General features: G+C 40.0%; 13 protein-coding genes and 1 long non-coding RNA gene across 25 annotated transcripts; 7 read left to right on the top strand and 7 right to left on the bottom strand.

Moving 5' to 3' along the window:
• Nucleotides 1–33867: 33867 nt before the first annotated feature.
• Nucleotides 33868–43345, top strand: rnf32 (ring finger protein 32). The gene is made up of 7 exons (XM_038694377.1): nucleotides 33868–33882; nucleotides 34466–34706; nucleotides 34796–34938; nucleotides 36248–36405; nucleotides 37154–37262; nucleotides 40613–40780; nucleotides 41673–43345. The coding sequence occupies exons 1-7, from the start codon at nucleotides 33868–33870 to the stop codon at nucleotides 41901–41903; spliced, it is 1065 nt and encodes a 354-aa protein (XP_038550305.1). The 3' UTR covers nucleotides 41904–43345.
• Nucleotides 43346–44143: 798 nt separating this feature from the next.
• Nucleotides 44144–82806, bottom strand: lmbr1 (limb development membrane protein 1). Of its 2 annotated transcripts, XM_038729596.1 has the most exons (17): nucleotides 82586–82806; nucleotides 78024–78096; nucleotides 76575–76614; nucleotides 75382–75521; nucleotides 71226–71329; nucleotides 64487–64613; nucleotides 64090–64158; nucleotides 63870–63934; nucleotides 63521–63593; nucleotides 59340–59429; nucleotides 58168–58244; nucleotides 57583–57660; nucleotides 53194–53267; nucleotides 52839–52929; nucleotides 52154–52220; nucleotides 47548–47709; nucleotides 44144–47009 (listed from the first exon to the last, which is right to left on the bottom strand). In XM_038729596.1, the coding sequence occupies exons 1-17, from the start codon at nucleotides 82646–82648 to the stop codon at nucleotides 46924–46926; spliced, it is 1479 nt and encodes a 492-aa protein (XP_038585524.1). In that variant the 5' UTR covers nucleotides 82649–82806; the 3' UTR covers nucleotides 44144–46923. The 2 variants fall into 2 exon arrangements, with proteins under 2 accessions (XP_038585524.1, XP_038585530.1); XM_038729602.1 differs by lacking the exons at nucleotides 75382–75521; nucleotides 82586–82806.
• A 332-nt stretch (nucleotides 82807–83138) lies between these two features.
• On the top strand, nucleotides 83139–91755 carry nom1 (nucleolar protein with MIF4G domain 1). Its single transcript, XM_038729586.1, has 11 exons — nucleotides 83139–84080; nucleotides 84171–84283; nucleotides 85448–85643; nucleotides 86377–86700; nucleotides 86799–86909; nucleotides 87256–87426; nucleotides 88139–88260; nucleotides 88406–88538; nucleotides 90080–90211; nucleotides 90338–90447; nucleotides 91056–91755. The coding sequence occupies exons 1-11, from the start codon at nucleotides 83139–83141 to the stop codon at nucleotides 91231–91233; spliced, it is 2532 nt and encodes an 843-aa protein (XP_038585514.1). The 3' UTR covers nucleotides 91234–91755.
• A 1883-nt stretch (nucleotides 91756–93638) lies between these two features.
• Nucleotides 93639–96430, bottom strand: mnx1 (motor neuron and pancreas homeobox 1). The gene is made up of 3 exons (XM_038714571.1): nucleotides 95842–96430; nucleotides 94854–95014; nucleotides 93639–94423 (listed from the first exon to the last, which is right to left on the bottom strand). Exons 1-3 carry the CDS (start codon nucleotides 96320–96322, stop codon nucleotides 94136–94138), a joined length of 930 nt encoding a protein of 309 aa, XP_038570499.1. The 5' UTR covers nucleotides 96323–96430; the 3' UTR covers nucleotides 93639–94135.
• A 4762-nt stretch (nucleotides 96431–101192) lies between these two features.
• On the top strand, nucleotides 101193–131774 carry ube3c (ubiquitin protein ligase E3C). Its single transcript, XM_038729611.1, has 24 exons — nucleotides 101193–101329; nucleotides 101938–102048; nucleotides 102218–102271; nucleotides 102511–102585; nucleotides 103632–103778; nucleotides 103897–104012; nucleotides 104136–104293; nucleotides 105158–105311; nucleotides 106750–106970; nucleotides 107128–107279; nucleotides 108763–108950; nucleotides 112350–112436; nucleotides 112572–112729; nucleotides 113113–113339; nucleotides 116033–116137; nucleotides 117650–117737; nucleotides 119802–119899; nucleotides 120406–120538; nucleotides 122687–122934; nucleotides 125683–125895; nucleotides 127572–127760; nucleotides 127857–127923; nucleotides 128899–129029; nucleotides 130597–131774. Exons 2-24 carry the CDS (start codon nucleotides 101983–101985, stop codon nucleotides 130765–130767), a joined length of 3246 nt encoding a protein of 1081 aa, XP_038585539.1. The 5' UTR covers nucleotides 101193–101329; nucleotides 101938–101982; the 3' UTR covers nucleotides 130768–131774.
• A 3503-nt stretch (nucleotides 131775–135277) lies between these two features.
• On the top strand, nucleotides 135278–161786 carry dnajb6b (DnaJ heat shock protein family (Hsp40) member B6b). Of its 2 annotated transcripts, XM_038729615.1 has the most exons (10): nucleotides 135278–135435; nucleotides 143392–143512; nucleotides 145882–145991; nucleotides 146782–146859; nucleotides 147082–147189; nucleotides 150437–150568; nucleotides 150659–150806; nucleotides 151333–151403; nucleotides 158472–158630; nucleotides 160798–161786. In XM_038729615.1, exons 2-10 carry the CDS (start codon nucleotides 143448–143450, stop codon nucleotides 160905–160907), a joined length of 981 nt encoding a protein of 326 aa, XP_038585543.1. In that variant the 5' UTR covers nucleotides 135278–135435; nucleotides 143392–143447; the 3' UTR covers nucleotides 160908–161786. The 2 variants fall into 2 exon arrangements, with proteins under 2 accessions (XP_038585543.1, XP_038585548.1); XM_038729620.1 differs by lacking the exons at nucleotides 158472–158630; nucleotides 160798–161786 and having other exon boundaries at nucleotides 146782–146860; nucleotides 147080–147189; nucleotides 151333–152256.
• Nucleotides 161787–179206: 17420 nt separating this feature from the next.
• Nucleotides 179207–313089, bottom strand: ptprn2 (protein tyrosine phosphatase receptor type N2). Of its 2 annotated transcripts, XM_038729630.1 has the most exons (22): nucleotides 312767–313089; nucleotides 291586–291636; nucleotides 283719–283832; nucleotides 276653–276909; nucleotides 274312–274759; nucleotides 273829–274125; nucleotides 273555–273595; nucleotides 272534–272958; nucleotides 269391–269477; nucleotides 264195–264274; nucleotides 231557–231621; nucleotides 207173–207388; nucleotides 204799–205002; nucleotides 199369–199516; nucleotides 196975–197048; nucleotides 192937–193014; nucleotides 189549–189668; nucleotides 188029–188195; nucleotides 185604–185657; nucleotides 184533–184597; nucleotides 182368–182441; nucleotides 179207–180263 (listed from the first exon to the last, which is right to left on the bottom strand). In XM_038729630.1, exons 1-22 carry the CDS (start codon nucleotides 312846–312848, stop codon nucleotides 180192–180194), a joined length of 3219 nt encoding a protein of 1072 aa, XP_038585558.1. In that variant the 5' UTR covers nucleotides 312849–313089; the 3' UTR covers nucleotides 179207–180191. The 2 variants fall into 2 exon arrangements, with proteins under 2 accessions (XP_038585558.1, XP_038585567.1); XM_038729639.1 differs by lacking the exon at nucleotides 291586–291636.
• Nucleotides 313090–314507: 1418 nt separating this feature from the next.
• ncapg2 (non-SMC condensin II complex, subunit G2) lies at nucleotides 314508–327899 on the bottom strand. Of its 2 annotated transcripts, none has more exons than XM_038729659.1 (27): nucleotides 327829–327899; nucleotides 327489–327614; nucleotides 326049–326228; nucleotides 325775–325889; nucleotides 325518–325675; nucleotides 325304–325438; nucleotides 325088–325182; nucleotides 324860–325016; nucleotides 324673–324765; nucleotides 324460–324585; nucleotides 324127–324306; nucleotides 323691–323843; nucleotides 322672–322894; nucleotides 322440–322537; nucleotides 321783–321950; nucleotides 321622–321692; nucleotides 321355–321508; nucleotides 321079–321252; nucleotides 320852–320965; nucleotides 320585–320734; nucleotides 319374–319473; nucleotides 316746–316951; nucleotides 316269–316403; nucleotides 316027–316130; nucleotides 315740–315840; nucleotides 315546–315645; nucleotides 314508–314700 (listed from the first exon to the last, which is right to left on the bottom strand). In XM_038729659.1, exons 2-27 carry the CDS (start codon nucleotides 327564–327566, stop codon nucleotides 314649–314651), a joined length of 3420 nt encoding a protein of 1139 aa, XP_038585587.1. In that variant the 5' UTR covers nucleotides 327567–327614; nucleotides 327829–327899; the 3' UTR covers nucleotides 314508–314648. The 2 variants fall into 2 exon arrangements, with proteins under 2 accessions (XP_038585587.1, XP_038585580.1); XM_038729652.1 differs by having other exon boundaries at nucleotides 321783–321953.
• A 1326-nt stretch (nucleotides 327900–329225) lies between these two features.
• esyt2b (extended synaptotagmin-like protein 2b) lies at nucleotides 329226–362507 on the bottom strand. 3 transcript variants are annotated; one of them, XM_038729678.1, is made up of 23 exons: nucleotides 361767–362507; nucleotides 358476–358517; nucleotides 357786–357920; nucleotides 357416–357492; nucleotides 354768–354840; nucleotides 352355–352444; nucleotides 349676–349731; nucleotides 345525–345645; nucleotides 343834–344010; nucleotides 343640–343722; nucleotides 342755–342803; nucleotides 338493–338582; nucleotides 338254–338349; nucleotides 336655–336717; nucleotides 334234–334308; nucleotides 332649–332735; nucleotides 332387–332536; nucleotides 330718–331067; nucleotides 330346–330444; nucleotides 329919–330050; nucleotides 329612–329717; nucleotides 329446–329495; nucleotides 329226–329346 (listed from the first exon to the last, which is right to left on the bottom strand). In XM_038729678.1, exons 1-23 carry the CDS (start codon nucleotides 362136–362138, stop codon nucleotides 329280–329282), a joined length of 2640 nt encoding a protein of 879 aa, XP_038585606.1. In that variant the 5' UTR covers nucleotides 362139–362507; the 3' UTR covers nucleotides 329226–329279. The 3 variants fall into 3 exon arrangements, with proteins under 3 accessions (XP_038585606.1, XP_038585598.1, XP_038585615.1); XM_038729670.1 differs by lacking the exon at nucleotides 336655–336717 and adding an exon at nucleotides 337317–337418; XM_038729687.1 differs by lacking the exon at nucleotides 336655–336717 and having other exon boundaries at nucleotides 361767–362505.
• A 429-nt stretch (nucleotides 362508–362936) lies between these two features.
• dync2i1 (dynein 2 intermediate chain 1) lies at nucleotides 362937–371854 on the top strand. Of its 2 annotated transcripts, XM_038729699.1 has the most exons (23): nucleotides 362937–363069; nucleotides 363286–363339; nucleotides 363458–364142; nucleotides 364217–364284; nucleotides 364440–364670; nucleotides 365198–365248; nucleotides 365392–365397; nucleotides 365532–365754; nucleotides 365934–366036; nucleotides 366140–366269; nucleotides 366393–366504; nucleotides 366586–366680; nucleotides 366783–366912; nucleotides 367101–367273; nucleotides 367575–367737; nucleotides 368699–368812; nucleotides 368942–369003; nucleotides 369742–369793; nucleotides 369889–369949; nucleotides 370266–370365; nucleotides 370500–370631; nucleotides 371006–371229; nucleotides 371322–371854. In XM_038729699.1, the coding sequence occupies exons 1-23, from the start codon at nucleotides 363055–363057 to the stop codon at nucleotides 371491–371493; spliced, it is 3156 nt and encodes a 1051-aa protein (XP_038585627.1). In that variant the 5' UTR covers nucleotides 362937–363054; the 3' UTR covers nucleotides 371494–371854. The 2 variants fall into 2 exon arrangements, with proteins under 2 accessions (XP_038585627.1, XP_038585635.1); XM_038729707.1 differs by lacking the exon at nucleotides 365392–365397.
• Nucleotides 371855–372467: 613 nt separating this feature from the next.
• wdr97 (WD repeat domain 97) lies at nucleotides 372468–383813 on the top strand. Of its 2 annotated transcripts, none has more exons than XM_038729720.1 (21): nucleotides 372468–372729; nucleotides 374135–374352; nucleotides 374442–375019; nucleotides 375118–375239; nucleotides 375322–376042; nucleotides 376145–376293; nucleotides 376369–376605; nucleotides 376718–376808; nucleotides 376908–377040; nucleotides 377157–377218; nucleotides 377307–377394; nucleotides 377490–377648; nucleotides 378442–378591; nucleotides 378824–378961; nucleotides 379056–379229; nucleotides 380817–381011; nucleotides 381109–381230; nucleotides 381842–382010; nucleotides 382362–382531; nucleotides 382623–382687; nucleotides 382789–383813. In XM_038729720.1, the coding sequence occupies exons 2-21, from the start codon at nucleotides 374203–374205 to the stop codon at nucleotides 382968–382970; spliced, it is 3855 nt and encodes a 1284-aa protein (XP_038585648.1). In that variant the 5' UTR covers nucleotides 372468–372729; nucleotides 374135–374202; the 3' UTR covers nucleotides 382971–383813. The 2 variants fall into 2 exon arrangements, with proteins under 2 accessions (XP_038585648.1, XP_038585655.1); XM_038729727.1 differs by lacking the exon at nucleotides 372468–372729 and adding an exon at nucleotides 373467–373546.
• On the bottom strand, nucleotides 383067–387455 carry si:ch73-174h16.4 (leucine-rich repeat-containing protein 14). Of its 2 annotated transcripts, XM_038729750.1 has the most exons (4): nucleotides 387304–387455; nucleotides 386816–387116; nucleotides 385402–386247; nucleotides 383067–384532 (listed from the first exon to the last, which is right to left on the bottom strand). In XM_038729750.1, the coding sequence occupies exons 2-4, from the start codon at nucleotides 387091–387093 to the stop codon at nucleotides 383965–383967; spliced, it is 1692 nt and encodes a 563-aa protein (XP_038585678.1). In that variant the 5' UTR covers nucleotides 387094–387116; nucleotides 387304–387455; the 3' UTR covers nucleotides 383067–383964. The 2 variants fall into 2 exon arrangements, with proteins under 2 accessions (XP_038585678.1, XP_038585668.1); XM_038729740.1 differs by having other exon boundaries at nucleotides 386816–387444.
• Nucleotides 387456–401265: 13810 nt separating this feature from the next.
• malrd1 (MAM and LDL receptor class A domain containing 1) lies at nucleotides 401266–458259 on the top strand. 3 transcript variants are annotated; one of them, XM_038729772.1, is made up of 34 exons: nucleotides 401266–401478; nucleotides 403204–403335; nucleotides 403460–403548; nucleotides 403653–403817; nucleotides 406663–406759; nucleotides 407508–407510; nucleotides 408312–408443; nucleotides 409217–409369; nucleotides 411050–411155; nucleotides 411690–412057; nucleotides 412991–413436; nucleotides 418169–418256; nucleotides 418376–418558; nucleotides 418726–418882; nucleotides 421073–421229; nucleotides 421313–421423; nucleotides 422810–423023; nucleotides 423119–423366; nucleotides 425274–425562; nucleotides 431338–431583; nucleotides 433062–433219; nucleotides 440076–440256; nucleotides 443267–443395; nucleotides 443511–443672; nucleotides 447186–447343; nucleotides 448487–448688; nucleotides 449220–449498; nucleotides 451239–451364; nucleotides 452374–452440; nucleotides 455876–455967; nucleotides 456106–456202; nucleotides 456291–456351; nucleotides 457723–457830; nucleotides 457921–458259. In XM_038729772.1, exons 1-34 carry the CDS (start codon nucleotides 401304–401306, stop codon nucleotides 458017–458019), a joined length of 5478 nt encoding a protein of 1825 aa, XP_038585700.1. In that variant the 5' UTR covers nucleotides 401266–401303; the 3' UTR covers nucleotides 458020–458259. The 3 variants fall into 3 exon arrangements, with proteins under 3 accessions (XP_038585700.1, XP_038585691.1, XP_038585698.1); XM_038729763.1 differs by lacking the exons at nucleotides 401266–401478; nucleotides 403204–403335; nucleotides 403460–403548; ... (3 more) ...; nucleotides 408312–408443; nucleotides 409217–409369 and adding an exon at nucleotides 410866–410929; XM_038729770.1 differs by lacking the exons at nucleotides 401266–401478; nucleotides 403204–403335; nucleotides 403460–403548; ... (3 more) ...; nucleotides 408312–408443; nucleotides 409217–409369 and adding an exon at nucleotides 410866–410929 and having other exon boundaries at nucleotides 457723–457827.
• On the bottom strand, nucleotides 406544–410771 carry LOC119910926. Its single transcript, XR_005445720.1, has 3 exons — nucleotides 410708–410771; nucleotides 409266–409351; nucleotides 406544–406785 (listed from the first exon to the last, which is right to left on the bottom strand). It is a non-coding gene; the product is annotated as an uncharacterized LOC119910926 (long non-coding RNA).
• Nucleotides 458260–466089: the final 7830 nt, after the last annotated feature.

Genomic DNA, 466089 nt, shown 5'->3' on the forward strand with positions numbered 1-466089 from the left:
AATAGAAAGTTACAAAATAATGAAAATGAAAGATCAATACTTTGCCTTCCCAGTAGCATTATTCTAAATGTGTGTGTGACTCAGTTGCAGTGATTACTTAAATTGTGTAATGAGGTCATCGAAGCAAACTTAATTTCAGCCAAGTTCTAAAACCGTTTTTTTGGTTTGTTTGTTTTTTTTGACTTGGCTCATAATTCAGAAATGCCTCGCTTGAACCCAGCGCTCTGCCTTTGCCAAAGAGGAAAGTATATTACGGATTATAAATTGCAAAAATAATAAATGACAAAGCACTTTTTGCAATGGAGTAAGTCTGAGTGTGAGTCTGTGTGTGTGTGTGTGTGTGTGTGTGTGTGTGTGTGTGTGTGTGTTTATGTGTGAAGTATTGTCCTGAGAATCCACTTACTTTTGTCATGTAACGTCTTGTCTGCCTCACAGCAGTAACATGATATTTGCACACACCCGGCACCTTTTCATTTCCTGTGAGAGTTTATCAGTGGATCAAAGCAGGTGATAGGCAGGAAGTAGAGTCACCACATATTGCTATGCTAATGCTAATGGTGGTTCAATTTCAAGCTTCTCCTGTCTACAAATTCAAGGTAGAGCTGCCGCCCTTGGTGTTTGTATGAATGTGTGAGTAAGAAGCATTAAATGCAGTCCTTTTTCTCCTCCTGTCTTTCTCCCATATGGCTCCAGCAGACATGTTTCGCTATACAGAAGCTGAAGAGAAACTTTTGAGCTCACAGGCGCCCCACATTGTCTGTATCGCAAACTTTCTTCACATTTAATGATACCAAACCAAGTTTGATTATGAAAGAGATGTGAAGGTTTAAATTCTACAACTGATGCGACATTTTAAAGTTTCAAGGTATTCACAAACAACTTTGTGTTTTACCTCTGCTGGGAAAACCAATAGTGTAATTAAACCATTAGTAGTTTTGCCTGTGATTGCTGTTTAGGAAGTTTCTGGTCAATGTAACATTAGTAAAAAAAGAAAAATGCACTTGTCACTGACACTCTCCAAGCTGGTCAGAAACCCCACTGTACAGGCAATAATCATTTCCCAACATGATTGACTAACTGAGCTGGTCAGGGGACTAAAGCCACTAATATGATTCAGAGAAATGGAGATACCGTATGAGTGATGTGACATCCCCTCATTTCCAAACCAAGTCTTTCCACCGGTGTTGATCAAAGCCTGGGCATTGCAGACTGAGCGCTTCACTTAAAAGTAACAAGTTTGTCAGGAGGAGAAGCAGACGACATCACAGTCAGTGTCAGTTTATTAGAGTGTGACAGATGAAGTTGTGCCTCTGGTTGTGTGAGCTGTCAGGTGAGCTAAAAACACTGCGTTAGCTACAGTTTACCTGCCGCTGTGATATGTACAACATGAAATGGGATTCATTCTCAATTGTGGTTGTCAGTTCCTGACACTGACAGACTGAAGAAGCAGGCTGGTGGCAGCCTGCATTGTCGAGAGGCTGGCAAAGCTAAATTAAGGCCCAAGATTATATTAATAAAGAACTACTTTTTGTTTTTGTAATGATTTAGTACAGAAATGCAACTGTACACGTTGCAAAGTGGTAAATAAAGGGGAAGAAAACAGTGATCAGAGATTGTAATAATGTAACCTATGTATTTCTATGCTGAGATCTTCCCAGATGTTTTTCTGATGTATGATCAAAAGGGATACTTTATGATGGAGTATTTAAAGTTTTAAAACTTCAAAGGTACTATTGCAACAGCAGTAGCAAGAGCATAACTGCAAGACTGCATGTTCTTTAGACAAATTATCATGTCGTGTTGCTTCACTGGATCTACTGCTTTTACTGAGTTACAAAATAGCTGTAAACAACGGTAAAGACAGGTAACAATTTCTCTCAGCATGATACTGAATATTGCAGAAAACGGTAATTGTAGAAAGAAGCCACCGCTCAAACCAAACCATTTACTGATCAGTAACACTTTCACCGTTAATATTTAAGGGTGCAGGTCGCTCAACGTGGGCTCAGAAAGAACGTGACACAAAGGCAAAGGCATGTTTGTGCGAGTCGAAAATGTTTCACTTTATCCCTCTGATGAAACTAACTCATAAATGTTCAGAGGCAAGATAAAAAAGGAGGAAAGAACAAAAAGAACTTCTGAGATCAGTCAAATGCATCCTGAGTCCCACACATGGTTAGAGTTCAGGCAACAAAAGCTCTTTGGTGAAAGTTAGGAAAGATTTCCTGGTTTTGGTTAAATGTCAATAAAGTAAACACATTGTTCCTCATGCTTCAAGTGACATTTTCTGTATTAAACCAAGATCTTCTCATTCAATAAACTTAACAAAATCTAATATACCTAATATAACTATAAATAATGATGTAGTTGCTACAATACACTGTCAGTGAACTTTATATGGATACATTCAATATCAACATTTTGCAACTTGCCAAATATGTTCATTAACGACTTCCTAGTTATGCTGATAAAGAATTTAATCCGGGCTGCATTATGTTACCTTCAAAATATATTTGCTGTTGCACATTAGTGCTATGCCTCCAGTGTCTGTGCAGCTCGAGCATCTCTGCCTCACAGCCAGAGGTATCAATGATGTAATGCTCAGCCAGAGACAAATACAGATCTATGATATTACATCATCGGTACTAAACCTGGGTAGACAGCACACACACACAGACACACACACGTGCATACTGTACACAACTGCACACACACCCACACACACATTTAGGATAATTAAGCTTTTGCTGCTCAGCCTCCATTGTTTTCATTCAGCAGCCTTTCAGAACTTTTGAATGTGGTGCTAATTTGGCAACGACGGTGCCTTTTATCATTTCGCAGATGCTTTTCAATCATGGGTAATGCTGTGGGGGAAAATGAGTATCTCAGGATAGTCTAGAGGAGTTTGGTAAGTTGGTGGATTTTGGGGGGAAATGAGGAAGCTTTCAATGTGTCTACACTCAGGGTGGGAATGACAAGACCAGGGTGCAGGAAGAAGCAATTATATCCCCTGAAGAGTTGTTTGACAGTTTTATAGTGCAACATCTATTCTCTCTATCCTCCATATCGACATCTGTCTGGGGAAAAGAGTGCCATTAGTTCCTCTAAAACACGTCTCAATAATTAATGTTATGCTTTGGAAAATCACTGAATATAGTGGATAGAAATGTTGAAGTTGGGCCATTGTTTTCACATTGGTCTGAAAAGGTATCAGCCTCTATTTCCATAACACACTTACGGGTATTAAATGTTCTTATTGTGTTCTTAAATGAGGTGCTGACCAAAAGTAAATGCTACTTGTGACATGTGGAAGTCATTTTAAAAGCTTTCAGCGCTCAAGTGTCCAAGTATTCTTATTTATTATTTATTTATTATTTTAACCTGAAAACAAATAGAACAAGATCAATGACTGGAGGATAAGACTTCAACATTCACTTTTGCAGTTTGAACAATGTCAAGCACCATATCTGTAATAACAGTCAACAACATATCAACACAGCTAACTAATGGAGGGCTGCAAAAACAGCTTTGTTCGTATTATTTTGATACATTTTTTAGTCTTTTTACTAAATCCAAAAAATAAGGTTCAGCAAATCATATTGTTATTACAGCGCATGTTTTTCCCCTCATATTTATGCCTGAGTTTCCCTCGTGCTTATCTGTTCTGGTCCAGAGCTGGAGAAGGAAATGAAGCACCTCAGCATGGCCATATGTTGTTTAGTTACACAAGTGATAAGGATGAATTTCCAGTTAGCAAATATTTACCTCTCCCTGCTAACGAGCCTGCTAAAGTACTGTGCTCTATAACTTCCCAGAAATTGCCTCTAACAATATTTTGTGACTCACTGTCTGAGTGTCATTAATCTTAACAAGAAGATGGGATCAAAATCAATACCAATTTTCTTGCTTCATTTTTTAAAACAATAAGAATTACCTGCACTCAAAATATATCTACGGCCTGTTGTGCAGATTCCTTTTAATTTAACACATTAATTAAGGAGGTAACGTTATTATACTTGACCAAATTAATTTGTGCTTTTTATTAGCACTCAGAAATCCACATGGGGACTATAAAAAAACAAATCTTGCAGAACTAAATGCTGTGTCAAAGGTCATATTCGGTCATTAAAATGTGATCTCAAGACCATTTAAACTTCAGCAGTGAACTGATAACATTTTAACAGTAGACATAAGCTGTAAATTAAGTTATGATATCATCATACATTAGGCCTACATAAATCACAATATTTTGGATGAAGTGCCTACAGTGTAATCTGAGATGTTATTAATTAGCACATCAGGAGTTGAGATCAATAAGACATTCCTGTGAGATTTGTCAGAGCCTGCTACATACAAGATTTTCCTTCCAGTTTATTCCAAACCTGTAGGACAGAATCTGTCCATCAGGTGCTAAAAGAGGAGGGATCTTTTCACCGTTAGAGGTCCTTCTCTACAGCATAAAAATCATATTGCACTTTAAATGTGAGGTAAACACAATTTTTTAAATGTGCAGCAATATTCCAGAGAAAAACTGGCCTTGCTTGTACTACCATCTCCAAACTAAGATCTTGACAGACTGCCCCCTTTATCTCAAATTAAGTTTAACTTTTGGGCATGGACAGGTTTTGTTTATATATTTTTTAAAATCGTTTGTTTGCTTGTTCGAATGTCATTGTTTGTTTTATTAAAACTAGATTCCCCAACATCACAGTACTCCCTTCAGAATCTTTTGGTTTAGTTAACCTCGTGATCTCTGACTGATCCACTGGTGGGTACATCTTTGCAAAGCTCACATTATGAAGCCACAAACACTCTTCAGACCTGCAAAATTTTATTTTAAATGCTAGTGGAGATTCCTGTGGCTGAAATGTGTCTAAAATGATGCACGTCAGGTCTATATTTTTTACAAGTTTAAATCATTTTACTCATTATTGACACAAATTAGCATAAGTTAAATGTAGGAACAAGCTCATGCAGAATGTGTTGTATATGTGATACTCTCATACAATGGGGGACAAACGAACTTAACGGAAAATTTAAGGCTTTCATAAACTTTAAAATTTCATGTAGGTCGTCTACACTTAAATGTGCATCCAAGACAACATTGTTTACATGCATTCTTTATTGTTATTGTCAGGTAGCTGGCTTGTAGCAGCCTAAATGTGCTGTCAAGTAAAATATAAAACTTACTATGTTAGCACTACAGTTGGGAAATTGAGAACTGACCTCATCATCATGGACTCAAGAAAGGGCTTAAAAGGGAATATTGTCTGCGCTTGCCTTGAGACAATGTTCACTTCAAATGACCAGCGCAAGCAGTCAACAACAACAATGTTCAGGTGTTTAGAAGATCCTGACATTTGTTGAACATATTTCCACCAGTAGCTGCCTGCACCAATGAAACCGGATTCATGAAGCTTAAGCCAAATTGTCACTCTGCATTGGCAGCAGTTTAACTCCTGCCAGCATGGTCGTCTGCTGCTGCAGCCTTTTGCGTCACAGTTCATTGAGTTGTGTGTCCTGAAGTGGCCTTCTGCACAAATACCGAGCTGCTATTATCCTCAGAGTTCTCATCAGTCGGTTTCATCCAAAGGTCTGCCACTAATTGGAGGTTGATTGAACCAACATAGGCAAATTCAAGTCACTGTACATAAAAATCTCACGTCTGCTGGAGCTGACGCGCCTGGCATCAGCAATCATATCATGTTCAAAGTTGCCTAAATCACATGTCTTACCCCTTCTTACATTTAGTAAAATAGAAAGTAACTGCTGACTCACTGTCTGCAGGATCAAGCGGTGGCGTATGCAGATGCAGCGGCCACAAGCTCCCTTAAACTTCGCTACACTTTTGTTTTCACTTGTTGTGGAAGATGTACTTAATAAAGTGGCCACAGTGCATTGACGTAGAATGGAAGAACCTGTCTGTTACCTTGTATTTTCCCACAGAACGAATTTCAAGACTATGACGCAAAACTTCCTTATATAAATAGGCATCAATGTATTGCGGCTTTTGTAACCAGTGAGAGTTCTTGTTGCTTCTCACAATTACGTGCAGGTGTCATCACTATTTAGCTGAATACCCTGTAATATTATTTCTTCTCACCGTGAATTAGGGACTACGAAAATTACAGGCTGGAGGTCTGCCTCACAGTTTTATGAACTTTAAGTGCTGATATTGATGGAAGGGTAATGGTAGTCCTTGGCCCTGAGTGTAAATAGTATCTAAGGTGATTACTCTTTTATCACGTGGGGGAAAAGGTGGAGAAGCACTTAAAGGAAAAGATCAAATGTGAGCTCCAACATTGAGGGCCACAGACTGAGAGCACGAACGCTGGTTCTGTTTCATTATGATGGTTCCATCTTCTTTGGTTGTCAGTTTTGGTCCATGATAGAAAAAGTATTTGGCTGTAATACAGCCAAATTCTAATATTGCAGTATAATGCTGTTTGCCAGTAGAAGAACTGTACCAAAGCAACAATTTGAGGTACCATTTTCTGCTTCAGACTTCAACTCCACTACATTTAAGGAGGAAAGATTCTACTTTGCTAAATAAGATTTTAGATACAAAACGTATGACTTATACTTATTATATGATGGATATTCAGCCATATATGATGTAGCTCAAACCAACTCCACTCTGACACCAGCTCCAAAAGTAATTTGCTGCTTACACATGAATGCATCAGTAATACTAATCCAATAAAATAATGTACATGAATATCATTTAACACTCTCAGGGGACATTTTCCCACATAATGACTACTTTGTCTCTCAATACAGTTTGACTACTTTTTCCCTCTACTTTTCATACCTTAGGTGATCTAGTTTTACATGTTGTCATTGTCTCTAATGACCCATGTCTTATTGTTGTAACGTGTTATACGGCTGAGGTGTTGTCAAAGACACATTTCTACTACAGTAGAAAATTGTGTTGTGTTTTTTTTATGTTAGTAGGTTTGCTTGCGTTGCTCTATCTGATGTGTTGTTGAATGTCATATTGTCATCATTTGTACAATGTGAAATAAAACTTTCCTTATGTTAAAAAGAACGTGCATTTTACATATTAATTTCACACATGAACCAACCTGCATACACATAAATACACACATGCAGAACACATGCAATACACATTTTTCTTTCTCTTCCTCTTTCATACTTCAGGTAGGTCCATTTTAACATTCTGCCAAGGGACTGCAGATTAAAATAAGCCAATCTTGACTCATTTTACCACATTTACATTTTAATTGAATGTTGAACGTGGCTGCAGATGAATATTTGCCCTTTGGAACATTTACATTTTAATTACTGTCGGTTACTGTTTATTAAAGTGCACTGTGACTACAAAATAAAACATAAAGACATTCAACATATTAATGTGAGTTTAAGACAACAAACAACCTAGAAAGTGTAGCTCCTAAGCTGCTATGTAGTGTACTGTATCTGAATACTGTTCAGCTGAATATGTGATCTTAAGATCTGGCAACGGTCCACGATCTGTTCAGCATCGCTCCACACCCGAGGACTCACCGTCACACAAAAGCAGAACACAATCTGAAAGTTGCTGTCCTTTGCTACATCTCCAGTCAACCTGGCTGGCAGCTCTTCTGTTCACAGTTAAGCAGCTGTTAAATTATTTTGGTTAATTTATATCTGGAGGCTCTCGTTACGCAGAACTCCCAAAAAAGCTCTCTTGACACCCATGTCGAAGGGTTTTTGATTTTCATCAGAGAGCCGTGTCCCCCCTCCTCCTCCACCCTCCTCTTGCATTCGGCCTCGTCTCTCTGGGAAGCTGAACATATAGCTGATATCTTTCAATCAAGAGCTCTCCTGTCCTTGCAATCACAGTGTCATTGTTCGTCTCATGTTGTGGAAAGCTCTTTTGACAGAGTGCTGTGATGAATCACCTGGCTAAGGCTTTTGGAAAGGAAGCCTTCAGATCCCATCGCCCTCTTTTTCATAGAGTTGGGGAAAAAAACAACATTCAATTCATTTCTCCTGCTCTTTCATGTCTCCTGCCCCGCTCTTTTCGTTTCATACACACAGTGTTTTAAAAGTTATTCACTGAAAACCCTCCTCTTTTCTTCTTGCTGAGCTTCGCAAAGCAAATATCTGGCGGGTTTAGTTCATAAAGGAAGCGCTTTTACTTGCTTAAGGTGCTGACGGCAAGGCACACTCTGTTCTGTTGGAGGCTTAGAAAAACAAAACTTTGCAGGGTAAGTCTCAGCCGCCAAATTAAGTGGCAGTGGCTTCTAATTCTTCCCCACTCACCCTGTGGAAAAACGAATCCCCTCACTCTTTTGTCCAGTAAGCTGTAGCAATGTAGGGAAACTTGTGCTCTTTTTCAAGTTCGTCATGAAATTCTGCTGTTTTTTCCACTTTATCAACTCCTAAAAGTGAAAAGAGGGACAAATATAAACTTGCAGGAGCAGCATGTGTGCACATGATCAAGTCCAGGGTGAGTGTTTTTCAAAAGGCTGAACACATCATAGAAGAAACCGACTGTGGGAGAGGTGACACTCCCTCAAACCAGGCGTTCACCAGAGAGTGATTTAGAGCACCTGTGATTTCACTACAGGAGAAAGCACAATGTGCTTTCAAAGCCTGTCAATGATTGCTCATTTGCTGCATGTGTCAGTATTTTAATCATGACAAGCGACGGATTAGCATTTTCCTGTGTTTAGAAAGCATCTTGCTAGGTTTGTTACCTGTAGCAGCTCTGTCAGCGGGGTTGTGTAAAGGTGAGGGATGTGATGCATGGCAGCCAGAGGAAATTTATAGATCCAGACGCATCGTACCTGCCAGCTGTGCAGCGATCACTCCGCCCAATCCTCCAAATGCAGACATAACAAGCTACCTGAGTGATGGGATACAAACTTTTGGACTGGCCTCCAAAAGATTAACCTTAACCAAACACTGCAAACTTCAATGACACACAGATCAAACCATAGAAAATACTGATATATTTATACATCAAGAAATTCCTGACCACACCAAACACTGAAGTGATCTGCCAAACACCTTGGGGCATGCCTTTGTATATTCTATCAAGCAATTAAAACACCTTATTGAAGCCATATACAATGCAGGGAAATTATAATGTGTTCTTGATTAACGTTGTTTGGAAAGAGTGTAAGTACAGTGCTTAAAGGTATTGCATAAACAATACAAAATGGGAAATTAGACAAATGTCAGTTCGTGTCAGTTTAAAGGTTGGACGTTTTCTTAAGACCACACTTAAAAACACTACTTTCAAAAGTGTTTTGAAAGAGTCTCTTCCTGCGTCTTGCAGCCTGAAATGTCTTGAATGCAGGGCATGTTTCAACATTTCAACAAGGGCCACTGTTATTTTGTCACGACTATTTTTTAGTTCTTCCATGGCAATATTGAATGAAGTGATCTGTACAATTAAGGCACAGAAGCTTCAGCAATGTGAAGTTCGGAGACCTGGACAAACCCTTTGCTGTCTGCAGCAGGAGGCCTGACACCTGGGCAAACACTGCAGCCCAATGATCTGTCATCAGCTATGGAAACCAGCACCAACCTGGTCGCTTTTGTCAGCGCACAAAAGAAAATGCCTCAAATTAATTTAGCACTCGGCATTCATCTTCTGTTGAGGCTTAAGATCTCATCTAAGCTTGCGAAACAGCAAGGGGCTCATGGGGCTTCATGTAAGAATTTTGGCTCATAGGTGAAGCCAAACGCTGTTAAGACGTGACATGTTGACTGTTTAGTGAAGTATGTGTATCCTGTTAATTCAGACAGTTGGTAATACCTGGGATCTACGAAGCCCTCAGATGTACTTCTGTGTGTACCCTCCTTCTCTGATCTCTTTTACTCAGCCTTTCCTGAACAATACCAGACCTCTTGAGGACATACAAGATAATTGTCCCCCAGCCTTCCCTCTCACACAGACAACTTCAAACGGAGCATTGCCAATTCAAGATTATGTCGAGTATTGCAGCGATGACTTCTAGCCCTCAATGATGACATGTTGAGATTTGTGGTGGCCATCCTTGTGACGCATTGCTCAGACCTGAAGTGACTATTCATTCTGTCTGAAATGCAAATGATTAATATCGTCATGTGTCATAGATGATCATTTTTCTCTGGAAAATGTATGTCGCAATAAAGTTAAGAGTAAAATCACCCAATTTACAAAACTATGAGAATTTTTTATTGAAGGTACACTCTTTTTTTAATTAAAAGTATTTTAATTTGTGTGATGAAAAAAATGCAGACAATATCCAAAACAAAGGGGAGATATGTTTCTGGAGAAAATGAGTTGAGTACAGTTGTTTTGATGTCCTGCAAAATTAAACATTTGATTCAAATCGTACATCACATTTCCGAACTCTCATTTATGTCTCTGAAATCTACAAAACTTGGTGTCACACAGTATGTCTCATGCGGTAGTTTTGGATAAGGTTACAGGAGCAAGTAATTAGTAGTAAATTAGTATTGGTGTTTGTCTATGTGTGGCCCTGCGATGGACTGGCAACCTGTCCAGGCCGTACCCCGCCTTTTGCCCGAGGTAAACTGGGATTGGCTCCAGCCCCCGCGACCTTGTACGCAGGATAAGCGGTTGACGATGGATGGATGGATATTAGTAATTTGCAACAGCAAATGTGTTTAGAGAGAAATGTAATGCTTTAACTTAATTAAAACCTCAACTTAAGGGCTTTTGTTTCCTAAACCTAACCACACTTGCGAGAATGCAAAACCCAGATCTCTTGTGTCAAAGTCCTGCACTGTGTACCCCCGACATTCACCTCGACCACCGCCTCATGACTTGCATGAAGTTGAACAAGTTTGCCTCCTTCACTCAAAAAAAGTTGTGATGAACATTTTCATTTCCCACAAGATGTATTATTCAAAATGGAATTTCTATTATTATATATTAATAATTAATTTCTATTATTATATAGTTGGAACATTTTTCATAGCAACAGAGGGTATGGCGCTTTTAGTATTTTTGGATAAAGTCATAGGACCAAACTAGAAGGAACAACTTGCTGCTGAAGAAATGATTCCTGTGAAAACTGTTGAGAGTATTTAGTGGATTATCCAAAGTAGCAGGGATGCTTTTGCTTGAAAGAGATGCTGCTAGTGATTTTTTTAAAATCTCATTCGTCAAAACCACGAGCACCACATATTCCAGACAGAAATCTCAGAGGCAGAGATCTCAAGGCATCATGGCTAGACACCATCAGAGGTAAGCGATAAAACATGTTTCTTGTAACTTTGGTGAATTGACCCTTTAAACTTATAAACAGTATCTCAATTAGCACGTGCTGTATTCACTATTTTCATGCTTTAAGTATTCAACTACAGCAATGGATACATACATTTATTGCAGGTATGAGACTGCTATAGATTGCCACAAAGCACAGCACAAAAGGAGTAACCTGAGTGCCATTTCCATGGTAACACTATGTGGCTTGGCTGCAATCAGTGCAGCGTATAGCTATGGCTGTCACACAAAGCCATTCAGACAGTCAAATGACAAGAGACCTTGAGAATAAGACGGAAGGAGAGCCAGTGTGACAAGGCCTTTTCTTCTTAGCAGTGCATTATAAGGCACACTGCTCAGACTTGATCACACACCAGAGGAACTCGTCTTAAGCTCTTTAAACTAGCCAGTAATCCACCAATATGTGCAATGTGACATGAATCTTTTGGCTGGAAAGGAGGGCATGCTACTGCATTGCATTCAGGTCACCTAATTCCTTGTCAGTATTATCCATCCCACATCCATGTTATTATTCTTAACAATACTTGCTTTCAGATCAAGCACTTAAAAGGGAGTTAGTGTATCATCTGGATTTACTTGAATGGCAGGAGAATTTGGCAAAGGCATCAACATGCAATGCCAGATATAACTTAAAAAATATTTGTGCCATGACATATTTAATTTGGCCTTTTGTTGCATCATATACTGCTGCTACTGAACTTAGTAGAAGTGAGAAATGTCAGCTAGTGATCCATGGATAGAATGTATGAACCCCTTGCACATAACCAATATAAAGGGGATTCTAATTCTGATTCTGTCACAGATAAGCATGAAGCCTGGGACTGTTTTTTCTTTAGTAGACAGGAAATATCTAAATATTAAAGCCCTTCACCACAAAATTATTAACAATGGCTCTAACTGTGCAGAGGTGCCTCTTTTACCTGTTCATCATGTGAAAATGTTAAATATACTGACTGTGTGCAAAGCTTGGAAACGCAATGAACTTTAATTTAGGGTTAAGGACTAGGTTGGGCAATTTAAATAATTTGGTTATAGTTAGACAGACTATATACAAAGGCTTAATTCACTGTTAAGTAGGAAAAAACTAATTAATTCAAATTAGTGTTTCAATTATCTTGAAGGGAGTGATGAAGTGTTCACACTTGTGTATATGTGCAGCCCATTCACTTTAATTAAAACACACAGATGGTGTTCATTCTCAGTGGGATCTGTGGTACTAACAGCCATTTCAAACTTGCAAAGGTAATTTGATTAATGCAATATTTTAAATTGGCCATATACTATGAACTTCAGCTAAATAAGTTGCTTATGCTTCACTATTTTGAAATGTTTTCCCACATTTGTTGTAGCATAAACTGCAATGAATTGCTTTTAAAAGATATTGACTAAGATCTGCAAATGTCCATCATGTACACAGAAAGTATGTAAAACAAATAAAAGAAGAAGGTAAAACATTTTTAATTATACTCATAGACATTCAGCATCCACAGTAAAAAGAGTACCAATGTACACACATGCCTTTCTGCTGTATTGTTTTTTTAGTAGTATGCACTAATGTTAATTACAATATGACTGTCATCTTGCTTTAAATGAATTTGCAAAACGCTTTGATAAAAGCTCAAAAACTATTAACGTGATTTATAAGAAACTAATTGAGTACTTTATAATTCAGTCCCCGGTTTTTCAAATCCTTCCCAGGTTTCCTTCGATGTAGCTAGAGGATGAACAATATACTTTGTCAGCTCACCAGTCTCATGGCTGGCTTCCCCGCAGGTTTCTTTTCAGCAACAGGTTAGCCACCAGGGCAGATTAAGCCTTCTCCCCTCCCCAATCATCCAGTAATACCAGCAGGCTGTATAAAGCCCATGTTGGGTTTTGCCTGTTGAATGGTGGCTTATGGCAGCTAAAGACCTCTAGAGGGGGAATCCTGAGGGGATTACTCTCACGTTCTCCATGAAGTGGGAAATCAAAACAGTCCTGAGCGTCTGGGGATGATCTCAAACATCCAGCATTCCCCCACATGCACGCGCGCAACCGAACCCACCGCACACACATATCTACGCTCATTTGCAAACATGCTCAATTACATAGTTGCACAAACGCACACGTACACATCAACTTTAAGCATATTGGACACTCCCATCCATCTTACCCATTGACACCAAGGGTTTTTTGATACCCAAGTATAGACATCTAACAAGGGCCAACTCCACTCTGAGAGGATTAGTGTAAGTCGGGCTGATAATGAAATCATGGGCTGAGTAGCTCTTGGGAGGATTTTATACAAAAGAGGCCTGAATTACTTTGTCTTTTCTTTTTCAAATCCTTTCTTCTCTACGGTGAGAACATTAATAACAGTATGAATTCTGCAACGCATGTCACCCTGTGGCCCCCTGTCCCTCTGTGCAGGGAACCCAAACATTTCCACCGTCCATAAAGAAACTGCTTAGCTTGCTCTCATCAGCAGCGGAACACATCGTCATGGCATTAATCTGCTGTAAGGCCCGCATCCTCTTTCACCACAAGAATTTCGACTGGGATTATACAGACGATCAGTATTCTCTCGCATAAATAGATTATTGCACAAACTATGTTGAATAATCAAGTGTCATCATGAATTTCTAAATTATCATAGACACATAATAATCCAATCTACATTTCCTGCTCTGTTCTTTATTCACTGCTCAATGTGGTGATATTGGATAATATAAGAATGGTTAACCTGACATTATAAGTATATTAGTTTCCTGAATCACTGCACTGCTTCATGACTTCACTTCACTGTTTCCCAATGTAAAGTACTTCCTGCAGTTATTGTGCCCTTAATGTAATAAAAAAACATTCACACCACAGTCAGATATGTTGTGTTTGTTAGAATTAAGTGAATCTCACAGGGTTACGATCATTTAAATCACAGCCATCCAGAAAAAGATGTTCCAATTTTTCAAAACTAAACTTTGCCTACTTTAAATGTGTTTCCCTCAGCCATGACCCTGACCTTTGCTATCACTTTCACCGATTTGAACAATAAGGAGGGTGAATTCTAAGTTGTGAATGTGCACTGTTTTGGGCCTTGAGCAGTTTTTTTAATAAGGGGGGGCATTAGCTCAGTCCATCCAGCCCTTGAGCAAGTCCCTGTACCCCTAACTGCTCCCAGGGCACTGCACAACTGCTCCTAATTGGGATGGATGGGTCAAATGCAGAGAACACATTCTGCATGCAACATACTTTGTATAAAATTGTATGTGGCAAATAAAGATCATTATCATTATTGTCATACCATGACATGTTATGTTATACCACATTTTGTTATTTTGTATCATGATATGTTATTCTATGCAATGGCGTCACTTTTTGTTGAAAAGTGGTGGGGGCATGGGGGCTCAGATTAGGGGTGTGAAGAGACACTTAGCTCGCAAGACATCACGATATGTGATATTAGTTCGATGAGACTGAGAGGGGGAGGTCTCAGGAAATTTTGATCATTAAACACTTGATTTCCTGCATTCTGGTGAAAGTGCACCAATTTTTGGTGGAAATGTTTTTATTTATGTAAAAGGAAACACAAAAGGTAGCATGTGACATATCAAAATATATCAATACAATAGAATATAATGCAGGGCAGCTCACAGGCATTCTGTGTTGCTTTTCAGTACAGTTTTTCAGTACTGCTTTTCAGTTTTCTACTGTAGATCAACTTTTCTCATGTAATATCATCCCTGCGGAGGCAACACATATGCAAATTATGCTTTAAAAAAGTGATAGGGACATGTCCCCAGTGTCCTCAGTGTAAATGACACCTATGATTCTATGTTGTTACAAGATTACAAGGTTGTTTATTTGTCATTATACAACACAAGGTTGTATAACGAAAGTTTGTTACATACACATACTACACACATAGAACCATGCCTTGTCATATGATGTCATGTCTTGACCATGTATGTTATGTTATAATTTGTGTTATGTAGCATTTCATGTTACATTATGTCATGTCATGCTATTTCATATCTTGTTATTTACATTTACATTTACTCATTTGACGCTTTTATCCAAAGCGACTTACATTTGAGGAAAGTACATGTCATGTTGTTATATGTCATATCATGAAATGTTGTGCCATGTCATGCCATTATGTCATGTCATAGAACGTCATCTCCAACATGTGAATGTTAGGTCCAATATGTCATGTCATGGCACATCGCATTATGTCATGTTGTGTCATATCATATGATGCAAATGTCACGTCACTTTATTTCATGTTATGTTCATGTAATGAAATTTCATTCTGTGATTTGTTTTGCACAGCTTTAGAAGGAACACATTTATTCAGACACTGGACTTCATACAGTGAAAAACAATTCAAGGACATGTCCACCCACACCATCACATCAGAAGAGGAGGATTTTCAGTGTTAGGAAGTTATCTTTTAGCATTTACAATTGGAGTGAGTCATGCACAAACACCCTCTCAATTCGCTTTGAGGCAACACAACCATAAACAGCTGCTACTTGTGAAAAGGTAATATTTTTGTTTGGCAAACACTGTGAGATATTTGTCAATGACTTCCAATTCTGTGGTTCTGGTCAGAAAAGATTTAATCAAAGTGTCTAGTCACAATTCCTGTGAAACTGACCTGTAGCTTATGCACAAAAAGCTTGCGGAGAAATGTAGGTCAAAAGCTAATTATGTGGTCTGGCAAGTGGGGCTTATATCAAGATATTTCACAAGGACTACCATAGATCTGCCTGCACATGCTTGCTCAAGACATGTACCATGTGATCAGTTAGGCTATTATTTGTTTGGGTATGGGATATAGTCACACCTTCACCTCATGAACTTAATGGTCTTCAAAAGCCAAAGTCCAAATGTCAGTGCAAACTGCCATGGTGCTTTTGTTGATTTAAATCAAAGAGAGAATACAATAACCAATCTTATTTGTCAAACCCATCCCTTTTGGAGGGTCTCACAGAAGAACAGTAATTTAGGGATCAGGAAGGGAGAGCCACCTGTTGAAAGACGGAGGGTAAAAGCTAGCTACAGGCCTTCCCAGCATGCCTCTGTTCACAGCCAGGAAGTACAGTTTCAGGACTTAACGTTGCATTCCTCAAGTTGCCTCGACTGTGATCTCACAGGAATGCTGTTCTCAAAGTGTGTGAGATTAATATTTAACATGACATTCGTTGAAATGCTGGACAGATTTTGCGGTTTGCATGGCTGTGTTTTCTTAAGCACTCTGCTGCCACCGTTATCAGGTTCTTGTTCATAACAAAGTATTTATGGGTTGTCTCAAGTGATTGATGCACAGGTGGGTGTGTTGTTGTTCCAGGGTACATGCTGACTTTTAAGGGCACAGGTAATATTTTGTGCAGTCTGAAAAATAGTAATAAAAAGCATGTAATTATGACACAGTCAAAACGCATTTAGCAAAATAACCATTTTCAATTCATTACTTTAACAAGCCCACAGAGAAACTGCAGTCTAAACAACAAAATTTAAATAATATTTTTTGCTTTTTGTTCAAGGAAAGTTGAAGAAGTGTGCTGCTTTAGAGAAACACTAGTTCATAATTCAAAGTGTCCATTTCAAAGTCCTTCTGTATTATTTAAATACGTTTGTCTCCCTGAAATCAATTGTTTTTACCCACATTGTTCATAACACAAATGTGGCAGAGACTGCTTAAGACATCCACCACAAGGTACCATTTACTGAAATCAGGAGCAACCTGGGCCTTGTCAGATCCACATATTGCTATAGCAACAACAGCCTGGCCATTGAGATATGAACAATGTGACAGGGCAAATGGAGCAGACTGAGACTGGAGGCGCGGGAGAGATGGGAAACTTCGGCTATAATGAAGACTTATGGTGTGTCTCCTCCAGTTCTGCTGTAGATCATTCAGAACGCCATTTTTTGTACCACTTCAAAGTTAATATGTTCTCCAAATTTGGAGGGAATTATCTTGATTTGATAGACTGTCCCCCAGTTAAACCAAAAGGATATTTACCTGATGCAGAAGGTAGTAATAAACCATGCCTAATGACATGCAAACAGGTCAGAATAGATACTTTCATGAATACATTTGTAGTATAACCTCACATTGACATAGAGGGATGATTTTTATTAAATAACCTGCCTTTAGACATCGCTGTTGTCAATTTGTAGTATAGATTAAAGTCTATATGCTCTGACCATTAAAAATATTCAAGAAAACAAAATTATTTTGGCTCATAGTAACACACTGTATATTACATCCTCTGTTTCAGAATTTATGCGTAACAAAAACACACCTTTGACAGGAAGCTGTATTAGGTGCATAATTTAATTTGAATATAGACATCCTGCTGTTTCATTCATCATTTAAGCTTGCTCTGAATACAAAACATATGTGAAGTAAAAAAAATAATCAATGCATATTAGATTTAACTTTAAAAAGAGGGAAGGAAATGTAGCTTGTAGGTAAAGAATGTGGAGAGTCTCAAGAAAAAGAAAAAACTGTTGGTCAAACGTAACTCCCTCAGAGCGATCATTGCACTGATTGGGTGACAAAGATGAAAAAGCCCTTTTCAATAACTCAGACTAATGTTGTGCCTTTGCTTAGACCGGCTGTTGCCCAGGGTGCGTGTGAAATGCTTGGCGTGGACAAAGTAAACCATGGCCGGTGCCCATGCTCCATTGTCCTCAAAGCCTCCTAAAGAGGTCTCTTCACAGGTCCAGCAAACACACTCTCCAGACTCTTGGCATATCTCTGAAGATCCTCCTTTTGTGTGAGGCAACACATTACTATCTCAAGGAGAGTAGCAGGGGAAACAAGGCAGCACTAGTGAAAAGGCTTAAGTATCTCACCCCCCACCCCAGACCGCCTCTTCTCCTTGCCAGATGATAATTGGGACTGAAACACTTTTTTTTGGTCCAAACCTAATTCAGTGAGTAAATTGCAACATGGGAAAAACATGAATGGGGCCCAAGCTGTGTAGTGACTCAGCCACAGAGACGCTAAGAGTCGCTCTTTGTGGTCGTCTACAAAAGGGAAATGTTCTGTTAATCAGCATTGTTATATAAGTAAGTGTGCTTTCCTTCAAAACTATGCGATTGAATGCTCCCACTGAGGGGGTGAATGAAAAATATTGATAGTGAGGGATGAGTATGAGTACTGCAAATATTATATGATGTTGGGAAAGTAAACTTGAGTAAACTCACACCTGTAAGATCTGTCTGCCCGATTCATCCATTCGTTTTTGTTTAGAAAAAAAGTCAACAGAAAGTTATGAGTGTGTTAGTGTGACTGCATCAATTGGTCATTTCTCACAGCAGTTTAATTCCTTGCAGTTGGCATGGAAAACAACCCACAATGCTGACCTGACCAGCTTATACTGAATTGTTTCCCTCTGCTTGTATGAAAAAAAAAATGCAAAGCAGATTAAAATTCAACGAGGAATGCAAAAAATGCCTCTGCAAGGCTCAGCAACAGTCAAAGCAATGCTATAAAAGAGTTTACTTCACTGACATGCAGAGAGGGATGCACCTCAGAAAAAGGGCTGTTGATTAACAAAGCAGCTACGCAAGTAGGTTATATTGCTTGATGCCAAGTGGCAGTATTAGTGTTAGCAAAGCTTTTAATTTGCGTATTTCCAAAGTGGTACAAGTTTACAAGGCAACTTCCTGATTTCCAAAGAGGCCATATTAGTCATATAAACTGTAAAACCGCTTGTATCTAAAGCCAAAACAGAAAAAGATATAACCTTGTGTAAAAAGCATAAAACTGTGCAAAGAATACATATCCATACAAGTCATATTATTGTTTATTTTTATTGTTTATCCTAAAGAGCAATAAACATGTTTTGAACAATAAAATGTATCCTGACAGTTTTTCTAGTAGTAGTTTTTTTTTTATTTTGCTCAGATGGTTGTCACTGATGCATTGTTAGTGACTGTCTACGGAAGTAAGAACCATTTTATAGGTATATATTTTAGGGGCATTTTTGCCTTTATTAGATAGACAACAGAGAGCACACATGGAATGATATGAGAGAGATCAGGGATGACATGTAACAAATGCTAGACACAAAAGCATGGCCAGACTTGAACTGGGGTTGTTATATTCACATGGTCAGCATCTTAAACCCCTAGGACATCCCAAGAGTGTCAACAATTTATGATTTTCCTGTTGTCCAAGTTGTTAATTTCCCTCCTAACGTGCTGCTAAACAAATTCAAGAGTTTTCTTATGGATCAGGACGGAACACCTTTAATGGCTTCTCTAATTAGAGCTGAATATCAATGACCCTTTATGGAAAGTTTTGATGGACATACCTCCTTAACTTCCCACAGATTTGGAGACTTTCTTCATCTTCACCCAATTTGATTACCCTTTACTCTCTATAAAACATGCTGAGATGGGGTGGTTGCTTAGCATAAATGAATAAATATTATTATTAATTAAAAAGAATAGTAATATACTGTAGTTGCACATTTAAGGCATGTCACTGCATAGTAAATTCCAAGCACAACTGTTACTTATAGAGAACTCTAGTGTGTGTGTGCATACAGTGTGCCTAATAAAGCCAAATAAATGATATGCAGAAATACTATGAATGAAACAGACTTTTTACAATAGCTACTAACCCCCTAAAACCTTGGGCAGGTCCTGCTTATACCAGGAAATAGGTTGAAAATAAGAACAAGAACATACAAAAGTATAGCTTCAGGCAATCATAAGTGATAATTTTCCAAATTGCTAGTCTACTCTTTCTTCTGTCTCACCGTACAAGTTCAAATCCCTCACTCAGACAGAGGACTCTCTCATTACTGCTCTCTGCATACATATGATATGAACAGGTAAACAGTAGCAGTACAGTAGCGTGCTGAATGTGGGGCAAAATTAAGCTACACTATGTAATAATATTACAGAAGAGGTGGGTTTGCAGCAGGACGTGAAGTCACACTATTTGTGTGGGAAGGCTATTATAAGATAGGGTGGGTATGTGTGACTTCAAATCAACAATTCAGCCAAATCAAAAAGTACATTTTCAGATTAAAACATACCTGAAGCACTTAACCCTACATTAAAGTGCATAATTTTGTGTTTATGTTTGTACCTTTTATGTAACCGAGTACATTAGCAGAACACAGCGTCCTTGCTGCTTCACTGCAAGGATCCTGGGAATGTGTTCTGCGTTTCCTGGTGTAGTCTGTATATTCACCGCCTGCAATGGGTAGCAAACCAAGGGACATAAAGGATGATAATCTCCTTGGAATTCCACTGCATTTTCTTATAGAGACGAGGGGAGTGATGGACAGTGGGGTTGAAAGGTCAACGGGACCAGTTTGCTGAGGCCCATCTGTCGGCTCCTGCTCTGTTTACGCACCATCTCAGGAGTGAAAGGCGAGCGTCTCAAGAGCTATCCTGTTCTCATAACACCACATCGCTTCATATTGACGGAGGAGACACAGAGGGGAGCTTGTGGTGGTCTGCGCCCAGCTACCACTAGTGTTCCCCATCAGAAGAGACCTGTGGACAAAACCTAATAAGCCATAGAAAAGGTTTTGACTCAAGGGCCTTCACGTTAGAGATTCGGTGCTTTCAGCTTTGATGCTGCAGATTTCAAGACCATTTTTAGCAGAAGAAGGCTAGAAATACATAAAAGCCTTACTTTTGTTCTGTGTAAAAGGTTATTTTGAGCCAAATGATGTCAAAAAAGAGGAGTATTTATAGACCACTTTAAGCAGCAGATTTGACACATCTATAGAAACACATGACAGAGATAAAAATAAAGATTACAAACTGTAAACGTTCAACACAAACGCCAAGAGTGTGTGTGTCAGCACATTTACTATGTGCCCTTTCCAAAGGGAAACAGTATAATTACAAATAACATCATCTAAATGGGATTAAAGCTGTGAAATATAACGCGGTTGTTTCAATTAGAGAGCAGGCTTCCTATTAGTTTCATATCAGCTTGTTTATCAGTGTGTTTCTGTTTTCTTTGCCACATATCAAAGTGAAACTGTGTTCATATTCCAAAAAGATTTCATGCCTTTAAAATGACACATTCACACCTGGAGGCTTGCCGGGTCTGAAATACTCTAAGTAAGTGCTTCATACCTACCATTTTGACTCAACAGTGAGTCGTTTCATTCACAAAATCTATGATTATACGTTTTAATAACACCGTGCCACTCGATGAGAGAAAGGATGGCTGACTGAATATCAAATGGTGATATATACAAAATGAGATGGTTATCCCAGCCATTTGAAACTATGATACTGTATTTAGAGTGCATTTTGCCTTAACTTGTAAAAATTACAGCCCTAGCTATGTATTTAAGACAAGCTGACTACAGTTGAAACGCAATATATGAACAGTCCATGACCACATTAAACAGCACTTTAATATTTGACTTCAAAGTGGCAGAGCAAGAGCACAGGAGCAAGCAAAAACAATAATTTCATACATCATTATAAATATTAGTTAAAATTTGAATCTAATTTTCCGTGGGATTTTATTATGTTAACCTTGTATAATGACAGGATGGTTGGGTGATGGATGTGTGAAGAAAAAGTCCTGCTACTTCTCATAAGAGTTAAGATAAAAAATGAAATGCAGGATACAGATCACGTTTGTTTTGCGAGGTACTACTATATCATTGGTTATTGGCTTGGAAACAGTTACCCTTGCGCTGTCCAAGTGTAAAGCAAATCTATCACCTCAAAAATTCTCTAATTAAAATGTTATATCTTGTTTGTTTAATCCACACAAAAAAACTAAGTTGCTGTTTTTACGGGAGGTCATGTGAGTTTGTCAGGCACCGTGTTTGTCAAGTCAACGTGTTTATTAGTGAGCTTTAAAGGTGCTGGTTCCTTCAGACAGAGCTAGGTTATCCCTTTCTCTGTCTTCCCAGTCTTTATGCTAAGCTAAGCTAATGGGTTGCTGGCAGTAGCCTTAATTTACAGATATGAGAATGATATCGATCTTTTCATCTACCTTTCCGAAAGAAAGCAAGTAAGCATATTTCTCAAAATGTTAAATTGTTCCTTTATAGTTTGAATACCTAAAATATTTGCTGTCTTGTAGGGTATCATCCACAGAACTGCAACCAATAATGTTTTTAAATGCTGTATTTTACACTATAAACATTTAAGACTGGATTGAAAGAAGTGTTTTATATTATCATTGCATAATGGGGAGAACACAATATAAAAGTGAAACATTTTGAAAAAAAACAAGGGAACATTTTAAAAAGTTAAGTGCTAAAAAGTAAGTTCAGTGTTTTTATTCAGTTACTTACTTGTGAAATTACTTTTACATGAGCCATGTCACAAGTTTACAATATTATTTTTTAATATGAAAGAGGATGTAATTACAAAACAGCCCTGTGAGCAATGTTCATTACATTAATCACAGGAGATTATAGCTGAGGTAACATCAGTCGAACTCTTCAGTAGCATGAACCGTCCAAAAAGGAAACAATGAGGCTAAATCTTTAGAGGTAACCTCACTTTGTGTTAGAGATGTGTAAACTGGGGAAATTCCTATTGTTGGCAGATGTACCAGCAGGCCTAGAAAGTCCTTTAGGCATTCACTGTGCAAGTCTTGGCTACACGAGACACAGCCTGAGGAGCTCAGACAAAATATTCAAACCCCAAATACAAAAAAAAAGTAATCACACAGGTGAGAGAAGAGTTTGCATAGCTTGTCTTGTCAACTCATGAAGTTTGCATTTGAGAAAAAAATGCAAAATTATGTCACCTTAATTTTATACTATTCAGTAAGTAGCTAATATGAAATAATGATGTGACAAATAGGAATATCAAAGTTCTTGTGAAACATTTAGACTTGCTTTGTGTAGGCAGACCTGAGCATGCCCGGACACGCCCACAGGAACATTTAATAAATCTTACATTGAAGGAGGAAAACCCTTAACAGATTGATTAACTGCTGACAGCTTTATGACAAAATTACAATTGTTGCACTGCGAGCACTCATCATTAGTTAAATCGATGGTAAGGCATGATCATTTATACTATACCACACTTCTAGTGTCTCTGTCAGCCCTTTCATTTGGTCCAAGTCTATCACCAGTCCCAAGGAGTACAACACACAGGCTCTCCTAATAGCCAGTAGTTATGACAGCAGCTGTCATGTGACACCTAATAGCCTTTAATATGTACTTTATATCTCAGCAAAGTTTAAAGAAAATTTGTACTGAGCTTATAAAGTGTATATTTAACCTTTATATAATTAAAAGGGATTTTATGAATTACTTTGTTGTTTGTTATGTAATATTTAGTTTAATTTATTTTTGAACCTCAGCTAAAAGATGTTTACCAGCTAGCTGCTAACTTTGTTATTTGATGCTGGGCAGGTAGCTTTGTCAGAGCCACTGGTGCTGGGTTTATCTGACTTTTTTAATGACAACAGCTGAAAATAGGGTTTGACGAGAGCAGTAGACTGAACCATAACAGTAAAGTTTTGGGGTGTAAAACCAAAAAAATGAACTGCAAGATGCTAAAACGTTCTGTAGAGCTGATGGGAACTGAAGAGTCTGGTGATAATTCTATGTGGGTTTACCAACACTACATTACATAAAGTCATTTCATCCATTGTTAATCTAAAGATATTGATTAGTGCAACTTTAAAAATGTTGCATTTAAGTGTTCCCCATTAGATAGTCCAGCTAGCCACTTGGAAATACACTGTGCTGTTTCCTGTCTCATTGTTAAAACTTTAGCACATGCACCTGAAATGCACCAGTCTTTAATGCAGATGAAGTGGAAAAACACCCCAAACAATACCAACTTGTCTGAATGAAATGATTAGGCTAAATCACATTTGTTTGGCTAAAGCAGCTTAAAGCAAGAAGCATGCATCGCCAACTGCGTAATAACACGGTGACTGGTGAGGGGCTTAAGAAATACCAAAAGTCTGACAAAACAACAAGCTGTTGGGTCTAATGGCCTCATTCTGTCTGTGTTCATGTTCATTATAGTTCATGCAAAGTTTGCATTTAAATGTTCAGCAATGGCGATCAATGTATTAACAGTGGCAAGACTTTAACAGTACACCCAGCCTTTCACTCACTGTTTCCTGGTCAAATGGGTATGTTGTATTATTCGTGTATGCACCTGTGCACCAGTGCACATCTTAAAAAAAAAAGGTAACTGCCTCCACCAAATGAGTCAACTAAATGTTTGGCAGGAAAAATCATTCCGCACCTTTACAGCCCTACTGCCACTGATAAAGGTTTGTTGCTGGTGTTTTCTGAGTTTTAAATACTCCTTCTAAGTGCTCGCTGCAACTTTAAGTCTCACTCGACACGTACCCCCGTTAAAACGGGGCAATCCAATATGCCCTCAGCCTCGGGTCAGCCCCTTCCTTCAGCGACAGCCGCACAGCTCCAGCAGTTAGTAACTTCATCTCATTCACATCATCTTTCACAAAAGGTGTGTGTGTTTACAAAACCCCAGCAAACGCAACACTTACCACGTCGGCAGGTACAAAGCCCCAGTCGAGTGATCTGGGCCTGGCAATGAAAGATGAAAGCCCAGACTGAGACTGGTGCTCTGAAGCGCGTGTCTGGATGATGCTCTCATCGGGCTGCAGACGGACAGGTGGAGGAGAAAGAGCGCAAAGACAGCCAAGAGACGTGGACAGGGAGGACATGTTTGATACACTTTGATATGTGCACTCCACCTGAGCCCAGACTGTGAGTGTGAGGAGCGATGAGCAGGGACTTGTCAGACGCTTTATGGGATGCGCCGTTTGTTTATTAATCACTAGGTTCTGTGATGTGTCTCTCATCACCCCAACAGGTATAATTAAGCTTTAAAGGGCATGGGAGGCTTGATGTGTCTGCAATTCATTTTGTTTTATCTCCTAGTTTCTTTTGAAGTCACTGCTGCATGGGTAAGGTGTGAGTGTACACTGTAGAGCGTGTGTGTATGTGTGTGTGTCTGCAGTAGGTGTGTGTAAATCTCTGTATGGTCAGAGGCCTTCTTAATAAAGAATTTGTCTGTGGCTCCCATGTTGCATGACCTTCAAAATGTCTGCTTACACGCCAGCTTGTGTAGCCTGACACGTCTTGTTTAGTCTCAGCGGATTCAATCGTTTTTGAGGAGTGACAGTTCAAAGGTTGTCAGTTTCTGATGGCCAGGTATTGTGCTGCTTGTATGACATCTTGGGTTCCCAGCACGCAGCTGCGGTGGCCTGTTTTTCAGCACAAGTATCTGATTTGGGGGGGTAAACACAAAACCGTCTCGTCGTGACTGACGTAGCTCTATTGACCCCATCGAAAAGGTCAAGCGAATGGAATATACATCAGAGAAATGTAGAAATGTTTGAATTTCATGACTTCTTCTCCACTTCATCCCTGCTGAAATTGATTTGTGGTGTCAAATGAGATATGTTGAGTGGGACTATACGTAGGAATGTAAACAAGGCAGCTCTGCGCTTTACTAGCCTTCCATTTCAGCTCTGTTCTAGCAAGAACGATTCTCACATTTACCTTTAAAGAAAAATCTAGCAGCCAACGAGAACTGCTGCAACTTCAGGGGCTCTATTCCAAGCAAAATTAGAAGCTGTAACGAAACACAGGCTATCAAAACACCTTTTACTACCTGTATGTAGGCCAAACTATTGTCCATAACTTCTGATGTGCTTCTTCTTGATTCTGTTCCATGTAATTCTCTGTCAGGAGCAGGCAGAGGTGTGAAAAGATGAGAAGCTCACCTGTTTACTTTGGCAGTGGAGACTGAGCAGGCAAACAGCCAGTAGCCTGTCACTTTTCCCTCTGGATCCTCCGGTTGTGTCCCCTCACCTGTGAGTGAATCGATGTAACTCATGCAGAAATGTTACCTGGCAATGCACTTAACATGACGAGCACGGGTCAGGGGAACGTTTCAGGATCAGTCCCGCCTGGAAGGAGCTTACGTAAATTAAAGGCGGTATTTCTCTGACATAAATCACATTCATGTGGAAAAACTGATTGTGTCGCTGAGAGAAGACCTTATTTTGGCTTATCTAGTGTGGAACATATGAATACACTTTATAGATGCAGAATGTCACTATTTCTAAATGCATCATTTTGTCTTGTCTGTATTTGTTCAAATGCTTGTGTCTTTAACTGTCTGATTCAAATCTTAGTTTTTCCAATATCCAACTTTCCCACCACCCCCACCTGTTTACAAGCCGTCTCTCAAAGTCTTCTGTACTCACCTGAATGCATCATGGGAAGTGCAATTAGGCACTGACAGCCAAACATTACATCAGCAATGTTACAAATTTATTCTGTGCTACACAAGAAACCCTCACATTTACTATAACTTCTCATTACTGGAAGGCAATCTTGATAATAAATATGGTTAGCTATGTTAGGAATGGGGATTTATGTCATTAGTAAAGCGTTATTTGATGTTCTCTTTCAAACGTGCTGACATTTATAAATAGACATTCATCAGATGATTGGAGCAATAGGTTCGATGAGACAGATAATGAAAAACAAAAACATCTATGGCTGCACCTTTGGTACATTGAGTAACAAGTAAATAAGTGTTTCTACTTTACCTATCATCACACACTAAAATTATAACCAGAAATCAACAACTGCGCTCGTTCGGCAGAATCTCAACGCGCTTTGAAGTTTGGGAGCGGTGGTGAATGACTTGCCCTCTGAATGGTGAAGCAACGTGTGTCATTTAGACGGCAGAGATCTGATGCTTTTTTCATGATTGGCTTTGCTTTCAAAGATCAAATTGTGTGGGGCTGTTTTACTAGCCCAGATATTTGACAGCTTAATACTGAAAGCTGAGCTGGCAATGAGACATGACTCATGCCAAATGAGACGTCGTATGGTTGCAATGCATTGCATATGTAATAAGGCAATGCTTTCTTTGTGGCCATTTTGTGCCTTCATTAACCACTGGAAAGTAGTTAAACATATTATATACTATGCTTTTTTGTGCATGTAATAGGTTTGCAAAGTGAAAAGTCCACCAAAGGGAGTTACCATCTCCCACAGAAAACACTGCTCCTCAAATGCCTGAAAACAGCTTGATTTTAGTCCAGCTTTTACTTCCGTAACCTATCTGTGTCACTCCTCAAACCAAGCTAGTTAATATGAAGTTAAAATAACCTTAGATACCCGCCAGGCAGTCAATGGACATAAAGTTGTTGCTGTGATGTAAAGACAGTGAACAGTTGTTATGTATGAAAGATAAATTAGTTTCAAACGAATAAGTTACCACTCTGAAACATCTTGCTCCAGTCTAGGTTGTGAAGCTCGTTCAGGTTTTTCTGGCTTGAACAGCTGAACCAAAGCCGTGGTTACCAGCTTGGGCTGTAACGGTTCTGAAACCGAGACCGAAACCGCAACACAAAAGTCCACAGCCTCGTGTCGCAGTTCAGAGTGACACATCCGCGACACATGCGCTCCCCGGACTCCCCAGACACTCTCATAACGATAGTGTAACTGTGACGGCGGGCGGCGGGGGGGTGGGGGCGATAGTGGTGTATAATATATTTGTATTGATAGTAGGTTATTCTAGGTCATTTTCCAACTTATTTTAGTGTTTATTCACTACTTGAATCTGCTCCCTTTCTCCTTACTTCTCTTCTCCCCACACTCACACACACAAACACAGCATGAATGTACACTGTATGAATCTCTGCTCTGTTCACTTTCTCCAGCAGCAGTATGTTTTATAAAGTTGTTGCGTTTGATAAACTTACCTGTTTTCAAGTGTGCCTTACCTAAATAAAATTATGACCTGAAATAAACTGAAAATGAGCATAATGTAACCTCTTCTACAGGAAATAAGGGGAGAGAAAGATGACATTAAACAAAGGTCAATGGCTGGACCATTGATTTTGTGATTTAATGGTCAGCACCCTAAACCCTTTACCCATCAATGCTCCTTACGAATCTTTAACTTTCCTGACATAAAGTAGAAGTAAAGATGTTCAGTGAACAAAGTGTTCAAATTTTAGGCAATTTGAAAAAAGAATGGCATTTTCATCAATTTCATCCTTTTCTGTCTTTGGTCTTGAATGACACCATTCACACTAACACCTCCCACTGCGCTGTGATGGATCTGCCTCTCCTCAGCTCATACATATCAACACTATACAGTATGTGCTATAGAGAGAACCAGCTTTGGCAGAAGAATTGATCCCATTTGCCATAGCAGCCCTAAATACAGTACCTTGCTGAGCTCTGTATGATGTGTGTTTAGCCGTATGCATGTCTATATGTGAGAATATGTGGGGGGTTATTCGGGGTGGGAGTTATGATGATAGATACCATGAGACTAAATAATTTGTTTACTGCCAGAGATTTTCCCATACCATTTATAGCATGGCATTTATCTATTTACATCTGTGGGTGTGACAGGCCATTATGGGCAATCCTGCGAATCAATGAGGAGGACTGCTTTATGGCAACTTTTGTTTTTATTAAGATTTTTGTTTTAATGTAATGAGATACCCTTATTTGTCCAGTGTTTAATTCATTGAATTATCTCAAAACATCAATTCCTGATTTTATCCTTAAACATTTTCTCAATAGCTTTTCCAGAAACTGTACTATTATAATTTATATCAACATCGCAATATAAAATTACACCCTTAGTGTGTATCTGTAACGTGTGTGGAAACAAAATGCCCTATAGCATGGAAAATAAAGACTATCTATATATCTATTCATAGCATATTGTTTTTGCAGGTAGCATACAATCAACGTATTGTATTATTTTATACTAACAGGATAGTTTTATGGCCCTGCGATGGATGGATGGATGGATGGATGGAGGATAGTTTTGTATCACATTACAAATTATCAAATAAAACTACTACTTTAAAAAACTGTCAATTAAAGGACATTGAGAAAGCAATGTTGTTTTTTTTAACCAAGATTTTATTTTTAATTTGTTTTTCTGAAGCATTCCGAGAGCGGTGTCACCACTGTCCACAACTAGTACCTCATTTCTGTTGTGCATTGTGAAATATCACACTCATAGATGAAACACATTTAGTCTTCCGATCTGACATCGTTCAGTATACTTTCAGTAGACACACTCAGAACCCAACTGTAGAAATATACTATAGTTTGGGTCATTTAGCACATCACCATATGATACTGGAATATAATATTCAATATGTAAAAAACAACATTTTTGATGTATAAACAGTATGCACCCTTTAAAGTTGGTCACTGTATAATTTGTTTTTGTCACTTTTATTTTTTACTATTGATGTCTTGAACGTAAAGTGTGTGCATTGACAGGCTAAATATGGCTCTTCCTACTATTTTCCCACCCCATCACCTAAATATGGACTCATCCGTTGTAGTACATGTAGGGTTGTAGGCGGAGAAAGAGGGGTCCTCTGCAGACGCGGAAAGTCCCCAATTATGTGGTAATTCTAGAGAGTGGTTGTGATATTTATTCTTATTGCCCAAAGAACTTGGCATTTATGAGACTCACCACAAACACATTCCCCACAGCACAGGCAAACGTCAGGCTCTTTGCACTCGTTCAATCAGATGAAATGGTGCTGATTTATGGTGGAGTTTGGAAGGAAGTCTCCCGCAGCCCTGCTTATTTAATTCAGGTGGTCCTTTTTAAAAAATGAAATAAGTAAATTACGTTTACAGTAATTTTTCCCAGCCATGACAAATACTGCTCTGTGTTTCCAGTCAAAGGATTATACTTTTTACTGTGTTTGACTTAGAAATATAATCAAAAGGTGTTTACCTGGTGCTGATGGATCTGGAAATTGCATCAGACAAATCTGATGTCAAGTTTTCAATCAAGCATCTTTCATTTAGCAGAATTACTGCCATACATTGTGCCTACAACATTACAACCTACTACCTACCACCTACAAAGGTCAATCGACTGCACTCCGTGCTTAAAAGGTATTATTTGACTTGAATGGAGGTGCATTGTATGTAATCAGCATGGAGTCAAAATGTAAGTATAAAAGGGAATGTGTAGAAGTTGCAATGCCTCTCAGACACAGCGGGGGTGGTTCGATTTTCAGTGCTTATGCCTTCACAGGGCACAATTTATGGCCATTATGGTGGTCTATTTCTAGCTATAGTGATAGATTCTGCTCAATTATTGTCCATTATGGAGAAAGATGGCCGCACCACCATCACCACCAGACGTTATTGGTTCCTCCAGCAGTGGAATTACATTGAAATCATTGCTGCATGTTCAGCTCAGTTACAAGTAAGCTAAACTGAAATTCTGTTGTTCTGTGATGGATTAATGCAGCAGTTCCTAACCTCAGGCTGCATATTGTGAGCATGTGTGCAGTCCCCTCAAATAATTATTTTTTATTTGAATAATTTTTGAGGCCTTAAGGACTTACTATTTCACAATTAAAAAGCAAAGATTAGAGAATAATCTAAATTAATATTTTCTGGGTAGTTTATTATTTACTTTCTAAGTAATAATCTGTTGATCCCTTATATTAATTGTCTGAGTTTCCTGATCTCCAGGTTGCAAATGTTATCATGACTGGCTGACTAGCTTACTGTAGAAGCCTAACCTACTACAGCATTACTTACCATACATCCACTGTGTTGTTTCACTGTGTGAAACCTGGTCCTTGATGTTACGTTACTTGTATAGTGTAGCCTACAGGTGTATATCCTGCTCTATTGGATTCAGCGAAGTTTACTCTTCCCCAACCCCAGTCAGACCCTTCGGAGACTGCAACATTTGCCAAACATGGTCAGTCTTCATCTTAAAGCCTTTTCTCTTGTAACATCAAGAGTAAAACATATTGTTTTAAAAATTCTACAAATAAAGCGTAAATCTAACTCTAAGTCTCTGTCTTGCCTGTCCAAGTTTTAAGCTAACAGCCAAACAGGTGTATGTTATTATACACAAGTTTAAAATACTTATACATACTTATTTTTAAAAAGTCAACCGGAAAAGGCGTTTGCAACCAATTTTTTAAATTAACATTGGCTTAATTAGCGAGCTGGCTACAGCTGAACAAAGTACCGGTCACCGCCTGGAAATTTATCTTAAATCTTAAATTATTCTTAATTATTCTTATTCTTTAATCTTAAATCAAGAACACATTGCTTTATAAATTACAAGAAATATTAAGTGATAAATCTGCCTCTGTATTCATAATGATTCATAATGAGTGGCTTTTGCAAACATTCAATTGTGTAATTAGCATGTTTTGTCTTTAGACAAATTGTTGTTTTAACTGAAAATGCATCCCACAAGATCCCATCCAGGATCTCTGAGTGTGTTAATGGGCCACATGCTGTCTGCACAACATTGCTAATTATCTAACACTTTTCCTACACTGGGGCTGATCCTTACACTACACTATATCTAATAAGTAAACCCTCCACAGCCATTCTCCTGCTTTCAATATGTTTATGTCTGAATAATGGAGAAAAATTAGGAAATAGAGGGTGGGTTCCTATTATTCCTGGCATCAGGGCGCTGCAGTGGCTGTCGTCTCGCCAGAGCTCAGGCTGGCAGTCAGCACAAACTGGAGGTAATTCAGAGGGAGAAGTCCCAGCCAGTTGCACGGGGGGCCTCCACGGGCCTCTGAATGCCACCGTAGCCCCCAGCAGACATTAATCAAAATGCCCGATCAATAACTTCTCAAGTGCTAATAAGCACTGGCACATTTCGTGATATGTGAGCCCCTTCATCATTTCAACTACCGGGAGATTTATAGGAAATCCATTGTTAGGTCCAAAGTATGAGGTAATGTAGCACTTAGTAAATGAAGTAAAACCAAAAGCCTGAGGTGATTTGTATTTCATTTACAAAGGACATGTCTAATCATTAGGAGCTCCATCTCTCTGAAAAGCAACCAAACGGCTGTAATGATGGCTGTGTTCTTTTATAGCTTACTTACTCAGCAATGATGCAGGAGATAACAGCAAACAGAGAAGCCTTGATGTCCTCCACTCCTGGCTGGTTCACTCCCAGATAGCCATGGGGGACTCCTATCCACCATGGAGTGATTAAAGTCATGTTAGGGAACCATTATGGGTCAAGTCATAAAATAATTTGATTTCTGTCCCCCTCTACTGTCTCCTATCAAAGTGATTGGTCCCCTGGTCATCTCACTGGCTGACATAATTGTTAATTAACCATTATGGGCTGCCCTTTCTCATCTATATCTCACAGCAATTACTCATTTGACATCAATGCAGTATATCACAGTGTATGATGTATGGACATCATAGACCTATTTTATGAGTATGAACCGATTTTGTATCATGGAAGTGTTGCATGTTTACTAACATTTAGATGCTTTATTTACTCGAGTATTGATTACTGTCATGTTTGTTTCACATGTTATTTTCTGCAGGTGCCTAAATTCTTGGCAGCATATGCATGAGCACTGAAGAACTGACAGATTATTTTCCTTTTCAACCTGTTCTTTTTTTAACCTTTCGCTTAAGTCATCAGCTCTTTACACGTCAAGATGAGTTGTCTTTTCAAAAATACCACAGATCAGGTAAAGAGGTCCAGGGGGAAGAAAGTTAAATAAAAAGCTCTTTAAAATGGTATTCATAAAGAAAAAGACAAACAATGTACTTGTTGAAAATAAAAGCGCACACTGAAATCCAGTCTGATGACAGTTGAGAATGCAGGCTTTATGGGGGGCTTGAGCCCCATCTTTGCTGTATCTTTTAAGAGTGATTATTTACTTAAAAGAACAAACCAAAGCTCCAAGTCTGGCATTGTGGATGACAGGCCTTTGATTGAGCTCTGAGCTTGAATTCTTAACTAATAAATTGTTCCACGCCTTTGTCTGGGGCATTAACAGCAGTGGTCTACGTTTTTCTTGCCCTAATCTCAAGAATGCAGCAGCCTCTTGAGAAGCTCAGGGGTTTCCTCCTCTCCCAGAGCCAGGTCGTCACTTTGTTTTCTTAGAGGACTCCCTGGATTGACAGGCCTCACCGTTAGCCCTCTCCCTGGCCATCTGTTCTCACAGATTCTGACTGAACACATCAAAGTCAATCAAAGCTGCAAAGCATTTTAAAAGTGACACACCCCCGTGCCGTATGTGAGAAATAAAGCAAACTTTTCATCAGGCTCACAAAAAGAGATGGTTGTGACTGTGTATGGTTTTCCATGTACGTACGGGTGACCTGGAAGGGATCCCTTAGCTCACAGCACAGGTATGAGCAGCTTAGCTTTGTTTAGTGCCTTCTCTGACGACAGCTTGGTGAGTCACCTAGACACATAGACTAACCTCCTTTGGTCAGATTCCAACTATTCACTAACAACTCCCTGACAATAAAATAATCATTAGTGAGATTGAGACACATGTAGTTTTCAAACTACAGCCCCATTCCAATATATATGTATATATATTTAAATATCCCAATAAAGTATAAAGGATATTACTTGAGTAAATGTACTTCCACTACCATTTTAATATTGTTAAGATTAATAATATTACATAATTCACAGGCTGAAAAAATGTCATGAAACACATCACCTAATTGAATTTAAGGTGCATCAACCAATCGGCTAACGCAGTGGTCTCCGCTCAGCCAATCAGAGGAGAGGAGGCCGATCCTGGACTGGTTACCTGGTAACCACTCAAACGCTGTGTTGATAAGATGGCGATGAGGAAGGTTTGGATTTTAGCTGCTTTGTTAATTTATTAATTTACGAAAACGTCGTTTTTCAGATGTCATTTGAAAGACCGTGCCATATATATCGTCAGGGTTTCTTGTTATACGCACATTTAGACTTTCTCGATAGTATAGTCTTGAAGCTAGTTTCGTTAGTATGAGGAAGTTAAGTTGTCCCGTTGCCTGTTTTGCAAACGCTAACTTAATAAGATAACAAACACAGTTTACATTGAAAACAACCAATGTATTCTCTAATTTATGAGTGAAATTAGGTTACTAGAAGATAGACTGTAGCTAAGCTCTTTGTGTCAAAGTAATGTCTTTGACATACTCATTGCTGCATTAGTGAATTATCTTTGGCAATTATAGCATTTTCCATTTGGCCACAGAGTGATGTATTCCTGCATTTTGCTATTATTTGGTCTTGACAGTCTAGTTCAGAATGCATTTAGTTGTTTTTATTGTTCTGAGATAAGTATAAAGTGTAAGTGTTCTACTTTGCCAACGTTATAAGATGTTGCTATACCTCATGCATCACTTTATGTAAATGCAGTGTGATGATTATTCATATCATATTTTACAGAGCTTGACATCTAAAGCTAGCAACAAGTTGGTGATCACCTCAGTCGCCTTTCAGGATCACATCACACGCAGTCTGCGGCATCCAAACTTCTCACTGTCTGACCCTTTGCTGAGATGCAAAAGAAAAGCACCCAGAAAAGCACAAGCAGGAGGAAAAGGGGCAGAGAGGGGTCTGCAGAGAGAAGATGGGCAAGAAGAGAGAGAATATGTGCTTGATTCTGCTCCACCTTCTTTAACATTAGGTAAAACAAACACTGGGAAATTTGGACAGACTTTATTTATGTGACTCATGAATATATATATAACCAGTATATATTTTTATTTCTTTTAGCTCAGAAGTTGGGTTTGGTGGCCTCCCCTGCAGGGAGACTGACCGAGGACGAATGGACGCAGGTCAAGAGCAGGTCTGTTCAGCAGGGGGAATCAGCTCAGCCCTGTGCAATATGCAGGGAGGAGTTTTGCCTTCAGCCTCAGGTATTCCCCCAACACAGTAGCTACTGTAAATAGCTCTTTCTTTCTTTCTTTCTTTGTAACATCTTTTCAATGTTCTGTCTGTCCTCAGGGAAACCTGTGTTTCCGTATACACACATGGACACGCACACACATACACACAAAGCCCACCCACCTCCCCCTGCAGTTCCTGTATGTTCTAATCTATGTAGACAACTGTACAAATTTACCCATACTGCCTTGGAACTCAACTGTGACGTGATGATGTAGCAATCAGTGTGTTACTGTGAGGGTCATTCAGTCTTTTACACCTTTCCGATCCCCTTTTAAGATGCCAATCTCCTCAAGAATGCGGGGACTAGAATAGGCGGCCTCACAAAGCACAGTTGCCATAGATGCACGTGTAAATATTAGTTTGACTCAGGAAAAAAAAAGTTAATTAGAGCCTGCTAACAAGGGAAAGTGACAAGAGGGAATCTTTGTTGATTTGGCATTTTCTTGCAAGCCTTCATATCGTAACAATGCATTTGTGCGCTGCTGTCTTGTGTCGCATTCAAGCATTAATATGATAATTAAAAATGCTTACAACAGCAGTTGTTCAGAATCCGTTATGTCAACTGAAATATTTGCTTCTCTGTCCAGCTCATATTATTTTAATACCAATCAGAAATTTTCTGTAAAAGGACAGGATTTTACAAGATGTGTTCCTCTGCTTTCTATTAAATTTTCATTCCTTTTCTGTAGCCGGTAGCATTAAAGCTCTGTGAGAAGTAAAATTTCTCAGTGGTCTAATGGCTTGTCGAGCTCCTGGAAATTGTACACTGCAGGGGGCCCTTTCACTGGTGATGGAGTGTGTTGGTCAGGCCAAAAACAATGGGAAATCAATATGGCCCCCCCTGCCCTCTAGAGATCTGAGTAAACTGGTTTGTGTGCCAAGCTCCATAGCTGTGGCTGTCTCCTTTCAGACGATAAAAGAGTCCATCTCACAGGTAGAGGAGACTATAGTCCAGGTCCCAGACGGCTCACTGGGGGTCATGCAGACTCCGTCTATCCTCTTAGCAAATAACACTTAAAGGCAGATACACACAGTCATATATGTGCATGAATACACACTATGGCTTAAGGCTCACATACACACATCACATGTGCACAGTATACTGAATGAGAGGTTTCCCAAGCACTTACAGAAAACCCCAAAAACCAATACACATTCAGCAGCTTCCTCTGCAGACATGGCAACCGATTCTGTCAGTTGACCTAAGATTGCTTTAGATACTTCTTCATTGCTATATGATACAAATTTCAAGCTACATGTGTCACTGTTTCTTTTTAGGTGTTGCTGTCTTGTTCCCACGTTTTCCACAGAGCATGTTTGCAGGCCTTTGAGAGGTTTTCTGGGAGGAAGTGCTGCCCGATATGCAGAAAGGAGCCGTATGAGACACGGGTGATCCACGATGCAGCTCGCCTCTTTAGACAACAGTGTGCCACCAGGTGCATGCACTAAACCACACATTTAAAAGAGAACTGCATAAAATACTATACTTTAAACCCTTAGTTTGCAATGTCCATCCCTAAAATTAGTATTCTGCTACCGATACCTCAACTCTGGGTATCGGCTGATAACAATTCCCAGAAAAAAGATACCAGTGCTCTCTTTTTCCCAAATGTAAAATCTGTATATCTCTGTATAGCCTTTGGAACAATGTTACTTACGTTAACACGAGGTCAGGAATTGTTGTTGTGCTAAATACTGAGTGATTACCCAACCATGACAGAATCAATGTAATAATGTGTTTCAATAAATATATAGGCATTCCCAGAAATTTACAATAAGAATTCATCACACAGTCTCATCACAAGTGACTTGGCAAAACAACATCTTTCCTAAAACCAAAAACCTGTTCTGATGTGAAATAGTTCAGCCCAAAGAAGACTTTTGAACTGCATGATCAACATTCAGACTGAAACAAAGATGGTGATGATGTTATTTATATGGGGCCACGCTTGCTATTCTTGTTTGGTTATGGTTTTACATTATGAGAAATAATGTCATCCAATTTTCAATAAATTAAATTAGCCCTACCAAGAAGCTAACAGCTTCTCATAAACATAGCAATCAGTAAATACGGTATGTTCTTCAAATCTCTGCAAAGCTGGACTTTTACCACTTTTTTGTAACATTTGACTCGTAACCGTTTTAAGAGCATCTTATCTTTTTGAATGTATTATGTGTGTGTAGAATTCAAGCATGCTGGCGAGGCTACGTTGCCCGAAAAACGTACCGACAATTGAGAAAATCCATCTGCCCAAAAGACAAACATCTGCGACGCAAATTCTTCGAAGCACAGGTGAGTTTGGACTTCAAATGTGCATTGATCACATCATCATCTTATATATGAACCGCGCTTCTTTGGATCACACTGAACATACATAAGGTCAAACTGCCTAGCATCTGTCTCCTCAAGTCTCTTTTTTCTTCTACATTTCACTCTGACGTTTTTAGATTGTTTTGTTGGTTAAATAAAGGCTGTGACGAACATCATGACGGTTGAGAGATGGGTTTCAGGGCCTCACTGACCCTACTGCTAACCTACAGAGCCACAAACACACACACCTTCACCTGCTCTCACCCTCTCAAGCTCCTTTGATGCTTTGTGAATCATACACCGTTTGTCCACTAATGTGGAGAGAGTTTTGTGTTTTAGTCAAACAGTCTGGACATTCCAGGGTCAACACAAAAGAATGATATCTCCTGCTATTCCTTCATCTATCTATATTTCTGCTGTGTGTGTAGCTCTGTCACAGGGTTAGATGGGAAAGGGTGAAGAGGTGAGGTTAACCAGGTTGTTTGGATACCTGACACAGATCGTCATTTCAGGCTTTGTTCTCCACTCCTATTTTAAAGCCATAAATCATGCAACCACTGGACTTGATGGAGGGATTATTTAGAAGTGGCCTAAAGAGCAGCCAGTGGATGGGGTTGTTTGACTCTGAGGCTATGTTGCCTTCATGGTGGCTCTCAGGAAAAGGGAACATTGCCACCTAGTGAACCTCCCCCAACTGAGGCCTTGGATGACCAAAGACGACACTGGTCACTTTTTCTCTTAACCAAACATCAGTTTTTCAGGTATGCAGTCATTTCTCATACAAATGAATCTAATGACCCTGCTTTAGCTATAGTCATAGCTCCTGCACATACATTGTATGTCCACTGGCCTCAAGAACGGGGCCTGTTTATTTCTATGTTCAGTGTTGTAATCATGCAGAGTGGTCCTGCGCTTCAAAGAGGCTGATAAAGCAAAAGTGACAAATGCGTGAGGGCCACACTTATAACGTGTTGCAAGGGTTGGAGTGTCCTACCCATCTCCCTGTCAGTCTCTATCATCTCGCCTATAAACCGTGCCTTTAACATGTCACGTAAACAAAGACACAGCATTTACTGAGCCAATTAACTGTGTTCTAACACATTAGGCCATGTCCAGGTCCACATGCTTTGGCTGGAGTCATAGACGCTGTCAGCCACTTTACATTCAAGTTGTGTGATTCAGCGGTTGTGGGTGGTCATGAGATTGTCTCATATCTTTTGTCACACTGAGGATGATCTTCAAGAGCTTTGAGCTGCACAGCACAGCGCTGACAGGTCTGATTGACTTGATTTTCAAGGGGAAGACTTATTTGCTTAGCTGACTGTAATGCAAACAGGCGTGTTAGTGCTGGGCTGGGACCTGTGTGAGACGGAGCAACCTATTCTTTCAGTTTTCCTTGTGATAGCAGGAGGCAATAAAGCATCTTTGTACCACGAAGCCACAGGTGTTCCCTGGAGGGGGAAAAAAGAACTCCCACATATCAGGTTAGTTTCAGAAATGTTATCAGCTGATCAGCTTTCAATTTTTACTCGCTTCGGAGGTCCGACCCTGAGTCAACACATTAGGGGGGTAACCGCCGACATCTAGATGGATTGCTGCGATTCCGCTCCACCTCCTCTTCGTCCTCTGTGTCCTGTACCATCCGCATCTCCTGTGGAGCAAGGCAAAGTTCACCAGAGTCTGTACTGTTTGCCTTGACTGTCGAAAAGTCAGCCAGGCTCATAAAACCCTCCATCTGGATGGTCAACAGTTGTTTAATTAGTGATAAAAGCCTAGCTGTAAAGCAATTCTCATGCCACACTGACAGGCTAAGGGCTGGGGTGTGTATTTGTGTGTGTGTGTGTGTGTGTGTGTGTGTGTGTGTGTGTGTGTGTGTGTGTGTGTGTGGTGTGTGTGTGTGTGTGTGTGTGTGTGTGTGTGTGTGTGTGTGTGTGTGTGGGTGGGTGGGTGGGTGGGTGGGTGGGTGTGTGGGTGAGTCATAGACAGAGAACACAAGTACATGCAAGCAGGTGCTGAGACTAATGCTACTCTTAGTAACACCTTACAGTGATTACTTTTCACAATTATAGTGCAGCACATAAATATAAATCTGCAAGTCTTAGTTGATTGACAGAACATTATCGGCTGCTCTTTTTGATTAATTTAAATAATTTTCCTGCAAAAATACCAAACAAACGCTTCTCAATTTTGAGGATTTTGCTGATTTTCTTTGTTTTATTATAACAAACTGATTATCTTATTTTTGTCTGTTGTTTAAACAAACAAGTAATTTAAAGGTATCGCCTTGGGTTTTAGGAAATTGTGGTTGGTGTTTGTCACTATATTTGGACATTTTATAGACCAATCAAGCAGTTAATCAAGACAAAATCAGCAGATGAAGTCACCAGTTGCAGCCCTACATCAATGTATAGTTTTAAGGAATGTCATCTCATACAGTTAGTGAACTAGGCTCACTTTCTTGGTTGGTTTTTCCAGACCTTTCACCCACATCTCATGGTCTTCCACTGGTAGATACAGTTTGATCAGTTGTCATGGAGATGGTTCAGTTGTTATCGTTTAACTGTGAAGATGTTGTCGCATATTTTACATGCTGAAATCTCCGTTCATTGGTCAACTGCATAGAGCTGTTGAAACTTATAAATAGCCCGTGCATTGACTGTTGAATATGTTTTTGGATATAAACATGCATATGCAGGCATTAATTGTTGCCTAGCAACAGCTGCTGTAAATGGGAGAAGATGGATGAGTACTGGGCGGACAGACGCTGAAAAGAAGTCTTTAAAATCAGTCGGTGACCAGGCGCTCCAGCAAATGGAGGTTACTTAGAAACTGGGCTGTAGAAAGACTGAGGTCAGTCCAAGTCTCCAGTTCCATGCCCCCTTAAACATGTCTTTAAAATGCTTAAGGTATTTGGATTTATTATATATATATATTTTCCTAAATGCTGTTTCAAAGCCTTCTTCACTCTGCCGGGGAAAAACATTATAGTGGGGAATATTTTATTTATTGCTCTAAAAGTAGTCCAATTTGAGTAGCCTAGGTCTTAAAACACTGGAATCAATCTATAAAATACCCAGACAGACAAAGTGTCAGATATGTGTGTGTTTCCATGTTTCCCAGCACTGTCTTCCTTTTTTTACTGGTTTCCATTAATTCTCCACGTTAGTGGGAGACATGACTGTATTGATCTGGCTGTTTAACAACTGCGCCCTGTCAGCGTGCCTCAGCCATTACAATACACACACAATTAGCCTTCGCCGACAACACGACTCTATTGTGTATCTGAATGAAACATGCCTCCTTTGTCCCACTAAAATGGTTTTTCTAATTAGTTGCAGGAGTTGAATGACAGCTTTGTCCGATACTGTCACACCGACACGGAGGCTTTTCTGAGTGATATCAACCGCTCATTGTCATCAAGCAGACGAGTGTTCCAGCAGCTGGAGAGAAAGAACGTCTCAGAACCTCAGGAGACAGACTGGGATCGAATACAGAGCCAGGTCAGGAACAAGACGCCCTTTGCTGAACCAGAAGCCACTTCTGACATTAAACAAGGCCCCGTTAAAAATATCTAATCCCAGTTGGATTCCTCATCTCCCAGCCTTGCCTTTCCCTTGACATGTTAACGCTTGCATGGGATACGACAGCATCACAGCTGCTGTGTAGAAAGTACACATCTCTCCAGAGGTGATCATTCACTTTACCAAGTGAATGGCTGTGGGTAGGCTAATAATCCTCCGTGTTTACAAAAAACATGAGCCAGTCTGATAATGCACGGCAGGCTTTTCATCGCCTGGACTGCTGCGGAGAAACTGAATAGACATTAAGATTTGCTGTTCCATAAGGCTCCATTGTTGGCTTTCATTGCAAGCGGTACCATTTTCCATAGAGGGGGCGGGTGTGTGTGCAAAGAAGATGTCTTTTTATTTTTTCTTTATCTGGTGTGAAAAGGTTGAGCACAAGGCAGGAGTGGCTCAGCCTTGACATGGAGTATCAAAGAGTGAATGTGCTTTCAACACATACCTTGCACCTTTTCCACGGGTGCAAACTCTATAAAGAGGAGTGCGGCTCGTTATGAAACATTTAACAACAAGGCATGTTGGCCCCTAAATACTGGAAGCTGCCTCTGGTTAATCATTGGTGGAGCTGTGTTGCTTTGTTTTTATAAGGACCCCTGATGAACATGTTATCACCTCATGTCTGATCAAAACTGTCAGGTAGTGGTTCAGAGTTCTTTATGATTGAATGGCAGTGGCAGGGGTAAACTCACTGTTACTACCTCCTAATCAACATGCAAAAAATGACCTGTGACTATGCAGTTGTTGGTACATCTTCCTAAATTTGCCTCTGTAACAGGAGGTGTTAATATTCTTATGTTTCCTATTCTCACAGGTTATCCAGAGAGATGTCTGGGACTGCCCCATCTGCCTGACTGCTTTGTGCAGCCAAAGCATCCCAACAGAAGCAGCTACATCCAACCATCGTCAACGCAGACACGCCGTGCTTCTGTCCTGTTCCCATCTCTTCCATCAGCTCTGTCTAGAGGCCTTTGAGGCCTATTCTACAGAGAGCCGACCTTCCTGTCCCCTGTGTAGATCTGTCTACCACAAAAAAATCATCTAACCGGGTACAAATTTATGCAAGATGCCATTTTAGATCATCACCTGCAGTAAGTTTTGTAAACTCATTTCATCTCATGTCTGTGCATTAACTATGAAGCTGGAGCCAGGAGGCGTTTACCGTAGCTTAGCATAAAGATGGGAAGCAGGGCGAAACAGCTAGCTTGGCTCTCTCCAAAGTTCAAGTTTTGTGGGGAGGCAGTAGCTCAGTCCGTAAGGATTAGGCTGGGAACCAGAGGGTTGCCGGACCAGAGTTGTGGAGCATGGACTGGTAGCTGGAGAGGTGCCAGTTCACCTCCTGGGCACTACCAAAGGCGGCCTTGAACAAGCCCCTGAACCCCCAACTGCTTGGGACGCTGCACCAAGTGGCAGCCCGTCACTCTGACATGTCTCCGTGTGTTGTTGCATGTGCATGTGTGTGTATTTCAGACCTGTGTGTGTGTGTGTGTGTGTGTGTGTGTGTGTGTGTGTGTGTGTGTATACTAGTAACACCAGAGTGAGAACATTGAATTTCCCCCTGTGGGATTAATAAAGTATGTCTTCTTCTTCAAAGTTCTGAAGCTCACTAATTGAATGACACATTATATTTCATTTGTTTAATTTGTACATAAAAGGAAATGTGTACATGACAGTTTTTGGTTTTATGGGAGTTCTATGCTGTAATTATTTATTGCTAAACAGTGGCCAAGAGCAGTAACTCCCTGCAGTCTTGTCACCAGGAGATTGCCAGACAACCAGCAGAGACTGTGGAAAGTCACTGCCTTGAGTCGCTGATTAGTACTTAGGGGAGTTTTTGTAACACTTTTTCCTTCAGCAGTTATAGCTCGCTGAATTTTGTAGCTAGTTCTCAAATTTTTATACAAAGTACTCACATTTGTTCAGTACAAATGACACCAATTCAGTCCTCTACAAGAATATCACAGACCTCGTGAGTTGATTTAAAATGCATTGTGCTCCCTTGTTACAACCTACCCCACTACCGGGGTGTACATCCTTAGGTCTAACTAAAAAGCTGTGTGTGTGATTGTGTGTATAGTCTTAAACAGATTCACAGTCAGTGCTTGAAGTGGGCCAGTAGCCTACTCATCGGTATGCAGTACCGACAATTCTATACTTCAGTCTTTGGCGTACCGGGTCTTTTTCTTGCACACCGGCACTTCTCACAAGCTGCCTGTACGCTTTTCTGACTTCTCCACCGGTGGAGACTGAGTACGGAAAAGATCGAGTGCCGATACACATGCCAGCATGTGAACAACATGTGAATGGGGAGCACTGGTCACAGAGCTGACAAATGAATGCTAGTAACCTTGGAGTGCAGGCTTGGCGGGCCACATGTCAGACTGCAAATATTAAAATCAAGAACGGCCCTAGTTTTATGTATAGTGGATGTGGAAGTGTTACAACCCACCAACATGTTTAAGGGGGCATGGTACTTCTGTCAGCCATTGTTTAGCTATCTGTATTAGCATAGTAGTTTGAAATAAGAACGGAAAAAGTGTATCACATGTTGCCTAAGAAACTACATTTCAATCTAATATTAATCAAACAATTGTATCTGCAATAATACAGATACTAAACAACATATAGTCTTGGTCAATTTTCTTTCTTTCCTCAAAATCATTTTTTCCCTCTATATATTCTTAATGTACCTGTTTACAGCCCTGAGAACCACCTTGTCTTATGGGAGAGGAAGTAGGTAAATACTGAAATGATCACATGACTCCCATCTTATCTCTAATTGGTGGAATTGGTATTGTTACAACTCTCCCCATGTTACAGCCATACCTGGTCTCCTACAGCATGTTAATTCTCTGTAAAATGACACATTTTTCTTTGTGCATTATTTTTTGTGTGCAGATTAAACAAGTTAGATAGATACATGCAGGTGGAATATTCAACTTTGAACAGAGCAAGACAAACTGTTCTCCATGCTTCCAGTCTGTATGCTAAGCTCTGCTGATTGAGTCGTTGCTCTAGCTCCATACTAGGTGCACATGCATGAGTGGTATAAATCCCCTGAGGGGGTGTGGCTTAGAGGTAGAGCAGGCTGTCCACTAATCAGAAGATCGGGAGTTTGATCTACATGTTGAAGTGTCCTTGGGTACTCGAACCCAAATTGCTCCTAATGGTGGTGAATGATTCCTTTCTTTCATCATGGTAGCCTCTGAAATTAGAGTGTGACTTGTAGTGTAAAGTGCTTTGAGTAGTTGGAAGACTACAAATTGATTGATGAATGAAAATATGTCAACAAAGCATTTTTCTACTTTTATTTGCAAAACACACAAACATCAAAAATAACAGAACATTTAGCAAACTGAGAAATTGTACAAAAAAAAAACCCAATTTATAAACAACTTACCAAGAATTACATGCAGAGACAAACTGACATACAGACAGAAAGCTGCTTCATTTACACTTTTGAAACCCCCACACAACACAGATGTACTGTAAAGGCCACCAGAAAGCTTGCTTGAATAGAAAATGGCCCTTTCAGTTCTTACCTCGGAAGCTACTGCAAAGAGTAGGATTTTGATGTTTTATTAGGGGTATGACACATCCCAGAGCCGAGCTGAGTGGACATATGCTATGACAAATATTCACCTCAAGCCATTTGAGTTAATGTAGTTCACCCAGAAAGTCATAAATTTCTTTTTACTTCCACTAATTCATCCAACAGCTACAATTTTCTTTTGCCAAATTACAGTGTCATCCTATTTGCTTTGCCACAGTACTTTGGGCCATCTTGATTTTTCACAGTATTCAATGATCAGCACGGTCAATAACATGGCTGTAGATACGCACTAAACAACTGAAATGGCACCCAACAGGCCAGAAACTCGACCAAATGTATCTTCCAGTATAATTTGGGTAAGCCTGCACTCTTGAAAATACATTTTTCAAAATCTGAATGTGGTTTGGGATGGTAAGAGTCGTATGTATATCTCTCATCTCAGGACATCCTTGTAAAAGAGATTAAAAATCTCAATGGATTTCTTTCCTGGTAAAATAAAGGTAAAATAAAAAAAATGTATATGTATAAATCACTCTTTACAAAACATTCTCTGGTCCGATTTGCTCATTTGAGAAGATGGCTTCAGCATGAGTTTTGTGATTGAGAGTTGCAAAATTTTCTTCAGATCCAGTCTTTGTAATGTAGCAACAACCAATGACAGGCATCTTTGATGTAAAACATCCTGTCCAAAGAAATAAAATGTTTCAAAAGCATATATAAATTAAAATGTCCTTTTTCATTTATCATCATGTAGTCACCATGAAAACACATGCCACCTATTATACCATAAAAAACATAATTCAATCAGTCAACCCTATCTTAGCAAGTGCTCAAGTTTTATGGGTAATGAATGAATCTCAAAATGGAGCCTGTCACTAGAAAAGAGCTACTGTGACAACATTCATGGCAAAAAGCAACGCGTATGTTATATCCAGCTAGCTTTCGACTAGAAACTCGTACACAGGATCACAGTGGAACTGTCCGAAGACAATGTACACATGTGTACATGTACATAAACACAGAACAAGAAACAACCTTAAGATTAAGCCTGCGAGACGCTTGTCGTTTAAGGCATTTAAGGTGGTTCTGGAGACAAAGAACATCACAGTTCAGAAGATTATGCAGCAATACAACATGTAAATGGGGCCTGAGTCACCAAATCCTGCTATCGACTGCAAAGTTGCAAATTTTTCACTTATGCATTCTGTACGTGAAGACTGTTACAGGTTTGCATTGGATTTTGGTGTTTATAAAAAAAAATATGTACAATAAAATACAGATTGCTTAGTGAGTCAGACCCTCAGTGGGCTCAATGAGAGCTCAATATTTACATACAAATAATGAAAAAGAGGTATGAAACAATATAATGTACATGTAAATACAACATTTACAAAAATGGACACATTTTTCTGTGCCCTGTGAATTTATAATAGACATTTTGGGGGGATGAGCAAAAATGTGATGACATTTTCTTATCATGTGCATAATATTTTAGGAAATACAACCACAGGATCAGCTCTAAAACTACAGCCTTCTGCTCAGTGGAACTCCCATGTAGTTTCCCATTTGTAGCTGAAGTCTAATCTAGAGCACCTAAAATAAGTTTTTACCCTACTTCAGACAAACTAATGACATCATCAATAAAGTTGAAGCGCACTTGAGTAAAGCAAAATAAAAAGACAAATGACAGCACGAGTGCTAAAATCCTATAGGTAATGACAGCGCTAATGCATATGTGAACTGTATTGCCGTTTAATGTACTAGCTGTGATGAGTTTTGAATAAATGACGCCTTTCATGCTTCACAAAGCACCTTTTTGTTGTTTTCACATTTCGAGCTTATACAAATAAAAAAAAATGACACATCGACACCTTTATGTCATTCACATATCAATCAAAGAGCAATGATTACAGACCATACACTGCAAATGCTCCATTTATCACCGACACTGATAACTGTGGATGTACTGACATTTAAAAAAATAAGTCTAACTGAATTGTGGGGGTCTATTTAGTACAGATCTGTACAGTACAGAGGAGGAGCTGGGTGATGGAAAATAACCCATTGCCTTTTACTTAGATATAAGACACAAGGTGCATTGTTTCACCTGCTATACCCTCTTGCTTTTGTCTAGTGCAGTGGTAAGGAGTTTGTGGAAGAAAAACAGGTAGCGATGCTGGGGAGTGCCCCTGAAGCAAGAGATGGGTGGTTTAAAGTCACAGTCACGGTTGAGGTCAACATCAAGGTCACTGCAGTGATGCCAGTCTATTTCACTCCTCAGTCTCATCCTTGGCTCTGCCCCAGCTTCCATCGGAGACGCAGAGGATGGAATGTCACGAAGCTAAATTGCTCTCAGCCTCCATTTGCAGCATCCGTCAGACACTGCCTGGGTTTATTAAGTTCCTTCCAATCCCTTTCACCTTTCAGCAGTCAGGCAGTACTGTCGAAATCTCCCTTTGGCTGTGCTAAGGTGTGTAGGGGTGCGTGTGTGTGTGTTGATCTATCGTCCCTTTCACAGAGTTTTCTGATGCCCGTTGGCCGAGAGCTTCCCAGATTCAGGGTCTGTGGGGCTGTTTGACAGTTGCAATTTATCCAGACCTGGGCAGGGGGAGATAAGGGAGAGAAATCTCATTAAAAAGCCTCAGACTTTCACTTAGACAGAGGTATTGATGTGCTTTTCTCTCCTCAGTGCCTCTGTCTGACATTTTCTAACCCTATCCCACCCCTGTGTATCAAACATCCAGGGCCTGTCACAGCAAGCCTTTGAGACTAGCCCCATCCTCTGTCACATGTCAGTCCTGCAGCACATTGGATCTCGCTGCAGTTTCTTCCATTTTGTCACTCCAGGTCGTGCTGTCAGAGAAATAAACGCTATCTCTCTCTAAAGCCACAGAGTAGGTTGGCGCTGTCAGTGTTTCAGACCAAACCTTTGTGGATATAAAATTGGGATGAAATTGAGTAGTCAAAGTGTAAAAACAACTGCTTTATATTCTACAGGACATCCAGCATAGGAAAGACAGGATTGTTTACCAGACGTTTCATGACACTGAAAGAATATGTGGTGCACTCTGGAATTATTTTGTTGCAGTATATTAAAAAGTTGCAGGACACATGAAAAGTAAATAAATAAATTTACCTAAGGCCTTTAGAAGCTCTTCTCGTACAGCTGAGGTGAATTTTCTCACAAGACAGAGTGTCGTCACGACCGCAAATAGCAGGTTGTATGAAATAACAATGTAAATGTTTCCCAGCCAATTGAATCTCCCAAAGTCTCCCAAGAGATCAAACCTGGTGATACCTGTGAAGGGACAAGATACACGTCAAATAACTGGGTTAGAAAGTCATTGGGAAAAATGTAATGCGTTGATTAGGGCTATGACAAACAACACAATAACTGTTTCGGTTTCACTTTCAAAGCAAAGCAAAAGTCTTTCCAGCAAAATCATGAGCTTGCAGCAAATGGGACAATTTAGGAACGTCTGTTCTGTTAAGGCACTTAAAAGTCTCTCTCTCCAATGGTCTAGCTCTTTAAACAAGTAAAAAGGCTAAATCTGGAACAAAACCATACATGTAAAAAATGTTTTATTTGCGTTTCAGGTATAATCTTAGAGAAAAAAAATGTGACTTGATGTTACAGTGTTACAGCCCTATGTGTGTTTTTTTCATATACAAAGGTTCCGTTTGTGGTCTCATTTGGCCAAAATAAAGTGGTACAATAGAAAGAAAGCCACTCCCAAGTCTTCCATAGAATCAGTCACCAGAGTCAGCCACTAAACCAACAACTATCTAATACAAACAATAAACTAGCACAATCTTGTAAGTTTCCACAGAGCTGACGGGGTTGCACAATTTCTGACAGTTTTCAACTCAAAATTAGAGATTAATCTTAAAAGAAACCAGTACTTGATATTTTTCTACTAATAATAATTTTTTGCCTTAATATATAAATATGCCTGACAATGCCATCATCAAAACATGACAAGGTTTATGCATCTTGATTGATGTCTTACACAAACCACTGATCCACTGCAGTACAAAGTTTATGCTTATTTTCATCCCTTGACTGTCTTGGTTAGCAGTAATGTAAGGACTGTTGGAATATGAAAGGACAGGTGACTAAGTATAGCAGCAAAGGTGGTATGCAGGTGGACTTCAACTCTCTAATAAAATAAAGGAGCAGTGTCTCCTGCAGGCTTCTCTTAAAAACAGAGTTTTAAAACAAAAACAATCTCAGTCCACACCACTGTTATATCTGTGTTTCAGGACTGATCTAAATATATTAAGATATTAAAAAGACTGAAAACGCACATCTAGTGACCATTCATGTACACTGGAAATGTGCATGCCAGTGTGAACAGGAAGCAGATTGTGTGCTCCGCTGTTGCAGAACATTTGGCGAAAGAATAAAGCAATACCAGAGACGAAGAACCACACCAGAGATTTATTTTGTATGGATTGACAACAAGGTGGAACTGTTACTGGAAGTAACACGGGAGTACAAGGCGACTGTGGCAGTTAAAAACAGCCAGGGAGTCGCCACAAAGTAAATACGGCGACATGCAGTGTACGAGTGTATAAGTTTTATTTGCAAAGTACAAAATATTTTAATAAAAATACCAAAACTAAAGCACTGACAGTAGTGTTGTGTTTTTGCTTTGCATGACTGATCAGACCCAATCAGGAAGCCAAATGTGAGAGTCTGCGCCATCATTTTTAAAGTCCTCTGTTTTCACCTGTCCACACTAAACACCATGCCGGAGTTAAAACAAAAATGAGGTTGGCAGCGTTTTCAAACTTCTTTGTTTTAGGTCTTCGGATTCGCCATGTTTGTCTGGACAGGAGGCGCAAACGTAGCTAAAGGTATCCGTTTTAAAACAAATACTAGGAACAAGTTCAAACCATCTGTCACAGATTGCTGCCTGGAAAGCCATCGAGACCCTATTGTTTTCCTGCTAATCCATTTTGGCCTGGGTGTTCCTGCACTCAGTTTTAATTAAGCTTTCAACAACCTGGTGTGTACAATGTTACTTAAGGCATTTGTCTTTTTAGGTTAATTTCGCATGCAACATTGACGAAAGAAATTACTGCATCAATATGTTTAAACTCCACAACAATGTTGCATTTCAGTCATTTGTATGCAGAAATGACATTCAGATGTGGCACACTGCAGAAGCACGAGTCTGTATGTTCTACTTCTCCTGTAACATCTTCACAACCTCTGTCGTCAATTAGATTGGGCAATCGATTCAGTGTCTGGAGAGATGTATTTACCGCCGCAGTAAGCAGTTTGCAAGCATCAAGGACCTTTAACAAAATTGCCTGTGAAGAGATAGGGAGAGAGATGATTGAGACCCCAGTCGATACAGCTTGCCACTGTGGTAGGGCTACATCCATTTCTAATTCCAAAGGTTTTGATCTTGGTTTGGTAATTTGAGAAAATCTAATTGGGGGTAAAAAGACGCTCTGCATTTGAAATGTCAGGTGTAGGGTGGCAGAGTTGGAGACATTAGCAAGCATCTGGGCGTGCATCTAAGACCTATATGTTGGATTCATGAGAGTTTTATGGCACAGTGAAATTATTTCCTATGCATGTGAGCAACACTTCATATGTGAGGCTACTGGTGTTTGTGTCATGCCTGCTTCCGACTATTAACAGATCCAAACATCTTTACATAAAAGGCCTATGCTCATGACCAATTGACCTCAAAAAGGAGCAACAAGCTATTCAAACAAAAACAAAAGATCGTGTGGTGTCCTGTTGGCCCAGAGGTTTAAGACGCTGACCATATATTTAAAACGTCCCTGGTTCTGGTCCAGCAAGGGTCCTTTGTCGCATATCACCCACTCGTCAGCACTATACTGTATCCAATGCCTTTACCAAATTCTGCTGCTCACCAGCTAGTCGCTAACTGTGTCTGTCTCCTGTTTGGTGCTGAGCAGGTAGTGTACAGTGAGTGAGAGTGAACCAAAACAACTTTGGTTAGCTTGACAGCTAACAATGAGCTGAAACTGACTATAAAAAGCAGAGGGGAGTTGCAGATATAGGTGATAATTCTCTGCAGGCTCACCCCTTTCACATTGTCTTTCATTGTAATTTCATAGTGTTTATTATAAAAATGCTGATTACAGCCACTTTAAATAAAAATGTTATGGGTTCACTTTTCTGCACTAGAGACAGAAAGAAACATACACAGTGTGTCACTACATTAGTGAAATAGACAGGCTTTAGAGTACTCTTTGCGTTGCTGTACAGTTCTCGTACAGTGCATGTTTCCCACACTGAGACACACAAAAAACACCTCACATCAACCCACAAAACCCTTTCTTGTCTTTTTAACATCTCACTTCGTCACACTCAACTCTCCATGTCTTTTTTTTCCTCCTTTTGCTGGGAGGCCTTTTCTCTTCAACTCTGTCTCATGCATTTATTCCTTTTAATCTATTCAGCGTCACAAAGCAGAACCTGTTGATATTTTGTAAAGCTCCCAATGAGTCACTGTATGCTCACTCCGTCCCATTTTCCCCACTGTGTTGGTCTCTCTCACACACACTCCAATACACACAAACACACACACACACAAACACAGTGCTATTTGAACAGCTGTGCTCTGCACTCTGCATGTTTATTAGTGCCATTGTGATGGTGCTACTCCTCTCATTTTTACCCCTTCACCCTGCAATCCTTTCTAATGTCACTATGTGAAACTTCAGGAGAATTCAACTTGCTACCTTTAATGGTCTGCTGTTGGTGGCTGCACTGAAAACTGTTGTGGGGGAGGGGCATTAACTCTTTGTGGTTGTTTGTGGCGAGGTTGTTATTACATTATATTATATTTACTCACTTGGCAGACACTTTTATCCAAAGCAACTTACATTTGAGGAACATCATACAAGCATCACTACAGTAAGAGATCTACAAGTGACAATAGATACTAGTAAGAGTTAATAGTACATATAGCATCAATGGTGTAAATACCCAGGGAAAGAAGGAAGAGTTAACGAAATACTGCAATCAATACAAGAGAAATGTAAGGAGATAGAAGAAGAAGAGCACAGGTGTGCAGGTTAGAGGAGTTATAAGAGAAAGTCTTATCGGAAGAGATAAGTTTTCAAGAGCTTCTTAAAGTTAGAGAGGGATGCCCCTGCTCAAACTTTTATGAAATTGACATGACATGAAAGATGCTTATTCTCTTTCTTGCTGAGTTAAGAGTAGAAGATTGATACCACTTGTGTGTCTTTCTGCTTAATATGATGCTACAGCCTGCAATCGGTTAGCTTAGGTTATATTTGCTCTAACATGTTACATCTTGTTTGTGTAATCCATACAATGTAAAAAAGTATTTGATGCAAATATAAGAAGTTTGCAGGAGGGGTATTTGCAGGACTATTTCTTGTCTGAGTTTTTGTTCTTGTTAAAATATGGAGATACAACGTATTAATTAGTGAGCTTTAGCGGTGCTGATTGGTGGATTGTGTTACCTTCGGACAGAGCAAAGCTAGCAATTTTCCCCACTTTAAGTCTAAACTCAGCTCGCCAGCTGCTGTTTATAGCTGCATATTAAGCAGACTGATAGCTGTGTGGTTTCAATCTTCTCATCTAACTCATAGCAGAACAAGCCTATTTCCCAAAATGTACAGCTGTTGCTTTAAATATATAATATGTACACAAGCTAGATGTGAATTGTGAAATTAGTATGCACACTCTCCAATACAGGCAGGCAAACACACAAACATGTACTCACCAAGAGTTCTGGACATCACTGGCAGGGCTGAACTCAGGACCAAGATGGACACACAGCTACCAATGATCTACAAAGCGTAACAGATAATCAAACTTCAGATCTCTCAAGCACACAATGTAGTTTTTAAGGAAGGAACTATGAGACTTGTGAGTGAAAAGCACCCATTGCACCAACACTGTCAGCCATGACGTGCCCACACATATGCACACACCACTTGATGTTAAATTGGTTCCACATATTGTACAATTAGTACCTCTGAAGTTGCTCATTACCAGGTTTTCTCTGTTGTCCTTTCAAGCCCTTTCACTGGAGCGTCATGGCTAGTTAACAAGCCTCACCACTCCCAAACTCATTACCAAGTGAATAGGTGCCACTATGGGCCAAACAGAGCACCCCCCCCCCCCCCCAAAAAAAAAGAAACCCACTCTCCTTCTGATGTACAAGAAAGAGGTTTGCCAGTGTTTGCACAACCCACAAACAAATATTGGACAGATCAACTAAAGTCATGCAGGGGCTCTAAGGAACACATTAGCGAGCAGTAGGAGTTCGGAGTACAGAGAAAGGGGAAAAAAAAGAGGAAATGGATGAAACACAAAGGATCCCAAAAACATTGGCACCTCAGGAGCAATCTCAGCACCCTTGCCCCCAGTTCACCCCGCATCCCGTCCTTCCATCCCATCTTTACCGTTGTCATGGTTGTGTCATCCTTCCTGGGAGTGAGTACCTCAAAGACTCGTAGGCTGTAGAAGCCAACGACAGAGGACACCATCAAGTAGCTGTTCAGCAAATCAATCAAGGACCAAAAACACTTCTCGGCTGGTAGCAAAGCAGTCGTCTTTCAAGTATCTTAAGTCTGCACCTTTTCAGCTACGATAAAAGGTGACGAAACTGCACTACATGTCTTCCGGATGCTGTCCGGCTGAAGTATGTCCTCGGTAAACAAAGCTGGCCTGACAATGTTGCTCTTGGCTGTGGTGCATGCTACTTCGGCCACAGATAGAGGGAAAGAGGGGGGTGGGGGGCACTGAAAGAAAGGATACAACATGAGGATGATCTCTAGCGCTGCCTGAGCCACGCCAAATGTGGACAGAGAGGTGTTCTTGATGCCCCTGTCCTGGGAGATGAAGACAGACAGAAAACTGGGTTATTTAATATCATCACACACCACATAAACACATCACAAATAAAATTAAAAAAAAAGAAAGAAAAGAAAATGGGAAACGACAGGCATTTGCACACACATGCAATTACAGAAATCCTGCACAGTAAGTATGCGGTGCATGAAGAATTTCCCCACTTGAGAAAGACAGAATCAAATTGGCTAAGTAATGAATGGAACAAGATGAAAGAGGCTCTTTTCAAATCACTGTCGATCATACAATATGTGAACAGGTGTTCAAACAAAAACGGCACATTGCTTACGGTAAGAAGAGTGTACAGGCTGAAAGCACGCCAAAAACATAAAAACAACACAACAAATACTTCAGCAAACACACTAGGCATACCCCTCACCCCCCTTACAACCCCTAAACCCCTGAGGCCTTTTGAAAGTGGAGCAGGAAAAACACATACATCTACATACGCCGCACATACCAAACATCTGTGTCGTCCAATGATAAATATTTGCCTTTGTCGGACTTGGCACCAGGGTTGATCCGCCAAAGCAGTGTGTCGTGTGGGGCACCTACAGTACTATGCATTATGTCCACAAGTAAGAGGTGAACACTGACTGCTTACTTTTAACTTAACACAAGCTATACTAATACTTACTTATGGATCAAAGTTGTTTAAAAACTGCCTAAAACTGTAAGCTGCATATTCAGATCTTGTAGATAATCACATTAAGATATATGAAGCATATTGGATTACAGCTGTACTGTATATTCCCAACCTTTATATAATCTGCAATACTCCTATCCTTTATCTCTGTATAGTGTGTACATAAGCTGGTTATGTTCACTTTGCCATACCAATGCATGACATCAGTGCACAGTATATAGAGTATGGTGCTAGTTTTTAATTTATTTTTTATTGTATTTTATTTCTTTCTTACCCATACCTTGAGTGTCTTCATGTTGATTTGTTTTGTAAAAGAGTCCGAAGGAAGAAAAAAGAAGAAGAAGAAAAAAAAAAAAAAAGAATAGCCTGGCAGGTTGTTTCATGCCTTTTTATGCAACTGTCATCCCTGGGAGCTTACTGCAGAACCATGGTGCAGTGCTCTTTCTCTCTTACACAGGGAATTAGCAGACAGCATCTGATGTAATTTATTAATGGAGGGAGGGAGGGCAGGCATGCATTAAGATTGTGTGTGTGTGTGCACTGGCAATATGCGTGTATGTGCGCGCTTAGGACAGCTAGCTTTCCTTTTCAACTCTCTTTTTTTCATTCCAGTAGTGGTGATGGAGTGTGTGTGTTTATGTGTGTCAAGAGAGAGTTGTTGGTGGAGTCGGGGGGCTGGTAGATTCGCCTGTGCTTTGCTGCTTGTAAGATTAATACCTCGCAATACCTGTGCACTAGCAAGGTCGTCAGTGTTGTACTAACACACACACACACACACACACCCCATCCTGACCATTTCACCTCAGGTGGGTCCCTTTACTTCTACCTTTCACAAAGTTATGACTCTTTCCCACTCCCTCCAAACCCTTATCCACTGGCACACCAGATAATTGCTATATATATATATATATATATTTTTTTTTTTAACCACAGGTAGTTCTAAAAGTGCATGGGCGTATGAGTGGGAACCATCATAAAGCACTTTTACCCCTTACTCTCCATTGTTGGCTTTGACCAAGATATTGCCATTATTTAACACAGTGCATAACGCATACAAACACACACAAAACAATACAGAAACACATCACCAGCACAGTTCCACTTGTCAGCATTTGCACCTACAGTGTACAGAAAGATGGCGCTCCATGAAAAAGTTTCTTCACAGCCCATAGAGCATGCACACTAGAGTCCTTCTGTGGATGAGCAAAGCGTGCACATTCAAGACTTCCTCTGGTGAGTGGACAGACTTCTTGCTGGCTCCCCGCACACATGAATAGGATAAAATTATTACTGATTCTAGACTGGCCCCTGATGCTGGGGGCTCCCAGTTTTGAGACAAATCAGCAACAAACCCAATTTTCATGAGGCAACTAACATCAAGATCATTCTGTAGACTGTTATATTTAAAACTCACATCAGTGCATGTGTCAGTCAAAAACAATGGTACAGACACTAATTGGTTTACCCTCCTCCGTGGATAGATGATTAAAAGACTGAAGTGTGTCCATCAATACCCATATTATATTACTGATCAATAATGAAGTCCGAACTTTGTTTATATTTTCTGTTGCTATAACTGTAGAGAGTGGATTATAGATTATAGACACATTAATCTATTCATGTCTGAATCAGAAATGGGAGGTATTCCACAGGCACATTTAGACATACTGCTCCAATCCTACCCATATTGTGGCTGTATCTTGAATCATTTAAGTAATTAAAGCGATGTGTTGTGCTTGCTATCTATTCTTTTGGCCACAGTGGTTTCATGTATTTAATCCCACTTCATCTTGCCATAAAATGTCAACATCATTTATCCATTTTTTTAAATTTTTTTTTACTGTAGAGCTACAGACATTTCTTGGCAAAGAGTGGAACAACTGGAGTCTCAGAGCTATGTTGACTTTCACTGTAACACCATCTTGACAAATTGTTCTTTATGTCAGGAATCAGTTTTAAATAATAAGTGCGAGGCCAGATGACAATGTTGAGATATCTAAACCAAAATAGAATCAAACCTTTCCCTCTAGTTCTGGTAAGTGCGAACCTTACAGCATCATTGCTTAAAGATTTTAATATTATCATGATCAGAATGGATCGTTTTTACATTAATTTTTAGACAAAACTTGAAAGGTCAAAGCCAACATGTGCGTTGCAGGGAAAGTCTAAAGCGCTATTGTGGAAGTTTATGTGTGTTTAGAGAAGGGCAACTTTAGTGAGGCAGAAATTGCAATCCAGTTGCAGCTAATCGTCCACTTTACAAAATACAGTGTCAAGTGTTGTGGCTACCAAAGAGGAGGGTCTGTAGTAACAATTTTATTGGTCCCTCTTAGTGCTTGTTCGTTAAGCTGTAAAACACTGTGTCCTTTGACAGAGGCAGCTCCAACACCCCTCTCCTCCTCCCTTGTTGTTTCTACAGCACCTCTGCATTCTCCTAATCTCCATCCACCTGCTTCTTCTCTCTCACTGCTCCGCATTATCCTTCTCCACCTCCATCCTCTGTTCTGTGGAGGCAATTGGGGCACTGCTCAGTATGCTAAGGACTACAGCGGGATGCTTAGTAGAAAGGGAACACAAACATTGACAGGGCACTTCCATTGTGCCCCCCCACCTCCCACAACAATCAGCGCATCGGGGCCTCATTTGACTTTCCCACAGTCTGAGTCTCTTTGCTCCTCCAGTACCTCCTCCAGACCTCAGATCAGCCGCTCTCTCTACTTCTTCATATAACTTTCTCTCCTCTGTCCTTCTCTCCATGTGTGGGTAAGTGCAAGGGAATGTTTGTGCTACAGAGGCAGAGTGTCAGAGCTATAAGGTTAACGGGGTAGATAGATGGATATCATATCAGTATCGATTGTTTTGGAGGACTAGACCCCCCCCCGTAGTGCTGTGAGATCAGAGGTGTGGCATCCATCCAGCTCAACAAACGCATAAACCATTTAGTGGGGCCACACTGTCAGGGAGGACAGCTTCAAGCTACATGACAAGTGTAATTTGGGGGATTTTCTGCGATGCGTCATGCCAAAGAAAACATCTCTGCTCAATAAAATAATTGGAATGTCGAGGGCAGCGCTGTCAGTTGCCCGTGAGATGCGAAATGAAATGATGGAGAAATACGATACATTATGTTGCCCCCTCTCCAACAAGAATGCAACCACAACCGCGCACGCACGCACGCACGCACGCACGCACGCACGCACGCACGCACGCACGCACGCACGCACGCACCTCTGTCACTGCAGATGAGATTTGTGATAAGGGGAGCTTAAAACACATTGCATGTTAGGCGGCGATGACAATCTCTGTTAGTCTGCCTCACATTAAGAGCCCTTCACCTGGCCCTGTCTGCTTTTTACAGGAGCGAGGAAAAACCCACTGTAGACTTGAGACACGTAGCGAGCTCAATGAATCTGCACACTGCTGTGAAATGACTTTCAATGAGCTTCCAAAACAAAACCAGAGGCACAAGGTTGGGGTCTGATTAACATCTGCTCGGGCCTTTTCTTCCAACGTGCATCTGAGCATATCCGGAATTTGATTTATGTCTCTGCCAGGAACATGGCAGGTCTGATAGGCAAGCTCTTCTGCAGTTTACATTCTGGCCATGTGTGTGGGGGGTGAAATGTACATCAGTTAGCCAGGAGGATTACCGTGGATCCTTTGGGCATGGCAGTCTCATCCACTAGAAGGTAGAGGATATTCAATGCCACCATTAGAACTGAGATTGTCTGCAAACAGAGAGGAAGATAAAGATTTGTTTACACATGGCATACTTATAAAAAGATTGATCAAATCCTCAAAGTATCTGGCATCATGATATAATTGAATTGCGGGGGCCTTGCTGATCCGTAAGTATGGTAATGCATAATAACCATCTTGTGATTGTAAACTGTTCCAACATTAAGCTTCTCAAAGCCTGAACAATGTGGGGGTTGTTTGATGCACGTGCCATGCCTCTCACATGGCCTTACTGCCTTATTCAACAATATCAGACGGCATAAATAGTATTCCCACACTATAATCTTTTGAAAATCACAGTTGTTGCAGGTGGCTATTCAGCATTGTCTTAAACAGCTATTAGACAAAAGTAGTTTCCACACCCAGAGTCTGTGGGAAAACTGCAAGAGGATGGGGTTTGAGGTACAGGGTGTTAGTCCCTATGGCCACCAGCCAGGCTGTATGTACGCCATGAGTAAACAGTTTGGGCTTAATGATAGGTCAGTCCCAGCACTCACCGTTCCTGCGAGCAGGATCAGCATCACTATGGGATACAACAAGTTCTTCTCCCAACCTGATGCCTTCTTTCTTCTCTCTGAGAGGAAATTAAAGAGAGACAAAATGTGAGGTTATTAGTCTAAAGAAATCTATGTATAAGCAACTCTTTAATAACAAGACTCAGGGATGAGCTAAACTCCTCCATTACGAACAACTTTCCACGGCTGGTTAATTAAGATATTCATCAAAGACAACTACTGAAACTTCAATCCCTCTGGCTTTATTTACAGGGTTTGTACAGCTTGGTTTGGTAAAACATATCTTGTGTGTGTGTGTGTGTGTATCAAATACAATCTCACCTATCATCGCAACCACCCCCTCCAGGTAATATCCTTTTCATAACCTTCAAAAATGATGCACTTCCTCTTTAATTAGCCACACTCATCATTGCCTTAATTAGTGGAAACGATAATAAATTCTGGATGAAAAGAAATGTAGCAAAATTAATACTGTGATTTATATTTTTGGTCAGAATGTGTGTGTGCGTGCGGCGGGCAACTAATGTGCCTCATTCTTCCGAGCCAGATGAAACATTTCAAGTTTATATCTTCCATCTTCCTCTTATTTCAACAGCTCATCAGTCATGATTGTAGACACTGCTGACAGCCTGTAGACCACATGCACTGACTGTTCTGTTAGGGGCATCCACAGTGCCCTTACAATGTGTTTCTGACTGCCCTCTAGCCCTTGCCATATTGACTTTCTTTCTCCATTTCCAACCTTGTTAGTCCTCCTTATTCTCAAAGTGCACCCACCCTGCCTGCCCGAGAAGTTTGCCAAGTGCACTTTATATGCACCATCCTTCTAAATTAATGACATCACTAAAAGGCTTGCTACAATATAAAGTTTGCATCTTGTCCAATATCCTAAGTGCCTTTGTGCTCCCCCCCGCCACCACTACCCCCACCCTACTCCCCAAAAGGCTCAGGCCTCATTTATAATATCCTAAAATGGATGGAAAATTATCAGGCAGTTCTGGTCCAAGTCCAAATTAAGAAATTAAGGCAGACGGGGAGAAAGCAGTAGCCTGTCAGCAATATGAAAAAGGCAAACTTCTTGGCATATATTTCCATGGCAATTCAAGGTCTTAACACAAAATATATCAGCCCTGTTGTACAATACAAATACTTACCCAATTTATTCCTCTGATTTCTAATATTGTCCAGTTCTTTGTTGAGCTGGTGAGCAAGGCTTCCTTGAGTATATGTGTGTGTGGACGATCCTGCGGAAACAGAGACCACTGAAATTAATTACATTTGTTGCATGATTAGATGTTGTCTAGGGCTGCAGATAACAATTATTTTCATTATCGATAAATATGCAATGGTAAACAGTTCTGAGATTCTTGCTTTGTCTGCCCAACAGTCTAAAACCAAAAGTTCTAAATGCTAAAAAACACATATGTTTGAACCAGAAAAGGTTTGGCTTCTGTGCTTCATTAAACAATCAAAATGATTAATCGATTATCAAACTAGACAAATGTTTTTTAAGAATTGACAAATAGTTTCAGATTTAATGTCATTTGAACAAACATACTGCATCTGCACGACCACGTAAACTCTTGATTCAGATGGAAAATGGTATTTTCAGACATTTCTCGTACACCAAATCAGTAGAAACAGAATGACTTAATTAAGAGGATGTTAACTTCTCACTGTATGTCTTAACTCAGCATATGGCATTTGACTTTATCTTTATTAAGAACACCCATCAAAACAAGTAATCCTACTCAGAACATAACAATGTGATCTCAAACAAGTAAAAATAATCTCTTGTGTCAGGAGCTGTCTAGCACATGCCACAACTGGTTGAATGGGCTGGAGAAGACAGCAAGGGATTCTCCAGGAAAACCACAAGGCCAGCTCATTTAAGGCTAATTTATCTATTTGACTCTTGTTTTCCTTCCAACTTGACGCACTAGCGTAAAGGCCCCTAGGAGCCAAAGTGGAAGAGTATCCATTTGCATCCCCTGGGGTGATTGGCAGATCAAGACCAATTAGTCCCCGTGTTACACCGTTACTAGCGTGCAATAAAAATACCATCTTTCATCTTTGTTACAGGAGTGAAGGACCAATCACTTTGATCAAACCTTTTTCTTCCCCCTGTTATTATGACACGCCCTGTCTGGATGGGTTTAAGTAGGCAAAAGAGGTGAGATAGACGGGGCAAGAGAGAGTTAACAGTCGTGTCTGTGCCCTCGCAGATACCTGTCCCAGGATCTAAGCAGGGGAAAGTTTGAACCCTCCGAGCAAACGCAATCGCAACACAACAGGAAATGTCACGGACAGTTCAACAGCTCTTTTACAGAGACGAACTGCCTCAGGGTAGCCAAATCTGCTTAGCCGCAAGTGAAGTAATCTATCACCTTTGTGCATAACATATCTAAACATGGCCTTACTCGTCACCCAGGACAGATAAATGATTGATAAAATGAATAGTAGTTTCTTAATATTCATCAAAAATAGCAGATCTAACTGAAAACAAAGAACAATATCACCACTCTTTTAGGGCTGTACAGGAATACGGTGATATATTCTACTGCAGTACATGCAATGACATCACTCCAAACTGAAGTTAAATATATCCTCCTTCTCCTTCTGCTGGCAGCATCAAGTAAAGCACTGAGTTACAACGAGGCAGAGATGCTGAGTGAGGCTTCTGGCAGCCAGGAAGGGCCAGAGTAATTCAACGTATCCTCTCCAACCTTCACCACAGCTGAAAAATTACGTCATCCACACATATGCTAAACACCATGCTGAGACAACAGAGGCACCGGCAAGGTCATTGTGCCGCATAGCATCTGGACAGGCGCTCTGTTGCTCTGCTATCAGCAGATCAGGGTCTTGAGAGGGCAGTGTGGAAAAGTGTGTGTGCCACATTGCCTGTACTGCAGTATATTTGTGCACTCCGGTTACTTGATTGTGCTTTTACAATTTCTTCTAAGCTAGTAACCCGTTTATTTCAGAAACACAATGGTCGTTTAATTGGTTACAATCTACAGGCATTATTTGTTGACAAAGATTTTATCATAATTATGTTCTAACTTAGATTTGTGAAGTGATCCACTGTTTAGCATCTAGTGTTGACCATAATTAAGAGTTTAAACCACAATTAACCATCACGTTTCTTCAACTTCCACCCAGGACCAAAAATCAGCCTTTAAATTCAAACGAAATAACGATTTGATACTTTTCGTGATATGAAAGACATGAAAATTTTTATCGTGATAACATTTTTGGCCATATCGTCCAGCCCTACCTCTATCCACCTATCAGTAGTCATGGTTCTGATGTGAAGCAAGTAGAAAATCCCCAAATCATGAAACCAGACAGAATGGATGGATGCATAAGATTTCAGCTGTTTATGTGACAAAATTCAATTTAAAAAGGAGACAAGGCCAGTTGGGCTAAGTCTTCCATGAGTCAAACTAGCTCTGAACAATTTTGAAAAAAATATCTAATTGCAATTATTTTGACTGATATTGCAATTGCAAATTGCTTGTCATATTGGAGATAATTTTCATTTTTACATAATTATTCTCATTTTCAATGTAAAAAAACATATTTAGATGATTATGGTGTGATTTTTGCAGGGATCTGTACAAAAAAAAAGATTGGTATATAGCACTATAGCGTTAGGCTATATTGCAATTTCAGTAAAATTTCAATTTCGTCATTTCTGCTTTTTGGAGCAAGCACATTTGGCCATTTTTGCTTCAAACATAACTTTACAAATGACAAACTTCTGTAAACTTAAGCCTCAATACATTTAAAAGCAGTGAAGGAAGGGGTCAACATTGTGTAGCAAGCCAGTAGGTAAATTGTAAAAAAAATAAAATAAAAATAGTTCTCGTAAATTAAGTGTTAGAAGCTTATCTGGTTCATCATACCCTTTATAAGGAAAACAGACACATGTCCAGTAAGCCAATTTAGGCCATAACCATCTGATCCGCAAGATTTTAAATATCAACACTGTCATTACAAATGGGCAATTACATGTAGAGGGAGGACAACAAAGGGCCAGATGTGTAAATAAACACTGATGCATCAACTGATGTGGCTCAACAGCCCACATCTACAAACACAAACTGGGTAAGAGGATAATCTATTAGAGGAGCTGGATGCGGAGCGGACACAGGTGAAGCAAGAAGACAACATTGCTCGCCTCTGGAGTGTGTCCTGTGAACTGTTCCTGAACCGCTGTCTGCTCAGCGCTCTCAGCACATCAAAGGGACACCACTCTAGTGCCTGAGTGGGCGTGAACGTTGAGTGTGTGCATGTACATACAGTATGTGCATAAAAACAGTCATGTCAACATCCTCTAATTTCCACCTTTTTAACAGGCAAAAGTGGATGGCAGCTTGGCCTCTATGGACACATTAAGATGTTGACCACAGTTGTTTTTTTTTTTGCCCCACAGAGTCTTGTAAAGATCAAACAGTGTTGGAGATGATAAGAAACAGATTACAATTATTCTATCAGTTAGTTCAAAGCAGAACAGTGTGGAATGAGCCCTAAAGAACCATACGCATTGGTGACAGTCTATGAACGTGGCCGGCATGGCATTCAAAAACATTCGTTATCAGGGAGCGATCTCCCTTACCTCCCTGGTTTGAAAGACACTCATCCCTCCTCATTTACTCGCATCTGTACACTTGGTTGCGTGCTTGAGTTAATATTAAAGTAGGTTTTGGAACTTGGCCCAAATACTTCCTGCTTTTTGAGATTATTCAACGTCAAACAAGGAATTTGGGAACACAGAGGGCTGGATGTGAAAAGGAAATGCAGGCGAAGAAAATAACATCTTTGCCATCCTTAAACTCTTTCAACTTTCCCTTTGTGGATGAATCCAGAAAACAGCGTAAGGCTCCTGGTATCCTTTGAGAAGTCACTGAAAAGTTGCTTTAATGTCCACAGGACCAAGCCAAAAGTTCTCGTAAAATATTTCATTTCCATCCTATTACCCAAGCTACCATTCTGGGCCTGACATTAAATGGCAATCATTTCGCCAGCAGTGACAGCAGTACTGGAGTGTCCTAAATGGATCCTTAAAAACTTCCTTAACATAAAATATGGTCCTTGTCATTGTGGCTGCTTTGCCCTTTAGCAGAAAGTTATGAGTGTAAGACAGCGGTGGGGAACGGCCCGTGTTGAGCGTGTGTGGATTTTTTTTCCCAGTGTCTGTGAATGTCTGTGTGCCTGGCTGAATTTTCAGTGTTAATTGATTCCAGTGTGGCGCGCTCCATCACACCCAATAGGGCAGTCAACCCCTCCCCTCCCCTGTAATGTGCCAACACGTCTCCCACAGACATACCGTTTAATCTCCTCTGAAGGGCTTCCTCCTGCAAATGGATGCAGTAAATCTGCTCATCCAGGTCCTCCAGGATCTGAAGGGGAGGGAGCAAAGGAGGAGGAGATGAAATGGGTTATAATTAGGCCCAAAGTGGGACTGGAGAGATGGCAGATGGGAGGATGAGTTGGTGATGTATTTGTAGTCCTCTGTCGCACATGTAAATGGAAAACTGAGACAGACATCTTTCAGAGAGGAGGAGCAAAGGGGCTTGAAGTCTGAGCAGAATTAATCAAGCTCAACTCGACTGTCTTTCAGAGAAAACTTCTACTTTTATATATTTACTGAACAACCATGAATATTAATTACTTACTGTTGGCTTCACTAGTAACTGGCCCATGACCGTGAACATCCTGGACAATCCCACAGGAGTGCACACTACATATGAACACAGAAAAAAAGTGATCAGCTTGATTGTTTAACCATAACATGGTGAACTAATTCAGCAATATTAAATCGATGGTACTTTAACACCACATCAGCAATAACATTTTGTTTTTTCAGTGTGTATGAGAAGAAATTAAATGACTTACTAAGTAAAAGCAGTCCTCCCATTAGAGATATACAGGAGTAGAGGTATGGTAGGTAAAATTCCCAAAGATCTACAGAAAGAAATGCATTCATTTAATAAAATATAGACTTAAAAGAAATACAGGTAGTGCCACAGTTTAGAAAAGAAATCCTAGTAAAACCAAAATATGTCTCTTTTTTACATTTGGATTTTTGAAGGGATTAAACAAACAAAATATAATGTGTTCAATGTGGTATTGCCAATTCCAGTCAATGCTAAGCTAATCAACTCGCAGCTCAAGCTTCTGTTGGAAGCAAAAAAAAAAAAAAAAAACATTTCCCAAAATTTCAAAGCTTTCATTATAAATACACTAAGGGATTTACAAACGCAAATGAAATAGAATTCTTTAAAAAACGTACCGTAGAGTGACTCCATACTGGCTGCATCGTTGTCAATAAGCGCTGATGCCACCCACACAATGCCCAAGATGAGCAAAGCCAGCAGGAAGAGCATCACAAAACTCTCTAGAATACGCGCCCTAATGCCCTGACAGAAAAAGTGCACAGAAAAGAAAGAAATCATAGATATGGCTAATACGGTTGAAAGTTTCATAATAAATATAAAGATTTATAAAGAAAGTTTAATTCTTTGCACTGAGCTGGGAGGTGGTATTTCCTACATTTCAGGTTACATTTTTAAACACAAAATAAAAATAAATTTACAAGACATCTCCACCAAATCAATTCACAGTACACAAACATGAAATAAACGGTCCCACAGATCCCTGTGTAAAACAGCTCTTTTATACACACATATTGCAGTCTATAAAGTGGGTCTAACAGGGGCTGGTGAAATTAAAAAAAGAAAAGAGAAGGGGGGCTGTAAGGAGCATGAAGCCTGGCTGCGTCAGCTACTGTCTGCGATCAAGAGCAGGCCTCCCATCTGGGGGCGATTAGGTGCTCCCTTAGCACCATGGTCGTGTCCTGGGCCGCGCAGACGAGAGGGTTTTGGGGTAATTTGGGTTTTCCGGGTCACAAACTGCTGAGTGGTTAATAAAGTCCTCCTCTACCTGTTCACACAGTTTCCTTTTCCCCCCCTGCTGGAGAGCCGAGCTGTCTAGCACTGTAAGATAGATAGGCGTTCTCATACACATGTCAGGTAGGGGACCAGGCCCGGGATAACAAGGGCTCTCTGCTGTTGGAGCGCAGCTTAAATTGGGTACATATGAGCAATTTGTTACCAGCTAACATAATGGTTGTGCGGTTGCTGTTCAGTATTTGCCAACAGGTACATGAAGGGGGTCTCTCTTTGAAAGCGGCCCCTGTTAATCATGTCGCTTTATAGAATGGAAATGGTTTCAATTCTGCCGATTAAATCAGACAAGGCTTAGTTTTGTTTTTTAAATTTCCCAACACAGTTCATGACACAGTCATCCAAACCACCTGTCCTTTGGCATTTGCATTACAATTTGAGTCCCTGCTGAACAGCTCTCTTTTCTTATATGCACCCTAAAAGATATGTAACTCACTCTTGAGCTCTTGTCTCTTTTACAAGGACATTTCTGACAAACAGCATATGAGCATTATGGGTCGCAGATATATTTGGTAAATGAAATGGCTACACATCATCACACACCCATTCAGTCCACACTTTGGATAGTGATATAGGGATTTAAGCTTATTCTCAGATTCTATACATTAGTGGGGAAAATCCCCTGTAGCATCCTTTCGCTATTACTGAGCAATCACTTGCCTCTCGCCTCGTTTTATGGTGACAAAGCCTCAGCAAGTGAGTGCAGAATTTTCTAGCACAACAGGGAGGAAAGTGGGCAGGGTCTGGAGTGCCCCAGTGTGGCAAAGGTGGACACTGCAGCCACTCGACAGGTAATGTTAGAGGCGGTAAGTGGTAGATTCAGCACAAAAGGTACATTAATGATATATTATGAATAAATATATAACATTAATACATGCATCATAGTGATAATATATCTTAAGGGCAATTTATCTGTATATTTGGTTTTATGCCATAAACCAACAATAAATTCACCAGTCAATGCCGATTAAATGTTTATTCAACCAGCCACAAATCACAAATGGACATAAAATTCTGCTGATGTCTTCATGCTCTTTTGCACATACTCGCATACTCTCGAGTTCAAATGCTGGATGCTGCAATCGAGCATCTAACAGCCCTAGCTCAACTGGCCAGTGAGGAAAAGCACACACAGCAACGCAGAAACAAAAAATTTTTTTAAAAGAGGCGAAAGGAAGAGATGGAGAGAAATAAAGAGGGAGAACAACAGAGAGAGAATGGTGGAGGAGAGGAGTCAACGTCTGAGCGCATCTCGTTCCCCGGAGGCAAGAGAGGTGAGAGAGGAATGCTTTCAGGGACTTCAGCCACGTCCCACACGCGCTCTCTTAAGGATGCATCGGGACAAGTAGAAGCCGTAGGCAGGACGTGCGTCCGCTCAAGCGCACCAGTCCACCTTAACAAGCTGTCCATGCCATGCTGAAGGTGTATTCCCTTTAGATAGGTCTCTCAATCATTTATAAGACTCAAATCATTACCCATTCAGATCATTTAGGGCAAAGGCAATGCTTGTCACCTCCCTTACTATCATCCCTGGCTCCTGCCTCGCTGGACGAACAATCCACTGTGTCAGACAGGATTTGACTGTGCAGGAGAAAGAGGACACTGAACTGTGAGCCCAGATTGGTTTCACTGATCCGTCCATACGCATGACGCTGCACACTGAAAGTTATGTCAATCCTTAACTATTCCTGCAAGGGGAAAAACTAAGTCCTTTGTTCATCGCAAAGCTAAGGAAGGCCAAATGTGCACTTAATATATGATACAAAAATAGGAAAATCCATCTAAGCAATCAGTGGTGATCAAAGACAAACTGTCAACTAGTGAAGGGAGGGAGGGAAAAAAAGAAAAAGTCCTGTGCCTTGGCATCCAGAACGCCCGCTGAAAGTTTCTATTCTTGCCATTCTAAATGTGTAACTACCTCTAAATATAGCAGCTCTGAAATATTCAGCATCCCCTGATCCTCACACCGACATCCAGTGAGGGGCTGGTTAACTGCAGCTATGCTCAAACAAGACAGGAGAGACTTCCAAGAAATGTGTGTAGTGGCCAGAGAGAAAAGTAACCACTTCATCTGCGGTACCAAACAAACATGCATGAATTCACGTATGCGTGCGCACACGCACACACGACCAGAATCCACCCAATTACACATAGCCGCAGAGAGCCTGGAAACAGTTCACAAGCTTTTCTGCCTAGCTTGTGCTGCAGAAAAACTAAAGCACAATCTGTCACCGTCTTTGATGTAGCGCTTCAACTGATGAATCCAGCAGAGAGTTCACCTCTGGAAGTTGAATGCCACTGTGCAATGGTGGACAAGTGTGAGAGAGAGAGTGAGAGATGATACTTGGGAAGGTGCAGGGCTGTGTTGGATGTTTGGCAAGTAGAGGGGACTGGTGAGAGAGAGAAAGAAATCAGACAAAGGAAAAGAGTTAGGTGGTGCAGGAGCTTCCTAGTTGTCGCCATCAATCCTTAGCAGGTCAGCAAGCGGTGGCAGAGATCATCCCGCATACCATCCTTCTGCTCACTGTCAGGGGCGTGTGGAACAAGGGCCAAAAGCGTAATCAGGCAGGGAGGGGGTAGGGTCCTTTTTTTTGCTCTCCACCAAAAGGACTGCCCTCTTTGCTAAAGACGTGCCAGATGCCCAGGGACCTTATTAGTGTATCCTTCAACCAGTCGGCCACAGCGCAATGACCGTGTCAAAGACAGAAAACAGAAGAGAGGGACACTCCCCTGTAAAGCTGCACAATGAACTTCTAAAGACTCTTAATAAGACTTCTTTATTAAAGCACCAATGACACCAGAGCATAGAAAATCATCAACATCACATTGTACCGTTCAAAGTGGTGCGTGGGGTTGAAAATGTTGTTAAAGTTCAGTAACTTGGTTTTCGGGATGTGAATTTAAACTCCTGTTTCCCTGCTGGTTTCACGGCGGACTGGCCGGATGAGTCAGAAAACAACCCAATATAAACGAAGACAGCAGCTTCAATACTTTCTGATGTTTGCCAAATTTTATTGGACATCCTACAGTGGCAACAGCTTGTTGCGATTACAGAAAGGTGTCAGACTGATACGTCTTCAAAGAATAACTGGCTTATTATCGTCGAGATAAAAAGGTGCACCTAGACTCAGATTCAACATTATACACTGTCCTACTAAACGATATGTAAATGAGTTGTGGTAATTCAGTTTACATGTATGATGCCTGATATCTTCCTTTGAAATCTGGTAGAGAATCAGTTAAGCTTAAGAACTTATCATTTAGTTTACAAAAACTGAGTCACGAGAGATGGGGACAAAAATCCTGAGCAACTCGCTTGTTCTTTTTTAAATTCCCAGCTCGAACTAATATGTTGCCATGGTAACGAACATTGTAACAGGCAGCTTTAGGGAGACACTGTGACCTTAAAGGAAGGTATGTAAACACCACTTTATATTCTCCGACTGGCCCTGCCCGAAAGAAGGCCTGGGAAAAATGTCTGCATGTGCAGGAGATTTGAAATAAATATCCAAGCCCCCATTGTGGAGCTCCAACAAAGAGGAGTATCTTAGTAACACCACACGGGTTTGCTCGGCGAGACGTTTTCTCTCTCTTCCTCCCCTACTCCTCCCCTCCACAATAAACACACTTCTCATCATTGGCGGGTTAGGGCTTAGGATGAGATTGATGAGGAGTTTCTTTAACTACCAGATGAAACCTGTTGGCCCTTTGCTGGGTCAGTCAGGGGGTCAGACTCGTTCCAACTCGTTTTAGGATCAAACACATTTCAATACTGTGGGTAAGACCAAAAGACCATTCACTGCAAAGCATACTTTCCACTATTTATTTTGCTTCTTGACTCAAAAACCTACATCTAGAAGAAACCTAAAATATTCAAACTTACTGGAAATTCTGCATATTTTTTACAATAACTGTTAGCAGCTCAGGCTGTGCCATTGACATCTAAGCATTAGTGCTAAAAAAAAATAACTAGACTACAAGAGAAATAGACCAGAAAGATGTCATTGTCAAAACTTTTTTCTTTTTTTTTTTTTTTACACCTTGATCTAATTGTTTTTGAGTAAATATAGATTCAAGATATCACACTCATCATGTATAATTCTTAAGCCAACTTAGGTCCCTTGATATAAATAGAAGTCTAAACAAAGGCTGGTCTGATGTCTTCACAGTCTTTGTCACACGCTGATCATCGCAATAAGGATGACAGGGATGGTTCTCATCATTATAATGCCATCTACTGGTGATATGGAGACAAGAGTAACAGAAAGAAATGCTATATTGGGTTTTATTTAAAGCCTCATTTTAGAATACTACTTTATATGCAAGACGCACAAACACACTGTGGTATAGAGGTTTCTAAAACATGATCTGAACTAAAAAACCTGAACTAAACAACAACCTTTAGTGGCCTTGGTGACGCAGCTCGTATGTAAAGATTTGAGAACGCAGCAGTAAAGTGGGAGACATTTTACAGCAGCAAATAAAGCCAGATCATAACATCTGACATCAAGAGCCTAAGCTGCGCTGATTCATCCACAATTTGGACAATTTGTTAAACTATTAATCACTCAGGTGACAGAGCCTCTGAAGAGCTGAACAGTTAACATTTTTTTTTAAAAAGAAAGAAAAAGAAAATCCACATTTCCATCTTTATTCTGGTGGCGTCTTTTAGTACATCGTCAAAAGTAAACACAGCCACATGAAAAGGCTGACTTACAGCGTTAGTAGTGAAATTCATCATTCACTTCATTTCCGCAGTCAAGAGGACCTCGCAGTGCCATAACATTAGCCCAAGAGGTTAAAATGCCACATAAAACCTTATGACACTGTGGTCTAATGCTGTTACTGGAGAAAGGGATAATATCACATTATAAAAACTCAGATCTGTGCTTTAGATTCCTCTTGCTGTCGGCTACATGATCGACTCTGCAGGCTGCTCCGTTTTTTTTGTTTTGTTTTGTTTTTTTTAGGTGAAACAGGAGCGTCACCTCCACCCCTTCCATAGCAAACACACAATATATACTTGGAAGTGCAGCTCAACATTGAACAGCGCTTCCTCTGAGCATATTTATGGAAGATCAGTAGCAAGAAACAGTCTTGTGCAAATGAAAAAGAACAAAACGGACAAACGTAAAAGAGGCCCTCATCCTGCTTCCTACACATCAGGGCCTACCGAAGAAATCCAACCGAAACAAATTAGTTGGCTGAGGAAAAAAAAGAACTGGCTATACACTACAGTACAGACTAATTTTTATGTGCTTTTGCCAGGAGGGACATAAACCAGAGAGGTTTCAAACTGTGACACAGGATAGAGGTGTATTAAAAGTAAATCTTTCCCCCTCCATTTTGCGAGGCTCTATTGTGCTGTCATGTTGCTGCGACTTTATGGACTTTTGGAACACGAGCCCCCAGCCTCTTTTTTTGGGGGGTAATCAATTAAACGAGGAAGTTCGCTGAGCCTTACAACTCGATTATTAGCCTGTCCTTTTGAAGTTTTATTTTAGGGGGCTGGGGAGGGGGTGACAAGGAATCAGGCTTTAAATCAGTGGGGCCGATGCAGCAGTGTTGAAGCGTTTGCAGCCCATGGCCTTATTGGAAGGGTTTGTCAGGATGTGGCGCTGGGCGAAGTCCAGATTCAGACTTTCATGGTTAATGAGCTTTCTGCGGTGGCAGTTACAGTCAGTGGCGTGAGTCAGGGAAAGGGCAAGGACTAGGCACCTGCTGCTGCTGCTGCTGCTGCTGCTCTGGCTGTTAAGAAGGAACCCCTTGCACTGATAGCAAAGCGTAGACATAGATAGACACAAAAATAACTTTCACATTTTTAGGCCGTTGTTTTTAAACATTGCAGATTTTTTCACCTTTGACTCACAGTTAATAAATCACTTAAGTGTCAGTATCACAAAAACTGGATGAACGTTCCAGACTTTGAAAGCCAAGTGAAGTGTGAAACTCATTTTTCATTTCCAGTGCTTTCTTGATGATAGCTGGCCACCTTGCGTAACACATAAAGAAAATAAACGAAAATGAGGCATATAAATTCTAAAACAAACATTTAAGGCAATGTACCTTTTTCGATCCCGCAAACCCCTCAGACTCCAAGAAGAAATAGGCAAAGGGCATCAGGACAAAGAGGCAAAGGTTGGAGAACAGTGACACCAGGTTCCACAGACCTGCAGACACCAAACAGATGACATACAGTTTTATGCAAATACAACTTATTAGAAACCAATAGTCCTTTTTATTCACATGAGACAATGTTTTTTTTTTCAGGCTAAGTCAACTTCTACGGACATGTTTCCCTAGAAGTTTGAGAGCTTTCCCATGCTGTAGTGGATGTGAGGTCCCAACACTGGGGTTTATCTGGCAAGCGTCCTCCTGTCATTTCAAAGTCATGGACTCTAATGCCCCCTGGTGGCTGTATCCAACAGCCTTAACCACAGAGATGGTGGTTAACACTGACTCTGTGGAGTGTCTGCATGAATGACTGTGTCATAAACATGTAAACCGGTCTGATATGTGATAATATGACCGATGAAGCTGAAGCGACTTTTTTAAAATCTCATGTGGTTTGGTTTTAAATCAAGGAAAAGAATCTGGCTTATTCCAGCTATCAGCAGCTGCCTTTAGTGGGACACATTTAGAAATTAAGAATTCTGAATTTAACCATGTTTGGTACTAGAATAATTTTTGGCCCGTAAATGTTCCTATTAAGCACTTTGTAGTAACTAAGTTCATATAAGTAAGTAAGTAACAATTCATTTCCAAAGTTTGATCATAAACAGAAATGACAACAACAAAGAGATGACCAAATAATTCTTAAAACTGAGACAAACTGCATTCAACCACGAATTAAACAAGATGGGACTCTTTCAAATGATGTCAAAGACAAGCAGATTCAAAACTAGTTTGCACATCCCAGTCTCCATCCATCCATCGTCAACCGCATATCAGGCATACAGGGTCGCAGGGCACATCCCAGTCTATTAATATATATTCTTTTAATCCAGTTTGTGTTTTACTGTGAATAGTGGTTTTTAAATAAAACCGAAAGCATAAAAACTGCGACAATGATTCCATACTGTTATGGAGTAACTCTACTCTTATGTATAATGTTATGTGTATTAAACATAAATAGTGTTGTAGCACAAACTGAAACTGGATTCAAAGAACTGTATTTCTTACTGACCTGAGTGTTGTTGTCGTTCTTTAATAATAATAATAATAATAATAATCTTTATTTGTAGAGCACTTTTCAAAAACTAGTTACAAAGTGCTTTAATAAGTGTAAAGACAATAATACCCAAGAGACAATAATACAAAAACAATATAAGATAAAAGCATGAAAACATTGAAAAGACTAAAATACACGTTTAAGATAAATATAAAATTAGTAAAATTCAATAAAATAAAAGGGATAAAATAAAGTCAAATAAGATCGGGAAAGGCTCTCCAATAAAAGTATGTTTTAAGAAGGGACTTAAAAGAGTTCACTGACTCAGCTGACCTGATTTCCTCGGGCAGGCTGTTCCAGAGCCTCGGGGCCCTGACAGCAAACGCTCTGTCCCCTTTAGTTTTCAGTCGAGACTCTGGAACAGACAACAGACCTCTGCCCGAGGATCTCAAGGTACGTGCTGGTGTGTATGGGACTTAAAGTTCAGAAATATAACAAGGCGAGAGGCCATGAAGAGCTTTAAAAGTAATCAATAGAATTTTAAAGTCAATTCTAAAACACACTGGGAGCCAGTGTAATGAAGCTAAAATAGGAGTAATGTGGTCATATTTCTTTGTTCTGGTTAAAAGCCTGGCAGCTGAGTTCTGGACAGTCTGGAGTCGATCAATAGATTTTTGGGTTAAACAGGTGAAAAGGCTGTTGCAATAATCCAGGCGTGATGAGATGAAGGCGTGTAAAATGGTCTCGGTGTCCTTAAAAGTTAACATAGAAATATAGCAAAAATTCGATCTAAGTTGATAAAAACATGATTGAACAAGCTTTGTGGTGTGCTGCTCGAAATTTAAATTACTATCAAACCAAACACCAAGGTTCTTTGCAACAGGCTTAATGTGATTTACTAGGGAACCAGCAGATGGCAGTATTTGTTTTGCCATCTGCTGGACCCAATGACCAGGATTTCTGTTTTGTCTGAGTTCAGTTGGAGGAAATTATTTGACATCCATTTTTTAACTTCACAAAGGCAGTTGTTAAGTGAACTCAGCATTCCAGGGTCTGTGGATCTGACGGGCAAGTATATTTGTGTGTCATCAGCATAAATATGAAAAGAAATGCCATGTTTATGGATAATATGTCCAAGGGGAAGCAGATACAAGGAAAACAAAATGGATCCTAAGACCGACCCCTGAGGCACACCATATTTAACTGGATAGAACAAAGAGACATAGTTCTTTACAGACACGCAAAACTTCCTATTTGACGGGTAGGATGAAAACCATTCTAGGGCAGTACCAGAGATCCCCACCCAGTGCCTCAGTCTGTCTAACATGATGTTGTGATCAATGGTGTCAAAAGCGGCACTAAGGTCCAGGAGTACCAGGACTGAGCACATGCCTTCATCAGCAGACATTAAAAAGGTCATTGGTGACTTTAAGCAGGACAGTCTTGAAACTTTTTAAATATTTTGTTATTTTGCAGTACAGTGAGCAGCTGTTTGGACACAATTCTTTCTAGAATCTTGGCAATAAAAGGCAGTTTTGAAATTGGTCTAAAATTATGTGGGAGGGAGGGATCTAAACCAGGTTTCTTTAAAAGTGGGTTCACACAAGCCGTTTTAAAATAATCAGGGACACAACCAGTAGATAGGGAGCTGTTGAAAAGAGAGATCAAATGGGGCCCAACAGAATCGATTACTTTCAGTAAAAACTTTGTAGGTATTACATCAAGTGGGCTGGAGGACACTCTCTTTTGTGATACTGTTTTTAAAAGTTCAGACAAGTCGATGGGATAAAACTGGTTAAAACTCTGTTGTTGCTGGTGAGGGACCTCTGAGTAAGAGGCCGCGGGGGTAATAGAGGCTCTGATTGACACCACCTTATTGGTAAAATAAGATAAAAACAATTCACAGTCATCATTACTTCCAGCTGAGGCACACGGAGGGGTTGGGTTTACCAGCTGATCCACAGTCTTAAACAGAAACCTGGGATTGTGTTTATGAGTAGTAATGAGTTCAGAAAAATAGTGTGTTCTCACATCCTTAACCATGTTATTGTAGTTAATTAATAAATCCTTCAGACTGAGGTAATGGACTTGGAGACTGGATTTTTTCCATCTGCGCTCTGCTTTCCTGCATTCCCTTTTTAGGCTGCGAATGCTGTCATTTATCCAGGGTTGATTACTAGCTTTAGACGCAGAGGAGCAGTAATATTTAGTGACGACAAGCAGATATGATTGAAGTGATCAACCAGATCGTTGGTGTTGGAATCAGACAGGTGTTGGCTTTGGCTTTGAAAGAATGCGCAAAACTTTGAAACACTTTGTTCATTAAAGATGCGAGAACACACGGAGCTTGGTGAGGCGGCATGAGTAACAGGCGAATCACAGCTAAAAACAATATATCTGTGGTCAGATATGGTCATGTCCACTAATTCCACAGAGGAAATGCTGACACCCAGGGTAAAAACCAAGTCCAGTGTATGACCACGGTTATGGGTTTGCTCTTTGACATGTTGTTTGAAGTTAAAAGAAGTGGCCATATTTAAAAAGTCAGTTGCATTAACATTGTTGGGGTCATCAACATGAATATTAAAATCGCCACAAAGAACAATTCTGTCATGTTTAAGAAAAAATAAATAAATCATACTGTCGCAGGAGCACACGTGCTAATTTCTGAATTAATTATCTGGTGTGACAACAGCTAAATTAAACTGATTAAAAGAAAAACTTAAACAAAAACGTTTTGGATAAGAACTCCAATGTTTTTCAATTTCAATCAAGCATTTATCAAGATTTTTAAACTGGTTAAAAAAATGTAAGTGTGTGCTTGTCGACTGCGATTTGCACAGCATATTAATCAACACCTACCTACTGATTCTGACATTAATGTAAGAAGTTAATCATAATTCTAGTCAATGTTGTTCTAAATATGTTAGTAGATATTTGCTTTCTTTGAAAAGCAGAAATATTGTTTAATCAAAATACAAAAGGGACAAGAAAGGGAGAGAAAATGAGTTAATTAAATAAAAAGACACATGAACTGTGTGATCTACTGACCATGAATGAGGGAGCCATTGAGCCACTGAATGTAATAATTTTTGGGAAAGGAGAGGAGGATCTCGTTACTAATGATTGAGAAAGGTAGTAGGAAGACGGCACCACCGGACACTGCCAGGGTGAAGGTGCACAAGTATAATCTGCAAATGGAATCAAACACACACACACACACACACACACACACACACACACACACACGTTAGGGCTTGTTGAAATAAAAAACACATGCAGAATTGCAACAAAGAAATATCATAATTATTTCTTCTTCAAATCAGCAAATACTTGGATTACATGTTATATATAAAAAAGATCACTTGGTTTAAAGTGTGAGAAGAATTAATAAGCAAAAGCAACTGATGAATTAACTTATTTAGTGAAAGCGACCACTTAAATAGCACTGGATTAAACTGCTATGGGCTCATTGTCAGTCTATACTTTTAATCATCCTTCTGCTACTCGGTTTCATCCACCCCTGCACGAGTCCTAGAACAAAAGACATGGACTGGCTATGTTTCTAGAGCCTGCGATTTGTAGAGATTCGGAGGATGTAGGCCGCCAGATTGGGCCCAGGGGAGTGACCATCTGCTCAGTGGTCCTCAGTAAGGCCACACAAAGTCCCCACTGGACCATATCACTAAAGGAGCTCATTAACTGAAATGCTTTCCATTACTTTGCTGGACCCTCAGGTATCATTTTGCTGAGCTGGGCCAAAACATGCAGGATGCATGTGGCTACAACAGTGTAATGTGAACTGTAATTCTAAACTGACTGATATGTGATACTTGCCATCGCAGTTCTAACTACTGACACAATCTGTAAGACATGAATGTCAGTGGAAGTCTTCCGATTATTTTCTAGATTAATCACCTGATGGTTCGGTCTATCGAATGTGAGAACATAGTGAAAATTTCCTGAAGTGACATCTTCAAATGTCTTTTTTTTGTCTAACCAACATTTAAAAACCCAAAAGGTATTCACTTCACTATGATATGAAACACAGAAAAGGAGAAAATCATCACAACTGATAAGCTGGAAGCAGAGAATATTTGTCAGTCTGCTGATTCTTTTTTTTTTTGTCATTTCTAATTCATAATTAGCTAAATAAATAAGTGGTTACTCAACAGTGCTTGCCACAATTTCTGAAATACATTGTTCTAAAATAAAAAGATATAACTGAAATTAGCTTTACTCACGATATTCTGTTGACAACAGCATCTTCGTCCTCGTGGTCATCTATAATGGAAACCAAACCACTTCACAAGGTGGTAAGAGTGACATTTCATACACAACATCTTTCTTTAAACAGTACTTATAAGAACACAACATTGGCTACATGTTTTATTTGGGTCATACTGATGTATCTGTTGAAACTGGGTCAAATCTCTGATTTTCTTTCCACCTATAACGGCATCAAATTATTGTCCAGAATCAATTATTGTAGGAGTGTTGGTGCAAATGCAGGAACGAAACAGTCTCAGTATTTGAGACATGCCATTCTTAAGGGAATTCTAAGGCTGACTATTGCTTTCTATGGGTCTGTATTTGTTTTAAAAACAACGTTAACATGATACTTTTCATCCACTGCTAATTTATAATTTTAGTTTTTTAGTTTTCACAGTAGAAATTGGCATTATTTCATGTCAGCAATAAACAAATTATTCAGTACCTGTGCTGATATAAAAAAAACAACATATACAGTATATTTGACAGATAAAATAGTATTGAAGAAATTAGAGCATGAGCTGATAATCATCACATTATGTCAGACAGCAAATAGTATGCTCAAATAAATTGTACCAAGCAGTGCATTTAATGCCACTTTATATTTCACAGTATCTTTGTACCGTAAGAGAAAAGATCCGGCTACCATACCACTTGGTGTAAGGAAAAGAGCAGCCCAGATTTCTACTGTACAAAACTCCAGAAGGGATTTCTGGTGCTAAGTGGTCTATTTTCAAAATGTGACAAGGGAAGCCTAGGTGACCTGGACATACTAAATTTGTCCTGGGAAAATGGGATGCAGTTCATCATGTCTGCCAGGGCGTCATTGTTTTCTCCTTCATAACTCAGCCAGATTTGTATTTTCAGTCATGTCTGCCTGCTGTTTTGGACATTTTACAGAAGAACAAAACCTATCCTCCTCTTAAAGATACCACTGAAATTCACATTGTCCCTGAGTCTACATTGTTTAAATATCATTCGATTACCATACTGATATAACCTGTCCTGGTTATTGGCTGGCTGTCAGTAACCTGACCTGTCACAGTTGTTATAATGTGACAAATTGAATTCATTTTGCCACAGCCCTAAAAGCTATTTGGGGCGGATACAGTTTACTCTGATACAAAGCTGACTGTGGCAGATTACTCTACAGGCATGGGTGCGGTCTCTCACGCATACATCTAAAGCCTTCTTGGCTGTGACTACCTTTCAGTTTGAACACAATGATGGGCTCTGTCTGAGAGCAAACACAGCATAACCATGCCGTCAGACGAACTTCTACTGTGTTTGCTGTAAAAATGGGTCCACCGTGGACACATTTGGCTGTTACAGATGCTTTAAGACGGGTCACAGTTTCACTGAGGCACATGCTGATTTCTGCTCCGACTTTGTGAGCGTTCACATTCTACAGAAACACTTACCACTCTTCCTCTTGTATCTGGTTATGATGCAGTAGGAGACAATGTAGAGGACTGCAAACAGGAGGAAGCAAATCTGAAAGGACAACATAAGAATCTTAGCCAAGGATTTTCTATGACTGCAGGTGAATCAGCGCATTGGCAAGGCGTTATCAACAGTACACCCAGCAGATTTCAAATTTACCTTATCTAGTCCCTGTTACGGTATGTCCCAAAATACAGACTATGGGATTGGTAGGCTTTACTAAACCTTTTATAATACCGATAAAATAAAACTATATACAAAATCTAGTCAGATTATATATTAAAGGCTGCTAGACTTCAGTGTAACCCAGTATTACAGTACTGCTCAATTTGTACAGTGACATGATGTGATAATTTAATGCGATAACCTGATGAGAAATACAGTTGTGGACAGAATCAGAAGAAGCTTTATTGCCAAGTAGTGTTTTACACATAGAAGGAATTTGCTTTGGTTATTAGCTGCTACATGTAGACAAACATACGACATAAATAAATGTAGAAATATATAAATATGGAAAAAGCCAATGCAAGTTATATAAGATTAATAAAAGAATAGAGAAAAAAATAAAAATTTGGGTGTCATGATTGATGACCAGCTGTCTTTCTCAGACCATGACGCTGCTGTCTCTCAGTCGTGCCGCTTTGCTATATACAATATAAGGATAATCAGGCCCTACCTCACTCAGTATGCCACCCAGCTTCTGGTGCAGGCCATGGTTCTCTCTCGCCAAGACTATTGCAATGCCCTTCTAGTAGGTCTTCCAGCCTGTGCGGTGAAACCCCTACTAATGGTTCAGAATGCAACAGCGCGTCTTGTTTTTGATCAGCCCAAAAGGACACATGTTACTCCATTACTGAGTGACCTCCACTGGCTACCCATGGCCTCCCGAATCAAATTCAACTCACTAATGCTTGCATACAGAGTGACTACTGGGTCTGCACCCATCTTCCTAAACTCCATAATAGAAGTTTACTTTCCTTCTCGGCCACTAAGCTCCTCCAACAAACGCCGACTGGCTTTGCCATCCCTTCACACAAAGCAGTCTCAGTCCCGGCTGTTCTCATCTGTAACACCACGATGGTGCAATGAGCTACCACACGCCATCAGAGCAGTGGGGTTCCTCTCTAACTTCAAGAAGCTCTTGAAAACTCATCTCTTCCGAGAACACTTTCTCTTATAACACCTCTAACTCCTAACCTCTAACATGCACGTCCTGTGCTCTTCTTCTTCCCTTACAATTATCCTGTATTGATAGCACTTTTTTTTAACTCTTACTTATTTCCCTAGGTATTTACCTCATTGATGCGATATGTGCTATTAGCTCTTACTAGTTTTTATTAGTGCTCTTACTAGCATGCATTGTCAGTTGTAGTTCTCGTGCTGTATTTGATGCTTTGTTGATGCTTTTATGTTGTTCCTCAAATGTAAGTTGCTTTGGATAAAAGTGTCTGCCAAATGAGTAAATGTAAATGTAAATTTGCAGAGAAAGAACAATGTGGCAGATACTTACATGTGCATTACTCCGGTTCGTGTTGTGCAGACGTATTGCAACGGAGGAGAATATTGTGTACATAAATATATAAATTGACAAATTGAAAATATAAAACAGAGCGCACCGAACACTGAGGCAGCTATACGCAGCGCCATCTCAGTCCTATGACCTGGGTCACATGAGAATATCAAGGCCTCAGCATTTACCCATAACAAACAGTCTGGTATGAAAGGTAATCCATGCCATTTTTGTGTAAAAACTGTGTATGCAATGCATTTTCTACTACATTACAAACAGTCTAACAAGTTGTTTTTAAACAATGTATAGTTTTATGGCTGCAAGTAGGTCTGGACAATATGGCCAAAAATGTTATCACGATAAAAAGTTTCATATCTTTCGATTTCGATAATTATCACGATAAGTATCAAATTGTTATTTCTTTCGAGTTTATAGGCTGATTTTTACCTCTGAGTGAAAGTTTCAGTGAAACTCTTCTTTATGGTCAACACTTGAGGCCAAACAGTGGAAATAACAACCTAATCAAATAATGGATTAATCGTTTCTGGTCTAGTAGTTTTAATTGTAATAGTGGATTATCTGTCTAGTCCAGGCAGAATACAGAGTACACACAGACTTGCCCACCTGAGTCTGATTTTCCTCCCATATGGTGAAATATAACACTTTACCAAAAAAAAAGTGTGCAGAATGAGCTCAATAAAATAATTCTCCACCCTATTATTACAAACATCATTATCTACTTAATATTTTTCAATGTGACTAATTTATTTGATTATAACAAACAAAAGTGAGTACTGTGTGTGCTCATTATTGTTTCCCAATGTCTGACATTACTAATTAGGCCAACGCTACATGCACAGTGTTCCAGAAATTACCATTTGCTGCGTGGGAATTTATTAGGTAACAGTGCCCGAAAAACAAGCTGGACGGTCTTACAGAAAGATCACGTTCCACATTCCCCCCTTCTACTGTGACAGTGACTGGGACACAACTAATGTTAGAAGCTTCCACTTCAGCACTTTGTACTCTGTCAACATTGCACAACTTGTCATGGCCAAGCTGGGATTATGAGATGACTCAGCCAGCAGATACAGGGCACACTGTGTGCATTTCAGAGACAGACAAACTGACATAAAATGAAATCCCAAACCCCCACAGTCAGTCTGGGAGGTACATGTTGATATATGACAGCTGAAGCAAAAACATTTTTTTTTTTATTGCCTACAGTCCCCTTCCAATTGAAAGACAGCTGATATGTTTAAAAGCTACAAAACTCTGTGATGACAGTGGTTCAAGTACAACTATGTTGCAAACGCAGAATAACACAGAATCAGGTGCACATAGCTGATAAACTGGCACAGAAGCACTACAAGAATTTGGGAAGAGATAAAAACATGTTACAAGCAGACCAGTGAAAGACACCGCCACTAGCAAAAATATCTCCGTTTTCCCTCAAAGAATGCTGAGTAACATTGTAAGCAATGGAAAAGATGCAGGTAATAACAAGTCAGGCTTCTTGCAAGCAGTTTGCAAGCAACCCCAACCTGCTTAGGAACGGTATTTCACACCTTTATGATATATGAACTCAAGCTGGACGTGAGGGACAGTAATTCAATTTTTTTTCCGAGGAGGATCCTGTAGATGAACTAATCAGTATGTTTTTGTGCAGTTTGTGCATTAGCTTGAAAGAGGCTGTATCTACCACAAATGCGGTTATCCAGGTTCAGATGTCAAAGACAATAAAAACTTCTTCAACACAGTGCATCTCTGTTTATAAAAGCATGTGAAAGCCTGATAATGATATTAGAACTGTGTCTGGAAGTGGAAAATGTAATTATTGACCAAAGCATGTGTGAACTAGTGACACATTATTCTGTGTAAACTGATTTCTGTGCATTCTTCAATAATTCTTAACAGTAGTACCCTATTACAGGAGAAACAGTTTCCCACACTTCAGGTCTTATAACAGAGTACCATCTTGTCACACACACTCATGTTGACCAACTTTAAATTTACCCCAGAGTAACCTTGGCTGCAAAATAAGCACACACAACAATAAATATAATTTGGCACCTGTAGAAGCATTACAGCATCGTGCAAAGGGATCTTATGTATAAAATGTTGATATGGGATACTGAGAAGACGCTTAGGACAAAATGTGAAGCAGAGGGAAAAAAGGTGAGATGTTGAGCTTGCCTGCTGGTGAGACATTTCATGGTGTCTATATTTCAAAAGTGTCTGTCAGGAATAATCAGAAAAACCTACTGCAGACAAAGTGTCCCCTCATTAGGTCTGCACTATTAAACCTCAACAGACCATGTCTATGAAGATTCTCAGTCATCCAGGTCATAGTTATCCAACGAAGGTTAAAATCAAGGGCAACTGGACTTGGTTGAAGATACTGGAAGACGTTTCGTCCCTCATCCAAAGGACTTCTTCAATTCTGGGTAGAACTGAAGAAGTCCTTCGGATGAGGGACGAAACGTCTTCCAGTATCTTCAACCAAGTCCAGTTGCGCTTGATTTTAACCTTCGTTGTATACTCAACAGACCATGTTTCCTTACAACATATTAAATTATTTGAGCATGATAATGACACTGTGACCTGTCATGGAAAATTTAAGATAAATAAAGCATAAAATCTAACACTGAAAAGGACTGAAGAGAGTTGCAGTTTAAAACATCCCTAGTAAAAAGCAGGCATATTACATATAAGTCTGTTCCAACATCACCAATCAGCACACTAAGTGTAAGTTACTATGACCAACTAGTTAGTGAGAGCTAACGTTAATATAAGCTAACTTAATTAGTCCCTTTCGCTTATTGTTTTTTATTTAAACAAGACTTGGCCTATAACTTTAGCGGGCATAAAACAATAAATGTTTTTGGTGCACCATAAAATGAACCATCGTTATCAAGCTTAGTGACTCCTGTCGTGTCAAACTGACAGTTGAAGCTAACGCTAGCTACCGTTACTGTGTGCAGTAGAGGACGTTGTTAGCCTGCTAGCCTCGACTAGCCGCTTACTTACGATGTACTCCCGGACTTGGCTGTGGAAATTCTGCTCTCTGATAGTAACATCGTCTTCTTCCATTCTTCATATTGCAAATACAGAAAAAAAAACCTACAGACTCACTACATGCTAGCTCGCACAGCTTGCAACAACAACACCTGCGTCTTTTCACCACTGCAAAAATTGCCCTGACTGGTTAAAGATTTTACATGGAAGGAAAAGAAGCTCCGCGCTAAAATAAAAACGCCCCAAAATAAAGTGCGTCATCACCGTGCGCCGACTGTTCCCTGTGCCCTGGAAACAAATTGTCACATGCTCTTGGGTCATATCAACAAAGTTGTCCTCATGGAGATACATGTGCAAGTGAAAGGTGGCTAATTTATGTTTTTAAAGAGTTTCTTTGCGTCTGTCGTTTGTTTTAAATTCTCTGTAGTTCAATAACGCTAGCTTTCTGATAGCTTAACCGAGCGGATGTGGGTTTTGAAAGAAGGGAAGCCGGTTGAAGGTAACGTTATCTAGCTCACGTTATCCATCTGATCATAGTAAACTGTCTTGAGTTTGATTTATAAAGATGAAGGGGAAATGGAAGCAGAACAGCAAAAAGAAGAAGGGAAATGTAGTATTACAGAAGTACATGGTGGCGGTGGATGAGTTTATTAAAAGCAAAAGTGGCACCGAAAAAGAGGAGAATGACCACGGCTTGAGATTTGTAAAAAAGAAAAGCAGAAAGGAGCAACGAAAAGAAAAGCGGAAAATGAAAAAAGCCAAAATGAAAAATCATTATGAGGGTAAAAAGACCCTCAGTTTACCCCCCGATGATGGTGAAAACTCGGGAATACCAGAGAAGAAGAAGAACAAGAAAATGGAGAAAGCAAAGAACGAAATGTCAAAAGCAAATTCAAGCAAGTCCACTAGTGCCCCTATTGAAAAATCAGACAACTCTAAAACGCCCTCATCTTCCAAGAGAGGAACGAAAATCAATAAGCTTCAAGAATCGAGAAAAATGGCACTTCTGGAGGCAAATGAAGAGGAGGACAGAGAAATAAAGAAATTAGAGCGCTGCCTGGGATTGAACAGGAGAAAAAATAAGAAAAGTCTCCCTCAGTCCTTTGTGGCTGATGGGCTTGATTACATTCTTGGTATGCTTGACTCCGGCTCATCGGCTGCGGGGATGTATGATGATGATGATGACATGGACATGGCCAAGGAGAACTTTGAAAAGCTCGATGAGAACGACCCTCAGCTGTCAGACGAGGATGAACAACCTGAAGATGAGATGGCAAGTGAAGGCAGCGATGAGGATGTGGGCTCGTTTGATGATGAAAATGAGGTGGATGAAGAAGGGGAGGAGGATGAGGATGGTGACGATGAAATGGTTGAGGAGGAAGAAGCAGAGGAGGAGGAAATGGAGGATGAGCTGGATGAGAGTGATGCAGCTGACTCGGATGAGGAAGATGAAGAGGAAGAAGCAGACACTCTTGACACTAAGACATCAGGCTCCAAGTCAGAAACTGTAAGTTCAGAAACATTTTGTTATTATTCTCATAGCATTGACATCTTGTGTGCTGTATTACGGATCTAACTGTAATCTTCCAATGTCCAGGTCAACTCAGCAGCGGGTAAGTACGTGCCGCCTCACTTGCGAAACACTGGAGACGATAAACGCAAAGCAGAGCTTGAAAAACTGAAGCGGAACGTGAAAGGCCTGGTGAACAGGTAACTGTCTCACCACTGCACCGAAACAGCACATTCTCACAAATCAAAAGTTGTATTCATAAGAAATAAAAACCACCTTGCTCAGTTTAATGGTGCAGTATGACCAGCAACTGAATCAATCGATATTACCAGCTTATGAATACTTGTGCTACTTTTACACCAGCATTCACCATTGCACCATATTTGCCTTCGCTTTAACCCTGAAATTTAAAAAAAGCATTTTATGTTTCATTTAATGTGTGTGCGGTGATACTGATGTGTCCCTGAGCAAGACACTTAACCCCTTGCGACCTCTGACATACAGTATATAGCAATTGAAAGTCTCTTTGGAAGTGTAATGTAATGTGTAATTTCCTTGATTTCATGGGTAAATTCTCTGCTTTTGCATTGCAAACCAACGAAAATGCATTTTTCCAGAATCAATATCAAAATCTTATCCCCTTTCTTACTATAATTAGCTATTCAGCTGATGCATCAGGCACTTCACTGTATATATGAAAATTCTAATTTTGTCTAGATTGTAGGTGCCCTGTCAGTGCCTTCTGATAAAATAAAACCTGCATGTCTACCTCGATCTTAAAGTTAGTACAACCAGTTTCCAAGAGTGTGAAAAAGTTGCCATTGCTCCTAGAAGCTCAGCTGGGTCCAGCTTTGTTATTTCCACAGTTGATTTGCAGTGAGGGGCATGTTACTAGATCTAAAATCAAGTTTTTAATTGTTTTGTTGCGATTAATCTGTCTCAAGGTGATGTGATAAAATAGCTGGTTTTGTCAAAACAGTCAAAAACCTAAAGATATTAACTTTACAGTGATATGAGACAGATAAAAGAAAAAGTTCCTCACATTTAAGAAGCTTAAACCGTTAAAAGTTTGCCATTTTTGCTTGATAAATGTCTTAAAAGATTATTTATCAAAATTGTTAGCAATTAATTTTCTGTTGATTGACTAATGGCTTATGATGCTGTGAAGATGCAACCAAAAGAGTTAAGGATTTTGTGGAGACCAACCCTTCATGTAGTTGTGGATTTGTGCAGATAGAAAGATTTCCTCTGCATGGATTCTTGGTGGTCTCAACTGGTCAACGTTGTAGTCACACTAACGCCTGACTTCTGAGCTGTTAGAATTCTTTGAAAACTGATCATTCATCATTTTCTAACTTCTTTAGGCTGAGTGAGCCCAACATGGCATCCATCAGTGGTCAGCTGGAGGAGCTGTACATGAGCTGTAGCAGGAAGGACATGAATGATACCCTAACGGAGGTGCTGCTAGCAGCCTGCGTCACCCCGACCCTGATGCCTGACAGACTGCTGATGGAGCACGTCCTGCTTGTTAGCATCCTCCACCACGCCGTCGGGTTAGAGGTAAACACACCACCTTCAGTCAGTGATTTTGAATTGGTAAACCTCTGATTGACGCAAACAAATGTCAAAGGCAAATTTTATAGGCAATGTCCTCAAAATGGATGTTAATTAAACAGGTTTTACTTCCTGGATGCCTGTCCATTCCGATACCTTCAGTTCACTGTCCCAAAGGTGACAGCAGTGGATTCAGGTTTTACCAGCTGTGTGTGAGAATTGTAACCACGGACCTGGGAACTGACATCAGCTCTTTGATCATTCATTAGAGACTTTTTTTCAAAGGGATTAGCTGCTTTTGCACCTCTCCAGTGTAAGCTAATGCTCTTTTGATGAATTAGAAAGTGATAACTAACACCTTGGTTTCCTTTGCTTAAGGTGTAATAGGATTGTTGTCTCTCAGTTGTTGTTGACTCTCCATCCTGTATATGACCTGAAACAGGATCATTATTAAAAGCAGCCCACAGTCAGCAGTTGGCTTTCGACACTTTTTGAGGGATTTGGGAAATCCCTTAACATCCATTAGATTCAACATTGAACTTTGTAGTTCTGTTTGCTATGGAGTTTTACAATGCAATAGGAAATCATTATTTATACTTGAACTGTGGGGTTTATTCACAACCTGTGCGATGCTGTTATATTGAACCATTATTTATCATATATATCATTTATTTTTATATATCATACATTAAGCCAATTGTAACATGAATCACAACTCTGTAATATGATCATTTCCCAGGTGGGAGCCCATTTTCTGGAGACGGTCGTGCGAAAGTTTGACGAGGAGTATAAGAGCGCAGCTGAAGGCAAGGAGTGCGACAACCTGGTCACCATTGTCGCTCACCTCTATAACTTCCAGGTGGTGCATTCTGTCCTCATTTTTGACATCCTAAAACTTTTGGTTGGAGCCTTTACAGAGAAGGACATTGAACTAATTCTGTTAATGCTGAGGAATGTTGGCTTCGCCCTGAGGAAGGACAACGCTCTGGCTCTCAAGGAGCTCATCTCTGAAGGACAACGCAAGGCCAACAACATGGGGTCGAAGTTTCAGGATCAGACAAGGGTAGGGAAATGTGTAAGCAATGTGTAATTGGTTTCTCAATTATGTATACATTTTTGGAAGCTTATATAACATTTGTTTATGTACACACATGCTCTCAGCTGCGTTTCATGCTGGAAACCATGCTGGCTTTGAAGAACAATGACATGCGGAAGATCCCCGGCTACGATCCCGAGCCTGTGGAGAGACTGAGGAAGTTGCAGAGGACACTGGTGGGTGGTTTTCACAACATGACCGTATTTCATTTGAAATATACTTATTTCACTACATTAGTGAAAATACATTTAGATTGTGAAGTGTAGCTCATAGGCATTCATTTTATTCATCATGGTGTTTCAAGGTGTTATTTTTTAAAGCGGCTTGCACTTGTACCACCAGGCGGTGCTAGAGTACCACCTTTAGACCAGAAGCCCATAGTGTTGCTGATGCTTTCAGCATGACCATCAGTGTGGCTGTGTCTATTTCAGGATTGCTATTTTAGTGACCTTTAATATTTTACAACTGATGTTTGCCTCCTAAGTGCACCTGTGGCTAATTCTGGGGAAATGTGGTTCTCAGATCCATCGGAGTGCAGCAGGCAGTGACATGAAACTGAGGGTCTCTCTGGACAATCTCCTGGCAGCAGAGCAAGTGGGCCGCTGGTGGATCGTTGGCTCCTCGTGGAGCGGAGCGCCCATGATCAGCGAACAAGGGAGCACAACCTCAAAGCAGAGTGCTGTTGAAGGACAGGTAGAGTCCAGGGACCACAGAAGACACCTACATTACGGCAGAGTACATGCGTGCAGTAGGCATCCCAGTACCAATCTGTAGCCATGCTGTGGAAGGGAAAGCAGATACTGTCTTGACCGTGTCCCATTATGTCTGTGTGGCAGTGTTTATTGTTTGTTGTGTCAAGCTTGTTTTTGTTGCATCCATCCATCCATCCATCGTCAACCGCTTATCCTTTGTACAGGGTAGCAGGGTTTATAAGTGTTGTATTGAATGTATTCTAATTTGGACTTAACTAATTTATAATCTTTAAATTAGATTTTATTTTTATTTTTTTTCCCATGTTGATTTAACATAAATAGTAAATCTTTTGCCACTTAACATTAATCACCCATCATCTGAATTACATTTGTTAGTACAGTATTACTAGACTACAGTATATTTTAATACCTTAGATGAAGATCACTCTTGCCACATTACAGATATATAGACGGTATAGAAACATAAAATAAGCATGACATTTAGCATTTTAGTAGTTTGTTTTGACCTTTTGTTGAATTAAAAAATAAAAGGTTTAACGAATTTTGTGAGTATTAAAAGCACTAGCATTGAACAATTTGACATGATAAGCAGGTCAAGTCAGTATTATTCAGTAATGTCAGCACTTTGAGGAGTGTATTTTGGCCTTAGCTGTGTTTCCCACTTAACTGTTGTCATTGTTTATTTGTTTCAGTTTAGTGCCAAAGTCTTAGAGCTGGCTAGGAAACAGAGGATGAACACTGAGGTCAGAAGAAACATCTTCTGTGTGATTATGACCAGCGAAGATTACATGGATGCATTTGAGAAACTGCTCAGGTTTGTTATGTTATGTATCGATTTTATTTGAACAAAAAACAGAAGAAAGGAAATATGACATGCTTATTTTGGCTGTATTTCATTTCAAAGTAGTCCCAGCTGGAAGGTTGATATTTTAATGCCTTTTTATTTGCTCTGCATGTAGGATGGGCCTGAAGGACAAGCAGGAGAGAGAGATTGTTCACGTTCTGATGGACTGCTGTCTGCAGGAGAAAACCTTCAATGCCTATTACGCCGTTCTGGGAGAGAAATTTTGCGCCCAAGATCGCCGCTTCCAGGTACTCTAGCTGGTTAAACCCATACCATGACGACTGAGAATAATAAAATTAAACTACACTCACTTAACACAGATTAGTGCAACTAAACAGACTTTTAGATTTTAAATCTCCACAACAGCATCAAATAAACTTGCCTTAGTCCCACAAAAGCTTAATGGGTTACCACCACAACTACAGTCTTTCTACTAGACAGTTTAATACTTAACACATGAAATTTCAGTTCAGTTATCAATTATCTTGAGAGCAAAAAACACTTACTAACTTATCACTACCAAAAATTATTTTTATGTATTATAAATGCTGTACCTAGGCAAATGCTTTGTTGTTTAATTATTATTTTCTTGGTTAAGTACTTTTTTAGTCTATAAAAGTTAGAAAATTGGGGAAAATGTCCAATACACTTCCCTAAAGCCCAAGGAGATGATATTAAATTGCTTGGGCCAGCACTCCAACACAAACCAAATAAGATATTCTGTTTACTATCACATAAGATAGTGGGGGCGGCTGTGGCTCAGGAGGTAGAGCGGGTTGCCCGTTAATCGGAAGGTCGGCGGCTCCTCCAAGCATGTCGAAGTATCCTTGGGCAAGATACTGAAACCCGGATTGCCTCTGGTGGCTGTTCTGCCAGTGTATGAATGTTAGTTTCTGTTTGAGCACTTAGGCTCAGTGAATGAATGTGTGTGAATGGTGAATGCAGATGTGTAAAAGCTTTGAGTGGTCGAAAAGACTAGAAAGGCTATACAAAGTAAAGAAAAAGTAAAGCAGCCAATCCTCCCAGTTTAGTAGCTGTACATAGGGAATGTTTGTATCTTTAACAAATAAATAATCATGTAAATAGTTGCGAATTATTTTTCTGTCGACTTATCGTTTCATGTTTCATTAGCCATTATGTTATTTTTTCCCCTATACATATGTTAACATTCAAATCAAGTAATTATCATAATCACATGAAGGGAAGTAAATCTCAAATGATAACAGTACCATTTAAAGCTATAGTGCACTCTGGACATGGTCCTTAATTGAAAATAGATTATGCAGGTGGAAATTATACTGTATGCCAATCAAGGATTGCAGTTTAAGTTAGAGAGGCCAGTTGGCTGTGCATTTCATCATGAGCCAATAAGAAGAGTTGCATTTATTGATTTAAATTACCTGCTGGATGTCTGTGACCACCCAGTCTCTTAAACTGTGTGTGACCTGGCCTGTAGTTCACCTCTGCGGTGTGGGAGCCTCTCACACCTCTCACCTCCTGATATTATTTGACTCAGACTGTGACTACAAACAATGGGGGGGTGAGACCACACGTCCTACTTTGCTACCGTGTAGGCCGCAGGTCCATATCAGAAACTGATGACCATTGTCCTCATCAAAGAGCTCGAACCGGAGCTGGTGGGAATGTTTGCTTTTCACATGTAACCTGAATCTGGATGAGAGGACTCCCTGTGCAGAGAAGCCGGTTTCTGTAGTTTGTAGTTTCTATTGCTGTTCATCGGTGTATCATTCAGTGCAGTTAATCAGTCTTTCAATTTGTATTCTCCAAGATGACGTTCCAGTTCAGCCTATGGGACAAGTTCAGGGAGCTGTCCAACCTTCCCAGCAGCACCTTTAACAACCTGGTCCAGCTGGTTACCCATTTCCTGCAGAGGAAGTGCCTCTCACTATCCATGCTCAAAGTAAGTTACACGTCGTTAAATGTTGGTTGAAGCTTTCACTATATTACATTTATATATTTGATGCTATACATATAATTATATCTTTAAACATAATAATTACGGTCCCCTCTGTGTTTTCCTGTGTAGGTAATAGAGTTTGGGGAACTAGATAAGCCCACGGTGCGCTTCTTGCGTCTGGTGCTGACTAAACTGCTAAAAGAAACTGAGCCTGAGGACCTAGCCAGCATATTTGGAAGGTGAGCTTCGTTTTGCATACACTTAGTTCTTATATCCTTAGTGATTTAAACATGTAAATAGATGAAAATTATGACACACTGAAAAAGAAAACTGCGAGTTTACAGCGATGCTAGAAGCTCCTAAGGGCTGTACGCAGGCACAGCAGTAGTTTGAGCTTAATGCTAACATCAGCATGCTAACATGATGATGTTTAGCAAGAATAATGTTTACAGAGTTTATCATCTTAGTTTAGCATGCTAATATTTTCTAATGGGCAATAAACGCAGCTGAAAAAGTACAACTGAAGCTGATGGCAATGTCATTAGATTTACAGCTATTTGTAAACCAAACTATTGGACAAATTGAATATTTTTCACCTCATGAGTCATCCTTTTGGGACTATGAATGTCTATGCAAAATGTCATGCCAATCCGTCCAGTTGATATTTCAGTTTTGACCAAAATGGTGGCGAGACCAAAACTGCAAACCTTGGAGCCGCGCTGCTAGCATGGCTAGAAAGTCTTTTTTTTAACTGTTCAGCAACGTTAACCTCCGTTAGCCGACATCTTGTAAAACAGCTCCTGTGAACGTCTGAAATCAATGTCCCTCATTGTTTCCCACCTGCCAGGATTTCAGGAATTCCCAAGCTAGGAATGCTGCGGGAGGGCTTGAAGCTTTTCATCAGCCACTTCCTGCTGAAGAATGCCCAGTCACAGGGACCAGCTGAGCAAGCAGCTATGCTGTCAGAGCGAGCCCAGGTCGCCACCAAAGCCATGGAGGCCAAAGAGGCCAAGCTCAAACTGTAAAACGCACACGCACTCACACACACACAGAGCAGAAACCCAACAGAGGTACATAACAAGACTGTGGAACAGAAGAAGGCTTGTCGGTTAGAATTGTCTCTTAACGCTAAGAATTCAAATCAACAGTTTTCTTTAAAGGAGAATATGTTTTTTATATTATGTTCATGCTTTGGGTAGTCCTTTTAAATCTAGAAAATACCGATGCCTTTAAAGACACACCAGTCTTAGCATTATGTATATTATCTTAATGCAGTGTGTATTGGTTCACCTTTCTTTTTCTGCAACAAATAACTACAGATTTTGCTGAAAAATATTTAGCAATATCTTGGATTTTTTACATATTTCATTTTGCAAATACATTGCCCATGATGGTGCTTGTATATTTGTTAATAAAGCAAGGGCAAAATATCAAAAAAGATTTGTTCTACATGCAGGCACAGGACTGTAACAAAATGTTTATACAATTTGTTAAACATTACAAAAAAAATAAAATAAAAGCCTAAATAAATCACAGACATTTTTCCTGAAGCTTTGACTCATTTGTAAAGAGAAAGAAACCATTTCATCTTATTTCTTTTTCTTCTTTGCCTTAACATTTTGTTCTGATGCTGCCCAGTGGAGACAGTGCAAGAGTGAATATTGTTGAGTTCAGACGCCTGGAACCTTTCTTCAGTTTTACTGAGTCTATTTACACTCTTATACACAATACAGCACGTTATCATAAAGTCTTTCACAGCCTTAAACACAACTGATTCACTGATGTGAATATTTGTATGTTGTTGTCCTTTTCTGTTGATATTTCCGCTTGGCTGCTGTGAGTGTGACATGCACAAGAGTGAGAATAGAGAGGGACGGTGGTGTTGCCATTCAGTGTTTACACACCCTGATGAAATGACCGGGGGGCCTCAAGTCTAGCCTATTCTGTTTGCTCGCTGACACCAGTATCTGCCCGCATAGTTAGCATAGCAGAGTCATTCTGTTACATTTGATACTTGCTTCTATTAATTAGCTCCAGTGGTGCGGCCTGGATCAATCTGAGGCTGGAGCGTGGCCTAATGTCAGGAAGGGGCCACCAAGGTCAACCAGAGGAAACGTCCTTCACTAGTTCACAAACCACACCTCGTGGTGAAGGGTTTTAATTAGATGCAACATTTAAGATGCAGTGTTTGTTTTTGATGACAAAGGAGCACATCCTTCAAATACACTTTGGGCTTGAGTAGCAGTGGTGTTTGTTTTTTTGTTTTTTTTTTTATTGAGAAATGATGGAGACCACTGGGAGACACACTGGACAACCTGTCAGGTAAAAGGGGGGAGATAATGGGATCAATAGGCTCACTGTGCAGTCCATACACAGGCCATTGTCTGAGCCGGAAAGTTTAGCTGGTGTACTCTTGTTGGGCTTGACCCTCAGCTGAACTTTGATTTAGTCTGCTAAAGCTAAAGCAAACAGCTGAAGATAACCAACAGATCCCTCTGTAATCCTGCTTCAAATGGCACATAATCAGTCAACCCCTGCTATAGTTTAACACTGATGACTGGGGGGAACAGTGATAAGGAAGAACATCTTGCAGACTGTTTTCTGTATAGTTAACTGATGCAAAGTGTAAACCCATGTACAGATGAGTTATTAAACTGTCCCTAAAGCTCAGTCTAATTGGTAAACCTTGCCCAGTTTAATGAAAATATATTACAATAAAAGACTAGGTTGAAAAAAATAAACGTGTTGTGTAGGTAGGAAAATTAGGCTGTGCAGATTTGGTTTGCATTTGAAGAGGTCAACTTTTTATGCAAAATACAAAGACCATAATACAATTTATGTCTTATATTTATAATTCCTCCTTATTGCATTGTTTTTGTTTTTTAAATTTAAATGAAGACTATGCAAAAACGTCACAGAAAGAGTTTGTAGGTTTAAATGTAACAGTATTTTGGACACAGAACATGTGGGCTATGGAGCTAATAACGAATTGGTATAAATCTGATTTTATCCATTAACAAAACTATATGGGGGAGTTGTTCTTTAGACTAAATGACTTTCATATGATTTCAGCCCCGAAAATAGTGCCTGAGCACCCAAGTTGTCGCTCAACAAGCCGTTTTTAAAGGGTTTATTAATGCGAGCCCATTGCTAGTGTGGTGTGAAATGTTTCCTCCGTCTGACTGCTTACTCGCTGTTTGCTCTCGCTGCACGTTTGCACAGATCCGACAGCGCTATTAACGGTAATTCCCATGACCCGACCTGTCAGAGCAAGGAGAAAAACGCAAGCCCCTGTCCACAGCCGAAGTGAAACGCCGCAAGTTAAGTCGTAAATCAAGGGACTGTTTTTTTTTCTTCTTCTTTGAAACCACAAGACTTGCGCCAAAATACAAACTGAGGCTTATATTAAAAAAAAACATTTTATTTCACATTGTTTGCACCAAGAGAGACGCTAAACAATAATTTCGCATGCACTTCTATGACCATTTTATAAATACAGTATAGAAAAATAAACATAACTTTCCCCCCCCCAGCGTGATATGGCACACTGCCGACACCACAAAGAAAAAAATGACCAATGACAGCGGACAATTAACTGTAGTGTGGTGTTATTGGATATTATTGAAAGAGTATACCATCAGCAGGGACATATTGCAAAGTCCTGAGCCAGTTTACAGCGTTTGCATATTAACCATGCAATAAGTCACAGTTTACCTAGCCGAGTGCTGAATGATGCTCCTATGTGTATAAAACTTAATCCTCCCGCTTTTATTGCTTGATTATGACACAAATATCATCTATTCTTGACCTAAATTTGATTCTTTTCATGACAACAAAATGGATTGGATTACATGCAACTGCTTTTTCGCGGCGAAATCCCCCACAGTCATTATAAATGGAGATCGCCACCTTCGCCCTTCTTCAGCTTCAAGGCTGTGGGCTGTGGTCACTGGTGTGATTCCTCTCCTCGTCCGAGGAGCAGTCTGAAGAGTTGTACAGGAAAGTGTCGCCCTCATCGTCGTCACTGTCTCTAAAATCTCTTATTCTGCCATTTTTTGAGTCTGTTTTGCTGTTATAGTCCGACTGTTCGTGTCCGTCAGATTTCTCCTGGCCGCTCTTGCCGCCTTTCTGCTTTTCGGCCTCCTGGGCGGCCTGCTCTTTGGCCTTCTTACTTCTCTTCCACTTCATGCGTCTGTTCTGGAACCAGATTTTAACCTGAAGAAATGAAAATAATTAAGTTTAATTGGTTTAAACTGATAAAGTAGGAGGCTACCTGTGCGTAAATATGCGTAAAGGTTACCAGTCCGCCTGACATAGACATCTGCGGTGTTAATAACTTAAAACGTTATTGAAACGACTAAAGTGTTTTGTTTTTTTTAAATCCATTGATAAATGAAAACAAAATATCAACAGGATGACCTAATTACCATGTGCCCATGCTAAGTTAAAACCATTGCAGTGATAGGAAAATGACCTTAATGTCTAAAACAGTAAGGATGCGTCGGGATCAAGAAGAATGAGATCTCATCATAATTATTTTCAGAAAATGAATCCAAGCTTAAAATGAACTTGCTGGTGCTTGTGCCTTAAAAAACATTTTGAAGCCTAAAACGGTCACATCAGCCATTGCTGCAAGATATATTACCTGAGTTTCTGTCAGCATGAGGGACGTAGCCACTTCAAAGCGCTTAGGTCGTGACAGGTACTTATTCAATTTGAACTGATGCTCCAACTCCAGCAGCTGCTGACTTGTGAATGCAGTTCTTGGTCTTCTGCACTTGCCAAGCAAGTTGGACTGCGCCTGAGCTGCAAGAGTAAGAAAAAAAAAACAGAAATTATATATACCTTTTTAAACATAGAAGACATTCTATTTTATACACAATTCCTGCCATAATGTAGGCTAAATCTAAATGATGTCAATGTCCAAAGATTCAAGTTCAAAGCCAATAACCTGCTTATGGCTAATAATAAAATGATCAAAAACTGTTGTGAGGGAATTGACAACCCACTGTTTTCATGGTGCAATAAAATCTGATTCTCTACATTTCCGCGCTCCCTGTTTAAGCAACAAGCTCGTGCACATATATAATATTTCCATAGAGAAGCATTTGTCACTCCATTTTGAACAAATCTGTTAAAACGGGCAGAAACAAAAAGGCAGTATCTGGTGAGCAAGTAGCATGTCGCCTGTGGGTTTCACACTCCTCTGCTACTTTCCCACTGTCCATTATCTGTCCATTTTAGTTCCTCTTAGAAAAATTACTACTCTATTACAGCCTCTCTCTCTCTATCATATCAATACGTCAGGGAAATCGTGCGCCAAAATCGAAAACTGATATTTATTTTTTAATTAAAATATGAATGTCATGCCTTTCTATAACTGAGGCTTTTGCACAGTAACAGATGCCGCCTTGAAGCATCGTGTTGGCCTACATTAATTTTAGTGATATTTATTCATATTAATTAGAAAAATTGTAACTAATAAAGCAGGCTTGGTGTACCATCAAACATCCTCAGCTCGACCTGGGTTGCCACACACAACAAAAAGACTATAGAATATATGTGACCAAAATGTTATTATTTATTTATGAGCAGAAAATGCCCAAACATTCTGTAATGAAGCAGCTACTTACAATTGAAGTCAGACATTTTGGGCAGCATCATCCCAGCTGTGGAGACCCTGAGCCAGTGGTCCAGCTGGAATGTGCTGGCTGTCAGTTTGATGGGATCACTGGCGTGGTGATGATGGGAGCTGTGTGGGTAGGAGTAGGACAGGGCAGGGTGTTGGCCTGTGAGGGCAGCTGCGGAGTAGGTGTACATGGGATGGCCGTAGAGAGCCTGTGCGGGGATCCCTGCGGTACTCTGCGGATGTAATCCAACCATGCTGTGCGGACTGTTGAGGAAACCCGGTTTAGGAATCAACCCGCAGGTGGAAATCCTCGGGGGGGACGGCGTCTCGGCGCGTAAAGACTCGACGCTGGTGGTCAGCTCCGGGGCTGACGACGGGATGGAGGAGGAGGACAGGGAAGTCACAAGCGCAAGCGGAGACGTCTGCACCTTGGGTGTATCGACTGCTAAAAGCGCGTCAATGCGAAAGTTTTTGGATTTCTCCATCGGGCCTCCGGTGCGCGTCCTTGTCGCCTCTTTTGCAGTAAACGAAGGAGAAGTCAATGCCGTTTTCCCACCTTTCAAAAAGTTATGATGTGGTCCGGAGTGTGAGAGAGGAGCTCCGTGTCACACTTAATCCCTTTGAGATGGAGGCGATTGGTGCAGCCGTCTGGCAGGGGGCTGTCCCAAGCGTCACAGACCCAACAACGCCTCTCTGCTCTAATCACAGTAAAGCACGGTGTTGGCTGCGTTATTGCTTTCATGAAATATTGCTATCATAGGAAAATGACACAAACGTAAGTAAAACGTAAGATTCTTTTTGATCAATGATAACCTGTTCATCAACAGTGGGTTTATAGAGCAATGTTGTAATATTTTGTTAAACACCGACAGCCACAACACTCCAGAATACCCATCATTTAACACACATTTAATAAATCTATCTATAAATTCTGTCTTTACATTCTTTTTTTCATGATAAAAATGCAATAGTTTGAGATACTTTCCCTTAATCGTTTTTGTCCAGAATGTCACTGAGCTATAACATAAGTAATGGTTTATCTTGGAGCTGCATGCCTCATGGATCAACAAAGGATGTGAGATGGTTTAGCTTTAACCTGAAAACTGAAGAAAAAAAACATGGTATTAATAACAAATGTTGGATGAGTGTGTATCAACTAATGTAAAACTGAAGATCCATCCTAACATGTAAGATGATTTGAAAGGCAATCAGGCTCATCTTCACTTACTGAATTTGGTAGCAAATAAAATAAATATAGCATATGCAGTTTGTTTTTTGAAGAAAGCACGCCTAAAAGTGAACATCTTGAGCCGAAGCACCCTGTGAGGCCAAGAGGGAAATTCAAGTAAAAGTCCCTCCTTCTGTCGCTGTGCAGACCTGAAGGTGAGAGACGCACACTAGCCTGTTATAATGGAGCTGTAAAACCAAATTGATCTAACATGATGTTATCAGCAAACGAGGTTTTGTTTAGAGACTTTTGCCTTTGGATTTCCCTACATTAAAAAATGACTTTTATTAAAAAATATCAGTAGGGGCAAGTAACTGGATTTTTCATTTCCCAGAAAAGCCACGAGTAGCTGTCAAAATAAGCTATATTCAGGCACAATCCGCGCGCAACGAGCAGCAACAAAAGTGTGGCGAGCATAGAGATGAAGCAAAAGGCCAGTGGCTCCGGGTGACTTCGGTCTAATAAGCCACTTAAAGTTAATGGAAGAGGAGGTCAAAATGAGAATTATTGACACCCAGTTGCCCTTAACCTGTCTACCAATAAAGCTGATTAGTTTTTGTCAATTCATCAGCTAACCGGGCTCCTGGGACATTTATTTGCTCGGGGGAAATCAACAAGTCACCGGGTAGTTTTCGAGTAAAGGATCGCCATTTAATTGTGGACCTTGATGATCATGAGCAATTACAGAATGATAACGGGGAGATTGATGTGGGTGGGATATGGACCTGCATGGACACGTGGGGGGAAAAAATAGAAAGAGAGGAGGGAGACATTCACCAAGAGAGTCAATTCACTAATATGCTTTTGACAACTTATTGTTGTTGGAACATGGTGCAAAGTCCCTAAATTATTAGATGCATTTTTTAAACATAAATGTAAGATAGCCTATTTCTGATCTTTCTTTCTTTTTCTTTTTTTTTTTTTTTACCTTTGTTCTATTATAATGATAAAAGACACACAGAGGGAGAGAGGATGAGGATGGTGGCAGCTATTTAAACATTATTATGATATTGTGATCGGCTAAATAAACATCATCTCCTCTGGACATTTAGCAGAAATGGAAAAACTAGGGTCTTGTTGTGTAGATCCATGAAACGCATTTTATCAGCCTTTTGCGTGATTATTCCAACAGCCGGACTGTTGATCGTCACACACCCGATCTGCGCCTTGTCCCCACCGCCGGTTTAATTTCATTAAGGGACCGGCATGAATATTTCTATTAAAGTAGCAGTGAAATATGGAGCCATTTAGTATTGGCCTTCACCGATCACCCAGATTTATCGCTCTTTTTCATCACATCTAGGGGAGAGAAAATTAATAAGGCACCTAAAGATGGAACCGGACCCTAAAACCTTGGTGTTTCCTGAAAGCTGTTAATTTGCACTGTAATTACTTTCACAATTAACTAAAATACAAATCAAAGTGACAAATCGGGATAGTTTATATATTAATTACCTTCGGTAAATGTGTTCATTATGAATAGGCAATTTAAAGGGACCTGCACTGTCTCTTTTAATGCAATAAATGCGTTCACTTGAATTGGCACAAATGGCTGCTTCCATAAAAATGTGTAAAACTGCTTTTAAAAACATTTGTGTCTCATAATATTTTATTTCATATGTGAATATCTTTATTCGTTCAGCCAATAAAAGGCCCTATGATAGAAGTCAGTTTGTTGCCAAAAGTGCTGAGTGCGCTAATAATAATAACAACAATGTAAAAATAGCCTGCCTATATAGAAAATCTGAATTAGTATCAAATCTAATCAAGTTGGCCTTTAATTCCCATGAAAATGAGCCAATGGCCACTCCAAAAATTAAAAAACACATACACAATTAGTAGCCTAGTTAAAATAAAGAAATATCTCTATTTGTATTAAAATAAGATACATATTTTATTTCTAAAATGGCACTTTTGGGGGGTTGGGGGTTAGGGTAAAATGTGTGGATTATTTTTTTATTCTATTGAAGCTAATGCACCATAGTGGGGAGTTTTTTGCTCTTTGCTCATTACAACAGAAAAGACAGTGTAACCTACAAAGCATTACATTTTTACTTTGTCAAAGAGGTATTGATTTATAGTGGTGCTGCTGTGTTGGAGTGTTATTTTGATAGCCTATATGAATATTTAGTCCAAACCATTTAAATGCATGAGTTGTTGTTTGTATAGGCTATGTGTAAAAACTGATAAAGCTGAAAAAGCAAAGTTCCCAGCTGGAATCAGATCACTGAAGACTTACTTTTGCATGGGAGGCTAGGAAGATACACAGCAACACCAGATAAAACAGAAAAACCCTACTGTTAATAATAATCATCATACTTATCAGTTATTATCATCTTTATGTGTAAAATGTATCAGTCATACATTGGAGAACAAACGTACATGTTTTAAATCTACATAGATGAAATACAAAAGATCAGTAAAACACAAAAGTGTAAAAAACAAACAAAACAAACAATAAATTACCAACATACCTGTGGTGCCATCATATTATGACATAATGTTAATTTCCATTTCAATCCAATGAGGCAATGGGAATATAAAATAAATAAAAAATAATTGAAAATGCCTTTTAGTGATACTGACTCAGCCATCCAGTAGATCTGCAGGCAGATCTTTCCTTTTTGAATTCTAGCTGTGTGCAGGCTAATGGAGATCAAAACTTCAGAAGGATAAAATTAATTCTAAAATGAACATTCAACCACAAAAAGGGTGACACAGTTCAATAGCTCTATTGTTAAGCCTTGCTGTAGCAATGCCATTATACGCACTAAAGCTGTTCTAGGCTAAATCTTAAAGAGGGCATTGTAGTAATAATGTTATTAAATCAAATATGCAACTTTTCCTGTGTACTCTCCCGGAGTGAAAGATAAAACTGTGTTGGATCAGTTTAACATTGGCAGGAGATGTCATTCCCATTAGTTATTATGTATGAGGTAGACTGTCCAAGGAATGAGCCTTGAGGTACACCACATGTATACTGTTACAACACACCCACACACAATAAGATAACCAGTCCAGTGCATTGCAGAGACACTAAAATGTATATAAACCACATATAGAGTGTACTGGCAGGCTGTTGTTGTTTGGGCTGTATTTGACTGGTTTAGTTGTCTTTATTTCAGATGAACCTTGAAAACGCCCATCCAGTGATTTAATTTGAACTTTCTCTGTTGACAATTCTGAACAATTCAATGCCTTCTTGCCTGTGTTGCCTATAGTATAATAAAAATACATTTAGGCCTAAATGTTGGCTATTTTACGAGGTCAAGAAAGAACTTTCAATCTTCATTTTTAAGCTAACTCGGACAAGAAATCCTTGACAGAAAAATCTACAGCTTCATGACAAACGGGCAAACTCCATCTAATGTGTGTTGCTTTTTTTTAAAAAAAGGTTTAAAACAGCTATAAACAGATCTTGTGGTAAAATTGTTTTGTGAAATGTAAATATGTTATTTTACCACCACAAACATGTTAGGTTCTCCAGTCAGTGCTATTGACCAGACACTGGTAAAGATCTGGAGTTGGTTCCCGGGCGCTGCACAGCGGCTGCCCACTGCTCCCTTGAGGGATGGGTTAAATGCAGAGAATGAATTTTGCAACATGTATGTGACAATAAAGTATCTTCTTCTTCTTCTTTAATTTAGATGTCCATTTACTTGTTTGTTTATTTTTTTATGTAATATTTCTTGTGGCAATAAAAGAAAATTGGGTAAACTGTCATTGTTGTGAAGAAGTGTGTATGTCCCGATCACGGTCCCGATGTAGTATGTCAAGATGTTGTATTACACCTGAGAAGGCTCACTAATAAACAGTCCATTCATTCATTTTCTATGCCTTTGCCTATAACCTTTCACCTTCAAGTTTTGTGCAGCAAAAGAGTATTATGTATTGTAGTACATAAATACTAAATACATAAATAATCTGTATCAACAGACACACACACACACACACACACACACACACACACACACACACACTAACCATAGACTGTAAAAAGACGCACACCAGTCAAAGAACATTCTCAATGGCTGTAGTTGAGAGGCGGGTTTAAGCCGCTTGGATGTTATTGGCACGAGTTTTGTCCAATCACCACCCAGACATCGCAGGAACCGGATGCAGTTAAATTGGCTGTTCCCTATGTTGTGTTGATGATTTCTAGAGAGAGAGAGAAGGAAAAGAAGACTTGACGTTTGGATTAACCTAAACAGCCTTCCCAGAATTATTATTTTGTCTTTTTCACTCCTTAATTCAAAAGTCAAAGGTAAACGATTCTAATTCTCAGATGGGTGTCCTGTAATGTGAGCAGTGTCAAAAAGGACACGCGGATAACGTTAAGAAGACACCCCACGTAAAGTTAGCCTGTCTGAGTGCTTAGCTGCTCTGCTAGCTAGCTGCACTGCTAACGTCAACAAAATCATGTAACTCACAAATGTATGAATCAGTACTGCGACATGTCATCAATAAATGTTTTGTGATTTGGTGTCTCCGTTGCTGCTTGTAGTCAGATAACGTAAACGACAGCGTTTAGCACCTGACAGCTGCTGAGTCATTAGCTAGCTAAGTCACCGGCTAGCTAACTATTGTTGTAACCAAACTGAAGCTGTCAGGATAATTAGCTGAAGTTAACCTTGTTAGTCTTTTCGTTCAGACGTTGTCTACATCACGACTGTTTTATTTTGTCATATAAATTACGAACAGCAAACGGAGGAGCTTCCTCTTGAATAATCGATTAGCCTGTTAATTGTTAATAAATTGAGGCGAGTCGTCAGTTAATTTCTGTTTCATTTTGTCACTTGTTTTAGTGTTTACGCTGCCATTGGGTATTAAATCAGGACGTTGATATAGTTTTCGTTTTGTTTTCTCTTTCAGATATTAGTGGCAACCTCTGAATCAGTCAATGGGAAAAATCTAACAATGTTTAGCTTTGAGGGAGATTTCAAGACAAGACCCAAGGTATCACTTGGAGGGGCAAGTAAAAAGGTATGTGTCATTTTTCAAATTAACCTGTAACAAACCAGCGACAACATGGTTCTGTTTTCAACTGACACATAGGCGTAGTCCAAATGCTTACATATGTGCTTAGCACAACTCATTAAGCATGTTATTATTTAAACTAGCTCTCCAAATGTTCTCTTATGTTGCTCTTCAGGAGGAGAAAGCATCTCTGCTTCACCGCACTCAAGAAGAAAGAAGAAAAAGAGAGGTAACCGTGTTCGTGCCGTGTTTTGTTTTACGAGCTGGTTATGGCATGAGGATTTTCCTGTAGAGACAAATTATCCCAGTTAAAATGAAACCTTACAACTTACACCACTTTGCACAACAAAATCATGTGAAAATATAAAGAAAATACTGTTTTCATGATTACAAATGATTGGCCTACTTTGTTTCAGTGGTCATTGATGCTATTTATTCCTTCTAAGCTGTGTTTTTTTTATTGTGCAGGATGAAAGGAAACGACTGAAGAATGCCATTATCATTCAGTCCTACATACGTGGCTACCAGGACTTGAAACAACAGGTAAGTCTGCAACAACTAAGAAAACCAAGGGGGTTGGCTGTTTTCAGTATTGAGTATTGTGAGCCTAATTTAACATAACATCTGTGAGATGTGCCCATGATAACTTTCTCTCACATTGTGTGTCAGCACTTACGCATGAAACCCTGTAACATGTAGGTGGCTTATGAATGTTGCTGCCTGTATGAATGGTTTTGTAGATAATGTATTTTTCGTGAGCTTCAGATATCTGAATTGGGCATCTGTTTGAATGCATATTAGTGATTTTTGCACACAGTGCTCAAACCTCAAATCAGACTATGCAGATAAACAGTACTTCCTGTGTGCATGTTTTTTTGTTTTGCTGCCTTTGAATACAGTTTGTTTGATGATAAGAATTTGCCAAAGGCGGGTGACCAAATACTTTGTCAGTCAGTGGCCTAAAAGGTTGTTGGTATTATTGGTTTTTCTACATGGTAATTTTGTTTTTGCTTCAGCAGAGAAAGGCCTTAACCTTTCTTTTGATCAGCCACTTAGTTATGAGTAGTTGACGTGGTGAAGAGTGCTTGAGATGGCTTTTAAAGAGACGCAAGGATTTGTGTTTTAATTGTGGAAGTGGTAAAAAATAAATAAATACAGGATAAATTCATCATTTACTCTTTGCCAAAAATGTGCAATATGTGTAATTTGTGCTTGTGATTTGCTACAGTATGTAGTGCTCTGTTTATTTTGTCTTTTATTATTACTACTATAGAGGAAGCTAAGTATATGTGTGTGGCACTTGAGTCCAAGTGTTGTACAGACACAATAAAGTATATGGTATCGTATCGTAACCGTGGCCTCTGTGTTGGCAAAGCAGATAACTGACAACAAGTCGGATTACTCTGTTTGGAGACAAAATGTATTGTTTTTTATAATCACAGATAAAGCCTTTACTTGTTTGTGCTTATTGTGTGCCTCTTTTTGACATGGCACCATTTTCTTACCTGTGGTGTAGATTTGTAGTGTTTGTGTTATTATTCAAATAATCTGTGTAAACAAAGCATTTGCAATATGTGACCCTCTTCCAGTATGCCACCCAGAGGGCCAGGTTTGACGAGTCTGTCAGCCACACGCTGGCAGGGGGAACTCAGCACATCTTGGACGGTCCTGGTCTCTGCCTCTTATCAAGACAACTCATATTTTTCTACAGACAGAGTGTGGATGCACATAGATTGGTGAGAATTTCATGTGTCTTCAATTACAACTAAATTGATTGTTTAACCTACGCTATTATAGCGTAGAGGTCTAATTTACATGTTACAAATTGTGCGTTTATTTTGTGTGTTCCTAAAGATATGGTTGTGCCAGAACCTGGTGAAACTCAACAGTCAGTTTGTGAAGTTGTTGGTGGGCCCACAGAGACAAACATGTATGTTTCAGATCAAGAGGATCTTAGGCTTCTGCTGCAGGTACAGTACTTAAACAAGATTAATATTTTAAGCTGTTTGATGCATAAACACGTGGTAGGGTGATACCGAAGAACGTTGCAGTTGTTGTCACCATCTGACTTGTCTCTCTCTTCGTCTCCCCAGACTCCTACAGAACTGCAAGGATGACAGTTTAAATGTGTCGGTTCCCATGCGGATGCTAGAAATCTTTTCTTCAGAGAAAACCTATCTTCCTGTTATTCCAGATGCTAACTATGTAGCTTCATTACTCGAGCAGATTTTGCACTATATGGTACAGAAAGGTATGTTTACAGTGGGAGTCACTGGTTTATTATGTATTTATTCAAGATTTTGGATGAGAAAGCATTGATATTATTTGTCTGGTGTTACTTTAATAGATCAGCATTGATGTGATGTTCATGACCGTGATTGAGAATATGCGTAATTCATTGTTCTTAAGTCTGCTGTCAGTTTTGTGGAGGATAAAAAAAATCAGTATTGGAAATGGTGATGTTATTACAACGTGGAATAACATAGAAACAAATAAACCTTTTAAGGCCTAATTGTCAAACATTAGGGGCTGTGTTGAGATGTCGGTCAATATTAATTGGTCCGAAGTGTGTTTGACTACTTTTATCGGTGCATGGGCAGTTCCTGCTCTGACTGGCACATGAGTATATACAGTGGTATGCACAGGTCAAGTACATCTCATAGTGTTTACATTCTCCCAGAAGTATGAGTCATTTCAAGTGCACTGTTTAAAATGATTCATACTTGTCAACACAAAGCTCCTTGTTTAATTTTTGTCAGATGTCTTGAAGCCTAATTAACCAGGCAAACTGTCGAGCCCTACTTTTATAGCTAAAAATATTAAGCATAGGGGAGCACTGTTTTCTGTTGCAGGTTATCTGCGCTTCTCCTTTTACATTCTCAGTATATATGAGACTTCAGGTGGTGCGGTTTTTCACTTCTGGTGCATCGCTGAGAAAACCTAATGGCTGACCGTTGACTTCCTTTCATTCTTATACCAATCCTACACTTGTTACTGCAAACAGTAACATTTACTGCTTCAAAGTGTGTAATTATTTAAGTGGATGTTTTACCAAGTTAACCGGTGTCGTAACATCCCTTCTGAATTTTTATTTCTCTTTGTGTCTTCTCTTCAGGATACTACAAGTCACTGTACATTCTCGTGAATCACAGGCTCCCTTCCAGTCTGGAGTACAGTGACTCTCCCTCTTTCCCTCTAGCAAGCACACTGTTGGAGCACATCCTCAAACCTCTGCACTTTAGCTACTCCTCCTGCACAACAGGCGCAAGGTACAGCACGAGACTGAAGTAACTGTTAGATCAGGGCCTTTACACAGACAGTGGCAGGAGCTTCCTGCCCAAATAATTATGTAGTTGAATAGAAATACGAGTATGTAAGTTGGAAAGTTTTTGTGATGCATTTTGTTTTTCTTTCATTTTCTCGGCTGGAGAGACTCATTTTAGACTATACCCAGTATTCATTCATGGGTCACCCTTACTTAGTTCTCCACCATTTTACTGCTATTTGTCACTTATTGAGAGGTAATTTCGGAGGCTGCGGCTGGGAAGGGTCACAGTGGTGCACACCAGAAGATGGAGAGCAGTTGTTCCAATGGAAAACGCTGTTTGACTATTAGTATATAAGTATTACTTTCAAGCACTATGCATTATATGGCCAGAAAGATTTTCTAAACTAGCAATGGGACACTGTGAATTCCAAAATTATCCAGTTACATTTAGTGCTAATGTCACCTCCTTGTATTTCCATACAACATTAAAATATTGTATGGAGTGGTAGGTTACCAACCAAATAAGCTGAACAAAAGAATCACAGACACAGGTGATATTTGCCAGTGGTGACTAGTGTCTGATGGTAAAATTGGCCCTTGTAAATAATGTAATAATCTCACCATTGATCTTGGATTACAAATTGGATTCTGAGAACATGTGAATTAAATATGAACAGAACTAGCTGCAAGACTCTGACAGGTACACCTTCTGCACAAGTGTCCATGAGCACTACATAGTTGTTTGACCTTCTTCTGGGGATGACAGAAAAACACACAATCACAAATAAGGCTCCACATAACAGGATAAGGATTTGCTGGATACACTTAAAATGAGTGATCTCTGCAGACCTCCCAAATTGCTGCAGAGTACAGAGAGAAGACTACCGCGTGGTAGCAGGAAAGGAAAGTATTTGTCCCTAGTGAATTCTTTAAAAATCATTCATTAAACTGATCAGACAAACTACAGCAGTTTTTTTTGTCCCCTCTAGTCAGTGGTGAAGCAGTAATTGCTTCAGCGACCAATTTACAACAAGCCATAAAAGGGCCCCAGACTTGCTCGCTCGCCAGAGTGCAGAATATCAGGCTGTTTGCCCTCAGTTTCAGACATTCTTAATAACAAACGACAGGGAACTTCTTTTCTTCTTTGAAGAAAAGCAAGGCGGGAGTGAGAGAAACTTGTGTACACACGGACTCTAACAGCTAATTATCTGACTTCACCAACCAGATGTGTCTGACTGGGCCACACAAAGCAGCTCTGTTTGGAGAGACAATATTGGAGCACTCACGCAGCAGAAAGAGCAGGGTGATGTTAGAACACCCCACCTCCTTGGTTATTTTCTGTGTGATCATACAGTATTTTAATTTTTTAAATACGTTTTCATTCATATCATTTTCATGCAGTGTGTTAACTTGTCTGATGTCTGTCTGTTGTCTTATAGGCAGTTTGTATATGCAGCCTTTACCGAGGAGTTTATCTCTGCACCGTTCACCGAGCAGATATTTCACTTCTTTATCCCGGCACTGTCCGACATCCGTCTCTCATTTCCATTCGAGGCCTTCCTGGGCTCCCTCCGGGCCACCATTGGCTCCTCCTCAGCACCACAGAGCCGGGCACCATGGGTGTTTTACTTTGTCCTCTCTGCAGGAGAGAACTGCTTAGGTGGGTGGCACAGTTTAGAGATCTGCACACAGGCCTGTGTTTGTACTGCACACTGTATATACGGTATATGGCTCATTTAATGTATAAACTCTTAGACAGATTTAGAGATGATGATATGATAGTGTGCACAGTAATGGTGATGGATGTGCGTTGGCAGGCTCACTATCAGAGGAGGGTCTCCTGCTGTACCTCCGTGCTCTGCAGACACTGCTACCACTGCTGCCGGTGTCAGAGAGCAGCAGCAGGCCAGAAGTTAGCAGTGACTCGGAGGACGACGATGACACTGGCATCCATCCACCTCCCATGCAGGTACGATGCCTACAAACGAACATAAACATAAAATGTTAATGGAATTATACCAAGATTAGAGCAATATTAGTTTTGTCAGGTATCATCGCAAGATGAGCACATTTCAAAAGTCAAACAGGACTAGATCATTTTCACAATACAGAGCACTTCTGGTCTGAGGCCACTTTCGGAAGTAAATTAAATAAAAATGTTTCCCTCTTCAGTTGGGCCTGTGAAATGGTGCCACATCAGAATCAAAAAGAGTAGTTTTTTTACACATACGAGGAATTTGCTTTGGTGATAAGGTGCTACACGTAGACAGTTGACATAAATAAATGTAGAAATATATAAATATGGAATAAACGGGTAATATAAATATATAAATTGTCAAAATATAAAAGTATAGAAGAACATTGTGCCAACATCGACATTGTGCCTGGTCCCAAATACATAACTGCATATAATATCACTGATCTTTACCTGGTTGGGCATCCTGATGGGGTATGGGTTTGAGATGCTGTCCTGGTTCATGTTTGGCTGTGGACCTTTATCGCATATCCTCTCATCTCACCTCCCTGTTAAATAAGGGCTAAGTGCCTAAAAAGACTTTGTTCACTGGGTGGACAATTCAAATGATTACATTTTAAATAAAATGCTAAATGACCTAAAGTGAGATTGCTGGTTTTGAGTCTTAGAATCAATTAAGGTGAATGGAAAATAAATACTGTGATATACAGAAGCCCTAAGCGGCCATCAATTCAAATATTTTTTGTACTTGGTTTTCCCATGATAATGGAATAATTTTCAGCAGTAGTTTAACACAGGGGTCGGCAGGAACGTTTCTTAATGGTCATTTCAGTGTGGTTATTAGTGTCACTGGTTAGCTCAGTTGGTAGAGCACAGGACTGATAGGTTGTGTGTTCGATCCTCACAGGAGACCAATTTTTCTTTTTCATAATCTTTTTCAACAAAGTTCTGTTTCTCATGCTCACAATAAAGCACGTGCCGTACTGTGTGCATCTCGGCGATTGGTCGACATCTATCAACCTATGGACTTTTCATTTCCCCATCATTCCCACGCAGAGGAAATTCCTGATGATTACTTTTCATTCAGGGGAATCCATTTAATGTTACACATTTCCTGACGGGGGAATGTGTGATTGGATTCCCCTGAATCTCTTCATTAAAAAAAAGTCATAGAGAGCAGATGTCGAACAGGCAATCCTTGGAATACGAGTCCTGTGCTCCACCAACTGAGCTAACCATTGACTCGTGAAGAAACACACCTGCTGACCCCTGGATTCAGTTTGGTTTGTTATCTCGAGATCACGAGAAAATGATCCTGTTATCATGGGAAAACAACAGTCGTTATCTCGAGATCACAAGAAAATTATCATGGGAAAACGGAGAAAAATATTTGAATGGAAGGCTTCTTAGGGCTTCTGTAGTGATACTATGATGAACTAAAATGTCTTTTAACCTGTATATATTTCCCTCTTGTCAGGATGACAGCAGAATCTCAGTGCAGCTGATCACAGAAGAGTGTGTCCACAAGCTGGACACTAAGCATCAGACTAACGCCCTGCTGAACCTGGTGTGGAGGGATTCAGCCAGCGAGGAAGTTTTCACCATGATGGCATCCATTTGCCACACACTCATGGTTCAGCATCGCCTCATGGTGCCAAAAGTCAGGTACAAATACGCAAATTAAATTTATTCAGTAAAACCCTTGAAGGCTTTTCATTATTGCTTCGTGCAAATGACAAGACAACTTTGTAATGTATTTTCATCAAAAATAGAGATTGTTGGTATCGTTCCCTAATTTCCAAAAAGTACTTGCTATTGCTATTTCAATATATTGTAACCAAGGTGCACTTCATAGTGAAGAAGGTGTTTCTAGATTGAAACCTAACATGAAAGCAAATTTAAAGCCCTTTTCATTTTTATTTGATATCGTAACATTTTACACATCGAGATCAGCCTTTCATTCTGAGAGCCTGTTTACACACCTACCTGATTGAGAGGAAAATAATGTCTTTATGTGTTTCCGCGCTGTAAGCAGTAATGTAAATAACGGTGAAGTGAGGCAGGCAGTTATCAGTGATCCACACCCACTGGCATTTACAACCGGCAAAGGAAGCAGGGATGTCAGGGAAGCTGTCAGTTCTGGATGAGGGCAATTACCCCTTCTCAGGTTGATTACATTAGGGCCAGGATGTCAGAGGTGGTGTGGGTGTGGGGGTGGGGGTGGATGGTGCATTGACAGAGACAGGAGGTGATCCAGACCGAGCTTTGTGATTGGTCAACCTGCTCTAGTTAATTATTAGTGGAGCTGGTTGCTGCCTGTTGATTTAAACCTGTGGGTGTGGATGTTAATGTATAAAGATTCATAACACATTTATCTGTTTTTTGTTATTAGCCCTAGCTTTGACAAAACTATGCATAAAAACATGAGCATAAATTAACTTCCTCTGTAACAAAACACTGGACAGCAGCTCGAGTCTGACTAGCATCTAGCTATTTTGCAATGTTGCTTTACAAATGGTTGACCAGAATTTAGAGGAATTTCAGTGTTTATCCCCCATTCCCCTTAATTTTTTACAGCTTCCTCCTTCTCTTCGCTTTTACCATAAATCCTGCCCTTCGTCTTCCATCATTATTGGATATCTGTACAAAATAATTAGCTCACTGAGAAAGATTAATCACTGCAGGAGTGGACGGGATAGCTTTACAAGAGGCTAAGGGGAGCAAATTGCATCCCGGCCTTGATTTACTGCTCTTACAGCAAAAAAAGAGAGAGGCTGGCCCGTCGTCCAGCGACTGCCTTTTTAATAAATACGTAAAATGTCTCATGAAATTAATTTTTTCAAAGGACAACTTAAAAGCTGAACAATGATTCGGGACCAAAATTGATTTTTGATTGGTTTGCTAATTGTACTAAGCCCTGGTTTGCTCTAGTGGGTGTGGTATAATTTCACTTTAATTGTTTAGTGTTGGATATTTGCTGTAATTTCACTTTGATAGTTTGGTTTTAGCCCAGCATAGCACCCTCTTGCTAACGGGGCTCACTCTGATGAAAGTGAACTTTGGTCCTTCATTTACTTTTGAGTAGTTGCTGTGATTTTTGTGTTGTCATGAGATAATGACGCTGATCATGTTAATACAATAGTCTGCTAAACAAATTTTTATTCCGGTGGAAACTCACATATTCAGTCTTTTATGGTATCAAATGTGACCCCAAGCACGGTGGTCTTTTTTTTTTTTTTTGCTGAACAGAGATTCTTTCATTACCGCAAATCGAAATGATCCGGGCGTTATTCATCAAGCTGCTTCTCTCTCTCTCTCTCTCTCTCTCTCACACACACACACACACACACACACACACACACACACACACACACACACACACACACACACACACACACACACACACAAGGGCAACCCCTTTTGATGTCTTGACTTTGTTTATTAGTGGTTCATTCCTTGATTGAAATGGGGGTTTGGGTTCTCTCAGGCCGTAAATCAGCATGTCAGCTGGCATTTAGTGCTTTGTTTCCCATTTCAATCAAACACTTGCATCACTTGTTATGAGCCCACAGCACCACTCCTCGCTTCTCTCCTGAGCCTTGTAGTACTGACAGATGGTGTGCGCTCGGCACAAACCATTTTTCAAACTGTATTGAGGGGTTGTCTGACATTCTGCTCCTAATGCTCGTTTCCATTTTGGGACTTCTGAATGGGTTTTTGTAGATTGAATGGTGGAATGGGAATTTGAGCGTTGACATTGAGAAAATAATATTCAGCAAGTATAGTAGGATTCCCTTTTTCTTTCTCTACTTTCTTGTCTCCTTTTTGTCTCTTTGCTCTTTTATGCTCCACTGACCTTTCCTCCTCTCCTCTGCTGAGAATATATGATGCTGCCCCTATTAAAAGCAAGCATCCTTATAGGTGTCAACTCTGTCACTCTTAAACAAGGGCCTATTATATGCAGGGGACACTTTATTTTGCCTTTTAGCTTACTTAACACATTATTGTCACCTGTACTTACCCTCTGTGTGAAAAGCCATGCAATTTAGGAGTATACACAAACACACAAACTTGAACAAAGAGCAGCTTCACACCTTGGTGCCGCAGAGCGACTATAGCATGGTATGTGGGCCCTCCTCAGTGATATCATGTAATTCACTGTGAGTGTGGAAGCATGCTGGAGCTGCGGGGTCACAGGGAGGACCAGGCTTCCCCTCCTCCTCCGTCCTCCATTGTCTTGCTCTCCTGGCCATTAAGTTAAATGGGGCTCCAGCAGGAAGCCCAGAGGGCTGTTTATGACCTGAGCTGGTACGCTCGCCTCCAACTAGTTTACTAATGGAAGGTGCCTCGCCTAAATAAAGCTTAATGGCTCATTTAATCTCTTTTCAGCCCTCACAAGGTATAAAAGGGGAGAGAAACGCCAAGAAAATTCTATGAGAGAAATGTTGGTTAACTGTCATTTTTTTTCTTCCACTTTTACTTGTGTCCTCTGGTGAACAAGGCAAAGTTAACAACATCAACATAGCAGACAGATTGACGGAACGTCATTTTACAGTTCTTCACACTGATTGTGTCATCTGAATGAAATAGCTCTCTAGCTCATGTCGTGTTGTTGATGAGAGCTTTTTTTAATACTAATGTGCAATATTCTCTGTTCTAATACTGTAGTTTTTAAGGAGCAACTCTACCAGTAGTTATTTACTTCTGTTAATACTGTAAAATACTGTACATACCATTCCATGTCAACTCTACCAGTACACATTATTACCATACTTTTTAATTCACTACTATTTATCATTATATTTCTGTTAATACGATAAAACACTGTAAATATCCACCCTGCTTTATATTTATGTTTATTCTTAGATTTGTATATTTTGTTATATTTTCTACGTACCTACTTTCTATTATTATTTCAATTCCTTATACCTTGATATGCAAGTGAGCAATTTGTAACAAAGAGTTTCCCCTCAGGGATCAATAAAGTATTTCTGATTCTGATTATGACTTTATTAAATGAATGTTTAAATTGAACATTTCCCTCTGCTTCTTTGTTCTCTGCAGACTTCTGTACAGTTTAGCGTTCAATGCACGTTTCCTGAGGCATCTCTGGCACCTGATAACTTCCATGACAACAAAAATGATCACTGGGTGAGCTAATTCAAAGCTGATTACTGGAAAATTTGTGTGTGTGAGTGTGAGTGTGTGCAGTCGTATATTATTTTTGTTTGAGTATGTACAGTATGTGCCTCATGCTTGGTCTCCTGCTTTCTGCCGCCCCATCAGCTCCATGGTGCCGCTCCTTCAGCTGATCTCACGAGGGTCTCCCATGTCCTTTGAGGACTCCAACCGCATCATTCCCCTCTTCTATCTCTTTAGCTCTCTCTTCAGCCACTCGCTCATCTCCGTGCACGACAGCGAGTTCTTCGGTCACGAAATGGAAGGTAGACTTTTTCATCTGTTTAACTGGATCAATTTCAAATTAATTTAACAGTCCTTGTTTTGCATCCTCAAGCCTTGCACGTCATATTCCCTAATGTTCCTTATTTGTGCCCTTGGTTATATCTACTTTTTGACAAATTAATACATTGCTAGGGGATTGCTGGACATCATCATGTATGTCTGATTAGGCCACACGTCCTACTGGAGCTTGTTATCTTGTGGACACACACATCCATCGTCTCCCATTTCCCTCGTTTGGTGGTCTCAGCAAAATAATATATGATCATTGTGTGTTGTTTTCAGCAGTCACACACCGTCTTGCCGCCATGTAAATGTGAAAATCAATATCTGTAAAAGACGATGAATCCATTCTCCCTGTCAACAGGTCAGACGCAGTCCTCCATGATGCCCTTCACACTGTTAGAGCTGGTGACTCTGTCTCGCTGTCTAAGGGACGCGTGCCTGGGTATCATCAAGCTGGCCTACCCCGAGACTAAAACGGAGCACCGTGAGGAGTACATGGCTGCCTTCCGCAGTGTGGGTGTTAAGACAAACACCGAGGTTCAGCTGCGCATCCAGGCCGAGCAGAAACGCTGGGTACAGCTGTTCAAAGTAAGATGTATAAAGCTGCCCGCATGTTACAGCTGAATGTGCATCATTGATGTGTTCCTGTTTATCAGCTAACTGATGTTTTGTATTCACGCCTGGCATTTTAACTGAATTTCTTTTTCATTCAATCTTGATGCGGACATAAAGTAAAAATAATGCACTGAATTACATTAAGCTTGCAGAAATGGAAATGTGTCGCCATTCAGTTGATGATACGCAAAACCTAATTTTCTGGGAAACAAAGTGGGAGGGGTCTGGAGCCCCCACTGCCTGTGTGTGCGCACATACTCACACTATGTCAACTCAAAACACACACATAGGCCTGCGCTGTAGAGGACTTAAAAACTCAACCTGAATGTTTTAAGAAGTGAGATGGCACAGAGAATCCTTCTGGTTCATTGACCTCATTCCTATGTCAAAATGTAGCTTTTTTCATTGCATAGAATAGCTAAAAAACAGCTTGCAGATTGAGTCACACACCTGTCTCATGTAGTCTGTCACACAACAAACGACCTCAGCACTGCATCCAACTGTGTTTTAACACTAAGCTACCAGCCACTGTATGTCATGAATGTTGTCATTTTAACTTAATCGTCTTAAAACATGTTCAAATAGTAAGTAGTACTAAGAATTTGTATTTTTCTGCAAGTCTTGCTGACCTCAAAATTTAAAATTGTATTAAATCTGAAAATGTAACACCTGTCGTACAGACCATACAAGATATCTTTAGTGTGTTATTCATTTGCATGTCTCCACACAGATATGGATGGATTGATCTGAGAATAGATATGTATAGTCACCCAAAGCAGACTCATACTGTATGAGTGTTTTTCTCAGTAGCTGCTGCTTTCAACCTGTACATACATGTTCCTCTCTGAACACACATGATGTTGATACCTTAGAGCACGAACCATAATATGTGACACATTAACCCTTGGGGGGGTATCTGTTGTGTAGCCTCTCTGTACATTGAAGCATAGTGGCCTAATGCTTGTCTGTGTTAGAGGAGATCAGGCATGTATGCATGAGCAGGTAAAGACAAGGTGGAGCGCTGCCACGGAGGTCATCCAATGGTTATTTACCCAGAACAAATGAGGCAGAAAACCGCATTAACTTCATTCTCCCCTGCTCTTTTTTCTCATTCTGCATCTCTCTTTCATTTCACCTCTTTCCATCACTGCTTTCTCTTTCAAGGAAACGGTAATCAAGTGATTTTTGTTCTTGGCTGTTAGTCTTTGACAGAATGGATTTAAAAGTGAACACCGGAGTTCTGTGAAAGGTGGCAAATACGCAAAGAGCACGTCGGGAATTTTCATAAAAGATCTGCTCAAAGGCCTCTTGTCAGCTAAAACAACCCATTAAAGAAGTGGGGAGCAGGGGAAATGCATTTTCCAAATTGAACGGTGGGATTTACAGTCAGTTTAACGCTGCTGACCCCTAACACGCTAATGTTTGGTTCGTGTCATCAGCCGTCCCTCCCCATCTTTTATCACCTCCATTGTCAAGCTATCTATTTAATTGAAAGAAGTTAATTGAATGAAAATGATCAACTAAGCTTGTATTAATATTGCTAATGGAACTTTCTTCTTGGCCATGTTTGGAGAACGATGTCACGCTGGAGTTTGGGAAAGGCCCATTAAGGCTTGCACTTAACCCGATGGGCTAATTAAGGAATGCTTATTCATTCCCAGAGTCAGGGGGTAGGCCTGCTCCAAACCCATCGCCACTTGCCTTTTACAACATTTTGCACTTGCCATTATTGCAGACTCTGGTAGCCTTGTAGTGATTGGCCGAGATTGATTGTCGCTCTATGAAAATGACGTGCTTTAGAAAAGAACGTTTCGATTGAAATAATCTAGCCGGGGTATTATATGGAAATGGACTGGCTGTAACTGTTATTAGCAAACGTAACAGCTCCCTTCAAGAATCTTCATGCAATGACATGCATGAGGTTATATAGCGGATGTCTGGCGGCGACTAGCCATAGCAACCGCAGAGCCTCTTAAGTCCAGTCAAAGGAGGTTGAAATCTAAAAGCTACTGCAACTATAAGGTCTTTGGCCCTGAACCTGGAGCTTTGATCAAAATACTGAGAGGAAAAATGTATGTTTATCTTTAATGTCCAGGTAGGCAATGTTTATAAACAGAAAACAACTATTTATTTTTTGTAGAGAATGCATTTCCATTGGTTACATCACAGATGTAAATTTTTAAAGCCCAGAAATTCCGACATAAGAAAACTGACCTCATCAGAGTACAGACTTTCAGTTTAGCCTATGTTGACGGTAACCTGAAATTGCTCAAAGTGAACTGTTGTAATTATGAGCTTTCTGCAGGCCAGTCGGGAGCCATGCCGGTACAGTGCTGTGAACCAATTTGCATTCTCTGTCCGATGGCTGATGTCAGCAGACCTCGCCAGTAATTAACAGGGCTGGACGTTGAGGGACGGCACAGGTCGTTTTTCTTTTATACTCCCCATAAATGGTGCACTAATGGCTGAATTCTCAAATTGCTTCTTTTTTTTTTCTCTAAGTGAAGGCACCTGATCCTGTTGAACAGCCTTTACACAGGAAAAACCTCTTCATCAGTGTTGTCTGCTCTCTACTCTGAAATGTGCATTTCTTTATCTTACAGTGAAGTGGGGTTTGGGATTAGAGATGTTAATGTGTGTGTCTCTGTGTTTGATCTACTTCCCAGGTCATCACTAACTTGGTGAAGATGGTGAAAGCTCGCGACATTAGACGACCCTTTTGTCCAGCAGGTCACTGGCTCTCTGCGGAGGTCAACATCAGAGCAGATAAGGTCAACACAGTTGTTTAGATTTTGTGTTTTTTATATTCTTGAATGTGATAATATATAATATATAATTTTTTTGCCTTATTGCGAAATGAAATGCGTGTGAATAAAACACCTGATAATCTGGAGCTGTATTCACAAAGCTTTCTTCCATGAGTTGGTCGCGGTGGGTAAGTTGTGTAACCCTAATAGCACCCGCAGAGGGTGAAATGCACCCTTAACTGTGCTGCCAAGTCAATAGTGTCTTGTTTCTCCGGAATATGCATACTTTTGGTGTGAAATTGGCCCCTCCCTTTGCAAATGAGCCTCACTCTAAAAAAAATCTAATTCACAAACACCAGTGCTAATAGCAAAACACAGAAGGAAATTATTGGCGTCTTCAGAGAATTGGTGGTAACTGAAGCACATTTATAAGTGTCACACCAAGACTTTACTGAGTGATTGTACCCACGCGAATTACATAGTGCATCATATGTGCACAGATGGTACAGACAGTACAATATCTTATATTCACCACTAGGGAACGAAACTGGAAAACAACATAAAACCGACTGCTGTGAGAAGCGGAGACGATGGTTATGCAACTTAACAGTCCAGCGCAGAGTAGAGAAAACAGCTCTCCACGTGCACAGAGGAATGAAGGAGAGTGCTCAGTCTAAGCATTTCAAATAAGAAAAGTCAATACAGAGTGAGTCATAGAAAAACTGGAGACATTCCACACATAGAAATGATTGTAAGAGCAGGGAGGAGTTCAAATTGTACTAGTTATAATGAGAATACATTCTCTTTCAAATTAAACATTTTAAGATGAGTGGAAAGTTTTGTTCTTGCAGTTGCATTTATAAAATTGTCTGACTCAAATAATGCTTAACCATGTCGTGTGATATGTGATAGACTTTAAGAAAAAATATTACTGGGACCATTGCAGATGAACATTTAACAGACTCAAAACAAGGGCACTCAGCTGCAAAACTTCATAGGCATGTTTGCGCTGTAATAGCATTAGCGCAACATCTTTTATGAATCGGACCTTGGGACAGGGTAGATAGCGGGTGAAAGTGATGTGCAATTCATGGCGCTATCAGCAGGAGGAAGTCATTCTTTGTGAATTCATAGAATATCGATTTTTCTCTTAATTACTGCTTAAAATAGAAAATCTGTTTATCTCAGCCCTGAAGACAGTAGAACTACTGTTAGGAGGTCCTTTTTTATGAAGGTTAGACATCCACACATCATTTTGTATGTGTGCTTGATTAGATCTCCAATTTAATACAGTAGTAATAATAATTTGCAATCTATATAGCACCTTTTAAAAAAAAAAAAAAAAAAAGTGGTTCACAGAGATTAAACAAGAACAGAACTATCTAGAGAATTTAAAATAACCATTAACAGGCAAGAAAACCCAATAATACAACAGTACAACCCAACAACTGGTAAGTGGAAAAGTTTATGAAAATAAGTTTTTAGGGGTTATTAGTGATAAGTCTCTTTTTCATTACCTGCCTCTTGACTTTCCAGGTCACCCAGTTGTATGTCCCGTCTGCAAGACACGTGTGGAGAACCCGAAGGATGGGACGCATCGGGCCACTTCAGTCGACACTTGATGGTAGTGTTAACTGTTACTTTGACACTTTAATCTAAAACTTAATACCTGGGGAAAAAAAACAAAATTAACTTTGAGAATGCTGGTTTTTGGGTAGCCCAATACTATTTAAAAAGAAATGTTGTGTTTTTGAGTTTGGTGTGCAAAACATATGCCTGAAAAACATTTAAATCCTTTTGACATTTATCCTGAACTTAAAAAAACACTAGAGGGAAATTGTCTTTGTATGAGAATGGTCTCTGAAATAGTTGTGATCAGCTATAACTCCAGGACTGTTATCCAAAATGCCGTACTGGTGGTCAACACAGAGCTACTCCATTGGCAATGAATGAAAATTTAGAATCGTCTACAGTAATGCTTGTGTCGGCTTGATACATAGCCCAGGAAATCATCCTAATTGCTGTCCAAAGTCACCTTCTCCGTGTTTGCTATTCATATTCACTGGAGCTGTGCTTTGATGTTATTTCTCATAACACTAGCTAGAAGCTAGTTTCCCTGCTTTCTATGTATAGTAGATGGAGGGAAGGAGTTAAAGTGTAAATTGAACTGTCCTTTGGTGTAGGGCTAGAAAATGATTCTCCATAAACAAGTGAATAATGTAGTATTTTAAGCTGGTCAAAATACCTCATAATGTAAAGATTTCTTTCACAGCTCTTCAAAGGGGCAAAAAAACCCTCAGATAGGTCATTAAGCTTCCCCCGTTTTAACAACAATATATTACCACATTTTCATTGACTCAATTAGGCACTCAGAGGAAAATACACTGACGCAGGCAAGGTTTCATCTGGCTCACTTTGAGCCATCCCGTTTCTGTGAAGTATGGTGTGAAAACAAGCTGATAACAATGTGTGTATGATCTACCTAATCCCACTCAGAGGCTGTATGGGATAAATTCAATTAGTGTGAAAGTACCTGATGAACTCAGCCACATCTGGTCGGCGTGTTTGTCTGGCCTTTTCTCATTTCCTTAAATGGACAGGCCGGTGGCTGATGAATGGGCAACGTATTGACCACTCTGAGGCCATATTTCTCCTCAAAGATGGAAACCTGATGGGAAAATGCAGATCAGATTGACTAATTGAGCAGAATAATTGAGCTGCAGTGGACGCAAAGTGAGGAGGGTGAAGAGCGGTTTAGCTATTGTGGCACATTTTTTTTGTGGGCTAAACAGTCTAAAACCAGAGTTTAATACAAAACAAACATCGGCTTAATGGATAAACCCCGGCAGGTGGATGGGCAGCTCACAGTTGGGTTAATTAAATGGGTGTAAATAAAAGGGTATAGGATGGAAACGTGTTAAACGGCTGGCCTGTAAACAGTGGACCAAGTCTTACTTACAGAGCTTAGCAATGAGGATGGAAGTAATACTGTTAGATGACTGTTACACGCAGAGGACACCTGAAGTATTCCTCCAGCTAAAGTTTCCCTGAGCAAGGATAGTAATCCCTGACAGATTCAGTCCTGTACCCCTGTACCTGACCCTGACCTTTGGAGGAAAGAGACAAGAATCTTCCTAAGAGGTTAAAAATGTCGCTTAAATATGATGATGACAAGAAAACATGTTACTTTAAATCTAAATATTTATTAGATCATTATTAGATTATTAAATTAAGATTCTGCTGAAGACTTACAATTGCTAGATATGTCAGAGGTCGCATGTCTCTGGAGCAACTAGGGGTTAAGTGTCTTGCTCAGGGACACATTGGTGTCTCACAGTGGATTCGAACCCGGATCTCTCACACCAAAAGCATGTGTCTTATCCACTGCTCCATCACCACCCAGTTTTCACAGTCTGATTTTCACTCAACTTGGATTAAAAGTAGAGATTAAGTAAGATTACCTGCAAGTCTTTTAGGATCTCTGAGGACCAAATGTTTTGCCCTAATGAAAGTAAATTAAGTGATGCATCCCTCAGATAATTGTTAAAAGTTAACATAAAATGAAAGTTATATTTAAGTTATATCTAGCAAACAAATTGCTTTATAATTTTGGCCACAACATATTTGGATTGTTAACACAAGGAAAGTAGAATGACTGACGTGTTGAATTGTGTCTATCTTTCTGCAGTTGGTTTGGAGCCTCCACAGCTGTCTGTGTCTGAGGAGCGACATCTGGCCATCCTCACAGAGCTCCCTTTTGTGGTTCCCTTCGAGGAGCGAGTCAAGGTAGTGCACTGTTATCCCACACACAACCACAAATAAAATGTTTTGTGTGCTGTATTAGGACTGAGCATTGCAGGGCTCTCTTAAGAATTCTGTTGTTGCAGTCAGAAAGAGGGTGCTGGAAATTACAAGTGCACTATCACTAACAATGAACAGTTCTGTCAGGATTAATGACAGGATGTTTGGCAAACAACCAATTGATGTCTAGTCAGGTGTGTGAGCACATCTGTCACGTTGCCATAGTATTTTAATACCAGCTGCTAGAGCTTACAGATAACGTCCCCTGTGATTTTGTTTTTCTGTCTGAATTACGCCCCAGTGGTGCCTTGATCAACAGCCTTGTGTTGCTTTTCCAACCTTCTTTCTACCAAAAAAGGCCTAATCTGGAAAAACGGGATCAAAGACAAAGGATGAATAGTACATGGCAGAATCTATACTCAGAATGAAACATTTTACAGCTGAGAGGATTTGTCACTGACCCTGCCACTGGGTTTACACCTGTGTTGTAGATCTTCCAGAGGTTAATCTATGCTGACAAACGGGACGTGCAGGGGGATGGGCCATTCCCCGATGGCATCAATGTCACCATCAGACGCAACTACATCTATGAAGATGCCTACGATAAACTCTCTCCAGAAAACGGTACTCCTTGCATCACTACAAATAAAAGAACTATGTTACGCATGCATTATTTGTTGTGTTAAGTCTGGACACTTAACACGGCATTGTCTGGAAAATGTGCTGTGCTATTTCCTGCATTCATTTTCAAGATGACTAGTACAAGAGGAGAAGGAGGCGCACAGTGTAGTGAATGTTGACACTGAAACTGTTGTTATGCTCTATAAAATCTCTATTGAGGTTCAAGGTTAGCGTTAAAGAAGGAAAAGAGAATAGCTACCTCCTTGTGCAAAGTATTGAATTTCGGTAAAGCATAATTGTGGTTCCGATTATTATAATGGATCACATAAAAGCGGAATCAATTATTTTAAGTCACCTCTTTTGTGTTTGAATTTGAAAGGGCACTTCGGTGGGGGCAATCTGATTAAAAAGAGTAGTAGGCGACCTGGGCTGAAGACATGATCTATATCATTTATGTGTCTGTAAGTTATAGCTGCCTTGATTTATCACTGTACATTAATTATTCTGAAAGATGACCTCTTATAGAATTTGATTTGAATATTCGGCAGGTCAACAAAGTGCTTTCATGCAAAATATTTTTGTTGAGAAAAACAACATGGTACACTAGATTTAAAAGGTGTTGGAATTATATTTGTACATTTGTCATCTATCTCTCTATTTACAGGAATAACCAGGGCATTGCTCAAAATGTGTACTTATTGGTAATCTTTTAAGTTTATATTTTTCTGCAATTAGAGCTAGCCTAAGTCGTAAAGAACATGTAAGGGAGAAGGAGGTGAGACCTTGTAAGTGAGCCCTACAATAGAGTCAACTACAGAGTAATGGAATCAACTGGATTGCATAGAAACAAAAAATAATAAAGGGAGATCAAACAGGAAAATAAAGATCTGTAAATAATACCAAATGATGTAGATGTTGTACATAGGCAGATAAAATGTTCCACAGAATTACTCACAAATCGAACCCTTAGGTTAGAAGTAATTGTATTGGACCTGATGTATCCAAATATCCACTACCTGTGTCAATATTGCCTGAAAACTGAGACTAAGAATTTAAAGATTTGTAAAAGACACAATTGTTTGACTTCTCATCCTGTTTTTTACAGGCTGCAGTCTCACTGTTTCCCTTGCCTTACACTTGACTTTGGGACGTCCTGTCTGTTAGGAATACATCATGTGCTTTAACTCATTGTTTTATTTATTTTCATTTAACTGTTTATGCACAACTGATTATGAGCTGCTGTCTAGGCCAAATCTCACTCACAAGTTAAATTCGCAAACTCAAGTTAATGTCGTGGTTAGTAAAAAATAGATTGATAGATAGATACAATTTGTAGTGTATTCAGCTTTCTTTTGTTACTACATTAAAACAAATTTCAAATGGAGGGTGTTAAGCTAAAATGTTGCAAATGTTTTAAAGAAAAAAAATCCCAGTAATTGGCCAGATTAAACAAAAAATGTAATAACGATTTTATCTAATTTGAAAAGTTGGTAAAGATAGTCCGATGAAATCACATGTATTGATTGCATATTCATTGGGAGAAGAAGAACCTATGTAACTGAACACAAAAAACAGCATAAGTTATACTCTACTATCTACTTTTTCCAGATCAGCAATAAATTGTGTTAGGGGTCTGTTGATAAAATCTGAGGTTATATTTCACAAGAAATTACAGGAGATCCAGCCTACTACTTCTAAAAGGGTTAACGTAGGTTAAACTTTAGGTAAAATATATAGAAAGTGTGAGCATGAAACACATGCCATTCTGACTTTGCCTAAAAAATATTACGTCAGACACGACACCTGTTTACGTGAGTAGCTTTAAGGCGTCAAGTGGACCTAAGTGATATGAACCTGAGGTTGTGTTCAAGCCTGGGCAATTTGTAGATGAAGGTGGGATTAGAGCAATTACACACAGGGAAGGTAACACACTGTCAGCCTGTTTGACTCGATTCCCCTGCTACAAATGGCTGTAAAATTAATTTAAAGTAAAGAATAAGAATCACTGAGGTCTCAAGTCGACCGTTGGTCACATCTATCAGAGTGAAGATAAAGTCAGAGTTTATTGTGACCGTTAACTTTATTGGACAACATTTTGTCTATTTTTTTACTATCGTAAATTCTTCCTCATGCTCTGTGTCCTTACGTTAGAGCCGGACCTGAAGAAAAGGATTAGAGTCCATCTGCTGAATGCTCACGGTCTGGACGAGGCGGGCATTGACGGTGGCGGCATCTTTCGAGAGTTCCTCAACGAGCTCCTCAAGTCGGGCTTCAATCCCAACCAGGGCTTCTTCAAGACGACCAACGAGGGCCTGCTGTACCCCAGCCCTGCTGCAGAGATGCTGGTCGGGGACTCCTTCACGAGGCATTACTACTTTCTGGGCAGGATCCTCGGAAAGGTGATGATGATGTTCGATATTCCCTTAAAATGCCCAAAACAAGGGGGAATGTCTGAAGGAAGATTTTGAAGCTGTTGGTAAAAGCAAAAAGTCGATTTTGTCACAGACTGCTTTGATTTCATACTCAATAAGTCAGTTAAGATCGATGGCAGTCAGAGTCAAGTCTGCCCTCGCTGCATATGTAAATTTAGAGGTTGTTTTGGTATTTGTTCTGGGCACTGACAAGTTTAAGAGAAACTGCCCTCATTTGTTTCTGAAAAAAGATTTTATTGTTGGGGTTAGAACTTGAACCTGGCACTCGTGCAAGCTTTAGGTTTGTTAATTAGCCCGGTGAATAATCTGTTGACAGCATTGTTTTTCTGTCCCTTCCTTCCTCCGATGGCACTATTTATTAAAGCCTAATGTTTCTAAATCATCCTTAATGCATGTGCTAGTGATTGTTTATCAAGATGTCTTCCTCGTGGTGGTGGTGGTGGTGGTGGATGGGGGACTATCATCTCAACCTGGAGAAGAATTACCTCATGACAAGCAGTCGCCTCTCAATTAGGGCTTCCATTAGCCGATGATTCCTACCTCTTGTTTGTGTAGTGATTGCATTTGGCCGGCACTAAATCAGTGAGCCCACACAGACAGGGACATAAATAAGCATTCAAAGCATGTGGTAATAGCATTTTGATCTGTTTTACAGTCAGGAACATCCAGGTCTTTTCTCTCTCGCTCGGCCCGAGATGGTCCGGTCCACTTATCAGAGCGTCGTAACTCCTCCTCCTTCCTCTCTGCACTCTTTGCAAGTGAGAAATGATCAATCAGCAGCTACAAGCTCTCCGCCCCCCACTCCCTCAATATTGTGCTCTCAATAGCTAATGGTTTAGGCAATTAGGCGTGGGGGAAATTAATTTGAATTTGACTTTCAATTAACCCTACCTTAACTTCCTCTTTCTCCATAAAAATGGACGTTTGAGTGGCCATTTCAGAGGTGTATTGATATTTGTTTAGTGCTGTTATTGCCTGGATAAAAGGCAACCGTTTATATAGATTGGGATTGCATCACCCCTGCTGCAGTGTGCACAGTGCACATTGCGGGCTCAAAGGACATGGGAGATTAATATTGTTAATTAATGTCCGAGGCGTGCCATTGTTGTGGAGGTGATGTATTACAGGCAGGAGTGGCTTGTCTAGGGTACTCACTGAAATGGGATTGAACATCAGAATAGAGGCCGGTCATCATCCCTCTTCCTCCCTTGTCCACCCAGCTGACAAGCTGAAAGATTTAAGCCACAAATGGTGGAACGTGAAAACAGGTTACTTTGCTTTTGTGGTTCCATCCTTCCAGACCTTGGAGTAAAAAGTTAATCTTGATGGGAGTGTGTGCTGACATGGTTTTGTCAAAAATCCCATTTCTCATTATGTAACATGGCCTGCAGGAGGTTCTCTTTGTGCCTCATTCATCTCTCATTAGTACCAAACCTCCAACCTCATCAGCAGTGGCCTCTCCACTCCGTAAACTGTGAGGGTGAGGAAAGTTTCATCCTCCTCCTGCCCTACCCAGCAGACTTCTGCACAGTCTGCTCTCACTGATCTCCAGTGACTGATAGTCCCCTTTAGAGGTGTATGAGGGTGGCGCCCCTGATTGATAGAGATGCGTTTGAAAGGCATTATAATTTTATTGATTCTTAATGCTGTAAATTAAGGAATGTATTTGGCAGCTAACAGAATGCACCTGCAATGTTGCTGGCATTTATTCCACCTGATGGTGCCGCGATCTGCTTTAATTGCGTTGCCACTGCACTCACTTATATTAAAAGGCCCGGGCCATAATAATTAATTCTTTCCTGCCCAAGTAATTTTGGCACAATTTCTGGCAATAAACACTCATAAATAAAGTAAGTGGCATTGAAAAAATAAGGCTACAGTTTTTTCCCATATACTTATCGCTGCCTCTTCCCGGCACAAGTGTTATTGATAGGTTTCAAGGGGCCATGCGGCGCATATGGTCTGAAACGAGCACCGGCCACGAGAGAAATACTAAGTGGATTATTTTGCATAAAAAATAGACAATGTTTGAAGTTGCGCAATTAACCTGTGTTTAGAAAATAGCTTTGATTTATGCGTGCGTGTGTGTTTAAGATGCATGCATTATGGAAATCCTCTAGATTTATAATCCATTTAGCTGATGCGGTCAGGGTTTTTAGCGCTATCATTTATAAAGACCTGTATATTTTAATGCCTCCAACGGGCTCTTTTTCTGACTATTCCAGTACATTAGCTTTGGGTTTTATGAGTCACCTGCCCGGCTGTGGTTCTTAATGGCATTTAAGGTCAAGGTGAGAATTGGCATTTATAAAGTTTGGGGTGAGAGAAAAAGAAGCCTGTGTGTTGTAGATAGATTGTGTTTCTGTGTTTTGCTCTCAGTCACTCTGTTGTGACCAGATCTTATCACTTGATTCTTTGACACAAGAGTAGCAGGCAAATTTAATGTTGCGTAATGTATGTTGTAATCAGATTTTGGATATGTACTTAGTATTATTATGCTTGCTACGTGATGCAGGCTGCAGCCCATTTACTTATCTTGGTTATTTAATCATAATGTCTTAGTGACACCCAAGCTATAAACAATTGCTGTGTTGAATGCTCAGAGCATTTCCTCGTTTGTACTGATTGATTGATGTTTGTGGTGGAATTTACAAGAAAAGAACTGTGTCCTTGTCCTGAAGCTGTCCTCCACTCAACAGCCACATTTTTCTGCAGGCGCTGTATGAGAACATGCTGGTGGAGTTGCCCTTTGCCAGTTTCTTCCTGTCTAAACTTTTGGGAACCAGTGCAGATGTGGACATCCACCACCTGGCGTCGTTGGACCCAGAGATGTACCGCAACCTTCTCTTCCTCAAGAGCTATGAAGGTGACGTGGAGGAGCTTGGCCTCAACTTCACTGTGGTCAACAACGATCTGGGAGAGGCTCAGGTGAGTAGGGTGGGATGGAGGCGGATAAATGATTCACAAGTTCTTTTTTTTTTATATATATTTTTTTTCCACCTCTGTTTATACCCCGGTCAGTACCAGCCGTCTTTCCTTCCTCCTGTTTGGTTCCTCTTTGTGGCGTTAATAATTCATTTTCCTCATGATGTACCACTTCTCAGCTCTGAGAGAGATAAAGCACGTCGCCACTGTCGCCCTAAGCTCTACTGCAGTGCAGAGAACACAGCAGCTCTGTTGACCGTTCCACCGGCCTTTCCCCCTGAAATTATCTCAGAACACGCCTGACAGAAGCAACTCACTGCTCTTAAGCACGTCTCCTCCAAAGCTCAAGGCTGCGGAGACGACCACCGACACCACCACTCTTAGTCACCTGGGCCCAGACCTGCACTCTACCCAGAGCCCCTGTTTGCTAAGGGCCTTAACGCGTCTTATTAGCTCTTCTCAAACAACACCTGAAATGGTCGAGGCACAATGTAGCCCTCCTGGTCGCAAATAGGGAATCGCAAACACGATAGGGAAAACAATTTGTGAAAGATTAGGCACACACCCGGGAGCAGTCTGCCCTGCATTTGCCCTCGTGAGATAACCAAAACAAGCACGATAAGGACAGTAATTCTCTTACATTAGCACATAATCAGAATCCACTGTGGAGGAGGAAGAAAAGCAGAAAAGGATTTTTTGCCTGTCAGTGAACCACATGCTGTACGTAGCATTCAGGGGAACACCTTTCCTTATAATACAATCTAATTCAATATCGCTGTACTGAATACTTGTGTGTAGCTTATCAATTAGTTTTTGTTAAGTCTGCGTCAGAGAGCTGCTGATTCATGTCTATTGTCATTTTTGGCTGTTAAGCAAATGTCTAAGTATAACAAGTGTCTCTCTGTCAGTTTTTGTGACTACGTGTGACCACATGTTTGGCACATGTTAAAAACGTTCCACCTTGCAGAAATGTACGGAAATGTAGTTAATGAGTAATGAGTTTCCGCATGGATTAAAACTCCCCAAAACTTTGTTGGACTAAAAATAAAAATTAAAAAATAAAAGAAACAGGCCATGAAAGTCACTGAATCAGTTATTCAGTTCTGAAAACACAACTTCACATATGCCAAATGTAAGAAAGCTGCATTGGGAAATGATGGACATAATACTTATATATACCCCTGTAGCTGCTATGATGTCATCATAGATACACCGCTTTATGAACAGAGATGAGCACATCCTATCAAGCGCTAACTGCTCTATAGCTAATGAAAAGAGATCTTGAGGCCAAATTGTATTGGACCAGATGTTCATTGGATGTGCTATATTTAGAAACACTGAAATGCACTAAACCACACATATATACACACACACACACACACACTCACATTGAGCCATACCTTTAATCAGAGTGCTGTTGGAAAACATTTTAATTACCTTTCAGTGATTGAATGTAATCCACCTGGCACTTACATTGTTTGTTTGTTATCTGGCACCAATGGCAGCTTCAGTGATATGCATAATGAAGTATGCAGTATGGCTACCTAACAGTAATATGACTCAGCTACTATCAGAAGGTCATATTTAAACAGAACTAAGACGTACAAAAAAAAACTGTGAAACACTAACAGTTAAAAACTGCAGGAAATATGTAAATGCCTTGTGCCTTTTTGACCCAGGTGGTTGAGCTGAAGACGGGAGGCAAAGACATTCCTGTGACCACAGCAAACCGGATAGCCTATATCCATTTGGTGGCGGACTACAGACTGAACAAGCATATCAGGCCTCACTGCCTGGCCTTCAGACAGGGCCTGGCCAATGTGGTCAACCTGGAGTGGCTGCGCATGTTTGACCAGCAGGAGATCCAGGTACAATGCAGGAGGAGCTAAACTGTCCACCAACCTGCAGCATATTTATAACTCACAGAAACCTTAAATGTGAGTTTTTCACCCTTTTTTTAACAGGTGCTGATCTCTGGGGCTCATGTGCCAATTTGTCTTGATGACCTAAAAAAGTTCACAAACTATTCAGGTAGGAGCTGATGTTAAAAGTACTTATGGTGGGCTTTCAACTTCCTGCAGTGCTTAGGGACCCTTGTAGGGGTACTTCAGAGATTAAGTCTTGACTTTTCATAAAGTTGTGGGGCTCACAAGAGACGGATTTTTTAAAAAAAGTAGTCAAAAGAGAAGCAGTGAAGGCCAAGGTACTGTCTTGAAGTTCTTACTGTGACTCAAGTTCCAAAAACACTAACTCCTACAATTCCCATAATGCATCTCAATAGTCTCTCTTCGTTATGGTGTGTTCCATTTGACATGGGAAGTCGGAATTTCTGAGTTCAAAGGTCAAAATTCCAAAGGGAACGCCCCCTTAAGTCGGAATCCCGACTTCGTAAGTCGGGAGAATCGCACTACCCCGACTTCATGATCCAAGATCGGTGTCGGGGTATCAACAGTTAGTGAAAGCTTTAGTTTATACTGTTTATTAGCACTTGTGTGTACTTGTGTCTTATAGAAATGTTCGTACAGAAAGTGCTGTCCAACAGCTGTATGTGGTTGTGTGGCTACAGTGTTTAGTATGAGTAAATCCCGCACAATTATTTTTTGTTTTTTTTTAAATCAACCGGCGTACCAATAGCTAACCTGGCTAGTTGTAAACAACTGGCTGAGCAAGGTTTTCCAACTTGTTAACTGGAACGCCGTCAACTCGGGTGTGACGTCATTCCCAGCTCCGACGTCCGACTTCTGAGGTAAATGGAACGCACCATTAGGTCCTCCATGCTTGGTAAAAGCCCATGTTCTTAAAACCCCATATCTCTAGTGTAAAACAGGTCGTGTACTCCTCATAACAAGTAAACAGATTGTGTGAAATTGGTGGTATGAAAATTTGACATGTCGGAGATATATACATACACACAGACATATTACACAGACTAACAAATATAGTGAGGTTAATGTATGTATGAGTGTTGTTAGATAATATTATTTTCTCTATCATCACCTCCGTTAGGCGGGTACTCGGCCACTCACCCAGTCATCCAGATCTTTTGGGAGGTTGTTGAAGGCTTCACAGATGAGGAAAAGCGCAAGCTGCTGAAGTTTGTCACCAGCTGCTCCAGACCTCCACTGCTGGGCTTCAAGGTGAGGATTTACCAGACTTGAACTTTCCCCTTGTTTCTCCCTGTACTTGCTGCAGACTGTATACTACATGTTTCCTCCATTACTGGCAGGTTTTCCAAGCTCAGCCAAAGGGCGTGTTCCCTCTTAATGGGCTTGTAATGAAAATACCGAGACTGATAACATCCCTCAAAATGATCATTTTCAAATTAGGCGGCGATAAGACCAAGGCAGTGTGGCGAGGCCTTATCTCCACATCCACTGTTGTTTTATAGTTCATGACCTTCCTTTGCTGAAGAAGTCCGTCTGCAGCCCCGTATGTGTGGGCTTGGTTGGAGATCCCGACTGGACAAATATTGCCATTCAGGACTCGGTAGCAGGTTGAACTTTTGAACATTTGCCTTCTGAGTGACATAGCAGAAAGCAGCAATTTCCTGTTAAATGACCAGACACGGAAACCATATTCCCCTACTTCTTAACATTGTTTCAGCAGTGCCGAATCATTATTGCTAACCTGCTAAATGATTTCCTAATTGGAAGCTGTTTCACTTTCTCACTGACTTGATTTGTGGGACACTTATCAGGTAGTTTGAGAATGTGTTGCTCAGGGCCATTTAGAGTTTTTATGTGTCTTAGTTGGTCTAACCAGAAGCTGTAATCATCATATGATTGGTTTTAGTACTCTTTATGCCTGTCATTAGTTAAGAAAACCTAATTACAGTTCTGCAGTAGAGTGAGGGATCAAAACTCTCCTTAAAATCCTTCACAGTACCTCCTCTCAGGTGTTTTAAGAGTTGCCTTCCCTCCTCATTTAATCAATTTGACTTTGGCCAGTGTGTGGATACCCCCTCACCCCCCCCCCACCCGCCCAAACCCCTCCCCTCCATCTCTTCTCCGGGCCTGAAAGGGCGGTAATTCGTGGGGGGAGCGGCCCCTGACCCAGCCCTCAGCCTGAGCCAGCTAAGCCTTAATTAGCTGTCGTGAAATGGCCCAGGATTCATTAGAGAAGAAATAGCTCTGTCAGGAGAAGCCATTTAAAAAAGATGATGGAAACTCTCCTTTTTTCCAAAATGATAGCCATGGTAATGGCACTTTCTCAATAAGCAACGATAGTTTAATACGGTAATTGTCAGAAAAATGGGGTCGTTACGGCTAAGCCCCCGAAGAGCCATTTAATCGGGCGAGTATGGCCACTGAACCGTTTACGCTAACTTTAAATAAGAGGATGAATCAGGACGGGGGAGCTTATTCGTCGGCCCCGGCTTGTGATGGAAACGGTCAGTGTCATAGTCTCTAGATGAGTTGGCCTCATCATAAGGAGGCTTGATTTAAAAAAAATGCCAGATAGACAACATGAAATGACCATTCCTCCAGTGTCTCATCCAAGGGTCAACTGTGGGCTAGTTTCCCACTCTACCTTTAAAGCACTAACCTAATTTCCAAAATTTATGCTTCCACGGTATTGGCTTAACGCTTAATGCCTCTCGTTTAACATTTATCCCCTTGTGGAGTTTGACATGAAATGTTCCATTCTCTCTGTGACTACAGCCAATTTGTCAGGTGCTTATTAACAGCTTACGTATGCATACAGGAGCTTTACCCGGTCTTCTGCATCCACAACGGCGGCACTGACCTGGAGCGCCTGCCCACCGCCAGCACCTGCATGAACCTGCTCAAACTCCCGGAGTTCTGCGACCAGCAACTGATGAGGAACAAGCTGTTGTATGCTATCGAGTCCTCCGCGGGGTTCGAGCTGAGCTGAGGAGGGCGAAAGGCTTCTCTCTCCCTGCATCCATGGACTCAACACCACAGAAATGGCTTGGGGAGAAAAAGACTTGTAACAGAGTGGGGGGGAAAAGAGAGGAAGGAAAGCAAATGATGCACTGACCTGCCTGATTTACTGTGTTCGTGTGTGTATGAGTGAGTGTGTGCGTGCCAAGCCGATGGTGAGCAAACGATCACCCACAGGCCAAGGAAAAGGGGGGTGCAAGGATGAAGCGGGGTAGGAAGCCTTTTTTTAATCCTTGTTGCTTTTAAGTAATTTAAATGTTTAATCACTTGTCAGAACACTTCAGAAGAACAGCGATGCAGTCCAACTTTGCAGGAAAAATCATGCGAGATTCAAAAACCAAGAGTAGCAGCTGCTCTCTTGTGTAATCTAACATGGATTGAAAGTTATTTTTCACCAAAGACTAAGTGACATCAAATAAAAAAGGCAATATAACAGAGAGACAGGGACTGTAAGACTTTAAAACCACCTTGCGGTGTGCCAAGGGCTGCGGAGGTGGAGAAGCTTTTGTGTAGAGCCATCATGTATTTTCAGTTCGAGGTAATCAAAACTACAGTTTTTGTGGTTTCTCCAATGATTATTATTACTAGTAATAACTGTCATGTCCAATAATCATACAGTATGTGTACACACCATCTGAAGTGTGTAAATGGCTTATGTTGCTGGACTAGATTGGAGGAAAGTATTAAATGATTAAGGATTTGTGAATATGTATATGTTTACAACTACTCTTGTATTATTCAATATTTGTACAGGTTTGTTTTTCTTTCCTTTTGTGTGGTGAATGGAGGCTTCATGCATTCACACATGCTCGCTATGGTGAACAATCTCTTTCCTGGTCAGTTTGCTCTTACGGCGCAATAACCAAGTCCCTTGGATAAGGCTCACAAACGATCAGCGTTCCAACAGGGTGGGTGAAAAAAAGAGAGAAGAAGAGTGTGTATGGAAATGAATAAACCCGCTTTTCTTTTTGCATTTTCCTTCCATAAGTCTCTTTTCTTGTTGCTTGTAATTTACAGTAATGACCGAGACATAAAACAGTGCTTTGTGGGAAAATCTCCTGAGTTTTATGGCCTCTGACATATAATTAAAGAAACATCCAGTTAAGAAACACTGAGCAGAACTATTCTGGCCTTGAGATGCATTATCGGGCTGAGCACAAATTAAGATTGTGTGCGTTTGTCATAAATCTACCTGCCCTCTGATGCAGCACAGCCCGGGAAGGATTCCATCCCTCTTTGGACCGAGTCCATCTCTTCATCCTCTCCTCCCTGCTGAAACAGCCAACTTGCTGCCCAGTCTTCTCCTCTCGGAGCCCGAACCCTGCACATCCGCTGGGCCAGGGAGCTCAAAGGGATAATTGGGTCTTAAAAACCAGACTTGTCATTGAAATGAGGGATTCATCTCAATTACTATGAGATTTATTTAACACTATTACCTCCTGATGGATTATAACTGACAAAGTTAATGCAGGATGTTATGAATCATCCTCAGTGCGTAATATACTTTAGCTTGCTCATAGGCCTTTTAAGGGCTAATTGAAGCTTTTAGGCTTGTTTATCTTGCCGCGGAGCAAGGAAACATCAAAAAATCACTTCAGGGTGATAGTGGATTGTACCCTACTTTGTACAAAATTACTCCGAAAGTGCCATCAACTGCATGCCTGGAAAGCGAGCATTAAACTAGAGTGTGCGCCCAACATGGAGGCATATCTGACAAGTTAATCATACCTGATTCAGCCTTCAATGAATGGGCAACAAATCATGAGACAGAATGACATTCATAGCTGCAGGAGTTGCATCAAAGAGAAAATGTCTTGTACCTTCTCAGGTTATGTTTTGTTATGACAGAGAGCCATCTGGTGGTCAACCAGTGGTACTGCATAAAGAACATTTTTAAACATTTATCTTGTACATCTATGGAACAATTCATGTAAAATGAGGCACCTTCTGCTGCCAGTGCCAGCTACTAATAAATAAGACTGGGTGAACTACAGCTTATTGTGCTGAGGACCGCCTGGAAACATTTCAAAGACTCAATTATTACACTTTGGCTGCCCGGTAGCAGCAGAAAAGGCAAGATATTCACATACACTACCTGGGCTTTATTAATAAAGTGTGGGTTTATTCATTTGGTGTAGCAGCACATCAGCATAGTGTGTGTGACAGTGCAGCGTAATGAGTGTGTACTTTCTTCCTGTCCAGACATGAACAGGGAGTAGGCCAACCTTACCTCTGGGTTTTAAATACCTGCATGTGAGCAGCAGCTTGGTCTACCTTATTTGAGCTACTTTACAGTCGAGAATTATCGTTGTCTTTAAACAGTCCACATTTGTCAACGTATGAAGTAAAGTGCGGTCATAACAATCAAAGAAAAGCATATAAAAGTATGTGAATACGTTTAGGGAAAGCTATCGACTGTATGATATCTATTGCTGTGATTCCTCCTGCTCTATGAGTCTAATTAGATACTGACTGCCCATAATGTCCAGTGTAATTAATAGCCATCTGTCATTTTCATTGGGTCTTCCTTCGCTGGCAAGAGCTCCGTCGGGCTTTAACTGCAAGAACGACCTTCATTTTCCATTTAAAATCAATGTGAGTCTGTAATTTCAGCCTCAATTTGGTTTAAAACTGCAATAACCTGCACTGCTTCATTCTGTTTCTTTGGGTTACGATGAGTTCAGCTGACAGATTTTCTGTTTTTACTCAGAGCTTCTGTGTCCTGCCCAGTATTTTTATTTTGAGCTGAATATATGGAAGTTCGTTCCTGCAAAGAGAATCAAAATTTTGATCAAGTGTTTTATAGTTTGGACTTTTTTAAATACTAATTGACAAGGGCTCTTATATGCTGACTTTAAAGCTTCTCCCCACACGTCATCTAACGCATGCTCTACACACTGGTGGTGCACACAGGTCTTTTCACTTATTTTGCATGGTTAGGCCTCTTCTGTGTGGGCAGGTATCCTTATGTCTCCCTGGGACTCCTGACACATTATTTATAATAATAATAAAATGTATGTATGTAGCCTATGTAGCACTTCAAAATGTCTCAAAATGTATGTACAGTATACATGCAAATTCACATGTTAGTGAGTTGTTGTTTTTTTAAGCAGATAAAAGCTAGGTTAGCAGCCAACAAGTTAAGTTTTAACTAAATACTGTATGTGTAAATTATGAAGAGCATTTTCACAGCAGACATTTAGTCATAGTATGAAAAGGTGTAACACAATATTAATGATGGCTTCCCCATGACTTTTCCTACATATATATAATGTGAGTTATATTCTTCAATGTGAATAATGTAAGAGACATAGGCCTAGGCCTAATTTTGACTCACTATGAGAGCTTTTATTTATATATATATATATATCAGAAAGCTTTATACAAAGCTTTTTCATATTTCCCTTATTTTAATGGCAAGGATGGTCTTCCATAAAGTATTTTGTAGTTAAAGCTGATAATTATGATAGTCATATGTCACCTGTTTCCCGAAGTACACGACAGATGGCGCAGAAAGCCATCCAGGTTGTATGAGAGCAGCTCCGATAATCAACCCAGTTTCGTGACTTTAAAAGAATATCCGAAGCGCAGGACAGACCTCATGTGTCAGTTCATGAACAATGCACATGTGAACAATGCCCTGCGAAGACTGTCCTATGTTTATGTTGAGGGCCATCATGGGTGTGTGAGCAGGTCAGAGAAACAGCGCTGCTGTCGACACTCAAAGAGTTGGTGCTTTCAAGTACCCCTCTTAAAAACCTGTCTCAGAAGTTCTGAAGGTTCTAAATGTGACTTCACAAGCATTATCTATCCTTATCAGAGTCCCACATGCGACAAATGCAAGTGATGCTTGATCCGGATGCTACCTGCTTTGCGGCATAAAAGAAAAAAGAGCTCTGGGCCCCTTCTGAACCTACCCAACTATCCGGCATTTCTCATGCTGAAATACTACCATGCCACGAGATTTTCTTATTTAGTTTGTAAAAACTTAAGACACATTTACATGTGTAAAATGTAAATACAATATCAAACAAAATATTAAAGAATATAAGAATGGAGTTTGACAATATTCCTCTCACACACACACTGATGGCAGCAAAGCAACCATGTAACCATCAGGTGCAATTATGGGGTTCAGGAGGAGCTGGGGATTGAACCACCAACCCCCTGCATTTGTTGGCACACAGATAACCTGGAGCTTTCAAGGCCATTGCATCCAAGTCTAATTTCCTCTCTTTGCTTGTGTTCTTAGTTGAAATCTGACTCGTTGAGGTTCACACAAGAATTCCAGTGGCCCTGTACTGTCTTATACTTGTGCAAATTGGTAATACAATTTTTAATTAAAAGTGTCCGACAGTCAGTCAGTCCTAAAGTATATAAAGTAAAAAAAAAACCTCCATTGTAAGTTATGTGGTTTGGAGATCATCCACAGCCTACCCGTGTGCCATAATTTTTATGGAGCACTTCTGATAACCGACAGCACTTGAAGGCAGCATCAGCAGCAGCCAGAAGAACTGGTAGGTATCTGCGTCCACATCACCAGCAACCGGCGGGCACTTACAGGTTCCGCACTCAGGCTAAAGACGGGGGGAACAGCAACAACAGAGAAGACCTTGGAGCCGACATTACATGTAAACAGGTGAGCACTCGTTTAAGTAATAAAACCGTCAAGTGTTAGCAAATGTGTGTCGACGCTGCTTTAACGACTCTTTGCTGAAAGAGCGTTGATGTGTTCACGGTGAAACGTTACGGGTCGCCTGTCGCATAGACTAAAGTAACGTTAACGTTACGTGTGGGGATGTTGTGTCCTGTCCAACCTCATGCCCCTGCCCCCCCGCGATTGTATGTATTATAAACCGTTTAATTTCACTACAGATGCAGCTAACGTTAAGCTAAGTTAACGTTAGTCTAAAACTTGCTTCCCTTCTTTATCCCGGTGTTACCCTCATCTAAAATAATGACAACTTAGTTACAGCTAGCTACAAACGTTAGCTAACCATTTCAGACAATGGGGGTTTTAAAGTAAAAAGGAGGAAAAGTTGTAACTTATGTTATGTTACAACATCTGGTCTAGCTAAGTTAGCTAGTTCTGTCACCAGTCCAAACGTAACGTTAGTTAACGTTAGCTGGAGAAGGTCTGGCAATATTACCAGAGTCCAATATTAAAGTTATGACGCCACTATTTTTAGAGATGCTTTCAGTTGTTATGTAACGTTATGCTATTTTATTAATATCCTCATGCTGTATGTGAGTACATCTCAAATATGTTCATTCGGCTTTAAGACTTTCTGGAAGTTTCTGTTTATCTGATCGGTCGCCTAAGTTACGACACTTGATGTTGGCTCAAGAAAATAACGTTACCCTCTTTTCACACGGCACATTCTTCAATTTAGGCTAGAGATGGTTTTCACTAATGATTGCTATTCGTTAACATTTTATTAATATCCTAATGATGTATGTCAATATACATTTAAAAAATGTTGTGATGTCTGACTGGCCTGTTGATGTTAGCTTCCAGAAACTGCACAAACATTACTACCTACAGAAGAAGAAAACACCTTTTTTTTTCTGTCTGTATATTCTTCAAATAGAGCTGGTTTTCCCCAATCGTTGCCATTTGTTACAGAGGTCTGGTGGAGAGGAAGTAAGTTAGTAGTAAGGATAAAGCTGAGTACATCAATTATTATATTTTAAATTGACAGAAAAATAACATTATCGACTCACATTTTAAATATCACTCTCCTGGATTAGATGCAAACAACAACAAAATCTTAATTTCATGATATATAATGAATAGAGACACACAGACTTTCCACATATGAGGCTGTATTGGTGAAACAGCAACAATTAATCGATTAGTCTATTGAACAAGTTACCTTAAGTCATTTATCAAGCAGCTGCTCAAATGTGAGGATTGTAATAACTTTAAATATATTTAGGTTCTGGACTGTTTTGTACAAATTTCTGACATTCCATTAGACTAAATGATTCATTGATTAATCACAAAACAATCTGCACATGAATTGATTATAAAAATAGTCTCTAACAAGCAAAATGTGGTGTTTTTACTTGATGAATGACTGAAACGGTAATTAAATTGAAAATCTAGTAGTTTGGATTTTATTTCTATTCTGTTTGGTAATTAGACTAAACAAGAACACATTGTAATGAAGCAGTCCCTTTTCTTTCTTCATGAAAAAATAAAATAAAATTTTAAAATAAAAACTGAAGGATGTACTAGGTATCAGAATGTGTTATACAGGATGTCTTGTTGGCATTTACCTCAGGGCTTGACTGGAAAAATACTGTATACTATGTAAATACTACTATGCAAACAAAGAGGGTCTTGTTGGTTGACCAGTTAGTAAAGTTCATTTTGTGGTAGCCCCATCTTTATTATTTTGATTGTGGTAATGTTTGATTAACACATGCGGTAGTTTCTTTACTTAATCATTTTAGATTTTTAAAAAGGAGGATCAATTTTCAAAGCGTTTCTCCCCTGGATTTTATTCAAATTTGTGAATGGATACCCTGCCTAAGAAGCCACTGCTCGCTGCTGTTTACAGTAAATGAGATCTTCTTGGTTTTATGTCCTCTTAGAACATGTTTCCAGCAATGGAAAGTAAATAGAAATATCCAGAAAAACTAAAATGAGCTGCTGATCATCATCACACTGCAGTGTTTGAATAACAAACACTTGTTGTTATTAGTAATTTTGGGTAAGGTAGAAGCTGATCATTGTGTGGCGTCCGTCTGTATCTCCGTTCTGCTGTGATTTGTGGAAGGTGTTGGTTTGTCCGGTGCACCTGTCTTGTTAATGTCAGATTGTTGGTGGTGTTTGAGTGTTCATGGACACTAGGGCTGCAACTAACAACTATTTTGATGCTCGATTAATCTATCGATTATTGAAACGAATAACCGACTATTTGGATTATGAATTGCAAAATTACACAATGCGTCTTATTTAGCTACCAGCTTTTAAATTAAACTTGAGGTTGTTTTAGGCATGTGCTAATTAACAGTCACGACAATAAAATAAATACTGCTTTCAAAAATGGATCTTTTAATGAACGTTTCTGCTACAGCAAAAGAAAGAAATCAAGTCCTGATCTGTGCAGCTGATCTGCTGTTTAGTGACGGAGCAGTTTACACGCCAGTACTGCAACACACCGGGACATACTGACACCATATACAAAGAAAGGAATAACGTCATGCATCACATTTGCCGAATTTACAGGGGGGTCAATAATTATTATAATAATTATTAATTGACGATTTTATAGTAGACAGTGTTTCACAAAATTTATATTTTTTCCCCTAACTCAACAAACTCACAAAACTCGATTTTTTTTTTTAAGGGAGTTTTGTGTGGATTACCCGCCGCCTCACACATAGACAGGAGAACTGTTTTCTCTTCTTTAGAAAGTATGAAATTGTCCGGTGTTGTCTAATCTTGCGCACTCATCAGCAACACGTTCTCCAGCTGGGAACGTCGGCATTAGCGATGCATTGTTTATGATTGTAAAGTGAGGCCACATCTGGAATGTGAACGCGGCTGTTGTGTATAATAATTATGTGCTACTCTCAGCTCCATTAAAAATCAATCAAATTGACTAAGGGAAACTGTAAAGAAAATGTTACAGCTCATAACGTGAAGTAACACGGCTTTAATGGAAGCTAGCTTGCTAACTAGTTTACCAAGAGGAGTCTTCATCATCCACAGAGCAACGACATGAGATGCCTCCTCTTCAGATGCTCCGGTGTTTCCAGGAAAGCTCAGCTTTGCAGACGCTGCAGTTCACGACCTTTTTGGCTGAGTGAAGAGTGAAATGCTGCCACACTTCGGAGGTTTTAGGTTGTGAAGGTGTTACTGCAGCGCTGATGTTGTGTTGTTTTAGCAACTTCACTGTTCACATCACTTTAGTCCGTTAAACTGACGATATTGTTACGACCCGATGACAACGAATTTAATAATCGATTTTTGTCGACTACGTCGATTAGTTGTTGCACCCTTAGTGGACACTGACAGACCTACTCCAGCTGCTCTTTTTGATTGCCGTCACAGTGGGGGTAACTGTGTACTCAGTGTTCAGTTTGTAACAGTATGAGATTGGGTTTGCAGTTAATTATTCTAAAAAAGAAAAGCAGTCTGAGGGGAAAATTGGTTCTAAAACAAAAGAGCTCTATGGAAGTCTAATCAGAGATAAAACCTAGAGCTGCTTTGCAGGTAATTAACTGGGCAGTTGCTGTGCAGATGGAAATTGTGAAAGCTTTTGCAACACTGATTTACCTTTTATGAGCCCACACCCTCTTTATCTTCTGATACTGACATTGTGTTGCTTATTTCAGTTGCAAGCCATAATTGCAGTGCTAATAATGTGTGATGGCTGTCATTGTTCTGGAAATGCTAGTCACGTTGAAGCCCTCCAGTCCTGATCTGTATCTTATCGTATTGAGTTTCTGGAGAGACTAATCCAGTATTCATTTTTATTATGTATTTATTTATTTATGTTCTCCTAAATAATATAGCCTAGAGTAGACTCACATTAAAATGAATAAAGCTCTGCATTAAGAAACCAAATATCATCATATCTCTCCTTTTTATGGTATTATATATTTTGCATTGGGAATAGTGGTTTGTACATAAAACATCCTTTGTCTCCATTGCAAGAATTTGGCTTTTAGTCTCATTTATCTACTGTTACACAATATTCATTTGGCACATCAGTACGGCACAGCTGAAAAAAGAACAACTTGGACAGATGTTGTTGTAATCCCCTGCTGCTCAACTTGTCTGGAAGTGTTTGCTCAAATCCTGTTTAGATTCCTACAGAGTCAGCGCTTCATAAAAAGTACCAAGCTCAAACCATTGCTGTAGACTTCGGCAAATGATCACTTGTTTAATAAGGTCTTAAGGGTCTTCTTCTTTCAACCTTTTTTTAAATTTAATATAGGCTTGGGCAGTATCACAGTATTATGGTATAAGGGTATTTAGAAATCCTGATGATTCTATATTGATCTGATGTATTGTAGTGTACACCCTCAATGTAGGCGGGTGGCACTGCATGAAATTACCTGACATCATCTACAACGCAACAACACGGTAACCCCCTTAACTTTTCCAGCAGCTGGTACACAGGCGGGAGCTTTTAGCAGTAGCCTTTCTTCGCTGACAAACTAACCTACAAGTAAATACCTCCCAAGTCTTTCTATCCATCTACCTGTCAATTTTGGAGTTGCTTTCCCCTTATATCCTCCACCCGTTGCTCCTGTGAATCGCCCATTTCAAATCCAACTGGGTGATGTACACCCTCTATGAAGTTCTGCCCTGAGGTACACTTGCAGTCCGTCGTCCTCAGTACACCTGTCAAATGGTAGGTGGTGGGGCAGAGATCCTCACACGTTGCTCACCACAGCTGGCTTCCGCCAACATGGGTGGTATCACTGAAGTTTCTACCTCTTCATCACTTCCTGTAAAACAAGTCCATCTGCCCTGCATAGAGCTTTCACTTTGGCTGCTTATATTTCAGTTGCATTCTTTTCAGTGTGTGTACTTGTGGCCATATGTCAGATTCAAGATCAACCTGTACTGTAACTTTAGAGAGTCGCTTTGTGGAACAGCTCTGTCTTTACAACCACAGTGTGATAACATTACTCACCTGCTGCTGCACATAACTGGCTGTCAGTTTCATGCTTTGTCTTACCTTCACTTCAAAATCCAAGATACTTTGAGGCTTTCATTACAACCAGCTCCTCAACAACAGTGAAACAGATGGAGATCCTTGTAGACAACCACGATAGTAATCAATAATCACTGTAATTTCCTCTTAATGGGAAAATCCTTAAATGTTCAAATGATAATGGGAACAGCTGTTCCCACAGTCAATTTGCAAAAAAGAAATAAAATATATATAATTATGAAGACAATTTGTTCAGGGGTTCTGCACAGCACAAATCTATTGTCAAAATTATGGTAAAACAGCAAAAAGATGCTTCTCCATCTGTTTTCTTTGTCTGTCCACTAATTAAAAAGAATTTAGACCACCTATGTCTTCGTAAACTTTATTATTCAGTTGAGTCCTCCTAGTGCTGAAGTACTACTTCTGTCTGAACTTTTATAACCATCACCTCTGGTTCACTGAGGCATCATGGGATTGACTGACCCACATCTGTTGCTCACACTGAGGCAGGGCGAATTAGGAGTCCATCAGATGTGGGTTGAGCCAGCTGTGTAAAGCTACCACAAGGCGTAAACCTGCACATAGTACTTGCATGGACACACATACATAGACACAGAACTAGCAGGCACTAGTGTCCATAACTCCCAACCTTTTTATATAAAGTCTATGCTCCCGACTGCCGTGGGGGACTGGTGACCGGGGAGTGGGTCGGTGAAGGCTGTAGTGAGGGCGATAAAAGAAGAAACATTTGATATGAGTCAAGACATTTGTTTGGTTTTTAGAAAACCCCAGAGGAAAACGATGACTTTCTGGGTCGTATCTCTTATATTTATACTTTGGTCTATACTGGGAGGTGGAGATAGAAAGAAGGACATTATTTCAAATCAGTTAATGGGAAATTCAACCGAAAAAGAGCTAGCTGTGTAATGAAGTGTCAGAGGGAGTTACCGCCTGACTCATGCATCTGAAAGAGAGGAGTTTAGTGCCTGTGCCATGCCCCAACCAGGAGTCACTCACTGGCACTGCCATGTGCCAAAATACCCAACACCCCCACATGCTCATAACACACACAAAGACAATCTAATGGCAAAGGCCACTGGTTATAAATAGCAAACAACCAGGACACAGTGAACTCCCAGTGAAAGTAGTCCTCACTGGTTTGTTTATCATTTTTTGTGCGATTGCTAAGATTTCTGTTGATAATTTATGGTCCACTGTGGGTTTGCTTGGCATTTTCCTCATTATTTTAGTTGGCCCGTTGCCGCCTGATAAATAATTTTGCCTGTCTGAGAAAGATAAATATTTGCCGAGATGTTTTAAGGTTTGAGGTCTACTTAAATGTGGCAACTTTGGGTATGAGTTGTTATGTATGGTAAATATTTTGTGTCATAGATTTCTGTCTAAGATTTGTTAAGAGAGATTTGCTGAGCCAAAACACACAGAGATTAACCTTTAAACTGTGTAGCTTTTATCTGAGAGACGAAACAGATCTCCCACTTAGCTCCTCTTAATGCAGGCCACAGAGCAGAGCCTGAAATCCAGAGCCTGCTCTCCTTGCATCGGCGTTGAAAGAGAACTTTTGACATACTGTGTTTAAGTCCCACCCACAGCAAAGTGATGCTAATGGGGAAGTCTTATCTTCTTATTAACAAAAAATATATAAAAACTTGCTTCCCACAGAGTGTGTTGCACATCACATCGGTGGACTATGCACAATATTACTGAACAAACTAAACAGAGGGCAGAACCTAGAGGGAAAATATTATTAAGGTTATTATTAACTGACATGGATAGCCTTCATTGGACACACGAAGATGTTGGCAGCTAAAGACTATATTTGGTTTAGAAAAGTGATGTTGTCCACTGTGACTTGACAGTAACGCAATTAATTTACACTGTGAATGGGCATAGGCTGCCATAGGTGATTATGGTATGTTTATATCTAGGTATTAGTCTAGAGATGGTTATGTTTAAAAATAATGTAACTTTAGAAATAGGTTATTAAAGGTTACAATTTGCTGCTCCCAAGGCCCCAAACTTCCTTAGTCAAGCTTTTCATTTTCAAATGCACACTAGGTTATGTCTTTATGTAGTAAGCTAGTTAGCTAGACATGCTAATGATTGAAGCTTACATTATTTGGGAGGATTTAGTAAACTCCCAACTGGAGGATGAATAGCCACTGACATTTTGGCAACTTAATAAGTGATATTCGTCTTATCATATTTGTCTGTGTTTTCTCTTTCTTCATCTGAGAGTGTGTTTTACACCATGAAGCTTATCCAAATCTCTACTGCTTTTAGTAGTTTGATATGTCTTTGTATGTATCTCTTGATCGAGACTTAGTACTTGCCAGCATGGTACAGAGTGCGGAAGAGATTTGGAGTGCATGACTCTGATGACAATGATATTTTAGGCCACGTTACTGTGTCTTCGATCCAAAAATTGGAATTCTAAAACTAGATGACTTGAATGTCTTCTGATACTTGTTCATCAGACATGTTCTATCTGGTTTTCTGAGTGGCTAAGCTTCATAACTTCACCATTATGTCACGGTTGGAAAAATGCTTCATGGTCTTTATAGCTATCTCCAAATTTCAAAAGCAAAACATGATTCACATTTTCTCTCTTAACAGCCTCAGGGTGAGGGATAATCACTCGCTTATTATGTAATTTTGCTTGGCTTGTATTAGCTTAGCTGTCCTCCTCCCTGCATCTCTATTTCAGTGCAGTTGATTACATTGTTGGGTATTGGCACCCTGTTTAATGCCGTTGCCTGCTCCCTCTCCTTTATAGATTTACCCCTCAGGTCTGGAAGGGAGGTTTCTCAACCATCACACTTGGCTACACTCAGTTGAAGTTTGTTGGGCTATATCTCTCCAAGCTAATATGTCTTAACACAACTTTCTTCCCACAGAGGCCACTCAGAGGACCCTCACACAGAACCGCAGGTACAAACTCACAGACAGAGCCATGGTGGAGTACTACCAGATATTAGGAGTCCAGAAAAATGCAACCCAAGAGGATATCAAAAAAGCGTAAGCATGTTTTCTGCTCTTTTTCCCCCTGGTGTTGTTGTTGTTAGATCCTGGCCAGTCAGAAGGATGTAATAGGTTAATTATATCCGCATCTATATCTAGCTGTATAAACTGACACAAGGACAGAGAGAGAGCAGAGAGACGGCAATGCAGAAAGTTTCCACTCTTCTTCCTGTAACCTTGCTGGTGTCACATACCTTCCCCTAACACTCACCCACCTCACACAGCTGCCTACTGAACAGTTTCTGACTAACACTTTTTGTTTTAACAAGAAAAGAGTTTCCTGTGAATTGAAATGTCTATTAAATGTTAAGGACAGAAATGGTACTATTGGTTGATAACTATAAAAATGTTGTCTGATTGAGGTCTCATAACTACACATAACTGTCAGCGATAATCTCTGCTGATAAAGATTAGGCTACACTAATATTATTAGTACTGTACGATTTGTAGAATTGGATTCCAGGGGTGGCTGTGTAGGATTGATAAAATTGTCATAAAACATGAGAAAAACTCAATAAAAGCTTTGAATGTAAATGACATTTGGTACAGCTGTAAACATAACTTTCTATTGCTGATCAAATCAACCATCATGAGAGTATCCAATTAGCCAAGAATCCAGCATAGAAAGATAGCAAAGGCTGAGAGACTGTTACCTCTATGCACCCAATTGTTGGCTGCCAAAGTCAAAAGTTACCTTGGCTGACACCAATCAATAAGTCATATCTTTAGCCTGTAACCTCAGCTCTTAATCTCTGATTGAATTGTTTGACATGCTAGCAGCTTGGCTCTGGGGATGGCAATGTCAATCGGTCAGTCCACCACTTTGGTCCACACTGAATATCTCCACAACTGTTGGATGCATTGCCATGAAATTTGGTGCAGATATTCATGATGCCCAGAGGACGACCCCTAATGAAATGGATGACCCCTTGACTTTTCATCTAGCACCACCAGCAGATCAATTTTTCCCCCTAATCTTGTGAAAAATTTGAACATCTTATGAATGGATTGGAAATAGACATTCTGACTTTTCGTGCAGCACCAGCAGGTTGACTTTTTGTGGTTCTGAGTGAAACGTCTCCACGACTATTGGACGGATTGTCATGAAATTTGGTACAGACATTAATTTCCACATCAGGATAAATTGTAATAACTTTGGCGATCCCATAACTTTTCATATGGTGCCATCTTCAGGCCACATTTTAATTAGTCCAATACTTTGGTTTTTGACTGTACTTGCCATACTATATTATGCTTATATAGATCAGCCTCAGTTGTACATTTAGTGCTAATTAGCAAATGTTTGCATGGTAACAAGGTAAACTAATATGGTGACTATGGTTAACATTATACCTGCTAAACATGAGTATGTTAGCCATTGTGTGCATGGTAGCATAATGATGTTAGCATTTAGCTCAAAGCACTGATGTGTCTGGTGCTGCGTTCAAGTCATATTGGCGTTATCGTCATTATGAGTCTCCAACTTGATAATAGTGTTAACATCAACATACAAGCCATAATTACTATGTATCTTTGAATGTCGGACTTGGCACTTACGACTACGGAAGTGCCTGAAAACCAAACAAATATTGATGACTCACATCAGCCAAAGATTGTCGTTAAATGTAATTAAACATTATAAGACGTCAACATAGAGATTCCTATGTTGACGTGTTATAATGTTTATCTCTGCCTTCCATCCCATGTGATGCGAACATGGTTATGAAATGGCAGCAAAGAGAAGAAGAGCTAATAGTGTCCTCGGAGACCTTTGACCTGAGTATTCAGATGAAGATAATGGCTGCTGTTGCTTTTACTACTGAACATACAGGCTTCTGACCACAAAGAACATTGTTCAACATAGTCTGGCTGGTTGACCATTGACGAAACTATGTCACAGATTACAACAAAGATGTCGACTACAGAGTACTATTCACTATAGATCCATAAGGGAGCGAATCCCTGGATTGTGTTCAGCCTTTTTGCTAGCTGACTCTCAGTCCTTAGTCTGATCCACATCATCTGTGTGTCCGCTGCCGGTGTGGCTGCTGGGCCTCGAAACAAACAGCTGATGCAGCGTAAGCTGCTTTGAGAGCCTACGCTGCACGTCAATGGATTACAGGCTGTCTTTGTTATTTCTGCATGGGTGGGGAGAAGGACAGCGAGTGTATGCTTATACTTGTGTGTCCGCACAGAGGGACTTTCATGTGGATATGTTTTTGGGATAGGGGAACGTCTCTTATACATTTTCTACCTCTCATTTATGTATTACGAACTGACTATTTGCCTTTGGCATACATTGTGTGTTTGTCTTTATTTTGATGTCCATGTCTGTATTTCAGCTATGTATGGCATTTGTGTCTCAGTTACAGAAAATTGGCATTGAAATGGCATCCAGACAAGAACCCAGATAACAAGGACGAAGCAGAGAGAAGGTTCAAAGAGCTTTCAGAGGCATATGAAGTTCTCTCTGATGGTAAGGTTTTTCTGCAGAAGGAGAAAATCCGCTATGTGGCGCTCTTCTAGTCTTGCTGACCACACAAAGAGCTTTACACAACATCACATTCACACGCATTCATACACATTTACAGAGCAATTTGGGGTTCAGTATCTGTCTCTTCACTATCTAAAACTTAATACAGTTTTTCATAGTTTAGGAGGACAAATTAAAGTCCGTAACAGAACTGCATTAGATGTGAATTTATTGTGCCAAGCAGGTGAATACTTTCATAAGTCATGTTTTCTGTTTCTTAAGGGGATGTAATAACCACAATATTGCTGTAAATATGAGAGTTTAGCTTCTGGAATTCATGTCATTCAGTGTTGATTTGAAAACACAACAGATGCCTGTATTAACATTTTCATTTCATTATTGGCAGTAATGTTCCCACCAGTCACAAGAAGCAGGTATTGTTGGGATTTGCGGTGCGCAATGTCAGGAATGTTGATGCAGTCGTGTGTAGGTCTTGTGCAAAGTTTTAGTGTGGTGGGTTTAGGTTTACTTTCACTTGATGTCATTTGATGTCATAAATAGCTTTAACAGCAGCATATAAGTCCACATGCAGATGGTCGCACTGATGAGTTAAATGCATAAAACATATCAGTTAGCTGTGAATTGGAAATGTTTTTGATCACTATAAGATAATAGTTTAATGCGATGCAATCCGATGGAATATGAAGACTTTCGTGACCCAAACTGAGGTTTAAAACACAACAGGGTGGGATGTTTCTCTGTGTTATCTAAAGTCCTACTCTTCCCACAACAGAAAATAAGAGGAATACTTATGACCGATTCGGCAAAGAAGGCCTTTCAGGAGGAGGAGGAGGAGGAGGAGGAGGAGGAGGTAAGGAGATGACTTTCGAAAAAATAAGAAATGACGATTAAAAATAAGCTATGATTTTGAGTCTCTGTAGACGTAATGTACCTACGCTGTACTGAAGATAATGTAGTCACCAAGGGTAAAATATTAATGGTTATTTATTCTGATGAAGTACATGATGAAAAGCTTGGTATTTTTTATGACTTATATAGTGTATGAGCTTTATTGTTGTTTAATGTTTTAAAGGAGGCCATTACGATCACTTTGGCGGCGGTGGCGGCTTCACATTCCGTAATCCCGAGGACGTTTTCAGGGAATTCTTTGGTGGCAGAGATCCATTTGCAGATTTATTTGGTAAGTCCATTTGTTTTTCTGGCGAGGCACTCGTGATTTCTTTTTTTCAATGAGTTGGACGAAAGAGGGACAGGAGAGAGTCATAAGAGTGGGAAGGACGCAGTGGCTATTATTAGCTGCATAATTTTATCTGGTCTGAAATATACACAGATGACCTGGGGAGGCTCAAGAGAGATGGGGAGAGAAGGAGAACATCCTGTAGGTGCCAGTTTTATAGAATACAAAACACTGATATTTCTATTTCCTAATTAGTTTTCCCTGTTAACAGTTAGCTAGCAGCTCCTACTGTGTAGAAATGTTGAAGATAGAGCATTAGACCCAGAAAACCTTCTGTAAAGCCTCGTGTTAATCCCCCACAGCACTGTAATGTGCATCTCCAATACTCTAAGCACTGTTCACCTCGGGAGGTCATCTGACACTAAATGTCACCTGTTGGAAACACACCGAGTATCTCTGCTGAATGACAACCTCAGCTTCATTATGCAGCCCTCATCTGTTAACCAAGATTTAGACCACTTAATTTACTCTATTTAAAAAAACTCTTTAATCATCTTATCCTTATCATCAATTCAAAAGCATCATACAGTAATTACAGAATCATTTTCAGGTAGTGGTAACCCCTAACCCTAACCCTCAGTAAAAAGGAAAAAAAAGTATATTAAAAAGATGAAACACATAAATACATCTACACATACAGATATAAATAAACACAGCCAGCTTAGTTAACCTAAAGTAGTATGAGAAATTTCAAGTACATGTTGAGTTAACAAACAGCAGGTGAACTAAACAAAACTACCTTGCAACTATTTTGATATTCGATTAACAGGCTATGTGTTTTGTTTTGTTTTGCAAAATAACCAAACATATTGTCTCAGTTGTGAGGATTTAGTGCTTTTCCCATGTGAGAAACTAATTATGATTGGGTTACTTTAAGTAAACAAGCAATTTGAAGACATCACTTTGGGAAATTGTGATATGCATTTTTTCCCCCTGATGATTTATAGATTAATCAGTCAGTCTTTTAATTGAGAAAATTATAGAGATTCATCAATAATAAAAATAATCAACAGTGGTAGCCCTACATCTTAGTTTGTTGCAATATGAATTTGACTCATTTCAAAACATTTTGACCGCTGTGGACACATTTCTGCAGCCACTTCTTAGTGATTGTTTCAAAGCAGTTACTCTTAATATAACCAGCCTGTGAAGCCAAAGACAGATTTCCACATGTGTGGACAAGAAAGATAAAATATTCTCAATAGACATTCATCGCTTTTGTCCACTACATCTCTCTGCATTTTCCTTACGAGTGAAAATGATGGCAGCTGTTTGGTTTTTATAAAACCCCTTGAAAGCTGTTGTACTGCTGACCACTGGCTGTTGGTTTTAGTGAGTTTCTCATAGTGCCTAACAGTTGATTGTATTAGAAGTGTTGTATAAAGTATAGTTGTAGGAGTTTAGCCCCTATCCACGGCTGTCTGGGTTGAGCAAAAGGCTGATTGGAAGGCATGTGTAGTTCACCCCGTGTAGCTCTAAATATGGAGTTCAGACGCAGACAGGATGGATTTGAGCGTCTACATCACTCAACTGGAATGCTTTCAAAAATAGCTTCCGTATTAAAACAAAAGCAGATGTAATAACGCCAAGTGTGTGTGCGTCGTCCATCTCTGTGTGTCAGAACACATGTGAAACATGGGATGATGCGAGCACTCGAGCGTGGGTGTATAACATAAACTTATTGAAAAAATTTAAATTAATGTACAAGTTATTAGAAACGATGCTTAAAAAGCCAACTCATCAACTCTTATATCACCTAGTTTGTACAAACTTCCTTCATGACTCTGACATGTATTACTGTTGTATTTATTAACATACGAGAAAGTGGTGGAGCACAGCTGTTGCTGTTTACTCTCTTCAGTAAACAAGGACTGTTTAAAAAAAGCCTCACCATGTAGCTGTCTGCACTGTCAACCAGGAGAGTAAAGTTCAAGTTCTATTTTGACTTGGGACAACCTTTATTATGCTTGATTGGTATGCAGCAGGATATTCCAAAACATCCATCGTGTCAGGTGTGTTTCATCTCTATATTAAGTGTTTTTCCTTGGATAGACTTCTGTAACAAACTAGTTTGGTTTTCTTGACTTTCCTCCGCATGGCAGCTATAGAAAGAGGGTCCAGAGATGTTTTTTTTTTTAAATCTCACACCGCCTCTAGCCGCCAGTGCTTGTCCAGCCGCTTGTCTTGGTGAGCAGCAGCTGGCCCGGTGGATCTGTCACTCAAACAGAATGGGTGGGGGTGTGCGCGCTGTTGAGACAAATACGGGTTCACACAATGACGAGGGCTTAGTCGTCTGCCAAGAACAGCACACACTCATTCTCAAATGAACATGTGAAGAAGTAGATAAGACGGATATATCAACAAGCTTTATATACACACTTTTTGTTGGACATACTGCAGCAATATAAATATCTCCCAGGTCAGCTCCCATAATTGGACTTGTCATAGTTTGATTTGAACAGTTAATGTTTTTCTCAGCTTTTGTACATTATGGTGTATTTGCACGTACTGAAAACTCAACGACACTGTTAAACGTTATGTATGTGTGGCACATTCTTCACTGATTTAATCTCAGTCTTTGTGCTTGACAGGTCTTTGAATGTTCTCTAAGAGCACAGAAGCGTGAGAGCGCTTTACCTTAACTTTCCTCCCATCTCTTTGTGAACACCAATCATGTACAAAAAAATTAAACCAGAATTCCAATGTAGCCTGTCTTTCTTCCACTGATGTCTCCTGTCTTACTGACAACATTGTAAGAGCGCAGCTGTCCCCTCTAATGTCTTCTTCTAAGTTAATGGACAATAACGCAGTTACAACACTTTTATTTTAAGCTTTCTGTCGGAGGGAACAAGTGAAGCTTTCTTGTCGCTGCCTCTGTACATTCAAGGTTGAGGGAGGAACCTTTCAGCAAATGGTGCCAGTGATCCAGCCTTATCCTGCTGGGCTGACCCAGATTGGCAGCGTGCAATTAGTAGCATGTCCACAGGGTTTTACATAAGAATTAGAGGTGGGCAGTGTAGATTGTCCCATAAATTACAAACCTGTAATAATACATCAGTGTTGTGTTTATAGCTTCTTTCTCTTTATAGCTACTTCCAAGTGACCCAAATATTTGTTTAGACGCTGGTTTAAAGTTGCTACTCAGGTTCACATTCACAATTTCTAATTTGTATTACATTTCCCTCCACAGCTGACGACCCCTTTGAGGATTTCTTCGGTCGCAGTCGCCAGAGGGGCGCAAGCCGAAGCAGGATGGGTGGACCGCGTTTTGGTTTTGGGGGTTTTCCAGCATTTGGGCCTGGTTTCTCAGGGTTTGATTCAGGTGCGTAACTCCACATATGGTACTGGATGCATTATGAATTTATGATGATTTTTGACTAAGGTTTGTCTTGAACGTGTGCTCTTCTTCTAGGTTTTAACTCATTTGGAGACATGGGTGGAGGAGGGTTCACTTCCTTCTCCTCTTCATCTTTTGGTGGTGGGGGAGGAGGAATGGGTAACTTCAGATCTGTGTCGACCTCCACCAAGGTCATCAACGGCAGAAAAATTACTACAAAACGGTATTTAAATGTCAAACCTATTTTCTTTCTTGCTAAGAGAGATGAGAAGGTCAATTCCACTGTCATGCCTGTATGGTAAATATGAAGCTACAGCCTGCCAACGGTTAGCTTAGCTTAGCATAAAGACTGGAAACGGGAATCAGCTAGTCTGGCCAAGTGTGTAGTCTGCACTAGGCATTAGGGTTATAGTTGGTGATCTGTGTGAAGCCTCTACAGACAGAAGAATAGCTTTGCTAAACCTGTAGTTTGACTCCTTAACCCTGGTGCTGTCTCCACTCCTAAATGCCTCTTCCTTTTCCATCTAAAGCAGTAAAATATAAAAACCGACCAAAATGTATGAAGCTAACTCACGAGGGGAGTAAAAACGAACGTCTGCTGGCTGTAGCTTCACATTTACTGTGCAGACATGGGAGTAGTATCAATCTTCATCCAACTCTCTGCAAGAAAAGGGCATATGTAAGTCCTCTTTACCACCCTGACTTCCTCATCTCTGAAGAACCTTGTCTGCTTTTTGTGTTTGTAACAGGATTGTGGAGAACGGCCAGGAGCGGGTGGAAGTGGAGGAGGACGGTCAGTTAAAATCTCTAACAGTTAATGGTAAGGAGCAGCTCCTAAGACTGGATAACAAGTAATTATCTCGCCACAAAAAATTTCACCAACATGCAGTTTTCACACCTGGAAAAACTCGCCCAGTGACTATGGTTGCTACCGGCGGCTGATCTCTCCTCTCTCTGTCCTCCTGCATCTCATCCCGATGAACAATTTTCTCATTTTTATCTTAGCTGCGAAGGAGGCGAGAGAGATGTTCACAGTATTTGTATATTTGTATTTATTCCATTATTATAGGGGGACCATTTTGCTGGAATTTGTGTTTTTGTTTACTAAAATAATCAAATTGTACTTTTTATTTCTACCACATGCTCAGAGCTGAGTACATGCTATAGGTTATTTTTCTTTTGGGGTGGATATTGTCTTTCTAATTGTAGCAGGAACAAGATGCTGTACATTTAGACTTGCGCATGTCATTTTTCCTCTTTTCATTGGACCATTTAACAAGTGAATGATAAAAGCTTTAACCACTTTGCCCTAATGTCTTTAACTTCACCTCGCTAACCTGTTAGCTGTTACCATGTTCACGCGTGTGTACTATAAATGACATAGATGATTAATAAATTAATTATAATAACTTGCATTTTTCTTACTTTTGCATTTGTTTGTGTATTTGAGAATACCAAAGTGTGTTTTGTTTGTTTATGCATGATTGCTGATTCCAGGAGGCTGCTTTGTAGTTTCACTGTAACTGTGTCAGCAACTCAACCCAAGAACCTAGCCCACATAACACCTTACACTGTTACCGGACAGACAGGGGACTTTTCATTCTTTGTAAAAAGACAAAAGAAAAAAACTAAATAAAGAGTTCAGATTTGGTCAATAAACCTCTGTGAAACTTCAGTTTGTGTAACGTCATGGAAAAGCTGCTGCAGTCACCTGGTGTCTTGTGTGATGTTTTCTTTTGGCTTGAGTGTTTTTTTGTCATCTCACCCTTCCTGGATGTTTTGAGATGTGTGTGTGTGTGCGCGCGCGCGTGCGCGTGCGCATGCTTGTGCCTGATCACGTTTTAAACCTGCTTCACACATGAAGGAAACCACAGCGGCTGCTTCTTCTGCACACTCACCCATCAAACAGCTCACCGTGTGCATTATTGTAACCTACTAATGCCTCAGTTTCGTTGTTGGTGACTCACACGAGGGCTTGGTCGCCGACATTAATGTGTGTGCGGGGGGGGCTTTCACTATAATAATCCTGTTCACCATTTATCTAAGAGATCATGAGGTAACATTATCTTTTCAAAGAAATATCATCAAACCCTGAAGTGTTTTCTTTTCAGTGTGGTAGGTATGCTTTACCCTTACAGACCAGGTGAGAATGAAACAACACCCACTTCCTCAGGCTTCAATTCTATATTCGCACCTCTGGCCATTTTTATGAGCTTATAAAAGTGCTGATAACGTACCTGTTTTGAATAAGCCCTAGAACAGAATCTGCAGAGACGCCGAGCCAAGCTATGGAAGATTAAAACAACTGCTCATCTTGTCATCTATGCTAAATAAAAAGCCTCACGTCCTGGCTGAAAAATAATTAATGAAAACGTATCTAACTCGGTCTCCTATGAATCATTGGGCATGATAGGCTCATATTCACAGTGAATATGTTTGCAGCTGGCTCAGAGGTAACTGTGTACAGAGATGACTGTGTATGTTTCTTGAGGAATGTGCTCCGGGCTCATTTATTTACACAAGCCTCACTGCATGTTTTTGAGCGAGACAAGTCAGGGTTGGGAAACTGAAGGGGGAAAAAGGGCAGGGTGAGGTGTACTCCAGTGTTAACAACATGCCTGATGCGGTTTTCAGTTAGGTTATTTAATATTACAATGAATGCACAGTTTGTTGCCAGTGTGTGTTAGGTGCTGTGCAGGCTATGTCTTCCCCTGTATGGCTTTTGTTTGTTTTGTTCGTTCGATTTATTTTTCAGCACTTCTAATTGAACCTGTTTGCGCATGCGCAGTCCTGTTGCTAGGTGACACAGCAGCCCTGCGCCAATCGCCATTGCTTACAGAGCCTGAATACTCTCTCTCTTCCTACCTCTTTCTTCAATCAGCTTTATTGGCATGAATGTTTAAGTAAACAATGTTGCCAAAGCACAGATTCACACAAACACACACATATATAAAAACAATTAAATTAAATTTTTAAATCAGAAGAAAGAGAAAAAAACTAAAAACCAAGCATATCCTACACTGAAAATATGTCTTGTCGCATTTTTCCAAGAACAATGAACAAACAAGTTTCCACTGGTTGTCCTCAATTCGTGGCATGAGGAGATTTTGCTGTAATGATTTGTGATTTGGGCCTTTGGGAGTTTCTGTGTCTGATTTAAATTTGAATTCATGGTATATCTGGGAAATGTTTGCAAAGCGTTTTTCTCTTAATGTGTTATATTTAGGGCTTAAGGTTAGAGCGTGCAGCTCTGTCTACCTGTCCTTAGAGTCTCTTTTTCTATGGCCAGGCTGTGTTCACTCAGTCTGTATGTTGTCGACATAGTTCTTAGTTCAGGACATTTTATTGTGCTCTGGTAGGCTAATTTCCAGGCAATTTGAATCCAAATCCAGACTCTGCCATTGAAAACTGCTATGTAAAAAGGGGATTTTTACAGAATGTAAATAATAATATGAATGGCTATTGCTGAAAAAATGCCAAGGATTATAACTTCAGTTATAATTAAGACTGTTGTTGTTCCATCTGTAGAAATGTCCTCCATCCTGAGTCTTGCAATCCAGAAATCCACCCTCCAGAATTTTAACTGATGTGGACCATGATTAACATTGCAAGAATGTGCAGCATGTCTCTGTGGTATAGACAGTAAGTAGTGTCAGTGCTCTTATACTGTAGCAAAAAAAGAACTACAGCACCATTTACACTCTCAAAGAAATATGTGTGCACACACTTTTTGCTTATTGATAATTTGGTTTGGTCTCAGCGTTGCTGTCCTGACGCTGTTGGAGACATGTTTCTGCAGAGAGCCTCAGGACCAGCTGGCTGAGGGGACTCTCCCCTGGTTTCAGCTCCTGGCATGTTAGGGCTTTGAGATGGTATGTCTGGGGGTTAATTTATTTTAAGTGATTGTAAAATGTATCGTTTGTATTTTTAGTAAGAGGGGGTATTCCCCAGAGCACTGCTCTGCACAGATTATTTGGTGTAGTACAAATTGGAACATTTTTAGCCAGATTTAAATTGGAATATAGAATTTAATGATTCTTTTTATTACATAGAAATATCTCCCTGCTTTGTCGCTCCGATCTTTCACAGTCCTCTCTCTCTCTCTGTGCATGTGATGAGTAAATGAGGGATAGATGTTGTGCACGAATTACTACTCCTGTAAAACTCAGAGTTTACACGATAACATTATTCCATAGAAATCATAATGTGGAGTACAGGAAGTTGAATAGGTGTTGGAGGGTCAGGACGAATTATATTTATGGTGCAATAGCTCCCTCTCCTGGATCAACACAGATTTATGCTAGAAGTACAAGTTATAACATTAACGGAGTTTGTCTTTGTTTTATTTGAGGAATAATCTGGCTTTTTGGACCTACAGTTCCCACAATTTGGAGGATGTAAACAGGAAGTATAAGACTGTCATGGAGTCAATGAGTTAACTGATTTTCACATCTCAGGCCTGATGAGGTAAAACCGTTTTTCTCTTTGCAGTCTAAAAACCAGTGGTAGAATCTAATAAAGTACATTGATTCAAGTAAGTAATTCTGAGGCGCTTTACTTGAGTATTTGTATTCATGCTAGGCTACTTGACACTGGTCCACCACTGCATTTTGGGTGCCAATATTGGCCTTTTTACTTGGACTTTATATTGTTCTGTCACTATTTTTGTACTAGTTAGGCTACTATGTAGATTCACATAATTAATAAAAAAAAAATACAAATCAACTGATAAATTATGATGTATTAGAGAGGTTAAGCTATCCATCACTATATAAAGTAGTTAAAATTAACGTCACCAGCTGCAACATTAAAGAGATGTACATATTAATGCATCACTAATATAATCTAGTGATATAATATATTATATTATTCTGAATTGAGCCACATTTTGATGCTAATACTTATGTACTTATACTCTGAGTATGTCTTCCCCCACTGGATCAAACTACAATATTTTGCCAAAGAGAAGCAAAGAATATACAAAAGTCTGCATATTTTTGCTTTTTCAACTTTTTTCTTATTTGCTATCAGGGCGATCATCCCAGGACCCCACTATATTAATCTCCCAACCCTATGTAGGGACCTCTATCTCTAGGTTGAGGACCACTGCTTTAGAAGACATATACAGCATAGAAAATATGAAAACTAAAATATAAATCATGTATAATAAGTAGTAAAGTTAAATCCCTGAAACAAGAAGAATTGCAACAATTTATCAGACAATTGAATTTGAAGTTGGACCCGCATGTGGCCACTAGATGACACTGTTTGTATACAAAAGACAGCATGACTTCATTTCTTCAACAGGAATCACAAAAACAGAAGAAACCAGATAGTGATGAGTAGGATGACTGGGGCAACATGTGACATACTCATATGAACATTATTTTTCTTTTATTGATTTTTAATGTGAAAACTTTAATTTCCTCTGTTTAATCATCAATATTCACATTTAATCGTCAGTATCCTCTTTATTAGTTGTGGTTTGATAAAATTGGCTCTGTGTTTCTTGTTAGAAGTAAAGTCTTGCTGGCTCTTCCCAATATGACACACAATACTGTGATTTCCTGTCCTCGAGTTTCCCCACGCTATGAAAGATGGCTTCCTGTCGGCAGAAGGCAGCATCCGGTTTTAACCTCCCTCTCCTCTCCTTCCAGCCCCGTCTGCTTGACAGCTTAGCATGAAACATCGAATTGTCCCGGAGCTGTTGGCCAGTTTATGAACGATGGCAAAGATAAGCTGCCAGTTTCTCTTTGACTGTGTTTGCACAAGGACACAGACTGTATCTCATCCGCAGAGTCACATCAGCACGACACCACATGTCTTGAGCCAGGGGAAGGTGGACTGTTGAAAATAATCTGGTCCACAGTTGTAGTTGTCATGTAGGGTTAGCCTCCTCCTGAACAGTGATTTATTTTAGGCTTTAGGCTCCAGCCTGCTGCAAGTGAGGCTCCTTTTGTCTGTCACACACACACACACACACACACAGATTTTGTGTCTGTGTGTGTTAAGGCGTTAACCCATGTGTTTGTGACTGAGCACACGCTTCTGCAGGCTACTGCAGTCTGAACAGTGTGTTTTACAGAAGTGTTTAGCCCCGAGACAAATGACAGGGACTCCAAGACAATAGCGGCAAATGAAAGCATCCAGGAGCCCAACCGCGTTTCAAATTAAGTCCAGAAAATGAAAGGCCTCTTTCACGAGCATTGAAAGATCTCATTATCATCGCTGCTCTTTGATATTGTTTTTGTTTAAATTAATTAACCAATGATAGATTATGCGTCTTGATAGCGGAAGGAATCTTAATCAACCAGGTAGCCAGGGTCCATAATAGATGCAAATATTGATCCTCTGGAGCAAAGGAGCCTTGGAACAAAACGCTCAACCTTGGAGCCACACATGTTGTCTTAATCCAGCTGTTTTACTTCACTTGATAGGATCAGATGACAAATGCAAGTTGGGATTAGTTGTTTTTCCAAAGATAGATGGAGAACGGGTAGCAGCAGCCTTGGGAGTAAAGCCACCAATTGTCCTGTTTCTGCTGGTCCACTGGGCGCTGGTCTCTCCTCGCAGGGGTCAACTCTGTGTTTTTGAATGTGTATTTCAATTTAAAAAGCTAATTTGCACCGTCTGAAATAAAGAAAACCCAAGTCTCAGGGCTAAAGCGACATAAATCACCAAAAAGTTTAAGTGTTTTCAACAAGAAAATAAACTACACATGGGGAAAATACTCAGCCAATTTCGACCTTAACACACTTGAAAAGCATTTGTGACAAAGAAATAGACTTGGGTCAAAATGGAGGTCCTGCAGTAATAAGAATTCTATTCACAGAGAATTGAAATCCAGTGATGTCTTTGTCTCTGTTAAGACCTGAGCACATGCAGCCGTCCTTGAGCTCCTCCTAAAACCATTGAAAGAGTGCTGTCTCCCTTTAAAATGTACATCTTTGTCACATAAAGCAAAGAAAAAAACAGTGTTGCACTGTAGCCACAATCATCTCTGTAGTTTATCTTTATTCATTAAAGACTAAAAAGACTATTTTTTTGTTATACTTGTTATTATGTTTATGTCTGTTTATGGTGAGGTGGCTCGTGCTCCCACAGGTATACAGCAATATGTCAAACAAAGCTGCCACGTCTCTAATGATGCCTGATGTGTTTTAAGGCCGGGCTGTCACACACCGTGCCAGGGATTTTGAAACGCTGGTGCAGATCCTCCTCTAAATGGGACCAGGTTCAGCACGGCGAGCATCTGGCCCCCTTTCTTCTCCTCTCCACTGCCTTAATTACACAACACAATGGCGATGAGATCTGCCTGTAATCTCACAGCATAATAAGCCCCCCCCCCCATACCCTGCCTGCCACTAATTCAATATAAATGTAAATTACCTAGAGAAAAGAATAACCAAATCTCATTTTATTTACATGACTAATCACAATAAAGTCAGGCAGATGAAATATGAATGAAATATAGGTTTGGCGTTTGAAAGGAAGGAGGGGTCTGTATCGTCTTAGGGACTCTTTGAACTTCGTGTTTTATATCATCTCTGTTGTTTCATGTTGGTTACATCAATATGCCTTTTTGCACTTGTGCTCAACTTGCTGTAATAGATGTGTGTATCTATTTTTTTCCTGTCTGATTGTATTCACACTGCCAAGGGCATCACTAGGTAATATGTTTTCCTTCCAGAATGACTTTCTTTTTTTTTTTTTTTTGTACCACACATGTGTCAAACAGCTGAAATTCAAAGACGCTACATAGAGGGGGAAAAAAAAGAAAAAGATTTAATGTTGGTTTGAACACCTCAGGCCATCCATCCAGACAGCAAGAAGAGAAGGTTTAGGTGTGATTCATTCACACTCTGCTCTGCTCTGCCTGTACCCACAGATGTTGCAGCCGAAGACCCGTTGGAGGAAGAATTTCGTCGCCGCAGACAAAACATGCTCCCTGGCTTCGGCCTGCACCAGCGCTACCTGAGGAACTCCGCCCAAAACCCCTCGGAGGAAGAGGAGGAGCACGGCTTACAGAGCCTGGGACTAACGAGAGGTTCGCCCACCCGCCACTGCAGGGCTGATTAATTACCAGCGCACAGAGCTCTCCTTTAAAGTGTAGAGTCTTAATAAGCGCAGCTAATTGTCTGCTTTTGTGTCTGATGGCCACACAAAGGACGATGACGAGAGTGGCACGTTTGATTGGCAGATGTAAACACCGAGGACAGAGGTGTTCATTAGGCGGCTCTGTTCTATGCTGCAGTAACGACTAGAGGTCAGAGGTCGCCCTCTGTTTTTCTTTACAGGGTTAGGAAGTCACACACAAAAGCTGAGCAATTATCTGCAACACATAGTCGCTGACTGTTTTATAATGGCAGCTTCTTTAGTTAAGGAGGGGACCTTTAATTCAACCGTGCATATTTCCTGCTGGGATGCGAACAAAGGCCCTAATTCTCTTTCTGAGATAATGACACAAACTACTCAAATATGGGTCCTCATGTCGTCCTATGTTTTTAACCACTGCTGCCGGCTGAAACTAAGATTTTTTTTAAATGTCAGAAAAATCTGCACCACTTTCTAATAATTCCCACTTTTTATAAAGTGTTTACAAGCTGTAACTAATGGCTTTATTAGCAGGTAATTAATCGTTAATTAATGTTCTATAGACATTTTGGTTGCCAAGTTACTGGTGTTTATCCTGCTCTCACATCACACTTTTGTTTTGAAGATATGTGATATTCAGGAGCTTGTTTCTATTGGTGAGGGTGAGCATGGTGGAATAGGAGGTGGTGCAGTACAGGTTCAATATAGAATAAATCTAGAAGAAGCCGGAGGTGGAGGTGGAAGTTTGTGGATGGTCTTTGACTCTTTTATGGATGTCTGTGATGTGATGATCAAAGCTCAATTTATTACCCAGGATGATGCCAAGGTACTTAAAGCTCCCCATCATCTCCACTGGCTGGCCGTTGACGGAAGTGGGGCAATGAGGGGTGTTTATTGCGGGTGTCAAAGATGAGCTTCTTCGTCTTGGTGACATTGAGGAGGTGACTGTCTGTGCACCACTAGGTGAAGTGGGCAATGGGATTGGATCCCCGTAATATTCAGTTGAAGTCATGTTACTGACCTTACTTAGTTAAGGGTTAAAACTAGAATATCAATAGTTCACAAAAGCATCATAACCAGTGAATTTATGAATCACTATTAAGAAGAATGGGACACAACCAAACTTGGGTGCGCGATTGCATGCATGTTGCTTGGATCACCATAATAGCACATAATGTTGTTGGATGTTTACAACCAACCATGACAGCTCATTTTGCTGGTAAGAATCAGAGCAGTTGGTATGTTTACTAATAATTGGATCATGCACACACCTGACTATAAACTATAGTTCCACTGTTCCACCGGGATTATTAGGGGTAAAATTTATTTATTTATTTATTTATTATGGATAACTTAATAACTTTTGTTGATGGCTTATAAGAAAGTGATAAACTCTTGACTTTATTAAAGGAATAGTTTGACATTTTGCTGAAATTATTATTTCTGACTTTATACCTCTCTCATGTCTGTATAGTAAATATGAAGCTAGCGTCAGCAGCTGGTTAGCTTAGCTTAACAACAGGCTAGAAAGGGAAAGAGGGAAAAAGTTAGGTAACAAAACCTGCCTGGCACCTCTAAAGCTTGCATTAGATCTTGTTTGTTTAATCTGTACAAAAATCAAAGTGTAAAAATAAAAAAAAAATTTATGGGGGTTATGTGCTGGACTGTTTCTTGGCCAGGTGCAGAAACTTCCTGCAGTCTCGTCATCGCTGTCAGGTTATCAGCCAACCATGAGAGACTCCAGGTAGTTACTGCGCCTTGCCAAGGATTTAAAAAAAAAAAGGTTATAAAGTGTTAATTAGTTAGCTTAAGTAGTGCTGGTAGGCAAAGTTTGTTCCCTGGATAGTCTAGAGATAACTGTTTCCCCTGTTTCCAGTCTTTATGCCAAGCTAAGCTAATCAGCTGCTGGTGCTAGCGTCATATTTCATTTTTCACAACCTGGCAACCCAAATGTTGATCTTACTGAATTATTACCTCATAACTGATCTATAAAGATTATTAACATGAATAAAGCCATTAGTTGCACCTGTTAGTTACTTTTAATCCCTAAATAACGGGTGTCTTATTAGTACAGAGAAATCTAAATATTTAATGATAATGTTTTCTGTTTTATTTTGTAGGACACACAGACACCAAGAGGAAGAAACTGTGGCTAAAGGAGACAGAGTCGAAAAAGAAAAGGGCTCCTCGACTCTTCCCTCGTTTTGGTGGACTTGGTGCCTTTTTTTAAACACCCTCAACACAATACTTACACACACACACACACATATATATATATATATTTGTTGGCAGAAGTGCCATCAATCATACGTGGCATTAGTTCATCGTCACTATGTATAGGAGGCCTCAGTGCCGTGCAATATCTCCATAAGTCTATCAACTCCTGCCTGCCTTCATCAGTCAAACAGTAGCCTGCAGAGACCTCACTTCAGTGTTTTGTCTTGTCCAAGATACATTTTTAGTGGTTAAGCTTTTGGTATTTCTGTATTTATTGTGGGTGGGCCCTGTGGATGAACAGTGAGCATTCAGAGCCTTAATTAATCTCCTGTGATTACACTTTTACAGCACACATTTTCAGAAAGTGTGTTTGAAAGAGTTCAGGTAGAAGGAGAGCTTCAGTAGCAGCTTTGTTTGTGATAAGCATGAAATTGACTGCAGTAATGCTGTCAAGCATGTGAGAATAACTGAAGGTCAAGCTATTCAGCGGATCCAACGAGAAGAGAGAAGGATATCTAGGCAATGTGAGAGTAAAACAGAATGAAAGCATTGAACAGTGAGTTTTATTACAGAAAGAGATTAACATGTTCTCCTCACACCTGCAAAACACATGAAACGTGACTATCAACACTCTGGCAGTTGCATTTCCCACTCTTTTATCGCTACGCCTATTGGGTTTCAAAGTCATTATTTTTTTCTTTTGTAGGTTTCTTTGTACAAAGTGGATTCAGCAACATGTTAACCTTCCGTGAGTGTTTTTGTAAAAGATTTCTTAAGCTAAAATATATTTTCCCTTATCTGATTTGTCCTTGACGCATTGTTCTCGTGATTACTGTGGAAATGCAGAACTTGTTTTTGGACTCCTAACAATAAAGGCTTATAGACAAACATGTCCTCATGGGTAGTCAACTTTTTATTTTATTGTATAGCATATGTATTAGATAACCTTATTAATGCAGAGAAGGACCTTGGTCACCCATGCACAATGACAAATCATAGCTGGCAACATATAAAAGTCATATTGCAAGATAACACATATTCCAACATTACATGAGTGTATCTTATAAAACAAGCAAACATCACATGAAATTTCAAGGTTTCAGCAGCTGTAAATTGTTCTGTGGAGTGTCTGGGTAACTCTCACTCAACAAACGTCTAAGATTACAAAAAAACGAACATACAGACCCTGATGAAAAGTATTATATAGTTATTTTTGCCACTTGGGGACAGCGTAACGAGCTGAAACACAGCACTGACACCTTGTCACTATATAAAGCTGATTTGTAAGCACACAGTTGCTTACTTACACAACCATCAGACATGGAGCACACATTAGCATTCATTTGGAGTCTTGTTTCAGTCCACCTGGCAAGTCCAAAACACACTCTCATTTTAGCTCTCCTGAGGGAAATACCTGGCTCTTTATCTATGAAGATTCTCAGTCATCCAGGTCATAGTTATCCAACGAAGGTCAAAATGAAGGGCAACTGGACTTGGTTGAAGCTACTGGAAGACGTTTCGTCCCTCATCCAAAGGACTTCTTCAGTTCTGACTGACTGGCAGGGAAACTCAGCTATTTAACCTCAGTGGGGTCGTTATCCCGGGTCATCGATACCGCTGGTTCGTTAGTGTTCCTTGTTGCTGTGACGACAGTCGTTGCAGTCGTTGAGACTACCTGTGGCCAAGACTGAACGACCATCGTTGGTATCTTCACCTGAGGCCAATAGGTTACGTTTGTTTACGTCTTCCAGTAGCTTCAACCAAGTCCAGTTGCCCTTCATTTTGACCTTCGTTGGATACCTGGCTCTTAAGCTGCTAAATGCTCCACTCTGTTCACCAACTAGTTGCTAAGTTTGTGTGTCTGCTGTTTGGTGCTGAGCAGGTAGAGGACAGTGGTTTTATTAGAGTTTATTTTTTGTGCTGCTTGCTTCAATAGAAAGACAATGATTATTTAGGGGTTGTACCAGAACAGGTTTACATGATTTCATTTTCAAAAAACACAATATTTTTGTCATACTGTACATTGCTGCAGCACATCTGTACATCCTGTGTGTTTAATGCTCCGTTTTAGCTACCCAGTGAGGCATCTCACTTGTATTTGATCTTTGTTTGGAGTTGCGCATGAGTAGTGCCTAGGTAGGGAGCCAATCAGAAGGGCAGGTCCGGACAAGCCATAACCATGGCTTTGGATCAGCTGTGTTTCAGAGTGATACTACTAAACTTTTAACTGTGCACTGTCTCTACATCACAGTAACAACTTTATGTGGAAATGGTAACTCCCTTCCGGGTGGACTACGGGCTTTTTCACTTTGCAACCCTTTTCCACGCACAAAAAAGATATATAACACAGTTAAGCATAATATGATATTTTCTTTAATATAAAAATATTTATTAGCGCAGCTTTAGTAAAATTGCTTCCTGTCTACAGCATCGAAAAAACACCTCTTACACAAAATCTAAACACAACAACACAATCAATTACAAAAAACCCAGCATCAAACACTGCCAACTCTTAATCAACTCGTATTTCTTCTTTGCTTCCATTGCCCTCAGTGACTTGAGCTGCAGTGTCTCTTTCCTACTGAATATGTTCTTTACAGTCTGCTCTCTTAAGCTCAGAACGAGGGACAAAACACCCAGGATTTTCCTGTCACATGGGCAGAGCCCTGGAAGGAGCAGTATTCTCAGATTATTTTGAATGAGCCTGCAGTGTTTTGTATTATTCATGTGGCAGAATGCATGCACATGACCCAGTAACTGATTTGGCCCTTGTTCCCATACAGCCAGTACTCTCTAAGGGTTTAATTAAACAGTTTTGAGGCAGTGGCCTATCTCCCTCGATCGCCTTACTTTTTACAGCCTTCCTCCTCCCAAAGTCATTACACAACTGTTTCTGACTGGGTCAAAAAAAACTGTGAAATCCTCCTATTGACTTCCACTCTGAGGACATCTACCTCCTGGGGAGTGAAGAGCAGAGCGACATCTCACTGTCACCCACTGTCTGCCTGAGAAAAATCACCCACTTTCTCCTGAATGAAGCCGAGCACCTATCGACACCATCACCACATGGAGAGAAATGATGTTAAATGTAAGTATCTACACTCAGTACAGTAGACTGAGAGTAAAAAGAAAGACACAAGCTGGTGTGATAGATAGATACTCAAATGCTGTTTGATAATAATAATTATGTTGCAAAGGACAAAAGAGATTTTGTAATTGGAAAGAAACAGAATAAAAACAATGTAACATAATTGCACAAAATTGTGTATTCAGCAATTCTAAAAATAGATCTGTGAAATCTGGTAATTACACTATCTGTATACACAATTGTACATAATGAGCAGTGTGCAAAAAGCAGTAATCAAACCAGTTTCCCAGAACATGATGATAAATATCAAAAATGTATTCTGTGTACATAAAAAACATCAAACGCATCAAATAAACAGTGTAGGTTGTTTAAAGGCAACTGTTGATTATAGCACAAAGTTTGTCATCTGTGGTGTCTCAAACTGCATCATGCATGTTTTATAACGAAGAGGGTATAATTCAGCCAGATCAATGCTGATGGCCCTTTGATTGTTATTAGAGTAAAAATTGCTGCAGCTGCTCAAAACAGGAGGTCGTGGCCGCAACAAATGTATAGTGCTGTTGAAATTAATTAATGTAATTGCATTCATAACTACTTGGGATTGGATTAAATCAACATGAAACAGAACAAGCCCCGAAACACAGATACCCCCCCCCCATCAACAGCAGCACCTAAATGGTTAGGTGCAAAAAAACTGCTCATAAATCCGTTGTATATCAAACAAGCTTTGAGAGAAAATTTGTACTCATGCGCTTGTCAGAGGGCTTTTGTTGTGCTCAAGAAATTAAGACTTTAAGTGAATAAAAAAAACACGCCAGTGTCGAAGAACCTTGTTGCAAGACGATTTGTAAAACAATTTTACAGAATATTTTTGCTACCTAACCGCATTGAAAGGAGGTAGAGACAGGGCATACGAAATAATACAAAAAGCCACCTGGGTGTACTTTAGTTTGTACTTTATTTTGGAACAGCTGTCAGACAGGGATTAAGGTGGAGCTAAATTGGAGAGACATTTTTTTGTGAGGGTGCACTCAGCAGATTAGGAAAGAGGAAACATCATAGCAAGTGTCCTTTTAGTAAACTGGATGGAAGCAGGACGATTTACACCTCCACCTACAAAAATGGCTTTCCACACATTGGTATAGCATGAAAATGTTTCCGTTAGTGTCAAATGAATAACTGTAAAACATAATTTAACATCAATCTGTAGACATATGGGTAGTTTTTTAGTAGCTTGTACTTGACTCTCGTCCAACTGAAACATAATAAATCTCCAAATTCTTCAGTGATTGATTCTTCATGCCTTGTTTGTGTATTTGTTTGTGCTGCTTATTATTGCATTAGAGGTATTAATGTTGCTTTGTCTTGGAAAAAGAGAATGGATTTATGTGAGTCTGAACAAAAGCCTCAAGTTTTATTTGTGTATCAGTTGGATTGTAAACACAATAACTACGCATTCAGCGTGGACAAAATCAGAGTGCACCAAATGACACCCTGTTGGAACTCTGACTGTCACAGAGTTACTTACTGTGAAGTAAAGTTATTGTCTGACTCAGGTGGCTGTTTTCTGACAGGGACAGAAATTTGTCAGGACAGTCTGAGTGTCACTTAATCCCAGGATGGAGGAGCTCAGCGTGAGCAGGATGTACTGTTGGTGGGTCACTGTTGGATGAGTTTAGATGCACTGCTACTCTCTAAAAGCAGGATTCAGAGCCAGAATATCTGTGTTTAAACAAGAGTCTACAGCCACACTACCGGCTCTGTGATGCTGTATTTTGGCATAGCCATAATACGAGCTTATGTTCCTTCTCTGCCACAGCGCTCCTCCAACTTACGCCGTCTGGCTGTGCCATCCCTACACACAAAGCAATCTCAGTCCCGGCTGTTCTCATCTGTCAACACCACCACGATGGTGGAACAAGCTACCACATGCAATAAGAGCAGGGGTGTCCCTCTGTAACTTCAAGAAGCTCTTGAAAACTCGTCTCTTTTAACACTTTCTCTTACAACACCTCTAACCCCTGACATGCATTTCCTGTGCTCCTCTTCTTCTACCAGCTTACAATTCTCTTGTATTTCGATAACTTCTTTCCCTAGAAATGTACCCCATTGATGCCATATGTGCTAGTAGCTCTTACTAGTATGTATTGTCAGCTGTAGATCTTGTGCTGTATTGATGCTTTATTCATGCTTGTATGTTGTTCCTCAAATGCAGGCCTCTCCCAAATGAGTAAATGTAATGTAAATGTAATAGCAGTGCTTTGAGCTAAATGCTAACATCACCATGCTAACACAGTCACAATGACAATGTTATACTGAGCAGTTTTTAGGCACTTGTACTTCACTAGTATTTTCTTTTTTGCCTTATACTTCTATATTTGAAAAGGAAGTATTGCACTTTTTATTGCACTAAATTCATTAGACAGCTATATTTATTTTTCAGATTAAGATGGCATAAAAACATATGATGAGTTTATAAAATGCATTTTAGCTATCAAGCTCCTCTTCAGTGGAATCAGGTCCCAGTTTTCGGTTCGGCAGACACCATCACATTTAAGAGTAGGCTTAAGACTTTCCTCTTTGATAAAGCTTAGAGTTAGGGCTGGCTCAGGTGAGTCCTGAACCATCACATAGTTATGCTGCTATAGGCCTAGACTGCCAGTAGAATTCCCATGATGCCCTAAGCTCCTCTCTTCTCCTCCCCCTCTCCATCTGTATTTTATCACATTAATGCATGTTCCCAACTTGACTTCTTCTCTCTCCAGTAGTTTAGTGCGTTGTCGTCCCTCTCCTCTCTCCTTCCATCGCTTTCTGCAGCTGTTTCTGGCTCCGGAGCTGTAGAGTCTGGATCTGTGGTTGCGGGCTTCCTGCTGCCCCCATGTTACTGCTGCAACAATGATAATTATTAATCCTATTATTATTATTTATTGATATTTATAGTATTATTACTACCATCACTATTATTTTACATCTTTATGTGGAACCCAACCAGTCGAGACAGATGGTTGCCCACCCTGAGTCTAGGATCTGCTCGAGGTTCCTGCCTGTTAAAAGGGAGTTTTAACTAATTGCTTGTTCATGGTGGGAAATGTTGGGTCTCTGTAAATATAAAAGTGCAATGAGAAAACTCCTGTTATAAATTGGCTCTATATAAATAAAATTGAATTCTCACTACATTAAGGTATTCCTGATCTATACCTTTTATATTTCTCCTTCAGTTTTTTTAAAATGATGAAAAATGAAAAGTTTCTCCAGCTTGTCTTGACTGTAAATACCTTTGTGTTTCCCCAGAGGCTTCAAGATAGCATCTGTTTAGTGATGACATTGTTCGGTCTTTTCCTTATATGTGACCCCCCAGCCATCTCTTCCTCCTCTTCTTCTATAGTTCCACATCTATCAGTTCGTGTTTGATGGATTTCCACAAACATTTCACTCAAGGCCATCGCAAGAGGAGAAGTGCAGCAAGCAGCTTAAAATAAAATGATACCACTGGAGATATCAGAAAAATCATTTAAAAAAGGAAATACAGTCAGAATCGTACCTGAAATGCAGCTCATGTTGCTTTTACTTTCGTACCAGCAAAGAAGTCACTTTTCTCAAATGTTTCGGAAAGAAATTATCTGTGTTTCTTAGAAGACAATTTACAAGTAAAAACAACAGTCTGCTGATTGAGCCGAGTTTGCCGCCAAAAACGTGTAGGTTCTAACTGTGAGACAAAAATATAGAGGAATAATCTACAGGCTATTTTAATGACAAAAACCACCCTTCCCCTGCTGTTTGCAATCAGCACACACTTGAAAGAAAAAATAAGTGCAGTGAGATAAAGAAATAAGGGGGAAACAATGTGTAAATCACTTTGGGTTGCCTCTGAACGAAGAAGCACATTTACACACCATATATGGAAGCTCTTGTTAGAGTTATTGTGCATTAAAATGTTAACTTTTTCCAGAAGTGTTTTTTGGCTGTAGCTCACATATTTGGTACACGTATCTTAAAATAACAGCTTGAAACTCATTTTGATGGTACACTGACTTGTAATAGTGAGAATGGCATCACTCCAGGCCCGGAGCTCCAGGTATTACCCTATGTAACATTGGAATCCCAGGCAGGAAACCCAAAAAATATCAAATCTTGTAGAATTTTTAACTGGGAATATGTTCAAGTTCACAAATGAGACACAGATGAGTCAACATTCGGAAAATGAATTGATCCGACACGAGAAAAGACAAACAGGGACCATGATTATGATCACACATACAATTTCTCATACATGTGAGGATTTGTATAGTTAAAAAAATACACATATTGATTTTTGTTACTGTATTTGGAAGCCAAACTAATTCTTTTAATTTTAAGCTTCTAGGTCTATCCAACGGTGTCCAGGAGTGCTACATTATTAGTTTTACTAGAGTACTTTGCAGCTCGATGAGGCTTAGAGCCAACTTTCTAACAAAAAAAATAGACCCTATGAAAACTGTTGACCTGTGTGTCCTGTGGATTATCCAGAGTAACAGGACATTGTTTTTAGAAAAAATGTTGCTGTTTATTTTTTTCACAGACAAATCTCCACCTTCACTGATGTGGGGTGGGGGACAATATCTCAAAATGTGGACAAATAATTCAAAACTATCTGCATGTCAAGATACCACTAGAGGTAAGTGAGAAAAACAACATGTTAATCCGTCTCTCAGTACTTTCCGACTTCCCTATCCTGTCTGTTTCACTCAGTGTCAAGCCCATTCGTTTTAATTGAAGACTTTTAAAAACTCAAAAATACATAATTTAATATTTGAAAAAGCCCCCCAAAAAAACGCAGGGTATGGTAACTTCTAATAAACATTACTCAAATATGAGGAAATCGTGTATTTGTTGGGGTTTATTTTCAGTATTTATGGCAGTGGGTCAGTGTATGTGGGTTCAAATCAAAAACATGTTAATCATAATATAGAAACATGTCACCCAGTGCAATAGTGAGGTTCATTGATGAGCTTCTGGACACATAAGGCACAGCTAAATAAGATATATCCTATAAGTCCTTTCCATTTCTGAACATTATTTCAAAACAACTATTAGCATTAAAAGAAAGCACTTTGTTGCTATATGTGTTATAAATGAGTCTTTAAGGGTTTACTTTCCATCGATTTCATGTTAGGCCAAATATCTGCATAGCATCTGAAAGTGTTCCCAGGAAGCTTCTGGTTGCAAAAGTTCATAAAATAAATCTTAAATGTTTGGGGGATTAAGTGGTTGATATCTGGATTTTTAGGCGGAGAGATGATTTTCTGTTATCTTACTCTTGGGAAGAATACACACTGTCCAAGTATGTAAAATTATTGTTCAGTAGCATTCATCTGGAAGCTTGTGTAACCCGTCCAGGCTGGATTACATGTAAAACTGCAAACTATATGGACATTTTGAACAATTTGTGTGTAGTTTTCTTCATTTTCTGGTTGTGCAGGGAGATGGGAACCCTGCCTTTGTACACCACGCAGTAGACAGAGCAAGATTACTCTAAAGAGGGACATCAGCGTGATGTATTATCACACTGAACATTATCAGACCATTTGGACCAGTGCACATCATATCCCTTTGAAGTGAAGATCAGATCTATCTAACATCTGATGACGGTCAAAGTGTCCTTTGAATAATGGTGTATGATTACAGAGAAGCAGGTGAACAAACATCCCACACTTTTGGATCATTTACATGTGAGAGGATGCTGTAAATCAAAACTGACATCATTATGTAGCTATTTCAGCTGCTGAGAAGACGTTTACAATGTGAGAAGTACAGAAAGTGAGAAATGTAGTTATCAAATGTTTATTAACAGTGGTTAAAAGGAAATAAAGCTGATTTGTAGAGCAACATTGTTAGACTATATTTGCCCTCAAACGTAATCTAATTTAGTTTCAAATCAAATCCAATTACAGCACAGAAATGAATGAAATCAAAAGTCTTTTTACTTTGAATCTGAGTATATAAAGAGATTAGACAGGCAGTGTAGAATAGAGTTGATATTTTTATGTGTTTACATGAGTACATCAATAGTGCATAAATTCTGGTATTCCCATGTAAAAAACAGTTGAAAATAGAACTTCAGATAATGATGCTACTTAAAACCCTCTGGAGTTCGTCAATTCATCGGTGAACACACTGAGCATGTTTTATTTAAACAGAGTATATATACAGTAACAGTTACTTTATTTATATATCACGTAGAGACAAGCTGGAAGCCTGTTGAATTGCTGATGTGGGCCTTTCACACAGTATCTCATTTATTTGTGTAGACCATTTAATGTCTTACTAAAGCAATATTTTCAGTGATTTACACGCAAACTTAGACTTTCAATGGAAAAGAAACAATAACGAGTTTGAATAAAGTCACTTTACATGTACAACAATTTCCTGTTGTATTTGTGTGTATAAATAGTGAAAACATATTACTAGAAGTGTAATATAATAATATTTTGAGTAATTTTTCATGTATTTTGGGTTCCTGGCAGCTTTATATAATACTACTCACGAAATGAGAAGCCATCTACCATGCATATGGGCTAAGGACAGTGGTGCTAAACAAAAAAGAAAATACTCAAATGCATAGAAACCTGGACTCCAACGCAGAAATGTCCCACTGACCTACTACTACACAGCAAAATAAAAGGGTTCAGATCCCTAAACACACCCTGTCTAGCCAACAGCATGAGGAAACGCACCATCACGCTTTCCGCATGTCCTCCCCTCTTCATTGGCTAAATTTTGATCAGGCATCAAAGTTTCTGATAGGCTGCTGCGGCAGCGGCGGCAGAGAGTTGTTGCTGTTGCTAGGATCCTGTTGCTAGGACGGCTGCCATCTCGGAGGCTCAGCAGGAAACATGTAATGAATCATGGATGGTTGATTTTTCTCTAAGCACCCTAATCTGTGATGCAGATGAGCCCAAAGCTCGCCTCCCCCGTCCCCACCCTCCTCCTCCTAAAGGCAACCCACCCACCCCCCCATCTCCGGATGGGTTCATCAGGAAGAAAAAATAAAAAATTCAAGTTTGGATTTCGAGGACTGGCGTTGTAAATGGTCCTGATGTTGCTATAGAGGGTGGTGTGGAATATTGATATCAATTCTCATGCAAAAACACGGAGGTCAAAGGTCATAACCAGTTATTTGTTGAAGGAGAGCCAGAGGCACACCGGCGACGACCCCTCCTGACCCCTGAGATTATTCTTAATGCTTTGACTTGTGAAGTTCGGACAGACTCACGGCTCCTGAGAGGGGAAATAAGGGATACTACAGCTGAAACTACAATTCACAGAATGACACTTTTAAGATTAATTTAAGATTACTTAATCATTTTAAGTGTAGTAAGTAAAGAAGAGAAATTAAACTAATAGCTGTCTGTGCAACTATATGCTATTCAGAAAACCGAGATTAAATTTTCTGCTGCTCACAAAAGCATTTAACTGGGGAGACTTTTCCCACCGCTGTTATTGTTCAACATGCTACAGTATGTTTTGCTTTTAAAAGTCATGAAAAAGCCTGATTAGCATTCACAAAAGGTCATCCATCGTGGTGCAAATGTGCCGCCGTGACTTAACAATCGCTGTGGGCATTTTTAATATCATGCTATTATAGCCTACTGTGCAGAGGGTATACAGGCCTGTGTTTAGCGGGGAACACAGGGAGGGCGTTTCAACCCCCAGTTGAACCACAGTGTGCATGACTTATTTATTCCTGTCCTGTAAAAAGAGTGCAGCTGTTTCATATAAAGTGGCAACCAGTTAAACTATTCATACGAAACACTTCTCATATAGACGCTGAACATTATCCACAGAGGGTAAGACAGTGTAAAAAGTAGTAATTACCGACAACAGATGACAGACAATATGGGCCTGCTGCTTTAATGGTACACAGCAGAAATAGTGAAATGAGCAGCTACAGTGACTCTGCTGTATGTAAACATCTTGTGTTGTGCACCACTGTGGGTTTTCCTGCTACTGGAGCAATATTTTCTTTGATGTAATTATATGTTATATTTCAGACGTTGGCTCCGTATCCTCCTCCCTTGAGTCCTTAGAGTGCTTTTGTGATTTATTTTATTTGCTTATTATATCACGTTTGTCACAATTTGTCTGCAACATTAATGTTTTTTGATCAGTTTTGTATTCTTTTTGACAGACACCCTTAATCTCAATGGGGCTTCCTGGCCAAACCATGATTTAAAACTACAAAATAATATCACACATCTCTATATTTCCCATCCATGGCATTTTAATTAACCCCTTCCCTTCAGAGAAAAGTGCATCCCCTGACAGCCTTGCTCTCCATTTCCTACCCTTTGACCTCATCTTCCCTCCTGGAGCGTCACAAAACGGATCCTTTAGAATCTAGTTGTATACGTGATGCTAATACCTTCTGACATATTTGTTCACCGTCTCTTTATCATTAATAATTATGCAAAGGAGGTGCCTTCTTAGCCGAGCAAAAGAAAGCAATCTTAGTATGCAAATGGTTAAGGTCCCTGAGGAGTGGAGCGATTAGATGTGTGTTGATAAACTCACTTATGATGAGTGACAGTGAGCAGGATTGAAGTCGCGCTGGTCAGCATCGCCGCAGACACTAATGAAAACGCCGCCGCCAAATGCCAGGGTATCCCCTGATGCATGATGGGACAGGGATGAAACAGTGTAAAATGTCATTGTGGTTGCTGTGCGCCCATTAAAAACCAGAGAGATGAGGAGGCAAGGGGGTGGGGAGTGCAACTTCAGATGCTAACATCCCAAAACCTTTGACCAAACCATGTCAACTATCATGACTGTGCCATGAATCCCGTGAAACACCCAATTTTACATCCGACCCCCCAGTTCTACACCCAAATACACCAGCTACTCGTTAATCCTTCACTAAATCTGTGTGATTTTAGTAACATGTTTTTAGTATCTAATATCTAGTTTCAAACTATTGATTAACTAAACTGGATTGCACCTCTAGAACTTCAGAAATATGTACATCTATAGCCCCGTTCAATCAAAATCATTGCTCTAAGCGAACAGGAAATCGCACCACAAGCTGCAGTAGGCCTATAATTTCCAAAAATAATTTTTAGGCAATTTGTTTTTAATGTAGGTTTGATTTGCTATATTTATTTATGAAACCATGGAGAATTGTGTTTCAGAGTTAGCAGCAGCTTTCATGTAGCTACAGTATTAATTGTCCTTATGTACTTTATATAGCTTTGGCAATATTGTTGCTATACATTCCTGCCAATAAAGCTAATTTGAATTTGAATTTGTGAGAGGGATTAAGCTAATGTAAATTAACAGACGTTTGGTAATTTAGTCTAATGTTATTAGCATAACGTAATTTCAGGTATATTGTGTTTTTTGTGAGGAGGTGAGGTCAGATATTCCATGTTAAGTCTAAATGGGGAACATTAGCAAGCTAACCATAGTTCTGTCAGTTTAGCTGGTTAGTGGTTAACTAACAGTGCCTGATGTGCCATTTACTGGGTGTAGATATTTAGTAACATCTAATCTCTAATTAAGAACTAGTTGTCTGGTGTAACACATTTTAATTTAGTAATTTGCACTTAGTAAACACTTACGTTATAAGTAGGCAAAGTTTGAACTTAACGAACAAACTTCTGAGGATAAATTATTACACTCAGGAATCATTTTCTTAAAATTGTTTCAGTGTAGTTAATCTGTGTTTGATCCTTTATAAAGCAGAACAAATGTTACATGGAGAGGCAACGCTGGATGCTTAGACCATTGTTTGTAGCTGATTAAAACGGTTTTGGTTGTGGGCTTAATAGTTTGTTCAAAGATAAGAAAAAACACTAGCTTTTGCAAATATTTATACCAGAGCTTCACACTGTTGCGCTGCGTTAAGATTATCTTAGTTATGCTTATTTTGTGGGTATCTTTTGAGTTTTTTATGACAACATGGTGGGAGTCCACATTCTTAAGCCACAAATTATTGCATAAGCACAAGTATGCATAACTCTTCAGGCGAGATCAATTTTCTCAGGATCAGCGTTTTGACAAACAGAGACAGAAGAAGAAGAGAGACACTAGCCGGGAGTGCCAAGTTTAAAAGCTTGTTTGTTTCTTAAGAAGATCAAAGGTATCAAGGCCTTGGACAGACTTGAGAGGCACAGCCTCTACAATCTGCTCTCAATTCACTCCCAACATCAGCAAAGAAAAACAAGGCTTTTCTTTTAGGAAAATCCTGGAAAGCATCCCAGACAGTTTTCCCAACAAGCAAACACTCAGGGATCTCCCAACGCTACCCACTGGGGAAATGACATGTTTGTCAGCATGTTGTGTGTTATCATACAAAAGTTTAATCCTCCACAGGTGGGGTTTTATCAAGGGCAAAAAGCTAACACACCTATCGGACTTGGCTCCAGAACCTAAACCTGACTTGAAGTAGCTGCGTTTTTTTTATGTACTCAGCAATTACTTTTTAAGCAACCAAGTAGATCTGATTAAAGCTACAGTCAAGTTCTCCCCCATAATTCAACAGGACGTAGTTTAATAAGCAAAATCAATTATTTTTGTTGACTTTTCCACAATATCTTAAGGGGATATTTCACCCACGAGGCAATTAGAACAAACAACAACAAACAGCATTTCACTTCAAGTCAAGTATATCTAATGCGGTGGTTAACAACCTTTTTTTTCTCCAACACACCCCCACAGGCCTATGAGATGGGCTCGGGTGGATTACTTCTTCATCGTAACCCTTCGATGGTTTCATGGAATATTTCAAGAATAGTTTTATTTATTTTTTTCTGTTGTAAAACTACCACTTGGGGGTATTACCTTATAGTTGCCTATTTACACATCTAGCAGATATGGATATCATTGGGAAATGTGTTTCTGGCCACCTGGAAAGTCCAATATTCACTCTCCTTTTAGCTCTAGTTTTGGTCTTCACCAACTCCTGAGAAAAATATCTGACTTTTAAGCTGCTTAATGCTCCGGTGTGTTCCCCAACTACTCGTTAACTTTATATGTCTGCTGTTTGGTACTGAGCGGGTAGAGAACAGTCAGTTTTGAGAGCTTTTTTACTGAAACAGCTGCCTGCTGCACTTGGAAGCGATGGTTATGAGAGCTGTGAAAGTGAAACAGCAAAGTAAATTAAAGTAAAACCAAAGCAATAAGCTGAAATATGATAAGACGCTCTGCAGTGCTGATGGAAACTGCAGTCAAGTGATAATTGTCTGTGAGTTAATCTCTACAAGTGATTAGTTTATCATACAATTAGTTATATGATCCATTGGTAATATGAAAATATTCATTATAGCCGCTTTAAACATTTTAGTGGAAAAGCGAGCAATGCATTTATCGTGAAGCTAAACGGCCTGATGTTTGTTCTTCTACTAGCAGAAAATGCTTAAATAAACATCAGGTTGTTTTAGGTTGGTTCAGACCATAATTTTTTATTCTTTTCACAATGCCTGTTCTTGACCAACATATGACTGCATTATACCGCCGTGGAGAGGATTTTGGAAGTTGGTATGAATGTGTTCAAACTGACTTGGTGTTTTGTAATAATAAATACATTAAAATCATCATCATATCATTTTGTGTTAGTTTTTGTATATTTATTTTCCCCCTATTATAAATTTGGAAACAAATAGGTCTCCAAATATATAATTGTATTTTCTTATTAAATCATACTTTCTTGTTGTATTGTATTTCCCACTGATTACTGCAACCCTGGGGTACAAGTACCCCTGGTTGGGAATCACTGGTCTAATGACCATAGAGGAAATACTGGCTGGTTGATGCATTTCTTTTTAAGACTGCATGAATTTACAAGTGTGTCAGAAGGACTGAGAGCCAACAGTGATTACAATAAACCATAGAGAGATCATCAAAGAGTGGGCAGGAGCTGTAAGACTCACTGAGGTCCATGGCTGAAAAGGCCCACTTGACGTTCTTGGTGGTGTGGAGGCCTCTATGAGGGACCTGCAGTGTGTGTGTTTTCATTTGCTTGTTTCAGGACTGAATGATTCATCGGCTTTGAGATGGCTTTACTTCAAAAACTCTCTCTTTTAAGATGTGTTTCCTCATTTCATGCACACGACTTTTCACTTTCGTGTTACTCCTGAGTTTTTCCTTTGATTTTACAGCTTGTGTGGTGTTTGGTGGTAGAAATTTCTGCGCGATGCCAGGCAGATTTGAGAGTACTTTCTGGTGGCATCAAGATTACGCAGGCATTTGCCTACTTTACAGTCATTTATATCCCTGTGATATGCCAGCACTCCTTAACAACAGTGAGATACACTGATTTTGACGGATCTCACTCCAAAGACTTATCCGAGCTTATGCAGTAATTTAGAAATCCCTAAATTAAAAATCACTTTGAGTTAAACCAAGCATCCAAAGAGTCAATACACAGTATCTAATTTTGTGACTTTTTCAGTGCGCATTAATCCTCCCAAATGGGCGCTGACAGGCTATCACATGGTATTGTAGCACACCAGATACCTCAGGAAGCAATTACCATGAATACATTTTCTAATAAACTTGTACCCATCAGATGATAAGCAATTAAACATGCGTAATTATGGTTTCCATACAGTAATTTCTAAGCTGATTAGGTTTGTGTGCTTTACAACCTGAATGGGCGAATATTAATAGGGTTTTGGTTTGGTGTTGCTGGTTAGCGGTGGCAGCTCATCAGCAAAATCATATGCAAATGAGGCCTCAGGAAGTGCATGAAGCCTCGTTCCCAGCTATTAGGACTGTCAAGGGAGGGAGGGACATGTCAACGGGCAGCACGCGCACATGAATATGCGTTCACACATGAAGTGCACACACAGTGTTGAAAGGTAGGAAATTATACATTCTCTACATGTTACATGTATTTATGTGTTTGCTCTTCTCTGTTCTCCGGTAACAGAAGCCTTACTATATTTGGTGTCAAATTCATCCAATTTTAAAGTTGATTTTACCTTCAGTTAGGGATGCTCCATTGTTAAAGTTTTAATTATAATAAATAATATCAGTCGGTATATAGCTGCTACAGATACCAATACAGAATTTTTTTTGTTTATTCCAAGATTTATTTGGCACCCTCTACAACAATATTGTAAGTTGTGACTCATTAATGGTTAAAAATCATTTAGTAATGCCTTATAGATCAGTTATAAACCATTAATAAGAACATTTGGACTGCCAGGTTGTGAAAAACACCTTGACTGGTGTTTATCCTCACGTTATAGATTATTGTAAGGAACGTTTATTAATGACATATTAACATTTGTCATTGTGGATTTGTCCAACTCATTAGAGAGAGTGAAAGTGAGGCCCATTAGTCTGTATTGATGACTTAGTAATGTTTGCTATCACCAAGATTGTGAAAAAGTGAAAGTTTAATGTTACAAGTGAACATAAGGTATTTTTACCAACTTGGCAATGCTCATGTTTTAATGGCTTATAATCATCTATTGAGCATTAATAATTTGTTTATAAACTATTGATAGAACAATAAATTTAATCTATAAACTTAGTAGTACCTTCAGTTCTGATAACCCTGTTTCCAATCATGAAGATGAGTACAAACTACTTATTAAAATGAACATTTCTTCAGACCAAAACTCTCCATGACATTGACCCAGCAGTATTATTAAGTACATATAAAGTGCAACTCAATCCACTGAGGAAGGTCAGGAGACGTGGGTTTTGCTGAAAACATAAGACTAATTTTAACATTTCCATTTCCAAACATCATTGAAAGCCTCACTTAAAGATACTGACTGTTGCAATTAGTTATTTGTTATAAAAACCCTCAGCTTCAGGAGAAATCTGCTCCCTTTAATCGGCAGAAAACAGACTTATGCACTTAATTATCAAACAGCAGTAACATATTTTAAAGCTATTTAAAACTTACTTTAAAAAAGGGGCTTTTAACCTTGTAAGTCTCAGTGAGGTCACAAACCTCTTTTGGTGGAGACAGCTGCATAAAACGTTGCAGACAAGACAATAAAAAATCTGGCAACAGTTTAAGTTAAAAGTTACATCCTCCAGTAAATATTGATCAAATTGGACTTTCAGAGCGGCTGAGCCTCCTCTCTGTAATATTGAGAGAGGACCTCAGTGGCTGAAATACATGACTGACTTCATTTCACATCCCAGCCACTTTCTCCACTGACAGAGCTGGTGGACCAAACATTTCATCTGTACAAACCTGCGAGTTTCTCCCAGACACAGACCCTCAGGGAGCATGATACAGCTTTTCTTTGTGACTTTACTAAGGCTACCGTTCAATCAAATGCCATTCGCTGTGAGAGTGGCCTTCTCCTTCCTGTTTGTGTGTGTGTGAGTGTATCAGAAACAACATTAAACACCAGACAGCAAAGCAGTATTATTTGTCCTGATTTATTATCAACCTGAATGTTACTTTTCACACAAAATATATAGTTCTCATTGAGGCTCTCAGTATATATTTCAGATAGCACTATATAGGGATTCATCATGTAATTTATTGTCTCTACACAGAGGGAATAATCTGTCAAGTTGCACAAAATATTACATTATACCAGTGATGGAGGGACAAACAAATTTAGCAACAATCCCAATATAAGTTCTGCTTAAATATATCATATTGTTAATATCCATATACAGTAGATACTATCTCAGTTGGTATATTTCTATTACATTTAATATTCTACGGAGATGTTCATGTAACAAACAATTCATGATGTAAAATGTGACTTCAATGCAATGAGGAATAAAAAACACCTGATATGTTGCAAGAATCATGACCTGTGAGGCTTTTTCAAAGATCAGAGCATCTGCGATTTAATGCAGGAGTGAGACGTCTGGACCTAAAATACAACAATACACACTGAGTGATGCTGAGTGTATATATCTATATCTATATCTATATCTATATATCTATATCTATATATATGCATATACATATACATATATACATACATATATATATATATATGCATATACATATACATACATATATATATATATGCATATACATATACATACATATATATACATATATATACACATATATATGCATATACATACATATATATATATACATATATATACACATATATATGCATATACATACATACATATATACATATATACACATATATATGCATATACATATATACATATATATACATATACATATATACATATATACATATACATATATATACATATATATATATATATATATATATATATATATATATATATATATATATATATATATATATACATATCTATCACAGAGGAGAAAAAGATTTGTTTCCAAAACGCTATATGTATCCAATACATCAGTTCATTTATGGGATATAATCTGTACAATATTAGGATTTTTACAAGCAACAATTTTCTTTACTTTACATATTATTATTATTCTAAAATGACTATAGTTGATAGCTGCAATGATTAGTTGATTAATTGATTGGCAAAGGATTTATTGGCAACCATTAATTCTTTTTTTGGTAGTTTTTCAAGCAAAAATGCCAAATATTCTCTGGTTCCAGCTTCTTAAACATGACAATTGGTGTTTTTTGTGGTCATATATGACAGTAAATTGAATATATTGAGATTTTAGGCTATTGACCAATAAAATAAGCAAATTGAAGACATTACTGTGGCCTCTGAGAAAATATGAATGCCATTTTTTACACAAATACTTGAATTAAAGCCCTCTGTAGTTTGTTTTAAATGTGCCAATAGTAATTTCTAAACATCTGTATTAAGTTTTTCGACAGCAGCTAGCTGATTTTGGAAGAAAAATCGTCACTTGACATCACGTAAACAGCTCGTCAGTGGCACTAGAACGGTATGTTCAGGAACAACATCACAGTTATAGAGGACCAGGGTTCATATTGACAAAAAAAGTCTCACAGTAGGAGGGCTGATCTAAGTTCACACATCAGATCACATCGGGCCCCTACTGGTCCGCACACCCTCCCGAATCGCTAAAACGACACAGATCCCAGATCAACAGCCACACTCTGAGGCAACATTTTGCAAATATGGATCCAGGTGAGATTTCTGGCACGACATTCATAAGTATACAGTATATATAGAGGTGAAGAGGAGGCAGAGACAGAAGAGAGAAACAGAGCGAGGAGAAGGAAGGGCAGAGAGAGATGTCAGTCTTGAGTGGGCAGAGGAAACCGGTGCTCAGCGAGCGAGAAGAAGGTGGGAGATGCGATGCCTTCACTGAGGAAGCGCTTTCAGGATGGCGTTCACCTCCTCTGCCACGGCTGTCAGCGCAAACTCAAACTGCTCCTGAAGAGGAGGAGGAGGTGGAAAGGATGCAGGGAGAGAGAAGGAAGGGAAGAATGAAAGTTTTAGTGTGCGTACAACAGCTCAGGAATGCCATTTTAGAATGATTGGCAACTGCTGCCCCCTCCTCCTCCTCTTCCTCCCTCTCTCTCCTGACCCTACCCAGGATTTGCTTGGCCACAGACTTGAGGTGAAGGTGAACCACTCTCTGAGGCTTCAACTCGGGAGTGCACGCGCACCCTACACTGCCATCGATCCAGCCAGGTGTGTCTTAAAATAAGGCTTTTGAGTCAAGCTGTCTCTCAGCTGTGTGTGTGTGTGTGTGCGTTTGTTTGTGAATCCGATTCATGGTTTTCCCCGAGGAGCGCAAAAGGGGCTGATTGATGTTTGCCCCTTGGACCTGGTGTTTTTATATTCCTCTCCTCTCCCCAGGCTGCAGGCCATGAGGTCCTCTCACAGAGAAAAGGTACGTAGGAGTATGGAGGGAGCAGTCTTTAGATGTGTCAACACATAGCCTGCCATAGTCTGGCCTGAGGATAGGCTAAATCAATACAGAGGAGTCAGTGGCGGCCGTGCCGTTCGCTTTGCAGTGGAGATTATCTGGAGTGATTAGGTTCTCTATTTTTAAGTCTTCGGATGTTGTGATAGGGCCAGCAAATATGTGAGTACATCCAGCTATATCTTAACCACAGTTTTATGTGTCTATATCTAATCTCAAATTGAGTTTAAAGTTCTGTGTATTAAAAATATACTTTTAAAACCAGGTTTTGTGCATGCGGTGCTGTTCACATTTGCACCACTTGGGGGAGATCAATCTCTGCTCGAAAGATCAGAGATGCATGGTTAGCAAGGAAGAAAAACGGTCACGCATGCTGTAATTACTACATGTTGATGTCTATCAAAAGGAGTAACAGGAATAAGAGAATAATGTTCTCTCTATCCCAAAATAAAGTGGCAACTTCATGGAGGAGGAGGGGGAAAAAGATAATTGGTTGTCCAATCCTTAAAACCTAACTCTAAATTTCATACCTCATTACAATCTCATTTCTGTGTAGACCCAGCATGAAGCCACAAAGTGGAATCAACAATATTCCAATATAATTTCACTTAGACTTGTCAGGAAAGAAAAAGAGAGAGTGCTTGAAAAGCTTTTCTGCACAGAAAAGAGCAAGGCTGTAAAAGCAGCATTAATGAACCATCTAGGAACACTGGAGTCTGTTAGCAAGCAGCCTCCATAAATATTATCACCCACTGCTGCACGAGGCTTGCCTTTATTATTATTATTGTTATTCTTTCCAATTAGAAGAGAGAAACAAAAGAGACGTCCTACCTATTATTATCATTAGTGGATGAGAGGAAATACTTTGCTGCTGCTACACACCCTAAACTATTTCTAACTAAGTGTTGCGAGGTAGAGGGTCCGCTGTGATATAAACTGGTAAGAAAAGATTTCAGTGACAGCACAGGTCAAGTAAAATGTAGAAGAGAGTGCTAAAAAACATATTTGATATATGATTAATTGTCATTCTTCAACCAAATATACCAAACACTTGCTTGTTCTAGCTCCTCAAATGTGAAGATCTGCTGATTTTCTGTTATATATTGTCATAAACTGTAAATTTTTTTATCTTGGACTGTTGGTCAGATAAAATAGAGCATCTGAAGACATTACATTAGGCCTAGTTACATGTCTATTTAATTCTCCCTTTGATCATTTTAGCAATGTATATCATATTACGTAGGAATGGTACATTTAACACTCTAGGATCAATAAAGTGTGTTTATAATATTTGTTTAAGTGATGGGAATGAAGAGAAAATCTTAAAATGTCGCACTTTCATAGACAAAATACTTCTGTAACAGAAGATCTTGTCCAGTCTCTCTGCGTCTTGTGATAAATGTGGAACAGTGAGTTATTATCTTCCAAGACAATGTTTTTCTAATCCTGAAGCAGTTATCAATTACCACATCATTTCCCCTGATCCCGCGCACATGAAGTAGACAATCGTCTGTTTGAATGACTGCAACCCCTCCTCCCTCCCAGCTCCCCTCTCCTCCTCCTCCTCTCATCTCCCCCACCTCTCCAACTCAAAGCCGGGGACCTTACCTTTGTCTGGACCATGCCAGCTCTCTGGTCTCTCAAGTGCTCCAGGGTAGCGGCAATATCAATCTCTTTAGCACCTGCAACAGACCGAAAATTGGACTGAGTTCAAAGCAGTGGAGTAATCCAGCTCACATCTGTCAATCTCTCTTTATACTGGGCTCCCTTTGGAACAGCGCAGCGATTGAAAATTATTACATTCATCCCTCGAAAGACTTGGACGAGAGCCACAGACTGTTTCTCGATAAAATATGCAAGAGGATATTTTTGGGGTGTGGGAAATTTGCAATAATGCATTCAAAAAACGCTAAGCGCTGGCTTCTCTGTGAGAATCTTGTTCAAAAATTGGTTTAGATTATGTCCAACTATAAAGTCTGAGCTTTTTGATACAACAATATCTGAGTGTGTATCAAACTGTAATTAAAATGATTTACAGCCTTTGCAGCAGCCATACTGATGATTAACCTCTTTAACAGTTGCTTGCCTTCAAAAGTGATCGTCTGCTGCTGAGTTAAGTCTGTTTTGGCTGCGAAAATGTGTGATGTTAATCTGGAGATCTTATTCTACTTTCACATTTATGGATTTCAAGCAGCAGAAAACTGACAGAGAAGGAGGGAGAAAAACCGTAGAGTCCCCCTGAACTCTCAAGATGTTTTTGAAAGTGAGGCAGAGAAAGGAAGCAAAGGAGATAGAGCAAGAGTGAAAATGTATGTATGTGTGTGGGTGAGAGTAAAAAAGAGGGATTTAATGCAGCTGGACTTAGTACTCAAAGTACTCCAGTGCTCCGACAAGACTTTCATGTCTCAGAAGGGCTGGATTCCAAAGTAAAGCTGAAGAGAGGCTCTTCGACCAAAGAAAAAAAAGCTTTGGGGAGTGAGATTATGTTCATTTTATACATTCGATTCTGGAGCAGGAAACAAAAGGTTTAAAAGAGACCGGGTGGCACCTTTCATCACCGCAGACAACAGCACATTCGTCACCGAACCACATGAACTCATGAATGTCAGGGTGGGTAAGTCTTATTACTGTTTTACAGAGAGTGAAGGGAAGGTCTGCATCAGGGGCGGCCGTCCTCCTAACCTGCTGACAGGCCGCAGCAGGAAGGCATGCTGAGAGTAAGGGTAAAGGGCAGGGGTCAAAGGGCAAAGGGCAGAGGGCAGGCTAAGCTATGGAGGGCTTTAAGGTGACGTTAGGCCATCCTTTATACAGTCTATGGGAAGAACCCAGCTCCTATGGAACAATAGATATCCATATCCAAATGTGAAACTAACTTTTATGCTGGTTATTTTGTAATCCAGTTTCCACAAACTGAGCTTATTCTTCTTCAGATACAACTCCTGCCTTGTTGGAGAACAGATTCAGCTAAAAACAAGTGCTTCCCTTTTCACAGGAACCTAAAATTTGTCCATGTAATGATACACCCATGCCACAGTTGTTTTGTATTTATTTTGACTCGTGGATAATAATTTCCCCAGCAGACGCCCATAATGGCGCCAAGTTACTGTGATTTGTGCACATTATCTTCCTTGACTTGTGTTTTTTGATCATACAATGCAAACTAGAGGCCTCCTCAACAAATCAAAATAGCAGAAAACATAGTGCAGAGATTTGTAACATGTTGGAGATCTTGGGCAGCTTAGTTGATATTTGTGTAAAATAGGAAAAACAGAAGACAACATAAAGGGTGGAAGTAGGGCACAAACTATATGGATTGAAAAGAATAATAAATAAATAATAATCAAATAAACCCATTGTTTCCATTAAATATTAAATATTGATCCAAACAATTGGAGCAACGTTAGCAGATTCTGATTTTGAATGTATTTTCCCTTTAAAAATGCCATTTCCATGCATGTGCTATCTAAATTCATGTTGCAGTTGAGCTGCAGGTCAATATGGCATGTCGGTAGCTTAAATAGATAATTAATAATGTGGCTAAAGGTTTCTTTTTCAATTTCCTTTTCTCTGTTTTCTCTTTGTTCCACTCTCTCCACTCCTTCCAGCTCCCTCCATGTCTGCCTCTGTCTTCACTGCCTCTCCAGGCCTCAGAAAAGTCACCCTCTAATGCATCCCCAAGACCCACTGTGGAAAATGAGAGGCTTTAGCGTTGCCAGGGCAACACTCACTTCAACGCAGGCAGAAAGAGTGAAAGGGAAGCCATTGATCGTTACCTTTAGCCATTCTATTGAGGACCATGTCAATCAGAATGTAAGTCCCACTCCTGCCTGCACCATCACTGCAGAGAGTCAGAGAGAGAGATGGAGATCATTAAGGTGGCAGAGTGATGCTTTAATCTCAGAGTGTTTTTCATATACGAAAACAAATTGCTCATTTACATGTGCATCTGCTGAGAGACCATGGAGTACATTTAAACACAAATTAGTCTATGCACAAAGATCCACATTGCTTCATCTGCTTACCTGATATTGCAGATAAAATAGAATACTTACAATACAATAATATATTGTTATAAAAATACCAGAACAGATTTGAATATTTGATGTTCCAATAAATGTGACTGTGTTAAACCTTTACACACGAGTGCATGTGTGGTCTTGAGACTTGCTCGGCTATTGGGGAGAGGGGAATGGTTTCTGAGGCGCACTGGGGACAAAGGCTTTTAAATGAATGCACCTCAGGAGCAGAGGAGAGGTTGAGAGGCCAGGGGCGGTTCGAGAACAGCTTTTGGAGAGCCTTGCTTTTCCATTACTCCAGAGATAGTCTTATGAAAAGCCTCCCTTTGTGCCCGCCGGCCATTCAACGGCTCTGCATGTTAATTGCAAACAAGGCGTGCACATCTCTCTAATAAAGGCAAGGCCAATAAAACAGGAGAGCGGCCTGAGCACCACTGCTTCATTAATCCGCTGCTAAGACACACAGTCCGTACAGCTCCCTCAGAGGGGGAGAGGAGCTGCCTGGCCCCATGCATGACTTAACAGGATGTGACTATTAAAGGTGGTCAGACAGATACCTGGTGTTTAACACAAACCAATCAAGGCCAGTTAACTAACTCAACCAAATGGGGAATGGAAGTGTCTTTGGCTGAGTGTCTTTGTGCCACACCATTTCCATAAAGACACAGCCAGTGGAATAAACAGCTGCTCCAGTGGACCCAGAGAGAGTAAATGGACTGTTTAAAAATAAACAGCCTCTCCCCTCCAACACACAGGCCATGACACACAATCGCAACCCTAATTCAGCAGGGTAAGCCACTGTCACAAGGTTCAAATAGTTATACTTGCCTGCAGTGAACAATTATCGGGCAAGATCGACCCCGGTAGCACTTGTTAACCTTTCTGAAATAAAAAAAAAAGAAGAGAAGAAGAAGAGAAAACTGGATGTTATTTCAAGCTTGACGGCAGGTTGTCTTAAATGCTCAGGCTGTTAAATCACACTGGCAACAAAGATCGATTACTGTTGCTGAATAACAGCCAATAATTAAAGCAAATGTGACTCGTGGGGGACTAGCAAACAAACGGAACCCTGAGAGGTGCATCCTCCTGTCAATCAGTCACTTTAATTTGAGAAAGAGAGCCGTATCGCGCCGCCTAAATAAACTGAGCATCATTTCAAACAGCGTTATTGTGCCATGTGGGTTGATGGATGTGGTGGTGTGATGTTGTGATTGCTGACCGCTGACGCATTAACCCCGGCCAATTATGAATGTTATACACCACGGGCACGGTGAAAGCCAACAAGCCGTTTCACACCCCACTGTTGCCATGGAAACTGACTACACCGAGAGCTTCCATTTCCCTCATTTTTGTCTGAATATTTCATCATATCCGTTGTTTATCTAGTGCATCTTGGTAATGTTCAAAATCACTAATATGTTTAATGTATTATTATTAGAAATATGTAAATAAAAACAATAAATATAACATAAAGCACTTACTTAATTACTACTACTACTTATAGTAATAATGTTTTGTAGCTTATAATTACATTTTATATTGCTAAATATACTAAAAGATAGAACATTTAAATAAATATTTAATATTAAATTTTGATAGTTTGTGCAATATCTTCATTCTATGTATTACTTCTGCTTTCTATTTCCATTTAAATAGCTTTCTCTGTTGATTTAACCTCAGTTTTGTATTCTGTATGTTGTATTTGTAGAGTTTCCTATATTCCTATTTGGACCTTAAGAACTACAACTGTGAACTGCATTTCCTACATGTACATGCACTTCAAAGCACATGCATGCTCCATTTAATGTTAGTATGAGCTTTTAGGTCATTTTTTATTTTTGGCCTGATGTAGCGCTATATTGACCAAGAGCTTGGCTTTATCATCTAAATACATGCACTGAACATAGTTAAATATCAAAATGTGATAAAACTACTTAGTAGTAGTAGCAGTGGCAGCTTATTTTTCAGAAGAAATGTTTTCTCTTTGATCTTTTTTGTGTATTTAGCATTCATTCTTTGTTTTTATATCAAATTACTTTACAATAAATGTATAGCTTCTACATTTTAAGAATATACACGTATATACATAAAAAATATCAGAAACATCAGAATATGTCCTCAGTCAAAGAGCATACAGAGGTGGTCGGAGTTCCCATGCAGGCCAGAGGAAGGAGCAGTGAAAGGAGAAGAGGGTGAGACAGAGAGTCAGGAGTGAGAGAAAGACAGTTTGTGCACAGGCCTGGCTGAGGAGACACAGTTTCCAATGATCACTTTTGTGACTATGCAACTGGGCTCATATTACTAGCTGCAACATCACAAAAATGACACTGGCAACCGCAAAATACAGTGTTGGCCGAAACCGTGAAAACCGTGTGTGTACAGTACATCATGTGGATCTGAGACCTCTGAATCACGCAATCAGAGAGCTTTAGATTCCCAATAACCTACAGCAGCAGCAATGGAGTAACATCAAGGCAATCTAGTCGTTAGAAAGATCTCAACAGCAAAGGAAAACTTGTATGTATGTAATCAAAAAACAGCTCAAAACTACACAACACTGTCATAAATAAATATAACTGACTGCAAGCTACACCCCGTTTATTTTGAAAAAAATAAAAAAAAAAGCACCGGCTGTCAGAATAGGATGACATTATAACACTGCACATTCGCTTTTTTCTCCTCTCATCTGCATTACAAACCGGAGGGACAGACATCCATCCACAAATCAGATGCATCTATTCTTATTTGGAGGGCTTTTCCTATCCCTCTGGGTTCTCCCAGAGGAGCTATTGCTGCTCTTCTGCCAGAACACATTATATGGAGAACAGAGTGAGGTTATTCAGTCACTAGCTTTCCCCGTCTCCCATGTTTTTAGTGAGACAGCTCTCATTTAATTGGGTGTTTGAATTAGGTGTTTTTCTTTTTTCTTTGCTTTTCTTCCCAAGCCAAGCCAGGCAGCGCAGGGCTGTTAATTTGCTGCATCACATGTGCTGGAGGGAGGTGAGGGAAATAGGCCCAGGATGAAAGGGATAGTACAGAAAACACAGTCCTTATTAGAACAAGCGTTCTCTAGGACACCAAAAGGCAGAGGGGCAAAAGGGGGACGGACCAGAGAGGCGCTGACAGAATACAGAATATAAGGGGAGATGATTAAGAACAAGCTCAGGATAAAGCCCAGTTGTAAAGGTGAAAATCTGTCTGAAATCTGCTGAGCTCCAGCGTCTGAGGCCAAACAGCAGGATCTTCACTCTACCTGCGGAAGTCTAACAGCGTCCTGGCAGAGTTGGGGATCCCGCGGTCCATCCAGGACAGGAAGTGGAACTGGGTGACGGTGCGTGTCTCGTTGGTCTGCAGGTTCTTCAGGTAGAAGCTCCGCACCAGGAAGTCCTCACACCAAATGTGCTCTGACACCAAGTTGACCTAGATATAGGAAAAGAATAAGCAGTGGATTGGCATTTTATTTCTTAATAAATAAATGTCAATGTTAAATAAATAAAATAGGAATGCATTCATAACCATGCAAAACTTGGAGGAATAAACTTAAGGTAGCTTTAGAATCCACATTGGACAAATACTTTAAAGGGCTGGTTCAACAAATTACAAAAAACATATTTTCTGATTTACTCTTTGCCGTAGCCATGCGAACAGTTTGGCTTCCCTAACTAACCACACATTTTAGTGTTACTCTGTTCACAGACCTAAAAGTCTTTTTGTTCAGAAAGACACTGCGAAACAAGCTTTGGCATGTTAAAGACAATGGATCATGGCTGGCGTTAAAACTAGTTCATTTGTTACAAAAGGGTTTAAAGAAATGACACGCAGCACTCAAAGACAGAAACTGTTCTTTTCACAGTTTGTCGTTTTGTATGCTGTTGCAGTGCTTCCTCCTTGATCTTTATGTGGTTAAATTAGATGTAATTATGTTAGATACCAAAAGAAAGTACCAATAATATGTTTATTATGAGTGACTTTATGCTACTGTGCTGAACAAAGAGCGGAGACATTGTTGTTAGGAGCAGCTTGAGAGAAACATATATAGTGTCAGAGAGATTTAACTATATGTTTGTTAGTGAGGTTGTAGTTTACAGTGGTGCTGAAATGGATCCATTTACAAATGTGAGGGAGGAAGAATATAAGAGGCACTACCATCTCAGTAATTAACAGTCAGTAGAATTTGTGGCAGATCTCTTGTACTGGATTGCATTATAGTGTATATTATAGTGTACCTAATAGTGCGAGGAGTGTATATGTTTTTGTAAACCTTTTTGGGTCTCCATTCTAGACATACCTTACCTGAATGGCCAGTTTAAACTGGATAGGCGGGCTATACTATATGTATATGAGTATAATGGCGCAGCAGCGTCAACACAGTATTGAGATGTTTTTCATTTCTTTATTGTGAGTCATACTAAGGGTTTTGAGATATCGGCCAGCACTCCAGTAAAATTAGCGGTGAATTGATTACATTTGTGGAGCCCAAAGTAATTAAAAATGACATTTGAAAAAACTATTTTTGCTAAAACAGTGTCCTTGTTACTCAACAGCATTCATAGGAACCATTTTATTTGGGACAAAGTAGCTTCACAGAAAACTGTCAGTTTGCAGCGATATGAGCACTGCAAATTAAATTCAATTAAACTTCATTGTACAAAAACAAATCTCATAACCTCGGCACATAAAACCAGAACTATCTGTAGAGATAGACTTTGAAAAATTATGTAAGTATTATAAAACTATTTCGTTAAACTTCTTCTTAATCCCTCACTAACGTACCTCGTAGATGTGGTAGACATCAGATCCTTCGTCAGGCCAGTAGTGATGACACTGCTTCACTCCATTTTCAGAAAGCGGGGTCAACATGACGATGACGACGCAGCCACTCTCCCACACCATCTACACACCAGAAGAAAGACGATAGACATCCCTCAAACACATCCTGAGACAACAGCCCTTTCATACTAATCTCATTGACATTACAATAGCACTAATATGTAGCTGAACTCTGCCACTAGGAGCAGCATATTGCACATTAGCATTACACGGCAGCCTTGTATTAGAGTGAAATTGATTTCTTAATCTTGGTCCAGGAAGTATGAATAAATGTCACCTCTCCGCGCGTGACAAATGATAAGTGTTGGGTCGAGCAGCAGGAGGGCGCGTCACATGTCGCCCTCTCTCAGTTGCCTGTGCGAGATCACAACATCTACTGAGCTGCTGCTCCATTTCATCTTATCACAATCTAATGTGTCCTTGGGAAAAAATACGGGCCCACGGCAGCCATTAGGAAAATGAGGAGAAAATGCAGCTTTTATTATTGCTATAAAAACAGAATGGCCTTGACTATACACTAATCACAAGCTTCTGTGATCCAGCCCAGTGGACACATTACACGCCAACTGTGCCAGAGTGTGATGAGATTAGGCAAGGTGATAATGTGAGGGAATATTATCCATTTAGTCTCGTAAGATTTGGCAAATATTTGCAGGTACTGAGGAAAAAGTGTATTCTTATTTTCCATCTTAAAGAGCCAGTCATCTGTATTTTTTTTTGTGATAAACAATTTATAGGCTCCAAACACATACAGCCGCTATACATGATTTATAAAGAAGGCATCAGGATACAAAAAATGCCCTTAAAATGACCGAAGTTGCCGCTCTGTGAACTCATGCTGATTGGCTTTTTATTTGCATTGAATTCTGAGGAGAAGTGAGCAGGAAAGCAAGGCCCAGTAGAGCTAAGGTAATAGCCGGAGTTGGTGAGAGGGATGGAGGAGTGAAGGATGAAGGGATGGAGGAATGAGAAGTGGAGGATTAGAGCAGAGCCGCCTTTCAGAGCGCTGCCTGGGGCTGGTGTGGATTAGATAGGACAGAGCAAAAAGATTTGCCTCCTGCACGGTCCATTTGCATGAGAGTGGCAGTGTTTCCTCTGTTTGTTTACTTTTAATGGGGGAAAAGAGCGTGTGTGTGTGTGTGTGTGTATTTTCTCCTGCCACAATTCAAGGTTAACCATATTGACTAATGAATGGCTACTTCTTATTCCCAAACACAGAACTGATGTTCATTGTGTCAGTCAATCTGTGTCGAATTTTCCATTATTTTCTGCTTAATTGGGAAAGATTCATGTTGAGTTCATGGCTAAAAAGCCCATTTCATTAGATAATGGACATGCATTTATTCACCTGGTGCAGAAAAAAATTTGGCAGACAAACAAACAAATAACCAAATTAATTAAGAGATAATTACCAACTGTTTCATTTGAGGCACTTTCAAATTTACAAATTAAATACAGGAAACAGGGCACCTTTCATTTCTATTTGAGCTGATGTAGTCAATTAAGGTACACTTTTTAGATAATAGGCACTGAATTTTTCTGGTTTGTATCAATTTGAACAGTGTGAGGACAAAGCTTGTAAGGAGGTTTTTATTTTTGGTTTAAAAGCAATTTATAGCAAAAACCAAAGGCTACATTGCTTTTGGTGTGTAGAACCAAACCAGACCATAATAAACTTGGCGTTACCACACTTCCCCGGTCACAAACGGGTGCCGACGTCTGTGCTAACACACAGTCAGCACTATCATAATGATATCCATTCAGTACAAGATGCAGAGTGCAAAGTGCAGGACCAGCTGGTCTGCCAGGATTTATGCTTCACACTTCGACATCCTGGTCACGGCTACCAGAGTTACTTCACCATATGGAGGTGATGGGCCCACTAATTACTACAGTGCTGTCCTATTAACAGATAAAAACGCCATTTGGCAACCATGCATCATTTAAGGCATACCTCCACACAAGACGACATGTTTTACAATAGCCTATATCCAGTGATTAATAGCAGGTTTGTCTGACATTTATGGACAAGAGAATTAATGCAAATAGCATGGAGAAAAACGGAAATACAGGCAAACATCAGCATAATTACAAATAATGTTAGACTTCCTGGGGGTGTGTATATCTAGACTACAATGTACAACTTAAAGCTGCAGGTCTGTAGTACATTTAAAGAGGGTGACACTGTTTTATTGATGAGTATTGACAGTAGGAGCACCATTACTTCAAGCCCCAGTTTGTGCATCTCATGTTTTTTGACTATTACATTTGAGTCACAGAGCCAAGCATACAATTTCCCCTAAAAATATACAATTATACTTTGTCTCACCTCTATTTGAGGGATAATCCTGCTTTGAATTTTGGAACTACAGTTCCATGCTTTGGGCGATGTAAACAGGAAGTATAAAGTCACTATGGATTCAGTGAGTTTTGCTGTGGGCAACAACTTGAGCCGTGTTCTTATATCCTCTATGTGTTTACATTGTGGCAAATTGGTACCATTAAAAGTTATCTGAATTAGATATTAGTAGTTCCTGTTTTCAGTGTAGCCATGGATGTACAGACACCTATCACTGGATTACTGGATTAAAAAAACTTAAAAACTTGATGATTCTCAAGCAAGTTCTGGTGTTATACGAAGTGTCTTTTTTTATGATTTCCAAACAGATTTATGGACGTTCATTTGTGATGGACAACGGAGATGATGATATCCTTGGAGTATCACACTGTAATGTCAACATATTAACACCTACCTGCCAAAATTGCAGCCATCAGGCGTTAAGATTTAGTTTTTTTATTTAGTTTGTGTTTTATACAAAAAGAGCAAGGACATATATGCCATTTCCTTTTACCTGGATTAGAAAATACAGTCGCAACTAGAGAAAAGGGTTAAAAGTATATTTGTGTACCAGACACATTATCGTTTTCCTCCAGATTATTAGAAAAGTCTTTGAGGATTCTGGAAATAGCTTCAGAACAGTGGTAAGTATTGTTATACAACCTCCCAAGTTTGTCAACACAGATATTTTTAGGACAACCAGATGCTTAGCTCCTTGACTTGAATGTAATTGTAGTATATGAGAGGCACAAGCTGGGGCAAATTCTTTGATCCCACTTTGATTCAACCATTGCTTTAACACCAAAGAACTAGTAATCTAGACACTCTTGTCTTGGACCAAGAAGACATTAGGATCGCACAGGAATTAGTGCATCACACAAAACCATTGGGTCAGACATAGTGCGGCTCTGTGGTGGGTCTTCCAAACCCTCATCTCTGTAGAAACAAAATGGTGAAAGATGAAAGCCCACAGTGAATGGAGATGAGTTTTACCTGCCAGAAGTCTGTCACGGTGGAAGGAAGTGGGCCCTGCGAGGAGATGTAAGTAGGGTTGCGAGGGTCATGGTCCATCTGGGAAAGAAGGAATAGAGTGTGAGACAGTGTTTGGGCGGGGACTGGCAGATGAAAACATGCAGTCTGGGTAAAAGACTTCCATCAAAGGCTCCATCTGGATGGAGGAATGAGAGCAGAAAACATTTGCCTTTGCTGTATGCTTTCTGTTTCATTCATTGACTCCGTCTCCCTGAACTTCTTGCTCCCTTCCTCCTTGTCACTTCCCTTCTGTCCTCAAGATCTGACTATTTTTTAAATGGGTCTCATTACACTACATTGCAATATAAAGAAATCTACACACTGTTGTTGGCAAACTGTGAACATCACAAAGTCCTACGCAAGATGAGCTTTGAACACATATTTGAAGGATTTGTATGCCAGTTGACTGTTTTTGTCTCTTTAAACATCGTGTTTGCTTAAAAAAAGACTGAGGAAGACCTTGGACTTTGCTATCTGGTAGAAAGTAAAGCAAACAGGCACCTCTAGTGTTTATGAGAAGAATGCCACAAAAGAGCTGATTTTAATTTAGTTTCCTTTTTATTTCATCGTTATGTGCTGCTTTCACAAACTGCATTTTATTATTATTATTATTGTGCAAGCCTGCATTGTATATTGGCAATAAAGCTGAAACTTGAACCTGGAACCTCCAACCCAATATTCAAAATAAACTCTGTAATTCTTGTTACCTTCATTAAATTCAGTTTCATTATCTCATCATTCAGGAAGGGTTTCCCTCCTGTTTTAGTTAAGCCAGGTACAGTCTTCTCTACAATGTTGTCATACCAATGTGCTCCCTCAAAGACCTCATGAAATGGCTTGCAGATCTCATTTGTCATGCTTTGACGTGGTTCTGCATGAAACATTATATTACGGTGGGACTGTAAAACCCTGCAGGTGGCTGATTTGAGGGAGCTGAAATGTTGAGGTGGGACATAATGACACAGGGGACTTGATTTGAGGGATGTGATTGAGACTTGATTGAGTAGGTGTTGGCTGGGTCACCCCCCAAAAATCAATGATCACATTTTATTGAATGGAATTTTTATGCACGCCCTCAAGTGAGAGATGCATCAGTGGAAAGATGTTGACATATTTTGCAGGAAAAGAAACGGGTGGGTACGTATCAATGCATTCTTCATGTGTATTTTGGCATTATAATGATGGACAACACACCCAAACGGTGTTGTGTTTTTGTGAGAATAGGGATTTATTGAACATTATTTATAGCAGACCCACTAAAGATAGTCCAATCTGAGGGAAATGCAGAAGTATATTTATAAAATGAAGGTGCTACTAACTAATTTCCTTGCATATTAACTTGCCATTGAGTGACATCCACCAACAGAAATAGAGGCTTTTTTACAGCAACAAAGAGCGATTTAGGTAGGGAGACATCTCTGAGCATAACATCATGAAACAGCAAGGCAGTAAGTCACAGGGTCGTACTAAATGGCTTTTTCATTTTTTATGATTTTTTTAATGCTAAAGAACAACTTGTGAAGGACATAAGCTTAGAAGAACATCTAGTTTTTCCATTTAATTTTTTTGTGTTTTGTTTGACTCATTTGTCAAGCTCATAGACCTTAATTATGGTGCATTTCCTCATGGCTTTAATATTACCATAATGCTTTTCTCTCCTCATGTTTAATAACCCCAACAACAGAATTCATGTTTAATGCTCTGAATGGCTGATAAAACGGAACATAAAACTTTAGTCCAAAATTTTTAAATAAAAAAATCACTTCCTTTATTATTTATAACTTTGTCTCTTTGTAATTTGTTTTCATTATGGGGGATTAAAAATGTCAAATTGTTTTCTCTTTTAAATCTACTTCCAAACTGGGATTTAATTACAAGTGAAGCTCAGCTGAAACAGACCATTGTGTTTATTTTACTGGGACACTTTTGAATATCATCCTTAGTACTGGCAATAATTTTATTTTGGAGATTTCTTGGAGTGTTTAGCAGTAAAATACTTAATGATGCAAATTCCCCCAGGTCCAGATTTGATCATATCTATGGTTATTTCTGATTTATAGTCATATTATCTGAATCAAATGTCTATGGAATGTCAGGCATATTCACTGTGGGTATTGTAATTGTAACCAAATTAACATTGGGGGGCATATGTGAAGCATGAGTGACTAGGAATGTACTTTAAATGCACCTTGGCTGGCTGAAATGTGAAAATTTGACAGCCTCTTTATTGAAAGAATTTCCCAAAAGGACACATGAATGCAGGAAACATTCATTAGCCACTGTTCTACTTCAATTAGGCATAACCATGTTGTTAAATTTTCTCATCATCCTTCCTGGTAGAATTCCTTTTGTGAGTTTGAAAATCTTCCCTACAGAAATGAAAGGTTGGTGGTGAATGCTAGTGCTGCCACTCAGTTTAGCCAATCTCAAGGACACAGACATGCTATAGTTGTGTGTTGACATCCCTGCATGAATACTAAAGTGCATACATGAAAGAGTAGTCCTGCGTGTCAGCTGTCCTTTCCTTGCTATTATGGGAAGAAGAAGAAGCCTACAACAAAAAGGCAAAGAAGTGCTCTTTGGTTTGAAGTAAAATAGCTTGTACTAAAATAGCTTGCACAAATATCTGTTCCCAGAGAAGCATCTCAACTTTCAACACCTTGCTGTAGCGCCTTGATCCTGTGTTCATGTAAGAGAGAGAGCTCGGAAGCTAAACGCCGAAATGGGTTCATCCCAGATAGTTTGAAAATAAAAGCATGGCGAACAGGTGGGAAATGGAAAAGCCACACAGCGTTTGACTTTGTAAAATGGCCAGACAAGACAAAGACATCCGGGCTTTGACCACATTTTGTGGCAGTGCACATTCCTTCGAACTACTCCTCACGCTAATGATGCCATACATCTGGGAGCGCTTGCATCATTTGTGGTTATCCCTGTGTGTATGTCACCCTCTGCTTTGCATGGAGCTCCATCCCTTTGCCTCTCTGACCCTGTATTCTCACAAAGAAGTGACAGATTATTTACTCGTAGGCCACTGCTCCTGAAGCTAATGAGGAGGAAGAAGCCGCATTGACAGACATAATTATCACAGTTTTGCTGGGCGCAGCCAGGGGTCCCTTTTGTGGTGTAATTACTGTCCTTTTATCCACACACCACTGCATCCGCCATTACTTCACCCATCTTCAACATCCGTTTGTGTTTGTAGATGCCTTTTCTTTCTTTCTTTTTTTTAACTGTACCAAAGCTCGGATAATTTTCCTTTATACTCTTTTTCTACTGTACCAATTTGATTTTTACTTACTTCTTCCCCTGACTGATTATGTTTATAACATAATTCTACAAGATGGCAGATTTAGCACTACAGCACTGTTTAAATAAGCTAAAAACCTTTAAGAATATGCCATTAGAGCAAATACAGGAATAAATAGAGCATCTAAAAGTCTCCATTGTTTGTTTCTGAAGAGTAATAGGCTTTTAGTGCAGCTGTGTGTGCCCCCCTCATCTATCTCCTCAGAAATTTTGGCACTGTATTTGAAATGCATAGTTTCCTGCTCCCTTTGATGGAATCCCTTCTCAGCAGCCTCAGGGGAAATCATGACTGGCAATGTTTTGGGGAAAAACACAACAACAAAAAAAAACCTTGTGAGGTCTTTCTGGATTTGTGGCGGGATACATTTGTTTAGTCAAAAATAATGTACAATTCTTTTTTAGTGTGGATGGGAAAAAGGGGGTATCTCCAGGCAGTGGCCATTTTGGAAGCAGTGAAAGCACTGTGGTTCAGCAAGACACATCAAATCCACTGAGGCTCCCAGCATGGAGAACAAACATTGAAAAAAAAAAAGATCAATGCTTTTGGATCAATGACAAGTCCTTTGAAACTTATTTTATCTCAAAGTAAAATCCAACCACAACAGGTGCTCCTGGTACCAAAAAACAGAGGCTTCAGACATGAGAGATATTAGCCACAATGTTGAGCTATAATGAATGAACAATACTCACTATTGGACTTGCATTGATGTAATCTGAGTTGCCGTGGTTATTCTCCGCTTTCAAGGTGATCCTGGAATGATCGTCTGTAATGGAGATGCATAATTCATCAACATACTTTTCCATAGTTTTTTCCTCCCCACACAATAACAACAGTATTTTGAGCAGCAACACAGGAATATAAAATTGGAAAAAACTACAGGGACTACAGTTTCACCAGACTTTCATCATATACACACACTCACACACTGTTGTACTGAAGTACTGAATTGCTCTACCTTCAACAAGAAATGATCCAAGTGAAATAATAATACAATATTTAATCTTAAGAAGTCTCTAAGTTGTAAATCCTCTTTTTCTTAAACAAGTAAAACTATTGCAAGATTCATATAATCTTTCTAATAAACTCAAACTCACTCCTTCTTTAACACATTTGCTTAAAACAACAACCAAAAGCTCAAATCTTTTTCTTCTATTCATTACTAAATAAGCACAAATCAAAGAAAAAATAAAACACCAAAAGGTTTTATTTATGATAATAGTTTAACAGTCAAAAACTCTTCTTTATCAAGACTGTGTAGATGTGGTATGATCAGATTTGGAAGTGGGAACCTCCGGGTCTGAAAAGTGAAGCCAATGTGGAAGAGCGTTAAATCTGTTTAATATTGTACGGCCAGCAGGGCGCTACTCCTCAGTTGGCAAAAAGAAGTGCGATTCCATTAAAAATAAAAGTAAAATGACCCTACTTTCTACTTTCCATTTGATTTGTTACCTCAGTAAACACTTTCCTAATGAGTTTAGGGTCTCAATAGTTTGTTTCAAGTCTTCTTCAATATAGCATGATGTTCATTTTGTAAATTACGGCCCAATTTAGTGGAAAATAGATGCTATCATGAAGTTGTTAGCTTGATGACGTGTCAATCAGGACAGAGGCGACTCGTATCCACTGCACTGTGTACATTTAACCAGTGCTGTTCAAAAAGCTTCAAAATTTTGTTTTAAGCTTGTTTTTAGCTAGCCAACTAGCTAGCATCCCGGTTAAAATTACAGTTAACGTGAATTACGGATGCACCTTGCAAACCAAGATAGCTGGCACCACCAACGTCCAAATATCGTCACGTCTAATGCCGCTAGATGCAAAAAATCAAGATTTAGAATGGCAAATTGCCAAACTCGAGGCTTCAAAACGGCTGTCCACAAACCAGCGAGTGCCGTCATGGTGACTACGTCCACTTCTTTTATACAGTCTATGGATCTGACGGACATTAACCAAGCAAACCATGTGAAGTCACTTTGTTGTAATTGAGTCCCGTCCACCTCAAACCAGTGAGAAGAGCACAGAGAAAAACAAAATACAGAAAATTGTATGTTCTTGTAGATCCCCATTACTTAAACTAAAATGTTTTTCTTTTTTCTTTAAAGGTGATTAGTTAGCTGACTGGCATAAAGATGAAGTAAAACAAGACCCCCCTTAGTTATTGTTACTGTCTGTTCTCACATGCCATATTCAATGATCAGATATACCACTCGAAATTTACAGTTAACTAAAAAAACAACAACTTTTGACTAAGCTAATGCTAATTCTTAAAGGCTATGACTGGTTGAAAACGCTTTCTCCAGCTGCCTTGTTTTAAAAATGAGAAACCTTTAAAGGGGTCTTTATATGGACTTGATAGCCACATACATATTATCATGCTAAAATACTAAGGCTAAAGCTACATGTCTCCAGCAAAATGTCCTCATGGAATAAAGGATACACACTGTTTGTGTATTTTAGTGTAGAGCTAGTTAGCCTGAGCATTATAAAAGAGTATTATGAATTAAATGTAATCAACATGGTCAGATTTATGCTTTAATGTTCATATTTCAACAGAAGAGAGAAAATGGATTTGAGGATGAGGAATAACTGTCACAAGTTTGGCAAATGTAACACTGTCTAACGCAAGTTTGGCTGGAGGTGTTGGAAAGTAAACTTTCCCAAACCAAATAAAAAGCAGAATGGAGCCATAATTGTTAAACTCAATAAACCCAATATACTAGCATCTTGGCCCCCACGTAGTGACTGGTATTTTTCTAAGGTTATTTGTAACCTGACATATTGCTATAGTTAGCTAATAATATGCTCTTTGGTCAATTTCATCCAAGAGAAGATTCAAAGCAAGTTGATTTACATTGAAAAAATGTGTTTAAGAAACAATCCTGAGACTGATTATTTGTGTGGAAACATATTTTTAGTGTAGTTTTGGCTTGTATACCCAGCACGTTTTATGTAGCTTCTTGAAGCATCCATTCATAATCAATCATAGCAACAACAGTGATGAAGCTGCATTGCTCTGGCCTTTTAAATGGTGGGAACAGTCTCAGAGCTAAAAACATGAACATGAATGGACATCTGAATGAACTCACATACGACCACGGCGTCAGAGCGGTTCCTCTTGGAGTTCTGATCACCCTGCCCCACACTGCAGGTGCTGGGCTCTGCCTGGTAGGAGCACAGGGCCTCCCACTCACGCTCCAGACGGTTCTTGTTCTTTAAGTGGTCCTCCATGTATGACTAGAGGAAAACAGACCATGCAAAAGACCACTGAATTTAGTTCAAAATATACCTGTAAAAATATATTTTTGTGTGTTTTAGCAACAAATTAAACAATTTATATTCTTCATATCATAGCTGGTTTGAGATAACATGTTTTTCATTGTATTTTCTTCACCATGAGCTAAACAATAAATAAACTGGGGCAAAACATTAAACCCTTGACAACAGCATCTCTCCATTAAAGCTATGATCAGGTGTCATGGAGCATTATTGTCTTAAGCGGCTGTACAGCGTACAACAGGGTGTGGAGGAGGCTGCTGAAGATCTATGTGAGGAAGATGTGCTAATGTTTGATTGTTTATGTGTTTGTGCATGTGTGTTTGGCCGAGAGAGAGAGAAAGAGAGGGGAAAAAATCACACACAATTAAGACTCCTGAAAGGTTTGTCTGCATTGGAAATACTTCAGGGGTGTTTCAATCACGTCCCTCACTGCTTGCACAGCCACTGATAAGATTGTCTGCATTTAAGCCGTCGCTTGGAGAAGACAAAATTGAATTCACTAGAGAGACAAAGATGGAAAAAGAGAAGGGGGAGGGGAAGATGTGTGTGTGTGTGTGTGTGTGTGTGTGTGTGTGTGTGTGTGTGTATTCTCCCAAACCAGGGCAAGTCTTAGGGAGCTTAGAGGCTGTAGCTGGCAAGACGGTCTTTTTTAGCGTGGCACCGTGGTTCGCTTTCTCTCCTGTATCATGGCTCTCCTCCCAATGGGGTTAAATGGTTTAGTCCGCTATTGTGTGAGGCAGAAGATTACAGACTCATAAACTGATGTCAAGGATCAGCTGGCTAATACAATGAAAGTGATACCCAGATGTGCTGGGTTTTTATCCCATATTAAAGGCAGTGTAGGTAGGCTGAGCAGAGAGGTGACACTCCCATTGTTACAGCCGACTTATTCACTCCTGTCCGTCAAAAGGGAAATCCAAGACTGTGCAGAATGTATACAATTCCTATCCAGATGATAATCACAAATAAGCTTGTCCAACACGTAATAGGCAATTACCCTTCGATGGCTTATGAATTCAGACATTTCATGCATGCCTGCAAAGGATATTAGGTGACTTATAAGAACATTACAAATCATACTGATAATGGAAATCAAAGTTTATTGTAGCATAAGGTACCAAAGACGCCACTCAGATATTAAAAGCCACACCAAGAAGAAAAAAAGCCACTCTTGATGTGATAAATGTAGCTGCATAATGAGGGAACACATAAGCACAATATGTCCTATCTGATCCCATTAATGACATAAAGTGATATTTCTGAAATACTACAGCAGATTTATACTTCCCTAACCATCCCTGCCTGAACTTTTTAATTTTATGCATGCAAAAAAAATCTAGTTAATGTCAATTCTAATAGCAGGCAACACACGTATATTTGCATGTGTGTTGGTGTGCATCGCCTACGCAAACACACAATGCTGTCTTCCCAGGAAAATGACAGCATGCCATTATGGCCACTTGACAGAGCCTGTCACCACTATGCTCTTGTCACCCTGTACAAGTACTCTCTGCTTGCCAGCCTGACAGCGTTCCACCTCCCCTACCAATATTACATCTCCATGTACTTGATAAATCCACTCTGAATTGCATCCTATTCTATTCAAACGATGCCCTGAATCGATTGCATTCCAAATTCATATTTTCGCAGCTTAATGCAATGCAGCCAGCAGGCCCTTATCAAGCCCTCCCGTTCCTAGGGGGAAGCAGTGGACCATGGCGTATTCCAGAGACAGGGTAACGAAGGTTTAGTGAATGGGGGGATTATGTCTGCCAATCAGAGGGTTCGGATGGGAGGCCTGGGTGTCAGGGAAACAATGTCTAATCCCTCCTAAGCAGTCTCCTCGGCAGCAGAGGGTGCTGGGTGAAATCAGGATGAAGGGACAACCGGAGGAGCCAGACACAACAGGTAACACATTACTGTCGAGCTCCGCTGTCAAATTAAAAAGAACAATACTGGTAACAGTTTGTACAGGAAGCTTCAGTATATGATAAAACTGCGGTGAGAGGTGAAAAAGGGGTATTAATATGAATGTTTTTGTTTGACTAATAATAGCTAAATGATAAGAACACATTGTTTTTCCTTAAATGGAACAGCAAATTGTTCTTTTGCCCATGAACTACATTTCTAATTGTAAGAAAAAGCCACTGAGGGCAGAACATGTTGCATGAGTCACTGGCTATTTTGCTTTGCCTGAGTCTATTTTCCTTTTGAGCAAATAATTCATAATTTCCAAAAAATGGAACAATAACTACTCACCATAATGAAAAAGAGCCTCAAGCTACATAATTATTGATTTTTTATTTTTTCAGTAGAGAGGTGAATAAGCCAGGGGAACACTACAGCAACTGTATCAACATTTTGATGCTGTTTCTGGACAAGAGGAGAGCATGGATTTTTGTTTAACTTGCTTATGAAGAAAAACACATTTAGTGACTGTAAAGTGCTCTCCATGGTGCTGAAAGGACTTAGCACTGCAGCAATAAGCACAGAAATACAGCCACACAAGGAACACATGCTTCCGAGTTACATCTGGTAATCATGTTTGAGGTTTGTAATCATTCAATATGTAACCTTTGCATGGTTGTAGCACCATACTGCAGCTGAAAGAGGTAATAGAGAGAAGATAGAAAATGTAAGACAGCAGAGGTGTGTCACAGATCTGAAAACACAGCAGATGACTCAGCACACAGAGGCATCCAATTTCAGTTTTGAAGTTGGAAGTCGTTATGCAAGAGTTTTTTAGTCTTGAGGTGGGCCGAACCGCGGGATGTTGATACAGTTGCACTGTAGTTCATTTATTCAGACTGCATCAAACTCTCGCAGTAGCATAATGGTTGTGTGTGTGTGTGTATGTGAGGAGATCGGGCATCAAAAAAAGGACCCCCAGCATATGTGCTTTGGAAAGCCGGGTATTCATCATCCTTCTCCACACGGTGTGAGCTCCAAAGAGCGAGAGAGGGGAGATGAGAGGAGAGGAGAGCAGAGATGGGAAAATATAGGTCTGAGATCAGTGATAACAAGGCAATCTCACACATGGTTTCATGTGAGATGGCAGTGGAATTTTAAAGAAGAACCCCTATAGGACATCTCCATGTCAATCATGGCATGAAAGAGAAGTAAAGGTCCCTGTGTGTTTTACCTTTCTACTTTGCAATGCCTGCGTTGCTGCTGTGAAGAAACTGGGGCTAATAATAACAGCTCCCAGAAATGATTCACTGTGCCTCTTTTGTTATTGCAGGGCTAAATGCTTTTCTATTGTCAATGTTTTCAAAAGGGGCTTCACAAACAAGCCTTGACGAGTGCAACAAAACCCATCTATTACCTCCAATACAAGGCATTACTCAGATTCACTCTCATTCATTATAGTCTCCCAATATAAAAGCTAGACATGCAGTGTGATGAATGCTCTCTCCATTAATGGAAACACTGCAAGGCATCTATCCATCTCTTTTATCAAGCTTGTCTGAAATGAATGAAGCAAAAGTTGAGCAAAATTAAAACAATCCATTGTGTGTTTGTGGAAGCGTTGGCAACCAAAAGCTTTTTCAACCAAAATAAAAACTTAAAAATTCTAAAACATACAAATGACAATCAGATGGGTAATGATATTTCAGTTTTGAGCAGCTCCCATCTTGCAAAACAATGTCTGCCTTATTTTGCTGCAGCAGTAAGAGAGACGGAGGGGGTAAAAGATGAAAATGACAGTGGGGAGAGAAGCAGGACGGAATGATAAAGAGAGAAAATGACAGAGTAAAGAGAGGGAAAAGTTGGGGGAGAAAAAATGAAGAAAACCGAGCCAAGATAAAGTGAGAGGGAGAAAACAGCGAGAAGAGTCATGAAAACCCCCCAAAGATAACAGGGTTCTAAGGGGAATGAGGTGAGAGAGATGAAAAACAGACACATCCAAACAGATAAACAGAGAGAAATCAAGCTGTTGGTTTTCAGCACAGTGCCTAGCATATTCATACACACAGGGAGTTTTAAACGCATACACAGTAATGTATGCTCACATGAAATATCTGTATATGTATACCTATTCCTGTATATCTGTGGTTCTCTACCTTTTCTGTCTGATGTTTCCCAAAAGGCCCTTACAGATGATACATTACTCCTACATCGATACCACCCATCATACTCTAATGTGTTCATTTAAATTAATTTTATATTTGATGTTAATCATATAAAGCTGTTCATTGTTACATAAAATTTAATTGTCAATGTTAGGTCAGTTAGGTCAAGTTGTTTACATTCGAACTACACCACTTGGGGTAGCAAAAAACAGTCTGTCCATTACCTTTAGCTATTTCACCACTTATCCATGACTTTCAACCCTACAACTTCTACCGTTTCTCCATTACTTTTAACTAGCTGTTTCAACTGCTTAGCCATGACTTTTAACTATTTCAACTATTTATCCATTATGTTTAGCTAACTATTTTAACTGTGTAGCCATAACATTTAGCCAACTATTTCAACCGTTTATCCATTTACCTACTTTTAGCTAACTCTGTTTCAATTGCCTATGCATTACTTTTAACTGTTTCAACTGATTAGCTGTGACTATTAAGCTTTGCTATTATCAGATACTTTTAGTTAACTAGCCTATTTAAACCATCCATTACTTTAATCTAAGTATTTCAACTTTAAATCCCTTTTAGCTGTTGCAGCTGTTGGCCCAGTATCAATTATGTTTAGCTAACTATTTTAACCATGTATTGATTACTTTTAGCTAACTGTTTCACCTTCTCTTGCTAATTAGTTTTCAAGCACTCTCAAATGCAACACATGGTGTATAAACATTTTAGCTGACTATATATTTTTGTAGTTAAATCAAATCCTAACTTGTATTTTTTCAAATTAATTTAGCAGCTCCACAATCCACATAACTGCGGTAACTGCAGAAGTACCTCTTGGGGTACAAGCAGCCCTGGTTAGGAATCACTGAACACTGTAGATCTACTGTTCGACATAATGTATTCTTACGAAAAGCATTGGAGTTTCTCAAACTACACTAAACCCACGCTGGCAGGCAAGTGCATAGTCAGTGAGACATGACATGTTGTGGTTGTTTAGTTGTAACTATCTGATTCTAAGAACCACAAAAAGTCTCTGAGGGCCTGACAACAAACAACACCTCAAACAACTTCTATCTATTCACCATGACTACTCCCTCACCAAGTTTCCCACCACATGAATCATTACTCATTTTATTTATGGAGTCAAAGCAAGTTCCTTACCAGTATCATGTGACCAGTGGAGATGTCCATATTGGACGGCACTGGTTCTTCGCACCAGGAGGAGGTGCTGCTGCGGGTCGATGGGCTGGCTGCAGGACCATCGCTGAACTGGGACGAGACGCTGTTGAGCCGTGAGTGCCGCAGGGTCTCAGGCCGCTCGACACGCTCTGACGTCCGGATTGCCATACGCTGGCGACAAAGCTCCTGGGGATTACAGGAGATAATATTGAGGCACTGATAATAAAAAATGCAGTTTTTTTCCAGACTCCTTGCAACGTTTCATGTATTTATCTTCTTTTCATACATGTAACAATAGTTTTATGTAGGTTATGTGCTTATCCTTGTTGTTAGGGGCTGAGTTCTGTAAATGCACCTTGAAAAATCCTGTATCTCGGCTGACTTGATCTGTCCTCACTTGCCTGTAGATTAATGGCTTATCCTTGTGGATTATAGAGCTTATACTAATTATGTCAAAAATACATGGTTGAGAAACCCTACTTGATTTACAGAATAAATTCAGTATGTCACACATGGCTGCCACACAGTGACTTTCTTCATTGCTTAAGAATTGATCTTGTAGTTGTAAAAAAAAAAAAATTATCTTTTAAAGTAAAATCCTGCCCAATATAACCACACTGCACAGCCAAGCTCTATGGTGCAAAAACTAGGACAGGAGAATATTTCCATCAATCAAATAGGAGTTCTACCGCAAATGTATAAAACCACAGAGACACAAAGGAGATAAAAATGCATTGGCACAATTGTAAAGTATGATTTTCTATTTTGATTGATATCCCCAGGTTTATGAGACTTGCTAAAAGACCCACTGCACGAAAAATTACACTTCTCCCAATGACTCAGCTTTTCTCCCATTATGTCTCAGTGCAGAGACAGGGCATCAAAAATTGAAGACTAGGCATTATCCACTATACAAAATGAAAAAGAAAAAGAAATAAAAACGACAAAATGCCAGATTTGTGCAATGTTTTACATGTATAAACAAACAAACAGTAATAGTAACACACTTTGCCTGATTCCCTCCATAAGGTGTGGTCATAATTCATAATCTGTAAACCCCATCATGTTTGGTTTTGGGAGACAAATCCAGTCATCTCCACAGAATTCATTTCCATACTCAATAACAACGAGGGCAGGGCAGGCCAGAGAAAACGCCTTGTGAAAGCACATGCTATCTCATGATCCATCATAGTGATATTTCCCTCTGGAGCACAGGCCCTCTAAGCCCTGGTCTTGGATCAGCTTTCCCGCCGTCAGACTTTAATGATTAGAGCCATGAAGCGGTGCCCTGGGCATTGGCCTCGGGGCAATATCCAGGTCCACTTCATAATTCATTCTACTTCTCAACATCGCTGCAAAGCGTCATGCTGTACTGGAGCCGAGAAATTGTCCCAGGAGCAGGCAGGGGGATGCAGTTAGCACCAGGGAGGGCCAAAGGAGAGACACGTGGAGCCCAAAGAGGAGCACTGGTTGGGGGATTACAGTCTCCCCTGTCCCCTACCTCTTTGAGACTACTAATAAGAATGAAAACAGGCCAAGAGGTAACAACACAGTATGTGCTGCCATCTAACAATATCTCTCTCCTACTGCACACAAACAACTGTACCTGTCAAACACAGAGAACACACCCACATGACAGAGCAGTTATCCCATACCTTAGCTATAATGAGTAAGAACACATGCCATATATGACCTTGCACAGAACCACAACATGAAAAAACATTTTGAAAAAGATTTTATAATAGACAAAAATGGATATAATCTTACTATCTAGATAACAAAATGCATTCATATTTATTTATTTTAGCTTCTCTTGGGCCATCGTTATATTAACACCTCTAGCTTTTGATAGAGCAGGTCTGTGAAAACCTTATTAAATATTGAAAATGTTAACGCGACATGCAGATAAATTTGAGTGCCATGCTGGGCACAGCTGAGCCCCAATGCTGAAAATCAATACAGCCCAGGCTGCCCATGGCCCTGGAGGAACAGAGGGAATAGGTCACAGTGGCGGCCTGTTCCCCTGTCTCGCGCACACACACACCCACACTTCTCAGGCAAGGCTGAGCATTGAATAATTGGATGAAGTGAATATCTATTGGAGCCTTAAGGCAATGTGTTTATGTAAATAAACAAAAAAACTGATTTTTGATATACAGTTATTACACTGCAAATTAAAAAAATAAACACCATCACAAGAGCAGGAAGGAGAGAATCACTCAAACATATACACATTAACAAATGCACTCCAATCAGAAAATCCACTGTCTCTGAACAGAGTGCTTTCTTCCAATGGCAGAGCACACCCCAAGTGTCCCGGCCCCTGATTGGCTAACAGCGAGGGGGCTGGTCTCACCTGATAGGTTGCGGTGGCATCAGTACTGGAGTCAGTCCCCAGGCCGGACAGCTTTTCCTTCATGCGGAGGTGGGAGCGCTGGCGCACGCAAAAGAAAGTGGCGGACACAGCCAGTGCCACCAGGATGAAGAGCATGCAGAGGACGGAGAGCAGCAGGAACTGGCCTGACTCCACCCTGGTCTCCTTCACCACGGGGATCTGGGTCAGGCTGCCTCTCTGGAGGACATACAAACAAAGACAGAACACACTGTCAGGGCAGTAAAGGATGCTAATCTGTCTTTTTTCTGATTGATGTAGTCTTTTTTGATTTACAGCAACCTCCATATCAAGTCTGCAGTGTATCAATTTTCACCAGAAGGCTTGTCTTGACTTTGCTGTGAAAAAATGTGGACTCAACAGCGCCAGGTGGTTCCTTACCTACCTCCAATTCCTCTCCCACTCTTTCCTTTCACCCACAACCACCATCTGACCGCCCCTACTCATTAGCCAGCTCTAATACTGGCCTTATAATATGCATTCAGACTCAGTCAACCCCTATTACCAGCCCCTGTCCAGTGGTGTCTCCACACTATGCCCCACTATAGATATTTACAACCCCATGTAGTGCTGGCATGGGGCAGGCTGGCACTGTGCAGCTACAGGAGGCTGGGATAGTAAAAGCTTGTGCTTAATTAGCTCCTCTGGTCCTGAGTTTGGCTGGATTAGGCCCTGGCCCAAGCCGCACAGCTAATGGCTACCAGGACTGTAGAGACACAGGCAGTTCAGACTGGACCCTTCATACATGCACCACTAGTTGAATAGAAAACCCTTTTCAAATATTCACACCCACATTGCATGTTAATTCAAACAGGAAGGTATAGGGTTTGTCTCATTATGGCAGACTTGTTTTTAATGTGCTGTAATATCACGTAAGAGATTTTTATTAGAGTGGGTTAAAGAATTGGCCTGTGAGTTGGTAATTGGTCCACTCATAGCATTTTACTGTAATGATAAATTCCCTGTGGGCCCCATTTAAACTGAATATTTCTCAGGGCATAACAGCAATAATTAGGAAGGATTATTAATGACTAAAATGTAGCTACTGTTAGATTGTCTTTGCTGATTGCATAAAATATAGACATCCAGCCAGGTTAGTTTTCATTTAACTCTCAAATATAGAAAGATACTATTTTCCCAGCACAGTTTACTTCAAATAAATCATCCTTACTGTCCTCTATGATTGACACAAAAACATGGGGTTTCTGTAAAAGCCAGTTCTCCACAGTCTTTAATCTAATTTTATCAGCTGCATACATGCCAATAGCTATACATCTGCAAAAGGGCAATATCAATAACAGTGCGCAAAAACATCAGCGGGCTCCTAATTGTCTGCATGCAATATTGGAAGATTGATGGGTGACGTGAATCAAATCTACAACATGAAAAAAAAATGGCAGAGCTCTGACATTTAGCCTGAGGGGTCTAATGGGCCGGCTGAAGCAAGCTACATCTTGTTATACCATTTTCAAAACAAGACACTTCACCTCAGACCAGTAACAATATGGTTTGACCTTGTGGCTCGTAATTGCCAATGTTTTAGCGGTTGTGCGGATGCCCAGGTCTTTTCGATTACTGTGTTGGGATAGAAGACAGTTTCTTTTGATTGCAATTGCTGTGGCTCGAGCATGTAGTTTCAATCAAGCATTAAGAGGTTAGTCAACAACTCAGAGGTTTGAAGAGGCTCATGTACGGGTGCAGAGGGAAGGAATGGGCTCAATCCAATCACTCGTCTGTGTTGTTCAATGATCAAAAGAACATACAGACAGCAGGGACAGCATTTAGAAATTAACACACTTTTCATTTGCTAGAGTACTTGGTGAAAATACCAGTAAAAAATAAATAAAACAGCACCTGAGTACCCTTATTAGATCTAATATTCAGCATATTTTGCACTGTAGACACAGTATATCACATCGTGTATTGGTTCAAGGCTGCTGCCTCTGAAACCAAAGTGCCCCCTAAAGACCTATTGGTTAAAACCTGCTTGACAACTCCAAGCTATTCCCTTTGACTAAAATCTTTTCTTTATTCAAAAAAGAAAAGGAAAAAAATGATCTTATCGAGTTCATCAAAGAAGTGGCCTTCTACAATCTGTGGTTACACTTGAAAATATTTAGGTAAACACCTTGAAAATGAATAAAATGCATTTCCTCTGTGGGAGCAAACAGGCTTAAAACGCACTGCAAGCATAAAAGAGCGTTTGAAGGCGGTAATCATGTTAGAAAGAAACCAGAGGAGATACAGAAAGAGAGAGAAAAAGAGGAGGAGGAATAGGGAGGAGATGTGAGGCTAAGAATTACCTTCATGGGCCTTTAGAGTTCTGTCCCTTAGCTTTTTCAAAAATGTAAATCTTTCTAATAATTTAATTTTTTTATAAGTGGAGTATGTCATAAAAACAGATTCATCTAACTTAAATGTTAAAAATATTAAAAAACACTTAACTTAACTGAATCACTTAACTGAAAAAAAGCATTTGAATGGTTTAACATCAAAATTTGAACATTTTATTTTCAGTAAATGAGACTAATTATTAATTATCAATCAAGGCTTGCAAAAATATTTAGATCTGACTGTTAGAGCAGGATTTTTGCATTGAAATTTAGATCGACATGAAATACTGCCATGGAATAAAGATTTTTTTCCCCTTCCATGTTTTCAATTTCTAATCAAAATTCACCTTTTAAACCTCAATAAATTCAGTTTTATATAAATCCCTTTAAAATCATGTTCAACACTGCTATTTGTGTTGTAGGATCCAAGCTCAGTGGAGTTATTACCCTCTGCCTCTAACACACTTTCCCTCTTCTGTTTCTCTCTTCTATTCATATTGCCCCAGCCTGGTGAATTAGCCAATCTGAGAGGAGACAAGGGGCAGATGGATTTCGGTGCTCTGGATTATTCAAATGATAGAGGAAAGGTCAGGCAGAGAGGTGTTGTTGAGGCGGCTGGCTATCCATTCACTCACATCACAATACCTTTAAGAAGTACAAGAGGAAAATCCTACCAAAGCCCAATCAACCCTAAACCAAGGTTTTTTATAAAAAGGGGGGAAAAAGTTGCAACTACAATTGAAGATTTTAGAGGTTTGAAATCAGCTCCATAGTTTGACTGATGTGACTAACAGAACTGTGGTTGACAAAAAAAGATCACACACAAAATGCACAATTTTGCCTTTTGCCATTTTACAAGTTTTTCTTTTTAATAGACCTAGGAAAACTGGCAACACCAAGTACTCCATAATACTAGGGGACATTTTTAGGCCTATTTTACATATTTGTGAACTCTGAAAACCTTTAAAAATTATTATTAATTTGAGAAATTAGAAAAAACAGTTTGATATATGGGCAAACTATAAATATTACCATAAAAAACTGCAACATCTTTTTAAATTAATTTCTAGTCAATCATAGATTTTTGGAAATCCATAGATAGAATAATAAGAGCTCAGTTGCATAAGATTTAAATAAGATAAATATAATCGCTTTTTTTAAACTAAACACATGATTAAAATAAAACAATTCATGCTAACACAGAGTGGATTTGCCAGCTTTTAGTTCTCAGGGTTTATGAGTTGGAGCTGCTGCCGGCCGGGTAGCACCAGGCAGGATCAACCTGCACAGAAACTTTGTCCCCTGCAGCCAGATGTGCTCACAGCAAACCACCAGACTCAAGACCCAGTTTTCACAGGGTTTTTCGATGAGCTTATATTTATATTGACTACATTTGCATGCATAGGCCTGTGTTTTTCGATGCTCGATCATATTTCATCCCATGAGCTTTTGGAGATTCGATCTCCAGCAGACTATCGAAGCAGAAAGGATGAAACTAAATGAAACCAGGGCTCCTAAAATCATCTGATCATTTTCCGTCACATCGGAAACAAAAACCAGCTCTCAACGTGATGTTACGATTGTTTACAAGTTTTCAAAGCCGATCGTTAAAGGCGCCTTTTACGCTTTAAAACTTGCACACTGAACACCGTAAAATAAAAGAAAAAAGAAAAACAGACACACGTTTCAAGCAAGGAGACAATTACCCAAGTCCATGTCGCCGGCCAGATCACACATTTCGCAGAGAACGCAGGATGCTGCGTCTTGTATTCCAGAGAGCATGGTTAACCACTGACGCCCGCCGCAGCTCCAAGAAGCGTCTGTGCGTCCCAGCCGCCCACTCAGTCCGCTTCTCCAAAAGTTCCCCTGCAAGGGTCCCATGCTTCCCCCAGCGCCAACAAAAGACCGCGGCTTCAACACGTAGATGAAGAAAAAGAAGAGAAAAGGGAGAGTCGGAGAGAATAAGAAAAGGGAGAAGAATGTGGGATATGCCCGCCTGATTTTCCGAGGCTCGGAAGAATGTGCAGAAGCCCCACTACCGAGTCCTTTCAGCGTCTCTGTGCCAATGAAAAGAGATGGGGAGGTGGTGGGGTTGGGTTTTTTGCGATCATTTAGTTAAGGCTGAGCCCCTCCTTATATTCAGCAGCTCAGGAGTCCCCGTCCATTGCACATGTCATATCCACTGGTTGCTATAGCGATGCCTCCACATGTTGTCGACAGTGAATGTTCAAGGAGCGATGCCTGGCTAATAGGCTTGCGGACCGAGGGGCGATATGAATGGACATAGGGGCTAGACACTCATTTGTTGAGCTACTAGGGGTCTCTGTGTTCCGTGTGTGAATTGCTGTTTTCTCAGGCTTCCCTTTTCCTCTATTCCCTCTCCCAGGGATTCAGTTATGTGAGCAGAATGAGGGAGATGGGGCAGTCTATTCTTCAAAGTAGGCTTTTGCATTCAAAGCTGAAGTGAGCACTATAATAAGAGGCTACCTCACAGTACAGTAGTTGTAAACTATATGAATGCTGCATGGGACATTGGGTGCAGTCAGAAAAATGCTCAGCCTAAAGGAAACTGTGTATAATTGGGTAAGTCTTTTCTCTGCTTTCCTCCAAGATCTGCCGGAATGCAGAAAAAAGGAGAGGAAAATTGCTCGTTTAACACGTTTTAAAGATAAAACTCACCAAAAAAGCTATCCTAATTAGCAATCAGTCAGTGAAAAAAAAGATTGATCCAACGGAGAGCAACAGCTGCACTTAGCAGGGAGAGAGAGAGAGAGAGAAAGGGGGATTATGGAGAGCACAGGGAGAGAAAAGGAGAAAGAAAAAGAAAAGGGGCGGTGAAGAGAGGAGAACAGGGGTCCTGTCAAATGCAGATGACGAGTCTTGGGGGGGGGGGGGGGGGGGGGGTGGGGGGGGGGGCTCTCCAGTTTATTTTTTCCTTTCAGAGAGCACCCCCTCCTCTTCTCCATTGTCCCTCTGTGTGACAGCTGGAGTTGGCAATGTGAAGGGGAGAACAAAAACGAGCTCGCTGTCCAGCCTGGGTCCGTGGCCGCATTGGACGCCACCCCACCTTCAAAAAGCAGAGCCAACCAGGCGGCCCGCAGGGACAAAATCTGAAGCAGAACACACTGTAACTGACTCAACAATTTTTTCAGCTTCCCCAAAACTCTCAAATGCTAGACCTTGTGTATGACGCTGCTGCAAAATTGAAATTATCTGTGCATTTTGTTATTTTATGCTGTTTTTGTTTCTTTAAAAAAAAAGAGAGAGACCAGGAACTCATTTTTTTCCTTCCTTATATGTCACAGAGTGACACATTCACGTCATGCTTTCTGCACACTGGCATCCTCGTTTATCAGGAATAATTCAGAATCCAAATTCAGTTTTCTCGCCTGCAAGAGGGCACTAAAATGGTCCGACCACCTGTCGTCTGAGTGGCAATTTGTTTTCATCTTGCAGCATTCCATTTGAATGCAAGAAAGAATCGGCTACAGTTCTTGCTGTTGCACGAATGCAAGATAGCAGATACCCTAGTCACCCACCTGTCTAAATCCACATTCATCCAAACAAGGGTATTCCCCCCCGACACTGCAGTGGATTGAAAAAAAAGAAGACAAAATAAAATGTCTACCAAAAACCAGACACCAGCTTCACGTGCTCTTTGAAGGAAAGCCTGACTTTGGCACCTGTTGTTTTCCATTACTTGAACCTTGCGTAAATGGACACATTTTCACACATTTCAGCCACTACCACGCAAGACACGGTACGATTTCACAACTCATGTCACATCCTACAGCGAGGCCAGTGCTAATGGTTATCACACCAGGGAGGTTTGACGTGCATCGATTCATTTCAACAAAAACCTACAAGCAGTCAAATTCAGGAACATACTGAAGTCACTCTTATGGTCACTGGCGATTGTGGATGCTGTCACACCTGTATGTTCCTCCAGTAAGTACTTCCTTGGGGTAACACATGTTCGAACAGTCGGCAGGAGTCCTGCCAGGCTAATCTGCGCTGCTCCGGTGTTTGCCTCCATGACACACTTCACATTTCTAATAAATAAGATGGAAAAGCGGTGAGCATGTTTAAACAATGGGAGAAAGAGGTATGCGGCACTTCACCACGTCGCAGAGAATGTCATGATCAAGTGCACTACCTGAGATGTAGAGCACACATCAATTGATGCTCATGCATGTGAGTTGAGAAAAGGAGAGGAAGAGACAAATAATTTGCTTTCATATTTGCTCGCACCTACAGGCTGCACATATTTACTATCCCTGTGTGTGCGATCTGAATATACATGCACAGGTGTTAGTAGGTCTTTCCAAAAGGCACATACCATACACATACAATTCATTTACCTGCAAGGAAAACCTTGAATGGACACAGAAAAGTCAGAGATTGTAATATATTTGAGCAAACAGAAGAGAACAGCAGCCTAGTAGCACACTGAGCCTGTTGTCCACATACCAATCACACTATAATGACATCAGTGAGAGGCTGATGCTGTTTACACCACAGTGCTGCACAAGAAACCAACAGCTGCAATGTGTACCTGCAGATGTAACTAACGCGTGATACCGTTACACCAAAAATAGTCAGGATTTTTGCTCGGCTCTTTGAAATGGGGTGCAATAAATTATTCATAATAATATCTGAGCGAGACTGTTGCTGCAGCTCCATTTGGGAAGGTGTTGGAGGATTAGCTTCGAACTATAATGCAGAGAGAAATGTATGCAAAACAAAACACATTGGAGTGTTCTGGGTCTTTTTTTTATCAGATCCACCAGCTGTTATTGTTATTGCTGAAGTGATATTACAAGATGTGTGTGAGAGGAGACGATTTAGCCTTCTCTGGGTTTATACACTTTGCTTTTAAAATGTTCCCTTCCCATGCTCATCTTTAACATTTATACTGAAACAAAGCTCTCATAAAGGCAGAAGCCAAAGTTTGGTTTTAAAGTCTGTCTATTTGGATTCACAGTACAGAGATGTCATTTTGATATATTGCTAGTTGTTACACTCCAGTTTGATTTTGCACTTATACTGAGATAAAACATAAAAGGCGACACTTTGCTCTCCCGTCTAAACTCCCTCTTAAACATCACTTAAGGTGCAGAAACTTGTCTGTCAGAAAGTCTTAAATGCATTGTGTCTCGGTGAGTGTGTGTGTGAGAGAGAAACACCATGTTTCCTAATGGATGATGTTCAAAGACGCAAAAAGGTCCCATTTCTGGGTTTTACGTGAAACATTTGAATTGCTGTGTCTCATGCACATCACTTGCTCAGAGCAACCATTCAAAGCCTGTGTGTGTGTCAGCCATGTCATTCTGGTGTTTTCCCCAGATGAGCTTGTTCAAATAGGCCTCTTTCTTATGTGAATCCCAGCCCAGGCATTGCCCATGCCAAGTAGTTCAAAGCAGTAAACATCAAGGTAAATTCTATGCCTGTCATCTTAACTATATTTAAAGCAGCGAGGCAAACCCACACACATGCACAACAATGTGTACTTCAAAAAACTGATGTGGCATCATAGCCTGGAGTAGAAAATCACACCGTATTTGTAAAATGATAGAAAATGTTGTAATCTAGGAGGAAGTGATACATATTTAGTGCTCATTTTAATTGCTTTACATGTACAGTGTGTAGTTTTACTGATGATTCATGATAGGTTAGAGCAGGCCACAATTATGGATTTATCTGTATTAGAATTGAATTTACTACACAAAATTATTTTTTTAAAACAATTTAGATGCTAAAAAGACAACTGTTGCTAGCAGAGTATGTCAGCTCTAGTTACAGTAGCTACCTAACTAAGCTAACATTAGCTCCATTGGTTGGCTGAAAACGCGGCCTATAGCTGCCTTTTACATGTTTCTAGCTGACACATTTTAAAATAAGAAGCTTGTAAAAGAGGTCTTAAATATGCACTTGATGGTTTCACATGCATAATATTTTGCTAAAAGTCAGGGGCTACAGCTACATGTCCCAGGCAAAAAGAGAGTATCCTCACCATTTGAAAGAGACAGCATTGTTCTTGCATTGCAGTGTAGAGCTAGTTAGTCCCAGTTAGGGTGACCATATTTTGGTTTTCAAAAAAAGAGGACAGTTGGTGCAGATGGCAGACGGACACCCGCAATAGGTGGAAGGCTGGGGCTGGGGGGGATTTAAGTAATTGGTGACACCATGGAAATGTGTATGGTGGGGAGCAACTGTTATTGAACTTTAATAGGGCCTACTCGTGGGCTTTTAGACTGCTAGCACCTTTATTTGACACTGACACGTACGTACCAGCTTTGCAGGTCATGCATTCTGCTTCACATGCACACAAACACACACACAATTTATATTACAACAATCATTTTACTAAAATAGAACAAGGGGAACATATCGCTTTCAAGAAGAGAAGTGGCAAAAGGAGCAAATATTTGTACAATGGCATCCTGGATCTGGCTAAATCTACATCTGTTAGGAGGCACTATATCAACTTAGGGAAATAACTAGTATATATTTGTGTATTAGCACAACATTAATAAAATGAACATTTAATGTTAGTATAATACTAATATATTTATAGGTTACAATTTATTTGTCTTATGTCTGCCTACAGATTGTTTATAGTAGGCCGATTTGTAACATTTCAACACCTTATTGATATTCAACAATTCAACTGATTTAGAAAATAAAACTCTTTTCTGTCTTTTTCATGTTTGATAAGGGCTAATGTTAGTGTATTCATTATAATCTGGCCAGATTGCAAGTGCAAGAAAAAAGGTCTACATGGGGGTCACTTTCTAATTTGTTATCGCTAAGTGCTAACTTGTCAATAATCATAACCATTCATGATGAACGAGTTCAACCTTTTTTAATGTCGCACCCCATCCAGGCTGTGATTGGTCGGTTCGAGAAAAGTGACAATGATAAGCAACTTTGTGCACACGGTTGGATAAAAAAAAGCACTCAGTCTTCTCCCTACTCCATCTCCCTGCCGGTGGAGCGGCAGATTGTGAAGTGACGCAAAGAGTAAAATATAATAGTGCCCTTACTGGTCAAAGCAATGCAAAAATGCACAAAATGAATGCCGAAGGTAGAAAGCAAACCCAAATCCCGGGAAACGTTTGAGCGATATTGAGGCTGGATGCATTTTTTAGTTCCCAAACAGAGGACATGTCTGGGAAAAATACAACGTATGGTCACCCTAGTCCCAGTGTAACAAGTATGATGTGTTTTTATTTTCAACTATTAAGACCCTAACCCGAACAATCACATAAATTAAACTTGAATCAAAAAGCTTTTTAGACTCTGTTGCCAATAAAACACAGAAACACTCATTAGAGTGGTTATTTTAGTTGAAGAGTATCTTAAAATTTAAACTCTGATCTTCTCTAGATAAGTTAATTACACACAAGACCAAGCTGTCAACTATGTTTGTGAAAGCTGAGTTCATTTATTCAATCTTTTTTTTGGTTTGTTTGTTTAAGGTGCAGCCTTAATTCCCAACTGGTTTTATTCGACAGTAATGATCCTTTCTACCTGCAACTGTGTTGACAATAGCAATATGTCTGACAGGGATAATGTGCATGTTTGCTGAAATGCCAGCCAAAATAAATTAAACCAAGTTAGCAAATGGTGCTCATGCCTAAAAATGAAAGTAAAATCAACTCACCGTGCACCGTGGTCTGAGGAGGAGTGAATTCCGCTCAGATTTGCATTAATCACAATGACAAGAATTATTTTCAAGATGTAATTAGTTTTTGATGAGGGATATTATGATACTGTAGGTGAAAAGTCATTAGACACCAAATAAAATGGTCAGGTCAAGAATGTGATCCAGGTTTGCTAAAACACAACCCAATCCCTAAAGGTAATTGAAGGTAATACATTCTATTGTGTTAAAAGATAAAAGAAGAACCGCCACTAAAAATCTCATCCAACACTTCCACAGTCAAAAACAGCAAGGAAAACACCAAGGTTTTAATTGTTTTGTTTGAATAGAATCCACACTACTTTTAGACTATTATGTTCTCTGCAGGCTTTTTTTTTATCTTCGGGAGAGATAAAACTGCAATTAATTTTGAAAGGGGGGAAAACAGTGAGACAATACATCAAGTCACACATGAGTGGTGGCAGGCAGGGATATGTGGGCTGCCGCGGAATAACAGAGGTAGTCAGAGGTAGCATTCATAATTGAAACCCCAGTCACAAGAGACTTAGTGGGCTGGGAGACTCTGATACTGAGACTGACAGTAAAGGGACAAAGAGAAGTGTTCAGAGGTGAGCGCAGAATAACTTCATGGGTTCAGTAGGATGTGTCCTCTCCACACCTGGATCCACATACATCTCAAAGCCTCTGAAACACAGTGGTGTTGAATTCAATTGTCCGAAGAGTTCAAATTCCGCCACAATCTCAGAAAAATGTGGAAGAGCTACTGTTGGGGATTGAAGTAGGGTCTTGTTGGAGGAGTTCTTTTACCGGGAGCTTGATAATGACTTGATTAAAGAAACCTGGGGTGTCTGGAACAAAAACCTAATCTGACATAGTGACCATCTCAAAATATATTATTGTTGTACTGCATGATCCCTACTTACCTTTAGTTCAGGCTGAATTACAGGTACAAAATTGTACCTTAAACTGTCAGGAACTACTCTGTACCCTTTTACTAGATGAAAAGGTATGCTTGTGTGGCTCTCTATGTTGTGTCTGCTGTTAGGACCTCACTACATGGTGAGGTCTGCAAGTGAAAAGCAAAGCCTTAACAAGACGGCCTTCAAGTAAGCAAAGAAGCCTTAACAAAGAAATAGCACCAAATCCCCTCAGGTTCTGAGTGTGAGATTTAAGTTTGAACCCCAATCCTGGATTCCTTCTGGACGAGCCCTGTGGGAGTTCAGGGGGACTCCTGTGGTGCGGCCATCACTAATCCTACACTTTCTTTACGAAGAGAAGGGTAACTGCTGCTCCCCGCTCTCTTCCAACTCAGTAGACTCAGCTGTTTTCCTTGTGTTAGTGCACTTTATCAGCCAAAAGTCCTGTAACACGGTTGTCAAATACAAGTTAGGTTTGTATAAATGGACAATTATTGTGTCATGCCTCGGTACTTAGGATTTTATGTACCTTACTTTGTGTGACTTTTTTGCCTCTCTTCCTTGACTAACCTACATACACCTACATATATACCTCATATAGCGTAGTAGCCTAACCCCAGTTGTGCTCCACGCCACCCTGGTGAGGAAGAGTAGAGTGCGTCCTCCATTTTGGTCCCTCCATTTTGGTTTGTTTCATTATGGATCCACCCACGTGGCTATGGTCCTCCTGGTTGTGATGGTCTGTGCGTGGATTTATCCTTCACTGTCCACCTTATTAATTTAAAATAGTGATATTGGGACATTTCTAAGTGGACAGATGCTTTTGAGACTGTATTCACGTTTTGGTTATTGGACCCCAGAGTGGTGCCCTGTAATTATTCATCTTTATTAATAATTTTAGTTATATCAATAACTATATTAATTTAAATAATATATTTGATATTTGCTAATAATCAAACCTGCCCTAACCCGCCTTTCGCCCGATGTCAGCTGGGATTTGCTCCAGCCCCCCGTGACCCTGTACGCAGGATAAGCGGTTGACGATGGATGGATGGATGGCAAACCTGCCCTACCACATTCCTAACAGTGCTAAGATACATGAAAAATATCCTAGGACTTCCCACTCCAGATGACCTTCCGTTTGTGTTCACACTAAGGTTAGCAATGCACTTAAAATGAATCAAATCTCAAGGGCTGCTGAACTGCTGTTGAATGTGGAGTCCCCCCTTTTTTTTAACAGGGAAAGCTACTCAAAACAACTGGAAACCTAAAGCCTATAGCAGTGGTTCTCACATTGGGGTCCTGGCACCCCCAGGAGTCCTTGAATGATTTATTTTAGTTATTATCCCATCCATAAATAACACAATGTCAGAATGTATGACTGTATCGGTCATGAGACTTACTGTAATAAAACATCTAAAAGCAAAAATCCTATCATATGGATAACCCTGGGTGCGTGGTCTAATTTGTGTCAATTTAGGGGTCCTCGATGTGAAAAAGTTTGAGAACTACTGGCCTAAAGTACTTCGGCTGAAACACGACCAATCAAATAGCTCCATTGTTCAGTTACAGTAGAGGGTGTGTTGATGGCTGGCTTTCCACGTTTGACACTCAACACTTTTTTATGGTTGCATTTCTACCACCCTAATACAATTTGTATTTAAATTGCCCTCCTGAGAATGCCTCTCAAGAGATTAGTAGATACTGATTTTTTCCAGTTTATACTAAATGAAAACATTATACATTTCTGATCACACTGGATTAACTTTATTGGAAAACCAATGCCACGTGTCTCTAACTGTACCCGGGTGTTGCTGGCAGCATATTTAGGCCGCATGCCTGAGCATACGCCCCGATGATAAGCCACAGCTTGTGTAAGTGAAGATATAGATGTAGAACCACAGGAGCCAGCGCGTGATAGGCTAAGGGTCGTATTCCTGTAAATGCACACAGCTCCAGCCTCATAAATTCTCATCAGTGTCTTCATTAAACATTTTCCCCTGTTATCACCATGACAACGCCGGCCCAGCAGACGTCCACAGGGAGAGGCGTGTGTGCCTGTGTAACCCCGTGGGTTACTTAGGGGGTAACTTGGCACAGGCGCCAACACCCCATACCTCTCCTACAGACTCACTATAGGGACGAAGGGGGGGGATTGTGGAGTGGCAGGCAGCCAGGAACGCTAGATCTGTTCCACAGCGATCTCACTTGACAGGCACTGGCTGTGTCTGGACTGGAGGCAAGCGCTCTGATTTCTCTCTTTAATTACTGCAAATCGGAGGAGCCACAGCCCATGCTAATGAAGCCACACCAATCAGCTGGGGAAGAGTCAGGGCCCTCGTGCTGCAAAACAATCCTCTGCACGAACAGAGCTGACACTCTGCATGCCCGGCGCCGCAGCCTCCCTGCGTGTGTCTCGCTGTCTGTCTGTCTCACAGCTCCAGCAGATTTATAAGAGTAGTCTGCCCCCGAGCCAAAGCAAGCAGCGCTGCTCGTCGAAAGATACCTCTGTGAATCCCTAATGAGACTGCTGCCACAGCTGTAGTGCGGTATCAGCCGCCTGTTTGCCGCTCACATCGCTTCACACCAAAACCTCTGACAACAATATAAAGTATAGCTGATCAGAAATTCTGAAGGCAGAATTAATTATGATTTATGTCAAGATTTTGATGGCTCTGTAACGTAATAATACATTGAAGGCTCATTATTGTAAATGCATATAATCAATCTAGCCTATTTTCACCCACAAACATAATAACACTGTATGGCTTTTTGTGAAGCTGAGATGATGTCTTTTTTTACCCACGAGTGAATAATGTAATGAATAGTGATTGACATGTGATTGTATGTGTTGATGGACCTGGATTGCCAAGATCCTTTTGCCATTTGTTATTTCCAACAATGAAATGAAATTAGTTCTTGGTGTTGATGAAAAATGAAACATATTATGTATTCTTCTTCCTCAAAATTATACAGATTAGTCGCTAAGTGGGAGACGTTTAGTTTGTTGACTCATTCGTCCGTGTTCTAGATAAAATATAGATGAATATGCAATGTTTGGATGAAACGGTGGGAAACAATTACAAGACAAATCAGGGTAATATACAGTATTTGTCACTGACTGTATCATTACTGTTTGAAATATTCTTGTTGTTGTGTCTGCCTTTAAGCTGCATTCATGTAACTATGCTCTGGTTTTCATGTCTGCATGATTCAGGCGTGATGTACTTGCAGTAGCTTCTGTTTATGAGCAGAGAATCCTATTTTTATACAGACATCCACCTGCACCGCGCCGGGTGTTATATGCATCTGTGCCTTGACCGCTAACACCTGACATGATGAGCATGTTTGTGAATGTAAATAGGCATGTTGGCAACCATGTACACATGGACATGACTGTGATATGTAAAGCAAAAGTCCCATCACAGCAAGATGCTTTTCCAGTTCACAGAAAACTATCAGCATCTGATCTTCGCCACAGCTTTTTACTTCCATATGTACGCCATATTTGCAATGATTGCTTCATATATTAGGATAGAAGACAACATATATTACAGCAAACACATTAAAGAAATATCTTCAGTTCATGGCTAAAGGGCCTAATTAATCTCAGGTACTGAATGCTGCCAGATTAATGGTTATTGGACTAAATTCAATAGCAGGTACAGATCCAGGTAAAAGAAAAATCACAGTTTTATGCCATAGTTGTGTTATTGTTGCACTCCAGAGAAAATTATGTATCTACAAATTTGGTTTATTAGAACTTTTAGACTTAACTATTAGAAAAACTGAAGGATTAAGGATACAATTCTTCTAACTTTAAAGATAAATAAATCATTTAAAACTAATTGGAATACGTAAAACTTTAATGTCCCAAATCTGAAAACAAGGCTGTTCTTCTTAGCTGATGAAACATTTTGGACTTATTTATATACAATTTTACAGTTTTCTTATCTGAGTTATCTGTAAGAAACACTTACTTTGATAAAAAAAAAATATATATTGTAAGGGGATCTGGTAAGCAGCCATTTCAACTGAAATCCTATGTATTAACATACAGAATATTTGTCATTTAAATATTGATTGCCATGCCTAAATATTGCGGCATACATAACACAACATAGCACTTCCAAACAGCCAGTGGATGTACTTAAGCCACTTAAAAGCGGAGTGGTCTAGTTTCATTTCATGCTTTATCGCCACAGATGGAAGATTTTCATACCCCCTCACAAGTCAAGGTCATCATATAAAAGACCATAACAGCTCATCAAGCAATTTAGTTGACCTTGCCATGCTTAAAGTAACTAGCAGTTACAGCAGGATTCACAATTACAGTCAATTAAAGTCAATAAAAGATGATATGACAGTTGATTACATTTAATTTACTGAGTGCAAAGTGGTTTCCGTATTGTGCGCTCACTGAGCAATAATTCATTTACTGCTTCACACCAACCACAAACTCAAAATGTTGTGTTTGCTAAAAATACTGCTATGCCTAATTTATACATCACGATGAACCTATGACTGCAGTATATTCTTAAACGTGTCATTTTTACTGAATATCACATCTATGAACAAAGATAAGAATTATTTGTTTAGTGCTGGGATTGCTACTTGACAACAAGTGCCCTGCCACTACCATAGGATTGACTTTTTTTTTTCAGCAGCAAAGTCTGCCAAACCCTCGTCTCACCAACTCTATACAACTCAAAATGTCCTCAAATTTTTTACTGCACTTCCAACAACTAAACCATAAGATACTCTGGAGTGAATGTAATCAAACAAATACTAGAACCCTAATTTTGTTGTGATGTTTAAACAATTTCCATGGGCCACTGGTTAGCCTGCAGCGATGGCTTTTTCTGCTGCTGTCAGTGCTAAGGTGCCAGATGCGCTAGGCAAACAGCCGCATGATAAATGGCAGAAGGTGAGAGCTCTGTGGCCGTGACCGGGAGCACCCTGCCCCTGCATCCCGCTGCCAGTCCCTTGGCATGCAGCTTGTCAGGCCAAATGGCAGCCACATCCCCCTTCAATGCTGACATTTAAAAACCTCTGCCATGCTATCCAGCTGTGGACACCGCAGGTCCCCCCCTACCCTCCGCCTCCCCCAGGCAACCAGCCCCCAACCCCACTGCTGCTGCAGCCAGACACCACTCAACAAATTAGCATAAACAGCCAAAGCTTTTGTTCAAACAAGTGTGGCATTGTTCCCAGTGAATGTGCAGAACAATGTCATAACTTAAAAGTTACCTAATGCTTCAAAAAGGGGGCAGATTACTTGCATTTATTTGTTGTGGGCAAACCAGGTGTATTGTTTGAGTCAGGCAGTTCTTTAAAGTCAAAACACAAGAACCACACATGGGGTTATAATCTCCGCCATCAGTTAACTGTTAACTAAACTTCTACTAAAAGAGTGTAGCGGCTCTGTCCTGCTCTTTATTGGATTTGAGGATGTTTACACGGCCACCAACACCAGCCAAACTCGCTAGCTGAGACAGTGTTATGTTTGCCAAAAACACCAGTTAGTCGTCATCCTAGGCATTTTCTTTTGTAGTGTTTAAAGTGAAAACGTACTTTTTCAAAATACAAACAATAGAGCATAAATCCAACGGCTGAGCAGGATGTTCAGTTCACGTTAAAATAACAGTCTGATCTTACATTTTCTCTTATGATACTTGGGCTGACTAGTGCTAAACTGCAATAGAAGAACAATGCAGTTTATTTCTGTCTTCTTTAGGGCGAGGATGCTAACATTTGCCGGGGACATGGAGCTTTAGCCTTAGTCTGTTAGATATGCAGCCATCTAGTGCATATTTATGAGCCTTATACAGGATTCTCATTTAAAAATGAGTCAGCATGAAACATTAAAAAGTCCGTCTGAGCGTTTTCAACCGACTCATGAAGCTAACGTTAGCTGGCTAGCTACAGCTGATAAAAATCTGCCAGTGACAGTTGTCATTTCAGTCTGCAAAAATTAAGAATTATGAGTGGTGAATTTGCCATTAATATCATTGTTAACTGCATGTACCATGCAAGAATGGAAACCTTGATGTAGCAACAGTAATTAAGTATTCTCTTATCTTATATAGGATTATTGTGTGCACATTTGGTTCAACCTTTATTTTGAAAAGAATAATTAGGACCCTGTACGCAGGATAAGCAGTTGACGATGGATAGATGGATGGATGGAATTACGACAAGAGGTCCAAACCCTGAATGAAAGTTCATGTTAGAGACTTCATTGATTATTATTTTTACCCATTTAACAGTCCCCCCCCCCCCATGTAATATTATTTCTGAAGCTACAGTCAGCTCCATTAGCAATCTACCAGCTACTACAAGAATTTAACAGCAGCCTAGAAATCATAAGCTGTCCTATACCAAGGGTAGCTGATCACCATGTTGGGAATTTACTGTGGCGAAGGTGGAGGGGAAGCAGCGGGGTGTCCAGATAGTCTCTAGCTGCAGTTGGGTGTCATTATTTCTTCTAAAAATATGCCAAGAAGGATGTCATTGTAGCTATTAAGTCTGCTTGCAGAGTTGTGGAAGTATCCAACAGCTGAATTTTGTTTCGTTTCTTTCAGTGCACCTGAAATAACTACAGCTTGGGTGGAAATAATCAAAATGGATGAGCTAAATCTTCATCTCTGACAGCTCCAGTGTCATATGTACAGTATTAATCTGAGAGAAATGTGAGTTAACACCTCTATGTCATTCCAATCCCACAAATACTGTGTATGTGTACATATTATTCAGACTTCTACCCTGAATGTCAGGATTAATTACTGTTACTTTAACTGTGTAGTTTTCTTACTCAATTTCTGTGGAAACCACAGCAAAGCTACTATGACTAAACCAGAAACAACAATCTAAACCATGAAGAGTAAACACCAGGTTTTGGTGGCAGCTTGTCAGAGTCAAAGATCAAGGGCCTCTCTCTCTCTGGACTCAAAATGTTCTACATAAAGCCAGAAATACATTGTAGAAGAGGCAGCATTTAAAATCCCTCCAATGACAGTAGCCTCAACTGTCCAAAATGCAAAGCAGCTACACAACAAGGACATGTTGCATTTTCAGAACTGATCCAGCTAAAAAACTCTCTCATCTCTTGCTGCTACTATGTTTTTATTATAAGTATTGCCCTCTCGACCTACAACATTAAATTTACCGTTACCAAAAGTCTATTCATTTACTATTGTGATGTTTTACTTTGTAAGATTATAGGACACATTTTAGCAGTTGAAAACATCAAAACTAGTTGATGTTTTCAACTGCTAAAATGTGTCTACATAAAAACATCAAAACTAGTTGATGTTTTTATGTAGACTAATGGGGGGGAACTGCGTAAAACTCCATACTACAGCTGCTACACTTCGATTAACCTCTTTCTGTCTGATTTTACATACTTTTATTTCATTTGCTTTTTATTTTATTGCCTTTAAATTACCTTAAATGACACATGGTGCACATTTCTGCACTTTTAAGGACACATATTGAGGCTTATAAGTTGCTTATGATTTTGAGACCTGCATTTGCACGATACAGTCCTTAGTTTTGGTTAATGGGCAACTTGTTTTGCATGTAAACCAAATGTAGGTTTGATTAAATGTTTTGATTATTTTCTGACATTTTAAAGACACAACAATTGAAAAATTTATGAAGTAATGAAAATAATTGTTAGTGGCAGCCCGACTCCATCCAGAAAGAAGCCTAGAACACAAGACCTTCTAGCTTTGAAGAAACAATACTAACCTCTAAACTAGTTATTGCAGGAAATCAGACTGACTGAGAAGAATGAATGTTTGAATGCACTGAACATTACAGATTGATGATTTATAAAAGTGTTAGAGTTTTCATCAGTGGATTTTGCTTTAATTTGATCTAAATCTCCATAACACCTTCAAGGCCACGTTGGCCTTGAGCTGCTTCTTTTTTCTTTTCTTTTTTTTTTTACAGAAAGAGATGCGTAGGCCAGGAAAAAAAAGTATCTTATTTAATTCCTTACAAAAGGTGCAGGAATTGCCCTTCACAAGCTGAGTAAAAATACCACTGTCAACTATACACAGTAACCATACCTCTCTTTAACAAAGGCAGCGGAACATAAAAGAAGCAAAAGGTAGGAGAGTAAACACTTTACATTCTGACACTCATTAAAAACAGACAAGTCCACCCTTACCCAAGGGAAAGCACATGTCATGATATAGAGAGAGGCAAATACCAAACTGCATGGCACAGTATCAAAGGCATTTCTACAGTCCAAAGGTCAGATGATGGTAAAAGGTTGCAGAGAAACGGAGCTGGTGGATGGTCTTTCATCAGTGTGAGGCAGCTGGAGTCTCCTAAGAGGCAGTGTTACTCAGGGCTGCAGGCACAGTGGGGCTGCTCCAATATGACATTTCACATCCAGATCTGCCACAGTAATGGCATTTTAGCCACTTTTAAAACAGCCAGATTGGCCTTCCTGCACTGCTGAAATTTTTATGGGCTGCAATTTTTTCATTGTTTGGGTTTATTACAGTGTCTGAAGGAGATTGGATAGGTTGTCAATGTGGAAAAGGCAATTGAGGGCCAATGAGGACTTGGCTGATATAGATACACACATAAAGTACACATATACGCACTGTACAACACAGGGATGGGTAGAAAATATACCCTGCAGTGCAACCAAGCCACTATTATTTCCTCTGAGAAGCTACTTTCACACTTAAATGAGAATAAGAGATCGACATTAACATTAGAATATATTTTTCTCATCTTGTGATTCTTAAAAAAAATATCTACTTCAAAAACCAACACATGGAAATATGTTTTGAAGTAAAGCATATACCCGTCCCGTTACAAGATCAATTTGGACAACTCTTATCACAGTTATTTATTTCAGCCTGTGTGTGTCTGTCTCTTTTCCCTGGTAGGAAATGGTCAGTGTTGTGGTTTTCCTTTGAAGTCCCCTCTGAAATTATTTGTCCCATTTACTCGGAGGAATTGCATCCACTGATGGTTGTACATTGTATTTGTTGTCGAGTGGTATATGCTACAATATTCAGACTTTGTTAGATTAAAGGAAAGCAAAATGCGCTGATATTGCCCGACCATGCGCATAATATAAAAAATGTGGAAATAAATATTCATGCGAGTGTAGCAGCAAAACAAAATGCAAATTTAAAGTCATCGTTCCTGAACCAGAAGTTATTGGATTCTACTGAGTGCATTAAGGGTGACTGTATAAATGTAGTTTTTGTTGCTCAAGTTTTGTATTTTAATATGAAAATGATACATAATGATAAGGTGAAGGGTCATCAGTCTGCGGTACATTATATCAAATGTCCATTTGTAACAGAATCAGGGACAAACACTATACCAAGATTTAAAGACTCTACAGTGAGGCTCTATTTGCTTGCTTGCTTGTGCTGATTTAAATGCTAAGATTAGCATGCTAACATTCTCACAGTGACAATGCTAACATGCCTATGTTTAGCAGGTGTAATGTTACCATATAAGGTGTATAAAATACCATGTTCACAATTTTAGTTTAGTGTGCTAACATTTGGTAATTAGCACACATATGATGGGAATGTGACTAGTTTTGCAGGTATTTTGTCATAAACCAAAGAAAAATTTAAATTCTGACTTTGTGGTGGCTATAGGAAAAGTTATTGGATCCATCGTCTGTCTATCTATCAAAATGCTGTGCCAGTCCATCCTGTCAATGCTGAGATATTTCAGTCTGACTCACATTATCATACCCAGAAACATGATGCAAGCATTACTAATAAATATAAATACTAAAGTTATGTTCATATTAACACAAACATAACATACCTAACAGAAAGAGGCACCATTGCTATTTAAACTAGTAAACTAGATAGTAAGTAAGTAGTGGTAGTAGGCATATTTCTGTACACTAGTTTGGTGTTGTCATGTTGAAATTCAGTGTAAAACACGTTGGAGGCTGGCCAAATTTGAGGTTGATGATATTACACATTCAATTGTTCAAATTGAACAAATACATATGATCATACTCAAAACCTGATGCACAGGAAACAGATGTGTCTTTGCATTAATTACGGCACAGGATATTGGAAGGAAAGCCTTTAAATCCATTGGGAGGGGTCATCATTACATGTGACCTTTCTCTGAGATGGGTTTTGCCTCTGTGCCTCTGCACTTAGTACTTTCATTAGTAATATAATGTGAGCTTTTCAGCCACCATAACACGGTGGCATTCTCCAACAGCCACTCCAGAGTGACACATGACAGGATAACTTCACCTGCATCCACCTCCATTATGTAGCTAGAGTAGAAATCAAATGGAAAGCCAGGGACTTAGGTACATATAAAGAGTCAGTCATGTCATGAGCATGCAACAATACAACAACGCAAAAAGAAAAACGTACACTTACTGTAAACCAATTACAACTACATTAAATACAAACACCAAAGCCATGCACATCTTAATACTGTACACACGAGCTGTACATTCGTGCATGCATACACACAAACAATACACCCAAGCACAATGTAAAAACTCCCTGCCTGCAATATATTATTTACTTTTAGTGGTTGAATAATCAGTTGACATGCCGCTCAGGGAATTCTATGCTTAATAAGTGCCTCTTCACATAAGCAGTTTGCCGGAGTTATCTCAGACATGAGACCGCTGTCAAAATGTCAATGAATCTCAATTTAACTTCCAATTTAATCACACAGGCACCAGGTAGGCTGAATGTGGAGAGGCATCCATATCGCAGAGTATTTGGAAATATCGGCATGAGGAACACAGATCTGGGAAAACATTAGCGTGGGTTCTTTACAGATGCACTATTTAAAATGTTTAATTTAATAAAAAAATAAACTCAGATATATTTTACACTCTGAAAGAAAATGTTGATTTGAAGCCTGTGCTACATGAGGCAGTATTCTCTCAGCTTCTGTCTTGGTGGAGTTTTGTCATCTCAGCTGTCAAAACTGTCACACATTCTATTTTTTTAATACTTAATTTTTAATCCAGAGGAAAGCTTCTGCACACTCATATCAGTGTGAATCTTTATTAGCAGATCAAGGTTTCAGTCATTAAGACCTTGATTAGGGCAATATTAGCAGAGACATATTTAACCTCAGAAAATAGTTTTTGGGATTAACCAGCCATAGACCAGCCATGCTGTGTCTATGGCTGTGTCTATGGTGCGAGGGATGCACAGTCACTGAGCACTGCGTCTTTTAGGTGTGGTATCATCTGCCAGGGCTTATTTCCACACTTAGAGCACTAAGTGTCTGATAATAGCATGGATATATGTATTTATATGTATGGTTTCATGCAGTATGAATACAGACAGAGGAGCCAGCAGCTGCAAAAGCTGTGAAGAGGGCACATCACCCATAAACTTCTTCTCACTTCATTTCTTTTCCCTCCTCACAGTTTTTCACACACATTTACAGGTCTCACAGATTGCTGTAAGAGGACCTCCATTTGCCTTTCAGGTTTCCACAAGAGTGGAGGTCCCACTTGGGAAACAGCTGTTAAGAAAAAAAAAATTCTCAGAAAATACATTTCTTATGCCCCACACAGACTTCCCTGTGATCTATAATGGAGTAGATATTGCTCAGCCTATTGATTGATGTCTCCTTCCCCCTAATTTGACATTTGCTTATCCTGGTCCGCATCTACTGCTATTGACGTTCGCTCTATCTGGACATCTTCCTAAGCTGTTTTGTCATTTGTCACCTCTTAAATAAAAAGGGATTGTCAGAACGGGTTGTCAGCGATAAGACTTAATGATGCCAACCACATTGTTGATGGTTTGTCTGTGAAAAGCATGTGCTTAGCTTAATTTCCCACTCTATACCTCTTATAAATTCACTGAGCCAATTTTACCCAGAATATTTCTATTTTTGCCACTAAGAAGCAGGCTACAGGAGACCCATTCTGCAACCTCTAGCAGGCATTCACTCATAACTGTGGTCAAATTACTGTACATTTACTGAAAGCAGGCTTTTGGTTTAACACCTTTTAAACTAATGTATTTGAAGAGCCCACTCCACAGGCTCTCCTGTCAAAAGCTACTATTTTGCCCAACTTACCCTCAACTCTCCACTTCTTGGATACAAACTGGTGAGATCAACACATCCACATTAGAGCTGTTGCTAATAAAACGCCCTCTGAGTGGGTTTTCAGCATTTATACTTTGCCAGGTCTTTATTTGTAGTACAGTAAATGCCATGCTTCCTTAACATGCATTTCTACAAACACAGTCTGGCGCAGATTTTCTCCCCATGAGGTGGAAGACAGATTTTTCCTTTCCTCCCTCCCTCTTCCCATCCATCCCTCCCTCACCCTGGCTCCTGCAGAGAGGCTATTATTGCAGCTAATTATCTACAAATAGGCCCAATATGACAAACACAGCCCTGTACCAGTGCTGGCTAAGCGCAGGAATCAGTCTGAGTGGGAATAAAAGAATGAAAAGGAGGCGAGGAGAGGCAGACAAAGAACAGGACAAAAGTCACAGTGAAGAAAGAAGAAAAAAATGTGAATCAGAGATAATTGAGAAAAACGTGATAAAGACACAATATGGAATAAGATGAGAGAAAATGTGGTGCTAAAAAAGATATAAGTGGGAGGCAGATGGGCGAAGAAAGGCAGTGACACCAAAAGGGAGACGGCATAGAAGGGACTTACACGGGAAAATGATCTTGTCTATACAGTGTGTGACGGTTGTTGCCATTGGCAACTGTCCTGCGATGCACAGGCCACATCCATTTAGCTCCCAGCATGCCTCATGATCAGGGCAGCTCAGGGGTCTAAGGCTGTCTGTCTCATTTCCATAGAGAAACTCATTTACCAGGCAAGCATGGAGGGCTATGATGCATCAATGGGTGCTTGATTAGATCCTTACCGCTGATACATATGAATATTTATCAGTGTTGAATGAATACACATTTACTCTCCTTTCATCTGGATCATCCTGAGTGTCCTCCTGCTCTCCTCTTAATTTTTTCCAATGAATATGTCACAGGAGCATCGTGGCTCCCGACAAAGTGACAGCACTCAAGATAATCTGGTTATTGTTGCTCTGCAGCGATGATCAACACTTACTTTAAGTTTCACAAAATGCATCAGGCTTTTGTCTTGTTGTGTTTTCTTTGCTATGGTGACAACAGCTCTCAGAGACCTAAAGGAAATGAATACGGGGGGCGGTAATCAAAGCATCACACTTAAAAGGATGTGTGTTTGGAATTCATTGCTGCTGCAGATTAGTGTTTGGCTGCACAACTGAAGCTGCAGGTGTGATACGAATGCCAAGACAAGTAGGAATCACAGAGTTATTCCTGTCCCATGAGCTCAAACACAGAAGACACACAATCACAAGCACACCCACTCACTCTTTTTTTCTTCTTACACACTGAACAACGGGTATTTTTAGTGAGTATGACTTACATCACTAACTCCAGCCTCCACTATCTTCAGGCCTGTCTCCTTCTCCAGCTGCTGCTTCTGTTGGACTGCACGGGAGACAAAAGCAGAGGAGGTGTTGAGTATGAGCAGATTTTTCTGTTCCTGAGGCAGAACAAGTGGTCACTGGAACTGAGAATGATGCAATGTATGTAACAGCATGAGTCAGATGTCAAACTGGTCATAGAAAAGGCCCAGCCCACACATACACACAGAAAATCTTTTTCAAGAGGAGAAGCAAAACAATCTTCAGGGTAAGACCAAGCAGGTTAAACCTGCAATCTATTGAATGGCCAGCAAGGGGCGACTCTTCTGGTTGCAAAAATAAGTCCAGTTCCATTAGAAATAACAGTAAAACGACCCTACTTCACACCTGATTTATTACCTCCGTAAACACTTTCCTAATGAGTTTATAGTCTCAATCGCTAGTTTCAAGTCTTCTTCAATACAACATGATGTTCATTTTGTATATTATGGTCCCATTTAGAGGAAAATAGACCATAAAGCAGAGTATGCTTCAGGGCGGCGTTATCTATGATTGACAAGTCGTTACCATGGCGGCCTGTCAATCAGGCTAGAGTGACTCATACCCACGGCACTGTGTAAATTTAACTAGCGCCACTGAAAAAGCGTATTAGGAGTTGGCTGTTCACTTTCTCTGGTGAGTACATTTAGTTTTAAGCATGTTGTTCGCTAGATAAAGTTGTCAGCCCTGTTAAAATGACAGTTAATGTGAATTACAGACACACTTAGTTAAGCAAGCTAGCTAGCTCCACACACGGCCGTTAGCTCCACCGTCTCGTCCAAATATGGTCACATCCGGTGCCGCTGGTTGCAAAAACTCAATATGGTGGCGCTCTATCTATCTATGTTTACATGCTGATGTTTACACTGGATTTATGGTTTCCACAAGGGCTTAATGGGACTAAGATTGATTTATTGTTCTCATTGATATTACCCCTGCAAAACTAGACAGAGGTACCCTACCTGATTAAGTCGTATCACACTTGAATTATCTTCCCCACAGTAATTGTGTCTATGTTGTTTCATTTAACTTGTGATATGCACGATGGCGGGATTGATCATCTTGTTTTGTGACTGAATATGGGACTTTGTTTCTTTCACTGTGATAGCGAGCAGGGGTTGCAATGAGCAGAAGGCTTGCAGCGGAGGTGGCTTGGGCCTTGCTAGATGTGTGTTACTGAAGAGGAGACAATAACTAAGCCTTTTTACAATGTCCCTGCTGACCAATAATAGTTCCTGCAGTTCCCACATTTCTGTACCTGCCTTGTGTTGTCTAAATTAAGCTTTAGTGGGTATAATGTTCACCTTGATAACTCTCTTAGTTTACCGTGTTAGCATGCTAACATTTGCTAATTGGCACTACACAAAGTACAGCTGAGGCTGAATGTCATTAGTTTTGTACTGGACAAACTGAAATTATGATCTGATGATGGCGCTAGATGAAAAGGCACCACAGTTATAGCAATCTATCCGGAGGGAATCTGTCCCAAATTTTATAGCAATTCATTCAGTAGTCGTTGAGATATTTCACACAGAATCTCACGATGTCGCTTGAGGAAAGGTAAGGAGATCATCAAAATCATTGGGCAGCATCCCCTGGGAAACAATAAATGTCTGTACAAAATTTCACAACAATCCATTGATTAGTTGTTGAGATATTTCTGGACCAAAGTGGTGGAGTGACCGACACCGCCGTGCTGCCACTATGGTTAAAAATATAAAATATACACAAAAGTTTACCAGTAAAAAGGACTGTTATCCTCACACACGTTGAGTCAGACATACTGAAGATTACCAGGAAGCTGATGAAGTGCTTGTAGATTCACAGCACACAATAAGTTGAGCTCCTGCCTTTGTTCTTGCAGTAATTAATACACCACCCAAGTTTGATCCTGAGATCTATTGATCTAATCAAATATGGCATGCTATTTCCAAAGCTTTGTTCATGAAAGATATTATCATGCAAATCAAACCAAAGTGAGGCAACGTTAAATATCCATCGTTCAAGATCACACATTTCGCCGACTTTTTTCCCCCTCTTGTGCTTAACGTCCCTTCCTCACTTTGATGGAGACATTTATATTGAAAAACAAAATCAAAGGGGCCTTAATAGATTATGCCAAATTATCGTGAAACGGAAAAATGGAGCATAATTTTAATTGAGTTTGTTAGCATGTGAATGTGATTGGTAATGGGGGAAAGGAAAAAAGTGAGAGTTAAAGAGAGAAAGAGAAAGAGTGCAGGTCCTTTAAATCCCATTTCCCCAGATGAAGGCTATGCAAATGACCCTGAAGAGCTGAACCCCACCTCACACTCCAAATTCGGCAAGGGCCTGTTTAATTAGTATTTTAATCTATCCCAATGATTCCACTCAGTCCACAATGTATGCAGCATTCCATCTAATTAAGCACGCTACTTTTAGGATAATCATCCATCTCCCTCGCTCTGCTTCTCTCCCCTTTTCTCTTTCTGGTTATTAAGGATCCTGCAAACATTGATCATCTCGTCATCTCATCAACACGGCAGCAAAGGACATTTTAGGTGTCAGCCAGGGTTTTTCTGAAGAAGCAAAAGGGAGGCGGCGAGCCCTAGAAAGGTCACATATACATTCAAAGTCTCTAATTTAGAGCAGTACATAAAAAGAAGTAGACAAGAGGAGGAAAAAAGAAAATCCACTGCCATTAGTGAGAGGAGAAAAGTCTTCCACTGGAATGTCTACACTCACTTTCATTTCATCCTGTATTTAGTCACAGCAGACATATTGCCTCTCCATAGATAGCTACCTGCATGGTCCTGGTGCTTTCTAGGAGGGGGGTAATGAGCGAGGTAATTGGGCCCAGCTGCGTAAGGTCGTAGGTGGTAGAGGGAGGCGAAGCTGCTAAAAGGTCACACAACGTTTTGGTCCTAATGAGGACCCCTCTGGTGTCGCAAAACACCGTGAGTCAAACTACGAAAGATTAGTCGGGAATCGACACACATACACGTCACAGCAGCTGCAGCTCGGGGTTTTTGAGTGACAAGCTGACATTAACCATCTTATGGCGAAACCAAAGAAGCCTGAAGGTCAGTATTTACTTGTGAATCAAAGCTGAGGACTCTCCAATCAACATGAGAGAAAGGACGGTCGCACAACAGCCACTTTAAATGTAAATACAATGTACTTGCCGAGCTCATTAGCCGGTAACCGGATGGATCTGGGCTGAGGAGAGAATCCAGCCAATGGATTGCTTGTTCTGTCACTGACTGTACAGATAACAGCCTACAGCATCTCTTTTTGGTCACCCCTTGTATTAACCTCCCACTGGAGCTCACTCTCTTTCTCTCACAGACACACACACCGATTTTGTAAGCTTCAAATTAGCCACCAAATACTCCTGACAGACTGTGGAAAAGAGATGTCAGGTCTCATTTCAGAGAGGCTCCTCCAGCCATTTTAATAGGCATTGTCTGAGTCTATCTAGTCTGATCTCTAATATCGAGATCTGATCCCTGCTGTTCATTTGATCTTTTTTGGTTTCCGTGTCATATTGAGCCGTATCATCTGATGTTCGGCAGGCGAAAAAAAGCACAGTAAAAAAGGCTTTTTCATGTGGGTTAAAATGTGCTCCATTTTCATGTGCTTTCAATTGAAATCACATACACAAGCAAGTTTTATTGGACAATATAAAGTAGAAATAGTGACCTGGGACTATTCAATACAATCAATACATCTCTTACAGACACTAAAGATTCTATAGATGTGTGTCAAATGAGACATTAGTTTTGTACTGGACAAACTGAAATTATGATCTGATGATGGCGCTAGATGAAAAGGCACCACAGTTATTGCAATCCATCCGGAAGGAGTCTGTACCAAATTTTATAGCAATTCATTCAGTAGTCATTGAGATATTTCACACAGATAGTGACCTGGGACTATTCAATACAATCAATACATCTCTTACAGACACTAAAGATTCTATAGATGTGTGTCAAGACATGTGTTTGGATTAGTTTGGATTATTGGATTAGTTTGGATTAAGTGTGTATGCATTTCATATTAAACAAACTTTTGTTTTATAGACATCTCTAATAATTATATTGCGATCTTGCCTGAACCTGACCATTCTTAATACCTGGATAGATAATCAGTCAGCCATCATGCCCCTTTAGTCTCCCCCGTCAAAGTGCGTCAGTGACCCAACACAGTTTTGACATTGCAATAAGTGTTGTCTAAATAGCCAGCCTGTTAATAGCCAACTGTTTAATGTAAGCTAGTGTGGGTCAGTCATGTTTACGGATGCTATATGTACTGTATGACTGTATTCCAGCAGGCTCCTACTCAAGCTAGCTGTCAGCAGTAGGGCCTAACTATCACCAGCATCATCTAGCACACTGACAGTGGATATTCATGTGTCTTATGTGCCTCAAATCTCAATGTGAAAGCTTTGGTTGTTAAGGAGAGACACTGCAGGTGAATAGGGTTAAAAAATTAAACTAATAAGATATCACCATGAAACTCTCCTAGCTGATTACTTACATTAAGACAATATTTTTTGTATTACAGGTTTTCTGAAATATTATGTTTAAATATGCAAATTAGGCAGTATATAATGAAATATGCGCTAATTTGCTTCTATTTCAAGAACTGAAATCTGAACGCTGAATCAAGTCAGGTTCAAAGTTTTTGGATATCTCTTTTTATTATTTCATAAATAAAAAATACTGTCGACGGGCATAAAAACAAATTGACCTGTTTTTGTGAATAAAATGTTCTAAAATTTAGGCTATGAATGATATATGAACAAACTCCTCTGTAAAAACCTTCAGAATATAGTCAGGAATACAACTGGAAAGTTTGGTGTCTGGTGCTCAGTGTTACTGAAGTGGAGATTTTAGGCTCAGAGTATGAGGAAAACTAATTTTAAGAAAACAGCCTGTAAAGATGAGTGTTGTGCAGAGACAAACTGTAGTAAAATAAACTACTAAATGCAAACTTTTCCCCAACTAGCCCTAATAAGACATGTTAAGGAAGCAAAGTAGCCCAAAATCTCAAAATTGACCAGTGCATGATGAAACGATGTTTTTGCCTGCCGTGTCTCGCCTTGATACGATTGTTCCTAGTTTCACAGCGACGGGCTGTACACCTCCAACTCCTCAGGAAGGTTTACAATGGCCTGCTGTTGGGTGGAAAACAATTTGAACTTTGTACAGCATGAGATCACGGTTGTAATTATTATCCACTGACTTCTTTATTGAAACAACTTGAGTTTTGCTTGGCTGCACTGTAAAGAGACACATCAGCAGCTCTTCCATATTTATGCACAAGGAGCGTTTACTGTAATCAACCGTACTTCCTGTTGTCACCAGAACCCTGGGTATCTTCAAATGAAATGTTAAGGATTTCAATTAAAACTTTAAATTAGATGTTTAAAGTAGGCCAATCCACATGCAATGCTGCTCAATAAATAATCAATTTATTACAGACACATAAAACACCTAAAAATATAATTATTTAAGTTGGAACTGTGCCTGCTACCAAAGGCATTTTTCGTTTTTAAAATTACACTTGTGTTATCAAATATTAGAAGTACACTGAGGAATGTGCTTTGATTTAAAACACAATCACCATGTCTCTCTTAAGCATCAGACATTTCAGCCTGGTGAACTGGAAGAACAGAAGAATACTTCTAAAAACTCATCAAGGACTTGTTGAAGAAGAGGAAAAGGCCATTTCAATTACCAATCTAAAGAATGATTCAAAACATCTTTGACAAGAACGCTAATGAATGAAAATACATTTTAAAAAAACACACAAGCACACATTTATGCTTGATTTTGTGTGACCTTTAAATTTCACTGTAGCATATGCGCTCAACACAAATTATCTTGTATCGAGATATAATTTGATTAAAATGTTGCTTTTCTCCGCCATATGCTGCAAACTGAAGCAATTGTGTGCCTCTCATCATAGATTCTAATAGCAATTCAGAAATGATTATCATGAAGTCATCAGAGCTTAAAGTCATGAATATATATATTCATTTTTCTGATATACGACAGGGTTGTTATTGTTGGAAGCAATATAAATTCAGCATCAGGAGACAAATCACCGACTGCAGTGCTGCCACATGATCGTAATGTTGCCTCTTTGGCCAAACAAGGTATATAGTTGACAAAATGCATATTTTGCCACCTTCTGATTGATCTGTTAATATTGAATAACATCCCCATCCATTCCATCTATCCTCTGTTGCTCAGGTCGTCTATTCACCACTTCCATCTCTCCATCCGTCACTCCAGCCAAACAAAATGAAAGTGTTTATTGCGGAGGAGGGCTGACGCTCACGCCTCTCCACAGCCGTTAGCCTTATCAGCAGGCAATCGCTCCGATATTAAAGCTGCCATTCCGCCCATCACTTTCCCCTTGCACGTATGATGACTGTCTCTACCTATCAGAGTGGAGAGAGGAGGAGGAGGGGGGGAGAGAAAGGGAGAGGAAAAGAGAGGGAGATGCACCTGATCCCCCTGACAGATAAGATGCACGGCAACCCATTTTTCAGTCAAAATCCTGGGCAGGAAACAAAAACAACAATATTCCTTCATAGCTCGGAGTACGAAGAACGCCAGCGCTGACTTCTGAGCTGCAGAGTATTCATTACATGTATGATATATAACATGTATGTGACCCCTTTACATCTGGCTTCTGCACACTAATGCTTATCAAAATGTAAATCAGCTCACAGATATTGTTGTCACTTTTATAAGGCTTATTTGTTCATCGTCTACTTTTTTTCACTTCCACTACTTCTAGCAAATTCAGGAAGGATATTCTACAGGCAACACACACTAATTCAAAATGACTTTCACATGGGATTTTTTTAATGGTAAGGATAAATATCTATCTATCATAACTTAATATATACAACTACCTGAGCACTACGCTGCCGCTTGGAAAATCCTACAGATTCTCCTCTGTCGCTTCTTGTTCATGCGTATCAAGTGTTATTCTGCTCCTTGGCTTATATAAAATCAAGACACCAAATCAAAAGGACCTGCACCTCTGAGAAAAAGTACAAATGAAACGGAGGGACAAGGCGGAGCTGAGCCACAGGAGAAATAACATATTGCAAAAACAATGCCTCCAACCAATGACATCACTATGTGCTAACATCTCATAATTAACATCAAAATGTCAAAGCTAAATAACTTAATCAAAGAAGTTGGGAACATCAGCAACTAATGTCTATTTCCATTGTTGTAATCTTATTATACATATTTTTCTATTTGATTGATCACTTGACTAATTGTTCAGTGTATTTATTTATAAAATACAAAAAAGACAGCAACACTTCCTTGAGCCCATTATTCAAATTACTTGTTTTGTCAGACCAACACACGGAAATTGTGTATTCATTTGAGAGCTGGAAAGATTGGCTGATCAATTGATTAACTGATCAACACAAAATATATTTGTTTACTTTGATAACTGATTATTAGTTTAAGTAATTTCTTTACAAAAACAAAATCCCCCCAAAATCACTAGTTCCAGCTTCTCAGATGTGAATATATGTTGGTTTTCTTTGTCTTCTACAATACTCAACAACTCAATAACTTTTGGGTTTGGACTGGTGTTCGGATAAAACAAGCAATTTCAACATGTCAGGTTGGGTTTGGGGAAATTGTGACTGTCACTTTATAAACCAAACAATGAATCGATTAATGAATTGACAATGAAAATAAGTGTTAGTTGGAGACTAAAGAAAAAGAAAAGTAGCATTTGCACATTAAAAAGCTGGAACCGCGAATGTCTGGAATTTTTTATTTAATAAATGACTTTTAATTTAAAAAAAATTGTGTTCATCAATTTCCTATACATTGCGTAATCATTTTAGCAGTGATTAATATATCTTGCAACAGCAGTATGGCTCTCCACCTACTCATTCTTAACTACTGGTTGCTCATAACAATGATGATCTAGAAATCTGATATAATTAGACATAATTGAATACAACAATTAAACTTAATCCTTTAATAGTAAATATGAAGTTGCATAAAGCCAAATAATTCAGCTGAATAGAAAACAATCTTCTCTCAGTATACCCAACATGATGATAGCCATGACATCATTAGGCTCTAATGCCCAATCAGCAGTGCCAATCACATACCACCATGTCTGTCACATGGTAGGAGCATGCTGTTAACAGCAGGTGGTCCTGGCTGTCTCACTGTTTATTCACCCTGATCGATCGTTTCCTGTGGATAAGCCAACAGTGCTCCAAAACAAACCAACTGCTGTTATTCAGCCTAAATCAACACACCACAAACCGTCGCTATTTCTAACTGAAAAGCCGAACTCCCCTGCAAACACATTGCATTTCACAAAAGCAACATGTTCCCTTTAAAGATGTCAAAATCTGTTTTCTGGTTGACACGTTATAGACGATATTAAAAGACAACGTGGTAGAAAAAGAGGATAGGAGATGAAGTCTGCTGCCTGGTTTCAGCTCTGGTAATTGCTGTAGTTGTGCAATCAGCATGCGCCTTGTGTCCGCTGCAGACCCTGCCGCAGCCTTTGGTATCAAACACATTACAGGCCCCATCCTCTTTAAAACAGAACCCACATGACACATTTATAATTGCATCCTCTCTTATTAGAGAGCAAAGATGGCTGAATAATATACCTGGAATAGACTTTGCTGCACCCGTGCACATGCAAAAGGGCCTGTGGACACACACACACACACACACACACACACACACACATAATATCTGTTTCCACACACACACACACACACTCATAATATCTGTTTCTTTGGCGCCTGGTTGATTAATAGATTGTGGCTGCTCTGACACTCTGTGTAGAATAGGCATTTTGCCTTTGATAGGTGCTGACACCAATTCTTCACGGACTGCAGGAGATCGAGGGAACACAGGCAGCACCGGCAAATGACTTGGATGGCAGACACCTCCAGATGTGGGAGAGGAGCCCCATGGATGTCGATCTGCATTCTCACAGGGACACGTTTACATCGTTTACGCTCCTTTACAGAGATAGTCAATCTGCAGATGTGTGGCATATGCAACGTGAATCACATCTGACAATCACTCCAAAAGAACGGATAGGTTTGAAGATTACAGGGAGTAATGAGGTAAACAATTCACATCTGAAACAATCACGGTCATCAGAAGGTCCAGCATGGTGCAGAGCCATGCTGCTGGGTCTTTGGATGACCTTTTCCAATAACGCAAGCTGGCTGTCAGAACGGCGCTGCATAAAAAAATAGATTAACTGCAGTCTTCAGGGAAACTTTAACAAGTGAAAGGTCCTCTACAGTACACAGCACTTTGTAACTGAAATGTACTCCACGTGTGATACTTCATGATACATGAAGCTAGATGAAAAACATTACTCAGAGGTCTTTCCTCGGGTAAAACTTATATCCAAAAGATTTAAGATTGTTGCTCCCTGCAAAAGATGCCTCATTTCTTTCCCTGGATGTGTATGTGATACAAGATGAAAACATCTGGAAGTCTGCCACTGTCTGAAGGAAGCCTACTGGGGAAAAGCTTATTGGAGGAAGGGATGGCAAAGCTGACACACAGAGCTGCACAAAAAACACGCGCACACACACACACACACACACACTTCCACTGCTTCCCCACTGAGGGAACTCAGACAGAGGCAGCCCTACCTGTCACTGTGGCAGCAATTATCCTGCAGGCTCTCTCCACGGACCGTCTCCTGCAGGTCTCCACATTACTAACCACATCACTGAGCACACACATACTGAGTATGCACGCTGACGCACACGAGGGCACACTGCACACCCACAAGTACACATAATGTACATATTCATAGACACACACACACACACACACACGATTGTGCTTTTCATCCACAATTCGCTCTCCACAAGCTAATGGCTCGAACGAATCGTAATGATGTGTTGGTGCAGACATCCTGCTCAAGCCAGGAGAAACACACATCATTACAAGGATGTGAGTGCTCATGCAAGCATGCACACATACCTTTTACGTTGCAGATAAATGCAATATCATAGATGAGACTGCTAAGAAGTACGCAAACACACACAGTAGAAAACCTAAATAAATCAATAAATGTGCTAAAGCTGTCATAAGGGCAGAGTTTTGAAACATAGCAGGCAGCATTAACACGAGGCCAGGATATGAGCTCCGGTGAGCCGAGAGATAATAAGTCTTGGATATTGGGAAAAAACACACATGCCCAGAATGACAGAGCGTCCATTTTGGCTGCAGGGAGGTCTTCCCGAGGAAGGAATTGATCTGTTTCACGCTGGTTCACTGGAGCTCATATACAGGAGCCAGTCTGAGTCTTAGGAACATGTTGGTTGTACGGACCTGCCGTGAAGGGTGATTCCAGAGAAAGGAGAAGAGGGGGAAAAAAGAACCCAATGTGACCTCATTACCGTAGATTTGTTCCGACTGTCATTAGGAATCACAAACGCCATCACTCAAGTCAGGAATATGAGGGAGAGGCAGAGAGAGTAGAGGGGTTGGGCTCTGACAGTCACCAAGTGGATTTGATCTGAAAACAGGATCTATCATATAACAATGTGTAATGTTTACCCAAGCATACTTTTGGTCACAGATTTGTGTTTGTGGCAGAAGACAATTACCACTCTGACACTTTCATACCAAATCCACCATACGATGATCTCCAGCTGTTTAACCAAAGTCTGTGATAGGCAGCTTCTTCACATCTGCTTAACAGACACTTTCAGTTGTCAAACACAAACCTACATTTATATCACGCCACCACCTAAAATTCCCTTTTAAACCCTTATATATTGGTTCCCTTTAAGAAAAGTATTGGGAATCTACGGGATCTGCAAAATAAAGTGCATTTATGTCCTACAAAATAATCTGAACAATCCACAAGTAATGCACAATGTGTAGGCGAACAAGAATAAGCACTTACCATGAATAATATAAAAACTACTTAAGTTGTTTCAGATATAATGTGCAGAAAGTGTAGTAGCCTTGTAATCAATATAAAACATTCTATAACAGTCTTTAATCTATGTACTCAAACACACAACAACAGAGAGATATTTCCGATTAATACATTATGGGTACCTTTTTTAAACCAAATTAAATCTGATTTCTGGGCGAGGATCAAATTTTCTTTGTTTGTGAGGCCTTAATGTCTCTATTTCTTGAGGAATAATTAGTGACTCCTTGTTAGTTTAGTTGGAACTGTTGACTGTGTGGTGTTATCTGAAGAAAAGTCTGAAAATGGCCTACAAAGCAACTTCCCCAGTTGGATTCCAGCCTTTGATGAACAACATTCCTCGCTCTTGCTGCCTTACCATTTCCTGTCAGTGTCTCTACTGTGACCCGTGTGACAAAAAAACGTTTTTAATATCAGTAGTCCAATGAAACATCATGTCATCATGAATTAGTAAAAAACTACATTTACATACAATCTGCCACAACGGTCATTAATCTGTTAATGTATGTAATTAGGGCTGCAACTAACAATCATTTTCCTTGTCAGTTAATCTGCCAAATTATTTTCTCCACGCATCAATTCATCATGTTGTCTATAAAATGTCAGAAAACAGAGATAGATGCCACCACAAACACCAAATTGACGTCTTCAAATTACTCGTTTTGTCCAAATACCAGTCCAAAACCTAACGATACTCAGTTTACTATCACATAAGACAAAAAAACATGACTTAAATTATTAATAGATATCAAATCGAAAATAGTAGCTGATTAAATCAGCAACAGACTCATCAATTAACAAACTAATTGTTTTAGCTCCATTTCACTAATTACAGATTAATTCCAAATCACTATTTTTGCTTAGTTTTTTTCAGTGGGGTGTTGCAAGATAAAGGACTCCACTCTAATTTGATAGATACGACAACATGAATCAGTAAAGGATGCCACCATTTTCTGACACAATCCAAACCAACAATCCAAAATGGATCCTAATTCTAGGTGCTAATAGTGTCCTGACAGAGTATACATTCATCAAAACACCAGTATAACAAGATTACAACGCTTCTGTTTTGTCCCTTTTTTAAACAACTTCAGCCTCCCACTTTTAGCTAATGCATCATCTGAGCGTTTAGAATAATTTCTGAGGATCTTTTTCACTGAGATATTCAAGATGCTCTCAGCTAGAGGTGGTTAATGTCACAGCGAACATATTTGCTGTCAGAGACCTTTAAGTCAATCCCTTTAAGCACGTCTACAGATGTTAGCGCAGTGGACATCTTTCCTGAGAGAGTGGATAAAGTAACCTAGAGCTCCGTCCTATCTGCCTTCCTCTCTCTGTCTCTGTGAAGCATCCTGGCTGCTCCTCAGATCGCAGAGTTAATCTCGCCGTGTTGCTTTCCTGTGTACAGCTGGGAGTGGTGGGTGTAAAATGAAAGTGTAACACAACAGTCTCACGCAGGTGTCAAAATGACAAATATGACATTTCCCTTCGGAGATTTTATTAGTTCTGATATCATTTTGTATTCAGCTTGCCTGATGTGTCACTGGGCTCTTTTTTTATTACTACTTTGCTTCAAGACAAAATGTGATAATCATTATTATATGTCTAAAGCAGAGCAGCTGCGACTGCAAAGTGAAAAGAAAGAGATGTATTCAGGAGGGGATGCAATTCAAAAATCAAAATACATAGTTTGACTAGTGTGTTTGCCATTGTATAAGTCCCCCCACTCTGAATCAATCATCTTACTGCAGAGTTTCTCAAATAATTCCTTTTAAGAGTGAGGCAGCGATTCAGAATCACAGCATGATGATTAAATCTATACGCCAGAGACGCTTTTTTTTTTTCCAGTTTTAACTTCCCAAATAACCGCAGAACCTCTCTATATGTTCCAAACACGGCTGAGACGGAACTCTTAAGTAGTTAGAAAGGGTAAAGACAAGACTGCATAAGCACACCTCCCTGTCTTTTTAAGGACACCTGTTGGGCTGCATGGCTCATCTCCTCCTCATTTAGCCGTCTGTCTGGGCTCCGTGGGGCTGATTACCAGGAAGAGCTGATTCCAGTTGCACTGCTTATCAGTCTAATTAGAGTCCCTGGCAGGTGACTTGAAGGAAGTTATGTGCCTCACGGATGTTCAGGCGCAACGATTTGTACAGGCATGCTGGCTGCTACATGTTACAAGGAAAAAGACAAGACAAAAATGCAATAATAAAACAAATAAAAATGAAGGCTATGAAATGATGGCTAGAGAATTGTGGCAGATCACTCTTAGTAAAGGTGTGTCTGTGTGGGGGATGTATTTTCAGGCCCTTTCTGAGGAACAGGAGGCGCCTTGAGGAGGTTTAATAGAGTATTTTGAATCACAGTCATTTTCAAAAGAAAATTTCAAGTGGTGACAACAAGTCAAGAGAAAGAGGGGACATCTTGACTAACATCCTCTGGTAAAAGTATCAACTGTCAAAAAATGAGAGATAAATTGAGACAGGCTACGCTTCTGTGGAGAGTGCTTCAATAGATAGAGCAGGGGGAAAAATGGAGGATGAAATAAAAGCTCTATTTAAGACACAGCAAAAAAAACAGAACACCAGACAAAGAAAGACAAGAAAAGAAGGGCAAAAAAAAGTGAGAGGCAGGGGCGGGAACATATCGAGAAGAGTTGAGGACAGAGGAGGAAGCTACAGGAGGCGAATAAGTTTTGCAGGTAGTGTATCAGTCACTGGTAAAAGGTCACTAGCTTGCTGTTCGCACATCCAGGTGCTAATGTAACACCTCTCACACCTTCCTCGGTTGCCTGTGTCTGGCTGCCTGCAGGTTGGTGGGCAGAGACTGTTGTTTGTGCTGGAATAATATGCTGTAATCCCCCGTCTCAGATGTGGCCTTAACACAGGTAATTGGACTTGGAGTGTGAGGAAGCCTGTGGCTAGACACACACACTGCTGTGATACACATAAACTACAGAGTGATTTGAAATAAGAATAGAATTGTTCATATTGTAAAGATAACATGCCACTTACAGCTGCTTGGTTTCTGGTTTTACACAGAGTTTTTTTTCTGCATGTTGAAGCAGTGTGCATGGAGCAATACTGAGTGTATAAAGAGTTTGGATGGTGGATGCTCTTTTTAATCCTCTACGAAACCAAAAACACGAGAGCAAAAGTGTAAGGAATAGTTTGAACATTGTGTTTGTCTGCTCTAATATAAGCAGCAAACGTTTGCATGTTCAGTTATCTAGCTTAGTACCTAACAGTAGTAACCAAACATTACTTTCAGGACCAAGAAGCATTTTATTTGACATTTTGTACAGTTACAGGTTATGTAAAAAAAAAAAAGCTCTGTTCTCAACAAGCACATCCACTCTGTAGTATTTTTCCACTAGAAGTCAGTCCATGGACTAAACCCCAGTGAAATTCATTCATTAAAGATTCAGATTTAGTGACATCTCGTGGCGAGGGTTGAGAATTGCAACCATCAGCTCACGGTGCATTCACATGCTCTTCGGATAGTCTCGTTTCCCGAGTTGTGAAGTCATTCTTCCAACTTCCGGGTGTGTTCATGTCCTCTTAAGTCGGAATGTGGAATCAACATGGACGCTAGTACAAAGATCTATTGGATCAGCATTATCAGTGCATATAAACAACACGCAGACATCTGATTCACTGTCCATGGACAGCAAACTAACCGTACTTTTCATCCTTTCGATCTATGCAAAGATATAGCTGCATGTATTTAGGCATCATATATATCATCTCATACATATACATCCCTTTCCTTTGTGTCATCCCAAGTCAATCTAAGGTGGATATTGAAGTTAAATTGAAAGGGGGTGTCCCTTAAAGGGAGGTTTGAGATAGGAACGAGTTATCACCTCCACAGAGAGACCTGGTAGACACAGCACTCCTCTGTTGCCGTCCAGCCTGATGCATACAGGCCACTGACCCATGACAGTCAGCGCGTATCGATTTAAGAGGAGGCAGAAGACACAGAGAAAAAGAGAGAGACAGGGTGGAGGGAGGGGAGGAGGAAAGAAATGAAAAACAGCGAGGAGGCCAGGGAGCAATATCCCTCTTAAAACGTATCCATAATTCATTGTCTTTTCTTTCTTCTATACTTTGTTTCTCTTTCAGATGGGTGCACGGCAGGGAAATGTTCATTTTTAAGGGGGATTAGCGACGACCTATTTTAAAATGCATCCCTGCGGTACTCGTTTCTCACACACACACGAGCACAAGCATATACATACATGTAAAGTATGAACATTAGGATATAGACCGTACAGCCAGGGTCCTATTGTGGGAAAGAAGCAAATGTGCCCAACAGGAACCATTTTAATATTAAAGAAATTAACATTCACTGTTTCTTGAAATTTGAAATTATAATGAGGTGAATCCATCTAATGCTCACAATGTAAAACTAAGATGTAAAAATCAGACATAATGAGGCATGTTACTGCCAAAAGCAAATAACTGTGGCCCTGAAAAGGAAACAGGACCTGTTAATCAGCACTGGATTAATGAAGAACTTTGAACTTGTCACTTCACACAGATGCACTGTGAAAGTTGTCTCAAAATGTAAACACGGCGAAGAGGTGTGAAACTTACATTGCAGCTGCTGCCAATAATATCCTTTTAAAACTGCTGTGAGTTGCTCTAGGCATGTTCCCTCATCTCTCTACTCCTTTTACTCATTTGCACAACGAGAGAAACAGTATGAGCTGTGAGAACATGGTGGAAAATCCTGTACAAGATCACATGAAGCAATAATTATTTCTGTAGGATTTACATCCATATTGGACACTTTGGTTCAACGTTTGGTGCCAATGCAAGGAAGTACTGTGCCCTTTATGTAGCAAGGCTTAATCTTAACCAAGTGTTTTAGGAGTTTCACCATGATAACCATGATCTTTCACTAACTTCGCGTCCTCTCTGCATGTTAGCTTCATGTTAGCTTTGCACCAGCAATTGTAACGACAGTTTGCCTACCCACAACTTAGCTAAGATTAGTAAAATTACATGCAGTGTTGTTGTGAACAAGATGATTATAACACTTTATTTTGAACTTATGCTATTTGGCATTTATAAGCAGCATTTGAACAATTTTTGTTTGTAACACAATATACTGCGTTTGACCCTTCGCTAAGCCAAACTGTTGGACCTGTCGGATTTATCACGGCGCTGCCACTGTATATAACAGCAGTCCCTGGGGGAAGTTTGTCTAATTAGAAAAATGAAAAAAGCCATCTTAGAAAAGAGGCAAAAAGGTTTGCATTATACATTTGAAGGATGTATTCAGGTTGTCAAACTGAAGAGTAACAGTAAAAGTGAACGACCGCATCACCTGACGATTGAGACAAAGGACAACAATATTAAGGATTAACACTGTGCCTGTAAAGCTGGGTATGTCTCTATTCACTATTACAATCATTAAAATGCAAAAACAGAAGGGCTACATAACCTTACATTCAGCAGTAAGCTAAGTTAGGTATCATTAGCTAACTAACATTACATTAGGAACAATCCACAATCTACATTTTGCAGTGAATACAGTGTGGATTTGTGCATTTTATATTAAATAAATTTGAACTACTCAAAACTATTCCCCTCTCCCTGAGAGAAGGAGGAGGGGTTGAGATCAGTTTTCAACAGACGGCTGAAGAGACCCCAACAGAATGGGGGTGGAAAGGTTGCTTTCTCTAAGTGCTATTCCTGAGCAGCCTGATCGTAAAACTGGCACCTTTGATTCCGAAGCCTGATAACGCGGTGCCTGACTGTTAAACTGACAAAAGGGACATTAACCAGCGATTAGCATTTCCCTGAACAGCCTATCAGAACTCCCCTTTAGAGGAGGGCAGGAAACCCTAAACTGCCCCCCCACACATGTAACCGTGGCAACTGATCTTGCTCTGTGTTTCATTACCTCAAAGGGATACTCCGTCACGCCTGGATGTGACAAAATCCAGAGCACCACGGACAGCCCTGAACTTTATGTAAACAAAGACTGCAGTCTCCAAAAACTCAAAGCATTAACTGTTTAATTAAATAATCTTTTAGTTACTTGATTACATTTGCCTCTATTTGAGTAGTTATGTTACCATATTGTTGCTATCTGTGTTGATATTATTGCTGAAAAGAATCTAAATAAGTTACTTTTGCAGTGTTTTTATTTTCAGCAAGATTAAGGACAATCCTTACATGTGTGCCACATCTTATGTGTAACCAATGCTTGTTCACAATACTTTCTCACACAATTCCTTCCTATGATAAATAAATGTCATACTATACTCTTGCCAGCTTGAATTTAAGTCTAAATAACTAAATTCCCCAGTTCCTAAGGAAAGATTGTTTTGGATTAATCTAAGCTTTCCTCATGTAACCTGAGCTCCCCCAAGTGGATGAAATAAGTATTACATACCATCGTCGGAAATGCCGTTAATGTATAAATGTCACTCATTATTTATCATGACCAATAATTTGGCAATTGTTTTCCTGTTACCAAATGCTTAACTTAGAATGGTACAACTGTTTGACCAGTGAGGATTTGATTGTGGAAAATATTTGATTATAATACGCGCAAATAGATTTTCTTTTCTTTTATAGACATTAAAAGTTTAGAAAGGCAGTCCCTCGGGAAACCGGAAACGCTCCCTGCGGGAACGAAGGACTGCCCCCTGGGGGAACCACTCCAGACCACAAAAGAGCGACACACAACGTCGTTCTCCCCCTTCTCTCTTCTCTTCCGCTCTCCGCTCTGGATGCTTCGGCACGCTGGACGCGTGCCTTTCCCAGCAACGCCCTAAGGATTCGACCAGCGCAACGAAGTCTTTGTTTCACTTGAAGCTACACACGCGAAGTGCCGCGACATCGATTTGTCCCTCAGTTCCAGCAACTGTACTTGTGTTCTTTTTTTCTTTTGTTTTGTTAAAGTTATCAGTCCGTTAAGTTACACTAGTCTAATTCAGGAACGACCAAGTTCCCTTTTAAGCTTTTTTTGTCGAGCCAACTTCACCAAGGTCAGACCAAGCCACGTGGTCTCACCAGCGGCAACCAAGGACACCTGAAGAACAGCCGAGTTGCCAGACGGAGGACGGCCAACCCTTGAGGGTTTTTCTTCAATCCGACACGGAGAATCCCGGAGAATCCCTAGCAAAAGCCAGGATCGGGCAGCTAGCGTGGGACCCGTGCAACAGGCCAAAGCAGGCCGCCGACAAGCAGTAAGACCAAACAAAACATTCTGTGGTCACGGAGGTCCCATAGTGTTAATATTGTCTTTTTAACTCCTAAACTCATAGCTTACTTTCATTAGTCTCCTCTGCCGTATGAGTCAAATGCTTCCCACAATCGAACCTTCATTCTCTTTGTTTAGCCATTGCTTATTTTCCCTGATGTATTTAACCACCTTTTTATATCACCTTAGTTAGTTAATAAATTCACTGTAACCAAGGAATTGTGTGTGTTGCCTATTTCTAGTCCCTGCCAAGAGAACTGACCCTATAGATATGCGACTGACTGATTGATTTAAGATAATTGAGCGATTATTAACTAACTGATCACTGGTGAATAATTGTATAATTATTAAAAGCTACCTAGATGTCTGGAGACTCTAGGTTAACAACAACTCCGGTGGTGCCCCTTCTTTTTCGAAAAGAGAGCTTTTTATGGATTGATATTTTCTGAATATTAAAATTCATAATTGGGTATTAATTCTCATAAATGTATTAAAATTAGACATGCTACAATTTTTATCAATTTGTTTTAGGTTTTGGAAAGGGAAGAAATTGTACTTCTCTGGATAGTGATTGTAATTATTACAAGTGCCCCAGGAACAGTGTTTGACCATATCTTGAAAAAAAAGCTAGAAAACGACCCCTTTTGAATACAAGCCAATGGAGCGCAGCCATGAAAGTTTTGGACCTCAGTTAAAGTGAGTCCTGGCCGTGATTGTCCAGCTGCGCATTCAGGGCATGGCTATTCGAAGGGTCAATTGTAAGAGGATAGAAGGCCATGCGTTAATAGATAATACATACAGATGATACATATTTATAGAACATATTAACTCCTCCTGTGAAGCATTTAAAACCCCAGTATGAACAGTTAACAGACGCTCGATAAAATCTTGATTTAAATGTGCTCAATTTTAAAATCATAAGAGCTGCAATTAAAATTACATAAGTTATGTTTCGACAAGCAAATTGTACTCAGCGACCATGAGCATTTAAATGGCTGATGTAACACCTCCAAATGTACCTCAGCTCCAGCTAATTCACGATTTGGCCAAACAGCAAAATGAAACTCTTTTCTGTTTAATAAACTCACTGCATGCAGGTGTCTGTGCTACTAATGCTTTATGTGAGAACAAAGTGTCTTTTCTATCAGTTTGGACAGATTGCGAGTGGACTGTAGGATTTTGATTTAAAAAATATTTTTTTGTTGTTCAGCCCTTGTTGGAATCATGTATACAGTATACTGCTTATACAGTAAATACCCACTTAATATTAATTAAGGGGGTTAAAATAAAGTGGTACCAAGAAAATCAAGCTAAACTTAACCAGAACCAAAGAAAAAAACATTTACCATGGACAAAAATACAGCATGTCTCCTCTGAGGAGAAGGTAACGACAGCAGTCAAATACTTTATACATTTCAGTCCAGGATCTCTCCGGGCCACAGCTGTGCATTAGACTGTACATGTCCCTTTGAAATATAACTATCCACCTGCAGAGTTCAGTCTCTCCAACAGCTTTGGAGTCATGAAGGGTTCATGCGTTTTGTATGACAAGAGCTGCATGTAAATACAGCTGTGCTGTGGGCACATCTTGGCATTCATGCTCCTCGAGCTTCTCATGATGGCTGAAAAATCAGCTTGTTAGAAACATCAAGAGAGAAAAAAACTGAATTGGACTTATCCACTATTTTTCAGTCAGTTATGGATAAATGTTTCTTTACTTACACGCTGTTTCCTGTTTAAGGTGGTGTACAAACTCAACAGGCAGCAACAAGCACATCTTTCGGACCATATGGACACCGTAACATCTAAATCCACATGAAGAAGGAGCCAGCGGTTAGTTGTGGCTGTAACTTCCCTTAATTACTGCTTATGCTGAACTACAGGGACACCACAATCTGCATTACAGGTAAAAGGGGGCACAAGTGGTCCACAAGCACACAAACACATATAGAGAGATGCACAAAGGAAGTGAAAATTGAACATCTGTTTTTTGTTTTTTTTTTCCTTTCAAGCCCCGTGCCAAAGAAAGCTGGTGATGCACCTGGACATGAATTATAGAGAGGCACTTGGATGAGGAGGATGGAAGAAAGAGACAAGAGGAAGAGAGGTGAATGAAAATGAGGGGACAGGGTGGATTTCAAGTCTCCCCCATCTGGAGACACTCACCGGGTGGCTCTATTGGGTCAACGATCAAGTCAATGCCAATAGCTGCCAATAAGGAATAAAACTCTGACTTGGTGTACTATATGCTTCATCGAAAATCTGATTAAATTATGCATAATATCAAATAATAGTGGAATAAATATGTTTCAGAATAATGGAGTAAAGAAACAGACAGCTCACTGTGTATCCTTTATTGAAAATGTGCTACACTATGTTTGCAGACAGCTGTAATCCTTTAGGAAAATAAATAAATAAATAAATAAATATGTATATATATATATATATATATATATAATTATTCTCAAAGAGGAACTACAAAAGCAAATAGTGCTTTGAAGATGGAAAGCCCGAAATGTCACCTACTCGCTTTGAAGCTCCCTGGCTCTCTTTGTTTCTCTACACTTGTAGCTCACAAACCCACTGACAGAGCTCTCTGCATTCAGAGGCCAATTTAGTGCGAATGTACCATTAACAGAAAAAACACACACATCCAAACACATGCTCATGAGCTAAGACAGTGATAAAAAACACACACACACACACACACACACCTGGAAAGGCTACATCGTGCAGCAAATGTATGGCCATCTCTCTTAGTTTTGTAACAGCCTTTCGTGGCTTCGTACCCCTTTAAGCGTCATCTGCTGCCTCTTTGAAACACACGTGCAGTTTTGTTAGTCCATTAACAGCCATATTCAACACAAAAACAACATATACTGTATATCTTCTGTATACATCTTTAACCTCAATCTAGAGAGTTTTTGCAAGTATAGATTAATCACTCTTGATTCAGTTTTGAATGTTTTAAAGCTGGTTAAGAGAAGACCAAGAGGTTGTGATGCAAACAAAGTTGAGTCAGACGGTGTTGTGTAGAGCTGAAACAATGATTTGATTAATTGATTAGATGACCGATAGAAAAATAATCTGAGCCATTGTGATAATCAATCCATCTTTTGAGTCATTTTTTAAGCAAAAGGTGTTAATCATTCCATTTTCCTGCTTTTCTTTGTATTATTTGATAGTAAATGAAATAACTTTAGTTCATTAGTTAAAACAAGTGATTCAATTACATAACTTTGAGCTTTGTGAAACTGTGATTTGTGAAACTTTGTGAAACTGACATTTTTCACAAATTTCTGATGCTTTAAAAACTAAGAAATTGAGCAGATTAATCAATATTTAAAATAATCATTAGTTGTAGCCTGATTGTAATGCCATTATAAAGATTTGATAAATTTAAAAGGTGGGGGGAAAATACAAAATGACTATATTACATCTCCAGTGTTCTGGTTGTTGATCAATACCAGTTACCTACTTATAAGACTTTTGGATTTCTGCTCTATGAGCCACCTCACTCAATTCACACTGCATTAAAACACCTAAAAACTTAAAGCCACTATGTGTACAATTTTATCTTTCAAATTATTTTTTATAGCAGGAAAAGTCTTTTTACATTTACATGCATTAATTTGCCAGATGCTTTTGTCCAAAGAAACGTACAAATTGGATACAATCTATGCCACAGTACATCGAGGAGAAGTCTTTGATAATAAGAAAAAAAATTGAATGTCCATAAATAGCTTTAATGTCCATTTAAATGTTACACATAAAGAAAACATATTCCTCCCTTACAATTCATTTGGATTATTATTGAGTCCTTAAAATTTGATTATCTTAAGTTACATTTCTGCTTAAGGGTTTAAATATGATTTAAAAATTGAGATCTGAATTACTTTGTCTTGTTTCATCAAACAGACTTTCACTTTTAGAGCATATATGAAGCAAGAAAGAATTATGTGCAGTGAAAATGTGCTCTAGATGCACATTACTACATTGGATTGTTCCCACACAAACAGGAACATAAAGCTTATAGCTAAACCTCTCTATACACCATATATAAACCTTTTCAGTACAGTATAATGGGAAATGTTTCAAATTGTATAATGCTTTTCTTTTATTGAATTATGAGTCATAGAAATGGGAAGAAGCTCATTTACATAGCTGTTTGTATCTGCTGCCTCATAAAGTAGCACCCATCAGTTGTACACACCACTGTGCATTCAATAAACACGATGCACAAGTACCTGCTGTTCTCGACATGAGGGCCATCAGCACACGGTCTCTCACTTGGAGTAGCATTCACTGTGGGTACAGGCATGGAAGATGAAGAGATTGGTGGGAGGGGGGTATCGAGATGATGGGTGGAGGGGTTGGGATGAAGCGCAAGGGGAATAAGAGAGTACTGGTGGCGCCAGAACCGAAGAGGAGGTTAGATTTTCTGCTCAACATGGTGCTTAAACCCCAGAATTGAACAAGTATTCACCATCTCTATGGTCAGAAATCTTGTGTGCCTTCAGCTCCTGCAGTTTATGGAGTAGTGACAAAGAATACAAAACACAAAGATCCCAAAGGTGGCTGCAGACACAAGGCAGTGGAAAGTTGTTGTTTTTTAAAGTAAATCATCAAAATGTTCTAGTCTTTGTGAACTATATTGATAATTCTGTCATTTTACTTTAGCACATTGTGTTTAGATGCATTGCATAGAGGCATGAGAAAAACTCTGATGTGTTATGACTTTGTGGCAAAATGTGCCGTTTTGCCAGTTCATAAAACACGAAGCGAGTAAGCCGCTGTGTTATTAAGTTCAACACCATGTGTGAGAAAATGTGTTGTTGCCAGCCATCCTGCCTGGCTCAGCTGGAAATGTGATCATGGTAAAGTCCTTGGTCAGATAAAAATCATCAACACTCAAAGCCAGAGAAGATCAATTATAAAAATGTGGAGTCACATAATGACGAGTCTGCAAACTGGAACTGTTTGTACCAAACAAATATCCAAATAACATATTCATTAGTTTTTAATGTTCACTATGTATCACTGCAAATCTTTAGAGAAACTTATGTGGAATATCAAGACGAAATAAGCTCTTAGTGTAAATATATATATATATTAAAAAATCCTCCATTAGCGTACTGTCATTTACATATTGCAGTACTGATATCTACTGTGATATAGTACAACTTCAGGAAAATCATTTGAAAAACTATTTAGAGATTAAGACAGATGGTAATGTCTGTTTTTGAATAATCCAGTGAATTAAACCTGGTACCTGGTACCTGGTAAATCAAGATAATACAACTACAACAATCATAGTAGATTACTAGCAGCTCTGTGAAGCTGTACTTATCCACAGGGGCACTTTATGCTAAATGTGAACATCACCATGCTAACATGCTCACAATAACAATGCTAACATGTTTAGCAGGTATAATAGCTGTTTCTCAATCTGCATTCTTTTTTGTAACTGTGTTCTTGTGGACTTGTGAAACGTCATCAGTCGCACCATAAGTGCTGTTCCAGTTCAAAAGTTCCCATCTAGCCAACTACAGTCACATACCCGGATGTGTTCTCGCTCTGCCTGTTTTATCTAGCATTACACTCAACCTTCACATGACAAGAGTGCAGTAATCTATAGTAGTGTGATATAGTAGTGCCTACAACCAGAAATATTAAAGGGAAAGCTACAACAATACAGACGGTGGGGAAGATCTCTACAACCTATATTGTTTAACAGTACACATCATAAATCATATAAAAACACTACTACTGCACTCTTGTCATGTGAAGGTTGAGTGTAATGCAGGTCAGGTTCTGCATACTGACTAAGGAAGGCTAATGAGCTAATAACTAATAGCAACTGAAATATGTCTTTAGCCTGGATTTAAAGGACAGGAAAACCTGCCATTAAATTACATTTTTGTTACCATGGGAAGAGAAAACTAGCCCTCATTCAGTGAGTGTGTGGTCTACATGGGTATCTATGATATGATGATGTCATGCTATTAAAAACAAGTTAAAAGTGAGACTCTAAATCAAAATCTGCTGTCATTTTCCTTCAAGAACGTACACAAACACTTACTGATTCAAAGTGGTACTTATGGGTTTAGACTAAGAGCGTAGACACCAGAACAAATGTATTCATAACCTTGTCAGAAAGTTGGATTTTTATCAAAACGCATTGTAGGACAGAGCATTTGTTGATTCAATTTAAAAGTGCTCAGTACTGGCAATTGAGCAGGAACCTTAATACCACCGCATCATGCTTTGACACACTTCACATTTAAACGTAATGCTGTATTCCTTTCTTAATCCATGTCTTTCTCATGTATTCAAGCCTTCTTTTTTTTTTTACCACAATGAAACAATGAATATTCAATTTTTTGTTTACGAACTCAGGGTCTCTGCGGGTGTCTGAGAAAGGTTGCTCCGTTGTTCCAATTTGCGTTGTATTTCACCCCCTACTCATTAATCTCTCTCCGTTCGCTGATAGCTTCGTTTCGTCCACTAGAAATCGCTTTCAATTATTCATGCCTATTTTCCACAAATACCTTGGAGATGGAATTAGCAAACAAACAATGCCAGGCGACACTAATCCTTGTCTACAGCAAAGATCCTTTAATGCACTAGAGATCTGGCCGGCTGTTGACAGGCACCTGTTACTGTCTTCAGCTGCTTCGCAACAGCAATGTTGACACAGTAAATATGTTTACAGGAGCAGTGCGACCCTGACCCTACACTGAGGTGCAGGGATAATACTGACGTAAAGGAGGCAGGAATAACTAAGAGCAGGAGTGCATGGAGAAAGAGCAAGAATGAGACAGAGCACGACTGAAAAGGATAAAGAGGATAAAGGGCAGCGTAAGACACAGCCCAATTCATCGGTTGGAACATTCTTGGCTCTTCAACACAATAGAAAATGTTTCCATATGACACCTTTTTTTTTCTGTGAGACTAGCACCAAGAGTCTCCTGGCTGATGAAAGTTCGATCTCTGGGCCAGGGTCACGGATAAAAGCTGGATGTGTTAGACTGTTTTCCAGACGCCAGAACGCCCTGTTAGAGTTTAATAGCTGTCTTTGACATTTTGAGATATTTTCTCTTCCTGGAGGCAGTGGAAGAGAGTAGAGGTGTATAAAATAAATAAATAAATAAATGAGGATGAAGCATTGTGACCTTGGAATTAAAAAGACATCTGATACTCTGGTAGAGGCGAAAAGTTTAGACAAAAAACAACCCCAGAAATATTTAGCAGTGTGGTGTGACTCATACAGCTCTGGTTATCTAGCATCCTGCAGCAAGAAAACACACGTGCACACACACAAACGCATGCATGCATGGACTGAATAAATTGCAGTTTACCTATTGCAACAGACAGCAGAAGTTTTTGAGATCAACAATGCATAAATGGTAAGGAAGACAGAAAAGTGAGATGTGTCATTTCGAATAAACATCACTGAGCATTTGTGTTTGTGTGTGTGTGTATATATATATATATATATATAAAAATGTATACTTGTGTGTGTGTGCCCTCTAGCAGACGGGGAGATGATGCAAGGGAGCCTGGCAGGGTACTACTGAGACTAAAAGAAGATAGTGAGACTGACGTTTTAGACGACTGAGAGCTGGGCTTGTAGCTGAATGACACACACACACACACACCTTCTCACATACACACACACACAGAGCCAGGGGCGATGGAGGAGAAGAGACTGAGGAAGACTTTGATCACCGAACTGAGCACATTCAAGCACTCAACCAGAGAGGGCAGCCAGTGATGAGGAGGAGAGAGGAGAGCGCCCAGGGAGAGAAAGGGGGAGGGAGGGAGGGGGGGGGGGGGGGGGGGGGGGGGGGGCATCGGATTGTTTTCTGACCTCTACGCTCATTGATACAGATGTTAAGGCATGAACACACAGACAATCAGGCATCCGACACAGACGCCACTGCGCTCTGTTGTATTGAAAGGAAAAAACAGTCTCTTTTCTTGGTTTTCTTGACATGTTTCTTGATCGTGCAAACCCACGCTGACAAAACTAATTTCATTTCAGCCGTATGAACACTGTGCCTGGGCATGAGCATATTGAAAGTGGTGGCAAAATTCAGAAAATTTAATTCACACTCATTTCTTTAGCCTCTGGCGGCTTGCTAACTTCCGAATGGTAAATATTGCATTATCAAGCAGAGAGCAGACACACACCAGTGTCACATAGGAATTCCCGCGGCTTATATTATATACTTTGCAAACAGTGTATGTCCGAAAACAGGCAGCTATAGCACTACAGATCTGTCCTCCACGCCTGAGATGCAGGTGGATAAACCTATGTGCTGTTTGCGAAGAGAGCTGGTAATTATCGTTGGCATTTTGACAAGTGTTTGCCAGAGTGAAGGTCAACTCTGTCTGCGTGGGAGATCTATGCTAATCTGCTCAGCTGGAAAAGACTACCACTCACCACTCAAATGGTAGCTAGCACCATTATGCAGCCACAGCTACTGTGTTTTCACTTTAGAGCTGTCTGCATGTGTGTGTGTGTGTGTGTGTGTGTGTGTGTGTGTGTGAGAAAGAGCGAGCGAGCGAGTGAGAGAGTGTGTGTGTGTGTGTGTGCTCAGATCAGAGAGAGTACCAGGCCTTCCCACGGAGAAGAGAGAACAGACAGACAGAATAAGGCAGACAGACAGAGACAAATGGAGCAACATGGAAAAGAAACCCAGTTATATTTAGGCTGGCTCTCTTATGATTTTAGAACAAAACAATAGACATAGTGTGGGCGGAGTACATCTGCCCACAAAGTCTCTCCTCTCGGCTTTAGGGCAAACTTCTCAATAAGTGTGTTTACATCCGTCTGTTTTTATGCAAATTTTCAATTTGCGGATAAAAAAAAACCTGAGTGGAAATAAAATAAAATCTTGCGAAAACATTTTTCCATGCTTGGCTGAGGTGGAAAAGTTGATGTATCACTAAGAACAAGGTGCATTGGAAACAGTCTTAGTGAATAAACCATGACTTACATGAAGCGTGTGACTTAAACTTCCACTGAAGCTTCTGCTCCACCAAAGAGACGGAAAATTGCGGCATAAAAAAATGTCATATCTGTGCGGAGCGATGAGGAGACTGTAACACATGAACATAAACATAAATGAAAAAAAACATTAAATGCCGTATTTCAATTCTGTTATTGTTTGTTTGGGGTTTGACTGCCGCCCTTTTATCATGTCATCTCGGGACACCATTTTCTTCAGCAGTGGTTTAATGGCACCTGAAAATTTGCGCCACTAACTGTTTATCTCGATGCACCTGACGCATAATATTCGTATAGCAGCAGTGGATGGAAACATTTTTTCCACATATTCTTGTGCAGATTTCCTGTGAATTCGGTTAAAACATTTAAAGGAAACCTGACTGCTGTTTTCCACCCAAAATACACAGGAATTTTTCTCACCAACATTTTCCTCCTCACTCTCCCGTGGTCTCCCCTCTGCTGTCACTCACATGTGAATGTGCGTGTGTGACAGAAGCAGAGGCAGAAACATGGAGACAGACATTGTCTACGTCCACGTCTCTGCGTGTCTCCCTCGGGTGACAGCCGTGTGTCAGGGTCTCTGCTCTTTGGTCCAGATGGCCCAGCCAGTTGCTCCCAGGGTCCCCAGGCTCCCAGCACTCATTGACCAGGGCCGGGGTTCTCACGGCCTGGGGGCCCGCGGACTCATTGGTGTGGCCTGGCCTTTGGGGCCTTTGGGGCCTCCGAGGGGCTCAGAGGTCGCCCAGCCGTGACAGCCAAGACAATAGGAGTGTCCTCACCCAGCTCCCACCCACCACCTACCAGCCTCTCTTAACACACACATATGCACTCCCTCACCACGGTGTTTGGCCTGGTCATCCCTAACCACACCGGGTGTCAGTTTTTATATCGAACACTCACACAACCTGCTGATCAATTAAATAACATCACATAACAACCATTCATCAGGAAGCCAAAACATCAAATGTAATTATCACACAAATGGGTGGAAAATCTGCAAGATGACTGATCTATCTATATCACATCTATATCTGATCACATCTATATCATCAATTAAAAAAATAATGACAGGACACTTCATGAAGTAAAAACAACCTTCCTACACATATATCCACCTATTCGCTATAAAGTGCACAAACATGTAAGTGGAAACCATCATAAACTACAAAATGAGCAAAAGCAACTCCCGCAGATCTGGTTTCCCACAGCTGAAGGTGATTCACATGTTTAGAAATCACATCGAGATTGAGAGAAGAAGCAAGACGGCTAAAAAGTTCTAAACAAACACATTTCAGCATTGGTTTTAACAGCTTGGTTGCCACTTCATCAAATATTGAATAAATCATTTTCTTGGCACAGCATGAACACAGCTGCAAAAAAAAAAAAAAAAAAAAAAAAAAATCACACACACACACACACACACAAACACGCACACATCCGCACACGTGCACACAAACACGGACACACAGAATGCCTTGTAGTTTTGATAAAGCAGCAGCTTTCTCTTTTGTTTTGCAGCCGAGCAGGGATTAGGCAGTGCGGGTCTTTGTCCTGCGGTTTTCCAGTTGAGCAGAACACAAGAGCCTCTACCTCCACTAATACAGTCAGACCTCCCAGCAGGCCTTTCACCACACAGCCGCTAAGAACCTGCTGCCCAAAAGATGCTTTTCAATGAGTTATCAAATCTCCTCTATACTGTCCATGCCTTTCAACCGAGTCTCTTTGTCTATTCTTTGTCTATTGAACACATCGAATAGAACTGATGGGCAGATAGATGGACAGCAGAATGTAGCAGAGCCATATTAACCTCATTCATGCGCTGCAGAGTGCAGTCAAGGTAACAGCGGTAAAGTTTTAATATATTGTTGCATCTGAATGTACATGTACAGTGCAAGTATAACAAACTAACCACATCCATTTATATTAAATCATACAATATTTGAAATAATTTTCCGTCAGGAAAATTAATCAGCTACAATTGTGATAATCAAACTATTTAAGTAATTTAATTCAGAACATTTGTTAACTTCAGCTTCTTAAATGTTTCTTTTCTCTGTTACCTAAAATATATCACTGTAAAAAGATATAAATAAATTAATCAAAAAATAGCCAACAGAATAGTTGATAATGGAAATAATTGTTAGTTGTAACTCAGCAATAATATATACAAATCTCTAAAGCAGCATTTGAGTACAAATTTGTGTGCATTCTCATGCTGATGATAAATGAGTGATCATACCTGTTTTAACCTGTTTGTAGCTCTGTTTGTTCTTTTATTTGTTAACTGTGGACTTGCTGCTCAGGCGTGTGATTCTTACATACATCAGACCATCTATGGTGGATCATAATGATCAAAATCTATGGGTTGGTGTTCCACAATCTTTGTGCCCTCATTAGTACGTCCGGTCAGTGATCCCAGCTGACTTCCTGCAGACACTGAAGGAAGAGCGGGACAAGGGCCAGAGTCGAGGCCAAGTTGGAAGTGAAGCAAGGAGACCTCAGAAAATGGCGCCGGTCACTTCTGGTGAACCTTGGTATATCCTGCTGCTCGTGGTTGGGAATGTCAGACTCCTGTCACTCGTGCGTCTTTTTCCCAACACTCCTGAAAGGTGATCGCTTTTCCTCAGGTGAAGGGAGTTTACCTCCGCGTCAGAGTGAACTGCCCCACAGTTACCCCGCTGAAAGCTGGGACTCCTCATCTCTTAGGATGTAGACCAGACTGGTTCCAGTGATCAAATTAGCATTTAATATTTAGTAATAATAGTTTAGTTAGCAAAATGAAAACCTCCTCTAGTCCTTTAACAAAATTGGTTCAATGCTATAAAAAAAAAAAAAATCGAGAAGCATATAATTATTTATAGCAGAACTTCTTATTTCTGCCCCAGCTGGTGATAAGAAATGTGAAAGTCTTGATTCTCCATCCTCTTCTGTTCTCTAACCTCCATAATGCAGGCTTTCAGTCTTGATCCAGCGGTAACCCCCGGAGCTGAAAAATGAAACCCACACAAAACGCAGAAACTGTAGTTCATCTAATCGCCACTAGGGGCAGCCATTTTGCTCATAAAGCGAGTCAACCTCCAGTTTTGGTCTCTACAGCAAATTTTTCCATTCACTGTGCGGGGGGCTAGTGACTAGCCGCTAGGTGGTTCAGCAACCAGGCTTCATTCAGCCTGCGTCAGCTCCACCTCTTTGCTTATTTTTGGATTAGCCAACCACATTGAGCATCACAACGGCTCTTTAGAAACCTAAGGCTGACATCACCGACACTACGCTTACGTGTTATACAGTCTACAGTCTTGACCAGCATAAAAATTGTGATTGAGATGATTATTCATGTATTTATTCAATCCGCTCTTGACAATAGCTTTTTTTGGTCTTTTATTGTGAAGCACATCAGTTCTTGAAAGTTGTTATATAAATAAATGTATTTACTTGCTACTTAGTTAATGGTTATTAATCAGCTATAAAGAAAAATATATTTGCTAAATTTACAACAGCATTCCACACTTTTAGATTTTCTAGTTTAATAGCTGCTATAAAGCATGCCGTACAGGCTCTCAGCAGCAGGTTGAGCACAGAATACAGCAGGGGTTTTGATGAGTTCATTAAGAGGCCACGTCATTTATGCAGAGTCACACATAAGGCAAGGTCAACCAGGATTACCCAGGTGGCCTCTGCATGTGGTTGATTTTCAGATACCACTTAAACCATGCTGTTGCTCCACAACCTAGTAACCACTTTGAAACCACTATTGCCATATTGTACTGAATTCAAAGCCATGCATGCATATCTGGAGTTCGAAAACAGCTAGAAAATGATTTGAAATACTGAAAGGAGAGTTTCTGCATTCACTTCACATTGTTTTTAATATCAAGGGGAGAGTGGGAATTCCGCCCCACTTCACACTGTGGTGGAAATAGAAGGGGACAATAAGGTAGGAGGGGGGGCACAGGAGATAAAGCTGCAGCACGATTTGATCTAAGGTCAGTGGGGGCACACAAGTAGCTCCAATCACAAAGGATTTAACCACTTCTATCTCCAAGCGCCATTTTGAATACATTTCAGAGCTGCAGCCCATGGTCAGTCGGGATTGAATGACAACTTTGATGCATCTGAACCATAAGAAGTTTGATAAGCTCCTTCCGTTGTCTTTTACAAATCACAATTCAGGTGGGCTGTCTTCATAATTCATCAACATGGGTCAGGCCAATGATCATGTTGACTTAACATTTGGTGTGACATTTCAGCCCGGCTCATGCCTGTCATTAGCTCTCACCACACGCCACCTCATCAAAGTCAGTCACACACAAGAGAGGAGGGAGAAGAAGAGATGAAGGAAGAGAAAAAAGACAGGATGTTATGATACAGTATAATTATTACACTTCACGGAGACGAGGTAAATCTACAGCACCTGCAATATTTGCTCATTTAATGATTTTGTTAAACAAACATTACAAAAATGGGAGGACGGTGAGGGATGCACACAGATACACACTGTAATCCCACAAAACACACACGTGCAAAAACTCACACTCGAAACTGAACCGAAGCTCAACCCCCGGCCCAACCTTCCTTGCAGTAAATCTGTATCATCAGCCATCATCCAGCACATCCCTAATAAGAAACGAGTCGGTGCCAAAAAATGTCGCTGCGCAGAAAAAGTGGAGCAGCAACACATTTCAGCCAATAACAACACCACCATGTTGATTCCAGTAGGGTGATATTGGATGATATTGACTGTTGGGAGTATTGCTGTGCTTCTCAAAGTCATTTCCGACCAAAGCAAGGACATCCACACACACACACACACACACACACACACACACACACACACATACACCGACACCAGCACCGGGCAGATCGGAGTGCAGACAATGAACAGGGGAGCGGAGGCAACAGATACTGACAACCCTCCTTTCTGTGGGTGACAGCTCTCCATCAGTCTACATCAAACAAGTGCATACATGCAGGCACACAAACACACACACACACACACACACACACACACAGGAGCATACACTCTAACTGATTGGCTGGTGTAAACCTGTTTCAACCTGCCAGCCTGTTGGACATAATAGAAGACCAAATAAGCTGTCCTGTAAGTGTGTATGAGAGAGTGTGTGTGTGTGCCCACTAGACTCATCATCTCAGTAATTGATGGTCATCTGTCATTGCACACTGTTGATAATCTTCTTTGGGACAGGGGTTTGTCTGAACAAGATGAACACCAGCCTATCTACTGTATCTGGAGAGACTAATCTGTGTTCTCATTTACAGAAGCACAGACGGTGACAGAGTGGTCTGGCAAGTGAAAATGAGAAGAATCGCAGTGAAGGTTGTCAACAGGCTCATCGTGTGAAAGGTGATAAAATACAGACAGCTCTTACCTGCGACTTGAACGAGATCTGCAGTGGTCACGTTCTTGGGGTTGGGGCCAATTCTGAAAGTCAACGCTGGGCCCAAGATGCTGCAGAAAAACAGCAAAGATAGGGCAAAATGAGCAGCTGTATTTAAAGGGATAATTTGACATTGACATTCTTTCTTGCCAAGACTTAGATGAGAAGGATTCAGCTAGCCAACTTGTCGTTTTTATACTGAGATTAAACATAACCTGTGAATTAGTGACCTTTCAAGGTGCTGGATGTGATTTTTTTTTTTTTTTACATTTGGACAACCACAGGCCAGCTGTCTCTCATTCTTTGTGCTTAGATAAGCTAACCGGCTGCTGGCTATAGCATATTCGCTGGACAGATTGGACTTGTCATCAACCATATAATCAAACTCAAGAACAAGCAAAGCATAACGCAGATATTGACAGAATGCACAAATAAAAGGTGTGAATGATGAGAAGAGAAGCTGTAAAGTACCCAATCCTGTATTTCTGAAAGAAATGTGAATCATCATGAATTCTCTTTCTTTTTCAGTTTGAATTTGGCCAAATTACATCAGCTGAGCACCTTGTTTTCTTTTCACCTACAGTAACCTGCCTGTAGTCCCTGGATCCCTATATTATCCTCTGCCTGGTCAGGAGTCAGCAACAGACTTCTGTCCCTGGAGCAGAATAAATGTTTAAGGTCCCTGAGGTTGGTTATAAAATAAAACTCTAACACCACTACCAGACTCTGAAAGAACTCCCGGCAGTGGTCAGGAAACACAGTGTATTTAACTGCATATTTTGAAGAAGCGTGTAAAGAAAAAAATCCTACTCATGTCTACCGTAACCTCCTAAAAAAATCAATTTTATAAGGAGCATTTGTGATGGCTAAAAGAAAAATTAAACAGCAAACTCATCGTCCCGGGGAGGGCTGTCTTTCAAAACAGGTTTCAACAAGGCATCAATAAGCATGTCATCCCCCCACGAATGATGAAGACCCTGTCGGGGCCAATCAGTAACAAATATGGCACCTTGTTTTGAGCTGTAATTGTAGTTCCCCAATGGGCCAATCAGGGTAATTCTGAATCCTGAAATGTAGCAGTGAGATATTTTTCCTCAAGTCAGAGAAAAAAATCAAAATAAAATCAGTGATGTCTGAGTTACTGATGATGATGCCATGAGTAAGCAAATGTTCAATGCGGGAGTCAGATGCATCACTCTCCCAAGTTCTAGGAAATATCTGACTCTTTAGCTGCTAAATGCCCCCCACTGTGTTCACAAGCTCGTTGCTAACTGTGTCTGCCGTTTGGTGCTGGGCAGTAAGTGTACAGTCGATTTTTAGTGTTGAAAACTGCTGCCTGCTGCACCTGGAAACGACACCAATAAGAGTTGTGAGAGGGAGCCAAAACCGTAAAAGTTGCGACCCGGAAAACCAAAACAATGAGACAGTCCGTAAAGCTGAGGCTCTCTTTCACAGAAACATGGATAGGGACAATACTTTCTCCTTAATTTCTATTATAATTAGTCATGGCGTGTTCAGATGTCTACTTGTGCCATCTTTCCATCAGCTCTAAATCACTAAGCCGTTACACAACCTCTTCATCATGTCTTCACGGTTAAGTCCTGGAAAGTGTACATACATTTTGAGTGTACTTCTGCAGACTGTATGACAGAAAGGCAAATTCATCAGACTGCCAGAGTGCTGTGACCCAGACCCACTCACCATCAGTCAGCCCGCTACAGAGGCGGCTACACTCCCTCGGCCAGGGGCAATATATGAGCTGATACTGCCAGACAGACGGACCCAACCGTGCACTGATGCATTTGTGAATAGGATCACACACACACACACACACACACACACACACACACACACACAAACAAGGCTCTGAAAAAAATATGTCCTTCCATAATGCCCTCACCTGGGCTCTGTTTGCTCGCGTAAATGTCAATATTTCCACAATCTTTACCCCTGTCTCCATACTCCCTGGCCAAAAGTGTTATGCCAGAGATCTTGATGCATCTCAAATTGAACTGACTGATTTTTTTTTTTTTCAAACCACACAAACCCTATTTAAATATACTAGGGGAAACAACACTAGCAGTTGGGAGATGAAGTTAAGACAGATAAGTTATCTGGAGGACTTCATACTGTCTCCTGTGTTATCGGATGTGTGAGCTTGGACTTCATATTAGCTCTGCTGCTGGGACATGATGTGTGTGTATGTGCAGACTGGTTGTCGGGATATTGGTATGGTGTGTGTGTGTGTGTGTGTGTGTGTGTGGTGTGTGTGTGTTTGCCTGCACAGACTGTGTGTGAGGATGGACTTGTGTGTGTATCCCACTCCCCCTAGTGTTTCTGACGAGTAAAACGCTTACGTCATCTGAAAAAGGAAAATATTATACACCAGCCCATCATCATCATCCCAAAAAATCTCTGTTCAAAAGGGAATATTCTGTGCTGATTACTGTAGTAGCTGACTCGAACATAATTGCGTGTCAGCGTCTGAAAATCTCAACAACATCGAAACCTCCAGCCGCCTCTTCTCACATTCTCTGTCTGGAATTATTTTCCACCTGCCTGTTGTCATATTTGAGAGTCTCTTCTGCAGTCTTCCTATCAGGGCTGATCGGAGTGAGCAAGAAGCGATCGGCCCCTGAAGCAGGACGGTGTGCTCTGACCCAGCTCTCTCTCGTACTCGAGCCGACTCATATTCAGGCAGAGGCTTTCAAACACTCACCTGCCGTGGCCACACAGCAAGAGGCACAATGGGCTTGCGTCACGTCCTCCATCTCGGGCTATTTCTACATGAATGCGCTTTCATTACTTTGTAAAAGGAAAGAGAAAGGGGATAAACAAGCCAAGAGGACATTTTTTTTATTTGTCCTCTGTATAGAACACTGTTATCAACATGAGGTGTAATACGGTGTTAAAGCTTCATTCAAAGCATCATCTGTATGTGGCTTTCACACTGGCTTATAAGCTTTAATGCACTGTGATCGTGGATGTATGCAGCGGTGGAAAAAATGTGCATTTACTCAAGTTCTGTAAGAAAGAGGAAAATATTGTACTTTCTTCGTGCACTACGTTTATTTGGCAGCTATCCTACTAGTTACTTTAAAGATTCTTATTTTACACATCTGCTCCTAAAATATGATGCCTTGTTGGATGAAGCTAAAGCAGGGAGAAAGCAAAGAAAGCAAGGAATGAAGGAGGAGGAAACACAAACAAAATGAAAACAAAATAGATAAATACATGGTTAGAAGACAGGGAGAATAAATTAGAAATGGATAAATAAGTAAACTGGGTCCTGACCCAACCCGTTTCCACCCTGACACCTCTTTGTCCGCAGGGCCAGACTAGAGATATCACTTATGGGCCTTGTTATTTATTTATTTTTCTCTTCCCTCTATATCCTTACACACACACACAACCCCCATAAACACACATACTCAAGTACATATAAGAAAATCTAAATGTTACCATTCAGTTTTACTCAGGTACCTCCTGTTAAATACTTAAGCTTATTTGTATTTTTATCCTTTCTTGTTGTTGTTTCTCTCTCTTGCCTTGCCATGTCTGATCAAGTAATCACTACTTTTACTCTTCATAAAAACAATGGGGAGGAAAGAATGAAACTACATAGTAATATATAAAGAATTAGCTTTACCTCAACCACCCACAACATTAAAATGCTACTTGCACATTAAGGCAGGGATTTTCAAAGTCTGACGCTCTGTGATATAGTTAGAATCAATACTATAATATTAATAAGGGAGTTTTCCGACAACAATATATGCAAATGCATACAAAATCACATGAAATAATGAATAATCTTTTTAAGATTTGCTCCAAATCATAACTCTGTCTTGTACAATGATGAACAAAATACAGAATGTTTGCATTGTCATTTTAAGATTCCACTGACCAAAGGATAATGTTATAAGTAATAATAACCAGAAATAATTTGCCAATAATATAATATAAAATAAATATATGCCACTCTGAAAGGTGTCATTGTGCATAATGAGTACTTTTACATTGGATACTTACTAAATTTTGTTGATAAAAAATTTATAATTCAACTTTCATAACATTTTTAATGCAATACTTATGTTTAAGTATTACTATGTTACTTTTACCTGAGTAAAGGATCGGAATACTCCATCCACCACTGGATATATGAATGATTGTATAGTGCAATAATGTCACTGGCTATTCTTCGGCATCCAGATATCAATCATTTTGTGCATCAGGAGTTGATTCTGAGTGATACCAAATGACAGGTGTGATAACAAGATTAACTCAATCAGTGCCGACATGATGACATACCCTGGTGTCCTTGCTCATCAAAACTAAATCCAAAGCTTAAATTTAAAGATAGAGATCAGAATGTCTCCTTGGTTGCATTTATTTTGAGGCCACTGTGTGTATTTTAAATGTTGAACTAGACACAGAGTACTGTCAGACAGATTTCAATCTCAATAGCTACTATCCGAGCCAGAATACTCTGTATCTACAGTTACAGTGTAGCCACAGACTGCAGTGCACTGGCTTTGGTGTTCATATGCTGCGGGTGTTACTGAACCACCCAGACTTCACTTTTCCTACAGGAGCGCCTTGAAAGGCTTGTCAGATCTTAGGCGAACACATCTCCTCTGCCTCCTACATGTACTGACACCAAATGTACAGCAGAACCATGGTACAAGCAGAAACCATCCCGGGTTCAAGGACAGTTCGCTCGCTCATTAATATATTAAAGGCCTCCTGCTGGACTACTTTCTCTATTTCCAGCTCTCGATCCACTGCTGCTTTCCTTTCTCTCTCTTCGCATCTAACTGAGAGCTGTTTGATAGCTTGACTGCTCACTTTTGACAAGGCGTACAGTGACAACAGTGGCGAGGCAGTGTTTCAAATACAATGTAGATGGATCAGTGTGTGTCTGGAGGTAATTAGGCCTGATTTCTCTCCCCACGAGAAGTCAAACACTCCAAAAGGTCAGAAAAAACGCCTACAGTCTATGGCACGGCATTTTCACACAAACAGACCTTGCAGAGCTTGGACAACCTTCATGTGTTTAGTCAAAACACAAAACAAAACCGTTTCAAACCCTTTCCAATTATCCTTTATGGAACGTATGGCTTGTAAACGGCAATGTAAATGATTATTTCTGACAATGTGGGTTCGTTTATGGGATGTTGTACATACGAGAGCTGGGTGAGGTCTGCGGCGTGGAGGTTCAGCCTCTGCGTCAGCCGCTCCATCAGGTCCGAGCCCTGGTCAGTGGTGAGGGAGCTGGGGGAGAAACACACAAACAGATAGGCGTCACAAGTTTGGAGGGCCATACCCATGCAAGATGCACGCAGCTATCCAGCCGTTAAAATGCAATTTTTTTAGGGAAATGCAGCCACAATTCATACCCACAAATGGGTCATTGCACAAAAGCAAAAGCTACAGCTGTCTGAATGGATGTACTGCACACATGTACACACTCATAGACAGACACACAGCCAGGCACAAACACAAACAAAAACACAAAGAGCTGTGCCGAGGGAAAAGGGATCAGTTGCCTCTTCAGGCTTGGTAAATCACCTGCTTTTTTCCAGCAATGAGACAAACAATAAGGTGCAAATGGAACCTGCATGAGGTGTAATGGCTGTATCATATGGAAGCGCCTTCCTCTCCCTTTCCTACTCTCATCTTTCTTCTTCTTTGCCTACATTCACTTTCTTTCCCACGCGCACACACACGTTGAAAGAAAAAACATGACAACACAAAGTACACAAACACACGGGCACGCACGCTTCCTCGCGGTGAGATGAGAATAATAAGGTGCAAATGGAATGGAGGTGAAGTGTAATGGTGGTCTGATAAAGCCATGCCTCATCTCTGCTCAGTCCGTGGCCGCTCTGTGACTCGGAGAGTAAATCGCCAAGGAAATAGACCAAACAAAGGCAATCTGCAGGCCAACGCGCTGGATGGAGAAAATGAGAAGGGCATACACACAAACGCAAACAAACACGGAAAGCTACTTTATTGCTGACAGCTTAACCTGGAATCACTGAGACTGCCAAGTGGCTGCAAGGTGACATGCACCAAAAAGTCATGGATCATAATGAGATATTGTTTGAATTTTGTTAACACTCCATAGCAGAGAAATGTGAAATGAACTGGGTACCAATTCCACGCAGGACTGGGTCCTGAATGCATTATCAGTTATATGTTTTCTTTTTTCAGATACTCAGCAATTATTACACATATTCAAGCTAAACATTGTGCTGAGATCCTTTATTTAGCCTGCATTTGACACCACAATACAGCAGCTTTTTTTTGTAACAGAACACAGAACAGTGTACTGAGCATGAGCGGCTGATTCACTCCACCTTTGAGAGAGTGGGTGGCTCTTTTTTCTCCACTTTTTTGAGGGGTTTTGAAAGTTAAAGATTCGCCGAAGCAATTCCAGACACGTTTGCATCCCTCTGCGGTAATTCTAGCAACTGGAGAGCTCCAGGAGTGACTTGGTTGTTGATGCTAGCACTTTTCCCCTTGGGTTTCTTTCTGCCTCCCTCTCTCTTCCATCCATACTTTTCCACTTTCCCCCCTCCACAGAGCTCCACTCCCTATTCCCCAAACCCCCCCATCCCCCTCACCCCACTACCACCACCACCACCACAATGTCAGGAGCTGTCAGATAAGCAGGTTTGCGTAGCCTCTCTGCAGGGTGCGAAGGAGCTGTGGATAACAACTGTGCAATCATCAGGTCTGCAGCAAATACAGACACCTCTATAGGCCAACTATAGATGTCCGCCCGGTGGGCTGAGGATAGACGAGGAGGAGGATGATGGGAAGATCATTCAGAAGGTGACCTGTTTTTTTCCCTAGTGCATACTCATCTATACTGTGTGTTTACATCTTAATCTGAGTTTCTGTATATGTGTGGCAATAAGGTGACGAAGATTGTGCCCATCGGACCTTTATGAGCTCACGTCTGTTGAACAGGTGAAGGACAACCCACTGACACTGGACTTGATAACGCCATAAAGGGATTTGAGCGAGGAGCAGGGGCGAAGACACAGTCGATAGGAACTTATCTTTGCTGAGCTTGAGCTGTCTGAGAGGTGAGAGAGAAGGAGAGAGAGGGAACTTGGCTACCCTTCCAGACATAGTATCATCATTAAAGCTGTAATATGGCTCAGTAATACCCACACACTGAGGGATTTATCATCCGTTCTATTGTAATCAGGTGCTGCATACACTACGGATTTCAAACTACAGTATTCTTTCCCATAAAGACATGCATACGTGGGTGGTTTTGACAGAAAGTGCGTCTCTCAAAGGCAGTTTTAAGTAACCGAACAAAGTAGACATATGCTTGGTATTAAGGTATGTAAAATAAGCTTGCCTTGAAACAGGTCCAACAGTACGGCTGACAACTGGCGAGTGGAGCAATAAACTATAATACGACGCTGTAAGCTACGCCATCAAGTCAGTTCATAAACACTACTCAAGAATGAGAGAGTAGTTTTTACAAGGTTGCTGGTGATGCTTTTTTTTTGTATGTGAGTTTTCAAGGACAATGATGAAAGTGAAAGAGGTAACTGACAGTAGATCAATCTATTGTCCATGTCTGTACTGCTGTCAACGGTAAAACGCAAAAGCCACAGTTAATATATGCCTACATCTATAATGTCACCTAGGACAGCTGCCACATTGTGTGTCTCTATTTTATACTCTAAAATTCAATGTAATCCCGTTTAGGAAGGTTTATTTATTGTGTGTGTGTGTGTGTGTGTTTATTTTTATTAGGAAGATTACATATCGCTGGTCAAATACATGGTATGTCTGACCACATTATCTTTATTCTAACTAGTTTGTAACATTCATCCTTAGAGGGATCTTTAGACAAATACACACAGCACAACAGGAAAACACACACCAAACAACACAAAACACAAACAGTAATAGAATAGTGTCTGTAAAATCCTAATAAAAGGCACCTGATGATTCATGACTAGTAGTCTGATCCTTCTTTAAAAACATTACAAATTTACATTACAAAACAAATTTACATAATGAATTTGGGTGCAAGCAGCCAGTTCAAACCACCCCATATTTAAAAGATAAGAATAACTGTTTGTTTTTTTAATATAATCATTATTTTATGTATTATATAAATACATAAATATTGATTCAACCACTAATTCCATAATTTCTAATGTTATTTTTTATAAACTATACTTCACTGCACCAACTTATTATTATTAATTATAAATATTATGATTTAGAAATTAGATTACAATCTGGTCATTCTAATTTCACTATGTCATATTGGCTATCTGAATCATACTCACTCTGAGCCGGTGATAATGTAGCCAAAGTGTCTGTCCTTCCCTCTGCTGGAAAACTCCTTCACCCCCACGTGGACCAGCTGAGTTTTGACTCTCATGTCCTTCTTCTGCGGCTCCTCAAGCTGCTTTTTCCCTGCTGGGGCCTCATGCCCCTGCATCCACTTCTGGATCTCTGAGTCTACCTGAGCGTCAGGCCCCTCTGCACCACCGGTTAAACGCTGGATGGAGCCTTCCTTTGCGGGCACGGCCACGGTCTTCTCCTCATAGCGGTGGGGTACGGGAACTTGGCCCTGTGTTGTCCGACTTTGCACATTCTCCAGCCCGACCATTTTCTGGAGGGGAGCTGGTGACTCAATGTTGACCTGTGGAGCATCACCGAAGGGCTCCAGGTTGAGGTAGTCCAGCAGCTTGGAAAAGAACGCTGTATGCTGTGTTGAATCAAAAAAGATTTTTCTTTAGAATAATGAAGACATTTTCTACTTCATTCACGTATTTATTACTTTTCGTTTCCCTTTAGAAGAGAGTCTATTAAGTTATGAGGACAAATTAATTAATACCTTGAATAGGGACTTCAATTCTATTGGATGTGTCAATCATTTAAAAGGTACAAATTTGTGCCGCATTCACAGATATTTCTGAGTCTGACTGCTGGTCAAAGGTCTAATGACATCCTTTTTCCGTACAAATAACATATTAAAGGGTGCATTCAGTAACTTTACTTACTTACTAAAGGTTAAACAAAATATTCATGGAATCATGAAAAACTATTTTAATTCATATTGCTTTTAAAGTTTAATTCAATGAAGATATTAAAGTTAGACTATACTCAAGGATTATTTTGAGATCCTTTTGTTGTGCGTTTTGCTTTCAAGTTCTAATAATTTAACAGTAAATGTTAGTGTGCAAAACTTTCAAATCATCCCTATTTGAAGTAACATTCAAAAGTGAATAAAGCTTAAGTTTGGACATGTCTCGCTCCCTCAGAAACCAATTTGTTGGTTGAGCAGAGTAATTTTAAATTCACCTTGTCAACAGGCTCTTTGTCTGCACCGTCTATTTGTTGGCCTGGAAACAAACACAATGTATGTGAGCAGATTGTGTGAAAACTGAAGTTCTCTTTTGTATTTAGCAAAGAAAACACAGTTATGATTCAGAATACATTTGGCAACACTTTCTATGGATTACAAAAAGCATTATTAAATTCAGAATGCCTTATACTCTTATATCTATGACAGAAAATAAACACATAGTTACTCAATACGATGCCAGCTCTCTTTCACAACAGAACAAACACCCACCTTGCTGTTTCATTCTCAGTATGTCTTTCTGGTTCAGACCCTGCCCTTTGTCTGATTTCAGGTTCTGGTCTTGATTCAGTTGCATGGCTACCAGTGGCTCCCTGTTGCCCTCCTTGTCGCCCCTGTAATCAGCGGCTCCAGGTCCTGGCAGGGCCCCAACCACAGGCCGCTCCTCATCCACCTCCTGCAGCGTTCCTGTGATGACCTCAGCCAGCTGGTCCAGGTCTTTGCCCATCAAAGCCTCCATGTTCATGCTGTGCCTTCCCAGCTGCTTGATCATATTCTGAATGAATCGCTCTGGACAGGAAACAGAGCAAATTGAGAATCCACAATCACACTAAGAGAACATTTTAATATAATTTAAGGGTAAAAATAAATAAATAACCCCCCCACAATTTTCCATAAAAGAACAAACACAAAACGGTTACATCTGTGCAAATATAAAAGCTAGTGGGTGAAATATCTATAAAAAGCTGATCATACCATCCACAACACCAAGAGGCTCTTTGGCGGTCAGTCGGTTTGATCCAGCCTTGTACAGGATTCTGTCTAGATTAGGGCTTTGGGTTTTGGAGCGAAAAGCCACCTGAGACTCTGCATGGTCACTCGGAGGTGGCCGGACATAGCTGAGGTAGTGGAGCTTTCCTTCGGGCCACGCAGCCTTGTTAACTGGGGCGTCCTGTTGACTGCTTTGTACCTCCGCAAGAAGCCGTCCCAGCTGGCTGGATAGCAGTTCGCTCCTTCCTGGGTCCCGGTTAGAGTAGGTTGTACTGAGCTTGGGGTGTCTGCCCTCTCCACTCTTGGTGAAGACTTTGGTGACTGGAGGTTGGCCGTCTCCTTTATGAAGGCTGTAGAGAGTGGTCTCCTTCCAGCCCTGCTGGGGTTTTGACCGGCTGGGCTCCAGTTGACCATCAGGCTTGATGTCAACATTCTACAACACAAAATGCCCACATGTAGAGCAATGTTAATATGTCAAACATGATTTTTAGCCATGCTAGCATCGTGACTCCAGGGATGGCTGATGGTCTGAAAATCAACCCACTGAAATATCTCCACAACTATTGGATGGATCGTCATTAAATTTAGTTTTGTGTTTTTACTATATCCATATTTTTCCTAACACTAAAATCAAAACATTATACCTACCAGCACTTAGCGTAAAAGCTCTGCTGTGCACGAGTGCAGCCTCATAGAGCTGCTAGTGTACCTGTAGACTCTAAGTTTTGTTCATTTCTGTAAAGCTAAAGTTGATATGAAACATTGATATATCAAACATAAATATCAAACATTGATATGATTAATCTTCAACATAGCTTCAGCTCTGCAACAGAACGATGGGTTGTGCTGGGTCAGCATTGTTGTGACAGGCTTTAGCATAAAAAGAGAAGCAACCTGGGCTCGACAAGACAGAACAGGATATGAATAGGGATACTAGATCAAAGACAACTGCCCTTGGAAATTACATTATGGAAATCATAGATGAGATAGTGTCACTCAAAGAGTAATTTCATGCATTTCCACAACAGACAACAAACTTTAAAAGCACATCCCTTCTGTCAGAGAAGTAGCAGCAATCCCTTATCTGAAAAGAAAAAATGATGAGTCATCTGATTTCAGAGTTAGCCATATGAGTTTATATTTGACACATGATGAATTATGTGTTTACAATGCACTGGTACGCAGGCATCTGAAGGCGTTTTAACCATTTGGCATTGTAGTTGGTATTAAAATTGGCACCAAAATGGGTGATTGTATCCTTTCCGTCTCTCTGTGAGGAAGAGAAATAATTTTTCTCGTCTGACTCATAAGGGCCCACGCTTCAATTCAGCGTACAGTATAGCCGATTGACTGAGCAGCATTATTATCCATGTCGCTGCTGCACTAATACTAGCTATCTCCCTTGGTGCTATTTTCTGTCCTTCAAATGTATATAGAGAAAATGTCAGTCTTTTCAAGCCCAGCATACTGAGAGGCCATAATAGCATTAGCACAGCGAGACAGGGGTGCTCTGCCATTCATGCTAACCATGTTTGCATTTTTCCATCACGCTACACAACAAAGGACCCCATCTCATCAATAAGGAAGGTCCTGAACTCTTCAACTTTGTATTATGGCTGCACTGACACAGCAGCAGGAAGCGGCTCGGCTATGAAGGATGCAGAGCACATTTCAAACAAAGCCAGGCTTCCACCCTAAATATGAGGATTGAATAATGTAAAGAGGTGATGGAAGATCTTTGTGTAAAAGGGTCCCTGCTCAGTGGGAGAGGGAAGAAAGACAGAAAGTGAGAAACAAAAGCCGCGCAGGGACAGGAGGGCGACCCCTACAAAATACACACTGACTCCTTTCCAAAAGGAATAGGAAGAGGCCCTTCCACAGTTTAGCCAAGGAAAACATGTTGTTTTATTTATATTGTTTGTTTACTCTGTGGACCAATATTTCATAACCCTGGACCTAAATGCCATATATCAAGCCAAATGGTTACACTATGACTTAAAAATACAGCAAGTTTCTTGAAGGACTCCCGCACTTCTTTAAAGTTGAAAAGGGTCACTATCAAAGCAGCAGAGGCTGAGATATCTTGACTTTTAGTCTCTCTAGCATAGATTAAGCTCCAAAAACACTGGATTCTACATTTCCCATAATGCAGCTAGATTTTTCTTTAGACCCTTGCTGCTCTTAAATGCGCTTGTCTTTCAACTCTACACCTCCAGGTTGTAAGAGACTCTTTTATTCTTCTACTAATCTGCATGACTTATCACACCTATCTAATCCACTCCAACATCAGCAACTGCTACAAGTCTACAGTGTAGAAGACTCTTACCTGAACGTTGGCTCCCTTTCGTTGGATTCCTGGTTGTCCATCGACCTCAGACTGCGTCAGGAAACCCAGGCCCGTCAGGTACTGCTGGAGGTTTCTGCTCAGATCTGTCTGTGCAGGCCTCAATTTCCTGTCTCTGGAGCTTGTGTACGCAGTCAGGGGGCTTGGGGGTGTGGCCTGATGGCGGAGAGGGACAATCCTCAGTTTGGAGAGCTCTCTAGAGATGACCTGCTGAGTGATGTCGTCCTGCCATGTCAAACCTGGAAACAAAGAGGTAACAGTGGGATCTTTTAAATACCTTTCGGATCAGTTTAACCTTGAAAAAATAACATTTCTGCAGACACCTCCAGGTCAAGCTAAAGAAATTAAACAAGCATTGATGCATTTAAGATTAAAGACAACAAACATCTAAAATTAAAATTATACAAAACATTACAAAACTCCAGAACTGTTTATAACAAACAGAAATGGGATAATATTTAAAACTACCAACTCAAGTTCCTGGCAAGAGTTCTGTTATTGATTTTTGTGGCTCTGACTGAAATTGTTTCCAGGGACAAAGTGAATATTGGAAGCAAAATGGCTGACTATTTTCACACCTTTGGGGCTTCTCATTTAATTATTTTATAAATTATTGCTTGGCATTGCTAAAGAGAATAAGGGAAAATATACATTTGGAAGAGAGGTTGAGATTTTATTGCCCGTATAAATGTATGGAATATATCTAACATATCTATTATCTAAAATACTTTTGGCTCCTTGTAAGAAAGCCATCACATGGACACAGCTGCAGGCAAGCCCTCCATCAAAGGACGAATTGTATGCAATTGTCAATGCAAGAAACTGACAATTTTACTTTTATCCTAAGACTATGATGTAAACAATATTTAAAATAGTGGGGAAAATGGACTATATACAGAATATATGCTTGTAAGACGTAACATACAGTATGTCATTGATTAATGTGACAACCAACTCATTTAGCTTGAAAATATCAATAAATATAAAGTGACAAAAGAAAAGAAATTCCAAACAATCTTTCATCTGTTTGACTGGAAATAATGTTAAAAATGTTTCACAGTATCCGTACAGCTGGTGACTGTACCATATCTATGTCCTCTGCTTTGGGGAAATTGTTCCTACTATAGTTCTCCCAGCTTTACAAGGTGCAGCAGGGATAAATCAGAATGGAGGAAGTCTAAAATAACATAACACTAAAAAAAAAGCCATGACTAAACATTCACACACATGTACGGGCACATGTATACACAGACATGTGCACACACACACCGCAGCCAGTCAACAAGCCCAGGGAGAATGTCACACTGCGGCCTGACGCCTTGCCAACATCTCTGCTAATTGCCAACACATAGTTGGGATGCAGAACTCCTGGGCAGGGGCAAAGCGCAGTGGTGCCAGGACCAGATGGAGTAACCCAAGCAAAAAAGATACCCAAAACATGGCCCCATTCCCAATGAGCCAAGAGGCGCAGCATTCCATCGGCAAAGATATTATACTGTTTTCAAGGAGCCAGGATGTTCACTGATCACACTTCATTCCAGTGCAGAAGCATTTTCTTAATGTGAAAGAAGTAATTATGATGTTGTGAAGGCTTAAATTCTTAGCTGCCACATATCTAACCTTTTACCGGATTCATTTGAAGAAACAATGCTGCTCCTAATGATGTGGATATGTTTCATATCAATAAACTAAACAGCCTGGGTTTAAACATATACAAAAAAATGAAAGTATCAACAGCACAGAATGTCTTCATTAGCCTGGTTTCTCACCCACAGACACTGGGTATTCTCATAGATATTCATAAGCACCAGATGAGGATCTGAGCAATGCAGAGCAGCTACAGATGCCTCCAGTCAGTCTTGGCAACGCTGAATGGAGCACAAAGAAGCGTATGTTGTCACTGTTCTGGAACGCAGCTCAGCCATCCATCCGTACAACAATGACAGTTAACTACCCATGGCTTAACCGATGTGGTGTGTACTTGTTATAAATATCAGTGCAGTGATGATCATTTATGCTATCATCAGTCGAGATGGGGAAAGCAGCCTTCAGCCCTAAAGGATCCATATGGTACTTGCGGTTAACTGCAGCTGGTTAAATGGGTTCAGTGTGATGGCGCCAGAACAGGATGAGGCTGGCTTCATTGACTGTGACACCTCTATCCCATCTGTCTGCTGGGGGATGCACTCATTTCCATACATACCATGTTCTGCGTGTCTGTGATGGGAAAGGTATGCCGACACAAATAACAGAATCAAAACGAGCCGCTTTGTAAAAGACCGAGTCAGGAAGAAAAGTGTTGGGGCCTTTACGGGCAGATTCCTCTCAGTCAACCTCTCAGCTTATTATCCTGGCACTGAGGAGCTAAATGTCATGCAAATTCATCTCTAAGTCCAGAGAAAGAGCACGTTCCATCACCAAGTGCAGCCGGTTTTCACCTGTTAAGGATAGCATGCTGTCTCGGGCAAAAGCAGCAGTTAATTAACGCCGTGCCATTAGTGCAACAGCTTTCAAACAAGCAAGATATTTCTGTTGGCCTCATGTCTGTTTGCCGTGTAACATAGAGCGAGGGAGAGAGAGAGAGGGAGGGCCCTCTAAATATTCAAAGCTTATTAGATGGGATCCCGTCTACACGTCTTGCAGTTTCATCTGGTGTTTTTCAAATGCAGATTTCCCCCTTTTTACTTTCCTTCTGTCCACCAACTGATTTTAAAGGCGTTAATGGAAGAGACCGTGAATAATTTAGCAGCAAGTTCTACCTAATTAGTCAAAATGAAATGTGTCAATCCAAATTTGACACTTAAACCAACAGTGCAATGGCGTGGCAGACCAAAAAATATGAATACATATTTAATTTCCCTCTTCACTGAAGCTATATGATATATTTACAGTCGTGAAATATTTAAATCACAAGAATTTAAAATAAAAGTTCTGTGAACTTGAACAAAGTTTGACTGCACAGTATGAGTTTGTAATAAATGACCCACTAGCATGTCAGAAAGGCTATCATCCTTTCTAACTACTGAAAGCTTACTAAAGATCAAGATAGTATGTGTTACTACATGTACGGCACTGACCACCTCTATGAAGTAAATTCATATTGCCTTTACTGCAAAACAGTTGGCAACATCTACCCCGAGTAAAAATCTGCAGCAGGTTTCTTTGAAATGATCCTTCCCCCTTCACAGACTTCATGGACTCACGCTGAATGATTCAATAAAAGCACTCTTGTTTTCACACAGCAGCATGTGAGTGTATCTGTGTCTGAGGTTTTTTTCTCTGCAGTACAATCTAGCAAGGTTGTCAAGGAACAGACAGAGTAGAATATGAGGGAAAACAACAATAGTTTTTGTCGATTGTCTGTCAGAGACAACATGTTTGTGCGGGAAGCAAAGGAGGACCATGAGTAACATGATTTCAGTAGCACTGGAGTGACATAATGTCAGTTTACGGTCACTGATTCTCCCTGACTGATGATTCCTGTCAATGGAGCTAATCCAAATGTCGCAATGCATAATCTTACTCCACTTGTCTATACTATGAAAGTATCCACCGCTCTGCACAGGATCAGGAGGTCAATCGACTGCAGGTTAGTGTAGTTAAACATGGTATATCATGTACACCAGTGTAACATTCTGACATGATTCTTTCTATTGTTGAGAGTACAGAGCTTGACAGTGGAAATACTGCCAAAGAATTGAAAAATATGCCATAAACTAGTCAAAAGACAAGGTAGCAGATTCACCAATTGTCATTCTTGGTAATTTGTTAAAATAGTGGGTCTTAAATTTCATACCTAAGCGACAAAAAGGCTTCTCATTTCCAGCCATTGACTGTGGATTTTGTCAACTGAATGTCTAGCAGATATGATCAGTTAGTGTAAGCTAATGCATACGACTAACGTACAACTCTGTGAGTTTGCTTTGTTGGTTTAGTTTTATAACGATAAATCTCTAAATGGTTTTTAAATTTACACATAATGGCTAAATACTGTACACGACATTGTGTAAAAAGACTGAGGCTAAATTTAACATGTCCCAGGCAAAAACTCTGCATATTCACAAGCCTATAAGGAGCAGCACTGTCCATGTAGTTTTCAGGGTAGACTAGCTAGTTCGCCCAAGTACTGTAGATAAATAAATTGTTATTCATTCTGACATAACTGTTGCATTGTTTGGAAGCTTACTATGAAAAAATACTGACAAGCAACACACTAGTGGGTTGTAGCCTATGTGTATTGTTCTTATTTTCAAATACATTTACAAGAGAAAAGAATTTAACGTTAGTGTTTGGCAAATGAAACTCCTTACTTTATACATATAGTTGTGTTTTGGCTCCCACAAGGTGGATGTTCTAGTCATGAGCTAGTAACCTAACCTGTTATCTCCAAAAATATTATAGTTAGCTAATAACATGCCGCTTGCCTTTTTAAATAAGTAGACAGTATGCTAGTTAGACAAAGCTAGAGAATGTTTAGTTAGTTGGTTATAATTTTACAGTTGTGTTCTTTGTCAGACAAGCTGGACAAACCTGCAGCGCCTAGTTACAATTGCTATGCTATGATTGGACAATTTCTCTTTAGGGCGGGATTTAGAAAAGCTTCAATTAAATGCTCCACCATTTCAATATATTGCACATCAAATGAATGCACCAGTTACTGAATTAGCCCCTGTCTGTATCTTCACACAATCACAGTCAGCACAAACACACCCACATTTAGCAGAGCCATAAAACTCCAAAGCAATATGACAGCAGCCTGGCTTTGAATGTGTATACATGCTGTGGCTGCACACAGTGAATACTAAAGTTGCTTGGGTGCTGTGTAATATAAAAGTAATTTGCAATTGGATGACAGGGCCTTGCATTCAGAAGGTATTGTAGTGAAAATATAATACCAGACAATGTACTCTGCCAATGGAAACACATCCAGACAACCCAAGCCCTTTTCTACAAGGGTCAATTCATATTGATCTGAATGACATTGTTGTTGTGCAGTGATCAGAGATTGTGTGATTTCTACCTGCGTCTCTAATGCAAGATAAAGAGGATTGGAAATCGATTCCACTGATGTTCCTCCCCGGTTTTTCAACTCTTCAATTTAGGTTACAGTGCAATGGTCTCAATAACCCTGTCTGGGCACAAAAAAAAAAAAAAGGAGTCCTGCACGTCTCAAAGATGACACTTCAATAGCTGTTGAGCTGATAAGAATAACGTACCACCAAGTATTAACAGTGCATTGTGGACTCATCCGAAGATAATGCTCTGTGTCTGCGGATGTAATTCTACAAGACAGAAAAGGGGGGAAATGATTCAAAGTGATGATGTCATGTCTGAGGCCTCTGTAAACGGGTGTCTAAAAACACAAGGTCAGAGAACAAGAAGCAAGATGAAAAGAATCCAAAAAGTTAAGCACCTCTTAAAATGAAGCAGGGGAAAAAATTAGACACCAGCTCTCCTCTCATGCTCCACACTCTCATTTGTTTATTTCTAAGCAAGAATTAAAATAAATGTGTGGCCTCGTCTGGCTTAATATTCATCACTGCATTTGTCCCCACTCTTCTTTTTTTTTTGATTTCCTCTGGTCGACTGCTTACTCTTAATGATTTTCAACACTGGTTCACGCCTGTTAACAGATATTAAGCTCAGAGTGGCCTGCAAAGCCAATTATGTTTGGAGGGTTGGCCTTTACGGTCACGGTCCGTATTAAAGGTACCTACTGCCCCCTGGTGGGTTATAACTGCAGTTACAGGCTGCTAAATGTGTGGGGAAAATATGCAGTAGAAATACACAATTTTCTTGGAAACACTTTATTTTACAGGTCTGTAATTTCTTACAAATGTATTAATAACTTCCTGAGAAGTTTTCTGAAAAAAAAAAAAGAATGTCATTAGTACTAATTATAAGGCAAACAGAGGCACAGACTGTTCTTTGAGTTGGATTTTTGAGTTTATAAGCAATTGTTAAAAGAACTGCTACATTTAATCCCAGGTTAATATTCATGTATCATTAATTTAGTATTGGAAACTTTACTCAGCCAGCCTGCTGTGCACATATTCTCCAGGTTAAACAAGCAAATAATAGGAATGAATTGATTAGAAATGCAGCAACTGAACACTGTGTACACATTATATCAACAAGCACCAATGCAAATATTAACTTGTAGGAAACTTCCTAGGAAATTATTCAGCATTTACAGGCCCGTAAAATAATGAACATATTCCAAAATACATGACATTGAAGCTGTTTTTTTATAGAATTGTTGGCATTTCATGGGCAGACGATACCTCTACAAGAGTTAATGGTTGAAACAGACCAGCCAGAGCCATTTGTTTAGCAGTTACAGCAATGAATCTATAACAGCAGACTGCCTGGAGGCTCCAGTTATTTCTAGCTGTTGTTCACACTGTAACAACCATCAGCAAGAAGAAGCTCTGTCTTCCACAGCCAGTACAAGACATGAATATAAAATCGGCCATATTAACGTGACAGAACTGAGGAGATGAGAATTTTAAATTCTCAGCATGACTCTAGCGTGGATCCAGGTTGGGAAACTTGAACTGCTGATTCTTAAATTCCTACATTATCTTCATTTATAATGAGCCATACGGTTACTTTTGTTATGAAGACATGTTATTGTAAATGTAATATATGTGCCTGAAGATGTCACCTGTTAAACAAACACATTAGCTGCTGCCATTGACCGAGTAGGGGAGACTGTCTAACATAATTACACTGCACACCTCACAGTTACTAAACCACAAAATTAGCTCTAAATGTCCTACCAGCATACAAGCCAATTAGATTGGCTGCTGGAGTAAGGCGATGATGGCAGAACAATGGCCTGATATGAGTCAAATGACCTGTTCTAGCACAATGGCGTTGTGCTTTTCTAGCCAAAGAGACAGCTTGGCTTATTTGGCTTGCTTCAAACAATGGCAGTTGACAAGCCTTTGCTGTAAGCCCTGTACATGTCTGGTAAATGCTGCTGAAAAAAAAAAATAAAAGAAAGAGAGACCCGGACAAAGACAGACAGGCAAACAGTATGTACCTCTGTGCGCCAGTTTCTGTAGGAGGATCCTGAGGCGTTGCAGAGCAGAGGAAGAAATATCGTATGTGTACAGGTTTGCAACGGCCAACTCCTGGCACCTTCCAAACACTCCATCTACAGAAAAAGAAAACGGGGATATTTTTTGATAGTTAAAAATGAGAAGCACACATCAGAAAGACGTAAGAAATATTTCTGAACACTGATTGTCATCTTGCAAAGTAAAACAAGGTTTACCGGCCAGGTTAAAATGTTGTAATGGTGTGTGGCACCTGCAATGTCGCTTCGCCTGACTTCCTATTTTGGGGGAGCTAATAGCTGACATCTTCCCTCTGACAGCACCACGATAAGCAGCCATTCATGGCAGGAAGGACTTTATCAGGGACCCTGGTAATCTCCCTATCAGCAGGCCTCCCGCCTCACTCAATACAGGTTGCTAGGCAACCCACGCCACAGAGTCCCTATCAGCTCCATAATTTAATGGCTGGTCTAGACCTCAGAAAGATGCTGAGGCTCAGGGGGTCAGAAAGCAGTGTGCAGATGTAACGCCTGGAATATAAATGACCTGCGTTGTCACCTTCTCTTAGCTGGAGAGATAAATCCATGTATCTTGTTGGCTAAACTCACTAAATGAAAAGTCCACCTCAAAGATGATCTTAGGAGATGAATCTTGCAGATTCAATCTGAGCCATCTCTCGTGTGTGTGTGTGTGTGTGTGTGTAGTGATGCATACCACCATGTGAGAGCATGTGTGAGGATGCCACTGTGATTAGACGGGATGTAATGATGTGAATCAACACTCTGTCATGCACCGCAGCATCCCATTAATTAGCCCCAAGATGTCGGACAATGACAGCAAACATCAATGGTGCAACTGATGCTCAGTGACACATTGGACACTGTAGAAAACACTGGTGTCCTCTCCATCTTCTCCTTCGATGCCATTTTCAAACTAGAGATATAAATATAGACGGACACATATCCAAAGATGTATGATCAATAATATCACGCAATCATCTATGTGATATAACATTCTGACACAGAGAGGGGGATGTTGAGCTTCACCTTGGCACCAGGAGTGAAAAATAGACATTAACTTTTTTATTTCATCTATTTAAACATCGGTTTTCTAAAATAATGTAATTACAGTGCATTGTTTTGTGCAACATTCAGTGACTGATAATTACAAAGATAATAATGTGATGTCAGACGAGGGTCTAAATTGAATTCTTAATCTAAACAAGAAGCGGGTGTTTTCCTGACTTGCCCCCTCTTCGCCTGAGGCCCGTTAAATGACAGCTGGACAGGAAAAAGCCTGTGGAAGGTGGTGAATTAGCATAGACAACACAGTACAACTCTCAGTTATTTTAGGATCTCAAACAGTGCAGAGGAAAACTTCCCACCTACAGATGCACAGATCAGGCGTCAGCTCTCGTCTCGTCACTCTTCGCCAACAAACCCACTTTTCAAATGATATTATCTCAGATGGTTAATTAGAATTATATTATAATGGTTTGTCAAGGCCATGTGGTAGGATTTGTCCCAGTTATACGCTAACAACACATATTATGTAAGAAATAAATTGGAGGCTGGTGACATAACAAGTGACAGGAAACTGTTAAATGTTTGATGCTCTCTTTCCCTCATTGGTTTCCATGGTATTGGCCACTGAAAAAAAATGTACTTCCTTCTCCGTTGTCAGGGACATTCCCGATAGCAACGAGACACAGCAACACACAGGAGTTATTTTTTACAACAAAGAAATCCTTGTTTGACAAACATAAGAGCTGACTGATTTATGGAGGTGATGCTGAACCATTCGGAGCCACACGCATGATGAATCACCAAGCACTGCTCTGTCACTTTATAGTGTGTATTCACAAAACTGAGATTATCAAGACAAGCAACAATGGCTCAAAAAAAAAAAAGCTAAAAAGATTTTAATTTCAGGCTTGGGGGAGCGCAGCATGTGTCTGGTACATGAAGGGTTGTCTAAATCTGACGATAACAGAAATGCAGCGCAATCAAATATCAGACAGCATTAGTGAAAGAGATCTATGTAGGTCCAACACATTCAAGGCTATTTGGGAATGACGCAAAGTCTATCAAGCAAGGCAGAACAAAGTGATATGTTAATGATCATATGTCAGGTTTTAAGGAAATATTAAGTTGACAATAGATCAATTTGTGCCTCCTTGCAAGACAAGACTAATGCTGTCACTGTGATTAACAAATGGCAAGTGCAATGCAAATGAACCTCAATCTATGCAATCAATAATGCATAAAACAGGCCAGAGAATGAATAAATCAATAATTAGATGTACAATCCGACACATCAGTGACATTCTCACTAAAGAGAAGCTATGTCTAGATAAGCTTCATGTTGACAGGAATTAAGAAAGAGATTTTCAGCCCCAAAAAAAAAAAAACAAGGTAAAGAGCTTTAAATCCAGACACCGTCTCTCCTCCCACTGTGACAGACAGCGCGACACCCGGCAGCTGCTAAAGCTATTTAAACTGTGAAAGCGAATGCTCTGGGATAACAGGAGCAAACACTAAAGCTGACAGTCAGCAAGGCATTTCTAAAAGACTGTACGTCGGAAGGAGGGGAGGACGGATCCAGGAGACAAATTGAGACGTACTAGAACAGGTGTATTAGCTGTGCAACTCATGTCGTGAAAATGAATAGGCCCAAATCAAAGCACTGGGAACAGCCAGATGTAGTCTGCTAATACAGAAAAGAACCGAACCAAAAGCTAAAGTGATGAGGATATGATTAATGAAGTGTTTACACACTATTCAGGTCTTTTTTATGTGAAAATTGTGGCTTTGAAATGATAATTACATTTATGCACACACTGCAATGTGCATGTACTCTAAGAGCTACATCAAAACATGCTGCCTAATCAGTTTGGCTGTGGAATATAAATTAGGTCTATTATTACATGTATTTTTAACATATCTGTTTACGTCTCCTGTTAAAGCCCCACCTATTTGCCACCAAAGAGCGGCAGTCTGTTTGTTAAACCTTTTGTACAGTCTCATATCCGATATCCACTTATTCTTGGATTTGCACCGACTTCTTTGGCGCTCTTCCTCTGCCCATGCAGATTGCTTGGGATTATAGATCTTTGCGGTGGTTACTTAAAGTGTTTATGCTGCAGTTGAACTTGTTGCAAGCGTCGATCGATAGGAGCATCACCTAAATCGTTTAAATCTAAAATACAGTGCAGACGTTTCAGACAATATTGGCCCAAGTGGAGGCAAGATAACCACCAATCGATATAACACTTTTGGTTAAGTGTTTAATAGGAGCCAACCAGTGCCCTCTGGGAAACATGTAGCACTTATCCGCTGTACTTTAGTTTAGCTTATCATAGCAGTAAGCCACAGACTCCTGAGAGGTGCATCAAATTAAAATGCATTTCCGGTCTCAGGGTAAACACATATCCTTGCAGAACCTCTGACAAAGTATTCCCCTGAAGTGGAAGTAAAGATTTGAAGAGGTTGCTTCCAAAATGAGACATGACAGCAGAAGATCAAATGATATATGGAAGATGGTAATACACCAACACAACAACAGCTACAGAAGAAGAAGAAGAAATTGAAGGACCTTTTTCCTACTCGTACCCTATAAAAAGAATTCACGACTCTGGTTTTACTGTCTTCAACAGGGTAACAGATTTAAGAACAAACAAAGTAGATTTAATGAGGAAATATTTAGATATTTATCTAAATTAAATAAAAATAAAAATATAAAACATAAAGTACTAATTTTTAAAATCATGATGATGCGACTTTTTGGGGTGTGTACCAAACAAACATGTTGTCTTACATCTGGAGAACAAGATCTGTAGGCCAGGGGCATCTCTGCAGCAATATAGTACTTTATTATATATTTTACCTCCAAAAGATTTTAGCTTCTACAATTTGGGTATATTGCATGTGGCCATATTGCTATTTCGATCATATTTTGTTTCGAACCCTAATGTGCCATATATGCTCAATATGCAATTTTTGTTTAGGAAAGTTTCTGGGAGAGATAAAGCCAATCATTGGCATCTGATCCAGAACACGGGGCCCCCTCCTCAATGGATACATCATGTCATGCGACCGCTGGAATCTCTGACTGCATCCCCCAAAGAGAGGACAGAGAAGAGCGTGCACGTCACCGATGGCAGAGAGAGAGAGAGAGAGCGAGAGCGCGAGAGAGAGAGAGGTTGACTCTCTCAACGGGACTTTATTTCACCGGCAGAGTAATCACCTGGATAAAACAGTCAGGTCATTTAAAGGCAGCAGTATTACAGAATTGCCCCTGAGATTACGCATGAATGAAGAGATCAAAAATGTCACCTGCTCTCATGCTGCATTCTGTCACACGGTTGACAGGCACTGCCAACAGCAAACAGCAGGCCTCTTGATGTATGCCAAATAAATATCTGACAAGCTGCCCCGCATGAAAACTATATTTTTAAATGCTTACATTGATCTACAGTTGTATTTGCGGTATCTGCAACACTACAAATACAATTGACGGTGTTTATAAAAGAACCATTCAGATTATTAGTGCAAGAATTATCAAATTTTTTCTAGATTATTTTTATTGTATGACTACTGCAGTAAGAGTATTGTATTGTTCTTCTGCCAACATGCCCGTTTCGTTGACAGTTGAGAAAGACTTTGTGCCTTGAGGATGTCACTGAGACCTCTGATTTACTGTCTGAGGGGATAATTCTTAACATTGTCACAGCACTTGTAATTCTTGTAATACTCACCGGACCAGGAAACATTTTTCCAAACTTCTAATGTCCAATTTTGGTGAGCCTGTGTGAATTTTAGCCTCACTTTCCTGTTCTTAGCTGACAGGAGTGGCACCCAGTGTGTTCCTCTGCTGCTGTAGCCCATCTGCTTCAAGGTTTGACGTGTTGTACGTTCAGAGATGGTATTCTGCATACCTAGGTTGTAACGAGTGGTTATTTGAGTTACTCTTTCCCTTTCTTCCCCATTCTGATGCTCGTTTTGAACTTCAGCAAGTTGTCTTGACCACATCTACATGCCTAAATGCATTCAGTTGCTGCCACGTGACTGACTGATAAGCAATTTGTGTTAACAAGCAATTGAACAGGTGTACCTAATAAAGTGGCCGGTAAGGAATCCTTGTGTAAATGTATATTTTGTATTATATATTGGTAATGAATAAAAATCAGATTTGTTTTCACTTTGACATAAAAAAAGGTATTTTTCTGTTGATCAGTATAAAAAAACAAGCCACATTAAATCTCTGATTCAGTGTTGTAAAATAATAAAACTTGAAAACAGATGGGATGTGAATGCTTCTTTTTTTATATGCACTGAATGCAACCATTTCCTCCCCTCTGCCACCTTGCATGGCAACAGCACGGGTGAGGAAGAGCATGGTTGGCCCAGTCCGGAATAAACCAGGTTACTCCTTCAGGGACCCGGGGATGAGTTGAAGTGGCAGACCTAGTTACTCCCACTCATCCTCTGCCTGTGCCGTGGCTGCTGCTCATCAGGAGTCCAATGGAGAATGACAGAGCGTAGATTGAATATTCGTAGAGTGTTATGAAGCAACTAAATTATGTCTCATTACTTGCATATTAGGTACAACATTAATCCAACATTAGTCTTTCTTGTCTGTATACATTTTCCTTTATTGAGCATAGGGCCTCTAATTACATTTCAGTGTGAGAGGGATAATGCGAGTGTTGCTCCTTGGGCCAAAGTGGTTAAAAATAAATAAAATAAAATAGATGATGGGAAGATGTGGGAAAAAAGAAACATTAAATCTCAAAGAAATGACCAGCCACATAATAGCTTGCATGATAGTCTCAGGTAATAAGAAACTTCCACACTCACCACGACATTCCTCTCTGCCTCTGCAGGTTTTTCTGTCAGCAATTTCCCTCTATTAGGCTACACCCAGCTTCCCTCTGTACCAGTACAGTCTGTGTAATTAAAGTGAGTTTTTTACATTTATCTTCTGAGCTGCCTTGTCCTTCCCTGTTTCCTCCTTAACTGGGTTAATATGGAAATAAGGGCAGAGATCTCCTCTTCTCTAACATGCCACAAAGACTACCGACTTCACCCCACCATTAGATATCCACCCACTCTTCACAGAGGTCTTTATAACCCATCTTAAAACAATAGTTAGATATGAAGATTGATGCCACTCTCATGTCTGTATACTAAATGTAGCTACACCCAGCAGACGGTTAGCTTAGCTTAGCATAATGTTAAATGTTAAAAAAGGGTGAAACTAGCCTAGCTCAGAAATAAAACATTTGTGCAGAGCCAGTCAGTTTCCCCCTGTTTCAAGTATTTATGCTAAGCTAAGCTAACCAGCTGCTAGATGTAGCGTTGTGTTTACTGTACAAACATGGGAGTGGTATCAATCTTCTCATCTAACTCTTGCCAAGAAAGCAGATAACTGTGATCCCCAAAAATGTCAAACTATTTCTTTAAAATCCATCTCTTTTCCTCAGCTTGCTGATATTTATAATTAAGACATAGTTTCTGTTATTCATTAGTTCTCTGTGCAATATGCCTATTGTTTTTTTTAAAATACTTTTATTCAGAATTGTTCATTTTTTATGCTTTTATTCCTAATTTACCTGCTTTATTTATAAATTTCTTGAATTGATTTTCATTATTTGTTTGTTTTTATTTGACTTAAGTTGTCGTCTTGCTGCTAAGCATTTGGTGAACATTTAATAATCGATTAATCAATTAGTTGACTGAGAGAAAATGTATTGCCAAATATTTTGACATGTCAATATAATAGTAGATTGAATATCTTTGGTTTTGGACTTTTGATTGGACAAACAAGTAATTTGTGGATGTCACCTTGGGATCTGGGAAATTACTATTTTCCGACATCTTAAAAATAAATCATATGACTTGATTAATTTAGAAAATAATCTATAATAAAAGTAATTGTCCATTGCAGCCCTGATAAAACTACACTATGGGAATTAAAACATTAAAACTGATATTGTCACGGGAAAAAGATGAAGTTAGGTTAGTAATGAACAAAGCAGTACGGAAACTATGTAGTATCTTACACTAATTTACCTACATAACTCGTCACAGACACCAAACATAATTTTATCTCAGGTCAATTTCATCCTCCTCTTCTTATTGACATATTAATATTCAAGTATTAGTATATTAGTAAAGGAAGCGAGCAAAACTCAGTCAAACAAAACAAACAACCTCAAAGCGCAGGCATGTAATCATTATGCTTGTGAGGCAAAAAAACAAACACGCACTGGGATAGAAGTGGATCCCCAGTATGCACATGTAAGCACAATATGGTATCCTGCGTTGAAACCTTCCACTGTGGGAGAATACATTAACCTTTCGACGATCCTCGATATTGACATGCTATCAATCCCCTTCAAAATGAAAAGCCCGCTGTGTGATTCTGCTGAATGCCACACTGTGAAAACCCCCGACATTTCCCCTCCATTCGTCAGGTGACACGTTGTCATGGCAACCGCTGGCACATACACATCCACGTTCACAAGACATGACGGTTTGCAGATGAGGTCGTGACCGATTGGCACAAAAAAAACTTATAAAGAGGGGAAAACATGCTACTGGTATTGATCATAAGCCTTGTAGTTAGTTCGATGAATGAGATGAGACATTATATGCTTTTCTTAAACATGACTCATACGTTGTAACTGAGCTGAAACATGCTGTGATCTATCTATAAATCCCTGAATGACTAAAAATAACCGGGCCGGCATTAGCACTGTGTTGGGTCGATGATGGTTGTGTACCACAGGGATGATGTACAATATAACGAGGTGTGGTGGGTGTACACGACTCTCTGAGTCTGACATACCGTTGACGCAGAACTCATACGGTGTACAGAGCTCGTCTTCAAACAGGCAACCTGGAGGTGAGAGAAGAGGGAAAATGTATATTTTGCTCAACACGTGACAATTCCTCACACATTGGTTTCAACATGGTTTTAATAAACAAGACTTCCAACTTGGATTATGAACACAAGACATACTATGCTACAATTAGTAAGACATACGATTAATATGATTAGTCAATGAATGATTAGTCAATAAACAAAAACATGGACACAACTAGCACTTTCAATATGTCACCATTGTGACAGGCATGTTTTCACTATTATTGTGGTTCAAACATATATTACACATTAATCAAATAAATAAAGATTAAAGAAACAGTTTGACATTGGAGAAGCATGTTTATTGGCTTTCTTGCTGAGAGGTAATGAGAAGATTGAGACCACCAGTGGTGGACAGTAAGTAAGTACCTTTACTCAAGTACTGTACTTAAGTGCAAATTTGAGGTACTTGTACTTAACTTGAGTACTTTCTTTTCATGCCGCTTTCTACTTCTACTCCACTTCTCAGAGGGAGATATTGTACTGTTTACTTCACTTCATTTATGTGACAGCTTTAGTTACTAGTTACTGTACAAATTACAAATTTGACACACAAAACATATGAAGAGTTTATAAAATAAGCTTCATTATAAAATAAACTACCCAATGTTTTATAGTTATAGTACAGCTGACACGATTATTAGACTGACATTGAAATGAACAGTTAATTGTTGTTGTTTAGTTCCACTTTCACAAATGTGAAGTTTTGCTGCGTTTCGTTTTAATTATTTTAATGTAATAATTTTGAGCTTTGTACTGACAAACATAACCATACTATTAGTACTTTTTACTTTTGATGCTTAAGTATTTTTAAAAGCAGCTACTTTCGTACTTTGACTCAAGTAGAAATTTAGATTGACAACTTCTACTTGTTGTCAATTTAAATTGACAACAAGTAGCAAGGGTATCTGTACCCTTGCTAAAGGTTTGGTGTACTTCGCCCACCACTGGATACCACTCAAAGTTACAAACCACTCACAGTTAAAAACTAAGCTACACCTAGCAGCTGCTTAGCTGCTAGTTCCTGTTAATCTGTTGTTTGTTTCATCAGTGCATACACCAAAGGGTAAAAACGACAATTTGTGGTTCTGTAAGTCTTAGATAGAGTAAGGTTAGCTGTTTCCCCCCGTTTCCAGTCTGTAAGCTAAACTAAGCTAACACACTGCTGGTTGTAGCTTTAGATTTACTGTATGATATGAAAGTGGCATCAATCCTCCCATCTAACTCTCAGCAAGAAAGCGAGTAAGTGTACATCCCAAAATGTCAAACTGAACAGCAGCCTGATTTGATCATATAAATTACAGTCAACCTAAGATGGGAGAAGTCCAGCAGATATACTTCAATACTTGATAGTGGATATAAATGGATTCCATAAGCATATACTGTATATATTATATACATACAACAGACGGCTGAATGGAAACAGAAAATGTACTAAATTACAGTACAAAGTTAGCCTAACATCACAATATCTGTCACTGTTCTATAAAAGTACAGCTTAGTACTGCGTTGACTCTGGCTGCGGGCCGTGCTGCTAATGGCAGAGCCATCAATCATCAATTAGTGCGACTTCTCCTATGCCTAGTGTCTCTGACACTAATACCCCAACTCCATGGGCAACACTTCCATATATGAATGTTGTATGAATATTAATGAACTTTAACACTTGGACTATAGGGCTGGTTGTTCCAGACTAATAAATGAACAGATGGCAGGAGCATTATGGGTAGCTCGCCCCTGTGTTCAAATTTCACATGTGGGAGTTGCAGCAAGCGGAGGACTGTTCTGCTTGCCAATCTGCACAGGTGATCCTCCACATTTTGAGTTGAGGGAAAGAAATGTGTCTGTGGGGTGAAAATTCCTCTTGAAGTGTTATTTTCTGTCTTATAGCGAATGTAGTCGCACATTCATGGTCAAAACGAGCCCAGACAACAAGACAGACCTGAGAACATTGTATTTGGGTTTGTGCAGTCTTAACAGGCTCATACAGTTGATGGTGTTTACAACAATCCATAAACAACTAGGCCAACCCTCAGCCCCCTTTCTTCAAGTCTTTTATCTTTCCCTCCCTCAGCTCATCAGTTGGAGTGACGTAATTGGATGCGCCCTCATGGCCCGGTGGCCTTGATGGACAGCAATGAGCAGCTCATGACCGTGAAAAAAGAACAGGCTGAGTAGGAGGAGAGGCCTCTGTCAGACCTCTTTGATAATGAGAAGAGATTGGTGCAAGAAGTCTGCTAATCAATTCACGCAGACAATCAGGACAGGTGTGGATGAGACAGGAATTTTTCAGTTCAGTTCAAGTTTTTTCAAGTTTCTTCTTTGCAGATCCATCATTAGGATCATTATTCTGCTCTGATTATTAAAATCTAGTCTGCGTGATAACTTGAGTGTACAGACACGATATGCAGCCATTTTGTTTGGAAGCTGAGGGTAGATTTCATGGAATGACACCGTTTGGAGGTAATGGCTTCAATATGTCAGCAAAATGGCTATTTAATGATGTAGAGTGAGGCATCACAACAGAGCTGTAGGGTCACTCAGCTCACCAGTACAAAACTAAAAGGTAGAATATCCTGAACGGAAGAGAACCAACTTACTGCTCGAAAACCAAGACCACAAAAGCCTTTTCCGACAACTTATACCTGACTATAATTTTATACCCTATAAAACCCTCATTTTCATGGACTGGTTAAGCTTCATTTTGCACTAACCTTAACACTAAAATGAAGCTGCTGGTTGAAAAAGGCACATGGATTTAAGTATTTAGTTCCAAAATTCCTGCCCAAGCAGATCCTTAATGACACTCCTTTCCATTTTTCTTTATGGTATGTGTCAGAAATCTGAATATATTTGGGTTTAGGAAAGTGAAAAGGGGATTTAAAGATGTTGCCTGAATGTCTTATAGACCAAACGATCAATTGATTTTTCAAGAGAATAATCTGTGGATTAACTGATAATGACAATAATTATTAGTTGCAGGCCTAGTTTGGACTTTTCCGTACACCATCCATTCTTACATACCCATAATTTAGATTTATCTTGAAGACGACAACAAAAACATATAAGACTAAACTTATCCAGAGTGGTCACTTGGAGCTGAAAGAGCCACGCAGTCCCTGAGGATCAAACATCTCAGCGCTCTGCAATTAGTGTCAGTCCATTCAACTTCACCTCCTCATCACTTCCCTGCTTAATTCATCGTGTTCTCTGGGAGGCCTTGTCAGCTCTCAATATTAATTACGACCTTCCATTTAATGAAGCATCCAGCCAAGCATAGTTAGTCAGACATGGTGTGTGTGTGTTAGGCAGGGACATAGGATTCATAACGCCACATCCCCTTTCTCCAACACCATGCCAGAGATGATTAAAATGGCGCCTTTTAATTAAAATGCAATCACAGTGGATGCTGCTGATTACCTCAGGCAAAAAAAAAAAAAGGATGCTAGACTCGTCGTGGCTGAGGAAGAAAGCTGGTGGAAAAAAAAGGGTCCAGGCCAAATCTTAATGAAGCGCCCTGACAAAGAATAGCCACACTGACTTGTGTAATTCTGTCTGTACAAGATGATTTCACAAAAAAAAAAACTTTTCCAAAAACACTACGCTCAGTGTGCAGTTGAGCCTTCTGTTGCCATGTCAACCTCATCCTGGATCAATCACAGAAGCTCATCAATGGGAAACTGACTGTCGAGTCCAGTGAGTACAGCCTCAGTGGGATTCAGTCGATCAACAGAGATGATTTCAGTGTGATTTCCCATGCGAACTAGTGTTACCCTCTGGACCTCTAGTAATTTGTAATAATTTTGGAGGTCGTCTGTGATATTAATCTCGTGAGAATCTGCCATTACCGTAATTTGTAAAGTAAATATTCCACCACAAATTACCAACGTATTTCGCCAGACACAGAGGTCATGTCATAATAAATAATCCCGAGAAGAATCAGCATCTCTGTGATTTGATTTGGAGAGAGTGTTTTTTGAGCAAGTTTTTTTTTCTTCTGCCTCTTTCTCTGCATTGGCAATTACAAAAAAAAGTTTTGACAATAATTTGGGTGCAAATTCAGGAGGCTCATCTCGCTACACAACACGGAAACATATTCGCAGAAAGAGCAAGCTCAAATCCAGAAGTGGAAAATCTCGAAAGATGATGACATGGATCACCTGCATCATGTAGCACGGCAGCATGCAGTAAGGAACATATTTATATGGGATTAACAGCTTTTATGTGGCAGCCTAGTAATAGAAACGTAACGTAACATTTACTCGTCTTTCAAGAAGCAGATGTTACGCAGAGACCTGATCATATCGAGCAGATATTGTCAGTAAATGTGAGTAAAATACAGACAAAAAAAACACATGAGGTCCCCTGCTAATACTCATCCTGTGCAAATAGGACTTTATACTCACACTTGAACCTCAACCAGTTCCATGTGTAGCCTAATCTTTATTTCAATGTATGGTGATAAATGTTTAGCAAATATGAAAGATTCTAGGAAAATAATCAATCACCCTTGTGGGATATCATTTGAGTAGTGCTACAGTAAAACAGTCAGTTAGTTGATGAGTCATTTAATCCGCAGGAAATTAATTAACAGCAATTTTGATGGCAGTGGAGCGGTACCTAACAATTATTTCCATTAGCGATTAATGTTCTCAATTAATCGATTAATTGTTTGGTCTGTGAAATGTCAGCAACAGTAAACAATGCCCATCATAGATTTCCCCCGCCCATGATGATGTCTTCAAATTGCTTGTTTTGTCTGACCAACAGACCCAAACATATTTAGTTCACGATCACAGACTAAGAAAACCAATTTCTTTTTAGATAATCGACTTATTAATAAATGTATTGCATATATTCAAAATTGACTGATTTATGCAGCTCTAGATAAATGTGTAGTTTTCAGCAGCCACTAGCGGTGTGGTTCAAAGATTGCAACCAGGTGTGTGCTCGTACGTGTGCTTGCTTGAACTCGTTAGCGAGCATAATCCGAAACAACCACTTTCATACAGAAATTCCACAATAAACGCAGGAACACCAGCATGCAGGTTGTGGCTTTTCTCCAGACATGTTCAGGCTCTGTTACTTCAAGTTCCCATGTCAGAGGTAGATCAACACCGGTGCCGTACCTTTCATTCAGCTCAGAAAAAAGGCATAGTGACAGCGGCTCCCCAGAGGAAAAATCTTTTGCTCAGATTAGTCTTTTCTTTAACTCTTGAGAAATCTCAATAGTATATCTTTTTGAGATCACTCCAATCTGAATTGTTGCTCCTAAAACCCCTTAGGAGAAAAGGATGAGATGAAGAGAGATTGAGGTTTTGAGACTTGGGTAAGACAAATGGATTCTGAATTGAGATTACAATAGGGTAAATGAAAGTAACAGATGAGATCTCATCATTGAGTTCATCTTGAGTACATCTTTTTGAGTTCATTAATGTCTTGCTTATTGCTCCTAAAAAGCAGTTGGGAGCTCTGGGAGATGTTTGTGAGCTTGATTGTATCACATTACTGTCTGTGCTTGGAGAACTATGCTGGAGGCCCTGAGCTGGATTTGAACCCCGCACCTGCTGGGCTACAACACTGCCGCTGCGCCATCCAGCTAAAATTAACAAGGAAGGACTGATTGTCTTTAAATAGAGTACAATTTACAGGTCTGCGTGCTGGGGGGGCTGGGCCCCCCTGGACCCGTCCTGGGGCTGGGCGGGGTTGTCGCTGAGTCTGGGGTGCTGCCGGTGCTAGAGGGGCTCTTGCTATAAGCCCTGGGCTGGAGGGACCTGGCGTCCTCCTGCTTAGGGGGGTGGGGGACGGGACTGAATGAATGATGGGGCCAGTCAGGAATCTGGTCCCAGTGAGGAGGACCATTCTAGCCTGCCTATGACCTCCTTCACCTTTCCCCCTTTGGTCATGTCTCACAACATACACCCTTAGGACTCTGGGGGGCGGGCAGGCTGCAGGGCATTTGGTGGGTGGGGCTGCTTTATTGCGGCCTCGCCCTTCTTCCTCCCCCACTGGCCGCCCCTCAATTTTAATTACACATTAGACACAGAGGGCTTGGGGGGTAGGAGGGGCACGATGGGAGGCTCCACTACCTGACAGTTGTGGGGTGCCTCTGTCACAACTACCCTCCAATTTTAACTGCACCTTAGTTACCACACACCTTATCTTTACTCCACCATACAACACTTCACAATCCATGACATGCATCCAACACAAAACAATACATTTACAGAGGCAGGCAGAGGGGTTGAAGGAGTGGTGGAGATTCTCATTGGCCTCGTATCCTGCCCCTGGAGCCCCGGGCGTCTGGGTTGCTGTTGGGTTGGTGACGGCCTTGCCTGATCTGGGGTGGTCGTGGCTTCCCTGGCGTGTGGGCCTGCTCTTGACCTAGGGATCTGGGGACTCAGGCTTGTGGCTTTTGCTCATTTCTGGGCGGGTGGTGTGTCCCTGGGCCTGGGGGCACGTTGTCTCCTCTCCTCACCTCTTCGGCAGGGGTGGGGCTCCCGCTGCTTCCCCCTGCCAGCTCTCTCACAGTGGGGGCATTCGGGAGTCTCTGGGGCGCATGGCTGGTGTTGTCGGGGTAGGTTTTGGTGCTCCTCCTTGGGGGTGCTTGACTGGGGGGGCAGGGCCCCTGTCCAGGGATGAGATCGGCCTCGGGGGCTGCTGGCACTGCCTGCACTCTGGGGAGAGATGCCTCTGGCTGGGCTGGGGGACCATTGACCTGGTTCTCCTGCGTTATTGCTCCCTGGTGGCAGGGAGATTCACGGCACGGCTTTCTGCTGTCCCGGGGTACAGCTTCCCCCGGGACATGCGGTCTGGAGTCCTTTGCGCTTTGGGGGGTCGCGGGGTGTCCTGGCTTCTGGGGGTGAGGGTCTCTGCGCGGGTTGATCCGGTTGCGGTTTGGAGGGCTGCGGTGGGATTGTAGGGCGATTGACGATGCATCTTGATACATTGTGCTTTTTCCCTGGGCAGGGTCTCTGAATTGCTGCTGGCCGTTTAGTTTGTGCATTGGAGTCCGGGGGAGGCATTTCCTTGTTGGCTTGGAGGGACCAGTTTGCGTCCCTGTTTTGCTTCGTTGGCCTCGGATCCATGCTTACCCATTTCTCTGTCGGCCAGTTGTTGGACCCCTCTGGATACTGAGGTATATAGTTAGTTTTCGGGATGTGCAGTGTGGGTGCGGGGCAGGGCTGTGCTCCGGTTTGTTCTGGGCTTGTGCCTGGAGTTCTCGGCCCTTGAAGAGTGGGTGGGTTGGTGGTGGCATACAGCTGAGCTGGTTGATTTTGCCTCGTTGCTGGTTTGGCTGTTGTTGCACGGCAGACGGGGGGGGCGTGCTGGGCATGGGGGATGTTGGCTGGCATTTTTTCTGGCGGTTGCGGGGACGGCGGACTTTTATTGGCGGGTGCATGGTGACCTGTGCAGCGCGTTTGCTGCTGGTGTTTCTCTCCGCTGGCTTCCGCTGTCATGTTATTCCGCTTGCTCTCTCTCGTTTGCCCAACCTCGCACGCGGGATTCGCAGGGGGCTGCTGGGCATTGGGTGTCGCCATGCTCGCAGTGTGCGCGTTGGGCTCGTCACTTGGACATTGGTGTTGATTATTGCGTTGCATTTGGGCGTTTTGGTTGTTCGCTGCCCGGCGGTGGGGGAGCACTGGTCTATGTTGTGTGCACGCCGCGTTCAGTCCAGGCGCTGCTCTTCCGCGGGTTACGCTTCTTGCGTTCCGTCGGCATTACGTTGTCAACTGGCATTTGGGTCTGGGTCTTCCGCGTTTGCATCGCGGTGCATCTGGGAGTCTTTGTTTTTTTGATAGATTTTTTATTTTTTTTTCTTTCTCTAAGCTTTTTCTAAGCAGAAACTTATTTAAATTAATTGTTATTATTCCAGCTCTCGTGGCTGTGCTGTGTTGCTTATTTAGTGTGCTGGACTGTTTCTTGTTTTCATTTTTCTCTTAGTTGTCATACTATGTCAGCTGTTTATTGCTGCTGTTCGGCTGGTTGTCTTTTACTATTATTATTATTTTTATTGTTTGTTTTTGTTGTTGTTTTCCTCCCCAAGCCCCCCTCTCTGTTCTATTGCAGGTTTCGTTGCTTTCTGCAATTGGTGTTTCCCTCTGCTGTTCCCTGTTGTCCCCACCTTCCATCCCCCTTCTCTGTGCTGCCTGTTTGTGCCCCCCTATCCCCGTGTCTGCCCCCCTGTCCAGCCCGGTGACAAATCAATACATAATTAAATAAATAAAAAATAAAAAGACAAAGGAGTATATTAATACTCTCTTGTTAAAGTAAAATCTGTCTGGCACAATATGGTATCCAGGTCATCATACTCTATACCAGGCTGCTCGGCAGGACAGGTAAAAAAAAAAAAAAAGAAATAGAGTACAATTTTCATTTACTTAGAAGAGGAGAAATACCATATCCACAATTAAAGTCCTCAAAATTCTACTCAAGTAAAAGGTATAAAAGTATTCCACAGTGAATGTACTTAAGTATCAAAAGTAAAAGTGCTCATTCTTTATGAAAGATACATGTTGTATCTCAGTTCTTGCGTGTATTCGGTCCTTAATGAATTAATCTCTAAACATCAGGTCAAAGTATTGGGTGTTCCAGTTATGCTGGCTGTGACTACCTTAACAAATTAGAAAACATGACATTTGAAAGTGCATTATTTTGTGTATTATTTTATGTCAAAATGTATTTACATTTTTTTCAGTAACTTGTAACAGATAATTAACAATAAATATAATAAGGATTTGAAATTAAGGGGAGTAAAAGTACAAACACCCATAAAAAGAAAATACTCAACCTCAACATTTGACATAAGTAAAGTACTTGAGTAAAATAACCCCTAAGTTTGGTCACTAAGACAAAACTGAGAAATATCTTGGAGCTTTTTTTCTGATCCACATTCTGGAGACTGAAATTACACTTATTTAAGATACTATAGAGATCTCTTGTTTTGATCAGAGTAAGACAGAGATGAGTTTTTTGCTCCTGAAGCCAATATGAGAAAACCGAGACAGAATTGAGAAGAATCATGAGATCCTAGGAGTCATAGCTGAGTTTTCTTTGAGCTCTTTCTCTGATCTCATGGTCCAATGTTCAGGAGACTTAAATTAGACTTATTTAAGATCAGTTAGAGATCTCTTGTTTTGATCATAGTCAGACATAAATGAGATTTTATATGGTTGTTTCTCCTGAGATGAATTTGAGAAGAGGAAGAAAAGGCCTTTGGTCTCACCTTGGTATTGTAAGCAGCTCATTTGTGTCTAGGAGAAAACAAGGAAACAACTATGAGATCTCATCTTGGATTTTGCTTTCCTATGAGACTGAAAGAGAGAACAGATAGAGCTGGAAACTCAGGTAAACTCCCACTGCAACATTACAGTAATAGTTTTATTTTATCAACTGTAGGTTGAACTAATCCATGCTCGTTACATGATAACGTTACATTTACTGCATTTAGCAGATGTGCTACATCATTAGCTCAACGGAGGCTCAGCAATGTCATCACAGCTACATGTATTGGATGATAATGAAACAATTAGTGAGTTGGAATGGATATTATAATGATATTGTGTCACAGTTTATAACAGTTAGACTGCACTAAGTAACTTTACTGTAACTAGTGATAGGAGAGGTGGAGAAGCTGTATACCTGAGTATTGGTAAAGCCACAATAAACATAAACTGAACATTATGCAGCAAACAGTGGCAGGTTCAAGCTACTGCCTTTGCCTTTTGCCTTTATAGCTTGTCTTGCAGGCTACATCAACAGTTGTACACAGGATAGTAACATAGGTCGCGTTATTTGGTGAAGTAATGTGGAAAGCGATATAACTTTGCACCGGATAACATTAGCAACTGCTAGGCATTAGCAGGCAAGCTAATGTGACCTTTCTCTGTTTCTCCAGCTTTACTAATGCTCACTTTGTTCTTACTCGACATCATCTGAACCTGTTTTGTCTGATGGGCTTCAGCACATAAACCTTTATTGTTGTTTTGTATCCTTACGTGGAGCCTGTGTTTTGCTGTGAGCCGGTTGTCTTATGATGTTAGTGGACTGCATGTCGTTAGCTGCCGTGTTGTCGCTGTAGTAGGAGAGAGGCTCGGGAGCACGCACAGGGCTGAATCCAACCCGGAGTCCCCACATTAAAATCAGAATAGTGGCTGATGCAAGCAATGGAGAAAACAGGCGTGTACTTAATTTCTAAGTGAGTTTTGAGCCCACTGACAATAAGGCAATGAAAATGTGATTAATTTCATTGAAAAACTTACATATAGTCCCTTTAAGGGAAAATGCCAAAAATCAGATCTCTCAAATGAGAGGGTTTATTGCTCTGTCAGTTTTATTTCACTGTAAACATCTTTGGATTTTGGACATTTTATTGACAATCAGTCTTCAAACAACTGTCATATTAACTGATAATGAAAATCATCATAAGCAGCAGCAAGAGATGTGAGCTAACTACAGGTGCTGTAAATTTGCAGTAGCTTCCCTCCCAAAATAGGCACAGCGTGGCCTGATTTACAACTGAAGTATGCAGGGAGAATCCAGAAGGTCAATGGATGCAGTAAGTCCGTTTTCATAGTTTTTAACATGATAGGTAGTCAGACACCTGTATTCTCAGGAGACTATGAAATAAGAGAAAGCAGCGAGTTTGTCACAAATCACAAGCAATATGCTACGGAGTATTTGGATAAAAACCAGAAATGCATGCAGAAATGTGAACCTGAAATTATTACCTGTGGCCTGGACCTTTCCAAAGCCTCCATCCATGGAGGTGTGGCAGAGAGACACTTTCCCATGATACCCCCTGCCTGCCTTACTACAACCAACTACTAATTGAGACAGCGAGTGCATCTTCTGTATAAGTAAGGATCAACATACACACACTCACACACAACAGAACAATTCACCTTCAGCTAAAATCTCAGCTACACAGCGTGTCGGGGACATAACAGCATGGGTGTCTACCCTCGGGGGTGTGAAATCAGAGAGGAGCGTGTTTCAAGGGAAAAGCTCATTTAAGATTGTTTAAGGAAAAGCAATTATGAGAGTTTCTAATTAGAAAATAATATAAGCATATTAATACCTCAGATAATCATCCCCTGTACACTGTCGAGCCATCCATTACACATCTCAGAGCAGATTTCAGTCTGGAGGAGCTGCTTGAGACTGTCTCGAACATTTGGCCCTGATTGGCTGACCTTGCCTGGAACATTAAATATGTCCCGATGAGGCTAAACCCAAGGCTGAACACGAAGTCAGAGACTTGATCGTTCACTTTCCCCTCACAGGTGGTTGGCCGGTGCCGGGATACCATCTGTGATGTCTGAGGGGCCAAGGAGGATGCTGGGAGTCTGGCAGCGAGGACAACCACTCCCAGAGCCTACTGCAGCTCAGGACATATTTCATTCACTCTCTGGGGCCACCCACATATCTTTTATTATAATTATAAGCCGCGACCAAGGACACCGGACTCATTTTTACACACACACATACACCTGTACTGTCAGCCAAAAAATCTATTTTAGAACAGTACAGCTGGTGACAACGGCAATAAAAGTGCAAGTGAATTGAAAAGGGAGTGTGGCTGGAGCAGGGACAGCAGAGAAGAACATCACCTGCAAGCAAATTAGCATCAGCTTGACATCATGTCTGCAGATTTAAACAGCTTGTGTCATTAAGGTGCTCTCCAGCTAAAATTAAAGATGGCTCCAAGCTTTTCTCTGCTCCAAAAGGTCTGTTCTTGTCACATGCTGCATATCACATGTCAGCAATTCAGCCGTGGTAAGTTTATGCACTCTTTCATCTTAACGTAACAAGGGTTTTGTTATAACAGCTGTTAAAATAATGCTGACATTCTCAGCACCTACATTTCAAGAGGAAATACTTTTTTATTGTCAATTTATTTTCACACCACAGAAATACCACGGGCTACATCACTGTAGTTTTTTAAAATATTATTTTACAGATAAATGTCCATTTTGTGCATAGAGGGAAAATTTGAATTTTTGGGAAATACGCCGCAGAGAGTGAGACAAGAAGATCAGTACCACTCCCATGTCTATACACTAAAATATTAAACTACAGCCAGCAGCTCAGTTAGCTTAGCATAGCACAAAGAATGGAAGCAGGGGGAAACAGCTAGCCTCTAGCTCTGTCCAAAGGTAACAAAAATCTGCCTACCAGCACATCTAAAGCTCACTAATTAACACATTGCTCGGCTGATGGAAAAATAGTCATGTAACCCTCTGTAAAATGGCAGTTTGGTGTCTTTACACAAATGAGATATAACATGTTAATTGGTGAGATTTAAGGGTGCTAGTGCCAGATTTTGTATACTTTGGACAGAGCCAGGCTAGCTGTTTCAGCTAAGTTAGCTGGCAGCTAGCTGTAGCCTCATATAGACATGTTTGCATCTAATTCTTGGCAAGAAAGCAAATAAGTGCATTTCCCTAAATGTCAAACTTTTCCTTTATGGCAAATAATTCTAAAATTACTTTACAACATGAGTAATTAGTAGGACCTAGAAGCAGGGAGTCATGGGGCTTTCAGGTAATTTGACTGAAGCCTGAACCTGACATGAAACCACCTGACATCCAGAGCAGTGTAACCAAACACATTTCTCACAGACTTCCCAGAGAATTTGTCTCAGAATTCCCAGGCAGGCAGGTCACTCTCAGTCACTCAGCTGCCAGCTCCAGGCTACAGCCCAGACAACGGCCATGAATTAAAGATGGCAGCATCACTGTGGCAACGGAGGACCCAGAAATAGGCTGGCTTGACCTTTTCTCTGACCTGCAATGAATGATTCAGACATTTGATTTTCTCCCCTCTTCTGAGGTGTGATTAGGAGTTAAAGTGCAGAACCAAAGTCAAACAGCTAAGTGTCCTCTTTCTCATGTGCTGAGGGAGCTCAAAGTGAACCAACACAACCTGGCTTTAAGGGAAATCACCAGTCCTCCAGATGAAGTGAAAGGGTTAACTTTGCGCCATCACAGCACAACAGTGTTTTGGCACTACTTTCCTGCAGATGAAAGTGGGTGTGCAAATGCAGGTGACATGCCATTTCTGTTGTGCTCAAGCCATCCTTGTGCCTGTTCAGTGATTTCACAGCCCCATTCAGGTGAAGTGAAAGGTAGTTACAGTAATCTTAAACTAATCTTAAACAGGGGGTGTAATGAAAATGTATAGTTTTGGGAAGGATTTTTAGTTTGAGATGTTATTTAAATCTGCATCAATTATGTTTAATTTTTTTGCCACTTGGGGGACAACAATTTTGACATGATACCTTATAACACTGTTATGGCAAATAGTTACACATCCAGTAGACATAGAGCGACATTAAGACCAGGAGACTATTTTGAAGTCGTGATTTTGGCAACCTAGTGAATTTAAGTCCAATATTCACTTTTAGATCTGTTTTTGGTCTCTACCAACTTTTGAGGAAAATATCTGGCTTTTTAGCAACAAAATGCACCTGCGCCACCATGTTCACTAGCTAGTTGCTTCCTTTGTCTGTTGTTTGGGTGAGTTTATCACAGCCTTTTCACTTTAAACAGGTGCCTGTTATCGCTGGATACTACACTGATGGGAGTGATAAGACTGAACCAAAGCAATAAAGTCACTGTCCGTAAAACCAAAACACTGAGCTTAAAGACACTATAAAGCACCATAGGAGTTTGTCACTATTTGATCCATTATTCATATAAAGACATTGATTAGTGCAGCTTTATGGTTTGGCAAGGTTTAGCAGTACTGCCAGCCAATCATATTGGTAGTTTGAATGACGCTACAAACAGCTTCTTTCATTAGAACTGGTTGTACAGTGCTGCATACCAAATTTGATTTGATTTGACTTGAAATCTTTATTTCGAACATGCAAGAGAAAATAACAATTAACCTCGATTATGTACTTATTCAAACAACAACAAAAAAACTAAACAAACAAAAAACAAAGGAGCACTTCTACTTTTACTACAGTGATACCTCCTGAAAAAAATTTCTTTGTACATTTTTTTGAAAAGGTTCTCATTTAGTTTGTTCCACAATTTAACTCCGCAAATTGATAAACATAATCTTTTCCTTGTTCTAAATCTACTAGTCTTAAAATTTCCCCTTCCCCTTAAATAGTACCCTCCCTCCCTCTCAGAGAACATCTTTTGTATATTCTCAGGCAGTAGTTTATTTCTTGCTTTGAACATGAATACTGCAGTTTGATATTCAATTAGATCATGGTATTTTAGCAATTTAGACTGTAGAAATAATGAATTTGTATGATCCCGAAATCCGACGTTGTGAATGACTCTCATGTCTCTCTTTTGCATTATGACTAGTGGCTGTAGTGACTGTTGATAAGTGTTTCCCCAAACCTCTACACAGTAATTCAAATAAGGTAACAATAGTAAGCAGTACAAGATGTGAAGTCATTTAAGATCCAGAATGTGCTTAGCTCTTGCTAGGCCTGCAATACTTCTAGACAGTTTGGTTTTGATGTGTTTTATGTGAGGCTTCCAGCAAATCTTGTCATCTTTGATCACTCCAAGGAATTTATTTTCTTGTACTCTTTCTATGTTAACACCCTCTATCTGTGTCTGTGCTTGATTGTTTGACTTACAGTTTCAAAATACCATGAATGTAGTTTTACTCAAATTTATTGATTGCCTGTTTATGTCAAACCATTCTTTCATTTTCTTGAATTCTGAAGTGATTGATTCCAAGAGTTGCAATAAGCTGTCCCCTGAACCAAATATGTTTGTATCAGATGCAAAATAAAATAAAATTTGATGAATGTGAGCCAAATTTGCCAAACTATTACTAATGTACTTCACAGACTACAGCAGTCATCAATTAGTTACAAAAATAGGACAATACCTCCCCCATTAGATTTTCAGCATCTCTCCCTTGCCTTGCCTTCCCCCCCGATAGTCATTTTGTTTCCTTGCAGCCCTGAGTAATGGTCTGGAGTATTAATCAGCATCATCCTAAGACGAAGCAGACACATTACTACTTTAATCACAGCTGAGATCGTATAGATTAATTCTTGGGCTCAACTCGCAGCCTTCAGAATCCTCATTACCCTGTTATTGTCCTCATTATAAATCTTAGCTCAGCAACACAGAGGTGACCTTCACACTGACCCCTTTCCCAACACCAACTGAATAAAACAGTTTTGAAAAGATTTGCCCAACCTTCCTTTTAACAGCCGAGGATGTTTTCACACTCAGACAGTGGAGCTCAGGTCTAAGACAAGGTGAGAAAGTAACAATAAGGAGCACTGTTGTGCGCAAGTGGGAAAACTTTTTTACCAACATACCCACGAGGGAGTGGGAGCAAAGTGGCGTAAATGCATCATATTTGTCACCCGACAAGTGTCCAAGGAGTAAAAAGCCTCTGCTGAAATGCAATTTAATTTTAGATTAGATTGTAAAAGATCAGTCGTCCCCCGACAAAATACAACAGAACCTTCCTTGCCTCTCTGATGACCCTCTTCCTCCTTGACCCAGAATATCTTCTAGGTTCACCTTGAACCTAAGCAGGAAAGAGAATAAGGAGATAGATTGCCTCAACACGTCTATTTGACACAGTTCTGACTTCCTTCCTCTCAAGAGCCGGTGACATTTGTCGGGAAAGACAGAAGCGCAGTCAGCCGCTTTGCTCCCACTCCCTCGTCTCAATAACCACTCAAAGCCAACACACTCCTCCGGGCATCTGTTGAGTCACAAAGAAACATCGCACTTCGTCTGTTATCACACCAGCCATGGCAGCATCCCAGGCCAGGAATATACAGACGGCTTTGTGTCATGTTTTTTGTTTAATTAAATGCTTGCACAATAAAGGCTTCAACTTTGAAATTAACTAAAATCCACCATAAATTTAAAATACAGCAACACTTCATGAATAGCTTATCAGTTTACAATTCCTCAAACCAAACTCCTAAAGGAAGGCTGTAGCAGCTGTGTTTGTTCAGTGCAGTCGTGAAGAGGTCGTTTATAACACTGTATGTTTATTAGTTAGAATCAAAAGGCATATATTACATGATGATGGCAGAAAATCTTAATGCTAGACCAATTACACTATATTGAGTGCTGCAGCTGTTAAGATGATTAATTTAGAAAAACAGGCTTTGAAAATAACACACCAAATGTTCATTTACCATCCTGTGCAGCCATGTGCACAAAGAAGGGCTTTATTACTGCACAATAAATCTCATCCAATAAATAGTTTGCCATTTAATGGATGAGCCCCCACATCCGAAGTGTCAATAAAGTCAGAACTGAGGAGCTAGAGCTTCAAGCTGACCCTTTACCCGGTCTGTCAGGATGAGTCAGACGTCCTGAGAGATAAGAAAAATGCACTGCGACCTTTTCAGCGAGTATGAGACACCACGGCAGGGTTATATTAGTTTTGGCAGTCCTATTAGCTTTTATCCTTGGATCAGTTTCTACTTTAATTATGATTTGGTTTCAGAGGGCATTCAAGCAGAGTTTTAGAAATGGAGTTTTCATTCTTCCCCCGAAATGTCTCTGCTTTTGAAATCTAATACAGTATGAGCCATTGTGAGGAATGTGTTGCTTGTGTAGGTGTTGAAAGCATATTGATACGAGGTCTGAATGAACTTATTGAGTGTTTAGACTGTTGATTGAAGGTTTTTGCCAACAATGACATGAATTGCCAGGACATTTTGTACAGATTTTTGTGGTCACCAGAGGATGAATACTACTGACACTAAAGATTGCGCTACTCTAGCACCATCACCAGGTAAAAATCTTAATCTGTCCAAAACTTTGGTTTAGTGTTCTGTGCAAATCAGCAAATTTTAGCATGTTAACACCCTAAACTAAGGTGAACATGGTAAACATCATGCTAAACATCAGTATGTTAGCATTGTCACTGTGAGCAAGTTAGCATGCTGATGTTAGCATTAGCTGAAAGCACTGCTGTGCCTGACTAAAGTCTTGTAGAGCTGCTAGCATGGCCTTAGACTCTTGTATCCACTCCTATCAAAAGAGTAAATGTGAGACTTATTCATGATTTCAATTCAATTCAGTCTTTGTCTTTATACCGTGTTTCTGATTTGAAAGACAGTTGTCGTTACCTCTTAAATTTACTTCATTTCACATAAATTCACTCAGTATAATTATGTGTACTATAGTAAGCAAACACAACCACCAGGACAAACCACATTGAAATAACTGGTCCCCTGGGACAGACAGGGAGAATCCTAGCAACTCAGGAAATAATAAGACGACACAATAGGACATATACAATGAAAACATACCACTTCCAGTGAAGCAAGATGTTTAACCTCACTTGGATATTTACTGTACTGTGTTCATAATCCACACTGTAAAATGTCTATCCTCCTATCACACCACATTTCAATCCTCTGAGATGATTTATAAGCACTGTAAGATATTTGATATCACCACTCAGTCCTGATATCTATGGAATGACAGAGGCCCGTAGCAAAATAGATAGAGCTCAGCAGCCTATGAATCAAATCTAACTTGTCTGGGTATAGGCGATGGCTGCCGATAGCCAGACGTAATGAAAAGACTCAGCAGCACAGCCTTAAAGTACGTCTCCATGTACATATTGGAGATAACCAACCCTGTCACATATCTCAGTCCATCAATACATTCAGTAACACTTCTCAATTTGAGTGTAAATGTCTACAAAGTGGGTTGCAGTGAGCCGAGACAGAATCCTTTAAAGCCTGTTGCAAATGCTACACAAGGCTTTGGAAATCAACACGATCAATATGGTGTGATTAAGGACTAGTTTTTTCATTTTAACGCAGTCTCATTTGAGAAGTGTTGAACTCAAGTCGGATCTCTGTGTTCCTGATAGATCTGTGAATGTGTTATTTAGTGTGAGTTGAATTGATATTTTCATTTTTAATCAATCCCAAAAGCTATTCATAACTTGTGTGGTATTAGATTTATATTTCTCCATTTTAGTTGATTCTGTGTACATTTATCCTACTAACAAAACATGACCTTGCAGCTGGAGAATTGCTGCCTGTCTAGTTACCAAACTAAGTGATTTTTAGTGGTTGTTATTGGCATTCAGGGCACTGCCAAATCTCTGCAAACAGAAATGGTGAACTGAATTTTAACAACAGGCATGATAGCAAAACTGATTGGAAGGCACTATAGTGCTACAGCGCAACAAAATCAATTTATGCAAATTCTCCATTGGCAGGACTCTTCAGTAGTCACTGAATTCATTATTCAAATTATCTTCTTCTTAACTTAGTGTAAACAGGGCATTAACCTTCCTGCACTCAAAATAAAGCTTAGTGGAAAAGATGCCATGCTAAATTATATTCCATCTTTTTTCCTTTTTCATCTGCAGAAAAACATTAAACAGCCTTCCAGGTTGTACTTTATGACATAATTAATGTGTAACAGCGTTGATCAGTTTGTCAAACGCCTCCCACTGGTAGAAATATCACACTTTGGCTAATATTCAAGGACTGGAATCAAGGCTGGTTAGTCTGTCACTTCAGCAGGAAAGAAAAGTACAGCATGTTAACCTGTCCATGACCTCTCCTGTTCAGTGGAGTGCAGCATGACTTAGTATTTTACTGCTGTTTATGCCATCCTGTAACGGGCAGAGTGAACTTAAACCATGTGAGGCAGATGTGACCTATACGATACTGCTATAAGAAGGCAGAGAGCAGTAACTACAATAGCAGTGAAATTGAGAAATATGGTTTAGGATTTTCAGCTGTGTGACAGATGGAAAGTTTGTAATCCCTTCATTTTATGCCTGTTTGGGCTGATCAAGAAGCCTACTTACACAAGTTTAATAGAAACTACAGAAGCCCAAAAAAATCAAATGCAAATTGTGTTATTTCATCTTTCTTGTGCATTTTGACAATTGTTTACAGTCCAGCTATAGGAATTACACATATCCCTGTTTTGTTATTGTCTGTCTAGAGATGGCCTAGTTAGTTAGCCTACTGCTACTCAGCTAAGCTAGTTACTGTTAGCAAGAGTTTAGGTGGGGTTTTATCTCCATCATGATTAGATAGAGCAACTGCCTCATTTGTTATGTGGAATAACAAATTGAACTACTAAGATGCTGGTTTATTAAAATAGATATTTTTAAATTACAGATTACAGCTAGCATTAGAGAAAAATCAGTTTGTGAATTTATAGCTTTAGCTAAGGCCAGCCGTGGCTAACTACACTTCTGGCTTACATTTGACATATCTCCCTGCCTATGCGTTCTGGTGTCCCGTTTCTCAATTTTGCATGCTGTTTTGACAAATTATACATTTCTATTGCTTTTATTTGATGTGGTATATCTGATGCCAAAAAGTCAGATTCAGGTTTTCTTTTAGGGCAGTATAGCAGACCATGAATGGCTTCTAATATACAATAGGTCTAACCTTGTGCATTCAAATATATATCTTTTTTTTTGGTTATCTGTATGCATATTACCAGTGATTTACACTTACATTACTTACTTACTCTGCATTCAAAAGTAAAACTCTGTGAACTCTTAATAGGTTTGTGTGAAGTGCATTAAGTACTTCAAAAATGCTAAACAGATGACAGTACTTTTCACGCACAATGAATTTGATATATGAATATGCAAAAGGCCAAATTCACACAAGTTTAAATTTTACAGCACTTAATTTCATAATCAGTGTGCAGCTGCAGACTTACCGCTCCCCGTCTGGCTTTCAAGTGCTCTCAGACAAACAGGACATACACACCCACACACAGCATGCTCTCGCTGTCTCACTCGAATATAAATATAAATATGCACTGTGTTTATTACATGTAGGTATATATATTGTATACGCAACTACATTACGCCAGCACACCTTGATCTAAAGCTTTCCAATGGCAGTGCAGCCGCAGGGGGACTCATTAAAAACAATAACCTCTAAATCCCAGCTACACTCTGACAATGGAGACCTATTCCACACACAGAGAAAAACATACTGACAATTCAATGAGAGAAATGCAGTCTGGGAATAAGCAATGACTCATTCACAAGTACTTTATGTATTCATTATCCAACTTGAAGGGAGAAAAACAAACATGTGCACATATGTTTTAAAAATGTAAAAATTGTAGAGTGGATGGTGTGTGCAAGATTAAAAAAGGATGGACACCCTCTGACTCTAAATATGAAAAATAAGATGCAGCTCTGTGCCTTTATGAATCACCACAGAGCAGGAGTGCCAGCCTGAGACCTATATTTGCCTCTTACTCATAATAAAGTTTATACTGTCAAGTGTTCTGACTGCTAGTCCTGAACCAGTAAGTGTGATTACAGGTGTAAATTGGTAGTGGTGAGTAAGGAAGCACACATCTTAAGCGGTCAGATGCGAGATCCTCTGATCTCTTTGTGTCTTAAAAGCACACAGTTATCACGATGGATTATCTAATATGTTATACTTGGACATGTGCCATACTTTTTCAAATGACAGTGTAGTGTCTGAGGAAGGGCTGAAGAACAAATCAAGGGTAATGAAAATACAACCCGACCAAGTCTGAAAATGAAACCGGGCTGTATTAAAGATGGCCTTTTTCTGAGGCATAGGATATTATTAAATGCCAACTAGATTTAGAATGGCATGTTTTGCAAGGGTATGTGTTCAATAATTTTCATAGGCATGTGGACCATTAAACCCATATGAAATTGAGTGCATGATTATGGTTGTGTGTGAGTCTGGCTGTAAATCTCATAACTGTCTACAAACATCTTTTTTTGTTTATTTACAGTGTATAGTTTGATAAAATGAACAGTTAAGATAAATAACACAATTATTGAGTCTCACAGCAAACATGTTATCCATTAGGCCTGTTGGGTCTTCAGATCTCATCCAAACATACAGCAAAGCGCAAACACAAGTTTTGGTAATGTCAAAGGCGACTTGCACTTGCAATTACTGTAATAAACTATAATTTAAAAAGAAAAAAAAAAAACTTTTGCAAAGAGAGCAAATGTTTGTGTAAACGAGCCAGACTAAACCAAGACCGTCCAGGTGGATTTAGCACCACGGACAGACACACATTAAATACTTAAAAAAAGACGAGTGTTTTGTAAAATAAGAATAAAACAAACTGAAACACAGTTTGCTTACCATATTTTCTGTCAGCGAGGGCAGGTGGGGAGCAGAGGCTGACCAATGCAGCGAAGAGGATGGGACACCACAGCGAATCCATACCCGCTCCAGCCTATACAGTACAACTAATCCATGGCACACCTCCGCTAAAATTGCATGTTTCAACGCTGACTCAGGTGTGAGCTGCTCGGAAGACACTCGGACTAAAGAGGCATGTATGCGCGAGAAAGCACGGGAGAAACGCAGCAGCGAAATGAATCGCTAAATGGCAACACAATACAGGCGTTGTTTCAGCACCACAAACAGCAACCAGCTCCACGGCGGAGCCCCTCCTAAGTTTCTGACGTCAAACACACACATGGTGAGGAGGGATGATGCGCGCAGCATGCAACAGCGCCGGAGGGACGAACGGATGGGTGAAGGATGGACGGATGAAACATGGATGGATGGATGGCAGGAGTATTGAGTGAGTGATGCCCGGAAGCCGTTAAGGCAACACAAAACCCCAGAGCAAAACATTAAGGTAGTGATAGATAGATCTTATTAACTTGACTGATTAAGTCTACTATACTTTTCCAAATTTAGATGACAACATAATCAAAGCAAAAAAGCCATCATAGGAAAGTAAATACATATGCATACTATTTCACTATAATCATACATAATATTCATTTTACACAATTATAGCGATTGTTGTTTTGTCTATTCTATATATAATTTATATTTATTGTAGTGATTTCTAGGGCACAAGTGCAAGAGTATGTCAGTAAATAGGCCTACTGTGAAAAAACATCAATAGAACAGAAAAAAATCAGGACTGAGAGCTTGTTAATTTAACAAATAAATATTTAACATAGTATCAACAAATAAAATCATTACCTACACATTTAACTGTATAAACCCGTACTTACAGTATCTCACAAAAGTGAGTAGACCCCTCACATTTTTGCAAATACTTGATTATATCTTTTATATGTGACCACACTGAAGAAATGACACTTTGCTACAATGTAAAGTAGTGAGTGTACAGCTCAACAGTGTAAATTTGCTGTCCCCTCAAAATAACACATCACACAGCCATTAATGTCTGAACCGCTGGCAACAAAAGTGAGTACACCCCTAAGTGAAAATTTCCAAATTGGGCCCAAAGTGTCAATAATTTATGTGGCCACCATTATTTTCCCTAAACTGACCCTAAATTAAGTGGTGAACTGGCAACAGGGTCATGGTGAACCCTGTGGTCCAATCCAACAGAGGAGCCACTGTAGGTCAAACTGCTGAAAAAGTTGATGCTGGTTATGACAGAAAGGTGCCAGAACACAGTGCATACACAGATGTCTTCACGGGTCAGGGCTGTCGCAATATCGGCAAAATTAAAATACCGCGCTATTGGTCAAGCCCACCGTGGAGAACGGCAGGCACCGCAATGTTCATGCTTCTTTATCAGTGCGTGTTAAATTAATAAATTAGTGTTTCAAAAGTTCCACAACCATAAGGAGCTCTATAACTGTTCAAGGATGGACTGCCACGGGCTGTACGTGATCTGACTTCAAACTTAGAATATCTAAGTGTTGCCGTGTTTTGTTGTTTTACTGTTTATTTTAAAGGTCAGCTAACTTGGCGTTAGCTATTGTGCGGCTAATGTGGCTAACAGGCTCTACGATGTTGGACAAACATAATCCAGAGGGACAGTCGAGAGAAACTTAACGGTAATAATTTTAGAGTACTTGAATCCAAGACCATATTGTATAAAAGCTCAGTCAGTGAAAGTGAAATATTTATTTTCATGATTTTTGTCTTCCAGAAATTGAACATGTGATTCAAACAACAAAGCAGATATTGTACAACACGCCTTAGCTTCACACAATTATAATGTGAAGCAGATATTACATGGGTAAACCTAGAAATCCAGAATTTCATTCACGGTCTTCACAGAAGATTCATAAATAACCCTGTGGCAGAAAGGGATTAAAAAAAGTTACATTACAGTTCATAAACCAACAATCAATGAAACTATCCACAGATTATCTAAAGAAAACATCTGAAATATGAGTGGGTTCACACAGACCTTGTTTAGTCCGGTTGAACAAAGACCCCCTTGGTACGGTTCGTTTTGGATTGGTGTGAACAAACATGAATTCTGGTGCAGACCAAACTCTCTGGTACGCCTTGAAGGGGTGGTCTCGGACAACTGACAAGTGAACTCTAGAGCAGTTCTTTTCTGATATGAACACCATTTGAACCAATCACAGCTACCATTGTATGTGTCACTTAAAATAGTAATTATTTATTATTACTGTACTTTTTAAATGTGCTGTTATTTTTGTTATTTATAATATTTCATATTTATCAGAACACATTTTACTACCATGTAGGTTTTTGCAGTTTGCCAGTTTGCCTTGGTGTTTGGTACAAAGAATAAACACAAACACAAGTCGTGGTATGATCTGATAATAAGTCTGTCTGATGCAGAGTTTCTTCTTCAAAATTTCTGCATTATTAAATTATTTAACACCTGCTGTCGTATGACACGTTCATTTGCGTGACCCTCCAAAGTCTGCTGACATGCACTCCAGACCAATACCAACATGAACCTGATGGTTGTCCCTGATGTATGATGTCCAGGTAGAAACAACAAAGTTTTCACCATGTTTACCATTTCTGGTTTGAAGTTTTGCCTGTGAGAACGCAAACTGGAGCGGATGGAAAGTTGAAACAATGTAGCATCCTGGCATTGGTTCGATTCAGGAACCGGACCTTTAGGTGTGAACCCACCCTTAGATTTCCTTCCACTTACCTCTGGATGTCTCTGCTGTCTACCAATGTGACTGCATGTTTGTGAAGCTGCTGCTGCACAGATGTGGCTGCGCTCTTCAAGACCGCTTTAGACTGCCCCGCTAAAGAATTTTTAAAGTGACATATACGAAATTGTGAATTATTATTATAATTAAAGATGTCTGACCAGAAAAAACTCCAGTCATGTGAACTCACTGGCTTTGATGACTGCCATGAGCTGCAGGACGGCAGCCAGCTCATACAGACTGCTGATTGCTTCAGAGTCCAAAGACGAGATGACTTCTGTCAAAAATGCCCTGAAAGAAACATTAAAGAACAAATGAGGCTATTATACTGTATATTGATTACATTAAGCACAAGTAAGTGTATCAAACTAAATAGAATAATAAGGGTAAGCTTTCTAAAATAACAAAAGACTAAGGTGAGGGCATGTTCAGTAGGTTATTAGTGTAATCAAGAGAAAGGGGACACAGGATATTTACCTGGTAACAGAGGGTAATTTAAGGATGACAGACAGTAGGACACTGGACAGAGGAGGCATGTCCTCCACTGACTCTGGGGCGATCATCTCTTCAGGATGGGTAATCTTTAAAAATAAGAGCACAGCAACATTCATCATTCCCTTAATTGAAATGCACAAGAACGTAATCGGTCAAGTCCCTTATCAAGCCAAGGACGTGTGGGATATTGGTAAAAGACAAATGCTCTGGCTGGTAGCTCATACCTTCTGAAGCAAATGTCTCTTCTCCACAATGATGGCAGCAAAAAGAGTAGAGAAGACCCCGCTGAGAGGTGCTTTGTCCCAGTTCTGTGCTACCTGGAGGAAGTCTGTCAGGCCGGTAACGGCTGACTGACACAGCTAAGTCAGGGCACAAAGATGGAGACATTCTTAACAAACTCGAAAAAGTTTTTACTAATGAAGCAAGTTCTACAGTGCTGGAATATCGAGTGCAACAAATACCACTGCAGTGACAGTCTGTTATAAAGGGTTGTTATAGACCAATATAAACCAAACATGCTCCTTTTGTTTTAACAAGTAGTGAGGAAACCAACCGGTGTGCAGGCAATAGGTCCATTAGAAGTATAAGTAAGAAATAAATGGGCAGTTTATTTAAAACAAAAAGGTATTGGTAAACCAACTAAATAGAAAATTAGATCAAATGAAATAAATCAATAAACATGGTGGGGGTTTAATGTCTACCTGTTGTCCCTCCTCTGGTTCCTTCCTAAGACGGCGAGCCAAGAGTTCGATAATCTTCTGAAAGATGTTGGCCACCACACCCAGAATGACAGTGGTTGCATCTTCCTGATTTTCCTGAACCTGATTGTTGGTGTCCTCGGGTACATAGCTATCTGTCACCTCCTTCAAAATCAGCAGTACTGCAGGGATACACAGGTAGCCTGCCTCTGGAACCACAAGACGTAAAGATGTTCATTCAGGTAAAGAGACCAGATGCAAGAGGACTGTTTTAAAGGAGACCTATTATGCTTTTCCTTATTTTATGACTTATCTACAATTTTACAATGTTGGATGTTCATGTTAAACATGGGCAAAGCTTCAAATAATGGAGGTTAAGGTATGTAAAAGAAATCCCTGTGAGCCAAAACCTCAGATTTCCTCCTGTTCTGAACACTCTGTTTTGAACGGCTTTTTCTACACATCAATTTCACTTTTCATCACATTTGCATGGTTCTGATTACTGCTGAGATAGTAGCTTTAACAAATTAAGAGAACCATGTAGGCCATTTTTCTTGTGCAAGGATTTAATGAATGAAAACAAAAACACAAATACGAAACTGCTGTTTTGTCCGAGTGCAATAAATATTATACCTGTGGTGAGCTATATAGTATACTATTACATAAAATGACAATGCATATAGTAAAATTAAATCATTAATATATTAACTAGGGCTGGGCATGTTAACACATTATTATTGCGTTAATTAATTAACGCCAACAATTATTTTATCGCACGTTAATGCAGTTTTATTATTATTATTATTTTAAAAGTCTGTTGTTTACTGGCTCTGAATACACATACAGTGAAACCATGGGTCACAGGAGGGGCAGGATGTTGATCAGCCTGCAAATCACCCACCGAAACAAGCAGTGACTTGTGAAGCAGGCAGACTATGATGGATGCAGCGTGTGGGAGAACAAACTGCATGCTGATTAGTATTGGGGAAGATTTCGGTCTTAGGAACGTTCTTAAAATCAAAACGTAGTCGCTTGGCCCCGTGGGGTTGCTCCACGCTCCTCAGGTGATTTCAGACAGGGAGAAAAGTACTCTGCAAGTAAACTGTAGGCGCTCTATGGATAGGCTGTAGCCTATTTAACTTAAGTTAAAATTATAGGCTACATAACTTTACCTGATAGGCCTTCATCTAGTTTTGCGGGGATGCTCTGCCATGTGAATTCCTTCCTGTTGACGTCCTATTTAGTAAACAGTAATAGATTCTGTAAACTCAAACAGCGAGGATCAGTCTCTCTTCCAATGATTTGTGCTGCGCGTTGCATACAAAACGTTCAAGACAATTCAACTTCGGCAGCGGGCGGGCGTGTGCGTGACGGGAACGCGCCCGCTTGTCGCTACGCCTTGTGCTGGACCACTTCACCTTCACTCTAACAGGGGCACTTGCTACTGAACACAGACTGTTTATGCTGCTCCCTGATGAAAAAAAAAAGAAACCTTTCTGCTGATATTATAAAATATAGTAATATTTTATTACTACTGCGTAAAGGGAATACTGCTGGTAAGAATTATTACCACCATTATTTCTACAAATGTTTGCAAACCACATGTTGTTGCACTTTTGTGTGTTAAAATTTTACTTTTTATCTAATTTATTATATTAATATAAATACTAATACACTCATTTAAACTAGTTTCTCCTCCATGTGATGGAAAGCGCTTCAGCAGTGGAGAGATGCAGATTTCCACTGCAAGGTGTACCTGGGTGCCAGTATGTGGTCCTAGCATCCTCCTGAGAGCAACACGTTCCCCTTGTTCTGTTTTACTAAAGTGATTGTAAAATGTAATTTATACTTCTGCGTCGAATCAACGGCGTAGCCTACGCGTTAATACTGTTCAGTAGTCTTGTTTAGATTAGGTGAGGCGTGAGTTGTTTGGGTGTGCTGGTGTATTGTGAACTCGTCCCTGGTTCAAAAACTACACAAGCACCAAACACAGTAAAGTTTTTTGCGATGAGTGATCAGTGTTTCAAAAGCTGTTTTCAAGGTCTAATTTTCAAAACATCTGTTTCAATATTTTAAAAAGCTTCAACAAATTTTTAAGGCCGAGTGTACAGATCCAAGGGTCTTCACTTCCATAGTCCACTAATGGTTTCACATCATAGTTGAACACAAGCAGAAGGAGCGCACACGTAGTATAAATATGTATATAATAAATAGTTTGGTAAACTCTGTTACTTGAACATTATTCACTGTGCTCCTAAAATGCATTTGCTCCTTGGGATAAACCTTAGTGTAGAGCCCTGGCCTGGTGCTTCAGGTCTTGGCCAATCAGAAGACAGTGGGCTTTGAGAGGGGGGCTTAAAGAGACAAGAGCATATTCAGCTTGTTTCAGACAGAGGCTGAAATGAAGGCCTACATGAAGAGCCAGTATAACTTTGAATCATGCAAAGCTGCCATATAGGAGTCACAGAACAACAATATAGGACTGTAAATGCAGTATAATAGGTTTCCTTTAAGTGAAATAAACTCAAGCTTATGTTAAAAAAAATTGTTATTTCAAACTGCATACTCTTCCATAAGTGCAGTGTACCAGTTCCCTTGTGGTATTGTTCACTAGACATTTGAATCACTCACCTGAGAGGAGGGCGAGCGAGCACAGGTGGAGGATTTGACCCTTGAACATCTCGTCGCCCAAACCCACGAGCAAAACGTCTCGGCACACAGTCAGGAAACTCTGGTGAAATGCATCATCGTCACGGTGAAGATGAATGTTTCAAAAACAAACAGAGATCACACCCAGTCTTAGGGGAACGATATAACTGCCTACAATCCACCACCACTTAATGAATAAAAAGCTCACGGAAACACATGCAGGGTTATTTTCATTATCTGATCACAGCAGCCGTTTGGTGACAGGCTGAAAAATAATGCCACAAATAAAGAAAATAAGCCCACTTCAGTGTGAGCAGGAGGCGTGTACAGCAGAGAGATCTATGAGGAGTCTGAATTTACCGAGCAGAACTGAAAGTCCTGGAAGCAGGAGGTAAAAAGGCTCCACAAAAATTAATGTTCTGCATAACAACATGGCTGTGTATTTTCACCAGCAGCCTTGGTACAGGCCATGTATCAGGGTGAAAATGAGTCAGACACAAATCTAACCTGGCAATTTGCGAACACGATGATAAGGTTTAATTTGCCAGAACCCTGGAGTCCCTGCGGAGATATCATCTTGCTTGGACTGACTTTATAATTCATATAAATGACCTTACATCAGAAATATTTTTAGGAGTTACAGCTTCACTGTCCATTCACCCCTTTCAACACACCATCCACATCTACCATAAAGAGACCTCACAGATCCCACCTCAAAGTAGCTTCAGTATCAAAAGGCATGAGGAAAATGAATATTCTGTACTGAGAGCTAATCAAGCTACTGGGTGTTTATTTGAGGGGGACTGACTAGATGTTGGTCTAATTGTGGGGAGAAAGATATAATGATCACAAAATAATTTACTTCATTCATGTGCACCTGCTCAAACTAGTAGTGTTATGAAACTGTACCCACCTTGTGAGCCTAAATCACCCATCTGTGCTGCAGTGGAAAGAAGTGTCCTACCTCCCTTAATGGAGACCACACAGATTTTTCCTATTTGCCCAAATTAAATGTCGATGCTTACCGCAGCCGTGCATATTCAGAAAATCATTTTAGCTTCACTAATTGTAGTCTGGCAAGGCTCAATAGACACAAAATACGCCTGACACATATTTGTTTATGCTTTGTTTATAAAGTCATCCACTGAAAACATAACTAAAAATTTGTTTACATAAGAAATAGTAGAGCTCACCTCAGTTATCTGTGCAGCCAGTGGCTGCGACTCCTCCGATTCCTTCCCATCACAGTCGCTGGTACGTCTGGCCAGGAAGGGCAGCACCCTCTCGGCCACCCACGCTGCCACATGCTCCAGAGAGAGCAGGTAGTCTCGACCCTCTGAGGACTAGGAGAGAAGCAAATGGTTTCATTTTCATAACTTTTTCCCCCTTTAACTAAATTTGAGAGGGGACACAGTTTAAAGGAAAGACTAAATGTAATGCACGCCGAATGAGAAACTCACATTGTGTTGCAGATGTGCACCAAGACGACCGTAGTACATGAAGACCTTCAGTGCAGTCTCCACACTGGGACTTTTATCTTCCATGGTGGAGCTGAGGTAAGTGTACAGCACTGACTGCAAGGAAAGATATAAAATACATTAATCTACTCTGTGTATAAACATATTCAAGCAGGGATAGACGGACTGAGAGAGTATACTGTGTTATGTATCTAAAAAAGCCAACACACCCTCCAGTTTCCTAGAACCGTATGGAGCTGCTTCAGTGGACTCGGACCAAGAGCCAGGACTTTCTCCCGTGTTGAAGTGCGGCTGAACAGGTACTCTAGGTAAGCCAGCGCCAGGTCGGGTTTGGCCTCCACCGTCTCCTGGATCCGCACCTTTCGAGTGGTATTCGCTTTGTCCTGTAGTTGAAAGGAAGAGGACTTTAACAAAGATCAACAAGGGAAAAAACAATAGTTTTTTTTTGTCCAAATGAAAGCTCTTTCGCTGTTGTGCTGACTGACCCCCTGCTTGGGCAGAGCCTCAGTGAGCCAGTCAGTGATGAGTTCGAGGATGTCGGTGGCCTGGCCCCAGCTGCACATGCAGTCTAACAGCTGGCTGTACTGGGCTGGCACTGCTCCAGGGTCCATCCTCCTCAGTCTGGACAGGATGCCACAGCTGGGAACGAGAGGGCAAGGTGAGGGACACAGGTTGTTCAGTAAAACAGAAAAGAAGAAAGGGTGTAAAAAAAAAAACACAAGAAAGTGGAAAGCTGAATGAGATGGAGGCACCTGAATGTCGGCACTGCAGCTGGAGGCATGAATGAAGCCAGGTGTATGAGAGGAACGGTACATCGCTCATCCTGAAAAAACAAAATCATGACAGTTTATAAATACCTGTTAATGGAAGAATAACTCACACAAACAAATACAACACATGGAGGTTGAAGTACCTCAAAGCTCTGGAAATATTTGGACATGACATTTCCAAACTTGGCAAATGTATACTCCTGGGCCTCTTTATTTTGTTTCAGGCCCTTCTCGACGCTTCTCCACAGGATGACCACGACTTCCAGCAGATGAGACACGACGGCCATATCTTTCCCAAACAGAGGTTCAGCCTGCTGAAAATCAAACTATAATTTAGATCCCCATAAACTCAGACACACGGTGTACACAACTTAAACTAATGTACAAAATCTTATCTCATTAAGAGACAGTATAGGTTTGAACTGACACCAAAAATGAATAAAATACTTTATCATTTCTGATCTGCAAATTGAAACGCATGAAGCTGAAGGAAAACTATTCCTCCACAACTATTTTATAAATTTTCTGTTCCTCTTATAATATCATTTGGTTTTGGACAGTTGGTTTGACAATACAAGCAATCTGAAACTGTATAGGATTGCACAGGTGTACCTAATAAAGTGGCCAGGGAGAGTATGTATAGATTCTAACATCAAATACTGCAGTTTGAGCCTCATTTGGGGAAGATAAGAGTATTTCTCAGTGTTTAGTTTCTGGCACTTAAGTAACACTCCAAATACTTCAAACCTATAATCCAAACTCAGACTTGTTCTCTGTTAGCACGAGTGTCTCTCTCTTACGGCGCTGTTCTCCTTGTTGCTGTCATTAATCTCGGAGAGGTCACAGTCAGTCTGGATGCAGCGGTTCAGAACACGGCGAATGGCAAACATCAGCTTTACTGGAGGAGAAGACAAAACAATACATGGCTACTGGACATCGGAAGAACTTAACATATTACAAATGCAACATGCTAAGTCATTTCATTTTTCTCTAGTCTTTAATGAATAAAGGACACGTTCACACAGCACTTACCAATGTTGGTGGGCGCTGTGTGTTTGTGGGCATGCAGGTAGAACTTCCTGGCAGCCATGGGGTTCATCTGGATAAGGGTGATGCACCGACAGCACCACTCCCGCTCCGGCTCGTTGACGGGGAAAAAGGACTTGAAGAGCAGATCGACAATGCGTTTGGAAACCGAATGGGAATCGATAGCCAGACGGGCCAGCAGGTGGTCCATGTTGCACACGTCCCAGAACTGGAGAGTGGAACACGAGAAACCTCTTTTTCACACCTGGCACTAACATGTCATCCTGTGAGTGGATCGTGTCTCAAGTGTAATTTGGCTGAATTACATCTGGAGTTGTACCAAACACTCAAATACATCATCAGTAAAAATTAAATATTTAACTTTCGTTAACACAGTTGCTCACATTCCTCATCTTGACAGACACACAAACTATAGCATTTGTGTGAATGTCCTTTTTGGATATGCAGATTTAAGTTTATCTGTGTGTATGGTGTATTTATGTAGCTAATGTGTGTGTTTTAGAGACAGATAATGGATTTTTATTCCAAAAAGAATTGTCTTCACCACCTTAATTACCTTCATTGATTGTGTAGAGAATCTTACCTTTTCCAGCATCTTGATTAAAGTCATAGAGATTCTGACCTTTAAATTTTTTAGAGATTCTGACTTTTAACAGGCCTAATAACATGTATACTGTTGTTATTGTTTAATTTTAATGTTCCTTTAATCTTTGCAATGCAAGTGTCTTGTATTGTACTTCTGATACAATAACTCCAGTCTGTATTTTTCTTTGTCATTCCTGTTGTTTGTACTGTTACTACGGTTTTGTTTAATAAGGAAATATGAACAAATAAAGTGCCTTTTAAGTGTCAAGCTAGATTACTGTGTACTTCAAATGTTTCTATAAGAAGCCAAAAGAAACATATTTCAGAAACTGAAGATCACACAAGACACAATCTGCACTTGCTCGCTGATGTTTTGCCAACAATGTATCCAGCAAAAAGAAACTCTACACATACTGTACCTTGGCAGCACGAACTGCCTTGACCTTGATTAGCATGTCAAGGAAAGCTGTGCGGACTTTCTCCGAGCTGTCATGAAGGCTGTATTTGAGAGTAGTCAGGAGTTTTTCCAGTAGTGGATGGCTGAGAGAGTTGTCCAAGACAATAGGCAGACACTGGGATAAAACATTACACAAACCACAAGTCAAAGTTAAACATCCTGTCTGCTGCCAATAAAATCAGTCAAGTTAACTTTGTCTGTAGTGACAATCATGCTTAACAATGTGGCATCAACTTATTCTAATTTCTAATACAACTTGACTACATACTGCCACTTTGTTCTCAGCTTAGATCATGATCGTGTAATAGATCAATAGTAATCTATCTCTAAGGGGGCTCCCCATGTCTTAATTTTCCAGGACAACACACATCGGGACAGAGAGAAACAGCATCTCCCACCTTGAAGACGGAGCACCGGACATCAGGAGAGCTGGTGTCAGCCGCCAGCTCCATCACCAGCTTCTTCAGGAAGTCTGCGACGACTGTGGGAGGGAGGAGCTCCCAGCACTTGGCCAGGATCTTACACACTCCCAGTATGGCACTGGAGCGCACAGTGGGATGAGGGTCATCGAGGAGGCCCTGAGGATCACAGATTATAGTTTTGGTCCTGAGGGGTCATGTTCAGATAATTTTAAGCTCAGTGTCTGTGTGTTGTTGTCTTACAGCACCAGAAATAAAATAAAAAACTGGATAAGCTCTGAAAAGTACTGAATGGCTTTAAAAGGTTCTCACCATTACTGTGTCCAGCTGCTTCTGAATGGTCTCATCTATATTCTTGGTGTTGTGATCCGGGTCATGGACTGGGAAGGCCTCAGTGAAAAGCAAAGTGGCATTTGCACGCACCTCAAAGTTTGGAGCCTGAAGAAGTTAAACAGAAACACATTAGACTATAATAAAACACTAAAACACTAGTTTGATTGCAGCTAGAAATATCCATATCCATACACTTAAAGCTTTCCAGAGAATGGGTTTGTAGAGATCATAGAGCATCTTGTCCACCTTGTGACAGCCCTTCCTTTTGTGGAAATAGCCCACGATCTGCACAGAGGATAATCACACAGAGCATAATATGCACATCATGAGTGGAAACACTGGGAATAAAACACTTAAAGCAGCTAAGTAATATGTCTACCTGTCGGACTTTGGCATGGACAGGCGATGCTCTATAAAGGAAGATTGCATTTAGCATAAAATCCTGAATGCATGAGCTCTCAATCTTCTCCAGGAAGTCCTCGCTGGCCTTCTTCCATGCTCTGAAGTAGATCTCCGTAATATGAGTAGTTATGGTCCTGAACAGAGCAACTTAGTAGTAAATAACAAACAGAAAATTGACCACAGTCAAACAGAGTAAACGTCTTACTTGCTGTAAAACTCCAGCTGGTTTTTGATGGTGCCATGAATGACGCAGATGAAGTTGACGTTCCAGCTAAAAAGAAACACCAGGAATCGCTTTCCCTGTGACAATACATACATCATCAGGCTGGCAGCTCAAAGACAAAACCACAACAATAAGATACAAAAAAAACCACAGAGACTGTGACTGAAACTCACAGTGGCTAAATATCACTCTACTCACGTCATCGTTTTTGATGTAAATAGGACGATGAAAGCACTGAAGCAACAAGTCGATTATCTGCTTGTTGTCTTCTGATGTGTAGTCAACACTCAAAAGCACATCATGGAGACTCCAGACTCTTTGGATCTCAACACCCTGATAACACAGACACATGAAATAAACCTTAAGGCCATAGCCCAATATTGACTGATTTGACATGAGGTCATAGACTGACTGGTTTCTTCAAAATGAAACTCTTCTGCAGAGAGATGAGGAGAGCAGTGCGACCGAACGTTTCCTTCTCCTTCAGGCCCTTTTTCCACCAGGCCTCGCACAGCGTGTGGATGTGGAGCTGCAGAGGTGCCTCTGAGACAGGCAGCGACACCAGAACACCTGAGTGAAAGACATAAATAAGAGACTCATAGCATGATGGGAAAATATCTGTCAACTATAATCAATTTAGCAGAGAGGAAAATCAGCAAGGACACTGACCATGAAGCCGGTGGACAATTTCCAGAAGGGCACTGTAGGTGTCACCATCTTGTAGGACCTTTACGGACACCATAGCCACTAGTGTCACGCCATCCACGACAGCCATGACATGTTTCTGAAGGAAAAGTGATTAAAAGTTAACTAATGAATGTTTGAACTATGTGGTTTGTTTTTCATTTAAACACAAATCTCTTTACATGGCAACCAAGAAATGTAACTGTAATGACATAAATGTTTATGCTATGACTGTACATACATTGACTGGTAGACTTACAGGATCTGCAGTTGCTTCCACTTCCATACACTCCTTGCTGCCTTCCTGCAAGAGTGCTGGAGGTAACTCCTGCAGGACGTCCTGAAGGAGCAAAGCTAGTTTACCCCATAGAGTCCGTCTCTGGTCTCTGGTCATCTCCTGCACCACCTCCTCCACATCGAAAGGCTCAGCTTTGTCCTTCTGCTCAATAAACCAGAGACATACATGATAGACAGCTACAAAAACATTTTAAAATGTATGACTACAAAAGGCATGTTCATCCCCAGTAGACTTACAGAAAATAAATCTGTTCCATTTTCAGTTAAACTTTTGCTTACATCTTTACAAACGCAAATAGTTGACTGCTTTTCAGGTAACATGTCCTATTTTTACATTAAATTTCAATCATATTCAGTGTTCACCCCTAGAATGGAGTTGAAGCAAAATTTTTGTCTGAATATAAAACCCCAAAACGACACGTCTCAGCAACATTGCTCTTGTGCCCATGAACATGCAATGCACATTAGCATAGCTTAAAACTTCAGTGTTCTCCCATAGTTTAATGTGAGCTTTAGATTAATGTTTTGGCGTTGGTTGTGGTCGGGAGGTTTGGGGGTGCTACCCCAAGAAAATTTTAAGTTTTCCAGATATTTAATTTCACATCGTATTGGGCCATTATTTTCACCATATCTCTGGACAAATAGTTGGAAAAGCTGGAGCAGATAATAAATAACCAACACCCAAAGATCAGTCTGCTAGGGAGGAACTACAACCTTTAGATCTGGAGAAAGTAATTTGGTTGGTTATGATGCTCCACAGTGAGCATTAAATTATTTGCACATAAAAACCAAAAAAGAAACATCTCCTCATTAGCTTAAAAGGACTAGTTTGCATCACTTATTTGCTTTACTAACCCTCAGCTCCTCTACGGTCACCACCTTCCTTTCTTTTCCTAACAACCAGTTTTTCAGACTCACCTGAAAACTGAAAAATAAATAATTGAACCAGTCTGTACAGGACAGAGCTGCAGGCTACACCAGTTTACTCTCAGATTATAACTGATGTTCTCAACATTGGACAATAAAATACAGCTACCAGTTACTTTCTATTGAGCTAATCTTAAATTACATAGCAGCCAAAAGACGCACCGCCACTCCTGATAGGATATAGGGGAAACACTGATATTAAGTAAATTAAGGAGTTAGTTACACAACGATGAACAAAGCAATGTGATTTGCAGAAACAGTCAGATTTAATGAAATTTAAGACTAATTTCCAAAATGATTTAACGTTACGTTAAAGACAGGATTTCAGACTTCACATTCTCTAAATTATACCTCTACTACATTTCACAGTTGTTGTTTTGTTTTTTCTTTTACAATATTTAGATTCTAGTTTATGTAGAACATTTGCTCCCTTCAAAAAGATTATAATGTTACGTCTTTGTCAGAAGTTACTTACATGAAGCTGGATAAAGCGAAGGAAGTCCTCCACATTTTCCTGACAGGCGGCCTCTAAAAACGCTTCACGCTTGGACATGTTTTGGATTTTCCAAGCCAAGAAGAGACGTGAAAATCCCGAATACACCTGCGATAAACAAACACAGTAACGAAAACGTTAGTGCCTCTTTTTCTAACCTAACGTTAGCTGACTGACGTTAAACAAATACGGCAGTTCGTTCGTCGTTAGCCTTAAAAGTGTCATTTGTGAACTTTAATGCTACCCTGTCCGTTAGTACTTGTAGTATTATAACTCATAATTATGAAAGTATAAAGTATAAATCAATAGCTTCGTCTGTTACCTTTTATTTAGAATTTTGTGCGCCGACAACAGACGGATAACAACCACCCATAACAAGAGCAAACCCGCGCAAATTTGTATAACGTCGGCTCTGTGCGTCATGACGTCCTGCGTCGACTTGACGCTGACGTGTTATTGTCGTTCGTGTCTTCGACCACTAGATGGCGACAAACCACTGCATATGTCGTGTCTGTACCACAGACGTGCACGTCCTCTTGATCGTGGCGTCCTATGGAGCATGCAGGTCATTACAATGGCGTTATACTGCAGCTGCTCACGTGATTTTATTCATATATTCTGCGGGAAATCTCCCTTATATATTAAACCCCGATCCTCAAGGGAAATATGCGAATTAAATGTTTTGCTCAAGGCCACCACACTCACCAACCCACATAATATATTTACATCTTGAGTGGAAATAATTTATAATCTTTGTTCCTAGACATGAGGACCAAATTCTAAAAAAAAAAACAAGTGACATCACTTTCACAGGAGAATCCATTTATTTTTGAAAAACCCATGAGGCATCATTCACAAAAAATAACATTAAGAAGGCAAAAATTACATGGCGGGTTGTTTTTTTTAAGGCACAGGATAAATAACCACAAAAGTATTTAAACACTTCAACAAACAGATATGACTGCATGGCAAAACATGTACAAGCCTGCGAATTCTGGCAGCAAATTTCTCATAAAATGCAGTAACTGCTGTCTCTGCTCATATTATTAAGCATGTACGACTCACATGTGGTTTGAACAATCAAACCCTTATTCAAGTATCCTTTATATTATTCATATTATACAGTGCTTGTTCATAGCCCTAAAACGCCCCCACATGTTCGGTATCTGAGACAATGTTCAGAACAACCAATATTGCACAAAATCCTCTTAAAATATACAAAGCAATCATTTTATTCTTTGCATATGTGCATTCCATGTTTGTTATCAAGCATAAAGAACGAATAGAGGAAGAAATAATAGGAGGTAAACAGTCAAGTAACACTGCATGACAAAAACATATCAAAGTCAATACTGCTACTTAAGCTTACTTTTGAGATTCAATCTGTTCCTTTGGTAAGAGTTTTCTCAGACACAAAACAGAATTTGTCACATTTTAAGAACTTGGACAAAAAGCAATAACAATTTTGACAGATTTAAATATATTTTCCCTCAAGGAAATATAATGCCATGAAACCCCACTGTGTATATTAGCAACTTTATATTTACAAAAAACAGAGACAAGGCAGTTAGTGTGTTTTAACGCATCACAATATGGTGCAATATCTCCCAATTATGATCATTAATGAAATAATGATTAACTGAAAAGCCACACAACAAAACCTTCTTTGCATGCTTAAAAAAAGCTTGTAAAAACAATATGAAAAATGTACACGAATACAACAAAATGATGCATCCTTTATTAACAAGATCACTATATGGAGGGGCGGTTTCACTATATGAGGGGGTCGTGAATACTTCTTATGCCTTGAGACGACAAACCATCTTCACTCAGATCATACCTGTAAGAGAAAATGATAAAAATGAAGCTAAACATAGGCTTTTATTACCTAAAGAAATGGCTCAATGCTGCACAGGGCAAAGATAAAACAAAAATTTACCATTGTGTCCATCCTTTAGATATATCATCCCCACTTAAATCTACCAGCACCTTCAATTTTGAAGAAAAAGCAAAAGAGAAATTAAGTCTTTAGACTCTATGGAGTACTTGGCTCTGCTGCTGGAGAATACTCACAACAGCAAGGCACAAAAACCTGCAGGAGTTACCTTTCCCAAAAATCCTTTGTGTTTGGACAGGATGCTCCCACCGTTCTTCACTGCTACATCCAGGGTTCTCCTGTGGAGCTCCACCATAGATACACTAAACTCAAACCTACAGACACATACATGTTTATACAGATTTTATGATGAAAACAATTCCTCCAATTAAAATGCTCCATTAGTTATAAACTTCACTAAACCTATAAACCTTCAAGAACAGGGCACGTGTGAAAATCCCAGCAGCTGCAGCACACATCTGAGTACTCATAAATACTTTTAAAATGCATGAGATTATAATTATATCTAGACCCACGTTTGATCATAAACAGGATTAAGAGTCCTCTTCATCGTGCTGGTCTTCCTCCTCCCCGTCCGGCTCTTGTCAGGCAGCAAGTAGAGGCGGATGAAGGGATCTGAACTGTCTTTGGTGAAGGCTATCAAGTTACTGAGGACACACAGGACAAAACTGTTTCACTCACATGTCGCCAGCCACATTTAGTGTAAGTTAATAGTGTCGATTAATCCTTAAATACTTGTAGCTCCACTGGAAGCAAGAGGAGCTGCATACGGATGAATCACTATCCACAAATTACAATGAATGGCCGAGACTTGGCCCAAAAAATGAGACAAATGAGTGGGGGACAAGTCCTTGAAAATAAAATGAAATGAAAACAAGTCTACCGTATATCTTTCAAAAAATTAATTTAAATGAAGTGTATGGTTGCAAATGTGGACCTCACCGGCAGGCGTGCACCACCACAACTAGTTTGTTCCTCTGGGAGCTGTGTCGAACAGTCAGTTGGACCTCACCCAGGGGGTACTGGCTGGGGGCCGAGCCACTATAAACACACCGGAGTAAAAGTCAGTGTCACTTCAGGAGACACAGCACGGGTAATGCAGGGACGCATGTATAGCTTGACAGGTAGTCAGATAAAATATCAGATACCAATCAAAACAAAAATAAATAAGATGAAATTCCATCAGAGGCAACGGCAGAATTACAATATGAGCCCTGAATTGAAATGAGGTGAAGGGAAAAACACAATCAATTAAGAAATGGGGAGCAATATATCAACAGAGACAGGAACATAAAAATAATGTATCATGTTTACTTCTGCAGCAGACGAAGCCTTTGCTGGAGCTCCAAGGTGGCGAAGGGCAGAGAGATATCCGAGGCCAGGCTGGGTGTGGACTCGTTATGAGGCAGGTGTTTTTGGGAGCTAGATATGCAGGTGCTCAGGTTGGAGATGCTGTGAACATGGCCGGCTGAGTACGGCTCGCCGTCCCTTTGTTGGAGGTTGAGGGTGGAAGCGTCCATAGGTGGAGATGTGGGTGAAGGCAGTGGGGAATCTGTGCTTGATTGTCTCTGGGGAGGGGCTGCGGTTGGCTGCGAAACACTGGACGCCCTGACTTGGACGGAGGAGGGCTGGTCAGAGGATACCTGCTTCTCCAGGGACAGGATCTACAGATAGACAGGACGATGTTACTGTACTGGGAATAATTAATAAGAACTACAGCTAAATTCTGGTAACTCCCCCAAAAATGAAGTTTTTTTTAAAGGGGATCTGGCACAGTTGGTGGTTTCACATTCAACCTTAGACTAGAAGACCCTCTGGTCTGTTTATAGTCAGCGTGACAAATCCTGACTAACCAGTGGTGATACTGCTGAAACATTTCAAGGATTTTCAAGGGTGTTTGAGCAGCACTACGGCCAAATATGTCTTTATGGTGCCATCTATCTCTCTACAACGGTCAATAAGCCTGTAGAGCCACTTCCCTTTGTGCATATCTGTTATGAATCTTGATAATGTTGGTTGTGATCCAACACGGGAAGGCTATTTTAGTGCAAGTCAATATTTTGATACGGCTGCATTTTTTATTTTATTTGATCAGTCGTGATGATTCAATACAAGAGAATGCACTTTGTTCCAGGGTCATGTGCAGTAGGTGTTTGAGTTCAGGGGTTAAATTGGGGTTTGTGATGAGGGAGAGCCCTTGTCCAGTGAGGGTGTGTGTGGATGGGGTGGTTTCCGCAGACCAGGAAGTTTTCATAAGAACTATTTCTTCAGTAGAAGGTAGTTCCAAGGAAACCTGTACTACAAACCAAATTCCATTCAGCTCCACTGTACCTGTGGCACTTTAGAGATCCTAAATAGAGTCTAATCAATCTAATCAAAAGACAACAACACCTTCAATCTTTAGGCCTATACCCTAAGAGTGCCAGTGGTGAGCATGTTGACTGTGTGTCAGCTGGAAAAATGAAAGTAGTGTCAACGCATTCAGAAAATGGAGCTAACTTTAGCTTAATTAGAAGCCGTTAGCTATCTACAGCTGAAAAAAACTTTCCAGGGACAGTTGATACACGAGCTGGCATCATTGACAGTTGTGGGTTTGACATGAGAACTTTCTATCTATGTGTGAAATCAAGGACTCATGGCTTCAAGTATTATTATTTTGAGTAATAAACAACCACCATCATCATCATTACTAAACGGCCATGTGAAGGTAAAGAAAGCTTGACGGGCTTGACAGCTAGACGTAGCAACAGTTACTAAGAGGAGCGGGGCATAGCAATTTATAGTTGACGATGCAACACTTGCTTTGCTACAGCCTACAACATTATCTTAGATGCTCTGTGCCACCGCAAGCATATAATACACCTTCTCACAGTCCATTGTGTTTGGATCAGCAGATCTTGAACTGTTCTGGATTCCTCAGCCTGAAATGAATAACCCGTCAAACACTACAGGGTCAGTGACTAGTGAGGCAGTCCACATTTACCCTTAGGCCCATCTTGAGTTTGATGGTGGAGCTGGGCCCGGAATTCCTGAGAGGAAAGCACTGAGTCAGCGTCATGTCCTCCTCCGCCAACAGACTTCTCAAAGGCACCGTCAAATTACCCAGGGTGCATTTGTGCTTGTAATCTTTTACCTGTGCATTAAGACAGAAGAAGATCTGCTTTATAACAAGTCAGCTACTTCCACCATTTGATGCATTAAAATTACATGTTTTCAGTGAAAACGTTATCTTTACGCAGCATTACCTCCACCTCGAGCTCCTGCATCCTGGGATTGTGAACGAGGAATGAGAAACAGTCTTCCCACAGAGGCTCATTGGTCTTGTACCGGACCTTTATGGGCAGACAGGTAGACGTTTTTTAGTTGTTCATTTAAAGACACTTGAGAGCAGCTAATTAAAAACAATTCCATTCATCTAGAGCAATCTGTCATGTAGACATTAGAAAGTGTTGACTTCAATGTAGAATCACAGTATCATTAATAACACTTGAGGAACGATACTATTAACAAAAAAAAATTTCTGATGATAATCCATCATTTGTCTGGCTTCTGTCTGCACGCACACTTCGCAGCACCTGATTGGATAGGACAGAAAGAAAAAAGGACCACACAGTGCTGATAAACATGTTCCTCACTTGCTAAAGACCAAACTGAAGGCAAAAACACACAGAAACAAGCAAGAAATCAAGATGGCAGCAGTACAGGCCGGGCAGAGAATTACAAGGGAACATACAAATTGTCTGCAGATGTCTTTGGGTCGTAGACCTCAGCCAGTCAGCAGAGGCGTTTCCACCTTGCCTGATTAGACCTCTTTTAATGACAGTGTGGTCATGTACATAAAGTGCTTGATTGACACTCTCATGTAGCTGTGAAGTGGGAGGAGGCATTTCAGGCAGAAAGAAAAGTTCTCCACAGAATCAGAATCAGAAGGAGCTTTATTGCCAAGTAGTGTTTTACACATACGAGGAATTTGCTGTGGTGATAAGGTGCAACATGTAGACAAACATACAGACATAGATACAGATGTGTATGAAATTCTCTTGGTTGAATCATTAGTACAAAAGGTTAACAACTGTGTGAGAAAAGATCTGGTTCTTTAACACAAAGTCAAACGTACTGTACATCTCTCTATACATACGTGCGCCAAACTTCAACCTGAGTTGAGGTCAAATCAGCCAGAGTGGTTGAAAACACATGTGTGCAGGGGCTGAGAATATGATAACTTTACTGAAGTTCGTGTTAACTTGCCAGATTACTTTCTAACATTTCTACATGTTCATCCGATGTGGATGGAAACACCCTCAAATTAAAGCTGCTGGAGTTGCTGCTGAAAGTAAATCCGCAGCATCAACAATAAATTAAGTGGTTCTTCCTTGTAAATAACTTCCCCTTTGAACTCTATAAGGAAATGATAATTACCTATAAATACTTCATGTCAGTGTCGCCAACACTCACCGGTATGTTGGAGGTTATTAAACTTTATTTTACGTGCTTGAACAACAACTTTCAGTTTATCGCTCTCTTAATTCCAGTCAGCAGGAAACATTCACTAACAGAAAGCCCCAGGGTGACACGGTTATGAGATGTGCTGGCTGTTAGACTTCAACATGTCTTTATGAAGAATGCGAAATATATTCTGGTAAAAGTTGCTGCTGCATTCAATCTTTGGTTGTCCAAATACTATTGCCAACTTCAAGCTGGAAGATTGTTAACAAAATCACCTGCAGAGGTTACATTTTTCTTTTACAGATCAATGCAACATTTTAGGAGTACAAAGCCAGGGCAAAATCTGAGAGTATAATAATACTAATAGATGCTTTAATCACTCACCTTACTCTCAAGACTTTTGTGTCCAACTGTCATTTGGACATAAGGACTGGGCTCGCTGCTACTCTTCTTTGCAGACTATTAGAGAATCAGAGAGGGGTGAGAGCTGACACACAATGCATAAACATCAATAACGGTCAACTTAATGACACCAAAACTCAAACGTTCGCTTCTTGAGACTCTGTATCAAGTGCACAGAGGTGATAGAGTTTGCAGTTCAGAAGGGAAAGATCATTACCATACATTTTGACAAGCAGGGCTGCAGGCAGAGAGGCTACCAAGGAGACCGCCAGGCATTGTCTCCTCTGCTTTCTAATTTTAGCATGCCGGGTTTTGACAGCTAAGTATTATTCAGTATCCCTTACAGAATAATAATACCCTACATATCTACAAGCCAGAGGGAGGAAGTCTTAACTTACTGGTTAACCCCATCTTTTCTCTTGAGGATGGTGCTTAAATAGGACGGTATTTCTCAGCAGTATTAGAATTAAGCTCCACATTGTACATGCAGGCTGATTAACACAATCCCACATTTCTGATATGCTGCAACTTAAACGGAGACAGCGCAAAAAATCCAAAGTGTTTCACATTATTAAAATGTTTGTACTTAATATGCCTAAAAATGCTACTCTATAGAGGCAGTTGTATGTGGTTATTACTCTAAAGCCATCTGAGACAAATCTGTGAATCTGCACTACATAACTGACTTTACATCTGCAGCTGAGGGATGTCGCTAGGTGTGGGATGTCTCTGTTTTGGCATGTTGTGCTTTGGGTTGAAACATATTTACTGTGAACAGTTTATCTCACAATTAACCAAACTCACATTTTACGAAACACTTTCAATCTCATTCCCATGTATTTGTCGTTGACATGTCTACAACAAGTCAATCACATTTTCAGACACCTTGCCTTTGTCAGGTTGTTGAAGGCGAGCTAGCTGAAAGCTTTTGAGGTATGCAGCACATCTTGTGGAGAGGAGTTACACCAAATCCCACAATGCTGTGCACCACTTTAGGTTTGAGTTATCAGTTAGAGACATTCAGAACATTTGCCACAAAAAGACCTACAAGAAGAGGAACTAAAAGTAGTTCTTGAGACACCAGAACAACATCCAAGTATAGACACAACAAAGAAAAGAAAGGAAATTAGGCATTTTATAAAATAAATTTAACAGGTTTTTAATCAATTGATGAGGAAATGCAACAAACATATTCAGAGGCTCAGTCTATCACCTCGCTGACAGTCATTATTTATTATTGGAAGCAAATATTGGAGTTATTTGTAAGGTGGGGAGTGCCACTGTGTGTGTGACAATTGGAGGCTTGACAAGACAAGAGAAGACTCATGTTAACTGGAACAATGCAGCGGTTGATTTCTAAGTACTGTAAGTGTTTATGTAACCTGAAACTGTGCTTGGGTAGGAATGTTATACTAATGCTAATGCTGTGTTGTAACCATAGACTGTGGTTGTAACACTTTACAACACCTGCGGATGCTGTGACTGTTGTTGTAGTAGCTGGTTTCTGTCTGCCTCTTTCTGACTATGTTAATGTGATGATTTTACATTACAATGGCAAATTCAGTGTTTAAGGTTTCACGACAGTTATCAGGATAATCTATGGTTACCCAGCAGTACAAGAAATGCAGGCCTGAAAAGAATGAGTTCATGCTCCATACCACAAGTTTCAACATGATAAGCTTCTTGATAAACTATCACAGGCTGGGTTGCTTGGAAAAATTCACTTCCAACGAAATAAAAAGGAGCACATGTAGTTTAATGGGCAGGAGAATGACAATTTCACTTTTAATATGAATGCTGCAAGAGTGGGCACAGTTTCAATGGACCGTAAAGACTGAAGAAATTTTTTTTCCTTTAGAAATATGTGAGCAGAATATAAGACTTAGGGAGAGCGTGAGTTATGAAAAGTGGAAAATCACGTGTCATCATACAAATAAGAAGAAAACAGACAATGCAATCATCAGTCTTCATGCACATCAACACAAATCACTCTGCTTGTTTGATAATCATCACAATCACATGACACTGGATGAACAACGCTGAAGTTCGCTTCAAATTCGCAGCTTCCGATTCAGCAGTTTAGGGGAAAGTTAAGGGAACCCTAACTTAAATTGCTAAGTGAATGATCTGAAGTTTTTTCCACCTCTTATTGTTAAAGTGTGTTAATTTGTTAAACCCAGAGAGGCTAAAGATTCTTTGAAACAAGGTTTCTGATTCGTGAAACATTTATTGTATTTGTGAAAATGCAAATGTAAGTTAGGTTTCCCTTAATTTTCCCCTTAACTTCCTAATCGGAAGCTACCTTCAGCATCGTGTTGGATGGTGCACTTGAGGGCACAGACGTAGAGCAAAGATGAGACACGGTGTGTGATCTGTACATGCAATCCATTTTTCCCACATTACCTTCAGGGCCTTAAAGACTGAGACTTGCTTCAACCCATCATAGGTGAAATCTGACAGGTTGCTCTTTAAGCCACATGGAGATTTGGGGGAGAAAAATCACACCCACAGTTATTAGAACTGGAGTGATTGCGTATGGTTAAGAGGCATGATAAAAACCCAGAAAACGTGTAACAGTATGTACTGAAACAGGACTGAAATGGGTAATACTTAAAAAGCAGCATGAGCTGATATTGTTGACACTGCAGGGAGCTAACACCGAGAACTCAGGTCAGAATAATGAGAGTATTTTCTTCAAGGAAGATTTGGAGTAGCTACTTTAAGACACTGTCACTTTTTTAACAAGCTACAGGCGTATCTGTACAGCTATACGTTAATTGGCTCACTAATACAGGCAGAGATCATTATGCCTACATTTCAGCCTTGAACTAAGCACCTGATTTAGCAGAATATGTAACTCACTAACAAGCAGGAATAGCCGTGTTGTCTGTTTTGAAGTGTCTGTCTCATGTTAATGGTTATTGGGCATTTTCATTAGACATTACCATAAAACCATGCAGTTAACACATGCCTTAAGATACAGGTTTTTAGGACTCCTGTTTCTCACATCATTGCACACTGCTAATGCTAACACTATCATGATGCAAAAGTACCGGGGGACTCACAAATATTGTTCTATACTCTGAGGTATTGCTCTCGCAAAAGACTAGGCCAGACGCTCTCCTCTCACTTAAGTTTCCACAGCCTAAGCTGCCTGTGAAGACGCTCTTTGGTGAAGAGGAGAGAGTAAAGAGAAAAGGGTGGAGTTATGAGGACTGAGATGGCTAAAAAAACTGGGTAATTTTGTTATTGATGGTAAAAAGTCATTTAGACATTTTAAATTCAACTAAATGACTCAATGACATAATGTATGACTATTTTCTGTCAAATCCTATCAGTTGTGATGGGTCTATGGCTCAAATTTATGTCAATTTAGGAGCTTGAGAACCACTGCTTTACAGGTTACAGGTAAGTTTGGTGCATTGAAAGCTTTCCAATCTTATTAGATTAACTTAAAAAATGCACACGGCTCCTTAGGTTTTGGAGGTTCAAGGTTCTCATCTGAAACAACAGACACAGATGAGCTGTAATGACTTGCTCATAAAAAACATACTGACCGGTTGGAAACTGTAATAATTGTTGTTTTTATGGCTAGGTTTGTAGTAGCTATGATAATGAGGAAATTAATAAACAACCCTCTCCCCTGGTTGATAGGTTCACCTGGAGGTCAGAGTGCAGGGAAAACCAAATTTCAAAGAACATGGAAAGCAGGGAAGTGATGTGAAGTCACTCAAGTGCACAAAGCATGAAACATTATGGTAACAGGAAAGTGGAGCATTGCTGAACACTGACCAAAAATCCTTATTTAACCAAGTGTGCTACGCTTGTATGTCTTACTAAACTAGTTCATAGTGCTATGCAATGTGGTGTGTGTGTGTGTGTGTGTTTTCTTTGGGTGAAGAACAAGAAGCCTGCATAAGCGTAATGCGTAATTTTCTAGCACAAGCTATTGCATCAGAACAATAGCACTGTCAGCATCATAATAACATTGTAGTATCTTACTGGTAGGTTCTTTGCTGAATCCAGATAGACCACAAGCAGCGCTGATGATAATCCATCATTTGTCTGGCTTCTGTCTGCACGCACACTTCGCAGCACCTGATTGGATAGGACAGAAAGAAAAAAGGACCACACCACAGAGAAATATGACTGTTGTGTATCAAACCCCCATTATCAGTTGAAAATACACAGTGACAGATAATATTTTCTCTGTTAAAGCAAGAAAGTTTTCAATGTTGTACCTGGTCCAACTTCTCAGGAGTGGAGAGCAGAGATAGCCACTCCAGTTTTAAGTGGAGTTTCCCAGTAGGAGCTTCTTCCAGGTCGAACCACTGCAAACAGTTTTGCCAAACACCAAAGTTAAATCATTGAGTTAAGTCACTGTAGAAACCAAACTTAATCTTAACAACCTTTTCGGAGCTATACTAAAAGAGTCAAAAGGAATGCTTAGACAATTTGGATAATACTCTTACTTGCTTTCTTGTCAAGAGTTAGTTGAGAAGATTGATACCACACTCATATCTATAAATATGAAGCTACAGCAAGCCGCCAGTTAGCTTAGTTTGGCACAAAGCTCTAAAACAGGGGAAAAAGAGAGACTGGCTTAAGTCTTTTTTTACTAAGTTAAGTTTAGTAATTAACACAATATATCTTGTTTGTTTAAAGTGTAAAAAAAACCCACATTGTGTTTTTACAGAGGTGCTGGTCATATAATTAGAATATCATCAAAAAGTTGATTTATTTCAGTAATTCCATTCACAAACTTGGAAACTTGGATATTATATTCATTCATTACTCACAGACTGATATATTTCAAATGTTTATTTCATTTAATTGTGATGATTAAAACTGACAACTAATGAAAATCCCAAATTCAGTATCTCCCCGAAAATTAGAATTTTACTTAAGACCAATACAAAAAGGATTTTTAGAAATGTTGGCCAACTGAAAAGTATGAACATGAAAAGTATGAGCATGGACAACACTCAATACTTAGTTGGGGCTCCTTTTGCCTGAATTACTGCAGCAATGCGGCGTGGCATGGAGTCGATCAGTCTGTGGCACTGTTCAGGTGTTATGAAAGACCAGGTTGCTCTGATAGTGGCCTTCAGCTCTTCTGCATTGTTGGGTCTGGCGTATCGCATCTTCCTCTTCACAATACCCCATAGATTTTTTATAGGGTTAAGGTCAGGCGAGTTTGCTGGCCAATTAAGAACAGGGATACCATGGTCCTTAAACCAGGTACTGGTAGCTTTGGCACTGTGTGCAGGTGCCAAGTCCTGTTGGAAAATGAAATCTGCATCTCCATAAAGTTGGTCAGCAGCAGGAAGCATGAAGTGCTCTAAAACTTCCTGGTAGACGGCTGCGTTGACCAGGCGAGACGCTTCTGACGCTGTGTCTTGTTTAAGAGTGGCTTGAAATAAGGAATGCGACAGCTGAAACCCATGTCTTGCATACGTCTGTGCGTGGTGGTTCTTGAAGCACTGACTCCAGCTGCAGTCCACTCTTTGTGAATCTCCCCCACATTTTTGAATGGGTTTTGTTTCACAATCCTCTCCAGGGTGCAGTTATCCCTATTGCTTATACACTTTTTTCTACCACATCTTTTCCTTCCCTTCGCCTCTCTATTAATGTGCTTGGACACAGAGCTCTGTGAACAGCCAGCCTCTTTAGCAATGACCTTTTGTGTCTTGCCCTTCTTGTGCAAGGTGTCAATGGTCGTCTTTTGGACAGCTGTAAAATCAGCAGTCTTCCCCATGATTGTGTGGCCTACAGAACTAGACTGAGAGACCATTTAAAGTCCTTTGCAGGTGTTTTGAGTTAATTTGCTGATTAGAGTGTGGCACCAGATGTCTTCAATATTGAACCTTTTCACAATATTCTAATTTTCTGAGATACTGATTTTAGGGTTTTCATTAGTTGTCATTTATAATCATCAAAATTAAAAGGAATGAACACTTGAAATATATCAGTCTGTGTCGAATGAATGTATACATTATACAAGTTTTACTTTTTGAATGAAATTACTGAAATAAATCAACTTTTGATGATATTCTAATTATATGACCAGCACCTGTATGCTGGACTATTTCTTGGCTGGGTGCAGTGACTTTCTTAAGTCTTGTCATCACTGTGACGTTGACAAGCAAGGTAATAATAATAATAATAATAATAATGCATTTTAGTTAATGGCACCTTTCATAACACCCAAAGTCACCTCACAAACAATATACATAACACTGCATTAAACAATACACACAAACAAGCTGCATACAGATAAAATGCATTTAAAACTCAGTACAACATGTTATAAAAAAGCTTGTATAAAAAGATGTCTTAAGACGCGTTTTAAAAGTCAACAAGCATAACTAAAAGATCTGGCACCCATGGTATTTAGTCGAATCCGAGGTACCACAAGAGAAATTGAAGATGAAGATCTGAGAGCACGTGAAGGGGTGTAAACATGGAGAAGTTGTGTAAGGTATTGGGGTGCAAGATTATCAAGTGCCTTATAAGTAAGTAGCAGGATGTTAAATTTAACTCTACTTTACTTTACTGGAAGCCAGTGCAATCGCTGAAGAACTGGAGAAATGTGCTCAGTATAAGGAGTAGAAAGAACACGAGCTGCAGAATTCTGAACTAACTGAAGCTTATGTAGCAATTTGGAGGGAACACCTGTGAAAAGAGCATTACAGTAGTCTATACGTGAAGTGACCAGTGCATGAATAAGAACTGCAGTATTATTATTTGAAAGAAAGGGGCGGAGACGGTTAATATTACGCAAGTGGAAGTATGCGATCCGCGTGATATCATTAATTTGAGCTTCAAAGGATAGTGTGCTATCCATGATGACACCCAAACTTTTAACCTGTGAAGAAGGATAGATCTCAGTACTGTCAATGTACAAAGAAAGACAATTAGATCTAGACAAAACAGATCGAGTGCTAATAAGCAAAGCCTCAGTTTTGTTGCCATTTACCTTCAAGAAGTTAGGGGAAAGCCAATCTTTAATTTCAGCTAAACAGCTGGACAAAGATGGTGGTGGGAAAGAACCAGTGGGTTTGGCAGACAAGTAGAGTTGGGTGTCATCTCCATAACAGTGGAAATGAATCCCATATTTCCTCAAAATATAACCAAGAGGGAGCATGTAAATAATGAAAAGAAGCCCAAGACAGAACCCTGGGGAACACCAGTTATGACTATAGATGTTCTTGATCGAAAACCTTTTAATTGAATACGCTGACTGCGTCCAGATAGATATGACCTAAACCAAGACAGAGCAGTGCCAGTAATACTAATAGAAGCTAATTTGTCAAGAAGTATCTTATGTGAGACAGTATCAAAAGCAGCGCTCAAGTCTAGAAGGACAAGTATGGATAAAAGCCCAGAGTCAGCTGCCAACAGTAGATCATTGGTTATTCTGACAAGAGCAGTCTCAGTGCTATGGTGGGGACGAAAGCCAGATTGAAATTGTTCATACAAATTTTTATTAGAAAGATGTTCATGAATTTGAACTGCAATACACTTTTCCACTACCTTAGAGATAAATGGTAAATTTGAAATTGGACGAAAATGATCAAAATTAAATGGATCACCCCCTGGTTTCTTAAGAATGGGAGTAATAATAGCAGATTTAAGATTTAACCAGAAACAAGTGAAGCATGAACAATTTTAGTAATCAATGGCGACAGGGCTGGTAAACAAGCTTTCACTAAAGGAGTAGGTAGAGGGTCTAACTGACAAGTCAAAGATTTAGATTTACCTATCAGACCCACTATCTCTGAAGTAGTTGGTAGTGTAAAGTTAGAGAAAACAGAGTGGGGAGGTGTGTAAGTGATAGATTGACAGGAGTCATTGTGAAGAGTACCAGTAAGTAGGCCTAATTGCTGATGTACATTTTCAACCTTAGATGCAAAAAAAGTCAAAAAACGATCACATAAGTCAGTGGAATACATATCAGATAGCAGAGAATCAGGTGGTTGCAGAATATTGTTTACCACCAAGAAAAGGGACCTGGAGTTCCCATTACTAACTCCAATTATGTTGGAGTAGTAATCAGATTTAGCCTTGGACAGTGCATTTTTATAATTTCGAATATGTTCAGCATACATTTCTTTATGAACAGTAAGGCCAGACCTGACATATAACCGCTCTAACCTACGGCCTTTAGTTTTAAGTTCACGTAGTTCAGGTGTAAACCAAGGAGCTGAGTGTACAAATGAAACAGTTCGAGTTTTCACAGGTGCAAATTCATCTAAAATCATGTTCAGTCCATCATTGTAGTAGGTAACATGCTAATTAGTAAATTTTGTTATCTTTGAACAAAGTCAGCTGTTTCCAGTTTTAATGCTAAGCTAAGTTAACTGGCTGCTGGTGATAGCTTCATATTTAATGTACAGACGCAAGAGTGGTATTGATGTCCTCATTAAACTCCAAAACGTATAATGTATTAGAAAATTCTAATTACATGAGTACAATAATTTGGCCATAGAAAATGTTTTACCTCATCCACCTTCTGTTCTTTGTGCAGCTCAGTCAAATCGATCATCAGGCTGTGAATAATGACAAATAATTAGTCAAATCGGGATGGCAAACAGAAGCAGAGAAGCAATTAATCTGAACAGCAGGGGCCCAGTTATCGATCGGCTGCTTTGTGGTGTCAGCGCTGGGTGTCCTGTTGCAGCCTTGGGACAAAATCAACAACTTTGCCCTTGAGCTTGGACTGTGGGATAACACCTCTTCTTCTTAACTGATGTCTGCTAGCCAGTGTTGGGGAGTTACTAGTTACATGTAATTTTGTAATTTTACGTAATTTATTTACACTGGTGTGTGTATGTGTGTGAGTGTGTGTGTGCATTGCTGCGTAATGTAAACTGACTTGAGAGACATGCCCTGAAAGTAACAATATCAAACTACAGAAATGAGTTTGCTCTGCAATGTTGTTTAACTTTGACTAGCACCTAGAAGCTCGCTTGCTCAGACCATAAAGCTGCTGTTAGCGGCTCGCTGTGCAGTCAGGTGAGCTCCGCAGACACACTAACTATGCTGTTTGGCACCAAATTACTTCAGTGATCAAAAATGGCAAAATTTCCGCTGTTGAGCAACAACAAATTACCGCTGGGCAAATTACTTCACCGCGACAGCCCTAGTGCCACCCATCTGCCAGTTGAATTGCCTCTCGAGCTTTCTTTTGAAAATTGTTAACAGCAACCAAAAAAGTAATGAAATTCTAACACAGGTACTTTTCATCACACATTCCCCTCAGCGTTCAACACTGTGTTTAGGACGTAATATGCAATGTCATACCAGATCCTTAGATTGCCTATATATAGCTGCCCGATCACAACAGATCTTGTTGTTAAACATCAGTCACATTGCTGAAACTCACCTTCCCAGGAAATCATCTTTGTCCGGATCTTCATCAAACAGCTCTATCTCAAGGTGTTGACCTGAGTGCTCGTACACTAAAGCCTGATGAAGACAAGGTCCAGTCCAGTCAATAAATAGATTACCTACATTAACGCAGGTTCACATTTTCATTGTTAACAAACTGCACTACACCCCAAACTTTTCCTCATAAACCTCATAAACTTCGTTCCATTTGGGATTGAGGCACTCCTTGATCGTCTTGCTCTGGAACAGCTGGTTGCCGATCAGCAGGATGCCATACGGGTCAGACTTGCCCTTGATCAGCCCTCCCAGAAAATTATCCTTCCCTTCCAGATCCTGAGCCTCCAAGAGGTGAATCCTCAGGACTCCCTGTGGAGACATGCAGAGCACAGCTTTAATGGGAGCAACCCTGAAAATAGCAGCCTCTGACACTTCGAGGCCACACTGGAGTCAGAGTTGATCAGATTTGACATTATCTACTGGGCATTGTGAGGAAATGCAAGAGAATGATATTTTTAACACTGTTACTATTTACATTTTATTTAATTTATACTAGATTGCAAATGTCAAGAGTCCATTCCACTTAGGCTGCAATTAACAATTATTTTCATTGTCAATTAATCTATTAATCTTTAATAGAGTCAAGCAATTGATCGTTTAGTCTATGAATTGTCAGAAATAGTAATAGTACAAAAGAAACGCCCATCACAAGGTGACATTTTTAAATAGTTTCTTTTGTAAGACCAACAGTCTAAAACTCAAAGTCATTCAATTTATTTTTAATAAACACATTGTTCTGCTGCAGACTGTATTTGTCCACTGCACATGATAACGAGTTATGCAGTTTAGTCTCCCTTACGACATGTTTTGTTCATTTCAAATCCAGCAGTCATTGAATTGGCTGTAAAAGTGTCCGAACACGAGAAACTCTGCAGTCTGTGTTTATGTCAGCTCTTGGGCTCATTGGAGTTACTGTCACTGTCTTATTCAGACTCATTCTCATTTGTATTCATGTTATTTTGCATGGGATCAGTGCATTTACTTATAATTTAATATATTATAATAATATAATGATAAAATAATATTACATCTTTAATGATAATGCATACTTATATGGTTTTCATTTGTTTACATAAGATATTGGCTGTTATTATTTTAATGTTTATGCAAACAAAATGTTAATTTTTTTAGTGGTTTTAAATATAAAACTTGTTGAAACGGTTTCAGTGTGTGTATCAGTATATTTTAATCTTTTTCAGCACATTTCAACAATACCGTGATAATACTGATAACCGTGATAATTTTGTTCACTATATTCGTGATATATAATTTTCAAACTGTGCCATCTCTAACCCTTGCATTTGAAAATGTATAATTTACTTAAACGATTATTAAATAATCAAAATTGTTTTCGATTGTCTTTTCATCCAATTGTTCAATCCACTCATCAATTGATCAGCTGATGTGGTTCCACATTAAAGTCAAACTGGCACTTGGATTACTGTGCAATGCATACAATATAGCAAAAAGTACCCTAACCATCACAAAACAGTATCTCCTCATGAAGCTCGCCGCTTTCAGTGAAACACGGTGCACTGTTGATCTTGTTGCCATGGATACTGGCACTAGCGACAAAGACTTGACAAGCCTTCACTGTTTTTGTTTCATTCAGTTTTAATGCTGTGAGTTACCTACAAATCCCTGATAGACACTTTCTTTTATCATCATCACACAGGCCGCATTAAATTCAACTATCAAAGACTTTCAGCTACTAACCATAAATTCCCTCATGAAGCCGTCAGCTTATGTGCAAACCCAACCCAGTTAGAACAGGCAAATTAAACCACCTCATGTTTAATTGTATTTTCAAACTGCATTAGTACCTTTGGCATGGGGAAGCGTAGCTCGGCCAGTTCCACATCCCCGACCAGAGGGATCGTGACACGGTTGGGTAAAACCAGATAACTATAGATAATGTCTTGAATCAGACTGTCAGAGAAACCCCTGTGAGGACAGAAGGGAGGAGGGAGGAAAGGAACATAAACAGAATGGAGCAATGAATTATTTAAAAGACAGTAAGGGTACCCTTGGGTTATAAATATTCTCCTTTAATCTCAGCTTAGTACAGTATATTTCTACTTTACATGTGAGAAGATAGTAGGAACTTTGGAGTCAATTCAAGCATGTCGGTGCTGATAGCCAACAAATCTCTGAATCCACTAATGATTCAACACTTTGTGACAAAAACAGCGACAGTGAGGGGTAGAGAATGGCAATATTAAGTTCTCCTTTATCCGTTTAGCTGCCGTGGCACAGCTGGAAAATTGCAATCACAGTCAGAAAAAAATTGAACTCCAATGAAAAAAAATTATTCAACACCCGGTGCTATTGCTCAAGCAAGTCCCTCGAGGAAAAACTGTTGTGATTACAGCACATCTGTCCATACATCATGATGTGGATGTCCTCATTAAAGGCGTTCGTAAGCAGATCCTGAGTTTGTCTCTGGAGTCATCCCATGACTCTAAAAACACACCGGTTAAATCTACAAAATGGGCTGCAGGACACTTAAGTGCTTTCATGTCAGATACAACAACATGGTCATATGACAAGTAGCCTAATACCTATCCAATGTGTGTTCTAGTTGTCCACCAGTGTTGCAATTTACAGTCGCTAGGTGAAAGCCCTTATGTAATTGCCATTATAAATTTAGGGGCTCCTATCGAAGATGTCTCGTTGAATTAGGCCCAGGATGTTACAGCGTCGCTGCACAAACCCAGAACCTCCTCTTACACTTGCACCTCCTGTACTGCCCTTCAAAGTCAAACCACAGTAACTACACATTTGGTCAAAGTTGAGTTATCTGGTATCTGTTGAACCATATAAAAATGATGCATCCACAGAAATGTTTAATCCAATTATTTTAGTTAGCTAGTTAAGGCTAGACAGGGTGCTGGAGTCCTGTTTTCTGTAACCAAAAAATCTATTTTGATACTCGATACACTAGGGGTTAAGTGTCTTGCTCAGGGACACACTGGTGTCTCACAGTAGATTTGAACCAAAGGCAAGTGTCTTAGCCACTGCTCCATCACCACCCCATATACATAAATAATGTAGCTATAGCCAAGTCTAATTATTGAGCATGCCATCGACTAACAGTTGCAGCCATCTCTGCAGTCTCTAACTCACACAAGTTTGATCTCATGTGGTGAAGCTACCTCTAAATCCCATTTTTAAATGGATTTACTTAATTAAAAAAGATTAATTTATTAAACTTGCTCATTAGTTGAAAAGAACACATAGATACTGCATTTTCCTGATAATTAGGCTCCTAACCGCTCTATAACACCCACTAACTTCCTCTCTGCTGTCAGCTCCAACAGCAAATAAGTCAGATCACACCTGACCCTAAAGTACACCAGCAAACACAGGTTAAAGGCCAACGGATCCATCCATCAGCAAACAGTGAGCTGAATTATGTAAAACTTTCTAAATGTCAAACCACTCACCAATTTACTGTCAGCAAATTACAATTAGCCAGCAAATATCTGACATTTCAGGGCAAAGATTAGTTCGGAGTTTGCAGGAATTTCATAGGTTTAAGATTAAAGTCAATGGAGTAAATGCCTGCAGGTAATTACAATTTAGCAACTTATTCTAGCCATGAAGGTGACTTAATAGTTATGAGTAAGTCATAAATTTAGACAGGTGACAATCATTTATATAAACAAGTGTCATGACTTTCCCCAAAAAACCTTCCTTTGAGAAAGGAAACTTCCTTTGCTACTCTAAACACTAATGAAGCAGCTCAGGCACCATCTGCTCTGACAAAAACTGCAATGAAATAAACTTAATTCAACCGCCTGTGTTTGTGTGTGGAGTCAGGAGAAACATTCATTTGATTCTGATGAAACAGCAGGCTACAGCTCTTCTCTGTGAGCCGATTAGAAACATTATGATTGTCTGGTTGGGGACTGATCAGAGCTGGGGCTTTTCTCCAGCTGAGCACTGAGGATGTAAAGGGATTTCTGTTGCATCGGTGCTTATTGCTGCATTTTTGTCGCTCCCCTGGCGTTAACACTGAAACGTATCTGCTTGTGTGCGTGCACGCACAGCAACAAAAGTGAGACCATTTATTCATTAACTTCAGGACAACAGTGCTGACTGCAGATATTCACACTCACACTTTATAATATACAGTATGTACAATAAGGAACTGTGTGTTTTACTCATTATAGATTTATCAGCCTTTGACATACAGTAATGTCTGTAAAGGTTCTCAGTCATCCAGGTCATAGTTATCCAAGGAAGGTTAAAGTCAAGGGTAACTGGCTGAAGATAGGTGTTTCGCCTCTCATCCAAGAAGGTTCTTCATGGTCTCAGTTTTCCCGTATCTAGTAAAATATTTCAACATCTACTGGATGGATTGAAACAAAACCTTCTACAGACATTCATGGTTCCCAAAGGATGAATTCTAATAACTTTGGTGATCCCCTGACTTTTCCTCTAATGTCTACCATTAGGTTGTCATTTGTCGTTTTAAGTGAAATATCGCAACTACTGGATGGATTGTCATGAAGTGTTGGTACGGACATTCCTGTTCCCCTCGGGATGAATTGTAGTATCTTAGCTGATCCTCTGACTCTTCATCTAGCGCCATCGTCAAGTCAAAATTAACTTTGGTTTATGACTAAATGCCAGAAAAACAAACGACATTACCATCAACCTCAGCTGTACTTTTTGTTTAGTGCAAATTATCAAAGGTTAGCATGCTAACATGCTCACCCAAAAAGGTGACATTGTAAACATTAAACCTGATCAACATCAGCATGAGAGTATTGTCACTGTGAGCAAGCTAGCATTAGCATTTTAGCTCAAAGGACTGCTGTGTATGAGTATAGCCTATCAGAGCCAGTTGCATGGCTGTAAAGTCTTAGTCTTGTTTTGATGCAGCTTCTAAAACCAACTCAACAGCAAAGACAGATTACAACGTGTAAACAAGTAAGACATTTGTTGCATTATATTACTAATGACTGGTTTAAGACAGACACACTGGGAGAGCCTTCAAGTAGTCAGCTGATGCTGTCTGTCTGTTACTGCTGCATTCAAGGAACTCTGTCGCTGCAGCTACGATTTCACCATCTGGGCTTCTCCTGACGCCTCTTTTCTGCATGTGACGCCCTTCCTCCACAACAAGCACACAAACAGGCACACACACACACACACATTGCATTGCCCAAGCTGGGTGGATCAATTTCAACCCCACAGAGGACTTAACAGAAGAGCTGGTGAAGAGCGGCCACTGAGCAGTGCCTGTGCCAACATGTCTGTCCACATCAGCAGGGTATATGACAAGCAGCTGTAAACCCAGAAAATCACATGCAGCCTTAATGCATGTGTCACTTCATTTGGGGTGTAAATAATGTACAAACCACTCAAGACAGCTGCGAGTAATTGTGTTAGGCTGTTAGCAACTCTTAATCAACTCTCTGCTCATTCCACACAACTGCCCGAGGGGAAAAAGACACTGTAAACTATTATCTTAATATGTTTATTAAGAGTAATGTGCACATGTAAACATACTGCATGTCACAGAAAGTACATCATACTTTATGATTTCAGTGTCTGCTTGCAAAAAGACGGGTTTGTCTACATCAGCTCAGTCTGGTCAAACTCTTATTTACAAGAGTAACAAGGACAAGGGCATCCCAGGCATCCAGCAGGTAAAATTCTTAAATACTGGACAGACAGTAAAAATACACCAATAAAGTCTAGTGAAGTAGCCCTGTGTATTTTCAATATCAGGTGCATAATATTGAAACTTGATAATCTGTGTTGACATCAAATTCATTGATAAATGAACCTTATATGATGAATCCATCCTACCCTGACACACATGTCATTGAGATTTTTCAAGTAGGCATGTGTCCAGTTTCCTGAAAGAAAAACCCTGCCAAAATCCTACTTATTTCTCACTCTCAGATACCACAAAAAAGATTTCTTGACAAGCAAGAACAGCACGACTGAGGTTACTTACTTGAGCCCCGGAATGTCAAGTATATTGGTGAGGCCAGTCCAGTTTATGTCCAGAAGCTGAAAGAAGGAATAAAATGCAAATGAGAACATGCCAGGTGATCAGGCTGCTACAGTAGAAAGTGTGAATGACTTTAAATTGATCCAAACACTTAACTTTTTTGTTTCCAGCACCCTGCACTACATTTACCACTTGGCATATTGTTTTCTGGCCAACAAACCCTGCTGATTAATAACAGCAGAGAAAAAGAGTCCCACACAAGTTGCAGCAAAATAATATAAATCAAAAGTTCTGTGGACAAGTTGCTACTGTTGTGGTCCATTTTGAAAACAAAGCACTACCTCACCCACTATATTGCTGGCGTATTAATTATTTAAGAAAAATGTGTGGCATATTCTGGCTGGTTGTTGCACACAACTGCGCAACAGTTTGGCAAAGGAATGTAAATAAAATATAAAACAACTTTTGTTAATGTTTTTTTTCCTTCAACTTTTTAGATTTTCCATCTGAGTTTGCTTAACCACTTATCTAAGTGTTTAAATGGATGCTGAGTGCACAATTAGCTACAGTTTATGAGCCACAACCAGAAGACAGAACGCACAGATCCTTTTATGAAAATTAATGCAAAAACACCTGCTAACTGAAATATTTATTAAAGCAGCAGCAGCCCTTCGGGGTCTCATTAGTTTTCAGGGTATAATGAGGTCAGGGACTATGTGCTTCTCTGCGGTCAAATGTACCAGTTTTTAAGAAGTATTTCTCAAAAACACAAAACCAACCAATTGTTATTCACTTTCTGGGTGACACTCGCATCAGGTTTGTCAAAAAGAGAAGAAAGAAAGAAAGTAAATCAAAGAGAGTGTGGATCAGCTGAGACTTGAAATGCAGGCAGATCCTACTACTCAGCGAGCTTTAATGTGCTTCAGCCTTCAAGCTGAAGGTGCTTTGTTGTTCTCCGCGTACTCTCCCATCCTACTACTCTGCCAAAGTTGCTTACTCTGCAGCAGATGCACTGAGCGCTGTAGGGGAAAGGGGAGCACTGCAGGGCTCTGAATGATGTGATGGGGATGTCTGAGAAATGCAGAGTATCCTCAAATTTGGGGAGCTGTAACCTGCAAATGTTTAGGATTGATAAGTTATTTTAAAAAAATCATCAGTTAATTTTTCGATTGATTCAGTGACTATTATTTCCCCAGATCTCAAACTATTCCTTTAAGACATCAAGGTTGTCATTATTTTTAACATTCTGCATCCTAAAGATATTTCATTAATCATAAAATAGATTTTTATCGTTATGTTCAATCTTTTAATTAAACAATACATTTGTTTAATGTAACAAATCATATGTTCACAATATCAGTAGTATGGCGTAGATATCGTGCACTGCTTGACTCTGCTTCCTTGTTTAAAGAATGTTCAAATGAGCCTGAAATCTCTTCAAAGGTCTCACAGCACAATGTGTTGCTTCTTTTTATTTACACTGCGCCGAGTCACATTAGTGAGATCCCACAGCCCCGCCGTGGCCAAGACCTCTTATGGTCTGGAAATGTTTCCATTTCATCTGGCAGTCAGGATCAGGCCTTGTATGGCACGCTGAAAGAAAGAGTTATTTTGATTCCAGGAGACACAATGTGCAGGTGTTTTTTTTGCCCACAGGAAATTGCCTTAGCAATTTATTTTCTCTCTTGTCCAGGATAACAATATAATTTTCCTCATCTAAAGTAACGAAGCAAAGAATATTGAGATGTGTAAGTATGTGTGTGTGTGTGTGTGTATAGACATGTGGGACTGCGCCAAGGTTTCTTGAGTAAAGATGCTGCCTTCTCCCTCCTACAGTCATATCTCCACCTTGAGTTTTAGCTGAGTGCCTGGGGTAGAGAAATCTGCTAAAGTAGGGCTGGCTTGATCTGTGGCTATTTAAAGCTCTGCTATAGTTCCACTGGGTCCACCCATTTGGTAAAAATCGGTCAAACATTTTTAAGCTGTGCAGCAGTGGCTCTGCACAGGGGTTGAGCAGCAAGATTGATGTAATGTGCTCTGGAAAAGATATAGATAATGTACGCAACTGCCAAGGTGAAATGCAAATCATGTAGTGATGGAGAGTGTTTAAGCTGCAGAACATGGACAATGTTGTTAGCGATGCCAGAGATGGGAAACAAACTGATATTAAACTTGTAGTTAGTGTTGTTAAATGAAAGAAACACATTGTGCTGTGATTCAGACTTGACTTTATAAAGTTAAGATTTAAAGTCCAATTAAGTCCATTATTTCTGCCTGAAAAGGGCAAAAAGATTGATATTTGTTTTATGCAATATTATAACATTTTGTGAGAATCTAAAATATAAAGAGAAACAAACTGGGGTATAAAAGATATTCAGGTTATGTTGTGATAGCCACAGAAATAGGGCCAACCTTGACAAAAATAGGGAATAAAGTGAGACAGCCAATGCCATGTAGAATAATAGTAGTATAACACTGAATGGGTAGTGTGTTGCACTGTTGCACCATCTCTTCTAGGAGACATCTGTTGTGGTATTTCAACATACAAATCCCAGTTTAATAGCCTCTACCCTAATCATATCGCATTTATTGAGACGGCAGTGTCATTAAATCTCCCACTGCTGCTCTTCTAAACAGCTTTAGTAAATTAACCAGGGTCGTATTATCAGCGTCTGCACTTACTGGCTTCTTGAGGAAGAACACAGACAGAGCTCCAACAAGAGGCATATCACCCAGCAACGGCTCCATCACCACTCTCAACATGCCGTGGAGCTATAGAAACACAAGAGGAACACATTGACACACATACACAAAAGGAGAACTCACCCCCCACGTGCTGCCCCTCGACATTCCTCAGCAGCGGAGCGGTTAGCGGTAGCACATGATAGGTTGGAATCTCGATCACAGCCCGACTTGACACCTGCCACGTGTCATCCTCCACCTTCTCCATCACATATTATGACAATTACGAGGATTGTGGTATTGGAAGCACTCTACGTGTTTCATGTGGACACCACACAGCTGCTCTAATCCTCACCAGGGAACAAAGTATGTTTGAATTCTAGCACCAATTTATTTGTTTTCGAGGGTATATACTGTATTTATATTTTGAGGATGGATAGTAAGAAAAGCTTGTCCGAGTAGAATAGCCTCTGGAACAGGAACATATTACTAAAGTACCAGTGAAATCAATAAAGCTCTTGAAACCAATAAATACCAATAAACCAATAAAGCTCTTGTAGCGTTCAAAGTTTATTGCATTGCATTTATTTGAAGACCTATTCTTGTGAACTAGGGAAGTCCAGTTTGACAGAAAGCTTGCAAACTGATCTCTCACCTAGGAAAATGACGCACTGCAAGAATTTGTTTCATTTAAAAATCTATCAATCATCTTTCTATGAGGCAAAGTCATATTTTACATACCAATGCAAATTACCCGATCATGCACCCATTCTGTTTCTAGCTTTCTGTCTCAAGGCCTAACAATGTTTTAAAGGCAGGCTGTCGTACACCAGCGACTCACTGGAAAGAACATTCCCAGATAAATAGATTTGATTGCATTTTGAGATTTATCAAGATCTTTTAAACTGCAGTACCCATAGTGAGGGTCGTGACAGCACGACAGGCTGATATTAAATAAATGATAAAAGACCAATATCACCCAACGTTTAACCCCACTCTTCACAAAGCCAACAGTAATCGCAACGTTAACATGGAGTCACACGCACCGGCTCTGTGCAATGTAAACCAGCTCAAGGAGTGATGCGGACTAATGTATTAGTGGTTGATAATGGGCTGGGGAGGTATGTAGGCCTGCCCGAGTTACATAATGGGGACAGCGAGCAGCAAATGTCTCCCAGGGACAGACCTACCAGCACTCGGTCTCCAAGGAGGCACACTGATTGTTTTTGTCTGCTATGTTCCTCTGCAGCAGAACGCACAAAAGGGCCAAGGACATACAAGAACAACAAAACACACTTCTGTAGTCAGGAGCTACAGAGAGCAGGAGGATGATGCAAATTAAACCATTTATTTGTTGAAAATGATAAGTACATATTTAATAGAGAAGCTTAGCCTGGTAACATCATCATAATTTTTCACAGTAATTCAAAGTCAAACCTTTCTATACTGATATTTTTATTGTCTCCTTTTGGTTCTCTTTTCATTTTGTTAGCTCTGTGTTGCCACACTGTGTTGTTGTGTTCCACTCTGAGTCACTGTCACATCCATGACTCTAGTTTTCCCTTGCCTGGTGTCCCTTGTGTGTTTTGTCTGTGTTTATGTGTGCTGTGGGCGTGCCTATAATACACACCTGTCTCTCATCAAGCTCATCGCGTTGCAGCATATTAACCCAATGATAAAACGATCTTGCGATGAGAGATCTAAGATACCGCCTTAGGTCACTCATCGCCACATCGTTTTATCAGCTACTGTGGTTGTATGTGCTTCAGGCCTCTCTTCGGACTTCTGAGATTCCGTATTTCCCTGGGATTCCCTGTGTCATCTCTTCAGCCAGCCAGGCCATTCACTCGTCTCCCCATCGGTCACCACCCTCCGTATTTGCCAGCTGCCTCTCTGCTCACTTCATTTCCATTTCCTGTTTCCCTTACAATAAATACCCCTTTTTATATTCATCCAGAGTCTGCGTCTGCTTTTAAGTTCAAATCTGCGAAATCATAATCATACTCCAGAGATTTGTCTCTAATATTGTTTTACGTCAGAAATTCAGGATAGTTTTACCTCTTGAGGCCTCGAAGAGGTTAAAAATAAAACAAGATTATAATGAAACTCATCAGAGGAGGAATTTACAAATGCGCTACATGGATAATTTGTTTTTCTTTCTATTTACTTCATTATTACATGACTAAGTACAGTGTCATCAGTATGAGTACATACGAGTCATTTGGTATTTCCAGCGTGAGATTATATTATGCCGAAAGCTTCATACAGTATAAGCACTCATTTAATAGACTTCACTGAACATCCAATGTTTCATTTTCTTTTCTAACAACTATTGTGGAGGCCAAAACTCATGCCAAAGGAAAGTCCCTCTATGAGGATGTAAAACAAATCATACAAAAAGGTAGTTGCTTACCTGGATGTTTTTAATGCCGGCTTTGCAGTAATAGCGTTTGATGTCTATGTCAATCTCAGTGTTGCCAACAAAGCTGAGTGACAAAAGCACAAAATATGTCTGAGAAACAATCCTTGTGTTATTCATTATCTTCATGTTTTTTTTTTAAACTCCTGTTGTATAAACATAAACACAAACATGCAATATAAGGTTTACCCTGGATGTGACTCGATTGTAGTCATTAAGCTCATTGAGTCATTTATAACATTTAAATTCTGTTGTTTTCCAGAAGTTATAATCCTTCAGATTTTATTAAATCAAACCCCAGTTTTTCATACTATTTATGGTTGGCTTTATTTCAGTAACACTCATTCAATGTCTTCACATTCAGTAATTACCTCACTATATATCAGTTTTTATTGTTATTGGAAGAGTCTGCCATTCCCGTGCTGGATTCAAATTTCATTCATTGCCACATGTAATCCAGCAATTAACTTTATCTCACTGATATCAGTCTCACTATTTGCTGTTCACTCTCCTAACACCATATCAGACCTGCAATCAATTTATCTGTCACAGAAGTTAGCTATCATCTACAAAATAAACATTTTTTGAATGCCTTTCCTTTTTGCAGGGAAGAAAAGAACAGGATAGATGAGCCACAGTCAGCAGTTACATGAAGAGCTGCAGGTAACAGGCTGCACACCTGCAACCTCTCGGCTAGGTAACCCAACCTGCTCTGTTGTTGTGTTAAAAACGTCTTGCTCTGTGTGCAGCATGAAATCCGATTATTCAGTTATCATTGACTGAGTTTGTTTGGCTGCACTGCAAACAGACATCCAAGGTGCTGTTCTGTTGCATTTCTGACAAAGTAGCTGCTCAACGAGTATTTGCTGTAGCTTTATATCGCATTTTCCGGTTATCACCAGTAAAAGTGGGTGTTGCCAAATCAACCAGGACTGAAATCTAAAGGACTTCAACTTTTGACCTCATCATTTCTCATCGCAACTCCACTGATTTTAGACATCAGAGTCTGTGTACAGGTCTTGGGGAGTGCAATTGCATACAGTCCCCTCCAAAGTATTGGAACGGTAAGGCAAATTCCTTTGTTTTTGTTGTTTAAGATCAAAAGATGAGTAGGAGACAAGAGTTTAGAATTTCAGCACTCATTTCGTGGTATTCACATCTAGATCTGTTAAACAACTCAGGACATACCACCCTTTGTTTGAACCCACCCATTTTGCAAGAGAGCAAAACTTTTGGAACATGTGACTGACAGATGTTTCTTGTTGCCCAGGTGTTGTTATTTTAGCTACATTAAATAGCTCTGCATGACTAGTCAAAGTTTTCATCCTTGGTTTAAACCTATAAAGACTGCATTTCCTGTTAAAGAGGATAAACCAACATGAAGACCAGAGAGCTGTGTATGGGAGAAAAGCAAGCCAAGCTGAGAAAAGAAGGAAAATCGACCAGAGCTACTGGACAAACATTGGGCATAACAAGCACAACAATTTAGAATGTCCTGGAAAAAGAAAAACTACTAGTGTACCGAGCAACAGACCTCCAACAGGTCAGCCAAGGAAAACAACAGTAGGTGATGATAGAAATATCGTGAGAGCTGTGAAGAAAAACCCCAAAACATCAGTACGTGACATCACCAACGACCTCCACATTGCAGGGGTGAAGGTATCACAATCCACTGTTGGAAGAAAACTCAGAGAGCAGAAATATAGAGGCCACACCACAAGATGCAAACCACTCATCAGCAGGAAGAATCAGAAGGCCAGATTGAAATTTGCAAAGAAGTACAGAGATGAGCCGCAAAAGTTCAGTAACACAATCTTATGGACTGATGAAACCAAGATTAATCTCTACCAAAGTGATGGAAAGGCCAAAGTGTGGAGAAAGAAAGGAACTGCTTATGATCCGAAGCATATAAGCTCATCTGTGAAGGTGTGAGGTAATGTCATGGCTTGGGCGAGCACGGCTGCTTCTGGAACAGGCTCATTAATATTTATTGATGATGTAACTGATGATGGTAGCAGAAACATTTTGTCTGCCAATTCATGGAGAAATGCATTGAAACTAATCGGGAGGAAGTTTATCCTGCAGCAGGACAATGACCCAAAGCACACTGCCAACAAAACAAAGGACTTCATCAGGGGGAAAAAGTGAAAAGTCTTAGACTGGCCAAGTCAATCAGCTGACCTTAACCCAATAGAGCTGCATTTCACCTCCTTAAGAGGAGACTGAAGGGAGAAACACCCAGAAATAAATGAGAACTGAAAGAAGCTGCGGTAAAAGCCTGGCTTGAGGAAGTTATTGCAAGCAAATGCCACCAAATATTAAATGTTACTTACTTTAAGATTATTTGTTCCATTACTTTTGCTCACCTAACAATACTGTGGTCTAATACAATACAAATAATACAAAGCTGAAATTCTGAACTCTTGTGTCATACTCTTTTGATCTTAAACCCAAATGTCTTCAGTGAACAACAAAAACAAAGACATTTGCCTTACCGTTCCAATACTTTTGGAGGTGACTGTACGTGTGAGACAAAGTCTTTTGTGGCTCTAAAGGGAGCTGTTTGAAATGTGACCAATTGCCAAGTGGTGTCCCATTAGTCGCAAACAATTATGATTTAAAGAGGGATCTGGTAGGCTCACCTGATCTGTAGGTCCATGATGATCTGTCGCTTATCCACATTTTCTGTATAAACCTTGATCCCGTTGACCCTCAGGGGCTACACCGCAACAGAAGTAAACATTATTACGACTACAACACTCCAGTCCATCAACAGTACACCAACACCCCTCCCTCAGCTAGCACAAGGTCGACCCCTCTCGTGATCCCATGTGGAAACTATTTATGAAACCAGCACATATGTCGGTGATGCGCATGTATGTTCACGTTCAAGCTCCCACACACCCTCACCAGCTGACCCAACGGCACCTGCTGCCAGCGGCCTGTTCTGTCACTGCGGAAACTACACACGATCAGTCTCAGAGACATGCGTGAAGACTAAGAGGGGCTCACTTTGTCTCCTATGTCAATCTTGCTGAAGCAGAAGGTGCTGAGGTGGGCGTTGGACTCCTTCACTGCTGGCTCGATCGTCTCGAGGAACAGCTTCTCCACGAACTTGGAGATGTACGGCCACATCTGTTTCACCGTCTGAGGGGATGCAGGGAGAGAAGCCTGAACTTAGTAAAGTCTTGATGGCTTAAAAAAGGAAAATGTTGCCTTTTCCATCATATAATTATTCTAAAGGTTATGTACATGTGCTGTAAATTTTACTCTCTTTAGGCTATTCTTGCTACCTCATATAGGAACATCTCTACACACTGTGAATAATAGAGTTACTTTAAAATATTCAAAATGTATTTCTATTTAAGTAGAATCTTGTCAGACTCTTACACATCAAGCGGGGACACCAACAAATTAAATTTTGATCTTTAATGTGCATGCAAGTGCTTTAAAATTTACATCCAGGTTGCCGTCATAGGGATTCACAAGGGTTAACGCATTTCACAGCGTTGCATGTTAAGTCAGGGCAGCATGTTAAGTGAGATGTGCTGCAGTGCACAGTGTGGCAACATTCACAGTCCCAGCAGGAAGAGGAGAGATCAGAAGAGCAACAGACATCCCATTTACTCCAGTTTATAAAAAGCAAAAAGGAGAGCTTCAGTCAAGCAAACATATTCAGGAGACAGCCACTCAATATCTTACCTTGTTTAGCCACTCCACTCTCTCTACATCTGGGAAGTGGACCTAGAATGAAGAAAACAGAGCAGATAATCTCTGGTCCATGGTGATTTCAATAAGGCTGCTAATGCAACACTTTAAAGGCAAGTCTATGTGTGGTGAGATCTGTTCCACAGGTAATCAGACTTTAAATTATATGCTCTTGTGTGATCAGTAAAACTGAAAACTTGCAATTAAACTTCAGTTTTTATAAACGGAACTTGCATTTATATTTGTGAATTTCTTTTAAATTTTCAGTTTAAAAAGCCACCACTTTGGAGAAAATCACTGCACTCAATACCAGATACTGAGGCGCAGAACTGCACCAGAAGTGTGCGGAGGCTTCATCTCTTCCAGCTGTTTCACTGTACTATTGTATATGGTGCACATTTCAAGTGCAATATTAATCCCTTTTGCAAACACAAATTTCAAATTTGCTTTCAAAGATGCTTAAGGCCAGACAACGGGTAAGACAATATCAAAAGTCTTATACATCTCAAGACAATACAAATAGTGTTAACATCCATGTGACTGTACTAGTGTATGTTAGTGGTTATGTTAGGTACAATACAGTTTAATTACACAATCATTACAACAAGACAGAGCCTACTGCCACACTAGCAGCTCTGTGAGGCTGTAAAATCATTTAATATCTCTTACGTCTCAACCAGACCTCCACAGATATCCACCCTACAACTGTGCTGTGAGACTGAGCTGCAGTTTGACTAATGATCTTGAATGAACAAAGTAAAACGAGCATTGATTTAACATGAGGTAAAATAAATGCCTGGAATCAACTGACACGTCTGGCTGAAGTGCTGGTGAGACATGCAGTGCGACAGCTACAAGGGACAGCACTATTCCTCATGGAGGAAGCAAAAGTGCTTATCCAGCGTTTATGTCAAAGTGACAATAAAGGAGTGACAAGAGCAGCAGGTCAGGGAAAAGAAAGTTGTGGTTAATATGACAGATTCAGGCCTATAGTTTTGTTAAGAGGTGGAAATAATATCATCCTCTGGCTTCATTGTTACACCTGACACAGTGACCTTATTCAGAAAATGTAGGTGAAGTAATGGATGGTACACTCAGAGAACTGAGCTGTGCAGCAGAAAGTGGGAGCAAAGCATCTTAATTATTCAGCTTGTTACTGTGTTGATGTAAAACTAAAGTCATTTATGTCTTGAAAGTGTTATTGACAGGGTGCTTGGGATTTGAAACTAAGAGGGTTATTCTCCCTAAATTCAAACTGCCTGAAATTAACACATGGAGTCTTAAAGGTAATCAGCAACTGGAAACAAACACAAAAAACACACTTGTTATTAATTAGACATTATGTATTAATGAGGCTTCATATTTGTATCTCAAGAAAGTACAAAGTACCACATTCAGTGCTCCAGCAAACAAACTATTTGGTTCAGCTGACATTTAGCACCTTCTACTGATTTCAGACACGTAATGCTTTCCTATTGCTTGCGTCCCATGTGGCTTTAAATTCTTTTGAACAAATAAAACGTTAATAAGGCTTTTAGTGTAAGTAGCTGCTTCAACAGCCAGCCAATTTTACTTACCCCATGTAAATACAGTTGAGAGTATAAACTGGAACAAGGGGGAGTGCGCCTTTTGTGAAAGCAGAGCAGTGTCTGTTAAGACTAATGTCTGCATAGTGGGGAGAAACTGGCACTAGCTAAGATTTGGGAGCTATAATTGGCGAAAACCCCCACCTCTGAAGACAGCACAGTATCAATGCAGTGATTAGTGCCCAGCTGGGGCATGCTAATCAATTGCTGTACTGCCATGGATGGTGCAAAATCACTATTTCCTGGGATGGTCATGCACAGCAACAAGATCTATGACCAATACATGTAGTACTTGACTATAAGTTTAATTTATCAACCACAGACTTAAGACAAGGTCTGCTGAAGCCATTCAATAATGCCATTTCCCTCTAAGTGGGTTGCTGTGATCTAGCTCCTCCACCCTCATTTAACAGCCTAAATGCCACCTCAGCCATGTGTCAGCAGAATAAGCTTTTTACTGTTCTTAAAACACAGGGCTGCACTTAACATCACACACTAGTTGGCCTGTGTCTGTGTGATGAGTCTGATATTGAAAGTGTTGGATTTATAGTTTGATAAGTTAAGCTCAGACTGGTCTGCTGGGATTGGCTCCAGCCGCCTGTGACCCTGTACACAGGATAAGCGGTTGACGATGGATGGATGGATGAAGCTCAGACTGGAGGGTCACTTTAATTTTCATCTGGGCTCCTAAAAAAGGTTTTAGTGAAAATGCATTTCACTTCAATTTCCACTACAGAAGATATATAGTGCACTAAAACACATGAAGAGGCTTATAGTCAGTTTAGCTCTGTCCATTGGTCTTATAGAAGAAATGTAATTTAAATTGATAATACATAAACAATGTATAACCTTCATTAGGGAAACTAAGTGCATTTATTTATTTTAACCCCCCCGAAAAAGCCAAGCCATTTACTGTCCCATAGATGCTATTAATCCAGCTCCCTCTGGAGAGAAGTTAACAACATAGATGTCTTACACACCTCTTTCAAAGGCACTACTGAATCAGAATCAGAAGGAGCTTTATTGCCAAGTAGTGTTTTACACATATGAGGAATTTGCTGGACAAAAGTTACATAACATATGTGGCTATGTGACAAATACTCCAAACATTATTTTGCAGGAAAACACTACCTGCAGTTCATCTTCAGATGTACCAAATATCTCTAAAACATCCTATATTCTTGTCATCTGAGATGTATGTTGTGTTGGGTTATCTCTTTGATTTACATACATTAGTTGCTGAGTTAATGCCTCGTTTGAGGTTTCAGAAGATTCCCAACAAAACCCTAAACACTACTCTGTTAACCCTGACAAGGAAAAGTCAAGTACCCCCTAGTGTTATCCAACAATCTAACAAGTGTTGCAGTAATGGAGTGAGTTTCTGCAAGAGAGATAGCAGTCTGAATCCCAAAATAACAGGGATCCCGTGGGCATGTTTCCTTTCCAGAGTGGTGTCTGGTTTACCATTGTACCCTGCTGTATTTAGACTGGGAGTAATGTCACTGCTGGGGGGACAGCTGCTACATTACAGCTTTACAGCTCAACTCCGCTTCTCCTGCTCTTGTCAGCTGATTGTTTTTTCCTGGAAGCTCAAAAATATTGATCACAAAAATACCACATGCTCTTCGGAGAAAGAGCTCAGCAAGGATGAACGACAGTGGATATTATTCCACCTATTGTATTTGACAGAGTGTCTTACCCATGGTGGTAATTCAGAGGTCATCAGACTCTGCTTGGCACTTCTCTCCTCCTGCTCAAAGAAAGCAAGAGCTCGTCTCAGTCGGCTGTTTTTCCCTGCTAGGTTTCTCCTCCAGCAGAAAAAGAGAACAAGTCCAATCAACAGCCAACTGAAACTGAACTCAAAATATCCCAATGCGTAAATAGGGAAAATGAGAACAAACGTTTTGGCAACGTGAACCCAGCTCTGAGCCAGCTCGCTGGTCGAGGACATCGGGGTATCATCGGGTATATTCTCCGCTGAGGGAAAGTTGGGGCTCGGTGGTGCGTGTCCATTCTCCTTAGGTAAAGAGGGGCTTGCTTTGTGTGAATGGGCTCCTCGTACAGTTGTCATGCTGTCTTTAGAAATGTCTGTCTTCAAACTGTTAAAATGCGGATGAGGTTGAGCGACACGGTTCCCATGTGCGAACGGACTGAAGCGGTTCCCGTCGGTTCTCACGTCGGCTCACCTGCACACCGGCCCATCGCCTTCGGAGGAATCGTTGGCATTGACCGCTTTAGTTTCACCAACGACACAAAGACTGGCAATGCATTCCCGTGGTTAAAGTAGGCAGCCGACTTAGTCCAGTCTACAGCTCTACTCGCCCTGCCTTGACACAGGTTAGAAATAATCATCTCCAAAAAACGCACAGGAATCATGAACTGAGCGCTCTCGGAGGGGCCCGCAGCCTAGCTAAAGCGACATAACACCGCCATCTGGCTTTCAGTAACGGTAAACACAGCTTGTAATTCTCAATTGTAGCAATACAGTGATAATGTCAAAGTACTTGTGAACAAGCTTAAATTATGTATGAAAGAACAAACACATGAAACTGGAATTATTTCAACCAAATGAATACCCTTCAAATAGGAACGGCTGTATAATGACGAGCACAGCGAAATCGATCTACAGCAGACGAGTTTTATTTATAGCAAACATTTAAATAACCCTAAACACAACTAGCAGTGCCAGATATAGTAGTGTAAATCGTTATAATCATTTTAAACAACAATAAAATATTGTATTTGTTACAAATTCACGTTCGGAAATAAAGTCGTTGGCCGTTGCCACGGCAACTGGCTGTTAATATCAGGGGTTGCTCTGCTGCTGATTAATAAGCCTGTTGTCAAGCTGAAGTGACGCGGTCTCCTTGGTTTCGACTTACTGCGCTTGCGCTCTAGAGATTTACTGTCATGGCGGCGTCGTTACAAAAATATGAGCTAATTTTCAGCGATTGACTTACTTAAAAAATAAAAACACAGACGAGAACATGCATAGCGACAAGGTAACGGCTTTATATTTGACTTTACCATGTTTTTTCAGTAGAAAATGCCGTGTTCGCTGTGGTAGTGATCAAATGTTAATGTGATCTTGGGAAAGGAACGTTGTATTGCTGACTGGTATGGATTTGGTTGGATGTCGTGAAAATATGTTTAAGTTATGTTGTCTTTGAGTAAACATTGATATGGTCATCCAGTGAGAATTAAATGTATCTATTTAGAAAATAACCAAGGAAGACACGTGGAGACCAGCAGACCTGAAAAGACACATCAGGGTAAGTTTTTGAGAGTTTAGGAAAGGGGTTGAAGAAGGCGATGATTCAGGCTGGATTTATATGAACAGATAAAACTACATCCAAATATTATAAATTGCTGTATTTTCTCTTTTTTTAGGAGGAAGGACGTGGTGATGACTATACTAGGAAGCGAGGTGACAGTGAGAGAAAGCTCAGAGGTGGGGAATCTATAGAGAGACGCCGCAGGGACCCGGAGCAGGAGTACAGACGAGAGAGGGAGAAGGCGAAGGAAAGGGAGAGTACAAAAGACAGAAGAGATGAAAACGAAAAAGACAGATATGCAGATCGACGGAAAGAGGGCTCACGTGATAGGAGAGGCGACATGGAAAAGGAACAAAGAGATGAGAGGGATAGGGAGAAGAGAAGAGGAAGAGACAAGTTGGTGGATGAAAAAAGGTACGTTGAAGAGAACAGAGACAGGAGGCGAGATAGAGGGGAAAATATTGAGAGGGAGAGGGACACGGAAAGACACAGAGATAAGGAGAAAGAGAGGGAAAGGGACAGAGAGAGACCCAACAAAGAAGACAGGGACAAAAGGAAGGAAGATAGAGACAAGGAGAGAAGGAGAGAGGAACAGGACAGAAGGCACAGGACTGAGAAGGAGAGAAGGAGACATGAGGAAATTGGAGAAGGAGAAAGAGATCGGCTAGAAATGCATGAAAGAGAGAAGAGAGATCGGCATCGAGAGAGAGGACAACACAAAGATGAATATGAAGACAAGAGGATCAACAAAGACAGACAAGAGAGACATGCAGACAGAAAGGAACTGAAGGAGGAAAACGGTAAGGCCACAGCAGTGTTCACTCATAGCTTGCCATATTCACAGGATTATTATTTCATGTCTTTCTGATTTCAGTGCACAAAGAAGAACATAGAAGACATAAAGAGGAGAGAGAAAGGAGGCACAAAGAGAGAGGATATCATGTAAGCATCTGCTGTAATATTAATTGTTCATCACTATTTTGCATGTTTTGCTTATATCTCACAACTCTAGAGCATTTCACTTCAGAGTAGTAAACGGTTTGGGTTAATGTAGTTGTGTCAGTATCCTTTGGTAACATTCTTGTGCTGTTCTCCAGGATGAAAGGTGGAAGCTTGACAGTGAATCCAGGGAGCATAGACGCTTGAAGGGGTCAGGCGAAGAGGTCAGACCTCACCGTGGTGACAGAGAGCAAGCACAATTGGACAAACGCAAAGAGAGAAGGCACAGAGAGGAGGAGGAGGAACCGGAAAGAAATCATCACAGAGACAGGACTGGCTCCAAGAAATCAGCGTCTGACAATAGTCATAGGCATGATACTAAAACTGAGGTTTGGATTTCCACAAGTTGCCTTTATACTGTAACCTGTAGATCTTTTTCTTGTCTGTTTATGGTTCCCTAATGGATTTTATTTCTCCCCATGTGTTATTTTTGTGATCCAGGATGTAGCAAAGGTATCTGAGCACTGGGCATCTAGTGTGTAAAATGTAGGAGACTCAGATGAGCCTGTAAGATTTTGGTGAAGATTTGGCAGAGCATAAACAATATAATATCATGCCAGTTCCAATAGAGTTGGAGCTCACAGCTACATTTCTCTTTGCTTAACCATATGTAAGCTCTGGCTGCAGCTTGTTATATGAAGTTATGAGCTGAACATATTCAGCTTGAACTGATTGCAGGTGAATTGGTCTTATTGTTTGGTCTGTGAGCCATCTGCTATCTGTGCTGTATGCTCTGCAGTCTTTTCCTTTTACAGTACTTGCAACTTCACTTTCACCGTAGTTCTGCATCATTGAAAGAGTTTCTCCACACTTATTTAAGCATTTAAGATATTTTCTACTTCATGCACTTATGCAGGTTGTCAAAGATGAGGATTTGGCTGACCAGGAATATGAAGATGACTTTGAGGTAATGAAACAGCCTTCTAATTATAAAACCCTGTGAACACAATTCTGTTATCATTGTTTTTGTTTTGTCATCATGTTTAAATCTATATTTTTTTAACATTTATCTGCTCATTTTTGTGTTACTTTTACATGTTACGTTCTAAGAAACTGGTGAGTATTCAGAACTTTTACGAGTGCATCCATTTTCATTCTTTTAAGATGCAAAGTTTGACTCACAGCATCTTGTTTTTTGTTGTTTTTTTAGTTTGTATTATGCAATAAGTAATACATTTCTCTGTTCAAAGGATTATGAGGAGGATTTTGAGGAGATGGATGAGAGTGCAGATGAAGGTGAGGACGAGAAGGAGCCACAGCATCCAGAGGTGGCTGAAGAGAGGGAGGAGCTTACACCACAAAGAAGAAATGAAATTGAAGCAATTCAGAAAGCCATGGATGAAGAGAACAAGAGAGTTGGAACAGCTCAGTCCAGACAAATAGTGAGCAGAGAGGAGGAAGATCGGTCCAGAGGTACAGTTTTTTGTCATGTCTTTTCTAAAAAATGTCTTCCAAGTAAATCACTTGATTTCATTGCATGTTACAGTGTAATCAAGATTCATTCTTGATATCTCACCTGAAGACAGTAAATGTCTGTATATTTTGTGCAGAATTATAGGGGATATAATGCATCTTTGCTGCTCTGTCGATAGGATCTGAAAAGAACCAGAGTAGAGCCTCCCAACGCGGGAAGTTTATCGACTTTGTGACCGCAAAGCAGCGTGAAGTCAGCAAGAAAGTCGCCACTAAACAGAAGTAGGTTAACTTGCAAAAAGTAATAATGTAATATGAATGAATGACATTTTGCACAGTGTATGTGATCTTTAATTGTACCTTGTGTATTTTTTTCTGATTACAGGAAACGCAGTACTGAGCTTCTTCGCTTGATTGATTTGGATTTCTCGATTACATTCTCCCTTTTGGATCTGCCCCCTGTTAATGAATATGACATGTATATTAGAAACTTTGGAACTGCCAACACTAAGCAGGTCAGTGTTTGTTTGTTTACACGGACACCTTTAACCAAATTACAAAGGAGAAAAGGAAAATATTCCATGTTTTCCATTAAAAAACATATGTCTAAATAACATGTGAAACGTCCTCCTTGTCAGGCTTACGCTCAGTGTAACGAGGATAATGCAGACAGAGACATTCAGACAGAGGAGATAGAGGTGTGTGAGAAGTGGACGCAGCATCCTCCAGAGCACAGTGGAGCCTGTGGTGGTGAGGAAAAGCCCAGATTTTTCTTCTGAGGAATTCCATGTTCACATGTAGAGTTCAGTGACAGTGTTTTTGTTTTGACAGATCCGTACCTGTCCCAGGAAGCACGAGACAAAACCACAAGTGAAATAAACTTTGATTCTCAGCATCTGGCAGCATTTCTGCGCTCAGCCTCACAGGTGATCGTTTACTCACTTATCTTTTGTATTTTGAAAAATGTTCTTGACTTCCTACATGAAGGTTTTTGGGGCCAAGACTAACGCCTGTTGTGTTTTGTCAAGGTCATGGTTGTCCTGTTGGAAGAGGATCAAGCTGAGAGAAAATCCCTGAGGAAGCTGACATCTCAAACAGACACACACTCTTTCAGCGATGGAAGTTTACAGCTCAACACTAAGTTGCCTTTTCTTTATGGTACACACCACAATGGGAGAAATCCATTTTGTTCTTACACTAATTGCACTCCTAAACCACTTTATTCTCATTAGAATTTTATCAGTTATTTGTACCATACCAGTTATTCAGAATTTGCTGTTTAAAACCAGCACATGCATGTGATTACACTACTCAGGGATTGATATATTTTTGCTTGTCAATTGCAGGTCGCAGCATCAGCCTGGTGCACTTCTCTCAGGTCCAGAGGCACACCATGATGTCAGTCCACAGCCCTACGACTAAGCCCAGTGCTGTGCGTCTTGACAGCTGCACCATCATCTGCATCTGGAACATTTGGGAGCCGTCCAGGCCTCAAAAAGTCCTTGTCTACGAATCTGAGGTGACATTTATAACTTCCTTTTTCAGTTATAGAAAAAAAAAGTGATTTGACATAAGCAACACTAGTATCTATTCGTACATTACCAGTAATATGTTTTCACCAGAGATCTACACTTCATTTTTGAGATGATTTAACAATTTAAACACATTAAAAAGGCCATTCTTAAAAATGCAACGTGCACGAAAACCAGTTTTTGGGCCAGAAATCAAATCAGCCAGTAACTCACAGAGGAACCAAAGTCACCTCAAATCCAAGATCCACAAACACTGACAGTAACCCCTTTTAATGCTCACTGCTGCAGGTGCAGTGTTGTTGCTTCAGCCCAGGAAAGGCCATATTGGTGTTTGCGGGCACAGCTGTCGGCTCTGTGCTGCTGTGGGACCTGAGGGAGCACGCTAGTAACCATTACCGCTTGAAGATAGGAGAGGATGAGTGGACTTTCCGACAGCCCACCTTCTCCACCGGTATGTTACAGACGAAAGCTGACCTTTAGAATTCAGTTTATTTTCAATACACGGACATGGACATTTGATAATACCGCAGATGAATTCCTGTTCATGTTTCCAGTTTGAAGCCGAGCTCGTGCCATTTTAATAATGTTTCTGTTTTTGTTTTGTATTTTTGGGCCTTTTCACTCTTTGTACCAAGACTTTTTGAATGCCTGTTTCACAGTCACACCAGCCAAAGTATGAAAAATAGCAATAAAAAGCAGTAGGGATGATAGGGCCTAGAATTACGACCAAGTGCATGAATATAATAATATATATAATATCACATTTGTGTCAGTACTTGCCAGCAGTATATAATGCTAATTCCTAATAATATCATGCATTAATCATTAAACATTACCTGGACTTGGATAAGCAGCAGAAAATGGATGGATGAATGGATTAAGCAATTAAAAATACCTAATTTATTAAAAGTCCACATATGAATTATAGGTCAGAGGTCTGGGACAATAGTGCTGGAGATTTTCTAGCCTGTTTTTGCTAAAACTGCATATAAAAATATTTTATTTTAAGTAATGTTCCTGATAAAAAATATTTAACCTTTTATATATTTATATATTAATATTGACCTTTTGTAAATAAAATTTCAAAACCTGCAGAAACCCTGTTTTCCTGTAAAGATACCTTGTGATTGGTTATGCTGCTGTATGCAGCCTGTATTTTGAGATTATAAAGCCCCTTGATCTTTCACTTGATAATTTTTATTGTTGTGTATTTCACTCTTTGCACTGCAGTCCCAAGGAAATAAATGTCAGCAGGCACTAAATGGCATCACATCCTTATTTACTGTATACGGTGGTTGAGGACTGCCCCTGCCCTTTCTCTCACTTATAGTTCAGAGGCTGTTTTCAAACGCAGCGGCAGTGTTGATTCAGTGTTTGCTTATATCTTCTCTTTTGTCACCTTGTCAACACAGATGCAGTGATGGCCGGTTCAGGCCATTTCTCATCTGTGACATCTGTAGAAGTCGTCCCCTCCGCTGTAGCAGGGGGGCTGAGGCCAGAGGTCCCCCTTTTGGCATCTGAGGAAGGTGTGGAATGGTATAGGAAGGGTTAACGCATTGATTGAAGATCTTGTAGATGATTTTATGAATGTGCCATATGTTTTTGCCTTTCACAGATGGCTTTATAGTTAATTGTTGTTCTGTTTCATAATCTAGAGTCATCAGGATTATCATTCCAGCTGGCTTCTCTGGATGAAAGTGGGGTTTTAAATTTCTGGGTAGGTTGGGCGACGAAGTAGGCCCTGCTTATATTCTCTCTACACCAGCAGTTTTTAAATTGTGAGCCATGCCTTCCCAAGGGAGAGAGACGTGAGGTGAATATACTGCAGGAGGTGAAAATGGCAGGTGCATGCCGGTGTTCTAAAAACAACAGGAAGTTTGTTTTTGATTTGGCCCACTCACTAGTAGTTGCAGCTGCAGTGGCTTTAACATGCTGCTCATGTAGGCAATTTAGGTACTTCGGTACTTTAGGTACTAAATATATAATAATATAATAAACTACCTCCGTCAGCGAATAAATTACGATAAATCTGCTTAGAAATCATATAAAACAAGATGCTCGATTTGTTTGATTTGTTGAATTCAGTTTCAAAGTCCAGTAATATTTCTCTGTAGACCATCCATGGATACTATGCAAAGAGGGAACTGCTCATTTCTAATTTGACAGTTTGACAAAATGTAAACAAATATAGGCTTTGCACAAGTTGTAGCCCAAAGCTAATGCAGTGCCTCCATGGCAACATTACACTTCCTGTATACATCCACCAAATTTAGGGGAGCTGTAATGTTTTTTCCATTTGAGGCTCAGAATGCCGCTCTCGTCTATCAATTCATGTACAAATATTTGCCCAGTGGTGAAAACCTACGGATACAGCAAATTTGAAAACCTCTGTTTTGCACAAACAGCAAAGTTATGCCATGATGGACCTGCGTGATTTCCTCTCTGTGTCCATTAGGTGGTAGTGGAACTCCCAAAAGCCAACGAGGCCGGCTCTCCAACAGATCTCGGTGAGGCAGTCATGTTTTTCGTGCACTCCCTCTCACTCATACTCATCTTTCTCACACATGTGGTACCAGCTTCAGCCTGTCGTTCTCTCTCGCAGGGCTCAGACCTGGGGGCAAAGTGAAGTTGCTTCACAGCTCCTCCCTCCTCACTGCTGAGAGGTGAGATTGATAAACAGCTTGTGATGATCATCCGTCACTGCCAACCACGGGGCTCAAAATACACCACAATGTGTTTGGGCAGTGCAACACAGCTGCTCTGTCGTCGTCATACGATCTTGTTTGTTATGTACTGTGGGGCTGTTGTTGTGGCACCTCAACATTGATGGAAAGATATCCACGGTCATGCATACGTGCAGTGTAAATATGATGCAGTGTCGTGTTCCACTGTTGCACAGTTTGTTTTTGGCTGGGAATGCTGTGTCCTTTGACCTCCTGTTTGGCATTTTCCCCCTCTCTTGATCTATCCGGCTGTCAGGGTATCACCACGAGATGCAGTGAAAACAGGGCCGTCACAGACGCTTCATTTAAAATTCCTCCCAACAGACTCCAATCATTTCTTTATCGGCACCAATATGGTAAGCATAATCTAGTCCGCCATAATTGTGATGTCGTTTTTAAATGAACCCTCTCATGATATTCAGAAATTATTTCCACTCCCATGCCATTTTGTGTCATTTTGTGACAGTTGGTTAATAACTTTTCTGTCCAGGGTCTAGTCAATCATGGAACGAGTCACGGTTTGAAGGCGCCACCGAAGTTTTACAGGTTTCAGGAGGCTGGAGTCCGGCCCGTTGATGTCAGCGCGATCCACTTTTCTCCCTTCAGGCAACACTTGTTCTTGGTGAGGGTGCAATTCTTTGACATTTAGATTTTTCCCAAAATTAGAAAATCACATTTTTATTGTCTCCATAGAAATGTTAACGTACGATGTTAAGTGGCATTAGCTACACAACAGTGGCACGCACGGATTTAATGCTCTGCGGAAAAGCATGGAAACTGCTTTGTTTATTGTCCATTTGAGAGATTGTAATTGTTTGAGTTTGAATTTACTTTATTGCTATTACAGCAAAAACAATAAACTTGCCTTTGTGGGCTCAGAGTCAGACAACAACATTATATTGGTATTACATTAGTATGAGTATTATAATGATTCTAAATAAAAAATAAAACAAACCACAAAGTACCATAAATAAGTTTCCCCTGCCCTTATTCCAGGTGGGTTGTGGTGATGGCAGTATCAGGCTGCATGCAGTCAGCCGTGAGCAGCCTCTGACAGAGTGGAAGAATAGTACAGCTGGTGAGCCCGTGGTCTCACTGCAGTGGGCCCAAACCAGACCAGCAGTCTTCTGTGTGCTCGATGCAGCCTCTAATCTCCATATATGGGACCTGCTGAAAAATGACAGAGAGCCTGTGGTCACCGAAAGCATGAATTCTGACAGGTAACACCAGGCAGACATGAAGGGCTGATTTGTCTGAGGAATTTTACATTGTTATATTGATATGTGGTGTTCATGTTCTGTTCTCCCCTCAGGGTGATAGCCATGGCTGTGTTTGGAGACTCGGGACAACAAAACACATATTCAGGAGTAGCACTGGCACACGAGTCAGGAAAAATAGAAATGTCGTATTTCACAAGACATTTTACTGTACCCGTTACTGCAGAAGAGGAGAAACTGGAGAGCATGATGACTGAAGCCTTCTGAAACACTGCAGCTTGTATGGCTGCATTTAGACTGGTGTGTTTGTGTTAATTCAAACGATTTACTGCACTTTTAGCCTCTGGAAGAGCATAAAGATCAATTTATAAATCTGTTTTTGTCACAGTCACTTTGTATATGTCATATTTATATTGGGAATATAAGAAAAACTTACATTTACAGGGGTCTATGAGAAGAATGTGGCTGAATACCAAATATCCACAATTAATTCAATATTCTTCATAAATGCATTATAAGAAACATGTCAGTGTCTGTTGATGTAAATATTTCTACTGTTTGATAAATGTTAAATATTTTACGGTGTTAACAAGTTTATTTTTTATACAATAAACTGAGTATATCTGTAGTTGTGTTATTTAAGGTTATAGCAATTAGACTTTAACTTAAATTGCATAACACATGGACTTATTCATTTTCAATTATGCGATTTTTAAAAGCTAACCCCAGTTTAAAGACAACATGTTTAACCAGAGCCATAGCCAAGATATAAAAAATACTGAGGTCACAATTCAGAAACATTTAACCCCCCACAACAGGCCGAAGGGGATCATCCAGTGGGTGTTTGGGATAATTATTAATAAAGGAACATTTGATTTCATTCAAGAAAGCTTGAAATTAAATCACCAAATTTAGAGACACATGATTTTCACTGGACATAGATTCTGCACATTGTCAATAATACAATTCTGGTGATGAAATAATGAATCCTTTATGTATTTATTAGCCTAAAACCTCTAAAGTATTAACCTATAAATTTTAGGCTACAGAAAAGTCCCCACGGGCTCCTTAACATCCCAGAACAAATACTAAGGACATGACTTCAGCGTCCACAATGGTAGGTAAGACCTTGTGTTTAACTATAGGAACGTATTTCCTTTACAAAAGAGGAGAAACACTTCATGAGAAGCCATTGTGCTGCCTGAAGTCAAAGTTGTGCGACCTGCAGCCGAGCGACCCTTTCCCTAGCAACGCACCATGAACCCTGGGACCCGAGAGAACAAACTTTTAGCACTCTTATGCTTTGTTTATCATTTCTTAGCTAAATAAACTTAACATTGTATAGATTACAGACATGCTGCTGCATCTGGGCTACATACCAGTTACGGGTAAACACTAACTTAGGTACGCACAATTTTATGCTGAGACCTGACGTTATTCTTTATTGAAGACCTAAAAACAAATTGATGGTCGCTAATATTTAGCACAAGGAGCAGCTAAAAGGTAAGTTATTTTTGTTTGTTGTTTGGTTGTCTTATGGTGATGACATTAAACTATGTCCCCTCCCACACACACACACTTTTTAATTCATTTACCTAATATCTCTGCCTTTATTACTAAAAACCATAACGTATGTTTGTTTCCCCAAAGTTTTTTTTGAAAAATGGATAAAGATGGTTCTCACGTTTTCCTAAAATGTGTTAATGTATATTAAATTTGTTGCATTTATTTATTGTTTTATTGAAGAAACACATTGTAACAATATTATTGGGACAAATGTAATGTATATAGGGTGTCTAGCTAAAGCTAATTGAGGTGTCCTCACCTTAAAGTAGAAAATGTCTCTAATCTAAAAAACTATGGGTAGAGTCAGGCTTTATACCTAAAAGAGTAACAAAGGCTATTAGGTCTTTCAATGATTTGATTTCAGGTGTAAGGGTGATTCTAAATAAATAAGTAATTGCAGATGCTGTAACAGGTAACGTTAGACAGGTATTGTTGTAAAATGGGGAGAGTTGTAACAACACCAATTCCATCAATTACAGATAAGATAGGAGTCATGAGATCCTTTCAGTACAGAGTGCCCTATGCATTCTCTGGGCCCACCAAGCCTGCTCTCTGGGGTTACCAGCATTCATTTGTCAGCACTGTGACCAGTGCTTGAAGTGGTGCCAATTCTCCCCATTCACATGTAGTTCACATGTTTGCATGTGTATAGACAACCAATGTTTTCTCTACTCAGTCTCTGCCGGTGGAGACGGCAGAAAAGAGTACTGGTACGGCAAAGAGTAAAATGTAGAAGTTCCAGTACTGCATACCGGTGAGTACTGGCCCACTGACTGTAGGTAGATAGATACATTTACTTGTCACAATAAAACAAGTTATATAGTGAAATTGAGTTTTTGTAACTCCCTTCTGCTACATAGCAGACAATATACATTAATACAGAAGCAACTCTATGACTGTGACTTTCTGTGAATATACTCGCATTGACACACACACATGTGTTTTTTGTTAAACCTAAAGCTATATGAAGATTTTTATTTAATTAGCTTGATTATAGTAATGTGCATTAAGTATTCCTTTGTATTCCTACCCCTGTAGTGGTGTAGGTTGTAACAAAGGAACACCATGTTTTTGACATCAACTCATGAGTTCTGTGATATTCTTGTAGAGGACTGAATTGGTGCCATTTGTAGTAAACAAATGTGGGTCCTTTGTATATAAGTTTGAGAATAGCTAAAAAAATTCAGCAAGTTAGTTGCTGAAGCACAAAGTGTTACAACCATCCCCGGTCTCAGTGAGATAAAATTGTGTTTTTTAATTGTGGCATGTTATATATTTGAACACCACTGGGCAGCCATGCATACAAAGTTTTACTGTGTTTGTGTTTTTCCATCATAACCAGCACAAGTCAACGCCACATAGCCACCAGCAAAAAGGAATTTGCAGAGTCCTGTGTATGAAGTGGCAGAGATGGTGGCCCCAGGAGAGGAGACGAGATCAGCAGCAGTAGTCTTCCCCAGTCCTGCCCTGAGGCTGCTGTCTCAGGAGAGTGGGACATCAAATGGGAGGACACCTGGAAAGCATCATATGTTGCGGGATGTAAAACAACCTACGGGCAAGGTAGAGCATGTCAACAGGATGCTTACTTACTTGTGCATTTTCAGAGGTCTTACACACCTTAAATAATTTCTCCATGTTTGACTCTCTAGGTAAAACACTCAAAGAACAAGCAGCATGTGTTCACTCATGGACTCCATCGCCTGCAGCATTTCTCCTGTGACAGCCCTGTGCGTTTCATGATGTATTCTGAAGCTGCTGCTGCATTCATTAGCCTCCATTCAGACAACACAGTTTGCCTTTACAAAGCTGATGGCCGCAAGCAGACTTCCTTAGCACACCTCCCTTTCATGGGCCTCACCGCCACAAAGATCTCTGGCTGTCTGGTGGGTTGGGGCCCAGGGCCTGTCTTCACACTTCTGGACAGCGAGTTACGCTGCCTGGATACCGCTCGCGATGCCCTGGACATACGCGCGTGTCAGGCCGCAGAACACTCCACAGAGTTGGTGACTGCAGGTGTGGGGAACGTGTGCGTGTGGTCGGTGTTGCTCATGAGGTGTAAGGTGAAGATACAGGAGGGGCTACAGCTCAGCACTTTCAACCAAATGGCATTGGCTCCCCCACGTTCTGACAGACCACACAGAGCCTTCGTTGTGTGCGGGCGGGTCGTGACAGTGGTTGACCTCGACGCCGGGAAGGTTTTAGAGCACAAGAACGATCTCTGCTCACGGTGTGTGATGCGGTGAATGCGATGTGTGACAATGTATGACTGTGAGTGGTGGAATTAGATTTTTTTAAGCATAGAGATTAACAAGTTATGTTTTACAGAGATATCACTGCAATGGTGTACTGCACCCAACTGGATTGTTTGATCACTGCATCTCATGAGCTCTCCATTAGGATATGGAGTCCAGATTGGGAACTACGTGTGGCTTTTGTTGGACATAATGGTAAAAAGTCATAACGTCTATCTCTCTTTTTGTCCCTTATGAGTAGACACAATGTCAAAACTTTCTGTTTCTTTGTGTCTAGGTGTGGTTAACTCACTGTTCTACTGTCCCGCATTAAACATGCTGTTATCAGCCTCTGTGGATTGTACGATCTGTTGCTGGAACGTGGAAGAGGGTGATGTGATCGAGTGTGTCCACACAGAGCAGGAAAACCCTCCTGTGTGCATAGGAGGCACTAGAAAGGGAGACTCTTTCTACTCCTTCTCTCACCAGGGAGTTGATTTCTGGACCATCAGATCCTTGTACACCCTCCACTGTAAACTCAAAGGGGACGAAGGAGCCCCACTGAGACAAATCCTAGTTTCGCCGTTCCCTGCTCCATTCCCTACACGAGTCCTCTGCGTCAGCGGGGACAGAGATATCGTGCTTGTGGCTGCAGAAACAGGAGCAGTGTTGACTTCTTTTGAGGCAAAGGAGAGGATTTTGTGTGCTGACTACTGCCTACAAAAAGAGATTCTGTTGGCTCTAACTGAGACAGGTACGGTGCTCCAAGCCAACACACTCACTAATCCAATCACTTTGATGCAAGAGTGGAAGGGAAGAGGCCAGGGGCCCTGGCAGCAAAGGGATCATGTGACTGATGATGATGCCCAGAATCTGCCGATCCCTGGCCCAGCTTGCTGCCTGGTACTCTATAGTTATGTGGCTGAGAAACAGAGAGCTTTAGAGGAGTGGAGGCGGTTGCAGGAGAGAAGAGGATGCAGTCACAGGAACAAGGCAGCTCTTGATGATGCAAAGAATAAGTAAGAATTTTTTCAGCTTTTAGTTCTATACAATTAAATATACTATGGGGCAAACATATCTTTATTTCAGTAAATTTGATCATACTTCTGTGCTTGAGATAGGTTTTTGACCATTCTCGGCCAAAGCGGAGGCTGTGTGAGTGTTCTGAAATTGGATAACGGGACAGTCTTGTACAGGATACCAGCACACAACGGCCAGAGAGTCACCACAATGCAGGTGTACCCTGAGAATGGCTGCCTCCTCTCCACAGGTATTTCCCAATGTAACTTTATTGCCTTAGTATGCTTGTCAGTGATGACTTAATGACTTTACCCAAATCCCAAAGGTGAGGACATGACAGTGGTGGTGTGGAGAGTAAACCCCTATGTCCAGGAGTGTCTCAGCCAACAGTTCAGCCTGCACTGTGGTCAGCCTCAAGACTACCTGGCAGCGCTGGGGCCCCAGCTGGCCCTGACCTTTCAAGAGCCCAACAGTGGCATCTACAACCTGCTGCACTTTAACCTACTCAACCAGAGCCAGACCGAGCACTCACACAAGGAAGGACATTTAGACCACTTCACAGGTCACAAATATCTCAATAAAAAAGCATTTAGTGAATTTTTGTGTCCCTAATGAATCGATTGTATGTTGTGGATGGTGTTGTATTGTTTGTTTGTACTTTGGTTTTCTTGCAGGGTTGTGTGTGTGTCCTGATCTGGAGGTGTTTGTCTCAAGCAGTCTAGATGGGACAGTGTGTATCTGGAATGAGAAGAATCACCTCATCAGGTTGGGGCTCATTGCCTGCCGTTACAGATGTGAAAAGCTTACAGTAATTTAGGGATGTATGTCTGTTCATGTGTCTTTGTGTATCTGTGAGCCCTGCAGGACGCTGCAGCTGAATACAGTGCCTGAGTGTCTGGCTTACAGTGGGTTTGGAGGGGAATTGTTTCTTGGCATCAGAGGGGACCTGTACAGGATAAACTGCGCTAAGTTCCTGCCACACAACTACCAACAAATGGTAACTAGTCAGCTTGCAGTGTGGCTGAAGGATGTCTAGGGGAATTTGACATTTTCAATCGAAGCTGCTAAATATAAAAAAAATGTTTATTTAATCCCATTTTATTTTTTTTACAGCTCCTATACACTTACTGTGCGGAGCTCATTCCAGACATGCCTATCATCGTGAATAATAAAAGGTGCCGCAAAAGAAAGTATGATTTATTCATGTTACATATTAAGAATAATCCAAAACAACAATCTAATGAGCAATATTGGTGCAAACAGAAATGTAAGAGCAGACAAAGACGAGGAAGAGGAATTGCCAGTAGTGGGCAGCAGTTTATTATTGACTGAAGACATGTGGAGACAGAAGGTGTGTGTGAATTTAATACATTGCATGTCAATGGCACACTAAGAAATGCATTCAAATACCTACAGTAGGTGAATATCTTTTCTGTCTTGTTCCAGGCGCATGAGAGCTTAGTGACCTCAAACATGGACCTAGCTGCACTCCTACAAGGCTCCGTAAAATGCAAAAAAGGGAAGCCTCCCAGCACAAAGGAAACCAAGAAAGAGGCTTTTGATCGCTACATGAAGATAATATACAGGTTGCCCTTCAATATTAAGGTATCTTCATCATCCTTCTGTCACAATTCAATTCTAACATGGTCACAGGGAAAAGGGGATTTGGACTCAAATGTTGAAGTTACTTTATTAAGCAAAAGGGGATACAAACTCACACCAACAGTGAGACAGGCAATCCATAACGTATACAAATCCAAAACATTTACAGGCAAAAGCCAAAGTTAAAATAATCACAGAAAGAAATAACAGAAAAGGAATAAAACACAAATCGCTGAGGAAACAGTGGAGGAGGGCAGGGGCGCTTGGCAGGACAAATGACACAAGACAAAGCAAAACACAGACTTAAATACAAAAGAGAGGGCAGGACGGTTAGACACAGGTGGAACACATTAGGGTAGGGCAGACAATCAAACAGGTACAAAAGAAAGTAAGCAAAGTTACACAATACACAAGGAAGAATACTTACACAATAAACTGGAAATAACTAAATGCAAATACAAAACCATTACATCTTCCCCCCACTCATTTTACGGTAACTGCTTCTGTTCAACACTTTCAAGAATACAAAAATAAGTAATCAACTCACTGTTCCCCTCCTTCCTTTAATACACTGTGGCAGTTTAAAGCTAGCTCTTATGTCAATTAGCTTAAATGTTTAATGGGAAACTAATTTAAAAGACAATATTAATCTACAAGCTTCTTTGTTTAAAAATCACCATTTTTCTTTAACTTGCATCTGCATGATGCAAATGTGGTAGTTTTTCTGCCTTATATTTCAAAAATCAGTTTTGCAAATTTTCACTAGTTCATTAAGAGGTTGATGCTGTGCTTTCAGATGGATTTTGAGGACACCTCTGACCTAGATGAACTTTCATTTTGTCCTGAGCCGTGTGACTACAAGCCTTATTTCAACAAGCCCCGTAACCCTCCTACCTTAAAAGAGCACCCTGAATCTGATTCAAACATTCCTGTGGAGGAAAAGAAGGTAAAAACTGTTGATAAACAAAATCTTATTCTCAGTCATTCTGGACTTTTGTTGCAGAAATTTACAGTATTTTTCTTTTTCTTTTTTTTTTTTCTTTTTCTGGATGTTCCTTTACAGGAATAGAATGAAAAATGTGTTTTTATACTGTATATCAGTCAAATGTATAGAAATACACAAAGTTTGGCTGAAAGCAATGTTATAATTTTTATATAATTAGTTTCTCTAATTGCAGGAGAAAAAGGCTCCAGTAAAACCAAACCAAAGACAAAGAACCACAGAAACCAAACCAAAGACACCATTGAAATTCAACCCATTGCCTGTTGCCAAAGACATACCCAAGAAACCCATAATAGTGGAGAAATATGAAGAGGTAAGAACATGTAATTTCTTAATTTCACACAAGACATAAGAACGCATATAACAGCAGCTTTCATATGTGTGTATATCTGTACTTGTCCCTATAGCCTCTAGAGATAATTTGTCAGATAGAGAAACCCACTCCAACTCCTACTACGCCACCTCGCCGTCCAAAGATCCCAACACCATCCCCGCCGCGGGAACCCACTCCTGAAGTGCCGACCTTCCTCAAACAGCTTGCAGATTCCAGTTGGTTTAAAGACCTGTATCCTGATAAAAAGGTAGCCTACGTCAAACAGATACACTCTTGAACAAAATCTTAAGACCGGGGAAACATTGCAAGTACTCGCATTTCGCGCTGGTGAATCATAACGATGCCAAAAATGCCAAAAGAAGAAACAGGAGCAAGAGACAAAAAATAGAGTAGGCAATTTATTGAAAACTGCATTTAAACTCAAACAGGCTGTTCATCAGCTGATCAAAAGTTTTAGACCATAGGCATAAAAAGGTAAAATCTGCACAAAAATATGGCTTTCATGTCATTGATCTTCAGGCAGTCACACTGTCATGATCTCCTGATGGCAAAGGCAAAAAGGCTTTCTCTCGTTCAACGTGGCAGGATTGTTGAGCTGCACATGCAAGGCCTCCCGCAACGCGCCATCGCTGCCAAGGTTGGACGCAGTAAGACAGTCATTTTACATTTCTTAAAAGATCCTGAGAGTTATGGGACAAAAAAGTCAAGTGGTAGACCCAAAAAATTTCACCTGCACTGAGCTACAGGATCCGACGGGTTGTCCGTGAAGACACAGGTCGATCCTCGACCCAAATTAAGGCACTTACTGATGCTGACTGTAGCCCAAGAACAAAAAACGTCTTCAAAGGCCACGTCTCCACCCACGCCACAAACTTGCCCGTTTGGAATTTGCAAGGGAGCACCAAACATGGGACATTGAAAGGTGGAAGAAAGTTTTATTCTCTGACGAGAAAAAATTTAACCTGGACGGTCCTGATGGCTTCCAACGTTACTGGCATGACAAGGAGATCCCACCGGAGATGTTTTCTACGTGGAGGAGGCTCCATCATGATTTGGGGTGCTTTTTCCTTCAATGGGAAAATGGAGCTTCAGGTTGTCCAGGGGCGTCAAACGGCGACTGGCTATGTGGACATGTTGCAGCGGGCATCCCTCTTGACTGAGGGCCCCCGTCTGTGCGGTAATGACTGGGTCTTTCAACAGGACAACGCTGCAATTCACAACGCCCGCCTGACAAAGGACTTCTTCCAGGAGAAAAACGTTGTTCTTTTGGACCATCCTGCGTGTTCTCCTGATCTAAATCCCATTGAGATCATTTGGGGATGGATGGCAAGGGAAGTTTACAAAAACGGACGTCAGTTCCAGACCGTGGATGACCTTCGTTAAGCCACCTTCACCACATGGAGCAACGTTCCCAGCAGCCTCCTGCGAACAGTCGCATCAAGCATGCCGAAACGAGTGTTTGAAGTGATCAACAAGAACGGTGGGGCTACTCACTACTGAGTCCTTTTTTGACACTTTTAGTTCTGTTGTAGGTTTATTTTTGAGCTCTTAAACTTTTGATCAGCTGATGAACAGCCTGTTTGAGTTTAAATGCAGTTTTCAATAAATTGCCTACTCGCTATTTTTTGTCTCTTGCTCCTGTTTCTTCTTTTGACATTTTGAAGCAGTACTTACAACCCGGTTATGATCCACCAGCGCGAAATGCAAGTACTTGCAATGTTTCCCCCAGTCTTAAGATTTTGTTCAAGAGTGTATATCCACTACTCACCAGGGAATTGTATCATGGTAAAGTGGTTCCAAGTTGAGATATTGATGAGTGTATGTTTGTGTGTAGTGTATCCCGAGTACGCTGTCTCCAGAGGACTTCTCACTGCAGCTGCTGGGATATCTAAACACTTCCAGTACTCCCTCTAAGCTTAAGACCCTCGCTGCACTGCATACACTGCACAACCAGGGTCTCCTACAGAATACAGACACGCTTTACCAAGGCCTCATTGACTTGGTGCCCAAATTTGTGAGACCTCGCATGGTACTGTAAATTCAGGATTCAAGATTGTCACTGTGCATTTTATAAAGTGTATTTTGAGGTTGGGTCTAATTGTCAAATTTTCCTGTCTGTGTTTCAGTCACCTGTGGAGCGGACGTTGCTTGTTGAAACGCTGAATCTGTTGGTGCGTCTTAAATCTGGCAACTATGAGCTTGTGAAAAAGCTTCTCGCTCTTCTGGCTTTTAAAAAACTGGATCTCCGGTGAGTCCCTTAATGTTAAAATACCAAATAATGACAAGACAAGCATCTTAATCTATATGTTTAAAGCGGCTATAATCGATTTTTGTATAATAATGTATGGAATGACAATGTGGAAGGGGTTGCTTGTAGCAATGAACCTACCTGAATCTGCTGCTCCCTTTGGCTTTACAGAGCTTAGTAATGAGTTTCATCAATCTCACCACTCACATAGTGTTGTTTTCAGCTAACAAGCTCTAAAAACCCACTGTACATTATCTGCTCATAACCAGAGGACAGACAGACAAATTTATACTAACTAGTAAACATAATGGAGCATTTGGCAGCTAAAGAGCCAGATATTTCCCTCAGGTTTTGGTAGAGACAAAAAACAGAGCTAAAAGAGAGTGAAGGTGGCCAGAAACACGAGTACAAATGAATGCTAATGTTGTTCTGCAACTGCTGGATGTGATAATAAAGTGTTTCCTAACAAGCTTGTTTAAAAGGTGATGATATGTCCATGTTGTGATCACAACTTGTTTACGCTGTGTGGCCAAAAAATATGATATAGCAGGTGCAATCTAAGAAACGACATGAAAATGCAAGTTTGTATAATCTTGTTGTCCTGTCAATAGAGAAAACGTTGTGCGCATGCTGAGTGCATTAGGTGTTAATGAGGCTGAGCAGTGGTTGTTGCCAGAGGTGGGGAGCTGGGGCTTGGAGCTGAAGGACCAGTCTGACATCTGGAAGAGCCTCCATGACAGAGCAGATTGTTGGCTGGAGTTATGGATCTCCAAATACAAAGTAACACAGACATGTTTCATTTAAATGTTAATCTCTCTGTCTCAAATTTATGTTTCAAATGTGTAAAAACAAAAATGGAAATTTCATCCTATTCATTTTCACCCTCTGTTATTGTATATTTGAGTGTGAGAAATGGACAGAACAGGTGTATGAAAACTGAGAGGCTCTCCCTCTGTGAATCTTTCCACTGCTTCTGATGTCCTTTGCTTTGACCCTAACTCCTCTAAATAGGAGTACACATGAGAGCTCGTCACAGTGTTGCTGACTGTCATGGTTGCTGGTGTGGCGGCTGGTTTTGGCCTGCACCTTTAAGTGATTAACTGCTTTTGCTCTCTCTTTCCATGTCACCAGGACCATGACAGGTACAGGTTCCTTAGGAGTACAGCAAAGTGGGAGCCGTCAACCTTCAAAATGGTGGATGTGCTGAATTATTTCTGCTCTGTCAAAAAAGACGAGTACAGAAAAAGCAGATGTGTTGCACCTGGCTGCAAAAACACAGTGATTTTGCCCCTAAATGACTGGTATGTAAAAAGCATGTACATATGGTAATTTCTTCTCCAAACTTTATTCTACAACATTTTAATAATTGAATCTTATCATCTATTTGTGTAGTAGTTCCCAACCAATACTTCGTCTAGGAGAGACTTACACCATGGCCAGGATGTCCAGGCCACCGGGTAAGACTTCACTGTACCTTAGCAAAGATCATGTGCAACTGTGCTTGTAGAAAAATGGTTCCTAACATTTATCATTGTCATACATTTATCTTGTCATACAGGTATAATTCTGCCTCCCCTGAGAAACCGGCCGTTCCTCACACACTTTCCCAATTTCATCTCTTTGCCGTTATCTCGTATCACTTTGCGACCCTTTCACATCTACACAGAGGAGGACTGGGTGAAGGCCTCACCTCGCCGCTACTTCACTCTACAGCAGTCCTACGTGGAGTACTACAGATGATTGCTCTGTCTGTAATACTCCTGTTAACACTTGATGAGCCATATAACAAAGTTAAACTACGTACATTATTTGTGACAATTCAATGACTCTTAACACTTTGCTTTATGACTGATTTATTCTGTGACTTACAGAATGTAAATGCATTCACGTGGTACAAGGGGTGATTTGTTTTTTTCCTGATAATGACTCAATATACAAACGGATACAAAAACACACAATCCTGAACATTTTAAAACAGATAATCAAGAAGTACAGTATGACAAATATGTAAATTAGAACACCACAAAGAGAAAATACATTACTTTGTGAATAAAACACTTAAAAAAGATTTGGTTTGCATTTAAAAAATCACCTAAATATTTTGCGGTTAACATTCATTTCCTCTTTAAGGAAAGAACATGCAAATATTAAGCAAACACAGATTATAAAAGGACACCACTGTCAAACTTGTAGTTTTGGTTGTTGACGTGTAGTATGTACATATTCATTTACTGCATCTGCCTTGTATAAAGAAAGTCCTAGTGACAGTTGAAAAGGCACGAGATCCCGTTAACCTGATTATAAAGCAGCAAGTCTCATTTTGGTACAAAACCAGCAGTGACTCAAATTTAAATTTTTAAATCAACAAGTGAGCTCATTAAAGTACTATAGCACCATTTTATTGAAGCATGGCCCCAAAAAATGTTATCTTCTGATCCATCTCCTGATCACATTCCTGCTCCTGACAAATAATAAACCTGTTGCTTTGGTGACACAAAAAATGAGATTACTGGGCTTTGTAGGAGGTCTGCATTGTATTGAGTGTCTTGCTACTTTGTTCCAGTAATGTATTTAATGGAAAAATAAATAAATAAGACAGACAGATGGTGATAAAGAGAAGAACAGATAACTGAATACTACACCAGTATTAGGGTGATGATTTGATTGTCAGGTGTATGTACATTGCTCTGGTATGTGTCGGTGAGCAAACCAAGTCATTCCCGCCACTTCTGTTCTAGTCCACCAAGTCTTTATCATAATTGAGCAGGTCACATGTCAGAAAGAGGTCACAGCGGCCGCTGTCTATCAGCACCCTGTTGAGGTGGCTGCTGGTTGTGTTGATGTCTGTGGCTTCATCCAGTGGCCAGTCTAAGAGCTGAGCACTGGAGGGCAGGTCGGGAAGGCCCGGCTGGTAGTCCTCCAGAGGGTTTGGGTACAGTAAGTGACGGAGAGACTGCATTCTCACGGCCATCCTCACCAGGTCCATTAGGCCAGCCATGGAGAGTGGGTTCAGGGCCAAAGCCAAGCTCTTGAGAGCCCAGCAGCCTCCCACCGAGGGCAGCAGGAGTCCCAGCAAGCCATCAGTCAGGCCACAGCCACTTAAAGACAGGTGCTGCAGGCTACCGGAAGCCTGGGAGAGGAGGCGGCGAATAGAGGGCAGGGTGTTTTCATCCAGATGGTTCTCACTTAGATCCAGCTGCTGCAGCTTGGAAGCATGATGGCTACAGGACAGATAGGCCAGGTCACTTGGGGTTAGGCTCAAATATGGCAGCTCCAGTATCTCTAGAGGCTGAGGCAGGGAGCTGTAACAAAAGAAAGAGGACAGAACATTTAAATAATATAATATTCAATTCAGATATTCATTAAAGAGGTCTCATTTTTTGGGTTCTGTCTTTAATCTCATAACTTAGTTTGGCCATATTTGCTTTAAATTAAAGATTTAAATAGGTGCAATTTCAATTTGAGAAATTAGAGAGTAGGGCTGTGACAAATTATTTTTAATATGGATTAAATTAATCAAATCAATTAACTGATTGTTTAAAAATAAACAAACGGTAATCTTAAATATAAATATATTCAATGCACTATCAAATAAAACAATTAATTATTTAACTGCAAATCCTTCATTTAAAGGTTGGAACCAACAATGTATTGCCATTTTTTATTCTAAAATCACTTTAACCACTAATCAAATATCAAATAGTTTAATACAGTTACAATTTTCTTTTGACCATCTAATTTACTTATAATGGCTGGTAAGTTATTTCTGTCATACCAAACGTGCCGAAAAAAAACAGTTTTTTATATATTTATCAAAAAAGTAATGTATTAACAAGTAACACATATATAACACCAAAAGAACAATTAATGTACTTCTACAGTATATTAGAATAAATTTTACTCCAAATAGCAGAACGATAAATACTAATAATATCAGCTCCATCAGAGAAAAGTATATTGCCTTTCCATTTCCTAAATCTAATGTTGGACAAATGTACATTAGCTTGTAGTAAGAATTGATTAAATCTTGTCAGATACTTTTTTGGGAGAATTTTATTTCAATAATATAGAAATCAAAATAGAAAGATGTGACATTGTGCTGTTTACTAGGCTCACGGTGTAGGTACAAAGTTACAGGGCAGCTTTCATGTGATATGGGATCAGGTCATACCTAAGCAGCACACGAAGTTGTCCGGGCAGGCGCAGTGCAGTGAGGCTGAGGCGTCGCAGTTCTTGTAGCTTTGCCAGACCCACAGACAAGTCCCTCAGGGCCTCTTCCTGGCCTGGCTGGTCTCTGCGAAAATCTAAGTTACAGTAGTGCAAGCGAAGAGAGTTCAGTGCTGGGAAGGTGGAGAGCAGAGGCAGCAGCTCAGCCAAGCCGGCCACGCCGAGGCTGCTGTAGCGGACGTCAACGCCCAGAAGAACCTGGCGAGGCAGGAGGCCTAGCATGGTCTTGATATTAGACACTGAAATCTCTTCCACACGTAGGTGCCTGCACTGAAGCTTGAGGGGTCCTGGTGTGCTCAGAGCCACGCGAACACGCTCCCAAGAGCGAGCATTCACAAAAAGATCAGCTCTCACATGAACCAACACATCACTGTTTACATCTTTTTCTTCTGGCTCTTTTCTACTGCCTCCTAAACCTGCCACTGCAGTCTCTCTTTTCCTCTCCATCTCCATCCTCCTCCTGACACCTTTAATCACCTCCTCTTCACCCAGAATCCCATATGATCCCATCCTCTCTCTTTTATTTACCCCTAGCTCCTTCTTATCTGTGCGTGCCTCATCCCCATTTGGTTCCTCCCCCCTCTCTCTTTTCACACCCTTTTCTCTCTCCAGAGCGGAGAACCTTTTCCTCTCTTGCTCTCTTTCTCTCCTCTGTGCCCTCGATGCTCCGGCTCTAGCCTGAACAACCATTGTGCAGAGAGCTACAGTCAGAGACCAGCCTCCCATGTGGTCTCCCATCCCTCCTTCATCTCCTTGCAGTCCACAGAGGTCCAGTACTTGCAAGGCACACCTAGGAAAGACCAGTAGTGGAATAAGTACTCGGGAACATTTACTTAAGTAAAAGTAGCAATACCACAGTGTAAAAACAAGTACAAAAAACATGCAATTTTACTTGAGTAAAAGTAAAAGTACTAAAGCTTTAGAATCAAATACTTAAAGCATATACATTAAGCAGAACAGTCCACTTCAGAATAATGAATTTGGATTGTATATATTGATGCATTAACGTGTACATCACTTTAATGTTGCAGCTGGTAAGGGTGCATGCCTTATCTTACTGCTGGGCAGCTTAATCCATATTATTGCATAATAATTCAATCCAATTTATATTTTGTAATATTTTTGGAATCTGTGACTAACATGTAGGGGAGTAAAAGTATAAAGTAGCATTAAATGGAAATACTCAAGTAAAGTACAAGAACAAAATTGTTCTTAGGTAAAGTACTTGAGTAAATGTTGTTAGTTACATTACACTAGTGAGAAAGAGGAATGGGTCTTAAATGTTACAGAGAATGAACACTGACAAACAAGATTACCTGACCCAAACACTATAGCTAGAATAATAAACTACTTCGTACCTTAGATCCGACAGTCCTCTGACAACTGCAAGTAACAGAGCCTGGATGCAGAGACGATTTGGCGCAGTTTGCCCCTGTTTCTTCCGTCCGCCGACACGCAGAGTGCGTTCAGGCCATCTCTGCACCAGTTCACACACAGCCAGCGGCCTGCAGCTGGTGAAGGCGGCTTCCAGCAGCGGTCGGTACAGCTCCCCGGGCAACCACCTCAGCCAGCAGGGTGACGAGCTGTGGTCACTCACCACCTCCCTGGCACAAAGGCTCACCAAGGAAAGCACCATTTCAGCACAGAGCACGGGGAGTTCTTGGCATAAAAAAGCAGAGCAGCCGAAATAATGTCGCGTTTCACTCCTTTGCAAAAGAAGCAGACTTTACACGTCTGAGAGATAGCTAGCTGAAAGTAACGTTAGCTAAGATTAACTTTATGACAGTAACTTGATGCAGTCTTGTAAAGCCCCAAAAAAGAATTTATAACATCACCTGATATCTACCTGGATTAGTAACAGAAATACGATTTGCAGCGATAGCTGGAAACCTTTGGTGGGTGAAATATTAAACGGTGGCACCGCATGTTAGCTAACTCGACAAAACATCACTGAGGAAGCTACTGCTGCAGCAGGAGTGTTTACTATTCAGACTGACGCATGCCTGTGACGCAGCACGTAAGGGCGAGACGTCATGACTGTAGTCTCTTGTGCTTGAAACATGTTTTTGTGCTTTTATTCTTGATTTTGTGCAGTTATTATGCATAAAAGCATCATTTTTTTTTGTTTTACTGTCACCTAGTACTGTTCAATTATTATTCTGTACATTCAGGGTTTTACAATACTTAACACCAAGTTATATATCTATATGTCTAAACAAGACATTTATTCAAGGAGATAAAACTAGGAAATGCATTTTGACCGTTAAAATTATAACCTGGGGTTCAACTTTAGTTAGGCTATCAACTATGGATCGGTCCTCCATAATCAACATGTTCCCGAAGCACTGTCATTGCTGCCAAGTTTAGCCCTTGATTCTTAACCTTCAATAGGTTTCAGCATGGATAGACTTTGATTGAAAAAATAATTGGATTCTGCATTAGCTGTTTGTATCCAGGTGAAAGTTAGTAAAACTAACAACAAACAATATTGCAGAATTAAAATGCACCTTGCATTCAAAATTTTAAGGAAAACTACAGATGAGCAGCACTTATCGGAAAAATGTACTAATAACAAAAGTACACTCATAAGGCAGTGAATGAGTGCTTTATTATATATTATATTATTGTATTAGATTCATATTACTGATGATTTCATGTGTAGTAGTTGCATTTTCTGTAAAGGAAGAAGTTACTGAAGGTCTCAAGTAACTGCAGAGGTGTAAAAAGTTTAATATTTCCTTCTGAAATGTATTGATGAAATATTGAAGTATTCATAATATTTGAGTAAATATAGCTACTTCCAACCTCTGCTTGTTTTATAGGTTTGGCAATGTACCATATGAAGACTGAGGTGCAAAGAGATGCTACGCTGAAAAGCTAGGAAACAGCTTCACAGCCAGGGATCCTGCGTCACTGTGGAAAGGCCTGCAGACACTTACTAACTACAGGAGACCATCCCCCAACTCTGCTGGTACTCAACGACTGGCTGACGAGCTGAATGGTTTCTGCCCACAGTCACACCTCTCCAGCGCTCCAACACCATCTTCAAACAGTGGTGAAGATGGTGTTCCCCGACTGCCATGCTCTCACCCCCCCTCTCCGATCCCTCAGCTGCACTCACGATTTGAGACGAGGATGTGAGCCACCTCTTCCAGAGGTAGAAGATCAGGAAGGCTCCTGGCCCCGACGGTGTGTCTCCATCCTGCCTGAAAATCTGTGCAGACCAGCTGGCCCTCATCTTCACACAGATATTCAAAAGATTACTGGAGCTGTGTGACATTACCTCCTGCTTCAAACGCTCTACAATCATCCTGGACCCCAAAAAACCCTCCATCTCTGGACTAAATGACTACAGGCCTGTCGACCTGACATCCGTAGTCATGAAGTCCTTTGAAAGACTGGTGTTGGCCCGCCTGAAGGACATTACAGAGCCCCACCCCCCACTCTGGTGCCCATCACCATTCTCAACAGCCCTGTGTCTGCTGTGTAATCCTTCAGGTTTCTGGGATCCACTATATCCCAGGACCTAAAGTGGGAGCCCAACACTGTACATGTATGCTTGCATGTGTATGTGCAGCTGTATAGCACATCCACCTCCAACATAATAATAACAATAATGGTAATAATAATTTGCTCCTGCATCCTTTGCACTCTGCTCATTGCACTGTTGTCTGTTTTTGGTTAGTTGGTAGTGTGTATATATGAGTTCTCTATACTGTAGCCCATGTTTGATTTTATTATTGTATAAATAAGCACATCGTGAGCAATGTACAATCATCAGTCAGATTCCTCATATGTGTACACATACCTGGCAATAAAGCTGATTCTGATTCTGATTCTTGTCTTTAAGTCTAATTCAAAACACATGACCAAGTCCTTTGCCTTTAAAGGTCTTTTAAGCTCTATTAAATATTTTTCCCCTGCCTTATAAATACAGTATGGGTTTAATGAAAAGATGTCAACAAAAAATTCCAAAACACACATAATAATTAATTGTAGTAATAATTGTAGCACCTTTGTGCATTTTTGTGTTACACCTAAAGAGTGCAAGCTGACTCAAGGGGTGACATATTTCAGAAAAGATTTACTTTGAAAGAATGAATACAATTCAAGGTAATGAGTTGGCTGGTCCTCAGTTGTTTTACTTATTCTGGTGTTAACTGCCACATGATCTTAGTTGGAACAATACAAATTACAAAAAAAAACAATAACAATATAATACAAAAATATACAGTTTATATTAAAACCTCAATATATCAAAATACAGTAATAACTATACATTCATTAAATGTTTCTGATTAAAATGAATAAGCTAACAGAATTCATTCTATTCTTATCATTTCCAGTATAAAACTCAAGGTAGTGAGTTCGCTGGTTTTACTTGAAGAATGCAGCACAAACCCACAGCTTACCCACAGTGACCACGTGACCTTATGACTCCAAAAACAACTGTTGAAAATGAAAAGTGGGCAGTTACCTAATATATCTGATGTGCCACATACGCAAATGTAAACAGCACAGGAACACCAACTAGTTGTGGAAGCCCCTGGTCATCAGTAGTGCTCTACCTCCACCTGTCCAGAGGGAAACATATTGCACTGTTAGAGCAGCACAGTCCACATAAATAAATCCAAGCCAAATAGATGAAAGTAGTGAATGGGTTATCCTTGTGAAATAAAGTAAAAGTGAAGTAAGAAATAGACAGAGGAGCTGTGTGAATAAAATAGCTGTATGTTATTGTAGCCTACATCACACACACACATATCATTTGGTTTGTGCTTTGTATTTAAACAAGCCGAAGTGGGTGAATCACTAGATGGCGCTAAAGGATTGTGCGAGAAGACTGAAAAAAAACAGACAAGCAACATCCCTTTAGAGGATTTATCATCATCTGTCCCTCTGCTATGTTAGCTGTAACTGATATTAAAATACTTAGTTATTTATATATTCCAGGCAGCTTTTGGTTCAGATAAAACTGATTATATTTCATCCTTGATCATATTTGATCTCAGAAGTGTTTTTGTTTGGGACTGTTGAGTCTGATTATGATGATGATGATGAATACTATGTTAGTAACTAAATTCATATCACGCGAGGAACCCCAATTTAACGCTGCTCACTCAGGCTTTAAATTTATGTCTTAGCTGTAATTGATGCTTTGTTTGTGAATGTAATCACTTTTTTACAGAGGCTGAAGGAATAGTTTCACAGAGGGCACAAGTAAACACTGCTATTAATACACCCACAAATCACACGCACCGCATCAGACACACAAACACAACACAAACCTTTACTTAATTTGTTGCTGCAATCCCTTCAGATGACCTGCAGGGATCTTAGTCCATCTCCTTACTCCTGCCTTTGAAATAAAGCAGTTTAATACTACTTCCATCATCATATTATAATACCTTATGAAAAGTAAGCAGGGGTCAGACTCTGTTTTATGATGCCACAGTCTCTGCCATGTGTATTACCTTGGCTTTACTTTAGTTCAGTATATATTGTTGTATGAATATCGAGACAGCAGTAGGCCATTTAATTCTTAAATGAAAGAAATTGTGAAACTGTGAAATAAAAGGTCAACATCACTGACATAGACAATCAGAAAATGATGAGATAGCACAAACAAGAATGTGAATTAGCTAATAACGTTAGCCTACAGTAAGTGTCAAATTATCCCTTGTGTTGGATGTACAACATAGTTATTAATGTTTTAAACATACACATAGAGTGCACACTAATGTAAAAAAAAAAAATACATAAATAACATAGCACACAGTTTGCCAAACAATACATTAAGTTTCTTAGAATGTTATTAGCAGAAAATTAGCCCCAGACAGCTAGTTAGCCTATAATGGCTAGCTTGATTTAACCCCAGTTTGTACCTAACATGTATTTGCATCTGAGTCACAGTGGTAAGTTTTTCTGAAAGATAACCTGGTTATGTTTCAAAAACCCAGATGGTTGTTTAATAATGCTGTTCTGAAGATATTCCCAGAATCCTCAGACTCTCCTAACCAGAACGGGTTAAAAGTTTGTGCATTGGTTAGAATATCTTTTCTGGAGCAGCGAGATTGTATTCAGCTTTAATTATTTTGCCAACAACCCCTGTGTTTAAGACATGTCAAAATGTTCTCAGATTCACTCACAATGCCATTATGTTGTTTTGCTGATGACTAAATGGGAAGGTTTTTAAACAAGATGAGTTTTGGATTGCTTTGCCCTTCATATATGGCAGATCTGTTGGAATTAAATGTTTTTTGAAATGAGACCAAACCAATTTGTTGCACTACAGTTGGTGAAATAAACACCATATGCTCAACAGACAGAACGGCAGAATGGAAGCCTCCGGGCACTTAAAACAGAGGAGAGAGAAAACACCTTTTCTGTTTTCTTGCTGGCTTGTAGTCAGTCCAACAACACCTCCAAGAAATATGTACATGAGACTGGAGCCTGTAAAAGCCTCTGTCACTTCTCTTCACAGTTAAGTAGTTCAAGTTATTCCCATTCTTTTGTGTTATGGACTGAACATGTTTTGAATCTTGATGCTTTTGTTACTTATCTCATCTAATTTAAGTTGACATGAAATTCTTCCTGCACTCTTTAAATTCTCGAATACACTCCACACTTAGATATCCAATATTTTCCTGATTCCTATTTCCTGACCAGTCAGTTGGAATCAAAATTATTTATCCTATTAATATTGATTACAGTGCCTGGGCAGCTGATTAATTCACAGAAAAATTCAATTTCCTAGATGTGTTGCGCAGCCACTATTCTCATGACATTTCCCTTGTCAGTGTAAATTTAAGCCTGTCTTCTTATATATTCTGCAGATTCATTTGCATTTTACAAGGATGCTTCATTGCTGAACAATGACCTCCCCAGCCTCCCACACTTCCAACACATGTACACATAGTATAGGATGCTCATATCAGCAGAACAATACAAAGCATTCAAAATTGAAAATCCCTTTTCCTGTTAAGGCCACATTTCTCATCTATTAGCCTTCTGTTTTTTAAGTTTTAGCTGTGTATAATAGTTCACCTGCAGTCTTGGAAAAATGCCAAACAATGCTAATGGTGCTGGAGTTACATTTTTCTATTCCCAAACAAACTTAATGCATCTTACTCACTTAAAAAAATAAAAAATAGTTGTTTTTACATAATGTATGAAATTGTGAATGTTACATTTAAGCTATGCTCGCCTGGCTGTAATAAAAATGTTTAATAGTAGACAGAAAATAGTACTAAATGTCACTGGTTTGTTTGTTGGAAGCCAAGAAAAAGATGCAAGCAAATATAGTTTTCTACTTTCTCCCTCTTTTAAAACTCCATGCAGTAGAGTGGCAGAAAATTCTTTCTCCTTACATTTAATCTCTTATGCATGTACATCTATTATTACTATTATTGTTATGTCTTATATATATTGTTTTTATCCTTAACCTTTTCTTATTATTATAGTCTGAGCTGTGAGATTGTTTTATTGTTTTCCTTTCTTGCTGTCCCTCTCCTCTCCTTTAATGGGCATGCAAGGCCGGAAGAGGATCTCTGTTCGCTAAAACATAGAAACCTGGACTGTCTAAATGATTATGCATCCCTCTGCTCTGGGCCAGACGCTCAAAGCTTCCCTAAACGGCAGGTCTCTGGACCAGCTGATGATTGCTTGAGTACTTCCTTGTTCTTTTCTCCTTTTAATAAATACTAAAAGACAACTGTTGTCGTGATTCTTTTATTTGCTAAATTCTCCACTGGGAAATATACAATTTCCATGACACATAGAATATAGAAAGTCCTTCAAACTTGTTACAAAAAACATAAAAGAAATCATTGCATTAGTGCTACCCTAATCTATTCGGTGTGTGTTTGCAAAATTAAAGCTCATTACAATTAAAGCTCATTACAGTAAATCAGGAGGCGTTAATGCCCCTAAAACATCTGCTGTACAGTTTTAATATTGATAAAGTAAAAAGAGTAAAGGGGAAACAGAAGAGTGGTTAACAATACATTTGTCTAAAATCATGAAAAAGGAAATAAGTTATGTAAATGGTGAGATAGTGGAGTGTCTTTTCCTTAAAGATAATTGTTTCTCAATCAAAAACTATAATAAAAGGTAGCAGTTCAGTAAGCCTTTAAGACAGGACATGTCTAACATGATAACAGGCTTATCTGCCATCATCTGCACAGTCTCTCCAAACATATTCACTTCCCTTGAAAATGGCACAAAATGTGACACCTGTATTAACCTTTGTCGGGGCACCACTTTTCACTGGATGAGAATGAGAATGGCATCATGTCTCTACTGATCTGCTCTGGCAGAGGACTGAGGACTATGTATGATACAAGAAACTGGGTGAAACAATCTGGCAGAGAGTTCAGACACCCTAAATAAAATAAGGTGATTCATAATGTCTCCTCAGGAGTGAAAAGGAAAATTAATTACAATCACATGGACAGTGGTTTGCTATCATATGGAAGTTACAGGCTCTAAAAGTCTTCTGTATAGTTTATTTGTTTTAGTTTTTACACTTGATTGATCATTTTGTAAGACTATCCATTGTAACCATTTCTTTAAAATGCAAAATTGTATTATTTAAAATTTGCAGTTTGTCAACCTCATGTTAGAGGTGTCCACATGTTTCATCTTTGGTAAGGGGTGCCCTTGAAAAGAGCCAGTAAGAAAAGTGATGTATTGACTTTGACAAGTTAAAAGCAATTCCTCCTGGCGGGGCACATTGAGGGTATTCAAGGGAGGAAGCGGACGCTCTGTCTCCGCCAGAATCTGCCGGAAACTCCTTGAACTTCTCCCCATGAACTTCACACATAACAGGGAATGTCCTACCAAAAAGCCCTGAACTCAAAACTCTTTACAGACCTTTCCCTGGCTTAGTAGAGTGCATCATCCAAATCATCCAAACCAGTGGAGCAAAGATCTGAGGACCAGAGGCTTCTCCCAAGATTGTTTATTAGTTTTGGAAAAGTGTGCAAAAGAGTATCCAGGCCAAGAAAGAAAAATCTGTTTTGTCTTAGTTCAGTTGCAACAAAAGTTTTAGCTGTCTTTTCTTTTATGGAACCAAGGCTGCTTTAAAATGACTGTAGCTCCATGCAATTACTCCAATTATATTATAGTATATATAATATTATTAGTATGTGTCATCAATCATCAATAAGGTGTCAAAATAAATTATGTTGTCAAGGAGGAGTACTTGAAGAACAGGAATAGACCAAGAATTGACCCCTGGGGTACACCACACATAAAAAAAACTGACATGACACTGACATTAAACAATGATCATTTATGGAGACATTTCTTAAAGCGTGTATCATCCCTGGTAAACCTGGAACTTTAGGTGAAGACAGAATATGAACATGCTAGAGAGTATTTCAACCACGCCACTCATGAATGGACAAAATAAACACGAGGTCAACACACATCAATCACATATCAACCTGAACAGCACTCATAGTTTGTTGCCACATATAAGCCTTGACATTTTGCTCTACTACTGCAGCAATTATAATATAATGTCTGTACTGTAGTCTTACATGTAGCAGCTGTCAAGAAAAGAAACGGCTTGTGTTAAGCAGGATAGAGCTGGCTGCATGTTGACCCCCAAATGTTTATAACCACACATACTCACTGTCTCTCTGCCCGGACGAATGCATGTAGATGCCTCGATTACAGCAAATGCTCCATGAATTCGTGCCCTGATGTCAGTATGTTATTTAAACACCCAAACAGACACACACACACACACAAACACACACAGGGCTGTCATGGTCAAGGAGTCTGCCATTTTCCCCTTATAATGTATATGTTGTAACACTTCAATATATAAAAGGCCTGTGTAGTTGTATTCCTTTTTATATATTAGCTGTAGAATCATACTTTTCATGAGAAGGTTGACAACACTAAGTGTCAGTTTAATGCTTTGTGAAGAAGGTTTAAAGGTGAAATTTATAGTGGAGGAAATGGCTTTTAATTTAGGTCAGATTTTTTATCTTTGGGCTCATTCTGGATTGCCATTATAAAACTTGTCCTCTCCTGTCTAATGAAACTCTCTGTTAGTCATTGTAATTATTCAGGTGATTTACTTTGAGGCTTAATGAACAAAGGGAGAGAAGGACAGGTTCTTTGCTCTCAAAAGACTTTATCATAGTCTGATGCATTATTTACAGAATCTGTCACACTGATCTGGAGCAAGTTATTCACAATAAGTCAATTAGTAATTAGGTTAGCTGTTTTAAGGGCAGATTCGTTGATTTAGTGCAGTGGTGAAATGAAACAAATTATATATACAGTAAGTTTAAGTACTCTACTTGAGTATTTTCATTTGATGCTACTATATACTTCACCACTACATTTTAGACATGTCAAAGCACTGCATTTATTTTACAGCTTTAGTGGCTAACTAGGTAGCGTATATTGGCTGTTTGGGGGAATAAACATATTTGCACAAATGATGCGCTTTCTGTCTGGTCACACCTAAAAGACAACATCTGTACTTCGTCGGCTAACGCTGAGCAGGTGCTAACGTTATCCGGTGCAAAGTTGTATCGCTTTCCACATTAATTCACCAACTAACGCGACCCATGTTACTATCCTGTGTACCACTGGTATTATGTCAAAGTGTCAAAGAAATGATATAATGGTAAAAAGCAAATGTGGAACGATGTGTTTACTATTCTATGTTTGCTTCGTAACGTTCAATTTGGATTTATTGCCTTTTACCTATACTCAGGTACACAGCTTCTCCACTTCTCAGTCGCTGTAACTAACATGACCCACATAATATACAACACAGAGGAAGAACCATCCACTAACACTACAGTAAATTTACTTACTGCACTAACTGTTATAAAGTGTGACACAATTTCGTTATAATATTCAGTCCAGCTCACTACCCGTTTCATTATCATCCAAAACATTTAGCTGTGCTGACATTGCTGAGCCTCCGGTGAAAGATAAAGTTACACAGATAGTAAAGAAAGTTACTGAAAGCAGCAGGTGAGCTAACGTAGCACGTCGGCTAAATGCAGTAAATGTATTGTGATCATGTAACAAGCGTGGATTACTTCAACCTGCAGCTGATAACAAAAAAAAAGAAATTATCTAAATACTTTCTCCACCACTCCTTTAATGTTGTTGTGATGTATAAAATCTGGTAGCCTGCATGTGCTTCAGATGAATAGGATCAATGATGACGCACTCCCAATAAAATAAAGCTAACTGGCTTCCTGTATATTCCTTTGCACGACTTTTTCTAAGTATTTTGGCAGAGTGCTTCTAAAATACTGACAGGTGGCAGCATTGTGGCAAAGACTTGGCAAATGGCACACATAAGACTCAGGTATTTAATGCAGTCTGGGCTTCTGTCTCATTCCTCTTATATAGCTAATTTGTCAACACTTTGTTGGCATCTTTGTGCACAATCACACATCACAGAGCAGGATCTTCCTACTCGTACAGTGTTGATTGGATGTGCTCCTACAGGTACTCTGTTAAGATTAAGCCCCAGCTGTTATGCTTACTTCACTCAGCACTGGATTCAGGTTGGAGGAAAATTAGCAGATGCTGCACATTGCCGCAGCCTGTGTAAGATTGTGAAAGCAGATTGGCAAATGTGATGCAAATGTTCTTTGCTGTCAATATGTTCTAATTAACAAACTGTCAAAAGGCGCCAGGGTAGGAAAAAAAAACATTATGAAGATGAATGATGAGGCAACACAACTTGCAGTCACACAAAGAATCTTCAACCACTTTCTTACAGCTGCTGAATGGAAACGTAAAGTGCATACTTCATTGAGATTTCATTGATAATTTTCCCTTTTCTTGATATGTCTATGTTTTCACTACAGTAAGACATAACCTGATTTGTTTCAGCTCTGCATTAATAAATAGTATATTCTTTGCACACCCTGGCTTTTTTATTGAACACAATCCCTTTGTGTTTTTTTAAACTTGTAAAATAATGGGATTTTTAACTTGATTTTCCAGTGCAGGTTATGTGCTAGTGTGTGAAGGTAACCTCCCACTCATCATTACTCAGATGAAACATCAACAGAGGGGTAAACATTTGAGGTCAAAGAGACAATCAGTCTGGTTACAAATGAGAACAGGATTTAATCACCTCTCTGTTTTAATATGTACAAGAATATGTGTGTGAAACATATTAGCTCAAATCTTTGACAAATGGCTGCCCTGGTCACACCAGCCCCACCAGCCTAAATGATAAATTTTTCCTATTTAAGTCACTGAAAGTGCTGCTTTGCTTTGACCTCTGTTTCGCTCATAAAGGTGAATTGAATCAAAAACATCTTAAGAATTCATAAGCTGTAAGACAGAAGAGAAAACTTCAAGAGCATCAAATTAACAAGATCAGCTGAGGGGTGAATGGTGAAGGTGATATTCAGGTTCAAAATCTTATTTAGGGGTTTTACCAGAACAGGTTTACATGGTTTATTTTTCAAAAAACACCATATTTTTGTCATACTGCACATTGCTGCAGCTCTTCTTTTCACCCTTTGTGTTGAACGCTTCGTTTTAGCTGTGGAGTGATACATCTTGTCTCTAAATGATCTTTGTTGGGAGTTGCACTTGCGCAGTTCCTAGTTAAGGACTACTAGCCAATCAGAAGCAGAGAAGGGCAGGTCAGTGAGAAGCCCATAAAAAGGGCATTGGTTCAACTGTACAAGTTGCTGACCAGCTTGGCAACATGGACTGGAGCAAGAGTTTCAGAGTGGTGAGTTATTAGTGAAGTCAGTGAACTCTCTTGAAGTCCCTTCTTAAAAGATACTTTTATAGGAGAGCCTTTCCCGATCTTATTTGACTTTATTTTATCCCTTTTATTTTAGTCTATTTTACTAATTTTATATTTATCTTAAACGTGTATTTTAATCTTTTCAATATTTTCATGCTTTTATCTGTATTGTTTTTGTATTATTGTCTTTTGGGTATTATTGTCTTTACACTTGTTAAAGCACTTTGTAACTTGTTTTTGAAAAGTGCTCTATAAATAAATATTATTATTATTATTATTATTAATATTGTTGTTATTATTAATCTGTAACAAAAGTATTTTTCATCCATAAAGCTGAGCTCCGTCTCTACATCACAGTAACAACTTTATGTCCACTGACTGCCTGGAGGGTAGCTAGTGTTTGGAAGAAGAAAAAGAAGATATACTTTATTTATTTAATTTTATTGGAAGGCAGAGGTGTGTTCTGCAGCTCTATTTTTTCCACAGTTGTTTTTGAGGGTTTGTGCCTAGCCGCTTGGCGTGTGTTATATGGAGCGCATTTAGCTTTCATCCCTGTGACGTCAAGACTGAAAAACCTCAACAACTATTAGATGGATTGCAATGAAATGTGGTGCAGACATTGTTGTCCCCTTCAGAATGAATTGTAATAACTTGTGACTGATGATCCCCTGACTTTTCACCTGGTTTATGATACATTTTCTAAGATAAACTGGCATCCACTACATCACTTTTAGAAGTTTAAAACGGCATGACTTTAATAAAGTTAAACAAATATTACCAGAAATGACAGCTTCCATGAAAATTTACCGCTGCAAAGATCCTGACCTGACGTCAATGTAACTTGAATATAACCTGAATAAAATTCACCAACTCTTTCTTGTAAAGTTTTTTTCCACAGCATTCAGTCCTCTGTGTGTCTCGTGGTGTTTCTGAAAAGCAGTTTGGCTCTCTATACCTGCAAAACTAAAGACGTTAGAATGCCAACATGTTAAACTAAGTGTACACTGAACATAGCACATATTTACATTGTTAACATTATACCTGCTTAGCATCAGTATGTTAACATAGTCTTTGTGAGCATGTGAGCATGTTAGCATGTTGACGTTAGCATTACAGAGCTGCCAACATGGCTGCTCTTTCATCGTCAGAATATTCAGAATATTCTTTATGTGAAGTTAAAATTTAACATAGCAGTTTCAGCATTACAGTGATGGACTGCTGAATTTTATGTGTCTGTGTGAATTATTTTTAATGGACTTCTACCTTTATTTAGGGCACAATGAAGTCAGCTTTGTGATTTGTGCTCAACTGTTTGCTCACAGATGTTAATGACTCCCCCTTGTTGAAATCAGCTAATTGTGGTGATGAGTCACCATGATTGACCACGTTGCTATTCTGTACTCTTGCACTTTCCTGTTGCATGTTGAAATTGGAATAGAAAGGTTAGTTTGTTAGCATCCTGACCTCAAATTGCTGCCCATGCTGTGTATTTTTGCATCTTGACGCTGTTTTTTAAAGGGGCTGATTGAGGTTTGGTATTCAGAAACAACAACTCAACAGGAAACATTTTAACCTGTGGCCTTCTGCACTATATTTGGCACTTTGTCAACATGCTGCCAGCTGCACTCTATACACTGTCAGTACCACTGCCAATAGTGGTCAGTACTGACGTGATCTTTTCCTTGTTCCATTGGTCCTTCGTCCCCCATGGTGCCGTCGAGCTCGCCTTTTCTCTCAAGGTTAATTTCATTTGAACTGCACAAGCTCTTGTACTGGCTCGTCTGTTTTAAGGTCCTGTCTTTATTGATTGCTGTGAAATGAAATTATGCCTCACTGTAAAGTGGAGCTGAGCCCTGTTGGACACAGTTAATGATCCTCTCATAGCAGTTCATATTCCCAACCTCGGCTCTTCTTTCCCTTGTAATATGTCAAATCCACCAACTTGTAATTAGAGCTAATGTGTTTTATCTTGTTGAAAACAGTGGGCTCTCTGCAGACAGTTTTCACCTGTACAGAGGGACAAAGAAAACGTTTTTTTTGTTTAAAGTTATACTCTGTTTAGAAACAGCAGTAAGCATGCTGATTGTGAAGATTATACCAGCTAAACAACATCATGTTGGCATTATCCATGTGAGCAAGTTTGCATGCTGGTGTTAGCATTAAGCTAAAATCACTGTTGTGCCTAAGTACAGCCTCACAGAGCTACTAGCATGGCTATAGACTCTTTGCTTTAATCTATAATGCTGCGAGGATCTTCACTAACATGTTGCTACTTTAAACTGCCCCAGTAACTTACATACCTAATTTAACTCTTAGCACAATTTAAATTTAATGCTAGGCTTAATCCCAAGTTTGACATTTTGGTAAATTATGCATATTCTCTTTCTTGCAGAGAGATGAGATTTTTGGGGAAGAATTGCCATTTTTTCACTTTGTGTTTGTACTACTTAAACAAATAATATTGTGAGCTTTGGAGGTGCTGTTGGGCAGATTTAGTTACCTTTGGACTGAACCAGACTGGCTATTTCCCCGTTTCCAGTCTTTATGCTAAAATAAACTAATCTAACAGGGCTGCTGGTGGTATCTTAATATTCACCATACAGAAAGGAGAGTGGGTTTAATGTTCTCATCTAACTCTCAGCAAGAGAGCGAATATGGGTATTTCACAAAATATCACTATTCCTTTAACCCTCTTCAGTAATCACCTAATTTTAACACTCACCTTTTATAAAGCTAACCTTGACTTTAATGTTAAGCATAAACAGATTTCAAGACGAAGAAAATGTCCTCACTTTTGAGACTTGTATTCCTTTCTTTCTTTTAATGATCAGTGAGTCCATGTTAAATACAGGAACACACGAACCAGCAAAGTGACCTTATTGAGTAACAGCAATAAAAGCCATTTATTACCCTTTACAACATGCTAACTTGAACACACGTACAGGATCAATCAAAGATCCAAGCAAACTGTACACGGTTAAGAAAAGCTCTACCTCGACAGAAGTTCTTCCCAACAACAAAATGCTTTACTTGGAGGTGAACGTGTTCTAGTTAAAGGACAAACTATAACCAGGCTGTTGCTGAGGATGTTGCTGCTGGGCTCAATATGGCTGCTATTGGCCTTCTCTCTTGTCTTAACCCCTATGTCAGTCGAAGCCTGTTTACCTCAGGAGTTTACCTGCTCTCAGGGGTTATGTGTGCCTGAGGACTCTGTGTGTGACTTCACTGACGACTGTGGAGATGGCAGCGACGAGGGAGACTGTGAGTAAATAAGGAAAAATATGCAGTATAGTAATCTAACCCTCAAGAGTATTAAGAGAATTTAAAAAACAATATGAGGAGGAGACTAGAACAGAGAAAAACTGAAGTTATATTGTTAAAATATTCATTCCAGATATTTTACAATGCTGCTCACTGGTTGTGTAAAAGTGAAAGTAACATTTTGAGGGGACTTTCACTGACATGGAGAGTAAATACAACACATCCATGATGTAGTATTATGGCATTTCACTCAAAACCATCAACTCCATTTCCAGCTGAAATGACAAACATGTGTTTCACTGACAAAACAGCTGTACCTGATTTAGAAGAACCACTTAGTGCCTGACTTGGACTGGATAATAGATGTTTTTTATTTAACAGTTTTTTTAGTGTTCATTTCCCTCTTACAATAATGGGAGTGTTGTTCAAACATCATATTGTTAATAACCATCATAGAAAAGGGCCTAATTAATACAATATTTTAAGTTCCTGTTTAGTATATCATACATTATTTAAACATTACTTGCTTTCATGCAAATAGTCTAAATAAATTAGTTTAAAAGGCATTAATAATTAATGAACGATGTTTAATTGTCTTACACTTAGGTCACACGCATTTCTGTACCAAATAAAAAACCCTGGCTTAACACTATAAAAGCAGTATACTTAAATATATCCTTAAAGTTCTTAGAAACTTTTCTACCTTGGAAGTTACACTGTTTTACATTTCTTTACTTTAAACAAATGTCTGTGTATCCTCTAAAGAGCCCCGACAGCAACACACATCTTTTAAAACTGTGACTTTTTCCTCACATTATAGTTGCTTTTGAAGTTTACAAAAGCCTAAGGGCAGACTATGTGTATTCCTGTGCCTTGTGTTTTTGAGGCTATTGTTAATAGTTTGGTAGTTCAAGGATTCAAGAAATAAAGAGTTTTTAATTGTAACATACACAAGCAATGTATGTGTAGTGTAGTGAAATCAGGATGGCTACTCTTAATTTAGTGTGAAAAATAAGGATAAAAAAAAGAAATATAAAGGATGAAAATTAGTAAAGTATGTTAAAATGTCAAATGCACAAACTATATGTACAAACTGCATAATGAAATGTTGTACATGCTGGAGTGCAAATATATTTGCATATGAATATCTGGATTTAGAGGGGACAATCTCTCATCGATCAAATACACATATATACATTATTTTTTCTCCATGTGAACAATTAAGTAAAATCCAAATTTAGCATATAAATCATTGGCAGCATTTCTTACACATTAACACAAACATACAGATCTGAATGTCGACTTGGACACACACTTAATGCATAATTGATGTGTGCACACCTTTTAACACAGTGTACCCAACAACCAGGACAACCAAAAAAACGGGAAGTAAATTAAAATGCACAAGGCTTCTGAGAAGATTTAAAATTTATTATACATCTTAAAACATGAAGCAATATGAATGTAAGTTTTTGTTGCTGATCCTGTCTAGCACATCTCTGAAAATTCAATATTACCACTAATGCTTTACAGTCCCTTGTTGCACATTTGGCCGCAGAGCCAAATAAGAATCCCTGCTTAAAATGAGAAACCACTTAGTTTCTGAGCTGTGCTGATGAATCTGTATGGTGCTTAGAACCGACAGCTTACTCCCAGTATACAGATTAAAATATGTTTCAGGGTGAAACACAAAAGAGCACAAGTGAAAAGTGTTTTCTGTTGAAGGCTCCAGATTTAAGAGGTGTGACTTTGAGGAGGGATTCTGTGACCTGATTCAGAGCTCAGAGACGCACTTTGGATGGACCAGAACAACTGAGGTCCTGGGACTTAAACATGACCACATCAACAGCACATCAGGTATTAGAATCCGGCATCTGCTTGCATTTACAGATCTATTTTGAATTCACAACCCTCGCCTTATACTGTATCTGTTTTATTCATGTTTAATGCATGCACTCCCACACTTCTCTCTGGCCTTTAGCACATTTCCTGTCGCTTTCACCCGTCAGAGGAAACAGAACAACAGCAGACCTGAACAGCCCTGTCTTTCTGCCCAGTCAGACATGCCAGGTGACAAAATCCTCTGTTTGGGTAACTTTGGCATGCAGGCTGAACCATCAACAACAACATGACGATGGCTGGTGATATCTTTTTTGCATTTTCTTGTTTAACAGATGAGTTTCTACCATTATGTTGAGGCAAAACATGGAGATCTTCAGGTCTTGGTTCAGACTCACAAACTGGGTCAGAAGACAGAGGTGTGGAAACACTCCACCCAACCACAGCTGGAAATGTGGCCTCGGACAGTGATTACGTTTTCCAGCAATCACAGTTTTCAGGTCTGTAACATTTACAATTCACTATAATAAAGTTTTATGTTGCTCTTTAAAATTGCAGTATAGTAGTATAAGTATATGCATACTACGACATATATCACGGTATGTTATGGTCTATCACCCTGTTGTGTAATGTTCATCTTATTTCAAGTCTGATTTGCCAATTAATACATTCTGAGGTGTGTTACATCTGTTTCACATATGACTCCAGACTCAAGTTTTTCAGGCAGTTATCGCCCAATCAGGTGTTATATTACCTTAGGCCCAGCAGACACTTCTGTTTTTGCTCCCCTATTTCTTATAGAAGTCTAGAAAGACTGTATACGCAAGAGGTAGGCGCTCTTTTCTTCAGGAAGTTTTTGTGTTATTTTAGTTTGAAATAAAAACTTAAAAGAAGTCTAACCACCCTGATTTAGGTGCCCAATAGTGCCCCCAAAGGACTGTGACCTGGAAAGAAGTGCTGATTTGGCCGTAGTACATTAGATGTGTCCCGTGCTGCAGGCTAATTCTGAGCAAGGTTTGAGAGACAGTTTTAAAATAACGTATACCCAAAAACACTCACACTGCATATTAAACATAGTGGTGGAAGAAGTACTTGTATCTTTTACTTGAGTAAAAGTAGCAATATCACAGGAAATGGAGGAGCTGTTAAACCTCTCTGTGTGAAGTTTAATTGGCAGCTCCTTTTGAAAGCTTAGTAGTTTCATTGATGTATGCAGGTGCATTTGTTGAACTATTTCCTGATAGTATAACACAGTAAAGTGAAAAAAATATTGTGTACTAAAGCATATTCTGACAACTAGTATATATAGTACATACTATAAATAGTTGTGCCTGTGTATTTTCTTAGCCTGATACTGTTATCATAATTTTTACTTTAGTAAAACAAAAAGTCTTAAAGCAGCTATAATAATAATATTTTTATATTAACAATGGATCACATGACTACTTGTCTGTGAAATGAAACCACAGAGAATTATCCCTAGACTGTAGCTCCCTTTAGCTCTTCTGAGCTCTTTTGCATCTTTCAGCATCTTGCATTTTGCATTTTGCATCTTGTTTTGGTTTTCTGACCTCACACTGCACTAACTTGAACAACCTCACTGCACACAGACAAAACTAGCACCTAGCTGGTGAACATACAGTATTGTATATTTTCCTCAGGAGATGGAGGAGACCAAAACAGAGCTAAAAAGTGAGTGAATATTGAACTAAAATCCATAAAGTCATCAAAAACACAACTCCAAATGAATGGTAATGTTGCTTCGCATTTGCTAGACATGTAAATATTAAATATTTTTGCCATATCAATTGAACATATTATAATAAATCATTGCTGTGGTTACAGCTTGTATCCACATCAAAATAACCATATTTTTATCAGAGTTTACATCTTAGACCATTGGCCCGTGCTTCACGTGAAATTATACCATATTGTTTCGCAGTATGTTATACTATAGACTACTGTTAAGAACATATTTGTTGATATTTTACTTCATGTTAAGATAAACCATTTAGGATATACAACATACGTAAGTTTCCTTGAGACTTATAAAGTTATCACAACAGAAATTAGCTGCACAGGACAGGAGCTGTATATGTGCAGCGATGGGGTACTGACCTAACCGGACCCTTCAGAGGCCATCTGGAGTTCTGTGAAGCCTGCTGTTTGTGTCCTTGCTATATCCTCAGACAATGTCAGTGTGTCACCCTCTCTGCCTTCACCATCTGTCTCTGACTACAGCCAGTTTCATAACGCGGTTGAACCAAATCCGGGGGTAAAGAGAGGTCAACTCTCTGCTAACATTAATTTTCCCCTCCATTAATCTACTTCCTGTTTTAAAGGCAGTTGAGTTAATTGGGTTTTTTATTTACCACAGTGATTCTGGGGGATTTCAATTTCAGTCAGTTTGCTTAATGATCTGAACATTTTCACCTGCTTAAGTTAAACATATTCGCCTAAAATAATAGGTTATATGCATATATAAACATTTGGCCTATAGCTTTAATCAGAAATACATAAACTCTTATCGATGGTGTGATTAAGGATTATTTTGTAGAGCTGCTTCTACTGACAATAAGTAAGTTATGTTGTTATAAACAGTTATGTACTCATTGCTATTATTCCATAGATTGTATTACTTTTATGGCCTCAAAGTCTGGTTTTGGGAAAAAAATAAATACTAGCTGATAAGTATGACCAATGATAATTGTGTATTTAAGTGCATTTTTCCATCACCCATGATGACATAATCTGCCATTTGTTTACATCAGTCATAAATGATGGGTTATAAAACTCCATTGGTGTAGATAAAGCTGTCTCTGTGGACTTCGATCAGTGAAGCTTTGATATTAGCACTGTGACAGAAACATTTTTTTGTTTTTAGCTGGCTGGCATTGTAGCTCTGTGGATGGTGATGTAATGACAATCTCAACAACTATTAGATGGATTGTAATGAAATTTTGTAGATGTATGGTGCCCAGAGGATGAATCCTTGAGTTTTCCTCTAGTGCTCCAAGCTGGTCAAAGTTTCATTCAAGTTAAATAGTAGATCTCCTTGAACTTTTGTACTACCTGCCTGCTGACTTCTCCTCTAACGTTTCCTCTAGACATTTGTGGTGTTGAGTGAAATGTATCAGTAACTATTAGATGGATTGCCATCTGTAATAACTTGGGCTGTAGACTCAGGAGGGTTAGTATTGGCACAACACACACATGTGGTACATGCTACATGCAAATCTTTTAATGCACACACATACAGAAAGTGCACAAAGATAGATAGATTGTATAGAGAGGGTAAAAGAGATGACTGAGTGATTTCTTGAAGGTTTTCTGTGTGTCAACCAGGTGGTGATTCGAGGTCAACTTTCAGCAGACAGCGAAGCCTCCGAGGTCCTGGCCATCGATGACCTATCCTTCAGTCCCGGCTGCGTGGCTGTGGCTGGTACTGCTACCATTAATAACATCTCACTACACAGACGGGACAAGTTCAGAACTTGACATTTTGAAATATCGCCACAGATAAACAGACTGCCACAAACTTGTTTTGAATACTGATAACAGGGGAAGACATTAAGGCACCCAGGATGGGCTTCATAACAGAATAACTGAATCATTAAAATAGTGCTTACGACATATTTCCCTGCACTGAATATGGAGCACATTCAGTGCCACAATCTATGGGCTTATTTATGTCTGCTATAGTGCGCTGCCTTCATCTCAGTGATGAATATGACACGGATGAACATCTTGGCTGGGAGCATTTGATAAAGCACTGTCCACTTGGCGTTTTGGACAGAATTTTTACATGTTGTCTTGTTGATATACGCGTTTTTCAGCTGCAAGCACAAACGATCATATCTTTACAACTGCTATTATTCATCCAATTCTGGATGATGCTTCTGCTCTCTGCCTATAAAACAGGAGCTGAACCTTCTTTATTGATTGTCTTGTTCAGGCTACAGCCTGTGGCCTTCTCCTTTCCCCAGAGGGGCATCAAGGCCACAGTGTAGAGCTGGAAAGAGCCAGAGCTGTTCTAGAGGCAGTATTAATGTCACAGGTTTGAGTCAGATGTCAATGGTCTGAACCCCAGCACCACAGTTTTTCTAGGATGTTTGCTAAATGATGAGCTTGAATTGCAAAGAAGGCAGATAACAATCCCTACTTCCTCATTCATTCATTAATAACCATAGAAGGTCTGCGGGCAAGCTGTATAATCTAGATACTGTATTTTGGCTATATTGCATATTTATTGTAAAGAGTTTCCCTTGCTTTTAAGCGATTTTTACATGTTTTCGGTGTGAGCTGGCCACCATAAAATTTATTATAACCTTTTATATGCCTAGCTGATATTCACAGTTATTTTGCCAGACCAGGTCTTGTGAAGCCTGCTCTTGAGAATCCCTGCCCTACCTTAATCATTTTAGCAGAAAATTTATCCTTCTGATGTCTAATGAGCCAGATTAAATGAAACCACCTTTTCATTTATGTCTTTTTTGCTTTTTTCTTTGAAAAAACAAGGAATTATTTTTATTTTTACTACTACTAAATCTAAAAGTAGAAGATTTTTTTTACTACAAAAAAAGTAGCAACCACTTAAAGACCTGTTTTCAATAATTTTCCAACAATTTTCCCCTTATGTTTCCAATTCTCATAACCAAAATTAAATCGAGTTCATTTAAGAGATGAGGTCTTGGACATACTATTGATCGAACTATCTGAACTTCATTCATTACTTCACAGTTGAATCTAATCTTCCATAGCACAGCTAATGTACTAACTCTTCTCTGGATGTAGCTGAGCTCATCTAAATTAATTCAACATGATCTCCCTTGAATGCTCTTTAATGATAAAATCGCATGACAGGAGTCAGTGATAATGACAGTAACTCTACTGGGTCTACATCAGATTTTATAGCTCTCCACTATCAAAGTGCCTCTTGCATCTGAATACTGTAATTTCATTCATTTTTCTATCATTTCTGATTTCTGTGGCAGGGAGCATTGTATCCCCTCCTCCTGTCTGCCCTCCCTCTTTATTTGCCTGTGGCGGTGGAGAGTGTATCGAGGAAAGCAAAGTGTGTGACTTCACTCCACATTGTCCTCATGGAGAGGACGAAGTCAACTGCCGTAAGAACCTTGTTGCCAAGTAACAGATTCAAATAATCCACTTGACTATTTAAGTTTTGTCTCTAAGAAATGTTTTTCTGTCAGTTTTGCGGATGGGTCTAGATAATACTATGAAGACAGTCATAAGCGGTGGTGGAAGTGGTAGTGAATTCAAAATGCTATATCACTGATTTTGTGAACAAATCCTTGCATCATAGTTGCCGAATGAATCCAAAAGTGAATTGATTTTGATTGTATTGTCAATTTTTTCACTAGTGTAATCTTGAGCTCCATCGGCTGGTGGCGCACACAACATAATTTTAAGCTCTGTGATTTGATGTTTCTTGATGAAACTCACCTTGGTAGTTAACTTCTCCTGCTAAGTTTTTGTGTACAAAGAACAGATATTTTCAGATATTTAATCTGATGATTTAACTTTGAGTGTTTCATGTCCAACCAAGACATTGAAGTGCGAGTTACGGCTTCCTTGATCATTATCACATAATCGTCCTCAGCAGATGGCGTTTAATCAGTATTCTGAGGGCTTTCAGGACTTCACATCCATGTTGGTTTAAAAGTTGAGATTGAAAATCTCGAAACAAAACAATCTCACCAGAGGGTCCATCAGTATCGGTTTGGAGCGTTCAATCAATATCACACAAAATAATGAACTTCATGCTCAGGAAGATGGAAATTCCATGACTCTGCTGAAGAAGAGCTTATGATGTGATCGAAAGAATGAACTTTCAATCTCAACTTTATTTAAATAATTTCATAACTCTCTATTAATTCAGCCTCTGAGTGCGACTTTGAGGGGGGTTCTTGTGGCTGGTATGAGCTCACCCTTGGCGATGGCTTCGACTGGGTCAGGGGTTCTTCTCTCAAGGTACCCCCAGACTACTATGGCCGCCCACCACCTCTGGACCACTCTACAAACAGCACAAAAGGTAAAGAAACAAACACACAACTGCTGTAGAAATTCTGCCATCTGCAAAATGCAGTTACCATCATCAGTCACAGGGATAAGAATAGAAATGTGATGAGCTGAGTCACTGTGTCCAGCATGTTTGGTCAGAATGAACAAAAGACAATATTATCTACACATCAGATCGGGGTTTTGTGGAAGGAAAGGAAATCCCTCATCTGTGTGTTTATGAGAGATAACCACTCCATGGAGAAATGCTTATTCAGCCATCTGAATAACAGAAAGGAATCGACAAATGCTGTACCCATTCTGCATATTAACACCCCATCATTCACTGAAATACACAACACTATGCTCACTCAGAAACACCATAAGTCTCTCTTACAAGTAAGTTTATTTCACAACATGTTACTGTATTTCAAAACTCATTACATCTTTATAAGCAGGCTTTTCTCCACATCTACCTAGATTTAATTCTTATGGATTCAACAAGGAATCTTTGTTGTAGACTAACTCGACAAAGTTGTGCAGTTTTTAGCAACACCATCTGTTGTTTTGTTATGTACATTGTGTGAACATGCTGTGAAAAGAAGCTCTGTTAGGTTGAGATTTGGAGACTGAGCAGGCAGTGAAGTGAAGTCTCTGTTATGTTCAGCTTCAAGCTTTGTGACATGACACATATCCTGGTGGGAGCATCTGTTTGAAGATTATAAAAATATGACTGTGACCATCAAAGATCTTGTCTGCAACAGTATAGGTATGTGGTGGTGTTCAAACAGTAGGCCTACTTATTTGGCAGCTAAGCACCTAATGGGAGCCAAGAAAACATTTTCCATCACACCACCAGGCAGAATGGATTCATTCTCTTCATACCCTGTCGCAGACCATGTCTTATTTTTCTGTCTTTCATTTTGATGAATGCATTACCACCACACTGCCCTTCACTTGCAAAACACAGTAATTGTCTCCGTGCTGTTGTAATGTTTGCGTTTCCCATTGGGGATAAAAGCCGTTAAGGTCTTACAACTAGGGGTGTGCCAAAAAATCCATACAGCAATATATCGTTAAACATTTTCCACGATACTGTATTGATATTCCAGCCCATCATATCAATCCATAAAAATAAAAATAAATTGCACTTTGAGGGTTAGCTCAATGCTAACATATAATTGAAATCTCCATTAACATGCTAACGGATATTAGCATCGCAATCGCGAAAATATAATCTTAACATAAAGTACAAATTTTGCTTCACATGCTGAACATCCTAAGTGACATGTATACTGTACAAATACTTATAGGACATATGTTTCCTGAGCTCTGTGTGTATCTTCATGTTGTATGCAGTAGTGGAACCCACCATGGTTTGATGAGTTGTTGTTGTTCTGCACATCGCTGCTGCACCGAGCATTTGTAGCCCTGCTGTTAGCAAACAAGTCTCGCCATTGTCTTCTGACCTGACTCATCAAGAAGACAGTGTTGGCACAGGGACTGCAGTCAACAGAATATGTTTTGTCTATCCCATGATTCTTAATATACTCGCTAGACTCGCTTGTCCTGCACAAAAATCCCAGAGGTAGAGGTATTGAAATCTGGCAACAACAACAACAATAACACTAAGTCGAATAGTAAATTAAGTAATAATGTAAGAAGTAGATGCTGAATATGGTTTGAATAGTAGATGTCATCTCTCTCACTGCAGGCCACTTCATGTTTATATTTAAGAACAGTAGCAGTCTTTATCCAAGGGCTGTTCTCCGAGGACCCTGGTTCAAACAATCGGCCTCCGGCTGCACCATGACCTTCTGGTGAGAGTCACACAGTAGCTTCCTTCTCTATCACAACCTGAATCTGTAGATCCACCTGCAATTCCAGACTTTTTCCATTTGCTGTCTCTCCTCTTCCTCTGTTTTTCTTGATCTTTTTCCCTTTCCTCCCACCATCATTTCACCTGTCTCAGCTCTGCTCGCTCAGCATCTCTCTTATTTCACAGTCAAACACAATGACAAGATTCACATCTGAATCTGTCATGTTTTGAAAGTTTTATGGCTCCTGAAATTTTATTTCAAATGACAGATTTTATTTTCCCACTGGGTGATTGGAGGGGTACTCCTGACAGAAAAGTGCAGGAGGTTTATACATGTAAAAATTTTTTCGCAGACTAATCAAAAGCCCTCATGTATTGTGTCTAGCAAGTATATGCATTGTCACAAGAGGAAACTGTGATTTACAGTACCTGGTGTGAGGAAATAATTTCAAGTATAATACCAAAGAAAGCACACATTGCTCTGCTGGAATATTAATGTCAGTAAAATCTTAGCTTCCTCTCTCATCTTCTTCAGGCATTATAACTCAGGCATATCCGTGGGGGCTGCAGACATGTACCTCCGAATGAAGGGAGTCCTAAACAACACTCTCATATGGAGGACTTTGTACGACCAGGGAACCCGTTGGAACCAGGTCACCGTACAGCTGGGACGCATCACGCAGCCCTTCCAGATCGCTCTTGCTAAGATCAGCCTTGGTGTGTTTGACGGGGTCTCTGCCTTGGATGATGTTACCTTTGAGAACTGTTCGATGCCCCCAACATTAGCAGAGTGCCCTTCGCACACACATTTCCACTGCGTGCATACAAAGGCATGTGTGGAGCACTTGCAGCTCTGTGACCTTGTGGATCACTGTGGGGATGGATCCGATGAGGAGGGATGTTGTGAGTGTCTCTTTTGATTATAAATATTCAGTGGTGGAAGAAATACTCATCCTTTACTTAGTACAACTACATATTTGAAAAAAAAAAGTTATATAAGGCCTTTCGTGACTCAAGTAATGTCAATTGGGTGGGTCTGAAGACTACCAGTGACTACAAATGAAAAAAATCTGTTGGTGTGGAGTTAGAAAGAGGTGAGCTTACCAAACCTCTGCAGTTCCTCATCTCTGCTTGAGAGAGCGCTTGGGGCTATGTTAGCTGCTCATAGCTTACACTCCCTGAATTTTAGACTGAACTTTTTGGTGGAGTTGCATTGTGTGTGATGTAGGCGCTGGTTTTGACATGGAAGTCATGAAAAAAAAACATATCTCTAGGTCTGCTGCATCAATTTGGACACTGTCCATCGTCCTACAATGTTATAGGACTGCAATGCTAAATCAGTGTTGCCATGTCACTTGTAAAAATGTACTTAAAGTAAAAGTCCGGTAACCTAAGATGTTATACTATTATCTATAATAATTAATGCATTGATTTGTAAGTAGCATTTTGCTGTTTTAGTTGGTGGAGGTGGTGCTAATTTGAACTACTTTAAACACTCTTCAGGTAGTTAAAACTATAAAAATGCATCATATTTTCTAATCTCTTCATATGCTTGGTTTGTGAAATCTTAATCTGAAGAGTAATTTGTGATTATAGTTTTCTGAATTGGAGTAAAAAGTACAATATTTCCCTGTGAAATGTAGTGAAGTAGAAGTATAAAATGGCAGAAGATGGAGATATTCAAGTAAAGTAAAAATACTTAAAAATGATTCTTAAGTGCTGTACCTAGTTTCTATTTCTGCTTGCAAAGCTTATATTGCCGCTGTAACTGAATCCAGTGTAGCTTTATGTTGTTTTTTGGCTCCAGTGAAATTAATTTCCTGTGATGTCTCACAGCTCCAGAGCTGCAGTGTAACTTCGAGCATGGGTTGTGCAGCTGGAAACAAGAACAGAGTGGAGGGGATGTGTTTGACTGGACCCGCATCCAAGGCCCCACTCCGTCCTTTGACACAGGACCCTGGAAGGACCACACACTGGGCACCAGCTACGGCCATTACCTCTACATCGAGTCCTCTCTCCCACAGGAGTTCAAGGACACAGCGGTGTTGCTGAGTAGAGTCTTCAAACCCACCCACCAGCGCGGCAAGGATCCGTCCAAACCCCGCCACTACTGTGTTTTCCGCTTCCATTACCACATGTTCGGCTCACATGTCTTCTGCCTGGCGGTGTACCTCAGGACCACCGCTACAGGTCGTGGACACATGCTATGGGTACGATATGGAGACCAAGGAAACCTATGGCACAGGAAGACTCTCTACCTCAACAGCGCTCAACCATTCCAGGTAACTATAACGCTCCAGAAATTGATCCAAAACAGCATCTTTCTGTCATGAATTGTTACTTCTTACTTAGAAATAAGCAGAGCGACAGAATATGATTCAGATATTCCTTTCACATTCCTTGCAGTCCTTAAAAAATAATAATCACTGACACTGAAGAACATTTAGAGTTAAGAACCCTGATGGAGGAAGTATTCAGGTCCTTTACATAAATGGAGCAATACTACAATGTACATAATTGACCCTTTGCTAAGCCACGCCCCGATAAATATATCTAAAGTAAAAGTATTCACTATGCAGGATTGACACCTTCAGATAGACATACAATATATATAACAAATTGTAAACTTTTATTACTATATAACTAATGCTTTAAGTGCTACTATAATGTTGTAGCGAAGCTAGTTTTAATTTCATAAACTTAAAAATTTATAAAATCTTAATCTGCGAAGTAACTATTTAATGTCAAATAAATGTTGTTGATTGAAAGTACTATCTTAAGTATCACAAAATGGAAATGCAGTACGGTAAATAAGAAAATGTTTTCTTATTTGAATGCTTTCCACACTGGTAGTCACACCGCATCCCAGACAAAATAATTAGCATTCAGTCCCCTTGTGTAATCATAGATAGACACACAGACCTGAGCTACAGGTAAACACAGTTCCCTGGCAGGCAAAAATGAAATGGTAGTGGAGCAAAAAGTCTGTATTTAAGAGTGCACTACAGCGTTTCATGATGAAGATCTATTTAATAGCTTCACTGCTCGACATCGATCCCTCAAGATGGATGTTCTGTTGTCATTACTCATGAGTGAGTATAACTTGATAGGCAGTTAAAGGCTTTTCCTCCATTATGGCATTGAAAACAGGAGCTCTGTTTGTCAAGTTAATTGACTACAGAAAGGGTAAAAGAGAGACTGATGTATTAAATTCTGACTCAGGCTGATCAATTTGATCCCACGGTGGACATATTGCCACAAAATGACAAAGTATAATGATTTGACATCAAGATAGTCAATTGTACCAACACACTCATTCTGCCTTAATTTAACATGACCGCTGTAACCACAACTAATGTTACGTGTGAAAACAACACTGTTTCAGCTTAGAATAACTAAAGGACATTTAAAATGCATGCAAAAAGTAACAATAAGCTCAGGAGCATTAGGGTTAATTAAATTGTTTACAAACAGGCTGTTTGCTAAGGCAGCAAATGGAAATGACAATTGATAATTGGAAAAAATATTACAAAATGTGTTGCGAAACACTGCTTCTTCAATCATGCTAATGTGACATTCTAAATACTCACATGGTGCCTCTTCCAGATAGTGCTTCAAATAAACATTTAACAGGCTTGCCTTGTTTATTAGATATGCCTTATTCTGCTAAACACGGACAGCATTATCAGCAGAAAACACTTCCTTATTTTTGAGGTTTGAATTTCCTTATTTGAAGCTAGTATCAGACTCTCTTTGTTCAGTATTTCCAAATTATGTTTCACTCCTTGGCAGTGACACAATGGCAACAGAAATGGTGGCTGCTGACACCAATTATCTGAAGCAATAATCTTTTAGCTAATGGTTTTCTGCATTGGAAAGCTGTGACAAAACTTAAAATCCATTGTATGTAGCTAAGCTTACTGGCAAGCAACCAGAAAATACACTCACTTAAACACTTAATCGGTATTTGAAAGAAAAAGCAACAGCACATTGTTGCTTTTAGTTACCTTAAAATTACGCACATGTAACTTTAATGAATTATGGCTGCATACCAACTGGCATGGCTTACTGGGATACAAGGATATCCCAGTTACACCTTGCTATTCCTGCTAAAACAAGTCAAAATGTCTGCAGTGTAAAATAAATCAATTGACTAAACTCATGGTACATCCATTTGACGCGGCAAGTTGGGGAAGTTAACACCATTATCAGTGACCTTTTGCCTGAAATATGTACTTTTCAATGATTTTATAGGGGCTTTTTCATATATTGAAATGTCAACCTTGCAATGAGGGGCGGCTGTGGCTCAGGAGGTAGAGTGGGTTGCCTGTTAATCGGAAGGTCGGCCGTTCAGTTTCTGTTTGAGCACTTAGGCTCACTGAATGATGAATGCAGATGTAGTGTAAAAACGCTTTGAGTGGTCTAAAAGACTAGAAAGGCGCAATACAAATACAGAGCATTTACAATGTGCTTAATTAATTAACAAATTCTTACACATTTTTTTTTTTTACAAACTCACAGGTGTGAAATGTTGAAGAGTGGTCACTATCTATATTGACAGTGGTTTGAGATTGCTATGTTGAAAAATAAAAAAGTAATTGACGATGGATCTTATTGCACTACAACTCCTCCTATAGAAACAGGCACGTTGGACCGACATTCAGTTCTTTGCGCCCTCAAATGCATCGTCATCTTTGGTGATTTTAAGTTGTTTAAAACTGTGAAACGTGGGCCTAAATTAGCTCTTCATTATATCTCCAAACTTGGAGAAATCGAGGCTTTGAAAGTTAGAAATCATCATCATGTATTTCATCATCATTAAACTAATTTAACCCCGTCTCCTGAGAAAAAGTCTTTAGCAGGACTGCCAACTTTTCAATTTAGTTTGGTGTAAGATTCGGTATTGGAGGTCTGTTCATTTTAGGCCTTCTGTGTCATATCCCACCACAGGGGTTGGGGTCATCACTCTTTAATCCTGCATGTGACAGCCATATGTATGTGTAGATGAAAAGCCAAGTCAATAATCACGGTCAGATCAGTTTGATCAAGATACTTGCCAACCTCCAGACATGATAGCCTTAATGTTGACCAAACCATGTATTGGAGAGTCTTCCCCCAGAATCTATGTGTCAAAACCAGAGATTGTATTTCTTTTAATTCTGTAGTGAGTGGAATATTATAGGTTAATTCATAATAAGCAAGAGTGTAGGTTTTCCTTTAGCAATGGAGGAGCCACTTATTTAGACAGGGGGTCTGGTGGTCCTCTCCCAGCAAATTTTTAGCATTAAACATTAATTTCCTGCATTCAGGTGAAATTTTCTTCACCAATTCCCGACTTTTCTGCATCCATTTATGATGGAAATGTTTTTATCCAGGCTATGTCAATGGAAACAAAAAACTCAGGCAGCAGGTGACAATTTAAAATATAAAATATACCAGAATATAATTCAGTAGGTGAATGGCTTTCAAGCATTCTGTATTTCTTTTTCTTTCATGATTTAGTCTTCCCTCCTCTTTGTGTCTTTGTTTGGGGACATTTCTCTTTAAATGTGGCACCTTTTCACCTCAAGGATAAATTAATTAATTTTAATTTAATTAGAAACTCCTGCATCTGTCCTGCATATCTGTGTAATCTGACATTTCCAGAAAGATGTCATCAGAGCTGCCAACTCTCATGCGCTGAGACGCAATTGACACTTTTCACACTCACGCCATACATCAGTTTTGTCATGCAGTGTAGCCTATAACTGATGGCATCGACTCGGCGCGATTACACTCCACCCAGCTGGTGCGACACTGGCGGACGCTGTGAAAGGAATCGAGCGAACCCCGTTTGCTCTTGTTTGGTTGGTTTTGTATTTGCAGTTTAGTCCTGTCCTCTGTTCTGTTGAGTTTAGTTCGCTGTGAGTTTATTTATTGGTATTTAGTCTGTGTTTTGGTTCCATGTCTTGGTTCTTAGTTCTGTGTCTTAGTTAATGTTTTTGTATTTACTCCTAGTTCTGTGTTTGCATTATTTTGGCCTTGTCTGCTCTGAGTTCAGTTTTATCCTAGCTTTAGTCTGTTTTCCCTGTTGGTTTAGTTTATTTGTCTGATTTGGTCTGTCTATTATTCTGATCTGTTATATCTTATTTTGATATGGCCTGTGTTTAGTGTTCAGTAACCTGTGTTATGTCTGTTCCCTCAGTTATCCCTCTGCATGCCTGTCTCTCTGTTTTCACCTGCTGTCTCTCTGCTTCGTTAGTCCTCATCCCGGTCACCTGTGTTGCTCCCACCGTGCTGTTAGTCCCCGTGTGTATATGTGCTTGCTTGTGTTTTCAGTCCTTGGCTGGTCATTGTAGCTTTTGATGGCTCTGTCATGTGTTGTCAGTCTTGGATCTGTACCTGTTGGATTACCTGTTTCTTTTGGAATGTTTAATTTGGATTTCTTTGGACTCCAGTTGTGAGTGTGCTCGCCTTTTGTTTCGCCGCCAATAAATACCTTCTCGAACTGTACCTGCTCTGCTCTGTGCCCTGCATTTGGGTCCTCCAACCTGCTCAAGTTGACAAACCCTGACACTTGATAACTAGAGAGTAATCTGATTACTGCGTAGCGCTGGGTATTGCGTGAGAGTTGGCAGCTCTGGCTTGGTTGATTTAAACTTGATTATATTTAGGAAACAATTGTGTGAATGTGTCAGACCACAAAATAAAACTTCATTGCAACATTAAACAATGGACTTGTGATCAGAACATGTGCTTGTTTGTGTTGTGAAATAAAAGAAGTTGAAGGTGATGCCCATGCTTCGGCTTGTATTTCTCTTAACACAGTTCATATGGTGGCTAAACTTGATTCTTTTATACATCAGTGATGATCAGCATTATTCTCTGTATCATTATAACATCCCACACTAAGACTAGTGCAACCTTCTTCAGTAAATCACTTGTTTGAATCTAGTTCGCTAGTAGCTGAAAATAAACGGGTGCATCCCAAATGTGAATAGATATTTTGTTTATATTAATTTTCTCTTTTGTCAGATTTTGATTGAAGGTACAGTTGGAGATGATTTTAATGGAGACATTGCCATTGATGACCTTTCCTTCCTGGACTGCGAGCCATATGAAGGTAAATGAATATGCCGGAACAGAAAATATAAACTTTTTGGGGAAATGTTGATGATCTCCAACATTCCTTATTTTCAATTTCCAATGCTGATTTGTGTGTTCTACCTTCCCTTGTTCCAGGAGAGCTCGATCCCACACCGAATACCACTACCCCTGCAGTGACAACTCCAGCCCCCACAGTTCAGCCCCACAGCTGCCCTGATGGAGAGTTTGTGTGTGGGGCACATGGAGAGTGTGTTGTCAACAGCAAAGTGTGTGATTTCAGGGAGGATTGTTCTGATGGTTCAGATGAATTAAACTGTGGTAAAACAATCTTTTCTTCTCAGGATATCTATAGAAAGCTTCCATGATTTCACTAAATATTATTTCACAATGCTGTTTTTCTCGTCTTTTGCTTCTTCTGACTTCTCATGTTTTCTTGTATTTCCTGCCCCTCCCTTCTCTGCTTACTTACCTTTTCCTTTCTGCAGTAAAGGAACTGTGCGATTTTGAAGGCGGTGACACTTGCGGTTGGAAGAGTGTTGACTCCTCTTTGGTCTCAATCCATGCATTTCGCTGGTCACCTGACCAGGGGGAGAGCATTCATGATGGAGAACAGAACCACCGTCCTATTAATGACCACACCCTGTGAGTATCAGCAATACAATTTATGTTATAGTATTATCTTTATAGTGGAAACAAGTCAATTAATCAATGACTCAAATGAATCTGCAACTACATTAATTACTATGAGAATTTGATTCTAGTAAATTCAATATCTTTGGCATTTGGAGGTGTCATCTTAGGCATTGTTTTTCCTTTTTTATTGACATTCTGAAATTTTAGAGACATGAATAATCGAGACAATAATGAGCAGAATAATCAAAAACAATATCTAAACTGAAGTTGGATAACCTCAAAATATATTTATCCTACGGTCCCTAAATGTATCACAAGTGTAGAATGGCTGCATAAGAACTGAGAAGACTTAAACAACTAGTCTTTAACACATCCATAATACTTCACTAAAAGCAAAGACATTTAGAGAACAAAATGTACCCGGAGTTGAGGAAGTATAGCCCATCTCTAGCAGATTGACGGTGACCGGATTGTCCTTTATCTATGGTTTATTGAGTGAACAGAGGGAACAGATAATGGCAGTGCACTTTGACCACTACATTTCAGTAATTTCTTCCCTTGGCCAGAACTGCAGATACAATCTTCTTTCATCACCTCTCTGTCTCCTCCAAAACCTTCCATCCTCACTCCTGCAGCAGCCTTGACTGTCTCTTAATCGATAAGGCACGAGTGAAATGGAGAGGGGAAGCTGTCTTATTTAACCCAAGTGGAGCCGCACCCTTTTTTGAATTTAGTGAAGCAGAAAGGGTTGGAGCAGATAAAGGCACTATGTGGAGTGTGTGAAGATACAGATGAGGTCTGTTAAGGCATTATATAGCACTACTCATCTTACGGTTGTTTGTGGACAGTTATGTGATTGGCAGTTTATAGCTTGCTGGCTTATGAGCTTGAGAACAGAGATGAACAAATATCAATAATGATATGTAAACTGTTGTCATTATGATCACAACTACTGTACTGAGTATTTTTGTTCTCAACCAAGTCTTGATTGATTGGTCTAAAATGTCAAACAATAGTGAAAAAACACCAATTTTTCAAAATGGCAATTTCTTAAAGCTCAAACTGGCTTCTTCAAAGCGTCTGTATCTTGTATTTCACATAAGATGAAGAAAAAAAAGTCCTCATCACAATGGTAAGTCTGGAACTAGAGAACGTTTGGCATTTTTGCTTGAAAAATTATTTAATTGAATGATCAATTCACAAAATTGTTGCTGATTTATAATCAGTTGATTGGCTAATTGATTATTCAACAATCTGTTACGGCTGTAGTTGCCATAACCGAAACTAAACTTGGTCAGAGCTCTAAAATTAAGACCCAAGTTGTTTTTAAAGTCATCCTTCTGCTCAAATATTTTTCATTGTTGGTACTTCACTTGGGTGTTTCACTTCTTGAGCAGAATGATGTTGTTTGTTTTCATATTCACCTGCTGAAGGATGAAAGTTTCTCTGTGCTCACCTTAAATCTCACGTTTGTACAAAAATTTACTTTACAGTAAAGTAAGACATCTTGTGTCAAACAAACAAAAATAAGTGTTAGCGTTATCATAGACTCTGGATTTTTGAATGAGGGACAAGGAGTAGCAGTAATTTTAAGAGTTTGACTTAATTTGGATTAACTCAAGAAATAGGCTAAAAGGGCTAATTAAGGCTAATTGAGCTAAAGACAAACTAAAATGTAACTGTACATAAGGTAACTAATGTGCTTGCTACAAATATAAATGAATGTACTAGCAATACTAAATAAACTATAGTATGATGTATGAAATTTAATGCAAAAAGGGTTAGTATTAGCTCATGTGCAATGTGAATGTAATGTGCATAAGGGCAACAAACTAAACGAGGATTAACTTAACTATTGAGGTTGTAAATGTAAACTATGAAGTAACCCAAGGCGAGTGCAGTCCATCACATTTATACATCTTAAAACGTGTCTGGAAGCGATCTTTAAAATTCACAAATAAGTGTGCAGTCCAGAAAAAAACTTAACTTCAAAAATATACATCAGTTATCAAAGTACAAAATTATCAAAGCAGTCAGTGTCCACAGGCTTTCCATGCAGTGTTTAGGTCATTTTTATATACAGGAAAGTCAATACAATGACCCAATAATGATGCAAACTCTCAGTTGATGCTGAAATCCACTGCTTACTTAGAAGATGGGGATAATTATGATCTGTACTTTCTGTCTTTTCTCTGATAGGGACAGTCAGGAGGGTTGGTATATGTTTGCAGACAGTTCAAATGGTAACTATGGTCAAACCACTGACCTCCTGACACCCGTCATCTCCTCTACTGGGCCGCAGTGCACACTGGTCTTCTGGTACTACATGAGCGGATTCACAGTTGGATCACTGCAAGTAAGGAGAGTTAACATTCTGCACTAAGCGGGAGAATAATACTCCATGTAAGGGCCTCATCAGAAAACTCACAATATTTGCAGGTGCTGTTGAAGTATGGAAACGCCTCTCATGAGGTTTGGTCTCAGACTGGTAACCAAGGCAACAAATGGAGACGGGGAGAAGTGTTTCTGGGGTTATCAAACAATATCCAGGTCTGTAAATTATTTTGTCTCTTAGAAATACTTTCAAATGTGTTACATAACCAGAGTCAGTGCAATGAAATGGTTCATATCACATTTCGCTGTAATCAATAATGTGTTGCTCTTGCTTTTAGTGACATCAACACAAGCTGTACAATGACACAAATATTTGGGGGAAGTATAATGTCCATATCCTACCTCCTAAATCAAATCATGTATCTTAGTATGTGTCCATTGGGCACTTGTATATATCTGCAATGTTGTTCTTCCATTCCATATTTATATATTTCTACATTTATTTATGTTGACTGTATGTTTGTCTACGTGTAGCACCTTATCACCACAGCAAATTCCTCGTATGTGTAAAACACTACTTGGCAATAAAGCTCATTCTGATAAGCTGCTTGCTCCATTACTAATAAATCTCTATAATCAATTATAACACGCACAAAAATATTGAATTAAAAAACTTATTTAATAATGCATTTAAGTAGCAGAAAGCATTTTGTGATTGTGACTTGCTTTATTATCAGGGAACAAACTGCTGCTTTTATAGAAGAATTAACATCCTGTGAATGGAAGGAAATAAATGCTGCTTGAACAACACAAAAATTATTGATACTTATTTTTCTTAACTCTTAAACTGAGCAGATGTGTGTAAGACTCTTTACAATTTTGGGAAATCCTGTCCAACATACAGTTTAAAGTGAAGATCCCTTTTGACATGATTCAGGTGTCATCATCACTTTTACAATAATATATGTGATTCAGATTGACATTCAGTTTGAAGTGAAGGACAGCTTCTTAGACCGTGCACGTCAAGGTAATTGATTTCAGTTACAGCAGGCTAAACTAGACACCCAGACTTAATGATCAATGATGAATTGATTGAGTCTAATACGTGTTGTAACTCGGGTATGACAGTAATCAGAGTTGCAATCCCTCCATGGTGTCGGCCTGCTGAGGTTATTCTAGGTCACACACACACACACACACACACACACACACACGGAGGTCTTGTGTCAGCCCTGTTGGCTTGATTGCACAGGAGCAGTTATCTATCTCTTGGACCAAATATCACGGCCTTTGCACATTTTCACTGATGAGCATTAACCTTTGTCAGACCAAAACTGTGCTGATGGTACAATCAGTAGCTGAAGGGCCTTTTCCCACCGAGCAGCTTTGAGCCTCTTTTTCAAAGTGTAAGTGCCCTTTTCCTCTTGTCTCTGAGCTCTTCATCAACTCAATGCCCCTAGAAGCAGATTCATTAGAACAGCAGCGATTGGCTCTGTTGTTTCAGTGCTTTTCTGATATTAAGCATCAACCGTGGTGTCCAAAACTGTGATTATGTTTACACAACAGACAGGAGTTGATCCTAGGTCTGTTGTCCTTGGTCAGGTGGTGTTCAGGGCAAAGCGAGGGATCAGCTACATGGGCGATGTGGTGATAGACGATGTCAGCTTCCTCCACTGCTCCCCTCTTCTTCCTTCAGACCAGTCGTGTACACCTGAGCAGTACGCCTGCGCTAACGGCCACTGTATACCCCAGGACAACCTGTGTGACTTCATCAGCCACTGCGGGGACAACTCTGACGAGGACCCCTACATCTGCAGTTAGTCCTCCTCTGATGTCTAATGACACCCAAAGATTCATTTTCAGGTAATTGGATAGCCTGGATGGATTGTTTAATTTATTGCTGTCTTTCAGAGGGCTTTAGCGGGCGCTGCAGTTTTGAGTTTGACCTCTGTTCCTGGCGTCAGTGCAGACAGGATGACTTTGATTGGCTGATCAAAGCAGCCAGCACTCCGACAGTCGGCACCGGGCCATCAAGTGACCACACCCTCAGAGACCCCTCAGGGCACTACCTCTACCTGGAGAGCTCCTTCCCCCAGGCCGTCGGAGACACTGCCCGCATATCAGGGCCCTTACTGAGCCGCAGGAGCTCACAGTGCAAGGTGAGGTGGAGGTCAAAGTGCAGAAGGCAGGGGTCAGGTAGCAAGGTTATTTTAACTTTATTCGTCAAACTGGGAAACAAGTTAGTATGATGCCATTATTTAAAATTTAAGACAGGATATAACAATATATGGACAATTTATTTTTGTATTGAGGACCTTTAGAACTTGCTTTTACAGGTTCTGCATAGAATATATGTCTAAAAAACAACAAAATTACTACTTAGAAAAAACTATTAGAAAAGATGAAATAAGTTTGATGCACTAAAAACTGTAATAAAACATTGGTACTCCTCTAGCTTCCCTGACATAAATGCTAAAATGTGTTCTGTGAATTTGAATGCTTCCTGCAGTTTGTGGCATTTTAAGGAAGTCATATTTTGCTTCTTGGCTTTTTCCATTTCCTTTATTGTGTTACATATCTTAAATAGGTTTGCAAAGTGAAAACGCCCGAAGTCCACCCCAAAGGCAGTTACCATCGCCCACAGAAAACACTGCTCCTAACTGCCTGAAAAGACCTCGATTGTAGTCCAGGCTTTACGTCCGTAACCTATCTACATCATTATGTAACACGCGTCATAATGCTCGCCTAGTAGCTAGTGTGGCACGCCCTCAATAACACTGGTGGAGAAACACACTGAGCTGCAACACACAGTGACAAGACGTCCGCCTGCTGCCTCCCCTCACCCCAACCCTCCCTACCGAATGTTATGGAGTCTGTGGACAGAAGTTCTTACTGTGATGTAGAGACACAGTTGCAACTTTACTTCTAATTTGTTACAAACTCATAAAATTAAACCATGTAAACTATTCTGGTACAACCCCTAAATAAAATTATGAACCTGAAAATTAGCATAATATGACCTCTTTAAAAGGACAACAAAGTATATTTGTATTTCCATTAGTCTATGTATGGCATCTTTAAAGTATTATTCAGTGCTGTAATGACTAAAGAGGCAGCACAAACAGTGTTACGATCAACTACCTAATAACCTAATAGCTGCAATTCAGAATATAACAAAATGTAAATACTGACCAGCTTTAACTATCTGTTCATTTCACTAAAGATGAATGTTTTCTTAAGCTTGCAGTTTTTTTTGTCAAAGATTAAATATGACAATCTCTGAATCAGTCATTTCTGTACTTTAACAATTTAAATGTGTTGTAACTAAACCAGCTCTTAGAAATTTTGTGTGTGTCTGTGTGTGTATGTGTGTGTGTGTGTGTGTGTGTGTGTCCTCCCAGCTGTCAGCCTGATGCTCTACCGGGAACGGTGTCTTGATTGACTGTGCAGTTCGCTCTGTGCGTCGTGTCTGTCTTATCCCACTCTTTACCTGTCAATCAATCACGCAGTCCGCAAAAAGGTACCAATTAAACCAAAGGGAGGGCCGTATGGAGTGTGGGTGGGCGGACGGGCAGTAGCTCTCCTGAGATGGAGAGTGTAGTTGTGCTGCTGCAGCTCATGAACACTCCTCCATTTGGAGACAAACCCTATAAAACACATCACTGCCTCAGCTCTGTATGACGGAGAGACACAGTTTCTCTCTATGCTTTAATAAAGACGAGGACTAAAAGAAAAGAGTGCATTGATCTAGTGACAAGATTAAAATGTAATTTCCTTTTGTGTGCCCATACTTTTGGATTCTTTCCATATTCTGCCCTGAGGAGTAATGTTTTTTTGGGAGAAAGAAAAAATGGAAAACATAATGGATAATGAATATGTCTGTGTAGTAGTCAGTAACAATAAAAATACGCCCGTTAGACTTTAGTTTGGTGTACTGCATTGTCCTTAAAATATGTAGCAAAATGAGTTATGTAAAACAGTGTGGGGAGTATCATTCACATCTATAGACTCTGCAAGTCAGTGCCTTATTTTGATGTATGCCTTCATTTTCCGTCCTTTCGTCCAGATGCGTTTCTATTTTCACATGTCTGGAGACGGTATCGGGACCCTCAGCGTGTTCAGGAAGAGCAAAGGGCATCTTCATCTCCTTTTGAACCTGACGGGAGATCAGGGCACCTACTGGCAGATGAGGGAGATCCCGCTGAGCTCCACCAGGGACTTCCAGGTCATGTTTGAGGGCAAGGTGGGCCGAAGTCCAAAGTGTGACATATGCCTGGATGACATCACTTTCTCTCCAGGGTGTCTACTCGTCTCCTCAGCTGAAGTAGAGGACAACACTCCTCCGCCTCCTGCAGGTATACACTCTACTTAGTCTTCCTTGTTTTATGCTAAGCTAGTATTTTTTATTTTTTATTCCCTCTGCTCCAACTGCATTTCCCCACCCTCCCACTGAATCCTACCTCCTACCTGACCTACATCCATCACATTATCTAAATTTGATTTACTATAATCCTACTTTCTCTTTGAATTGCCTTTCAGAATGTTTCTCCCATTCTAAGGGAACACAATGTCACTTTGTCAGTCGGTCGTCCCGCAACTTTGAATTGGTATGGACTGAAATCTCAACAGCTATTTAATGGTTTGCTTTGAAATGTTGTAGAGACAGTCATGGTCCCCAGAGGATAAATCCAACCCCTTTTGGTGACCCCAAGACTTTTCCTCTTGAGGTTAACATTTTGATGGATTGCCATTAAATTTGGTTCCGCCGTTCATATTGATTTGTAATAGCTTCACAGATCTCTTTACTTCAGTGGTTCTCAAAGTGGGGTCCGGGGACACCTAGGGATCCTTGAGTGGGTTCCAAGGGATCTCCAGCAAAGGGGAATCATTTATTTTCACCATAATTCCACTGCTTTACTTAATCTGATGCCATCATCAGGTCAAATACTTTTGACAATCCCATCAGCCTCAGCGATACTGTTAATCATCAAATGTTAGCATGCCAAAACCCAGCATAAGGACTGGAGCACAGATGAAGGCCAGGGTGTAGCTGGAATATATTAGTTTTGTTTGATGTTCCTAAAATAACAAGTCAGCTAATAATACTACATTTTTATTCTTTATTTATACTGCAGTCTTTTTTTCTTGCTTTTAGGAAAAAACTGTACAACTATACCATTTAGGTCTGTTTCCTTTATGAGAAGATTTCAAAATGTTTAAAAATGACTGACAGTGTAAGAAGAGTGAATGTGGAGCCCCAAGTGCCAAATTAGTTTCCTGATTTAGGAAAGAGATCACATTACTAAAATGTAGATAATTGCAGTCTTGATGACTTTCACTGAAATAGTGTGTGCATATAAGCAATCATAGAACTATTGGCTGCTGGGATATTAGAACTGTGTTTCCATTTAGAGGGTGAAAATGAGCAGTTTCAGAAACTGATGCAGTATTTATAAAGAAAACAGTTAAATTCAGCTTGTCTATCGGGCATGGCCAAAGCATGTGCCAGATCTCCTGGAGAATGAGCAGATTCTTGAGATTTTGAATCACAGTCTGCTTGTCACATCTGAGCAGCTCCTCATTAAATCCCCGTTTCAACCAGAATACTGTTGAAATATGAAGAAAATGACACAAAAAATGCAAGTTCCTTGTGACATGAAGCAAAAAATAATTAAAAAAATTATGAATATTTTCTGTTAGCTGCTGAGGGAAAAACACTCTGCAATATTTGCTTGACATACTGACACAGTATTTGTCTCTGTCCATCTAAGCACTGACTGTAGCTCAGACTTGGGATCTCTTGAACTCTACGTCTGCATCCCTTGCATTCTTTATGAGAGAACCGTTTAAGAGGCGAGAGAAAATAACAAGAGCAGATTTATTGCCGTTGTTACTGCTGCTGTAATTGCCCTATTAAATGTATTGCCTTTCTCTCGAAGTGGATGGCGGGGAGAAGGAAGAGTTTGTGGATTGTCTGTGCTCAGACAGAGATATAACTATGTGGCCCCTGCAAGCTTCTCCTTGGCCTTTTGAGATGGCCAGGATGCTTGTCTTAAACAGCAGTAGTGTGATTTGGGATTTTCTCTCACTTGTCGTGTGCGGCCTCGCTGGGATATAACGCAGGTCTGCACACTAATAATGCTTCCATGTTAGTGCTGTTACGTTTAGCTCTCACCAACAGTTTCACGGCATACCAGTATATGGAAATTGACGGTTGTCATACCATGTGCTTATCTACAGTATTAGTAAAAAAAAAACGAAACTGCCAGAGAATCTCACTTGTGTGTGCATCTTTTTATTTATTTTCAAATGGAATCTTTTTACACATAACAGAGGATAAAATAACAGAGCATGCATTTCACCTCCTTAAGAGGAGACTGAAGGGAGAAAAACCCCCGAAACAAACGAGAACTGAAAGAAGCTGCGGTAAAAGCCTAGAACAGTTTGGTGATGGGTCGATGGGTCGCAGGCTTGAGGCAGTTATTGCAAGCAAGGGTTATGCCACCAAATATTACATGTTATTTACTTTAAGATTATTTGTTTCGTTCCTTTTGCTTACCTAAGAATGCTGTGGGCTAATACAAACGGTGATATGTCCTAAGTTGTTCAACACACCTAGATGTGAATACCAGGAAATAAAAGCTGAAATTCTGAACTCTTGTCTCATACTAATCTTTTGATCTTACACCCAAATGTCTTCAGTGAACAACAAAAACAAAGAAATTTGTTCCAATACTAACTATATATATATATATATATAAAATATATAAAATTTATTTCTGCTTATTTAAAAAATGAGCAGCAATGTGTCTTTACAGAATTAAAGACTTGTTTACTCTGTATAATCCACAGACTTTACTGTGATCAGTTTTTACTGGAACTACTTTCTGCTGAAGAAATAGCCTCTGTCACACAGCTGACAGTGTGTTCTGTGGATTATCTGGAGTAACGGGGACTTTGGTCTTTGGAAAGAGATGTTGCTATTAAATTTTTAACATTACTTTTCAATAGGCCACTGTGAGTAGTAAATTTGATTTACCTCTATAGCGCTGTCAGACATCTCAAGGATACATATCTCAAAATGTGAGAAAATATAGCTTTTATTATTTGGGTGAAGTAAGTCTTTATTTTAAATGTAGTCCTGTGATTGACTGAATATGTGCATGTAACTTACTTTTCATGCAAATTATGTTATGAATTTAGCTACACCTTAGCTACAAACATACCCTTGCATCTGTCATAAGGACTCCAGTATATAGAACGACTAGGTTGAGAAATTCCAGGAAGAATAAATATTGCAAGGGAGAAAGGGCAGAGAAGTCTTTTTTTCTTTTCTAAAAAAATTGACATGATCATTTTCAGAACAAGCAAATACAGGGCAAAAAGTGGGATAGAAATGGATGTGGGTCTGGAGAATAGAGGGACAGGTAGTATTTCTTGAAGTTTAAGACTGGGAGGAACACCGCTGCCCTGACAGTGAAGTGAAGTTCATTGTGCTATTAAGAGAGCCAGGAGGGAAGAGACTTGGCTGCTGCAGGCTACAGAGGATGTACAGTAATACTGATGAGACCAAAGACAGCAGGAACTATAATTATATATTGAAGCCCCTCAGGGAAATCTTCCTCCACTGCTTCATTCTATAACATAATATCACATTATATGATGGAGCTGTGAGGCAAACACGGCTGAAATTTTAATCTACCAAGACTACCATGTATCTATGGATGGGACATGCATGGGACTATAAGAGAATATCCTGCAACTATTGTAAATAAAAACCATGAGTCCCTGCTTGAGCACTGTCAGACTTCATAAAATGGGTAGCAGAAACATAATAAATAATGAAAGGGATGAGAAATTTTATTACATTCACTAGAAGAGAATTCCCTCACACTCACGATCATATTAATGAAGGCTTTAACATACAAATAAGTTTTAAAGTCAATCAGCGATGCAGCTTGTGCATTGTGTTCCTTCATATAATTTTGGACGAGGGTCTTTCTGTGAATGTCATGTCTAAAGAGAAAGCTGTAAGGAACATTTACTTGTCACCTGCACTCAGTGGCCCCTATATTAACTATACTCGTACAACCAGATGCAATCCAATACAACAGCCCTGCTTTAACCTCAGTCTTTTCAAAGCTACATTATTGGAAATGTGTAAATCCAATTATAGGTTAATTACTGAGCTCATAGTTAAAGGTGGTGTTGTATTGGACTACATTTTACTGAGAGGTGTTTTTGTCCTTTTAATTTACATAAATGAGGACTGGCAGAATATTAAGAACCCCAATATAATGTAGTCCAGTATAATCAACACTTAAACATAAAATGAATTAACACCTATGAGTGTAAAATACTGACATTATTATTACAAAATATTATAGTACTTGGCAGAACAGTTGTAAAGTGTACCTAATAAAGTGGTCACTGAGTGTATGTCTGATGACACAAGGCCATTAATTTAACAATTAGATAAAGCTGGCAATACTTTGTTCTCCTGTTAAACTGAATCTTTATTTTGACAGCCATGAATTTGACAGCATCTGTTCAAAGGCAAAAACATTGTGTGAGGTTGACTTTTCCAACATGCTGAAAGAGCAATGTGGTTTTGATGCTATCACTGTCAGAGAAAGAGAGCGAGCGGAGAGCAGCGCAGAAAGCAATGAAGCTTCAGTTAAATTTATAAATTATTAAAAAGAAAACAAGAGTATGCCAGATAAAAAAAACAAACTGTAAATGATATGGAAATATAACATGTCAGAAGAAAGACAGCGATACAACGGATCACATGACACCTTTAATTGGCATGATTGGATAACTTTCTTCACTTTATCTGTCAGATGTCCAGTTCCAGTGGGAACTTTTTCAAATATTGCTCTGGAGCAACGTCCTTGCACCACAGGGCACTAGGGTGACTGACATACTGTGTATGAGGACATGGGTATGAAGGTTACACAGCAATGCGGAGGCCTAAGTACTAGAATTAATTAATACAATTTAATGGGTCTACATTTACAGAGTAACAGGTGAAGAACTGCATGTGTAAAAAGAGACTGTTCTGGGACAAGTGGTGTATTATTAACTTCAAACGGGAACTTTTCTTTCAAATGTATCTACCTCCAGCTTCAGTATGCCCCCCATGAGGCGGTGAGGCAGCCTGGCTTCACAGTCGGGAGCCTTGGCTTCCTGGCTTCCTATGTGCCTTTGTTGGGGCACATTGCTTCTGGTCCTGTGCATCTGAAGACGAACAAAGGATTAGGAGAGACTTGTATCCCTTTTCTCTCCCTTACTTATGGGGACCACACCTCTTCATCACGCCTCATCTCCCTCTCTAACACTCCCCAAAGCCAAGCATCGACCCACGCTGGAATGCCTGGTGCCCCCAGCCCCCGCAGTCACACCCTATGATACAGTTTTTGGGCTTTTGTCTTCTTAAGCTTCTTAAAGAGACCTTAAGACTTAAAGAATTGCTGTCTCCTCGCTCTTGAGTTGATTTCTTCTGCTCTGAAGTTTATACTGAGTCGTGTGGTGCTGTTATATCTGGTGAAGCACACAATAGATGCTTTACTGGAAAAAGTGTGTGCAGCACTTGTATAATGCTCTAGACTGGAAACGGGGAAGCAGCTTGTTTGGCTCTGTCAACAGGTAACACAGTGCTTGCCAGCATTACTCATTATCTTGGAAAATCTTGCTGTTATAGTTTGGTTTTTGTACAGATTAAACAAACAAGATGTTATGTAGTGAGCTCTTTGGGGTGTTGGTAGGTGGATTTTGTTACCTTTGGACAGAGCCAGGCTAACCTTTTTGCCCTGTTTTAAGTCTTTATGCTAAGCTATGCTGTTTTAGCTTTACAGCTGTACATTTACCGAACAGACATTAGAGTGGTATCAATTTTCTCATCTAATTCTAAGCAAGAAAATAATTAAGTGTATTTCCCGCTTCACAATCTTGTATCTCTGTATTAAAACATGTTAAAAACATGTTAAAATGTGTCAGGATACTTGCCACCAAACACAGACAACCTACCTTGTCTTTGGGAATCCTTCTCTTTACATATAAGATCACACACAACTACTGACTGACAGGAGGAGTCTAAATGAAATTTTATGTGAGTGTCTGATTTCCAGGCTCCTGTCCTTCGGGCTTGCTGCCTTGTGAAAATGGCTGGTGTTTCACTCCAGAGCAGAGCTGTGACTTCACAGACGACTGTGGCGATGGCACAGATGAAAAGGATTGTGGGACTTCCTGCTCCTTTGAGAACGGTCGCTGTGGCTGGAAGAGCTCTCTGGCCGATAATTTTGATTGGACGCTAGGGACTGGATCTGTCAAAAGCCTACGGCCTCCATATGATCACACCTTGATGGATGGAAATGGTATGTGTTTAAAATATTCCTTCATATGTTTTGTGAGCAGTTCACACACACTTCAACCATAAAGTAATTTAAAAGTTGTACAATTAACTCTCATTTCTTATTAAAAGTTCCGTACTGTTCTAGCTCCCTCTTTTGAATTACAAATGTATAATTTAACAAGTGCACCTTCACTTCTGGCTGGTTTTGTATAATCAGAGAATGAAACTGAGCTGACATTAAGATTTCCACCTGTTAAACCCGAAATGCTGTGGTAGCTCTCCACAATGTTTAATTCATGCTTAAGCAACTTCAATGACAAAATCAATGAGCTACATCCCGCTGTGTGAATGTACAGCAGGTGAGCCTTCAGGTGATCGATGCAGGGCTTTTAGGGCTGTGATTCCATTATACAATGTGGTAGAAAGGGATACACATGAATAAATAAACACACATGCACACAAAGAGCTATTATGGAGGTGCTTCTCCAGTGCAAGCTGTATTCAGTGACATGTATGGTTCTCGGTGGTAACAGGAAGTGTGGTTTAATACTAAAGCAAAGACTTGTTGAGCAGCTACTTTGTCAGAAATACAACAGAAAAGCAACTGATGTGTTGGTTTATAGTGCAGCAACACAAAGCTCACTCTGGCTGCTCGTTCATGTTCCATTACTCAGTTGCAAAAACGAAACTATCCGCGGACTAAAAAACACAGAATTTTACCATTGTCTTATTTTGTAGACACATTTTTGATAACAATAAAAGGAAATGTCTGCATTAGCAGTAACTGAAAATACAGATCTGATACAGCTGTGAGAGAGTGAACATTAAACAGTGTGGTTGATATCAATGAGATGTAATTAAAAACAGAAACAACTCCTTCTTTCCTGTTAACCATTCTTTCATGTAAAGACAATCTAAATCCAGCGTGGGAATGACGGACTCCACCACTAACAATGAAAACTACTATATATAGACATAATTGCTGAATGTAAAGACATCGCCTGGCTAGTGCTGAAAAACGCAGCCCCTAATATAATGTAAAAAAATAGATTTCATGACGATTCGCAGGATTACAACTTTAAAATGTAAGCTTGTTTGGTTTATAATGTTCGGTAGAGGTTATAATGATATCTAAATGTTTATTATTGGTAATGTAGAAAATATTTGCAGAAAGAAAGTGCCAGCACAGATGTACTCCCTGTGGTTTTGTATTCAGCCATCTTCCCAGGTTTTCTCCTTTCTTTATGAGCTTGATTCTAATAAGAAATTTTCAAAGTGGTCCCTGGGTGTAAAAAGGGAGAGAGATGGATTAGGAGATGTGTCAGATTGCTCTTTGACCCCTAGCCCTCCCTTGGTGACCAGACTGTTCGTCACCTTGTTGTAATTTGTCACTGGCTGCAAGAGGTGCCCATACAGAGATGGTTATCAATTCCTCTTTGCCTCGCCTCCCTCGTCGCTGCCGTTCTCCTCCATCACTTCTCTTATTTTTACTCTCTTTAGGTCATTTTGTCTATCTGGAAACTACACCAGTGGGACTCAAAGGTGATAAAGCTCATATCAGGAGCTCTGTTTGGAAAGAGTCGAGTGCCATCTGCAAGCTCTCCTTCTTCTACTACATTTCCCACAAGACCTCAGGAACAATCCGCCTGCTGATCAAGGTAAACCTGACTCAGATATGGGTTAACGTTGTCTGCACACAGTCATGATAAGAAATGATGAATCTAACTGATTCCAGTCAATGAAAGTTTATCACACGAACCCTCCAGACCCACCGCTTTCCATCAAGTGGGGTTAACATGGTTTCCAGTGCTTTTGATCTACAGTGCATCTGCAGGGGAGTGGAGGTAGGTGAGTGGGGGTCGTGGTCACCCCTCAGCTCCACCTTCAGCATCTGGACACACACCAGCCCTGCCAGTTCTCAAGGCCTCTTGCTTGTTAGGCACTCGGCCGTGTAGTTTGTGTATGCATGGTTGACTTTCAGGGATTAAGATTTCTGCTCGCAGCTCTCTGCCATTGAAATTCTGCTGTGATTTCCTCTGCCTGTGGTCTGTGTACTCTAGACTTCATTTAACTTAGTCAGGTATGACTCAAGGTCAAAGTGCAGGAGTTGTGCATGAGTAGACTCATTCTTCAGTGTGTGATTGTCACATACTCCTGTATGCGCATCACGTGCATGATTGTTACTGTGTCCTTGTGTGCGCTGCTGGGACTGTTTTATGCAATTTGCAGAACAGTTCAGCAAGTTATCATGTAAATTTTAAAAAGGTTTTTTTTTCTTCAAACGGCAAGAGGTACTGTACCACCTTGCAAAATTTGCATACCATTACTCTTGCAAAAAATGTCACTGTCTCATGCTGCAGCGGCAATGTCATAGTGGCAACAGAGTTAAGAAAATGTAATTTTATAACCTCCATCAGCACATTAAACTGAATTTAAAAAGACAAAACAAACTGTGAATCTCACTAACAAGCTCCCTTCATACAGGTTTGTGCGGTTCAAACTGGTTTACAGGTAAGTGATGGACCAACAGTGAAAATACAAACATTAAAACGATAGATTAAAGAATAAAGCTCACTTTCTTACTTGCTTTTTTCTTATTGTCAGCAAATCCCATGATAACACCAAAAGCAACACTGAATTGATCCAACTAATAAGCAAACATTAGCAAAAATCCAGTCCTTAGCTGATTTAGAAAGTTATTTTACTTTTTTTAAAGATGAAAGTAAATATTTGTGACCTGTTTTAAGATTTCAGTTGGAACCAATGTAAGAAGAAGATACGGAGGTTCATTTAAAGATACATTTTTGGTGTTCAAAAAAATTGAATAGCAACTTATCCTTTTTAATGTTCTGACTGTACAGTAATTTAAATATCCATGCTGTGTTGCTCATTTACTGCCCATATATTGAATTTGACAACTGCAAATGTAGATTTTTATTGATGATATTTTGAAATGAATTATTATACAGATACTCTTCGTCAGGTCTGATACTGTGGGGCTCCCCTCAGACAAAGCTTGGAGAAAGGCCCTTAGTTTACTTGGTTAGTTTTGCTTAAGTCCTGGATGACTAAGGGTTCATAATGATATATGAAAAAAATTGAGCCAAGATAGCCCAATATTGCTGTTTGTTATAACTGTAGGCTACACCAAATATGTAATAAAGGTCTGTCCTAAGTCATCTATTAGTCTCCGAGGGAGTGGGAAAAACTGTAAAATTCCCCAAATCTATCTCTTTAACCAAATCACACACATTTTAGCTATTCTATATCTCCTTTTGATGGGAAAAACACACGCACGCACGCGGTGGTGAGGTCATTGTATATGTGAGACAGAGAGAACCTATATGTCAGTTCAGCTTTATGTCCCTATAGTCTCCTTACCATAAATGATGTTAAGTGCATGTATGACCTAGAAGGTTCAAAGACAGCAATCACGCATTATTGCTTTGTGCTATACATTACAACAGTATAGCATTTTTATAGCCTCGATGTTGCCTAGAGCCAAAACAGCGCCATAAATACAAATATAAACACACTTTTGCACTGGCATGATCACAGAAACACACACTCTGTGAGCATCATAGTGTAAACACAGTGTGAGCCATCTTTAAAGGCTGATTGAAGAACAAAGGCAGTTATGATGATGATGCTAGAGACTTCAATGGGCCGAGGCACAGAGTGGATTATATTTACCTGGCAAGTGTTTCCCTCTGTGAAGTCCACGAGGTCTGTCTATTTATATCACCGAGCCTGTGGACTCATCACACTGATAACTGTCCTCAGCAGTGACTGGACTGGACATGTAGGCTAGGACCTAAACAGAGGCAAGGTCTCTAGGTGAACAAGGAGGTTGGTGTAGCGGATTATTTTGAAACCACTGCATGTGATGGCTGCATGCATGTTGTGCAGTCTGATAATGATATGTCATTTAATGTATGCATTTACTATGAAAGTAGGAGATCCACCTGGTATTTTGAAGAGATGAGAGTTACTCCCAGAAAGATAAAGGCATATTGATTTTACTTTCAAACTGTTATCGGGAGGAGATGGAGTTGTCAGGAAACAACAGCTCTGACTGCTCCTGGTGATTGTTTTAAAATAAAACAAAGCTTGAAAGAGCAAATATGCCTATGTCTTTTTGGGAATAACTCTATTATACTGCATGTGGTGACATCCATCACAAGGTTTGGATGAAATATTTGTCATCAACACAAGTCTGAAAATGCAGATTATATGGTTTTTGACAGGAATGACCATGTTGGGTTTTAACCCCATATAAATAGCTGGGTAATATTGGCCGTCACAGGGCTGCTGACAGCAGTTTCTGAAATAAACACAAAGAAATAGCACATGAATACCACCGTTCTTGAACACCTGCTGTCTCTTATGGAGGGATAAGCTCTTAATCACTATTCATTAATTACTGAAATAAACAAAAAGCAGCACTCTGTCTTTGTGGTATATCAGTTTATACAGCAGTGTTGGGCAAATTACTCAGTAAATGTAATGAGTTACTCATTTAAAAAGCAACAATATTACGTTACTTATTACTGGGTATTTAAAGTAAATAGTCACGTTACTCGTTATATTACAATTACTACCACACCCCATCCTTAAAAGTGACGGGAAACCTGTTCAGCGCATTTTAGAAATGAATCCACCCTACTGGAACAATATTTAAGCTGAGGAGTCAACAACCAGCCGAACTGAAAACACTGCAGCCTCTCAGACCAGATGATGCTGTGTCATATAGGCTACAGCTATTTACCTTGAGATCCTCGGGCAGAGGTCTGTTGTCTGTTCCAGAGTCTCGACTGAAAACTAAAGAGGACAGAGCGTTTGCTGTCAGGGCCTCGAGGATCTGGAACAGCCTGTCTGAGGAAATCAGGTCGGCTGAGTCAGTGAACTCTTTTAAGTCCCTTCTTAAAACATACTTTTATAGGAGAGCATTTCCCAATTTGATTTGATTCTATTTTATATATATTTTATTTTTTACATTTAAAGTGTATTTTAGTCTCAAGTGTTTTCTTGTTTTTATCAAATATTAGTGTTTTGTGTATTATGTGTTATTGTCTTTGCATTTGTAAAGCACTTTTTTCTGTAAAGTGCTCTAAAAATAAATAGCATATTATTATTATAAAGATTATAATAAATTTTTTTAAAGAAAAGTTTGACATTTTGCTCAATACGCAAAATCACATTCGTGCAGAGAGTTAGATGAGAAGATTGATTCCACTCTCACATTTGTGCAGTAAAAATGAAGCTAGAGCCAACAGCTGGTTAGCTTAGCATAAAGACTGGCTCTGTACGAAGATAACAAAATCCACCTACCAGTACCTCTAAAGCTCACTAATTGTGAATTTAAAAGTGTAAAAACGACAAATTGCAGTTTTACGGGGGTTTATGTGCCAGACACCTTAACATGTTGATGGGTTTTAAGTTAAGCAAAACTAACGGTCTGCTAGCTCCAGCTTCATATTTACTGTACAGACATGAGAGTGGCATCAATCTCCTCATCTAACTCTCAGCAGGAAACCAAATAACACATTAGTTTGACATTTCTCAAAATGTCAAACTAATACGGTACTTAATTTTTTTTGAGTTGGATGTTGAAAATTATTCTTTTTTAAAAACAGAATATTTTCTGTGGCTACATAAAATTAACATCAAACTACTTTTTCTGTCATGTCATTCTGTTATCTTTGTAGAAAATCTATTCCTTTTCATGTAAGGAACATGTGACTTTTCTCTTCAGACATCATGTATCATATGTTTCATAATATTTTGTTTTCCTTACTTACTGACAAAAGTATTGTGATATGGTGATTGAGAGAAATTACTTGAAAAATAAGCTACATAGCCTGGTGTTTGCATTTCTATAGTTACATATGGTGTGGTGGGTTCAAATGTGTCTTGCCATTACGGTGAATCAAACATCTGCCTGTCAGCCAAGGAGAGGATGTTCTCCCCAAGTAAAATAGCATAAAGATGATTATTTGACTGTGTTCTTTATTTGAAGCATAGTTGTGGAACGGCTCTTATCATGCAGACAATATGCTAAACCAGTGTTGTTACATTGCTTAACTACACAGAGATTTAGTAGAAAAAACAGGAAACACTTTGAATTGAAGGTGAGTCAAAAGAGAAACAGCTGCCAGCGGCTCCATAAAATGAAAACTCTATGAATACAAATTGGATTTGAGCTTAGTGGAACATTCAGTATATAGTTAAGACATAGGGGATTTAAATTTTTTTCAATAAAACAGGCATTTTTATTGTGATTACAACTTTCTTTGTTCTTTGTTGGCCTCTTGACTGTCACCGGGGGGATAATAAAATTAAATTATGCAAATGTCTCTCTTCACTTGGTGCAACCTGAATTGTGGTGGCATTGCCTTGCCTGCGAGCTCAGGAAATAAACCTTCAAACTGATCGATTAAATGCCTCGACTGAAATGCCACCCAGCCATCAAGTGTGAGCTACATACGCCAGGATCATACACTCGTCAGTCGCTCTGAGGCTGCGTTTATAGATTGAGCCTTTACTCCATGACATAAATCTGGATAAGTCCTGTTGTAACGCTGCCTATTAATCTATGCTCTACTCTCACAGCAACAAGATTATTTCAAGCCAGGACTCTACTGGCGTAAAGCAGAGGAGACAGCCTCACCCAAGGGTGCATTTTAATAGGCTTTCAAACTGCAGAGTAGAATGTGACATTGCTTGTCCTCTGTTTCTGAGTACATTAGACCAGGTCTCTGCTACTGCAGTCAAGCCTCTGGACACATTTGCATCTTCAGGTATAGTAAGTTTGATGTCGTATATCATTTGAAAAGTCGATGTGCGTTCTGTTTCCCTGTTCACCTGCGATGTCCAAAAAGTTTGACACTTTTGAGGTTGAGTCTCATCGTGACGCTGCCCTAAAACTGAATTAATGATGTGACGTAACAGACCTGCAGTCACCTTTAAAAAGAGCAGAGGACGAAGAAGCTGTTATGAATTATTGCATTGTTACAGCAGTCTTAATATTGGACTCATGAACTTCAGGAGGATGGGTAGTTAAATCTATACTTTCCCCTATTAAACGCTCGGTGGTTTAACCAGGCAGCGCTTCTCCATATTGACCTGAAGCTGAAGTGGATTTTAACAATCACTCAAATCACCTCAAGCGAGAAACCAGATAGAAAGTTTGTGTGTGGATGTAATGGATGTAATTTAGATGAAAGTCGCATTAAGACCCTTTCAATCCATATCATGACCTCTCAATTTGCAACCAATTATCTGTCAGGTTGCTTATAGGCGCATGTTACGCATAAGGCTTACTTTGGTATTAACACATAGAGGAGAAGGCTGGCAATATTCTAAATTACTCTTATTGTTAATAAATCCTATGAAGAGTGTTAAAACCAACAACTTGTTAGTTATTCTCTCAATACTTTCTGACTTCTGTACCTTTCTCCGTGCCGATTCGTTCCTGAGGATGTAAATCTTAAAAAAAAAAAAAAAACACTTTCATTTGTTAAAGACTAAGTCATTTTTTTTAAATCAATTTTCAGAAAACATTACTCAACAAAGAAAAGAAAAATACAGACTGTCACCATCCTTATCATTTAATGCTTTTTATTTAGTTTTATGCTTTGCTTCATGTTTTTATAGCTCTAACTGCTGTGTTACTGTTTACAGAAGCCAGAGCTGCAGCTGCACGTGTAAGCAGCTCAATTTTTTATTTCATTTTATCCTTTGAAAAGGATTTGTCTGAAAAAAAGTTCAAGGTCTCTTGGTTTGATATGGTACTATATATAATCTCTGTACTATTGTTCAGATTTAACGAACGACTTAAAGTACATATTTAAACTGCCTCACCAATGACTCTGTATCTCTTATTCTTCATATTCTTGAGTCAAAACAGTGTATCTTTAATATGATGTACATTACTTTATAAATGTCTCATTCATGCTCGTGACACAACATTTAAAACCCCCAGTGAGATGCTGGCTCGTAACACATCCATCCACTAAACCCTTTTCAATGTGCCATTTGTTGTTTCTAAGCTGTATTAGTCATGATTTAGTGCTTGGCTTGTACCATGGGAAAAAACAGAGGACTTACAGAGGAATACACATCGGTCTGTCTTTTAATATGTTCCACATGTGGCATGAGAGAAAGCCATTACCATAACTCAGGGAGAGCATGCTTTCATTCTGAAAAGCAGGTCTCAAGGCGGGAGAACTTATTACTGCAATGTCATGCTAATGAGTCTTTAATGAGTCTCCTTAGATGGTACACTGTTTCTCAGCAGCAGTCTGTCCAACAGTTATTTTCAGCCCGCTTTAACTTAAAGTTCTTCAGTCTTGACTTTTGACTCAGTTATACTCTGAGTTTATGTTTCTGACATAATCACTGCTGTAGCTTTGAATCCACTTTGAAGCTCTTTGATATGATATTAGAGCTGACGTTGCAATGTTGAAATGCCACCACATGATTGTCCTTTGTCAATGCTGCTCTTCTCCGCAGACAGAGACTGATTTGTGGGAGGTGTGGAACAAAACGGGGCCTCAAGGGAATAAATGGAACCGAGCTGAGATCCCTCTGAGGAAGCTGAGGAACTTTGAGGTGATATTTGAGGGGATTCGCTCGTTGGATGTGATTGGAGGAGCTGCCCTGGATGACCTGGAGTTCATAGATTGTGCCCCAAGTAGGTGATATGAGGAACACACACATTTGTAAGTGTTGCCTATAGACCAAACCAACATAAAATACAGGCTAAAAAGTTAAACTGAAATAAAACTGATGTGCTGCATTTGAACAACAATTGCCAGCCAGTCTCTTGGTCTCTCTCACTCTCTTTTCAAGCCCCCATACTCCTGAAAGATCATATTTTAGGATCATATATCTATTTCACGACTTCAGGGGCTCTGCTGATTTCAGTTGTTATAGTATATTTTAATGGTAATGTGGAGTTCGATACCAGATTTTCTGGTCAAGAGGACAGCATTTCTCAGGGGAAAAGGGAAATGACTGCCAAGGCAATGACTCTAGACTAGAATCATTCAACAGTATAATTAACTGTACAAAAAATTACTAGTTTAAAAAGGAGATTTAGTGTTAAAGCTGGAGTAGGTAATATATTTCAGAATATATACCGAAACAGAAAGTCACAGGACTGTAATAAGACCAGCCAATCGTTTCGTTTATTTGGGCCGAATGAACAAAATGATTGGCTTGTCTACCTGCCTGTATACCTACTTACCTACGCGCACTCTGGCCGTGCATTCACTGCGCATGAAAATGTGCAAATCACTGAACATGCACCGAGGTTTCACCACACATTGTACAAGCAGCGACACACACACACGCTCTGTTCAGTGTGCATATCCTTATAGCTATCCTCTTTTCAAAACAGTACTGTTATGTGCGTGTACATGTGCGGCGCTGCACATAGTAACGGTAAATGTTAACCTGCATAACACCAATCTAGGTAATGTCATATAGTCCAGCTTTGCATAAACATAGGAAACAGGGGGAGATAGATAGCCTGGCTCTGTGAGCCCGTTCTCATCCCAGGGCATTAAATATATCGAAAGCCTGAAAAAGTGTTGGTATTTGACTTCAGCTTCCATATGAGACGCAGTGGGCTTTCACAGAGTAGATTTGAACCGCATTTCCAGGACTGTAGTGTGAGTAGCTAGCTATCTAACTTTGTTAGTCTCAAAGATGTTGATAGCCCGCTGCAGTCCCTTACCCTAACCATCGCAGGAGTGTGCGCCTAAATTTAAGTCAGTGATTGTATGCATGTCTATCAGTGAAACCCTACAGCTGCAGATAGGGTGAAACTCCATTGTGTGGCTGCGCATGACCCCCACCAATTGTCAGGATTTCTGAAAGCATCAGTAGCCCAAAAGGCCACCGTAGCTTCTCCTGCGTGCTTGCAAAGGGAGGTGTGAGTCGGTTGCAATTTGCAACTTACATACTAAACTTTTAATGTACAGATACAAAAACACTGAATAAGCGTGTTTAATAAAAGGTCACACTGTTCCTTTATTATGAAATCTCGTGATCTGTTGGCAACCAGTAGCAAGATGCCAATGACTGTCTGAATCATACACTCCCAGCCCAGCTAACTAACTGAGTGATTTATAAAAAGCCAATTTGCAGCACTTTCTTATATGTTTGAGATGTTAAAAATGCAAGATGGTGGGCAGAGAAGATGACAAAAAGAAGCACTGGAGTGGAATGTGGAAATCTCACCACCTGGCAAAGTAATCAGAGTCACTGGTATTCAGCAAACCTCTGCACAAATATTCAGGTCGATTTGTGCATCGCAGCAGTACAAATCTAACTTCTTGCTTCTTTAATTTAAAAGTAATTATACTAAACTTTTGATAGTTAGAGGAAAATATTCATGCTTTTAGAGACTGTGATTAACTAATTTAGTCAGTCAGCTTTTCGTACCAGTCCATATCTAACTTCTGCTTAAAAGTCACCAGAATATCTCTAAACTTGTCTTTGAAGATTACTCAAGCCGTGAATTGACTCAGTCTTTGTAAATGCAAGGATAAAATGTCAAAGGTACACTAAAGAGTGATGTACGCACCTCAAAGTGAAAGGTTTCTTGCTATGATCACTCATTCAGATGGTGCACCTGAATAAGTAATCATAGCAGTAAGAGTGCCTAGAAAATGAATCTGAATTTAAAAAGTTTTCAGACCATATTACGTAATGTGAATTAAATGCTGTTAAACTTCTCTCTTGCTATCCGCTGTCCTTGTTTTATCAAAGTGTACTTCCAATAATCTTCACAGGCAAGATATAAATATGCTGTGAAATTATTCTATGATCTTTTCAAGTGATAGTTTGGGGTATGAAATTGATGCTGCCACTGGCACACAGAGTATGAAGAGAGGAAGAGAGAGAGTGCTAGTGTGTCTTAAAGGGAGAGGATTCTGTGTGATGGCTGTTGCTGACAGACACTGTTTGATGTTTATGTCCGAGACAGATGTTCCACATTAAACAGGTCCTGGCACAAGGCTGGACACCACGTGGGCTGTTTCCCGGCTCTGCCAAGGCACTCTCCAACACACAAACAATAACATGCTTATGTAGAGAGACATAAATACTGACCTACAGACAAAACGGACCGAGAGGAGTGCATTCAAAAACTGACTGTCTGTCCAAATCTAAAGGACACTTAACAATACACACAACTTCCATCAAGTTTAAATGCACTGATAGTATTAACCCGCTGACCTCCTGGAATGGAAGTTCAACTCCTTGCTCATTTCAGTCATCATTTAATGTCTCTGCCTGTGAACACAAATGCTCATAATGTATTTATGTGTGTGCTGTCTCTGCTCCACCAGATCTCTTTTCCTTCCTCTCTGCGTCTCAAACAAGGCGGAGCTGGGGGAAGGAGACTTTGATTTCCCTGACAGGCCTTTGTCTGCTTTTGTTTACTATGTTCTCCACTGCTCGTGTCCTTTGGTGCAGAGAACAGGAAACTTTAATAAGACACAGTTTTTCGTCGTCGCATTTTGCCTGATGCTAGATTTGATTCATCTGAATGGAAAAGGGGGAGATAGTTTCCTGTCTAGTGGGTCAATCTTAAAAAAGATCATGTAAGATTATCTGAAGAAGAAACTAAACATGAATGATAATTCAAGTTTCTCCTTCAGATCCGTTGTGATGTTTGTCTGTGTGTGTTTTAGGTGTTGTGGAGCCAGTCAGCTGTCCTGCAGTCACAGACTTTGTGTGTCGCAGTGGCCACTGCATTGAGTCCCACCTGGTGTGCGACTACAAGGCCGACTGTGCTGATGAATCAGATGAGATAGCCTGCGGTGAGTAGAAATGGGGTTTCTTTAGAACTGGGAGTGAATCCATCTTTTTGTAGAGCAGAAAAACAACTTTAAACCCAGACTTCTCTCTTTTTCCTTCCATCGTTCTCTCTCGTAGACCACATAGTTGGCTTGCCAGGTGCTTGTAATTTTAACATGGATGAAAACCAGTGGGAGGAGACCTGCCAGCTTTCTCAGGATGCTGATGATGACTTTGATTGGAGGATCAGTCATCAAAGTGAGACAGCAGGAGCTGGACCTCACACTGACCACAGTCCTGGTCAGTACCCACTCTGCTGCCAACCCTGTCTGCTAGAAATTACTTTTATATACAACAAGTAACAATAAACCCAACATCCAACTTCCTCCGCTTATGATATTTGAGTATTTTAAAATCTGTTATCCTGATATATGGGCCGATATTTATTTTATTATACTTTTTTTCCAGAAACGCATAATATAATCAAAAAATAATAAATAGAAAGAAACTTTTTTTTTAGCTGTACTTTGAACAAAAAGCTTATTGCTTTTTTTGTGGTGGATTTGTAGCAAACAGGAGTGTTGCCAACAGGGGAGTTGCAGAGTGCCCTCTGATAGACAAACTATGCAACAGAACAGGATAGAACAACACTCCCTCTTCGGTCTCTCCGTTTCATTTATAATTGTTATTTATTGGCTGTTATACAGATACCGATTTATCTGCAATTAGCTCATATCAGCCGATAATATCAGCGTACTGATTTATCGGTCGGACTCTACACAAGTCATAATTCCTACGCCTGCTAGAAGGCTTTGTCACTTAAATGTAAACATTTTCTTAAACGACTGATGCTGTTGTTTTTCTTGGTAGGAATGTTTATGTACTTCTAATTTGCAATAGAAAACACATTGACTTTTTTTTTAATTAACTTATCTGGCAAGTAGCAAAATCTTGACACGTGACAAACCTTCACTGATAATACTTTAATTTGTTTTCCTTTTAAAATCCGCTTCATCCACTCACGCAACTAAAGTGTGATCACATCACTTGGTTAAGGTTCGGGAAAGATTATCATCTTGGTTAAATATTATTATAAATAAAAACGACATGACATGTTTACTTTATTAACATTTATCTAGATCTAAGACTTTTCTCTAATTAGTACTTATAAGTAATAAGTGCTTTTGTTCTGTAAATCTAACCACACGCTGGAGAAAAAAACATTGTCACTGAACATAATCGGACAAGTACATGAATATCCCTTCAGGTTTTAATTACAAGTTGCAGCTTTAGAAATGATTTTTGATAAACAAGTTTAGGAGCTTTTCTAAACTTTGGCCTCTTCATCATGATAGAATGAGCATTTGCCTGCTCACAGCTGTAACTTACTGTATGTGTATGCTTTCTGCCTTGTTTTTTTTGTAGAAAAAGATTAATAATGCTGTCATAAAACAACTCTCAAACAATTTTTGCATCCTACTGACATCCTACGTGTTTTCAGCTCGGCGCCTTTTGTAATTACAACTTGACAGCTGGGAACTGGAGCTTCCGACAGACATGTGAAGACAGGGTTAATAATACATCCTGATCAATGTCAGCCTGAGCTTAAAAATGTTGGGCTTGTTTATTTTGTGTACAGTGATGCTGCTGTTTCAAAAAACAAGATTTTTGCTACTTTGATTAATTAAAAATGAATCCTGGAGTATGAATCATCTCACTGGTGCTGAGGTTACGCTTACACTCATCTATACAATGCAATGTAAACCTTATCCAAACGAAGGTTAAAATGAAGGAAATGATGAGGAAAAGAAGGTCAAACGCAACAACATTGTGATTCCATACGTGTCTGGAGTATCAGAGAAACTCAGGAGGATTTTCAACAAACATAACATCCCTGTGTTTTTTTAAACCCAAGAACACACTAAGACAGATGCTGGTACACCCCAAAGACCGCACACCCAAACACAAGAAAAGCAATCTAGTGTATGCGATCCAATGCAGTGAGGAATGCACAGACCTGTATATTGGGGAGACTAAACAACCACTACACAAACGCATGGCTCAACACAGAAGGGCCAACTCCTCAGGTCAAGACTCTGCAGTCTACTTACATTTGAAGGACAGAGGACACTCGTTTGAGGACCACCAGGTGCACATTTTAGACAGAGAAGATGGATGGTTTGAAAGCGGTGTCAAGGAAGCCATCTACACCAGGGTTGAGAAGCCGTCATTGAACAGGGGACGGGGTCTACGCCACCACTTATCCCCCACTTACAATGCTGTCCTTTCATCACTTCCCAGGAAACTCAACAAACGTAACCTATTGGCCTCAGGTGAAGATACCAACGATGGTCGTTCAGTCTTGGCCACAGGTAGTCTTAACGACTGTAACGACTGTCGTCACAGCAACAAGGAACACTAACGAACCAGCGGTATCGATGACCCGAGATAACGACCCCACTGAGGTTAAATAGCTGAGTTTCCCTGCCAGACAGTCAGAACTGAAGAAGTCCTTTGGATGAGGGACGAAACGTCTTCCAGTATCTTCAACCAAGTCCTTCATTTTAACCTTCGTTTGGATAACTATGACCTGGATGACTGAGAATCTTCATAGACATGTAAACCTTCATTTCAATGTGACCTAGCCTGTAATTTGCATTCATTATTATTTTGTACATTGGCTGTCAATATCGCTTCTGTTTATTGATGCTGCTTCCTTTCCTAGTACATAGGGCTTGAATAAATCACTGTTGATATTGAGAAGATGACCTTGATAAATGAAGGATGCAGCATGAAAATAGTGAAAGGAATGAAAAATGTTTCAGTTCAGCAAGAGTTCATGTGAGCGGGTTTACTTTAGTATACACAGAGAAAATTAAACAAAGATATGGTATAACATATATATATAATATATTTTTGAGCAGGTTGTACAGGGAGAAATTTTGTGTTTCCACTGGATGCTCTGATGTTGTAGAGGAGATGTTTGGGCTGGAGGAGGTTTGTGTAACAGCAAGTTGTCATATCATCCAACATATCTTTTATATTATTGATCATAAACTTGAGTACAAAGCAGTTTTTTGTCATTGGAGTTCACGTCCCCACTTCTGATTGGCCAGTTGAGGTTATTGATCTGAGAGATGAATCTAGACACTGGGCACTGTGTCATAGAATGAACTTATGATCTCACTTCAGAGCAGATCAATAAACCATCTGTAATAACGCACCAGAGAGCTGAACAAGGACGAGACGTGCGCATGACTCTGTAGATATAACTTTAATGCATTATGAGATGTTAGCATCTGAATAACTGAGCAACATGTGCGTTCACAGCAGTTCCTGGGAAACTTTTATCTGAATGAATACAGACTTGAGTCAGAGAAGAAGAATCCAGTGTTGTGGTGTTGAGCAGGGTTTGCTGTGCGCTGTGGGTTGTGTTGGCCTTGAATTCCCTTAAACTCATGTGGAAAACTCCCACTTTGTTCTGGGCTCACACAGATGCTGTCTCATTTCTGAGCCTAGCCAAGCTGAAGAAGCTCTCTGCAGCTTTTGGCTGCAGGCTACAACACTTCACAACAGCACAAATGCTTTCTCCTGTCCAAATATCGCTAAATTGGAACCAACAGAAGAAAGTTATTGGATTTCTTTCTAGCATTAAAGCTGAAATTGGATGGTTGAGAAGGATTTAGCTGTGAATATTTGTTCACCAGCTTTAGTCATTCCTCACACTGAAATATTACTCAAATACCTCACATGTGTACCTCACATAAATGTGCTACAAATATGAAGTGTTCTATACTTTATTTATTACCAAAGATGGTGGAGGGAACTTCCTGCACATAAACTCAGCCGTTCAGTGGGAGGGTGACGTCGCTAAGGTGACCACCAGGAGCCCATTTCCAGCCAGTATCGGCCGGTGTCACCTGCGCTTCTGGTTCTACATGCACGGCTCAGACAGGATGGGGACACTGAAGGTGATTTCATCTGAGCATCATTTCCATAAATAATTCAAAGTCTTTATGTGTTTGTTTGTGTCAGGCATCTAGCCTCCAAATGTGGCTGTCAGATGATCCATAACAGTCAACCTGAAGGCTTAATTTGGTTTTGTCAGAAATTTAACTCCTGTTTTACAAATTACACTCTGCTTACCGTCAATCACCTGATACCCACAGGAAGAAATTAAAGTCTCTCTGACAGGAAATAATCCATCAAAGCACGTCACCTCACAAACCTAGTTATCATATCCATCGTTTCATGTCTTTTTTAGGTGCCTTTGTTGCTTGGGTTAATTTCAAGACAACAAAATATAAGCGCACTAATTGGGTATGATGTGCACAAAAAAAATGCAACAAACAACATGTATCCGTACACTAAATATTCACATATGGTGTTGTCACTAAAATGGCGCCAGTATTCTACTTAAATTAAATATACAGTATGTTAAAGAAAAAATGTCAGTTGCAATACGGCATAAAGGTTTATTAATTTCTTGAATGAGGCTCTGTTATATAATGTTCACTTGTACTCCCATGTGTAACTTAATTTGTGGCAGTATCTGGAAAGATCCAATCCAAGTTTTTGTAAATTATTAAATTAAAAACTTTAAAATTCAGACATTTGGTAGTTTTTAATCACAAATAATTGATATAGTCAAGGGTGAATATTTACCTAAAGTTGTTGAAAAATGTCTCTCACGGCTTGAGAGGAAACCGCATGCTTGACAGTAACAAAGCACAAGGACTGGTGTAGAGACAAGACTAAGAGTCTGCGGCCATGCTACCTCGAGGCTGCATGCTAATATGCTCACAGATACAATCGTCAAATGCTGATGATAAGCAGGTATGCTTACCATGTTCACCATCTTCATGTGTGTTACCATGCTAACATTGGCTAATTAGCTATAAAACACAGCAGAGATTGATGGGAATGTCATTAGTTTTGCAGGTATATATAAGTGTAGGCGTAAAAAGCTGTAACTTAGTGGTCTGTAGAAAAATCTTTGATGTGTTATTTTTTGTGAGTAGTTGCATATTTTGTTGTCTTTCTATTTGCCAAATTATTTGGTTCACATACAAAAAGTCACCTACAGTTCCCGTGTTCGTTTTGCACCTCATCAGGTCTACACTGTCGGACCCAGTGGCACCAGTCTGCTGATGTGGGCAGCCGCTGGAAACCATGGTAAAGAGTGGACATACGCCAATGTCATCCTGTCCAATCCGGCGCCTTTCAGAGTGACCTTCCAGGCGGAGGTGGGTGGAGACATGTGGACGGACATCGCCTTGGATGACATCTCCTACACTGCAGAGTGTATGGTAGAAGGTAAAGGTTTTTTATTTCCTTTTTGTCTTTGGTCTCTTTCTGCCCTTGTGTTTTACTCATTTCCTGTCCTTCCAGTACTGCGCTCATTTTCATGACATTTCCTTCAATTTTCACCTTCTCCCGTTTCCTCTTTTTCCACATTCTGTCTGCCAACATCCATGCTCCTGTGCTTCGTTTCCATATAAATTGTGTGGACCCTCCGGGAGGGTGTGGGAGTTAATGGAGCCTGTTGCCCTGTAGGTCCATATAAATTCACTGTGGAGGCTGGGGTCAGCACAGATGGATGGCACAGAGGGTTGTGGTGTGTTGTGTCCCTCCTCGAAAGTTCTCCTTTCAGCCCTGAATTGCTTCTTCTGCTGACTTTCTGAAGAAGACCATTAGCAAATTTCTCACCATATTTTCACCATATGTGTTTTAAAACAATCCTCTGAAATGTCTCCTTGAAGGATGCCGTCTTTGTGTGAGCTAAAATCAATAAAAGGGGATTTAAGGTGTGTTAAGCTCTCTCCATGCATGTGTTTGTCACCGCAGGACCTGTAACTCCCCAGCCTATGACCTGTGGCGTGGACCAGTACCAGTGTACGTACGCCTTTCAGTGTATCCCAGTGAGTTGGAGGTGTGACAGAGAGCCAGAATGTGCCGACCAGTCCGACGAAGAGTTTTGTCCCACTGTGGTACCTGGTACTCTTCCTCCACAGGATCGCTGTCCTGTTGGACATTACCAGTGTTTGAATGATGTCTGCCTGCCCTCCATACTGCGCTGTGACGGTGTCCTGGACTGCCCGGATGGAGAGGATGAGTACAGCTGCCGTGAGTATATGTGTGTGTCTTTGTCAAGTAGGGTTTTTGACTGGTGCCATTAATCAAGCACAGCGTTAATTCAGACAGGCAACGAAGTCAAGCTCTGCTCATTCCAGCATACACTTCAGCAGCACATTAGCTGACAGCTCAGCTGATTCCTCTCTTAGCATTCAGTGGTAAATTCCAGGCACCTATTTTAGCTGCCGTAGCCTACCCGCCTGTCCTCGCTGCTTCCTATGCAAAGCTCATAACCCACCGCCACCCCAGCTCCACCTTTCAGGCTGCATCTGATAGAGATGAAGTATCATCGGGCATATCTCGTTATCGGAAGCATATTGGGGAATTAATTCGGTCACTGTGCACAGATAAAGCCACACAGACGCAGTTTAGGCAACTAGCTCTTGTCCTCCTTCCCTATGTCTCTGCATGATTCACTGCAGGTAACAATGTGCAGATTGAAGATTTAGCTCGTCGTATATCTAGCTTTGCCAAGCTAGTGTTAGCACGGCGTGCTTTTAATAACATAGAGGGTGAGAGACATAGTCAGAGCGGATCAATTAACCCCGTCTATATGTTATGCTTGTTTAATGGATGTATCGACAAAGTTGTCTTTCACCCTTGAGGCTTTGTTGCACATACTGCAGTGGCTTGTCACTTCAACGTGTCCACTACGTATCTCTGTGCTTGCCACTGTTCGTGCATGTGAGCCCGCATGTGTGTGTTCTTGTGCGCTAGGCAACACAGAGCAGCAGAGGCTGCATCCTGTTAATAAACAGTATGGTCTTCTGCCCCAGGCCCGTTTAACACCATGCATCAGTGCCCACCTAGTATCTGATTAAACATGTAAATTGCATGCCTGCTCTGTTCTGTACGGGGTTCTTTACTGCGGCTCTCTGCCTTGGGCTTTCCATGTATGCACATGGATGGGCAGGGAAGTGCTCTCCCTACCTTATGGCTTGTCCACATAGGCATGTGGAAGGGCGGGGACCTGCTCTCCCCGCCTCGTGGCGACACCCAAGGTTATATATGTAATATCATGGAGGTGCACCATTTTGAGCACCACAAACAAAATTGAATTCCTTGTAGTGGTGGAATCAGAAGTTTCAGCGCCAGACATTTAAAAAACCTGGGCAATAAAGATAATTGCATGGCTGGTGTAGATACAACTATGTGGAAGGAAATGTGTTTGTTTTGTTTTGTTGTTTTTAGTTTGTAATTTAGGTTAAGCAAGCTCAGTTATCTTGCTTGTCAGCCTGCTCATGATTTGCATTGTTGTTGGATCACTTTGTTTTATCCATCTCTCTTGTTATTCCTCTCCTCTCTGCCCCTGAATTTTAAATCTAATTTTTGGACAACTGCTTACGATTGCTTTTATTTTGTCTGTAATATTCATTTCCATTTTTCAAATACATTTTTAAGCTCCATGGTCGGCATTTGTTGCTTTTAAATGTGCTCTTCAAAAAAATCAACTTGGTTGCTCTCTTGGTTTAGAGCAGCAGGTTTATGTTGTATGGCAACAGGACAGTTTTTCTAGCCAGGTATCAGAGTTTTTCAGAGGTGTTTTGAAGAATTTTGGTGCAAGGGCTGACGGTGTCGGCTCAAAAAGCACAAAATGAGAGGGGAGCAATTTGCATCATGTGCACATAGGAAAAGTAAAAAGTATACCCGTCCTCTTAGTGATCTGTGAGTACACCTCTCTAACACACTGTCCAGCCCTCCATAAATTTGACCTCTCATTTTTTCCACCAGCTTTGCTGCAGTGTGAGCTGGGAGAACTGGTGTGTGACGCTTCGCCTGGTTGTATCCCACTTGAGAAGCGTTGTGACCACTCTGATGACTGTCTGCCTTTTCACTCTGATGAATCCAGCTGCCATGGTAACATGTTTTTACTTGCCTTCCCCTTTCAAGCTTTTTGCCGTTATCCAGAGACCATTTTATGATTTCCCCGACCTTCATGCTCAGACATGTCACAAGTGGCACTGTGATTTTAGAGATATAGTGACCCTCTGCCGCAGCAAAATCTGTGCGTTTCAGTTTTGATGATATTGCTCTTCAGGTAGTTTCCACTAGTGTCATTATTATATTATTTTAATGCTTTGATGTCAATTACTGTGACACTTAGATATGGTTCTCTGTCTCGGAAGAAAAGGCTGGGTGACTCGCTGTCTTTCCTCCATCTGTTTAGAAAAATTAAGATTTTCTTTAAATGCATAGATTTTGCTATTTATATATACATAGTCTCATGAGTCACTAGTCAGTTTTGACTCAAATGGTGCCAAAACTTCATACATGTCTGCTAATTTCCAGCCCTAGCAGTGACTCCCAGGACATTTTCAAGTCTGGCTGTTTAGTCTTCAAAGCACACCTCAACACTTACTGCGAGCAGCCAAAATCCATTTAAACCTCTGCTTTTTCCTGCATTTTCAGGAATAACACCAAACCTCACATTTAGCCTGCCCTGCATTCACTGCCAAGCCAAAGTCACTTTATCAAGGCTGAACAGAACTTCAGGGTCTGAAAAAGGCGTTTCAAACGTGATGATTATTTAACAGGCAACCCTAATAACCCCCAGACAACTGACGGCGGGAAGAATATTTGTCATTAGATGTATGGAATAAAAGAAGTAAGGTGGTTTAATGTACATGCTGGCACTCTCTGCAGAGGTTAATGGATGGCGCCCAACAGTGCACCGTTTCCTCCGGTGACATAATTCACTGATTTCATGTACTGATGTCGGAGCAGCAACATGCTTCAGAGTACATCTGTTTCCTGTCAGGAGAGAAATGGATGATGGCGGGTGACAGAGAGTGGAGGAACAGCTTTGTAGGATTTTTTAAAAATAAGAATCAGCCGTGATGGCCAGTTTCTTCTGTTTGATTTGCAGACTGTCCCCCGCTGTATTGCCTGGATCGTGGGTCATGCCTTGTGGGGAGACACGGGCCTGTCTGCATGTAAGTTGAACTTCACCCCCACGCAGATAAACACACATTTATGAGCACACACCTACACACCTCTGTCATACTCATAAGCACGCATAAACACAGATAAGCATCACTTCTCCCATTCTTTATCTCTCTTTGTGAGACTTAAAACATGGAAATCCCATCATTCTTTTTTCTTTCCTTGCTTCATGAAGCATGTGGGAATCTGCTTATCCCCCACAGCTTAACTGGGGTGGTTCTACCTTCATTTATCCACCAGCACACTGTTTCCTGGGAATCTCCGATGGATTCTCCTAGTCAATATTTAAACACAGCACCAGTTACCAATGGTCTTAGTTGGGAGACCAAAAAAACCTCATGTATCAGATAAATGTGCTGAGATGCCGTCACGCTGGTATAAGCAAAACCTATTTGAGACAGACACTGAATTTGCTCTGTTGGAGTGTTTTCTATGAAGCTCATGAATCTAGTTGTCTGCATCAGCAGCTTGGAATATCCGCAATGAGATATTTCATTATAAAAGTAAGAATGCAATTAGGAGACTTGCTGCTGGAGCTGCTAACGTCATTATGTGCCAGTGAATACTCTGAGAGATTCACATTTCACCATCCTCGCGTCGGAAGCTTTCTTTTTCCACAGACTGGATGTGAATTATGCAGCAGGGAGGATACATGTTTACTAAGGTCACATAATGTGCTCAAAATGCAATCAAAATGACTTATTATTGAAAATGCAACCCCACTGAAAATGCTGGAGCAGGAAAACACTTTTGAAGACCAACTGAAATTAAATTGTATGGTTGGTCAACTGCATACATATCAGCCCCCTATTTTTAATACCGTAATCTATAATACCATAGTTCTATGTCTATGTAGGTAGAGAATTTGTTTTCATACAGCCAACCAAAACCCAAACCCATGATAAAAGCAGTAACATCACTGTTCTATTACAGGCAGACAGCAGCCCGTTACACAACACAAAAGCCACAGACTTTGACTCTTAACTTACAAACATGGACACACGTCTTGTCATGCACCTTAGTATGAACGTCAGCTAGATTAACCAATTAGCTGCTCAGCTGCAGTCAATTAAACAACATGTAAACGTGCCTGCAAAAATCACTTGAGATGCTGGTGTGGTCCTGACTCTTCAATACCACTGCTAACAGTCTGCCCGTGGTTTGTAAGCTACAGCGCAAGTTTCTTCTAGTCTGTCTCTCGTTACCCTGATGCCAGTACCGGAGCTCAGCCTGCCTGCTGCTGTCAGTCAAAGACAGAGATCAACATTTCTTCATCCTTGTGTCAGAAGGTTTCTTTTTCCACAGAGTGGATGTGAATTGTGCAGCAGGAAAGAGATGTGCTTACTAAAGTCACATAACTATCTGCCACTGTGTCCACAGTGCAATCAAAATGTCTCTCAGTGAGACACAGGAGCATTTCAGATATTTCTCCAAAGACCTCTTTTCTTGCTTTTGATGATAAAAAAAAATACTGTCAATAAACTTGAACATTACTAGCATTGTTTGACTAAATGTGATTTCAGTTGGACTCAGTAGTGTTTGTGGCAGAAATGCTGCCTCTCTCTCGCTCTCATTCAGCCTCCATGTGTTTGAGTCCCTTTTTTATTCATCCCTCTATCCAACATTCTCCAATGCAGCGCCGCCACCGCTGCCTCCTCTCATTATGTAACAGCACTTTAGCGCCGTCATTCACTGCGCAGGGTGGTATGGAGGTCCTGTAGCTGTTCCAGCGCTGATAACAGCCCTGCTGTAGCAGAACCCGAAGCCAGCGTTGGAGGGCACCTCTGGCTCAGTGTTTGCGTCACATTCCTCCACTCTGCTGAGCAGGATCCACCAGGGAACCAAGCCGTGCCATGGCAGACCGTCACACAATATGTACTCTGACCCCCTCTGAATGATAATGACACAGTCTGGCTTCGCTGAGAGCTATGTGTTTTGCATTAGAAGGTCAGCGTTGCTCAAAAATCAAGCTGATACTGAACAGATGTTGACTTGGAGCGGAGGCTCCGTCTGGGAGAAGAGCTCACTTTCCTTCACAGAGACGAAGCTCACCAGACAGGCCAAACAGCAATTAGGCTGTGTTTCCATGCTGGATGTCCAGCAGATAAACCTGCACTATTTGTCGAGATAATGATGTTTTTGTTTTTTGTTTGTTGTTGTCGTTTTTAATGGTGTGAGAAAACGTCTGTAGGGGTAACATATTGTAATTTATGTTCTTTATCTATTTCAGTTTTTTATTTTATTTAACTTTTTGTCATTTTACTCACATTTAAAAGGGCAATGCTAGCTTTATTCTATATTTTTCTTACCAAAACCAACCATGCGTACAGTGATTCCCAACAAGGGACACCCAAGGGTGTACTTCAGCAGGTACGTGGAAAGATTGTGGAGTAGCTCAGTTTATTTGAAAAAACACATTTATGTTTAGGAGGGCAGTACACACACAGATTTACAAATTGCTCTGAGGCTGATCTTTAGTATATTTATTGTCTATCTAGTACATCAAGTACCAGATACTTTAGGTCCATTGCATAGGACACGCCTTCCACCAACCGGAGTCAGACACGTGCAATTCTGCAATTGAGAGAGAGAAGTCCAAATAGGTAGCTAAAAGTAAGAAATAAATGACAGGTCCAGCATCTGCCACTCAAATTGGCAGATGTGTACGAATGCAAACTTAACCAAACGTACTTTAAAGAAAAGAAGAAAAAAAGACCAGACCTGAATATCAATAATTCCAGTTTTACTATGTCTTGAAAGAATGTTGTCAACTGTCATATAATTAAAATTGCTACATAACATCCATTTTTTTTTAAAGAGAATAGATTTATATAGCTTTATATATTGTTCAAAATGCTCACTTGTTTTCTCAAAGTAGCTGGACACTGTAGTCACTCTAACAGGAGAATAGTGAATTTGTTGGGGACCAAGCCTCATATACACATTTAATACCCATTTGGTATGCTAGTGAGTATTTCCAGCAGCAGGACTGTGTATGTGGGACAGAGTCAAAATAAACTAGTGTGTGTTCATGGAATTGAAAGATGTCGTCTCCCAGTGTGGCTCACTGAACAATGCAGCTCTATTGCTCAGAGGAAGAAGATACATCAGGCTTTAGCTACACAGGCAATACTTGATAGATGGATGAATTCATTATTGTTTTTCATCTGTTTGAGGGATGATGACAATAAGAAAACAAGAGCATATCACCAGTTTTGTCCTTTGATCTCTATATTTTTACTGTTTCTATTTATATTGTCTCTTAGTTTTATTGGTTTGTCAGTCACCTGTAAACTATGTTACACTGTTTGCTAGGTGCTCTACATGATTATGTGATTGATTCATTAGGACATTCATTCATTAGATGTTGTTTCTTCCAGCATAAAAGTGGTAACTTTGTACTATTTCTCGGTATCTGATCACAGGTGTTATCCAGGATGGACAGGCAACCGTTGCCATGTGAAGGAGAAACCATCTCTCTCCACCCCGTCACCCAAACCAGAGGCCACACAGCTGGGTAATAAAGAAATGCACCTCGATTAAACTGTCTCACCTGAATTTATTTACTGTATCCATCCATACGCTGTTAATGTCGCCGCAGTTCATTAAAGCGAGTTGTCTGTGCAAGAATTAAACGTACCTCCCTCTTGTTTAGATGCTGTGTATACTGGCATCGCCATCGGGCTGCTGCTGCTTGTAGCCGGAGTCGCTGTCTGTGTTCTGGCTTTATACAAGAAAATATGCCACTTAATGTGAGTTCGGGCTTCAGTAACGACATGTTGCTGTTTTTTACTGAATATGATGTTGGTAATGAGTGCAATTTTTTTGTTGGCTCCACAGAAAGCCCAACCCAATGGACTACAGTGTGATGGATAACCCAGCCTTTGACTGGAGAGCAGAGGTCAGTGCACAGCAACATTCAATCAATCATCAGAGAATTCTGTTCGGGCAACATCGCCTCACATTTATTCAATAAGTGGATCTAAAATTAGAGGAGGTCAGAAGGTGATGGCCAAGCCTTTCTGCTAGATTACATTTGTGATTTGTGATTATTGATTTTGCGGTTTATGCACAGCTGTGGTTATTTGTGTTTCTGTGTGTGTTATATTTACACACTCTGGTGCACATACAGCAGGCGGCCAACAACAGCCAGTTTAATCAACAGCTTTGTGTAACATAAGCTTCACAAATTAGGCTTAAACTATATTGCATTACAATACACAAGTGCAGTGGTGGAAGAGGTGCTCGCATCCTGTATGTAAAACTACTAGTACAAAAATGAAAAATACTCCATTACAAGTGAACAGTTGTGTGAATCAAACCAGCTGAGAAGTTTAGAGGAGCAATATTTCTGAAAAACTGCCAATTACTCATGGACATCTGAAACGTGACAAGGGGCAGAAACAAGACACTGGCCTTTTTGTAGTGGTCACAAGCCAAACAGGTTGGGAACCTCTGGTGTTATATTTGGTCTTATTACATGTTTTGTTTATGTTAAATCTTAATCTGAAAAGTAATTACTAAATAAAGCTGTCAAATAAATGTAGTGGAGACAAAGTTAAATATTTCCCTCTGCTATGTACTGTAGTAGTATAAAGTAGCATAAATGGAAATGCAAAAGTACAAATAACTCAAAATAATATTTAAGTACAGTGCTTGAGTTAATGTACTAACTCTATTTACTGTCCACCACTTCACAGGTGTTTTTATTATTGTGTCCACCCATTGTTTGCTTTGCTTCTCTATTGTTATTTCTGCTATCACTGAAAAAGATCCCATCATCGCAGATGATACAATCACAGCTTTCCATTTGGATAATGGCTCTCGTGTGTGTCTGTCAGTGTGTGTTTTCTGAAAGCAACATGCACGTCTTTATCTGTGTGTGCGTGTGATATTCCCGACGCCGATGATATGATTCACACACACAACACGTTTTGTATTTCAGTATATTCTATATCTGTATTGGTGAGTCTGTACATGTTTGCTTTCATGCGGCTGCCACAGGACACAACTATAAATAGAGGTGTACGTGTGAACTGGTATCACCACGACCCAGACAGGTCCACTTCGACACTCGTTTACCCGAGCAGTGGAAACAGTGTGTGATTATTCCACCTCTGGAAGATGATGAAATGTTTTATGGAGGTTAGAGGTGCAATTATGGATGCATAACGGGTCAATTTAATTTTAATTGCGCCTGCATTTCAATGCACTCTCACACATTAAGGCTCATTTAATTTTAAGCCAGTGTACATGATTTTCTTTCCCTCAGCTCCCGTCCCTGGATGAACAACCAGGCGATTGTCCTGGAGTTAACCCCAGTAGGAGTGATGGTCGGGGGCTTTCCATTAGCGTCTACCCCTGGAGGAGGGAGGAGGTGGTAAGGTGTTGTCAGCCTTTGGGGCTTTATTTTTCCTTGCTGAAGTCAGTGACGTGATGTATGTCTCTTTTGTGTATTCGTCCACAACAGGGTTCCACCTGGAAAGATGCCAAGCTGTCCTTTGCTAACCCATTGTACAATAAACCTCTTGATGCTAAGGCCGCTGACTTCAAAATCTCTGAAGAATAAAGACTTTGCATACTGTATTGACACTGCAGTTGATCTGGGTCAAACAGTGTGTGACCTGCTGAGGTGCCATGTGGAGGGGAAATGATGCAAAGACTGGAAGAAAGTATTTCACTGTCAATTGTGATACACAGCTGCTGCTTTTGTGATTGACAACTAAATTATTAATTAATAAAATGAATGATACCCCCCATCCATCTGGTACTCAGGGTGAAAATAAAAGCTAAAAGGGCTGCACACTAACCCATGACTGTTGAGTTAATACTTGTGTGTGTCCATATAAATACAAATACATTTTGTGAAGAAAACACTTAAAGAGGTGGACGTCGATGTTTTAGAAGATAAAACATTTTTGGAAATATTTTTATTTGCTTTCATGTAGGGAGTTAGATGAATAGATCAATGCCACTGTCACATCTGTTTGGTAAATATGAAGCCAAAATTCCAGTTAGTTTAGCCTAGCATAAACAGCTAGCCTGGTTTGCTTCAAAGGGAACAAAACCCTCCTAGTAATACCTGTAAAACTCACTAAATAAAACTTTACATCATGTTTGTTTAATCCACACAAAAAAAACAACACATGAAATTGCAGTTTCATTGGGTGTTGCATCCTGGACTACTCCTTGGCTGGGAGCAGTAATTTCCTGAAGATGTTTCCAGTCGTTATGCTATGCTAAGTTAATCAGCTTCGGGCTGTAGCTTGATATTTATTGGATGGTAGTGGTATTGAACTTCTTATCTAACCCTCGTTAAACAACAGAAGAAGCGTATTTCCCAAAATGTCAAACTATTCTTTTGAATTGCCCAAGATATTGGGGAGACAGGAGAATAAATTGCATATTTTTAAGGCTTTAAAAAGTTGAATGTCAGAATCTAGCAGGAAACAGCAAGTCAAAACGGGCATCAGAACAAATCCCCAAATATGTGTTTGGGTCGTTTTGTATACTTAATACAACCAGTGTAGCAGTTTATCAAGAGCGCTGCTCTAACTTGCAGAAATGGCTGTGGGTGCCTTGTGCATGGTGATTAAAGGTTTTCTTTAGTGCTGGCAAAAGCAGAAAACATCCAGTTCATTGAACTGAAAGACTCCACTGAACACACAGAGCTTCCAAATGGAGTCCTGACTTCATTAGTGATCCTTTTTAATCCCCACAAGTGCAAATAAAATAGTTTGCCCCTGTTTTATTTGCAAATTAAAATCCATTACAAGTCAGCGTCCTGCAGCTGCTTTGACTGTGGTGTGAACTGGCTCTCAAACTCTCCATATCAACCAGCGCAGAGCAGATGTGATTATAAACAGCACAGTTAAACCAGTAGGTTATAAATTTGACGTGTTCAGTCATGGCTCTTCTCAGCTGTGTCTCAACAGACCTCAATAATGGGCTCCTCATATTTGACGGTCAACATGATGATTTATAGTGAGATATGCTAAAGAAAGGATCACAGTAGCATCCTCCAGCCTCATCCTATAACTACTGATCATATTACGGCTACAAATACACATCTGTTAAAGGAGAAACTAAATCTGCCTACTAGCATATCTAATGGTGTGTTCATATAGAAAGCGAAGCAAATTTTCACCTTGCTTTACCGGAGTTTGACCGCTGGATTTTTTGTTGTAACACGAGTAAGCACCACCTTAATCTGTTCTACTACAGCGGTAGGAACCCAAAATAAAGATTTTGCTGTGATCTAATAGCAATAAACAGACCAAAAGGATGCCAAAATAACCACATCATGATGCTGATTTGTTAAATATATGATTTCATGTGTTGTCAGGTCTGTCAGCAAGATGACACGCAAACAACTTTTAAAATGCTTGTTCTTGTACAACCGATATATTTAATATTTCTTTCATTCGTTTATTCGTCCGTGTGTCTTGGTGAAGTTAGTACTCACTTGCAAAAACTATGACAAAAAGATTTTAAAAGTTTTTTAATGTGGAGGTCCTTCTTGTGGCGTTTATAGGTAGTTGGAGCAATGATGAACCAGTGCGGTTTCATTTATAATAAATGTAGGTTAAATCTGTTGGTTTGTGTAAGTTCTCTGAGAGCCTGCACTTAGTCAAAAACACATCAGAACACACACCCGTTCCTTTATATCTGTTCAAATTCATGTTATGAATCTTTTTAGGCTGGATGAGCACAATCTCCAGTGTCATTACTGTTTAGTCTCGTCCTCCATCACTGTGGAGTCTCTGTAGGTGGATTCTGGGTCAGAGATTTATCAGAAGGCCGCAGGATCAATTTCAGCCTTTGAGCTGCTACACAGTTTTATTGTTCGTGCCCTCGCTTTATATTGGCTCACTGCCTTTTCCTCTGACACACTATTCTGCACTACAGCCAAAAAGCCAAAAAAGCAACTTCATGATTCAGTTTCTTGTTCCATATAACTAAATGAGGAAGATGCTGTATCCAATCGTGAAGGGAAAAAAACGTTTCTAACGATAACTAGCTTAGCAGAATATCAGTACTGACAGCTCAACTTTTTACTCTAAATTGTAGATTAATTTATGGATTTAAATATACTCTACATACTAAAAGTAGACACATTTAATCTCTTTTAATGAAATCACGTCAATTAATCCTTTTGTTAGCCTATTTGTGAACAGGTTGTAACCTCCCATAAAAATTAACCACACATCTGGTTTCAGATGATCAGATGCACTATGCTGCATCTGATGTGAAGAATTCGTGTCAGATTTTCTGAATGTGCGTCGCAAGCCTCTTGCCTACTGATTCTGTACCGTACACCAACAACACCGCACCTAACAAAATGGAGTCCGCTAAAACTAAAAAACAACCGGCTCTGGTAGTGTCATAAGGTCCGATCTAGATTTATTGTTGTTTTACCAATACTCAGGTACAGAGCTTCTCCACCGTCTCAGTCGCTGCAACTTATGGGACCCACATAATATACAATAATGCAACATAACGGCGCAGGACAACACACAGAGGAAGACCCATTCACTACAGTAATGTTAATTACTGCAGTCCTAACTGTTATAAAGTGTGGCAACAATCTCATAATATTCAGTTTAGATCACTAACCATTTTCGTTATCATCCAGTAAATTTAGCTGTACTGACGTTGCTGCCTCTCCAATGAAAGATAGAATGAAATCTGTCGGCTAAATTCAGTCAGTGTGGTGTTATCAAGCAACGAGCATGAATTAGATCAACGCAAGAGCGAAAAGTAGTGTGTTTGTGTTGAAAAGTAGTGGCGACATTTAAGGACTCAGATTAGGGGTGTAACAAAACACGAGCCGTGATAATGCACGATATTGGAGTCACGAGAACAAAACAAGATACTCCAATTTTATTTAGAAGAAATGCTCATTGATGAAATATTTGATGGGGGGTCTGGGGTCCTCCTCCAGAACAACTAAACTAATTTCCTGCATTCTAGAGACATTTTCTGCTCCGATTTATGGTGGAAATGTCTTTATTTATATGAAGGGAAACAAAATTCATGTGGCTGGTGACAAAAATAAAACAGAACATAATGCAGTAATCAGTAGCTTGTTTTTTAGCCTAAGTTACTTTTTTTGGACAAGGCACATCTCTTTCTTCTATTTACATTGCAGAGCATGTTTTCCTATTGTGCAAGTAAACCTTTCTCATAGAATGTTTATTTTTTATTTAACATTTCTTGTTGCAAGCTAATTTTCAGAAAACTTTTAGCAAGTGCCTTCAAAAAGTGGTGCAGACAAAATCAGCCATTTCAAAAAGTGGTGGGGACATGTCCTAAAGCCTGCCCAGTATAAATGACACCTATGGTTCAACTTCAAGCTGCTAAAAATTTTGGGAGTTTAAATGAGTTTCCAGCATTTTGTGTGATGCTGTCAAGCAGGAACATCCAGGTCTGAATTTTGAAGCCATGCGGAAGTAACTTAAACCTGCTTTCTATCGAATGGCCAGCAGGGGGAGACTCCTCTGGTACAAAAAGAAGTCCGGTTCCATTAATAATAATAATAATGGTATAATGACCCTATTTCTCACCTGATTTATTCCCTCAGTAAATAGAAATAGACGATAAAGCAGGATATGCTTTAGTGCAGGACTATCCTGTGATTGACAAGTCGCTACCATTGGGACATGTCAATCAGGCTAGAGTGACTCATAGCCACAGCACTGTGTAAATTTAACTAGCACCGTTGAACAAGCTTATTAGGCGTTGGCTATCAATTTTCCTGTTAAGTACATTTGTTTTAAGCCTGTTTTTAGCTAGCCAAACTCGAAGCTTCAAAACAGCAGTCCACAAACCAATGAGTGACGTGACGATGACTACGTCCACTTGCTCATTAGTTTGATCAAGTGCACGAGCACACACTTGGGAAGGTACTACTAGCAATCTGAAACTGCACTGCTAGAGGTTAAAAACTACACATGGTCCCTTTAATCAGTCTAAACCTGTTTAAAACAAAGGCATTACAATCTTTCTACTGTATTAGTTATGCAGAGAATATGTCCCAAATGTTCTTTAAAACAATTGCAAAGCCAACAAAACTTTAAGAGGGCACCTCTGTGAATCACCAAAAACACCACCTCAGCCTTTTCACAGCCTCTACATCAATGTTTGTTTGTCTCAACCCCGTGACATTTGCCCTAACAAAACCACAATCAGTGGCCTACACAAAAACCCATTCCACTAACATGCCACCACACACACACACACACACACACACACACACACACACACAATGCCACCTACCACTTGCCTTGCCTAGCTTGCACACTCTCACATGGTGGCGTGCTGACTGAGAATGTGCAGCTATCAATGTTTTTTGTCCTGGGTGAACGGTTGTTTTTCTTTTTCTGGTAGCTTCGTTATTCGTGCTGTTGAATGGCACACAGGAGAGCTGCTACACGCCACCAGCCTTTGTCCTTGTGTTGTTTGGTAAAGCAACGTTAGTCAGCTTTTCTCACCGGAGCTATTGTTGTCACAGTTTTGTTAATCACAGTGCCAGAGCCCATCTAAAGGTCACTGTTTTGTTGGTGTACCATGCTGCTCCGAGAGGTTCCTGTAACGAAAAACGCTCCTGAGGAGTTCAGCAATGACAGCTTTGAAAGACTTCTTCTGTCAAAATAACAGTAGACTCTTCATTTACATAACTATTGAGCTGAGTCCTCTCCCATCACGGGCCGTACAGCCTGCTACCACAGCATTCAGCCCAATTTCCCCCAAATCCTGCAGCTGGAGACCAGAGTTACCCAACCAGCCCACTCAGGTCAAGGTGAAATTTACCCCCTTTCCTTGTAATGATAGCTCAGAAGTGGGTCTCTCATCCTTTCTGGCTGAGTGCAAAGAAAAATGGCTGTTTCATCTCTCTGTATTCAGTGAGAGTGGACGGCGGTCAGCCCCTGGGGGGCCAGCCCTTGTCTGCTCTTCACCGAGTTTCCAGAAAAACACCCCAGGACTCTGCCTCTTGTGGTTTTTGAGCTGTAAAACTGTTTTATCTTCATCTGAACTGCCTTCCGTGTTGTACAGTAAAGCTTCATTGTGACTTGAAATTATATGTTTTTTAACAAGTGTTTTTATGCACCTTGGACAACCAATTACACCCTATTCTGATCTGCCGTGAATATTGACCGGTCTCATGCTCCGCTGCATTCCCTCATTGTGCGCTGATGCTTAATTAAGTTTCTGAATACAAGACGGAGAAGTCAATATTTCATTAAACACATTGCTGAATTAATAGATTTTTAAGTTTATTTATTGTTTGCTGCATGAGATCCACAAATGAGGCCTTTCAGAGTCGTTTATTCTGCCATGGACTGGAAATACAATGAAAGTGTGTGTAGCTCAGTAGTCTTCACCTGCGTGAGGTCTTCTTCAGAGATGCTGGATGACGCATGTTATTGCCAAAAGGTCAGTTTATTGGATAAAATCTGCACTCCATTGCTCCTATGTCCTATTTAAGTTGTTTTAGTGGTCAAGTCCTACCTCCTGAGCCACAGCCGCCCAGGCCACGCCCCGGAGGTAGAGCGGGTTGGCCGTTAATCGGGAGGTCGGCGGTTCAATCCCTGGCTCCCCCTAGTTGCGTGTCGAAGTGTCCTTGGGCAAGATACTGAACCCCGATTTGCCCCTGGCGGCTGTTCCACCAGTGTATGAGTGAGTGTGAATGTTAGTTTGAGCACTTAGGCTCAGTGTATGAATGTGTATGACTGTTGAATGCAGATGTGTAAAAGCGCTTTGAGTGGTCAAAAAGACTAGAAAGACGCTATACAAGTCCTCCATCGTTCATGAAGTACTCCCCCATTCAGATTGCATGTATTTGACCTTTCTGGGTGATTGGAGTTGTTCAGTGAAGATGAAAAACCATTAAATGAGGAGAAATCAGTTGGAAATATTAGCATTTTTGTAAAGATAGGAGATAGTAGTTGGAAAATATATATATATAAATCTTCTCTGTCAGTCTGTCTCTGTTGGTTTCTTGGATTTTCTTTGGGCCATTTGGGGCAGTTGGTGTTAGCAAGTTGCCTCCATTCACACAGCCAGCAGACATGGTTCAACATTCAGCATTCATTTAGAGTCGTGTTTATGGCCACCAAACAAATGTTCGTCCAATATTCTGTCTCTCTTTGCTCTGTTTTCAGTCTCCAGTAGCTCCTGAGGGAAAGATGTGGCTCTTTAGCTCCTTAAAGCTCCACTATGTTCTCAAGCTTGTCGCTAACTGTGTCTGTCTGCTGTCACTGTGAGTGACCCCCAACACATTATACATAGTCCTTTGATCCACTGTTAATGAATAAATAGTGATAGCAGCTTTAAAGAGCGTCAGGAGCAGCATCCAACCATCAATTGGTCCATGCAGCACAAGCAGAATGAAATGTAATGGTCAGCTGGATATTAGCTGAAGTGATGAAGAAGGTTGGAGGCAGGAAAAATAGAAACAAATGTACCAATGAAGGAAGAAAAGTTTCATGAGTGAAAAGATCTTCCTTTACAAACTTTTGCCAAAGCTTCATTTGTGTACTTTAAGCCTAGTTTATTTGTGCTCCAGGCGAGGCTTTTCTGATTCATGTGATCATCCTGCACTTCCAACCCTAATTTACCTTTTAAAAAAGGTGTTCTCATACCTAAACCACAAAATAAACCGAATGCAAGTAACTCTTACGACATATATGACTGTTGGAAAAGTCAAGGACCTTAAGTTCACGTTAAATATATGGTAAACATTGTGAAACTGTCGCAGTTTGGTTGGGTTTAGGAAAACATTGCGGTTTGGGTTGAAGTAAGTACGTTTTGTAAGTCACATGACTTAAGTCACTAATTTTAACTCATGTGACATAAGTAAGTAACTATTTAACTTCACATGGGACTCAAACTTTCACCCATCCCTCAACCCAATCCGCCACCTTACACAGACTTTGTAGCTCTTTGTACTACGTCATCTGACTTCTTCCTATGCTACTGTCACACGGCCACAAGAGGTGGCTGCCTAACAATAAATGTAAATATGGGTTGTAATAAGCTACTGCATAATCGACCTACTGTCACACTTCTGGTGAGGGCAAGCTGAAATAAAGTTTGCACAACAGCAAATATTTTTCACGTCTCAAAGCAAAGCAAATTGATTGTGTGCTTTAAGGTCTTGTTGATATTATTGTGAAATGGAAAAGCTAATAATCGACGATGCTATAATGGAAAGACAGAAACAGAGCTGAGCTTGTTCAGTGTTTTCCATTTGCCACACCGCCTCCCTGTTTATTAAGTGGCCAAGTATCATAAATGCTGCGGTGACATGCTGCTCTGCTACTCAACAAGTGGGACCCAAATCGAGACGTGAGCACTCTTTGGAAAATTTACACTTGCCACCACCCTGCAGATCTAAGTCCCTTGATGTCGCTGGAAGCTTACCATTTCATTCCATTAATTTCATCACAGACGTTTTGATGCTCTTTAAGGTCACCCTGGGGAGAGCGAGTGCGGTGTGGTCTCCATCCAAGCAAAAGTTCACGGCATCTGTGACTGATCCTACTTTACGTCACACCGGGAAGCAGTCGGAAGAGGGTTGGAGAGAGAGAGAGGGAGGCTTAAAGAGAGTTTAGAGGGAGATAGTGAAAGAGGATGC

This window comes from Micropterus salmoides, unplaced genomic scaffold (genome assembly GCF_014851395.1).
Source record: "Micropterus salmoides isolate LMB-PRFRI ecotype aquatic unplaced genomic scaffold, ASM1485139v1 Ms_hic_scaffold_1, whole genome shotgun sequence".
In the NCBI taxonomy this organism is placed as follows: domain Eukaryota; kingdom Metazoa; phylum Chordata; class Actinopteri; order Centrarchiformes; family Centrarchidae; genus Micropterus; species Micropterus salmoides.

Bases quoted from the DNA above. Each gene is read 5' to 3' on its own strand.
- dnajb6b (XM_038729615.1), top strand. From the start codon at position 143,448: ATGGTGGAGTACTACCAGATATTAGGAGTCCAGAAAAATGCAACCCAA. The intron at 147,190-150,436 runs GTAAGTCCATTT...TTCCCTCCACAG, and splicing joins TCCATTTGCAGATTTATTTG to CTGACGACCCCTTTGAGGAT. The intron at 158,631-160,797 runs GTTCGCCCACCC...TTTATTTTGTAG, and splicing joins GAGCCTGGGACTAACGAGAG to GACACACAGACACCAAGAGG.
- ncapg2 (XM_038729652.1), bottom strand. From the start codon at position 327,566: ATGTCCAAGCGTGAAGCGTTTTTAGAGGCCGCCTGTCAGGAAAATGTG. The intron at 325,676-325,774 runs GTCAGTGTCCTT...TCTTTCACTCAG, and splicing joins AATTGTCCACCGGCTTCATG to GTGTTCTGGTGTCGCTGCCT. The intron at 320,966-321,078 runs GTGTGTTGGCTT...CTTTCCTTGCAG, and splicing joins CGGTTCTAGGAAACTGGAGG to TCAGTGCTGTACACTTACCT.
- lmbr1 (XM_038729596.1), bottom strand. From the start codon at position 82,648: ATGGAAGAAGACGATGTTACTATCAGAGAGCAGAATTTCCACAGCCAA. The intron at 64,159-64,486 runs GTACGTTTTTTA...TTCTTTCTGTAG, and splicing joins CAGTATGGAGTCACTCTACG to ATCTTTGGGAATTTTACCTA. The intron at 63,594-63,869 runs GTAAGTAATTAA...CCTCCCCTTCAG, and splicing joins AGTTACTAGTGAAGCCAACA to ATCCTGGAGGACCTGGATGA.
- si:ch73-174h16.4 (XM_038729750.1), bottom strand. From the start codon at position 387,093: ATGGTGCTTTCCTTGGTGAGCCTTTGTGCCAGGGAGGTGGTGAGTGAC. The intron at 386,248-386,815 runs GTACGAAGTAGT...GGTCTTTCCTAG, and splicing joins AGAGGACTGTCGGATCTAAG to GTGTGCCTTGCAAGTACTGG. The intron at 384,533-385,401 runs GTATGACCTGAT...CTTTTGTTACAG, and splicing joins CAACTTCGTGTGCTGCTTAG to CTCCCTGCCTCAGCCTCTAG.
- nom1 (XM_038729586.1), top strand. From the start codon at position 83,139: ATGAAGGGGAAATGGAAGCAGAACAGCAAAAAGAAGAAGGGAAATGTA. The intron at 85,644-86,376 runs GTAAACACACCA...ATCATTTCCCAG, and splicing joins ACCACGCCGTCGGGTTAGAG to GTGGGAGCCCATTTTCTGGA. The intron at 88,261-88,405 runs GTTTGTTATGTT...CTCTGCATGTAG, and splicing joins GCATTTGAGAAACTGCTCAG to GATGGGCCTGAAGGACAAGC.
- malrd1 (XM_038729772.1), top strand. From the start codon at position 401,304: ATGTTGCTGCTGGGCTCAATATGGCTGCTATTGGCCTTCTCTCTTGTC. The intron at 418,883-421,072 runs GTGAGTATCAGC...TTTCTCTGATAG, and splicing joins CCTATTAATGACCACACCCT to GGACAGTCAGGAGGGTTGGT. The intron at 447,344-448,486 runs GTGATTTCATCT...GCACCTCATCAG, and splicing joins ACAGGATGGGGACACTGAAG to GTCTACACTGTCGGACCCAG.
- ube3c (XM_038729611.1), top strand. From the start codon at position 101,983: ATGTTTAGCTTTGAGGGAGATTTCAAGACAAGACCCAAGGTATCACTT. The intron at 117,738-119,801 runs GTAGTGTTAACT...ATCTTTCTGCAG, and splicing joins ACTTCAGTCGACACTTGATG to TTGGTTTGGAGCCTCCACAG. The intron at 122,935-125,682 runs GTGATGATGATG...ATTTTTCTGCAG, and splicing joins TGGGCAGGATCCTCGGAAAG to GCGCTGTATGAGAACATGCT.
- ptprn2 (XM_038729630.1), bottom strand. From the start codon at position 312,848: ATGGATTCGCTGTGGTGTCCCATCCTCTTCGCTGCATTGGTCAGCCTC. The intron at 274,126-274,311 runs GTATGATCAGCT...TTTCCTGTCCAG, and splicing joins GCCTCTTGGTGTTGTGGATG to AGCGATTCATTCAGAATATG. The intron at 272,959-273,554 runs GTGAATTTAAAA...GATTCAACACAG, and splicing joins ACAAAGAGCCTGTTGACAAG to CATACAGCGTTCTTTTCCAA.
- dync2i1 (XM_038729699.1), top strand. The intron at 364,143-364,216 runs GTAAGGCCACAG...TTCTGATTTCAG, and splicing joins GGAACTGAAGGAGGAAAACG to TGCACAAAGAAGAACATAGA. The intron at 370,632-371,005 runs GTGAGGGTGCAA...CCCTTATTCCAG, and splicing joins TCAGGCAACACTTGTTCTTG to GTGGGTTGTGGTGATGGCAG.
- esyt2b (XM_038729670.1), bottom strand. From the start codon at position 362,138: ATGACAACTGTACGAGGAGCCCATTCACACAAAGCAAGCCCCTCTTTA. The intron at 354,841-357,415 runs GTGAGCCTACCA...TTTGTCACTCAG, and splicing joins ATCATGGACCTACAGATCAG to CTTTGTTGGCAACACTGAGA. The intron at 342,804-343,639 runs GTGAGTTTCAGC...CATTATTCACAG, and splicing joins AAAGATGATTTCCTGGGAAG to CCTGATGATCGATTTGACTG.
- rnf32 (XM_038694377.1), top strand. The intron at 34,707-34,795 runs GTAAAACAAACA...TATTTCTTTTAG, and splicing joins TCCACCTTCTTTAACATTAG to CTCAGAAGTTGGGTTTGGTG. The intron at 36,406-37,153 runs GTGCATGCACTA...ATGTGTGTGTAG, and splicing joins AGACAACAGTGTGCCACCAG to AATTCAAGCATGCTGGCGAG.
- mnx1 (XM_038714571.1), bottom strand. From the start codon at position 96,322: ATGGAGAAATCCAAAAACTTTCGCATTGACGCGCTTTTAGCAGTCGAT. The intron at 95,015-95,841 runs GTAAGTAGCTGC...TTACTCTTGCAG, and splicing joins CAAAATGTCTGACTTCAATT to CTCAGGCGCAGTCCAACTTG. The intron at 94,424-94,853 runs GTAATATATCTT...TCATTTCTTCAG, and splicing joins TCATGCTGACAGAAACTCAG to GTTAAAATCTGGTTCCAGAA.
- wdr97 (XM_038729720.1), top strand. From the start codon at position 374,203: ATGGTGGCCCCAGGAGAGGAGACGAGATCAGCAGCAGTAGTCTTCCCC. The intron at 377,041-377,156 runs GTAACTAGTCAG...TTTTTTTTACAG, and splicing joins CACACAACTACCAACAAATG to CTCCTATACACTTACTGTGC. The intron at 381,231-381,841 runs GTGAGTCCCTTA...TCCTGTCAATAG, and splicing joins TTTAAAAAACTGGATCTCCG to AGAAAACGTTGTGCGCATGC.